Genomic DNA, 543849 nt, shown 5'->3' with positions numbered 1-543849 from the left:
TAATCATCAGTAGAAAGAGTTGTATTTTATTTGCCAGACAATCTTAATTTGCTTTCTGAATTGAATTAATTGATTAGCTAATTTAGTGCTTAATACCACTTGTTACTTTTGAATAGCATCACTAAACTTTAAATTAGTAAAGTTTGTAAACAACAAATTGGGAGATGGGCCACATTGTTTCAAATTTGCACCAAGTAAATGTTATAACCTACATTTCTATGATGTCAACACATTTGTATATTAGAAAATTTTAATTCAGTTATCTAAAACTGTAAGCCAAATCTTGGTCCAAACTTTGTTCAGATAGGTTCATACTAATGCTGTTAAAACAACTAAACTCCAACATTTCCATAACATCACATAACATAACACAACTAACATGGTATAACCCAAAGCAGATGTTTCTGTTTGACTGGTGCACAGATTGTGCTCTTCCATGACCTTGGCCCTTGGAGGTGTTTATATGTACCTATCTGACAAGGATAGAAAGATTGGAGAATCTTGCTCCTTAAAACCCTTAGACTGGAAGAGCCAAGTATTGCTTCCACTCTCATCCTATTGATAAGAACTACTCACATGCCCACACATAGATACATGAGTTTCTAAAAATGTCTGTGACCACACAGCTGTCAAACAGAAACAACCCTACACCATAAAAAGAGAAGCATGAATTTTGGTGAACAATTCAACAAGTCAGCCATCAAGCTGATAACGCACAGTAGTATCTGATTGCATACTACCCTAAATTCAGATGTTTGGTGATTGGATTGTTAGACCTATTTGGTACATTGATTCACTTGAATGGATTTACTGGGTTGTAACTATAGGTGGGTAGGGTATGGCTGGAGGAGGTTGGTCACTGAAGGCAAACTTTGGAGTATTTATTTTGTCGCTGGTGAGTGGAGCTGTCTTTCTCTGCTGCTTCTTGATTGTCATGTCCTGAGCTGCTTTCCTCTGCCACACCCTTCCACCATGATGTCTTGCTTCTAACCTTGGGCATAGAGCAATGGAGTTAGCTGTCTATGCACCGAGACCTCTGAAACTGTGAGACCCAAATAAACTTTCTCCTCTACATTGTTCTTTCCAGGTCTTTCGGTCACAGCAGCAAAACAGGTGACTAAAATATTTGGCATTTTGTGAGCTCAACATTGGACTAGGCTTGGAATGGAAGATGTGAGCTTAATAAAATACCTGAGCATTCTTGAAAGACTTGCCTGTGTGTGAAATCTACTCACTCCTTCCTCAGTTCACTTTCACCAAAAGTCTATTCTCAAAATTTCACCTTACATTCTTGGTCAAAAGATATTGAACTCTTCTATAGACTGAACCTGCACTTTCCAGCTTTATATCCATAACCTCTACTTAGCTGACAATGGTACCTGCTTCCTAACTTATAGTACTCTTTTCTCCTTTGTCTGTAACCACCTCTTCTCCCACCTCTTCCAGTTATTTCATCTCAGACCTTATTCTAGTTTTCTTCTCCTATTGTTCCTTAAATGTTAGTGATCCTGAAGGTTCAACCTGGACTTAACCCTTCCTTTTTTCATACCTTCCTTGACTAACCTTTCCCTTTGCATGTTTAGAACCACCACTTTTATGCAGTTGGTGTTCCAAAATTGCATCTTTAAACTGATCATCAGACCATACCTCCATGCTAAACATTTTTCCTGGACATTTCACAGAAGCCCTTTAATTCATTAAGTCCAAGCATGCCTGTTTCCAAATTTACTTTTCCTTCAGTATTTTCTGCCTTAGCAATGAAATCACTGTTTGCTTGGTTGTTCAAGCTAAAATCCCATGGCTCATGCTTGATCCTATTCTCTTCAACTCCATTAAATTGCATAAGCATCAATGGCTTATTTTGTTTTCCAAATAGATTTCAAACCCATTCCTTCCTATTCATGTTCCATTATTATTGCCTTAATTTGGAATTCAAAATATCTCCTCTGAGTTACTGAAATTATTTTGGGTCCTCTATTGTCTATCATTCTCCTTTCTTTAGATTGCACATGTTTGCTAATTTTGATCCTATTCCAGATCTAGTTACCAAGAACACACTGAATGGGGTCAGGAAATATATGAATTCATATAAAAAATTCTAGATAATTTTTATTATCAGTCAAGTTTGGAAATCACCACCCTTGCACAAGTCCTGTGAGTTAGCCCCAAATAGAAGGCTAGATAACAACAAATTCCTGTGTATTTTTTTCACTTCTTTGTAGACCATCTCTTTGTTTTCTAAGAGACACTGAGGATCTAACATGATGTGTCCAGTAACTTAACAACTTCAAGTTCAATTCAATTACCATAACTGCAGAGTGATTATGAACTGGAGAAACTCCAGGTCATACTGTGAATTTCATATATCCCTGTAACCAATGTATCAGTCTGGTCACAGAAGTCTTCCAACAGGCCATATATGACAAATGATGAATCAATGTATTAGAAAATCAAATTCTAACAGGGGTTATTGTAAAACCCTGTTTAATGAACTATGAATGCTTAATATTTAAGAGACAGCAAAGAAAGAATGAATCAGCATTTCTTAGATTCCAGCTACTTTATGACAAAAGGAACTTGATGGAAGGATATTGAGGGTTCGCCACATTGACTGGAGGTAGAAGAAAAAACTAGTCAATGAGCAGAAACCAAAGAAGCTTGGAGGTCTAGGGAACAGGAAGCAGAGCAATTATCTCATTAGCCAGACAGGCTGGTGGGGATGCCCCCATGGCTGCCAGATGAAAGATTCCAAGAGCACATTCTGGCCTTGCCTACCTTATTTATCATACAAAGTTCTTAGAGAAAACAACTAATTGATCAAACTTGGGGCACTGCCAGTTCCCTTGATTGTGCCAGCACCAGAGAGAAGGTGAGAACACAGTATAACAGATTTCTTAGTGGGAGAAAGGGCTAGTCCAACAAGAAAGAGTTTGCTTTCTATATGGAAGTCAGATTAAGAGAAGAAAAGAGCCAGGTTTGGTGGCCCATGCCTGTAATACCAGCTATTGGGGAGGCTGAGGCTGGAGGATTGCAAGTTCAAAGCCAGCCTCAGTAACTTAGCAAGGCCCCCAACAAATTTACAAGTTCCTGTCACAAAATTAAAAAAAAAATAAAAAAAATAAAAAAATTGGGCTGGGGATGGGGATCAGTGATTAAGCACCTCTGGGTTCAATACCTGGTCCAAATAAAATAAAATTAAATCTGTGGTGGGGAAAGAAATACTAAGTAACCCATCAAAAACAAATATGCATTGCAGTGAACTTGAGGAAAATAGGAGAGGACAAGAAAAGGAAGGGAGAAAAAAGATGGAGGAAATAAGGTAAAGAATAGGTTTGAACTTCATACAAACAGCCACATAGGAATTTTCTTTCGCTTTGCTTTGTTTTTATTACTTTTTAAATTAATCAAAAGAAAATCTCTTATGGATTTGATAATGATATGTCTGGTCCTAATAATCCTAGAAATCTCTATTTATAGACATTGAATGTGTTGTTGAAATTAAATATTATGTATGAACAAAAATTTCAAGACACATTTAGGGTTTGCTTTCTCAATAAAGCATACCACAAAGGGAATAAAGAAATTCTTTACTCAAATTAATGGTGAATTCTTTTGTCATGAGGATAGGAGTTTATATTCATTTCAGTGAAAGCACATAAATTGTTCTAGACAAGAAAAACAAAACTAGCCCAAGGCAGTATTTTCATTATAGAAAAAGGCACATGTCCATGAATATCTAGTTTAATATTAACAAAAGTCATTCAATTAGCTATTCATGTGCCATTGTTATGAATATTTATTCATGTCTCAGCTAAGTAACACTGATATCTTTTATTCGCTGGCTCAGAGATTCAGATGTTATAAACATTACCCTTCTTGCCCTGGTGAGAGATAAGGGGATTTGAGACCAAAAAAGACCTGACACTTCCCAGCACCAGAAATGCAAATTTCTTTAGAATTTTCTATTTTGTGTTAAGAAAACTGCCTTCCTTGTTTGATGATGTTATGTCTTCTCTAAAATCATTCAAAGAAAAATTCAGATTAGCTAATATAGATTCTATAAAAATGACAATTATTAAAGGTTTTTTTAATGACTTCCTTCTTCTTATCTCTTGGAATAGCAAGAGATGGCCAAAGGAAAGAGGGAAAATATGTAAATAGCAGGTGAATGAGACTAATTAGAGCAGGGATGGCAAAAAATGCGACAAGCAATCTATTCCCTTATATATGATAGGCTTTGCTAATCAGTTAGGGGTTCTTTCCTGCTAAGTTCAGATGTGGTTTCTGTATCTTAAACTCAATGTTCTGAAGTGTGAGCTTTCCATCAATAATACTTGGCTTGTAAGATGGAATACATTTGCTATGCCTAATTTAGATCAATTCAATTCACTCATGAAAAAACAAGTTTTTGCATGCTACCCTTTTCAGAAGTAGCATCATTGTGTAGCAATATCAATGGTCCAGTGTTCTCCATTCCCACCTTTTGAAAAGCACCAATCTGTCCAAGCATCTGTGGTTTGGAATCTCATATTTTTCCTGTTCCTCTGAAACTTGATTTCTTTTTCTACCACCATGGAGAATGTTTTCTCTAAACCTTACATTCTTTCTCTTCTGACCTTTGGTCCTTTCTATTATTCTCTTACCTGATCACTAGTCATGTCTTACTTTGTCAACCTCTGTCCCAGAAATGGAAAACATATACACATGTGTGCAAACACACACACACACACACACACACACACACACACACACACACATTATTTTACCTACTTTAGAAGAATTCTAGTTCAGAGAAGAAAGCAACCATGTGTGTTTTTTTCCTACTTTTTAAAAAATTAGTTTTATAGGTATACAGAGTATTGGGTTCATCCTGACAAAACCATACATACATGGAATTTGATTTCAGTTCAAGATTCCCTTTCCCCTCTTGCCCTCCCTTGGCTCCCCCTTTCTTCTTCCTTTACTATGTTAGACTTCATTTGCTCATCTATTTATTTATATCCAATTGATTCTTTTTGCCTATACGTAAAACTGAAGTTCCCCGTGGTATATTTATAAATGTACATAACATGATTTTTAAGGATCATTCCACATTGCCTCCCCTTTCCCATCCCTCCACTCTGCATCTGCATCTCCTCCCACTACTGATCCTCCCTAGATCTTTATGTTATCCTATCCTTCCCTCCTCTTTTTCTTGATTTTGCTCTAGTGTCCACAAAAGAGAGCAAACATTCTATCTTTGGGTTTCTGAGTTTGGCTTATTTCACCTAGCAGTGATGTTCCCCCTTTCCATACACTTACCAGCAAATGCTGTAATTTCATTTTTCTTTATGGATGAGTAGAACTCAATTATGTGTGTGTTTATATATATATAAGTATTATATATGTATAAATATATACATATATATATATATCACAGTTTCTTGATTCATTTATCTGTTGATGGGCATCTGGGTTGATTCCATAATTTAGCTATTGTGAATTGTGCTGCTATAAACATTGAGGTGTCTGTATTGCTAAGAATGCTGATTTACCTTTTGGGGAAAATACCAAGGTGTGGGATCGATGGATCACATGGCAGTTCCATCCCTCGTTTTCTGAGGAATCTTCATTTTGTTTTCCAGAGTGGTTGTACGGGTATGCAGCCCCACCAACAATGTACAAGTGTATATTTTCCCTCGACATCCTTGTCAGCATTTATTTTTGCTAGTATTCTTGATCATTGTCATTCTGAAGGAGTAAGATGAAATCTTAGAGTAGTTTTGATTTGCATTTCTCTGATTGCTAGATGTCAAACATTTTTTTCATATATTTGTTTCCATTTTTGTTTCTTCTTTTGCAATGTTTCTGTTTGGCTCTTTTGTCAGTTTATTGATTAGATTATTTGGGGTTTTTTTTGTTGTCGTTAAGTGTTTTTTATTCTTTATATATTCTGGATATTAATTCTCTATTGGAGGAGAAGCTAACAAAAGTTTTCTCCCACTTATTGATGGAATTCTACTTATTGATTCTTGGTTTTATTTCTTGTGCTTTTGTCTTATTAAGGAAGTCACTGCCAGCACTAATATCCTGGAGCACTGACCCATGTTTTCTTCTACCAGTTGCAAGATTTCTGGTCTAATTCCTAAGTCTTTGAGCCATTTCAATTTGACTTTTGTGTACCGTGAGAGAATGGGATCTAGTTTCATTTTTCTATATATAGCAGTTTTCCTTACACCATTTGTTAAAAAGGCTGTCTTTTCCTCAAAAATATTTTTGGCACCTTTGTCAAGTATCAGACAGCTGTAGATATATGGATTTGTCTCTGTGTCTTCTGTTTCATTGGTCTACCTGTCTCTTTTGATGTGGATACCATACTATTTTTGTTACTACAGCTCTGTAGTATAATTTCAGATCAGGTGTAGTGATGCCTCCTGCCTTGCTTTTCTCGTTCAGTATTGCTTTAGTTATTCTTATTCTTCCCAATGAATATAAGTTTTTGTTTGTTTGTTTGTTTTTTAGTATAAATTTTCAAAATAGTTTCTGATGATCCTTTGGATCTCAGAAGTGTCTGTGGTGATATCTCTTTTTTCATCGCTAATTTTATTGGTTTGGGTCTCCTCTTTCTTTTGGTTCATTTGGCTAAGGGTTTATCAATCTGATTTATTTTTCAAAGAGCCACCTCTTTGTTGCATTGATGCTATATATTTTTTATTTACTCTCAATTTCATTAATTTTGACTCTGATCTTAATTATTTCTTTTCTTCTGGTAATTTTGGAATTAGTTCATTCTTCTTTTCCTAAGGCCTTGAGGTAGAGCATAAGTTTATTTATTTGGGATCTATTTTTTTTTTTTAATGTAGGCACCAGTGCTATGACTCTTCCTTACAACAACTTTCATACTGTCCTGGAGTTTTTGATATGTTGTATCTCTGTACTCCTTCATTTCTAAGAATTTCTTGATTTATACCCTCATTTCTTCTTTGATCGATTCTTCATTTAAGAGAGTTTTGATCAATCTCTGTGTGTTTATGTGGTTTCTATTATTTCTCTTGCTGCTGAATTTTAGTTTCATTCCATTATGATCCAATAGGATGCATGGGATTATATTGTTTTGTTGTATTTGCTAAAATGGATTATTTGTTGTATTCACTAAATGGATTATGGTCTATTTTGGAAAAAGTTCCATGAACTACTGAGAAGGTAAATTCAGTAATTTGGGGGTAAAATATTCTATAGATGTCTGTTAGGTCCCTTTGATATATAGTTTTTTTTGTTTGTTTGTTTTTTTGGTTTTTTTTTTTTTTTTTTTTTTTTTTTTTAGGTAGGAAATCTTTATTGGTTTTATGTTTTGATGAACTGTATATTGGTGATAAGGACATAAGGGTTAGTTGAAATCACCTGGTATTATTCTATTGGGGTCTGAGATTTAATGTTATATAGAGTAGTTTTTATTTATTTATTTTTTAAATATAATTGGGTGCATTGACATTTGGTGCCTGAACCAGAAGGCTTTTTCAGTCCTGGACAACTGCTGGGGTTGGGGGCTGGAGGGTCTGGATTTGTTTTTGCTGAGATGCTTACCCTACCAACTCTGTGTCCATTAAAATCAGCCTTCCTCGGTAAACCATAGGTTTCCCTAGGTCAATTTTTCCTTATTTTTAAATTTCTTTACCGCCAGCCATGTGGGGTCTCTTGCTCCTACTCCCCACTGTGCTCTGCCGTCTGCAGGAGCTGGCGCATCTCTAAGACATTATTTCTTATGTTGCCAACTTTCTGTAGCTCTGTGAAATTTTGTTTCCTTACAGTTCAGTATTACATTTCAGTGAGGTTCCTTTGTTATTCACCTCATTGGGGAGCAGTCCTCCCACAGCTCAAGTCTGGTGTTGAGAAATTGCTGGGCTGGGCTTCCTTTCTCTACTCAGTCATCTTGTCCCCTAGCAAAGTGTCTTCCAAAATAAATACATGTATTACCCATAGACTAAAGTCTCTGATCTTTCTTTATTCTATCTTTCCTTAAATATATTCTGTTCCCCACTTTCACTTAAATTATTATTTTACAAATATGTAAACTTTCATTTCACAAATCCTCCAGAAATAATCTTTCAAAGATCTTTTCATGTTCCAGCATCTAATGTCCTCCTTGGTTTGTTTATAGCAAAATTCATCAGACACAATCTGTCTTTAAGAGGGCTGAAAGATCTCTTCTAGTTAAGCTTAAGCATTGTTTTCCTTCTTTATCTAGTCAATACCTGCTCATGTTTACTCTTATTTCCCATATATCTCAAGGGTCACTTCCTCAAGGAAGCTTTTCTTCCTTTATTTAGCATCCTACTCTAGTCTCATATTCTTTTCTTACATGTTACTAGTGACAAGCACATATACTGAAATTCTTTTGTTTACCTCAGTTTGCAAAATCAGGCATTTATTACTGTAATTTTACCCCATCAATGTCTGTTTCTTCAACTAGATTGTAAATGCCATAAGATTAGGCCCTTTATTTGCTTTTGTTCACATTATATTCCCAGGGTCTAGCACAGTGGCAGATCTGTCATGTGGCTCAATAAGTAATTGATAAATTAATTATTGGGTATTTACCTTCAAGGTATGGGTGACTAATGATAGTTTAATATGTCCTATCTCCCAAGTGCATTTTCAGGCTAGAGGTAAAAATAGCTTAATTTCAAAGCCATCTGCAATGGAAATTTTCCACCACCTGCAACAGGATGGGGAACATCTTTGCTGGGAAGGGATTGGTGCCCCTCCCATCACTCTGCAGTGGAAGCCACCTCTGGGGCCTTCCAGTTTCCTCAGTAAGGTATCTAGGAACATTGTCTGCATTCTCAGAGTTCACATCCCAATTCCACTTCTGAGATCAGAAACTCTCATCTACCTTGCCATGGCCCCTCAGGGGCCTCAGCAGGCTGATGAGTCTACATCAAACAGCTGGATTAGAGCTCGGAGGTTACTCAAGCAATGGGACGATAATGTTCTCCCTGCCTCTGGCTTCCAGTGACCTGGATAACACAAGATCTTTAGTACTGTCAGGTTTTATTTTTTCCTCTTTGTGTACCTTGAGGTCAGAGTTATAAAAGCAACTGAAATTACTGTCCTCAGTTGGTATGGAATTAAGGAGAGACTTTGGTCCTTATAACCATTAAAATGTTAATTAAGTCAAAAATGGGAACTCATTACCTCCTGGGCAGCTTGTGATCTAGCTTTCAAATTATATCACTGCCATAGGTCTAGGCCTGCGGTCGCTGCTCCTAACTAAAAGGCACTGCACCTTTAATTCTGGAGTGGTCACCATAGGATCCTGTCTCTTCACAAAAGTAGTGGTCAACTCACTGAACAATGCTTCCTTCTGATGGTCTAGATAGGCAGAAGGAATACAATATGTGATTTTCAGGAAATGCTAGAATTTGAAAAATCCAGACATACCTTGAAAGGCAAGTTGTAGATTCTTTGAGAAAAGGACTCTTATATCAAATGTAAAATTCTATCAATTATAGATGAGAGTATTATTTTACCTATCTCTAAGAAAGAAAATAATGCCATCAATTACACTGCTACGTAATGCTCATGATGTCGTTGATTGTAAGTTTCAATCAGATTTTTGAGGTGTTAAAATATGAGAACCCTGATTGTGTGAACCTGAGTATATAGTGATGTTGGGATGACCAGGAAGTAGCACGAAGGTCATGATGAGGAGGAGGAGGAGGGGGAGGAGGAAGAGGAGGATGAGGAGGAGCAGGAGGATGAGGATGAGGAGGAGCAGGAGGAGGAGGAAGAGGAGAGCAAACAGGAAGAAATGTACTATCAATCTGAGAAAAACCTGCAAATGGGTTTCTATCAATAAGTAAGGTTACAAATTGCTGATGGAGATCTATTTTTTTTTTTTCATTCCAACAAAACTCTGAACATCAGGTCAAAAAATATTTTCAGTTTGATATATAAATTCATTTTTGTAAGAAGCATAAAGAATGAAGCATTTAACCACATGTAGTTAGGTATTTTTGAAAGGAAAATGGTATAAAAACATGAGGATCTTAGAGTTAAAAAGATCAGGAAATTTTATTTTTATAGGAACCATCAAGTAGACCTAATGTAGCAATTTGGTTCTGATGACCTTTGTTAACCTGGATAAGATAACTTTTATCAACCCTGTCCAACAGAAAAACAACATGAGTCACAAAGGAAACTAAATTCTCTAGTATATTTCAAAAAGTTAAAAGAAACACATGAAATTAATTTTAATAACATTCTATTTAATGTAACATATCCAAAACGTTATCGTTTCATTACCTAATCAATAAAATCATGATGAATGAGATAGTTTCCCATATATTTTTACACTGAGTCTTCAAACTCTGGAATGAATTATATACTTTTATCATTTATCATTTTTGACTAGCCACATTTCAACTGTTCTATAGTCACATAGGATACTGTATTGGAGAGTGAAGTTTCACATTCTTTCTAGTAGTTTCTGTATCCATGAATTAGAAGAGTGCTTGTCCCTTTAAAAGTAATTGTGTTTCATGTGTAGTAGAGGAATTTATTGAATGTGTGTTGAACTCCCTTAGAGAAAAGATTTATATCCCATTTTCTATTACCATAGTTACTTAAAAACATAAATGAAAGATAACTATAATAATATGTGAGTGAAAATGAAGCTTGTATATATACCTTTATCAATGACACTATGAGCATCATGCAGCTGTGTGATAGCATTATTTTCTTTCTTAGGTAAAATAACACTCCCATCTATAATTGATGGAATTTTACATTTGATAAAGAGTCTTTTTCTCAAAGAATTTACAACTTGCCTTTTAAGGTATATCAGGAATTTTTTAAATTCCAGAATTTCTTAAAGACAAACATAAAACAAATTATGTTTCTTTGATAGGGGTAGTTTAATGTATCCCATATTCATGTTTATATATAGATCTAGTATATATATATATATTATATTTTAGCCTTAAATTCAGATTTAGATTTTGTTCATATAAAACTCTGAATTGGCAACCAAAATATACAGGATACAGAGTCATGTAAGACACGATCTCTATTCTTGAGGGCTTTACATACTAGTTAGAGCTCCAATGTATTCTAAAATACTACACAAATTACATATATAATTTACATACTAGTCTGAGCTCCAATGTATTCTAAAATACTACACAAATTACTTTCTTATAACATGGTTCTGTGATGTTAGCTATAATATGAAAAAAGGAGGATATTAGGTGGGTTTTATAAATTCTTTTGGCAGGCAGGAATTTTCATTGTGATGCGTTCCTGTAATAAGATGTCCTATAAGCTTACCGAGCATCAACTCTTGAGGCAGCAGAATTTTGAATCCTCAAAGGATTTAAAGCCCATGGTACTACCAAAACAGCATTCTCTGGGATCATGGTAGTTTTTATAATGGTTCTAAACAAAGTGCATGTGTTTGTCCTTGGGATGACAGAACTGCAAACATTCATACTGGTCCTTCTTGTAAGACAACAACAAAGTCAGATTTACTACTAGGAAGCAGAGAAACCATTGAAGTTAGGTTGTGTTCTACATAAACAGGTCCTAAATTTAAATTTTCCTTTTGAAAAATTTCTAAGTCAAAGTAGTTGCTCCCATGCCCCATGAAAGCTTGTTCTCAGACACTGCCACTGGGCAGCCACCTGGGGCTGCTCAGTCTTGCCTTCATTTGACACGCCTGCCTGGTTACTGCTAGATGCCTGGGTTCATGATGTTTTTTGTATATGATGTTTTTCAGGTGCCTTGAAATCCCTGTTCACTTATTTGTTTGGTCTTAATATCAAGTTAAGAAATCCTGCTTGTGACTCAAATTCTGTTTTCTGAGTTGAACCTTAAAACGAATTAGAATGTGAGAAGCCAAATGGAGAAATTGCAGCAATAAAATATCAAAGATTAAAAGCCCATTTTATTTTAGTTCTTTTGAATCCACTTTTGCTCATTAGCCTTTTATTTTATATCCTTCTCCAAAACTGCCTGATGTCTGATGGTTGTGAAGAGAAAATAGAAAAGGTTCTTGGCATCTTATCAGAAGCCAAATTATTGAGTAGATTTACATCCTACCATAATGTTGGCCGAGAGATATGTATGTCTCCCTTTAAGCTCATATAACCTTCCCTCTGCCTTAAACTACAGGTAATCAATTCCACCACAATAGATAGAGACTTACCCATTTCTTGGAAAGGAATAGAACAAACAAATGTTTGGAGGACCACAGCTGTATTAATATACATGAGAAAGCAACAGCTAGTGTTATTCTACAGAAATGAATGAATGAATAAATAAATAGACTCTAAGCACTTTATTCTTCTCACATAATTTCTTCCCAGTGACATTATTGAACAGGCTGTTGAAAACAAACATCGTTAAATGAGAAAAGAAGAGCAGCAGCCTTTCTTATTCCCCGCTGCAACATTTTCCAATGACGAATGCGTCCTAAATGGATTGAGCTTTTTGAAAAGAAGTCAGAGAGAAATTTGATGTGGCCCCTGACCCCTGGTAAGCACATGTATCTTCACCTGTCACATAACACACTGGCACTTGCTTACTTTTCAGCAAAGACTATTGATTTTGCTTATTGGCTGCAGGCGAGTCCATAAAGAACAAATTACAAAGTCAGAGGTCCTCAGTTAGCAATTGCTTGCATGATAACAGGGGCCTCAGTCCACCCCCACCATTCACCATTAACATCCTCACAACCCCAGCCAAGGGAGAAAGCTGGGTAAGGAACCCAGGATGTGTTTCCAACCGCTGTCAAGTCAACGATGTATACAAAGGTGTCTGTAGAGGAAAAAACTATAGAAAATGGGCTACCAACCTAGGGGCATATGTGTGTGTGTGCGCGCATGCTTGTGAATGCTGCGCAATTGTAGGTAATGAAGCGGGGGCAGAAGCCATTCCATTCTGGTTGTGGAAAATGGAACATGGAAAGGGCATCAGTTGTTGAAGCTGTGAAATTCTTCTTGAGGCTTAATAAAATCATGTAGACTAATCTAGGTACACTGTTGCTGACAAGCCATTGACCGATGGGGCAGTTTCTCCAAAAAACTTGTAGACTGAAGAAAATCTGGTTTTCCAAAAAGAGATTGAAGGGTGCCAGAATGTGTTTCCCCTATAGGTCAAACTTTTCAACAAAGAAATGAACCAAAATAAGATGGGAAAGCAATGTGACAAATCAACTCGAAGCCACTAAATTGATTGCTTTTCCATCAATTCATTTCTATCAGCATCTTAAATAGTTTAAGCGACTGGATCAAGCATGTAGTGAGCTGAATTTGTTGTATAAACTTCTCAAAACTATTTTTCCCAAGTGACAATTTTTGTCAAGGCTAAAATTCGAGATATGCTGGTCATTATAGTTAATCACCTGAAAAACAGGGGTATTGGTGGATTCTACTTAAATACTAAGGCTACCTGATATTGGGAGCCTAAGAAGATGGTCTAATTTCAAAAATCTGAACACCAGAACACTCATCATTCAACTGAAGAGCCACAGGATTAAGAAATATCATGTTATAAAATTCATATATCATTCATATAAGTGAATCTTAGCATTTATAATTCTTCAGAGAGCAGATGTTAGAAAGACAAATCATATATTGGAGATAAAAATATCAATGGACTTGGAGATGAAAAGTAACTCCACTCACAAATTCCTTAGAACTTGTCAGGAAAATAAATATCTGAGAAATACATCTGAATATCATCACCGGATTATATTGACCATGTAGATAACCAATAAGGAAGGCTACAGCAGAGTCCCAAGGTTCAGGCGTGTGGTTTGTCCTCATCTTGTAGCATAAAAACTTGAGATTCAGTTTGACTTTGTCACTTATTTGCTGACAGTCATTTACTATATTTGAGGGGATGCCATGCTAAGGAGACTGATCCACACGCCTTAAATAGCTGCACGGAAAGAAAAACTTCTAAATATACCTTCCCACAAGGCATCAGCTCTTATGAATATTATTATGCATTAACATCACTTTGATGGAACTGCTGAGCTAGATTGCAATTTTAAATGAAAACTAAAATCCTGGTCACTTTATTTCAGATGACACCATAGAGATTCCCAGGTAAGCTCACCCCGGAGAGAGTTTTCGAGAAATGTTTGGCTATGCAAATTACCTGCTAAAATGGATTTGGATGCAAAGGCTTGCAGGAGGATTATGTGATTTTGGAATGAAAATGACAAGTCCAGCTTGGGGCTCAGGCTATGAAACATGGTTGAGGGTTATTGGCTGCCCTCTTAGGTCCTATAAAATGTACAGAATGTCGAGCAAGGAGAAGTTGCAGCCTTCAAAGCCAAACTTTCTGCATTCCCATGATGCTCCCCTAACCTCCCTCTTTTCTTCTTTGGAACCCCATGGCCCTCAAGTACATGGACTTTTTGCACTGTCAGGTGGATGGAATAAGTTTGTCATCATCTTCAGCTAGTAGTAGCTGTGAACTAGTTTGGGGATTGAGAGAGGAGTTGGGACATTTATGATCTTCCACAATGATTGCTATTGCTAATTCTGCTGTGAAATATGTAGAGCATCTGGAGAGGGAATTCAATAAAGTGTGGCCAAAATAGCACTCACTTTATGCCCCAGCTTCTGGCAACCATTTAAGACAGCACTGAGACAGATCATATGACCTCAGCCCTTGCAAGACCTCATCACTTTTCATGGGAGAACAGAAAAGTGCTGATCCTGGAGCGTTTATGCTGATGGAACAACAGATAAAAATCTGCAGGTGTAACTTTTTAAAAATTTAGTACATGAAGCATAAAAAATATATCAGTACCACTATACATCATCTAGACCCAACTTCAACACCATCTTGTAGATATAAAAACACTCATCAGACCCTTTCAATGCCCAAGAACACATATGGAGTAATGCCATAGCAAAGAATATGTAAAAAAAAAAAAATGCTCCTTCTGTAAATTTTAAAGGAGCCATCTTTTCAATGTACAGATATCAAATATTATTGAGAGGTAATTTCAATGGTGTCATTGTTTACACATTTTATGTTTTCGTTGCACTCACTGTTGAAGCCCAAAGCAAGTGGAGGGAAGCAAAGGAACAGATAGTGGCTATGAATGGTATTATTTGAGTGGAAAGTTATGTACTTACCGCCAACTCAGAAACCCTAGGAGCTAGGAGCTACTGAAAAATTTAAAGGACACCAGGTAGCATTTTAAGAATTTTTTTCTCTACTATAAGATCTTATCAGGAAAACAACAGGCTCTGGTTTACCCTAGGAAATCACTGAATCATTTCAAAACAATAAAAGATAATTCCTAAAGAATCTAGTGACTGTGAAGAAACTCCTCTAGTAAGCACCAAGTCGTACTCCATAAAAGTATGATGTTTATGTTGATTTAGAATTTATAAAAGATAATGTCCAAGTCCAACATAGAATTTATAGCACACATCCACCTGTCTGAGCATTAAGGATATCTGTCCACATGGCACTTGGTGGAGACTGAGGTCTGGGAGGTGCTGGAGGGAAGCACAACCAAGCACAGAGGAGTTTTTCTCCGGGCTTTAAAAGCAGTACTGACAATATCTTCACCTCAGTGGCTCAAGGGAAGGTTTATTATGCCTGGAGGAGCCAGAAGGGAGAAACTGGATATAGCCTTAAAGTAGTCAATGCCAGATAAGATAGGTAATGAAGTGTTTATTGGTCCCTTTAAGCCAGTCTCTTGTATGTGTCTAGTTCTATCCTGAAGGAAAGTCAGAAAAACAAGAATTTTACAAGTAACCAAATAAGCCTCTGAAGGAAACATGTAATTATTTTTATTTTAATCATCACTTCAAGAAAAAATTCTCTTACCTTCAAACTCAGTTCGAGTTGATTTGAATTCAGTTATGTCTTCAGTAATCACCATACACCATACTCAACTGAGAATTTTTAAAGGTTTTCTGCTGTTTGATCCCTGATTGGAACCTAGAATACTAGTTTTACCTCTGCTATAGATAGGAAATTTTTTAAAGTAATGTTATAAGATGCAAACACCCTACCACCATAATTTGTCAACCCTTGAGGCAGATGTAAACCACATTTTTAAATTCTAAAGCTTGAAATTTTTCTAACAGATGATTAGTGTTATCTGACTTTCCGGAAGCAAACCCTAAGTGATGAAGTAGCTGCCTAGATAGCTTATGTAAGAAAAAGACATGTTTTTCCATGACACAGGTCTCTGCCTTAATCAGTAATATCCCTTTGTTAGGCTGGTTCTTTGTTTGCTTCACAGAAACAGGCAAAGAATCTTTCCCTTTCTTGAAATAATTCCTTCATTCTGGTCTGGTTCTGCTCTGAGTTCTAGACTCCAACAGGCCCATCAGGAGCCAGTATTGCTCTTTTCTGCACAACAGTTCACTCAGTGGACCCAACATATTTGTGCATCTTATTCATTTCTCTAACCATTCCAAGTACCACCATCAGCCTCATTCCACCCTCTTCCCATCCATGTGCTCTCAAACAGCAATTGCCAAAACTTACACTCCTGTTAAGAAAATTCTTGAAAAGAGGGGAGGGAAAACAGGGAGCTCTGGGAACTAAAATGAAGTAAATCAAATTCCACGAATGTATGATTTTGTCAAAATGAACCCAACTATCATAATGTACTCTTTTAAAAAAAGAAAAAAAAAAGAATATTCTTAATTATAGAGTGCATACAGAATTTTCTCAAGGAGCGTATTGCTTTATCTCTTTAGTGTTACTGAAAACTCTAATATGGTTAACAATCACAAGTATTCTTTTTAGACTCCTAGATGTGAGATATTTTGGCAACTTTTATTTCTATAAAGTTTCTATGTACTCCTTGGTAGTATATTAGCATTACTACTAATACTACCTTATACTTATTGGATATCTATTATGTGCAGTACTGTATCTTATTTAATCCTTACAGCAAGGGTATAAAATAGATACTCTTACCATCCCCTATTTTACAGATAAAAGTCTACTTCCAGTATGCTGCTAAGCACATCAGTACCGGGACTGTAAGTACCCATTAGCAAGTCATTGTGTCTCCAGAGTGCTGAAACTGAAATAGGTCCTCCAGAGTTTCACACGTGGCTGAGTTCCACCACCCACACAGCTTTTAAATAGTGCAGTTTTTCCCTCATGATTCCTAATACTGCCTAGATCTAATGTTTCAGGAAATGTGAGCTCTCTTGAAGACAATATCTTTATCTAGTAGGAATCAGTGTTCACTTTCTGCATAAAATACATTACCTTAAAGGATAAACCATGAGGTTTGTGTACATACCAGCCACAGAGTATGCTCAATATTGAATACTGTTGATGCTTATCAAATGTCTATGATTATTGCTTATTATCATGTTAAAATCATAGAACCCTATTGTTAGTCTTAACTTTCAACATTTCATGTCATTTATATCAAATAAATAATATATTAAATAATAATAATATATTAAATAATAAATAATATATTAAATTTTATCTTTATATTTTGTTATAAATACCCATCAGTCATTACTATGGATAATTTCAATTTGTCAACAACGGTGCTTGCCTTCCTTTTTTAACATGTCTATGACATTCTCTGAACTGACAAGAAATCTTAGATTTGCAACAATCTTCCCTCCTTGGCCACTCATTTACACCTTTACTGTATTTGTGATCTGTGTTTCTACTTGATAAATCTTCTTTCTGACTATAGAACACTTTCATCAAATGGACCTGTTTTACAAACTCAATGTTAACCAGCTTATATTAATATTTAAAGGTGTAATCAGAGACCCACAGTTCCCTTGATTTGGTTTTGTCTCTCTTGAAAGTTCAAATCATAGCTATAGCAAGTCAGAGCTGAAAGGAATGGTAAGGATGATCTCCAGTGCTCACGCACTGTAGAGAAAATGGAATTCCAGAGAGATCAGATGACTCATTCATGGACGAACATGATTAGTAGTTCTGACTCATACTTCATAGACTGTGCCACTCTTTCACACAATGTCATGATTGATACTCTACAAAGAGAAATAAAACGTTGATTGAATTGAATAAATACAATGTACGGAGACTGGCATTTTACTTATAAATCAATAAGTGGCAGGGTAACAGCAAACCAATATAAAAGTAGCCCCCACTTATTCACTGACTCTACAGATCTTGTGCTAAGCATTTCACAGCTGTCATCTCTTTCAAAACCCACCGAACACCTGGAGGTTTTACCTATGAGACACCAAAACTGGGAGAACTCAGCTAACATGGCTGAAGTCATAGAACTAGTGAATGGCCTGCCGGGAGTTTGAACTTAAAGTTTTGACTCCATGTTGGGTTCTTTCCAGAATAATATGCTGTTTAGCATTTGGGAAAAGGAAGGTGACTTATCATTTTAAAATAGAGTGATATGTTGGAAGAGAGTGTAGGGGACTGAAAACTTGGCTTTCCTTACTAGTCCCTTGGAAAATGTTCTCTGCATGTGGGTTGTTTGCTCGTGTACAGTGTGAACATTCTGTACTTTCTGTTGTCCTGTTTGATATTTTAGGTCTATTGATCAGGTGATTTACCCAAGTAGGTACTTTATTTTATGAGATTTTTCAATGTCCGGCAGTAACTCATTTTAGCAAAATGACATGCCTCTTCCCTCCAAAGTGTACGCAAGGTAACATGACTCATCAGAAAGATAACATGACACATCAGAAACAAATACTCATGACTAGTGATTTAGGTAGCTAATAGAGGCAAAACATTGTATTATTCATGCCTAGATAATATTCATGGATAATTCAGTATGCTGGAACCCCTAGAGATTGAGGCTTCTAAGGCAAATACAAGGTTTCTGTGGACTGTGCTAAATCAAACCAGATGTGCTGCAAGATACATTTTTATCAAGGACTTTACTTTATAAGTAGGCCCACCAGTCAGACTCTTTCAGGTCTTAAAGCAGAACTTTGAGTGCATCCTGCACCCTGTCTTAGGCATTTATAAGAAGCAACCTGTTTCAGAGAACTGAAGCTTTCCATCAAGATTTCTCCCTCTGAATCAACATTTTTAAAAAGTCCTCACTCTCAAGCTATGGATCAAAAGACATGCATAAAAAGTAGTGAGGACTTTATTGGACTGGAAATTAAAGTGCATTTTAATAAAATAATAATCAGTCACCACAAATATGCATATTAATGGATCCCCTTTACATACATGTATACATTTATATATATGTGTCTCTCTCTCTATATGTGTATATATATATATACACACATTTAACTCCCTATAATTTAAATAGCACCCATTGTAACTAAATCCCTACCCCATGTACCTAATTTTTTAATTTAAATTTTGTCTTCATTTCTCAGAAATATATAAAAGCAGATGGAAGTTTCTATGCAAAATAAAAAGCAACTCACCTGGTGGTGAATAACAGGGTCTTTAGACCATGACTGAGATTGAATCAAATACTCCACCATTCTAGCCCAAATTAATCTCTTCTTGCCTTAGGCATTGCATCTGTAAAATCCTACTTTTTAGAGTCACTATGAGGCTTACCTAAGAAAATGTGTTTCATAGAGCCTTACATACAATAATTGCTCAATAAATGGAAGCTGTTTCTATTAATAAAAATCATAGTGTAAAATAAATGTGGATGTTTCTAGAAATATGCAAAAGATCTTCCAACAGATCTCAGATATGGGAGTATAAATACTAATCTATTTTAGGGGTTTGGGAGACACCAAAGGAGAAGATTCTGTGGTATACTAGAATCAAGAAAGTTCTTAATGATAACTTTCTCTTGACTGTTTTTTTTTTTTTTTGAGGGGAGGGATGGGTACCAGGGATTGAACCCTGGGCCACTTTCACCACATTCATATACATATATATAAATATATACATATATATATATTTATACACACACACACACACATTTAACTCCCTACAATTTAAATAGCACCCACTGTAACTAAATCCCTACCCCATGTACCTCATTTTTTTAATTTAAATTTGTCTGCATCCCCAGACTTTTGCATTTTTTATTTTGAGGTGGGGTTTCACTAAGTTGCATAGGGCCTTGCTAAATTGCTGAGGGTGACCTTGAACTTGCAATCTTCTTGCCTCAGCTTCCCAAGTAGCTGGCCAGGATTGCAGATTTGTACCACCATACCTGGTTGATTGCGGGTTTTTGGTGCTTTTAAAGCAAAACATGCTATTTAAATTGCCATTAGTAGTTATATGTTAGCACAAACTATATGAAACTATTTTGTAAATTTATGTTACTCTTACCAAATAGGCTGCTCTTCCAAAGCTAGAAACTTGATTTTTCTTTCTTCACAGTATTTGTAGTGCTTTTCATGGAATCTGGCACATAGTAAATATTAGATAAATGTTGAAAAAAATAAATGTGTAGATAAATTATTTCCCCAATTTTTAGAAAAGAAAAAAACATTGCTTGTTATATGATGAATAATATGGTTTGAATTTCTTGCCAGATAATCGCATTGTGTTTGAGTATAGACATTTGAGAAGTTTTTGTGGGATTTAGAGTCATAAAAAGTCTTTTGAAAGCAATATTTATGGACCTTTCCCCACAAACTAATATTTATTTTATCTCTTATCTTTATTATAGCACACTTTCTTTGTAACTATCCTGTGTGTGTGTGTGTGTGTGTGTGTGTGTGTGTGCACATGTGCGTGCTCATGAGTGTGTGTGGCATAAAAACAGGAGGATTTGCTTCTGCCTACTTCCTGGCTTCTGAGGGTCACTATCCAGCTATATTAGATAAGGTCTTCAACTTTGATCTGAATGTATATTCACAATTCTTGTTATATTAAGATTGTAGTTCTACTTCATAGACTGGAAACCCAATGGAAAATAAAGCAATCAGAAAAATGGATATTCTGTCAGACTCATTTCTGTTTAAAATTAAATTTGAATTTTAAAAAGTCCCTTATTTCAACTTTTAATCTTCAAATTTTCCATGCATGGATGTTCCTTGTCAACAACCCCATGACAGACTTGCAAACTGATCTCTCCCAAGGAAGTGATTAGAAATTCTTCCAATAAATGACAAAGAACATGGCAATTAGTTATAGTTTGCATGGAGTAGAAGATAAAACCCTAACAAGATGAAAATATTTTTGGAACAAATAAAACTTATTAAAGGTAACTATTTACTTGAAGGACAGAAAAAGGAAATGTGCACTTGTTTTTGGCCACCACATGTGGCACATAATAAGCACTCAATGAATGGTCATTGAACTGAACTGTTCAACCAAGTAAACCTGGCCATAGCACAGTTTCAGCATTGGCAGTATGGTGGTTACTTGGCCATTTCAGGAACAAGCAGGATCACCTGTGCAGTAATACCACTCCAAAATCAGTGGGATGGTTCTGGGGTGGGAGTACTGATAAAACATTCATTAGTATGCATTTATGATAACTAGCAAGTCAAAGTAAGCTTTGCTGCTGTAGTTGGCAGAACACCATATCATGTTAGAGCAATCCAGGGAAGTAAGTGGAGAGCAAGGTGTTATTGAAGGTGATCTCATCTATACACAGAAATAGTTCACAATACTGATTTAAGGAATATCAACATTGGCATTCAGAATAAATTAAAATTTTTAGTCAAGGGGAAATATATTTCTATCATTGTAAGTAGTTCTTTGTTGGCACAAGATGGGACAAAAATAACCTGAGCAGTGATCTGATTTTATGTAGATCTTTCTTACGTGCATTGCTAAAGAATTAATATTTTGCCCTTTTCTCCCTAAGCTCTGCCTTAATAAGTAAATAAATTCATCAAATTATCTTAAATTACTGATAACAAAAATGATCAATGCAGCCTCTCTCTGCACATTCTCTCTGGCAATCACAACAGCAAGTGATGCAACAAGAAGAGCTCTTGCTGCAAAGTGAATATAAAGACAAATTTAAAATCTGCCCCAGAGGAATGTAATGCATCAAATGTAGCAACAAAACCACCCCATAATACTATTGGGGAAATTCTTGAAAGGTGAGCCAAATTAAGAAGCATGTGTTTACTACTCTGAACAAAACATCACAGAAATTAGTTCAACTCTGGGAGTTTTGCGCCACAGATGCAGTGCTACTGCAGGATATTTTTCACATAGCACATTATTTCAAGCATTTTACAACTGAAATTTTTGTTTCTGATTCCACAAGAAGAAGACAACAAATAAACCAAAACAAAAAGAATGGCTAATGTTATCGGGCTACAAAAGAAAATAGTAAATAGCATTCCTCTTGCCCCAAGAATTCTTAGCCACTGGAAGAAGAAGAGTGTCACTTTTATTGACAATAGAGCATAATTTGAACAATATAGGATATACAGCATTTTGAGCCAAGTCAACCTACTTACTGAGCAAGATAATCTGGCAGACTTACCTGCCTAGTCTCAGGCAGGGCTGGAAGATGGCAACCCCATCCCTTTCCCACCACCCTTCACATAATGAGGAAAGAACTTGTCCCTGGTGGCACAGTGAAGAATGCCTGCTTCCTGTGAGCTACTTGCTTCAGTACAGAAAAGGGTGGAAGTAAATTGCACATTCTCAGCTCATTCTTTCCATTTTTACCTGCAGTTAACCTACCCCACTAAAAGTGAGCAAAGGGATGGGAAAGGACTAGAAGTTGAACCATTTTGTGTGTCATTGACAAGGAATGCAATATTTGGCATGAGAAGGAATATTCCCTTAAGATAAATGGTTCCAAACTTATTGATAATTTCTTGTCAATCCAGTTCAACTTAGACTTTCAATGGCTATCCTGTGATCTTCTTCCAAAGATGAATATTCTTTCCTCTCTACTCCTCACCTGCATATACTATCAACATGTGAGTAATATAAATGCCTTATTTTGGAATGGATTGATACTTAATTTTTCTTGCTGCGATTCTTTCACAGACTTCATACATTCTGGTTTATATTGCATACTTTGGTTTCTAGGAGCAAGTCTGTGCACTGTGTATGATAGTAACAGAATATTACCATGTGCAGTTAGGTGCTGAACATTTACTCTGACTAAAACTCAGTCCCTTACTCTCACTTCCGTTCTCCTGTAGCTATAATTTCTCTCCACCAGTCTTCTTTTACTCAGATATTTCACTGGTGTGACTAAAACACCTGACAAGAATAATTTTAGAGGAGGAAAAGTTCATTTTGGGGCTCATAGTTTCAGAGGTGTCAGTCCACAGTCGGCCAGCTCCATTGCTCTTGGCCCAAGAATTGGGATACTGTCATGGAGGAAGAGTGTGGTGGAGGAAAGTGGCTCAGAACATGACATCAGGAAGGAGGGAGAGAGAGAAAGAGAGAGCGAGAGAGAGCAAGAGAGACTCCGCTTACCATAGATAAAATATATACCCCAAAGGAAAGCCCCCAATACCCTTCCTCCTTCACACACACTCTACCTACCTATAGTTATCACCCAATTAATTCCTATCAGGAGATTAATACACTAATTAGGTTAAAAGTCACACAACCCAATCATTTCACTTCTGAACCTTCTTGAGTTGTCTCACACATGAGCTTTTGGGGGACAACTAATCTCTAAACGATAACATATCTATACACTAAAAATTTTAAAATCTAGTTTTGAGGTTATGATAAGAGGTTCATAGCGTAAATAAAGCCATTCCAGAGCAAGAAAACACTATCTTAACTGTCAGTACAATGTTGGTAAACCTGGGCTATCATTTTAGTTTTACTGTAAAGGAGATCTGCAGCCGATTGGGGGCCATTCACCCTAGCAGCAATATGTGATTATATTGAAGTGTTTGGAAACAATCATGATAGAAATAAATGTAGAACTCAAACTTATCAAAATGCTATGTCCTAAGAAGATGAAATAATGTCATATCAGATTTGCTAACAAATGCAATCAGGAAAAGTTTTTCAAAATCCAAACTATTTTTAAGTAGAGGTACTTTTTATCACATCAAGTCAGTTTTATGTTATAATTCAGGCAGAGTTAAATTATGTATTACTATGTTTCAATATATATCACAGACTTAATATATGCAGAATTGGATCTAATTTACATTCCATGTAACTACTAGAATTTTTATTCTTACGTTTTATATTCAATACATATAATTTCACCAGTAAAGATCAAACAGGGATTCTCTGCTTTCGAAAGTCTGGTATAATAATCTGTGGGACCTTTCAAACATACTTCATGATAATAAACCATGAAGACTCATTATTGAGGCAGTAAGTCACGAGGAGACCAGAGGACACACACTATCATGACAGCAATGCTAATGGCAGTCATACAGCCAGCAAATAAGATGCAATACTTCAGGCCAAAGCTAAAAGGTGGGAGCTGAACTGGACAACTCATTAAGACAGTACCTTGGAAAGAAGCAAAGAAGTTGTAGATTGATAGCCTCGTCTGCTTCCAACAGAGGCAAATATCAATTGCATCAAGGAAAGCATCTCCAATTTATTCCTGAAGAATCTTTACAGATAAAAACTATGCAATTTGGAGTTCACAGAGATCATCAAACTCCAAAGTGAGCAAGTCTCCATCAGGTAGAGTTAAAAAAAAAGATAAAAGAAAAAATTTAAAAAACCAATGGATTTAAGACCCCTATGGAGTTTGTATATTCTGAGTTATAAATAGAGTACTGAATAGTCATATATGAACTATGCAAAGACCTGGAAGATGGAATGACAAGAATAAACAAGCTTATCAGCAGGATTGACCACTTGGATTTGAAAAACGCAATAGAGTTTTGGGGTGAAAATGTAACTGTTGAACAAAACCCTCAATGAACGAAGTAAATAGCAGATTAAAAACAGATATAGATAATCCCACAAAAGACATGGCTGAAAAATAGAAAGTTATGAAACACAAAATAGAAGCTAATAGTGACAGAAGATAATATAAAGTCTAAAGTATAAGTAAAAATAGTCCTGAAATAAGATCATAAAAGTAACTTGAAGTTATAATAGTTGAAATTTTCTACAAATCATGAAAAACATAAATGTGCATTCAGGAAGGTTTTTTTTTGTTTTCTTTTTTTAATTTGTACTAAGTATCGTAAATCTTTATTAACCACAATTATGCAAATCACACTTATAGTTTATACAGACATTGAAGATGCCCCAAGATGAGATCAATTTGGCAAATTTTGTGGCATTTAAAAAATTAACAACTTATTGGGGATATAGCTCAGTGTTAAAGCACTTGACTAGCTGTTCAAGGCTCTGGGTTCAATACCCAATACAGAAAAAAAAATCATTTTGAAATCCTCTTAGGAAATTTTAAAAATCATGATTTTTTATACTTGGATAGAATTCTTCAAATTTGATTTATTTTAACATAAGTCATATACATTGCAAGCTTTATTAAAATATTATTTCTTGACAAACTACAACAAAGAATGGATTATGATAGCTTTGTTTTTATGCACTATTTAGGAATCCGATAAAAATGGGAAAAAATCAGAATTATACAAATAAGAAAGCCCTACTAAAACTATTGAATATTTAAAGAAAGTGTTGTAGCCCCTTAAAACATCTTGGAAAAAAAGTACTAGTAATTTAAAAACTTATACTAAAATGTCCTGCTTACTGACAGTGGTTGAACATGACCATGACATGACCAGATTCATGGTTCACTCATCATTGGATAATATGTCAGTTTTACTGCAGGTATCACTGGAATTTGAGTTTCCTAATCATATAAAATTTTCAAAACTAATTTTGTGGGTTAATTTAACATTTGCATTTCTCAAGCAGGATGAATAAAGAGAAATCCATAGTTAGATACAGCATACTACACTGCAGAGCACCAAAGGTAAAGTTCTTTTTAAAAGAGCTGGAGAGACCAAAGGACAAATGACCTCGCTGATAAGCGGATGATGACACATAATGGGGAGTGGGAGGGGGGCAAGAATGGAGGAAGGAGGGACTGTATAGAGGGAAAAGAGGGGTGGGAGGGGTGGGGGGGAAGGAAAAAATAACAGAATGAATCAAAAACTATTACCCTATGTAAATGTATGATTACACAAATGGTATGCCTCTACTTCATGTACAGAGAAACAAGATGTATCCCATTTTTTACAATAAAAATAAATTTAAAAAAAAAGAACTGGAGAGAAAATGAAGGTCACCTACAAAGAATGACAACACACCTCTCAACAGCAACAAGAAAAGTCAAAAGATAGGGCACTAATAATTTTCATGCTGATAGAAAGAGTCTATGAAGCAAGAACAGAGAAAGACTATCATTCAAGAATAAAGGTAAAGTAAGGACATTTTATTTGCAATGAAGGCATTTTATTTTTTTTTAATTTTATGATGAAAGCATTTCCCATTAATAGACCTGTGTCAAAGAAATTTTTAAAGAATGTATTTCAGGAAGAAGAAAATTGATTTACAAAAAAATCTTCTAACATTCAAAAAGAAATAGTGAATATACAACATTGCAACCAAAAATGCGAATTTTAACAATAACAAATTTTGTACAATAACAAAAATACTATTTAATTTGTGCCCATGGATTAAGCATGATTATGACATAGCTATATAGTAATAGTCATAGTTCAAAAGGGAGAGATTGGAATGAAGTGTACTAATGTTCTTGTACAGGGCAAGAAAAAATTTCAAAATGAATTCCAAACTAATACAGGAAAATATTAGAATAAGAAAAGAATAAACATTGAAATACAATAAATCAAAAAAATTTAAGGAAGAAAAAAATTGAGCACATAGAAAAGAGATAGGAACCAAAATTACAGAAAAAAATGGTAGAAAAAAATTCCAACTACATACCACTATGTGAGTAATTATAATAAATGTAAAGAAACTGAACTCACTAAGATATATAATAACTATTCTATGTACAAGGAATACAGTGAAAATAAAAGCATTTCAAAACAAAGAATAAAAGTAAAAGAAGGGAAAATTTATCACTCAAAACCAAAAAGAAGCATTATTAAGGATCAAACGCTTAGTTCTAACAGGGTTAGTTCCAGCTGCACATTCCTATTAAAATAGCCTAAAATATATAAAGAAAAAAAAACCTGATAGAACTTGAGGGAGAGATTTCTTTTTTTCTTTTTTTTTTTTTTCAGTGCTGGGGATTGAACCCAGGGCTTTGGGCTTGCAAGGCAAGCACTCTACCAACTGAGCAATCTCTCCAGCCCCAAGGGAGAAATTTTTAAAATCGTCATTATATTGAGAAATTTCATTCTCATTCCTCAGCTTTGAAAAAAAAATAAAAAAGATATTTCCTAAAATGGGAATACCTATTCCAAACTATCAGACAAAATGACCCTTCGTGATGGGGTGCACTAAATTGAATAAGACAACATACTCTCTATATAGTCAGTCTTCTTCAGATTAAATACGACTTTGTCATATTACTCAATCTTAGGGAAATAAGCTTATCAAGCAAATATATTCTCCTATAAAATGAGGACAATAATGTAATCTACCTTAAAAAGTAGTTTTGATTGTTATGCTAAATAATGTATTGCAGACACAATGTAAGAATGCGACTAACAGCAGCAATTATTACTTGAAGTTCTCCTATGAGAATATAAACCATGATCATGACTATTTGACATTGTTGAGGGAGTTCTAGCCAATAGAAGATAAGACAAACGAAGAAAAAAAGGAATAAGAAAAACGAAGGAAAAAAGATGCAAAAATACTGAAAAAAAAATTGTAGGTAATACAGTTATCTTCTAGAACATTCAGAAAACCCAACTACAGATAATTAAAATGAAATGACTTGGTAAACTAATTAAAATGGTTATTAGCAAAATAAGCATACATAATTAAAAAGAAGTTCTCAAAGTATTAATTAAAAATACAAACCTGAGAATGATTCTATAAGAACTGTATAGAGTCTTTATGCTTTTTCCTGTCCATATGATATACAAGACTTATTGAGGAACATAAAAAAGTATTTTTATGGAGAGACATTCCTGGGAGACTAAATATTATAAAAATAGCAGTTGTGCTACCTTTTTAATAAGGGAAAAAGAGAAACCTGTATAATACTTTAAAAGTTGATTTAGATGAGTGGTTTTTCTAAAGGATAACAGAAAAAATTTAATGATAGTAAAATTCATTGCTGTGCCAATTAATTAAAAGATTTACACCTGGCTTTGAGATAAACAGAAATGATGAAAAAGAAAAACCTACTTTAGTGTTGGTAACTTACAAATCAATGGGGAAAATATCTTGATTATTCTTTAAGTGGTTCTGGGACAATTGGCTAATTTCTTGGACAAAATATTTAAAAAGTATATTCTCCTTGCATAATATAGCAAAATAAAATAATAATAGACTAACTAAAGACATTTTTTAAATGAAACCATCTGTTTTGAAGGGCATGTCCTTCTATAAAATAAAGGAAAAGGCCATGAGGCTAAAAACCGATATATCCATTCTTGAAGTATGATATTTAGAAACCTAGGAAAATCACAACACAGATGACATAATTTGTATTAGTAACAAAAAATAAAATTCATAAGTGAATGAGAAAATTAGTAAATATATGAATTGGAAATAGTCAAGAATATTTTGAAAAGTAATTTACAAAGGAATAAATATAAATGTCAATAAATATGAAAGGTAAATCTTATTACAATGAAATTAATGAAATGCCTTTTTTGCATAAGAAATTTACAAGGGTCTATGTATAATCGAATGGAGTACAATGGTTGTGAGGAACTGGGTTGGGAATTACTATGGAGAAGTGGCACTCCCAGAAAACTGTTCATTGGAGTTTAATATTATACAAACTTTACAGGGTATAATTTTAATCTGTGACTGAAGATCCTTAAAAAACATTTTATTCCCTTTTACCCAATAATGACATGTTTAGTACTCCATCTTAAGAATACAAAGATGTACAAAATTATTTTAGTGTAAAGATATGTCAGAGTTAGATCAGCAAAATAGTAGAAAAAATCTTAAATATAGCATCAAGGGACTTACTAAATGCACAACAGTGAATCTTACAAAGGAACTCTATATGACCAATAAAAATTGATTTTAGGAAACAGGGGAAAGCTATTATATATTTTTAGTTCAAAAGTGTATTAAAAAATGGAATATGCAGCATGGTCCTAATTTTATTCTAAAATCTCTACCATCAACTTTAATGTGGGATTGGCAAACTTTTCCTTCATAGAGCTGGAAAATACATATCTCAGACTTGATGGGCAGCAAAGGTCTCCATTGACTATTCACCTTTGTTGGTTTATTAATAACTCTTTTAAGATGTAAAAACATTCTTATCTGTAGGGCTATGCAAAAACAGACCACTGAGGACTTGGTCCACAGACTGTTATTGCCAGTGGAGGGTCTTCAATAAAGAATGTATTAACCAAAAGTTAACTATGGTTACCTGTGAGTGTAAAATTTAGGATAATTATTATTTTCTTCTTAAAAACTTGGAAAATTTTCTAAATTTTATAAGGCATGTATTATTTTAAACTCAAAATGCAAAAGGTTGGTATTTTGAAATCCTAAACAAAATTTAAAAGCCCATATATTTCCATTGCTATATATTACCTCCTGAGACTGGATACTAAGAATTAGGCCAACAATATTTATGTTGACCCTTAAACCAGAATGGAATTGAATTTGCTCACACCATGCCATATATGAATTTTCAATTCAAGGAGGATGCTCTGATTCTATTTCACATGCCCTCAAATGAATTGGATATGTGTCTGTGTGTGCAAGTACCTGCACTCAGTAGATTGTGTGTGTGTGTGTGTGTGTGTGTGTGTGTGTGTAGCTCTTGGGAGGTTTGCACCTGTTCTCTTGCTGCATTCACTTAAGTCACAATTAGTTTATGAAAGAATGAAATGATTGTAATTGACTAGCATATTCATTGTACCTAGGAGGACCTCCACTGCAAAGCAAAAGAAAAATAGAATTGTCTTAAAGAACACAATGATGCTAAAGAGAACCACATAGTCTTATATGCTCCAATGAACTGGCAGTGGATAATCCTGGGATTCAAGACTTCTTTCTCTCCTAATAGTAGATATCCTTTTCTTTCTGTGAAAAGACATGATACCACAGTAGATCATAATTCTGTGGAGATAAGGATTTATCTTTTAAGAACCTTCTATTTCCAGTGGGATAGACTCCTTATATGCCATAAATATGATTTTATGCCCCTGTGCATACTGTTTCCTCCAATCCAGAAAATTCTTTCCTTCAGAGTAAATGTTCCCTTTGTCATCAGACAGACAGGGATTTAAAATCTGATTAGATCACTTACTAGTTGTCTGAACATGGGTGTGTCCATTGATTTCCATGATTCCTATTTTACTCATATTTAAAGTATGGTAATAGTATATTTTTAAATAATTACAATGATATTTAAATAAGTTCTGCTACTTATAGTAAATTGATCATAATGTATTTTGTACATAAAAGGGACACAATAAATGATAGGTATTGGATATATTTAGTTTATTCTGACTTTCCAAATCTTACCCATTCTGTAATGTCCAGTTCAAGTCCCAGTTTTGCTATGACTTACTCTCTTCACAAAGTTAGCCCACATTAATTTCACTTTTCTCTGAATTTCTAGACTTGTTTTCTGCTCATTAACTATGGCACTTAATTACAGAATTTGATTTGCTTAAACATTTGCTTTACCTGGAGGAGTATTTGCATATTTCACTTCCCCTAACTACACTGTCAACTCTTGGAGGGCAACGACATCTTGTTTTCTATTTCCTGTTTGAATTATTTATTTAAGTACCAAAAAAATGAACTGGTTTAAAGCGAACTATTAACATAACACTTTTATATTTAAAAAGAAGCAAAAATAGAGAAAGATTCAATAATTTTAAATACAAACACTATCTTGTTATGACAAATGATTGGAGAATTAGCAATGAATGATTAAAATTTGGGGAGATGGCTGTTTCATCCTGCCTACCTCTTTTTGGAATTTCCACTGCAACAGTTAGGTAATTTCATTCCTTTCTCCCGCCCCCGGTTCTTTCCCTCCTCCTTCTTCAATAACTTTACTGAGGTATAATTCTCATACCATGAAGTTTGCCCACTATGAGTGTACATTCAATAATTTTTGGTAAATTCACCTTTTTAGGGTTATGCCAATGGTACAGGAATGAGATTAATGAATACATATGGGAGACAGAACCATATCTTCCCTCAACCACCACTATCCCTTACGACAGCATAAATCTTTTCCATCAATCTTCTTAGTTGTTTTAGTCAGTTTTCCATTATTATGACAAATACTGGAGATAATCAACTTATAAAGAGAAGAGGTTTGTTTTGGTTCAGAGTTTTGATGGTTGGTTGGTTCTATTGCTTTGGGCCTGTGGTGGCACACATGGTGGGAGCATATGGCAGAGCAAACCAGCTTCCCTGTGGCTGAGAAGTTCAAGAGTGGAAGGGGAGACCAGGGTCCCACAATCTGCTTGGAAGGCATAGTCCCATAACCAAAAGACCTCTTACCGAGGAATCATTTCCTGAAGAGTCTATAATGTTAATAGCATCATGGACTAGGGATCAAGACTTCAACTCACAGACCTTTGGGGAATATTTACCTAAACCATAGTATTGGTCCAAATTCTGGTTCTTAGCATGCTGCATAAGTCCATCTTAGTCTTATTTAGCTCTAGAGTCAATTCTCTGGCCACCTAACTGACTTTATGTCCCTGTATTATCAAATAATTCACAGTTCCCAGAAAAATCCCTGTTATTCCTGTCACCTGTATATCCAATTCTTTTTGTCAACATCACTGCTTATTTTCTCCTTTCACTTTACCTCAAGACTAAGTGTCTGGAAAAACCCATTCATTCTTTCAAATTCTGTTTTCTGGGAAGCTTTTCCCGCTTTGTATATGAATAGATTAAACACACTGCTTTTTTTTTTTTTTTTTTTTGGTTATTGTTTTGGGGCTTTTTAGGTACTATTTCTGAACCAAGAACAGAGTTCTATTTAATCTTTCCCTCTGTATTGTAATTATTTATTTACATGTCTGTCTCCCCTATGAAACTTGAGCTTCTTGATGTCAGGATCTACTCTGTAATAACCTCTGCCTAACCTCTGCCTGGACTAAGCCTGTCGCATGCTTAGTAAATGTAAATCTTTCCCATTTTCCCCTCATCTCAGATGTAGGACCTTAAATTTAACAACAAATATACCATTAATGGTAATTTTGAAATAATTATTATGTTTTTAGAGATCTATTCTTTTGAGAAAAGTAATAGGTGAAAAGTTAGAGCACTTGAATATCTATATGCATACCTACGAAAAATATAAAAATATATAAGCTCTAGATTTTGGTTTCCAACATTTTGATGCACCTATATAAATTTCATTGAAATATTCACAGAATTGAAAACTTGGAGCTTAATGGGTTAAATATAAGCAATAGATTTTATATTTTTCAAAATATATTCTGAATTCACTTTGCGAATAATTTGTATTCATTTATATCACCACCAGAATAACATGTGGAGAGTTTCACCCTCTGATCATCTGCCTTGGCAATTAGCTTCTTCTCATGGTTGTATGACTTACAGTCATGGAGATATGGCAGGTCAAGGGGCAACTGGGCCATGAACTGTGCTGGAAAATATAATCATAAACCAGAAACATGGAAATCATTACCTTGTATTTCTCAGTAGTGTGTTGGGGCTAGAGAGTTGGGTTAATCAGTTTGATGCCCTGAGTGTTTCTGGTGTCTTTATGAATAAGAAAATTCTTTCCTAGAGTGTTCTTTTTTTGAACAGGGGCACTAGGGATAGGACCCAGGGGCACTTTACCACTTGACATCCCCAACCCTTTTTAATTTTTTATTTTGAGATAGGATCTTGCTAAGTTGCTTAAGGCCTCACTGAATTGCTGAGGATGGCTTCCAACTTAAAATTCTCCTCCCTCATCCTCCTGAGTTGCCAGGATTATAAGCATGCACATTGGAACCAACTCATAGAGCTTTCTACTCAAGACAAATCTGCAAAGTGAGCAGTTGACTGTGCTCTGGTTTGGTTGGGGCCAAGTAAGAGGTTTTGTTTTCTTCATTACTCACACCTGATTACATGCTTATGGATTTAAAAAATTGTATACTTCCTCTATTTTCACTTTTACATATATAATTAAAGTCAATAATACATTTTAGTTCATTTTGTTGGAAGCACGGCACATAAAATAGGGTATCATGTATAATTTTTTCTCAGTCTCTTGGGAAGCTAAATAATTCCCTCCCTTCTCCAAAGCATAACTACTTTCTAAAGCTATTCCCTGTTTCACCAATAAGAATAATCACAGGGGATTTCTCCCCCCTAAGGTGTTATTTTGATTTGGGGAATTAAGCCGTAATTGAGCAGCTGAGAAAGATCCTGCTATAAATGTTAACGATGAAACCAGCTTTTATAATGAACTCCAGCTGATGAGGGGGGCAGGAGGAAAGAAATAGCAAGAGGTATTGGAGGATGGGCTGTATAGTAAGATAGATAGTATACCCCTAAATTCATGTCCAACTGGAGCCTCAGAATATAACTTTGATCTTTAGAAATCAGGCATCTGCACGATATAATAAATTAAGGATCCCCAAATGAAAAATTCCAGATTTAGTGGGTGGTCATAAATCCGAAGACCAGTGCCCTATAAGAAGAGAATACACAGAGAGACATAAGACAGCCAGGTGAAGTAGAAGACAGAGATTAGAGGTATGCTGTCACAAACCAAGGAATTCATGGGGCCACCGGAAGCTGGAAGAGGCAAGAAAATTCTTTCCTAGAGCCTTCAGAGGGAGCATGATTCTGTGGATATATTAGTATTCAATTTCTACCCTCCAGAAAGGCAAAAGAATAAATCTATATTGTTTTAAGTCATCACATTTGTTGGTAATTTGTTATGGCAGCTACAAGAATCAAATACAGACTCTATTTTTCTTTATCATTTACTGAATACCTACTGTTTGCCAGGTTCTGTGCTAGGTACTGGATATACAATAATAAATAAGATAGACATTAAATATATCCACTATTTATACTACTCTGAGAGTGAAAATGGGAGTGTAGTTTAAGGATCTGGGGAAGATATTACCCCCAAATAGGGCAAACTATGGGTAGGAGTGTTGTGATGTGTAGGATTATAGATGACTCAGACCATCACAAGACAGGAAAGACGAAAACTGTGAGGAGAATACGGAAACTCTCAGGAGATGGAGGAGCTTGGTTGGAACATTTAAAAAGTGTCTCTGGTTCATAATAGTTGGGAAATAGGTGACATGATGCAGGACATGTAATCAGGATGGCAACATATAAGTTCTTTTAGGTTATATAAAATATTAGACTTTATTCTAAGGGTAATTATAAGTCTCCTGAAGAATTTTGGGGAGAGTATAGGAAGATGTTTGGAAGGGTATAGGATGATTAAGAGATCACTCTTCTTGCTCTGTAGAGGAAGAATTGGAGGAAAGCAAGAATGGGTGCAGATCACCACATAGGAGGCCAGGGCAGTGACCCCGGATAGTAGTAGAGATTGAGAAATGTTGTGGAGTTAATATACATTTGGGGAAAGACATTACTGGACTCAGTATATGTGGGATGGAGTGAAATACATGCTAAGAATATATTTTGTGATGGGCAAAAAAACTAGAAGAGGAACTTGTTTCATAGGGACAATAACACTGGATTTACTTTTGGATTTGTTCTTGGAAGTCTTTTTGGGACATTTATGTAAAGATGTGTGTTAGTTTCCCATTGCTGTGACCAAAATACTTGATAATAACAACTCAGACGAGGAAAAGTTTATTTTGGACTCATGGTTTAAAAGGTTCAACCATAGTTGACTGACTCCATTTCTCTGGTACCAAGGTGAGGGAGAATATTGTAACAGAAAGGTGTTGTGGAGGAAAGCTTCTCAGCTCATAACTAGGTAACTAGGAGGCAGAAAACATGAGAAGAAGGGGCCAGGGATAGACACAGTCCAAAGCCCACCCCCAGTGTCCTACTTCCCCCCGCCCTGCCCCACCTGCCTACAGTTACCACCCAGTGGTCCATTCAAATATTATTCTATCAAGTAGATTATTCCACTGATGAGGTTACAGCTTTCATAATCCAACCTTTCCATTTCTGCTTAACACATGAGCTTTTGGGGAGACATTGCAGACCCACAAAAATTTCTTGTGTTAGCAATATGGAGAGCACTTGTGACCTTGGGGACTATGGTGGGCAAAGGTGGAGGAGGGAATGATTGCCCATAGATCACAGAAATGAGGAATTCCAGGGAAGTAGGGAGGATGCACAGTCAGCACCTAACGCTCAGCTTCACACTGATGTCTTGGTATTACAAAACGCCTCTGAAATATTTCTGAGTGACCTGGCATTAGTTTTTTTGTCAGAATGAAAACTCTAAATAGAGATTGTGTTCAATTGTATGAAAAGGAAATCACCTGTCTTCATGTGTGTTTCATGTGTGTTTGAGATTTATCCTGTTATAATGAAGTCGAGTTTGGGGAGCTTGCAGTAGTAGAGAAGGGGATGAATAATACTATAACCCTGGTGATAAAAATTTTCAGTCCTACCCCAGCGGAGGTAGGCAAGCTAAAAAGTCTGTGTTTTATACAACGTGATTGGTCCCTGTATTAGTCAACTTTTTGTTGTTATAAAAAAAGAAAATCTGACACATATTTCTTAGCTCGTGAAGAAAAAGAGATTTATTTTGCTCATATTTTTGGAAGTTTAAGGGTATGGAACCTGCCTATACTTAGTTCTGGTGCAGGCTTCTCAGCTGCATTCCACCATGGCAGACGGCAATGGTACCAGCATGTGCCAGAGCTAGTGGCCATATCTTGAGCTAGGAAATTGGAGAAAGCATGAAGGGCCAAGCTTGCTTCCTTTTATGAAAATCCTTTTGTGAGAATTACCAACGGGTGGCAGGACAAGTACCTCATGCTCTAGTGACCTAAGGACCTTCACTGGGCTCCACCTCTTAAAGGGCCCAACACTTCCCAATAGCATCACCCTGGAGATCAAACCTCCAATTGTAGGAATGCTTGGGAGAAACACAAACCAAATGTACACCACAGTAGTGCCCCAGTCCTTTCAAGACCTTTTGGTCTAGAAAGCAGTATCTGTTTATCCTACCTGCTTAACTATGTTAGATCCCAGTAATTTGTGTATATGTGCATTTCTTTAAATTTCTCAGGAGGTTCTGATATTCAAGTAATGGAAAGGAATCTCTTGAGCTTTCTAAATTCTAATGTTTCTTCAACTCCAACATTCTATAATGCAAAAAGAATAAGGTTTTACACAATGGCAAAATCTGCTTTGGTGGCTTGATAGAAGCTAGTTCCAGCTTTGCAGATGGAGCTCTCCAATAATCAGTGTGGGTTTCTGATTTCATTTCCTAAATAAAATCCACTGACTACTTAAATGGATAGGAACCAGATCCAAGAAAGCTTGTTCAAAGGTACATCTAAGGAAGAAATTTTAATGACAAATTCCAAAGGCTTGTGTTAAGGATCTGAATGCTATGACCTTTTTAAAATATGTATATTTTAGTTTAAAATAAGTTTTTCTAAAGGAATTTATCTCATTTTGTTAATATATGCCCTTCCCAAGTCTTTTGACTTTTGCAAGAAAAAGTGTTCTTCTCAAATTTTGATCCCCTTAAACTGAGTATCTTCTAGTTTTTTTGTTTGTATATGTTTGCTACAACAAAAATACAAAGGTTTCATAGTCAAGTGGCAGACAACAACCTTGGTAACATGATGTGATCACAAAGATGGGGCAATGATATCTGAGGCAAATAATCATGGGGTGGTTGATGACTAAGTCTAGGACCCTTGCTATGGAGAGAGGAAGCTTGGGAAGACATGTGTAAGACAGTAGAAAGGAGGAGCTGGGGAAAGAAGAAGTAACCTAGCAAAGAAGAAGATTAAAGAGTTGCATTTACATGTATAATTTGCTCTAGATGGTTTTCATTTAATGTCTTTTTTGAACCTTGAAACACCTTGTGAAGTAGCTACCACTCATTATTTCCATTTTTGCCATGATAAAACCAGTTAGAAAAAGGAGCTAGAAAGACCTGAATCCAGGTTATTTTCTTGTTGATAATTCCTAAAGGAAAATATTACTTCCCTGAATTGATTATTCATAGTATCCAGTTCCTACATCTCAGTAGGCACGTAGTAGTTTTCACATCTGGGACTAAAATAAGAACAAATCTGTGGGAAACTGATGTTGATTTTATTTCCTAGTATAGAGGATCCAGTTTATTTTTTGGTCTCTCTTCTTCATTCAAGGAATCAACAAAGCACAGAGTTCAATTCCAGTATTTCTCTATGGAATTTTCAAGTCAAGTAGACATTTCTTAAATGAAAATAATAGTATTAACTACACAAGGGTTCAGTTGCAGAGTTTTAAGAGATCATTAGTACAGAACACCAAATATGATACTTAGGATATTATATGCACCAAATAAATATTGGTCATATTTCCTTGACTATTATTGTTGTTATCTGCTATATATAATATATTTTAAAGGGTGTACTTTAAAAATAATGTTTATTGGCAGTATTGTAGATTTGAGCTCTACTATGAATATTTGAAATATTTCAAAATTTAAAGATTTCAAACAATTTTAAACCTCTCTTCACTTGAGGTAATTTACAGTGCAAGAAATAATAATAACATACTTCTGTTAGATAATTTTGGTATTTAAATTGATGAATTCTTAATAGAATCTCTTTTTCATGGGTAGAAGTAAATCGATATTTTACAAGTATTCACCAAATCTATTCTAACAAAATTGGTTTTAAAGATATGTGGTATAATGTAGCATTCAAATCTATGAGTTCCACATTCATGAATTCAAACAGTCATGGATTTGAAAAAAAAAATTGCCTCTGTACTAAACATGTAGACTTTTTTCATTTTCATTTTTCTCTAAACAATACAGTGTAACAACTATTTGCATGTGCTTCCATTTTATTAAATGTTATAAGTAATCCAGAGATAATTTAAAACATATAAATTGATTGCCTACAAATACTATGCTATTTTATGTAAGTGACTTGAGCATCTGCAGACCTTGGTATCTGAGAGTTGACCTGGAACCAATCCCTACATCTAATGAGGGAGAACTGCATTAAGGAAATAGTATTGTTTATGTATTTTCTGTTATTGATTAACAGTACCTAGGAGTACCCATGCATCTCCCTGTCACTTCACTCATACCTCCAAATTATCAGATTGGTAAATTTGGGAGGAGAGACCAGGCTCCATAGCCTAACTTCCTGCTTCTTTCATCTCTACTCTCCACTGCCATTGTTTTTTACCTTAGCAACCTCTTTCCTGAAGTCCGTGGGATCGTTGGGGCTCTGGTGATAGAGGTAGGAATCCCATTGCTGCTGCATAATGGATCCCAGAGCACCTTCTGACTCACTCTTGTCTCTCAATTCGTTCTGAATCCAGCTGGAAGTAAGGAAAGCTCGTTTGGAGACCACTAAATTTCCAACAAATATATATTATTTAATGCTTTGGAGAGGAAATAGTATATAAAATAATTACTGATTGTGTCACTTTAATATCTGAAAAAGTATACAAAACTCAATAAAAACCAAATATGCTTTTACTCTTGAGAAACTTGTATATTTTGCTAATTTTTAATATTTTGAGTTTATGTGTTTTGACAATTTTTTGAACATCTGATCAAACGTTTGTAGTTCATGAAATGAAACAGATACAGATACATTATGCATTTTGTTTAAACATAGCAAAACTGAAGATGTGTTAGATAATTTAATTTACAGTAAGAAAGCAGTCCTTTTAGTCATCCAAGGGCTGGACCATAAAAATTCATGTATTAGTTTTTAAATCATGTCATGTGTTAAAAGTGTTTTATATATTGCAAAACATTATGCACACATAAAGTTCTGGTTTTCTTTATAATACAAATGGAACACACTTTATCTAGTCCCACCTGAGTATAAGCCATTATGTAGGCTAGGGACTAGCCACCTATCCTTCTGATTCTACAATAATCTTACCAAGTAAATTTCATGAAGTAGAAGTTAACATATTATTCTGGTTTTCCAACCAGTGGTCTTTAATAGACAGGAAAATCAATGCTATTTCCTCAATGGCAAATTATATTCTACTCTTGTATAACATAACACTTTCCTTAGAGTTGATAAATAGGGAAAAAATACTCAGGGTCATTTAACTTAGTAGGTTTTACTTAAATGAACTGACAGAGAACTTAACTCTTAAAATAATTGATTTTTCTGTACATCAGATGAAAAATGTGCAATAGAGTAAATGAAAGTCTTTTAAACAAAAGTAATTTTCTGTTCATTAAAGGAAACATAAAATATACCATGAGATTGAATTATCCAGATCTTTAGAAAAACATTACTAGCAGGTTTTTAACCTATTTTTTAAAGCAGGATGCTTTAAATAGTGTTCTGAGCATTTCCCTATCTGATACACATTGAAATAAAGACATTTTAAAAGAAATAATTATTACTGTTACAATGTTTTTGCTACATACTGATGCAGTTAAATAGCTGAATGTATGTAAGTAATTTGAAAATGACAACTCTCGTGACAGGCAATAGCAGCAGGGAGACCTAGAAAAAAATCCATACTGACCTCGCCACTGTTCAACTCCTATCGGCAGTTGTCACTCAAAAGGTGATATCACATAAAAGCTTTCCAATCTGTAGCTTAAGTTTCCATAGTGGGGAAAAATCCTATTACCTTCTAACCCACCTCTCAGACAACTATTCTCTTCTCTTCATGTTTGCAAACCACTGACAGTTTCTCTGGGGCAAGATGTTTTTTTACTTGGAACAGTTCTTGTTATCACCCCATTCCCAAATCTTCTTATTAAAAAGAATCAATTATATAAAATTATGTGCAGGTTTATATATTTTTCTTAAAGTTAAACTTCATAGCACCCAGTTCCAATTAATTACTATGTCCTACTCTTATTAGTTTAACACAAATGGTATGCCTTTACACCATGTACAGAGAAACAACATGTATCCCATTTGTTTACAATAAAAAAAAAAACTAAAGGTTAAATAAATAAAGTATTGAAATAATTAATCACCAGCAGACTGGAAGCTGACAAATAGAAATCGGGATCTAAACAGTTGGTAGAAATGGTAACTAAATGTGAAAGTGGATATTTTCTCATTTTGATTTGTTTAAGATATGACTGAATATTAAATAAAATAATAACAATTAAAAAAAATTTTTTCCATAGCTGAAAACTTACTGGGATTCAAAGTCTGTTTCTTTTTTCTTTTTCTTTTAAATTGAACCCAGGGGTTGGCACAAACTAGGCAATTGCTCTAACACTGAGCTCTAGCCACAGCCCCCAAAAATTTTTTTTTAAATTTACTTTTAATGTATTTTTTAATTTTTAAAAATTTGTTCTAATTTGTTGTACATGTACATGACATTAAAATGCAGATTTTGATAGATCATACATAAATGGAGTGTAATCTCTCATTTTTCTGATTATACCTGTTACAGGATCACCTTGGTCATGCAGTCATATATGTGAGGTAATAATATTTTTAATGTATTTTGAATACAGCTTGTTTAATGTTCTTGGACTCTAGAAATAGAAAACAATTTGGTTGTGGATTTTAAAAACATTACTCATCATTTAGAAAATTTATTGAATTCATAAACATGAGCCTAAAGTCCTTGATTCCAAATAAGTTGGTTGGAAATTTGTAAAATATTTACTCGTGACTATTTATGTGATGTGAGATGATTAGCATTTGCTTAATATTTTACCAGGTTTTGTGTCTGTAACTTGTAGACAGAGTCTGAAGGGACAAGAATAACATCACTTCCTTCTAAGGGCTCATGAGATATCAGTTCAGGGAGATTTAGAAAAATTAATTTCTAGGTATTTGATACCAGACTAATATGGTCATAACTGTCATTGTGCAATTTTACAGTGGTCCCTAAATTAGTTTGCTCATATGGCTTGGGTATGTCTTAAATTGTCTTGGCATTTAGAGAGGAAACTTTCCTGACATCATTAAACAAAATATTTCTTAAAGTCATTAATTCATTGAAAAATATTTATTTAAATCTACCAGGTGCTTGTGCCATCCCTGTACTTATTGCCCTTTTCTGCTCCCCTCATAAACTTCACTCCTATCATTCTTAAATATTTAGGACCTATGCTTGTGTCTTCATGGAATCTTTCCCACCCTTTTTAAAAACTTACTTTACTGGTGTAATGAATCACATCATCCCAGGAATTTCTTCTTTTCCTTAATAGCATCTTTATTGAGATGTAATACATATATTATAAATTCCCTCTTTCAATAAACACGATTCAATGGTTTTCAATATATTGTGTATGTTGATTGCCACTAATTCTAGACCATTTTATGACCCAAAATAGAAAACTCATAACAGCATTATTTACTCCCCATTCTTTCCTCCCTCCATATCCAGGCAACCATTAATTTATTTTCTGTCTTATTGATCTTCCCATTGTGAATATTTCTAATAAAATCATAGTATGTTGCCTTTTGTATTTGGCTTATTTCACTTAGCATAATGTTTTTAAGGGTTATCTATGTTGTAGCATGCCATTTCTTTTTATTGACAAAGAATATTTAATTATATTGATATACCATTGATCCACCAGTTGATGCTCACTTGGGTTTTTTCCACTTTCTGGGCTGTTTTTTACATTCATGTGCAAGTTTCACGTGGATATATATTTTCAGTTCTCTCTTGTGTGCACTGAGGAGTGGAATTGCTGGGCATTATGGTAATTCTATGTTTAATATTTTAACTACCAAATAGTTTTCCTAAGTGGCCATACCAGTTTAAAACGCCACCACCAATGCATGAAGATTCCAGTTTCTCTGTGTAGCACTTGTTATTGCCCATCTTTTAAATTATAATCATTCTATTATGAATAAAGTGGTGTCTCATCTGATTTTGATTTGATTCCTCTGACAAATAGTAAATTCCTTAACATGATTAAAGATAAGCATTTGTTCATGTGTGCTGGTAGTTTTACGAAGTATGTTTCAAATATTATTTTAGACTCTTCAGAACCAAATACAAACAGTCAGATAGTAGAGATTTAATGATATTTACAAAAAGAATATACTTAACTTTTAACAGTACTATAGTTTGAACCCTACAAAAAGGTCCTAAGTACAGCGTCTATTATAAACATTCTTCAGTAGTCTAAACACATTTATAGATATATATAAATGTAAAAATATAGATTCTTTAAGTATATTTTTTAAACCAGCAAAAGATCTATTTTTTGAGTGATAACTTATGTATGTACAGTTTTCTGCTTAGAAATCAATTTTGGACAAGCAGCATGTCAGGGTTCTTTATGGGAACAAAGTTAAATTCAAATTGGCTGGTAACAGTGTTTCAGCCAAGTTGATTACAGGGCCAAAAAACTCCGAGTCAATGTTTGTGGAAGGCAGAGGCAGATATGGATCTTGCACAAGAGTCTGTTCCCTGAAATTAGAGATGGACGAGAGATATGGATTTATTTTTCAGGATATGTTCCTTCCCAGATGTCAGATGCCATTTGTCACACCGCAGATTTTGCTGTCTATCAGGATCTAAGTAAAAAGGTATTTCAGAGCTTAAGGAATTTCTCTCCATATGAGCATTTTATCCAAAGAAGCAGTCTTGATTCCTCTGAGAAGTTTAGAAAGTTGGAGAATAGTACAACAGTGTGTGCACCGTGATATTCAGCAGGTTAGTTCTGATGTCAGCTACTTCCTAACTTTAGAACTACATTCATTTCATTATTCTTCCAGGATGATTGCATGATGTCAAAAACCCTGTGCCCATGGTCTAAACTTGACCCAGGTGACTATAAAATGTTTCCACAGGTGGCAGGTTGAGAAACTGGAAGAATTAATTCATTAAAAGTTGCAGGTAAGAGCATAGTTTGATGATATGTTTCAAAAAGAAAACAAAAAAGGCATACTTATGTTTCAGGAAGTTTACTTTTAGGGGTTATAACTTTAGGAAACTAGGTAAATATGCAAAGATTGATGAACAGAGATGTTCATTATCAGATTGTTTATGATAGAGGAAACCGTATAAACAACCAAATTGGCAAGATAAGGGACTGATTTAATAAATTATGGTACTTAACATCTGTATATGATGGATACCTAGACATAAAAATAATTTTGTAGAAGGCAATTTAATGGTATAGAAAAATTTCAAGCTATGTAAAATTAAATTCATATCAGAGGGCTGGGGTTATGACTCAGTGGTAGAGTGCTTGCCTAGCATGTGTGAGGCCTTGGATTTAATCCTCAACACTACATAAAAATAAACAAATAAAATAAAGACATGCTGTCCATCTACAAAAATTTTGTTAAATCATATCAGAAAATATACAGATTACAATCTTCTTTTTATAAATGCATGTATGCATGCATCATAGAGTAAAATGTTAAATTCTGATTGTTAACAAGTAGTTTTAATATTGTTTGTTGTCAAGGTTTTTGCTTTTGTTTCTGCATTTTTCACATTTTTATGATTACTTTTTTTTTTTTTTTTTTTTTTGTACCAGGGATTGCAGGGGCATGTAACCACTAAGCCACATCCCCAGCCCATTTTATTTCATTTTTTATTTTGAGCCAGGGTCCTCCTAAGTTTCTTAGGGCCTGAGTAAATTGCTGAGGCTGGCTTTGAACTTGTGATCCTCCTGTCTTGGTCTCCTGAGTCACTGGGATTACAGGTGTGCACCACTGTACCCAGTAATTAATTCATTTATAAATGGTAAATACCTAAAAACAAACAAAAAAAAAAAAAAAAGAAAAGAAAAGAAATTCTGGTGGTGTATCATATAACAGACCCAGACATTAAAAAGCAATATTTTAAATACGACTGATTTTTACAGAGGTTTGATATACTTAATGTCAGGGAAACACACACACACACAGACACACACACACACACATGAATACAAAGCATATTGCTTTTTTGAGGCCACCTTTAACTTGTGCTCTCGATTTTGATTTTTAAATGATTCGAATTGGAATGACTAGCATGGAATGTTGAAAGGGATTTCTATCCTTGGTCTCAGATTTCCCTGATGGCCAGCTCCTGCTGGAGTAGTGTTCTTAGGCTTTCCCAATCCTTGACCTAGCTCTGGTCTATGAGAGATAGTTATCTGATGGTGATGCTGATTCTGCTCTTTCGGGGCTTCTCTCTTTTTTTGCTGTGATATCATCTAAGGACATGTTCTCAGTTCCTGTCCATGGTGATTTCCCTACAGCAGTCTGGGAGATGCATGAGGCTGTTCACAGGAACCTAACTCACTATCTGGTATTAGAGAGCCACAATTTTATCTATATCCTCCAAGTTAGCTTTACTCAGTAATAAACTTGGTTTTTAAAATCTGTAGTTGATAAAAAGAAGCAATTGCTTTCTTACTTGACACCAATGAACAATAGACATTTTAAATTTTTAAAAATACCATTTATATTAGTATTCATAAAACACAAACGAAGTTTAAGGCTAAATCTAAAAATATATACTAGATCTACATGAGGAAAACTGCAGAAATTTGATAAATGAAAGCAAGAGCTAAATAACGAGAGATAGTCCATATTCATGGATAGAAAGACTCAATATTGTTAAGATGTTAGTTCTTCCCAATTTGATCTATATAGTCAAAGTAGTCCCAATCAGAATCAAAGCAAATTATTTTGTGGTTACTGAAAAATTGATTTTAAAGTTTATAGGAAAGGCAAAAGATTCAGAATAGCCCACACAATATTGAAAGGGAAGAAAGAAATCAGAGCCTGATGCTACCTGAATTCAAAGCTTACTTTGCTATAGTAATCAAAACAAATGTGGTGTTAATTTAAGAATGGACAAATAGATCTACTAAACCAAATAGAGACCCCAGAAATAAATTCACACAAATATAGTCACCTATATAGGCACACAAATATAGTCATCTTTGACCTAAGAGAAAAGGAAATATGATGGAGAAAGGAGATTTTTCAACAAATGGTACTGGAACAACTAAACATATGCATGCAAAGAAATGAAACATAAAAATTCACTCAAAAGTGTATCATAGCCCTAAATAAAACAGAAAACTATAAAACTAGGAGATGACATAGGGAGAAATCTAGGTCACCTTGGTTATGATGATGACTTTTAAAATATAATATAACAAAAGCACAATACACAAAAGAAAAAAAATTGGTACATTGGTCTCCATTAAAATTTAAATCTTCTGTACTGTGAAAGTTCCTGTTAAGAAAATGATAAGACAAAAGATTGGAAGAAAAGATATTTGCAAAGCACCTATTTGATAAATGACTAGTGTGCAAAACACACAAAGAACACTTAACACTCAATCATGAAACAACCAAATTAAAATCTGTGTCTGTCTCCTATATCCATATAATTGATAACTTTATGAAGCTGTATATGGTAAAGGTAGAGTTCTCAGGCAATTCATGGGTAACCTGTGGTGGGTCAAACCTGAAATGCTTGTTGGAGAGAAGTGAGACAGATTAACAGGAACATAACAATTTGTACCTATGGGCACATTGAAAATGTAGAGTTAGAATCTCAAGTGAGGAAATTAAAAAGGGAGGCTAAAAAAGGTTGTTTGATTAGAGAAGGGGGCAAGACAGAACAATTTTTACAAAGTTGAGCTTAAGAGACAATGTGTCCCTTGTGAATCTTGGCTCAGTCCCTTATATAATCTAAGAGCTTGACCAAGTCATTCAATCTCTGGGAGTCCCAGTTTCTTCCTCTATAAAATAGGAATAATAATATTAATAAGCACATAATTAGCATTATCTGTTAAAGCAAAGAGAATATCCAGGGAAGTAGGCCATTCTTGTATACTTCCTACCTTAATGTTAAAACTTCACACTAGATTTGTTAGTTAATTTGGGGTGTTAGGAAAATTTATCTTTAAAGTCTTCAAAAATGCAACAACCTATTCAACCAGATTAAAGCAGACTACTAAGTAAATGAAAAGGAAAACATTAGGGAGATACTTCTTGTTTTAGTTTTTGTAATTGCTCTGACCAAAAGACCTGACAAGAAAAAATTATTTTTTAATCTTTTTTATTGGTTCTTTTTAGTTATATATGGAAATATAATTTATTTTGACATAATTATGGAAGTATGGAATATAATTTATTCCAATTCTGTCCCCAGTACTTCCCTTTCCCTTCCCTTCCTCCCACCCCTTTTTACTTCTCTGTACTCCACTGATCTTACTGCTATTTACATTTACTCTACTGATCTTACTACTATTTACATTTTTTTAAATTAGTGTCTTGTGGATGTATATGATGGTAAAATTCACAGTGGTGTATTCATATATATACACATAAGAAAGTTAGGTCAGATTCATTCCACTGTCTTCCCCTATCCTATCCTTCCTTCCTTTCCTTTATTCCCCTTTGTCTACTCCACTAATCTTTCTTCTGTTCTTTTTTTAATCCCTCCCCACTTTATTTTGGATTAGCTTCAGTTGACCTTTGACTTTTTGGGGACTGGCTTATTTCACTTAGCATGATAGTCTCTAGTTCCATCTATTTACTGGCAAATGTCATAGATTCATTCTTCTTTATGGCTGAGTAATATATATATATCACATTTCTTTGTCCATTCATCTGTTAAAGGAGAGCTAGGTTGGTTCCATAACTTAACTATTGTGCTATTTGCTGATATAAACATTGATGTGGCTACATCACTATAGTTTGTTAAATTTAAATCCTTTGGATATATACCAAGGAATGGGATAGCTGGGTCAAATGGCAGCACCATTTCTTGGTTTGTTTTTCAGGAATCTCCATACTGCTTTCCAGAATGGTCGCACCAGTTTGCAGTCCCACTAACAATGTATGAGTGTACCCTTTTCCCCACATCCTCACCAACATTTATTGTTACTTGTGTTCTTGATAATTGCCATTCTGACTGAATCTCAGGGTAGCTTTAATTTGAATTTCCCTAATTTCTTTTTTCATATATTTGTTGACCATATTTCTTTTGTCTATTTTTTTATTTTTATTTTTTCAGCGTTAAAGTTTTTTGAGCTCTTTGTATATCCTGGATATTAATGCCCTACTGAGGAGCAGGTAGCAAAGATTTTCTCCCATTCTGTAAACTCTCTCTTCATGCTCTTGATTGTTTCCTATGCTGTGAAGAAGCTTTTCAATTTGATGCCATCCTATTTATTGATAAGAACAATTTTAATGAGGAAGAGTTTATTTGGTGCTCATGGTTTCTGAGTTCTCAGTCCATAAATGGTCCACTCCATTGCTCTGGGTCCAAGGTGATGCAGAGCATCAAGGTGGAAGGGTATGGAGGAAGAAAGTAGTTCAGGACATGGGCACCAGGAGGTAGAGAGAGAACTCTGCTCACCCGGGACAAATATTAACTCCAAAGTCACACCTTCAGTGACTTACCTCCTCCCACCATAACCTACCTGCCTACAGTTACCATTCAGTTAATCCACAACGTGGATTAATGCACTGATTACAGTAAGGCTCTCATGACCCAATCATTTCACCTCTAAACTTCTTTCAGTTTATTATACATGAACTTTTGGGGGACACCTCCTATCTAAACCATAACAATTCCGAATCACAGAATGAATAATTGGAGGCAAAATACCCTTCCAGTTCACAATGATCTACAGGAGGACAAGATGCTTCTTGAACAGCAATAATAATGACTTCCCTCTATAATACAATAGTATACTTACCATGGGATACCAGGGACACCCTGTTATTTTATTAAGTTCACCAAGCTTGTGCTTCTAGTCTTCCTGAGGTGGGAGAAATTGCTGTCAACACTGTTGTGACATAATTTAACTTTGTACAGAGGTAAATAAGGTGTGTGGTTGGGGTTGTCCATCCATCAGAAATGACTGGCAGTTGCCAAGTTGAAAGCTACTAAAACATAGTTATAGTTTAGTAAGTATGGTTGTTATTCTTGGTGTTATCCTAATTAATATATTGAAAAACTTTAAATGCTTGCTCACACAGCAAGGAAGTGAGATGTCAATATTAAAATGAGGTGGTCTGTCATTCATACCTAGCTGTTTTGAACTGACTGTACTGTAGAGAAAATCCAAATTCTTATTGTAGGACTGAGGACAAAAGCATTAGTTAGGCAAATGACTAAACTGAAATATTAGCGAATCAGCACTGGCGAATATTGAAGTTAGGCACATATCTTTGTTACATGTTACACAAAGTAAGCCAACAAAGTATTTCTAAGTTAGATCTGCAGATGGTGTTTGTTAATATATGAGAATCATTTTAATTAGCATATTAATTGCTTGTATGTAGATGGGCACTGCTAAGATATTCAAAAATAATTTGTTCCCATTGATGAGTAAATCCCACAACGTTGCGTATAATATTTGCTTGCCGAGCAAACTTTGCTGATAAGGCTGTGCAGAGTTAAATGTCTGTTCTAAGTTTTTAATTTAATTAAAATCTACATTTTAAGAAAGTTTAATAGAAATATAAATATGGGACATACACTGAATAACTCCAAAAGTTTCTGTGGAAAACTCCTGATCCCAGCTCGACAGAGTATAAATAACCTCATTGTCTGCTATTCGCTCCTGCCTGAGCATTGGAACTCCAGTCGGGCACAGAATGCTTTAATTTGGAGATGAAGAAGGTCTTTTTCTTTTTTTTTTCTAAGTAGAAAGCATACCATTGAGAATATGAATCACTAAGGGTGACATTAAATCTTGCAAAGAGATAATATATGTCCCTGTGGTGGCTCAAGAGACCAACAATAAATGTTCAATATTAATAAGATTGTGGAAATCCTCATGGATAGTGTCATAAAGTAGTTCCAGAAAAGGGGAAAAGACAGAGAAAATAAAAAGCAGGATCTATCTCGTGGTCTTTACTGCAATGCTTCACTTATATTTTGGGGGAAAGTAAATAAAGAGAAGTGATAATAAAACCCACAGAGAAAAGACCGGTTTGGGGTGTATAAAATTATCAAATAATGATCTTTAGAGAAAGGTAGGCAGTGAATTCTTCTTGTAGCATGAGATGCAGATGAAAATTAGTCCACATTTTGAGGAAGGATTCCCTTATGGAACCTTGAGAATGACTCCATTTGTTTCTGAGTTCATGGTTTTCTTTGCTTTTGCGCTTTTCCTTGTGGCTCCTCTTCAAAGCCTGAGGCCTTCCAAGTCTCTGAGTGTATCAGCAGACCCATTATGAGGGAGGGAGGCACTGTCGATAACACCAGCTCATCTTGTGCTTAATTCTGAAAAGAGCCCTACTTTTAGACTCTCCTCCACCCTGACTCCACAAAGCCTGATGGATGAGAGCACCCAGGCCAGTGATCTCTGACTGAGGAGAAATGCATTTTCTCACACACAAAAAGGGAATGGGGAGCAGTAAAAAAAAAACCCAACAAACAAATAAAAATAAATAAGTAAATAAAAACAGAAAAAGGCAAGGGTCAGCCATATAGGGAGCATCTGTAAGACTGCTTATTATCAGAATAGGACAATTTCAGGGAGTTTTTCTTTTCCTTTTTCTTTCCAAGATGCAAACAGGACCATGATACCCACCTGAATGAAGACCTTTCAGGGGCACCCCTTTGTTAAATCTCTTTACACAGTGTCTTCAGGCTATACCACCTGCCTACACCTACTCATCTTCTGCAACTTTTGTGCCACATGCTCTGGTACAAAAGTTCTCAAACATTAGCTACCCCAGAATCACTCAGAAACTTGTTACAATAAATTTCTGGACCCCCATGTACAGAGTTTTTGATCTAGGGAGATCCAAGATCATGTACCTCTAAGGGACCCATCTAAATTGGTTGCCACTTTTTAATTTTTTTTTTAAAGAAATCATGATTCAAAAACTAATCTATAATTCATAGTTTTCACTAACACAGAATAGTCATCTCCAACCTGACCATGTACTTCTTGAAGCCTATGACCTTGCCTATTCATCTTTGTCTGCTCAGTGCTGGGCCCATTGTCCAGAACACAGTGATTTCTGAATAATGTCTGATATTCAAAAGAAATCCAAATGAATGAGGCTTGGTTGTGTATAACTCCTTTGCAAATGTTTTATCCTTCATGAACAAAGCAAGACTGACTAATGAATTATTGGCAAGATCTTTTCTGTCATGGTGGTAGGCTGCCCTAGTTAGACACTCAAGCTCTTTCTGGGGCCAAGACATTCACTTGTGAGAAAATTGCATGAGGTTGTATCTGCTCAGTAGAGGCACTAATGGAAGTTTTTCTCTGAAAGTTAGTCCTCCATATGGGGATCGACCTACAACCTTGATTTATTGACACCCTAAGATTTCAAGTCCATATTCTCTTACTTGAACCCTTTCTCTAATCATACATGGAACACCCATTGATACTAATTTATATATAATAAATAAAAGTTTTCTTTCATTTTGGCGATAATTCAGAAAAGAAGCAGTAGCCGTACAACTGAAAATTAAAAATGAATACTTAATGCCCCTAATAGTAGACTTGAATAGAGCAACTTGCCCTGAGATATATCTAGGCACATATTGAATTTGCTTCTCTAGATGTGATGTCTTTTTGATCACTGTTTTATCATATGTTGCCCACTGTCTTTCACTGAAAAAGGAATGTACATTTTCTTAGCTAATTAAAATTTCTGATTGACTTAAAATGAACACTAAAATGACAGAAGGCCAGAGGGTGCTTGTCTAACTTGAGTGAGTCAGATTTCTTTTTTGGTGCTTTTGGTTTTAGTAAGGATTTAATTTACTCGTTCTCTATTTTTTTGAGCTTTGATGGTCATCAAAGAAGCATTGGCTGGCTATCTAGCCATCCTGAATCTTTATTTCCTCATTTATAAAATGGATAAATACTATCTATCTCATTAGACTATCGTGAGAATTAAGAGAAACAACACATATAAGACACATGTGCCAAATATAATAGGTTCATAACAAATGAATTAAAGTGCTTACTGGATGCCTTCTGTATACATAACCTATGCAAGGTATGGGTGTAGGGTTGGCTAAAGGAATACACTCAGATAATGAATTAGGGTTAATGTTTATTTCAATTAAATACAAGTATCAAATTTGTGAAGAACAGCAGGACCCAAATAGCATAGTACAACAGAGGCCTGAGAGTTAAAGAGGATTACAAGCAATAAAAATTGAGTTTGGTAAGAAGGGCCTGATAGATTCTGAAGACTTTTGTAGAGACTTGCAATTTAGACTATCTTAAGCATCAAACAAGGAGGAAGTTTCTTCAAAGTCTAAGTTTTCTGGTTAAGAAAACATGGCTAATAATCAAATTGCATATCCATTTATTCAATGAAATAAAGTACTTAAGTTACTTAGTGCAGCACCTAGATTAATGAATGAAATACACCTGCTATTGATAAAGATAATTCTAGAGAAGTGGGAAAAACCTGACACTGACAGTGTAGAAAACTGAGACCTTCATCTTTCTGGGTCTCTGAGAAGGAAACCAGATAGAAGACTCTCAAAGCTCTTTCCAGCTCAGTAGTCTGTCATTCAGACTTTGTGTGGTCTGTCATGACTAGGGTTTAGAAGGGGCATGGTCCCTACCAATGCACAGTAGGTGCTGCTGGGTTCTTCCCTCAACCAACGTGTCCCTTCACGTTGAATGAGGCATGGGAAGATGTACTCTTGAGCTCTTTGAGGTCACAAAGATGTGGATTTGAATCTTGTCTCCAATCTTGGGCATGTTATACAATACTAATCTGATCTTGGGCAAGTTTTACAGCCTCTCTGAGCCCCAATTATAGGAATATAATGTATACTTATGTTGTAGAATTTTTATGAGGAATTAGTTAAGGGTTTGAATATCACCTACTGCAATTCTGGGCACAGGAAAAACAATATTCCGTAAACAGCAGCAACTTTATTATTGTTATTATGTGTGATGGTATTTGTGGCTTTACTTTTTCTAGAGCAAAGCAAAAGGGTGAAAAAGGAATTTGTTTCCATCTCTTGCTGTTTCTCAAATATTACTACTTTCTCCTTCTATCCATGTGGGTCTATGTCTTTTCTATTTGTCTTTGGCTGGCATCCACATATAGTTCCAGAACTATTTACCATCATCTCCTCTTGATATTACCCTGTTTTGCTCAAGAACATTGAAATCTCCCTTGCCTATTTCTTATCCCTATAGACTTGCTTCCTGTATTTCATATTCTCCCATCTTTATGGACCAGTGCTACTGGGCAAAAGACAAGCTGCTATGTTCTATAATAATAATATAACATAAGTATTTCTATCAAGAGCATTTGGAGACTCAGTCTTCATTCATTTCACTGAAATGCAGGTTTGCTTTCCTTGCTAGCTGAAATCAGTATCTGAATATAAACAAAGCCAAACACAAAAGTTAATGATATACTATTTAAAAAAAAAAACAAAAGTGAGAACAATGTAAAAGCAGTGAGGTCACTGTTCTATATATACAGCAGGCTTGATCAAAATACACTGTGAGGAACAGCAGTCACCAACGGACTGAACTTTGCAAATTAGTCCAGTCTACCCTGACTTCTAACCAGTCAGCTTTAACCCAGGAGGCTCTGAAATCCAAAAACTCAGAGGAAGTGAGTGGAGGTGGGAGAAGGGAGTTTCCTAAGATACTCTGTTAATAGCTAAGAAGAGAGGCTGATATTTTTCAAAGACAGAGGGGGGGAAAGGTGAGAAGCCAGCCTACCAGAAAGATATCAGTGGAGCTGAGCCTATGATTCCAACTTAGATATGCACCTTCATTGCCAAGATAGCTGTGTCTGTGCTATCTTGGGAAGAAACAACCTCCTGAACTGAAGGGCCAGACTGTGGGGGTTTGTGGATTTAAAAGCATCCCATCCAGCCTGTCTGCCCCAGACTTTGGCAAAAGTCTGTCTTGAACTGTGCACTCAGACAGAAGTTAAAAGAGGCCCAGACTAGAGCCAAAAGTTCCAATTTGGAAACTGGAGGTTGCCTGGATTCTTCTTACTCAGCACTTCGGCCCCTTGCCCACATCTAACTTTGTACCAGTTTTGATTTCTTTTTATACTTTTCATTATTCATAAATTGCTTTTAAGACAAAATCAGAAATCACCTGCAATCCAGTTCCTCACCATAACTAGCATAGAGTTTGCATGTAATACCATTTTCATTAAATGTTTCCAAAACTGGTCAGTAATATAAGTAATGCTTAAGGATCTGAAAAACCAGGCCTCGTGATTTTATCAGGTAGGATGGGATGAGTCATACTCTGTATGTGGAAACCATTGAGGCTTTAGGGAAAAGGTATAACTTTTGAGTCAGTTTGAAGTGGATTGAGGTCCCTGCCCAATTGCACTTTGCCACATGACCTTGGCAAGTTGGCTTTGCCACAAGAATTGATTTTGAGACTAATCCAGAGCTACCTGTCTCCAAACCTCGGGTTTCTCATCTCAAAAATGGGGATCGTCATAGTACCCACCTTATAAAATAACAACAGTGTCTGCCTCAAAGACCCTATTTCTTAATAAGAACGAACTCCTCAGAATCCTTGGGAAGATTAAATGGGAATCATTGTTATATATCTCTTTGCTATATTGACCCTTATTAAAGAGGAACTATTAATAAGAATATCAACAACATCATTTTCAATTACCACTTCAACTTTTGATTTATTTTGAGTGACAATTTTTCTCCCATATTGACAAAATCCAGATAAATGCTCCAGGCTTGTTTTGAATACTGATGTCATTGTTCTTGCCATGTTAAAGTTGAATCGTTCTTTTCCTTTATAGGTATTAGGGATTGAACCCAGGTCCTCAGGCATGTGGCAAATGCTGCATACCCCAGAACTATATCGCTAGTCCTGCACTTTAATCTTTCCATCAAGTTACTTCCAGATTTTTATTGAAAGTATTAAGGTAATCCACTTAACACATGTTAAAAATCTCTGTGATCATTTGGAATGTTATGGAATTATTGTGGAATGATAATAACTACTCTTTAATGATCATCTGCTCTATGCCTTTTGCTCCTGCTGGGTGCCTTACATCCATTACTTTGCATAATCCTCAGACTAGCCAGGATTTTTAGTTCCATATTGCAAAGGAAATAAAGCTCTACTAGGTTATGAAAATAGCAGAGGCATTATTTTACCTGGGCTCCAACTTCAAAGTTCATGCCCTTGCTGAGATTCCTGATATCTCCAGTATTTGCAGCCAGAATCTGTAGGAGGTGACTCACTCAGAGGTTTCAAGGTGATGAGGTACTCCATGCCTGATTCAGCACCCTGGATGCTGTTCTTCATCTTGTTTTCCAGGATTGCACTGATGCAACTTATCCTGTGCAGAAATACCACTGTAAATTATTCATTTTGAAAGTTGCATAATGCATCTCATGCATCCAAAATTCACAATAAGCAACAACATTTAGTGAATAGGTTCTCCATGCCAAGAAATAACCGCATTTATCTTACTTTCTCTACTTTTCTGTATATACGTCTCCTTGTTCCTTCATCAATTTCTTGCACTGTCCCTTCCCTTATTGAACAAACACAATGTGTGTGGTTAGTCTATAATGGAACAAGTGCTCTTGCAAACATTGCCCATGATTTTAATTACCCTTCTCTGGTATCTGCTGAGTTTGGAAAATCAGGGTATGAAAAAGCTATACCTTTGGCACATAGATTTGAAGGACTTCATACTGGAAATATTCACTATTGCTATTAGTTATCCCCCCATAAACATCTATGGAGCTCTAGTTATGTATCAGGCACTGTGCTAGACTCAGTGTGTCATTAGAAGGAATTTGATACCTCTCCTCAAGAAGCCTGCAGTCATTGGGAAGATGGACTTTCAGAACAGTTTTCATTCCAATATGGTATCTGCTATGGCAGACACAGACATACTTTTTAATCTTGAAAAGAGGTTGTGTGAAAGGCTTTGGTGGGTTTTGTGGTTTAGATATGAGGTGTCCCCCAAAAGTTCATGTATGAAACAATGCAAGAAAGTTTAGAGGTGAAATGAGGGGTTATGAAAGCTTTAACCTAATCAGTGCATGAATCCGATAATAGGGATTAACTGAGTGGTAACTGTAGGCAGGTAGGGTGTTACTAGAGGGAGTGGGTCCCTGGGGACATGCCTTTGGGGCTTATATTTTGCCCTTGTTGAGCAGAGTTGTTTTTCTCTGCTTCATGGTGTGATGTCCTGAATTCCTTTCCTCCTCCACACCTTTCCACCGTGATGATGATCTGCCTCACCTTGGACCCAGAGCAATGGAGTTGGTCATCTATAGACTGAGACCTCTGAAACCATGGTCACCAAATAAACCTTTCCTCCTTTAAAATTGTTCTTGTCAGGTCTTTTGGTTGTAGCAGAGAAAAAGTTGACTAAAATAGTAAGTGAAGGCAAGCAAGTCCCAAGTGTTTTAAGTATGTGATGTCTTGGCTAAGTACCAGTTGTTTGGTGGATCTTAAACTGTGGTCCCTAGAACTGAATCTTGACACCTACCATATACCAGGAGCTAACTGAGTCTGGGGGAATCAAAAGGGAACAAAACAGAATTGATAGGAATGAACTGAAAGATGCATACTCCTTTGCTGCTAATATGTTATGTAACAACTTTTAGACTCACTTTCTTGACTGTAAGAGAGAAACGTTGAAGAAGATAATCACTGAAGTTCCTTTCTCAGCCTTAATTCTTTAAGACTATCAAAGATTTCTGAAAAGTTTGTTTCTCTCCAAAACTGTCATGGAGTATAACCATGAACTGTATATGATCCTAAGCTCTGGGGTTCCTGGAGGATGAAATATGCATGGTCCTTGCTCTTGTGGAATTCACCAGCTGTAGGGGAAATGCTTTTAAATCAACAAAATGCATAACTTCATATTACTGGTGGTAAGTGATATGAAGGAAAAGCTTGTAAAAATCATTTAATTTTCTCGTGTAGTTTGAACTTGTCTGTGGCTTTTGTGTATTTGAGCTGATTATATATTTATTTGGTTAACAAAACAGTGTCTTTTCGATGGAACGCATTCTGGATGACATTTGTCAGAGTATCACCAGGGGCCACACACAGCCACAGGCACCCAAGAGAATGGGAGGCTTCCCCAGGGCACTGAACACTGTCAAACTGCTCCTTGGACCCTCTTCAGAGCCTTCTCAAAGCTCAAGACAACCGACTGATTAGCAAGGAGCTGCAAAGAAAAATAAAGCGCTCAAGCCCAGCAAGGGAGAAAAAAGCCACAATTCTGTGGCAGCGTCAGATCTGATCTGGACTGTGGCACCGAGAGATAACTGAACCGACAGAAACCGTTGGCCACTCAGGCAGCAAGCAGACAGCAGTGAGAGGACCGAGGCTCCTCAGCAGCAGACGGCCTTCCCCAAAGATTTCATCCTGGCCAATGGGCTTCAGCAGTGGAAAGCTCACTAGGGAGAACTGGATTTCACTGTGAGCAATTGTTTAAATCCAGGCTTAAGGAAGCTAAGTGCTTTGTCCTCAGTCGTATGGCACTTTGATGAGACTACTACAGGAGGAACAAGGGAAGAGGGAAAGTACACTTGAGATTTCAGCCCCCCTCACTTATGGTTGATAATTCCCTAAGTTATGATATTGATCAGGTTTGGGGTTCAGAACAGAGAATAAATACCAGTCAGCCTTTACACTCTGCATTTTCCTGAAAAGGTCTATAGAAATGTTGTCACAATTTTTCTCATCACCACCCTAAAAATTAACCAAAAGGCTATCCAATTTAAAAACCACATTTAAAAGACACTCTGCTTAAATCACCCATTCAAGGTTGACTAATAAGTGAGTACCAGCAGAAGAACTCAGACATTAGAATTCTCTTAGCCTTTGTCACAGACCAGGCAAAATTTCTTATTTTACTTCTGTATTGTCAGGAACTAGCCATTAGCCTACAGCAAGTTTCTATTTTGGGGACAAATATAATTGGTTAATTCATAAACAGGAGAATTCAGAGCAGGAAACTAAAGGTCCCTACAAATGAGAATAGGAAGAAATGGTCCTGCTGTAATTCCCAGCTCACTCCAGGCAGGCCAGGCAGTCCCCCTTTCAAGCCCAGCTCAGTGCCACACACAAGTCCCAGCTCTCTTTCCAAGTTGTCTTCAGGACAAAGAATTTGGAAATGAAGCAGGGACGACGGTATCCGGCTCTTAGGGTAAGGGAGGATGGAGCCAGGGAAGAGGATGCAGCTCAGGAGTTCCCCATCTTCAGGGAACCCCAACACCTCCCAATCCTGGGTTAGGTGTGCTATTGTAAAGTTTATTCATGTAAGAGCTCTGTGACCAAAAGACCTTCAACTAACCGTTGGTTCTACAGGGCAGTGAGAGTGACATCAAGTGGATGCAGGAGTGAATGAAAGAGCCAGGTTCATTCTGGCCAGTGGAGGAGGATTATTGTTCTGTGGGATGCACTTCTGGTTTAGAGTCACATTACGGGTTTGGGTATCTGGCTCTGCACCAGGCTCTTGTTCTCTCACCTATATATTTCTCCAGGGACCTCCTTATAAAGGAAAATTTTCTCTTTGCATAGGGTGAGACATTTTCTAAGCTTAGTTATTCTGGTGTCCTTGTGGGGATCAAGGAAGGGGATGGATATAAGGGATTCGTGGTATGTTCAACTAAGTTCAACAGATATTTGTGGAGCACTTGTTATGTACCAAGCACCACCTTATATATTGAGAATTTAAAGACAATCCTGACATTCTTGAATGTTCAATATAATGAGAAAGACAACAAACCAGGTGAGCACCAAGAAGGGGTATCTATCTGATTGATCTCACCAGAAGAGGATGATACCTGTTGAGTCTGGAGAGGTTAAACTGGCCCCAGGAAGTATCAGGAGATGAGGGCAAAAACAAAGGCATGGAAATGAATCATCACTTGACAAGGGGCAGGTGAAGATTTCAGAACTTCTGGAGCGGAGACCTGAGATTCAGATGGGTTGCCTCATTGGTCTCAGTTTCTTCCTCTGCAAGATAAAAAGGGTAGACCCCAGTCTTTAATTTTTCCAAGTACTTCCCATGGAGAGGGTGAATCTGCAGAGTGATTAACCAGGGAGTTTCAACCAGATCAATATGCCTCCAATGATATATGTTTGGTTTGTTTTCTTGTTAAGCATGATATCATCAATTTACTGAAAGATTCTAGTATATTACTATACCATCAATTTTAGATCTTAGAATCTACTCGAATTCATGGTGAAAGGTTTTTTTTTTTCTTCTAACTGGTAAAATATACATCATAACATGAAATTTACTATAATAGCCATTTCAAATGTACACTTGAATGGCATTAAGTACAATCACAACCACCCTCCATCTTCAGAACTTTCCATCATCCCAAACTGAAACACTGACCTTATCAAAAAATAACTCCCCACTCCCCATGACTCCAGACTCCACTAACCTGTCTCTTTTTTTGTAATTGTTAAATTGTTTTGCCTTTTATGTAGGTAGTCCCAATCTGGCTTGCTACTGCATGAGACACATGGAACTCTCCAGGAGAGTAGAACAATCAAAGGGGCCACTTCTGACAGAGGGACAGCTTTCAGTTGTTTGGTTCGTCCCACATCACTGCTCATTAAATTGTGCATTTACGAGCTACCTCAAGAGTTTTTTCTCCCAAACGAGAGCATTAAACCCATCAATGTGGCTCCAGCTCCCCGCCCCCCATAGTTTAGTTTCCCCATTGCAATGATCTGGGCAAAATCAGCAAGCAAATAGCTTGAAGTACACTGGAGATGGAAAGGGAAAAGAGGGACAAATTTGAGAGCCACTGGGAGTTACTCTGGACAAGCTGTCCATGCCTCTGATACAGCACTTCCTCCCTTCCCCTCTCCCTCTCCCACACTGGATTACATTTCATAATCCTGCCAGCACTTAAATCCCTTTTGCTTCCTAGTCTGTCCAGAGTAATTGATAATGCTGATGCTTTAGTAAGCAAGGCTGTTCTTCAAGTCAGTTTGGAACTAATGTTTCAGCAAGGGGCCACTGTGTTCCCAGGGATGGCAGAAATCAAATGAAACATAAAACTCAGGACCTGACCACTTCTGGTCCCAAAGGCTTGCTTGGAACTTCTCACAGGATGGAAGCCTTCCTATTTCTGCATTAATCCTTGTTTCCTGGCCAAGTTCCAGCACAGGTAATTACAGTCTCTCTTACTGAAATCCCCCTGGCAGATTTAGTCCTTTCGTGTGTCTTCTTGCAGTCTTTAGTTTCTGTGGCACTTTACTCTTGACACAGCATTTTCCTGAGGAGGTTTTTGACTTCCAGTGAGGGGGCAGAGATGGGTGAGCCCCCTGGCATATATCCACACAAGAATTATAGGGTAAGGTACAGCTGGTGCAATAACATTGTCCAGAGCAGACCCTTAGAGAATTGGAGCCCACAGGGTTCCCTGATCCAATGCCCTTCCTCAGATAGGTGCATAATTAAACTACTGATGTTATTTATTTACTTCTTGGTATAAAACTTCCATAACCCTCTAGAGTTACCAGTTTTATAACTCTTCTGGCAAGAACATTTAACTCACACTCCAATGGAAGCCCTCCTGCTTGGGTGTCTCTCATCCACCTTACATTCTTGTGTTGGTTGGCAAGTGGTATATTGTTCAGTTCCCCGGTATTAAACCTTATGTTTTACTTTGAGATAAAGGAATTATAGGGATTTTTAATTTTTGGTCATTTGAATTCAAAATCACTAAAATATGCCAGAAGTTTCTCAGTACTCATTTTTAAATAGACTACCCTTCAAGAGGTGACCAATTATGTGAAGCACTTCAATTCATGAGGCATTTATTGAGGACCTGAGTCACCTTCTACCTGCATGACCTCGGAGAAGTTGTCTAATCATTTCATGCTTTGGTCTTCTCATCTGTAAATTGAGGATGTCAAGAATAACTACTTTCTAAGATTATTGGGATGATTAAATGAGAGTGCATGGAAAGTCTCTATTATTAATAGTGTAAAAGATTATATTAAACAAACCTATGGAATTAATCTTGAAGATGATAAAATACCTGAAGAATCTGTTAAAGAAGATGAAGATACCAAAACGACTCAACCCTGGGACCTGCCCTTGATATGCTTTGGGTCTAATAAAGAAGTCATGTATTCTTCTTTATTGCTGTAGTCTTGATGCTTAAAATCTGTGCCTCACATTTATAGTGAGTGGTCAATAAATATATATTGATGAAATGAATATGTGAAGATAAACATGAACAGATGGAAGGGAAAATACCGATGAGGGGCATTGAGGACCACTTCATGGAAAAGCCACATTTGATCTGGATCTGGAAAAAATGGGTATGATTTTGATAGACAGTAGAAAAAGTAAAGGGTATTCAAGCAACTTGCTGAAACAGTGCTTCCTAATCTTTCTTGGGTCAGAGTGCATAAAGTAAGTGATAATATTGATACAGGACTCTGGCCAAAGGCAATTGATCAGTGATTCCAATCATCACTGAGCAAACTTGACTGTTTTGAAGGCTGAAGGAATCAATACTTGGGGCATACAGATAATCTGGTTGCATCTTCCCATTTGGAAAGCTCTACCCCAATATAATCCCCAAGAAAGTAGGGGCATTATACATCTTGATCAACTTTATCTTCCTTCTGCCTAGTATAGTACCTGGCACATATCAGTCACACAGGAACAAAGGGGAAACATGAGGAAAAGTTTAGAGTTGTTTTGTAAAAGGTGAAGTTGGAGCTACTGTCCAAAACTCATAAGAAAATATAGAAGGAGACTAGAAAGGCAGGTTGGAGGCAGCTGTAGGAGGCGTTTAAGTGCTGTGCCCAATTGGCCTTTATGTGGTATGGCATGGGATCCAGCAAAGTTTTTGGATCAGTGTACTTATAATGAGGAAGATTATTTGGGAAGCTGTGTGAAGGGATGTAAAAACACTGGGAGAAGAAAGTCAAGAACACTGCTATTTCAATAGTCTGGTTGGCAGACAATGAGCTCCTGAAGTGGAACAGAGGAAATGCAGAAAAAAGGGAGATGAATTTGATACTTGTTCAGAAATGCATTCTGTAGGACATTACTGCATTGAATGAAAAAAGGCAAGTGTCATGTTATCACTAATTGGCTATTTTGTCTAAGAAAGCATATTTAACCCCTTATGCCTGTTTCCTCATTTGCAGAATGAGAAACATGAATCATTCCTTCAGTTCCATTTATTTTTAATATTTATAATTCTCTGAAGCTTATCAAACTTCTAATGTATTAGCAAGGCCTCATTCCCGCTCTTCCTCTAGTGTCTGGTGACAGTTCAATGTTACACTTTGGACTCCATTCTTTGAAAAGATTGACATTCCATGAGAATACAGCATATAAGTCCTTGGGGTACAAAGAAGAATAGTCTTTCCCTAAAACACCTAAGGGAACTAGGAATTTCTGAATTTCCTTACTCAAGATTCTCTTATTCCTTTAGTCCTCTAGGGAGAAAGCTGACACAGACTGTTTTCTTCTGGGTAAAAATTGTATCTTATTCTCCATTATTAATCCAAGACAGGTATCTAATAACTTTTGAAAAATACAATGTATGAATGAATGAATGAGTAAATGTAGTGATGATGGGAACACACTCCTTGGATTATATCTTACTCCACTGGTAAGTTATAGTCAGATGCCTTATGACTGAAGTATGACAGTCTTGTCTTTTTTTTTTTTTTTAATCTTTCTTCAAGAACTCTTGAGAATCTAAATGATTTTCTTAACCTTTGTTCTCCCACCACTATAGCTGTTATTTGCCGCTCAGACTTCCCCACTCACAAGTGGTTACCTGCCTAAGCTCATTTAAGGGCTAGGGAATCAAGTGTACTATCCTTTTCTCCTAGAATGAGAACACCCACCATTATGTGTGCAAAAATGCCATCAGCAGCACCAACTCAGATTTCTAGCATAGAGACCTAGAATGAGTTAACAAGCACCAACACATTTGCTAAGCTCAAAAGAATACTCTATTATTGTGTGGCAATTGGTAAAGAACTTATTAATTAAGGATATAAGATAGAGAGAAATCTCCCAGGAGGCAAAAAGCCATTACAAAGACATTGTGGAACCAATCTAGCAGTTAATGGAATACTCAGAGGTCCTTAAAAAAAAAGAGGGGTCACTTTTAAAAAGAATAGGTATCATCAGATTAGTGATATTAAAGATTGAGGAGAAACTTACCAAAAGGCAGGTGAGATCTAAAAGAAAACAAAATCTTATCAGCATTTGTTTAACTATGATCCAATCTTTCTATTGTAACATCTCTAGGTCCTAAACACACACCCATACCACCACAAAACATAAAAGTAAATTGAGATGGAAATCGAAATCAAACTACTGTTGCAAATGAGAATTAATAGTACATTTGCTTTTGTTCTGAGATGGGGCATCAGAAGCAAAATAAATAACTCATTTCAAATGCCTGCGAGTTGTTTGTTTAAGAGATAACTATCAAATTAACAAGAAATGCCAGTCTCTCCCTCCATTTCCCTTCTTAAATTGTAAGTTTCCCTCCCTATGGATTAGCTCATCATATTAGAATAATTTTGTGTTTCAGAGAGGGATTTGGTGAGATGAGCCACATAGTAAGGATTACCCAGGAATCGTTCCTCTGGAATGGGGATGGGGAATCCCACATATCTATCTGTTCTATTAATTCATCTTTGAAAGGACCTGATGACTCCAGCCTTCTAAGGAGGTGCTCACAGGGGCCAGTTGATGCAATTCTTTGCAACATACAAAGTCACAGAGTGCTTGGTCATGGGACCCTAATAACTCAGTGTGTTGGGCCCCACTGAACTTTTCACTACTGAAGCAAAACCAGACCTGAGAAATATCTTCATCAGAGGAATAGTACATATGTGAACAGCAAGGTAATAAAAATCAGAGACATTAGCTTCTTTGGAATTTGAATCTAACCCAACCAAGTCCTCTGTGTGTAAACTGTGTATTTATAAGTTAAAAGTTGCAAATTATTTGTTCCACATTTTTGAGAGGTGAAGGGAAATGCATTTAAATTATTCAACATTAGATGGTTAAGTGTAAAGATCACCGGACACAGAATCCAAAAGTCTTTTGAGTACCTATCAGCAACTGGCTAGCTCTGCTGTGAGATACCACCCACACTTTCTGATCTTCTTCTAGTCACATCTCTAAAAGTGGGAAAATCATACTTCCTCTGCCTGTCTTATGGAAGAGATTTAAAGTTCATGTGAGACAAGGTATACCAGGGCACTGTATGACCTGTGAAGATGGTAAAGCTGATAATGATGATGGTGGTGAGTTATTAGCTCAAGGCAATTGCCTAGTCTGTCTTAAAAGAAAATGAGTAGGCTTTGTGATAATGATGGTGGGAAAAACCATTCTTTATGAAAGAAGTTCCATGGGAATGTAAACACCTACCATATTAGAAATGATTTAACAGTGCTATTAAATACCAGTAAACACAATATTATTTATTTGCCCCTGATTTCTAGGAAAAATAATCATGATAATATGGGTTCATTATACAAACAAGGATGTTTTACCAACAGATAGCTGTTAACTGCAATGTTAGACCTTCACAGACAGATTCCAGCACTTTCCTAGACCCACTTCATCTGCAAAATGTTCTCTGACATGGTAACCTACCCTGTAATTCAATGTCTTTTTCAACTTTCTTATTTTCCATGTTGGAAGTTTTATATCATTCTACTCGTTTAAAAAGATAGAAATGGGAAATAGGAGTTGAATAACTTGGGTTTCTTTTAAGCAATTTACCTGGTAAGTATTTTAAATAATCCCCTAAATATGTACATACCTCTTTCATCTTTGTCCTCCTATCTCCAAACACAGTTAGATTTTTCTTGGACTTTTCTTTCCAGTTTCATGAGCTTTACCCATTGCTGCTCTCCCTAGGTCTATTTTTATGAACTTGTGGTTTTATATCTGAGTTCATCAGGGAGTTCTTTCTGTATTTAGTTACATGGCTCTCTGTAGATTTGCCTCCCAATGTTTTCTTTGCTTTTCTTCTTATTGTTTTTGATTGCTAAGCCATATTTTTTCTCAGTGTCTTCCAACTACCTTGAGTGTCTTAAGATAACTTTTTGAGTCTTCATTCATAGAATTATTTTGTTCTTAAGAACTTGGCTTATAGAGAATCCTTGTGTCTGCTTGAGACTTTCTTCTTTGGTACTAGGAGATTGCATAGTAGTTTCCAATATTTTCAACTACCATTTTGCCCTGTTTTCACTACTTTTAAACTTTTTATTCCTGCTTCCTGGAACATTCTTCTGTGTCTCTTCTGTACATGACAGGCTCCTTCTTAGGTTTAGGTCTCAGTTTAAATGTCATCTCTTTGGGAAACCCCCAAGGATTACAATAAAGTATCTATCCCTCCATATATGTACACATGCATGCACACACAGATATACACACACACACATTTTATCTCATCAGCCTATTTATTGCATTTCATGATATTTTATATGATTGGTAACTATTGTGCCAAATGACTTGCTTGTCTGTTTTATCTGTTCCCACCTCAATCTCATCCTCAACTATGAGCAGGACTTTGTTAGTCCTGTTCACTGAAGTTTCCCAGTTCCTGAAATAGGATCTGTCACACAATAAATATGTGTTGGAGGGATAAATGGCATATTTATGCATTATTACACAAACCCTAAGTAAATAGGATTTAAATGCATTCATTCAGTGAAATGCACTCAAAGTAAGAATAATTTTAAAGCAAGAATAGAATTAAGAGAATATATCTCCAAGAGTTTCCATTTTATAGATAAATGTTCAAGGAAGTAAAATAATTTGTTCAAGGGTCATTTTTTTTTTTTATGAGTGATGAAGCCTAGAGTGGAAGTCATTCCTTTTGATCTCCAGAGAAATAAGTATTAACTAAAGGTCTTCTTCCCACTGCTACTAATCATCTTGGTTGTCTAACTTCCCCATAATCTTCCACCTTTAGCTCTTCACTGTAGCCAACAATATCAACAACACACAGCTTGTTTTCTTAAGAAGAACAATAGTAAATCCTGGCTATCTCTACTGCACTCCATGAACTCCTACTCACAGAAGTCCTGCTCGAAAGATCTTGTCTTTTGAAGTTTTGCTTGAATAATCCCAATCAACTATAACTTTCTTAGGTATTCTAGAAGTTGCTTAGTTCTTTATGTCCCCACCTTTCTTACCAAATGGTAGATCTGGGACTTATTTCATTGACATTTCCTCAGTGAGGTAGATAAAAAAAGTGGATATAATATTTTTACAGCCCCTCACAGAATGAGGTGGCATCCATTTCTCTAGCCCTGGAATTCAGTGTGAGCAATGTGACATGCTTTAGTCAATGGAATATTAACCAACATGAAAAAAAAAAGGTTAAAAAAAGTGCTTGTGTCATTGGGGTTTGCCCTTTCTTGCTGCAGTTGGAAACTTGAGGCCACTGTATGGCAAAGCAAAAGTTTGCCTTCTAAAGCAATCACATAAAGGAAATCTTGGATGCTTTTACTGGTTGCCACCCAACAGTTAGTTGTGAGTAGACCATCATAGACCATCTGGCCCCCAACCTATTTGCCAGGTGACTGTAGATATCTGAGTGAACCCAAGCAAAACCATTAAAATAATTGTGTTCATGAATCCAGCCTGAATTGCCAACCCATGGTATAGTGAATTAACAATAATTTTTGTTTTAAGTCACTATGTTTTGGGATGGATTGTTACACAGCAGAGGCTAACTGATGCACACTCACTATGCATCCAACATTGCTTGCCGTTCATCTGTTTGCTGCTACTCAGATATCCTTCCTTACAGATGATCCATTTATCCCCATTTCACAGAGAGGAAAAATCAATGTTAAGAGATTGTTTTAGTATTGATGCCCTGACATATTTAATTCTTTTGATCCGATGAATTAGAGATAAGTCCTTCTTAGACACTGTTTGAGGAAGTAGCTACTAGAAATGTTTAGAAAGGAATTAGAATGTTAAGGACATGCAGACAGTTCCTGGAAGCTGAATTCCCAACCTATAAGCATGAGCTTAAGTAGGGTTTATACAATTAATAAAGCCAGAATTCAATTATGTTCATGTACCTCTTATTTTATAACCAGAAGCTACCAACTGTTTATAAAATTACCTAAACTTTCCAGGACCACAGTCACTAGAACATACACAATAATAATCATAGTAATTTGTTATATTTATTGATTATCTCCTGAGTGTTAGGTACTTTTCATATGCATTATCTTTAATATTATGATAACCCCATTAATAGGCATAATCTCCCTTTATAGAAGAGGAAACTGAGTTCTAGAGAAGTGGCAAGACTAGCCTCAAGCCACACAGTCAGTAATGCAGAGGGCTGAAATTCAAAATAGGCTAGCCTGGGTACTTTCTCCTCTACTGCCTATCTCCTTTGGATTGACCGAAATACAATCCTGCTTGCCTTCATATATTAAGGATGCGGGTCATGAGCCCACGTTAGAGTACACCTGCAGGAACTGCTCCTCAGCAAGAAAGCACAATCACTCATGTATCAACATATAAGAGATTTCACTTTCAAATCGCTTGGGTCTCCTATTCTTGGTATATCCTCAGATTATCTACATCCTTTACTTTTTGTTGTTGCTGTTGCTTTGTGTTGTTTTGTTTTTGCAGTGCCAGGGATAGAACCTAGAGCCCTATACATGTTGAGGAAGCACTCTACCACCCAGGCCCAATCCCAATCCCAGCATTTATTTTTCATTCTGACTTTTGAGGAGGCAAACGGGAATAGGTTAAGTCATGAGCTCAATGCATTTCTTCCCTAACTCAGAGCCAGAGTACAAGAGTACCAACCTTTCCAAACTTCTGATTTAAATGTCTAAAAACCCTACAAAGGAGACCTCGATATTTAAAAATTTGACAGAGGTCAGCCCTGAAGCAATGAACAACTTTTACAACTATTTTTCTGTTCTTAAAAATAGAACAATGTGCTTTTCTCCTGCATCCGCCATTCTTGCCATTCGGCACTAGGATTCACTCTCACTTTCTGTAGTCCCTGGTTGCTCTGCTGTGGGGGTGCTGAAGATCCCCAGGGAGGAGGCCTGGTTTTTGAGCACCAGGAAATGAAAATGAAATCACCATTTTTTATCGTGGAAAAAGTTCTGCAACAACAGCCCAATACCAGGAGCGGTAAACACAGGCCACTGGGATCATCGTAGAGGAGGCGGCTCAGCACAGCGCTTGGACTCGGAGCAACCACTGGGGCTCCGGGTGGCTGCCTGAGGAGGAGCTGCGTGGTGAGCTGTTTGGATTCAGAATGACCGCTTCTGAACACCGGGGGGTTGCCCGGAGGAAGAGGAGAAGCGCAGCGGGTCGCTTGGTCTAGGAGTGACTGCATCAGAGCCACAGGCAGTTGCCAGAGGAGGAGGTGAGTGGTGAGTTGTTTGGACTCAAAGCGACCACTCCTGAACACCCGGGGGGCTTCCCCTAGGAGGAGGAGGAACAGGGCGGGTCACTTGGACTTGGAGTGACTGCCTAGGGCTACGGGCGGTTGGCGGGAGGAGGAGACGCGAAGTGAGTTGCTTGGACTCCTAGTGACTGCGTTGGAAACCAGGCGGCTGTCCGGAGGAGGAGGTGTGTGGCAGGTCTATGGGTCTAGGAGCTATTGTACGGGGCTCCAGGTGGCGGCTCAGAGGAGGGGCCGCATAGACAGGCGATTAGGTGCAGAGCAGGGTCCCAGCACCGGCTTCTTGCTGGAAGAGCCGCACAGAGACACGCCTAGGGGCGGAGCGAAGTTTCCAGGACTGCAGGAAGATTCTCTGAGGAGAGGCATGGTATTGGTACCAAAATAGAAAGGTGGATCAATGGTACAGAATAGAGGACATGGACACAAACCCAAATAAATACAATTTTCTCATACTAGACAAAGGGGCCAAAAATATGCAATGGAGAAAAGATAGCCTCTTCAACAAATGGTGCTGGGAGAATTGGAAATCCATATGCAACAGAATGAAACTGAACCCATATCTCTCACCATGCACGAAACTAAACTCAAAATGGATTAAGGACCTCGGAATCAGACCAGAGACCGTGCATCTTATAGAAGAAAAAGTAGGTCCAGAGCTTCAACATGTCGGCTTAGGACCAGACTTCCTTAACAGGACTCCCATAGCACAAGAAATAAAAGCAAGAATTAATAACTGGGATAGATTCAAACTGAAAAGCTTTCTCTCAGCAAAGGAAACTATCAGCAATGCGAAAAAAGAGCCTACAGAGTGGGAGAAAATCTTTGCCAATCATACTTCAGATAGAGCACTAATCTCCAGAATCTATAAAGAACTCAAAAAACTCTACACCAAGAATGCAAATAATCCAATCGACAAATGGGCTAAGGAAATGAATAGACACTTCACAGAAGAAGATATACAAGCAATCAACAAACATATGGAAAAATGTTCAACATCTCTAGTAATAAGAGAAATGCAAATCAAAACCACCCTAAGATTCCATCTCACCCCAATTAGAATGGCGATTATCAAGAATACAAGCAACAACAGGTGTTGGCGAGGATGTGGGGAGAAAGGTACACTCTTACATTGCTGGTGGGGCTGCAAATTAGTGCAGCCACTCTGGAAAGCAGTGTGGAGACTCCTTAGAAAACTTGGAATGGAACCACCATTTTACCCAGCTATCCCACTCCTTGGCCTATACCCAAAGGACTTAAAATCAGCATATTACAGAGATACAGCCACATCAATGTTCATAGCTGCTCAATTCACAATAGCCAGATTGTGGAACCAACCTAGATGTTCTTCAATTGATGAATGGATAAAGAAAATGTGGTATATATATACAATGGAATATTACTCAGCCATAAAAAATGATAAAACTATGGCATTTGCAGGCAAATAGATGAAATTGGAGAATATCATGCTAAGTGAGATAAGCCAATCTCAAAAAACCAAAGGAAGAATGATATCGCTAATAAGTGGATGATGACACATAATGGGGGGTGGGAGGGGTTAGTGTTAGGGTTAGAGTTAGGGTTATGGAAGGGGGCAAGAATGGAGGAAGGAAGGACTGTATAGAGGGAAAAGAGGGGTGGGAGGGGTGGGGGGGAAGGGGAAAAATAACAAAATGAATCAAACAGCATTACTCTATGTAAATTTATGATTACACAAATGGTATGCCTTCATGCCATGTACAGAGAAACAACATGTATCCCATTTGTTTACAATAAAATAATAAAAAAAAAATAGAACACCGTACAACACACCCATCTCCATTAATGACATCTTATACCTGTAAAAGTAGTAAAAATGGGCACTGTACTTTTAATTTAATTGAAATGATCATCTCTCCTCTGCTAGTTCCAGGTTTATAAGAGTGTCTCACTTTGTGGATTCAATAGGTATTTGTTTTCTCTCTGTGCCACATCCGGATGCCCACAGAGTCTCACTTCCTGGACCACGCCAGTTGGATCCTTACATTTGCCCTTAATGTTTAGACATATTTACTTCCTATCCTTTACCTGGCACCTGACTTTTGTCCTTATTGTGTGCCAATGTCTTAGCTCCTGGCACATACAGGGACTTAACAACTACTTGTCACATTGAATTATACCCATTACCCTATGTTGTTCATGGAAGGAATTCTTTAAATATTTGTGCGTTAATAATTAATGGAGGAACAATTGGAAGGACCAGACTAAGGGGAATTAATCTTGATTGTGGACAGATCTTAGGTAAAAGATCAACGATCATATCTTTCCTCTATTTTCATTCATCTTTAGAGAGCTAGTCCCTTTGTTTCATTAACTCATTTTCACCCAGACCTCAAACAAGTATCTAACCTGATAAAATGAGCTAGTTTCTTTTCTCTACAAGGCCAATGTCATAAATATAATTCTGCCAATTTACATACCAGCAATTTTAAGGATCAAGGATCAAACCAACCTGAATTATCTCAAACTTCGTGTGAATTAAGTGTCCAAAGATACATCAAAAGCATAGCCGAGCTTTTTTTTTCAGTTCTCTTGAAAACAACAGAGTTCTAAATAACATAAATTCCACAATCCAATTCAGAATGTAAATTACTATGAAGCAAAGTAAATAGCCCAGAATCCTCCCCCAGCAGATTATACCTACTAAGCTAAAATTCATGTATCTGAAAAAGAATATAATTTTTAAAAATAAATTTATGATTTCCCCTGGATTTCCAGGATGGCTTCTGCTTTGGCTCCTCTTGCATCTGCTTCAACTAAACTCATGTTGAAATGAAGTCATCTAAATGTCTGTGCTGGGTGATCAGGCAGCGCCAGGACAGCACAAAGGAGATGAGAAAAGAGCAAGGGAAAGGGAATATGTCACATCCTGACTACAGGGAAACAGTGCAAAACATCTAATCACAGCAGTGCCAGGGAACTTGAACCTGTCCAAAAAGATCCCCAGCTCTCCGTGTTTAATTGCCGCTGATGGCTGCTGGCCAGTCATGCATGACAATGCTCGCGTGTCTCACTGCTCCCTGCCTCTGCTCATTCCTGTCAGCTTTCACTCCAGGTGATGAACACGGTCTTCGGACCTTAGGAGGGGTGTCTGGGTCAGATATGGGGTCGGGTGGGCTGGGAAACCCCTTGTGGATGCAAAGCAGCTGTACTCTAATAATGCATGGAATAGACACAAGTCTTCAGAAATGTTGTGTAAGTTGCTTCCATCCCTTATTTCCTTTCCCTGTGTCTGCAGCATATTTATTTTCCTTGGGAGAAAAATCAAACTAGGCCACACCATGCAAATGGTAGGATGTCTGTGACCTGAGCTATGTCAATTGGCAGCATGCTAGTCTCCGGTAGAGTCAATTATCTTTGAGCACATGCTTGAGGCTGGATAGAGAAATTTGAATTACACTTGAATAGTAAAGGACATTATCTTTCTTGGTGACTCAGTGCTCTTAAACCTCTCTTTCTGTCTGCACAAGAGGAAAAAATCATGTTTCTATTGAATCTAATGACAGGAAAAACTCCCTCTAAGTCTTGAAGAAAAGATGGTTTATTAAGTCTAGTGTGGCACTAATAACTTCTTACAGCTTAATTGTTTATATTTAGGGTGGAAGAAGTCTTGGATTTCTCTGGAGATGCAGATCCCAGATAGGATTCCTCAAGGCACAGAACAATGAGGAATCTCCAAGCACAGAAGTTTAAGGCAGTTGAATCACCTCGAATTGATCATTTTATAATGTGTACACGTACTGAAATATCATATTGTACTCTATCAATATGTACTATTTTTAAGTGTAATCAAAAATAAACTTTGGCCAGGGCATAATGGCACACTAATAGTCCCAGTGGCTCAAGAGGCTGAGACAAGAAGATCGAGAGTTCAAAGGCAGCCTCAGCAAGGGAGAGGCAGTAAGCAACTTAGTGAGACCCTCTCGTTAAAATACAAAATAGGGCTGAGGATGTGACTCGGTGATAAAGCACCCCTGGGTTCAGTTCCCAGTACCAAAAAATAAGAATAAAATAAAATAAGCTTTGGAAGTTCCAGGCAAAATAAAGTGTGCAGTTGAGTTCAGGAATCCCTTTCTTTTGCCTGTTCCTTGTCTACATCCTGTGAAGTATTGGGAAGAACTTAACTTCTCTCTGGGCTTGAATTGCTTCATCTCTAAAAATAGACTTTTCTACCTCATGGGGATGCTGTGAGGATTAAATGAGCTGATGTCTACTTAAGTGCTTCCTCTGCACATAAGTAGACAAACTTGAGGCATGTAAGGACAGGGATATATGATCTATTTATTTTTGCAAACTTAGTGATAGAGCAAAATGCTTTGTAAATGGTCTGAAATTAGTCAAGCCTGGATTGGAATACTGACTATGTTGCTACTTAACTATTTAGTTTAATTTAGTTTAATTTTTTCATCTCAAAAATGGAGATAATTATTTTTATCTCCCAGGATTATTTGAGGAAAAAAATGAAGATAAGTACATAAGAGATCTGACATACAGTTAACATTCAATAAGTGCCAGGTACCTCCAAGCATCCAGATCCTACCACATTTATGCACAACAAAACTTAGGAACCTTCCAGTGTTTTATTTCCTTGCTCTTTCTCCTTGAGGTCTCATGCAATTAAGTGCATGATTGGAAATCCTATGTTGAAGACAATAAAACAAAAATGATAAAAGGAAAAGTTTCCTGAATTGCTGCTCATCAGGGACCCTCTGTTTGGGACCTGATGTGAGTGACAATTAATTGTCTGTGATATTAATCCCCTGAAATCTCAGGGTTTAACTTCACAGCCCCTTGTGATGCCTGAAGGGATTTTTACATCATTTCTGCTTTCCTCTCCTTCTCCTTCTCTTTCTCCTCTTTTTTTCCCTTCTTCTTCTTCTATTTCTTCCCCTCAATCCTGTCCTCTTCCTCCTCCTTCTCCTCTTCTAACACATGCCAGATATTTTATTATCTAGCCTATCATTCAATACTTTTAAAATCACTTTTTGAAAATGTGTTTATTGTAAATAACAGAAGTGAATCTTGCTTTTAAACTAAACACGATGTTGTCTTTCATTTGGAGAAATTGGTCCATTCATTTTAAGTATAACAACTTAGACCTTTGATTTTATTTCATCATATTTCTCTTCAATATTTATTTACTTTACTTTTTCTTGTTTTCCTTTGTTCTTTTTTTTTTTTCCACCCTGATTGGATGAAAGCATTACTCATGTCTCTTTCCAATATAGGTTGGAATTTCTATTTTTATTCTTTATAACTCCACTTTTGGTTACTCTTCTATTCCTAAGAGTTATAACTAAACATATAGTTCAATATTATTTTATGAAAACAAAATACGTATTATTGTTCCCTGTACCTTTTCTTCCACTGTTGTAACCTAATAAAATGAGAATTTCTGAAAGTTTTTTCTTGCCCAAGTCACACACATACCACCACTTATCAATGCAATCAGTGGTTTGTTTTTATTTCCCACTTCTGCTTTACCAACTCCTGTTTTGCTCAGTCTAATTCTTTTTATTTTTGATCATTCTTGAGTATTCCCTCACAAAACACCATTCCTATTTTGACCATCTTTCTTTAACATTTATATCACACATGGCTGTGAGTTTACATTCTCATCTAGATTTCGATGTCTGGACTACAGTGTTTCTTATTCATTCCGTGTTTAAACTATTCTTCAACTCTGTCTTAAAATCTCATTGATTTAGGCTGGGGTTGTGGCTCAGTGGTAGAATGCTTGCCTAGCATGTGTGAGGCACTGTGTTCAATTCTCAGCACCATATAAAAATAAAAAAAGTTATTGTGTCCATCTACAACTAAAAAAATTTTTAAAAATCTCATTGATTCATTTGCTACTTCACCAAAGCCTTTCGATGAGCACTTTCTTCAGATAGAGTACATGGAGGAAATATACTGTGCCCTTACATATCTACCATTTCTTTTCTTTATTCTTTTAAGTAAATGGTACCTGATTTGGGACCCAAGACTGGGTCACAGTCTTTTTTTTTTTTTTTTTTTTTTTTTTTTTTTTTTTTGCGGTACTGGGGATCAAACTCAGGGCCTTGTGTCTATGTGGTAAGCACTCTACCAACTGAGCTATCTCCCCGGGTCACAGTCTTTATATGTGGTGGTCTCTAGCTGTTATTCCAAAATTTTCTCATTCTCAATGTTATAGCTGAGATGTCTAGGAATATTATTCATTCTTCCAGTTATTATTATCAAGACAGGGTCTTGCTCTCAGACTGGTCTTGAACTCCTGGGCACAAGTGATCCTCCTGCCTCAGCCTCCTGAGTACCTGGAACTAGAGGTGGTCACCATCATCCCTGACTGTATTTTAAAAAATGATAAAAACTTGTTTTATTCAGTTTAAAATACTTAGAAATTTCTCTTCTTTTAGAGTTCAAAAGTTTTATAAAACACAAAACCCCCGTGCTGATTAATCTAATCAGCCTAGACCTTCATGAACACTTCTATCGGCTGACAAAATCTTTCTGACTTTCCGTTGTGAGCTTAGTTTTTCTGCTTCCTCCATCCATACCTGTTTCACCCTTCTGGAACTCTTGTTATTTCTGTATTAGGAATACTGGAAATATCAGATGTTTTAAGCTTGGTAAATTATCTTTCCAGGAAGTATTTCAATGCCATGATTAAATCTTTTTATGTTTTCTGTTTTTATAGTCATCCAAGCTGCCATCTGTCTTCCTCCAAAGTTTTAGTTATTCCCTTTGTGTGTTCATTTGGTCTGGGGACAAAAACTGACAGCTCTGTCAAAGGTGTGAATATTTTGTTAACATGTAACCAACTCTGACAAGTTGGACTTCATCATCCTCTGAAGCTTTGGGTGAGCATGAGGCCTGTGGTGAGAATGGAGATGGAACTTTCTGGAAGGCAGGGGAGTCTGGGCATAACCAAAGCATGTGTATATGTGAACACACAGAGCTCTTTGAGGCTATGTATAATTCAGAAAGTTGGATTTGGGGAACTTCATGTTAATTTATCAGAGAAATTTGTGTCAAATGCCTTTTCAACATGATCAGATTGGTGTACTTAATTTTACATGAAATCAACAGGCATTAATCCTCTAAGTAAATATGGTATTTTGCAATCCAGGTCAAACACCTAGAAATCAGCAATAAAGTATTATATCCTCTGTTCTCCAAGGTTTACCCTGTTAAATAAGATTTTAAGAGAGGAGTTGGTGAAGCCACAAATGGTGGGGTAAAATATAAATATTGTAGTTCAAAGATGGTGAGATTAACAGATTCTGGAGTAATCCTGAAAAATTCTTTAAAGTGTAGCCTGAGTGGATTCTTGAAAGATGGGTGGAATTTCAGTTTATGGAAAAGAGAAAGAACACTTATAAAATTACAGAAGGGAAACCTGACCATGGTAGGTATCGCAGATAATGAGAATATCTCTTGATTCTGAGATGGCAGAAAAGTGTACTAAGTACTATGACTTCCAAATTCTTCCTGTTAGAATTGAAGAACCTTGAGGCTAAAAAATTTTAAATCCCTACATGGTTATTTTCTGAAGGGAAGAGATTCTGGGGATCCTGATGACTCAAACAATTTAAAAAGAGAGAGAGAGAGAAACCAAAGCTGGGATTGGCTTGAAACAGGACTAAGAGGTGGATGTGGATGGTGAGGATGGTTAGGAGGCCTGGGATTCAAGGTTGTGTTCGTCATAGGAATTGCTACAAAAGGTCATCAATTGTCTGCATTTCTTTATGTTTTATTTCTTCTCTTGAAAAACTAGTTTTATGTTATAGGTTACCATTCACAGTATTATGATTTAGCCAATTTGGACATTCTATGATATTGAGTCTGTAAACTGGAACTTGCCATTGCACCAATGCAAGGGGTAGAGGAAAAACATGCTGCAGAGAGAGTGAAGCTTGAGCAGCAGATAGCACGGGTTTAGAAATGAATCTCAGAAATCAGATGCCAGGCCCTGTGCCCCTGTTCTGCTGGCTGAAGGGTATGTGCATTTATTAATTGAATAGTTAGCAGATATTTGAGTATCTGCAATACCCCAGACACAGGGAGAAAGGTAACCAGATACCATTCCTACCCACATAAAGGTCCCAGGCCCTTAAAATGTCTGACAGTCTCTAGAGTCACCAAAAGCAATTTGCTATGAAATAATAAATCCTCCCTTCAGTATTTAGCCACTGCTAAATAGGGACTTGGGTTTCCCATGCAGAGCTGACTGATTTCAGTTACTGTTTTGGAATAGTTGTAATTGCTAGAAAATTCAGTTTTGACATTAAAATGAAATTGGTCTCCTTAGAGGTGTTCTCAGATCAAACTCTGCATCATGTTCCACAAACCATTTTCAAAACTACAGAGTACCAGCCTAAGACCCACTGAATCAGAATCAATAGGGATGAGGCCTGAGATTATTAATTTTAAAAATTCCACAGATGATTCTGAGGTGCAGCTAGGATTAAGGACCAGGGTCATATACCTTCTTGCTATTACTTCCAGTTTTGTCCTCTACAATTACATTAAACAGAGATGAATACTTTTTTAACTCAATCCTCTTTTAAATATTTAAGGACAACTCTTATGTTTTAACTTGTCCAATCTCCCTGTTACAGTTTGGATCTGGTGATAGAATTTGGATCTGGACTGTTACCCAAAACCCCGTGTGTTAAAAGCGTGGTCACAAGTGTGGTGCTACTGGGAGGTGATGGAACCTTTAAGAGGTAGAGCTTTTTCAGCATCTTAGGTCACTGGGGACATGGCCTTGAAGGTTATTGTGGGACTGGAATCTCTTCCTCTTCTCCTCCTTTCCAGTCATGAGCTGAGTGACTGAGCTCCACTATACACTTTGCCATGATGTGAGATATTAGGCCCAAAGCGACAAACCATCTGGTCATGGACTGTGACCTCCAAAACTGTGAACCAAAAATATACCTTTTCTCTTGTAAGTTTATGATCTCAGACATTTGTTACAGTAATGGAAAGCTAACACAGTCCCCCTCCTATTGTTACCTCTTCCATGGACTGAAGATCTCCACTTGGTTCTTCAGTTCCTTACATCGTGTGATTTTCTGTGTTTTCCACTACTATCATCATGTTTCATTAAATGTTTTCTCTTTTGTCAAGTGTGTGGTGCCAGTATGCTTAGAAAATCTAGATGTGGTTTGGCCAGACAGACCCTAACTTCCTTTGATCAATACACTGTGATATCATTAATGAAGTTTATTTCTTAGAGCTAGTTAGCTGCTTTATAAATTTATTAGCTCATTTAGAACTTGAACCAATTAATTTCCTCCACCCAATTGTTGCATTCATTCACTTACTAATCTTTAAATCTTACTTTTATATCTAAAATTTAATTTCAGTTAACATTAATTTGAATTTCCAACTATCATCAATATATTTGTCCTTAAGAAAAATTTTAGAGGAGAAGTTTATTTTGTGGCTCACAGTTTCAGAGGTCTCAGTCCACAAAAGGCCAGCTCCATTCCTCAGGGCTCATGGTGGAAAGGTCTGGGTTTGTAGCTCAGTGGTTAAGTGCTTGCCTAGCATATGTGAGGCACTGGGTTTGATCCTCAGCACCACTTAAAAATAAATAAGTAAAACAAAGGTACTGTGTCCATCTACAACTAAAAAAAAAAAAAACATGAAAATCATGGAGGAAAGCAGCTCATACACCAGGAAGAAGAGAGATTAAGCTCAACCCACAAAACTATACCCCAAAGGCACACCTCCGATGTTCTACCTCCTCCAGCCACACCCTACCTGCCTACAGTCACCACTCAGTTAATCTCTATGAGGGGATTAATTTGCTAATTGGGTAAAGGCTCTCATAACCCAATCATTTCCCCTGGAAACCTTCTTGCACTGTCTCACACATAAGCTTTTGGGAGATATCTATTATCTAAACCATAACAATTTGCTTCATATCAGTGTTTGTGTTAAATATGAAAACAAGTAGTCTGGAAATGAACTTGAATTGTGGACAGTCGTCAGTTTCTGGTTTTTACTATTCTTTTCCCTTCCTTCCTTCCTTCCTTCCTTCCTTCCTTCCTTCCTTCCTTCATTCCTTTCTCTTTCTCTCTTCTGCTGTACTAAGGATTGAACCCAGGGGCACTTTACCCCATAGCTACATCCCTGGCCCTTTTTTTTTTTTTTTTGAGACAGAGTCTATAGGTTGCTTAGGGCCTCACTAAGTTGCTGACACTAGTATCCAATTCAGCAATCTTCTTGCCTCAGCTCCTGAGTTGCTGAAATGACAAGCGTATGTGCCACCATACTAGTCAGTTTCTGGTTATTGAGCTCCCTTTTCAGTGATAAAATATATAATAACAATATATCTAATACCAAAAAAAAAAAAAAAAAAAAAAAAGAGAAGGAGAGGGAGGAGCAGGAAGTAAAGAGAAGCCATGTAGAGATGCAGAGATGGACTCAAAACATTTAGGCAAACAGATAAACTTCTACCTGCAGGTCTTATGATAAAAGAATTGATTACCAAATCTATTTCTCATTAGGCCATTTGCACATATCCATTCAAATGTAGAAGAAGTAAGAGAACAAATCTAATGAGAGTTTCATGGGCAAGCAGTTACATGAATGATAAAAAACTTCTTAAAGTATCTCAACACAAATTAGAGTGGCTCACACTTTATAATAAGGGCAATGATAATCAGGATGATTTAGAGGTAGTTTAATCAAATGCTATATTGGAACCTGGATCCCAGAGGTGAGAGGCAGTTATTAATGCCATACACTACCCCAATCCCTGGACATTCATCGCTCAGCTCACACTGAAGGATTTCAGTGTCTTTGTAACAGAAAATCTCCTTCTGAAATTATTTGACTTGTAAGGAGTAGGAATGGTCTAGTATAGATAAGAGGAGATAAGAAAAAGAATTTGAAGATGAAATGGAAAAAAATGGGTTGGAAGTTGAATGGAAAAGAAATACTACTTTAAGATAGGGACAGGACAAGGAGGGAGGACTGAGGTGCTTGAAAATGATTCATAATATTTTTAAGTCACATTTAAGTTTTATTAAAGCACCTAGAAATATACATTAGCAAAATAGGTGGAGAATATATTTTTTAAAACTATAGCTTAGAAAGCATTTGGAAATCACCTATTTGTACACTTATGGGTTCTGGGTTTATACCTCCATGCTTCACTTCTTTCATGAGTCCCAGACTTGATTACTGAGCCTCTCACCTGATGGTCCCACTTGGATATCTAAGTGACAAATCGAAAGCTGTGCCCTAAACAAAAACCTTGGTTCCTCTTTCCACTCCACAATCCTCCTTCTCACCATTTTTTTTCCTTAACCTTTGCAAATAGCATCAGCCAGTTTTTCAAACATAAAACCGAGGGTCATCCTGGATCCCTCATTTTCCCTCTTCCATGTTTGGTCTATGCACAAGTCTCACATCCCTTCTCCTTCCTGCACTGCTCACCCACAGCTCACATCAACGGCTGCTCTCATGGACAATTACCTGTACCTGCTAACTAGTTCCCCATCTTGCATACTTGTTCCTTCTAGTTCATTTTTCTACACTTGACCAAGTGAGTCTTTTAATATATATGCAAGATCATGTCACTGTCCCGCTTGATAAACTCTGATGGCTTTTCTATGCATACAGTATAATCTGGGCTTCTCACCAGGATCTGCAAGGACTCACACCATCTGGTGCTGGGCCAACTCTTCAATCTCATCCCCTCCCAGAATTCACCTCACTTAATTGCTCTCCTGCTTTCTCAAGCTCATTACTATTATTTAAACTAAGAAAGTATGATCCCATCTCAGGACCTTTGCACTTGTAGTTCCTCATGCCTGAAACACTCCTCCAGGTATTGGTGAGTTTAACTCCCTAACCCAGGACCTTGCACATGCTAGGTAGTGTCCTAGCACTGAGCTATAGCCCAGCACCACCAAATTTATGCTTGAATATCACCTTCTCATAGATGGCACCCTCTTCAAAATAACGCCCTTATTCTAACACCCCCATTCTTGTTTCTGTCTTTTTTCTTTGTAGCATTATCATTTCCTGTTATCATGTCATGATAGAAACACATATAGAAGAGAAAGAGATGAGAGAAAGTGGGGAAGAGAGGTGAGGAAGGAGTCAGAATATGTGCATGTGGGAAGAGAGAGAGAGAGAGAGAGGGAGAGAGAAAAGAGGGGGAGAGAGAGAGAAAGAAAGGAAGAGAGAGAGAAACCTGCAGGCAAATGAGTTCCTGGGCATCAGGGTCCATTAAAGCTTTCCAGGTGATTCCAACATCTAGCCAAGGCTAAGACACATAAGACTGGAAGACAAGAGCTAAATACATGAACAGAATTTCTCCTGCTAAAATGAAATTGTAATCTTTTTATTCCACTGTTGAGCATTTTGGTTTGTGATTGTGTAGGGATATCTCAGAGCCCCCCAACTTCCACTATAGTTTTGATAAATTACCAAAAACAAAGAAGGCTGAGTACAAAAGCAGGTTTTCCTCTTTCATAAAGTCTCTTTTCCAGAGGAAGATCATGGTGTAAGAGCAAGAACTCTGCAGTCAGATAACCTGTTTTGATTCCTGGCTCTACTACCTGGGCAAGTGACTCTTCTCTGTGCCTCAATGTCATCTGTAAAATGAGAATAACAACAATTATGTCCCTCATGGGGCTACAGGGAGATTAAATGATTTTGTATAAAGAGTTTAGAGCAGTACCTGCTACAAAGCAAGTACTGCGAAAGCGTTCATTCTTATCTTTGAGGGACTGGCTCTCAAGCAGAAAATGCATGTGGAAAATTCCTTTGACCAATGATTTTGAAAGTAGCTAGGGGGATTGAGACCGACCATTTTCTCGGATACTCTAACTCCACTCAAGAACAGAGTTGGTTAATGATTAGATCCTATAAAATTTTCCATGTCATGTGCCTTTTCCCCACCAGGCAATAGAAAGTAATTAAGAATTATGGGGAGCGGATTCAGTGAGAGGGAAGGCATGCCTTTCTAGGGACAAGCTCCAAACCCTAACGAGGTTATTGGCACAGGTGTCTCCTGCAAATAAATTAATGGGGAGGCAGATCCAATCATTAATCTGTCATCCAAACTTGGTGTTTAGAGTCATTTGGGGAGATGGGGCTTCCTTTGCCCAACCTTGGTGGTGTCTGGAGCAAAGATTAGGAAGCAGAGTGATTTCATTAGGATAACAAGGCTGTTAAAGAACAATCTGGCTCTTTAGATGGTATTTATAAAGCATTTCAAAGAAACTGTGTCCTGACAGCTGCTGTCAGTCTCTCACATAGGAATGGTGGTGATTTATTGATACAGCAGGGGAGCTATTATTATTCTTATTTGTAAAAGTTTTACACATACTAAGAGTCCATCTTATTGAGTTGCAAACTTCCCAAAGACAAATGAATTTAATTGAATGTTTAAATTGCCCCAGCATGATATTTTGATTTAACAGAATATGATAAATTCTCAATTAATGGTGTTATACCTAGTTTTGTAAATTGCTCCAAGTTCTTTTTGATAAAAAAATGGTAGTTAAAATTACACTTTCAGTTATCTGCTTGTGAAGTACCCACCATTATTCCTTAGTTAGTTTCCTCCAGCTTGAGCTATGGAACAATATGATATAATGTGAAGCATTAGAAAATATAGAAAAATGGTGGAATGAGACAGACATCATTACCCTATGTACATGTATGATTACACAAATGGTATGAATCTACATCATGCACAATCATAGAAATGAAAAGATGTACCCCACTTGTGTACAATGAATCAAAATGCAGTCTGTAAAAACCAAAAAAAATTACCAAAAAATTTTTTTAAATTAAATTAAAAAATATAGAAGTTCAGTTCTTTTAGGTAGAAGAATATATCATTATGCAGAAATCAGTGCTACATAGAATGTATATTAGTGCCAAAACCAAATATGAGTGATTTTTAGTTCATTGTAATCTCTATTTATCCATGCCATCATACCTCCCTGGTTTAGCTAATTGGGAATATCTAAGTCCAAACATCAAGTAATTCTTTTCACTCTTGAGCAACATAAAGAATGTAATATTTTTAGGGTCACAGGGTAAGTAGACTATCTGGTTGCCATTAGCAGTTAGCAGAAGGCAAGTGGAACCTTTGTGCCATTTTTAGGAATAGGCATATCAATTCACTCCTGTGTGGTTAGATGAACAAAATTTCCCAAAACCTTCTTATCAGATCAGATGCAAGTAGAGTCACAGGATCATTGGCTTTCTGCACTGCAAGGGATCTTAGAAACTGTCTTGCCCCAGCACATACATTTTACAACTGAGTTAACTGAAACCCAGAGAGATAAGATGCCACATAAGTTACCACTGAGCCAAGGAAAGAAAAATTAGTAATTGTTATGTCTTAAATGTTTGTGTTCAACTGGTTATGCTGTTACCTCTAGTTCTTGTGGTAATCAGGCAAAGTCAGTGAGAAAAAAAATGTAGACAGTGGCAGAAAAGAAACACTGCTGAAGAAACCAAAAGGGATTAGTGTGGGTGGCATGAGGGTATTTAAAAAAATAATAGAGACCTATCCTTTCCTTTTGCAGAGTGAATGCCATGAATAATGAGGAATAGATAGAATATCAGAGTAGGGTCTGACATGACTTTTTCCTTAAAAAATAAAAAGAATGAGTCAAACCTTATTCATCACAGCCTGGAACATGGAATAGATAGTCAATGAAGAGGCCTTTGGTGTCTGAAGGAGATCAATTTTGAACAAATGAAGTGCTAATTTATATAGTAGGTATTAAATTTTTCATTATACCAAGAGTTAGATTGAAGATTGAATAGGTTCTGTCAAAATACAAAACCAGGTCACTTTAGGAAAAAAAACTTTCTTTTATTTATTGTCATACAATAAGAGAAAGTATAGATCATGATCTGGGAGAGCTCAAACACTTGCAGCAGTGCTATAGTTTGGATCTTAAATGTCTCTGCAAAGGTCACGTGTTAGAGGTCTGGTCACCAGCCTGTGGTGCTATTGGGAAGTTCTAGAACCTTTAGAAGGTGAGTCCTAGTTGGAGAAAGTTAGCCCATTGGGGGCATGCCCTTGAAGGGCTTCTTGGGACCCAAGTCCCTCCTCTTTCTTTCTCTTTGCTTCCCTATCACCAAGAGATGAGCAATTTCCTCCACCACGTGCTTCTACCATAATGTGCAACCTCACCACAGGCCTAAGCAATGGAACCACCAGCCATGGGCTGAAGCCCCCTAAACTGTGAGCCAACAAATATCTTTCCTTTTCTAAGTTGATTATCTCAGGTAGTCTGTTACAGTAGCAGAAAGCCGACTATCACAAGCAGTTACAGCACACTTTATAAAGCATAAAGGACCAAGTACTTTAACCTTTTTCATGACTGACTACTATAGATGATCATTCTTTTTAAGACAAACAGCTGCTAAACTGATTTTTCTCTAGCTAATTTGGTTTTATTTCACTAAATTCTACTAACAAGGACATGAAGCCTCCATTTGTGTTTAATATTAGAGATGGTGTTTCGGAGAAACCAGGATGGTTTGAATTTTGATTACATGGTTATGGGTGATTGACCCTGAGCTACATTTAAACTGTGACCCCACCCCTTGGGTACTGGGGATCAACCCAGGATGCTTTACCAACACCCAGCTCTTTTTTAAAAATTTACTTATTTCGAGACAGGTTTTCAAGAAGTTACCCAAGCTGGCCTGGAACTTGCCATCCTCCTGCCTCAATCTCCCTAGCTGTGATAGAGGCATGTTCCATTGTGCTTGACCTATGACCTCCATTTTGTTCTTTTAACAGTTGAAACCTAGCATCAGTAAGTAAATGAATATGTGTGGAGGTCATGTAGCATAGTACCCAAAACTAAATGCCTAGGGAACCAGACTTTTCAGGTATTTATTGGAGAAATGATCCATCTCATTTACAAATATCCTGTAATTGTCTTAGTTAAGTCTACAGGGTCATAGGTCAAGCCATATACTGCTGTTTTTATTTTGTGAAAAAGTGTAGTGCCGCACTTGACAAAAATAACAGTTATTAACTGTGTAAAGTTTATAGCAAACTTTACGAACAAAACAAAGTTTTTTTTACCCAGGAATGGATACATATATTGTCTTTGAAACTCCCCCTAATTTCCAACTTATTCACCAGATCAGTCAATGTTGTTTTCCATACCATTAAAAATGATAAGTGGCACATATCTGAGGTAGATATTCCTCACCGCCAACTTATTTTGTTATTTTCAGTCAGACATATAGGCATCTTCTCTTAAGACTACATTACCCATTGGGCACCAGTGCATGCCTATAATCCTAGATGCTTGGGAGGCTGAGGCAGGAGGGTCTCAAGTTAAAGTCAGCCTCAGCAACTCAGCAAGACCCTAAGTGACTTAGTTAAATCCCATCTCTAAATAAAAAATAAAAGGAGCTGGGGATGTGGCTTAGTGGTTAAGCACCCCTGAGGTCAATCCCTGGTATTTAAAAAAAAAACACACACACACATACACACACACACACAAAAAAACACTACTTTTCCCAGCTTCCCAAAGCTTCTTTCAAGGGACGATAAAGTCAGATTCAACCTTTCTTCTACCATGTGGTTTGAAATGAATGTGTGTTGGTTGTTGCACGCAGCCATCTTGAACAGAGCACAAAGTCTACACCCTGGGGACACTGCAATGCCACATTTAAAAGAAGGCTGGGTCCTAGTGGGTTGAGGCCCTCACCACATTTCTGTACTGACCATCTCTAGACTATTTTTATGTGAAAGAGAAATTAACTTCAGCTCACCATTTGGGGAATATCATTTACCATAGATGAACTTACTCTGACATTACAAAATTTAATTTTGTTTCTTAGTGAAACAGAAACAATTAGATTGATTTGATAAAAAAAAAAAAAACAACTTGAAATGACTAGCTGAAATACAAAATTAGGATTCACTACAGATCTGAGTTATGCACATAATTCCCGTCCCCTGTTTATCTTAGTTAGTCAAGAGTTGACTATGTTTTCTTTTCTCCAGCCATGACCAGTTTCAATTCTAGAGAACACCTCATCCTTAGATGCTAATCTTGTGATTCTAATGGCAGGCAATTTGGATAAGGAAATTGGCAGAGTATTTGAAATTTAAAATAGAAGTTCCTATTGCTCCTCTGAAAACCACTAAGACCTTTAAAAATACTTCTTTAGAATATGAATGAAGAATCAATGTCACTAGAAATATATTTATCCTATGTAATTAATGACAAACTTGTTAAAAATATGGTCACACATACCAATCAGTGTTTGATATACAGTAGAAAGAGATTTTTACTTGGAGTGAGAATAATAAATTCTAATCTTGGTTCTGAGAAATACTAGCTGTATACCCTTGGGCAAATCATTTAATCTCCTTACGTTTATCCACTGAATCTAAAAAATATATGGCAATGACAATACTTTCTAAGGTTGATATAAGTATGAAATACTAGAGATAAAAATATTTGGCCCAATTCTTTTCACATAGTAGTTGCTTTACAAATATCAACTAAATTAATCCAATTAATATCACATCCATGACAGCTTGAAGAACATGTGATTTAGAACTCATGTTCCACTTAAAAATGCACAAGGTGTCTTTTGTCCATAAGTCTGTGTGGGCCATGAGGTCAACCACCACTCTTCTTGAAAAAAAATCAGCTTAAGAAAAAAAAAAAAAAATCAATGATCCTAAGCTACCCAAGGATACATTGCAGCCTAATCTCTTAACACTTCAGTGTGTGAAACCATCCAACAACAACGTTCTCATTTTTAGATAAGCTGCAGAAGACTTTTTTTTAATCAAAAGTTTGATTGAGATTTTTCTGCATCAAAATATCTCCAAGAAATGCCTTTGCTTATGAAAGGTAATTATGGCGGCAGGAGGGAGATTCAGGGGTTGCCCTCCACAACCATTCACTTGTTTACCTTTCAGTGTTTTGTGAGTCTGAACTTTGGAATGGTTTGTGACATTGGAGATAGCAAAACTGCACCATGAAGAAAGGGATGTTGTGGGCTCAGTAAGGATGAGATGATTCGAATCCAGGATAACAGTAGTCTGGGGTGGACATGAGGAAGAGCTTAGGGTAGGGTAGATCCTGTGTTCCTGTATTTTAGCCACAGTAGTAGTCAAGCATGCTAGTCAATTCAGAGATAAACATGGAGAAGTAAGACAAAAAAAGAAAAATGCAAAGGTTAATTTCCCATCCAAAAGCACTTCCTTGTCCATAGGCATCAAACCCTTATAATGATCCCACTGACCCTAGCACTATCTCCCATTCTTTTTGCCTGGTGCCATGGTACCTGTCTGACTATGAAAGAAGTTTTCAGAGAAAGAAATTTAAGACTCTTACCAATGAGAATAAAGTACCTTTAAAGGTTTAACTTTAAGCATATTCGATGATAATTACCTAATTCATTTTTTTTTAACTCAAAAGAGCTCCTTTGCTTAAAGAAAATACATTTCTATCTGCTGAATTTCCACAATTGGGCAGGGTATGGAATGAGAAAAAAAACTAATTGAGCACCAATTATACATTAGGTATATATCTACATCTGTATCTTTCTACCTATAATTATATGCAAATATATATATATCACATCATATCAGATATATCACATCATAACAGATGAACTGGCATTTGTATTTATGGATCACTATATGTATATTAGGTATCTTTGCACAATTTTTCTATTTTGATCTTAAATGAGTTCTGTCTAGTAGGTAATTTTATTCCAGTCTGAAAAGAAGGGATGAGGATCAGAGACATTAAGAAACACAAGCACAGTCACAGAGCTAGTGAGGGATAAAACCAGAAGCTGAACATCAACTATGTCAGACCCTGAATGATGAATTTAAATCTTAAGTGCTTTGGTCCTGGGAATAAGGCTTAGCAGTTGGCATGTGTTAACATTAATCTTTTGTGAGACCACAGGCCTTGTGTTCTGGCTCCCCTGGGGGTCAGTGATATGCCCTGGTCTGAAGAGACCATGTTATGTAGTGTTTTAAACCTCCTCAGACTGATAGGAAGCAATCTCTGTTCTAGAATATTGGCTGTGTTCACACACAAGTAACTCTAACTCTGAGTTGCCTTTTCTCTAAACCTCATAAGGAATGTGATACCTGCCTTATCCATTTGCTCTGGTGTCGTAAGCAGCCTAAGATGGCCCTGAATGATCCCTCCCCTCATTCAACTTTTAGATATTCTCTCCCCTTGAGTGTGAGCTGGACCTAGTGACTCACTTCAAACAGAAGTTATGAGATTTCACATTTGAGATTGAGTTACAAAAGCTGTGGTTTCCATCACAGGTGTTCTCGCACATTGTCTTGCCACTTCACTTATTCTGATAGAAGTAAACTGTTAATTGTGAGCTACCCTATGGAGAGGCCCAGGTAGCCTACAGTCAGTAGGGATCTGAGGCCTGCCAGTATCCAGGAGTGAGCTTGGAAGCAGATCCCACACCACTGGAGCCTTAAGAAGACTGCAGGCCTACTGTCACCTTGAGTCCAGCCCTGTGAGCAGCCCTGGACTGACACCTTGGGTGCATCCTTCTGAGAAACCCTGGGCCAGAAGTCAAAGAACTTGGGATACTCTATTATAATTTTCCAGCAGTGCTACCTCTCCACATCCACCAGTAGGCTTCACCAGGATTTCTAACTGTAGATACTGGTCAATACTGTTTACGTGGGTTACATTTGGTGGTAATAAGTTATGCAATAACAAAAATCTTGGACTTAAAAAGAAACATAGTACATAAAACATCTGGAACAATGTAGACTCCCCCCCATCATGTGATCATTTTCATTATTTAAAAAATTATTTTATTGAGAAAATGGTGGAGAAGGAAGATACGGGAGCTGAAAGACACCTTTGTCTATAGACATCAAAATATTTCCTATAGCTTGCAGTGACATTAGGCAACCATATCTTTCCTTTTGACAGCTCACTACTCTATAGCCCCATAATTGGGGAAAGAAAAATTGACTCAACAATAATTATAATAATAAATGGCAAAATTCACTTGAGCTTTTGCCTATCAGTCAGATGTCACATTTGTCACTGGGTTTCTAGACATTGATGTGACCAGTGTCTTAGATCAATGGACAGACGATGAGAATATGAATGATCATAACCACAAATGTCAACTTTATCCCTTTAAATGCACTCAGTGTTCTGTAGATAACCTGAAAGGTCACATCGATAGTTGCAACCTGCTATGTCTCTCCTTCCAAACGCTATCAGACAACATGTTGTTTCTGGAACAGGGAAAGAATCTGAATGCAACAGTTGCCTGACATTTAATAATAGATCAGGGCACATCATTGTCCTATTAATTAAAGACAATTCTCCTCTGCTTTTGAAAGATGGACCAGGCAGTCTCCCTGCTTTCCTTGGTCAGAGGGGCAGCCAAACTTCCTCAGGCAAGAAAGCTGCTTTTATCTTTTGTTACTGGTATGAGCTGACCAGATTTGGTTTCCAGGAAGTCAAAGAACCTGGGATACTTTATTGTAGTACTTTTCCACAAATATTACCTTCCCATATCCACCAAGCAAAAGTCTAAGCTCATGATTTCATACTATGTAATGGAGGAAAGTCTGAATTAGTGAAAAGTCTAAAATTTATAGTACACTTTAAAAGAAATGCAGCTTAGTCCTTTTTAATACATATAGTAACTTCAACTAATTGCCAAAATAAAGTTTGCTCCCTCTGGCTTTAATGAACAGATTAGCTGCACTAGCATTAGCAATACCATTTGCATAAAATTAATTTGCTAAAGCCTTTAAAAATAGTGTTCAAAGTGGTTTAAACATGCTCATTGCCTATTTGTACTATTAATTTGCTAAGTAAACCTTTCTTTTTAAGTAGGACAAAAGTGAATCATCAGTCCAACTAACATTGAAGTATCGCAAAATCCTAAAATAAGTCATCTAGATTAATATGTTTTTCCAGGATGAGGATGGTTGTGTATTGTAAAGTTAACTCTCTGCAAACTGATAGTAAAGGTATTGTGTTAAACAATGGGTAACAAGGAGAAGTAGATTGGTTTTGGACCTGATTTGGCACTCTTTGTTAAGCAGTGACTAGACTAGATGTTTTCCTAGACCTGTTGCTAATGGATTTCTATTCATTGAATATTATAAGTGAGAAGCATCTAGAACTATGTTGAACAGTTTATTGAAAGATGAAGTGCAAAATGGAAGAATCCAAATAAATCTGATATTTTCTTCAACTAGTATGGAAATTCTTCACCTGAACTGTTAAGAATAGTACTGCCTGGAGTAACTTGCTGTGTCAATGCTGCCAACGTTCAAGGCAACCTCAATAAATAGAACAATAGGGTTTGTAAAATGATATTTGATAATTTAACTCTAAAATTCATCTGAAAGGAAGAAAAAGTCAAAAATATTTTTTAAAGTAGAATACTTTGGGAATAACATCTGTAACTTCACCTACATATTTCAGAGTTTATTTTTAAAGAGCTTAGTAATGAAAACACCATGGTACTGCTTCAGGAAAAGATAAATCAATAAGAATAGAGACTATCCAGAAAAATAAATTATGTATATGTGGAAATTTCTTCTATGATAATATAGAATTTTAAGTCAATATAGAAAGAATGTAGCAACAAAATTTGTTGGAAGATTTACTAGCCATTTTAAAAATAAAAAGATTGGGGTTGTGGCTCAGTAGTAGAGCACTTGCCAAGCATGTGTGAGGCCCTGGGTTCGATCCTCAGCATCAAATAAAAATAAAACAAAGGTATAGTGTCCACCTACAACTAAAACAAAATATTAAGAAATAAAAGTGAAAAAATGACTACACAATTTACAAAAATAAGTTATGGATAAATTATAGAGCTTAAAATTATGAACAAAAGTGTTAGAAGTTCATATAGAAGGGAAATTATGAAAGGTATTCTTAAATAATATGTAGCCATGTACAAACTGTGAAGGAAAATGGACACATTTAACTAAATCAAAAATTCTAAACTGTCAAAACAAATTATAGCAAAAGCACAAAGACAAAAGACATTTGCAATAAGCACAGATTGAAGAGTAATAATATTCCAAACATGCAAAGAAATTCTATGAAGAAACAAAAAACAAGCTCACTAAAACATAGTCAAAGGAAAAACAAAACCAGCAACCTACAGAAAAGTAAATTACAAATAGCACATTCATATGGAACTATGCCCAACTTCATTAGGAGTCAGGGAAATTAAAAGAATCACCAAACACCATTTTTCCACTTATTAAATTGTCAAAAAGTTGTATGACAGCATGTATGTTGATAAAGTTTACTCGTTTCCAGCTAATAGAAGCAGCATAGCTTTTTTGAAGGACAAATTAACCCTATCTATTAAAATTAAATTTTAATAAACATTCAACAATTCCAATTTCTTGATATTTGCCCTAGAACAACACTTGTGTATGACACTGGAACTATGTGCAAGGATATCTGTTTTAGCCCTATTTATAACAACAAGATATTGTAAATAACTAAATGTCAGTAAAAGAATGGGCACATTAAGTAAGGCCCCTTTAGAAATTTTTGCTAACATGTACAACATTGTAATTTCTAGAAAATTCATTGAAATGTTACTTGTTATAGAAGAACATGGATCATCACATATACTCTTTAATTGGAAGATTGTAGGATAAGTTTCATTATATCCATATGAAAATAGACATTTGTATGAAAGTGTGAGGAGTAACTGTGGATAGTAATATGGAATTTAAAAGTTACATTGTTACTAAAAGAAGAAAAGTTCAGAAGGATGTTGCATATACTTCCAATCATCAAAAAGATTACATTGTACAATGTGTGTGTATGTGTGTACATGTGTGTATAATCTTTTTGATAAACCTACACAAAAATACCCAGAAATATTTTTAACACAAAGGGAAGTATACTGTAGTACATGTACACCACTATATTTAAAGCATATCATATACATGTATATAAGTATGAACAAATGTGTACATGTATTTGATTATGTATCATAGAGTGCCTTTAAAATTCTCCCCAAGAAATCAATGTAACATAGATGGCGGACTAGAGGGCGGCTGCATTTCACACTGCTCCAGGACGCAAGATTCAAAAGAGGAGATAGTGAGAGACTTGGGACCAACTCAAAGCCGCCGGGTGAGTCTCTCCTGTTGGGGAGGCGTCCCGGATGGAGCGGTAGCCCCGGAACGCAGGGAATTTGTGAAGTGGAGTTTCTCGGCGAGACGCCCCTCCCCCCGCTGGAGCGGTAAACACGGACAACTGGGATCATCGTAGAGGAGGCGGCTCAGTATAGGTTTGGACTCGAGTAGCCGCTGGGGCTCCGGGCAGCTGCCTGGGGAGGAGCTGCGTGGCGAGCTGTTTGGACCCAGAACAACCGCTTCTGAACACCAGGGGGTTGCCCGGAGGAAGAGGAGGATTGCGGCGGGACACTTGGTCTAGGAGTGACTGCATCAGAGCCACGGGCGGTTGCCAGAGGAGGAGTTGTGTGGTGAACTGTTTGAACCCAGAGCGAGCGCTCCTGAGTGCCGGGAGGTTGCGCGGAGGAGGAGGAGGAGCGCGGCGTGTTGCTTGACCTGGGAGTGACTGCATCAGAGCCGCGGGCGGTTGCCAGAGGAGGAGCTGCGTGACGAGCTGTTTGAACTCGGAGCAGCTGCTCCAGAACACTGGTGGCCTGCCTGGAGGAGGAGAGCGGTGGGACGCTTAGTCTGGGAGTGACTGCATCAGAACCACAGGCGGTTGCCAGAGGAGGAGGCGAGTGGTGAGTTGATTGGACTAAAAGCGACTGCTCCTGAACACCGGTGGCCTGCCTGGAGGAGGAGCGTGGTGAGTCACCTGGTCTCGGAGCCACCGCTCCTGAACACACGGGGGGCTACCCCAAGGAGGAGGAGGAGGAACAGGGCGGGTCACTTGGACTTGGAGTGACTGCCTAGGGTTGCTTGGACTCCTAGTGACTGCGTCAGAAACCGGGCGGCTGTCCGGAGGAGGAGGTGTGTGGCGGGTCTCTGGGTCTCGGAGCTATTGTACGGGGCTCCAGGTGGTGGTTCAGGGGAGGGGCTGCATAGCCAGGCGATTAGGTGCAGAGCAGGGTCCCAGGAGCTAGGTGGCTTCTTGCTGGAAGAGCCGCACAGAGACACGCCTAGGGGCGGAGCGAAGTTTCCAGGGCGGCGGGCAGATTCTCTGGGAGAGGCAGCCTAAGGAGACTCGCCTGCAAAGGGTGAGGCTCCCAGGCCCAGGACGTAGGTCCGGACCCCTGGGATCGTTGCAGAGGAAGACAGCCCAGCCCAGGTGGTAGTTGTAGATTGAGAGGAACCTCTAGGAGGGCAACTGACCAGCAAGATGTCCCCACCGAGTGACTCTTCCCGGCCGGGGGAGGTTTTCCCACAGGGACGGTAAAGTCAGAGACATAGGCACAAACAGGCCTTGCCTCAGCCCGCAGTCTAGTTCCCCATTGGATGACCATTGGTCAACAAGTGGAGGCACCTCTGCCCACTAGCAGGGAATATACGCCACCTGAGGGTTACCACACCTAGAGAGGCAGCTTCTTCGTGGAGCTCTGCATTATCAACCTCCTCCAAGACTTCAGGCTACTGAAGGATAAGAGGGGATATACTAGCAATCTTCAGGGACATTATAAGTTGATAGAGGAAATCTGCAATATCTTAATGACCCACTGATTCCTGAACAATATGAGAAAACAAGGGAAGAAAATGCCCCAAACAAATCTAGATGTAACATCAATAAAATCCAATGACAGCATGGCAGAAGAAATGACAGAAAGGGAGTTCAGAATGTACATAATTAAAATGATTAGGGAAGCAAACGATGAGATGAAAGATCAAATGCAGGCATTGAATGCTCGCACCAATCGACAGTTAACAGAGCAAATTCAGGAAGCAAAAGATCATTTCAATAAAGAGTTAGAGATATTGGAAAAAACCAAACAGAAATCCTTGAAATGAAGGAAACAATAAACCAAATTAAGAACTCCATAGAGAGCATAACCAATAGGATAGAACAGCTGGAAGACAGAACTTCAGATATTGAAGACAAAATATTTAACCTCGAAAACAAAGTTGAACAAACAGAGAAGATGGTGAGAAATCATGAACAGAATCTCCAAGAACTATGGGATATCATGAAAAGGCCAAATTTGAGAATTATTGGGATTGAGGAAGGCTTAGAGAAACAAACCAAAGGAATGAACAATCTATTTGAAGAAATAATATCAGAAAATTTCCCAAATCTGAAGAATGAAATGGAAAATCAAGTCCAAGAGGCTTATAGGACTCCAAATACACAAAATTACAACAGACCCACACCAAGGCACATTATAATGAAAATACCTAACATACAAAATAAAGACAGAATTTTAAAGGCTGTGAGAGAAAAGAACCAAATTACATTCAGGGGAAAGCCAATACGGATATCAGCAGATTTTTCAATCCAGACCCTAAAAGCTAGAAGGGCCTGGAACAACATTTTTCAAGCTCTGAAAGAAAATGGATGCCAACCAAGAATCTTATACCCAGCAAAACTTACCTTCAAATTTGATGATGAAATAAGATCATTCCATGATAAACAAAAGCTAAAAGAATTTACAAAAAGAAAGCCAGCATTACAGAACATTCTCAGCAAAATATTCCATGAGGAAGAGATAAAAAACAAAGAAGCAAATCAGCAAAGGGAGGAATTATCCTAAAGGAACTGTCAAATAAAGGAGGAACCAAGATGTGTCAAAAATTTTAAATATGAACCAAATGACTGGGAATACAAATCATATCTCAATAATAACCCTGAATGTTAATGGCCTGAATTCATCAATCAAAAGACATAGACTGGCAGATTGGATTAAAAAGAAAGATCCAACAATATGTTGCCTGCAAGAGACTCACCTCATAGAAAGAGATACCCATAGACTAAAGGTGAAAGGATGGGGAAAAACATACCATGCACATGGACTCAGCAAAAAAGCTGGAGTATCCATCCTCATTTCAGATAATGTGGACTTCAAGCTAATGTTAGTCAGAAGGGATAAAGAAGGACATTTCATACTGCTTAAGGGAAGCATAAATCAGCAAGATATAACAATCATAAACATCTATGCTCCAAACAGTGGCTCATCCATGTATGTTAAACAAATCCTTCTCAATTTTAGAAACCAAATAGACCATAACACAATAATACTAGGTGATTTTAACACACCTCTTTCACCACTGGACAGATCTTCCAAACAAAAATTGAACAAAGAAACCATAGATCTCAATAACACAATCAATAATTTAAACTTAACAGACTTTTATAGAATATACCATCCAACCAAGAGTGAATACACTTTCTTCTCAGCAGCACATGGATCCTTCTCTAAAATAGACCATATATTATGCCACAAAGCTAATGTCAGCAAATACAAGAAGATAGAGACACTACCTTGTATTCTATCAGATTATAATGGATTGAAGTTACAAATTAATGAAAGAGTAAAAAACAGAAACTACTCCAACACCTGGAGATTAAACAATATGCTACTATATGATGAATGGATAACAGAAGATATTAGGAAGGAAATTAAAAAATTCTTAGAGGTAAACGAGAACAAAGAAACATCATATCAAAATCTCTGGGACACTATGAAAGCGGTACTTAGAGGAAGATTTATTTCATGGAGCGCATTTAATAAAAGAAGTAAAACTCAAAAAATAAATGACCTAACACTACAGCTCAAAGCCCTAGAAAAAGAAGAACAGACCAACACCAAAAGTAGTAGAAGACAGGAAATAGTTAAACTCAGAGCTGAAATCAACGAAATTGAAACGAAAGAAACAATACAAAAAATTGACAAAATAAATAGTTGGTTCTTCAAAAAATAAACAAAATTGATAAACCTTTAGCCACACTAACAAAGAGAAGACAAGAGAAAACCCAAATCACTAAAATTCGGAATGAACAAGGAAATATCACAACAGACACGACTGAAATACAAAACATAATTAGAAGCTATTTTGAAAATCTATACTCCAACAAAATAGAAAATTTCGAAGACATCAACAGGTTTCTAGAGACATATGAATTGCCTAAACTGAACGAGGAGGACATACACAATTTAAATAGACCAATTTCAAGAAATGAAATAGAAGAAGTCATCAAAAGCCTTCCAACAAAGAAAAGTCCAGGACCAGATGGTTCTCAGCCGAGTTCTACAAAACTTTTAAAGAAGAACTCATTCCAATACTTCTCAAAGTATTCCAGAAAATAGAAGAGGAGGGAACTCTCCCAAACTCATTCTATGAAGCCAATATTACCCTGATTCCTAAACCAGACAGAGACACATCGAGGAAAGAAAATTTCAGACCAATATCCTTAATGAACATCGACGCAAAAATTCTCAACAAAATTTTAGCAAATCGCATACAAAAACATATTAAAAAGATAGTGCACCATGATCAAGTGGGTTTCATCCCAGGGATGCAAGGTTGGTTCAACATCAGGAAATCAATAAATGTCATTCACCATATCAATAGACTTAAAGTCAAGAATCACATGATTATTTCGATAGATGCAGAAAAAGCATTTGATAAAATACAGCACCCCTTCATGCTCAAAACACTAGAAAAAATAGGGATAGTGGGAACATTCCTTAATATTGTAAAGGCCATCTACGCTAAACCCATGGCTAATATCATTCTAAATGGTGAAAAACTGAAAGCATTCCCTCTAAAAACTGGAACAAGGCAGGGATGCCCTCTTTCACCACTTCTATTCAATATCGTCCTTGAAACTCTAGCCAGAGCAATTAGACAAACCAAAGAAATTAAAGGGATACGAATAGGAAAAAAAGAACTCAAACTATCCCTATTTGCTGATGATATGATGGTATACTTAGAGGAACCAGGAAATTCCACCAGAAAACTTTTAGATCTCATAAGTGAATTCAGTAAAGTAGCGGGATATAAGATCAATGCACATAAATCTAAGGTATTTTATATATAAGCGATGAATCTTCAGAAAGAGAAATTAGGAAAACTACCCCATTCACAATAGCATCGAAAAAAATAAAGTATTTGGGAATCAATCTCACAAAAGAGGTGAAAGACCTCTACAATGAGAACTACAGAACACTAAAGAAAGAAATTAAAGAAAACCTTAGAAGATGGAAAGATCTCCCAAGTTCTTGGATAGGAAGAATTAATATTGTCAAAATGGCCATACTACCAAAAGTGCTATACAGATTCAATGCAATTCCAATTAAAATCCCAATGATGTACCTTACAGAAATAGAGCAAGCAATTATGAAATTCATCTGGAAGAATAAAAAACCCAGAATAGCTAAAGCAATCCTTGGCAGAAAGAGTGAAGCAGGGGGTATCGCAATACCAGATCTTCAACTCTACTACAAAGCAATAGTAACAAAAACGGCATGGTATTGGTACCAAAATAGAAAGGTGGATCAATGGTACAGAATAGAGGACACGGACACAAACCCAAATAAATACAATTTTCTCATACTAGACAAAGGGACCAAAAATATGCAATGGAGAAAGATAGCCTCTTCAACAAATGGTGCTGGGAGAATTGGAAATCCATATGCAACAGAATAAAACTAAACCCATATCTCTCACCATGCACGAAACTAAACACAAAATGGATTAAGGATCTCGGAATCAGACCAGAGACCTTGCATCTTATAGAAGAAAAAGTAGGTCCACATGTCGGCTTAGGACCAGACTTCCTCAACAGGACTCCCATAGCACAAGAAATAAAAGCAAGAATTAATAACTGGGATAGATTCAAACTGAAAAGCTTTCTCTCAGCAAAGGAAACTATCAGCAATGCAAAGAAAGAGCCTACAGAGTGGGAGAAAATCTTTGCCAATCATACCTCAGATAGAGCACTAATCTCCAGAATCTATAAAGAACTCAAAAAACTCTACACCAAGAATGTAAATAATCCAACTGACAAATGGGCTAAGGAAATGAATAGACACTTCACAGAAGAAGATATACAAACAATCAACAAACATATGGAAAAATGTTCAACATCTCTAGTAATAAGAGAAATGCAAATCAAAACCACCCTAAGATTCCATCTCACCCCAATTAGAATGGCAATTATCAAGAATACAAGCAACAACAAGTGTTGGCGAGGATGTGGGGAGAAAGGTACACTCTTACATTGCTGGTGGGGCTGCAAATTAGTGCAGCCACTCTGGAAAGCAGTGTGGAGATTCCTTAGAAAACTTGGAATGGAAACACCATTTGACCCAGCTATCCCACTCCTTGGCCTATACCCAAAGGACTTAAAATCAGCATATTACAGAGATACAGCCACATCAATGTTCATAGCTGCTCAGTTCACAATAGCCAGATTGTGGAACCAACCTAGATGTCCTTCAATTGATGAATGGATAAAGAAAATGTGGTATATATATACAATGGAATATTACTCAGCCATAAAGAATGATAAAATTATGGCATTTGCAGGCAAATGGATGAAACTGGAGAATATCATGCTAAGTGAGATAAGCCAATCTCAAAAAACCAAAGGAAGAATGATATCGCTAATAAGTGGATGATGATACATAATGGGGGGTGGGAAGGGTTAGTGTTGGGGTTGGAGTTGGGTTTAGGGAGGGGGGCAGGAATGGAGGAAGGAAGGACTGTATAGATGGAGGGGAAGGGTGGGAGGGGAGGGGGGAAGGAAAAAATGGCAGAATGAATCAAACAACATTACCCTATGTAAATTTATGATTACACAAATGGTATGCCTTTACGCCATGTACAGACAGAGAAACAACATGTATCCCATTTGTTTACAATAAAAAAAAAAAAAAAAGAAATCGATGTAACAAAGTGCAAGGCAACTCAGGGTTCAGAATAAGAAGTTGTACTTTCCATCATATACTATATAGAATTTTGCTTATAATCATGAGTTTTTCAAATGAAAATAATCACAAATAAAAAATACAGTATCATGAACTTTATATATTTTAAAAAAACAGTTGAAAAGAATGAAATACATTCATGATACATTATTGACAGTTAAGTGTGTAGGGTTATAATGTATCCAGTTGGATACTATTGCTATTAAAAGAAATTTTTTAAAAACCCAGACTTACACGAGTGTTTGTATAAATATATTTTATGTAAAATGAAATTAAAAGTGCACATGTATAATATACAACAACACATGCATACAAACATGGGTTTGCAAATATGTAGGGCTAATCTACAATGCTACATTGTACCAGTTCACAGCAGTGGCCTGTGGAAACAGGATGAAGTTGATAGAGTTGAAGTTAAGAGAACAAATTCCTATGTCTTTGGAATTTTTAAATAATGAAAATATGTTCAGGATTACACTTAACAATAATTAATAATAACCACACTTCTCATTTTAAAAGTTAAAATGCTGGCATTATTTGTCTAATATTAAAATGTATGTCTAAAATTCATCTGTCAAAATTAAACTTCTTGAGTAATCATGGAATTTTCTAGCAGTAACTCTGTAACTTTTTTGCCTTTATTTAGTCATCATTTAACTGATTGGACCCAGCTCTCCAAAGAGCCCCAGAAACCTCACAACCTTCTTATTTATTCACTAAAAACTGAACTAATTCACTTTTTTTTTTTTTTTTTTTTTTTTTTTTTTTTTTTGCAGTGCTGGGATTGAACCCAGGGTTTATGGGCTTGTGAGGCAAGCACTCTACCAACTGAGCTATATCCCCAGCTCTTCCATTCTTCTTTCAGTAAGAGACTAAGAGTATATTGTACTAGGTTTAGCTTTGAGACTGAACAGTATCTCAGCCTTCCAGGTTATAAAACTAGTGTCCTTACCCCTGCTTTGAGGCTCATTTAAAACTTTAAAGGGAATATAGAAACAGGCTAAATAACACTTTATTCATAGATGAAGCTGAAGCAAATCCATTCCCTCTCTCTCTCCCCCTCTCCTCCCACTTGCTCCCTCCCATCTCCTTTTGAAGGGCCTGATAACTACTGATCTTATTTCTATTAGTTTTGCCTTTTCCAGACTGTCATACAAATAGATTCTTACTATATGTACCTTTGACTCTGGCCTTCTTCATGTAGAATAATTTATTTGATATTCATGTGTTAGTAGTTCTTCCCTTTTTATAACAGAATAGTATTCTACGTATGGATTTACCACATTTTGTTTTCCCACTAGCCAGTCGATCGACAACTATGCTGACTTTGGACTTGTATAAATAAAGTCACTACAAGTATTCAGATGCAAGTTTTCACATAGAGTTATATTCTTATTTTTCTTGGTAAGATATCTAAGAGTGGAATTGCTGAGTCATACATATAGCAAGTATATTATTTAATTTGATATAAAATGACCAATTTTCCAAAGCAGCTGTCCCATTTTTCATTTTACAAGTAATATTTGATAATTCCTGTAGTCACACATCCCCACCAGCTCTTGATAAAATTGTCAGATTTTTTTCCCTAAATTATAGCTATCTTAATAGGTATGTGGTGGTATCTCTCTGGGTTTTAATTTGCTTTCCTTAATGTCTAATGAGGTCATGTGTTTCCAACTTTATTCTTAGGTTTAAAATATCCTTAGAGGAGGTCTAAGTATCGGCATCTCAACATAGGAGTGAGTGAACTAGGGGACTTCAGCCTGACCAAGGTGTCCACTGTTCATGCTATCTGCACAGTGCTAAGTCTTGTCCACGTTTATATCCCTAGCATCTAGCAAGGGCTATTCAATGAGTTCTCCACCTCAGAGACCAAATTAGTGCTCTGTCGCTTTTAAATATGCTATTACTCTCTGTGCCTGATCATGTTAAATGAGTTGTCTACTCTTTAATATGAGTGAGCATTTCTTTTTTTTTTTTTAATTCTTTATGGATTTTTTTAAAGCATCATAATTATACATAGTAATTGGGTTCATTTTGACAAAATCATACATGCAAGGAATTTGATTTCAACAAATATGAAGAGAACAGGACTCATCATCTCAGGTGTTTAAAATACACTCCAAAGCTTAAACAATGCCATGAGAATACAGGAATAGACAGAAGCTCAGAGAAACTGAAGGCAGAGGCTAGAAACAGGCCTACATATGTGTGGGTATTTAGTGTGTGACAAAGTAAACATCTCCAAATAGTGTGTGTGGGGGGGAATCCAACAGGGAAACAAATATCATTAAGTCCACCTCTCATAACTTACTCAAGAATTTACTCCAGATGGATTTTTTTTTTAATTTTGTAAAATCAAATGGTACAAGAAAATATAGAGGAATATTTAAAATTGTGAGATGAGGAAGGGCTCTTTCAACAAAACGTGAAACCCAGAAGTCATAAAAAAAAGATCTATAGATTCATTTCTGATCACCGTAACCTGAGTTGTATGCTTATAAAGAGTCAGTGGTTTTCTTCCCAGATCTCAGTTATGCAAGTTGTACTTGTTATTGTAACTGTAACTTAATTATTATGAAGGCTGATTAAATGCCAGTAAGAGGGCTGGGGTTGTGGCTCAGTGGTAGAGCACTTGCCTAGCATGTGTGAGGCACTGGGTTCAATTCTCAGCACCACATATAAATCAATCAATTGATAAAATAAAGGTCTATCAACAATTATAAAAAAAATTTTTTTTTAATGCCAGTAAGAAGAAACAAGAGTTATTTCCAAGAGAACTGAGAAGGCAAATCACTAAAAGTATACGACAAAAAGAAGGAAAGGCAAATAAAAAGACTAGACTGAGGGAGATTTTAAGTCTAGAAGTACTCTACACTCAGATTGCATTAGAAGCATCTTTAAGTTTTCGTAACATGTTAATGGAGCACAAGTCTTGCCGAGTACATCATGGGTCTGATGTATGCAAGAAAGGCAAGGCCTAGTAGTGCACCAAGACCCCCAAAATGGCTTTAAAATGATGCAATAGAGTTCCTTTATTAACATCCAGTCACAAATGTTAAACAAGCTTGAAGTAGAATATAAAATAAAGAAATAAAAACATAAAAGCTTATAATGGAATATAAAACTTAAGAAAATAATAAAAAGAAGAAATGGGAAATAACAGAATGAATCAAACATCATTACCCTATGTAAATGTATGATTACGCAAATGGTATACTGTTACTCCATGTACAAACAGAAACAACATGTATTCCATTTGTTTACAATAAAAATAAATTTTAAAAAATGTTAATTGAGAAGACCTAATCCAACAAAAATGAATGTTCAGAAATCTATCTTATTTATCTTACTACTCACAGAAGGGCATGCCCTTCCCTAGGTTTATAATGGTTTCAAATTCTTTTAGGCTCCATCTTCCCCTTAGTGATCTTTCAGTATATTCAAAGTAACAACCACCATACTCCCCTTGGCGTTTTAGGGTCTGCATAGTCTGACATCTATTTATTGATTTTGAAGTTTTCTGGAAAACCTGTTCACACATTTGAATGCCTCTATGTTAAAATATTGCAATGTATTAGTATCATAAACCAGTTTATCTAATATGATTAAAATATTTATTCATTCAAATTATCTCTTCATGACTCTATATGAATGATTTTGCTGGGTTTTCTGTTAATATTCTCTGTATGTAATAAATATTCCTTACAGTGAAAAAAATAAAAAAAGAAGAAGAAGAAGAAGAAATGGGGGTTGGAGGAGCAGCTCAGTGGCAGGTTACCTAGCATGTGGAAGGCCCTGGGTTCAATTCTCAGTGCTGGGAAAAAACAAAGGAAGAAAGAAATGTACATTGATAGTTCTACCTGAAGACTAAACCACATAGCATTTGGGGCATGGGTCACTACAGTTATGAATATTTATACCACATGTAAAATAATATATAATATTTTTCTTAACATTAATACATATATTCATATTATTTAAAATTCACAAAATTGTAATTTTAATAGCTTTCTCTGAATATATATGATACATATGTAGTGTGTGTGTATATATATATATGTGTGTGTGTGTGTCTGTGTGTGTGTGCATATATATAAAATTGGGATGGGGGGTTTGCAGAGATTCTAGGGACCAAACTCAGGGGCTTGTACATGCAAGCAAGTACTCTCCCATTGAGCTACATCCTCTCTCTGCTTCCTAATTTTTATCATATAGTTATACTTCCTTTAATCAACTTACTACCTTACTCAATTTAATATCAGACATCTATAACTTTCTGTTTTTCACTCTATCAAATAAGGCGATTAATAATTATTGTCAATGATTTTTTTGTTTTGAATTATCTCTTTAAGATAGATTCTCTGAAGAGAAATTAAGATACAAATGGAAAAGAACTTTTCTAAAATAAGGGGTTTTCTGATTGAAAATAGTTTAGATATCTATTGAATACTTGAAAAAATATTAAGGAAGACAATCTAGAGTAATATTTTAATTGGTACATCTTTTGTATTTTATCATTTTAAAAGAAAATTATGATTATTTTATGAATATAAATATTGTAGCCTATTTTTAAATCTAGTGTTAGATTCTAAGCATTTTCTCACATCATCAAATTTACTTAGCAACATCTACTTATGCATAATAATATTTTATGAACATATAATTGAAGCAGTCTCCTAAATAATGAATATCTAGGTGGTTGTTTCTACTTTTTACTATAAATAACACTGAAATGAACATCTTTATCCATATCACATTACTTTCTTAGATTTGCTTCTCCAAAGTATAATAGCCTGTGAAAGGCTATTAGTATTTTAAAATATGTGGACATATTATAGTCCAGAAGGGAGGGATTAATATACACTTCCGCCAATCACTGAATAATTGTGCATCTGCAAAATGCAAATGGTAAGCACTCCAATTATGTAGACTAGTCACACCTGAAACTATTTATGCAAATGACCCATTTCCTTGGAGATCCTCTCCAGGTGTATGGATTTACAATTGGAATCCCTTAAAGAACTGTTCTCTAAAGAACCCTGTTTATACTGCCATTAGTGAAAAGGGTAAGGTGATGGAGAAAGTACAAACAATATAAACTCCTTCCACAGTCGTATTTATCATTTCAGTTCATCTGTCATTATATAGACTATCTTAAGCCTGTTGGTTGAGGTTTAAAGACCTCAGTAGGTTATTGTCATATACCTGTAGAATTCTCTGACTACTTGAGTATTGATTTATCCATTTTGGAATTTCTTCCCATTGATTTATTAGACCTATACATCTTCCAGTGGCCAGCTTCTGTCTATAAAAGGTGATGGAGAGAACAGTTTCAGTAACATGTATTTTATAGCTTACTGATATTCATTGACTGACTTTCTTATTTGCCCAATGTTAATATTAATGCTAATGGGTGTTAAAAGTCTGGCCTTGATCTTTGTGCATTGTGGGTCCTGCTAAGTACAGTTTATAAATGATAGTAAAATATAACTAAACTTACACTAGGAGAGAGATTGCTTTTAGTAATATAGGTTTCATGAAGAACATAAATAGAAAGGGGTTCCTACAATAAAGAAATAGAATAAATTCCTCAAAAACACTTACCATAAAGAAATTTCAGATGCTGGGAATGGTGGCACATGCCTCTAAACCCAGTGACTCGGGAGGCTGAGGCAGAAGGATCAAAGTCAACCTCAGCAACTTAGCAAGGCCCTAGGCAACTTAGCAAGACCCTGTCTCAAAATAAAGAGAGCTGGGGATGTGGCTCAGTGTTTAAGCACCCCTGAGTTCAATACCTGGTACCAAAAAGAAAAAAGAAAAGAAATTTCAATTTGTTTCTGCTAAGGCAATGGAAAACTTGGGATAGGACCTGGGTGGCAGAGAAAGTTAAAACAGAGTGATCACATTCACAGGTACAGACTTGCAGGGAAAGCAAATCAGTGACGGACTCTAATCCTGCTTGGCTCAGGGACAGAAATCAGAACTGTTTTTGAAAAAGTTCATAGGAAATCTGAGGGATCTTTACTTTACATTAATACTCTTCAATCTATATAGCCAATGCCTTGAATATAGTAGACTTTCTTTGCCAATTACCAGCACAAAGCAGCGGAGTCCAAGTGACCCAAATTCAGCATTTAGAAACTCTGTGTGACTGTGGACAATTAATTCATCTTCTGCATTCCTCAGTTTCTAAATTTCTCAAATGAAATTTAGGTATGTTGGGTGAAGCACTATTTATGGGAAAATTCCTATGTTAAAATTCTAACCTCTGAACCTCAGAATGTGACTATATTCAAAAACAGTCTTTAAAGAGGTGATTAAGGCAAACAAGGTCCTTAGGATGGGCTCTAAGTCAACATGACTAGAGTTCTCATGCAATGAGAATAGGACACAAACAAAGCACAGGGGGAAGCAGAAGGAGAAGATGAGCTTAGACAAGCCAAGAAGAGACGCTTCAGAAGAAACCCACCCACTGGCACTTTGATACCAGAAGTTTCAGCATCTAGAATTGTGAAGCAAAATGAATTTCTATTGTTCAAGTTACCCATGCCAGGGTTCTTACCACCTACCATGGGGGAGCCCCAGCCATCTAATATAGCACCTGACACTGGTAGGTATTAAATAAAGGTTAAGCCTTTTAGTGGCAACATTGAGAGCTAGACTGGAGAGGAAGTCAGGTAGATGTGCAGAAGGGATTAAGTGGGGCCACTGGTGTAGGGATTGAGGCTCCATGGAGTCTCAGCCACACAATGAAGTCTGCTCCATTTGAAGATGTCTCCAAAGCTTATTATTGGTCATTTGCCTTTTGGTCTCTGGACAGCCTCAAACTTTGTCTCCCTTTAGAACAATTGTCCAAATGGTCTATTCATCAAAGCCACTTTTCAATATGTCACCACCAAGCTTCCTCTGTGTTGTCTCCTTCAACCCCCACCATATCTCAATCATGGAGCATGATGACCTTCATCCACTCTCCATACCAGCTGCCCAGTAGAACAAACAATAAGACTGCTACATATGTTTCACATATTTCATCCTTTTTTCCTAGTGATTTGGGGAGTTATACAGACAGGTATAATTACTCATGAAAAATTATGAGGCTGAGAAAGTTTAAGTGACTTCCTAATATCACATGAACAGCAAGGGATGAATCCTATGAGATTCAATCACCAGAGAGTCAACCCTGTGGTCTTGCTCTCATAACATGAAGCAAATTATAATCTGATTCACTGTTCTTCACTCTGTATAATGGGCAAGTAATGTACAAATAATAGGCAATACTGATGAAATTTCTCAAAATCTATGAGCCAGACTCAAGAATCATCATCCAAATGAAAACTATGTAACATTATAACTCAATTGCACTTTCACTTATACTGAATCTTAATGTCATTATTTGCAAGCAACAAGAATGACTGAACTCTTAAATGATTCAAGGTACTGATCTATGAGTTTAAAACATAAATAATATTGCCAACATAAAGCTTTTTGAATATTGATTATGCTACTCATTACAACTTTGAATATTGATTTGCTACTAGTTATGACTAGTATTACAACCATTGGTTACTTTTATATACTCATTTATTGAACAAATATTTATCAAGCTCTTGCTATGTACCCATCAAAGTGCTGGGATTATAAATAGCTGGCAAACAGAAAAAATCCCCTGCTCTTTTGAAGATCATTTATTGTTTTGTTTTGTTTAGTATTCAACACCCCTGCTGCACAGTGTGTTATATTTGGCATTTTACAGAGGAGGAGATAGAAGCTTTGGGAGTTTAAGTGTTTTTTCCCCAAAGTTATCCAGCTAGTGTGAAGGAGACTAGAATTTGAATCCTGGTCCCTTGGACTCAAAACCGGGAATGATACTCCCTTGCTGTTTCCATTATAAAGCCCAACATTTTAGGACAATGCACAGACTCTTGGGATAGTGGTTTGTCTTGACTGTCCCGTCTCATGTTGCTATGCATCATTTTTGTTTTGTTTCATTGACTTGCTTTTCTCCCCCAGGTTTTGCCTGGAAAACTGTGTGGGGAGAGACTGCACCAATCTGGAGTGAACACTGATGTTGGGGACCCTGTCCATAAGTAGATTTGGAGAACAGCAGAACACTTGTCTTTTCCCTTGGACTGTGCCATCACCCAGGGAAGTTTAGAGGAGTTAGGCATCCCGGGGAACATTTTTTTGGCTGTTAACCAGGTCACCTTCAGGCTACCACCAGGCAAAATTTTGTCTATTCTCACTCTGAAAGCAGTATAGCAATCCTTTGGCTAGAATCCCTGGAAGAGGATGACTCTTCTAATTCTGCTCTACGCTCAGGCAGCAAGACTTGCTTAATGCTTTCTCTGGCTGGAATTTATATGCTGCGGAAATGCAAATAAGCTGAATCAAGACTGAAAAATCATCCAGGTTCTCACAGAGGCAGAGTGTTCTGAAACCAATCCTCATTCATCAGTTTTTGTAGATTCACTGTCAGGATGTGTTCACACAGGTTCAAGGAATGTAGGGCCTTTCCCAGGAATCTGAGTCTTGATGGTTTTCTGGACATCCTGAGCTTGGTAGGCTAAATAAAGATCAAAAGAGCCAGTGACAGTCCTTGATGACACACATGAGTAAGTTGGGGCTGGGACTTTGTTTTTCTTTGCTTCTTCTCTTATAGAGATTAAAACAATAGCAGACCTCACTGAGGTTTTCGCTGTAATGCTTTAAAAATCATTTAGAGGGGCTGGGGTTGTGGCTCAGTGGTAGAGCACTTGCCTAGCATGTGTGAGGCACTAGGTTCTATCCTCAGCACCACATTTAAAAAAAATAGGGAAATAAACATTAATGCAGCTGCATTACTGTAGTATGCTAATTTTAAGTCCTTTGGGTATAAACCAAGGAGTGGGATAACTGGTCAAAAGATGGGTCCATTCCAGGTTTTCTGAGGAATCTCCACACTGCTTTCCAGAGTGGCTGCACCAATTTGCAACTCTACCAGAAATGTAAAAGTGTGCCTTTTTCCCCACATCCACACCAACATCTATTATTGTTTGCGTTCTTGATAATAACCATTCTAATTAGAGTAAGATGAAATCTTAGAGTTGTTTTAATTTGCAATTCTCTAATTACTAGAGATTTTGAATATTTTTTCATATATTTATTAATTGCTTGGAGAGCAGCTCAATTCACAATAGCTAGATTGTGGAACCAACCTAGATGCCCTTCAACAGATGAATGGATAAAAAACCTATGGTGTATATACACAATGGAATACTATTCAGCTATAAAGAAGAATAATATTATGGCATTTGCAGATATATGGATGGAATTGGAGAATATCATGCTAAGTGAAATAAGCCAATCCCAAAAAAACAAAGGCCGAATGTTTTCCCTGATAAGTGGATGATGATATATAATGGGGGTGAGGGCCTGGGGGCGGTGAGAGAAGAATGGAGGAACTTTAGATTAAGTAGAGGGAAATGAGAGGGAGTGGGGGGTATGAAAAATGGTGGAATGAGACAGACATCATTACCCTATGTACGTGTAGGATTACATGAATGGTATGAATCTACATCATGCACAACCATAGAAATGAAAAGTTGTACCCCATTTGTGTACAACGAATCAAAATGCAGTCTGTAAAAATAAAATAAATAAATAAACCAATAAAATAAAGCAATCAGCACTCTTCATATTGTGGTTGGAACTTCAAGAAAGCTTCTAAAAATGACTGCATTTCAAATTGTCCTTCTATGCTGTTATGAAAGGATATCTGTGAAACTAGGAAAATGGAACAGTTGCTTTTTAAAAATTTTAGATTGATTTTTAACTTCTAAGTATTTAGACATATGGTATGTGCTTTTCCATTTGTTCCCTTGTTCTGAGCCCCACATATGCAAGTGGGCTACAACAAATCACCTGGAAAAATTAAAACAGTAGATGTCAGACTTTACTATGCATAAAAACACCTGGGATGCTTGTGTAAAACCCAATTCCAGACATATTCAGATTCAGTTGGCCTGGGTTTGGACTGAGGAAAGTACATTTTTACTAATTTCCCTGGTGGTTTTGATAGAGGTGGTCTAACAACTGACCAACTCTTGGAGAATCACAGTTCCCTGGGTGAGTTAATAATTTTACTGACAAAGCACAAGAAAACAGCTGAATGGTAATCTTGAAGTATCATCTGACAAAGTAAAAATTAAATTTTTATACAAAACCAGAATTAAAATATGTTAAGGGGATTGTCCCCTACAACATAGTCTCCCTGAAGGTTAGACACTTATCCTAAGTAGGCACCATTGCTCAAAACATTTTGACACTGATTTTTTTTAAATTGCCTTTTGAGGTGGATATGAGGCACATCAGAAAGTCAATCTCATTATTTCACATCACAGTTTGCATTTGACAAAAAACAGCATTATGCAGAAGGATGATGCATATTACTTAGCAGATTTAGTTCCTATGTTTTCCAAGTCAAATATGTAATAAAAGAAGATCTATTATATAAACACACCTGTTTATTTCAGCCTCCTTCTGAAACTATACTAAAGTGACAATGAAGAAAGAAAGACATAAATCTGCAAAAACAAAGAAAGTGAGAGAGAAGTTTCAGGAAGATTTAGGAATCACCATTTTAGAAGTGGAAAATGAATAGAGAAATGACTGTGAACTTTGCAGACCCAAAAAACATGAAACCTGAGCCCTTCATGAGGAAAGCTAAGAGAGAGATTGAGTTTACCTTGAACTGTGCCTCAGGAATTAAAGGGAAAATGTAATTCAAGGAAGGGGGAATACAGGGCAGAAGTGAATAAAATAGAAAGAGTAGAAATTTTCCATAAGAAGCTGTGAGAAGCCCAGATCTCTTCCCCTAACCCAGGCAGCAACCCTTCCCCAAATCGAGCAGAAGAGGTGAGCACTGCTCTCTGGACAAACCCACCCAGAGAGCCTCTGCATTCTAGAACACCAGTCTGCAAGGCAAGGATGAATGTTCTTACTAAAATTGAATCATTAAATGAATATCTTCTGAACATTGAGGCCCCAGCTGCCTCTTGCTCAAGGCTGAAAATGCAGACTTCTGCCTACTAGACAGGAAATTTGAGGACCATGAGAAATCCACAAGGAAAAACAACGAGTAGGAGTCTGTTATTGAGCAACCCCTGTGAAATGACCTCGTCCTCACCATTCACCCTACTGTAAGGCCTGTCAGTGAACAAACCCCATAAAACACAAGACCCCCAACAATATTTCCAATGGATCACTGAATTATAAACAGACAGCTAAATATTAGCAGGCACATGAGGAAATTTTCTACCAAGAGAAGCAGAGACAAATGGCAAGGAAGGTACAAAGAAGAGAACCAAGGCAGGGAATTGATAAAAACTGAGAAACAAATGGAAATAGTAAAAAAAAAAAAAAAAAAAAAAAAACTATTGTTACCATCCTGAGAAAGATGAAATACTGAAACCACAAAAAGAGAGCAGGGAATTATCAAAAGAAAGGGAAAAAAAAAACTCCTATAAATATCAGAGAATCAAATTTTAAAATGGACATAACACATACAAGATAAAGATCAACAAGTCTCTAGGTAGCAAAGGCCCTAAGACAGAAACATCCCTGGTATTTAAGGCATTTACCAGCTACCTAAGTGAAGATGTTGAGGATGCTATTGGATATGTTGGTCTGGGGTTTGTTTATAGATGGTATATAAAAAGAGATGACGTGGAGACAGTTATCTAGAGAGGAGGAAGACAGAAAAGAAGTCTAAAGACTGAGCTCTGGGATATAGTCAAATTTAACAGTTTTGGGAAATATAGACTGTAAATAAAGGAGATTGCAAAGGAGTAATAAGTGAGTTAGAAGGGGAAAAGAAAATTGAAGAAATGCTAATGGCCAACTGTCAGATGCAGCTAATAAGTAACATGAAGCTTAGAAATTGAATATTTAATTTAACAATTTGAGCCCTGATGGGCCTGCTGATACATAACACAATGAATAAAGAGAGATCCACCCCAAGTCATGTCATATATGTATTTCAGTACTCCAGGGATAAAGAGATCTTAAAACTTTCCAGAAATACAAATAAAAAAGCTAAAACAGGTGAAATACAGAATATGGGGAGTCAGGATGTCACAATTCTTCAACAACTGTACTAGAAACTAGAAAAAAAAGGAGAAATGTCCTCAAAATTCTAAGAGATGATGTTTTCCAACCTGGAATTTTGTTCCTAGCTAAACTATCAATCAAGTGTGAGCAGAAAGACATTGTAGACAGGCAGGGCTTGAAAAAAAAAGGATTTACCTCCCATGTTCTGTTTACTGAGAAAACTGTTAAAGTATGTGTTCTCTAAAAATAAGAGACTAAACCAAGAAAGAGAAAGGCATGGGATCTAGAAGACAAGAAATTTAACTCATGAGAGGGAGAAGGGTCTCTAGAATGATGGTAAGGTCAGTTCAAAGTACCATCTGGATGGTGGCATAGAGAACTAACGGGTAGGACAGGAAGTCACAGAGCTCTGTGAGGGACATGAGCAAGGAAACATGAAACCATTTGGATTCTCTTATATGACTGACTATATTGAAAGAACTTATAGAAATCTTTTGGGGAGTTTGGGGATGAATTAATGTCTGGTTCATAAAAGTGTAAGCTCCTTAAAGGAAAAAAAAAAAAAAAAAAGCAGGTAGTCAGCTTCAGGAAAAAAGACGGTAGAAAAAAGAAAATATAAATTCTTTCCATGGTAATTCAGCTATACATATTATTCTAATAGAGCAAGTAATATAAGTACCAAATAATGTCTCAGCCAAAATCAGTGTATATTTAGGAAAGATAGAGGGAAGAGGAGGGTTTTAAGGGGATTTAACCCTTATAAGAGAAGTAGGTCTACTCTTACCATAGAATGACATAACTATGAAAACTGAAAAATCAAGAAAACAGACAATTTAAAAATATAATGAAACATACACACATGCATACATAAGAAACACCCAGAAGAATTAAAAGTGGTTGCCTCAGAGAATCAGATACTGTAGGAGAGATGAAATAAGAAACACTTATTGCTGTCATCTGACCACACAGTCCTGCTATATGATTAGCCTACAATATGAACAATCCCTGTCTTTTCAAAGCTTACTGTTTAATCTTTGTATATCTCACTGATCTACTTCATACATAAGTATAAAGGGATATTGGTTATGAGGGGATCACACACACAAGGTTGAGACTTGAGAAGAGACAGCCTTCGAAACAAAGATCAATTGGATTGGTTGATCAATGGATTAATACATTTTGCATGGTCTCAAGAGAAAAACTAAGTTCAGAAGTAAACAGAGACAAACAAAATAGTACATATGTGGAAGCAATAATGAAATTTAAGAACACGTTGAAGGTTCGTGTTGATAATAAAATAAGAAAAAGGACTTGAGAAAGAGTAATAGACTGCTTGGATCTGGGCAGAGAAGCCCATACACAGGAAATATTTGCAAATTTGAGATAATATTTGGTACCACTAATTTTAGAAGCTGAAGATATTTAAAGTGGGCATGGAGAGTGAATTCTATAGGTACAAAGACCACATGAATGACCAACACAGTGACAGAGGACACAGTGATAGAAGTCTACATCAGAGATGTGTTGAGGAAACTGACAGAAAGATAAAATTTGCAGGTAGTGGAAATTAGTTGTTATTTGGCTGTTGAAAATCCAACTTTTTATGACAACTCTAGTCAATGAATTTTGATCTCCCTTTTGAGGGACTCTCTCATTGTATGTGGTCTTGGTGCCTCAGTGCCTGTCTCTCCACCTCCTACTACAGAATAAAAAAGGATCAGGTTCTCACTTTCTCCTCGAAGAGAGGGAATGGGAGGAGAAGGTGGTATGATAGATATTTAAATTTAACAATGGGATATTGTCTCCTTAAGACTTTGATTCTTGAATAGGCAATAAAAGTATGTGGACTGAGTTGCAGGTGAGATTATTGAGTTCAGCAAATGAGAAAAGAAGTGACTTGTTCTGCTGGAATTTCAAGCCCCTTTGCCTCTTGCCATCCATCCATCAGCTCTTGGAGCTGCCTACATCCTTTCAATGGAATTCCATTTTAAGACATTGCTGAACTTCCTCTTTTACTTGTGGTCCAAATCCCTGACTGATACATTGGGAGACATCATAGAAGAACTGGTAGGTAGGTAACCTACTGAATGCAAGACAGCAAGAATGATTCCCAGGACAAGTAGGAAATGGAATATTATTGCCATTGTCAAAGATGGAAAAGAAATTATGTAGAAGTTATTCAGAGAAAGACAATGAGTTCGTTTTTCATACTTGTTATGTTTCCAGCCTAAGTGCAACTGGAGAAAGAGGACTGAAGAAGAACAAGTTGTAGAACTGAACACTCTAGAGAGGTGCATTTGGAGCACGAGGCATAAATAACAGCTTTCACAAGAACAGATGTAATCCTGTGAAGGTGACTATAGAGGAAGAAAAAAAGTAGAATTCTAAGAGATTCAACAAACACATTGAAGTATATATTCATCCCTTGGTACACATGGAGGATTAGTTCTAGGAATTCCCTTGAATACCAAAACCCTCAGATAATCAGGTCCCTTATATATAGTCATGCAGTATTTGCATTTAATGTATACATATCCTCCTGCATACATCTCTGGATTATTTATAATACCTAATACAAAGCAAATGCTAGGTGCTATTACTTAGGAAACAGGGAAAAGAAAAACTATGTGTTTAGCATGGATGCAATTTTTTCTGAATAATTTTGATCTATGATTGGTTGAATCCATGATTATGGACTCCACAGATATGGAGGGACCACTGTATATTTATTTTAGGATGAAGAGTAAGAACTCAGAATTTAAATATATAAATGAGTATCTTTTTTTAATGCTTTGTTTTTAATACAAGCTTAAGATATATGCTAAAACTTGTATTAAAAACTCGAGACTTTCTTATAAGTTTCCAAGTGGCTCAATAATAGGGATGGCTAACAGAAGGCAGCAATAAAGAATGGAGTCACAGAACCAACATTGTCTGCTATAGTGTGAGGTTAATGCTGTACATTAAAATTCAGTGATGAATTGGTTTAATTTTTGATTGAGAGATCATTTTAGGAAATGTGCATTTTTATGTCATTTAAAAATATCCAATATTCTGTGATTTCCATTGAAACAATTCCTAAGCCATTGTTTCCTAGTCAGCCTCTGCTTAACGCCTTTGTAATTTTGTCTTTTCTTCTGTCTCTATCCTTGCCTACTCAAGTTTTTCAAAAATCACATGTGACACCGAAGCTAAACCCTTCTGAACTCCTATTTTGTCCACCACAATTCCACGAAAGTCAGTGATTTGTGGGCACAGGGATGGCATTGACAATGGACACTTGGGTCAGGAGTCATTAAAAAATGTCAGTGGTCAAGGAGGTAGAAATCAGTTCAGGCCCAACTGAAGCATTTAGCTATTTTACTGCTGCATCTTTTTAGCCCTCTTTCGGCTTATAAATATTAATTTAAAGACTACCAACAAGGACAGTAAACGGATTTAGGCATAAAACTTCCTGTCAGAGGTGATTTATATCCAATAAAAGGAAAGCAGAATAGAGGAAGCCTGCTTCGCTAAGTTTATGATAGACAGTGAAATAGTACCATCAAAATAAAAAGGCTTTCAGTCTGTCGTCGGCTGTGTGGGTGTTTCCCTTCTTAATAAGCAGCATGCTAGAATTGTATTGTTTGCTTTTATCAGTGCCTTGCACTGTTGAGGGAAACTTCTCCTGCATTGCTAATTGAACTTGTACAGATTTATAGGCTCATGGCCTGAGCATGAGAGAGATTATTAGGACTTAAAAGATAATAGCGCCAGCAAGAAAATTAAAACTGCTTTCCCCACTTATATTTCAATAGTGCATAACTTCTACCCTTTATACATTCTACAATGGCACATGAATTTGTTTGAAAGAAGATCTGTCTTGGAGTCCATGCAAGAATGATTTAATACCAGAGAACTCTGCTACCATCTTTATAGTACCACAGGAGGCCTGTCCATATGAGCCTGGAAACCCTTCTAGTAAAACTGTTTTCCAGATAAAAGGTTAATGATTTCACATAACTGAATGATCACCATTGGGAGACCATTCTCACATGTTGGTTTCATGTCTACATATCGTTGAAGAGAGGCACTTGCTACCTTTACTCCATTCTATCTTCTCTTCTCATGATATTTGTACAGTGAATAGTCCTTGAAGAGAGTGATGTAGTCTCCCTCCAGAGCAAAGGGCAGGTTTGGAGCTCAAAAGTCCTCTACTGTATCATTACCCTCTATATGTGCAGATGCCACCTTCCCTCTTCATGTTGCCTTATGAAAATTGGAGCTCAAGAACCTGATGGAAATGCTAACTCACTGATTCCTTCCTTTAGCATAAGTAATAGAGCTCTTTGTCTCTGATCTAGGTATCTCATACCTTCTGCCAGGAACGATGAGCAACCTAACTTCATAGCTTCCAAATAGGTAAAATATCAGACTCTTGAAAGTTTATGAAAGTAGTCAGCCATGTGAGTTTAGAAAAAAATTATTTAATATTTAAAATAAAAAGACCAGCACCTAATTTAAGCCATAATACATCTCTATTCCCCAAAATTTTCACATATGGATGACTTCAGTTTTTCTTTGGCTATTACCACAGTGAATCTAACATAATAATGATTGGTGGTAGAGTTATTGAGAAAACTCTCCTTTTCCTCAGTCTCTGGGAGGGAAGAGTGTGGTGGGGAATCATCAGCCTGAATGACAAGGTGACAAATTAATGTCTCTTCTGGCTTTTCAATTCACATGTTTACTGACAAATTAAGAAATACTCATGGCAGCAACCCAATTAAAAAATGAACCACAAGGGCTATGGATATTGCTCAGTTGGTAGAGTGCTTGCCACATAAGTACAAGGCCCTGAGTTCAATCCCAACACTAAAAAAAAAAAAAAAAAAAAAAGAACCAACAACCTTAACATATACCTCACCAAAGATAGCAAATAAGCATATGAAAAAATATTTCATATCATATGTCATCATGGAAATGCAAAGCAAATACCTATTATAGTGAACAAAATACAAAACACTGACTAACCAAATGTAAGCCAGAATATGGAGCAACAGGAATTCTGATTCTTTACTGGTATAATACATGCTGCTACAGCTACTATGGAAGGAGATTTGATAGTTTCTTACAAAACTAAACATACCCTTACCAGGTGATCCAGCAATTGCACTCCTTGGTATGTAATAAACCCAGAGAAGTTGAAAACTGATGGTGACATGAAACCCGTACGTGGACATTTTTAGTAGCTTTATTCAAAATTGCCAAAACTTGAACAACCAAAATGTCCTTCAATAGTTGAATGGATAAGGACTTAAAATCAGCATACTACAGTAATGTAGCCACATCAATGTTTATAGCAGCTTAATTCACAATAGCTAAAGTATGGAACCAACCTAGATGCCCTTCAATAGATGAATGAATAAAGTAACGTGGAATATATACACAATGAAATATTATTCAGTCATAAAGAAGAATAAAATTATGGCATTTTCAGGTAAATGGATGGAGTTGGAGAATATTATGCTAAGTGAAATAAGTCAATCCCAAAAAAACATAGGCCGAATGTTTTCTCTGGTAAGTGGACGCTAATACATAACAGGGGTAGTGGGTAAGGGAACAATGGAGGAGCATTAGATTTTGTAGAGGGAAATGAGGAAAGGGGAGGGGGCAGGGGAAGGAAAAAGAGTGGAATGAGACAAATATCATTACCCTATGTAGATGTATGAGTACACAAATAATGTGAATCTACAGCATGTACAACCATAGAAATAAAAAAGTTGTATCCAAACTTTGAAACTCTGAAAAAGAAAAATAAAAAGGAAAGAAAAAAAAAAGTCAAGACTATGGAGATAGTAAAAAGATTGGTGATTGTCAAAGTGTGGGGAGAGGGAGGGTTGAGTAGGCAGAGCCCAGAGGATTTTCATCAGAATTGCACCATTACGGTGGGGAATGCTGATAGTGGTAGAGCTTGTGCATGTGCTCACACAGGGCAAATATGGGAACTTCTCAACTTTAAACACTGGTCTGAACTTAAAACTATTTTTTCAAAAATGTGTTTAGCCCTTTGTAAAGTAGTATGGAGATTTCTCAAAAGATTGGGAATGGAACCGCCGTAATGACCCTGTTATTTCACTCCTTGGTATTTATCCAATAGAGTTGAAATCAACATATTATAGTGACACGTGCACTCCTGTGTTTATAGCAGCAAAGTTCACAGTCACCAAGTTATGGAACTAGCCTAGGTGTCTGTCGACAGATGAATAGATAAAGAAAATGTAGTATATATACACAATGGAGTTCTACTCAGTCATAAAGAAAAATGAAATTATGTCATTTGCTGATAAATGGATGGAACTGGAGAACATCATGCTGGTTGAAATAATCCAGACTCAAAGTCAAGGTCGAATGTTTTTTCTCATATGCAGAGGCTAGAGAGAGGTGAGGGATAAAAAAAATAATTAAATAAAAAGGAAGATCTTGTGAAAATAGCAGGAAGAACAGTGGAGTACATGAAGGGGATGGAGGGCCTGGGAGGGAGGTGAGGAGGAGAAACTGGAGAAAGAAATTGGTCAAATTATGCTATGTGAACATACAATTATATCACCATGAATTCCACTTATGCATAATTATAATGCAACAATTGAAAAATAAAATAAGTAAATAGAAGGAAGACCAGTAGAGTAGAGGAAGGAGATCAGGGGAAGGAAGGGGAGAGGGACAGGGGCAGTACTGGGGATTGAAATAGAGCAAATTATATTATATGCATTTATGAATATGTCAAAATGAACTGTACTGTTATATATAACTATAACATGTTAATAAAACTATAAAAATAAAATATTTAAAAATAAATAAGTAATATTTTTGGTAAGTAGAATCCCCACCAATAGGCTACTAGACATAAAAATTTAAAAATCTGTTTTTACATAGTAACATATAACTTAAAAATACTTTTAAACCTGATTACCTAAAAATTGCATAATTTTCAGGTTGGTAAGGCTAGGACTTTTGACAATGTCTCTTTCTTTTTCTTTCTCTTTACTATTTCTTTACTTATAATTTAAGAGCACTGGAAAAGTACAAGTGGGCAGGAAATGACAAGATATTAGAAAATGCAAGTTTTCCATCTGGTGAACCAGCTAGTAACAAGAGAGAGACATACAAATCAAATGAATGAAAGAAAAGGAAGAGGGAAGAAGTGCCAGGTGAGGACTCAACCTTCCCTGGCTAGCCTCAGGATCTCAAATGGAATTATCTATATGCTACATGTCACTTGAAAATTTTTCACCAGTGTCTGGTCAATGTCTAGTGAGGTGAGGTTCAAGATACATGAAGTTGTTTCTTGGTGTCTACATATTTAAGGAAAAATGTATTTATACAGGGCTAATTTTATGCCTACTGGAAGTCACCAAATGCCATTAATTTAACTCATAACTTCTAACAGTAATATTATTTAAAATTTTAAGTACTGCTGACTTGGTTTTACTATAAAAATGCAAATTCACTCTTGCATCTCACTATCTCCTAAATAAGAAATTTCACAGTCTGACTTGGGTTCTGTTCTGAGACCTAGTAGGGTGACTAGTATAGAGAATGATCTGTCCATCAGTCCACCAAGATTTTTTTTTTTTTTTTTTTTTTACTTTCAGTGACTCATTATCTGACTCATTGAAAAAGCTGGAACTCACACTATAGAAGAATCTTTTTGCCCATCTCCACATGTCCTCAGGTAGGGAGAACCCTCCATCTCTCTGCCACCACCTTCCCGTTTAGATTACACATAAAAAAGGAGGGTAATGCCCTTTACCAAGTTCTCTACCATTCACCTCTTCAGAGACTACAGTATTGTTCCTCTTGGATCATTAAGGGAAGAAATAAGTTGAGCAGGATAGGATATACATAAGGAATGGTAGTCTGATGGAACTCATAATAAAAAATGTTGAGGTTCCCTAAAGTTCCACATGGAGATCACTCTAAGATTAAAAAATAATGGGGATGTATGTGTGGAAGGAAACCCTGAAGGAGGATATACACTTCTTAAAGAGAATAGTATGGTTGAACAAAGCTTTGATGATGGAATTAACATGAAACAAAGGCCCTCTGAGGAAGATCAGTCTGAAAAGAAATGAAGAATACATAAAACTTTGTTTAATTTATGGAATTTATATGCTGCTGACCAGTAAGTATAAAGTTCCATTCCCTTGGTCCTCACTATCACTCATGTATTACTTGTCAGTAAATGTGATGCACTCAGAACATAACAGCTACGGTAATATTTCTGTTCCCACTGCAGCTTTACTACACCCATGAAACTCTGTAATCTTTAAATTCCCTCACTGTTAACATCTGCTGAAACATTATTGGTCCCAGCATAGCCAAGCTGCTCTGAAATTACATTTAGCAGAGTAGTTAATGCTAACAGTATAATTCTAGACGCAACCGTGTTTGAAAAGACTTTTATAACTGGCACAATGATTGTGCTTCCTTTAGGTTTTATTTCTTTCATATCTGTTTTATATCACAATCTCGTTGGTTTGCAGTGTGCCATTTAAAAATAGCAAATACATAGATACATGTGTACATATATATATTTTGGTAAACACCATATTACACTTGGAATTTTTTTTTAATTCCATAGCCCAAACGCTTGTATTCTAGAACTTTTTAAAAATGAAAGGAAAGTCTATTGCAAGATAGGATCATAAGTTTAGCAGCTTCAGGTATGAAGTTAATCAAGTTCCCATAAAATGAAGATATATTAAATGCTTGGAATGTTTTAAATCCACACATTAAAAAAAAAGTTACTTGTGGTTTTTTGTTAATGAGGATGCATTCATCCTACTATCATGAAGCAGTTAATATTTTTTAAGAAAAGCAATTTGACCTGAAAAACTATCTTTGTTATAAATACTATAACATAAACATTGTATTGATAGTACTTTAAAATAATGTATCAAAAAAACCCCAAAAATAAAATAATGTATCATTGTTATATTTTATATGAACATATTTTAAATTAATAGTAATTTATCTTTTATAGAACATGAGTTCAAATATTTTAAGATATGAATATTCATTTGATCTAGTAAATGCTTTAGTAAATCACTTGGTAAATCCTAAAGATTTTTCTTCCCTAGAGAATATTACTCCCCAGATTAAAATTCTAAATTTTAATTTAATTTCATCATCAAGCAAAAATATGTAAGCAAATCAGATGGGTTTATTACTTTCTAATTTTGTTGAGGGCAGGAATTACATCTTACCAAGAAAGTATAGAGAGTGGTATTTTAAAAGAAGGTAGTAGAACATCTGGATATGTGAAGAAGGGAAGACTACTCAAGGACATTCATAGTGTTAACTCTAACAGGCTTTTATATAACAGTCCTCAGATGAACAAGATATTTGAAAAGTTAGTGCCACAAAGCATACTGTAGTTAAAGATATCAATTATAAAAATATGTATGTATAAAAATGTATTTAACATTTATGTCTTATATGATCATTATAAAAATCTGTATGCATATTTATATATTATAAATGTAACGTTAAGATAATTATTATCTTTAACAACATATATATCTCCTCCTGAATATTCCTCTATCTTTATCATGCATAATAGTCTGTCGAGGTCAGGAAGCAGATTATATTCTTAGCAATCTCTATAGGATAAATGTGAGAATATAAGCAAAATTGAGTCTTTCCTTATAAAAAGGTGTGGTATTAATGCTCTACCCCACCCCAGGAGTCTTCATCCTCCCTGGGTTTCTTATTCCTCACGCCAAGAACAGTTACATCCAGTACTCAGAAACCCTCCGATCAGAAATTCTTTGCTTTGCACTAGTGCCCTCTACTTGCTGGCCAGACTTTTTGCCTGGGTCCTGTAGTCCCTTCTTATTCACTTTCTCTGGCTAGATTTCTGAGTCTGCTACACGTCTGCCTGTAGTCCAGACTAAGGCTTGTGTGTGATCTGAGAAGGTGTCCTGAATTCAAGCAGCAAAACACCTGCCAAGCTCCTGCTTCCTAGGTATTGCCCCTCGGCGTGAATACTTGCCCAACTGTGTTGTGTCCCCATTGCTGATCCCTGGTTCTGCTTCCCTCCTCAGTCCTACAGGCCTCCCATGCAGCTTTTTATTCCACTATGCTATTTCTTACTTTTGACTTCCACATCCAAACTTCTTCTCTGATTCAAACTTCTTGGCATGTACTGACACACCAAGGTTGACATGATCAAAATATTATTTTTTATGGTATTCTGTTGTCTTTCATGGCATACACAAAAATTCATTGTACACGTTTTAGACAGAAAAAAAAATCTTAGGTTTTAAAGCATATTCGCAATGTAATTTAATTACCTGACAATGCAAAATGTTCCATTATCATTGAATATCTACTTTTATTATGCTCATCTCCTAACCTTGTGCAAGAATATGCATGTAGGAAATCTTACATTTGAAATCTAAGCAGTACCTGATTAATGAACAGCAGTAAATTATAACTTGCCAGCTGGATTTCCAGCATTTGACTGTAAAAATAATATAGCTTCATATCTCCTTTTCTCCTTCCTTTTCCTCATTATTATTGAAAAACTAGAATATGAAATTACACTTTCTTAAGGCAAAACAAAATCTATGAAAAATAGAAAAAGGAGACAAGAAGGTTGTTTAAAATTATTATTTTGTGGTTTGTGTGTATACGTATGAGGAAGAAAGAGAAAGAAGAGGGAGGGAGGGAGACAGAGACACTGATGGGGAGGGAGAGAATTTCTCCATTTCTTCTTTATCCCTTTCAAGACTGTCATTAACAGTGCATGAACGGACTTTATCAAGTGACCCAAAAGATTCAGTAAAAACAATTATTATTGCTTATTGCTTACAGTTGCTACTTCCTTCTTTGAAATTCCTTTCTGCCCTATAGCCTCAACTATAGGATTCTTCCCCTTGGCTTCAACTGATTGAACTAGAGGTAGATACATGGTCCCATCCCCACCCAATCCTCAGGGGAACTGACACGTGGTTTGGACTGAGTCAATAAGTTTTTGCTCTTTGTTTTCTTACTCCCCTCTCTTTCCCTCTCTCTAAATAAGATAAACAGAAACAGAAACTAGAGTGTCATTTAGAGTTGAGGTATCAATTAGGACCATAGCAAACCAGGTAAGTTTAATAAGCAGAAACCAAAAGCCTTGCAAGAGAAATTAGTCAGCAGAGAAAATAATGACCAGTAAAGGAGCAGAAAAAACAGACAATGCACCCCTAGAGAAAGAGATGACAGAGCAGCTCTTGGGGTACTTTTCTAGTAACATGAAATCTATCTACACCCTCTCAGTAATATATGCTTTCATGGGGTCATCCTTCATCTGCCTCCCAATGTGAGTTTCTTTAACTGAATTTCTGTTCCTTGCAACCAATGAGCCCTTTCAAAGATGGCAGGAGAATTACATTCTTCCTTCAAGAAGCACATGATCCGAGGTAAATACAATGGCTGAAAGGATGCATCGAAGGTATCTGCTCTGGACAAGAACATAAATGACTAGTGATTCTGTGAATGATAGACTCTTTTTCATGCTAGCCCAAATCCTGTGCACCTCTATATATTGAACTTAATTGTAATTTCCTTAGAGTTATAGAAAAAAAGCTTTGGAAAATCTATCACTTGCCTGTATTAGAATGGTAGGGAGGATAAAATATGAATATTTTATCCTTCATATACAGTAATGTTCATGGTACCATAAATATTAAATAGGATAAACATTTTAGCTCATAGAAAGATGGGTAATATCAAGCAACAAAATGAAACCTGAAATCTCATTTTCATGACCTTTAAAACTTTTTTTGTTTTTATTACATTTAGCAGACTTTAGAGAGAGGACCTGACTATTTTTGAGGTCATTGTTTTCTGATAATGTGTATTTTAATATTATTTGTCTGCACATTTTTCATCTTTTCCACCCATGTTTACTTAAGAAAAAAAGTGCTTGGCTAATTTCTTGGGACATGTAATTTAAGTATTAATTCAACACTTGGAAACTATTGAAACCAGAATTTAAGATGAAGCCAGATTTTCCACTTCCGTTGGCAGGTGGAGCCTGTGCAAGCTGCAGGCCTCTACAACCCAGAAAGTCCATTTTAGTATTAGCAACTAATCACAGAGGCGGTGCCTACCAGAGTCAGCTCGAAACATCACAGCCAGCAAAGCCTGATTCTTCTATGACCACGAGTTGCAGCATTCAGTGCTGCAGCTGTTGATGTGGGCCATGCCTTCCAGGCCCCAGCAGCTCACTGCCAACTTCTTTCCAGGTTCTTTTCTGGCAAATCTGAAGAATGAAATTCACTAGACAAGAAAACGTAAGAGTGAAAGAAGTAGGATTTATTCAAGTTGAAGAATAGAAACAAAACTCTCATAGGGCAAAAGGGACTCTAAGAGGGGTTGTTGCCTGAGTGTGCTAGTCTGGGGATTTATATAGCACTTGGATCGATGCTATTGGTCCAAATTTATGCTAATCAGGATTTGGAAAACCACCAATGCTATTGGTTAGCCCTGCAGTCCCAGTCAGGTCTAACACACTTTCATTTTCCCATTCCTTACTGGGAAGCAGAAAGTTGAGGTCATCAGATTGGGCATGCTCAGGGGTTCAGGTTGCAACCAAGGTGCTCTGTGGAATAGGCATCCCCATTGGGCCCAGGCCAGACTACCACAGTGCAACAGGTTGGTGTACCTTAACCCACCTCAGCCTTGGCTTGCAGTGCCCTGGGCCCACACCCTGGGCATTGCCCTGACTAGTTATGCTCACCGTCCATGCTCCTGACTACCTGGGCCACTGTTCCACAGCTCCAGCACAAGGACATGGCTTCACTATTAAACATTTGTTTAGGGAAATAAAACATTTCAGCAATATAAACATTAAGTCACAATATGTAATTTTTAAAATTTTTACAGACTGCATTTTGATTCATTGTACACAAATGGGGTACATCATTTTGTTTCTATGGTTGTGCATGATGTAGATTCATACCATTCATGTAATCATACATGAACATAGGGTAATGATGTCTGTCTCATTCCACCATTTTTCATTACCCTCCTCCCTCTCATTTCCCTCTACATAATCTAAAGTTTCTCCATTCTTCTCTCACCCCCACCCCTCACCCCTAATATATATCATCATCCACTTATCAGGGAAAACATTCGAACTTTGGTTTTTTGGGATTGGCTTTTACATTGCTGGTGGAGTTGAAAATTGGTGCAGCCACTCTGGAAAGCAGTGTGGAGAATCCTCAGAAAACTTGGAATGGACCCACCTTTTGACCCAGTTATTCCACTCCTTGGTTTATACCCAAAAGACTTAAAATTAGCATACTACAGTAACACAGCCACATCAATGTTTATAGCAGCTCGATTCACAATATCGTAGAACCAACCTAGATGCCCTTCAACAGATGAATGGAGAAAGAAACTGTGGTATATACAGACAATGGAATATTATTCAGTCATAAAAAAGAATAATATTATGGCATTTGCAGATAAATGAATGGAATTGGAGAATATCATGCTAAGTGAAATAAGCCAATCACAATATGTAAATTTGTAACAAGTGGAATCAGCATTGAACTAGGATCACGAGGCCTTGCTTCTGGTCCCAGTTCTATTCACTTAGCTATTTGTCTTCCTGGGTGTATTTCTACCTTTCTGAGTCTTCTTTTCTCACCCATTTTAAGGCTTAAGAATGCTCAATTTATGGTATCTCATGAGAACAAAATCAGAAATTTGAATGTTGAAGAACTTTATGAACCACGTCCTGAATTCTTATAATAGTACCCATGACAACAAGTAGATGTATGATATGGTTTTGGGACAAGTTTGAAGTCTCCTTTATGTGAGTCTTTCCTCACTGATAAGTCCCATTGCCTTTTTTTCTGTTGAACACAGAAAAAAAAAATATGGAATCTTGATGAAGTACAGAACCATCAGCATTTATGAAAAACCAAATATGGGGTATGAAAAGAAGAAAGGAATGAAAGACTTCTAAAAAAGTAGTTGATAGAAGTTTATTCAACAACCATTTCAACTGAATCTTCTATAAAATGCTGCCATGTGTCCCATTTATTAACATAACGATAGTTATGGAACAAGAAGTTTGTGTTTGGTACTCTGCTAACTTTGGGTATAAAAGAGAAAATAAACCAGTTTCAGCCCCAAGAACTGTGAGTCTTACTGGAAAAGACTATCAACTACAGTACAGTGGAAGAAATGTTTCCGCACAGAGGAGACACCTCCAACCTGTTTCCCGTGGGAAAGAGCTAAAAAAGAGAGAGAGAAAAGAAAGAAAGAAAAGAAAAAAGAAAGATTCAGGATGGCCAGAAAAAGAGACGCAGATGAGAATTTCAGGAAATAACTAATCTACGGTGTGGTATTCTCTTAGGACTTGCAATTTGGTCTTATTTTTATAAGAATTTACACGCAATCTTTGAAATGTAATGTAAGCAGCTAAAATGTAGTACAGTATGGACTTTCTCTTTAAGCACTTGAAGAATTCTGGGTTTGTTTTTTTTTTTTTGATACTGGAGATTGAACCCAGGGGGGCTTTGCCACTGAGCTACATCCCCAGAATTTTATTTTTATTTTAAGACAGGGACTTTCTAAGTTGCTGAGGCTGGCCTTGAACTTGTGATCCTCTTGCCTCAATCTCCTGAGTAGCTGGGATTATAGACATGTACCACCACTCCTGGCCACTTAAGAAGTTCTAAGTATCAATACTAACTTGAGGATTCTGTTAGGGTTTTCATAAGCTTCAGTTTTGAGAAGAAAGTTGAAAGATGAGTGAGAATAAAATTGATGGAAAGGAAGGAGAAAGCAGCACACATATTACTCCATAATCTGTAGGTAGATATGTGTGATGCTAGAGGACGTACTTTCAGATACTTTTGCTTATGGATTCATGAATATGTATATGTATGTTTAACAGACCCTAAGAATCAATCTACTTACACATTGCAGTTTGGAAGTCAAATACTTACTTGTACTGTGACTATGTCATGTCAAAGTATTTCTACTTGATTAGTCCATTCATACAATGGTTTCAAATAGTCAGCATGGATGGAATTAGTGACCAGAGTATGAAAACAAGTTTGCAATCTTGATAATACACCAAAAATTAAAACTGATAAAACAATTTAAGACAAAGGAAAATGAACTCATCTAGGAGTTTGGTGTAGGATTATGATGACACAAATAATTGTCTGAATATACTGAGAACATTTGAGACCAGAAAATTTCAGACAGTTAGAAATATGGCAGAAGTTTTGTCTCATTTTTTTTCAATTATTTCTATCAGTACACTATTTTAACAAAGAATATACATGGTAAATTGTCTACATAGGATTATTTAAGTTCACAGGTTAACCTGAGTGTTATAGGTAAGCATACTGTAGAATTTTGAACTAATGCTGTATTCTATTAAAAATAATTACTGGTTTATAAGGATACTATGATTCAATATAGTACCAATTGATGCTTAAGTTTCTTCAGTTGAAAAAAATATATAAAATAATCTGGTGAGTTCAATGCACCATGTCTGAATTTTCTAATTCAAAATCCAAGGTCTTTAATTAAATAATTTTAATACATTAAAAGTATATGGAGAATTTAAATTCCAAGTCTTGTTATAAATAAAATAACAGTTCCTACATTGTAAACCTGTGATTAGGATGAAATGAAATAATTTATAAAAAATATTCCCTTCCATTTAGGGCACAATAATTTGTCCTTATTTATATAGTACAAGAAAAAATGTTGGAAAAAGTATGGAGGTAGTTAAAAAAGATCAGTGTTTGCCAGGGAGCAGGGATGGAGAGGGATGAACAGGTAGAGCCCAGGGGATTTTTAGGGCCGCAAAAATGTTCTATATAATACTTAAAATAGTGCATACCACTTGTCATATACTTATCAAGATTTGTAGAGTGTACAACACCAATAGTGAGTTGTAATGTAAACCATGGATTTAGGTTGATCTTGATGTGTCAATGTTGCTTCATCAATCATAATAAATACACCACATAGGGGGCTGGGGAGATAGCTCAGTCGGTAGAGTGCTTACCTTGTAAGCACAAGGCCCTGGGTTCAATCCCCAGCACCCAAAAAATAAATAAATAAATAAATAAATACACCACATAGACACTGGGTGTTAATGGAAGTCAGCAGTGGGTATAGGAAACCCTGCCTTGAGCCTAAAACTGCTCTAAAAAAAAAAATAGTCTTTTTTTTTTCTTGAAAAAGGATAAGTTTAAAAAGCTAACATGAATAGTACATTTACATTTTACAGATTCTATTCTAAGTGCTTTACAGATAGAGTGATTTATTTAATCTTCTTATCAAACTTAAGAGGAAATTAGAGCACAGAGTAGTTGAATGACCTCACACAGATAATAGGTGGTAAGTGATGAAACCTGGATTCCAGCAGATACATCATGCTGGTTATGAAGTAGGAAGCACTTCCAGCGAATAGTGCGTAAGAACATACCAAAAGCATTGGCCATGTTAGGGACAACCGAGTTACATCCACAAAGGGTCCAGAAATCTGAGAATCCCTCACAGCCAAGTTTAATTCAAAGTCAGCTACCAGAAATTTTTCTGAATAATAGATTGGTGGATTCAATCTAGTGAAATCTATCCAGCTTTCTATTTGGAAGATCAAGATGAAAAAGGTATTGAATTTTGAAAATTACCCCCTAAACCATACTTGGTTCTGTACATTATTATTGCTGTTTTACCAATCAGGAAATTAAGGTTACAAGAGATTAAGTAATTCACCTTGGATAAAGACCCTTAGGATTGAGACAGGGTATAAATAAATTCCGTAATTAATCCCCAGGAGATTTCCCATTTGGTTGCCCCAGGGGCTGTGCTGTGTTTCTAGATCTGTCCTCCTTAGGGAGTTCTCCTAGGCTGACCACTATGGGCTCCCAGCACCAATTTGAGGATATGAGGTTGTTCCCACATGGGCTGGCCCTCTCCCAGAGCACATCAACTGATTTGTGAAGTTAAATCAATTCACACGGTAGGCACACAAGACTCTATGCCATTCAGGCTCCATAGCCTTCTGAAGATAAGAGGGATTTTAATCAGCAAAACAAACTAAGATATTATAAGCACCTCTTTCTTTATGGGGGAAGTACCAGGGATTGAACTCAGGGGCACTTGAACACTGAGTCACATCTTCAGCCCTATTTTGTATTTTATTTAGAGACAGAATCTCACAGAGTTGTTTAACACCTCACCATTGCTGAGACTGGCTTTGAACTCTAGATCCTCCTTCCTCGTTCTCCCAAGTCATTGGAATGGCAGGCATGCACCAAAGCGCCTGGCCATAAATGCCTCTTATTAGCATTCCCTTCGCCATATTGCTTACAATACTTGACCTTCACTCACATCTCCTCACTGTCTGCATCCCTTCTGAAACTCTACCTCTACTTTTTAACAACCACATTTATCAATTCTTAGGCAAAGTATTTGAACTCTTTTTACCGCCTATTCCCAATTCAATTCAGCATTATCACAGGCAGTGGTCTGATTGAAGCTTTGAAGATGGATTTGTAAGTCATCTATTCTGACTCAGCTCCAAGCAAAAGTTTCCTCCTCAGTTGCTCCTCGGTGGTGGTTTTTTATTTCTCCAGCTACATATTCATTTGAATGTTTTGCAAACAATAGAGGGAAAACAGTCTCATAAATTTGTTCTAATTGTCTTTTATGCTTCAGTTGTGAATTTTTTAGAAAGTGTGTTTTAGGCTGAGAAAGGCACTTTAAAAAAATATTTGGAGAAGAAGCATTAAAATTAAGTGGAAAGTTAAAGAGCCATTCTGTGTATGTGTTAAAAATCACTCTGGGGTATGTTTTAGGAGCCAATTAATAAATGTGGCAAGTGGTTGAATGCATCAAGCTTTAATTCCAAGGCAAATGTTAATGGAGCACCAAAATATGCCCTGTTGGGTCCTCATGCTAAATGTTAGTGTGATGCTATCTGCAATGACACACACCCAGATTACACTAGAAGTGTCAGCTGACTTTCACCAAGTTTGCAAAACATTGCAATTTGTTGATCATGTATGTCAAATTCTATTGTCGAAATCTGTTTTGAAGATGGATTTGTAAGTCATCTATTCTGACTCAACTCCAGGCAGTAATAAAAGTTGGCTCAAGTTTAAAATAATCTAGTAGCACCCATCATGCATTGCCTTGCTTATAACTGCTTACTGTCTTGCTTAAGTGGGCTAAAACTATACAAGACAAAAAGAAAAACCGCATTAGATAGCCATGAAGAAAAATAACATTAAAAATAATTATTGAATGGTTTTATTAAAAATCTACATAACTGTTTTTAAGCTGGTTTTTATAACTAATCCAACAGTTACTTTGCTTTATTATTAATAAAAATAATATATGGATGTATGATACCAACATAAAGAAAATACTCAAGACTTTTTTTTTTTTTTTTTACATTTTAGCATGCAACCATAAGATCCAGGACATAGTAGGTACCCAGTAAATGTTTGCTGAAAGAATAAATGATTAGATCAATGAATATGGAGATTGCATGTCTTATCAGTGAATACATAACCATAGAACTGTTTTCCCCTGACAGCAAACATTTATTTTGCTTTTATTGCATATAAGTACTATATCCAATTGATAACAAAGAAATATGAGATCTGGTCCTGTCTTTAGGGAACTTAGATTGTCATTGCTATGAGAGATGGGAAGATTTGATAGTTTTAGAATTTCTGTATGTGAGTATAACATAATTTGCAGAAAATTATACACAAAGCACAAATAATCACAACCCTCTGAATGCATTTGCCTTGGTCGATCTGGGAAAATAATGATTATAGGTATCTAGCTTTCTATAGAAAGTTCCACAAGTGTCAATAGCCAAATGAATTTTGTACTTGTGAAAAGACAAATTTAGGATTACACAAAATCAACAATCTTGAAAGTTAGTGTTCCTCAGAACTTATCCTTGGAGATTGTCTCTCCTTCTGAGAAATGTTTCTCCCATGGGTTTCCACTAACTTTCATTCATTGACAATTTCAAATCTCCATTTCCAGCAAGACTTCTGCCCTAAGTTCCAGACCCAGACATCTCCCAGATACCCACAGACATCTCTAACTCAGTATTCCCCAAGCAAGTTCAGCTGGGTTTACTCCACAGCTTTCTCTACCAGGATGAGGCAAGTGAGGAGTGACTGGTAAGGGTGGCAGAGCATCTTTTTGGGGAATGAAGAAGCTCTGGAATTAATGGTAATGGTTGCAAAACTTTGTGAATATATTAAAAGCCCCTGAAATACTAATTTTTGAAGAGTGGATTTCATGGTATGTGAAATATATCTCAACTTCAAAAAGAAAAACTGTTACCATGCTGTTTCTATGTAAAATATTCCCTGTTACCAGGAGGTGCCATCTATTAAGTACCCACCTGGGAATCTTAGGGACAGGTACCAGTTTGAGGCTTTGTTATATTTCCAGGGCCTAGTTCTGTGCCTAATGAATAGTAATGCAGTACAAATAATAATAATGTGCAATCAATTCTACTTCATTGAATAGATAAAATGAATCTTAAACTTTCTCCTCTCCTTATCTTCTGCATCTAACCAGTTGCCTAGTGCGGCAGACACCATATCTGTAGAAAATCCAACTTTTCCTCAGAGCTACCATCAGTACTCTTGCCTTCTTCTGGATCTTGCTTTTTCTCCTTGGATTATTGTATTAGTCTTCTCTATGTGCTTTTCTCCAAGTTGGTAATATGACAAAATTAAGTACAATTTCATTAAAAGTAAATTCCCAGTTGGTTTTCCTTACTTCAAGCCTTCTACTCCTCTAATCTCGTCTCCACTGCTGCTCAAGTGATCTAAGGTTCAAATTAGATCACGTTTGTCTCTTAAAACTTTCCATGATTCTCTACTGTCAACAAAATCGAGTGAGAGTTCAATTCCCCAGGATGCCTGCCTCACCCTGTTCCCTACCACAGACAGCTCCTTCTACTCCATGTCCACTCATTTTCGCATCCTGTTTATTTTCCTGTGCCCCTTTCTCCTGCACGGTATTGATAATTATTTTCTTTTGCTCTGACTCTGCCCACTACACACACTTGTGCTGAAAAAGACCCTATTGTCTTATTTAAAATCTATCTCCATGACCACATTTAAAGTCCTTACAAGGCTGGAATCAAGCTTAACATAGCATGGACAGGCTGGTCCTGTGTGTTTTGTGGAAAAATTAAATCTCAAGACTCTTAGAGGTCTACTAGCTCAGCAGTTTTACTCTTGCATCATATCCTGTAAGGTTATATCACATATATTGGTTTACAAATAACACTTGAATAAACCCTTGGAAAATGCTTCAAAGTTAATTACTTCAAATTTGTTTTCTTCTGTTGCTTTTTTTTAAATACAATTTTACTATTTGTGCACACTCAGAAGAAATGTTTTTGTTGTAACTTGGATCTTAACTGTCCCCTTCAGATCCATGCGTTAAAGGCTTCATCCCCTTCCTGTGGTTCTATTGGGAGTTGGTGGAACCTTTAGGAGGTGGGGCATAATTTGAGGAAGTTAGGCCATTGGATACATGCCCTTTTAGGGGATACTGGAACCACAGCCTCTTCCTCTCCCTCTCATTTCCTGACCAACATGAGATAAGCAGTTTCCTCTAATGTGAGTCATCTACCATGATGTGCTGCCCAACCACAGGCCCAAAGTCAACAGAACCAAGTGACCATGGACTGGAGTCTCTGAAACATCCAAAATAAATATTTACTTTTTAAAAGATGATTATTTCAGATGCTTTGTTACAGTAACAGAAAGATGACTAACACACATGGAAAGAAAAAAAGACAACATTCAATAGATTAAAGAATTTTTCCAGCCTCATCATACCGATGGGCTATGAGAGGCCAGCTATTTTAAACTTACAGTACTTTGGGAGTCACTTGTACACATTCTCTCCAAGTGTGAGTTATCTTTAGTCATTTGAATTTTACTACATTCACGTCTTTATTTGACTTCTTGAAATTAGTCATTTAGTGAAATTGTTTTGGGACAAATACAGTTCAAAGCATGAATTAATAAACAAGTAGAATCAAGACAAAAATAACATAGAGACAAAATACTATATTTAATAACAAATTTTGTCAGTGAAGATGATATTTAATAAGGAGACCAGGTTTCTGATATTAAGGGTTCTAATGAAATCTATAAGATAAAAGAGCTTCTGTGGTTCCCCTATAATCCTTTCAGGGAACACTCAATTTGAGTTTCTCCACATATTTTTTCAAATCAAGATTTTGAATGGTGATATGTGGATGCTAACACACAATAAGGGGGAAGTGAAATAGAAGTTCTGTAGATTAGACAAAGGGGAATGAAGAGGAGAGAGGGAGGGGGGGATAGGAAACATGACTGTCATAACTTTCATATGTTCACATACGAATACACGACCAGTGAAACTCCACATCATATACAAGAAAGAGATCCTAATTAGAATAATTCATACTCCATGTATGTATAATGTGTCAAAACACACTCTACTGACATGTATATCTAAAAAGAACAAATTTTAAGAAAAGATTTTGAATTGGATGAACAATAATATTTACTTTTAAGGTTATTGATTCTTTACCAATTCACTGACTTAACAGGAGAACAAATGTTGGCCATTATCTCTCTTCCATTATTATTATGCTATCATTGACAGATCCTTGACAATTTACTTACTCATCCAAAAGATATTTATTTTGAATACTTTTATTGTGTGCCAAATACTGCCTAGGTATCAAAAAAAAGGGGGGGGGGCAGAAAGAAAAGAGAAGCACAGAAAAAAAGGATAGAGAGATTTTCCTTGCATTGAAGAATCCCACAGTCTAGTTGGTAAATGATCTTTAGTCTTCCTTCAGTAGTTAGAATCTGCCTGACCCTTTGCCCCCTATCGCTACAACCTTCACAGCTAGGAGAAATCAGTGTTGTTCCCAATAATCTTGACTAGTTCTGCCTTCAGTTGGAGAAAATTTAAAAAGACACACTAGTTTTTTCAGAATAACATATTCAGTGGAGACAGTTGCTGGTTCTGCTCAGAGCTTATACCTCACTGCTTCTAGGACCAGGGTCCTTGCCCTATTCTGTATATAAACAAATCCCTGCTCTAATCCCTGGGTTCACTAATTCCCACTTCACCCTCAGTGGTGGCTCTGATGTGCTCCTTTGTGGTACTTCCTGATGTTGGGTCCCTGCTGCCTGCCTGCTCTCCTTTCTCTGTTCCTCGCCTCAGCATAACCAGGCCACCTTCCTAATGAACCTCCCTTGCTCTCACTGTCCGTCCCCTGGAACTTTGTAGAGCAGCACTCTTCCTCTCCGGTTGAAGGATATCCTGAGCCATTCCATCATTGGAAAGAAGGCCACTCCAGGGTAACAAGAAGTCAGGTTTGTCACAGCGCTGCTGAGACTGCCTGTCATACCTTATGATGCCATGATGGATCCTTCATCTTGGCAGAACTTGAGGTATCCCAGTTAGTTCATTATTTCCCAGCAATAGGACTTCCCAGAATTCCACAGTCCTAGTCCCAGTAAAGCACCCCCGTGTACGTGTGGAAGAGAGAAATGCGTGACAGAATGAAACCATTTGAAAAAGCTGAAGCCCACTTGCTTCTCCAAAGCAGCTTGAATCTCCCTGCCTGGGCTGCCAAGTGAAGGCTGTGATTAATGAAGAGATGTCAGAGAGATAATTCTAGCTAGGAAGAGTGGGGAAGAATTTTTTTCTTCTTTCTTCTTCTTTTTTTTTTTTTTTTTTTTAGAAGTGGTGGAGTCTGAACGGAAGGAAAGCAAGAAAAAGGAGCTTGTCATGGTTGAAAGAGTGCCAAGAAGAAATGGTGTACCACTACCAATTGCCAACCAAAGGAGTCACCCGTCCCACCTGCATCTCTCAGCAGCTACACCTTCCAGCTCCACAGTGGAGCTGCAAGCTACCTCCCCTGTTATAAATAGCAGCACAGATGTTGACAGAAAAATGCTCCCTTAATTACCATACAAACTGCTTTACTTGAGTGAGCCGTTTAAAGCAGCCTCCGAAGGAAGTTCACTCAAGCAATTCCACAGATTACAGCTAATGAACAATATTTCCTCGCACCTATTTAGTGCTCATTAAAATGTAAAAGCCTTTCATTTTAAACAGACGCACAATAAATAATTCCTCTCTCCCTCTCTGTCTCTGAGCAGCTTGGATAGAAGCAGGGAGGGAGGGAGCTGGAGGAGCAGGGCTGGGCTGGGGGGGTGGGGACTGTGAGGGAAACAACTAGACAGAGAAGGGGGGACGGGGAAAGAGAGACCCACTAAATAGCTGGAGGCTCATTAATATCCCAGGAAGCCAGTGCTTGTCTGGTAGGAGGGATGTCTGTGTTTAGAGTCCAACAGACAGATCCTGGGACCAGACGTATCATACCCACTCATCCAGCTCAGGCAGCCAGCCGTGAAGGAGGGCAACAGACAAAAGCTACCAGGGGCAACACCGGGAAGCAGAGAGGGGCCAACTCAGGATAGAGCTGGGGGTGGGAAGTGCCCTTCCAAAGTAACAAATGACTGGTGCCGAGATGCTTTAGACTTTAGACTGTCCCGTGTTTATTTATTTATATTTTGTCCTCATTTATTTTAGGGCTGAGGTTAGAAGATGTATATCAGGTAAACCTTGAGAGGCAACTTGTTGCAAGTGGAAATGAAGGGAGTCTATAAAATGTGTTCTTGTTCCTGCAGGGCCTGACATCTCCCCCTGAAGAACTTTGATTATAGAACATACATAGCACAACAGATGGAAGGATCCCGTGTGTCAAGTGAGTGGGCATGGGGTGGTGGTAAAGCAGGTCCGATTTTTAGAGGACTGTGTGTGTTCCTTTTGAGATAAACAGCAAAGGCAAGTGGACCAGTGACTTGGTGAAATATGTGTCTTGAATGGATTTAAGAAACGCTTTCTACTGAAAAATCTTTGCCCCTTTAACAGAGGTGTTAATCCCGGAGATTGTAGGGACTGGAGTGATAGAATACGATAGTGGTAATGCACATAGAGCACAAGAGAAAGGCCCAGGTGTATCCCACTTCAACAAATTAGCAGTGAGAGATGAAATTGACAGGACCTATGTGTAATAAAATGTTCAAACTTCTGTCAACTTGTAGTCCTTCTATATACCGTGAGTTTGGCATAATGGTCAAGACTGATACATTTCTTTCATTTCTTTTTTTAAAAAATAATGGGCAAAAGATGTTGATGCTATTAAGAAACATTGTCTTTCTAGCCAAAAAGAGAACTCCTTTCAAATTTTTAATGTCAACATGAAAGCACAAAGACGTAATCAAGTACAAATGATGACCAGAGAAATGAAAAGTTGTACTCCCTTTGTGTACAATGAATCAAAATGCATTCCGCTGTCATGTAGAACTAAATAGAACAAATAAAAAAAAAATAGAAAAAAAAGTTGACCAAGCACCACTCTATTGTGTTCTACATGACATGGTATTTATTACCCTACTTAGTGCCACGTATTGTGCCAGGTATGGAGGGTACAAAAAAGAATAAGGGGTGCTGCTCTAAGGTGCCCCCAGACATCTAAAAACATCATGACACTCCAGTGCAATAAATGCTGTATTGTACTGTGGACTGAAAGTGCTATATAGCCGGGCACGGTGGTACATGCCTGTAATCCCAGTGGCTCGGGAGGCTGAGGCAAGAGGATCTCGAGTTCAAAGCCAGCCTCAGCAAAAGTGAGGCACTAAGCAACTCAGTGAGACCCTGTCTGTAAATGAAATACAAAATAGGACTGGGGATATGGTTCAGTGTTTGAGTGACCCTGAGATCAATCCTAGGAACCTCCTCCCCTTCCTCCCCCAAAAACCAACTTAATGAAAGTGCTGTAGAAGCTGAGACAGGTGTAAAATCTAGGATGAACAATAAAAAATTTACGTGTTATGCTGTAACTGGCAACATTGTTATAGCCTTACTCACTGACTCTTTGTATGACTGCATTCACAGAAGCTAAATGCTTATTAGGTAGTGGCAGGCAGGCATAGGGTGGAAATATAAGTGTGCTCTTGAATCAGTTTCCCACAAACATGAAGAAGGCACTGATAGAGAAGAATTAAGTCTGTACTTGGCTTTTAACTAAGGTCATTTGAAAATGGGCTTCAACACCCATCTCATTTGCTTTTTTATGCCTGCCAATTTAGTGTTGTATTCAAAGTGATTAATTAGTTTGTAGTGAAGGTTTATTAGGTAATCTTTCTGTCAATCAAAAATCACTAGGGTTTCAGGGCAGAATAAAGGGCACCCAGTAATTTTATAAGGATGGGAATTTATATCATTATTGTATTCAAAATAGGCCCAATCTCAAAGTTTGAGAGTATAGAGAAGAGTTAATGTAGATATTATTAAAGTTGATGAGAGTTATTTGGCCTTCTTGAATATTTATGGTTTATTTTCTATTAGGACAATTCATGTCCAAAATATGAATCAACTCTTCATGTTTTTTGCACACTATTGACTTAAACATACAGTGTATTCACCTTTTTTTATGTAGACCCATAAAAATGTGGGAAACAACATGGTAAAATACTTGCTTAAAGCTATGTTATGCCTTAAACCACGGTAAATCAAGGGTGTAACAATATTCCTAGGAATATAGATATTTCACCAGGTAAGAATAATGTATTTGCATTATGCTACCTGGAAACAGATACACTTCTGAAAGAAGCATTTCCTAAGTGATGAACCATTACTTGCTGTATATATATATATTTTTTTCTCACGTTTGAGTATGTATACATGTGTGTATATATATATGTGTGTGTGTGTGTGTGTGTGTGTGTGTTATTAAAACAATATTACTTTCTGCATTCTTGAAAGTTCACATCATTTAAAGAATTTTAGGAAAATCTATGGTGAACATCACTACTTAATGTCTGTGTTTATATAAGTCTAATTATGTAAGAGCAATAGGTATTATAGGTAGTAAATAAAAAATGAAAATTACTCTTTCAGGCTTTTAAATTTGTTATTGTTTTCCTTTGCCTACCACCCTACCATCTCTAAGATTATTATTTTTTCTTTTTCCTAATGTCAATACAGAAAATAATCTAACATAAAGTAAGAACTCAGTGAATATTAAGTAGTATTACTGATGTTGTTTTAACTAATTTTTACTGATGAAAGGTATCTTTAACATAAAATAATTTTGTAAATTAAATTATAAGTTGTAATGATGTATTTCTGATTACCATTTTCATGGGAATATGAGAACATTTTAATGTTAAAATGTTAGCATGATTTTTCAGGGCCATTTGTGCCTCTAACTGAAAATGTTGGTTTTGCTTCTTTGAGTTGATACACATTTTTGTGAGTTTTATAGAACAGATTACCTGAAATGTTGCACAAAATATTTCTTCAAAAGAGCTCTTAGACTGACCTTGGGAATAGAAAAAAAATCTATAAGAGAGGATCAAAACTACAAAATAGACCATTAAATGCTCTACACAGCAATCCTAATTCTGATGGGTTTAGTCTCTTTTCAGAGCATAAAGTAAATATGTTTATAAAAGGAAAGAGACAACAGTATGTGGACATTAGTATAACTGATGCAAGTCAATAATCCATAGCGGAATTTTTGTCTTTAAATATTCTAGGTTAAAATATGGTAAATGGCAACATACCAAAAACTCTGGGGTGTAACCTTGATTACCTTTAAATTCCTCCCAAATGCCTACATTTAAAAAAGAAAATACATTTCATTGATTTACAAAGGTCCATATAAATATAGATATGCTTTGGCTGGGGAATTGTAAATTTAGTCTCAGGTGGGCTTCACATTCAGGCTGAAATGAATCTGCAGAGAGAGAGAGAGAGAGAGAGAGAGTCTGAATGTTACAAATTCAGTGGCTCTAGGGGAAATTTGTTAGAGATCATTCTGAAAGTCAGTGCTGCCTGGAAAATAAAAGAGAGATGAGGGGGGCAAAAATCCACCCCAAATTATGTTCAAATTATGTTTTTTTCCCTCTCAAACAACAACATTTTAATTTAATATTTCTTATATGTACTCTTCCTTCTGCCTCATGGATTTCCAGAAAAGCAGTTTGGAGCCATTTAGAGTTATGATTTCATGTATGTGACACGAAATGGTAATACAGGCTGTCTTGGTGTATTGAAGGAAGAAAGAGCAACAAAAATTGAGCAGGCTATCTTACTTGTCTCATTTGCCAGGCCCCATCATAAAAAAGTAAATGAGTTGTTTAGTTGAGATCCTTCAGAAAGATGTAATAACAGCGTTTGGTCCATAGGCAGCGGGGACGAGGCTCCTTCACATCCCCCCCTCCCGCGTGAGATGGATGATACTGATGGCGAGCGAACACGCACATCCTGCCTGAATATGAACAACAGATTTGTCAGTGTGTGACAGGCTGACAGCCCAGCTCCCAGCTGCTTGTCCACTGTTGTTATATCAGTACCTTGTCTAAGTATTCAGCAAAGAGGCAATCTGCTTCCTCCATTCGTGGGAGGCAGGTTGCCAGTTAAAACACAAGTATTGGCTTCAGGCTGCGGTGCCAGAACGCATTGAAAAGATGCAATTTAAACCTTTGCGTGCTCCTCTGGCAACATATCACAGGCATTAGAAGTCCAGTCCTCGAGATGAGGTTTGCAAAACAAAGAAGATAACTCAAAATGAGATCTAGGCTGGCAAAACGTTGTAATTTATCTCCCTAAGAGCCTCAGCAGAACTTGGTTATGAAATTAAAAGCGTGCTTGACTCAGGCATCCAGAGTATGGCTGAAGTGAAAGTTTGCTTAGTGTTTTTGTTAATACAGTTATTTTGGGGGTGGTTAAAAATGGGCCAGTGAAAATACATCATAGCTCACAAATCTTCCTACGTTCCTAATGAAGATCAAAAGTTGTCATTTTCACTAGTTGGACCATGTTCACATTGTTGACAATCACTAATAAAATATTTTGCAATGCAAAATTCGTAGAAATATATTTATCAGGCTTTAGTTTAATCATTAAAAAGTCTCAAGTATCTAAAACTGTTTATAGTAATTCTAAAATCTATAGAAATGGATTTTAATAATTAGTGATAATTGAAGTAACTAAGGGGTTGTACATGCAGTTCTAAAATGTTTAAGAGAATGATTTAAATGAATTAAGTGAGAAAAGTGTGGAACCCAAAATATTTCAGGAAAAAAACCCAATTTGTTGTGAATACTGTGGATGAATTTTTATAGTATCACTTACCACTTCAAGCAACCTGATTCAATACCCATGTGTGACTGTGTCCAACAGGTGGGGTCGAAGAAATGAGAACCCAAAAGGATTTACATCAGGGTGCTTAATGGCTCCTTCAGAGCAGTTATGGCCTGTCAAACCACTAATAAGCAGTATTTAAGAGTCCCTAAGTACACATTTGTACAACTTTCCCTAAGGACTCAGGGGAAGTCATTTCAGGTTGTTGGATCAATAATTATCATTTCATTCAAGTTCACTGAAAAATGAAGGACTAGCTATGGGTCTCCTAGTATCCTTGTCCTGGGGCAGAGTGTGGAGTTGTAGGTCTTGGTAAAGTTCCAAAGACTGTGCTCTCTAGCATCCCTGGAGACCGAGGCGCCATGCACCGACTCTATCCACAATTATTTTGCCATGTGTAGAACTCAGGAGGTGGAAGCATCGTTGGCACACTAACCAGTCCTTATTGACTAAGGCATTTTATTCATGTGTTCTCTTTAAAAGATTTTAAAAGCAATAACAAAATTATGTTATAAAGTATTCATAAAAATTTGGGTGAATGCTCTACATATTTTTTTTCTGCTAAAACTTAACAGTCCAAACATTTAGTTGTATATGGCTGATTGAACATGTTTTTATACTTTTACGCAATGGATTGCTCTGTGGGCCAGTAAAAATGATATTGTAGGAGAAGAAAATATTCCTGTAACTCTTAAATGGAAAAGGAGTTTACGTATACTATACATGAATTTTTGATGATTAGCAAAAAAATGTGCAATTAATTATACACCTGATAACAGATAGATAGCAAGATTGAATTGATAGATATGGATGAATAAATATATACTATATACAAAAGATAAATACTATACAGTCCAAAAAAACCAACAACAACCAATGTGCAAAGTAGAATGAAGGAAAGTTTTGCATTGTTATTTGTGCTTTTTCTGTATTTATGAAAATTTTCTCCATGACAATGTAGTGCCTTTTTTTAAAACTAGAGGGAATATGCTTTTAAAATAAAATGCTATCAACAACAGAAATGCACATTTAAATAATAGAAATTTCCCATTTAGTTAATTGCTACTCTTTTTGTTTTCTGTTACATATTTGTGATAGATATAAAGTAATGCATAAGACAAGGGAATATAAAACAACTCAAATTAAAAGGCTAAAATTGCTTTTTATTTTGCTATTTGCTATGTATTATGTAAATATGTTCATAAGGACTCCAGAGCCATATGCTAAATAAAGATCAATTATATTAGAATCAGTTTTTTAATTCCATTTCAATACTCTGAGTTTTTTTTAATTATAATTTGTAATTAAGATAAAAATTCTGTTTCTTTTTAAAAACCTCTTTCAGGTTACAAAAATTATTTTATTTTATTTATTTTTTTTTTATGAAAAGACGAACAAACAGTAGTATCCCATCCCCACTCTGGTTGTATGCAGGTGAGGTAATGGAACCTCCTTTCACATCTCTTCCCATATTTGGTCAAATATATATACAGGTATAAGATCTTTCTTCATTAGATCAAAATGAATTTAGAATATGAATGTTTTTCTGCATAATTGCTTAATTTATTCAACATATCATATGCAGCTTTCCAAAATCAAGCATATAGGTCTACTTATTACTCTTAAGAGATACTTAATATTAAATGGGATAGCTGATCCATAGTTTATTCAAGTGATGGACACTGAAGTTGCTCCAAGTTTATTTATAATGAGGCAATACATTTTTGTATTTATTTTAATGTGTATCTTTGTGTTGATAGCTCAGGTTTTAAATTTGTTGAATCAATGATTGCACCTATTTTAAAACCTGACAAACATTGCCATATTGTCTTCCAAAAAAATGTAGTTGTTCACCTGAAAGCCCATTTCCTATGTGCTCTTTAGCACTGGACATTATTAATTCTTTCCATTTCCATCAATCAAATGGACAAATAATGATACCTTCCTGTTTTGAACTGCACTTCCACAGAAACAAGTGAGGCTATCTCGATCTTAGAGCTAATTTAGTTTAAGAAGCTTCTGTCTTCTAAGAAATGACACCCCTGTTTATTTATTTTATCAATACACTCTATGTATAGTTTACCCCCATGTCAGAGCAGGCTATATCAGATTAAAAGAGGTAATGGATTTCCCTAATGACCTTAAAAGAGAAAAATGGCAGAACTGGTGCTTTAAAAAACAAAACAAAACAAAACAAAAAAACTAGGTCACCTGATTGTAGGCAATGAACTTATTTTACTGCATGTTAGGACCACCAGGAGAAAATTTTTTGAAGGACTTTTTTTTCATTCTGTTTTATTTCCTTTTTTCAAATTTCTCCCTTAGAAAATAATTCCCCTTCCTTCAGGTCCCCAGCACATCTATACCTCTAGTTTTTTGGGTAGTGTTCTAAATTTATTTGTTCATCATTTCTCTTATCATATTCCACCATGTTCATATGTCTTTGCTTTAATTCTCCAGAATTACCCTTCTGTGACCTTCTCTGATGAATGACTGCATTCTGAGACACTGATGGCCAAGGAGAAACAGCTGACCACTGCCTTTAAAAAGTGTTTGGAGTGATGCAGGGATATGAGGTACATAATGTCTTTATTCAAGATAACTCGTTCCTTGACTCCTAAGTGAGAAAGGTTTGATCAGCTGCACTCTCTTAATGAAACTGATTCTGGAAGAAGACCCCTTTTCTCCTTTGCCTCTGACTGCATAGAGGGGCTTGTGTTAAAACTGGGTCAAAGTGGAGCCAACACAGGGTGCTGTCTGCTTGTCAGCAATGATTTCAAAGAACTGAGCAAGCTTGTCCTCTTTAAAATCATAACGTATTTATAGATTTTATATATGCACTAAAATATACAGCACAATTTAATATACATAATAAAATAAAATACATACATAATAATTATGTATATTAAAAGCTCTTCTAACTGAATTTCTACATTAACCATAGCTCTATGTTTTCTTTGCAAACCTATCAACTAATGTCCATTCTCAGTTGAATCCTTGAAACTATATTCTGATTTCCTTTAGTAATTGTTTTGGGCATTTGTATTTTCTAATGTGTTTAAATTCTTTTTTACTTTGTTTATACCTCTTTCCAGTATGACTCCCCAAGGATGACGAGTTCTGTAACTTTACAGTCTAATATATGATTGTGTACTTCTAGGTGTTTATGTTAGAATGGGTGATCTCTCTTCCTAAAGTTAATTTCCAATATGTAATTCTTTCAGAGGAATTAATATTATCTTACATGTCTGTTTCTGTGTGATTCCTGAGTTATCATAGGTATATAGTGGTCCCTAAATAATGATCATAAGGAGTCTAGAAATGCTTTCAGATTTATGAGAGTTGTTTTATTTTTACCACAGATTTTAAACAACACTCAAATAAAGTGGATCCATAATTTAGCTTCATTTCATTTGCTGGTGCTGGAGAATTATCAAACCAGGCAACACCTATTTTGACTTATGTAACCATATATATATATATATATATATATTGTTTTCTACCAATTTATATCATTTATGTAATGTTAGGCATTGATAAAATATTAGACCACTTTAGAAGGTACAGTCTGGGAAGAACAATCAAGAAGGACATTTGAGCTGGTATCTAAAGAGTGAAGGCAGGCAGCCATGTGACAGGACAGGAGGTACAGCTGTCCTTTATTGACATCAGTATCTTTAGCTACCTTAAAATCTCCTGAAAGGTAAGAACTGAATATCCTAAAGTTACATTGTATAATCCATGACAATTAATCCAATCTAACTGAATTCCTGTCACAATTCCATGGCCCATGTTTTATGTTATTTTTACCAGTGATATCAGTTATTGTTTATTTTTTAATTTATGTACTTAGGTGGTATCTTCTAAAGAGCCAGGAATACTTCAATATTTTCTAATGCCCTACTTTGTTTCTTACATTATTATGCTCACTGTCAAGATTTGTAATGTTTATTTTTCTTCAGTAACTATTACTAGACCTCCGAGTTTTGTCTGCTGACTGAACATTGAAAACCAGAAACAGACTCTGAAATATCATGGTTATGTAAATGTTTTTTTAATTTTAGAACCAAGTAGGATAAATGGAGTCATTTAGAGGAGATGGACTCACGCAATCCTACCTCATTTAATCTTTGCTGAAGCAAATCTTCCAGTGTACAGTTTCTGTTTTTATCTGACTCCATCCCTTTTTCGTCTTTGTATCCCATGATGTCTTCTTTCATCGATTCTTTTCCATTCTGCTGGAGAACTTATGCAAGTAATTTTTGTCTGATAGTGCTCAAAGGGTTGTTTTTTTTTCCTATTGGGTTCAAAACTAATGTGCTCTCTGAGCTCTGGAAGACATAAAAATGGCTTTATTTTGCTCTTACTTTTCACTGATCGCATTCTGGCTAGAAGAATTCTAGATTCAAATGTTTTTTCTCTAATAACTTTAAAAACAGAACTCCAATGTTTTCTAACATCCATTAGTTGTTATGAAAAGTCTGATGCCTGTTTGATTTATGTTCCTTTGTAGATAATATGTTCCACATGTACACCTTCCTCACCCTTTCAAAAAGATATCAGAGTTTTCTCTGTATTTGTCCTGCTTGACACTCAGTGATTCATTTCTATATGAAGATTTATACTGTTTATTTATTTTTTCAGCTCACATAAACTTTCCTTTTTTATTTCTTGGGTTTTTCACTCCCTTCTGATGTCTCAATTCCCTCCTCCTGAAACTCTTAAATTAACGTTAAATATGCATCTAGTCTCCATTATTTTTAAGTTTTCTTAGGTATTTTTAACTCTTTTGTTTCAGTCCTGATCCACTTATTGTGCATTTCCACTCTAGAATCTTTTATTTTACCAACTGTATTTTTAATGTCCAATAATATTTTCTTGTCCTTTGGTCTGTTGATGGCAAGTTGTTCATATATGGGTTCTAGTAGCAACAATCTCTCAAATGTTTCTGAAGATATTAATTAAAACAATTTTAAATTTTTTCTTCTGTTTCTTGAATTAGGCCTATGCCTGGTGAGGTCATTAGCACTGTCTGTTTGATTTAATGAACACGTAGTTTTTGCTATGTCCCAGCTTATGTGCTAAGCAATTATAAATACCATCTCATTTATTCCTAATGCTGCTGTTCTGAGGTAGACTCTATTATTATTGTTGTTGTTATTATTTTCATTTTTATTAGTACTTTTATCATTGCTATTATTATTGCCACTTTTACATGTGGGTAAACTGAGACTTAACTGAGGTTAAGTGACTTACCTGAAGTCTTACTATTAGTAAGTGACCAAACTGAGATTTATATCCTGATGGTCTGTTTCCAGAATACATGCTCTTTACCAGGATATTGTACTTTATTCTGTCATGGCTTTTCTTTCATGTTAATGTTTTGTTGTCCCTTATCAGTCATCCCTGGTTATTTATTTGTGTTTGTAAATGAAGAACTTTGTTGGCTAATATAGGTAGCTGGCAGTGGTCTGCTCATATTGAGTACATCATTTTCCCCTGACCCTTCTCCGTCCATGGGTAAGATGCTGGAATAGATCCTTTCTAAGTCTGAGGAGAAGGGAGCAGGGAGGTGAGGACTGCCCAGTTGCAGGGGTAGGGGGAGCTCCACTCTTGGCGGGCGGGCCTTGTTCCCTGGATTCTTCTCTACGCACAAGAGTCTTCAGTAGGGAATTCTTCACGTTCTTTAGGTCAAGGTTTCTTTTCTTTTTTATGTGGGTCTCCAGGTGGTGATGAGCCGCTAACTTGGCCATCTGGATTGCAGTTTTAAGTGGTCTGCCTGCTTCTCCACCACTCACTCCTGCTCTTCTTGTTCGTTCTTTGTCGATTCCCAGGGAAGTTCGCTCTCTCTCCTGGTGGTTGGTTTGTAGTTTCCTCTGCAATTCTTCAGTTCATTTGATCCCATTCACTTTTAACATTATACAAGGTCCTCGGAAGTTCTGGTCTGATAAGGGTCTCCTTTCTGGCACTGTCACGATTTTCATTGTTTCTTCATATATACCTCTTTGGATCTGTTTTAAGGGTCCCTGTGGTAGATGCGTGTGTTTAGCCTACCGTCTTGCATCAGAAGCCAGGGACTATGTCTCCTTGTTCCCTATTGGATCCCCAGGGTCTGGACCTGTTTTTGACCTTAAAAAACATGTGATAAGTAAATGTCTTGAGTGCTGATTTGTGCATTATAATCCTAGCACCTCTTACATTGGCAAGGGAGGGCAGAAAATGGCATGGAAGTTTTAAGAATACTTACTCAAACATATTTCAAAAGGTTCCCTGGACTTGTATTCCCACATGGATGTCCCAAAGGCACCTTTATTTCAACATGTCTGAAATTATTTGTCTTCTCAGACTGACCTTGTCCTAATTGGCATTACTATACAACCAGTGGCCTAGTTCAGAAAACTCAGTCTCCTTGGGTTTCCAACCTCCTGTCCTTATTTACATTTCATGTGTTACTAGGGCCTGTCCATTCATGCTCCTAAACACCTCTTGTTTTCCTATGCTTGATCTAACATTGTCTCTAACTTAGTTCAGACACTTGCCATTTTTAGACTACTTTGTAACAATAGGGGGACATCATTCTCTTTACTGCTCTTATCTCCAGCATCTAAATTAAAGCTGATAGATCATGGGTATTTTGAATACTTATTGGATGAATGATCTCCTGAATGTGCTCACCCTCTCTCTCACTCAGACCATGACCTTGTATTCTAAAATAAATGTACTGATACATTATGGTCCAGTAGCTGGGAGTATGGTACTGGAACAAGACCTTGTAGATTTAAATCACAGCTCTACTACTTAGGGTGACTTGGGCAGTTTTAAGTTTTCTTTGCCTATACTTTCTTATCTGCAAAAGAGAGATAAGGACAGTACTAAGCTCATAGTATTGTTATAGGAGGTGTCATAGGAGTGAATGGCATTATGACACATGGGGCATGCAGTGAGTGTTTTGGAGTGTCAGTCATCCTAATGGTCATAAGCATCGCCCTGGGAGCAGCCCATCCTCTCTCTGCTTGTAAAACTTCATTGACTCCCACTGCCTTCTCTCTATAGATTAGAATATGAGATCTATTAGGATGGAACATTAATGTGGCTGCGTCACTGTAGTATGCTGAGTTTAAGTCCTTTGGGTATAAACTGAGGAGTGGGATAGCTGGGTCAAATGGTGGTTCCATTCCAAGTTTTCTGAGGAATCTTCATACTGCTTTCCAGAGTGGTTGCACCAATTTGCAGCCCACCAGCAATGTATGAGTGTGCCTTTTCCCCCACATCCTCACCAACATTTATTGTTGCTTGTTTTCTTGAAAATTGCCATTCTGACTGGGGTGAGATGGAATTTCAGTGTAGTTTTGATTTGTATTTCTCTAATTGCTAGAGATGTTGAACATGTTTTCATATGCTTGTCAACCATTCATGTTTCTTTTGTGAATTGTCTGTTCAGTTCCTTAGCCCATTTATTGACTGGGTTATTTGTTTTACATGTCCTTCTTAAAAACAGCTCTGAGCTGTTCTCTGAGTGACTGTTTTTTCCTTGAATGTTCTCTATTTGCCACATTCCCATTTATTCTTTAAAATTCAGCTAAAATGTTATCTCATATGAAGATAGAGTGGGTTGCTCCCTTCTCTGCACTACTGTAATGATTTCTACAGATCTATCTTATAGTTTGCTCAAATTTTATTACATCTGCTTTTTTTTTTTTTTTTTTGGAGGTGGGATACTGGGGATTGAACCAGTGCTTTAACCACAGAGCTACATTCCCAGCCCTTTTTTGTATTTTATTCAGAGACAGGGTCTCACTGAATTGCTTAGGGTCTTGCTAAATTGCTGAGGCTGGCTTTGAACTCACGATCCTCCTGCCTCCACCTCCCAAGCCACTAGGATTTCAGGGGTGCACCATTGTGCCTGGCAACACCTGCTTTTTACATATGCTGCAGTTTGGATGTGATTTGTTTCCCCAAAGTTCACATGTTGGAAGTTTGGTCCGCAGGGTGTACTCTTGGGAGGTGGTGTGGAACCTTTGAGAGATGGAGCCTAGTCGGAGGTCCTGTGTCAATCTGGGATATGCCCCCAGAAGGATTAAGGCATTTTTTTTTTTTTGGTATCCTGTTTTTTTTTTTTTTTTCACGAGGGGGCTGTTACAAAAGCCCTCATCTAGCTCCACCGAACCTCTCTAGCTTCCTGTTTGGTGATGTGATTTCTTCCTCCTGCAACCACATCCACCATGATATGATGCCATTGCCAATAGGCTCTCACTAGAGGCCAAACAAATGGGACCACCTGGTCTTGTACTTTAACCTTCAGAACTGTGTGCTAAATAAACCTCTTTTCTGTATAAAGCTATCCTGTCTCAGGTATTTAATAGTAAGAAAAACCACATTAATACAACATTTTAAATAAATAATCGTGTTCATTTAAGATTCTTTAAAGCAAAGCATAGGACTTATTTATTTTTATATTTCTGCCTTTTCTACTCAGCTTCTAGAATTGTTGTTGGCAAATGGTAAGGTCAAGAAATACTGAATGAGTGAATAAATGTCTTGTCAACCTCAAATAAAATAACAGATACTAGCACCAAAACTGATGAATGTGACATTTTGAATTGTTTGTTGACCAGAATAGTACCTCTTCTAAAAACAAAATAAAATAGTTATTCTTTGTTTATACCACATTTTTAGATGTCATTTTAATTCAGGATTATCATATTTGCTATAACCTCAAGTTATAAAGCTCTAGTCAACTGTGAGGAATCAACCCTGCAATATACACAATAAAAACAGAGATGGGGTTGTTACCTAGTATTTATGATGTTAGTATTTCTATTGGACGAGAGTGTAACAAACCTTTAAGTTTATTTTAAAATAATGACCTAAACTCTTTCTTGTTTATATTTTCATAATTCAGAGATCAAGAAGAAATATTCTCTGAAATTAAGAGCATAGGATAAATTATAAAGTGCTCTGAAAATGTAAGAGAGATATTATAGAATTTTTGGGAGAGTTAATATATATCATTCTTCAATGTTACCTTGATATACATGTGTATATCATGTATAACATGTTTCTATTTTAACCTAGAAAAATAGACCTTAGAATCTGTTTTTAACATCCTTGCTTTTAAGGAGATATTTTGTAAGCCAATATGAATCCTATTTAAGTATAGTTAAGATCTCTCATTCAGAGTTAAGTGGAAGAAAAAAGGCAAAATTGTCTTTGCAGATGTTGAGAAGAAATTCATTGCAGGCAATCATCATTTAATATCCAGTGCTGACTTTTTGAGCAAGTGCTTTCTCTAAATGATAAACCGAAGTGTTGGTACTAACAATAATCTCTTAGAATATAAATGAGAAAAGCAAGAATATTAAGACAATAGAAACATTAACATAAAAAATCAGCCATATAGCAAAGAACAGTAGAAGAAATTGGAAAACTATGTTGATTTTTTAATAGTTAATGTTAACATAGTCTGTAGCAGGGTTTATTGTGTGAAAAAGCTAAAATACAGATTGAATCATAAATATTTACCATTTAGATGTGCCATGTGGCATACAAATTGCTGGGAATGCTATAACTCACACTTGAAATGAAAAGATGGGAAATGTTGTGATTTAAAACATATATATCAAAATATATAATATTTAAGCTTCTTAAATATTATGTATCCCATATTATAAGCGAATGAGACTACTTTCTAGATTTTGAATGTTAAATATGCATTTTTCTATTTTTATTTATGCTCTATTCCTTCCCTTTGTCATGTCTATGTATATATATGGAAGGCTTAACTTCAAGACTCAGTTGAAAAACACATAATTTTATCATCTCTGTAACCAAGTACCTTTAATTTTTGAATATTTAAATCTCTAACTTGAATTTTTTGTTTTGTTTTTGTGGGAATGGTGATCAAACTCAAGACTTCATATAGGCAAATACTCTACACTACACTACATCCCTACCCCTCAAACTTTAAATAAATATTATGAGTAAACACTTGAGTTAAATAGCAATTCAATTTTCAAAGTGATTTGGTATAATGTCAATTTATTTGATTTTCATTATAATGCTTTGGGAAAACAGGAGCAGAAAAATAAGGAAACAGAAACTTCCAAAAAGTTAAGGCTGCCATCTTAGTTCATTTTCCATTGCCATAACAGAATCCCACAGACAGGGTAGTTCGTAAAAAAAAGGTTTTTTTCCTTACAGTTCTGGAATCTGTGATCAAAGGGCTACATCTGGTGTAGGCCTTCTTGCTGTGTCATAAACATGGTGGAGGGCATCCTATGATAGGAGAGATGGGGAGGGAACAAGAGAAAGCCAAGGAGGCCAAACTCACTTTTATAACAACGTACCCCAGGATAACTAACCTACTCCAAAGTTAACACACTAATCCATTCATGAGGGTGGATCCCCTATGAACTAATCACCTCTGAAATGTGCCACATCCTGATACCTTTACATTGGTAATTTAATTTCAACTTGAGGTCTGGAGGGGACATTCAACCAAAGTACCAAGACAATCCAGTACTTGTGTGACAGGCCAGGACTCTGAAGGAGAGAATCTGCTGCTTTTTATTGCGTACCATGCCATACCTCAAAACCTGACCTTGGTTTTTCCCTTATTAGGTTGAACATCACAAGAGGGCAGAAAGAAAATGTAGTCAGCTGATTTCTCTCAAAATCTCCAAATCCTGACAGTGTTCATGCTGAGGTATGGACCTCAAACATTTCCTACACAGCTCAGTTTGATCAATCATTGTTTACATGGTGTATATACCCAAACATTGTCAAGTTTAATCACTATTATGTAAAAGTGACCCCAGTTTTAAACAGGCAGGTTGCTAAATGAGAAAAGACTTGGGAGTGTAATTAAATGGCAAGGTGTGTCAGTTCAGCAAGGTTCAGTGAGGACTTAGCTGGCAAACGGGCTGCCCCCACACAGAGAACATGGTCCCATCAGCATCTGCGTTACCTGGGGATTCTTCTACTAGGAGGAAATTGAAGTAGCTATACCTACCCTAGCAGAGCATGTTAACATGAGGATTTAAAAACATACCGTGTGCTATTATCTGGAGGGTGTTGGAACGGTTTTTGATTTTGAAATTTCTTTATTCCCCTGCCTTTCTATGCTTTAGAGTTACATGGTGCAGATTTGGCTTTGATCTGCTTCTTTGCATTAATTCATGTTTTACAGATATAAGCCTTTACGTACCTGGCTTTGGTTTTATTTTTTATTCCTACTATTAAAGTGATCTTTTGGCTACCAGCTGCTTCTTTTCAGCATTTATGAGGATTTGGCGGTTATTTATTTTTTTATTTCAGTGGTGGGGAGTCCAGAGTTCAACTCTAGCAAGGGGTCCATCAGACTGTGTTTTGTGAGTGGATTATGCATGAGACAGACCCACACCTTGGCTCTGATTTCAGCTTTATGGGCCTCCTCTTGCCTCAGAGCCTGTGGAAAGTTGAATTCTCCGTACCTCCCAGAGTGGGTGTATGTAGCAGAAGAGACGAAGGCTTTAGGCTAAATTGCCAAATCCTATATTTGTACACCAGCAGGCAATAAGTGAAGAAGCTTAAGCATTGCATTCCTACTGTCTGAAGCCTGCAGACCCTGCAATCAAACATGGAGACCATATTCTGAAACAATTGTATCCGATGACAGTTTATTATGGAAAGAGTTAGTCTCACTAAGGATGCTTGCCAATAATACAAAGTGAAAAACAGAATCTCTTCATAATTTCTACTCTATGAACCTCAATTTTGTAGATGATAGCTGAGCTCTTATTCAGATTTCAGATACCACTTTATGTACTTATGGACCATTCAGTCACACAGGGCCCAAGATGGGGAAATACTCCACGGGCCCTCCACAGGCAGCAAGCAGCTGCAGAGGCAGGCTGCCTCTGCCCAGCCCATCCCTAGCCTGCCCAGGGACCCCCTCCCTCAGCCACTTTGACAACCTCTGCAGATTGAGTTAAGCACAAGGTCCAAACAGCGGCCAAAGCTAATGGGTTCCCTCTTATTTTGGTGTTAAAGTTGGGATTTATCATCCTGCAGAATGATTTTATAGACACCTCTGAGTCAATCCTTTATTTCTAAATCAGAACACAGTCACCAGCAGGTTTGACACCAGCTAAACTTTTGTAAAACGCCAGCTGGCTCCCTAAGAAATTTACTCTCTGGAAGGAGAGTTACATTTTCTTGTCACCTCTGGCAGATATTTTATTTACAGATTTTTTGTGTGTGAACTTTCCTCCTAGTTTAAGAAATTGGGCCAGAGGCAGCTGATGTGAAATATTTACACTCATTTCTACTGCATTTGCTTGAAAACAAAGATTTCCCTTCAAATAAAATTGTAAACACAGCTATTCTCACTTTGGATGTTAAATCGATGTTTTCATTGGCATTGTCAAAAATTTGAGGCAATTTTAAACATACTCATTTTATAATCTTTGGGTCTATAGTTTTTTTTCTTCATTTGTTTCTTTATTCAGTCAAATGTAAATTATGGGAAAATTATCATTGTATACCATGTAATTAAAAGTGGATATATACTTTTGGACCTTAATATATAGACATAGAATATAGATGCAAAGTAAATTATAGAACAATTAGAAAATGATTCCTCCTGTCAAAGAAAATAATGCCCATGTTTATAGCAGGACAATTCACAATAGCCAAAATATGGAACCAGCCTAGATCAATGGATAAATGGATAAAGAAAATGTAGAATATATACACAATGGAGTTTTATTTAACCATAAATAAAAAATGAAATTATGTCATTTGCAGAAAAATGGATAGAACTGGAGACCATCATGTTAAGCAAAATAAGTCGAACTCAAAAGGTCAAGGGTCCTATGTTTTCCTCAAAGCTAGAGAGGAAACGAAAAACAAAGGTGGGGTGGGTCTCCTAAAAATCAAAGGGAATTCATTAGAGGAAAGGGAATAGGGGTGCAAGGTTGGAAGGGAGGGGGAAATGCTAGGGACTGATATTGGCCAGATTATATTCTTATGTTGTGTGCATGTATGAAAATATAATCTGTATTACACTATTATAGTAAATCCCATATAACAAAAAATTCCATCAATAGGTACAACCCTAAGACACCAATAAAAAATGAGAAAAAATATTTTCACTCTGTTAATCTTTGCTTAGAAAAGAGGTATAAAAAAGTTACAATAAAGGTAAGTAAGAGTAGTTGAAAGAGGTGAGATTTAGCCTGATTCTAAGTAAACAAGGATTATTGGGAAATTCTCATAGCTGGATAAGAGGGAGACCACAGGCAAAGACAAGGAAATGGTAAAATCCAACACATATCAAATTTGAAAGAAAGAGAAGTCGTTTTGTTAAGAAATAAACAGAAAGAGGAAAGTCATGAAAAGTGTAAGAAAGTGTCATTAGAGAAATATTATTTCTCTATTGTGACCAACACTAATGAGTGTATAAGGTATCGTAAATGATTTTATCTCAAGAGTTAACTTAGATTACTTGGGAGAGACTGCCAAGGAACCTGTGCCTGAATTCATCATGGAGTGCCTTTATTGATTGATACTGTCTGCCACAGACAAGAAAGGGCAGCATGTAAACATATTTACTTTCCATGGTATATATTGGCATTTTATTAGAATCGATATAACATTTTAGATGTCAAAGGACTTTTTTCTTTTATATCAGATGAAAATGGTGCTAAAACTCACCAGCATGTACCGTTGAATTCTATAAATTATTTATAACTGGCTTCCTCTTAGATGAAATGGGCTTCTACTCTCATTGGCCAGTGCCTGAGCCTGTCTGGTTATGATCGATTTTGAATATTATCCCCAAATACATTGGATGACTCCTAAAAGGCATTAGGTCCCTTGTGGGCAGTCAACACTGTATAAAATTCTTACAAATTTTCACGGTAACCATATGGTAGATGCTCCATAAATACTTAGCAAGCAGCATTTAATTAGGTAATAGGGAGTGGGCACATTCTGCATTGGCAGAATACAACTGTCATTGGTCTTATTTCACTCTGTAATGAGCCGTTTACCTAGGCTAATGACCTGTGAGGCGCTTTGGCTATTTGCACAGCTACAAAAGTCGGACTAAAGAGTGGACTGAGAAAGGGCCATGGTCAAGCTTTATGCTATCCATCAACAAGAGTGAACAGAAAGTCTCAGCCCAATATGAAATACACCTCTCCTGAGCCAACTATCTCCAAATGTGGTTTGGAGAGAGAGGAGGGTAGACTCTTACATGTGTTAGAATATTTCTGCCTATCATTTTGGAGCTGGGTCAAATCATTGCCTCCAACCAACTTATTAAGGACTTCAACTAATTCGGGTTTAGACTTCATGTTGGTTCCTCTTTTGATTAGTTTAATGTTGTCTGCTAGAATAGGTGCCTTTCTGCTTCCTTTTGCAAAACCCAATTTCTTTTATTTTTTAAAGTTTAAACTAATGTATACTTTTCACTTTCTAGGAGTAATTCTTGAAAAACTTCTTTTCCTTCTGGATATTTGAATCTTTAAAATATTCTTGGAGTTATTAAACCCTCTCCATGACTATTATTTAGTAAATTCTACATCATTCATTGTGCATATTTTTCTTAAAGTCAGTCCCTTTATTTAGCCTTTTATCATTTGTCTTGATTTTCTTTGAACTCATTCCAATTCTTCAAAGTTTACATGGAGGGAAGGCCACTAACCTTGGACACCAGTTCTTGAAAAGAAAAACCATCACTTTCTTCTTCATTGTTCTGGGAAATCATGCTTGGGCTCTTGTCCAAGGCCATATTGCCAAGTTAGTGTTATTCTGTATCTGTGAACAGGATGCTGACCTGTCATGAGACATATACCAGGGGACATTAAGAAATGTTAGTTATGTGGATCACACAAATTTACAGTTTGTGGTAATTGCAAAATGAGCTGAGCTAGTATGCGTGTGCACTATGTAATTTTATCAAGTTAATTAATCACAGAAACATGTTACAGGGGAAAGTATTGAATAAAAGACTTAAAACTTTTTGATACTATATAAACACTACATGCAGATACAGATTTGAATGTTAATTGAGATATCAAAATTTTATTCAATGCTTTTATATATACATATAATTATTATTTATTTTATTTTTTTTTTTGGTACCAGGGATTGAACCCAGGGGCACTTAACCACTCAGTCACATCCCCCATTCCCCCCTTTTGTATTTTATTTAGAGACAGAGTCTCACTGAGTTGCTTAGGGCCTTGATAAGTTGCTCAGGCTAGCTTTGAACTTGTGATCTTCCTGCCTCAGCTTCCCAAGCCACTAGGATTACAGGCATGCACCACCATACCTAGCTTCAATGCTAATCTAAATAGCTGGTAAATTACCTGCAAAATAATAGCATCCTTAAGTATTAAATAATAATTTGAACTTTCTGCTAATTTAGTAATGAGTTTTTCCCCACTTAAGTGTGCATTAGGGAAGTACCATCTAATCTTTATAACTGAGAAGGATCAAAGAAAGAGAGGTAGTGATTGACACCTGTCTGTGAAGTTCACCCAGAAATTATGTAGGAAATCCTCAGGACAGAGGAAGCTCTCAGAAATACCAATTCCTTTTCCTGTCCAATGTCTTCACTGTGTAAATTCGGATTCGGGAACCAGAACACTCATGTAAATTTCCTAGACTGGTAAGGAATAGACCAGATTGAAACCGAGGTTTTCTGGCCCCTAGCCAGTGCTGCTTCCATTCTTGTAACTCTTCACTTTAGGTCCCAGATATAAAAGGAAAACAAACCATAGGAACTAAAGGGCTGTTCTCTGCCATCTTTTTCCTTTATAAGTTGCTTCTTCCCTATGGAGGGAGTTCTGGGGCTCCTGTCTGATTGATTGGAAGGAGATGGAGACTGGGCACCTGCGGACTGCAGAGGCAGCTGCTGACTGCAAGGGAAACCATCTTAGCCATGGCTGCCATTGCTCCTCAACAATCAATACTAAGGCTCACTTCCCTGAATGTGTAATAAGCAAGAAGGCACAAGATGGTATGGAAAGACCAAAGGATGTGGCTTTGAATTATTTCTATTAGCTTTGTAAAATACTCAGTGCAAAACACTGTGTGTTATATATCAATTAACATATTTGAGAAGTAAAGTAGCATTCAGAATTCTTTTCCAATCTTGTGAGTTCCTTGAAGTAATGGGCCTTCTCTACAGAGAGGAATGACAGAATTTGATAGAGTAGGGTTCGATTTTAAAAAAAAGGAAAAATGAGGCCAAGTCCTTTAAAATGCTCTCTTGCTACAAGGTAGAACTCTATTAAAGCATTATAAGGTGTAACAGCTCCTTCAAAACTATAAATTCTTAGATGATTGCACAATCAGAGAAAATTCAGCAGGTCAAGTATAGTTATACTTTTCAGCATTTTATAATACATTTAAATATTAGCTAACATCCAGTAGAGAATTAGTATTATATGGAAGTAACAGAAAGTCTCTTAATTTAGCCTGTACAAAAAAGGGACATTTATTATGAAATAAAGGGGTGCCTTATGGGACTGAGGATAAGTTCTTTGGAAAGAATTATAACCATGGTAGAATGCTCAGGAGTCCTGTATTAACCTAGACAGGCTGTCATTTTACCTTCTTGCCTGCTAACATAAAAACCTAAAAACTGGACAATTAACTGTTATTATTTTAGATTTCCTTTATCTGGATCTATGATGGATATTTAATAAATACTGGCCTAAGCACTTCAGCTTTTACTTCTTCCCTCTGTTAAGTATTTAATGATCTGTAAATAAGCACTTGAGAAAATGCTACCTAAAGGGACCCTGTGCTCTGTTATAACATGAAAAATCTTTATGTAATACAAGTGGTTCACCTTCTGGTTTTTCTGTTTGCTAATAAGATGTTTAGGTCCACATGGTGATGTGTTCTACCCATTAATGGAAAAGGCAGTCCCTTGGAAGGAGAGGTTGTACTTTCTCACAGAAAAGATTACTTCTTCCATATTCTCAGTGATGTTCTTCTCTTTTCCCAAAAGACATCTGACAATATCGAGCCAGGTCTCTAGGGCTGCAGGAAGCTCAGATATTTTCTTGTTCCATCTTTGTTCTCTCTGCTCCTCAATTTCGTTCCTTTTCCTCAAGTGGCACTGTCTCTCATTCCCTGATTCTCAATGACTCCTCCATTCAAGAGACCAGTCACACAAAAGCTAGAATGAAATCACTTAGTCCAAATTTTAAATTCCTGGGAATTTTCTTCAGCAGAGAGTTGAAGGTGGTAAGGTCTAGAACACTTCTCAGATAAAAGAGAGCTGGGCAGATGATCCAACAGGGTTCACATGGAAGACTGAACTTGGATGTGGGCATAAGTTTGGTAGGGTCTTCTTATAATTCTAGGATTGTCTCTCTCAATTACATTCTTGTTCTCAGGTGCCTCTTGGGGAGTAAAGTCTGATTAGTGCTCCCTTGCTGACTCTTATGTAAACTGTAGGTTGGTAGGCTCTATTCCAGAATATACTCTGGAAAAGACTGTGAAAAGACAGAACTTCAATCTAAGCATCTTAACAAGCAGTCTATCTTGGGAAACTGTTAAAACATTAGATTTTCCTACAGTTGTGGATTTATTACATTCTCCAACAGTGCTGGGCACTCGATTAGCAGCAGAGACACAGGAGAGTAGTGGTAGGTTCCAGGGGCTACCTGGCTGAATGATTTGCAGATAACATTGAATACAGGAGGTTGAATTATGTATTTTTATTGTTTTGGTTGAGCATATTTTTAAGAACCTAATCTCTTTTGGAGTCATATCGATTATTCATCAGTAACAATGAAATTAGGAAAATGGTTTGCTATGACTGTACTTCCTGGGACCTGTTAGCAAAGTGAAAATGAGTTAACACTTCTCTCCAACCCTCTAACTCCAGCCTTTTATGTAGAATAGTAACAAACAGGAACAACTTATTACTTTAGTAGAAACAGAAAAGGAAAGGCTACCTAAGCGAGACCATTATGCCACACACTATACTAGGCTGTTTTATGCACATTACTTAATTTAATCTTCATAATCCTATGAGGAAAGCTATTATTATTCCTAAATTCAGGAAAGGAGCTTTAAACCAGCAAGATTAGCACCAAAGCATACAGCAGGTATTAGCACTGGACATTGAGACCCACCAGGAGTCACTCCAAGGGCTGTCTTTGGCACCATATCACATCAGCACACAAGTTCTCAGCTTTGGGTAAGCCCTATCAATCATTCTTCAAGGAGCAGCTCCAATCTACCTAGCCATACAGATTTCTCTAACATTCTTAGATTTTTTTTCTGCTCTATTGTTCAAAACTTATAAACATATTTTATCCTTTTTACAAACAATTCTGAAATTGGGATATATGTCACCATGAATGATAGATAACAATTTGGCAGTGTATTCATTCTTTTCTCTCTCTTTTTTTCTTTCTTTCTTCCTTGTACATAAAATTAAGGTGCATCTCAGAATTAATGGCATCTTAGGCTCTATGGAGTGTGTTGTCTGCTGCTTTGGTATTTAACTGTCTGGACATATCCTGTTAAGACTATGTGGCAGAACTAGTTAGTGCTCATTAGATATTTATGTGCTCCCTACTATGGGCAGATTCTTTTTTGACTCAATTGATCCCATGCGGCTAGTTCTGGCCAATGGATCACAAACAGAAGTGACACATGTCCCCCAGGCCAAGGCAGTTAAGCGTTTGTGTCTCTTCCATCCCTCTTTCTCGCCACAGAGAAGTTGGGAGCCAATAGGTATTAAATACTCATTTATTTCACAGGTTTGCAGTAATATGTACTCACCTGACAAGTGGACCATGAAGACTCCTTCTGCTGGGTTCCTACTAAGCAAAGACTCATTACACACCTGACACTTTTAAGAGGTAGTCCTGGGGTGCTGTTCCCCCTTCTTCCTTTTCATCTCTGTGCTTTTCATTATCTACACACTCAGCTAAACTTCCATAGGCAACATTCCGTTATGCCAACTGGTCTGTGGATGGGGGAGAAACAATCTTAGAAAGAGATACACAAGAGACAGCATTTAATTTTTAGTTTCCAAATGTTTGATTGGAAACATGACCAAGGGTGTGGGCTTCAAAATACTTGGCTCTTCCTCCAAGTTGGGAATATTTTGGCACAGTTCACTGGTTTCTTGAGAAGCCCTTGGGACTGACTGGTCCCTAGAGTAAGATGACTCTCTAGCTTCACTAAGAGTGCTCATTCTCTAGAGAACGCGATTCCAAATTCCCTTTTTGTATCGTCTGAGGACAATCCTGTTTGTGAAAATACCTTATGATATCGCCCTCAATCTCAAAGTGAAGAGAAAGACTGCTTTGATGTAATCAGATTCTCTGGAATTTAATCCTATATCCTATTTATGGCTGAGCTAGCCATTCAAAATTAAAATGAACCTTTCATCCATGTGTATCATAAATGGGCATTTATCAGGATTATATGATTTTGCAATCCATCTGAATACGTAACCAGAATTTGTTTTCTTTCTGTTTCACTATGTAATTACCATGCAACAATAACAAAAGTGACATGTTTGAAGAACAGATAAAATGCTGTAAATTGGCCAGTAATGGTGATATTTCCTCATCTTCTGAAAAACCCATTTATTCTCTCTCAACAAATCAAGGCATTGTCAGCCCATACTCATCGTGTGGCCAGAGGGGCTCCACCAATTTCTGGATGTGAGCGAGTCTTGGAATGCAGATGAGGGCGACTAACGAAGGCTTTCAGCACAGGCAGCTGGTCTTTGCTTGCCTCAATTTCTAAATCATCCATAATGGGGCCAAGACCTCCCAAGCACTAAAAAGAGCGAGCTGACATGCTGGACAAACTGTTAATTTTTTCCTGAAGAAGCTGCTATATTGCACATCTGTCACTGCAGCGCAGACAATTACTCACTGAGTCGGGGAAAAAAAATCTGCTGCTTATTTCTAGCTGAGTTGTTAAGGGGCCTAATGGAGAAACACAATGGCGTGGGAGTCAAACATGCTGGTTTCCCGTGTGCGCTGCAATTGTTTCCTCCCTTTGGAAGGCTGTCCTGTGATATTAAAATATGAGAAGCAGAACGAGATGTGTTTTAAGAAATATGAATTAGAAATGGTGCCATTAAAGGATCAGTGTATGAAGATGTGAGAGGGTCCAGAACCAAGCTTTAGACGGTGGACCACTATTCATTGCTGAGATCTAAATACACTATTGCCAGTGTATTAGAAATGCTGTGCATTTTATTTTTTTATTTTCTGCATTTTAAAATCTCACACCATTAAGGTGTGTTCCCAAGTACTTCACATTCACCCCCAAATTATTTTAACTTTCATACTTCCCATCTATAACAAGGATTACCTGTATTTTTTTCACAGTGGATTATAGTCACCCATGAGGAGCTACAGAAACCCAGATTAGCACCATGGTCTCCAGCAGAACTGCAGTTTTTCTTTCCTTTTTAAAAACTCACATGCTCAGTCTAACTGTGAGATTCTGGCATATGAAAAAAATTCATTTTACTAAGGGATTTGAAGAATGTTTACTTTTGGAAAACATATTTAGTTTACTATTTCCCATCCTGCATTTCCTATAACAATGCTGTGTTTGAGAAGAATCGAAGTTTCTTAGCAATTTAATAGGAAGATGCAAACAGAAGATAGTCAGGGTTGTTTTTATTTGGGACACTATGGTCTTATAGCTGAAAATCAAGTATTACGTATGCTTTTAGAATGTTAGTGATTTACTTTGAAAATCTGAACTAAGGGGGACAAAAATCACAAAGAAATACACAAAAAAAGTCTTTGCTACCTAACTTCATCCTTTAAAAATTAAGGCGTAAATACATGGCATCCTGTAACACAACAGGAGTGAGGTCTGTGAATCTGAGATGATTTAAACTGTATGACAATTCAAAGACAGGAGACAACTCTAATGTACAGATAAAACTCAAAGTGGCAATAGTAGATCATACTCCTGGCAGTTAATGGCACTGACTCACTAGAGACAAATCTGGATCTACTTAAAATGTCAGGTGTGTAAAGTAATGAGTCTTTGCTTAGTAGGAACCCAGCAGAAGGAGTCTTCATGGTCCACTTGTCAGTTGAGTATATATTACTGCAAGTCTGTTAAATAAATGAGTATTTAATACCTGTTGGATGAAAAAAAAATCCACGTACTTTAACAACTTGACTCACTTTTTTGGTAGCAAAGATAAAATTCAATCAATGCAAATAGTGAACGGCCTTTTGTAGCAAACAAAACTCAGACTGTGGTTAAGTATAATAAAATATTTCAAATACCTAAGCAGGTTTATGAGAGAGAGAACTTTCCAGAAGGAAATGGAGTGACTTTAATACATGTGACTCTGATTGCTTCTTAGAGAACTTGAACCTTGTTATAATACAGTCATGGAATTCTTGAGTGAAAAGAGGACTGCACCCAGTCAATCTAATTCAGCTACAGGAGAAAATAAAAATAAATAAGAAAATGTGGCAGAATAGATCATAATGAGATAGGAATACATTTGTGAGTCAACTATATTTACCAATTTTTTTTCTAACTTCTTTTAGGTAAGAAAATGTTTCAGAGCTTACAGACCACAATTAATTTAACTGCATGAATTAATGCTAATTGTCAAAAGATTGTAATTTTAAAAAAATGTATGTTCACCTTTATTGTTTATTATTTTAATGTTTAGAGGGACACATTTAGAGTAAAGACAATGACTGCTTATAAATAACAGTCTTAAACATTGTTTTATTCTTTCTCTTTTTTGTTGTATCTTAATATAGCTTTCTGCCAAAAGAAAAAAAAGCCTAAAAAAAGTCCAAGACATTCTTTACCAACAACTTCATTTTACAATACCGATTTAGATCACTTTTTTTCTTTGAAAAACAAAAGAGGTGAAAATGGTTTTATAAAACTATGTCAACAGTGATTTTTGTTTTTTTTTATGAAACATCTGCATAAAATAAAATGTACTGAAGAGAAGCAATTGTCAGTTAATTAGAATACCAATTCATAGTATTAAAATAAACATTAATAAACTGCAATATTTTGCAATCATGTTTGTATACTGTGTACATATGTGCACTGTAAATACACCTATATGCACACGTCATGCATATCTTCAGCCTACTGTTGAAACTTGATCACCACTGTACAAGTTATGAAATCTATGTGTTCAAATGCTAAGACAATTAATTGGCAAATTTTAGTTAGCAAAGAGTTTTCCTTGAAAGCAGTGCCAGATAGTTTAAAGTAAGAGCAAACAAATTTGAGGGGAATACACCCTGAAAAATTGTACTTGGGGAAAAGAAAGGAAGGAAATGATTCTAGCACATAGTTGGGTCAATATCAAATATAAAGAAAAAGTACAGGGCTGGGGATACAGTTCAGTTGGTAGAGTGCTTGCCTCACAAGCACAAGGCCCTGGGTTCAAATCCCCAGCATGACAAAAAAAAAAAAAAAAAAAAAAAAGTAAAAAGTACAAAGAAAAAAAGTCAGATTGTTAATGTAGTCATGCTCAGCCTCTCTTGCATAATTTGAATAGTACAGGAAGAAACCTACCCATTCACTTAAAAAGTTTCAGTACAATTAATGAATCTGTAGAGTATAAAAGAATGGTTTCATGAGGGAGCAGAGGAAATATCTTACCACTTTTTTAAGGAGGTATGAATGGATGCTTTGGGGCATATTACCTGAAAAATCATAACTACATAAAAAATATAAGTCTATGAGTTTTATATCTAATAACCATTAGATTTACATTAAAAATTGTGTTTATTTTCTCCCACTAATTTTAGGTACAATTAGAATATCAGATCTACACTGTAAGGAAACATATTAATCATAAGGACTGAATGCTGATGGCATTTTCTATAGGAACAAGGGGGTAGCTTGGTATGTTGCTGCTTCTCTACTTTGAGTGTTGATCCATATATTCTGTATAATACTACGCTAGAATATAGAATACATTAAGGAGTCTGTAAGCCATATGCAGTTAAAATGTTAGGTGTCCAGTTAAAATGACTTTCTTCTGTTAGTGGAAAATATGAATATGGGATTTTGGGGGTGGTAGAGAAGATAAGTGAACATCTCATAGGAGCTGCTTAAGAACATTTGTACCTGTCTGTGATGGCAGCAATTAGCATTCATAAAGACTGCAATATTTAATTAAGGAGACCCTCTTTACCAGTTTGGTATATATACTGTTCTTCACTAATGCATCCATTAGAACAAGGTAAAGTGAAAAACAACAGTCAAGTTCCAGAAGCTTGCAACCAGTGTTGCAATGACCTCATTGTTATCAGTGGCTCCAAATTGAGCTTTTCAAAAATTATAGGATTTTAAAAGATTTTCAGGCAGTGGTATTAAAACAAAACAAAAACTTTTTGAATAGACCTTAGAGAACAACATACTATTACAAAGAAATTTTAAGACCTGTATGTAATCTCCTATTTCCTCTCCCTAATACGTAAGTAGAATGAACATTTAGGAATAAAAAAATCATTAAAAAATGGCAAATTTCTAGTGATAAACTTGTTGAAAGTAATCCTACAACAGGGATACTTTATTTAGTATGAATGTTTCAAAAGAGCAACTCAACAGGTAGTCTATAGTCCTCTAAACACCCTGTCCTCTTACAATATCCCTAGAAAAAGAGATAATTCTTATTTGGCAAATCACAAAGGCTTTCAAATGGTAGGCTGAACTTTCCCTTCCTCATTGGCAAAATTTTGTTTAGGGGATCACCTAAAAAAGGTCTGTTACATGCATAAACCTTCTCCACTGCTATTAATAACTCCTTTTGGCTGGCAATTGGCAAAATTTTAAAAATCTTATTAGGAAAGATCCTTCACATGCGTTATTGCCACCTTTAATCAACCTGTAGAGGCCATTTAATAATAATTATTAGTCCTTAGTAATGAAGATGATTACAAATGAACATTTTCTAAACTAAAAGCAATTTAGGATCTCTGATGCTATGAAGCAAATGATTCAGAATTAACTCAATAATAGATGTAAAATAAAAATGAGTTGTTTTACTTAAAGTAATAGCTTAGATCTTAAAAAGGTTAAGGCCATTCCCAGAAATCTGAATTCTTGGGAGACCTATTTAAATCTTCAAATAAATTTATTCGATTTACTCCAATGATTAAAATTTAAAAATCAATTTACTAAACTTGAGATGATCTTAAAAAAATATCAGCCTTTGGGAAGAGAGGTAGACATCTGGTGAATAGAATTTATAGTTCAATCATGGTGAATTTAAAAAATACATTTTCTTTCAATAATTATTTTATGTTCTAAACAAGGTGAAATTTATATCTGCATTAAAGTAATGTTGAGGGCACTCTGGTGTTAACAATGATGAGGTTTATTTTTGTCACAATGTCTGAGGCAAGCATTAATTGCTCTTTGTCAGCTGTGGGACTTGATACTACATTGTCCAAAGATAGAAAATTAAAGAATTTCACTGTTAGAAAATCCTTAAAAGAAAGTCAAATTCAAGGAATATGAAATGGCCAAGTCTGTTAGAGATTTACTTAGAACTCCACTGATGGGATGATAGGAGATATGATCCTTTCTGGCCTATCTTATTTATTTTCCACATTTTTTATTGGTATAGTCTATCCTATTTTAGAACACAGTACATGTGCTCACCTCTGCCTGGGCATCATGCACAGACAAGAACTGAGCAAAGCATTAGAAAGCATTGACATCTGAGATCAAAATAAATAAGAGAAATGAACTTCATACTTAGAACAGTTGGAAATTACTGAAAAAATTTAAAGGGTATATGTTTTCACTTTAGCACCATGAACTGTGATGGAATCCTTTTCTAACACGGTAGTAGGACTATGTTCGGTTAGGAAATAGAGTGATGAGTCTGAGGCAATGTAGATTTCTGCTTCAAAACCAGGAACTGCATGGTCATTTTAGAACTATGGGATAAGTGAATGAAAATTGTAAAATATTTCTTCTTTGCTTTTCTTCTTAGGCAGATTTTCCTGAACTGGGGTTAGTAGTTGTAGGAGTGCTTTTTGATAGAGGAAATCCCAGTCCCAATCCTTTTGGCCTCTGCATGGCTTGAATTGGCTCAGAGATCCCCTTGCCATCTCGTCCAAGGCCTGACCCAGGTGTCCAGCCCATATTCTGAAGCATTCGGTTTCCAATGTTGTTTTCTAGAATTGGCTGGGCGTTTTCACCTACAAATCCTGAAATGAGAAAATGACAGCATACTTTAGTATGGACACAGGTGAAGATCTCCTGAGGCCACAAAAACCATGTTCTCTGTTCTTTTGTTTGTTTTTGAAATAAGGTCTCAGAAAGCATCGTTTATTCATCTTTGGGTACCTATTTTAGTAGAGGAATCAATGGAAGAAAGATTTCTCTTAGAATTTCAATTCTACCATTTAGTAGCAGGGTAAGCTATGTAATCTCTCTGGACTTCTGTTTTCTCATATGTAAAACAGGCATAATACAACATACACTGCTATTGCACACGAAGGGATGAGATCATGTATGTAAAAGAAAATCCTCTGAAAACCATGAAATACTCTACAAATGGGTTTTTATTATTGTGTTGGCCTCATGGATGTCTGAAAATTACTATTTTGCCCATATCTTTCATTTGTCCAGGACCTTGACATGCAATAGAATCAAAACTAACATCAAACCAAACCAAATAAAAAACACAACTGATAACATCCTGAATTCCTAGGAATTTATACTCTCCTGATCCTCTTCTCGTCCCTAATTATTCAGTCTGTTGCATCCCTCCTTCTCTTTACAGCTCCATGTTTTCAGGTACACAGAATCAGGTAAAAAGGGAAAATTGAAGGAAAAGAATACTGAAGATATACATCTTTACAACAGTCCTTAAATCTCCTTAAAGATCTACAGGATGACTTTTGTATATATATACACCAGCTCAGTCCTGGGTCTAGAGTATTTCTGCTCTGAAATGTGCATAGTGTCTTCTAGACAGAGATTGAAATGGGCACCTCAATACTCTCAAAGGTTCATGAATCAGACATCTCCTTAGTATCGACCTAATCCTTTCTCCCTTCCACCTCTTTCACATAAATATCGATATTCTCTTCCTGACTCAGGATTATGACAGTAATTTCTTCCCTACTTCTACATTCTTCCACCTGAAGACAAAAGTGCTGGGACTCTCTATTCTACTCTTGTGATACTCTGTCAGAATGGTAGTACAAGGCACAGATCTTCAAGCATCAATAACAATAATAATGCCCTATGGTGCATCATACTGTAGTAATGTTCTATTTCCTGGCCTGGTTGGTGGTTACACATATGGCCAAGTTAATATTGTCCTTAAAACTGCAAAACACATTTTCATGTGTACTATGGTACATTTATTTCATATAAAAAAAGAATTATCAGTGTTGAACCAGTGGTGTATACCTTATCTGGTAATTTGTATGTGGCATTCTGAGTTGCAAAACAAGGAAAACTGCAAAGTGCAAGAGACAAATTTTAATAATTATAACTCTTAATTACTGTGGAGTAATCATCAATTGATTATGAAGGTCCTTTATTAAACATGTGGTATTCTCATTCATTATATAGTTTAGGATTGAGAATGTTAACAATAATAATGTTTGTCACTTGCTAAATTCATTACAAGGAGTAAGAACTGGGTTACCACAATAATCATTTGGTTTTAGACTTATCAAATGGAATCATAGTTCATTGAAACAAGTACCTTAACATGTAGCAGAAAAAAAAAAATCTGAGTACCTGCAGTTAGAATAGCAGTGACTGATGTAAAGAAAAAAAATTTGACTAACATTATTTACTGTTTGATCAGGAGTTCTTGGTTATAAAAAAAAAAAAAAAAAACCAAGAAAAGCCTTTATATCAAAAATCATGCTAAGTATACCAAAAAACCAACTGAGTTTTTATTTTGAAATTATGATTATGGTGGCAACCCAGACAGACCTTGAAGGTGTGTACATTTTCTCACAGCAGCTGCTGATCAGGTATGCCAGGGCAAAGAATGCTCTAGTATTTTGTATACTATCCCTGATTTTTCAGTGATTGCCATGAGTTAATTTAATTCTGTCCATAAGCTAAAATCAGATCAGAGGTCTAATGCTGCCCTTGGCTACACATCTGTTTATTTTTGGTACAACAGCTTGCAAAAGTTCAACCTCGATTTGGTTAATATTTTTTAAAAAAAATGAGGCCAATTTAAAATATCTATACAGATTGCTAAATGATGATCAATTTTCAGTTACAAAGTGAATAGCAAATGATAACAGATTCACTGTGATATTTTAAAATGCTGGTGTTTCAAGTATCAAGCCTGGGGGGTGGTCACTCTACTCTCAAGCATGTAATTTTATAAAAGTGGAAAAAAATTCATTCCCTCTCATTTATAAAAAAATGTTGGTTTCATTTCTTGTTTTCCTAAAGTAAAATGAAGCAGTGTCTTATACTTAGAAGAAATAAAGAAAAAAGGACATTTAATTCCTCAAATGCTGTCTTTCCATATAGAAACACAATCTTAAAAAAAAAAAAAGAAAAGAAATGGATACTTCATTTTTTCAAGGAAAATGATTCTACAGTGAGATCCCCTGTTGGTCTCTCATCCTTATTTTATGAGATTAAGACCTGGGAGTGGAACCACTCAGTCTCAGCACAGTATCTACCACAACCATAATTTCCTTTTCGTTTGCTCCTGGCAGTGCTAAATCCTTTAAGTCCTTTCCTAGAAGGCTCTCCTTCTGCTTGGGCAATTGTAGCAAAATGTAGCCTACTAACCCTTCTGCATGCTCCTGCTCCTGGGCCCTGCCTGCTGGATCTCATATCTATTACAGCCAAGTCAGTCCTTTCCCCTCAAATCTTCCAAAGAGTACTGTGGAGGGCAATTCACTTGCGTAATTGGCTCAAGAGATGAAAATCTTGTATCGGCCTCTCTTAGCCACTAATCTATCCAGCTGACTGCAAGCCTAATTGGCAGCTTGTTTAGTAATTTGGCTCCGAAAGTGTTGTATTGATGTTGGATCAACAGCCAATAGAAGGGAGGTGACACATGCTGCTTCCCATATAACAGCCAGTGGACTCCGCCTCTGTCCCTGCCCTGTGTTCAGAGGCAATTATAAGTTCACGATCACTCTTTCTTCCCTCTTCTTTTCCATATTACTTTACAGAGGGATAGAGCTATTATTATTGTTAGCTATGTTATTAAAACTGTGAGTTACAACACTGTACTCTTCTCAGAACACTGTACTCTTCTCAGCAATTTAGGGACATGGATTTTTTCATGATTGTTAAGAACTCAAGTGGTAGCATTAACTAAGCACAATTTGAGAAGTGAGAAAGTGGTTGTCAAATGTTTTATTTCAATTGCTAATACAAAAAAGCCCCATTAATTCAGACTATTCTGTATTTCATCTGTAATGTCAGGCATTTTTCATTGTGACTCACTGAATAAAATCAGTTTGCATAACTAATTGCTTAAAAATACAATACACTTGCTTTGTAAATAATGGAAACTTAATGCAAAACCAGTTTCTTTTTCTTTTTTTCTTAAGTGATGAAAACTTTGAATGAAAGATATGATCTGTTATTGCCTTTGGAGGAGTGAGTGTTCTTAGGACTAGATACTTTGGTTATACAGGAATATATTTCTTAGAGAATGATTATGGAATAAAGAATATGCACTTTCACAAAACTAAGGCTTGCAACAAACCTGTATAGGTCTCAAAGGTACACAGGGATGTTTATTTGCTATAATGTAATCAGGACCACCTATGGTTGGTCTACTATGTACCAAGCATATGGTTCCTTGGGTTACATATGTAATATCACTTCCATTTACTTATAACAATGGGCAAGGGGGATTTTTTTTTTTTTTTCCAGTGGTACTGGGGATTGAACTCAGGGGCACTCTACCATTGAGCTACATACAACCCTATTCCTTTTAATTATTTTAATTTGGAGACAGGGTCTCAAGTTGCCAATGCTGGTCTCAAAGTTGCAGTTTGAGGCAACTCCTGAGGCATTTCCCCAGTTTCTGGGATTACAGGTGTGTCCACCGTGTTAGGCCAAGGAGGAATTTTTAATGGTCCTCGGAGAGATGAAGTCACATAATGACACAGCAAATAAGCCAGAATTCAAACTTTGGTTAAGCTTATTCAAAAGCATACACATACCTTCCAGTACCTCCATTGCCTTCCTATGACACATTTTAAAATATGTGAATTATAATAGTAATGTCTCTCAACTTGTATATGGAAAATATATAGCACATAAACACTGACATCTTTGGATAAATGAGAATATAAAGATGCCTGCAGCCCTTAGGAATTACAAATGTTTTCATACCCACCATTTTGATCTTCCCTATTACCATGAAAAGTAGGTATTATTGGTTCATTTTATAGATGAAACCCATGTTCAGAAAGGTAGTGCACCTGCCCAAAGTCAACTAGCTAGAAAATGTCCCAGTAACAACTTGAACTCAGCACACTTGAGCCCAAATGTTACTCTTTCTGTTGAATAAAAATTAAACTCCTCTAATCAATAGTTTCTATTATATCACATCTTCTGCCACGTTTTTCCAATCAACTGAGGTTTTATTCTATTCCAATATTTCCAACTCCCAGAAAAATTACTAATCTACAAAAGCATGAGAGGTTTGACTAAAGAGACTGTAATACCTCAAGATTCATTCTGCTATAAATTCAGCTACACTAGTTTTTTTTTTTTTTTTGGCTACCATTTGAATTGTTTTAGTTGTATTTATTTATTATAAAAAGCATACACTAGGTTTTATTCTTTTATTTATTAAGATCATTCCTGAATTTAACTGTTGACTTTACTCCATTTACATTCATTGTATTACTCAATGCTATTAACCTAGCTTTTTCCATGCATTTTTTACTTCTTGTTTGGCATCTATTGCTTGTTTATGTTAGCTTGATAACTATGCACTTTTCTATTTGTTTAAGAAATTACCTTTAAAAGTAAAAATGCATATCTCATTTATTTCCTCACATTTTACACATTATTTATTGTCCAGAATTTTACAAATTAATCATTTTCAAGGTCATTGCTATTGTCATTATGATAACTTTTACACATTCAATATTAGTTTAGTTTTAAGAACTTGTTCAACCATTCCTTTGTTCACCATTCCTTTATGATTTTTATTCTTTTTTTAAAGCATTCTATTTTCTTCAATCCAAGGTATCAAATTTAGTAATTAACAATGTTTACCTGAAAGTGACTTCTTTCATCCTCACTCTTGGATGACAGTTTAGTTGGACATATAATTCTAGGTTGATTTGGTTATTTTACCTCAGCATTTTGAACATCTTATCCCCTGAAATGTATTAGTATTTTAAAGTTTGCTATCAGTAAAATTTCATTCCTATACAGATTAAATCTTTTCTTCTTGGTTGCTCTTAAGTTCTTCTCTTTGCCTTTGGTTTTCAAGTTTTATTAATGTGTTTAGATATGACTTTATATTTAATATTTTCTGATAAACTTGTACTTTTTAAAGATAATATTAATGTTTATATTTAGTTTTAAAAATTCTATACTGTCTTCTTGAATAATGCCTTCTCTAATCTCTCTAATCTTCCTTCTGAAAATTCTATTGGATGCATGTTGAGTTACATTCTATTGCAAGACCCATAGCCTCTCTACTATATTTTTCATCTTTTTATCTCTCTGTGCTGCTTTTTATTATTGCGATTTATAGTAAAATTCACTGTCTTTTCAGCTGTATCTAATCTGCCTTTAACCCAATCAGTGATCTTATAATTTTCAAAACACATAAAATAACTGTTAATTTCTACTTGGTTCTTTACCACAACTGTCTTTTCCTTTTCCACAGTTATTTCCTTTCATTTTTTATCTGTTGCTATAACTAAGTTTTTAGCTTTGGGTTATGAGATCATCATCAGTAAGATTTTATTTGCAGTGCTTCTTTGTGGCCTGGACTGTAGGCATGTACCTTGTTATGGTTTGGATGTGAGGTGTTCCCCAAAAGTTCATGTGTGAGACAATGAAAGAAGGTTCAGAAGAGAAATGATTGGGTTGTGAGAGTCTTAACTCAATCAGTGGATTAACCCCTCTGACTCGGATTACCTGAGTGGTAACTGAAGAGGTGTGGTTGGAGGAGGTGGGAATTGGGGGCGTGGCTTCGAGGTATATATTTGTATCTGGCCAGTGGATTTCTCTCTCTTCTGCTTCCTGATCACCATGTGAGCTGCTTCCTTTTGCCATACTCTTCTGCCATGATATTCTCCCTCACCTCAAGCCCTGAGGAATGGAGTGGGCCTTCTATGGGCTAAGACCTCTGAAACCATGAGTCCGCAAATAAACTTTTGGTCCTCTACAATTGTTCTGGTAGATCTTTTAGTCACAGCAGCGAAATAGTTGACTGAAACATACCTCTAAATTAGTTCTGCATTTGTTTCAGAGACCATTTTTTTAATGTCAATTTTTTGGCTTAGTGTAATTTTAATAAAAAATTCATACGAGGGCCGCCTCTTGGTTGTAAATCTTCAGAGATATTTTTAAGCTGGAGCCCAGGTAGAAACAAAATTGTTTTCTCCTGTGCCTGTGGGTGGGTTTGTTTCTAATCTGTCCATTTTCATGGAGATTTTAGGGGTTCTGATTTCATAAGCAGCATTATGCTCAGCCTTCAGGCATGGCTCCATTTCCAGGAGGTATACTAACAAACATACCTCAGAGGTTTCAGGATTGGTACATGTGGGTGTGGGGCTATGTAGAACCATGTTTTCTGGTCTTGAATATTTCCCTTACTTTCCTGCAGTTGCAACTATACAACTTAAAAGACGGATTTGCATTTTATTCAGCATTTTCAGGTAGTCTGTAGTTTGACTATTTTTTCATGATTTAGTATTTCACATTGTCAGGAACAGCAATTATTTTCTAGCTTATATGTTTACTGACCTTGTCTACAAGTGTTGCTGAACTGAATGATAATGGAGGACTATTAAGACTCTACTAAAACACAGAACTGAATGGTGGCTCAGTGGTATATATGTCAAGAGATGAAAGATTGCATATTTCCTAGGATTTTGCTATTCATTCAGATGGAGTTTGGCTCCAGAATTAGCAACAAAAGTTCCTTCAGAAAAGCCTGGAAGAGACAAGATAATTGAGAGTGCTCACATACATCCAGTGAGAAAAGAAGAAAAATATAATCAACAGAAAGATAAGTTTGGACAACTGAAGAAATCTAGCACTTTGGAAAGCAGCTTGGTGAGATCAAACATTTTTCATTATGCTTCATATGACTTATTCAAAAACATACCTTTTAAACCTAGTCACCAATTATTATTATTTACAACCTGACTTTACTGCTTTAAATATTTATAAAGACTGTTTTCCTGTTGAAATATCAGTAGGATGTGAGGAAAAAGTTGAAAAATCAAAAAAGCTGTAATGTAACCTCTTGTCAAGAACTCTTACCTGTCCATGGAAACACAGTTATTTTGGAGCAGTATCTATAAAAAAAAAATTGGCATTTTTTTTGCATAACTTAAAATGTATAGGATAAAGGATGACTTTGTACAATGAATATTTTCACTATATTATTTCAACAGAAAGCAAAATAATGACAGGCATTTAGTACTATACAGTTAGTAAAAAATTTTTAAAATGTAGTAGCCACAATATCTCATTAAACATACTTAAATCTTTTTACTATCAAATTCTCAGGAAGCTATGACTTCTACCCAAAAGCAGACCACAGCCAACATTGCTGCTTGCCTTTTAAAAAAGTGTTAGTAATATTCTTCTTATTTTGTTCACTGCTTTTCTTCACCTTTACAGATGACATTTTTCAAACTATAAAATGCATTCTGCTGGCAAACCTTCTTGCTTCAATAGTTCTCAATTTTATAATAGTAAATCTACATCCTTTGCTATAGAGACATCCACTATCTTCTGGTATGTGACTTTGAATGAGGCAGAGAACAAGCTATACATTAAAAAAATCAATATCTAACCTTATCAATATTCATTTTACTTTGTCAATACAAAATACAAAGGCGAAAGAGCAGTAAATAAGCTAAAGCACTGAAATAAATTTAGAGTTCCTGTCACAATTAATAAATGTTCAGCCGATAACACTGCTGGCTGGTCTAGAGCCTTCTAAAATGACTGAAATTATACTTCAATACTAATGTAAAAAAGGGTGAGAAAAAATTTCACTATATTACCAGATAATAAGATTTTGAGTTATTAATTTTAAATCTTTTAAAGATTTTATTATTTATATAAAAATAATACATAACTGTTAATCTGAAAAGTCAAACTGTTATACAAACCCAATCTAGGATTACAAAATTTAAGTGTCTAATTACAATTTTCTGACAGTTTTTTTGTAAACCCCTTCTATACTTGCTACACAATCAAATAATATTCACGTTATCAGTCTTTTAACTCTTCCTATTTCCAGTGTGAGCATTTTTTTCTCTTGCATTTTTCTGGCTAAAGGCAAAACAGAACTGTGAAGATATATCTTAATTCAGTGTTTTTTGTGAAAACACTCATCTTTAAGGGCCTGTGACAATGCTAGACTATTATATTAAAATAATTCTACATGCTAGCTCAACTTCATAAGTTTACAAATAGAACTGACTCCATTATGTGAATGTCTATATTTCAGAATTTGAAGATTATAATTTTCAGGGAAAATATGGTCTAGGATTCATAACCTCATTATCAAAGTGTATTTATGCAAAAGCATTTCTTACTTGAATTTGGATAATAATCTTCACCTTAGAGCTGATTCATTAGTATTAGAAGATATTCTATTTAAAACTGAGGACTTTTAAATAACCTCAATTTCTTCCTCTTTGATAGGAACAGTTATGCATAGACTTGAAAAACTGCATTGAAAATGAGTAATATACTTCTATTATTTTTTGAGTAACTAAAAAAAAGACATTTGATTTCTATGAATTTTATCTTTTAAGTAAAAATCTGGTAATAAAATAAGAATCCTGACTCTTAAGAGAATCACAACAGTTTTGAAATATAACATCTGGAATATGGTGGTATAAATTGTGACAAAAACCTATGTTAGGCTAAAGTTTAATGTTTGTACCTATACTCCGTATAAATGATTTCCTCTGATGTTACTGAATTGTAACGTCAAAATCACCTTGTAGAAATAATTATATTACCCTTTCCTCAACCACTGTGCATTTTCCTTCTCACTTCACGTGTGCTCAGACTGTTTGGACTTGACCCTGATATTCTCTTTCCCATATGGCTGCCACTGGGTGCTTTAGTAGCATTCCTAAGATTGTTCTCATACTGTTTCTACCACTAATATTTGAATCATCATGAAAGAGGATTCAGGGGACCATTCAACTGAAATGGGATGTTAAAGAAACCTGCAGATGCCTTATGAGAGTTCTGAATTGAAGAACTTAAGACATGTATTTGATCTAAAATGTGATTAAATTTTAGACTGATCACATCTTCCTAAGGACTGAATATTCCTTATAAAAGGACACATTAGAAGTATCTAATGAATGTTCTGTATTTCAACATAGTAATAGTGGGACAAATGTATAAAATTTAAGGCAGATAATCCTGGGTTCAAATCAACATATGCAAAAGGACAATTTTACATATATATTTTCACCAGTATGCTCTTATGGAAAGAGCGAAGGGATCAGGGTTATAATGACTAAGGCTTGACACATCTCCTGGATGCTCAATAGTTTTGCTGTTTTAGATAGCTACCCCACTTTTCTGCATTTTAAGTTTATGATATGTAAAGTAATGATAACAACACCCATCTTATGCAGCTGCTGAAAAGAAGAAATAAAATTTCTGGTACATTGTACATGGTACTGAACAAATGGTAAAATTATTCTACACAAATCCTAATACCCTTCATATACAGGCATCTCCTAACTGCAAATTCTGAAGATTCAATAAGGCTAGGGGAGGATGATCAGGTATTATAAGTAAATGTATAATTTTAAAATATAACCCCTTATATGGAACAACTGCATAGGAATGTTCTAATTTTAAGTTATTCTTCAAATTTCTAGTGCTGAACTAGGGAATAGGTTCACTAAATAGACAACATAATCTTCACTTCTTTGATTTCCTTTAAACTCACCACAAAAATTCTCAAATCTGTCAATCAAATTTACCTTTTTTTCTTCTCACTGCTTATTCTTCTGTTACTCTGAATTTTATGTTCATATTCTTTAATTAAAATCACTTTTCTTATAACAGTATCCTCAAATGAAGTTGAGAAAAAGTTTATAAATTAGAATGGTTCAGGAACCTAGGTAACAGGTCAAGGTTAACCCTCTTTGTAACAAGTGTTTAAGTGGAAAACATTTCCTCAAAGTCAGAGTTTGCTGCATTGTAAATGCATTAGGGTTAGCCATGGTTTATTCATAAATGGGTGTTGTCTACATTTTAATGCCCTGTTAGCTTCCTTCTGTCACTGACTTGTCTGTACCTCCCTTACCACTGCTCTTTGCATGAGGTCTTGAGATCCATACTAATCTTATTCACATCCTTCACTACCATGCTTGACTCTTTGATCTTCCAAGAAGACTTCTGCCCCTCTGGTCCGTGGTGAGTTCCCTCTGCTCAATACTTAGTTTTCTCTAACCACACTCTTTATTAGAATGGTATGTTATTAGAATGACATCATTTTTGAGGGAGAAATTAGAGTTTTTTTATTCTAAGATTGATGCTGTCTAAATAAGGAAAGATGAATCAAAGATTGCTGCAGAACTGGGACTAGGAACCAGACTGTAACATTCATATGTCAGATCTCCATCTATTCCAACATGGCGCCTTGTGTTTAATGCTGCTATGATACTTTTTGAATTTTTTATTGGGGATATTTGTTGTTCCATCTATTTATGCCTTATTTTCCCAGTAAGTGTGAAAATTTCTGGAGGCCAAAGATATGGCCTTGAAGAATTTTGCATCCTTTGACACCTCACACAAAATCTTACCATTTGGGCAGGGGTCCAGCAAGTGTTATTGATTGGTTACCTGGAAAATCTACACAAGAAACATGCGATGCATCCTGATACCAAATGCAAATGATATATTTTAATAGTTTCTTGCAATTTTGCCTTTTTTTTAGTGCAAGTGATTAAGAACTATCTATATTTTATTCTTGATGATTTATGAACTCTACATTTGTGCTCCACTCCAATACATCTTTTGTTTTACCTGCTGTAGTAGGTCCAGGCAAAGGTGCGGCTTTTCTTCTCCTTTTGATGTCTCCTGTGCATAAGGATCCTAAATGCATGCTTGTTTGCCTACAAGTAATTATCAGAAAAAACTATTAACAAAGGAGGAAAAAAAATGACACATAAATACACAGCTTGTATAATCTGAACCTAAATCAAAACATTCTCAACAAAGATGGAGCTGCATAGTAAAACCACCAATCTTGTTTATATCGAAACATAATTACGTTTGTTGACAAGCGTTCAGCAGCTAAATGCGCCATCATAAATTGTTACTGGAATGAATAATATAAAAGGAATGCTTTTTAATTTTCAAAACTGGCAATCTTTCTGGCTCAACATAAAATCAAACACTGTTGCTTCTGACAGGAAAATAGCTAAGATTAATTATCTAAAGAGATCACAATATTGTTGCTAGGTTATCAATTGGTTACTAATGCTTTACTGTCAGAACAACATTTATTACAGGAAAAGTATGATCAATTTCTTTTTGGATATTATGCAGCAGTGAATTCTCTTAAAACATTTTAAATAGATAGAAGGAAATAGTGATGCTCTTACAATTCATACGATTAGGATTGTTTATTAGCAAGGTGAGAAAACATAATTTGAATGTATTAATGTTGGTATGTTGCTACTAAATACTCTTAACAGGATATTGGATTGTATATGTAAAGCCATGATATATAAGATCTGAGAAATGGACCTTCTGCTGTTCTTGCAACCAGTTACCATTAGATTACTCTTTCTAGTCTTAAGTCTCCTAAAATTCAAGAGTGTTGGAAAAACAAGAAATGGCCCAATTGGAAATCAAAATTGCTAATACAAAGATGAAAAGGATTTAAAAACCTTCAAATTTTTCAAGATACCAAAAGATTCTATATTTATTTCCTGGATCACAGTCCTTGATGTGGGTTAGAATAGGGCCTAGTGATCATGAAGCTGGAATAAAGGAAGTATGCTTATTATAGTTAATATGTTCTTAGTAAAACAAAGAGAGCAGGTAGTAAGTATCATGAGATTTTAAAAGGATCCAGTGAAAACTACCAACTTATTAGAAAAAAATACAATGAAAAATAAACATATCTGTACTACATTTATACATATGACTTATAATACTGAAAAATTATATGGGAATAAAATTATTTCAAATATAGGTTCCATTCATAAAGCACAAAGTAAAGATTTAATTACAAAGAATTACATAATCCAAAGTGCAAAAACAAACATACTATGAAAATCTACCAACAGACCTTAACAGTAAGTGGGCATTTATCTAATTTTCTTTTTCCTATGTATTGAATTCATAGTGTTTCTCTGTTACAGAATAAATCTCTGTATCTGAAAAAATAAGTTTGTTCATTTAATGATTTTTTTCCTGCTTTGCTCTCAAATGTTTATTAACATGCAAAACTATTACATTTTTACCTGATTTTGAATTGAAGTCTTGGATTATGATGCTAACAAATAAATAGCTATAACCACATTTATTTATTTAAAACAATACAAAAATTTTAAAAATTATAACAAAATCATAGGAAAGACATACTTTTGTATAAAATTAATCCATTCATGTATTTAGTAAGCATTAGTATCTACTATGAACTTAACATAAGACGTATCTTCCATCTTCTCTTTTCTATAAGGATATAAGAATAGAAAAGAGATAAAAGATACAAAGGAAAGGAATTCAATTCCTACCATAGTAATAATTTAAAGTCTGAGTGGGGAGATAAAGTCATAAATACATATGAAATAATTATGGATACTGCTGGTGGGGGCAGAGACAACGAACTTCATTATTTACCACTAGAGATTATATAGTCCATATTAACAATTCTAAACGTTTTGAAAGGGGTATACATTTTTTTTTTTTTTTTTTCTTCTGTAGGGGAAAGTTTGTGCTTCAATGGAAAAACCATGCTTGTAGAGTATACTGTCCTGGACATTTAATTATAATTCTATGGGCTCCCAAGTTGTAATTAACTGAAACAAATGAGAATTAATTCTTGTAGGAAGAAATGCAAATGGATTGTCTTGTAGAAGGACAAGCTTCCCTACTGTGGAAAAGCCAGTTTTCCATCTATTTGCTCCCTCATTTCAATATGGCCTGATGCTACATATACTTTTTTGCAGTCTCCTTTGAACTGGTTATAACATCTGCTTAGTTCCCTCATTAATTCATGAGTTAAATAAGGTCTTTAACACACATCCTTTTTATATCTGTATGAGAGTCATTATGTTACCTTTTTGTAAATTATTATTCTTTTATATATCCCTTTGAAATCTCAGGGTAAAAAGACTGGAGTAATAAGGTTTTCCTTTTGCATAGCACATACCAGAAAAACTCAGATATCAGGAATGCCTAAGGGGGTGGGTAAGGTATCATTCTGAAAAAAAGGAATAAAATGGGAATCTGAATTGTGAAATGTGGTCTTTCTGTTATCTAGCTGTGAAAACCAACCCGTGGATGCTCTACCTCTGGTTCTCTGTTAAAACATAATCAATATTCTTATATTTTAAGGGATTGCTGAAAGAATTCCTAAGTGATGAAGAGTTTGCTCTGTTCAGAGAATTATTCAGAATGTCTGCAGAGTAGTTCATGGAGAACAAAATGTGACATGAGTAAAGAAAGAAGGGGCCGGGAATCATGGTGCCATACGCGCCACAGAGGGACCCACTAAGGCATCTGGACTTTGTAGCTGATTATAGCTGGAGTCCTTAAAGGTTATCGGAGAGAAAGTGGACCAGATCCATGAGATGTTAGTGGGAGCTTGGGATGGCAGGGCTGAGACTGAAGACAGGGCAGGCCAACTAAATGGGCTATAGTCTAGGTTCACATTTCCTCCTAGGATATTCACCTCAGTTGTAACAGCCAAAGAATGATACGAAGTTGCTGCACAATGAACTTGTATGTGTTAGAGTATCTGAGTAAGGAGGTGGACATGGTGGGAAGAAAGCCAAAAAACAGGCATGATTCTGGATTATTTTAAACTAAGCCAGGTTTTATTACTCTCATCTACATTTAAGGTTCAAACTAACCTAAAAACCTTATTAACCAGGAGGTTCACTCCTAAGAAACATTTGTAGAAATAACGAAAGTCTGATATATAGTAGCTGCTCATTGTGACTACTAGTACTGCTGGTTTCTTTCTTTTTTCTTTTTGGTTCCAGGGATTGAGCCCAGGGATGCTTAACCCCTGAGCCACATCCCTAGTTCTATTTCATTTATTTATTTATTTATTTATTTATTTATTTATTTATTTATTGACAGGGTCTTGAAAAATTGCTTAGGGCCTCGGTGAGTTGCTGAGGCTGGCTGTGAACTTTGGATCCTCCTGTCTCAGCCTTGCAAGTCACAGGGATTACAGGTATGTGCCACTGTGCTCGGCAACGCTGCTGGTTTCTAATATGCTGTTCTTGTACCAGGTGTATTGGAGTATTTTAACAGCTTGAAAATCATCCCCAAGTCATTATTTCCTGTAACACTTTACTGTTTTTTATATTCTTTAACATTTATTTATTTATCTATTTATTTGTTATACGGGGGATGGAACTCAGTGCAATCAACTCGAGCCTCATCCCCAGCCCTTCTTTGTATTAGAGAGAGGGTCTCACTGAGTTGCTAAGTGCCTCATTAAATTGCTGAGGCTGGCTTTGAACTCTCATTCCTCCTGCCTCTGCCTTGGAACGGTGGGGATTACAGGTGTGCGCCACAACACCTGGCTTCTTTAACATTTGTTAGGAAGATCTCTTTACAGAGATAGTTCTTCAGGAACACCACCCTCTTCTAAACCTCATCTAAAAAAAATTCCCTTTTGGGTATCTACAGAAAGAATGGAACACAACATTTTCATTCCATTCTTCTCCCCACCCAACATAGTCGCATAATATAAAAGAGGAAGTACATGTGCAAGGAGAATAAAGTTAGTTAATAAATTCAGTACCATTGAACCTGAAGATTGGAGCCACAAGAAAAACAGCTGCTATTTTTCAGCAATTCTAACAAAACTGGACTATCTGCTACTGCACATGGAGGGATCTGGATTATTGATCAATAAGATTACCCCAGTTAAGCTTGCATTTAAGGAACCCTTTTACTTCAGGTAGGTGCAAGGTACTTGCTACAAATAAACAATATGTAAGGTCTACTCCATTGTTTAGCTGAATTTCTTACTGAAACATAGCAGTTATGTTTTTAATTTAAAGTCAGTAGATGTCTCAAAGGCAGGCTTGTTTCTTTAGTCTAATGAGTCATTTGTCTTTGCAAAGCAAAACACTCAGATTACTACTCAAGGTAATAGCTGAAATTTTTTTGCTTCTTTTCTTTTTGCTGTAGTGTGTTGAAGAATAAAAATATAATGCCCTATGAGCAGATCCAAAATTATTAAAATATATTCATATGATCCCGCTGTAAGGCACTGTAAGAAAATGATCCATCAGATAGATATTTGTTTTACATATAGTATTTGCTTAGGAAGGAGGTATAAGGAGACAAATTAAAACTAACAAGGTTTTAAGTGGAATGATAAATAAGTCTCGTTAGGAATTTTTTCAGTTGGTTATGTCTTGTAACATGGCTTCCCGTGTATTCTAAAATTTTTTCTATTATTAGAAAAAGCAGAGTTAAAAAAATTCTTTTGTTTTGCTGTTTTAAACAAACTGCACTTGCCTTATTCCCATCATTTGCTGCAAGCTTTCTTTTATATGGTGTGGTGGTAGGAAGCAGGGCATCTTATCTAGAGGGAAGAAAGTAATAATAAAAAAAAAAAACCCTCATATTAAAAAACAAAAAAAAACAAAACAGAAACATGACCCTAGTGAGAACCACCTTGCCTGAAAACTTGGCTTTTGACTTGGCTGACAGGACTGAAGCAGGCGGTGTCAAACACAATAATTTTAAAGAAAAGACAATAGGAACTTGTCTCTTCATTGTGTGCATTTACAAATAAAGCCTTTTCAGAGAATTAGGCCTAGTTAAAGCTGCCCCCTGGTTAAGATGTGTTCCCAAGCAGCCTTGGACAAGCTGTAGAGGAGAGACAAACAGATGTGACTGTGGGCCCTGGCATTTGGCAAGAACACTCACTGTCAGTTAGAACAAGATCAGCCCAGACAGGGCATCAGCTGCACAGAAATGAAGCAGGTCTGTGGTGTCACTGGAGGAGCAATCCGGTGGCAGAGAGATGGATGGGGGCTGGAAAATCCAGCCCTGTGTGAACTTCCTTTTCTAGATCCAAATTCCCCTCCCTCCCCCTCTACTCAGTGTCAATATGTCTCAATGTATTAAATTGAACAAGCGGACAACAGTATTTAGCTCTTTTCCTTGTGTACCAAAATACACACTGAGAATCACAAATTTCTGATCATAAATATTAACGAGGATAATTACATTAAATCCTTGTTTTTAAAAGTATTCTCTTTCAAAGTCCTTCTTGTACATGATTTCCTGGGAACCCTTTGCATTTGGTATTGTAGATCTCCTGAACAGTTCTTGGTTCTTTGCCTTTGGGCTTTGGTTTTGGTCATCTGACTTCACATTCTGCCTAACTCATTTCACTTCTCTTTGAAACAACCTTGACCTTGGCAAGGGTAATGTTTTAACTCAGCACACTAAGGCCTTGGTTTCTAGTGACTACACCCATGATTTACTCTGGATTTATCCTATTTCACAATAAAGCTTCTAGATCTTAGTTCTTTTAGAGCTAGGTCATAGCCTGGACCTCTCCAGGTGCTCTTGTTCTGGTCCTAAAATGCAACCAGGTGATGGAAGCTCTTTCCAATGGTGCCTATTGATCTTGTCCAAGCATCAGCTGTTCCCAGCTCCTATCTCTGTTCACCACATACCCACTGGCATCTCTACCTTACATTAAACTCCCATGTCTTGTTGTCTAAGGCTTTATCTCTAGAATCCCTTGTCTGCCTGCCAATGTGCAGTTCCTCTCAGTAGCTTTCAGATGAATGTGTCCTATTAGTACTTCTGCCACCCTAGTGAGAGGGTCTGAATGCAAACTCATTTTGTCCTAATCCATTTTTTCCTGCTCCATAACTTGTGGCTGCTGCCTTGCTTCTTTTGTGCCCAGCGTGAGGGAGGCACCAGTGTGTGTCAGGATACCTCTCTGGGAGCTGGGGAACCAGTTCACTCCTGCTGACACAATACCCAACAAGGGCTCTCACTATTGCTCCAAGAAGTGCCAGCACGGTGAACTGGAATGAGCTTGGCAAAAAGACACAGGAGGCCAGGTGGGAGTCTCTGGGGGTTCCAGGAAACTCATGCAACTAGAGTGCAAAATACGCATAAAAACTTTCCTAGCAAGAGGGTCTACAGTCCTTATCCAGTTCTGAACCATTAAGAGAGAGTGCTACCCAAATAATAGGGGTAGTAGATGTAAACCAAACTACTCATAATCTAAAACAGAATACACCCATATTGAGATTTCTGTGGAATATTTAAAATATGACAAACATATAGGCCATCTTTTTTAAATGCATAATACCACAAACAGTAGAATTTAATAATATCAGATAAAAAATTAATCTCATCCAAATATCTACATGTACTATAACCTAAAATATCAATCTCCTTCACTGTTAGCCTCTAGAACCTGCTTTACTTTTCTTCGTGGTACATTAAGCTAACATATCAATGAGTGCTGGTTGATATGTATTGAAGACCATGGAACAAAATACTGATTATTTCTGTGTGATGGTATTTTGTGGAAATTTCTTCTTTATACCTCCTATTATATATATATATTTTAAAATGAGCATGTAACAAAGAGGTTATAAATTATAACTTATGTATTAGAAAAGCTAAGAACAATGGAATTGATAAAGCTAAGTTGTTTTGGTAGCTGAATGAATTTCTCTGTCAAAGGCAAAAGTTAAGCTTTGCACACTGTAGAATCTGTGATGTTCCTTTAAGCTATTGTTTCTAGGGGCCTGATTTGCATTCAGGAAGAGCCCAGGGTCAGAAAATGATCCTTCTGATGTTACCATTTCTGCTTTCCCATTAGATCTTCAAAAAAAGCTCACTAACCACCATGTTTGCCAATATTTGAGAAGGACTTTTACCCATCTTTGGCATGTTTTTTAGCTTCTGTTTGCCTCATTTTCCTTATATTCAAAAATTGTGATTGGACTAGTACTTACATTAAAGGTTTCTTTTCTTTCTTTTTAAAATATTTTATTTAGAAAACATTTGTCTAAAACATCTGGCACTGTGCTTATACACAGTAAGCAATCACAACTGTTAGCTCTTAATCTTACTATTATTATCATCCCTCCTTTATAGATAAGAACCCCAGGGCACATAAAAGTTAAATATAATTTACCCAGGTACATACAGTGAAGGGGAATCAATGGTAAGCACTTTGTTGCAGATTATAAGAATGCTTCGTTTAGTATCACTGAACACACCACACAAACACATGACAGAATATTCTCATTACATCTGAACCCTATCAATATGTTACAATAAGGAAAGAATTAGGGTTATTTAAAATTAACAAGAAGGTCTTTTACTATTAATATCTTTATATTATTTTTCTAATAATACTATATTTATATCAATTTTTCTTTAGTTTTTGGTTCTGTTTGCTTCAAATATGTCACATCATTTAAGAACAAAATGCTCATTTTCATATCTGTCCATCTTTGAAAGCCTGTGCTTTTTCCCTCTGTAGTTCTTCCAGGGCATTCAATCTACATGTTCTTTTTCTTCTATAAACTTTCCTAACCTCACTACCCTTCCAACTACTGTTTCTCTACATTTCCATATCAACCTGTGCATATCTCTGTCCTTACACTTACCACATAGTATAGCCTCAAGCTGCTTTCAGATTTGAGAACTGTCAGTTAACTATATGGAAAACAACTTGAGGCCAAGCACCATGTCTAATTCCCAGAACTAACTTTACTTCTGTCATATGTTAGAGCACAAGAAATGTTTATTGAACTAAAACAAATCAAACCACTGTAAAATTGCTGCTTCAACATTTCACTTGGTTCTAACATGCATTTAAAAAAATAATGCTTCTTTCTTGAACTGGTATTTAAATTAACTCTTAAAATTCAACATTTAATATATCTTCAACAGCTACGGGTATTGGACTAGATGCTAAATAAAATGCAAAGAGTAAAACAGATTCCAACCTCAAAGACCTCAAAACCTAATATAGGAAGCACATATGAGCAAAAAATTATTATATAATATAATAAGTTCACATGGCTATAATAGTAGACCATCTCTTTGGGAAAACAGGAAAATTCATTTTCACCAGAATGCAAATTTCTATACTGTCTCTCCAAGTAGAATCTAAGAAATTTGAGGCATCTTGGAATATTCTTTTATTCTTCACACCATAGTACCAAGGAAACAGCAGGCATTTAGTAAACTTACTGATTTAATTTACTTCATTTCTAGCTACAACTATACTTGCTTGGAACCTCTTTATCATTAACATTTAGTACAGAGTTTCAACATTGCAATTTCCTTTTCAAAAATGTAAAATAAAGCTAGTGTTGGTGTTGATTCTCAAAAGAACAAAAAACTACCCAAAATACAAAATTATTTTGGATATCTCCAGTAAATGTAAGAAGACATGTGTCTACATTTTAAAAACTGGTTGTTGACCCTGATAACATCTTTCGTTTTACATAAAAGAACTACCAAATCAAGCTACAGATTCAGATAGAATCCCACATTCTCTGACAATGATACTATTGAGAGGTGTCCTAGGATGCTAAGGTTGCCATTTATAATAACTACTCAGAAAACTATGGAACATTCCTAACATTTCTAACTTTTCTGAGGGAAGTCCTCAATGCATTGCCTATTTGTATACCTACTTCATCTAGTGCAGTATATGATATTTGGATATGTTCATTGAATTGACCTTTTGCTGTATTCTATTTGATGTCTCAGACTCCAGACTGAGCTTAAGTTCAGTTCTGAGGTAGCACTTTGTAACAGACATATGTTAAATTTCTTTCTTTCACCACTTCAGGGAATAATGGAGTTATTTTATACACATACACATAAAAAATTCATTTAATGCATATTGGTTTCTTAAGTCCTAGAATTTACTATCTAAATTATGAAGAACATCTTGCTTATCAAGTTCTAACTGTGTAAGAGGTATTATGCAAAATTCCATTATGTATCTGAGGAACTTGTGGTCCAGAGAAACTATTACTTGTCAAAGATCCTTTGAACAGAAAAAGAAATTTTATATTTGTACCAAGGAATTTTTGACTCAAAAGAATTACTTTTTCTTCTACACTATACCTCATTCAACCTGGTATATTACATTCTCCCTAATAAACTTCTACGGGAAACTTAATACATACCATGCCCTATGCCACCAGAGAGGAAATTTTCTACTGAAAAATAAAAAAAAAGATTTGGTGTTCATTTTCGAGGGGTTCAAGTCTTTGATCATGGCAGAAAATTATTTGGATTTAATGTTCAAAGACAATTCCAAACCAGCATTTAAGGGCATTCTAGGTCTCTGGGTGAGAGAACACATTTTCAGAGGCACATAGACACTTGTATCCAAATGAGATGCCATAGATGGAGCTCCGTAAGCAATTCAGACTGACTGCAGCTGGCACACAGAAAGCAGTGGGAGGAGATGTCGTCTCTCTGCACACACCAAGTTTCTGCAAGTTCACTGAATCTGTCTATTCACAATTATTTTAGTTCTCTAGAAAAAAGAATCAAAGGGTTTATTTGATTTAATTAATCTGTTTATTAATCAAAGTGACAAACCCAAGCCAATGGAAAGAGGCCTGTCAAGAAATCTCTGGACATAGCTCTGGTTTTCAATGCACCTATAGTTAGAAGTTACTGCTCTCATGCAGGGAAGGAGTCATATGTAGATCCATTTCCAAGGTCACTCTTGAAGTTGAGAGGTTTCATTCATTCAATAGTCTACAATGTATAGGCATGATCCAGTCGGCAAATACTAGCTCAAGACTAAGCTCTTTGATTTTCTGTAGTGTTCCATGGCTCTGCTTGCAGAGAGGACTTACAACAATGTCACAATTACATATGCTCTAATGTATACTTGCTGAGTATGACTACAAAAGAACAAAGGAAAACATAGTTGCCACTTTTATCTCCATATTGAGAAGGTAGCAAAAACTGGGTTTTAATAATAGGTCAGAATGTCTGAAATTTTTGAAATATGTAAGGAGTTATTTTTACTTGTGAATATGTCAGACAGTACTACCATATAAATCCAAATTTACTTATATAGGTTAAATTATAATTCATTAGTGGAATTCCACTGGAAATCTAATACGATCCAGTTGAGGTGCTACATCCTTTATGCAGTCTCATAGGATTCCCACTGCCAAAAAGTCTCCCATTCTTTGGGAAAAACAGTGTTTTCTATCCTAAACTATATATATATACACACACACATATACTGTAGCTAGACTTTGTGTTCCTTGAAGGCAGCAGGGTCCATTTCTGATTTATTTCTCTAAGTATATTTCCCTTAGGGTTCACAAGCCTTGCTTATATCAGGCACTTTAAAAATAGTTATTGAATGAAATTTAATAAAGCATGCCAGGGTTTTAAAAGTATCCTGTTTTTATGATAATCAATATTTTTATTAGAGTTCCAATACTGTTTTATAATACTTATGTAAATAGACCGCAAAGCTTATTCAGTTCATTTCTTGGGCTTCAGAGTATAAACATCTGTAACACCATGCTTGACCACTTAAGCCATTTTTTAAACTGTATGCATGTACATTAAGTCTAAAATTTTTCAATTTCTACATAATTTCAACATAATTTTGCATTTCACTACAGGTAAGTGCAACTTTTAGGGAAAAAAGAAATGCTTTCAGTCCCTTTTCTTCCATAACAGTGTTTTGTAGGTGAATATTATATCCATAAAACTTTTACAGACTTGTTAGCAAATATTTACTAGACTATAAAACCAAATTAGAAATCAGAGGACATGATGAGTACATGAGCATTAATGCTCAGTTTTTAGAAGGAAGAGTATTTCTGGATTCTCTTAATTGTATTCAACTGAAAGAATTGCAAAGTTTGGGGTGCAATGGTAAAACCAAACTTCCCTTATAATTTTGTTAATTCAGGTCTATGACTTGCAGTACTGAAGAGAGCTACTGGTTTTAAATACTCAAGGAGAAAAACACTACCCTACAAAAACTAACTTCAAATATAAACTCTTTTCTCATTTATACAATGCATTTCCTTGGAAAAAACATGCAAACCCCTATATTTTTTAAATTTCAGAAATATAATGCCAAAAGATCAGTGATTACATTAGTTACAATTCAGAACGTGGTCACACTTTTTGGGACATAAATGAATCTAAATAATGTTTAAAGTGACTCTTGTAGAAGAATCAACAGTTTTGCTTTTATTAAAAGCAAGATAGGAGATTTTAGGAAGCAATTAACTTTTTTTGCCCCCACAGTGCTGGGGGATTGAAAACAGGACCTCATGCATTATAAGCACATGGTTTTACCACTGACCTACATGCTCAGCCCAAGTTAATTTTTACATAGCTTAGAAACAAGACTTGGGGGAGGCAAAAGACAACAACACTGCTTTATAAATGATCTATCACTAGCTTTGGTTAAGTTCTTTAACCCTTCTCTCTGTTTCCTCACATGTAAAATGTCACGATAGAATATTTACCTCATAGTGTCATTTTGAAAATGAAAAGAGTTAAAACACATCATCATTAACACTCAATCTTAACTACTTTGGTATTGATTATAAAAATGAAGAGGAATTTTTTTTCTTCAAATAAAGGAGCTTGGTTTTAAATTTTATTTTTTTCTCACTCCTCCCTTCCTGCATAGCCATAATTTTGAGAGAGTGTACAGTATAGTGGTTAAATAGTACAGACTTTGGAGTCCAAATAGATAAAGTTCAATTCCTGCTCCCTCACTTATCACCTTGGATGAACCTGGGCAAGTTACCTCATCCTTTTATTCTTGGCCTTTCTCATCAGTAAAATGGAGACAATAATATAACCAATCTCACAGAGTTCATGTGAGGGTTACATAAATGTGTGCCTCATAGGCTGTACTCAGTGTTATATATAATTTCCCTTAATAAGAACTTGTATATCATAAACTGAATATGGTATATATACATGGTATTTTGTGTGTGTGTGTGTGTGTGTGTGTGTGTGTCTCCAAGTGTCCAATAAGTACAAAGGAGTAGAGAAACTCTGTGGACTAGAACATCTTTTGTTGTTACCGTACCAACAGAAAATATAATAGATTTTCCAGTAGCTAATAAGGTCTAAATGTATTCTATAAACTAAACGAATGCATCATTTATGCTAACACAGCAGAACACAGCATATTGAATCATGGGTTTTCAAGATGATTTCCTACAATACTTTACAGCTCTCCACATTGGGGATTCCACATCTACGAGTTCAACCAATTGTGACAGAAAATATTTTGGGGAAACATGGCATCTGTACTGAACATGTACACAACTTTTTCTTGTCATTTTCCCCTAGACAATATAGTATAACACCTATTACATAACATTTGCATTGTGTTAAGTATAATAAGTCATCTAGAGATAATTTATACTACACAGGAAGATGTGAGTAAGTTATATGCAAATACAACAATTTTTTATAAGGGGCTTGAGTGTCCTTGGATTTTGGTATCTGGCAGAACCAAATGTTTATGGTTACTGAGGGACAACTCCATATTTTTTGGATGAGTCTTAATTCTATGGAGAAGGTACAGTTTATTTGAGGACCTAAAACAAGTTCATCGCAGCTAGCAAAAAAGGGTTCAAGGTAAAGAATGGAGATGAGGCAGGAAAAATAAGAAAGAATAGACCGGGAAAGGTCTTGCAAACCATGTATAGAACTGGATCCTAAATAAAATGGAACTCCAAACGCTTCCCTGCACCCTTCTCCTCCTGCCTAAACATGTGATTAAAAACCAAAGACAGCTGAGATTCCATGATATCAGTGTCTGTGCAAGAAAAACCAGAGGAAATCTTCTAATGGCTCCAGGTACAGTTAATCCAGAAAGTTCCAACAGATACTCAATAGAAAATATAGGGAGACAGGATGAAAACAGAAAACAAACGTGGGAGGTGTTGAACAGGATCATTATTAATGAGTTCAAGAGCACTAAAATGTAATAGGTCTTTGGTGCTGGGGTCAGTTGGATCTCATAAACTCTCGAAACTGAAAAGATTAAACTTGTTTCTCAGGATAAAGTCCTATGGTAATACAAAATAGCTGGAGTACAAGCAAAATGGAGCAGAGCGGAGGCCACAGAGAAAGGAAATAGAAGGTTCAAGATAAAAATGAACAGGGAAACAAAAGACACAGACCTTGAAAAATGAGGCCAGAATTTTGATTGATTTATGAAGTCAACAGAAGACAGCTCTAGAACAATGGAACTAGAAAGTCATCCTGTCTCAAGTCTCTCTCCTGAAGGCACAAAAACCCTTTTTATTTGGAAAAACAATGAGCAACAGAAAAGAACTGCAGGTGAATTTCATATAAAATTATATATAAAAAAAGATACTTAGAAACACTCTAAAGAGATATCCACAAAAATGAAGACTACACAATTATTTAAAAATAAACCAACAGAAAATAAGAAACTGATAGGAAGCTCAGAAAGAACAGCAAAACAAACAAAACAAAACAAAAAACACACGATGAGCAAAATTAAGAAATGAAGCGACTGGACAAAAGGAAGAGATGACAGTATTCAGGAGGCAAATAGGAAAAGAAAGGAAACAAAATTATTTTAGAAATAAAACTAAACAAACAGCACAAGAGTGATGAAGACAGAATATAAAATATCATGAAAAAAGGAATTTATAGAAGATTAAAACCTGAAAAATGATAATAATAGTATCAGATAAGGAAGATAGATAAAGGAGGATAGTTTTATATATACAGTCTCTCTATATATCTAGACCATAAAATCTTGGGCTTTAAAGAAAAGGAAAATAAAGCACTTCCAGAGGACTTAAGTAGAGAATAAACTTCAGACAAATAAGAATAGAGAAGAACCAACTTGAAATTTGGATGTGATCATTAAAAATATATAGGTATAGAACTATAATTAAATGAACTGAACTAAAACTAAATAAAACTGGAACTGAAGCAAAGGGGACTATAGTTTTGAATGGTTATGTGCTTCAGACCAGGTGTATTCAGAACAACTACCTAAAAATGGAGGGAAATGGAAAGTGTTTATGAAAAACAAGACTGTTTTGCTGACTCTTAAAGGTATTAACAGAGTAATGATTTACTTCAAATCAAGTACATGACAGAAGAAGATGGGCAAAAGAGCTGACTCAATATTATTCACAGCGGGGAACCAACAGAACAGGGACAAAAAGTGTGTGGGGGCTGGATTAAGACCTTTACTACAAGTATTAATATAAAGGTAATGAATAGAAAAAAAGAAAAACCCAAGTCTTCCTTTCTCAAAGTTAATAGTATTTCAGAGCAAGAGTGAGTGTGAGAAAGAAAGAGGAGAAAAAGGAAGGGAAAGGGAGGAAGAAATATATGTCTGATTATCTTAAAAACAGAAGGAATAACAGTCAATGAAGGATAAACCATAAACAAAACCAAACTACATGGGGAGAAGTAGAGGGGACCAGCTTCAAGCTAGACTTGTTGAAAAAAAACTTCTTGTGAAGATTTGAGTGTGGAACCTGAAAAAATCCTTATATTATTTAAAAATGAAATCAAAGACAGTTATTAATGTTTCCTCCAATGAATCTGATTATACACCAATATAATTTACATTAAATATGATAATAAATTTAGATATATTTAATAAATAACATAAAATATAGTTATAACTTGCTTATTCATTGAGATACATCTATACTGACAAACTAATTTGAATTACTTTAGAATACAAGAAACTGCATATTCCTAGTGAAATCAATCTATACTTGTATAAAATGAATAGAAAAAGGAAACAAAATCTTAAGCTATTTTAGTGATTATTAGTGGTCCTGATGGTATTCAGATTCTGATTGCTATTTGCATATAGTGAGATAAATAAGTGATTGTTCTAGTGCTATTGGGATGTAATATTTTTAATGTGGTTGAAAAAAGAGATTAAAGTGAATGAGTCTAGACAATGAAATTTTGAATTTGAACTGAAATTCTCAGTTGGTTGGTTCTCAGTATGAACCAACATGTTTTGTTCTTCAAACAAAAAAGAAATCCTAACTGGTTTCCCTGAAAAGGCCTAGAATCATTGGTGTTCCTCACATTCAGAGTGTGGTTTCTATATGTGTTTCCTAATGAAGAAATCAACACATCTTGTAGCAACGGCTGACTCTTGATGGAGGCTAGGAAAGGTTCAAAAGGAGCCCACATGTAAGCAAATCAGAAAGTAAATACTAGTGGCAGAGAAACACTCAGAAACTTAATCTCCCACAAGTAGGCCAATTTCAGGATTAATTAGTAAAATAACTAATGGACTGAAACACAACAAACATTTAAAGATCAATGAATTCACCTGTGGAAAATGTTAGGCATCAGTTCATTCTGAAAACTGAAACCACAGAGAAAGAATCAAGTATTTATCTTGCTTTTCCTATATAATCTGTACCTTAAAGTATTCAACTTGTTGGAGAGAATTTAATAGAAGTAATCCAATGAACAAACAAAAACAAATTGATAGAACTAGTATATCACCATTCTGCAATCCTTAACAATTTGGGCAATGATCATCAAGGCTAATCAATCACAGAAAGAGATGTGGGAGTGAGAGTAGTATACAATTCCACCTCTGAAAGTCTTGCCAAACAGAGTGAAACCAAACCAAACCAAACATGGAACCTGAATTGCCAGGGCAGTCATGATAGCTTTTTCTAGACTTAGTGAAAAGGACTTTTCATAAGCTTTAAGTGATCAAATTTGAAATTCAATTAAGTTAATGAATGAAGTCTAAGTCATCTAGTTTCTATTTAGCCCTGCACTATAACCTGATGTAAAAAAAAAAATTACAAAAATCTTTATCTGAGGTTTATTGTCCTTAGAAAGGATAATGCATAGTTTTTATTCCATCTTTCTAATTAGTAATTTAAGCATATGTTCAGCATTTAACTCTAAATGTTTGCCTTTTCCCCAAGCTCGAAGACAGCTGTCCAAGATTTGAATGCCAGAAAACATTTAATATCAACATCTGTTGAATTATGTTAATTTAGTGTAATATAATTGGGCATGAGTTGGAATTGATCAGAAGTATGTGAAATAAAAAAGGTAAATTCCCATAAATATCTTGGTATACAAACAAAATCACTAAGGAATGATGAGAAATATTTACTTCCGAGAGAAAAGGTAAAAGAAAACTACTAATTATATAGAAATTGATTCTTTTAAAAACACAATTCTAACTCCATGGGATATTATCTTGCTATTTTAAAGTTATTTTTAATTGATTTCATAATTGAAAGGAAATGAAAGTTGACTAAAATTAATGATAATTAAATGTTTAATATTTGAATATTTTATGCATTATTAAGTAAAACATTCTAATTGTACTTACACATGCATTAAATTTTTTAGATTTCAGGATAATTTCTGCTATTTATGAGTAGTAAATATTTAAGGGTTTGATGTGATTTCAGTTCTACAGACATGAAATAGCATTTTGAAATTGAAAGTATTTTCAGTGTGGCAGATGAAGTTAGTAGATATATTCTGGGGATAATTTATAGGATATAAAGCACCAAGGAGCATCTGTTGTTTATTGGTTTGCTGATTTAAATATTAAATTTTACAGTGACTCTCTTATTAATAAATTAGGACTGCTTGTTTGTTTTGGGAAGTATTCTGGCACATATACACATTGGATTAACAGATCCCCAAATGGACCTGTAATGAAGTTACAATGCAGGCTGCAGTAGTGACACAAGCTGTTGTGATATGGCCCTGCAGGTGTCCCTTAATCATTTCCTAGGGGAACCATATCTGGGAGTTAAAGGTTAGCTCTGTGTCCATGCCCATTTAATCACAGGACCAATTTGGAGAGTGCCAACTGTGAAACAGACACCTGTCCTTAAGGAAATGGACTCAGACCACAAATTCATCTCAGCTAAGGGTCACTGGAACAGCTTTCACATGCTAAATATTTTCTATCATTAGCGACTACAGCCAAATTCAACTGCAATCCTGGAGGTGAGAGGCTGTGCATATTTCTAGTCATCTGAAAATACCTAGTTCAACTGCCAGAAAAATAGGGAATATAAGTAATAAGGGTTTCACTAAGGAATAGATGATTTTTAAAGATTTAATTCACCATATATTAGATATCTTACATATTTCCAAATGGTAAATTCCTTTTTAAAGTGTAGATTCCTCATAAGACACTAAAAAGCAACCTCCCAAAATTATATTGGTTGCTAACTAATTTTATTTAGTATAATCACAACTTAAACTAACCTTTTATAATCATTAATTTAAAATCTTGGCAAGGAAGGTTAGAATTTCAGAATGCCAAGAGGACAGGAGGCTTGAGAACTGGCAATTTGAAGACAGTGTGGTTTTGTAAAATACAGTAATTTGTTCATACTGTATAAAAGGGATTAATTAAATCCCTTAAAAACCATTTTGTGTTGTATATGTGGGATGTTTCCAATTATTCTACCTTAAGTATCTCTATACCTAGAAGTTATTCAAATGTTCTTTTTAATTAGAATACATATATAATTAAATGTGTTCCAATTAAACAAATATGGAATGCATACATTCTAATTAAAGGGAATATGTGAATATTTTTTTACTAGCTCATTCATGCATACATAGGAATGAATCAAAGTAACTTATAAGATGTTTTTCCATCTGAAGGGCTAAGGAAACTTTAGAACAATGAAGTCTAATGCTAACTTTAAGTTTGGAAAGAAAAAAATTGTAAAATACTAGAAAACGTAAAGTTGTATTTAAAAACAGTTTCAGTTCACCATTTTGGACACACAAAATATAAAATGTAATGTGACATAAATTACTTTAAAACATGGTTTTGAATTAGATAGCTTTAATATGATATAGGAGGGTTTGTTTTAAAATTCTAAATTTACTACAATAGGATAAGTAGTCTCATCTTAAATAAGTAAAATAAAGCATCATTTACTTTTGTGGATATATTCAATTTTGTTGATATGTTTCTGTGAAAAGCAGTATTAAACAAATATAGTCCATGTCATTATGCAGTACTCTAATGAACAGTTATCCTCTTCCAATTTATTAACAGATGCTCAAAAATGTAGTAATTAATAGTTTCATTTATTTTTGGCAAACCTGCAAAATGACAAATAGTTTTCTATCTGTTGCAAATTAGATTTTCTTTCCAAACAACAAATGACAGTATGGGGAAGACAGCAAACAGAATCATTGAACATCTTTGGATCTTTACAAGATCAAATAGAGAGCAGCTGTAATTCTGTTACATCTGCAACACAATACAGTGATCTGCATCATCTAATGAAAGTGAATGTGCTATATTAATGCAAACAGGAATTTTTTTTTGAATGGAAGAATGTGTGTACACGTGCGTATGAGAGTGCATGCATGTGAATGTTATAGAATTTGCTTTATTTCTCAGATTAAATCTTTTGTCATTTTTTTTCATTTTAGAAGTCTTTTTAAACTACTAATCAGGAAAGACCACAGTAAAAATGTTTATTTTTTCCTTCTGACTATCAATAGATAACATGAGAAATGAACACAGTATCCAAATATGATCAAATCATTTGACATTAAGTAGTCAAAATACTTTTTCATGCTTTTAGGAACTAAGTAAAAAATGAATTAACTGAAGCATTTCTAAGAGATACTATAAACATTAAGTAGACCTTAGTATTATTAGTAATAAAAATATTTTCACTTGTTTTCAAATTGTACATCAGACTACAAAGATGATTTTGCCTATGTGCTTCATAAAGAAAATCAATCAAGTAAAGAAGGGGAAATCCCCACCCCAAAAGAAGCTATAATGAGGAAAAGATATAACATGATCTAAATAATTAAATAAAGCTGCCCCAGACTATCCAGTTTGTTGCATGGATGCTTTCAGCAATAAAGACTAACCACAAGTATAAAAATGTGTTAAAAGAATGACACATGACTTAGTATCAGCTGTCACTTGAATGAGTTGAACTGATTTTTAATTCGGGAAGGCTATATTGAATTTTCTGATGCTCACCAATGGTGTTTGACATGAGAAACAACATGAAATTATTTAATTGTAGCGCTAAATGAGAGGATGGACAAGAGATATTTCTAATTTTGAGAAGGCACAAAAATATTAAGTGCTGAAACACTAAAGAAAACAAACAAACAAACAAAAAGAGACTGGAATAACCCAGTTCTCTCTGCTTTCTCACTTGAAGCTCTCAAAAAACAATTACCCTTTGTGCTGGGAACATGACATCCTGAGACAGGGAAGGACTGCCTGGAATCATCTAGACTGTTCTAATCTCCTCTATAAACAGGGCATCCTTCAAAGCTTTAGTCTAGTGTGTTATGCCATGCCTGAGGTATATAACCTGGGGTGGGCTGCCTTTCAGGATCCCTCAAATAGGGCATGTGCAGTAAAGATGTCATCCATTCCAGGAAACTTCTCTGAGCCCTGGGAGATCAACTTGAAATGGATCCTAGCCTTCTTTTGTCTCCTGCTATCTATATGTAAGTAATAAATCTGCTCTATCTAACTTGTTGCTGTAAGCATGTTCTGTCTCACTGGACACAGACAAATTGGCAACCAGTGCAAAGTGAATCTGCTTCACAAATCAAGTCTAGAATTTAAGTGAAAGATACAGTTTGAAAAAATAAATCTAGATGTCACCAGTATTTCTCTCTAAAAACAGGTGCATTGTCCCAAGGATTAGTTCTCTGTGTGTTTTCAGCCGATTGATTGCATATAATAATCACTCAAACTTCATGCTTCTTAATTATTAAATTTTGATGGTGAGAGGTAAATAGGTATTTTTTCAAATAATAACTAAATATGCTTTTACATATTTATATATTGAAAGAATATTGTTTTTGTCTTTTTATTTTATTTTCAAAGATTTTAAGGTGTAAAAATGATCAAAAGGCATGAATAAAGAGTGACATTCCTTAAATATTAGATGAGAGATAAAATATAATAAAAGTAAGGTGAAACTTCATAGTAGGAAAATGGACAACACTGAACAAATGGAATAATGACTGTAAAATAAGACCCCATAGAAATGCCAAGCGCATAAGACCTCCTGTACATGCCTATAGTCCCAGTTACTCAGGAGACTGAGTCAGAGGATCATTTTAGTCTAGGAGTTTACAGTCAGCTTGGGCAACATAGTGAGACTCCATCTCAAAACACAACCAAATTAAAAAAAAAATCCATAGAGGTTTTATCAGTCTAATCATACAGAAGTGTCAGGATGGGAATAACAACAAGATACAAGTAACAGCGAAGAACATAAGATAGAAAATATATAGCTACAAGCATTGTAATAAAAAATCTTGGGAAACACATCAAATGAATAATATGGATAACATCAGAGGAAATTTTTTCATATCACTCACTATCTGATATATCACTTTATGATCAGGAGTTCCCCCCTTAGGAAATAAGCGTGAAGCAATGAACTAAAAGATTATAACATTAATATCACTTGAATCAATTAGAGTAAATTATATTCATACTAAGAATTAGTGTATTTCTCTCCCAAAAGTTAGATTATAGGGTCCTTTATCATATGTGTGAATGAGAATGTTAATTTTTTTATAATAAAACACAAGAGCTAATACAATTAGAATATGATAGAATAATATATTATGATCAGTACTATTGGTGGAAATGGAAGCCAGGAATGGGATATGTCAAGCATGAAAGACAAGTTAGGAAATCCAAAGGAACCCTGCCTTTTTAAGAAGAAGAAGAATACTTTGAAGAACATGAGTCCATTATTGATGAAGTAAACCTCCTGACAGAATTGACTGAAATTATTACAATTGGTTGTGTTTAAAAGACATCTTAAAGGTTACCTCTTTCATATTGTTAAGCACAGAACAGTTGGAAGAGACACAATTTCCCTGCACCCCTCATTAATTTAAGGAACTCAGATGAATATTAAAGCAGATGTGGCAAAAAAGGAGGAAGAGAATAAACTGGAAACCTAGAAAACCACTACGAAAATGTATTAGTTACAGGGATTGGTAAATACGTTGCTAAAATCCTTCCACAGACATCGTGGAAATTCCCCTGAGGAACTGAGTGAGATGTACCACACTCCAAAGGATAAAGCCATAATGACACATCCCTTTATTCAGAGATTTTGTGAGGAACACCCACTTTAAGATCATGCTACAGCCACACAATTCAGATTCTCACCTTTGAGTCACTAACAGCAAACCACCTGTGCATTTATCTTTTCTTACTTGCTTGGTATATTTTGGGAGTAAATGATCCCACAATTTATTGATTTAATGCAGTACAGTTCTCTTTTCTAACCTTTATGTTTTTCCATAAGTTTTAAGGGAAGTGTAGTCACTCATCAAAAAGGGTTAAGAAAAGTCAAGATAATATGAAAAAGACTAAAAAAGGAAATGGATTTTAAGAAAGGAATATGGAACAATGTATACAAATTAGGTGAAGAATTTTCATCTTCTATTTAATAAAATGTAAAACAAAAATTAAACTTCAGTCTTTCCTTATGTTTATTTTACCATTTTCAAATTGCCCTCTGCCTAACAAAACTGATAGCTTTAGAGAAAGAAGATATACCTCACCTGTTAATCAAGACAAAGATGATATATGAGAGGACTGTTAAAAAAATAAAGGATCAGAAATGAAAACTATATATACCAGAGTTTCTTTATCCATTCATCTGTTGAAGGGCATCTAGGTTGGTTTCACAATCTAGCTATAGTGAACTGAGCTGCTATAAACATTGATGTGGATGTGTTACTGTAGTATGCTGATTTTAAGTCCTTTGGGTATAAACCAAGGAGTGGTATAACTGGATCAAAAGGTGGGTCTATTCCAAGTTTTCTGAGGATTCTCCACACTGCTTTCCAGAGTGGCTGCACCAATTTGCAACTCCACCAGCAATGTACAAGTGTGCCTTTTCCCCCACATTCATGCCAACATCTAGACTCAATGGAATATTATTCAGTCATAAAGAAGAATAATATTATGGCATTTGCAAATACATGGATGGAATTGGAGAATATCATGGTAAGTGAAATAAGCCAATCCAAAAAAAAACAAAGGCCAAATGTTTTCCCTGTAAGTGGAGAATGATATATAATGGGGGTGGGAGGTGTTGGGAGTGTGAGAAGAATGGAGGAACTTTGGATTATGTAGAAGGAAATGAGAGGGAGCGGGGGTATGAAAAATGGTGGAATGAGACAGACATCATTACCCTATGTACATGTATGATTACATGAATGGTATGAATTTACATCGTGTACAACCATGGAAACGAAATGATGTACCCCATTTGTGTACAATGAATCAAAATGTAGTCTGTAAAAAATTTAAAAAATATATAAATAATTAAAAAGGAAAAAAGAAATGAAAAATATAAGATGATTTTTAAAACATCATTTAAAGATCTGGATATAATACTGAAAAAATTTCCCGGAAATCAATCACTCAATCTATCAATCATATGTATGAATTTTTAAAAATTAGGTTATTTACGGTTGTCCCAACACCCAAATAAAAAAGAGACAAAGTGGCAACTACTGAAACCAAGACACTGTAAGACTAACTTTAAAATCTCAAGGCAAAATGATTTCCAAAACAGAATTTAATTCCCAGCTAAATTACTCAATATGAAACATTGATTAACATTAGTAAGAACATTCTTAGATACGCACAATCCCATAAATTTAACTGTGCTTCTTTTCTTTCTCAAAAAACTGAAGAAAATTAATGCCATAGATCCAGGGAAGAGAAATCCCACATAGGAGAGAGATGAAGGAAACCGCTAGGATGATAGTGAAGAAAAGTAGCATGACATTAAATGTGCAGCAGCTTCAGAGGACAAACAATCCAGAATAATTGAGGGCTCAAAGTGGAATGGTATCCCCCCGCCAAACAAAAAAACAAAAAACAAAAAAACAAACTCGGAGTTACACTTTTGGGAAGAGGCAGTTGATGGTTAGGGGCAGGTGGTATAGGAAGAGATGCAAATGAAAACAATGATTTCCAAAACACCTGAAAGTTAAACATCTATGAATATTTAGATGCACAATCATATTAATGAAAACATTTTTATTTGATGCGTCAGAAAGGTAAAGAAATTCCAATATGAGCATGTGAAGAGAGCACACAGCAAGAAGCTGTAATATTAAATTAAAAACTTTAAGAAATGTTAATGTAAACATGTAATACTAGAATGACAGAAGTCAACAGTAGAAAGAAATATCCAAAAGAATTGAAAGTGGTCGGAGAATGAAATTCAAGAATGGGCAAGGCAACACCCAATGAGTAAGTGGTGAAACTGGGATTAGAAGTCAGTCATTCCAGTTCTAGAGACCACCCCTTGATCAGTGTACTCTATTACTTAGACTCAATTTTCAATTCATCCTACACATATTTTATACAACAAATGTTTGCTGTGTATAGTGTCATACACTGTTTTTTGGTATTGTGGTTGCATGAGTGGATGAAGTAGACACTTGACTCTTGCAAAGTTTAAAAGAGTGGGGTAATAGAAACAATAAGAAAAATGTGTGATAGAGGACAGAATTTGATGGTATTGGTAGAGAGTGGGCATGTCTGACTTTGAGCTGAGAATTGAAGAAGATTGGGAAAAAGCCACACAAACTGTTACAGAGAAAATGTTCTAGGCAGAGGGAACAGCAAATAAAAAGACCCTGAGATGTGAGCTGGGGTAGGTGTGGTGGAGGAAGAGTAAAGAGGTCCACGTGAAACAGAATAAGACGTATTTCATGTTTGTGTACATATGCCAAAATATACTCTACTGTCAGGTATAACTAAAGAGAACCAATTGAAAAAAAAAAAAAAAAGAGGCCAATGTGGCAGGAGCAGGTGAGTAAGAGTTAAAGTAGAAGGACATAAGGTCAAAGAAGCAAAGAAGGGCAGGGTCAGATCACATTGGGCTCTATAGGCCAAGATAAGACTCACTTTAACTTGGAATGAAACGAAAAACACAAAGTGTTTTTATTTAACAGCTTTCACAGCTTCACTGTCAGCCTAGCAGTTTATATAAACTGCACATATTTAAAGCATACAATCTGATAAGTTTTCACACACACACACACACACACACACACACACGCGTGAAATCATCACCATAATAAAGAAAATGAAGACATTTATCATGCAACAAGTTTCTTCATGCCCCTTTGTAATCCTTTCCTCTTGTATCTCCTGGCACCTATCCCATGCCCACACAACTGATCAGTTTTCTGTCACTATGTATTAGTTTATATTTCCTGGAATTCTATATGAAGGTGTTAAGTGTATTGATCCTTCATTACTTTTTAGTCATGAGTTACATTCCACTGCATGAATATGGCACACATTGTTTATCTGTGTAATTTAGTTGGACATTTAGGAGATACATGCTTTCTTTTTTTTAGTTATTATGAATAAGGCTATCATGTGAAAAAGTCACATATGGATCATATAATAGGTGCATACTAAATATTTAAGGTAACTTCCAAACTGTTTTCCAGAGTGATTGTACTATTTTACATCCCCCAAAACAGTTACATTTCTTTTACATCCTGTATAATACTTTTTCATTTTAACCATTCTAATAAGAATGATATTAAGAATAGTATTTTGTTGTGGTTTTGTTTTTTATTTTCCTAATGGGTATTGATGTTTAATATCTTTTCATGCGCATATGTGCCATTCATATATTTTCTTTGCGAGGGTCTATTCAAACTTTAGCTTATTGCTTGACTGGGCTGAATTCTTATTGAATTTTTAGTGTTCTTTTTATATTTCTTGATACAAGTCTTATTAGACATGTGATTTGCAAATATTTTCTTCCCAGTCTGTGACTTATCTTTTCATTCTTTTCACATTATATTTAGATGAACATAATTTTTAAATTTTGATAAATTCCAGTATTTTAATTGTTCTTTCCTGGACTGTACTTTGAGGTTCTAAGAAATATTTTTCTAACCCAAGGTATGATGATTTATTTATTTGTTGATGTTGCTAGGGCCTGGCACATGTTAGGCAAGGTCTCTACCACCGAGCTATACACCCTAGACTTTGATAGTTAATTTTATTTGTCATCTTGACCATGTAGCTAACTGGGAATTGTGCCTTACTGCTGCTGCCCAGAATCATAAGAAAATAAACCATATATTAATAGCCTTGGTAAAGATCAAAAGTCCAAATTTGAAGCATAGTTTATGAATTATATTTATTGATTTCCATATGTTGAACCAAACTTGCATCCCTGGAATGAACCCCACTTGATCATGGTGCACTATCTTTTTAATGTATTTCTGTATGTGATTTGTCATTATTTCATTGAGAATTTTTTACATCAATGCTCATCAGGGATATTAGTCTGAAGTTTTCTTTCCTTGATGTGTCTTTGTCTGGTTGATACTCGCTTCATAAAATACATTTGGAAGGTTTCCTTCCTTTTCTATTTCATAGAATAATTTGAGGAGTATTGGTGTAAGTTCTTCATTAAAGGTCTTGTAGAACTTGATTGAAAGTCCATCTGGTCCTGGGCTTTTCTTTATGGGTAGGCTTCTAATAGCATCTTCAATTTCATTGTTTGATATTAATCTGTTTAAATTTTCTATGTCTCTTAATTCAATTTGGGTAGGTCACATGTCTTTAGAAATGTCGATGTCTTCAAGATTTTCTATTTTACTGGAATATAGAGTTTCAAAGTAGCTTCTTATTATCATCTGTATTTCAGTGGTGTCTATGGTGATATTTCCTTTTTCATCATGAATTTTAGTAATTTGGGTTTTCTCTCTGTTAGCTTGGCTAAGGGTTGATCAATTTTGTTTATTTTTTTAAAGAACTAACTTTTTGTTTGGTTGACTTTTAAAATTGTTTTGTTTTAATTTCATTACTTTTGGCTCTGATTTTCATTATTTCCTGTCCTATACTGCTTTTGGTGCTGATTTGTTCTTATTTTTCTAGGGCTTCGAGATGAACAGTTAGGTTATTTATTTGGTGATTTTCTGTTCTTTTAATGAACGTGCTTGATCCTATAGAACTGTTTCCATAGTGTCCCAGAGATTTTGATATGTTGTTTCACTATCCTCATTTCTCTCTAGGTATTTTTTTATTTCATCCCTGATTTCTTCAGCTATCCATTGGTTATTCAGTAGTGTATTACATAGTCTCTAGGTGTTAGAGTAGCTTCAATTTTTTATTTTATTGTTAATTTCTAATTTTATTCCATTATGATCTGATACAATGCAAGATATTATCTCTATTTTTTTGTATTTGCTAAGAATTGGTTTGTGGACTAAGATGTGGTCTATTTTAGAGAATGTTCCATGTGCTACTGAAAAGAAAGTTTATTCATTTGTTGATGGATGAAATATTCTACATATGTCTGTTAAGTCTAAATTATTAATTGTATTTTTTAGTTCTGTGGCTTCTTTAGTTTTTTATTTGAAGATCTATCATTGGTGAGAAAGGTGTGTTGAAGTCACCTGGTATTATTATGTTGTGATCTATTTGATTCTTGAGATTGTAAGGGTTTATTTTATGTATGTAGATGTTCCATTGTTTGGGGCATAAATTAAATATTTGAGATTGTTATGTCTTACTGATATATACAGTTCCCTTAAGAATTATGAAATGCCTTTCTTTGTCCCTTCTGATTAATTTTGACTTGAAGTCCACTTTATCAGATATAAAGATAGAAACTCTTGCTTGTTTGTGAGATTCATGTGAATGGTAAGTTTTTTCCCATGCTTTTACTTTCAGTCTGTAGATGTCTTTGCCTATGAGGTGAGTCTTTTGGAGACAGCATATTGTTGAGTCTTGTCTCTGCCAGTCTATGTCTTTTGATTGTTGAATTTAGGCCATTTACATTCAATGTTATTATTGAGAAATGATTATTTGCTATATTTTGAATTATTTCTAGTTTCTAATTTGAAATAGCTTCTTTTCTGATTGTTTCTAGTGTAGTTCCTCCCTTTGCTGAATTTCATTTTTATTTTTTATTTCTTCTTCATAAAATAGTTTTTAGGGAACTACGAACTATTATAGTGCTGGCTTTTTGGTTGTGGATTTTTTAAAAATTTTCTTTATCATGGAAGGCTTTCATTTCATCATCAATTGTGAAACTTAGTTTTACAATCTTGGTTGGTATCCATTTTCTTTCAGATCTTGGTATGTATTATTCCAAGATCTCCTTGCTTTAAGGGTCTGGGTTGAAAATCAGCTGAGATTTGAATTGGTTTCCCTCTAAATGTTACTTAAGTTCCCCCACGCCCCCAGCAGCCTTTAGAATTCTATCCTTATTCTGTATGTTAGGCATCTTGATAATAATATGCCTTAATGAGGTTCTACTGTAATTTTGCATATTTGAGGTCCTGTAAGCTTCCTGTATTTGATATTCTATTAAGGTTTGGGAAATTTTTAGCCATTATTTCAATGAAAAGATAATATATTTCTTTGGTTTGTATCTCTCAGCCATTGTCTAGCCCAATAAATCGTAGTTTGGTCTTTTCACGTTATCCCATATTTCTTGGATGTTCTGTTCCATAACGCTTTCATACTATCATAAAGTTGAAAACTCATAAGTGAAACCATCCTTAAGTTAAGATATAGTCTGTAGTTTGCAAACTGTAGGACTAGGGAAGTTAAGGGAGCAACTCTGTCCCAGTGTGAAGGCTTGGTTTTTAGTAGACTAATGGTATAAATCCTTTTTCTGTGTTCAAAGGCCCAAGCTCCAGGAGCACTGATGTCTGAGAGCGAAAGAAATAAATAGATGTCCCACCTCAAGAAGAGAGAACAAATTTACCCTTCCTCTAACCTTTTGTTCAATATGGGCCTTTGATGAACTGGATGATGCCCACTTGTTTTGGAGTGGTAGATCTTTACTCAGTCTCCTGATTCAAATGCTAACTTCTTACACACAAAAAGAGAAATAATGTTTTAGCAGGTACCTGGGCATTCCTTAGTCTGCTCAAGTTGACACATAAAATTAAACATCAGAGTGTGTGAGTTATGGATTAAAAATCTTTTTTTTTTTTCCCCTAAATGGTTATTCAATTGCTCCAGTGCCAGTTGTTAAAAAGACCATTAAACTCTGTATTTTCATATGAAATTAGAATTAGCTTGTCCAGTTCTATAAAATATCCCTCTGGGATTTTGATTTAGATTGTATTAAATATATAGACAGTTTTGGGGCAGGGTAACTGATCTAAAGAATATTGAGTCTCCTGACCCAGGAACAAGGCTTCTCTCTCTATTTACGCAGGTCTTAAGACTTAAACAAATAACTGGTTCTCAATCATGTTTTATTTTCTTGCTTCATACTTAACAATATCTTTCTACATCTCTTTTAAGAATATCTTTCTACATCTCTTTTAGTTACTGTGTATTAGGCTAATTTTAATTTTTTGACTCACTTAACATTTCTGCTTCCATTGGATTCTGTAATCCAATATATTTTCCTTTGAGAAAGCTATTCTCCTCAAATGTCTTATTATCTTGGCCTGTGAGTTCACTTCATCTGGTAATATTAGTTCCTCTGTCAGGTTTGGTAGAGGGAAAGGCAAGTCATCTGTGTCAGTGCTAAGCAGTTTAGCAAATGGGCTATGAACCTTAGAGAAGCCTTGGTACTAGCAAACCAGTTATCAGAGCCTACTCCATGAAAGAACTCTTGGTCAGAAAAATACCCTCTCCCTCTCCTCACTCCCAAAGAGACATAGAAATGCAAGTCTCCTGCCCTAGGGTTTGGAGGGGTCAAAGTGTTCCATCAAGCTTTCCATGGTCCTCAAGACATAGCCCCGTGGCTATCCTGAAAGTTTATTCCTGAAAACATTTGAATCAGAGACTGGAGTCTTTCTGGATTACGCAGATACCAACTGTCCCAAAGCAAGCATACAACTAGAGAAGTTCCCCTCATATTTTAATCTCCCTCAGCCAGGCTGGATTGCCTCCTGCTGACATCTGAATCACCTTACCTCAAATATATAAGTTCCAAATAACCCCTACAATATAAAGGATTTCTTATTCTTTTATTTTTTCTCTTTCTAAGTTTTCCTGGGTTGATCTTGGGGGAGGGTGGCAGTAATCTTGTAGTTCAGAATGATGACTGGAACAGTAAATGATACCAAATTTCCTTTCCTTTTCTTCCTTCTTTCCTCTCTTCCTATTCCCCAGCCCCTCCTTCTTTCTTTTGTGGTACTGGGTATACTTGAATACTAGGCAAGCACTCTACCAATGGGCTATATCCCTGGACTTTTCTTGAGGTAGGGTCTGGCTAAATTACCCAACCTGGCCCTGAACTTGTGATCCTTTTGCTTCAGCCTCCTGAATAGCAAGGATTAGAGGCATGTGCCACAAAGTACAGCTTGGGACCAAATTTCTAATATGAATATTTAAGGTAGTAAATTTTCCAACAATTATCAATTATTAATAACCCATGAGTTTCAATATTCTCATGATTTGAATTGTGAATACATGAGTACTTAGAAACATTGTTTTCTAACACCAGACCTTAAAAAGATATATCTTCTTGAGATCCAAGATGGTGGACTAGAGGGAGGTTGCATTCCTTGTCGCTCCATAACTCCGGTTTCAAGCAGAGGATATCTGTTTCTTGATTGCTCACTGTCAGGAGCCTATCATCCGCCATTTGCCTGCCTCTCGCCTGTCCATCGCCTGCCTTACACCTGTCCATCACCCGACACACAAGGTTCACCTCCTGATCGTCCAATAACAGTCAGCAAACTGATTGCCGATTGCCAGTGGAGCACCAGCTGCCTGCTGTTGCCTGGAAGTTCACTGTTACAGTACTTGCAGGTTTGATTACACGTGGCTGCCACCATTTTGAGACAACAGCCAGGCCCCGTAAGACCCCTGGCCTGACTGACTGAGCCCCATCTCTAGGATACCTCAGCCCGACAGATCACTCTGTGCCTCTGGGGCACTCACATCAACTGACTGCTCCCTGCCGCCAGGACCCCCAGACCAACTGACTGTCCTATTCACCGGGACCCCAGACCGACGGATTGCAACCGGCCTCCAGGATCCCACAACCACACCAAACACACCCGACCTCCAGGACCCCTGCCTGACCAATCGCATCCTGCCTCCAGGACCTCTTGCTGAACATGTCCACACCCTGAGCTGCAGCTCCCCATTTGCCAACACATTTCGAAGCTAGAGCGGCCATCTTGGATAATCCTGAAAGCTGTAGCTCCAATCTTTAGGTGGGGCAAATCCCATCCTGAGATGCCTGCTGGAGACTTGAAGTTCATTGTCAGGTACCTCTCATGCATGAGGCTACTGAACTCTGGAAGTTTTCATTACTATATGACTGTTAAACTATAGATTTTCTTTTTTCTCCTTATTGAAAAAATTAAAATTTTTATTTCTTTACTTTTCTTGTTCTCTTTTCCTTTTGTTTATCTGTTCCCTCAGAGTCTCTTTCTCCCTTTCTTGCATGCTAACATCCAATTTCTTTTGATTACACTCACCCTTTCTATTACCTAGAACTACTGTATATTCTTTTCTTATCCCATTAACAGTCACATTCTATATCCCTCTGCATCCTCTCTTTGTCTTCCATTTGAAACTGCAGACCTTATTGCAAATTTGCTTCTTTTACTGAAGATAATATTTGAACTCATTCTGTTTATTATGACAATTTGTTATTGTCCTCATAGGGGCTATTTGGTCTAGGATTGCATAGTGTCTGAATTGGGCACTGCTAATATTGACCTCCCCTTAAAGAAAGGGGAGCCTATAGGGCCACTATAAGCCTATAGGGGGAAATCTGTAATACCCCAGATCTGCACTGCTAGAGGGGAAGATACATGAACAACATGAAAAAACAAGGGAAGAAAATGATCCAAACAAATCTAGATTCTATATTAATAGAATCCAATGACAGTATGGTAGAAGAAATGTCAGAAAAGGACTTCTGATTATACATGATTAAGATGATTTGCGAAGCAAAGGATGAGATAAGAGAGCAAATGCAGGCAATGAATGATAATACCAATAAGGTGAAAGAGCAACTGCAGGAAGCAAAAGATCATTTCAACAAAGAGATAGAGATTCTCAAAAAAAATCAAATGGAAATCCCTGAAATGAAGGAAACAATAAACCAAATAAAAAAGTCAATGGAAAGCATCACCAAAAGACTAGACCACTTGGAAGACAGAAACACAGACAATGAAGACAAAATATTTAATCTTGAAAATAAAGTTGCCCAAGCAGAGAAGATGGTAAGGAATCATGAACAGAATCTCCAAGATCTATGGGACATCATGAAAAGACCAAATTGAAGAATTATTGGGATTGAGGAAGGCACAGAGATACAAACCAAAGAAATGAACAAAGTATTCAATGAAATAATATCAGAAAATTTCCCAAACCTGAAGAATGAAATGGAAAATCAAATACAAGAGGCTTACAGAACACCAAATGCACAAAATCACAACAGATCCACACCAAGGCACATTATAATGAAAATGCCTAACATTCAAAATAAAGATAGGATTTTGAAGGCCGCGAGAGGAAAGCATCAGATTACATATAGGGGGAGACCAATACGGAGAGCAGCCGACTTCTCAACCCAGACTCTAAAAGCTAGAAGGGCCTGGAACAACGTATTTCAAGCTCTGAGAGAACATGGTTGCCAAACAAGAATCCTATACCCAGCAAAACTAACCTTCAGATTTGAAGATGAAAAAAAATACTTCCATGATAAACAAAAGTTAAAAGAATTTACAAATAGAAAGCCCGCGCTACAGAAGGTTCTCAACAAAATATTCCATGAGGAGGAAATGAAAAACAACAATGTAGGTCAGCAAACAGAGGAACTACCTTAGAGAAAAACTACTCAAAGGAGAAACCAAGCCAACTTAAAAGCCAAAAATAAGCCAAATGACTGGGAATACAAATCATATCTCAATAATCACCCTGAACGTTAATGGCCTAAACTCATCAATCAAAAGACATAGATTGGCAGAATGGATTAAAAAGAAAGACCCAACAATGTGCTGCCTGCAAAAGACTCATCTCATAGAAAAAGACATTCACAGACAAAAGGTGAAAGGATGGGAAAAAACCTACCATGCACATGGACTCAGTAAAAAAGCGGAGGTTTCCATCCTTATATCAGATAAAGTGGACTTCAAGCCAAAGTTAGTCAGAAGGGAGAAAGAAGGACATTTCATACTGCTTAAGGGAACCATAAATCAGGAAGACATAACGATCGTAAATATTTATGCCCCAAACAATGGTGCATCCCTGTACATCAAACAAATCCTTCTCAATTCCAGGAATCACATAGACCACAACACAATAATTCTGGGTGACTTTAATGCACCACTATCACCACTAGATAGATCTTCCAAACAAAAACCAACCAAAGAAACCATAGAACTCAATAACACAATTGATAACCTAGACTTAATAGACATATATAGAATATTCCATCCATCAACGAGCGGATTCACTTTCTTCTCAGCAGCACATGGAACCTTCTCGAAAATAGACCATATGTTATGCCACAAAGCAGCCCTTAGGAAATGCAAAGAAATAGAGATACTGCCCTGTGTTCTATCAGATCATAATGGACTGAGAATAGAAATCAATGACAAAATAAAAAACAGAAATTACTCCAACACCTGGATACTAAATAATATGCTATTGAATGAAACATGGATAACAAAAAACATCAGGGAGGAGATAAAAAAATTCTTAGAGGTCAATGAGAACGACGGGACAACATATAAAAATCTCTGGGACACTATGAAAGCGGTACTAAGAGGAAAATTCATTGCATGGAGCGCATTCCAGAAAAAAATGAAAAGTCAACAACTAAATGACCTAACATTACAGCTTAAAGCCCTAGAAAAAGAAGAACAGAATAACAGCAAAAGTAGTAGAAGACAGGAAATAATTAAAATCAGAGCTGAAATCAATGAAATTGCAACAAAAGAAACAATTCAAAAAATTGACAAAACAAAAAGTTGGTTCTTTGAGAAAGTAAACAAAATAGACAACCCTTTAGCCACACTAACAAAGAGAAGGAGAGAGAAGACTCAAATTACTAAAATTCGTGATGAAAAAGGAAATATCACGACAGACACCACTGAGATACAGAACATAATGAGAAGCTACTTTGAAAATCTGTATTCCAACAAAATAGAAACTACTAAAGACATTGACAAATTTCTAGAGACATATGCTCCTCCCAAACTGAACCAGGAGGACATACACAATTTAAACAGATCAATATCAAGCAATGAAATAGAAGAAGCCATTAAAAATCTACCATCCAAGAAAAGTCCAGGACCAGACAAATTCTCAGCCGAGTTGTACAAGACCTTCAAAGAAGAACTCATTCCAATACTTCTCAAAGTATTCCAGGAAATAGAAAAGGAGGGTACCCTACCGAACTCATTCTACGAAGCTTATATCACCCTCATACCCAAACCAGGCAAAGACACATCAAGGAAAGAAAATTTTAGACCAATATCCTTGATGAATATAGATGCAAAGATCCTTAACAAAATATTGGCAAACCGTATCCAAAAACATATTAAGAAAATTGTGCACCATGATCAAGTGGGGTTCATCCCTGGAATGCAAGCATGGTTTAACATCTGTAAATCAATAAACGTAATCCATCATGTCAATAGACTTAAGGATAAGAATCATATGGTTATTTCAATTGACACAGAAAAAGCGTTCGACAAAATACAACACCCCTTCATGCTCAAAACACTAGAAAAAATAGGGATAGTAGGAACATACCTGAACATTGTAAAGGCTATTTATGCTAAGCCCATGGCCAACATCATTCTTAATGGAGAGAAACTGAAACCATTCCGTTTAAAAACGGGAACAAGACAGGGATGTCCTCTTTCATCACGTTTATTCAACATGGTCCTCGAACTCTAGCCAGAGCAATTAGGCAGACCAAAGAAATTAAAAGAATACAAATAGGAAAAGAGGAACTTAAGCTGTCACTATTTGCTGATGACATGATTCTATATTTAGAGGATCCAAAAACCTCCTCCAGAAAACTTCCAGACCTCATCAATGAATTCAGCAAAATAGCAGGCTATAAAATCAACACGCATAAATCTAAAGCATTTTTATATGCAAGTGATGAAACATCTGAAAGGGAAATGAGGAAAACAACTCCACTTGCAATAACCTCAAGAAAAATAAGATACTTGGGAATCAATCTAACCAAAGAGGTAAAAGATCTCTACAATGAAAACTACAAAACATTGAAGAAAGAAATTGAGGAAGACCTTAGAAGATGGAAAGATCTCCCATGTTCTTGGATAGGAAGAATTAATATTGTCAAAATGGCCATACTACCAAAAGTGCTATACAGATTCAATGCAATTCCAATTAAAATCCCAATGACGTACCTTACAGAAATAGAGGAAGCAATCGTGAAATTCATCTGAAGGAATAAGAAACCCAGAATAGCTAAAGCAATCCTTAGCAGGAAGAATGAAACAGGGGGTATCGCAATACCAGAACTTCAACTATACTACAAAGCAATAGTAACAAAAACGGCATGGTATTGGCACCTAAACAGACAGGTAGATCAATGGTACAAAACAGAGGTCATGGACATAAACCCAAATAAATACAATTTTCTAATACTAGACAAAGGTGCCAAAAATATGCAATGGAGAAAAGACAGCCTGTTCAACAAATGGTGTTGGAAAAACTGGAAATCCATATGCAACAGAATGAAACTAAACCCCTATCTCTCACCCTGCACAAAAATCAACTCAAAATGGATCAAGGACCTTGAAATCAGACCAGAGACCCTGTATCTTATAGAAGAAAAAGTAGATCCAAATCTTCAACTTGTTGGCTTAGGATCAGACTTCCTTAACAGGACTCCCATAGCACAAGAAATAAAAGCAAGAATCAATAACTGAGACAGATTCAAACTAAATAGCTTTCTCTCAGCAAAGGAAACTATCGGCAATGCGAAGAGAGAGCCTACAGAGTGGGAGAATATCTTTGCCACTCATACTTCAGATAGAGCACTAATTTCCAGAATATATAAAGAACTCAAAAAACTCTACATGAAGAATACAAATAACTCAATCAACAAATGGGCTGAGGATATGAACAGACGCTTCACAGAAGAAGATCTACAAGCAATCAACAAACATATGAAAAAATGTTCACCATGTTTAGTAAGAAGAGAAATGCAAATCAAAACTACACCAAGATTCCATCTCACCCCAATTAGAATGGTGATTATCAAGAATACAAGCAACAATAGGTGTTGGAGAGGATGTGGGGAAAAAGGTACACTCATACATTGCTGGTGGGGTTGCAAATTAGTGCAGCCACTCTGGAAAGCAGTGTGGAGATTCCTTAGAAAACTTGGAATGGGCCCACCATTTGACCCAGCTATCCTACTCCTCGGCCTATACCCAAAGGACTTAAAATCAGCATACTACAGAGATACAGCTACATCAATGTTCATAGCTGCTCAATTCACCATAACCAGATTGTGGAACCAACCTAGATGTCCTTCAATTGATGAATGGATAAAGAAACTGTGTCTATATATATACATATACAATGGAATATTACTCAGCTATGAAGAATAATAAAATTATGGCATTTGCAGGCAAATGGATGAAACTGGAGAATATCATGCTAAGTGAGATAAGCCAATCTCAAAAATCCAAAAGACGAATGATCTCATTGATAAGCGGATAATGACACATTATAGGGGGTGGGAGGGGGGCAAGAATGGAGGAAGGTGGGACTGTATAGAGGGAAAAGAGGGGTGGGAGGTGGTGGGGGCGAAGGAAAAAGTAAGAGAATGAATCAAACATTACCCTATGTAAATGTATGATTACACAAATGGTATGCTGTTACTCCATGTACAAACAGAAACAACATGTATCCCATTTGTTTACAATAAAAATAAATTTAAAAAAAAGATATATCTTCTTGCTTCTAATTTCTAACTTAATCACATTCAGTCCAGGGAATATTATCTTAATGATACAAATTCATTAAAATTTGTTGATAGTAGCTATATAGGTTGCCAACTGGTTAATTTTGTAAGCATGTCATAGAGAAAATATGTTTTCTGTAATAGTTTGGGTGCCAGGTTTCATATAATTGCATTAATTTAAGCTTGATAATTTTATGTGAAACATTTTCTGTTTATAAACTTTCTGATGACTTAAGTCATTAATAATATAAGGGCATATTGAAGTGGGATCACCATGGAGGGGGTTAGTGAGTATCTGTGTGTATTGTTATTAATATTTTATTTACACATTTTGAGGCTATTTTATTTAGTGTATACCATAAAATTAACTTTTCTGGAAATTTGTATATTTTATCATTAAATAATGACCTTTTAAAGCTTGCTAAAATTTTTCCTCTTAAGTCAGTTTGTCTGATATGAAAGCTTTATTTTATAGTATATCTGGAATATCCTACTCTATTCCTTAGTTTACCATCTTTACCTGTCATTCTATATCAGGTGTATTTTCTATAAAGAACACATAGTTGGATTAAAAGAAAATCTAATCTAGTTAGTTCTGCCTTCAACTGACAAGTTTAATCCGTAAGTTTTATTGTGATCACTGATACGCGGATTTAATTCCATTGCTTAATTTTATGTTTTCTGTGTCTCATTTTCTCAATTTTTTTTTAAAGTTTTTTAAAAATGGGTATTTTGAGGGGAGGTCAATATTTTAGTTCATTTTACCCCTTAATGCATTTACAACTTATATCCTCCATTTCTATCAATGTAGTAGTTATTTTTGATATGTTACCAATTAATATTTACTAACCATCACTGTTTTATATGACCAATGAGGTAAACATCATGAATAATTTGAGAACTTTAGACTGGAGTTTTAGCTATAATCTCCAACATTGTTAACTTTGCTTATTAATGTCCATGATTTTACACTGTATTTTTCAAATTCCTACCAATTATACATTAGTGTCATTATTATTATTCTTTTATTTTAATGACACAAAACTTATACAGATTTATGAGTTATGATTATCATTTTATATAAGCAATGTTGTTTAAATGCTTTTTTAAAGTTATTTATTTTGATTTAGTATTCATATTCCCATCTCAGCATTTCCTTGGAAGATCATTTCCTTGAAATATATCCATTAAAAATTCTAGCAAAATTCCATTGGTAGTAAACTTTCTCCGTTTTTGAAAATATTAAAATGATTTATTTCATCTTCATGCCTGAAAAGTTTTCTGTGCTAGGTTGGCAGTGTATTCTTTTTTCCCTGTATCCTGAAGATGATTCCATTATCCCCTATTGCTATCATTCCTTTACAGATAATTTGTTCTTAATCTCTGAAATTTTAAAAGATCTTCCCTTTCTCTTTGATATACTAGAGTACACACTATTTTGTATGGATTTCTTTTTATTTATTATAGTTGGTTTTCACTGTGATTTTTTTTTGTATCTGTATTTATGGATTTATAATTTTCACTAGTTTTGGGAATTCTTGATCAACCTCTTTCAAATATCATGTTTTTCTTCAGTTCTAGTCTTTGCATCAAAGACTGATTAAATTTATCTTAATTATTCTGATTTTTCATTTCCTTGAATTTTATACTACATTCTGGCTTATTTCTCCTGATGTATTTCCATTTCATTAATTATCTCTTCATCAGTCATACTTCTCACTTCTAACAATTTTGTTTTTTCACTTCTGATGGATTAGTTTTAAGAGTAATTTGTTGCTCTCTCTTTTATTTCTATAAACATTTCATCTATCATGATTAATGAACTATATCTTAAAATTTTAGGTTCTGATATACTTAGGGGCAAATTCATTAGTTGATGTTGATTCTCAATGAGGTGAATTATCTGATTTTGGGTTTGGTAAAGTTTTAACTGTCCAAATGAGGTATGTATGCTCTGTAAGATTTGCATTTGCTCCTGCAGAATTGTGGCTTCTTAGTTGGGAATACTTGTATAACAGGGTTCTTTAAAGTTTTAAACAATATAAATAAAATGTTATTTTTGTATTCATTACTAGTGATCCTGAAATAGATTCTGGTACATAGTATATAAAATAAGTTAGGTCAATGTTTTAGAAAAGGCATCCCAAATCACAACTTACCACATTTATATTAGAAGAGAAAAAAAAAAAAGTCTATGATTTAATGATGAGAATGAAAAGTGATTTGAATGACTTACCTGCTAGCTGTTTTCACAGAACAATTTTTCTTGTGTCCTCTTTCAGCTCGGTTATCTCTCAGAAGTTGATGCTACACAAAATGTTAAGACAAAGTTGTAGAAACAAAAACATTTTCATTATATTATTTTGCAAAGTTTAAATATCCTTTTTATTCAAAGGGGCAATAATTTGTTCACTTGCATCACTTTATTTGTACTGGTTTCTTCTACCTTTGCTAGAGATGTCAGATCTACTACAGCAAAAAAACTGAGAGATGGCAATCTAGTTATTTCCTTGAGAGTTTAAACTACTCTCATATTTGGTTACCATAAAGCCTGGACCTGGAAATCTAAGACTAGGTTCTGTTCCTGTTTCTCTGCAGTAGCCTTAGTTAAAGTAATGTAATCTTTCTTGTTAATGGCTCTACAATTGCATTCAGTTGAGAAGTTTTGGGGGCTATTTCCCCTAAGCTGATGTGAAAGAGTTAATATTTTCTTGATACCTACTGGCATACCATGGTAATAAAACATACTCAAACCATTCTTCTAAGAAATTATTGGCTTGGAAATATGTAAGTAGAAAAAATATATTTGATTGCCATCTCAAAATGTCTTACCATTCACTTTCCTTCACACTTACTTTACCCTAACTGGGGGTGTGTGGGGGGGTGGAAGATAATACTCTCTATAGTGTGTTCACTCAAACTATAGCTATCTTATGCAGATACATGATTATAGAGAAGACTGGGCTAAAAAAATTATACCACATATTAGAAATTAACACTAAGTCTTAAAAGTAATAATGTGAGATAGAGCTGGATTCTAATTCCAGCTGCCCCAGTAGCTACTAGTCACTAGTTTTAATAATAACTTTACCACTTACAAGCTGTGTAACCTTAGGCCAAGTGCTTAACCTTTCTAAGCTCTAGTTTCCACCTGTAAAATAGATATAACAATAATACCTACCCGTAAGGCTGTTGTGATTATTAAATAAGATAAGCCATGTACAATGCTTAGTGCTATGAGACCAGAACACAAGAAATGCTGAGAATATGGCTTAAATGCAACAATTATGATGATTATGACTATAATTAATAAGCCTGGTTGTTAGTGGATATTGATTGAACAGTATATTTTATTGAAGAACATTGCTTTGAATGGTTCAGTAAAATCATTTAGAATTGTCAGTTCACTTGGCTATTTTTAAGATAAAATAGACCTTAACTGGTTCACCTAGAATATGGTTAGGCCTTTCTTTCAGGAATGTCTTGACTAAATAAGTATGCCTAAAATTTCTCTTAAAAATCTGCTTCATTCCACTCTTGCTGCCATCATCCTAGCTCAGACGACCATTTTTCTCACCTGTAACAGTCTCCCCAAATGGCCTCCTGCAAGCAGCCTTACTCTCTCATCATTCATTCTTCACACTGCAGCCAGTGTGAACTATCCAAAATTAATCTGACTTTATTACTCTCTTGAGATAAAACTCAAAATCTTGTGTAAGGTTTCCATTGTCCCTCATAATTTGGTTATATGGTTATATCTCTAAGCCTATAATTTACTATATTTCTGCCTACACCTGACCTAACCCCTCTCTCTTTTTATATGTACTGAGGATTGAACCCAAGGGTACTTAACCACTGAGCCACATCCCCAGTCCCCACATCCCCTTTTTAAACTTTTATTTAGAAACAGGATCTCACTAAATTACTTAGGGTCTCAATAAGTTGCTGAGGCTGGCTTTGAACTTGAGATCTTCCTGCCTCAACCTCCCTCCCAAGCTGCTGGGATTATCGCTGGGATATTTACCATCCTCTTGCTCATCTTTCTCATCTCTGGTTTAATTTGCCTGCATCTCCATGGCTTGGCACTGTGTCCAGAACATCTTTATTGCTTAATAAATATTTGTTGAATGAATAAATGAATGAATGAATGAATGAAGTAATGAAACAGGGAATGAGATTGAGTATTTGATACATAGCTGAAGCTATACCTCATTATTACTACATACAGAAAACAGCAACCATTTATCTTAAGTCCATTAATCTGAAAGTGTTTCAATTTAGAAACACTTCGTACCATGAACACTTAAATTGTTTCTGAAAATATAAATAATTAATTACTTTGGCATTTCTAAGTCTAGTGCCTTTAAATAAAAGTATATATATATATAAATATATATATAAATATATACAAACCAACATTTGTGACACAGATAGTTAGAAGTTGATGAAATCTCTACCTCTGTCTTAAATTAATGGTAATTAATCTTTCTGATTTTTGATAAAAGATATTTGAACACTTTTCCAGAGGTTTGCGCTGAAACAATTCAAAGAACTGAAAATTCCATATACAATGTTAGAATAAAAATTCTACAGTTAAGTTTTGAAAAATGTAACCCCAATAAACGTTCCAATATACCTTAGAGAGACCAACACCTGGATGAACTTAGATGAAATGTTCTCTGAACTTTGACATTAGATCCTTCTATTAGAATCCTATAAGAATGTGTTTTCTGCTTTGAATTTTTGATTTGTCTCTTAAAAAGAGACAAATATTGGAATTACTTCATGTGAATGGGTCTACATAAAAATGTCATCACAAAATTATCTCACCTTATGAATAAAATTGTAAATCTGGGTGCATCTTTGCAACTTTAAAATGAATTTCTGATAAAAATACACTCAGATGTCTGAGTAATGAATTCATCATATTAATACATGAATCCTTGCTCTGATAAGCAAGAACAGCTCATCAGATTTTGACAAATTCTTCCTTTTTCTTATAGGTAAGTTTTATGTTTCCTTGGATTCCTATCAGTATCACAAATGAGGTCATTTTTAGGGTTTTGACTCAATAATGTCATCTTTGATTAAAAATAGAACTTCTGAATATGGTGCGAAGTGCTTCTTACCTTCCAACTTTCAGATTGCTGGACTTAGGCCAAACGGAGATACAATTCCCTTATTAGTGACCTGCAGATGTATATTAAAAAATGACTCATGTAAGAATTACATTAAAATCCATAAATGCAAACCTAGGCACACAATTTTAAAAATTACTGAATTAAATCAGGAAAAGTATTCTTTGTGGATAATGGTTTTTATTGTTGCAGAATAAGAATTTAAAAACTTTGTGGCTATTCATGATATTTGTACAAAATTATTAAGTCTCAAATCCCTGATGGAGAGGAAGAAGCAAACGGTAGAATTCTTATTCCACAGCATTCCTGTCTTTGCTGCCAGACATGGACAAGGCATTCAAGCCCAGGAGCATCTCTCCTGTAATTCCTCAAATATCTGCAAAATAATTTCAAGTCTCTTCACAATTGGCCTTTCATTGTCCTCAACATCACAAGAAGTGATATCTGAACTATGATCTATGACTCATGAAGATACTTGCAAACTCAGTCAAAATGTCAAACCATTCACATGTTCAAGGAGGCAAAGCCTGAGAATTTAAAGACACACAGACAGTACACATGTGTGTATGCACTTGTGCCCTTTCCCTCTGTCCTTCCCCTCCTCCACCTACTCGTCACTTCTCTTTTGTGGTCTCTCTATGGTTTTCACAATCCTCAACAAGCTATAATCGCTACTTTGCTGCCCAGACTAAAACTGCCTTAGGGGAAAAGCTATGCTGTTTTCCATCAACATCCCTTTTGGTAAAATTATCAAAGCTAGAAGGTCTTGGAATAATACTGTTTTGTAAAATTCGAGAGTACCTAATAGATAGTGGGTGACAGTGAGTTATTTATTAAATGAAGGTATGATCACTGTAGAATGTAAATGGAAATGAGATTAAACACTAAAGCAAGCAGTGGAAAGCAGTGAGGGGCAACTTTGAAAAGAAATGGAGTTAATACAATCATTACTCTCTTGATAAGTATATGAAAAGAAAAGGTGATAATGAACGATAAAGATAATATTCATTCAACAATATATTGAAGAATTTCATAATTCTTCATGGTTTTTCACTTCATCCCCTGGACCTAAGTTTAGTAATATTTTACTGTGCTATATATTTAGGCCTAATTGAACTAAGAAATTATTACCCCTCAAAATGTAAAATAGGGTGTATTTCTCTACATATACACATATACATGCAGCTGATATTCACCAATCATAGATTCCATATTTGTGAATTTGTGTACTTATTAAAATTTATTTGTAACACCAAAATCAATACATTTGGTACTTTCTGCAGTCATTTGCAGTTGCACGTAAAGTGAGAAAAATGTGAGCTGCTGGAAATTGGTTTCTAGCTAAGGTCCACCAAAGTGACACTATGTCTTCTTGTTTCAACTCTCATACTACAAACGAAGTTTTATTGTGGTGTGTTTCTTGAATTTTTGTGTTTTTGCTGATGATGTCCCCATTTAAAATGGTTGTCAAGCATGGTGTTGAAGTTCTGTTTAATGTTTCTAGGCTACAATGGGCTGTACAGGGAAAAGCTTTATGCTTTAGTCTTGCATCAGGCATGTGTCATAGGGTAGCTGGCCATGAGTTCAATTTCAATGAATCTGTAATCTATATATTAAATCAGGTATTCCGAAGTAGAAATACACATAAAACAAGGGTACGTATTGCCTGGTTGATGAAGATCTTGTGACCAGATGCTTGAAGGAACCTAAGATCTTTGTTCCAGGATTCAATAATGTTGTGTTTTGAGTCTACAGTACATTAGCTACCACAAATAAAAGGAATTATATATATGTAGTCAAGATAAAAATGTGAGATGCATGCTAACATTTAAACAAGTCTGATTTAAACACTGGTTTAAATGATTATAAAATATAAAATGTTAAGAAAGAATCAATATTTTTCCTTATAAATCATTAGCTATTAGCTGTTATTTTTGTTTTGGTACTAGGGATTGAATCCAATGTCTCATGTGTGCTAGGCAGTTAGTCTTACCAATGAGCTACACTCCTAGCCCTAGCTTACTACTGTTTACAGGCATAGTAGTAAATATTCTATATTAATGTGAGAAGTATCTCTAAAGGGGAAAATGACTCTCATGGAAAAAAGCAAAATAACATAAAATTGTTACAACTGACTTTGAATTTATAAGATATTGTTCTTTAAATTGGCTCATTTGTGTTAAGAAATAGAGCTTAGATTATAATTAACTATGTGGTACCTTTTACTAATCAACGGCACTAAAACTGTTGTATTCAACTGTGAACCTGTTACCCCATGTAAGACATCAAACATCACCAACAAAGTAATGTTATTAATACTACCAAGCACAATCCTTTACCAACCTCCCATCCTACCCCTTGGAAGAAACAGTCTCATGGATTTGGTTTTTATTATTCCCAGGTATTTAAAAAATGTGTTTTCTTACGGATTGCCCAATTAAAAAACAGTTTTCATAATATATGATAGATAAAAATCTTGCAAGGACTTAAACCCACAAATGTAAATGCTTTAAAACTCATCACAAATTTAAGTCTAAATTAGCTTAGCATGCTTTAGAGAGAGAACTAATACATTCAAGAGACAAAAAACATACATATTTTCTATACAAAGACAATTGAAATGAATGTCAAGTTTTTGCTAAGTCAACTAATCATTGCACTGTCACATACACCAATAAGAGATAAAAAGAAATTCATCTACAGATATAATGTAAACTTGTAAGAAATTATTGCCTCCTTCTAAACTTCAATAAAAAATATTCTCTTTCTGGCTGATCTTAAGTTCAATACAAATTAAATTTTTAAGCATGTATACTGCTTGTATACCTTGATTATGTGAAAACCATTTAAAAAGTAGTGAAGCCCTATAAGTTAGTGAATGCCAGGGCCTTTCCATGGAGGTCATCTGTGTGACTCAGGAAGGTGGCAGTAAGGGAAAACTGATGCTTACTGAGGAGCGCCCATTTGATCACTATGTTAAGCCCTGGCACAATTAACTCCTTTTAAAATAAGCTAGGGATTTATATCCTTTCTCATAAAGCTGATCTACTACCCTGAAGGGAGATAGATAAATATTTGAAAGAGACTAACTTCCTTTTGGATTAGAATGTTCCTTACCTGGCCATGCTCTGTCCTAGCCCCAGGGCTAAACCAATGGCTGCAGAGGAAAAGAGAAGAGGAGTTAGCTGGGCCTAACTGAAAGCTCAGGTTCTCACATGATCAACCTGAGGTGCTTTAAGAAATTTATTCACCACCCGCAATGGAGTCTTAAATATGCTTTATTTTAATGGATATTTCATGTAATTCTAGACTTACACCAATTTTGACAGAAATGTAAGAGTGCTCATAACCCAGTAATTTTCAATTTAATAAGCAAACTGAGTTAGAATTACATTTCCATTTAATTACGTTAACATAAACTGCTGTAACTGTATTCATTTTATGAATCAATTCTGGTTATAAAATCTATAAATGCTATCATTTACCACAACTTAATTATAGCATCATTACAACAAATCATGACCTTTTGATTGTAAGAATTATATAAAAAAGTTAAAAACACAAGAATATTATATTCTGTAGTTCTGCCCCAAGGGACAACACAAAAAGTCCTTGATGGCAATTATGGGCCATCAGCTGAAAGTGCCTCAGACTCATTCCTTTCACAGTTGTAACAATTAGAATTCCGACTGAGAACAAGTTTAACAACTTAAAAATACAGAAGTTACTGCACAGGTGAAGTCTTCCTTTTCCCACAGCCCAGGCTTACCCATTTGCTTCAGATGGCTCTGGGACTCTTAATATCAGGAAATACACTTTCAATAGAACTGGGCACATTAGCTAATAATAACTCTTATTGAGACCCTCTAAATCACTTAAAAACCTATAATCATAGGCAATGATACTAGTATTACTATTGATGCTATTTATTATTTCAAGAACTGAAATACTGAATATCTTTTATTGTTAAGCACTGTTTAAAAACATGCCACGTATTATTTCCCATCCTCATAAAAACCTTACAAGGTCGTTCTCATGTTCCAGATGCAGAATCAAGGGTCTGGATGTTGTGTTGTTACTTGCTCAAATTGTGCTTTCATCATACCACGTTGCAGAAAGGTAAGGGTTCACAGTGAAAGGGCATCTTTCCTGGTACTATATATTCTCTATCCCCTGTGGTACACAAACTGAGAACAAACAGTCTCTATAGTAATAAGATTTGTCTATGCTTTTAATGTAATATTCTCAAGCTCATTCCTTGGCAGGGCAAATTCTACCATTGATATGGGAAATGACACTTATTGGTATTAGTAAGTAAAGTCTGGGTTAATTACCAATGGGAAACAAAGTATTCAATGTAATTCTACTGACACATTCAGTAAGATAGTTCCCTTCAGCTATGGCGCATGCATAACTTTTGCTTTAAAGAAAAACTTAAAAAAAAAACTAAACTAAAAGGATTAAAATAGTAGTCACTTGTCATGTCTATCCTGACTCCAAAGCTCTGTCCATAAAAAACTGTCAACTCTTTGTCTTTTTCTTTTCTGAAATATAATGCTATATTTTGAAAGAATATAGCTATACTGATGGTTCATGATTGATTGATTTTTAGATATCAAGGATTGATTTTCCTTTGTGATAAATTTACCTCTTTTTATACTCCCAACCTTCTATTTCCAAGTATAATACTACTTTGATTAATCAATTATGAATAAGACATTATTATGATGATGTAAATCCTTCTGCCACTTTTCCCTTGTGTTTCTCTTGAAGTTGATATTTGCCTCATTTTTCTTCCTTTGGTATATTTTTCCCTATCTACCCCCATAGCCTTCTTTTATTAGAAGTGTCACATCCTTATCAATGTTAGTTTTCAAATATGAAAAAAAAATCTTTGGTATCTTCAGGATCCAGAAATCTCCTTCCCAGTACACTCTGTCTACTTGTATTCTCATCTTGTTCTCTCTCTCCAGATCTGTCCTGGAACTTTCATTGCCTTCATGTCATTTCTGTCCTTTGCTGGACCTAGTGTTCTCTACCCCATCATTCAATGTGTTTCCACTGTCTACTACAGCAGTCACATTCTCTCATTAAATATATGATATACAAATATTTCTCTAGAGTCTGTAGCTTCTTTTAAAAGACCTCCCTCCCCCAAGCCCAAAGAATAGTTCTACAGACTATGCCTTTTTCCATTGAATTGCTTTTGCATCAGCCATTTCATTCATTCATCAGTCTATTTCTGGGTTCTCTATTCTGTTCTATTGATTTATGTGTCTGTCCCCCTACTAATATCACATGGTCTTAAATACTGTAGCTATAGAACTGACATCTTTACTATGTTGAACTTTCCAATCCATGAGCAAGGAATGTCTCTTCATATTTTGAAGATCTTTGATTTCTTTCACCCTTTATTCCCCATTTTATCTTTCCTCTCTTTGACTGAATTTATGAAATTTTAAAGTAGTAAAGTTGAAAGAATGTTAGAACAAAAACTCAAATACCAACTATCTACATCCTACTATTAACATTTTGCTATACTTGGTTTATAAGATATATATCAACTTATGTGAATGATGTCATTTGATGAGCAGGTACTTTTCCTGGTTATTTTGGTCTCTACTTATACTGAAGACTTTTCTCAAATACTTTCAGATCAAGAGTTATCCATTCAATATTTAAAAGGTAATACAAAACTAAAAAGAAGAACAAATGATTATCTATAGGATAATCACCCAAGTTTCTTTTTTTGGGAAAACCTCCAAAGGTTATCATTTTGTGATCTTTTCTTTCTTGGATTGGCAAATTTCTCAAGAGAGAAATATTTACTTTCTTGATTGAGACCTACTATTTTAGCTTAATGCCTCACCTATTTTTGTTTTCTGCTTATCTAGGGCATGTGAGGGACAAATCAGCATCTCCTTCAGCAGAGAGAAATGTTTACGTTCCTACTGTCTGCTGAGTTAGCTAAACCCTCCAACTGCTTTCTTGTTCTAGAACATTCCTATCATCTGCTGAGTTAGCTAAACCTTCCAATTGCTTTCCTGTTCTAGAAATTGGGCAAAACCTCTTGTCAGCAGAATTACGCTGTCCTTCTATGTCACTGTGTACTTATACCTTTCTCTTTCTATCTAGTGGGACATGAGTAGGAAGACGGACAATATATGTTCAGAAAGGCAAAAAAAAAAAAAAAACTAATAGCAGTGATATCACTGAAACCATGAAGGGAAAAAATTAAAAAAAAGAGTAGTCATTGGTGTTAAATATAGAGAAATCAAGTCTGACGGGCACTGATAAAATTGGAGAGATCAATGGTGAATTCTTCAAGAGAAGTTCCAGGAGGTGGATGGGAAGAAACCAGGATTATTGATTACATAGTTTAGTGTGGATGAAAGGAGAAGTGGGGAAGTAGTAGCAGACTATAATCAATTCTTTCTAGAAATTAAGCTTTCAAGACAAGTGAGAGGGGAGACAGACAGACAGACAGTAAGATTTAAAGAAATTAAAGGAGAGATTTAAAAATGTAGTGAATGATGAAAGAAGTTTTTGGAAAGATTAAAAAACTTCTTTCAATTAATAAAAAGCACAGATATCAGAAGCAGCTTTGGGAAAATCATGTCTTCTAAGACTGAAAAAAAGGGGGAGTTAAGGAATATATATTTGGATAAATTCATCCAAATGTGGAATGGCAGACTTTATACATCTAAAGAACAAGAGTAGTGAACATAAGAGCAGAAAAAAGCTGGAAGAATATTAGGTTATGATAAGAAAATGATATAATCAATTTAAAATTTCATAGCTAGAGCAGTTCTTGGTCATGGTGATATTCAAGAGCAGCCAGGTGAGTAACTGAAGTGGCATGCAGATGAACATTGGAGTCGAAGAGGAAAATAAACTGCTGAGTGCTACCATATAATGATCCATCCAAGCTTCACCATAGGGTCACAGGAGTAAGTTCCCAACATTTACTGAGCCCTGACTGAAGGCCACACTGTTCTCATTTAATCTGCAAACTATCCCCAGGACAGACACCATCCCCATTTGCAAATAAAGCATCAGGTTCAGAGAGATTAAGAGATTTGCCAAAGATTTCATAACTGAGTGGTAGAGCTGGTTCAAATTTTCATTTGTAACTCCATGTACCTTCCAACCATTGTACATGCTGTTAACAACTAGCATATTTACAAACTGATGTAGAAAGCAAGACTAAATCAGAATGAGGGCAGATGAAGAGGGGTAAGTGGTAGTACGAATCTCAAACAAAAAAGAAATCTTGCTCAGGAGTGAAAAAGGAATGATCTAGAAGGGGAAATAATGTGGTAGAAAAGGAGAGAAAGCTGGAGGTTACCTCTTATGGGCCATCTGTCTAATTTATCCTGGCAGATTAAGATGCTTCCTCTTTTACACTCTCAACTTCTTTGTACATTATCTCCTTTAAAGCAGTCATATACTGTTGGTGTTTATTTGTCCTGATAATAAATCAGAGGCCCTTGAGAAAGGGATAATGAAAAGATTAACAGGCATAGTTGTAGTAGATGTAGAAACTGTGGTAGAAGTGGTACAAGTAGTAAATGAAGCAGCAGTAAAAACATTACCACCACCAGTGAATGTTTACCACATGCTGGGTATCATGAACATAGTAAGTAAAGTCCTATTGCTAGTCAAAGTCACAAGGCTAGCAAGGACTGGAATCCAGGTTGTCTGACTCCATATCTCTTGATCTTAACCACATTTTTCTATCACCACCTCCAATTTACATCACGTTTTCTTGGGGGTAAAGTTTTTTTTTTGTTGTTGTTCTTTTTTTAGTGTTCCCAGAACCAAGCATAATACTGGGAAAATAAGTGACTTACTAGCTTTTTAGTGAAAAACAAGTACATAGGAAATACATAGATAGTAATGTCATTAAAAGTGAAAATCAAGTTTATATAAGGATAGAGAATGAAGAAAATGCTCTTTTCTAGAGTTGTAGGGATTTTATTTACATTTGTTTATGCTGGAATCAAGATTGTAGAAGAGGTTTACAGGGAGACTAAAAGTAAAAGAAATATCTGGGAGGAGAGAACACAGAGTAGTTTGAAAGTGATCAATTGCAAAGAATGGTTAGGTTGCGATAACTTAAGGACTGAATGAGATTTCAGTTCTTCCTCTAGCATACAGACACTGTTTAGGTATATTTAGGAACTAAATCTGACATATATTATTTCTTTAATCCTCACGAGGGCATGCTAGTATCAGGAACCACTATCACCTACTGAACTGCTATTATAGTGGTCTTTCAGGTAGAGCTAGTTGTAGTCTGTAATTGTGAAGTTACAAGATTTTTTAAAATTAAAATCTCTAATTGCTTCTCACTCTTTAATCCTCCTACCCACTTCTCCCCTCAGTTGAACTGTAGGTTACAGAAGTGTAATAGATTTCATTGTAAGTCAGTTAGTATTATACTCAGGGAAAGGACAAAATCAAGCACAAGATGCTTAATTGAAGGCTCCTAAAATGTACTTTGAAAAATTAATTATATTTATTTTTTATTAGTTCATTATAGATATACAAATATTGGGGTTCATTTTGACATAATTATACAAGCATGGCATAAAATTTGCTCTAATTCAGTCACCAGTAGTTTCCCTTTCCTTCCCCTTTCCTCCCTATTCCCTTTCCTTTAATCTACTGATCTTCTATTTATTTATAGTTTTTTTAATTAGTGCATTATGGGTATATATAAAAGTGAGATTCACTGTAGTATATTCATATATAGGAAAGTTTGATCAGATTCATTCCACTGTTATTCCCCCTCCCTTCCCCTCAATCCCCTTCCTCTACTCCACTGATCTTTTTTCTAGTAAACTTTACTTTTCAGAAGACAATTGCTATGGTGGCTTATAATCCAGATTTTTATTGTCAGAGATAAGTTGCTATTTTTGGACTCAGAAGCACAATTTTATTTGAATTTAATAGTGGGTCTTATGTACATAAAATAGTCTAAATCTGTGCTATTCGAAATGGTAGCCAATAGCCATATCTGGCTATTTAAACTTGAAGTAATATTAAAAATTAAGTTATTCCATTGGAACAGTCACATTTCCAGTGGTATAGGCACATATGGTTTAGGAGTTACCATGATGTTCATTGCAGATATACAACATCTTAATTATTGTAAAGAGACACCTGGATAGCATTGGTCTGAATAGGTCATCACTGAAAAACTGAATCAACTTTGGAAATGGTATACCTTCTTCTACACTCATCTTCACTGAGAACTATAATTATTTTACTAGAGAGGCTTAAGTATGAAGACATATATAACAGAAAGGAGGAAGGGAAATGGTTAAGTAGTAATATATGTCAGACTCCTAACTCAATATCCTACAATAGGGTTTCACAGACTGATATATGGAAATAAAAATTATGGCAAAAGGCATGTTTATAGCAGCCCAATTCATAATAGCCAAACTACAGAATCAGTCTATGTATCCATTAATGGACAAATGGATAAAGAAAGTATGGTATATGAACACAATGCAGTTGTATTTAGCCATAAAGAAAAATAAAATTGTCATTTGCAGGAAAATGGATGGAACTTGAGAACATTGTGTTAAGAGAAATAAGCTAAATCCTGAATGTCAAAGGTCATGTGTTTGCTCTCATATGTGGAAGCTAGAGAGAAAAAAGGAAAAGGTGGTAGGGATCTCATAAAAATCAAAGGGAGATCAGCAGACTAGAAGAAAGCGACAGGGAAGAGGGAGAGAGGAGGGATGGGAGAAGTGCTGGGGAGTTATATTGGCCAAATAATAATGTTATATTATGTCCATGTACAAATATGTATCAACAAATCCCACATTATATACAATTGTGTCAACAAAAAATGTGGAAAAAATAAGAGAGACTTAGAAGCAAAAAAATAAAAATCAAGGTAAAAGAATAGAGTACTAAGAAGTCAGATGATTAAGAACTAGGTCTTAATAACAACCTTAAGGGGCAATACCAAGACTAAGGTGCATGTGTCACCATAGAAACTAACAGGGAGTCCACTCACAGCAAGTGAAACAAACAAAAGCAAACCAAAATCTTAAGGAGTTTTGCACTGTTCTTAGGAGAAGGAAACTCTAACATGACTAACCAGGTTTGGCATTATCTGGTCCCTCTCTACCTCTCCCTAGTCTCCTCATGTACTGCACTCTCTTTTTTCCCATTCTGTGCTCAGTTCAAGCATTCTCTTGAAGTATGCACACATTTTTTCCCTGCTTGAAATACTCTTCTCACCACCAATTCAATTAGTGTCTAGAGATTTCAACTCTATGGCCAGTCCACATGTGTGTTTTAGAAGTTTTCCTTTAGAATACTTGGCCCAGAAAATAACAATGCACTTATGCGTCATTATATAATTATACATTTATGTGTAAGCTTGCTGATTAATGTCTATTAATCTATCAGACTGTGGGTTCCATGAGAATAACAATGTCTTGTTCACTGTTGTGAATTTGCATATACTATTATATACGTAGCATCCAGTATATAGTAGTAGGCCTTCATAAATAGTTTCTGAGTCAGTATAGTACACAACGGAATGACTTTTGATGTAGGACAGAGTTTTATTAACTCTAGCCACTGTGTTATTCTTTAAGAAAGTAGAGGAATGAGAGCACTGGGCTAGGTGATCACTTAAGATTCTTTATTTCTTATGTTCTAAGGACCACATGATGAGAATGGTAAAGATATTCCTCATTAACTTTTCCATGAAACACAAAGTCAACTCTAAAGTTAGGCTAAATAGGCTCTTCAAAACCTTTATTTCTTTTATTAAATTACCAATTTAAATTCAGGAAGTTTAGGTTGGTGTGACTGCTAATTATAAAGACCCACATTTAGATACTGGTACTTACTAGTTAGATGACCTTAGAAAAACTGTTTATTTTTCTGAGTCTCAGTTACTTTCTCATATAAAAAAATAAAGTTAAGCCCTCTCAGATTTTGGAGTCTTGTACAAAACTAACAAACCATCACATAGTATTTAAAATAAATACTGATTTTTTTCCCAATAGCACAAGGTGGAATACAGTTACATGTCCACTTCCATTCTGTGAGTTTTCGCATGCAACAGCTACCTTCTGATGCCTAACCAGTGCTAATGGATGCCCTTAAAGGATTCCCCCACATGGCCAGCAAGTTGCCAAACACTATAGATGCCTAATAATTTGCTTTTTTATTGATTTTTGATTGAACAGAGTTAGAGTGTGTGACTTTAGATAAGCCAATCTATGTATGAAATGGGAATGAAATACCTGCTATGATAACTTTATAGAATGTAGCAAAATAACTTAAAAACAGCACTGCATATAAAAATGCTCTGAAAAATGAAATATACTGTATGATATAAAGTAGCACCATCAACATCATTTGATATGTCTTATACCTAATTCAATAATTTTCTATATTTTACATAGATAGGTACTCTGTAAAAATATGTAAGAAAGGATAGTTAGGCTTACTCTATTGCTAAAAATTAAGACACTCATAAGTTAAACTTATATACCCAAGGGAATCACAGTAAATCAGAGGTACAATTGATTTAGAATACCTTATTTATCTCAACCTAGAGTTAAAGTCACTTTCCTATAAAGCAATAGATGCTAAATTTCAAAGTGTAAATGTACTCCCAAAGAACATAACCTTTAATCCAGGCAAATCTTGCTTTAAGCAAACTCGATATTTACACAAAAGATAAAATAAAAGGTGAATATTTGCTTTAAAAAGGAATTCATCATAGGATTATAATGAGTTACCCATGTGCATATAAAATAGGTTTGATCTATATACAATTAGGTAAGTATCTTTTACTTAGAAATGAAATAAAAGAAAATATACATATCACTTTAAAATCAATTAATAAATCATTTATCTCTATTTGAAAACAAATATCTTATGAGTGACTGGGAAAAGTCAGAGAAGAAAAAATTCTGGGACCATTTAAAGAATACATAAAGGGAGTTGCAGCATGCTTACATATGATTTTTTTAAAGTTAGTCATAACTTTGTTTCACTTCTTAATATTTGTGAATTTCAAAACTTAATGTTATTTTTACTCAGAAATTAGGTCTAATTTCTCTGTTTTAGCTTGAATGAGGCTCTAGTCATTTTTCCTATAGATCCTTGGTTATATTAATGAATATTTGATTATTGGTGCTAAATATTTTTTGTTAAAAGGAATCTATCATATTTTAGCAATTGGACTTTAAATATAATATGTTTTGTAAAAAATAATTACTAGATAGCATTTAAAACAATTATTACAATGTTATTACTTTATTAAAATGATCACATTTTTATAATTATGATATTGTGAGACTTCTAAATACCTGTCCAGAACACATTAATCTACCTTTAAAAACAGGTTTCCATTTCCAACATGTATACAGCAAAGTTGTCTATTCGCCACATTACTAAAAGTAATTGTTTATAATAATACTTGGGTTAATTTTGACATGATCATACATGTATAGAATATAATTTCAGTATCCAGGGCTGTTTCTATTCCTTCCCTCTTCCCTTTCCCACCCCTATTCCTCTTCCTATACTCTATGGTTATCTGTTTGTTTATGAATGTATTTTAGTGCTTTATAGGTATGCATAAAGGTGGAATTCATTGTGGTATATTAATTAATATATGTACATTAATCAATTCTGCATTTCCTCCCTTTTCCTGTCCTTCCTCCCTTCCATTCAACCCACTCTTTCTACACCACGTTTTCCCTTCTATTTTCATGGGGTCCTACTCCCCCTCACCCCACTTATTTTGCTGTATCTTCCATCTTTGAGACAAAACATTTGACTCTTGACTTGCTGAGTCTGGTTTACTTCACTTGGAATGATATTCTCCAGTTCCATCCATTTACCAGGAAATGTCATAATTTCATTCTTCTTTATGACTGAGTTAAATTCCATAGTATGTATATATACACACCCACACACATATATACACAATATCTTCTTTATCATTTCATCTGTTGATGGGCACTTCAGCTGGTTTCTTATCTTTGCTATTATGAATCACACTGTTTACATAGATGTGCCTGTATCACTATAGTATGCTGATTTTAGTTTTTTTGGACAAATAACTAGACATGCGATAGCTGGGTCATATGGTAGTTCTATTTCTACTCTTCTGAGGAATCTCCATACTGCTTTCCAAAGTGGTTGTACTATATTACACTCTCACCAACAATCCATGATTTTATCTTTTCCCCTGATATCCTCACTAATATTTATTATTTGTATTCTTGATGACTGACATTCTAATTGGAGTGAGATGAAACCTCAATATAACATTGTTTTGATTTACATTTCTCTTATTTCCAGGGATATTGAACATTTTTCAGATATTTGTTTGCCATTTATATTTTTATTTTGAGAAGTGTCTGCTCAGTTCTTTTGCTCAATATTGACTGGGTTATTTTTTAAACTTGGCTTTATATTTTGGGTATATATTTAGAGGAGTAGCTGCCAAAGATTTTCTGTTTCTGTGGGATCTCTCTTCATGTCCTTGTTTCCTTTGCTGTGCAGAAGCTTTTTAATTTGATGCCATCCTACTTATGAGTCTAGGTTTCATCTTGAGCTTTAGGTGCCAACATATTGGAGAGTTTAGACTTTTTTTTCTTTTTTTTCTTTTCTAGCAGTTGCAAGGTTTCTGGTCTAATTCCCAGGTCTTTGATCCACTTTGATTTGACTCGTGTGCAGGTAGGAGAAGATACCTACCTAGGTTCATTCTTCCACAGATGGATATCTAGTTTTCCCAGAATCAATTGTTAAAAAGGCTATGTTTTCTCCAAAATGTATCTTTGGCATCTTTTTCAAGTATCAGATGAATTTAAGTGAGTCTTTCTCTGTGTCTTCTATTCTATCCCACTGGTCTTCATGTCTATTTTGAGGCCAATATCATGCTATTTTTGTTATTCTGTAGCAAAATTTGAGACTGGATATTGTGATGCTTCTAGCATCACTCTTCTTGCTCAGGAATATTTTGGCTATTCTGGGTCTTTTTTTCTTCCAAATGAATTTTAAGACTATTTTTTTTCTAATTATGTGAAGAATGTCATTATTTTTTGTGATGAGAATTACATTGAATCTATCTAATGTTTTATAGATTCATCATTGCAGTACAATGATGTATGAATGTTGACCTTGTATCTTGCTACTCTGCTGGATTTGTTTATCAGCTCTCTTCTGGCAGAGGTTTTTGAGTCTTCTATATATAGTTTCATGTCATCAGCAAAGAGTGATAATTTGAATTTTTTTGTTTGTATCCCTTTAATTTCCTTATTTTACCTGATTCCTCTGACTAGAGTTTCAAGAATTATATTGAATAAGAGTGGTGAGAGTGGACATCCTTTTCTTGTTCCTGATTTCATTCTTCTCTATTCAGTATGATATTTGCTTTCACATATAGCCTTTACGTTCCTTTCTTCCCTAGTTTCTCTAGTTTTCTTTAGCATGAAGGGGTGCTGGATTTTTGTCAAAGGCCTTTTCTATATCTCTTGAGTTGATCAAATGATTCTTGTCCTTAATTCTATTTATGTGGTGAATTACATTTATTGACTTGAGTATGTTGAACCAACCTTGCATCCCTGAGATGAAATCCATGGTGATCATGGTGTACTACCTTCTTGATGTGTTTTTGAATGTAGGTCATTCATATTTTATTCAGGATTATTGTATCTATGTACAACAGGGAAACTGGTCTGTAGTTTTCTTTTCTTCATGTGTCTTTGGTTTTGTTATCATGGTAATACTGGCTTCATAGAATTTGGGAGTGTTCCCTCATTTTCTATTTCATGGAATAATTTGAGGAAGACTGTTAGTTTTTCTTTAAAGGTCTGGTAGAAATCAGCTGAGAATCCATCTGGTCCTAGGCTCTCCTTTGTTGGAAGGGTTTTAATTGCTAATTCAATTTCATGTTTAATACTGGTATAGTTAGGTTTTCTATATCATCCTGGTTAATTTGGGGTCATATTTGTCTAGAAATTTGTTGATGTTTTCTAGATTTTTCAATTTATTGCAGTTTTAATTTTCAAAATCTTTTCTAATGGCCCTCTGGATTTCAGAAGTGTCTGTAGTGATATCTTCTTTTTCATTTCCAATTCTGTTAATTTGGGTCTTCCCTTTCTTTTGGTTAGTTTGGCTAGGTATTTATCAAGCTTGTTTACCTTTTCAAGGAACCAACTTTTTGTTCCATTGATTCATTGTATTTTTTATTCTCAATTTCATTAATTTTGGCTCTGTTCTTAATTATTTACTGTCTTCTAATGCTTTTGGAACTAGTTTATTCTTTCTTTTATTTGGCATTTTTCTGTTTTTTAAATATAGGCAATCAGTGTTACAAACTTTCCTCTTAAAACTGCCTTCACACTGTCCCAGTTTGGTAAGTTAGGGGCTGGGGATATAGCTCAGTTGGTAGAGTGCTTGCCTCACAAGCATAAGGCCCTGGGTTCAATCCCCGGCACCACAAAAAAAAAAAAAAAAAAAAAAAATTGATAAATTGTACCTCTAGTCTCATTTATTCTAGAACTTTTTTGATTTCTTCTCTCATTTCTTCTATAATTCAGTCCTTGTTTAAAATAGTATTGCTCAATTCTTCCCGTATTAATATGTTTTCTATAATTCTGTTCCATTATGATCTGATAAGATGAATGAAGATTTATCATTTTTTTTTTTGTATTTATGAAGACTTACATTGTGACTTAGATTATGGTCTACTTTGGAAAGGTTCCATGAGCTGCCAAGAAGAAAGTATATATATTTTTCGCATTGTTCACTTTATTATACTTTTATATTCAGTCTGGGGATAATAGCTTTGATTATGAGATGAATGTCTTGCAAACAGCATATAGTTGGATATTGTTTTTTAACCCATTCTGCCAATTTATTCATTTTAACTAGGGAGTTGAGATTATTTACATTCAGTGTTATTATGGATAGATATCTGTTATTTCTTGCCATGTTGATTTATTTGCTATATTAAATATGGTGGTAATTTTCATGTAGTTCCTCTTCTGGAGCGCTTCATCCACTTATGTAGTTGGAGGTTTGTTTTTCAGTTCTTTGATGTATAGTATATCATCAGTAATTTTTGTAGTGCTGGCTTAGTGATCATGAATTCTATTAGTTTATCCTTATCATGAAAAGTTTATTTATACATCAATTTTGAAAGATAGTATTGCTGGATATAGCAATTGTTTTCTTTCAGAACATGGAATATCTCATTCCAGACCCTCCTTGATTTTAGGGTCTGAGTTGAGAAGTAAGAAAGAATAATAATATTATGGCATTTGCAAATAAATGGATAGAATTGGAGAATATCATTGTAAGTGAAATAAGCCGATCCCAAAAAAACCAAAGGCCAAATGTTTTCCCTTATAAGTGGAGAATGATATATAATGGGGGTGTGGGTATGGGGAGTGAGAGAAAAATGGGGGAAATTTAGATTATGTAGAAGGAAATGAGAGGGAGGGGTTATAAAAAATGGTGGAATGAGACATACATTATTACCCTATGTACATATATGATTACACGAATGGTATTACTCTACATCGTGTAAAATCACAGAAACGAAATGACGTACCCCATTTGTGTATAATGAATCAAAATGTAGTCTGTAAAAAATTAAAAAAATAAATAATTTTAAAAAAAAGTATTGGTTTACCTATAATGTAACTTGACATTTTTCTGAAAGTTTTTAATAGTGTTTCCTTGTCTTCTATTAGGTGGTTTGATTATTTGTCTTGGAGAGGTTCTTTTTGATCTTTTCTATCTGGGGTTGTATACTAATCCTGTTTGTGGATATCCATCTCAACTCTAAGGTCAGGAAAATATTCTGCTATTATTTCACTGTGTCTTCACGTTCTCTTCTAATCTAATGACCATCAAATATGGTCTCTTGATTTTCCAGAGTTCTTATATATTCTGATCATGGTCTTTTTTCCCCCTTTATCGCATACTGAATATGAAGTTCATGTGCCCTGTCTTTGAGGCTTGAAGTTTTGTTTTCCACATAATCGAATCTGTCTGTGATACTTTCAAGTGAACTTTTGATTCACTGTTGTCTTTTATTTCCAAGATTTCTGATTAATTTCTTTTCCATATCTCTATTTCTATATTGAAATGGTCTTTTACTTCATGTATTTTGATCTCTTAAGTTCATTCCTTAGATCTTTTAGCTCGCTGAACATTTTATTAATCATTTTTATATTCTTTCTCTGAAATTTCATCTACTTCCTTATCTGTGGGTTCCTTTGTAGGGGGCACTGCAAATTTCATGAGGAGACTTGTTTACTTCTTTCCTCATGTTTTCAGAAGTCTTGAACTTTTCATCTGTTAAGATGAACTCCTCTTCCTCTTGTAGGCATGCATCCTTTGGGGTTTAGTTATCTTTTTGTTCTTGGGACTTCTCTGTTTTTGCAGTATGAGTAGACAGATGTTCAGGAATAAAACCTGAGTTTCCCCCTAACTAATCCTATGTGGGACCTGGTTATTCATTTGAAATTTATGCTTCCCTTATTCTACGTGCTAAAGTATTATTGAAGCTTGAGTGGGGTAGTTTGTGCATGCAGTAAGGTTTGCTGAAACTTGGCTGAGTTGTGAAGAGCAGCAGGATCTCTACCCTGTGAACTTGTAGTGTTCAATTACTTTCTAATGTGAGAAAAAGGGTGAGCAAGGAACAGTAATAATGATAGCTTCTTGTGGAGAGTGGAGACAGAGAATAGGAGAGCAGTGACTGAGATTGGGGGTCTTTGATGACCTCATGGCTGTGGCATGCCTGGTGCATGGGAATGTTCCTGTGCAAGGGCACAGGATACTTACCTGCTGAGGTAATGGCCCTGCATAAGGATGCTCTGTGCAAGAGTCCTCTCAGCTAGGACCTTGATCTCAGGCACATAGCACCTGGGAATAGATGAATTCTTAGGCTAGACAACCTCAATGTTTCACCAGCTCAGCTTCTCCTGAGCCTGCCAGCTTTACAGTAACTTTTAACAATGAACTTTCTTGAGAGTTACTCCTAACATTGTACTTTGCAACTGTGGGTTGCAATTGCAGAAAAGCTACGTAGATGTCCTAGTTTCTGTAACTTCCCTGAATACAAAGAATAATGCTTACATAGTCTTTAACCTGAAAATGAGATATATCTAAAGATTGCTGGCATAACTATTCAGATCTGCATCTCCATAAGAGAGCAGCACTCCACCTGATCCCAGCTTTATCTCCAAAAATCTGTGTTTGTGAGTCTTTATTTTCTAATCCCCCTTTGGCCTTTGCCAGAACGGCGAGTTTGGTCACAGTGGTTGAGGCAATAGCTACCAACTTACAGCCTTAAAAATAAATGTCCAGTGGAGTGTCTACTATGACATCTATTATACTAATTGCCACTGAAGAGGGATGGTGGGGTCAAAATTTAACATCAGCACCAACAATATAATGGGAATTATAAAATTGTACTTTATAGAAACTACCCCAAACTTTTACTGACATTTTCCTTCTTCTCATATACCAAGCTGAAAACTTTTGGTGAGTTTTTTTTTTATATCAAATACTAAGTTGGGTATTATTCTACTAACTCTAAAACATCCATTTCCTTTACCCAGCTTAGGAAGCTGTGTGTTTTGATTGGCCATTTCTAGGCTGCCTCACACCACTCTGTTGTAACTGTGAGACTGGCCATCTAACCACATGAACTGAGAACTAAAAACTTTGAAATGTTTTTGAGACTATAGGTTATTTTGCTGATTTATTAAAATATATTTTAAGAATGAAATCCCAACAAGTGAAATTATTTTATGGATGCCTATATCAGACTGGTTTTAGAGAGAATTTTACAAAGCAAGACAAATATTGACCTAGAGGACCATTAACAGAATAAAAATAGAAGTTGTCGCTTTACTAATAAATTAGGAGTCTGAAAATATGTGGGAGTTTAAGGACTATTTCTTTCCATATTTACAGGTCCTTTGTTACATGCCCAAAGGTAAACTTTAGTAAAGATTAAATAAAACCACACTTAACTGTTCCATCCCCTATACTGTTGTACAGGCATCAGGAAGGAGTGTCTTGATGAAAACTAGTTCATAGAACACTAGATATGAGACCATATGTGAGCTGGATTACCATCCTAGGTGGAATATGTCTGTTCTCTTTTGATAATTACTTATTATCACATAGAAATGATGTAAAATGATAAAAAGAAATTAAAAATGAACCTGTGGAGTAAAGGGACATAACAAGATATGACATGAGGTCATGGAGCTTATGGTCCTTAATTTAACTGAGTTGTAACAGAAGAACATAGTTTTTGTTCTTCATCTATTATTTAGTAGTCATATAACCTAGTACGAGTGGCAGAGTCACTATGAATTTTGGTTTTCTCATATTTGAAACAGGGTTCATACCCATCCCCACTTACTTTGCAGTGCTTATGGGGGTTTAGAATGAATTAACAAAATTACAACTACTTGGAAAAATTACATAATATAACAATATTAAGGTATCATTCTTTCAGAATATTCACTGTGGCTTTACTAAATTGTCTACTGAAATAAAGTCTGAAAAACAACAAAAAGCACTCCTGTGCCCCATACCACAATAAAATACAAAACAAACTTGTAATTCTATCATTTAGAGATGATCATTTTTAGTACTTAATTGTTATGGAGTCTATCCTGTAACTTCTGAGTTAGTGTGTCAACTGAAGCAAGTTATTTAACCTTTCTCAGCCTCAAGTTCTCAGGCAGTGGATTAGACACCCTCTATGATCCACTCTAGCTTTAGTACTTGCTTCTCCTGCCACTTATAATTGCATTCAACAACTGTTTAGTTGGTTATTTCATGAACACTTTCCAGCACTGGTGAGTAGAAAGAATTTTATCATTCTGACCTGAGAGCCTATGATTTGACATGTAAGACAGTGTGCTGTGAGACTCAAAGGAGAACAACACAGTCTCCTTGCCAAATTCACTGGAATAAAACATGTTTATTATAATTATATTCCAGAGAATAGTGTGATAAATACTATAATTGAGTTCAAACAGAAGCCCAAAGGAAGAATATAAGAGGCATAGAGAATTGCTGGCCCAAATTGGAGAAAATACCAAAGATTCCGTAAAGGAATGGTAGATACTCAATACCTCCCCCCATGCCCTGGAATTGCCTACTTTCAACTTTCTGGATAGATCAGTAAACTTGATCATTGTATTTAAACCATTATTTGTAGGATATTCTGTGACTCTTTCCTGAAAGCATTCTATATAGCAGTTGTCTTTATCATTTGTGAATACAAAGTGCCTGAAACTGTTACGAAAATATCTTCCTCACAAAATTTTATGAAGACATCTAAAATTTTGCAATACAAATTTAAACGTTTGCAAAGAATTTAATCTTCTATCAATTATATATTGATTTTAAAATCAAATCATGATTCTACTCTTAAATTTATACATTGGAATCTAAGATCACTGTTATTTGATATCCAGCATTATCTACTTGAAAATGAAAATGAAAACATGAGCACACGTTTTTTAAGAGCTGAAAATTTTACTTGGTTAATTTTTCTCCTTACATTTATGTTTCCAATTTACTTCCTCAAAGAATTCTGTCCTAATATATACATATGTGTATGTGTTTTGGAGATGGGTACAGGGGATTTAACCCAGGGACACTTTACCACTGAGCCATGTCCTTTTCATTTTTTATTTTGAGATAGGGTCTCATTGGGTTGCTTAGGGCCTCTCTAAGTTGCTGAGGTTGGCTTTGAACTTGTGAGTCTCTTGCCTCAGTTATTCAAATTTCTGGGATTACAGGTGTGCATCAGTGTGTCCAGTTATCCTAATACATTTTTATGCTCTAAACCCTTTCATTAGTTACCCTATCAAATCCTTCTGCAACAAAATTGTGTGTGTACAAAAACACAACATAATTTTAAATTTCTCTTGAGTAGAAACCTATTCAGTTAAAAAAATTATTTCAAAAGATGGATGGATCAGTTGACCAATGACAATAACAATTATGGGTACTTGATAACAGATATTTAAGGTCTGAAACAGTCATCAACAATATTCAATTAATTAAAAAGGCATAATTATATTTTGCAATATTAAAACTAAAAAAATTATAATGTTATCATGAGTTCTCTCAAAATTAGTTCATATATCTACTGATTAAAATTATATTTAACATCAATTCTATTCCTCTTTTATTTTTATAGATCTGAGTGCTCAGAAACCTTGTTCATATAAATTGACTTAAGAGTCTTTTCTTTTGTGTTGCCTTAAAAAATATTTTTAACTTATTTTTTGCAATGCTGGGTGTGAAAACCAGGAACTCACACATGGCAAATGCTTTACCACTGAGTCTCAGTCTCAGCTATGTTTTCCTTTTGTTGCTAAATCAAAATATATTCTGGTATCTTTAGAGCTCTGGCCCATTATTACCAAATAGTAGGTGGGAGCAAAGAGCAAAGAAGTAATAGAAAAACTAGTCACTTATTCTTTGTCTCAGTAGTTCAAAAGGGTTGGAGTACAGAGTGGGTAAGGGTAGAGGACTAAGAGAGCTTGACACTACTCAGTGTCACGAAAATTCAAATGTTTCAGATCGTGCATGCATTTCAATAATGGATGACTTTCAAACTATCACAAATAAAATAAGGTATTTAAAATCTTTATTTAAATTTGTCATGGATTTCATTTAAATTGTGCTTCCACTATTGTCATTGGTATATGATTATTTTCTCTTTTTAAAGATAGATATGAATTAAGCCACGTTTACTAGCAATAGCTGCCAATTTCCCAAAATAAATAGGTAGAATAGTTCAACTAGGTTTTGTAAATACAGTGAGTACTCACTCATGGTGATGAGAATCTGGGGAAAAGTGAACCATCCTCTTGTTACTGACCGGACTAGGTGTGGGCACCTGAAGGGAGATTTTAAAACAAAACAAAACAAACAAATGTAAATTAGTCTCAGGTTGGGTTTGTAAAAAGAGGTGAATAATAGGGACATATCCATTTGAGAGTATCACTCTGAAATAGAGAATATGACATTAATTTCTTAGATTAAGACAAAATGGTATAGGCAAAGTATAATTTAATTCTTGGTAAGTTTTTTTTTTTTATTTGATGTAATTCCTCTGTCTTTACAACAATATAAACATCTTTTTAAAGAAACAGACCACTGTTGAGTGTGGTGGTACACTCTTATAATCCAAGTGTCTCAGAAAGCTGAGACAGGAAGATCTCAAGTTCAAAGCCAGCCTCAGCAAGGCTCTAAGCAACTTAATAAGACCTTGTCTCAAAATAAAGAACAAAGGGGCTGGGAATGTAGTTCAATAGTAAAGTGCCCCTGGGTTGAATCTGTAGTATAAAGAGAGAGAGAGAGAGAGAGAGAGAGAGAGAGAGAGAGAGAGAGAGAGAGAGAGAGAGAGGGGTGGGGGAGAGGGAGAGAGGTGGGGAAAGAAAAAGAGAGAGACAGACAGACTAGTGACTATTTCCAAATATTGTCCAACTGGACATATTTTTGATTACACATCAATAAGGAGATTTATTAGATCAGTGTTGAGCAAATAGTATTTCCAAGGACCAATGTTTTTGTAGGTGTATATATAATGTACACATTTGAATACACACAAAAACTTAGATCAAGAAAGTAATGAGTTGTCCTTTTTATAATTTTCTGTTAGAAATCATATATTTACATAGAACAAAATGTACTTTTACTTAGAAGAATATTATTGTATTCCTTCATATCTAAATAAAATTAGAAATCTTTTATTGATGATGTAAGGTACTCCCATTTTTTAAAAGAATTTCACAACTTTCCCATCTTACAGAGGTTCTCAAATGGAACAAAAAACAGAACAATGCATGAATGAATGTGACAAGTCACAAACTTGCAGCAAAAGATTTTAAATTATGCTCTAATATAATAAACAAAGATAACTCTAATTATAGCAGTGTCATTTAAATAGAACAGAATTTTCAAAAAGGCACAATGGTAGAGTGCCTCTAAAAGAAACTAACATTTTAAAAAAATGTATTTTTTTCTTGTATCGCTGGGGTAACAAGGATGCCAGCATATACTCTGGAATTCTGAGAAATGCAAATATTGTAAATGTGCACAGAGGATGCCACGAATAAGCTTATAGTTGGAGCACTACAGGTAAACATGTGGCTCAACTCCAGGACACAGACTGCATTCATCTCAGAATGCGGTTTTCATGCTATTCCACTGGGTATCCCTGGAATACAGTAATCCATTTTCTACACTGTGGCTATGAGAAAAGCCGACTGTGCCTATGTCATGCTTTGTTAGAGGTTCATGATCACATTATCTCATGGTGGACCTGACACTTTTATTCAGTTTACAGTATGTTCTATGTACAGGCAACTTATTTCCTTTGCCAGGGCTGCTGACAACCTTTTCCACACTATATTAATCTTGTTTACTGACTTTATCTTGGTACAAATATCAGAAAACTGAACTTTTTATCTCAGAGAAAAAATAAACAACATGTTGACAGAAGCAGAAGCTATTTTCAGGACTAAAATTGCTTGTTTACCTGAAGCTATACTTATGGAAAAATGTTTAAAGTCTTGCTCTGGCTTGAAATACATAATCTGAAATTTATTAAATGAAGAAATTTCACATAACCCATGTGATAAATTGCCTGATGAAAACAATGCACCTGAATACAATAAAACAGAATTTATAACTAATTTATACTATAATACAAATGTAAGCTTTCAATCTAGTCAGAAATAATCATACTATGTATTTCTCAGAAATTGTACATATGTATAAAAACTATAAGCTCAATTAAATTTCAGCAAATAACTCACAAAAGATTTACAATATCAAATGTAGATATTTAAATGACTTTACATATTCACCAGTAATGGCCTTTAAAAAATAAAAGTTAGTATCCTTCATTGCTATTTCAAGTCAACTTATGTTTACTTTTAAACAAATGTAAAAATAGACATAGTTTGGAATTTTTTAAAAGAAAGAAAGCAACATTGATATGTAGGCATGAGGATTCTTGCAAGGTCATTGCCAATGGTCTGCAGCAGGGGTAAAATGTTATTATGATAGGAACTTTCTGCTACTTTAACCACTAGATACCACTGCCTGAAATCTGAGAATTCTATCTTTAATATGAAATTCAGCTTGTGGAAAGTAGTGTAATATTGAAGTTTGAGTAGATTTTAAACTTTAAAACATGTGTTAAGCATGAGTATTAGTAGAATATTACAAAGAATTATTAAGCTTCAAGAAGCATAAAGAATTAATTATAAAATTTATGATTGTTTCATCATGAATTCAGGATAGATAATTACCTTTATAAAAATAACCACACAGTTTTCAACATTAAATTATTAATTTCTACCAAACAAGTATGGTGATTGTTTTATTCTCTAAAATATATGCTTTCTAGTAATTACAGAAATGTCATAGAAAGAAATCACAAATTTAAGAAGATCATAACACTTTAATAAAATATTCATAGTCAAGTTTTTAAGTATAAAATTATTCCATAAAGTTAGATAGGGAACAGCTATTCTGTTCTTTATGAGAAACTGGATCTCCATAATCCAATTCTTGTTATTGTTAAAATTCTGGAGACAATTATTCATGTTGTTAAGCAAGATTCAGTGATGGTAATCTTAGATGTCATATTACACACCCTGAATTCTTATGATTTATCTTCTAAATATTCCTGCAACAATAATGAATACAATCCTAAATAAAGAAGCAATAATTTTTTCATTATCCATGTTTATTATGCCAAAAAACCTCTCAAAACCAGAAATAAATAAATGGTTTCTAGGTAACATAACATATTATAATGCTAACAGATCACGAATCTCAGTTTTCTCTCTTATTGTTTACAATCAAGTCATCAACCTCAGAAAACAGGAATGTGGTGGTGAGATATGAAAAGTTAGCAACAGTTCTATAAATACCACTATCAATTTATAAGGTCAATAAGTGCCAATATATCAGAAATCCAGTTAAATGACATCAATGGGAAAACGTGTTCTTTTAATTCATTAGACACATTAAAACATTTTTTCCATTTTATCACTGATAAAACACCAATTTTATGATTTCCCTCAAAAGACAAGGGACACAGTTGGTTTTATGTCTCATTTTCATTTTGTCATTTTAAAACACTGTAACTTCCACAATTAAATAGCTGAACAAATCACTTCCCATGTTAGTTGAGAAAGAACAGTCTTCTAAGAGTAACACAGAGGTTGTTCAATTATGGGTACTTATAGTCTCAATGATTAAGATTCCTTTCATAAATTAATGAAGTTTTATGTCCTCACAAAAGTAAAGGAATTGTCATCCTTTCTTCACTCCCTCCAGTATAGTCATTTCTTTTAACTTTGTTCTGATTTTCAACTGTATTTTATTTGCCTTCCAAATGTTATTCTGCTTCAGTGCCCACACTGACAAACACTTATGGTGGCAGGCTGCCATTCAAAAGAAGGCTTTTCAATTTTGCATACTGGTCAATCAAATCTGTACAGCCTCCAGGCTGTAGGGAGACATGGTCTGAGCCTCCCTGCCAGTTCGGCAAGACCCAGAAGTTTCCTGCTACTCTTAGGACAATTATTAATTTTACTCCTTTGAAGAAAGAAACAAGCCTTTAAAGTTAGCTGGCTTTGCATAAAGGCCTCTAGAACATTCAACAAATGTGTCAGTCAAATATATGTGACAGATATTAAGGAAAACAACTCAACTAAAATAAGTTTAAAAATATGACCTTAAACCCTGGGGATGGGAAAGGGGAGGGTAAATAAATGGAAGAAAACAGATTTTAGTTGCTAGTTGACAAGTTTATCTTCCTTTTTAAAAAGCCAGGAAAATACTATTCTAAATGTTTTTCAGTAATTAATTTTAATAGTTATTTAAATGAATATGTTCAATGTTTATCTTTTACTTCCTACAGAAGAATAAAGGAACATTCTCCAAGAGTATTTCAAGTGAGGGCACCTGTATATTTATATTGTTGTACTGAAATCCTATAGTTGAGGGAATTAATAAAACATTTCACTGTGTCACCAAGTCCCCTAATATTACAGAATGGTCACATAGCATAAATTGAAAATCATTTATAAGATTAAAGAGAAACCAAGTAGTTATTTGATTTAAGAGGAATAAGTAGGAAAAAAAAGCACCTCATTAATATGCAAAAATCCCTTGTTTCAATCCATCTTACCATCTTGACAAATTTAACTTTTTAAATTATTGCATTTTTACAAGTCAACTTTCTCATTCCAGAGCCATTCCATTCACATCCATCAAAAGTAAAATGAAGCCCAATGAGAAATGAATTAAAATCTCTCCTGTTCCTTACCTTTTGTAATATGTTCTAGTACCTTATACAGCCTCTGATTGTTCCTTATTGTAAACTCAATATGATGGCTTATTTGATACAATTCAAAAAATACTTACTAAAACCTACTGTATACAGAATATTATGCTTAAAGTTACTATACAATAAACAGTATATGGTTCTGATTCAGGTGGGTGATTTCACATTATTACACAGAACTAATCATTTTGAATGTCTTGATAAAAGTCTTGAGCTACAGAATCCTTTTAATGCTAAATTTTTCTGTTGTTTTGCTTCTTAATAAGAATAATATCAGTAAATAATTCATATTTTACAGAGTGGACCAAGAAAACCATCTTCACTGACAAAAGAAGGAAAAAAAACCAGAAAAGTGCATATAGAATGCATGATGTATGCCACATATTAGAAGGACAACACTGTAAGTTCTTAATCAAACAGGAGTTTTAGTGTCAATGTTCTTCTGGAAGGAATATTGAGGAAGGAAGATGATCCATTTCTGAGGACAATCTGGATTTCAAAAATGATTGTACTAAATCACTATAGTTATACAATATATAATAAAAAAAAAAAACAATATAACTTGGTTTTTTAACTAAGAAAAGGTCTTAAAGTTAGGAATCTTATAAAACCTAATAATAGTACAAAAAGATATATCGGGTTCTCTGTCATAAACCCCATCTTTAAAAATGCCAACATTCACAAATAATCTTGCTCTTAACAGCAGAGTTCATGCTAATATGTCTTTTAGGGAAAACCTTTTTATGGGATCTATGTGGCATCTACTATTCACAGCCTTCATGTTATCTCAAATATATTATAATGATATAGTAACAGAGTGGATCAATGTGATGATTTTTTTCCCCTGGTAGTCAAGATTAAGAACTCTACATTGTTGTGTTGTACTTTTAATATGCAGCTTTTAATCCTTCTGGGGAAGAACTTAAGCATGAACAAACCAACAAAGAATATGATAATGATCACAGAGTACATTAAGAATTAGAGTAATGGAAATATTATTGCTGTCATTAATGACAATGACACACATATTCTTCAGAGCTCTTGCCTGCTTCTCAGATGTTTTTGCAAACAAGAGTCAAAAGATATTATTCTCAAATCATAGATGAAACTAACACTGGGTAAGGCCAAATGTCTATCACTAGACAGCCTGAATAGATCTGGATATGAACCTAAGTTGTCCTATTTACCACTCAGTACTTTTTCTCTAACAGGAAGACAATACACAAAATCTAGTGTCTTCTGTCTTTGGGGATTTATCCTAGGGAATGGTGCCTTGAATATAGAATGTAGTCTTCGAAAATCTTCAGCACACATTCAAGGACATTGTGGTTCTTGCCTGTAACCTCTGGGTAGCAAATGGGCTATCATCAATATGTGGTAAGAGGGACCTAGCAGCTCCACCAACACATGTTATGGACAGACTAAGAAGAATAACAAACAGACGGCTTTACTACTAATCACTAGAGCAAAAGTAATACAACATTTAAAAATTGTACCAGAGGGGAATAAATACTCCAGAATGAGAATGTCTGAAGGAACTTGAGGAAAATTAGAGAGCGTTGACTGTATTTTTTTTTCCTTCAAAAGCAGGTATCAATTCAACTGTAAGATTACACCCTAAAAACCAGAAAGGTTTTTTAAAGAATCAAAAAAAAAAAAAAAAAAAAAAAAATCACAGGAAATAAACCACAGAGAAGCACAGGCTTTCCTTTCAATTGAGGATTAGCCTTCCTAGCAGGAACCAGGACATGTGTCATAGGGAATATACTAACCCTATAGCTGCCAGCATAAGTCATGAAAGAAGACACAGACTTCACCTATTTTAAAGTACATTAGTACATTTTTAAGAAAAAGAGGCATATGTATTTCCCTAAGAATTGTCAAAGTGGAACTAATATTAAATGGATGATTTGAAATTTATATATGCACATAAATATACATATATATATGTTGGCAATTGTTATGTTTTTAAACTAAAACTAAACAATTGTAAGTATTTAAAATCTTCATTGTAGACTGTTTCCCCCACACACACTTAAAATATAGTCATCATTAATAATTGAGAATTTAGAATTATTGGTCTCTTAGAATATTAATACTTCTAATTATTAAGTGCATAAATTTTCATTTCTGGTATCTACTACTAATGGATGATTCTAGATGCTTTAATAGAAAAGATTAATCACTATGTAATTAAGAAACAAATACAGCAACAACTTTTTTTCACTGCTTCATGGCAATAGTTAATTTTTTGAGTAAGAAACTAAAAATTAACCAGCTCAGAATAATGCTCAATAGGGATAAAAAAGACTTTCACTTTGCTGTCCAGTTTTAGTAGCAAGCTGTGAGTGGCCTCTACTGGCTGACCAAAGGCTTCCTAAATTTCTCATTTATGAAGCTTGCAACATTATGGACTTCAAGAAAATAAGGGTATATTAACGTATGTTCATGCAAAATTCCTTGTACATAAATATTTGACTTTTATAAGAATAAATGTCAAAGTAATTTTTAAAAGGCACAAAAAAAGTAATACAACATTTAAAAACTTCAAAATTTCATCTCTCTGCAACATGCTTAAATTGTACTGAAAATGTACACTTCCTCTAAAAATTCAAATTTATATACCACCACAATAATTTAGAATGGATTTTCTTATTCAACTCATATCAAAGCAATTCACAACTACCTTTAAAAATAAGTATTTTGTTGGGATTCATTTAACACACACATACACAACACACACACACACACACACACACACGCACACACAGCCTTTCTCAAAATTAAGTATAAGTTTATGCTTGGCAAATTTACTGTGGAAGCAAACACAAAGAAGGAATTAAAAATCTTTGAATTTGTGATTTTAAAAAAGTCATTAATATTTTATGTAATGGTTTATGAAAACACTATGCTAAAAACCAAGTAATTGAAAGACTTTTTAAAACTTCTGTATTACTGCACTGTTTGGATAAAGGTGTTTTATATACAAAACTTGAAAATAGTAATTAAGAAAGCTAAACCTTGCTAGTATTATGAAATGTCGTCAGTATTTATAATGAAGAAAAACTGTTTTTACTTTTGTTTAGCGGTTTTCATTCACATACGCACATAAATACGTGAGCTTTAATCATGCCCAGCAGCTATTAGTAAGTCTCCTGTACATCAGAACATTTCTAATTTTACTTAACTGTGTAAACATGCAATTATATATTTGACTTACCTCATCTTTTACCCAATGTATCTAGTTAAAATGTACCTGATTAGAAATTATTAGCAATTGTGCCTAATAATGTCAAAAGGTGACTACATTTATTTTAAGTTATGATTCTCAGTGTTAACACTATTCCAACATATTTCAACTCTCATTTCAGAATTCAGTCCCATTATCTTGCCTGCTCAAAACTCTTCACAGCATTATCTAGTTGACATATCAGATAACCCTCCCTCTTACTATACACCATTGGGATATGACACACTGACCCCCAGTAAGCCCGTATTATTAGCCTGAAATATATAGCACAAAATGTAGCCCCTGCCAAGGAATTTGTTTATAAAAATCCTTTTATCTGTCTAGACATTCAAGGCACTTTAAAAAGTAACATTAAACCATTCTAAGGAATTTCAATGAATAAAAATTAAAATGTATGTTTTCAAGAGTTCTCTCCCAACCCTCACAATTTTACCAAAGTTAAAAAAGAAAAGTCATGTATACAGAAAATAGAAGCAAGAAAGTGTTTTCTCCCTGGAGCTCAGTTTGTGCAGTCTATTATATAAAGACCAGGACTTAAAAAACAAAAGGAATTGTTTTCATTCCTAATATAACATACCTCAGAGTTTGCTAGATGTGAAATTGTTTTTTCTTCTTAATATTTTATTTTGCTTTTGTTTTTGTATTAGAAGAGGACAGTGGGCAACATGGTAGTGAAGATAATGAGATTCAGCAAATACATTTGAGGAAATTACAAATATAAGATAGTTTCTGGACAAAAATTCTACACTTATATTAAATATCTTATTTAGTAATCTAAGAAAGCTAGGAAAACTTGGGTAGTTATAAATTATTTTGATAGTCATAAATCACATGATTGACATTTCAGTAGCTAAAATTATTTTCTTTTCATATAATGTGAGAATAAATATATCACAAATTCATCAGCTATACATCTCCTTTCTGGATTGCATATTATTTCTACTGTTATTCAAACTGTTTTAGTAATATTGTCAATTTTTTAATTACCTTAAACAAACATCAGTATTACATGGAATCTTAATTCACATGAAGGGAAAAGAATTACAATGGTTTGATGTTTAAAATTCTCAATGATACATTGACAGTAATTTATAAAGAAAATGTCATGATCCCTACCTTTTTAAAGGGGTAAGTTAATATTGTTTGTATTTAGCAAATAGAGCATTTAAAATATTATACTCTACAGGCTGTTCTACTGAAGCCAATGTGCAGGCAACCACTTGACTCAATCTTGGATGATGTAGTTCAAGACCTGGTTAATTGCCCTGAAAATTTCTATAACTAAAAACAAAGTATATAAGTCTGACTTGAGATGGGAGGGGAAAGAGATCACAAGTACAAACACACGCAACCTATTCGTTAAGATACAGACAAGTAATTGAATGAGTTAATTAAAAAGAAATCAAATATTAGTTAATAGATAGCAGTATAAGTATGATCTTACTATATTGCATAGTCAGTGAATGCTGACAAAAATCCCAAATGATAATTTGCAACTTTTAATATCTTTTGGACAAAATCTATTTCAAGTAAAAAAATAAATAGTTAAATGCTCACAGTTTTGGAATACTTATTAGCAGAATTAGCTTTAAATTGATACAAGGAAATATCTATCACTCTGACTGAAAAACAGAATCAACCAGTCAGTGGTAAGTTCAGGTTAATAAGAACGTGTAGTCACTGGGTGGATCTTCGAAGAAAAGTTTTTTAAGAGACCTTTACTCAGCTGGAAATGTGTACTGTGCTTTTCTTTGTACTTTCACGATCCTGGAAGATTGGCAACGACATTCATTTCTGACTAAGTGTGGAAGACAGAATCAAAGGTTTTCATCTGGCATCCTTTCCAGGACATCAGGCAAAAAACAAAAAACTACTTTTGTTCATGCAACTGCTGCTTGGGTATCTTGTTACATGCACCAAGCTCAATCCTTAATTAACAGTAATCAATCCAGTTATACACCTACCCTTCAACTTAAAAAATAACATATCATCCAGTGAATCAGGACTGCACTAACACAGGCAGAGATACTGAGCATTCATTTATATGTCCAGTGCTCTGTTAAATGCTATGGAAGTTTCTATAGAAATGAGTAATAAAAATCCAGCTAACTAATATGGTACAAATTTAAAATAGATGAAACCAATAAACCAGACTAGAAAACTGCTTGAGAAGAAGGAGGAGGGAAGAGCATGGGGAAATACTGGGAATTGATATCTATCTCCATGTATGAATACATTACAATAAATCTTGCTCACATATATAATTATAATGTATTAGTTAAAATAATAATAATAATAATAGAAGGGACATCATATTAGAATAATAATAATAGAAGGGAGATCGATAGAATAAGCAGATCAAGGGGAGGAGGGGAAGATACTGGGGAATGCAATTGATCAAATTATGTTATGTGCATGTATGAATATGGTATCATAAATCCCACTATTACATAAAATTAGAATGCAACAATAAAATTTAAGATTTGATGACTACTAAACTATTTAATTATAACTGCAAAAGAAGTTTGAAAAAGAAAAATTACTAAAGTTCAAATGTGTCTTTTGTAGAGATAAACTAGTGTTAGAGCTGGGTAGGATATATGGTGAGGGAAGGAGAAAAAATAAATGTTACATACAAGTAAGTACAAGTTATAGTTCAAAAGGGCCTATATATTGCAAATGAGGAAACAAACCAACTAGAAGTCCATAGGAAAAAGAAGGTTGGATAGGTAATGAAGGTGTAGAAACCTAGGAATATTGTTCATCTTATAAAAAATTAAGCTAGATTATTTTGACTGGTTGATATTGTCTGACTCTATTAAGGATAGCCCTAACAAAATGACTAAAATGAAAAAAAAAAAAGAGTATAATACTTGCCTATATCAAATCAGTATATTTTTGTCTTCAGTAAATCCCCATGTCTGGGTGCTTTCTGACTCCTATCTACATGCAGGGCCTGCAGATGTAGAAAACCCTTCCCTCCACATCCAGCATGAAGAGGAAACCCCTTCTGCCTATGATGGAAAGGCCTGGAAGATTCTGCCCCTTTTCACTTATGTGGAGCATGGAACGGAGAACCAACACTAAAGTTTGGTCAGTAAGTCAGAAATCAGTTTTTGAATGGTCCTCTTGTATAAAGTGGGGGTGGAAAGTCCCAGAAGGATGGGGAAATTGAAAGATGTCTGCTTCCTGAGACATAGCTGAGGCGGTAGTACCTTGCCCAACAGGGTACAAGAGTAAAAATGCTGAATGTGTGGAAGGAGGCAACTAAGAAAATAGTCTCACAGAATACCCGTGGGTTCTCAAGACTTCACGGAGCTAGATAGGTGGTCCAGGAGTTTCATGCCCAGTGAGGGGACAGTGGATGAGCACAACCTTGGTTCCAAAGAACAGCAACATGGAGATTCAAAGCAAATGGCTGAAATCCTTGGGCTTCAGTAATGGGTACCAGCATAATTCCCACAAAGGTCACATTAAAATTACAAATGGACATCAACCCTTTAGAATATACTCACAAGAATTATATGAATAAAAATTGCCCTTATAACCTTAGAACAGATGAAAACTTTTCAATGTAATTCACAAATACAGCATTAAAAGTTTAAGCTTTTTTGCTGTTTTACATGAAAATTTCACATAATGTATATTATATTTTTCAATGAACACCTTCAAATCAACTGTGGTAAAGACATAACTTTTGTGATGTTTATAAAATAAAGCAATTCATGATTACAGCAGTAATTCTTACAACCCAATTCAGTGATCATAATGGGACATGCCATCTAACAGATTTAACAAAATAAACTAGAGTTTAAGGATTTTATCATTTTTTTCCCTTCTTAGTATGAAGTGGTTCTGAAGAACAGTAGCATAGCATTGTGATAGTCTGTAGGATCTGAATCCTGACTTATCTGTGTTTCTGCTCTTTGACAGCCTCAATTCGACATCTATAAAATGGGGGTAACAAGAGTACCTATTTTATGAGAATCAAATGAGATAATTCATAAAGCAGATCAGTATTTAACATGTACTCATCATTATTTTTATTGTTTCACAGTCTAATTAAAGATACAATCTCAATTAGATGATAAATATTATACCATATATATAGTTTATACCATATATAGACATATACATATATATGTGTGTATATATATATATATATATAGTTTTTTTTTTTTTTTAAAGAGTTGGTGGTAGTGGGAGCAAAAAGGGTGTCCATTGGAAAAATGGTACAATCACTGATGTGTATCACTGGCACATTACTACTCCATCCAATTACCTGAAATGACCTTGGATAGGTTTGATTAAAAAATCAAATGAATAAATCCTTACCATGAACACATCAGAAATTCAGATGTATATTTATTTTATAAAACACACTGAATTTTAAAGAATAGTCACTTTATAAATTAAAACTTACGGTTCCCAGTCTGAACCACAAAACTTAATAGTTTTCACAATGACATTATTAGTCACTACATAGGCTGATAATTCTGATGTTTTCCAATTAGTGTAAAGGTCATGAGTTTAAATAAAATAGTTAAGTATCTTATATATCATAATGGTCTCTAAATTGAATGTTTTACAGTTGATTTGCTTTTCTTGGCCAATTATAAGGACCTGAAAGAAACTTGAACTTGCAGACCAGCTAAATGCATACTCTGAAAAATAAAAAAGCAAATGTACCTCCTTCCATGCCCAGATTCAAATACATACACCTTTAATAGGTTTCTTTGGTATAATACAAAATAAGAACGAAAAACTTTGAAGAGTTCTCTGACTACACACAATAGAAGTAATTGCTTTCTCTACATTGAATTTCTTTATTTCTTTGTATCTCTCTTAACAGACTGTCTCATGTTAGAATTACATATATATCTGTCTCCTCTATAATATACATTTCTCAAAAGCAGAGGCTATGTCTAATTTGATATTGTACTGCCATCAAGATTCAGGACACTAACTACACTGAACCATGTTTTAAATTAGTCAAAAGCAAAATTTTTCAAGAAAGTCGATTAGTCTTCTGAGATAGTCATAAAACTCAGTATATATCCCAGATATTTCACAAAGAGATCTAATACTACAGTTTTTCAAATATGGGGAAATACTATCTTTAAAGTCATATTGCCATCTGTATAATTAAAACCGTTCCAATATCAGTCTCGTAAAATTTAGTACAAAAAATAAAACTTATTAGGAAGTATCTGAAGAATTAAATGATAAATAAGTGAATATAATTTGCCAGGTGTCTGCATAAAGAATAGTTTGAAGTTTTTAAAATATAGGAAATGAAAAGAGATGTTATTACTCTCTTTAATAAACTAAAAAACTTTTACACATGTTGGTCAAAAGTAACAGGAAAAAGAATAGGAGAAGAAAGAAAAAAGATTGCTGAATTATCTTTCTACCTGGTATATTGTTAAAATAATTCATTGACAGAAAGGATGCTATCAAGCATGAGCATAAACTCTGAGTATAAGGTGGGATACCATACACTCTACATCCATTATAGAAGAAGCCACTCAGCAGGATACTTCAGAAGAATACAAACATGTAAGCATCAATATAACTTAAGTATCTGGATATCTACAGTTATTGTTTTAATTTTTCCATTGGTATTAACCATGAGCTCCATGGACATTAAACCATATCATGGAATCTGAAACAATGAGATTTTCCGTCATAATAAGCCTGTGAAACAATGACATAATGTCATGTCAACCCAATTCTGGTAGAATGGCTACATGAACACAACCCTCAGCTATGAGTAAGTCCAAATACACACATACCATTTCATTACTTTCTTTAGTCCTCTGTGATTAACCCAGTTAAGGATTTAGTAAATACTACCCACTATTATTGGTTTTAACAAGCATTGATTGAACACATCTAGATGGCAAGGACTTTCAGAAGTTGTATATAAAATAATTATAATGTTCAAAACTCTGAAAAATTCTAATTATTAACTTAAACTTACAAATGATGCTCAAGGAGATTACAATCACTAACTTAAGGTCACCTTCCTAACAAGTAGCAGAGTCCCTAATTTAGTCCTGTAATGGTGGGTTCATTGTGATGTTTACTTTTGAATGTCAACTTGACTGGATTGAAGAATGCCTAGAGAATTGGTGAATCATTACTTCAGGTGTGTCTGTGAGAGTGTTTCCAGAGAAAATGTGTACCAAGAGTGGGGTTATTGATAAAACTGCACCTGCAAATGTACAAGCAGTTTTTGAACTGGGTAATGGGCAGAGCTTGGAAGACTTTGGAGTTTCAGGCTAGAAAACAAAATTCACCTGGGAATTTGTTAGAAATGTGAAGGTAGTTCTCGGAGGACCCTGAGGTCAGTTTTCATGGGAGGGCTAAGAGAAAAGAGCAAGTCCAATCCCTGAATCTCTCTTTGGCTTCCTGCCTCACCATGAGATTTTTCCTCATACATGTACTCTCACCATAATATCATTTGCCATGCTATGACATGGCCAGGAGAGCTCTGTCCAGAGCCATGTCATGCTCTTTGAACTTTCAGAAATCAAAATTGCAAGCTAAATAAACGTCTTTATAAGTTACCCTGACTCAGGTATTTTGTGAAACAACAAAGCAACAAAAGAAAAAGCAAAAAACAAACAATAATGTTGAGCCTTTCTGATGTGTCTTGAGCAAGAAAAGGAGGGATACACTAATGATTAAGACTGACAAGCTTCATGTATTTATGGGCTCTGCATTTTACTTTAGGAAACCACGATGAGTAAAATAAATGAATAGAGAAGAATACTAAAGATGGTAGTAAATACAGTGAAGGAAATACATAAGAAGAAGGTGATGAGGACATGAAACCCCAGCTGACTTGATTTTGGAAGGATGAGATGGGGCAGTCTAGGAAAGGAAGTGGACGTAGAAATATTCCAGTCAAAGCAAGCAGCATATATGAAATCCTGGAAACAAGGAAAAGTTATCATGTTCAAAGAAGAGGATGGAGGTTAGTTTGGGCAAGGCAAGATGGATGGAGTCAGAGGACAGAGAGGAGATAGATCGTGCAGACCTACTTCTAAAAAGTCATATTCTTTTCTTTATATCAGCAGTTCTTAATCTTTACAGTATTAAAAATGACTTAGGGTTCCAAAGAGTTCTTGCTTATATGGATTATTATCTGATATTTAGTGTATTGGAAATTAAAACTGTTAATTTTTAAATATGAGTACATATAAGAACACACTTCCTAAAGACTTTGGAAAATAGCTTTGTAGAGTTGTGGGGGGTGGGAGTGACAAAGACAAATATCTTAGTACTATTACGAAGAGTTCTGCCCTTGTGGACCCCTTGGAAGAGTCTCGGGGGCCTCTAGTGGTTTTCAGATCATACTCTGAGAAGCACTGTAGTATGCTGTGGTTGTTCAAGCATGGATGCTGGACTGACAGAATCAATATCACCTGGGAATTTGTTGGAAAGGTGGATTCTTAGTCTTTCTACCAAACTTAGGAAATTAGAATCTCCAGGGCTAGAGCCTAGCCATTTGTACTTTAACAAGCTCTCCAAGTGATTATGAAGCACACAACAAGTTCAAGAACTTTATATTCAACTGTACTAAACTAAAGAAGAAAGCAATGTGGGAAAAATACTAACAGGGATGACAGAAATGCTTTTAAAATATGCAAAAACTGGCTGTCATAAGCATAACTAAAGGGACAGAAACAAACTGCAGAAAATAACAATAACCACCCTGCAGCAAGGAGAATCAACAGAAAGGTGACTTCTTTTGCAACAAAGGTTTGCAGGCTGAATGGATATTTAAGAGGCAGATGGAAACAATGACAGGCTCTGTAAACAAGTATGAGAGCAAATTCAAATGTCAGTCTTCATGGGTGAATAATGCAATAGGGGTTAGTGTCAAAGTGTTGGTCTTCGTAGGTATATACAGATAATAATAATTTCAAAGGTGCCGACCGAGATCATATATTTATGAAGAAAAAAGCTACTTTTTACTGAGTCACAATCTCAGTTCTCACAATAATTCTCTCTTAATAAGAATAACTCCATACAACTCATCAAACCTTTTTTAGCAGTAGAGGAACAACAAAATGACCTTGTTGGTAGTGATGCACAGAGAAGTTTGATGAATTCATTTAAAAACTGTCACTGCACACTGGATAATATTTGGTACATTTTATTATATAGTTTCCATAACATTAGTATATACCTAAAACCATAATGATATATATAATTGTCTTTTTGGTTTCTAGCAGTCTCTATATATTCTAACCCCTGTATTTAAATCAGTCATTACATTGTATTTTAATTAGCTACCCACTTATCTAATCCTCTCATAGAATATAAGATCTAAAGACTAGGAACTATGTTTTATCAAACATCTCTCCCACACATTGCTCAGTTATCTGGCCTTTGGTGGTAGATATGAAACAACCCAATATTCATTTTTTGATTTAAGTATTTACATTTTACCTTGAATCTACATGGAAATTCCCACTAAGGTCATACAGATATTTCAAATATTTTGAATCACATGTAACAGAATCCTTTGTAAATAAGTTTTTAGTAGTCCCTTGATTTTTGAGCATATACATGGGTGTATGTGTGTATGTATACATATATATCTCGTAGATGGCAATAAGAATGACTAAACTAAATGTACTATTAATTATATACAGAAATATTCCAATGAGTACAAAAGACCACCAAAATGATTCTGACAGACTTAAAATTAATTGCCCTCTCTCTAAAAAATAGCAAAATTCTACACTACCCTTACTTTGAAGATGGAGTTGCCATAAAGTGTTCTATAAACATCATTCAATTCTCAAATCAAAATCCTAGACTGCAATTTAAGCTTATTTAACTATGTAAAGCATTAGCTTTAAAACTAAAATGTGCCCTTATTCTTACTATTGACCAGAACCTTGAAGGTCCAGTTAACTTTAAATTTGAAACAAAGGCATTTTTTTTTTTTTTTGTACCAGGGATTGAACCCAGGGATGCTTAACCACTGAGGCACATTCCCACTCCAATTCTTTATTTTGAGACAAGTTCTTTCTAATTTGCTCAGGGCCTCATTAAGTTGCTGAGGCTGGCTCTGAACTTGCAATTCTCCTGCCTCAGTCCCCTGAGCAGCTGGGATTACAGGATTGTGCCACCTGGCCTGGCAAAGGCACATTTCAAATTCAATTGAAATAATTTTTTTTTTTGATAGGGCTTCATTATGTTGCCCAGACTGGGTTTGAACTCCTAGACTCTTGTCTCAGATTCCTGAGTGCTGAGAACACAGACATGACATGAAGTCAGCCTTAGAATTCTATTATAAATTCTTTTTTCTATCTATTAAGCTACATGTAGTTTATTAAAAAACAAAGGAGTATATCTAAAGATAAAAGCTTCCACTGGTATCTTCTGTACCCCACATACCTGGACTAAACAACAGTTAATTGCTGTCTTTAAATCTGGACCCTTCTGGTCTTGGCCCAATTCTCAGAGGGTAACCATTAGACATCAGATGACCACACAGTTGAATGGGGTGCGCAATATGAGCTATGAAGTACTAAACTACATTCAGCTCAGGATTCTACAGATGTCCAGCTCAGTTACGTAGTTCAATTTGGCATTATGTTACTGCAGGCTAGAGTGGATTTTAAAGTCATACTGTCTTGCTCAAATTCATGTTTTGCCACCTTTTAGCTATTCAGTTATTTCACTTTACTTCCATTGCCTTATATATAAAGGGTCAAAATAGTAATACCTGTCTCATAAGACTGTTATGAGAACTATGTGAGTTAATAGACATAAAATACTTGGAAAAATGCCTGGCATATAGTAAGGACTCAATAAAATGCTAGTTATTACTAGACATAGCACATCTAGCTTTTATTGCCCCAGTCTGTTCTACCAACAGATTTGACGTTTCTCTTCAGACTTGATTGTTAGGAATACTCATTCCTTTGTTGCTAGTTTTTAGTTCCAATCACTTGACCTAATCAATCAAAATAGAAAAGTTAACTTCCTCTTTTATTGCTAACTCAATGTCCAGTATTTGTTTACTTAATTCCAGCTGAGGGAGTGAGCTGATAATGGAAGTAACAGTTTTATAGAGGAAGAATTTTCTTTTTAAGTTTATGGACAAGAAAGTTTTCAAAACCAGAAACAGAAGACTGTTCAAATGCTTTCTTATGTATCAGAAATAGTACCCAAAATTTGTGTTGAATGAATAAATGGACAACTAGTTCTGGTTTTACCTGGAAACCCAGTATTTTTGGAATTGGGACCAAAACCCAGCAAGGATGGAATGAACAGCCTGGTATTTCCACAACATCACCTCTATTATTTTCACCTTTCAAAAATGCTTTTAAATTTTTTTTATTCCCTTTCACTTTATGCAACCCCTCTTCTTCCAAATCACTTACTCTGAATTTAGGGTTTACATGTTCATCCTTTCTTTGGGTTATTTACTGCAAAACCTGCAGAATTTCCTGTTTAATAACTTATGCCTTCCAATACCACTGCTAAAGTTCCAAACCCAAGTTTATATCCTTATGCATGAATAAATGTCTTGATTACAGAGAAGTAGCCAAAATTAAAATACACATAAATTTATTTGGTAGTTTGTAACAATGACATATTAGTGTGTGTGTGTGTGTGTGTGTGTGTGTGTGTTATATGTGTGTGCATGCTTTTGTGTGTATTTTTTAAAGAAATTATTAGACAGTAAGATGTCTATTGACTTATCTTTTCTAATTTAAATATTTTCCAGAGAGATATCCTTTGCCCTCCATTCTTTTCACTACATACTTATTTTGGAAAATGCATTGACTCATCAACTCTCCCAGCTTCAGCCATCAGCTGCACGTTGGCTAATCATACACATGTAGTACAGCCTTCTCTCATCTGAAGTTCCATACTTCCAAGTAGTTCCATACTTTCAGTAACTCTTTTTATGAATTAGAATCACCTCAAATTCCGTGTGCCCATGTAAATTCGTTTATCACTCCTAAGTTAGCTTCTTCTAAATATAATTTTTAAAAATTACTTACTTTTGGTTATTGGTCAACACCAGCATTTTCCTAGACTGAAAGGTGAGCAGATTTGGGAATCACCTAACTTACAGCACAATGTGAAGGAAAGGAGGAATCCTTTGCAGTAAGATGAAGCAATCTTTTTCTTTTTTTGAAACAAGGTTTCACTGTGTTGCTCAGGCTGGTGGGCTCAGCCTTCTGAAGTAGCTAGGACTACAGAAATGAAATGAAGCAATCTTGGCTCTGCTAAATATTATTTATGTAAAATAGCTATCTTAATTATTTCACTCTGTTCTTCAAAAGTCTCCTCAATAAACTGGGTCAAATATTGACCTCATAGGTTTTCTGTAAGGGTTAAAAAGAGACTACTCAGGAGAAATTGGAAGCACACCCTGGCACACGATCACAAACACTGAATATTTTATTATAACTTTTGTGGCAGGAAGGGTTATTATTATATTTCAAGTTTATTCCTAGCAGGGTGCAGTGGTGGATGCCTATAATCCCAGCACTTCCGGAGGCTGAGGCAGGAGGACTGCAAGTTGAATGCCAGCCTCAGAAACTTAGCAAAGTCCTCAGCAAGACCCTGTTTCAAAACAAAAAATTAAAAAAGAAAAAAAAAAAAAAAAAAAAAAGGTTAATATGTCTTATGATTAAGCATCCCTGAGTTTAATCCTGGATACCAAAAACAAACAAACAAACAAAAAAACTTCATTGGCTTACACTATTCCTCTGATACTTTCCATCTATCCAAACATAAAAGGCCCAATTTGCTGATGTCTTCTCTAGGGCACTGCCAATTCATCTCAGTCTACATTTTTGATTTCTTTGAAATGTAATTGCAACTAGGGTGAATGTTATAACATTTTGGACTTAACTGTTTGCTGTTTAGTTATTAGAAAGGGTTTACCTAGATAGCAGTTTCTATGAGTATACTAAGTTCTGAATTGGTAACTATACTTTAAAAAAAAAAAAAAACGGCATATGTATGATCTTTGATAAATCACTTTAAGTCACTGTAACTCAATTTTTTTTTTCTTGCTATTTTTGGTACTGGGGATTGAGCCCAGAAGTGCTTTGTGCTTTAACACTGAGTTACATCCCCAGTCCTTCTTATTTTTCCTTTTGAGTCGGGTACTCACTAAATTGTGTAGGGTCTTGCTAAATTGTTGATGTTGTCCTTGAACTTGTAATACTTCTGTCTCAGTCTCCTGAACTGCTGGAATTACAGGTGTGTGCCACTATGCCCAGCTCAATATTTGAATGTTAAAAAAATTCAACATTGTCTCTCAAATTCTTTACATCAAAAACATTTGTGTACTATGTTGCATTCTTAGGTCATTTTCATAGAAAATAGAAATAAAGAAAAGGAGTCCTTTTGGCTTATTCCTTTTCTCTGAATTTTCACTGCTCTTTTTCATTTCATTAATAAAGAACATATCCTATACCACATTAGATTAAATGCATGTCCACTCTATGAAGTACCAAATTCCTTGACAATGGTGTCTGTTTCAATTAATCTATGTATCTGGACTTTGTATCTGTGTCTGGCACACAGCAGGCCTTCAATGTTAGTTATACTGAAATTAATTTGCTTAAGAGTTTTGAGGTGGGCAAAGAATATATAAACCTATTTGCTTTTAACCGACAATAGGTGTTCTTTTTATACAACCCTGTCCCCTCTTTACTAATCTCTTACTATTTCATGCTACTCAAGATATTATAAGGAGCAAAAGAATCATGATCATAATAAATAAAGCATCACTGCTAGCTTATACAAGGATGGTAGAACAAGAGTTCAATTCATCCTAATATAATCAAAGTCATTTAGGAGTACAATGTCCATTTAGACTAAAAAAGTAAAAAAGGAAATGCTGAATTTGGTGAATCTAATTCTTACTAATTCAAATTAACAATGACAAAGGAATTTGATCCTTGAAGGATTTCTCATGACAATTCAACTTTTTTGAAAAAAATTTAAAAAAAGGTTCTTAAAGAAAATAGATCAGAATATCCAAGCACCATATATATTTATTCTTTTGGCCACAGACACTAGATTTTTAATTACATACACTTTACCTCTCTCTTGCCAGGATTATTTATTTTCAGACTATTTAAGATGTAATGAGTACAAAATTGTTAGCTTAGTCGTATGTTTCCATCATAAAATGAATTGATTCTGGCTCAGATGGGTTCATGTGGGCATCGATAACTAGAAAGTCCATATTCTTTTTACAAAGTTTGACTTCAAGAAATCTTGCAAGAGAAATTATTATTCAAGAGACTCAGAAGGCATCTGATATACTTGTTTATGTTTTTTGGCAGTTTTCATGTGAATCACATACATGGAGCAAGTTCAAGACAAGAAAGCTGAAGATTGACATCTTAACATGCTTTTAATAAACCTAAGTGTCATTCTACCAATACTTTTTAGGATTTGGAGTTTCTATAAATTTGGGGTTAATGTGACTAAAATAATTTTATATGGTATAAGGTTTATTTTAGTGAAAGAATTTACTTTGATAGCTTTGTAAATGCTTTAGTCTTATGTTTATAAATCATTAAAAGTCTGAAGGATGACAATATTTTTAGTTAAACTTTATTGAATTTTATGGGGAAAATAACATACTCTGTTACATTTTCCCATCTGCAGATACATGGTCTCAGTACAAATTCCTTGCAGATGTCATGGGTCTACTTTAATTGTTTCCAGTCTGCCCACAAAAACTTAGCAAATGGGTAACACCCTAGTCTCTCCATTCTGACTGTGATTTGGGTTGGAGGGTTAATCACCATGAAGAGCAGAGAGCTGACCCTTCGTGTTAAAAAGGGCATAAATCCAAATCCACAATGTATGCCTTTTTCTCTTTTTTTCCCATCAATAGGCTCTTCAGGTTACTATGGGCCAAGTTATGCCTATCATCACTCTACTTAACAGTGTTGAGTCCTAATTGTTCACACTGTTATAAAGGCAATACTATCAAACAGCATGGGTGTGTAGGGGCAGACTCATGCACATGCCTTGTGCTGACTGCCATTACTACTCCCATCAGTTTCTACTACTTGCTTAGACAGATGAGAAGGCATGTTAACGTGGATAAAATTTGTGAATTTGTGGGGTGGGGATGAGTGTAAGGCCTGAGTTTAAATTTAGAATTTCTGTGTGTTGGTAACTGAAGAGTTCAATAAGTGAAAGTTAATTAAATCCATAACTCTACAAAGAAAGACACTGCTACAAGCAGTTTTTTTCCCCTAGTAATTCAAGAAAAAACAAAACAAAACCATTGACAAGTGTGAGTTCAAGTATAATATATTAAGGCTAATTTTAGAATGAGAAGCATATTAATACTTCCCAAATGTAAGGCTCTCTGTTGAAGAAATGGTTATTTTCTTAGTAAAGAAGGGATCATTAATTTTAGGTCAAGGAACGGGTGATATGATTAAAACAGTATATATTTGCTTAATTTAATATCTGGAGATTCTATCAACAAGACAGAAATGGACTTACTACTTCAAATTTGAAAAGGGCAATGTCCACATTGTTCCCCTGGTACTACACAATGGCAGGTCAAACTTTTGTTCCTCTTGTCCTACAAACAATTTTCAAGCCCACGCTCAATAAATAAATTTGGTCTCAGCACTCCCAATCAGCGCAGCACAATCCCCTCAGTAGCAGACCTATGATAAATGGACTTATTTTCCCAAATCAAACACTTGAATTTAAATTCAGATGAGTTAATGCAAAGGTCAACATTGTAATCAGTTCTTTTGATCTTTATAGAATTTCTGGAGTAATACATAATAAATCTGAAACAAGGCAATTTGCAGCTCTGTATGTGTGGCTGGCAATAAAAATCTTAACGATCAGAGCCTTTATGTACTTAGGGAACGTTTTATCGTAATGGCTATGGCGAAGGCTTCAATGCATGGGAAACAATGGCAATAGATAACCCTGAAAGACTTGATTTCTTGATTGTTTTACAATTTATTTTATATAATGTATTTATATAAAAACTTAATGAATCTACATCTATGTCTACTGTACTTTCAAGTCACTACTTTTATTATAATCACCTAGTTTTGAGTTAGTAAGTTGAATATAAAAACTGCTTATGATAAAAATTAGCATATAGGTTCAAAGGAAAAATTTTCAATATCTCCATTAGAATTACATTGCTTGGGAGCATTTTCACATGAAAAAGTTTTGGGAGGGTAAGATATTTCAAAATTAGTATACTTGAATTTTATTATGGATATGGAACACATAATTGATTATGGTACAATCACAAAATGTTCCAATGGTCTTTAAACTGAAATTGAAGGAAGAAAAGAGAGAAGGGAGTGAAGAAGGAAAAAAAGACAAATAGAAAGCAAGAAAGAAAGACCTACAACTAAGTGCCACCTCTGCAGATAGCTATTGGGCACTACTGTGTATAAGCCTTCAGGTTATTCCTTTATCTGTCATTGAGCCCTCTCTACTAACAATTTATCCTAAATCAGCAGGGTCTCCGGTTTACCAGCAAAACACTGCATGATTAAGGGTGGAAGTCACATGAATTTTCATACCGATAGCAGTGATGAATAGCCTGTTTGTTTTTTCAAAATATGAAAACTCTTTCTTTCAGCAATACAGCAAGTGATTACTCCTCCAAAATGTGAGACTGTTTTGTCAGCTTTATCACACAAAAGTATACAGTGCTTTGCAGGATAGTGCTACTCCCTAGAAGATCTACCCTAACTGTAGTTCATGAGAATACTTTGAACAATTCTGTTGAGGTTGAACCAGTACTTTAACATTCAAGGTAAGTCTTTTGATGTACGTGATAATATGAAAAAGTATTCTCAATTTCTAAAAGGAAAGGACTAGTATCTACAAAATCTGAAGTAGTTATCCTTGGGTTCTTTTGTATTTTTTGTTTTTTGTTTTTTTGTTTGTTTGTTTTTAGCAGTACTAGGGATTAAACCCAGGGTCTTGCACATGCTAGGCAAACCATCTACCATAGATTTATCCTGAGTCTTCATCCTGGGACTATGTAGTTGAAGGTGAAAAGATATTTTTAAAGTCTCCAAAGTGCCATCCCATATCTGTTTTCATGATCTCTCCTGTGATAAATCCTAAGAGTAATTACACCAACATCTACCCTTGTGAGCGGTTATCAAAATGAGGTTGAAACAGGTTGTCCCACAAAGATGTACTGTAATTTAGTTTTCTAGAGATTCAGTAAGAATATGGGGATTAAGAGACAATGGTATCTTGTGTACTTGGGATGTGACGATGAGTATCCCAACTGGATCTAAACACCTTATATGGTTTCAGAACACTTCTGGATCAGAAACTTCATCTGAGTTTTTGTAATAAGCTCTTCCTTGGTGGGCAAATGTCACTAAGGTTCATTAGCTGGTTTTCAACACAGTACTACACTGACAGGACTTTTATTATCCCAAGGTTTGCTCTTTAAAGGCAAAGAAAAGAAAAGTATGAGTCACACTGAAATTTCTGTCAGTTTTATCTAAACTGTGACTTATTTCCCCAATAAAACCCATGAAATTGCTGATTCCACTAAACTCAAGACAATTAAACAATAAGAAATGATGGGGTGCCAGGTAAAAATTGCTCATTCAAATGTCCAACATAAGTCTAAATTTCTGTGCTTCCTAGACAATCAGCAATGTTCTTGTTTTTTTCCCTGCAGTTTCAAATTCAGGGTGTGCAGATGTCCTGTCACAGCAGTTAAGAAGTACAGTCTTGAGAGTCACTAGGGGTCTGACAAGTGGAGTCTCAGTGCCCGATAATTACAAAAAGTCCTTGATTTGAGGAGAGATCATTCCATTTTTTTTTCAGCAAGTTTCTACAACATAGAATACATTAAGAAAACAAACAAAATCATAAAACTTAAGATTCCATGCTCTGTCCAACTTCATGAACATTCTAAATGCTGGCAATACTTCAATGCATACATACAGAGAAAATTAAATTCTCTTTTTAGTCCATGAAAAATATATATTTTCATTATCTACTATGTATAAAACAATTGGTTGGTAATTCACTGCATCCTACAATAATCAGGTTTGCATTAACAACATGAGCCTTGTAGTGGAAGCTGAGACCACCCCAGTGTAAGTCAAATAAAATGTTAAAACCTCCATTAAACATCCGGGCAAAGTAAAGTATAGCTTCCCATATGAAGACCAAATCTCCCTGTTTTCTTACCATGTTTTGTGGCCCAACTAAGTTATTCATGCTCAAAAAGAACATAAGAATTGTTAGGGGTGGCTATATAACATGAGGTTGAGAGGGTCAAGATTGTACAGTATAAGCTTTGCTTTTCAGATTATCTTGCCTACAGCATCTATTCCTTATTTTGATAACAGGGTCCCATAGGAAAAAGCCCTGCTCCCATCCCTAAGATATAAGATGCAGTGGTGCTATCTCTAGTTACCTGACACAGGCCTGGTCATTCACAGCATCTCATCCCCAACTTATTGTAGTCGATTCAGGTATATAATGTGACCCATCAAAGTCCTTGAGAATCAATTTTAGTACATTTTTGGAACTACTGGGAAGAGAAAATTCCTCTTTAGGTAGAGGGGGAGGATTTGAGAGAGAACAGAAACTTCAGGTACTGGTAGTTCTTCTAAGCTTCCATACTCAGTGCAACTTCAAGAGTGCCCTAAAAATTAGCAGAGACTGATAGTCAATTCTAAGGAAAACAGAGTCAAGATATTTAGTCCTAAATGTCACTGCTTGTCCGCAGAGTCAATATTTAGTTCTCTGAACCAATATATTTCTTTCTTTTTTTTTGAGCAGTGTAAGACTGGCTGAGTTGAATTTCTATTACATACAACTGCAAAATTTTAAGATCATACTAATAACCTAACTGGAAGCTTCCTATAATGCCTATGATTTAGTGTCCACCCTCATAATTGCCAAGCTCTTCCACTTGTCCTTAAATGCCAGGATTTTCTTGTGCTTTCTCAATGACATCAGAGGGCAGAATAGCATAGTGGCATTGGCTACAGGCACTGAGCTGCAGCTCACTAATTGAGTAACGCCAATCCTGAGCTTCAAAGGCTGGTACGGGTGGCATCTGGAGACAACAGAGAGAGGTAAGATCACCGAGTACCTGCCACGAGCCAGGTACTATTCTGCCTGCTTCACTGCCATTAGTTCACTTAATCTTATTTAATAGCTGATAATATTATGAAGGAAAGAGATGCCTTCTGGAATAAGAAACTGCTAGTTAGAAAATACAAATGATCAAAATTCGGTATAGAGCAGGGGCTAAGTGGGTTGGTTCTGGTGTCAATTTTAGATTTATGACTCCAAGACTACATCATTGATAAGCATAATGATATGAATACTTTAAACTGTTCTGTGCCTCAATTTTCCTACTTGTGATGGAAAATATCCTTTAATCTGACTTATAGGATAGTGTGAACATATTTGTTTTCTGTAACACCTGGCATACTGTAAACTGTTAATAGCAAAACCTGAAATTGAATGATGGAAAAAATAAATCCAAACAGTCCATTAAAGTATATTATAGGGACTGAAATGAGGAAATGACGAGTCTAGCCCACAGCTTCATGGAACAAGAACAGAATAAATAAAGAAGGCAGGAAGAGCCATAATTACCATCAAAGACAAGAAACCAGATAAAGAATGAATCTCTTAGCCTCACTTGGCTAATGGGTGCATTGATTCTGTAATATGAATGGACCGCAAGTTAATACTCGATGTTGATATATCTTATTTGTAGTGTGTGTGCATAGTTCAAATTGATGTATTATTCTTAAAAAGTTCTGAACAGATGAACTCCACTTACTCTTATATTAGACATCTGTTATGGTTTGAATATGAGGCGCTGCCCCAAAGTTCATAAACAATGAAGCAATATTCAGAGGTGAGATGATTAGATTATCCACCAGTGAATTAATCCATTCAATGGATTAATAATTTGAATGAACAAATTATTAATTACCACTGGGTGATAATGTAGGTAGGTGGGTCATGGCTGGAGGAAGCAGGTCACTGAAGACATGCCCTTGTATCTCTCTCTCTCTGCTTCTGAGCCACCATGAGTTGAGCAGCATTCCTCTGCTACACTCTTCTGCCATGATATTCTGCCTCACCTCAGGTCAGCAATAATTTCAGCTGAGCCTCTGAATTTGTGTGCCAAAACAAACTTTTCCTCATCTAAGTTTTTCTAGTCAGGTATTTTGGTCACAGTGACGAAAACCTGACTAATGCACATCTGAAATGAGATATGAAATTGCAACAAAACTTCTCTTTGCAACACAGGGGTTAAGAAGCACCTTGAATGACTCCATGACTAGGTTTACAGAGACTGAAGGTGTGCCCCATGTAAGGAAATTGCACTGTGTTTGAAGTTACAGTAACATCCCACTCTGACCAAAATTCTATTCCTTTTCTAGTTAGCTCTTCTTTTACCTGACAGGAATAATCAGTGTTTTGATCCTTCTACTTTTCCCAAATTCTCAGGTTCCCCGTCACTATTTTTTTTCCTTTTAAACCCAGAGACCAAAATTCTTCCTAGGAAAGGTTCAACTTATTTTGTCAACTCTCCTATCCACATATTACCCTGGCTAAGTCCTAATCATCAGCAAACCAAGACTTCTCCACCAACACATATGTTATCTATCTCCCATTCCCAGGCTGTTAACTGCTCTGGGAAAAACTCACACAACTGAGATGAACTTTATAAATGTGCAAGTGGGCACTCTACTGTCTCTCATCAGCTCACTCCTCAGTTCTTCACACAAGATATCTAACTTTCACAAGTCTCTTCAAAACCTTTGGCTACTTCCCTGCCCAAGCTCACCTTAGCAAACAAAAGTGCCTTCTAGTTTACAAATAAAATAGAAATTCTAAAATTTTCTCACTTCCTGACCTGAAACTGTAAACTTAACTCCAATCTATCCACCTTTTCTCTCCTTCTGGTAAAGTAGAAGACATGTCTGTCCTTCATCTGTGTTCTGACTCTTGTCAACTTCCACCACTCTAGGGCTTCCTTTATTAAAGCAACCAAAATGGTGGACAGGGTAATTTACCTTCTCTTTGTCTTCAAAGTCCTACTTCTTGAAAGAATTGTCAACTCATGCTGCTTCCTTTTCTTACCAGCAACTCAAACATTAAATCTGGAAGCTTGTTTTGTCCTGTCATTTGATACCCTGCATTCTCCGTGGGACTCAACAGAGAGCCCCTACCAGAAAAAAGGCCCTTGCCAGACACAGTCCCTCAACCTGGATCTTCGTATCTGGTCCAGTCATGTCACCTTATGACAATGACAAGCATGGTTAAGACAGAGTGCAATCTGTAGTTTATCAATGAGCAGAGCAGGGTCTGGATCACAGAGACACAAACTCTAGTAACATCCAAAAGACTGTTATCTAAGACTAAAGAATTTGACATTTCTATACATCTTCATTTAGAAGGTTCAGAGAATGTTATGAAAACCACCAAACTAAGATAAGAATGGGCAGATGCAAGTTACAGCACATTGCCTCCAGAAGGAACATCAGAAAGAGCTACAAACCACTGAGTAAGCAAAAATCTGAAGAGCCCAAAGACAACTCTTAGAGGCTTTCAATAGCAGTTGCACCAGGAATTGACTAAAACTCAGGGATTCCTGAAGGACCTGACCCAGAACGCAGAGCAGTAGAAGTTTAGGAAATTACTGGTTAATTTTTGAACAACAAGACACTCAATCCAGTTTTTGGTCCTTAGTATCATGGCAAGAATCCACTACAGATCACATGGGCTCTATGTAGAAACTTTGCAAGATGAAATCAAGATTTTTTAACAAAACAGGTCAAAAAAAAGAAGAGGAAGAAAGAAAGAAGGAAGAAGAAAGGGGTGCAAATCCTGGAACAGAAAATCCACGTAACAAGTCAAGTAAATGATTTTATAAAAACCCTGGAGGCAATGGAGCAGCTATTAGACCTTATAAAAGGCAAGTGTCCAGATGCTCCATCTTAGCAATAAACTCTCAAATGATACCATCTTCTTGGTTATGACCTTCTAAGACTCTCCACCCCCAGAATGAAAATAATTTCTGCAGTAGTATTAAGGACAGTTAATTTGGGACATATTCTGTTCCATCCTGATAGAGTTTCTGTACTTCACTATAAACTTATGAACTTGAAGTTGCTTGAAGTTTTTTGAAATAAATGTGGTAGAAGTATAAGTTTTTTGGAATAAACATCTACCTAGATCAGTGCATCTTAGAATTGTTAATCTACATACCATTCAAATTTTAAAAATAAATAAATAAATATTTCTGTAAAAGAAGAAAAAAAATCCAACATTAAATCAAGCTAAGGGTCCAGCAACCAGCGTTGTTAGGTGACCCTTTAGTATAGAAATGAGAATGGATAGCATTGTGAGGCACTGTTTACTTGAAGCAAGAGTTCTACCAATGGACAATCAGTGCTAAGAGCATATTTGAGACTTTGGGAAAAGGACTGGCTGGTGAGAGACTAGAGCAAGACCTGGGACCTTTTTCTTGCCACAGTCCTGCTCATAGAATCATACAGGCACCACCTAGAGTCCGAGGCAAAATGGCTTTATCCTTACTATTTTCCTCCCACTGGAAAGGAAAATGAAGGATTTTCCTAAGAAATTCTCATCATCCCAATCAGAAATGGTCTATTCTTCATCAAATGTCTAAATACTGAAAAAAAATGGCAATTTGATTTTGTAGGTACTTCTCTAAAGAACTCACTTTTAATACTAGTTTCTTAGCAGTAATTATGTACTATTTCTCTCTGTTGTCCATGACACCAAGCACAATTAATAAGAGTAAGTCAGGAAATCATGGGGCCAAATTAGGATTTTTAAGATTCCCAATGTATAGAAAACTAAAATGAGATAATGTACATAAAAAGTTTTATAAACTATAAAGCACTGAAAAAATAAGGAATGATTTTACATATGGCTCAAATAAAATATATTTGGATAAATGTTAAACAGACATTTCTAATTTTATAAAACGAACACCACCATTTCAATAATTTTCTCTGGCTGAGGAGCTAAACATTGGGTAGAATGAACTGTGGGTCTGAATATATGCTAACTTTTATGTTTACTCCTGTGAAAGGAAGATTCTCTCACTAGTGAGTTTTTGCATCACAAAGAATGGAATGATTACATGCCATGTGCTATAAATGCCAAGAGGCACCTGTTTTTCTTAGTCTACACAAAATCAGAAATGTCAGTGGTAAAAAGAATACTCTGAATATTTACAAGCTTTATATGATGAATTGAATAATTTATTCACTGAATACAATTTTTATGCAACTTTTTTTGGGCCAACATTGGGAGGTACAGGTCTGATGATGGTACTCTATTCTCTTTAAAAACAAAACAAACAAAACAAAAAATCACCACACAAGGTAACACGTGAGAAGTTTCAATTGCCAGGTGCAAACACTTCCCCATGTATATAATTGCTTATTTTTGTTCTTCCTTTTATACAGCTTTGTCTAATAGTATCTAAACACCTTCTTTTCAAAATATTTAAGTCTTTGCTTAGTCTCTTCAGTTCTATTCATTCAATTCTAATATGGGGACACAGTCTCTCAGTTCAATTGTAGAACCATTTACTGAGCACCTATTGTAGGCCAGGCACCATGTGAGATGCACTTTAATGAAACTGAATGAATGATTGAACCATAACTGATAACTCATAAATATTTCAGCATTCTTTTCAATTTAATTATAACTGTATAATTCCTTTCAGAATATAGACACTCCCATATATACACATTTAAATTTTAGAATATGTATTTCAGGATTATCATTCATATCTAACATTTGGGAAATTAAAATGGTAAATGTTGCTTTGGGATGGAAATGTTTCAGAAATATCTCACACATTACTGCTACTGGGTATGGAAAAATCAGTATCTGAGAAAAGTTTATTTGACTTGGTCTCTTCTTCCTTCTCAACCTTAAACCTTCTGACACAAATGAATGGTTCCATTCCATCTAAATTACAGCTCAGACAAGACCAAAGAGAAACAATGAAATGCTTAGGACTCTTCACTCATTCATTCACTCACTTGTTTATTCATTCTTCATTCAACAAACTTTTGTGGGTCACTCATTTCTCAGCAAGACAAATCTACTCAGAGTTATGTATGAGAATAAACAAAGGGTCAATTTAATTAAATAATTGAAGAAAGTATATCAAAACACAGGAAGACTTCTCAGGTTGGGAGTATAACTCAGTGGTAGAACACTTGCCTAGTGTGTCATGAGCCCTGGGTTCAATTCTCGCCACTACATGCAACAAGAAAATACCACACAAGACATATCAATCATCAAATGAATCTAAAAACTAACACATTCTATGCAAATTCTTGGGAATTTAAGGGGAAAAAAACCCCAGGAGTTTAATGACTGCAAACTTGCACTACATTTAGACTCAGAATTTACTTGGATGCAAATATCATGCTTTAATCTGATGCCAGTTGCCTTAAATTATGTACAAGCAAAATCAAATCTCATTTCCTCCTGATTAGTTCCTTAATAGAAGAGCTCTGCAAAGAATAACTATTCCCAATGCTTTGTTTCCTGCTTCCTCAATGCCAGTCTCAAAAGTGCTCCATTCTTCTCTCCAAAAGTAATATTGTGTATCTATTATTACCAAAGATATATGAGACTTTGAGATGGCACAGTTTAGAAGCAGGTTCTACAGTAGAAGACAAGGGTCTAGGGGCTGGGATGTGGCTCAGTGGCACTTGCCTGGCATGTGTGAAGCACTGGCTTTGATTCTCAGTACCACAACTAAATAAATAAAATAAAGATCCATCAAAAATTAAAAAAATTTTAATGAAAAAAAAAAAAAAGACAAGGGTCTACCACCTGTTAGCTGGGAAATAAGGGGGTTTTCTAACCTCTCCAAGCTCAATTTCCTTAGTGAATAATAGTACCTATTTTCAAGGGCCACGATGAGGATCAAGTGCATAAATACTTAGAAACAAACCTACCATATAGTCAATACCCAATGAAAGATAATAATAATAATTATTCATTCATTCATCCAATATTTATAGACAACAGTTTAGAGTTGAGTACTGATTTGCTCCTGGGAACAAATTGATAGTTATTTCCTTCAAAGTGGTCATTCCCATGGTGGGAAAACAACTAAAAACACATGCCAAAACAAAACCATCTGAGAACTAAGATTATGTTAACATCATTAATTGAAATTGCTTTTAGTGAAGGATACTCTTTTACAACTGAAATTTTCTTGTCTTTAGAAAAATGAATTAGCAAAAATCTATAAACAAAACTAAATGAAAATGTTTAATGACTTGCTTCAATAACAGAAGCTCACTAAGTAAAATGTTTTCAAAATAAAGTAGCTTACTTTGGCCTTTGAAATAATTTTAAGAGTAATTTTTAACTTCTACTAACCAGTCAAAAGTTACCATTTTCTTATATAATCTTAATGAATATATTTTCAGCATGAGCAATAATATCTGATATTGTACTGTATTTCTATAATTCTGTGCTATACTAATATAATTATTTAAATACATGTAGGGAAGCAAATAAGACTTATGATAATTAAGATATGCAATTACATGATTAGTAAGTGTAATTATATAACATATAATCAGACTTTATGGAGAATTTCTGCTTACATGGAGAGATAATTTTTCATAAACTTCTGTATTAGATTTCAAATGTGTAAAAAGATTCATAATTTGAAATAATGATATTGTAGTTTAATCAAAATCATTCTAGAAGCTGCAATAAGAATTCTTCAGAAATCATTAATAAAACAGAGAGAAGTCTGGACCAATCACGATGATAAATATGAAATAGAAAAAGGTGACTGGGGAATAAATAGCTCTTTGTAGGCCTGCATGACTGTTCTATTTGACAGCAATGTTACCAAACACAACTGTGGGGGGAGGGGTCTCACAAGGGCATTCATTTCACTTTCACTACTGGTTAAGAAAAGGGTCTGTCTAGATTAGAGATCCTGAAAGCAAGAGCATCACTTGGGAACTTGCTAGAAATGCAGATTCTGGACCCAACCTTAGCTCCATCATAAACAGAGGGGTGCTGCCCAGCAATTTCTACTTTAACAAGTCCCCCAGGTGATTCTCAATAACAGTCAAGTTCGAATACCACTGCTCTGAGTTAATACATTCAAAGAATCAAGACTGCTAGTCTTTTCTATTTTAACCTTGGAAACAGTACCAAAAACTGTCCCTTTTGCAAATGGTTTAGCATGAACTGAGCCATGAACTGCAAAGAACACAAATGTAATTCTATGTTGTATTTAAATGATAATATAACCTAACAGGTTTTGAAAACATTGTGCCATGTTAACCTGTTTATATCCATTAATACAATAACATGCTACAAGAGAGGTACTATTATTAACCCACTTTACAAATGGGGGCAGAAACGAAGATTTAAAGGGGTGGTGTAGCTTGTACAAGTTCAAATGGCTAATAGGTAAAATGGAGCATACTTACAGATAACAGAATTAATCATGTACTATCACTCATTTTTCACTTATTTAGTCTTTAACTATCACAGTTGTAGACCCCAGAAAATATTAATCAGCATCATGTCAAGAACTTTACTAAAAATTAAGATAATTTTTAAAATAACATCTCATTTTAGTATAACTGTAAAAAGTGTATCTAGTTGTGAACTATCTAGAATGATGACTGACTAACCACCTACTCAACCTGCAGGTAAAAATCAAGTCTTATACACTTTTTAATAGTTATTGAATGAACCCCAACTAAATTTCAGCCTTTACATATAAGGAGACACTGCAAATATACTGCTGTTCATTTGATTCTTAGACACGTGTGACACATCCATATACTATTAAAATTGTACTTATATAATTTAATTACGTTTCTAATGAAGGTGTCTGCAGCTTAATACAAATTCAATACTGGTTTACTTGTTCTAGAAGCAGTAAAGGTAGTGGTGAAAGAAGCCACAAGAGGGAAAAGGGAAAAGAGTCTATGTTCAACAGAGAATTTCAGCTGGACAGTGATGAAAAGTCCATATGTTACAGTGCCACCATAAATTATGTTGGAACGAATGGTCAGGCCACAGAGGGGTTCCAAAAATAGGTTGAAACCACTCAGTCTGAAAACAAATTGCTTAAATTCCAATATGAGAAAACAGTGTTCTTGACATATATTTTCATGTGGCCACTACTGGGTGAAGCTAGGTCTACAGAGATGAAATACAATATGCTTTGGCTTTGAAATTGGAAGTTGTTATTCCATCAAGACACTAAAATGCAAAGAAATCTGCATGAGTCTGGTGCCTCAAGGCTTAAAGATTTATTACGAAGGAAAGACAAATGAACGATGGCATGTCACTTGGCCTGAACCCTGGGAGTGAACCTGCATTTTGAAGGAATGGAAACCTCAGAAATCTTACCTTTTAATCATCTTAGAAGTTTGAATCTGAATTATACAATTATTGGTTTATCTAAAATACATATTTAATAACAATGAGAATATTATAAATCAAAAGCACAATGGCTTGAAGGGTTCCCACTATTACTAACAAGCTCATTTTTCTTAAAGACAAACATCAAATCTAAAATGGCAAGAAATAGGTATATGACCATTTCCCTTAGAAGGTTAAAAACAAACAGAAAAAAAGTAGAAAACACATACTAAAAGATGCTTATAATCTTTATTACAGATGGCTGTGGTTAATAAGAAAATTAATCACCTATTAGTTACTGAAACTGCAAACTTGCATTTACATAAATCATAATCATAATAAAAATATACTAAACATAATAAAAAACAATTAAAACCATCTAATTATTATGGTTTTCATAAATAAGTATTCAAGTATATTTTTAAAAATTTGATATGCCTGTAAGGAAGATGTACAAATCCAAGAGTCATATACTGATTAATCTCATCACAAAGCTAACATGTTGAAGTAATGGCTCTATTTTAAATCAAACACTATTCAAGTTTCAATTTTTGACAGCACTGCCCCAGGCAATATGATTATTTCCATCATTATTATTAAGAAAGGGCATACTAAGTGTATCAATAATAGTAAAATATTTAAGGAGTATTAGGTAACACTTGAAATAATTTGAAAGTTGCAACATGCTTTGCATTGTCTATTGCTTTGAAAATTAAGTGTTAAGTTGCATGTAGAAAGAAACAGAACACAGATTTCAATTGTTATTCAGGTTAGATTAAGATAATGTTCTCGTTTGAGAAATCATTTGTTAACAAAAGAATATATTAGCTCGGTTTTGTGAAATAGAATGGCATTTTTATGTAACTAAAAAGTAACCAAAAGCTTCCAAACAGGGTAAAAATGTTATGTTGAACTACCAAGAGAGAACCAAACAGTGTAAAGCCATATTGTCCCACAGCATGAAGTGATCAGATACATGCCTAAAATGATGGACAGCTCTGGCCTAGTGAACAGGCAAAAAAAAATCCCATTTACTCTCGTCCAGATGGGACCAACTGGACGCTTCAGCGCAAACAACTCATCCTTCTTCAGACCTTCTTGTCCAGCTCTTGAGCTAGCTCCAGCTGATAATGATGAATATCAAGGCTACAGTAAAGTGGGTGACAACAGAAGCCTTGTTATAGCTGCCAGTCTTTCAGTCTTGTCATTATTACACATTGAAGATTTATTTGAGTTTATCGTTGTGCACAGGGTCTAGCCATTTGCAATTCATCACCTACTACAGAAAGTTCAAGATAGTGGCCGAAGCTATAATTGCCACCTCCACCTGCTTCTGGAAATTATGAGGTCACTAGCTAGGGCAACCCAGTCCTCACTGAGCCCCAAAAGTCATAGCAGCTTCCAGTATAAAATAGGCCCTATCTGTACTTGAGCATCTCTCCAGATCACGTTAATAAAGCTAGGTTGCCTGGCAATTGATAAAATTGTACCTATAGTATAGCCTGTTTCAGAGCAAACACTAAAAGGGTATAGTCACAGAAAAAAAATAATGAAACTATTAGAGCTGCCAATTTAAACCTCATTGTTATTATTTTAAATGCTGTAGTTACTACAACTTGATTCAGGAATATATAAACTCATCAAGGCACATTGCTTATATTTAAGCTGACATAATCTTCTAATCTTCAGAATTCAAACTAGTCACTCCATATAAATACACTTTGGAAGCAGGTAGAATATAAACCCTATATAAACAGTAACATTTAAAAAAGTAATACTTTGATAATATTGGCACGATAGCTAAAATCAAACTTTAAGATATGGTTTTGCTTTAAGACAATTAAAAATGTTTGTACATTGTATATATATTAGTATACTAGTATGTTAATGGGTTTGATGAAGAAACCCATTACAAAAAAGTAAAAATGTCAAAAATAACAATAATCATTGTTTTAAAATTAAATCCTTCCTCCTGTATTTATTAGTTATATTTTTAAAAGATAAAATCTTTTTTGTTTTCTTTTCCCTGCCAAATAGTTGGAAAAAAATTTCATGAGCTTTTTCCTGTTCTACTGAGCACTCAGGTTTTATAGCCAGTGCTACAAAGAGTAGGAGCTTATCTGATTTCCATTCTTCTAAAAATACATGATTCACTCACCAGTTAGCTCAGTGTACAGATGGCTTGAAAATTTATGATACTTGAATCTTTTCCTGCTCAGTATTATGCCATTACTTGGTTGCTACATCCTCATTGTTAATGGATTTCTAAAACCAAGATTTACTGAGATAGGTATTTTTTGTTCCAGATCTTCTTTATAAAAATCAGTGTGGCAAGTAATGCAGAAAAAGGTAAGCCAGCATAACAATTTGAATAAGATCCCAACTATTTGGAAAGATTGTCTGTATCTTATTTTATTCCCAGAGTCTAATGATATTCAATGATTTCATTTTGTAAGGTTATAGAGGAATCAAAGTTCTAAGTGGAAGTTTCTGTCTGCAAATTCTTGTACAAGTGGTTTCATAGATACACTACTGCTGCTTTCTGCCACTCTGGCCATAAAATTAGTTTCAAGCAGGACAATTGGTTTCTGCTTATATGTCAGGGTGTGAAGGTTTAAAAGTTATAGTTTTATTTAGAAGTGTTTTCCACATTTTAAATCTCACCTTCACTAACTTCAGTGGCACTGTGAAGTGAGAAAAGGAGATGACCATGATACTTAATCGAATTGTTAGTCAAAAAACAGAATGATAATATCAGCAAAATAAATCAACATCTCAGCTAACTGTCCAAGGCTGTCACTTGCAAATGTCTTCAGAGAATAGAGAACTGGATGCTGAAAGCTCTTATCCCTCTCCTGTCTTTTCCTCCTTTGCTGACTAGCAATACTACCTACCTGCAGTAATATCTGATAGGGAAAAATCTGCAGAGCTGGAAGACACAAGGGTAATGTCTAATATAACAATAAATTAAGTATGCCTTCTCTATCCAACCCTATTAAGAACTCTGTACAGTTCAGAAGGGTCACCTAAAATTTTCAAATCAGCTCCAGGAAGTAAAAGTAGAACTCATATTTTGGCTAGAGTATTCAACAACAGAGAAAAATATATTCACATATATTTTTAACTCTTTAAAAACGTTCACACTTTCATATGCTTTTGTGAAGTAAGGGTTAATATTATATCTGTCTTACAACGGAAGAGACTGAGACTTAGGAAGAAATTTGTATAAAGTCACAAAACTAGGTAAATGGTGGCACGAAATTCTAAGCACAGGTCTTACTCCAAATTCTTTCACTTTGTATCACAACCCAGGCAGCACGAAACCATTGAACTCCCTTTCTTTCCTAATACTGAAAAGATTTTTGAGATTACATAATGAATGGATTTACATCTTTATAATACCTCCAAGAAAGTTTTGTTCCTAAAACATGTACCTAAACCACTAAAAGGACAGAAACCAAAATACAGATGAAATCACAATCACAATATTGTTTTTTTTCTTTTGTAAACTGTGAAATACAGTTTCCATGGTTGAAGCTGTATGAAGATCCATGGACAGTTTAAGGAACAAGGCCAAAACTAGAATGTTCACATACTCCAGATGCCTCCGTTCACAGTTCACATAGTCATATTTGCCTCTTCCCCCTTTTCTTCTGGGTATAACTACTACAATTCATTCTGATTTAATAGTTCTCTTCCTATTCATTAGCTGTTACCACTTCAGTATGTAAACAATATTGTTTAGTTTTGTCAACCTGTGAACTTTATATAAACAATTATATGTGTTATTCTGCAATTTGATTTTTAATATTAAAATTTGAGATTCATGAATGTGGATGTATATAGCTCTAGTTCACTCAAGTTATTAATACTGACAGAGGAGTTAATTGAATTAGTACAGCACATTTTATCCATTCTCCTGATAATACACATTTGTATTTATTTGTTCAGTTTTATATTATTATAAAGACTGCTATGATGGATATTTTTGTATATATTTCCTAGCACAAAAGTGCAAAAGTTTCTCTAGGGGACGTACCTTGTGAGCAATTACAAATTCATGGGGTATGTACTCTTCTTTCTAAAATATACCTACCAGCACATACTCCCAGAAACAATGTTTCAAGGACCCCACTGTGCTTTACCTTGCTAACAATTTGTATTATCTGTTTTTAACTTTTGCCAATCTGATAAGCAAGAAATGATATTTCATTATAATTTCAATTATGGTTTCCTAATTTCTAATTAAGTTGAACATATTTCATGTTTATAGACCATTTGAGCTTCCTCTTTTGTGAAATACCTTTTATTAGCTTTATCCATCCTTCTACCAGGTGTTTTATTTTTTACTCACAAAATGCTCTTCCTATTCTGTGGTGGTTGGGTGTGTGTGTGTGTGTGTGTGTGTGTGTGTGTGTGCACGTGTGTGATTCACTTTATATCATTTTAAAATGTCAAAAATCCTCATTTTCATGTGGCTGAATTTATCAATCTCTTCCTTTATGACATAAAGTTTTTTTGGTCTTATTTAAGAACTTCTTATTTGCCTTGAGGTCATAGGGCTGTCCCCAATATTCTAAATGTTGTAGCTTTGCCTTCCATTTACCTGTTTAATCCACTTGGCATCCATTTTTTTTGTGTTACGAGGTAGGGATTCCAATTTCATTTTCCCCATATGGATAACTGATTGTCCTTTCATCACTGATTAAAAAGTCCATCCTTTTTCCACTGATCTGTAATATTACCTTTGTCATATGTCAAATGACACTATTTGAGTGGTTTTGTTCTACTTCTTGTTTTCATTTATTTTTCTATCCCTGAACCAAAATCACACTGTTCATTCATGTACATTTCATAATATAATATGCATTCTGAATTTCTAAATTTTCAGTATATGATATTCACATTGTAAAATAAGCAGAAGTAAAGTTTATTACCATTTAACAAGTTAATAAGTGGAAGGCACAAGTTAATCTATAAAATGCTTCTGAATCATGATCCACATCTTATGATTCTCAAACCATTGATTTTCTAACTCACTGACTTTCTCAAAACATTTTCATGTTATCTCATCAATCTCAAATTTAAAATAATACTAATTATATATAATGGTTTCGTGTTACTGTGGGAAAAGCACAGGTTTTAGCAGCCATGCACATAGACAAAAATGATTAGGGAGGGGCTCTATGAACCCTTGAACAAATCATTTACTTTCTGAAGCTAAAGTTACCTCATCTGTAAAATGTTGATAACCATCATTTAGAAAGGTTTCTGTATGTAATAGAGGCAATATACTTAAACACTTAATACCATGCTTGACATAAAATACAAACTAAATAAATAATAAATATTTTAACATTGAATTCATGTAAACTCATGTATTCTTCACAATGAGGTTTAATCAAAGATAACAGTAAAGAATGGAATCAAATATCAAATATACAAATTGAATTATCCATTTGTTCTAATTAAGTATGTCACTGAGCCCATACACAGGCTACAGGCATCCTACAGATTTCTAAACAGTCAGGGAAGCCCATCAGACATCTTGTGATCCCATTCTTATTCTTTAGCATGTATTTTTTTTAAATTAAATTCTGGTATCTTCCTTGTTTAGCCTTCTCATATCCTACCCCTTCAAAAGTCAAAGAAGTTGCAGTTGTAAGTAACATAAAACAAAGGACTATAATCAGTCAAAACCTAGAAGTCATCTTTAACCCTTCTTCCCTTTGCTTGACCTAGCTGTAGTTGATGGAATCAAGTCCTATTCACCAAACCCACTGAATCGCTCTTCAGCAAAAGTCTCTCCTCAAGCTCTCATAATCTCATTTCTTCCTGAAGTTCCTTACTCCAGCTGCCCACACTACTCCATACCTTCCACATTGTCTCATAATTCTATTAACTTAAACAGATAATCAGACACTTAATTGAAAAGTGCATAAGCCATATGTGGTGGACTATGCCTATAATCCCAGGTGCTCAGAGGCTGAGGTAGAATTTGAAGCTGCAATTCAGTAAAGACCCGCTTTCTAAAATAAAATAAAATAGAAAGGGCTGGGGATACAGCTTAGTGGTAAAAGCACTTGCCTAGAATATGAGAGGCCATGGGTTCCATCCCCAGTGCTGCAAAAATAAAAATAAAACCATACCAAATCTTCCTCAATAATATATCAAAATCCTATGAGAATATAATAATTTTATATCTGAGTCATGAAGAAGTCAGATGATATGTCTAAATCATACTGCATTAGATACCAGATCTAGAATTCAAACAGGCCAGCCAATATCAAAACACACTTTTCAACTAATACATTATGCCACGGACTGCCACCTTATAAAATGTAAGCACATCACCACCTGATAAAAATCCTTCAAAAGGAACTAGGAAATGATCTGTCTCCAGAGTTTGAACATAGATCCTTCAATGGTTCTTCTGTATCTATGACATGAAAAAAAAAAATTCAAACCCCCTTTTTTAATATTCCATTGAGAACTGGCCACTGACTTCCCTGTGATCTAGTTCTATCATCCTCTTTGGATGTACTTTTCTCTCCATCCATAACAAAGAACTCTAATAACCTCTATCTTACAGCCTGACAAACATATATGCAGGCTTAAGAGAATGGAAAGAAGGGTAGAAAGACTGACAGCGGCAGGGTGAAAGCAAGAGGGAATGTGAGGCCAAGGGAGCACAAGTTTGGGAGGGAAGCTTGAGAAGCAGAGCAAACCAGTCCCAGCCTAGTTCAGGGGGAAACCAGATTATGACTGGTTGAAGACAGAAACCAGACAGCAAGTGAGAGCCAGAGCATATGTAAGTCTGTACTTCAATCTCACAAGGGTATAAGAGCACTCCCTCACAGGCAATCCTGGGCCTGGAATGCCTTTTATTTTTCCTTCCTACCTCAGTTTACTGGTTACTGTACTTTTCTTGAAAGGCTCAGACACCTTCTGCTCCAACAGTCTTCCCCATATCCACAGCCTGAGTGTATAGTCACATGCCCTTCCTCTCCGCACCAACCGTGTTCTGTCCTTGCCACTATCTTAGATCTTAGCAAATGGTTTCGGAAGTCACTCACTGACTTTCTTCACCTTTCAACAAAAATTTCTCGAGGATAATTTTTCCTCTTTGATCATCAGTATCTTGCACATAAATGGGATTCAATAAATACTGAATGAATAACAACCCAAGTTTTTTCAATTTCACCAAAAAAATTCTCCAAATATAACACACTGTGCAATTCTCACCTGTTACACATGTACTTTCTTAAAAACAAAAATCAAGTGCTATTAAAAACATTAATTTTCAAACTCAAATATTCTGAATATAATAGTCCAGCAATTTTGAACCTTCGGTTTTGTATGTGTTTCAATTACAGCAAAATTTTTCAACCTCTGCACTGAAAACATTTTCTTCAGGTACTAATCAGTTAAAATTTGTAGGTTGCACTTTCTTTCTCTAGAGGATAGTTTCATGCTAAGATCTAAAAGCTGGCATAGACAATGGTAGAGGTTACTTGACAGAAGAAAAAAGCTCAATTAGTTCAAAATTTACTAGAAGAGGCAAGGGAATATTGGAAGTTTAAAAAGAAAATGTTGATAACACAAGTAAATCCATTTATTCTGGGAAAAAAATACACTATCCACACATTATTTACACCTTTTGCAATGCTGCAGCTTTCAAAGTCATTCCTCCAATACACTTGATTTTTTTCCTTGAAGGCAGAATCAAATCAGACATTTAAAATTACAACTCAACATGGGGGTAAATAACTGCATCTGCCACAAAACTTAATAATCACAAACGCCACTCCTTTGCTGACAGGAGGAGCTCTGATATCATTAGAACTGAGGAGGTCTATCTAAAAACATATGCATGGCACTTACTGTGACAAAATTAAATTTAGAGAATAAAAAACTGAAAAATATGTGGCATTTCAAGCCGAGAGAAGATTTATGATGACATTTGTCATTGGGGTGTGTGTGTGTACATTTAATGCATTTCAGGCAAGTCCGCTCTATTCAGCAATGGCTTCTTCTCTTTTCTTTTTTAAACTGCACACAATAATCTTGCCTTTTTGTTTTGTTTTCAAAGTTTGATATGTGTCAAGTTCACTTTCATCATCTTATCTTCAGACATTGGTATTTCCTCTTCTACCAATGGTCTTTTCCCCTACCTTTCCCTAAGCAAACTGAGGTAGTCTAGAAGGTTCCCTGAAGTCTGAGGAAGTGAAGACTACAAATGAAGCACACATCAACTGGAATATCATCTTTATTCTCATCCCCTGACCAGTGCAGGAGAAAAAGCAGAAAGGCAATGTGGATCACATAGCTTATAAATGGTGTCCTTTGCAGGGAGGGCAAAGTTAGGTATTTGCCCTGTGTTTTAAGACAACTTTTCATTGCTATGGCTAAAATACCTGATAAGACAACATAAGGAGGAAAAGTTTATTTTGGCTCATCGTTCCAAGTTTAGTTCCTGGTTGGCCAAGTCCATTGCTCTGGGTCCAAGTTGAGGCAGAACATCAAGGCAGGAGGTAGTGGTGAAGGAATGCTGTTTAATTCATGACAGCCAGGAAACAAAAAGATGGATGGGGGAAGGGACCATAGTTAAGATGAACCTTTCAGGACATGTCATGCCCTAACTGCCCACAGTTATCACCCAGTCAGTTCTTTCAAATTAGGATAAACTGATTAGGTTACAGCACTCGTAACCCAAAACTTATACTTCTGAATATTCCTGAATTAACACAGGAGCTTTTGGGGGATATTTCATATTCAAGCCATAACATCTTTTTTCAAGAAATGACCCAGAGGATCTTTGCTGGGCAATGCCAAGACCTGAAAGAAAATTCCTCTCTATGGGAACTGGTTCTAGTTGGAGTTTCTTTAAGCAGGTATACTGGAGTTTCCAAGAATAAACCTGTTTGATCTGGCATGCTGAGTTGTTCTGAATGTACCTGAGCATACACTCATTCTCATTTTAACCAAAAAGCACCACAGTAAAGGAAAACTGTAACCACACTAATACCTCAGGAGTCATGCCTAACTCTACCAGTTCTAAGTAACCTATAAAGTGCCCACTGCTTGGGGAGAAGATGACTTAGAAATACCACAGAAACACTTTAAAATGCCCCCGTCTTTTTGTTGTTAGCATTAGGGTCATACAAACAGAGCTGAGTGACAATGTTATATGAAGTAAATCATATCATTTTACAACTTTTTAGACAGTGGAAAATTTTCTAATAAAAATCCTGCTCAGAAACCTAAGGCCAAGTGAATCACTGTGACTATTGGCAGGCTGGATTCCTATTCTCTTATCCATTCCCTGGCACCTTTGCTGGGCCTGAGGCAATTCAGGAGAACAAGGGCTTCATGTAACACAGGTGGAAAACTACTAGGTCAGAGAAACACACGCAGAAAACCTGGGACCTGGTTTTAAGAAAGTGAAGGGAAATTTGCAGAGCAAGAGCAACAACAGTGAACTCAGAGAAAAAGAGACCTATATAGGAACCACAGCTCTGTCTTTACTAGTTGTTTAATCACAAACAAGTTGCTCTGCTCCCTAAACTTCCATATTCTCATTCATAAACTGAAGATAAGTGTTATGCCCAAACCAGAGGGTTTGATTCATATCAAATGAGTGGCTAATTAGTAGGGATCCTGAATAAGTCACTTAAGCTCTCTGCAATTCAGGTTCTTCATCTGTTAAAAAAGAAATGGTATTTCTCATGTGATTATTGTAAATGTTAACTAAGATACTTGGCACATAGGGAAATATTCAGTAAAGGTCAGCTATTCTTCCTATTATTTTGTAGTATTTTAACTTTGAAAACTTTAAAATGTTTTATAGGGCTGGAGATGCAGCTCAGTGGTAGAGCACTTGTCTAGCATGCCTGAGGCCTTGGGCATCCCCAGCCCTGTAAAACAACAACAACAACAATCTATAAAATATTTGGCATTAGCTATTTTTGTTATTAGCCTTTTGTTGTTATTGCTGCTGATGCTAATGACTTTGGAAAAGTTACTAATATGCTTTGGAGTTTCTACTGAATTCCAGCCTATACTTAAGATTCTAGAGTCCCCACTTGTCTAATTTTTATCCCCAAATTTCAGCTATCCCAATAATAAGGAAAGCCTCCCTTCCTACAAACTTTGTTTAGAATTCCAGTTTGGATTCCTTTGCACTACTTTACAGTAAGCTAGGAGATTCTCCAATAGAGCCATTGTTTGTTCACTTATTTGAAGTTGCAATTATATAGCCAGTATTACCCTTTTCCTTGAGGTAATGAATTGTGTCTAAAATATATAATCAGGAACATCAAAAACTAGAAATAATAGTTAGACTGTTCAACTCTTTGAAGTTTTAATGGAAAATGTTACTGAATAAAATGCTGCCTCCTCGTGGAGGGAGCCAAAATTAATGAGACTGGAACCAGGATAAAGAAGCATCTTTTTGTCTAAGAACTACTGTGGTAGTGAGAAAGAAAAGATTTGCAGGCTAATGAGTAGGCCTAGATCGCTCCAAGGAAGGAATCTAAAAATTAATTTGGCTAACACTGATAAACACAGTACGTTGTTCTAACTTGAACTTCTGACATTCTACTTTTAATACCTAAAAAAAACATAAACTTCCAGAAATTAAAATATGCACAAACAACTTTTGACTGAACATGCTATAATGTTCTGCAAAGTAAAGAGACAACATACATTGCTATCTCTTTTAATTACAGGGTAAAGGCATTTCAGGAGAACTAAGGAAGTTTTAAAGAACTATGTATAGAGGATAATTTATTCCAGAATAATTTACAGATAGTAAGTAATGTTGTAAATTACTCAGAGTTCAAAAAGTTTCTTTTAATATCTTACTTGATGTCTGATAAAAATCCTCACTTAAAAAAAGGGTAACGTTATTTGCAAATTGTGCAAGAGGACCGGATGATAGCCATATATAATCAGTTGTCACCTTGCAGCTCAATTAGCCCTCATGTAAAAACGAGGCATGTAAGGAGAAATGAGGTTTTGACATTATCTCTGCCAGCAAGATAATTACACAGCCTTCATTTAACAGTAGGGCAACACTACTGTAGCAACAAATTAACTCAGCTCCATTTGCAATTCATGGTGTGTTTTCTCATTTAATACCATTTGTCTTACCCCAAGTGAATGTTTCCATTAGTTTTCTCCAGCACAGCAAATACCCAGTTTGACTCCACACATTACATCACTGAGTCAAAGCTTACCTTCCAGTAACTCAGAAATCAAATTCAAAGCATGACAGAATGTCCCATGTTATTTTTTTGTGTTTCAGCTACAACTTTTTCTCTGGTTTATGGCCAAAGAAAAAGCAGGTCTATCTGTGTTGAACAACCAAGGACATGGAATTCCCTGTGTCTACAATACATTTCAGAAGAATTTTCTCTTTTCATAAAGAAAAAAAAATCAAGAAATAAACTTATCAGTGAAATCCTAAAGCAGGGACCATCGTATATTAAGTTATTAATATGCTTCCATAAGGCACACATTAGGAAAGAAAAAAAAATGTGCCAGCTGTGTTGTTTTTAGATATAACTAACTTGAAAAGACAACTGTGTAATCTCTTTTATTTTCCTTTACAGATTTACATTAAGAACTTTCCTTTAGAATGAATTTAAAAGCTACCCTCTTCCCTATAACTAGGCATAACCGAGGAGAGTTGAAAAGGAAGCAGAATATTTGGATAGCTGGCCCTGAGCAAAGGAAACAGAGCTGCTAAGCTTCTGTGTTGTTAGGAAAAGGCTAATTATTAAATTTTAGCTTTAGCTCCAAAAGTGAATGCTAACTTAATGAATGACTTATTATCTGATATTTTTCTCATGGAATTATTCTGACAATGCTAGAGGCCCTAAAAATCAAGTTAACCTTAAGACTCTGGAATTGCTTTAATCTGAGACTTTAAAAAATCTATATATAAAATATGAGTTTCAAACATGCAAATATATTGTCAGGTAAATTTTTATAACCAATGCATGATAATAAGAGAAAAAAACTGAACCCTAGGAGAGAATATAGAAATATTCACTTTAAAGACATCCATCTTTAAAAATAAGTCATTACTCTGCACAAAATTTAAGAAAAATTCTTGAAAATAAAAACAATACTCTCCAGGAGTTTTATTTCACTTATCACAATGGTGGTGGCCAAAAATAGTCATAAAAAATCACATTCTTTTTATGCTCTCAAGGAATTAAGAACAAAATTATGCATATGCATACATTTCACACATTTTCACAGCTAATGGTTACTTTAACACTGTAATAAGTATCCATGATGGATCTGTTTTCTTTTTCTCTGCTCTTTTAAACCATTAGGACTACTCATGGATATTTCAGCATTTCCAAGTGCAAGAGGACTGGTTGGTAGTCATATATCTACCAAACACATTTCAGACTGAAACTTAACTTACAAACAAGATGTATCAAAAAGAAAGTTCTATGCTTTTTGTGTGATCTGACCTGCTCAATATCTACAAAGTGACTCCACATGAAATAAGATGAAAGAAGCAATATTCTGGTAGTTCTTACAAAAGTACATTGTAAGTAAAACTTTTTTCAACACAGAAATTTACTTTATAAACCTGACTAACAGTCATCCAGCCTCAGTTCAGAAAGTTCAAATACAGAGAAAAAGATAATTAATAAAGATAACAAAAACTTAAAACTTCTTTTTGTTCCCTTGGTCTTGGCAATTGGATATTCACCCTCTGGGGTGGGGAGGGTAAACTGCTTAATCTATCTTTAGCTCTAAAACTGCACATGTAATAATACCAGTCTCAAGTATTAGACCTGTTTCTATTTTGTATAAAGAAATAGTTACACACAAATATGCAGGCAGAAACGTGGCATTATTATACCTTTTATACTCAATTCAAACAAATCAATATTTGTATAAAAGACATAAAGGCATAACATTCACTATATGGACAATTAATTCATTTATCCAATTATTAATGAAAAACATAGGAAAATATTCACTATTTTAAATACTTAAATATTCAATATTGTTTGCATTCCTTTTTATATCTAACTCATTTGAACACTGTGGGAAAGGTCAAGAAAAGTATGCACCCAAAAGTGATATTAAAATTAATACTTAAGTATGTTGAAATATGTAATTAAAACATCTAGATTCAATTTGTGCATTTAGCACAAAAGTGGTGATAATATAGACTGTTTTGTTACTGCAGGAGTTTTACTCCTAACAAACCTCAGGTTTTTTTTAATGCTATTAAAACAATTGTTTCAATTGGAAACATGTGGTTAGAAGATTAGGCTTTTAGACTCACAATAACATAGTTATTTTAAGAGAAACAGTTAAATACTAAAAGGAATCTTATGGCTATGAGTGTATAGCTATAAAACCTAAGCATCACTCAGAAAATACAGCTCTTAATTACATCTAGCATTTGTTTAAGAGTATTGGTCTTTCTTTTCCAATTCAAGATCAGCATTATCATTCATGCAAAATTTTATGTATCTATGATAAAGCATAAAGCCACTGAAACAGTGCAGCTGTGATATATAATGTGTAAACACCCTAACTTAGCTGATTCTCAATGTAAATCACATTCCACATTCCCTTATATCCAATTTGCTTCAAGAACATACACACATAATGTAGGAAAAATACCCATATGCAATGTTAAAGAGTGATGAACCAGATCTGTTTGGACATTTGGTTTGAAATAGTTAAGAATATCTATAGTCTTCATAAGTGATTACTAATGCATGTTATGTGTTAAATTAAGATGCAAGGCTGAAAACTTCATGACAGTATGCATGCATCCATTCAATCACTGACTTCGTGTCTAGCAGTGTTCTAGGCCATGGGAAGTAGCTGTAAGTAACACATTAAGAATCTCGCCTTTCTGGAGTCTATATGTTACTGAAAGGAGGTACACAATAAAAATCAGAGATGGAAGATCAGGCAAGTACTATGGAAAAAAAATAAAGCAGGAGTGGGATAGACAGGAGGGTTGTATTTTTTAAATAGTTAGAAAATCCCTCTAACAGGTAAGGTATATGTGCACCCAAAGAAAGAACCTTCTAGGCAGAGGGAAGAGATAACTCAGGAGCATGCAGGAAGGGTTTCAAGGACAATGTTACTAGAGAGAAGGAAGCAAAAGAGTTAAGTAGTAGGAGATGAAAAGTAATATGAAGAAACAAGTAGTAACAGGGAAATGGGGTGCTAGAGAAGGGTCTTGTAAGCTACTTTAGGACTTCCATTCTACGGAGCTAGGAAGGCAATGAAGGGTTGATATGATCACTCTGGCTGCTGTTCTGAAAACAGACTGTACGAGATCAAAGGCAAACCCAACAGCTTATGTAAAAAAAAAAAAAAATTAGAAAAGAAAAGAGATGAAGAGGTATTAGAACAAGGAGTTTCGGACCTGATCGTGAATACATCTGAGGATAGATTTAGTAAGATTTACTAATACATTAATAATGAAAGAAGGAGAGGAAGGTTTATGATATGCCTAAAAAGGTGGTACTGCTATTTACTGTTTTAAAGAAAAAACACAGGAGAAGTCATGGTAAAAATATTAATAGAAGACTAGTCAAAATGATGAACTGGGATCAGACAGATGTTTTAGAACACATATTTTTAATTAGTTAAGTAATGTTTTATTCAAGAAAAAATGTTAGGAAAAAACATTAAAAGGGATATATAGAATATGCTGTTCAGACTTCTAAAAAAAAAAGGATTTTCTTTATTTTTTGAAAATATTTGAACCAAGAAAATGAACTGAAAAGATAGATATTCACTACTTGGAGAGTTGATACAGATGACAAAGACAGAATCTTATTTCAATCCTCAACCTTTTGAGAAAATTTCTTTAATCTCTCTTGACTTCAGTTTCATGAGTAAATGTTTTGTGTAGCAGTATTTACCTTGAAGGGTATTTTGATCAATAAATGAGGCAAAAAATAAAATGCAAAACTAGTAATTAAAAGGATTATCAGTGTTCCTTTCTGTTCCCTTCTTCAGTTCAAATGTCCCTTCTCCTCTGAAACCTTCCACAAGTAGTGTTTTACAAAAACAGACAAGAGAGAATATTTATTTTCTTTAACAGTTCAAATCTCTGAGCTCATGTAAATATTCAAAGATATTTCAAATATATCTTTAAATTACATTTTCTTGTTATCTATAAAATGTCAAGATAACTACAAAATAATGACTGTATCATATTATTAAAGAGTTTTTGAAGTTCTAGAGAAAGAAATAGTTACCAGGAGCTAGCATGGGTTCACTAGGAGTAAGTTTAAAAGGAGAGTTATTTAATTTTACTGGCAAGGTTACTATCATGAAAAGATGATGTACTAGAACTCCAAGAAGGTATCTGATAGTTTCTAATGCTATTACTTGCAACAATGAGAATTAACTATTGCCATAGTCAAGGGGTTCATTAGGTAAAATTAAAGAGTGAAACAACCTTAGAAAAGTGTAGTTGTGGGAAAAATAACTGGAAAGAAAATTAGGTGATCTGGCATGAAAAGCATAAAGATGTAAAACTCTCTAGGCACCTGCAGGACTCTCAAGTGGTATTTCTTTATTCCTTTCATTTGACTACCACCATTATAACTGCCTTATAGGTGAGAACACTAAGGCTAAGGGAAGTTACAGAGATGGCTAGCAGAATTCAAACTGAAATTTAAGTCTTGCCAAAAAGGGGAATCCGCCATATTCTGCCAAACTCCAGAGGTCTTAGAACTAGGTCAGTTAAACTGTGATGCCAGATTTCAGGACACTAAAAGGAAGAAATAAAGTTTAAAACTTTATATGACTGTGCACAGTTTCCATTAAGTCTGGTCACAAAGGCAAACATAACATCATCAACCTACAAAAGAAGAATTATCTTTTGTTTCTATACTTCATGGGCATCCAGTGTTTGCTGAACCACCATTAATCATTATGCCAGGTGCCCCATAATCCCTTAGTCTGCACAACAACACCAATGAAAAATCAGAATTTTATTAAAGACTCAAGTGATTTGCCCGAGGCCCAAAGGTGAATAGATTAAGAACTAGAATCAATCACAAGTCTTCCTGATTCTTCTCTAGTTTTCTCTCCCTGGTTACACATTACAATCACCAATTCCCCCACCCCCAAAATACCAATGTCTGGCACACCCCCAATTTAATCTGTCTGAGATGAGATCAAGTGTTGAGATCTGTATATGACTTCCCAAACAACTGAGTACACACATGGTCACACATATAACAGAAAAAGCTACTTTCCCTTGGGAAGAAAGAGTTAAAAGTAAAAAACTAAGAAGAAATCTCAGCAAACAGTGTTTAAGCATTTTTATAAAAATTCCACCTGTAATTTTTGTACCTATTTAAGATATTAAAACAGGATACAGATATCCTGAGATCCAAAACATTTAAAAGTGCAAGAAGGAAGGCAGTCTGATACTAAAATTTATAACTCATTCATCTAAAATATGTTCTTTAAACAAATAAAATGACACTTTTTAAAGTCAAATACTGTAAAAGATTACTTGTCTTTTGCACAAGTGGCAGATCTGTTATCATTCTCATCATATTGAAAGCTTATCCAACAGATGCCCTCTCTGTACCCTCCAATAGCTCTTTGTGCACTCAAAATTAACCCCACTATCACAGTGTTTCTCTGGATTAACCAGTGTAAGACATCTGAAGAGGGCCTTTGTTGTTGTAAAATGAGGAAAGTTGCATTAAAAGCATTAAAATAATTGTGGTCACCCGGAAAAAAAAAATCAACAAAATACAGTGACAGCATTTTATGTGAGCCATTCCTTGCAAAGGACTAGCACAATTTTCAACTCTTTAATTAAAAAGATATTCTTTAAAATTGGGAAGAAATGTTAAGTTGAATGTCATCTCCTTTCTCCTAGAATGAATGACCTCTGATAAGTATCTGAACCATTTAAACTCAAACACACATAAGAAGTGACTTTTTTTTTTTTTTATTCAACAAACAAACTTTGGAATGATACAAGAAAAAACAAGAATTATTTTCTAAATTTAATTAAACAGAAGAAAGAGAGCTGACAAGCAGATGAGTTGTCTAAATCAACTTGCAAGCTAAATGTTAAGAAAGGAGTGTCACTTTTTGTTATAAGAGCCCAAGGTGACTGCTTATGTTTTGAACTGCTAGTTAATTCTAGCCAGAGCACAAATCTGTCTTTTCTCTTATAATTAATTCTCAGTGTCAAAACTGCTAGATGTCCTTTTCAGAATCAACCTATCCTTGCTGTTAATTATACTACAGAGATATGTTCAAATAATGTTAACGGCCTTGATTCTAATGCTCACAGAACAAGTTGCAGAAAAAACTCAATTAATGACTTAGCTAAATATGTTTACTTAATTATTGTGCAGAGAACATGACAATGGTTTGCTTTACAAAAATTACACCTGCAAGATAGATGTTTAAAAAGGAATATGTCTTGACATGGGTACAAGGTAGGAATCACCATTGGATATTAAGATGAATAATGATTATTCTTGGAAGTAGCTTATGCTGAAATACTATTCCTTAAAGAAGAGGATTTTCCAAATGCTGAGCAGAGAATAGAGTGGTTAAGAATGATAACAAAAATGTGCCATTTTTACCTTTTTATACATTGAGTTGCAATGGTCTAATTTTCTCAGCAGTCTTCTTTTCCCCAAGTCCCACTCCAGCCCAGGTCCCAGAAGCTGCCAGGGAAACTTAAATTGAAACCAAGAAACCATAACTGCCCTAGAGACAGCCTGAACTGACAGAGTTCACTGGGAATCCCCTCGAGCTCCAAAACAAGTTTAAGTTCAAGAAGTGTCCTTCCACTGATGCCTGCAATATGGAATGACACTGAGTGACTGTGTTTAGTTACTGGACAATTTATCTGCTATGTAGAGATAGGGGTTTAGCAATTTGTCAAAATGAAACAAAGCAATAAACGGGATAATTACAGACTTAAAAAGAGAGAAGGGGGAAATTAACAATTTTGAACACTTATGATGGACCAGTGATACTGCTAGATATGTTACAAGTTATACTCATTCAACCTCTTGCCTCCCATAAACCTTCTCAGGTAAACATTAATATCCTCACTTGCAAAAGTAGGAACTAAGATACAGAAAGGTTAAGTGTATAGTCCAGAATCACTTCCTCCGTAAGCGACAGGTACAACTAGAATTTGAGTCCGGGTTCTGTTTGACTCTAAAGAGAATGCTTATCTTGGAAACTACAAAGAAAGGCAAAATTCAAGATCAAATTCAGGGATAGAAAAAATATAAAATTCAATCTCATATACTCAGTGTCTAAAATAGAAAAGATCATTTTCTTTCTTTTTAATAAATCCTAATAAATCCATACATGTTTGGAAAAATGAGGTTGATGTTTTTTCCTAGGTCTTGAGAAGTGATCTGGGCCTTGCACTTACATTATTCATGAATTTAAAACACAAAAAGCCTAAGCCTTCTCCATTTTTTACAAATGAGAAAACAGACACAAAATGCTTAAAAGCCTTGCCCAAAGTCATAGTGCTAGATTTCTGCAAAGCTGGGATTAGAACTCAGATCTGACCCATGGCATACTGTTCTGTCCTTTATGAAATGCTGTTTTTCTTTGTTTTTCCCTTGGTCCTAGCAAAGGTTGTAAATCTTAGTTGTCATAAGTACATACAAGCAAGAGAATGATATTAAAAATCCTCTTAATATGACAACACATAGTCATTGCCTTCAGAAGGAAATCAGTCAGTGGCATTTATATCAATTTTATTTTTAAAAATAACCAAAGGGCATTAAGAAAAAGAGAAAACTAGACGAGCTTATATAACCAAATAAAATTTTGGATTTATTGGTCAAAATTCCAGGCAGCTCAGATTTGAAATACAATTGATGTAGAAGATCAATGCATCATGACATGAGAAAACTGTTACTGATTCTTTATGTGCTTCCAATTTGATTGCTTTGGCCTTCCAAACAAATAAATGGCAGCACCAGAAACCTATTAGTATGATAATACAGCATTGCTCCTGGATGTGTACAATCTCTATACATGGAAGATAACAAATAAACAAACAAAAATCAGTTCAAAAGACCTGTTCTAGATTTTAATTTAATAAAAGAATATTAGAACAAATTTTAAAATGTAAAAATTAAACTGAAAATCAGAATGATTTTGCTTTCATAATCCCTATGCCAGTTAATTTCTATAAGTCTTAAAAGCTAAGTTTCTTTTAACCCATTGTTTCTCCTTTAGGTTGTATGTTTTTTTTTTTTTTAATATTCCAATTTTTTTAAAAACAAACTTCACGGCTTCAAGAAATTAACATCTATCACTATCTAAAACACAGTGTCATGCATCCTTATATATGCAGGAAATAGTGTGGTTCATAGAACATTTATTAATCAAAATTATAAGCAAAGAAAACAAATATATAAAAGGTATATATCTATACAGAGATGAATACAAACACATTTACACATACACTCATTTATATACTATTTCCATACTTCAATATTTGCTTTTGCCTGAATTACATACCGGCCATCTCAAAAAATTAAAGTGGCTTACTAATTTAAAAATGCATTTTCTTAGTACAAATACATATTTTTCCTTTCAGATTAATGAAGTAAAGTTGGAGCACTAAGGACAAACTGGCTGGTAATAATTCAATGATACAGGCCCTATTTAAAGCAAAAGCATACTTTCCTAGAACTTAATACTGCTAAATCACATTTCATTACCATAAATAGCATCATAAAAGTAATACTGATTGCAAAAAGAAAACAGGTAAAAGTCTTCCTATTTCTGTTCAACCTATGTAACTTCAAAAAAGAAAGACATGCAAATGAGGTCCATAAAATTATATATATTCTATTTACTTCATTGTAACCAGCCATATAATTCATATGCAGAACTATCTCCCTTTGAACTAAATGAATTCCGTTATAATGGAGAGTTGAGACTTGAAAAAATTGCTTACAATTGCACATACAAGTGAAAAAGATAGCTAAATCTAAATTAAGATGTTGGCTATGAGGTTTCCAATAGGACCTTGACATGACTGTTGACCTACTCATGACATGATCGCACCAGTACGGATTTGGAATTCTATTAGTATTACCAGAGGAAAAAAAGTCAAGGAGTCATCAAGAAAACAAATCTATATCTTCTACTCCATCAGCCAATTACTGTTGTTAAAGTGGAATTAGATGGGTATTGACAATGCGAAGGGGATAAGGATTAAGCAGATGACTGAATATATAGCAAGCAGTGGTGATCATAGTTTGGTTTTTTAACATTGTTTTGTTTCTGCTGCACAAAGTTTTAAAAAATTCTAAAATGGAAACATGCAAAGCAGATTAATTGCTAATATCATGCCTGAGAATATACAAATTTATAATATAATTGCAATTGGATAGCAATGCAGTTTGAATAGCATTTTATGCAAGTGTATATTCAAGAGCTTAACAAAGATTCTATAGAAATCTGTACCTGTTTATATATAAAGGACCATGGGGTACATAATTAATAAAAAGTTTTTTTTAAGAAAAAAATCATATCATATTTTAAACCAGAAAATTCTCCAATTATATTTTCAAAACAGTACCTTTTCCTTAAAAGTAAGTATAACATATCTGAAATAGTTATAAAACCAAAACGCTTATATTGTATGAGGAAGCAGTAAACTTAATATTTAAACTCATGGTCTCTGCATGATAGAGTTTTCCTTTCAAGTCTGAGCTCTGCCTTTTGCTATAGCTCATAAGTTCATATATACTACAGTTTCATGACCTTGAGGAAATCAGTTAACCTGTGTCTTGGTTTCCCCATCTGTAAATAATGGCCATGTTACATGGTTGTTAGGTTAAATGACCATGCTCATGTGGAATCTTGGAGCAATATTCAATTAGTGTAAGCTTTAGCTATTATAAAATGTTAGGTCTGTTTTGCTAGTGAAACAGATACATTATTTTGTCCACAGACTAAATTCAGTTTTATTACATGTTGACTGAAATTCCTGAAGTACTAAGTGATCCAAATCAAAGAACCTATGAACACATTTATTACCGATGCCAAAGTATTATTAAAAATACTAGTATCACATTATACTGTGACTTCCATTACACTCAGTAAAAAAAAAATTATCACAAAGCACTGGGTACACTTGATTTAACAGCATAGGAGAATTACCAGTCTGAAGTACTTATAATACTACCAATTAGTTCACAAAAATCTGGTTAAAGTTTCTGGTACAATTTTCTGCGATTTTCTGTTGTATCAAACTTTTTACCCACTTATAAACTATGCTTTACTGATTGAATAAAACTACCATTTCTCTCGTAACACACAATTCACATATTTTGATGTGAGTATATTTACAACATCATTTTGTCTTTTAAAGTTAACTTTGCATTATGGTATAAAATAGAGTATATTTATGCTAGTCTAAAATATCTATGTAAAATTATAATCTAATGAATATATTAATGAACTTGAAATAGCAACATTTGGTGACTCAAGACTACCAGTTTCTGTTCTCTAAGTGTGTAAACATATAATACAGTAAGTGATCCTCTTATATATCCTAAGGACCTGATATCTATATTCTGGCTTAGTGAAAACATAAAATCCAATGTCAATGCTTTATTCAGATGTACACTTAGAATTATGGTGGATTATGCCTAAAGCTTTTCAACCTTCATGAACACTTTCATATTTGTAATGAACTGGAATAAACTTGCTTTACCATCTGATATTTTCAAAAAGTATAATTTTTCTTAAACTCAGAAGGAAAGATAGGAAAATGACTGAGTTTTTAAATACAAATAAAACCCAAACAATGATATATCTTACGACAATGTAAGAAAATTTAAATTACACTGTTTTAAGAAAAACAAAACAGAAATGCTAATAAGGAATGTCAAGATTTCCAATGGCAATTCATTCCCAAAGAAATGAATTAGGAGGCATGAGACTGTGTTATTAAATTTAGTACTGTAAAAAAAATCCTAATAAAATAAAGAAGAGATGCCCAAACATGACAAGAAAATACCTTTAGCAAATCTAATAAATTTAACTTGCCCTGCCAAATCTTTTTAACTTATTGGAAAATTCTCTTGACTTAATATTGACACAGAGATGTGTAAATCAATACATTCAGAATGAAAGATATATTTTAATTTAAAAATGTTCAAACTGCAGCAGTAAATCTATGCACTTTGCGCATAAAAATCATCAAGAGTTTAAATGTTGAGATATAATATGGGTCTGACCAACACTTAAAGGTGAACGCTAAATACTAAAGTTTGGCCTTAAAAATTCTTACATTTTACTTCATATATGAAACAATCTTTATAAACTTTACTGAAATGTATTTACAAACACCAGATAAACTGAATTTTATTGAGAATCTGTCAAAGCCTGCAACCAGGGCACCACCTACCTGCTGCTGATAAAAAGTCCTATTTTTATATACAACTAAAAGCTATTGTGATCTTTCCAAATGAAAGGAGAAAAAGAGAAGAAATCAAAGTACCACTTAATTTCCTATGTGAACAAAGGCTTTAATTGTGCCATCTAATATGGTAGCCGTAGGCCACACGTGGCTAGGAAATTTAGATGTGTCAAAAGTATAAAATAAATCTTACATTTGTGCAACCATAATTTTACTATTATGTATATACATTTTCAGGATACAAAACCAGAAATAATTATTTGTTTTACTCAGCAATGTATTATATAAGAAAGTGACACATACAAAGAAAAACACAAGAATTTAACTTTCTCTACTATCTTCAATAAATTTCTTACAAGTTTAAGTTGGTCAATGATATAAATTTAAACTTTCTTGAATATAAACTAATCATTAGTGTCCTTACACCCTATTCTCAATATACTGCCTATTAGATGATATTAAATAAAGGCTGAAAAACTAATGATCATAACTGTAATCATTGGTAAGGTAACTTTTAACTTGAACATTTATATATAATTAACAGGAAAAGGCTCACTTAAAAAAATCTGTATCAAATTAAACCGTTATGAAATATATGTCTACAAAAGTGTATACAATCACAGCAAAAATTTCCCAATTACTTCAAAATCTCAACAAAGAGATCTGCCTCCTTCATTCTGAAATCATTGCTCTTTACAACAAAATAGTGGGTAACTTTGCCTTCAATAATTGCCCATCATTCTTCTCCTTTAAAATCTTTTCCTTCCCCAAATATCTTCTCAAGTTTTGCTGTTTAATAAGGGTAGTCCCCAGACTAGCAACCTGGATATAATCTGGAAGTTTGAGGGAAATACAAATTTTCAGGCTCCAGGCAGGATTTAACTGAATCAGAATTTAAGTTTTAACAAGATCAACCACCATCAGTCCCATGATTTGTAGGGAGATTAAAGAAGTAGTGCTCTATGCTTAGAAGGGACTTCTATCCTCACACTGTTTCTCTTGCCATTAATGGCCTTTTACAAAGTTAGAGAACACTCTAGAAAACAATGATTTTAAAACTTTGACAGCAAGATTTTACCTCTCCTTATTTTTCAATGGGATGTGTAAGGGTATGTTATGTTCTTGTGACTGGGTGGATGTGCAGGCAATGTGTAAACTAGCTATGCAGTGTTTCTCAGGGGAAATAATTAGAAACACAGAAAATATATTAGAAAATATAATATGGCATATATTTTTTTCAATTTAAGTTCAGTTTTAGCCTATTTCTTGTACTAAATTATTTGATCCTTCTCCCTTCTGCCAAAAAAATATCTATAGTCCCTGAGAGGTGAGATTCAGCAAGCAAAGAGCAAAGGTTTTAAAGTTAAACACGGAGAGAAATGGCATTAACTGGCTTGGGCATTATTACTTGAGTTTGCCATAGTATACACTCCCCTACTTCTTTTCTTTTATATTACAGTTCTTTGTCACCCTTTTCCTATTCTATTGTCCAATGTTCCTTTTCTTTAACTGTTACAGAAGAGACAAAGTTGAAAAGTTACTTGTATCCATTTGTCAACTGAAGAGCATCTAGGTTGGTTCCACAATCTAGCTATTGTGAATTGAGCTGCTATGAACATTGATGTGGCTAAGTGAAATAGGCCAAGCCCAAAAAACCAAAGGTCGAATGTTTTCTCTGATCAGTGCATAACAATATATAACGATGGGGGGTGGCGGGGGGCAAAGGATAATGAAGTAAATTTGGATGGTGTAGAGGAAAAAGGGGTGGGAGGGGTGGGAACAGAAAAACAGTAGAATGAAACAGACAGTTATTACCCTATATATATGTATGATTACATGAATGGCGTGAATATAAATTGTGTACAACTATAGAAATGAAAAGTTGTACCCCATTTGTGTACAATGAATCAAAATGTGTCTGTAAAAATAAAAAATATTTTAATAAAAAAAAAGGGAAAAAAGTTACTTGTACAATGCTTGGTACTCTGGATGAAAAGCACTATGCAAATCCTTAATTATTACAAGTAATAACTTACAATTCTATAGTATTTAACAATTTTTACAAAATATTTTATAAAAAATTTTTGTAAAAATTTAAAAGTCATCACAAACTCATGATGTCAAAAATGTTTTTGATAATAATTGTGATTACAAAATCAGGCTCTATTTAAGAGCATTCCTTAGAGTGGTAAATCTACTTATATTTTCAAATAATAACATTATAAAAACTTGCAAAAAGAGAAAAAATCCAGGCAATAATCCCCCCAAATTAAATGGCAAAAAATGGTAACACCACAATTTTACCCTTAAAAAAGAAAAATACCCAATATGAAAGGTTGCATAAAATATTGTTGTAATGTTCAAAAAATGATACTTTAACATCAAAATATTGTGGAAATAAAGAAAATGGATTAAATCATTATCTTATGAAACCAGAATATGACAGATACATGGAAACAATTTACAACATTTAGGTAGTACGTCCATGACAAAGTTAAAGGATTTGAATAGCCTAGCTGGTTCCTTGCTATTCAGTGCCTTATTCTTATTAAATTTTGAGTTGTGATTAATAGGAGAACTTAAGATTGCAAAGTTCATATTATAACAGAAATCAAACTACTGAAGTACTCCATTCATAAAAAGTACACTCTTTCTTGGATAAAATGCAGTAAAAGCATGGGAAAATTAAAGATTACCAGCATTTCATAGTTAGTACATATATCAGATTATTCTTACTAACAGAATGAGTAAGTTAAGATAAAAGAGAATGAATCAACTGGAAGACCCAAATGAAGAAATTACCTACAGTACAATCAAATGAAAACCAGGAGCCAAGAGTTAAGAAACACTGAGAATAAAATGAGAAATTGCAATGTATTTCTGTCTGGAATTGTAAAATGATAGTCGACTATAAAAGACAACCTTTGCATAAGGGTTAAGTTTTTTAAAGAACTGATGGAAAGGAGGAATTCTGAGATTCAGGAAATACAACAGAAAAGAAGTATGTTAATAAGTTCATTGTGTACATATTGTCATGAAACTATGAAATAAATCAAAGATTTTTTTTTTTTTTTTCTTTTGGGGGGGACTGGAAATAGCCATGGAAGAAAAATACATGCTAACATTAGTTTGATGATAGACTTCCCGAAGCAACGATAAATGCCAAAAGATACTACAAGAATATTGTTCAAATACTGAGAAAAAATATTTAATCCAGAATTATATGCTCACAAAAACCCTAATCATAAAAATAAATCTATTTTCAGATTAAAAACAGCACATTTATTAGCTTTAGAATTTTACTAAAGGAACTTCTAAGAATATACTAGAAGAAAAAGAAAAATGACCCTGCAAGGAGAGTCTGAAAGATCAGGTGAAATGATAAGAATGTGATAAACCCCAAAGATCTAAACAAATGGTGTACATAAGTGAGGATATATAATTCAGTGTTATAAAACAATAGAATGTTTTAAGTTTGAAAATGGGGAATCAAAATTAGTGTTCTAAGGTACTTGTATTTTAATATTTGGGGAGATTTAAATATTAACATTAGATTTTAACATTCTTAAACATGCAAAGCAAAATTTCAAAGCAAGCAATCTAGCTACCTGGTTGTCAAACTGGTAGAATGGATAAGGAAATTAGAATTTAAAAAGGGGAGTAGGGGAAGACAGGAATTAAAAAAAAAAAAAAAAAAAAAAAAAGAATGAGGAAAAAGTTTTCAAAAAGGAAGTGAAATAGACTCAAATTTGGAAGGTATAAATAAGTCCATGCACATAAGAAATCACAATAAATGAAAATCTGGAATTGCAAATGATATGGTAGACGTTATAATAACACATTTCTTAAAAATCCAACCTTACTGTTCACAAAATATATACCTAAAACAAAAGAACACAGAAAAGAAGAGTAAAAGGATGGGACACATAATACAAGGAAAACACTAATCAAAAAAGTTCAGGATAGGGCTGGGACTGTAGTTCAGTGGTAGAGTGCTCACCTAGCACGTGTGAGGCATTGAGTTCGATCCTCAGCACCACATAAAGATAAATAAATAAAAATATTATGTCCACCTACAACTATAAAATATTTTATTTTTTTAAAGTTCAGGGTAGATGTATTAATATAGTACATGACAGATCTTATAAGATAAAAATATTATTTTAAAGAAGTTTAAATTCATCTGAAAACTAAATCCACCTTAAACACTATCTCTAATTTTGCCTGTTAGGACACAGATTTATATGGAAGGGCTGTTACATTACGTTTTCTTCTATAATCTACCCTTCCCGGTATTTTTTTCCTGAGACTAATATTGATGTTTGCAGATCAAGTTCATTTCACTGCTAAAGTCCATAAAATAAGAGTATTTATGCCCTATGTTATTGGTAAAAGTAAATGACATGACATGTACATACATACGGAACTATATACTACTAAAATATAAAGCTACACATAAAAGCAAGAAAGTGATTAAAATGAAATTTTTGAGAGTAAGTTACCTCTGGGAGTAGAGTTAATGCTGGGAAATCACTAAGAAAGTTTTGGAGACATTTATATATTTAACTCTTAATCCATAAGGGAAGAAAGCTACACAGGCTTATTCTTTAAAATGAAAATATAAGTATACATATAAATATGTATATATTTGTGTGTGTATAATTATTTGTTTATATTTTAAGAACATAAGTGCATATAAATATTTTGTGCACATAGGTACTTAAAATGTATACATTACATATATTCATAAACATACATATATATACACACATACATAAAAACACTTTCTTTTTATGTATACTATATTTCACTTTTTAAAAGTAAGGGCATGCTTGGAAGATCATAGAACTTCAAAAAAGAAAATGGAGTTTCTGGATGGTTTTCTGATCCTAACATCAATTTATCTCAGGTAGAAAGCTAGTTAATTACAGAAATGGGAAGAAAACTTAACTTTCCTGACTCTAAACAGGTCCCCAGTAGCATTTTCCAAAACGAGAATTCTAGATACAAGTTCTAGGAAGGAAAGGAGGGAGAAAAAAAGTGTAGCTCCATTTTACAAGTATTTCTCTATAAAAGTTCTTGTTAAAATGCAGTAGAGTCCTATAGACCTTATTACTTTAATCTGGTGTTTCCCAAATTTGATCATGGAACACTGTCCTCATTTTTATATTTTGTAGAAAACAACCTTTTAGAAATGCAAGATTCTGAAACTACAGACACTATTGGCAGACACTCTTTGCACTGACCAAATCACAGAGGACTTAGAAAAATGATAAGCAAAGAAGAACTAATGGAAAGTTTTGAACATGAATAATAGCAGAGTCACAAACAGAACCATGTTTTACAAAGAACACAGAAAGAACAACTCTGTGTGAACATTGGTGTAGAAGTAGGAGGTGGGGCACCAAACATAAGGCCACGGTGATAGTTTGAGGATTAGTAAGGGAGTGAGCTAAAACAGAGGTAGAAGAAATGGAAAGAAAAGATACAGATTTCAGCAATTATTTAGAAGGATCTCTCATGATTTGTCTACTGATTAGAAGCAAGTAAGAACAAAAAGGATCTAAAATATTTGTAATACAGACTAAAGTTCACAGTTTCTTTATATTTTCACAACCCATCTGTTACAAGACTATTATGAAAGGCTCAGAACTTAATTTTTCCAAAAGTATAAAACTGGTACATGATTGAAGCTGTGAACTGAATATTTCAGTTGAATACCTTAGAATAGAGACCACACTGAATTTATCTTTGGATCCATAGCGTTTAGCAGCCACAGTGTTCTTTCCTCTTCAGCAGGAATAAGACAAGCTTTCTAGGGGCTGGGGACATAGCTCAGTCGGTAGAGTGCTTGCCTTGTAAGCACAAGGCCCTGGGCTTGATCCCCAGCACCGCCCCCCACCTCCAAAAAAAAAAGAAAAAGACAAGCTTTCTAGATAGACTGGCAATTAATGATGATTATCATTAATATACAGTAAAGAGAAATGCTAATATGTTGATGAACTCTCTGCCTTTCATTCTCTCCCTTCCTTTATACCTACCAAGTTGATCTTTCTAAACCTTTATTGATCTGATTTCTTCTTTAAACAAAAATCCTTAGGGGATTCCAGGAAAAATAGAAAGGAGACAAATAGAGTAGAGGAAGGAGATTGAGAGGGAAGGAGGGAGGGAGGGAAGAGGAGGATATGAAGCAATATCAGGGGATGAAACCTAGTGAATTGTCCATGTACGAATATGCCACAATAAATTCCACTTATACTACTACTACTACTACTACTACTACTACTACTACTAGAAGGGAGATCAATAGAGTAGTGCAAGAGGAACTGGGATTGGGGAAGAGGAAAGGGAAAGGGAAAGGGCAGACACTGGGGAAGGAAACTGATCAAATTGTTACGTGCATGTATGAATATGGTATAATGAATCCCACTATTATAATTATAATGCAACAATGAAAAAATCCTTAGTGATTCTCCACTGCCTATACAGAAAATAGCCCAGGCTCCTTAGTAATCTATTCTAATACCTTCACAATTAGCCCCAAACCTTTATTACAGTTTTTTTTTTCCCTTGACACTATTATCCATGTACCTTAAATTTAACACACACTTGAGTATTCAGCATTTCTTAAATTTGTCATGGGTTTTATAACCTTTTATTTTCAGTTATGCTTGATTTAAGTATTAGCTCTAGAACTGGATGATCTATGATTCCCACAAAGGAGTATCTACAAACAAATCTAAATTCATCTTCCTAAGAACTCCATGTTTGTTCATTCAATGTTCTTGTATCAAGTTCCTATAATGTATCAAGTACTAGTGACACCAAAGATAGATGTGAACATGTGAACACAACAGAAAATAATTCCACTATCTCCTGGTCTTTCTATTAAATACTATCCTTTGTACTCTTCTTTGTAGAAAAACCTAATCGGCCAAAAGCATAGCTCAAATAACCTCTGATTCCCCCAGTAGAGGTGCTCATTTTCTTTATTTTAGTACCAACAGTGCGATTGTTTCAGGTGTCTGTTATGGCACTCACAACTTATTTTAGTTGTGCCTAAATCCATTCATCCCAATGAGAGCAAATTCTTTAAGATTAAAGATACCAACCATTCACTACTCTGGGTTCTCTAGGTCTCAGTAGAGTACCTACCACAAAGCAAATCTCTGTAACTTTTTGTTCTTGAACTCAAAAGATAATTTTCATTTTAAATATGATCAAAATAAGTATGATTTATTGATATGAGTTGTATCTTCTTCAAGAAATTATGTGGACATGCTTCAAAAGAGAAGAGTAAATAATGGAATATCAAGCCAAATCATCATGATAATATGATGGAGATGACTAGATAAAAAGCTAAAATTTGGGGGAGGTAAAATTGTCATATGTGAACAAAGGAAAGAAAGAAATCAGGATAAGAAGAACTATCATGACGATGGCCACAGGTCATGTACCAGAATTACCTTTGTGAGATTTTCAAACTATACCTATTCTTCCCTTCTATGGGAGTAGTAGGGCTGAGTTCTGACATCCATCCAAAGTTAAGAACTGTTACTGGAGTGAATCAATACACTGAAGTACAATGTTATGTTTGCTCAGGTACACTGGGACAGAAAAAATACTGAGATCCACTGAGTTAGAGGTTATATGGAAGTAAGGACAAAAGACCTAGTTGTCTTCTGCATAGAGATCAGAATTGAAGTGTCAGAACAAAAGAAAAAGTATACATAGAAAGTCTGATTAAAAAGAAAAAACCAAATGAAAACAAACATGAGAATGCCAATTAATTATCTCATAAGTAGGAAAAAGAGGAGCCAATATACTGAGAGGTAGAGGAACAGCTTGAGTGGTAGGCTACTACTGAGATGGTACAATAAAGGGAACCAAGGTGGAAGTCTTAGGAAGATACTAAAATGTTGGGGTGCAGTTGAGGAAGACAGAGTTGAGAAAGGCTCAAATCATTGGTAATGACCAATGGGGATCTTGGAATAGGAGAGGATGACGGAGAGATTCTTAAAAAAAAGTAGAGGGGATAGACAGGTCAATGAAGAAGAGTTATAATCCCTGCAAAAAGATTATATCTTTACAGTAGCATGGTCAAAGCCTTAACTGCAAAAGACAACTGACAGTAATCACTCAATTCTAATACCTGGACAGCAGTGTGCCAGTGATGATGTCTAAGAAAACAAGAGTACTAAAAATTATTCAACAGGAACTTTTTTTTCAAGCACATAGTTAGGATTTTAATGATTATTATGACTATTAGAAAGATCTCATCATTAAAAGGCTGAGGTTTTTTTTTCTATCCTTTTCTTTTTTTCCAGTACTAGGGATTGAACCCAGGTCTTCATGCTTACTAAGTTAGTGATCTAAGACTAAGCTACATCCCTAGCCCTTTTTATTTTTTATCTTGAGACAGAATCTCCCTAAATTGCTGGGGCTGGTCTTGAACTTGTGTTCCTCCTGCCTAAGCAGGAGTAGTGGGGATTAGAGACATGTGTCACCATGCCCTGCTCCTTTTCGTTTTTGTTTTTAACAGAGGACTTTATTAAAACTTAACTGAACCAATCAGGTATGACATTCTTTGAAAAATTCCAATCATATAACTAAATGCCCTTCAAAATGAAACAGTAAAAATATACAATAAAATCTTTAACTCAGTAATACCTTCTCTGTGGTTCCTTTTTACTTACTTAGATTCATCATGAAAATCATTGTATTCAACTGAAATAGATTATAACTTCCTTAAATAATGGATTCTAAAATGATTGTCAGCTGATCCATCTGGGAACATTCTACCCTTCTCCTAAGGGAAATCACAATTTAATGGAGAAAACCAATATTTTACTATGAACATGTAAACCAAGAGTATACATTTTAAACAAAACTAAAATATAATCAATTACCTGACTAATATCAGCTACTCAAAATTTTTTGTTTACATGAATTAGGGTTTAAACAATGCAAAAAGACATTTTAAGACACTTGAAATGAAGGAAGAAATATCAGGAAAAGGTAAAAAGTGAGACAACTGGGACAACATCTGAGAAGTAGAAGGTATGAAGTCTTTCTTGGTGTTATTAGATGTAGTTTCTCTTATATGTGAAAGAAGGTAAGTCTACATATTGTGTAAAGTCATTTAAAATCTTCCAGAAGGCCTTCAATAAATTGTCTAATCTCCAGGTATCCCAGGACTTGCCTTCTGAAATCTTATGTTGCTACCTTCTCTTACAAGTTCCAGTCTAAAAGGCCTAACTGCCTATGGCTGCCAGCACACACCATACTGCTTCATGCCATCTGTCCTTGGCTTATGCTTTTCCCTGTCCAGAACTTTCTTACTATTCTTCACCCATACAACAATGGCTATTTTTGCAAAACTTCTCTCAAGTTTCATCTCCCTGAGGAGTCATTCCCAGACTGCAAAAAAATGTCACTTAAATGATGTGTATGAAAAAACAGTGTATATACACTGGGGTCTTTTGGGTCTTTAATTTTTATTTTATTGTTGAACTAAGCTTACATTAACTCCTTTTAAAGATGCAAGGATTAATTGTACCTAAATGTAGGTGTTAAAAATGGTTTCTAACACACTGGATGAAATCTACTTCCCAGATATCAGGGAAAACCCATCTACTCTACCCATGTCGCAAGGACAATTCTGGTTATCTTTTAATACTTCCTTAACAACATGTCTTTGCCTTTTTCCTAAAACTAGGTGAAGTACTATTTACCTTTTGGTTCACTTAGGACCACATTCACAAAATTTAAATACATGTTCAAATTCCCTTCATCTATTTTTATATTTAGTGTGCAAGTTCGTCTAAGAACAAGAGAAAAAAACTCCTCAGTGTATATCCCATACCTTAGCCAAGTGCTTGACCTATATAATAGGTACTGCCTAATATAAAATTAAGTTCTACCAAGACAGATATTTTTGTGTTTTGATTTGCCAATGTATTCCAAGCATGTAGAAGGTGCCTGGGGCACAAATAGTATTCCTTGAATATTTGCTAATTAAAGTTTATTTAATATATGAACTAGATGATTCAAAGACATCTAGTCTTTCTAAATGTCTCCAAATTTTAAAGCACAGTACATCTATAACATTATAAATCAATTATATATATGTGTGTATATACATAAATATACACACACACACACACACACACATATATATATATATATATATATATATATATATATATATATATATATATATAGAAAGTTGTACATTTACAAACAAGGGAAATTACTTAGGTAAGTAAACGACCTATAATAGAAACAGTTAACGTATAAAGAAACAAATGCTCTAAAAGAGAGCATAAGGAAATAGAAAAAGAACTTTAAGGGAAGTTTGTTTTAAATAAATTTGTGCAAGGCAACTTGCTGAGCAATGACTTTTTATTGTCTCAGTGATTATTCCTCCTCTTCAAAGAGGAATCCTTTCCTTATTAGACAGTCTAAGGCAGTTAAAAGAGGTCAAAAGATTTCCTCTTTTCTGATGAGAGCATTGTGCCACTCAGATAATAAATATCAAATTAATGAAACTTTCACTTATTTGTACTTGATTGAATACAGTCAAGTTTGTATTAGCTAACTAAGCTTATGTTTGAATTAGTTTTTCAAAATAGCACATTGGTGGTTATTTCCACCCTACAGGAATATAATTTTTCTTCTATCAAAATCATTTGACACCAGTTTTTCACAGAACAACTGCAGAGATTGTCATTTCACTGGTAAATATGAGAAAAACTCATGGAAGAATATAGATACATTAGTCTTTTTGATCTTTGGTTTTCATTTTACTGAATTCATTTTATATTACTTTCTTTTAATGATTCAAGAATTGTACCTAAATTTGTTTTAAAGTATCATCTAACACATTGAATAAGATATATTTGAATTTGTAAAGATGAAAAAAATAAATAGCACACATTGTCCAGATTCTAAGGAAGAGAATCATATAATTATATTTTAAGCACCAGGCTTTTCCTCAGACAATTGTCAAAGATCAGAAGAAAAAGCAACTGAATAGAATAGGCACTAGATTCAAACTCTCTGCTCCATTCAGTTTTCAGGAACACACCAAAGCAGAGGACAGGGAAACATCTATGCAGTAAACTGCCTGAATTCTCAATGAATAATAATAGTGCTTCTATAGTCAACTCTTTAGAAAAGGAGGTAAAACTGTGTATAAGCCAATACTTAGTTTCACTAAAGTACCAAAAGAGAAACTATGGTCTAAAGGTCTAAATAACATCACGTTTCAAAAAAATAATACTTTCTGTTTCCTGATCAGGAAAATAGCTTAATATGCAAACATTCCATTTCCCACATTATACATTTAAATTTCACTTACCCTCTTAGTCATTCACTCACCCACCCATCTTTCCAGAGTTTATTACCTGAAACACAATGCTTTTTTAAGAAAGAAATGATGTTTTTTGTTTTTTTTTTCAGCTGAGGCTCTGATACAGATGATGTTAAAAAAAGGGTAGCAGTATTTGGCCAATAAATATGTTTATTATATATTTTTTTCCTTTTCTGATCATCACAGTATCTTAAAAACCTTTGCCCTTGAATGTCTTTTAGCTAGAGAATGCACTTTCCAGTGTGCTAATATATCCCAAAGCTACTTCACACGTGTGTATTATCTGCCTGGTCTCTGAATGCATTTGAGCTTTGGACTCCAGAAGAAAATGTAGTTTGATAAGTCTTATACACTATCTTGTCTTAGTTTTTATTGTCCCTATTTTAGGGTCTTATTGTCCTTATTTTAGGGATGAGGAAAGTGAAGCTCCAAAAGTGATTTCTCAAAGGTCACACAGCCAGCAGTCACAGACTTGGTGAAGTTATTCTGTTTTCTAGTTCTATGCTGTTTGCATACACCAGAAGTAGCTACACCATACTTCTGTCAGTGATGAAGTCATGGGAGAGGTAAATGTCTCTGAAGGAGAGAGATACCTTCTGGGGGGGGAAGCTGTCAGATGGGGCTATAACTAGATGCATCTTGAGGAATGGGCAAGATTTCCAGAGGGACAGGGGGGTGTGAAGTTTCAAATGGTTAAAATAGTAGACGCAAAGTGACAGAAGCTACAAAGTGGAAGGTACATTCAGAATGTAATGTCTAAGATGAATTAGGATATGAAGATGGAAAGATATGTTGAAGTCCTAATGGCAAAGACCTAGAATATGAAGCAAAGGAATTGATATTTAATTTGGCATTAACTATTTAAATTAGTAGTCAAAAGGGCCAAAGAATTATATTACTGTGTGAGAAGAGTTGACAGTGATGTGAAAGAAAGCAGAGAAAGATTAAAGAACACTTGGGTTAGGTCAATGGTCAAGAAATTGAATTAGAGAACTGGGGGAAATTTATGTAGATAACTAACTGATCTGCTTTAAAAAAATCATTATGCTTGAAAATAGAATTTTTCAGGCAATTCCTAGAACTATGTTTAATGAATTCATATTCAACCACAAAGATCAGAGACAAATGGAGGAAACAGAAAAGTACACCGGATCAGGAAATCAGCAGACTGAACCTGGCTCTATCATGTCAGTTACTTAACCTCTCCAACCCTTAACTTCCTCTAAAAGCTGGGTGTGATAAACTTACTATCCTTCACAAAACTGAATACCATCATGCAGAGGTGACAACTGTTATATTAGTTATTGCTAAAATCTTCAGTATTGATAGTAAAGGAGGAAAAACCCTAAATACTTTGTAATAATTTGACTATTAATCAATGGTTCTAAGATAATAGGAGAAATACCACTAAAAACCATTATCAGTATTTTAAAGAAAGGCATAATAACCATTTTTTTTCCTTTTTTTTTTTAATAAAGAGGCATAATTTGATTGACTTTCATGTTTAAAGTGATAGAAAAAAAAATCAGGAAGTACAGACAGGTCAGAGATAACTTTTAAAGTTTTCACAGGTGTGAACTTATTAAAACCTGTAATTTGATAACACAGTTAATCTGGTAAGCCCAGATGAGTAAGATATGCTTAAGAATCCAGGTTATCAAAAAAAAAATTGTAAAGTTTACAATTTTATAAAGGGACTACTTTTAGATGAATAAGTGAGAACTCTATCTAACTAATGTCTATTTTTTGCCTTAGAGAAGATCTGTTTTTTTCTCACTGTGTGAGAAACTAGGATTGTGTTACTAATCCTAGTAACAAATTCTACCCTTGCTCTAAATATAAGAATTAAAAATTACATGTATTAACTTCTACATAAATTATGTACCATCTTTTGTGATAGCAACCATGTAAATTTCCCACTAAGTTACCAATTTGAATCAAAATTAGTTAATATCGCATTCATTCTTAGTGGTATCCATTCTAAAAATCTAAAAGAATCTTAGTTGATATGATTTCAAAAGAACATGTTGATTGCAAACACATTTTCATTAAATTGGTGAGAAAGTAAACTGATTCTCAAAGTTCATTATAAAATTTTACATAAACAATGAAGGCAAAAAACAAGGGAAAAAAAGATGCCAATGTGACTTTAGTGTGGAATAAGTGAAGAAAAGCATAAAATTAAAATGACCAGAGTCATTGTTCACCATATAGTATTTCCGGTATCTTACTCAAGTTTATTTTAATACTATGAAAAATGGGAAATGCTTATGCATCCTATATTGAATCTTTATGATCACTACATTCTAGAATGTGGGAAACCAAACTGATTTCACACAATTAGGATACATAAAAAAAATGAAAAATGCATTTTAGGGCTTAAAAATGTATAATGGGAGATTCAGATTAATAAGGGGAACACATTCTGTAAGATATAGAAAAAAGATACCTGATTATATCTACTTCTTTCTTTTAATGGTACTTTTGGGTTTTTGCTATCAACAAAAAATAAAAGTAGACTCCCATTAAAATCAATATTTGATCCTAACTCGAACTGTTATTTATTCTTCTTTGTGCTAAATAATTAAAACTTAAATGACAACACAACCCCATGTATCTCTGCCCTCCCACACCCTTGATTCAAAATGAGTCTATAGCAACAATCATCTAGCAACCTCCTAAGTGCTTGTTTTATGAAATTTGGCCCTTACCTCAAGAAGTTACATTGCAAAGTCTTTTACTCTCCTTCTGAAAAGAATTTACTGGAATGCATTTAAGTTCAAGTTCAAGGGTATTAAAATGTACAAAGGAGAATGAAAAAGGTGCTAGGTTATAGATTTTAACTTCTTAACTAGAAAATTGACTCAAAATAGATTTTCTAATTTACAATGAATCAAAAGAGAAAACATTAGACCATAGCAAAAGTGGCACAAATGTATCAAAAACCAAATGAATAAACATTTGAGGAGATTTATTATTAGAAATTGCAATAAATTTTGGAAAGATGAATTGATTTTAGTTAAAAGGTATAACTGACAATTTATTGGGCGGGAAGATGCATTATTTTCCAATTGTTATCCATCTACAGTAAAACTGATTTGTGTCCTATTGTATTTTATGGAAAAGGAGAGAGCAACTTTCAGTGATTTAGATTAAATGTATTAATCATAACCAAGCACTGTGAACTATATATCTACTATTAAAGAAGATTTTTGACATTTAATTCTGTAGCAATATTTTGGCTCTGTACCACTCTTCCTAAATCCAATTCCTGCTACAGTTGGCAGATTTCTTCCTTTTAATTTTATGAGGCTTAAAGTAGCATTTAACCACCCATGCGGTAAATAATGCGGGATTAGAAATATTTAGTGTTTTGTTTCCCTTTCAAGAGTGGTAATCCATCAAATCCAAAAATGTTCTCTAAAATTTTTCTATATTTTTGGCAATCTCTAATATATGATATCATAAAAACTATAAAATTAAATAAAATGCATTACATAGCCAGAAGAGATCTGCTTTCCCTGCAGTAACCTAAAAGAGCAGGTAAAATCACTCTGAAACAGAAACATGGAATCCTTATTAAAGAACAAGTCAAAATTAAAAATAGGGATTAAAACATGACATTTGATTAGAATCTTTTAATTTTATTCCCTCAGGTAATGAATCTTAATTACTGTACAAATAATTTCTAAGCAGCTTAACCATTTATTATCCATCTGAAACATGTACTATTTCAAGAAAAGTGCTAGAGTTCTACAGAACAACAATTATTGAACATCTTGATGCTCTAGGTATATGGCTAAATGCTCTATTAATATAAATTTTAAACTTAATAGATCATATGTGATGCATCTCTGCTCCCAACAAATACATCAATAATTTTTATCACAGAAGTGAAGCATAAGGCCAAAATGAATTTGTTTTACCTATAAAAGTTAATATTCCAATCTATAATTTAGAATAGTTACAAAAGATTGTTTAACATGTAAGCTTAAAAAAATTACAACTCATAATTTTAAAAGTACATTTTATTATTAAATCAAAATAACCACCAGAAGTAAAACTGACTTAAAAAAAAATCAAATTCCATCATTTAAATCTGAATTTATATGAAATGTTAATTTTGGCTATTAACAAATCCAAATTATTACAATAATCACCCTATAACTTCATGTGATACTCTGAGATATATCAATGTAATAAAGTAACCTGTCAAATGAGTAATTATCTACATTTAATCTATATATAAAACAAATGGCCCAGAAATGAGTAAAGTCTGTAATTCACTTCAAGACACAGTGATGCCATATATTCATGGTCAGAACATCTAATTCCTTCATACATATTCATATCTTAATTCATTTTTAATGACATTCATGATTATAATTGTTTTGAAAATAAGTTTATATCCTCATAGTGACTAAGTAAAATCGAGAATTATCTACCAGAAATAAGATAATCTAAAAAGATAAGTGTATATGTGTATGAAAAAGGTACCTTTATTTTTTTCATGTAAAAAGTGTGTGTTTTGCCCTTCTTGCCCTTCACAGTGCTACACTGTAAAGCTGGGATTTATATACTGGGACAAAGCAGAGAAAAGAAAACTCATTTCTGTCAGCAAGACAGCAAGTATCTTTAAGAAGTATTCCAATGAGAAATAAAGGCATTTCAATAAAAAACTTGTGCATACAATTATTTGTTGAAAAAAGACAGCAACTCTGAGATTATTTCCAACAGAGGAATGAGTTAGATTAATTGACATTTCCACAAAACATCAATTGCACTAGTTTTCTGAGAAGTTATATAAGGAAGAGGATTTATCCAAGTAAAAAAGATCTGATATTAATACATATGAAAAAGGATAATGCCACATTTATGGCTAGAAATAATTTACTTCAATGCAACTTATAACAATTTAAAAGGGTAAATTTATCCACACAAAAATAAAAACTTCTGCAAATGGTGAGCCCGATCAAAATGTGATACAGGTGACTGTCATACGTTAACAAGAAATTTAAATTTTAAGTCTCACCATGTTTACAAAAATCAACATTCAAAAAAAGTAAAATCAATGTAACTTCAGCTAAAAGAACAAAAAGAAGGACAATTCCTGGAAATTTGAATTAATAAAAGGATTGGAGTTAAGAGGATCTAACTTGGATTCTTTTTAATGTTATTAATTCTTTAAAATTTCTATTCATGAATCCATAAATTGGAAATTATGAAATTATTTATATGTAAGATTGGAGATTATAAATGTATCATTTATAAAAATATGCCTATTGTTGACACTAACTTTTCAGAATAGAACAGAAAACCTTACAAGTAACAATACAATTTACTTTCTAATAAACTTAACAAAACATGTAAATGTCATCAAGGACGTAAGTTAAATTGATAAGTATCTATCAGAGAGAAAAAATAGGTGGGGTTGAAGTAGAAGAAAGAAAACAGATGAAATGCATATGCACCTGATGAAAACTATCATGCTTAAAAACAAACATATACAACAGATTTAATTTAATCAACAGAATAATGACTTAACCAACATATTAATTATGACTGATCAAAATATCTGACTAAGATGTTATTTTAGCAGGTCATTAGGCCTATGTTTATAAAATTAGTTGGAAATATATATTTCACCCTTGTAGGGAAGGCTGAACAGTTTGATGGTTAAGTCTTTGAGAAGTAAACCAGAAGGCCAGAATTTAAATCTTGACACTACAGACTACCAGTTGTGATCTTGAACAAGTCATTTGAGCCATTTACCCCTCAGTTTCCTGGTCTATAAAATGGAGAGGAGAATAATATTGACCTCATGAGACTTTTCATGAATATTAAATGAATTAACATACATAAAAAGGTTAAAGCACTACCTGGTAAATAGTAAGATAATAACATTAAAATATGTTAGACATTATAGTAATCGAATATTTCTATCTTTTCATATTAAACACAAAATAAAAGCAGACACAAAAAATAACTTATTTAATAATATGCTTTAATGAAATACTATATGGTCAAATGGAAATTTAAGTATGATTTATAATCTCTCAGACATTTTGTTAAAGTCTAAAAATTAAGGTACAGAATACAGACACTGTGTGTGCCCAGAATGACATGGGAGGGACTGGGCATAGGAAGGACTTTCTACAGGATAATTTTTGTCCTATATGAATTTAAAAACCTACGCGTCTATTACTTTGTAAAATTATGAAAAGTGAAAAGATATCAGGTAGAACTTACCTGTAAACACAACACAGTGATCATACTATTGTTTCAACTCCCCCAAACCCCTATTAAGATGCCAAAAAAAAAAAAAAAAAGGCATAACTTAACAAGGAAAAAGAAAATAGAAAACACCACCAAACATGTAAAATCAAAAGGATCTAAGGATGGCTGCTCAGCTTTCTCTATGTACAATGAAAGGGGTGAGAAGGTGGTCATAAAAGAGTAACCTGAAAAGTTTAAGACTTAGAGGCTCTAGATATTACTTAAACAGGCAACTAATAGAAAGTTTTATATATTTTTTCTCAGTAAGTTGATCCTTAGGTACTGTGATTCAGTCCATACAGTCATATGTTCTACCCCCACCTATACCAAGCAGAAGTTCAAAATTCATTACATTAAAATGTTCAACTAGGAAGGACCACATGACATATCTTTACTAAAATTCAGGACATTCAGTGAAAGACTGCACACTGTTTCCTGTCCTCTGTTTTGCAACAAGAATGGATTCAAGCACCATCATACCCCTACTTGACCTGAGGCATATCATTCTTTCTGCAACTGGACAAAGGGAAAATCCTCTGCAAAGCAATAGGAAAGATGGTACTGTTACTTGAGGTCACACTGGCAACCTAACCAGTGACAGAAAACTCCCTGAACACTGTGGGTAATTCCCAGTAAACTGCATCACATTAAACGAATATATATTAAGCACATATTACATGCTAAGAACTAGACTACCATCATTGGAGTGTTACATGTAAGTGGGGAGACAATACAAAAGCAAGCAAATGAATAACAGTATAAAATAGTAGGTTACTCACAAATGAATGAATGGAAGAGAGGGCACAATACCCTTTCAGATGATAGACTGAATTCAGAAAAGCAAGGAATAGGGAAAGGTTTTGCCAGAATTTGAACTACTTTTTGAAATCTAGGAATCTAACAGGAAGAAGGTTTGTGCATATTGTGAGTGGGCAATGACTATTGAAGATGGAAGGCCTGAAAAGGGTCTAAGAAGACAGGACCAGCTAAAAAAGAATGAAGTGTTGTAGATTATAGTTGTGTAGTAAAGGTAGAAAGAAAAAAAATCTGGATTTTATTATAAAAGAAGTGAAAACCATTTTCTTGACTCGGTAGTGACATGGGCATTAGCATGTTCTAGAAATGTTTACTTGGAGTTACATGTGATATGGATTTGAAGCAGGGAAATCAAGAGAGAATGGAGAGGAACTAATGTACCATCAAAATGTGAAGTTATGAGAAACCACACATGGGTAATGACAGATGAAACTGGAAAGGGGCTGATGTGACATATAAAGAAATAAGACTTAGACATGTCCAGAAGAGCTAAGAGTAGATGAAGACAAAGATAACTGATAAAGTCAAAATTTAAGCTGAAGAATGAAAAACCACTTAGGATCAAAGATTCCCTTAAAAATGTTAGGTTTCTTTTTTTCTCTCTTTCCCAATTAATTTATACTAACCAAACTGTACTTGAGGAAAAAGACATCTTACTGATTTTCTATTCATGGACAATGAAGGCATCATAAGCCTTTATTAAACATGGGTGCAAGTAAATTAAGAAATTTATGAAAAGAAACAAACAAGATATCAATTTTCTGAGTCATACATATTTATCTGATAAATCAGACAAAACTTTAAGATAGATTTTTGTATCTAAAAATTAAATCTATCAAAAAAATTAAATCTATCAAATATATATAAATGAAGTGAAATAAGCAATAACTACTTCAGTAAAGAACAATTTCCAGACTAAATATTTTCAAAATTTATACAAAAGTTAAACACCTCAAAAACAAAGTACACACTATTAAATCTTACTTTAATATACTGTAATCTAAAGATAAATACTTCTGCAAGTTCAAAATTGTAATAACCTGGAACACTTTAATAGTAACCAATTATCCAAGTTAAACATGAAATTTTATGATGTTATACTATTAATGGCACAAGTCATTGCTCCTATAGTAGCCCAAAACCAAACAAACAAATAAAAGATCACAAAACTTCCATTTCATTCCTCTTCTAACTACTTATCAGTGTTTGTGTTTCAGAAAATTATAAGTTAACAACAACAACAAGTTTACACGTTTTTGGCTTAAAATGTAGATAAATACCTGTTGGCATGTATCTCTGGCTTATCAGAGCCTTTCTTTCTGGATGATGGGCAACAAATGTATCATTTGTATTCACTAATTATGGTATGGGGAACCCTTTTTATATACATGATTTCTTTGTGAATTCTCACTTGTTCAAGATGACCTTCAGCTGAAGGATTTGCAGGTGACTTCAGTATAGAAAGTGCTTGTTATATATTATTTGGAAGTGTTCTACCCATCATTGATTTTGAACTTTTCTGATATTAGATATCTGACATATCTAAAGGCAAATTAGAAAACTGAGTTTTATAGACCATCAGAATAATTCTATCAGCAACATAAAAGGCAGAAAGCCAGAGTTGAAGCTTCTTAAAAAGTAAAATGTTTGCAGCATTTCTGTTTCCTTGATTTAGATTTTAAAAAAATTACTAGAGACTCTGGCAATGTCACTATCATTTTAAAGGGCAACTAGAAAAAGGTGTCAAATCTCTATCTGTGGAGTTAAATATTTACCAATCATTCCTTGTAATTTCTAAAAAGGATCATTGTAGAACATATTTCTTAGGATACAAAAGTTTTTAAATGACAATCATACTCTACAAAGTATTTTTTAAAAATCCTCATATGTCAGCAAATTCAATGTTTTTAAAGATTCATTATGAAGTCCACAGATTAAAGCTGGAGATCGGGATGAACAGTAGAGTGCTTGCCTAATATGTACAAGGCTGGGGATTCAAACTCTAGCACTGGGAACTAAGAAAAAAAAATATATATCAATCTCAATGGGTTTAAAATATCCCATTTCTTTCCTAATAAAGGGATGACTTAAGAATTTGTAAGAAAATGCAAAAGTTGGAAAAAAATAAAAAGCATGACATTTTTAAAAAGGTTAAAGCATGACATTTCATGCAACGCCTTTAATCCCAGCAGCTCAGGAGGCTGAGGCAGGAGGACCTTGAGTTCAAAGCCAGCCCCAGCAACTTAGCGAGGTCCTAAGCAACTTAGTGAGACCCTGTCTCAAAATAAAAAAAAACAAATAGGGCTGGGGATATAGCTCTCCTGGATTCAATATAAGCACCCCTGGATTCAATCCCCAGGATCCAAAAAAAAAAAGGAATAGAAAGAGCAGTGGTGCTATCCTCTATTTAAGTAGCTGTGAAAGCAGAAGAGTAAAGTGGTACCATCTATAGAAAAGTTCTTCTATATTAAATTTCCAAAAGGGGCAATCCAAAATATATAAATATTTGGCACCTGTAAACTTTCTTCTAAAAAATTCCAAAATGGCAGTAATAATGTACTTTGTAAATATGAGTAACATTCTTTTGGCATTTGCAGGCCTATCTGCAGCAATATTTAAAAGCTTTGGTCAACCTGGTTAGGAATCAGGAGAGATAAAATGAAAGCTAACTCAACTTCTTAAATAAATAGGCTGAACTGAAGCACACCCTTGCTTCTTTCCCCACGTTAAAAGAATGGTGTGAAGAAAGGTACTAGACTGACCAAAGCTGAAAATTATCCTGGTCTAAAAATCTTATTCTCTCCAATTACCCTGATGTTCTTTAACTGTCACATTGTCCTACTTTGTTTTTCTCCATTCCATTTTTATTTACCTACTCTCCCCCTAAGTGCAATCAACCTTATTATTATTCACTAAAATGAAAGCTCCAGGAGGCATGCCTGTCATGTTTACCATTGTCACCTGCAAGGCCTAGAACAATATTTAACGTTATTAATACTAGTATATCTAGTATTGATAAACCTTTGTTAAATGATTGGATGTGGTTTTAGTCAGTTTTTGCATTGCGATGACCAAAAGACCTGACAAAAACAATGTAGAGGAGGAAAAGTTTATTTGGGGCTCACAGTTTCAGACGTCTCAGTCCACAATTGGCCAACTCCACAGTTCTGGGCCAGAGGTGAGGTACAGTAGGTACAGAGGGCATGGAGGAGGAAAGAAGCTCAGGACATAGCACCAGGAAGCAACAGAGAGCTCCACTCACCGGGGACAAAATAGAACACCCCAAAAACATGTCCTCAGTGACCTATCTCCTTCAGTTACACCTACATGCCTACAGTTACTGCCCAATTGATCTCTATCAGGGGATTAACCCACTTAGGTTAAAGCTCTCATATCCTAATCATTTCACCTCTGAATATTCTTGCATTGGGGGAATGCCTCATATGTAAATCATAACAGATGCCAAAAGTTGATCAGAATATTAGGTTCAGTAAAATATAAGTGTTCAGTCTAGCCTGTGGTTCTCACCTACTAAAGGAATAGGTATGGAGCTTAGACTCTTGATATAGTCTTAACTTATAACCACCTAATGTACCTTCTATACTACTCTATGTGTGATGAAAGATTACATTGATTCACATGATTCCAATGGACTACAAAGTTCATAATGACTTAACCCCTATTCAACTTTACAGTCAAACTCTGTCTGCTTCATACCCCTCTACACAAGCATACTTCACACCTCAGCAATACTGGATTAATAGTTTACAGAATAATCTATGTTGTTTCAAACTTAAAACTTGACCATGCCTGTCTGCCAATTTCCATCCTAAGTGAGTTGGTAAGATCCAACTCTTTCTTAAAATACCAGCTAAAACATCTTCCTCCTATAAGAAGTCCTTCCAGAATTTTACCAAGTTAGATAAGAAATGGGAGGAAAGGAACTTATGAAATACAGAGGATATCACAGTTGAATGACAGCAATGAAACAGCTACAAGGTAAATTATGAAACACGTGGGAGGTTCCAAGGAAGGGAACGTGATTAGTTCCATGGAAATGAGGTTCCATGGAAGGACAGCAAGGAGAACAAGCTGAAATGGAGAGCAAGAAAGTAGACCAGAAGGTTCTAGAAATGGATGATGCTAAGATCAGCAAGAAGGTACTTACAGACTACCAGAGAAACATAAAAAAGGAAGAAACAGAATGTAGAATTGGGTTTCAGTATGTAATTCAATGGAAGCATTAAAACATTTTATTTATCACTTTTATTATGGCATACAATTTTAATTGTGCCTACCACTGAAGATAGTAAAGAATGCTTTGGTTATCTCAAAATAAATCATAATCACAATGGCATCTTGTAAACAGGAATGAAGACTACTTTGGGAAGATTATTTATTTATATTTATTAGCAACCTGATAGCAATGTAAAGAAATTTCCAAATTGCATTAACTTTGGCTTATGAAAGGGGAACAAATAAAATGTTTAAATTGTAAATGTTAATATACATTATTGGGTTATTAATAGTATTAAATATATAAATAGTACCTAGAAAAAAGTATCTGGCACTACTATTAAGCATCACTGGAAGGTTTGCTATGATTACTAACATTCACTTAGCACAATTCTACATTTCTGAAGCATCACAAACCCAAAGGCCAAGATATGAAGTCAAGCTTGTACTATGTTATCAGAGAAGGAAACACAAATATTGTAAATACACAGAAAAACATTAGTGGTCAATTTTGGTAACATTAAAATATCAAGGTTGAATATATGTTTATACATTTTTTTCCCTAATGGGTCTTTTTTTTTTTTTTTTTTTTTTTGACATAAGAGGGTTTATTAAGCAAACACAGTGTCTCCCTGCAGGGTTAAGAGAGAAAATGAGAGAAAAAGAGAAAGGGCGCTCACTAGAGAGAGTGTGAAAAGTGAGGAGGAGAAAGAAAGAAAGTGAGTAGGAGAGAGAAAGCATGCTAATGGGTTTTTAAGAATAAATATGGAGAATATAATAAAAGAAAATGAATATACTATATTATATCTGTTTCCTTTAAATTTTTGTATATCTGAACAGTTGTATATCTAAACTTTTAATAAAGTGTAACACAATAAGAATATCAGTTAATATTTGTACTATTTCAAGAAACAATGAAAAACTGTTAAATTCATATTTTCAAATTTCATTAATGAATATTCAATATGTATGATATGAAATATAAAGTTTTGGATCACATTAAAATAGAGAATCTTAAACAAGAGACACTATGAAGATGTCTTTTTAAAAATATTTATTATAATTGTATTAATTCATACTCTTCTATGATACAAAATAACTATCCCAAAAAAAGTTCTAACAAAAAAGATACTATTTCTAATGTGAGATCTGGATCTTAATCTGACGTTGAGATAAGATGAAAACTAAATTAAAATATATAGTAATGGATTAGATATACACCATATATATTTAGGATACAAAACTTTCTAAATATATAGTCTTCTTGTATTTTTCCAAAGCATCCGAAAAATGCTTTCAGGGTACAAACAAGTATCAATGTACAAGGGTTATACTAAAGCATTTAGCTGTTGAATTTCACTAAAAATTTATGGATAACTACATGGTCAAAGTTTAGTTGAGGATATATATGCTATATATTTTAAAATAATTTTAGATTTGTTTTTGGTCATAAAATTGCTCCTTTCTCTTAAATATATGTAGTTTCCTTCTTTGAACCAACTACATTTTAAATAGTCCTTCTGCTATAAAAGGCTATAAATCAAACTAATTATTCTGACTCTAGGCTCAAGAAAAAACAAAACCAAGGTTGAAAATCACTACAGTGTAATTATCATTATCAACATGTCATCCATGGAATCCTGGTTCTCTGTGACTTCATAGAAGAAAGTATCTACAATATTCCTTCTCTCTTATAATGAACTGACTCCACATACCAAACATATAAACTATGTTGTTTGAGGCCATTGTATAAGAAATGTAAAAATCATGCTTATTTGTACAAAATGATAATTCATATTAAGGGTTAATGTTGACATTTTTTTCCAGATATAATAACTTGATAAATATGTATAAATTAAGGTCAATTAAAAAGACTCCTTTTCTTTAGCAGAATAAACAAATGCCACCAACACCATAATACGTCCCATTCATAGACCATATTAAAGACAGGAGCCAGCAAGAATATAAATGAGGTATAAAGAAACATAAAGGGCATATTCTCATTCCCACCATTCAAAAACTGTACCAAGGCAATTATAAAATTATTAAACAAGACCCTGTAACTTACTATAACTTCTTATATAATACTCATGTTGGCTTTTAAGTACTATATTTCAAGCTGAGTCATTCATTTACTGATCTCTCAACAGTCTACATAATTTGAATGCTATCTTTCAGGGATCAAATGTAATACCTGCTGACTCATCACTTACTTCCAAAAAAGAAAATGTTTTTAAAATGTCTCACCCACAGGAAACATTGATTAATTAAGATGTTTACGAGTAGGATACCTTGACTAACTGAAATGCTATGCTTAAGGAAGGTTACTTGAATTCACTTTCAACAACTGAGTCTGACATCATTATCGTGTATTAGTATGAACTGTACTTACTGAACCAATCCTACAAATGTAAGAGATAAAGCCTTAATCTTCTGAATAACAGTTTCAGGACATTTCTTGGAATTAATTTTCATTTGCTTAATTCTCCCAAAAGTGGGAATGAAGGGCTGGTTAACTGGGCTCAAAAAAAAACTAGTGGTTTTTTTCCAACAGAAGGATAGCAGTAGCAGTTTCTATCAATATTAAATTTTCAGGAATCTGTCTACATTTACCCCTCATATACATGGACACAATTAGTTTTAAAAATCAGATCAATCTGGACCCAAATCTCCTGAACCGTATGGGTCTTTCTACTAATGAATAGTTTAATGATCTGAGAGAGTGGAGAGGTAAATAGTGTAGAGGAGTTTTTAAGTTTGCAATTAAGTTTTGAGATTTAGTACAATGATTGTCAACCTAAAATTCCCTCAAAACAATTCTTAACAGACCATATTAAAGATAGAAGTCAGCTCAAATATAAAGGAAGTCTAAAAGAAACATAAAGGGCTACAACGAAAGTACTCAAATCAATATAAAGGAAAATTATATATAAAATACGAAGAGAAACATTAAACATCTAAAATTCTGTCCCTGACTCATGATACAAATGTAATTTAAGTCATCAGTTATTGTCTTTAATAGTTCTAATATTAATAGTAACTACAACTTCCTTAATATATACTATGAGCCAAGGATGCAACTGGGCCCATTAAGCATACATGATCTCATTTAAACCCTACAACACCTCTGCAATTTATAAGTATTGTCTATATTTAATTTTTTAAAAAATTGAAGTTCAAAATGCAATTAAAAATAAAAAGAAGAACGAGTATGGATTCATAAAGGTCTGATTTCTAATCCATAAATTTTCTACAAAACCACTTTGCTTTCTATAGAACTGAATTCAGTCAATTCTTGTTCCTATTTGCAGATTTCTACAAATATGCCAACTGGCTAAGATTCATTTCTAACTCCAAATCAATACTCATAGAGTTTATACAGTCATTCACAGACATGTGTACAGCAGTAAAAAATTTGAGTTGCCTGACACACATGCATATTCCCAGGCGAGGCCAAGAAGGTGTCTCTAGGTCTTCTTGTTTTGGATAGCATATTATGAGCAAATGGCCTTTCTCCAGTCTATTTCCTGCCAGGTTTATTGCATTTTTATGCTTTCTGTTGGTGATTTTACTGTTTTAAATGGTCCTAAGTACAGTCCTGAGAAGTAGAGTCTAGCATTACTAAGCACAAAAAGGTTGTGGTGAGCCTTATGGAGAAAACACATGTTAGATGAACTTTGTTTAGGCCTCAGTTTCAGTGGGATTGGCCACAAATTCAGTGTTAATGACTCAATCATATATAGCAAATGTCTTTAAACACAAACATTCATAAACAAGGTTATATATTCATTAGTTGATAAAACACGTGGAGGCCAGAGGTTCACAGGAACCTATTCCTGCCTTTCTCTTAGGAGCAATGGTTCAACATTTCCTAATCCAATATTCACAATGACCTCATAGAACCTAACTATGGTGAATAACAAGAAACAACTATTATTCAACCGAAAACATCCCCCCTCAAAAATGTTCACTTTGACATTTTAGTAAGAAATTTTCCTGCTGTTATTTCCTTCAAAAAATATATCATTATTAATATGCAGTCATCACTTATCTGCTTAAGAAAAAGAAACCCTTTATTGCCATTCTGTCTAATGGGTTGCAGCTATTCATGTGTGACTTCACTTAGAAAATTAATTTTTTCTTAAAAGCAATTTGGGTTTCCAGTGTGAAAGTCTAATGTAATTAAATTTCATTTCTTATTACTAGAAGTCATGGTTACTATTTAAAGATGATTGTTTTGTGAGAGAGATTATGACTTTTAAACTAGTCAGTAATATATAATTAGAGAGAAAAAAAAAAAGCTTTTCAGAGGAAATAAGAAAAGTATCAGCACAAATTGGAACTCTTACCTTTCTTGCCCAAGTCAGAGATTTTATTGAAAAAAAAAAAAAAAAAGAAAAAAGAATTACAGTACTTAAAAATTCAAACAAGGACAATTCAGGGTTGAAAGAAAGAAAACCTGAAGGAGTCCATTGTCTTCAGTAAAATTTTGAATACAAAAAAAGGTAGACCAGGAAAACAGTTCATGGCCTAATGCACTAGTTCCATGATAAACACACATATAGAGTATTATTTCCATCAAGTGAAACTTAATCACCTTTTTACAATTTAGAGAGGGAAGGCAGCTTTTAGTATGGTTAAGCCATGTATCATCAATACCATGAAGCTAGCCTATCAGTTGTAATAGCTTCTATAAAATACCACAGTGAGATTGCAATAAGCCTAGAAAATGGGCTACAAATCCCAGCTATGCTCAAGCAAGCAGTGAACCAAAAATAAAAATAGGTAAAATTGAACCAAGAACTAGATAGCATTCATCTAGATTCATGACTGGTAAGGCAAAGTTCATAGGCCAAGGTTTTAAAATGACTTATTCAGATCTAAAAGACAGTCATTATACAAAATAAAATAAAAGCATTTATGAAATTCAGAAAAAACACACACACACAAATTTTCACTCCAAAGACAGCACAAAAAAGCTCAGTTACAATTACTAAACACCAAATATTATACCATTAAATATCACTTTAAATATGCAAAAGAGACTCAAAGTTGTACTTTATCATTTTTAAATCTCTCCAGTTTAGACAAGCAATCTAAAAGGAAACATCACTATTTCTGCTTAATTTATTTAAGTCTTTCAGATTGTAATAACTTTAAGTAACGACAATGTCAACTTTAAGTTTCTTTTCCAAACATATTTAAGTAAGTCATTAAATGCTGAATTAACAATGAATCCATACAATATAAAAATACACATATTAAATCACATTGACTTCATCAGTTATTGGAATTTAATAAAAATATTAATCGTTTTAATAAAACCATTTTAAGGAACTCAAGTGGCCTGAACTTAGTAGAGTGTCTAAATTATACCATCAATAGCAATGTTACATTTCCCCCCTGCTTGGTGAAAATGAGTTCATGCAAGTATTTCTGAAACTCACAGTGACACATATGGTCTGCCATTCAAAGGATGAACAAGCAGCTCTCACTTTTAGAAATGACAATGATTCAGAGTCACACAGTATTTGTTAAAATACTAGGTTTGACATGATTTCATTAAGCTCTAAGCCAAAGTAATAATTTTGATGTATTTCAGGTATCAGACAAAACAGATCACTTAAAAGGTAATTGCAAATGAAGAGGTAATACTAAGTGATTCTACTAGTGCAGACTAGTTATCACTGTGCTTAGTTTAAGAAGTAGGATGATTTTTGCAGTACAATGAAAACTATATTTAGAATACAATGAGTTTGCAATACAGAGCAGATTATCCAAGTAGAAAGGAAACTGAACAAAATACAAACTCTAGCAAAGATTATCAACCTTACCTATTACTTATCTTAGCCCTTGTTATAATACCCTGAGTAAAATGCAAATATTTTAAATAATGCTGGTTATAAAAGACGTCTCTAAAATTAACCATAGGTGTCAATGCATCACGTTATTTTATTTACAATAACCAGTTATGTAAAAATTAATGCTTAACTAGTAACAATATAAACATTAATGACTACTTAGGTTAAATTGGAAGTTTTTAATTTTCTAGCTTTTGTTAGCATTTTGGCAAAGCAAGTAATACATGAATGGATTCAATGTAAAAAAAAAATCATAAGAGAGAAAAATATATAAAATTTACAGTAGTTTCTATCCACCCTGGGTCAACCTAGATCTCTAGAAAGCCTCCCCAATCAGGTTCACTGCTGACTAAAAGGAAGAATACCAGTCCTCCAGCAAAAACAGCCCCATCTTTGCATCAAAGAGGCTCTCACTTCAATGATATTCCTCCAGGGAAGAGGACAGGAGCCAGGTTCCCTCGAATGTCATTCCCCAGATGTTCAAAACGTAACTAATTTATTAGCATTAGAAGATTTGGTTTATAGGGGAATCTCACTGGTCCAGTTTGTAGCCTACAAAAAAATGGATTATTTTTAAGTATAACATTAGAATATAAATAAAGGATGAGGATGTGGCTTTTTAGTCCACAGAAATGGAAGCATTTCCAAACATGACAATTCAATAAAAAAAAAAAGCATGCCTACCATTGAAGTTGGAGTCCCTCCAGATTTTTTAATATTCTTTGAAGGCATTCCATGAAGGCGACTGAGTCTGGCTTGGAAACCTAGAAAATCAAAGTACTCAATTTAGAAGATTCTATGATCAGTGGTGCATAGAAGGAGATCCTATCAATAGAGAATTAAGAGTATGTTGTTGGTGAAGGTGAACACCATGAATATTACTGGGAAAAAAATGCAAAACTCACACCTTAAAACAACAGAGGCCACGGCTAGCAGGATTCTAATGCAGCCAGTACTCAACCATCTGTTTAGACCTTAAGAAGGAACATTCAGGACATTTTGTTTTCTTTCAATTCACATTCCAACCAACATTTTCACGATGAGCCTAGTATAAAAGCCAGTAAATTTTTCTAATAATTTTTAAAGCCAAATAGTTGAGTTAGTGCACTTAACAGCATATATCTTTAAAGTATATGTTTACATTCTCTAGTATCCATTTTACCCTAACCTCTTTCAATGAATATCACAAGACCAACCACAAGATCATTGTATCCACCAGTAAGGAAGGCTACTGACCTCTTCTGCCGGGATGCGACATAAGAGGAAAAGAACCAGTTAAGATACTTTCAAAGACAGGATCTGGTAAATTTTTGTCTAGTTCAGTAGGATCTTCCTTTTCCCACCAGGGCACAACTCCAGTGATACCACATGCTCCACCTGATTCCTTTTCATAAAACCAGTCACTCTGCTCATCATCACCTGTGAAAATACAAATGATTTCCCCCAAAGATTCAGTTTTAGCATCCAAAAGTATAATCTGAGTTGTGTGATAAGAAAATAATAAAAATACATCCAATAAATATGAATATAAGTACGTGGTACTTGTCCTAAATTTTTAGTATAAGAATGTTCAAGTACTGCATGGGACACAGTTGTAATAAAAAGTTGTTTTTTAACTACAATTCAAATTTAACAGTGGATCCTGTATTTTATCTGGTAATCATACATATAATCAAAAACGAACCTTTTACTCTACACCACAGGTTGTGGCTCAGTAGTAGAGTGCTTGCCTAGCATGTATGAGGCGCTGGGTTCAATTCTCAGCACTGCATATAAATAAACAAACAAAAATAAAGGTCCATTGACAACTAAAAAATTATTTAAAAAAACAAAGAAATGCTTTCAATACCAGGACAAGCACAGCCGTCAACAAAAACACAAAATACTATTTTGGAACCAATTTTTAAAATGAGAAAAACAATAATAAACTAGCAAATCCTTTGGCAAAAACTGAAGGGAAATTCATGTAAGTTACTACCTATACCACATTAAGAAAAAGACAAACCTATCGCCTACCAGGAATTAAAAGGTATAAAACTGTAGAACTTGTTCTATGAAGCTGATAATGGTATATAATTAGCTTAATTTCATGATTTGTATGGAGTGGAAAGGGGGAAACAATCATAAACAGATGTGACTAAATGAAATTAATCCAATTAAGTTCATTAAGAAATAGTTTGAAAAAGTTGATTTTAAATGAAAACTGACAATACCACAGTTCCTGAAGAAACTAGATCTAATGTCTATAAGCAAAATATTTTTTAAAAAAGAAAACTATTTAGAAATGTTGACTTTTTTGAATATTCATGAGTGTAATCATGGGATAATGAATGATCAATTTAAAACTCAGTTTGAAATGGGGTAGTGGTGAGAACCATGAAATGGAGTATTAGTGAAAACCTATATAAATTTTTTAATTATTAAGAGCTATATGAAGAGATAAACATAAAATGCATTTTAAAGAGACAAACAGCATTTTGAATATGACCTTAAGAGTCATTAAAGTCTTCTCCTCATGAAGTCACCACTATTTCTGTTTTTTAAGAGGGTTATGAACTTTTTCCTTTACGGAAAGAATTTTCTGATTTTGAAAACCTCTGGTTACATGGATTTTTAAGGGAAAACTAACAAACAAAAAAACACAAATTGAGCTTTGATTGAGAATAATTTTATGAGAAACAGCGGTGTTTCAAATGAAAGGAGTGAAAAATTAAAAGCAATTATAAAACTAAAGTCTTAGTTTTTTTCAAGTGAGGAATAAAAATTGATTTTTAAAGCAGAATTCATAGCACTTAAATATTAATACTTTTACGGAGCATTGAGTTAATAAGAGTTATATTACAATGTCATGTCAATTTTCTTAAAAACAATAAAAAACAAGGAGTTACATGAAATTGACTACTGTAGATCTTCATTCCCATGAAGAAAAACATTGCTCTAAAAACAGGAAGTGACTGTTTTTTTTTAATGTGATATACAACTTTATGCTTAAAAGGGAAATAGCCACTGATTAACAAATTGGTCAAGGAGTCAGATAGACCAATTAGAATTCTAGTATTATTCTGTAATACTTCAACTGTATTAGTGTAAGTTTTCCTCATTGGAAAAAAAGGGGGGGGGGAACTAATAAGGTTTTTAAAGAATGAAATAAGAATTTCAAGTAAAATGAATGTAAAAAAGCACTCAGCAATGTGAAATATAATAGTTCACAAAGACATATTACTGTAAGTCACTTTTTTTCTAATGACAGTCTTGTCAGAAAGCTATTTTTTAAAAAAGCTTTATTATTTCATTCCATTACTAATATCAACATTTGTAATACAACCCTGAGTAAAAAAAATCTATAATTTAATAAATATATTCAAGATAGTTAAGCTCATTTTGTCCCAAGGTTCAAACATATTTCAGGCAAAATCTCACTTTTAAAAGTCTATGATCTTTAAAATATTTATGTATCTACTTATTTGGACCATATGATTTATAAAAAAGAATTATTGTTCCACGTATGTTATTTACATTGGTAGGAAGATGAATAGATTAAGAAAACTTACTTTGTCCCTTTTTTTCATAACATCATTAGATGATTGATCATTTAAAACAATAAATTTGTTATTTTTTCACTTAGAACTGTCTCCTGCTAGTGTATTCTTAAGAGGGAGATAGTTTTTAAATTATTTTTTTCCGTCACAGATGGACACAATACCTTTATTTTTTAATTTATTTTTATGTGGTACTAAGGATCAAACCCAGTGCCTCGCACGTACTAGGCAAGTGATCTACCACTGAACTACAACCCTAGCCCCAAAACAGGAAGATTCTTAAGAGAGAAAACCAAAGTATTCATAGGTATTAGCTTTATTTCATGATTTGTATGGAGTTTAAAAGGGAAACAGTCATGAGCCAACTGGACTAAAATAAAATTAATCCCATTAAAGAAAATCCTATCCCCTTTTTAAGGTATTCATATTTTTCATAGCTTCAAAATACTGCCATGTTGAAGTGTGAAAAGCTTCAGGAAGTTCCAAAGATAGAAAACATCTAAGATGTAAGACATTTCTGTTTAACAGTTTATAATATTGAATTCATGGAAGTCATCTAATTACTTACAAACTGAACAGGATGAATAAATGTCACAGCTGAATAAAAATGACAAATGACTTGCAAATCCACCCTTATGAATGCTTAAACAGTTTTAACTATATTTGGAATCAGGTGGTGAATGAGAACCAGTGTCTTGCAAACTTGCTAAAAGAGACAAAATGGAAAAGACTGAGGTATGTAAAGCTTTCTCAAGGAAGATAATCCTCCCTTAATATTATTAGTGTCACATACTAGCTTTGAGGGATAATCAATTACTTTAGGTCAGGAAGATAGGACACCTTCCATATCATGTAAAAAGCCAGCTACAACAGCAAACCCCAGTTCACTAAGCAGAATGTATGATATATATGGATTGCAGTTATCATCTTATGAAATAACCAGTAATAAGCACAACTTTAAAATGAAGATGTTTTTCCAAAGAGAAGAAAATCACATTTCAGTACCTTGTCTTCCCTCATCATTGGTAAACAAACCAGCATCAGTGCTGCTGAGACTGCTGGAATCACTGTAACAAGAAAAAAAAAAAAAAAAAAAAAAAAAAAAAAAAAAAAAAACAGAAAAGAAAGAAAAAAAGAAACAGATCAAAAGAACAATTGATCTCTCAGTTGTAAAATTTTAAAGAGACATGGCAGCTCAGAGATGGAACTTAAACCTGACAAAGATCTGAAAGAAAATAAGATGATTTTTTTTAATCAAACTGCAAATATCCTGGTTCCATTAACTACAGAGCATATTATTTTTGGCACATAAAACCACAGGAATCTAATGGGACCCTGACAGTAAGCCAGATGTGACTGCAACGAGGTGCTGACACAATTGATGCATTTTATTATCTGCTTTCATCAAATGTTCACTGCTCCTTTCTTATGCCGTGCAATTCTGCTTGCTCCTGAAACACCACTGCATGATAAGATGAGAAAAGTCTCAATCAAAAGCAGGCTAAGATTTTCTTCAGTACATGAAATACAAGGGCCTAGGATGAAATTACTTTTCATTTCCACATTTGCAAATATTCCAGAAAAGACATTACTTAAGGATTCACAACAACTCCATGGAGGAAAAAAGTTTAAGATGGTGACAGTCCATTAAATCAAAGTTAAGGTCACCCAGAACAAAATGAATATTACCAATATTAAGAAGGGCATGTACAAAAATCACATGGGTTCTCATTACTTCCACAGAAGTTGGAAAATATGATGACACATGCAACATACAAATTAAAACAAATATTTGACCAATAAGAACAAACTGTCATTATTAGTTTTAATAGAGCAATGCTTAATTGATACTCCAGTTAAAAATATCAAGAAATAAGAATACTTAAAGAGAGGTCTGGCTGCTAAAGAAAATTTTTTTTCTTTTAAAAAATCCTTTTGTACTGTAATTCTTAATTTTAACCAAACAGTAAATTTCCCCAAGGTGATTTTTTTTTAATTAAAATACTTCTTCCATTAACATCTAGAACGATGTAACCTATTAAAAAGGATACATCTTAATTTGTTATACAATATCTAAATTGAGATCCTTAAGGTTAAAATTATTGGTGAGATTTAAATTCACACATATTTTCTGAATAAAAACACCAATTTTCAGTTTTTATTTACTTTTAAAATGTAAATATTAACTAACAAACGGTAAAAGAATTTGTCAAGAGGCACGTTCTTCTAAGGAGCAAGGAATTAGAATCTTTTTAACTTTCTTCAAATTAAATGAATACATGAAACTCCCTGTAGTATACAATTGGTAATAAAATAACATTTTCAAGGGCATCAAATCCATATTGTCTTATTTAAAAACATGCTTTCTATGCATAGTAATACTACAGTACTAAAAACACTTCAGAAACTTTACCTTTCTGCTATTTAGCAAGTTCAAATTACTGTTGATCATTTTCCTGTATTTCTGTTGTTCCTATCAACATAACTCAAATGAAGGTCATTGCCTCTGGCACAATTTCTTTTGTAAAACCCTTGAGGCAAATATATTTAAAATTCAAAATTACTCAAATTTTAGAAAGGCAAACTCTAAAATCTAGGGTAGCACTCCATAATCAAATCTACTGTATTTTTCAATTGAACAAATGAATATGCACATTAAATAGAGGTCAAAGTCTACCACAAATGAGTTAATTTTTCACAGCTTTTTGGAGTTCAGATTTATAGATGATGAATCCATGTGCTATTTTTTTGGTACCATGATCTTCTAATCTGAGTTCAGATTTCATTCTACATATAAACCAGGTTAATCTTTGCAAACTATAAAAGGATGACTAAAAGACATGTGAAACCCTGTAACAGAAAAAGGACTTTAAATAAAAGCAATGGAAATGCTAATAAAATATGGAGTTTACTTAAAATATTTATCAATATTGGTTCTATCACTGTGATAGGGTACCACAATAAGGTATATGATATTAACAATAAGGGAAACTGGGTGTGGGGTATATGAAACTGTGATATCCATGAACTCTATGACCTGTCTTTGCAATTTTTCTATAAATTTAAAACTATTTTTAAATAGTTTATAATATATGCACACAGTCACATATAAATTATAAGAAGAAATTCTATTTAAAACTCTGAAATTACTACCTTATGCTTATTGGATTAAATTTAGATTTCAAGGCTTTCTATTAGTGGGTTTCCATCTAAATTTTCCTATCTTCAGTTCTGATCTTTTTTAATGTTCTGTTTCCAAGCGGTATGTATAGTTCTCCTCTCCCCAACCTGCTCACTCTCTTAAAGATTCAAAGAAATCAAAATGCCCTTAGAACAGTTTTTAGTCTTTAATGATCCTTGTCCAACTTTGAGATATTTTTTACATTTATGTACACAACATATTTCCTTATTTAAGTTTTACCTCCTTGATATCTAGCTTGTTGCTCCACTTACATCAAGTACTTCAGAATAAGAACTTAAGAGAACAAAGGCTTTTCATTTTCAGCAGCTAATGGTCATTGCAACTAATCTCCAAGGACATCTCTTCTCTCTCTCTCTCTCTTTTTTTTTTTTTGGTTTGATTTTTATAGCTAGGACTCAGATGAGAATATACTGCATAACTGTTTGTTGAATAAATGTATTCCTGATCCCTTTTCCTGGAAAAAGGGATTGGTATTAGTGTACATGTACACGCTTACTATTTTTCTATGACTGAAACCTGGGCATTAATGTGAGAGAATCACCTCCCTAACACAGTCAGTCTACCTCCCACTGATTCTACCTTTTAAAATTGATTGCAAAAACTATCAAATATTCCTTTTCCCTTATGAGCACAGCCATAATTCACTTTCCACTGGACAGTCTGGAGGTCAGTCAAAGGTAAACAAAACACTGCTGCCAAGATTATGTTATCTTGATAAAATGTAAACCTAATTGAGTTTCTCCACTGCTAAAAACTCTTCACTGACTTACCATTACCTATATGATGAAATATAAACTATTTGCCATAGTATATAGGCCTTCAAGAAATGTTATGGGCTAAGCCACTTTAGAGTCTAGTAATAATGAACTACAAACATTTCCCCAAATGTACCACACTGGTTTCAAAATACATGAATTTGCACAAGCTGTTCCTTATAACCAGGGATGCCATTTCCCTCTTTCCTTTTCACTTTGCACACTTGTGAACAAGTCTTAGTTCTTGCTTTAAGGTGCAGCTTCTTTAGGAAGTTTTTCCTCATGAGTACCTTCCACATTCCATTTTAGCATGTCTGGCTATTTCAGCCAGGAGGCTGTTGGGGAGAGTCTGAATTATTATTCAGGTACCAGTGAATATTACATAGTAGTTTATGAAATGTTTGTTAAGTCTGAGACACACAGACAAAACACAGAGTAATGTCGTTCTTACAAGTCAGCTCCGAGAAAACATAGAGACATCTTTCTATAATTAGGAAAACTTTGGCTATAACCTCAAAAAACACCTATATGTGCTAGGAAAATATCTTAAATGTTCCCCCAGAAGGAAACCATAGCTAATCCTTAAATGGCAAGAGAAAACCATTATACAGAAAAGTATAAAATCAGAGGAAGCATATTTTTTTTTAGGAATGAAAATATTCTATTTGAAAACTTGAACCTGGGTTGTTAATTGTGGGGTAACTTGATCATACCTAGTAGGTACTCAAAAAAAATTTTTTTTAAATGAAGGAAAATAAATGATGGGAATTTCATCTCATTTCTGTTCCAGAGCAGATGTCCTATGAAACAGATCAATAAAAGGCAGACATATTTAAAAAAAAAAAAAAAAAAAAAAGGAGGAACTTGCAAAATCTAAGTGTGAATAATCCAGAATCAAGAATGTTATCTCTACCACCACACACTCTTCCCCCCAGCAACTGGGCAATATAATTACTTTTAAGACAGACTGAGTGGTCCTCAGTCACAATGGCCCAATACTGGGATACAAGTAATTCCTATTCCTGTAGAAAAATGATAGCTTTCTTGAAAGAAAAGATTTCATAACTTTTCAAATTCTTCCAGAAACCATTTTTTTCCTTTTAAGTAAATTTTACTTCTTTAGAAAAATAACACAAATAGAAACTATGTCTAATTAAAGAGTCCTTCCATTAGCTCTTGACAAGTTCTAATCAGGTCTTTAATCATATTTACAAACACAACAAGAATAAAAATTATATCCATATCCTACAATCCACATGATAAAAATGACTCAATTATACAAATTAAAAATCAAATACTTTTTCCCAGCTGATATTTAAGGAATGCTTTTATTCTGGTTCATAGTCATTTGGTTTTAAGAACATATGCATAAAAAGATGAACAGTGTCAACATTGCATTTCTTGCAAGTAGCATCAGTTCTGTGTGAAGTCAAAATAATCACTTACCTTTTGATGCTGTAAAAATAGGACTTAACAATTATCATAGTGGTACACCTGCTTCCTAGAATGGATGTATTAGACTAACTGCCAAAGGATTGTTGCTTCTTCCACTTTTCTAATGACAAAATCATACAGACCATAAATTAGGTTTTTAGATTATCAATGATCAAAACACCTACCAAGTTATTACTTTAAATATCAAGCCATTCGTATGTCAAAGTGGTATAAACTTTCGATTCTCAGGAATCAAGAATGAATCACGTACTCTAAAAAGCACCAAAGGCTAAAACTCTATAATTAAACAAATAAATAATTATATATCTAATTCTAAGAGTTACAAATGTGCTATTATTCAAAAGTACATTCTTTCCCACTGAAAATCCATTTCCTTTTCTCTTTGTAGCTGAAAATTAAGTCATTATAATACAATCAAGACATTGTGTAAATCAAATAAGCAATTTTGCCTGGTGCAAAACATCATAAATTATTAGGAAATATAACCATAGTTAAATAGTAATATCACCATCATCATTACAATTTATAATTATTTTAAAATAGAATTAATTAAAATATAAAACACATTCAACCACAAACACTGTAGACAAATATTTTTATATTTAGAAAACATAAAAGTCACCTTTCACTCATGAGCTCATCTGAGACTTTTTGCTCTTCATATTCCATTTTGTCCTTATTGGTCTGGCTTATTTCCTCACTTTCTAAAACCACTCCTTCATCTTGGACTTTTGGTCCTTGTCTAATTATTTTCAACTTCCTTTTTTTAACTTTATTCTTGGTAAATTCTTGATACTGATAAGCTCTATCATTGTCCATGTCCTGGTCTCTACAACCTTCAGGCAGCTGGGTCATGGTCCGTTTGTTAGAGATGTCCTGTGGGAGATCCACAGCCATGCGTTTCACCTTTCTCCTCCTGCGGAGAGTTCTGTTTCCGAGGTTGTCCACAGAAAAATCAGACTCATGCCATAGAGGTCTTTTCCCTCGAACATTGTTATTTAAGTTTGATGATGGCCTGCGCTTGGCTACTAACATTTGGTCATCAGAGTCGCTATGATCTTTTTTATTATTATTGTGATTTTCTCTATAATCCTTGCTTGGTTCTTCTAAACTAGAATCAGAGCCTTCACTTAAGCAGTGACCAGTCTCCCATGGGTGGTGAACATTGTAAGACCTCCGCTTCCTCCCTCTCCTTTTCCTGGCTTGACGTTTCAGAGGGCAAGAAATACTTCGAGAATGGTCTCCTGTTTCAGCAAATCCACCTCGTGCTTGCTCTGAGCTCTCTTCCAGGGCTGAGACAAGGTCGTGAACCAGCTCCTCCATGGTTCTACTGAAATGCCTACATTTTTTAGAGAATAAAAAAGAAAAAAAAAAAGTAAAGTAACTCTTAACCATATTTAGTCTTCTACAGAAGATGATTCACTCTAAATTGGACTAAAATTTGGTCATTACAAAAGATTTGAAAGCTACTTAATTTTCCTATTCAGTGTATTACCATTTCAAATATTCCAATTCCTTTTAAAGCTTCCTCTTGCATAAGTTCTTTTATTAAATACAGGAAGTTCTTAAAAATAGAGTAAACATAGTATCAGCAACAGAACAAACAGCATTTTTATATTTTTACTATGTAATTATGGAAAGGCTCTTTCAGCTTAAAATCACTGTTCCTTGTCTATCTCCTTCCTTTTTCTTGAACCAGTTTTCCTCAGAGCAGAGAAAACTTTCTCAGTCTCCTCCCTGCCCACTGATTTCTAAATGAAGACAGAAGCAAGAAATCATCTACTTACCACATGGTATACCCAATCACTGCTACAACACAAGAGTCAGGCAGAAAGACAGGTATTGTCAAGATTTATAATACATGTAAAAAGAAAGTTTAGCCAAAGACTAAGCACATATTTAGGCCACACTAAGCATACAATCCAGTGAAGCAGAAACTGTTCACATCAAAATTGGAGCCTCACTAGTCTAAAAGGGCCCATCATTAATTTATTCTGAAGTAGTCTCTGAGGTTTTTTAGTCAGCAAGGATAAGCATCAGTCTTCTTTGGGAACTTTAATAAATTATATAGTTCTTTCCAAACTCAATTCCCCCAAATTTTAAATTAGTAGGTATGATACAGAGCCTAGATATATTATTTTATTTTTAAACATTACAGAATGTTTGGATATGTACACCTTTCATATGAAGACGATGGGCAGTCATGTCTCAAATTGAGTTCTAAAGGCACATAGGGATCAAAATATTCTCAAGTCTCTAGGGGCCTATACAGTTCTAGGAGTCTGTTAGCAAGGGTATGCAAACTCTTCAGCAAAAGGTCACATAATACATATTTTAGGTTTTTTAGGCCATTAGGTCTCTAACAACTACTCAACTTGTCATTATAATGCAAAAATAGCCCAAGCAATACATAAATGAATAAATATGGTTGTGTTCTAGTAAAGTTTTATTTATAAAATCATGTAGTGCCTAGCCTATTTGATGACCCTTGATCTATACAGTCTTTATAGAGTCTTTATAATTTATAATTTCAGATTTTAGCAAATTCCCTATAACGACCTGCAACTATTCCTTTACATTTAATGATAACCTAAGGAAAAAAAATATACATCATGATTCAACTGGATTTACCATTCATAATATTATATGCACATATAGTTTTAACACTTGAGTGTTTACTATTAGCCAGGCCCATTTCTGAGTTTTTTTTCTATGTTCTACCTCATTTTCACACAATGATCTTATAAGGTGGCAGATGGAAAAAACAGATCTCCTTCACTAGATGATATTTAAGTGAAAGAGACAGGATTCAAACTCAGTCTGGTTCCAGAGTACCAATATTTATTCAACTATAGACATGAACTACCCACTTCCAGTATCCAGTCTATATTTTTATAATTAATTTAGCATCAGGCAGTATTACATTAATTGTAACATACATGTCCTCTATATAAAAGCCAAATAACCAAGCATTTAATTTGTTTTGAATAGGAAAAAGGAGTGGGAGGCTACATCAACACAAAATATATGGTAGTATAACTGGTGAAGGTAGAATGAGTAGAATGAGCTCAAAAAAAAAAAACCTAAAATGGTTATTAGTAGAGTGTATATTGTGAGCAATTACATAACGCAGCATTGCCTTAAGGTTGATGTGAGTTTGTCTTTTCCAGACTTATCTCCTTTGGCAATCTGAATGTAAACACACACACACACACACACACACACACACACACACATGTCTGGACACATTTTTCAAACACATGGTGGTTCAAATACATATTTTAAATATTTTAAATAAAGGTCACTTATGAGGGTTCTGTATATAACTCTGGTTTCAGAATATAGAATTAAATTAATAGAAATACAAATCACATAGGAATTGGCATGAAGTCAAAACAGAGGCTATAACTCTGACTGCACTGATAAACCGAATAGATCTTTTTACCATTACCTATATGCTAATAATTGCCTTTTTGTTTTCTCTTAATACAATGAATGTCTTGTTTTTTTCCTTTAACACCATTTTTTAAAGAAATGTGTCTGAAAGACCTATTATCTCCAAATATAATATTGTACCTTTCAGAAAATTTACTTGATGTCAGTCTAACATGTATTAAAACAAGGATCCTTTCTCTAAAAGACTATCACCTGAATCTGGAGTAACTTTCTTTTTGAAGATAGGACATCCTTACCAATGCATGAATAGTTAAAAACATTAAAACATGAAATAAACTCAATGGATGAATATAATCTCCAAATAAAAATGCAGTTTATTTTGAGGTTTATTTAGTACTCTGTTTCAGAAGAAAAAACTTTCGTTGAAGATGTAGCTCAAAGTGCTTGCCTAGCAAGCACAAAACTAGGTTCAATTCCCAGCACTACAAAAACAAAACCAAAAACAATCAAAAAAAATAAAAAAGAGAAAAAGTTGGTAGTCTTAACACTGGAAAATGGGTTAGCATACTGCATTCAATCCTTTGAAATTGGACACTAATTTTTGTTGAAAAAGTACTACTATAACCAAGAAAATATACCAATAATATTATCAAAATGAAAGCTTTCTTAATCTCATTAAAATTGTCAGCCTTATTCAATTTTATGTTTCTCTTAAGACAAAATACACTTAAAAAATTTAACTAAAATAATCCAAATTATTCCATAAATCATTCAAATATGAATCAACTAAAAATTACTTTTAAAAGTTTCTTCCAAAATTTTATAAAACCAGAGAAACATTTAATATAAGTGCAATTCAGAATTCAAAGCACTTTTTTCCTCTACAGTATCTAAATGCTTCTACTAGTTAATCCCAATCAAAGTCCTATTAATGAGCCAATAATATTACACATTTAATGTTAAGCTTAAGTTGCTTCACTAACATTTCACAAATAAAATGGGTTTCGACTGGACAACAGAAATAAAAAACAAGATACCATAGAGTGAAAAATAGTTGTTTTATTTCCTTTGCTTTAGCAGTTGTACTGACACATCAGCAGACTGCTGCATTCAAACACTTTAACCTAATTATTTTAATTCCTTAAATAATACCTTTCCTTTTGGAAGGGAAAATCTGGAAATATAGAACATTTCTGTATAAATGTATACTTATTTAGCATATATACAGTCTGTATGAATTAAAGCAATTTCAGTGAAATTACCTAATTGCCTATTTTGAGGTTTTTATATTTACATTTTTAAAACAATGTCTCTTCATTGGGACTCATTTGGAAAGAAACTGTAATAGTTAACACTGGGTATGACTGAAACAATGGCTCATTAATAGTTTTACATTAATAGTCCAAATGAGCAGAATATCCCCAAACAAAATTATATAAACCCACCATCCATAGAAATTTTAAAACAGGAAATGAACAGATGAGCACTTTTTGGCAGGTGATATAATACTGAGCAATATAAAATGGATGATCAAGCCAAGATTTGATATACAAGTTTTACTTAAGAATTTTTGGCCAAAGGCCAGTTTGTCTGTCTTTTTCTAGGCAATACTAAATATCCAGTGAATGAGTGACTTGCTATCCTTGGGTTTCTTACCACCAGGCTCTTCTTACTTCTGAAAAAGGTCTCCTTGAAAATATATGTTTAAAAGTCAGGAGGAGGAATTAATGAAGAAAACATTGCATTAGTTTAGAATTTCCTTCACGTGTTTCTGGCTTAAGTAATAAAAATAAGGAAGCTACTTAGTTCTAACATACTGCTTATACCTCTCCAAATGATAAGAAGTTGACTGATAGCTCAATATCTCTAAAACTGCTATTAAAATATAGATAGGCGGGGACAATAGGAGTGAAGAACACCCAGAAAACAGATTCCCCCAATAACTAAAAGTAAACTATTTTATCACTAATTATTGTTTTTGAAGCCTCATCAATACCTGCTACTCCTATGAAGAAAAATACAGTATGTATAGAAAAACTGATTGAGAAATATTTCCTTGCAGCTGATACAAATAACTATAAAACAAGAGGATATATATGTTTTTGCTAAATAAACCCAACAAATTCATTAAAAAAAAAAAACCTCCCAGATATAACTAAAAAGTAACCATTGCAACTACTGAATACCTAGTTAAGGAAAAAAATCAAATACTCATCACTTAATATATGGTAAAAATCTTTGCCTCCCTAAAATATGTATAATTTCTTTTACAAAGTTAAGTAATTTTTTTAGTGAAGAGCTAAATATAAGTTAAGTGCTAAGCACTTCTTTTCTTATACAAAGTTGAGTTATTTTATTGGTGGGGAACTAAATGTAAGTTAAGTACTAAATAAAGTAACCCTGTTCACAGTCAACAACTATGCTGATGAATGTATCTATGAGTACTCATAAAACTTAAAAGTCATAGAATTATATACTTCAATATCATCTTAGGTTTTACTAAGACAAGAAAGGTTGGATAGAAAAAGGATTAGTTGGTCTTAAACGTACACAGCAAACAGCCAAACAGTACAGATAAAAATCAACACACAATAGTTGTTGATTGTGACAATGGGTGACTAAACATACAAACAGTAAACCTTAAAAGGCTACACCAAGGGCCAAATTTTATGTCTAACACAGCATGATCTTTAAGAATTTTCTTAAATTTTAAGGTTTCTTCTGCTCATTAGAATTTATAAATTTCCTTCCTTAATAGTACCATTATTAATCAAAATAAGTCTTTATCTTGTTAGTAATTTATTAAGAGACTATGTCTTCAATTTTCTCCTTTCATATATTGGGACATTGTTATTTCAGGAAATCAAGAGTAAACCTAACACTAAATGTTAACACTTAAACTAGTATAGAAATTCCTTGAACTATCCATGCAAAGTATTAATCGGAAGTAACCTTTTTTTCTCTTTTAGAAAGAAGTGCATTGGGGTGGGGAAAACTATTTTTTTCTGAGATGTATAAATGATTAGTTGCAGGTTTATATTAATACTAGACAATAAATATGAAATAGAATTCTCTACAGAAAAAAGGCTGGGAGGAAACTAGAGAACATGTGTTTTAAAATCAAAACTACAAACCTGGAATCTAAATTCTGCTACATTCATTAGCAAAAACACCTTAGACAAACTACTTATCTTCTGATTTCTGTATATTCACCATAAAAACCAGCATAATTTCTACCCTGAAGGCACTGTATGAAGATGAGAGTACTTAAAGTTGAGAGAAGTTAGTTCACCTTTCAACAATCTCTACCCTCAAATAAGAGAAATGGGTCACTGAAATAGCAAGTCATTCCACTTTTAAGGTACAATCTTACCAAGAGTCCTGAGGCTAATAGGAAAAGCAAAGGCCTTTAACATTTCTGGGGTCATGAAGCATTTCAAATGTTGGGATGTTATGGGACAACAGACATACAAAATTGTTGTATAGTTTTAGAAAGTTGTGGACTCTCTAAGGACTCTACCACACTAAAAATAGGCCCAAAGTTCTTTATTAAAAAAAAAAAAATCATGTATATCTGATCTAATATAAAGATATAAATGAAAAAGAAAGGACTAAAGAAAATAATCCTCCCTGGTTAAGAGTCATACGGTTCATCATCAAACTGAAAAACTCATTTCCTAGAATGGGAGCAAAGCTCCACTGACTTGTATTCAATTATAGTACTACTGGCAGCTGCTTTGTCACCTCTGTCACCATGGGGAACACTCAAGAAGTTTGCTTTTCCCCTTACCCTAGAACTTGTAAACCAAAACATGATTTGCTTTAAGGGAAAAAAAGTCTAATTCTACTTTTCAAATTAATGATTTAATAAGGCAAGCTCATTTATTACTTAAACAATCATTCTCTTGATTTTTTTGTTTCATTTAATGACTTTAAGATTCATTTGAAACTTTTATTTCCTCTGATTGCTTTCAAATGCTTTCAAAATGCGAAGTATTAAATTTAAAAAACAGCCTAAATGAAGCAAAGTCAGAGTCTAAATCAAACAATGCAAGAAATTTAGAATGCAAAAAATAATTCATTCTAATTCTTGTCAACATGCATATCTTCAAGTACATCTTAGGTAAGTTTTTGGTTGGGAGGGAAATGAGTCTTGTTTATTGATTATACGTGGTAACTGCTCAACAAATATTTACTGAAAATATGCTTAAATCCTAGATTGGGAATGAGAAGGAAGACAACTGGATTTTAATTATAAGTATCTACCATACTGCTTGACAACAGATTTTTAAAAATCTGCTGGATGAACAAACCAATGATTGACTGAATATACAAACAAATAACAAAAGAAAAATATGATTTGACTAAAAATTTTAGACAATCTGGATATCAAATTTTCTGCTACTTTAACAAGTCAGACACTGTTTTTAGTTAAGTAAATGAGGGTAAAGGCAAATTATCAAAGATGGTTTAAAGGATGCTAAGAAGTTATAACAAAATTGCTTGCCCAAAATTATACTGATTATTACTTTCATCCTTAACTGAAAGAGAATCCTAAGTCAAGTAAACTTGAGAGTAGAAAACCAAATTCAAGATAAAAAAAAAAAACAAAAACCCAAAATGCAATTTTTACTATGCACTTTTCTAGACCCAAAGAAAATCGAAATGCCAAATAGAACAAAATTACAGAAACAAAGGTTCAGAGTCCATACAGTTTATTTCAATGGCTTAAAAAAAAAAAAGGCAAAAAAGAAAAGCCATATAATATAAGTTAAATAAACAGAATATCATAGTTCAATAAAGAAATCATCTACTTTTAAGCACTTGATGCCTAAAAATTAAGAAAACAATCTCCACATTGGAGAGAATGTTTAAAAAGAATATTAACAGAGGAGTTAAATACTTCAGGTACTCCTCAGGGATCCAGGTTGCTTAACAAATCTGGGAGATACCGTATGTTATTCAGATACTAAGGCAGTATACACCAGGATGGTTAGGAATCTTCTTTAGCTACACATGAATCATACTGCATGTAAGACACTTAGGTAAGTTATTTAAACTATTTTCCCTTCTGTGTCACTTTATCTAAAATGCAAAGAATGATGTTCCTACCTCAAAAGAGTTACAGGAGGTGATAGTAGCAACCTCAGCAACACTGGGATTTCATTACTGGGATAAAACAAACATGTATGGTATATAACAGTTGTTCGATTAATGAAAGATTCCATTTAAGAAATATTGAATGATTGGTCAGCTGTGCACATAAACTAGAAAATAAAAGTTCTAGTTCTCTGTAACACATTCATTCTGTCAAATTAGGTACAGATTTTTTAAAAATTATTCAAAACACCAAGTGCTACGCACTATGTTCTACTCTAGTGCCAGCAGAAAGGAGTTGTATGCCAACAAGAAAAGTAGGATAAGTTCTTCAAAAGAGAACCAAAGGACGTTTCTCCATATTGTACAGAGGTACCTACTTTGGATAGGGGTTGCAAATGAGAGGGTCATATTTTTTAAATAAACAGCACTTACCCTACAAATCAATAACAACTTAGTAAAAGCATACCAATCTATATAGCACATTCATCTCCCTCCTTACAAAAAATGAATGGTGAAATATTAAACACACAAGCAGAATAAACTATGGAGTGGTGGAAATGTCTTTTGTTTTGTATGGCAGTTACACAACTATATACTACTCTCAATACTAATAAAATTAAGTATTTAAGAACTGTGCTTTTACTCTATGCTAATTACACCAATTTAAAAATAGCTCATTTTGAACCTGATGCCTACTTTTCTCACTGGAAAATGTGAGAATTTAAAAGTAGCTTAATCAAATGAAATGAATACAAAGTGAATTACAAAATGAACTACAAAATAATCTTTGGATAAGATATTCTTTTAACTTTTCAGTTGTAAGAAATTTTAAGATCACAGACTACTAGAATCCTTCATGGATTCAGAGAATTCCTCAGAACCTTTCTGTGTTCTGCAGCATCTATGATTGGACATGTATTTTAATGTCACATTTCTTTCACCTGTTGGTAAAAACTTTATGTTTGAGGACTATAAGAAGTCTCCTTGTCTGTTTCACTGATTTTCTTGTGCTTACTTGCAGGAAAAAGGTTTGGGAGAAAAACAGGACCTACATCATAGTTTTCAACAAGAAATTCTAAAAGCCATTTTGTCTCTCCAGTGCTAAAATGTGCAGGGCAACTTTGGACAAGCCACTTAAGTAAATATCCTGTGCCTGTGATATTCTGGTATCACTGACTGTCATACAATAAAGAGTAAATTGTGAAAGCACTTTGAAAAATTAAAGCAATACATTATCCGAAAGTGTCATTGGTGATATGATACTATAGACATAATCAAACCCCAGCGTAATCCTGGCATTTATGGGTGTTCCCAAACAACACCCATACATATCTCCTTTGAACTAGAATGGTATATTCAAAGTAGTGGAAAATGGGTAGATTACTCCCCCCATAAAGGGTGGGAGTGGGAGATTAAAGTGATTATCTCCTTCACTACTAAACTTCCAGAGCTCTAGATTTCTGGCATTTGATTTTACAAGAAACTTGTTATGATCTGGCAATTTTAGCGGGGGTGCTGGGAATAAGACTGGAGTAAGATAAAGCACTCCTGCCCATAGTTTTGCCAATAATCAAGGAGAGCTCAATTGCTCTATAATACAGAAAGCTTGACCAACTCCCCCCAATATCCTAAGTGTTACACAAGCCATCACCAAGCATTTACTGTGTTCCTGAACAAATCTTCAGCAGACACCAAAATGCCTCCCTCAAACTGCGTCCATCCCAGGCATGAGTGAGGGCAAGGCCTACATGTCTTCAGATCATCCATCACAACTCCCTCCCCCTTGGATTCCAGGTCTGGCGGCCTCTGGCCAACACATTTCCTGATCTCCCATTCCCGGGGCCGCCAGCCTCACCAGCTGTTCCCGGCGGCTGGAGCTCCGATCGGTTGGCGCCCGGCGGCCCCGAACATTAACGACACCCAGGAGCCTGGCCTCGTGGCTCAGGCCCGAGAACAGACTTCAACTACTACAGCCCCGGACACTTCCAAAGAGCAGTTCAGCATTTTGAGAAGAGCTTCCGGAAGCTGGCTGGAGGCGGAAACCGGATGCTCGGAGCAACCATAATTCTCCTCCCCACTGCTTTCCTTTCTTACAGTCGCCTCTTTTTACTCCTAAAAGAGATAGAGACAGATGTTAAACTTTGTTGCTGCACCCAAAATTCAAAATTATCAATTTATTGCCCTTAAATTTGAAAAAGGATGAAATAAAAGAAGAATGAGCGAAAGTGGAACTCCCGGGACTGGCCTGTGGTTTCGCCCGGTTGCCAGGGAGACCGATGATAACACCAGTTGCAAACCCCTGGCCCAGGGGCCATGGCCACGTTAGCCCGGCTGCAGGCTCGGTCGTCGTTTGTAGGAAAACAGTACTACTATAGGAACAGGTAAGTCGTGAAGAGAGGGATAGCACAAAGGACTGGCTGTCTTTAGCCTCTTATCCTTCAGTGGAAGTTTACCATTAACAAATTTCCGCATTCAGTACCCAGTAATGGGTGCAAACAGAACCAGAAATTTAAGGTAATCTTAACCATACAAGGAGATTAGAGATACGGGGAAGCCACGGATACTCAGGTTGATTTGAGGAAAGTCCCAGCGTAGATAAAATCTAAAGCAAAGTGGGTTTTCCCCCTCCTAGACATCATCATAATGCAATTTGATGAATCTGTCTTCTCCTTGTTGAAGGTTTAATGGCCTTGATGCAGTCACCCAGGCTCCCTAGCTCAATGAGTCCCCACTCTATCTAGGGATCTGAGCCTCTGTTATGTCACAAATATCATGGAACTCAACTGTTCTAGGACTCATTTTCTTAAAGTGAAAGTATCTGCACCATTGTGACAAGATAATTAGTGCCAACATATTAATTAATAAAAGAGGGCAAAGAAAGACATTAGCCCCTTTTTCCATCTCCTTACACTCAAACTTCACATCCAGGAAGAAGTTTATTTTAAAAGTGACCCAGAAAAGCATTGACCCAGGAGTTTTTCCAACTTAAGAGAAACTACAAAAATGTTAATTAGACTGTGATAGAATGCAGTGATGTGGCAGACCACGGGAAAATAAGATATAATCTTGCTGAGCTGTTATGATTTTAATATTTATTTCACCTATCACACTATTTCACTGTGTACCTCTTGTAGTTATCACAATTGAATTTTATGTTTTCGTGAGATAATATGTATTTCTACTCTTAAACTAGAAGCAGAGATAATGACTCTTTTTTGCTTACCATTGTTTTAATCTCCAGCTCCTATCATACTTCCTGACAATAACTACACAATAATTATTTGTTGAATAATTACATTAATGAATCTTTCAATTGTTAAAAGTAACATACTAAATAGCTAGCTAGAAATCTATTTGGTATTCAGAAATTATCTCTTTATTTTGCATCCATCTAGAATGTATGTGGCAGGCCCTGAATTTATTTATGATATAAATACATAAATGAATAAATTCTATCCCTTATGATGCTCACATTCTAGTATGGAATCTAGATATTTTCAAAATAATTGTGCTATAGTAAGATTAAAAAGGAAACAACTGGGCTGGGGAGATAACTCCGTCGGTAGAGTGCTTGCCTCACAAGCACAAGGCCCTGGGTTCAATCCCCAGCACCGCAAAAAAAAGGAAACAACTAACATTGTTTGAGCACTGATTATATATGAGACATTACACTAATAGCTTTCTCATCTATGTCTTTTGATTTCCACAGTGATATGAGTTAAAGTATTAGTCTGAATATTTAGACCTCTAGAACAGTACCGGAGGGAAGCCTGGTCAAATGCCATGTAAGAGCAAAGGAACTAATTTCTCTTTACAGATTTCAGTGTCAACCTTCACCCCTATCTCCTGGCTTTTGACAATGGGCATATCTTCCTAAACTTGGAGATTGCCTGGAGAAACAATGAATGCTATGCAAAAACCGTGATGAAAATAAACTGACATTCCTAACACATTTTGTTTATAATTACTAGTAGCAATATAATACTTTTGGTTTGAAAGGATTGTTAAAGAGATGAAGGAAACAAAATTCCAAATTTTGCCTAATTTCCTAAATTTTAACCTTGTTAAAACTTGTTGAAAATGAAAATTCTGATTCAGTTTGTCTTGGTGCCAGAGAATCTACATTTCTTACAAAAATTCATATGAGGCCCCACTTTGCATGAAAAGGAAGACTGTAATAAAGGAATTGTGTATGAGCTTTTCTTACATTTAATTCTTCAAAGTCCTTATGAATTATATATATATGTGTTATATGTAATATATATGTAATTAATATAATAATAATATATAATATGTGTATATATACCTTAATTACATGAAACAATGAAACTGAGATTTAGTTAGGTTGAGTAATTTGTGCAAGGTCACACAACTACAAAGTATTAAAGCCAGGTCATCTTACTCTAAAACCTATGCTGTATATTATGACTCAAGATTTCCTTCCCACTAAACTGGACTGAATGATTAAGTGGCATCAAGCACCACAATCTAGATGTCCAAAGTGTCTTGAGTATATTGTTCCAAATCCATTAACATGTAGGAAACAGTTGAAGGAAACAGGTTAATTTCTTCTTTGTTTCTTTCAAAGTCTTCTATGTCCATAACAAAGTAGTGGCAAAAATGCTACCTGATGATGGACACTAGAATGATGCTGAAGTTGAAAGTGGAATTTCTTGGGAAAATAAATTGAGGTTGATCTTTTTCATATGTTGTTTTCTACATTTAAATTCTACTTGTAATATTAATATTGATTCTTCTTTATCTCTTATGACTTAATTATAGCATTCTGCATTTTTCTCATTACCTACCAGAGGCAAATTTTGGAATTTTTAAAAATCAAAACTTATGATGGCTTGTTACTTTTTAAAATTCATTATTGTTACATAGGCTTTTCACATGTCACTGTATTTTAAGCTACTTTTAAATTCTTATTCTTCTATCAAAATTTCTTATGTATAAATTCTATTTTATTTTAGATTTTACAATAAAGGAACTCATTTCTGATATTTCATGTGTGAACTTAATGCATAATAATTAGATTCTCAGAACTGTATGAATTAAAAATGCACTGACTAAACATTTCCTTAGCATGTACTATGTGCTCATCACTGTTCTAAATATTGAGTATATAATGGAACAAAAAATCTTGAGGAAAACAGAACATCAACAAACATTTATAATATTTCAACTTGAGATAATATTTCACCTTGGGATAAAGATAGCAAAAGCTATAAAGAAAAGTAAGTTGAAGAGAGGGAACAAGTGTTCTGTTTGTTTGGAGTGGTCAGGGAGGCTCTTGTAATCACATGATCTTTGTGCAGAATCCAAAAAAAAAAAAAAAGGAATGTTTGGGCATTCTGGATAGATATGTAGGGGAAGAACCTTGGTGAACTTCAATTTCAACAGCAAGTATAAAAGCCCTGTTGACAGAAACCTGTGTTGAGGACAGTGGAGAGCAGAATGAGCAAGGCATAGGTTAGCAGAATGTGGGCCAGATCATTTGGGACTCTTAATCCACATAAAGATAAAGGATTCTACTCTGATTGAGAGGGGAAGCCATGGGGAATTTCAGCAGAAGCTGACATCATCTTTCTGTCTTTAAAAATAAATAGTACACTCTGACTTGTTTTTAAATTGAATAAAATATTTTGCTTTTGTTTTTCTTTTTTGTTTTCCTCCTCCACTTTCATCTTTATTAGTTTAACTTTGTGACTTGATTTTGTTTCTTAATAAAATTTTAGTCTAATTTTCTTCTATAAATGAAAAAATAAATAATACTTGAAATAATTTTAAGCCAGATATACTTTTCTAAAGATAAATAAGCAGAAATATGCCTGATACGTGGAAAATATTTTTAAAAATTGACAAGTGAAGGGAAAATTGTATGAAAGGGAATGTGAAAAAAATCAGTTGTGGAGGAAGAGGTCTAAAAATTCTGTTGAAACAACTGTAGAGATAAGCATCCATCTGTCAAATTTCCAGATCTCTAACCACCCAGAAGGGATATGGAATAAAGATAATGTAGGCAGAGAAATAAATATTGAATACCTACTATGTTAGAGCACTCTGTTAAATGGTTTAACAAACATTATGTTAGAGCACTCTGTTAAATGGTTTAACAAACATTATTTGATATTTACAGTACTCTTATGAGATGATTTTTTTTTTTATTCCTACTATGTACCTAAGGATATTAGATATAGTTTAAATCATTTGGCCAAGATCTGGTGAAGTGTGACCCATTTCAGACTAAATTTGAATTTCTAAAAGGGGTGTTTAAATCATTAAGTCCTTGCATGGAACTAAGTGCATCAAATGCATAAGATCCAATCTGCCTTTCTGAGGTCTAAAATTGAGGAAAAGAAAATATGTAACACAGTGGTCTCTAGTAGAGATTCATGATTTCCCCATGTTTTATTCCCCTGTATCAATATGAACTATAATTCCCCAAAACTGGAATTTATTATTCATATAAATATAATTAATTATTTTTTTTACTCCATCATGATCATCTGACTACAATTGTGTTATTAGTCTGGTAAGTTGAATCAGTATCCTTCAATTTGTTCAATACTCATAAGCTACATAAATAGCAGTTTTGTTGGATAAATGAAATCTTCCTCTGATTCTAATTAATTTCTGAATACTCTGTTACAGCCGAACTTAATTATGACTAGTAAAACTTAACAAGCTTTCTTCCAAAACATTGGGACTTTCCAAATCTTAATTCTGTGTTACCTTAGGTTTAAATGTAAACTCTTAAACTGTTATTTTTACCTTGCTTGAACTCTTTAAATATCAGTTTTATCATCTGTAAAGAGAAAATGATGCCTATTACTATGTTAACTAAGAAGGTTAAATGATCATCTGGCATGTTAATAAGCACCCAATAGATTTATAATTATTGGAAATTCTTGTAAGAAGACAAAGTATAAAATGCATATGATACACACAGCGACTATTAGAAATGCAGTTGATAAGTTTGATCTCTATTCCCTGTATTCCTTTCCCTATGGAGACCTTAAATAGTTTTATTGATGTGTTAGTCTAAATTTCTATAGATATAGTTATAATATGATTAAGTATATATAAACATATTTAATGAAGTACTTTCACTCTAAATGCACAGCTCAATGATATTTACATTGGTATATATGGTACCTGTTTAACCCTCAGTCAGACAAAATTCTGCCTAAAGAATGTATTTCTAAAACCAATAGCCAACATCAGATATATTGTATTGGTGAAATAAAATATAAATTGTTCCATTTAATTCAAAAGCAGAATAAAAATTTCACATTAATCCTGTTTATGCATCATGCTGTAAGAGAGATAACAATTAGTATGTTCACTGCTGTCTCACTGAATGGAAAAGAAATTGTAAGTAACTATAACTGACTATCTGTCCATCACTGCCTAGATGACCCAAGCAGACAGCCCTACATAAATATCAAGCAACCGAATATCTATCAGACAGACAGAAACTTCACAAGTCATTTGAAGAAATGTTAGTTTGGAGCAAAGAGTTTAAGCCACAAAATCAGAAGAGATAGCTACTGTGGGGTTGGAACTGATGGAGGAAACACATATAAACTTTAATAAAAATGTGATGAGAACTTTTACAAAGATAAAAATTAAGGTAAAAAATGTGCTACAATCAATTTTAAAATTAATTTTTAATTGAAAAATGAATTGATAATTAAAAGAATAGTTATTACTGATATGTAAATTTTTTTAGGAAAGCAAATGAAGGAAATCTCCATAAACCTACAAGAATAGAGATCATGTTTCATATTATTAATACTATGGAAGACATACCAGAGGGCTTAGTGTGTGAATGATAGTTATTGCAGAATTTAGAGTATGTGTGGGAAAGAGGTTATGAGGAAATACTGGGAAAAAAAACTTTTCTAGCAGTGTGGAGATTCCTTAGAAAACTTGGAATGGAACCACCATTTGACCCAGCTATCCCACTCCTTGACCTATACCCAAAGGACTTAAAATCAGCACACTACAGAGATACAGCCACATCAATGTTCATAGCTGCTCAGTTCACAATAGCCAGATTATGGAACCAACCTAGATGTCCTTCAATTGATGAATGGATAAAGAAACTGTGATATATATATATATATATATATATATATATATACACACACACACACACAATGGAATATTACTCAGCCATAAAGAATGATAAAATTATGGCATTTGCAGGCAAATGGATGAAATTGGAGAATATCATGCTAAGTGAGATAAGCCAATCTCAAAAAACCAAAGGACAAATGATATTGCTAATAAGTGGATGATGACACATAATGGGGGGGTGGGAGGGGTTAGTGTTAGGGTTAGAGTTAGGGTTAGGGAGGGGGGCAAGAATGGAGGAAGGAAGGACTGTATAGAGGGAAAAGAGGGGTGGGAGGGGTGGGGGAAGGGAAAAAACAACAGAATGAATCAAACAACATTACCCTATGTAAATTTATGATTACACAAATGGTATGCCTTTACGCCATGTACAAACAGAGAAACAACATGTATCCCATTTGTTTACAATAAAAAAATTTAAGAAAAGAAAAAAACTTTTCTAAAGTGAAGAAAGAGTGTAGCTTTGATGGTAAGGGACTCTCTGAGTTCTAAATGGGGTTTCTTGAAATGATACAACCTTTTAATGATATACCAATTATTTGGTATAATTCAAAAATATAGAAGAAAAAGTCTAATCTAGACAGAAGAGAAAAAATTATTTGCCAAAGAAGCAGATGCATGGATTCTATATCTGCTCAACACAGGAAACTAGAAGACTGAAAAACAATAATTACTCATGATTCAGGGGAATTAGCTAAGAATCCTAGCACAGATACATGTTTTGGGGAGGATATGAAAGGCATTTGAGACATGAAAGATTTAAATGTCTTCCATTTGCCCTTGTCTGAGGACATGAATTTAAGAAAATACAGCATTATGTTATCAACTAAAAATTAAATCAGAACAAAGACCTCAAAATAGGGGAAGAAAAGCAAAATAATAATAATAATAATAATAATAATAATAATAATAGACACAACAATGAAAAATTACACCAGTAATATTTGTTTAAAGACCGTTATTTTTGTAAGATTAATTGGATCCCTTGTATGTTGCTAAAGAATCCAGTTGCTTCTTTTAAATTCTTTTTGGACATCTTGGGCAAGTTCAGAAATTTATTATGCATTTTTAGTCTTCCAGGTGATTTCAGGCATTAGTCTTGGGAATTTCCTGCTAGTAAGTGCTATGGTTTCTTCTTTTTTCAGCATTTAATATCAGTTTCCTCAATATTCTTTCAGCCTACATGAAAAGCTGTTTCACTAACCTTTAGAACTTCCCCATCTCCTCCCCTATCACTCTGTCCCAAAGCCAGCATCATAAAGTTTTAAAGTTTTCTAATAGTCAGTTTTTCATCACTGTAATCAAAATATCCTAGAACAACTTAGAGGAGTAAAGGTTTATTTTGGCTCACAGTTTCAAAGGTTTAGTCCATGGTCAGCCAATTATAATGCTCCTGGCCTGAGTAAGACAAAAAATCATGGCAGAAATGGTTGGCAGAGGGAAGCTGTTCAGTTCCTGACAGCCAGGAAACAGAGTAATTGAAGTCCTAGGAACAAAATATAAACCCCAAAGTCACACTCTTACCGACCTACTTCCTCCAGCCACACCCTATTTGCCTATATTTAACACCCAATATAGTAGTCCTTTCAAGTTATTAATTCATCAAATGGCTTCATCCACTGATTAGGTTACAACTCTCATAATCTAATTGTTGCTCCTCTGAACATTTCTTTATTGTCTCACATGAGCATTCCAGGGACCATAACTATGTAGCAGTGTACTATACTACCAGTTTTCTCCCTTTTAAGTGTTATGTATTCAAGTTAGTAAATGTGTTTCTCTGACTTTAGAAATTTTAGTTTTTCTTAGAATAGACTTTGCCAGAGCAAGATTATATGATGCTTTAAAGTTTAAAGTTTTATAACATTTTCCTTTACTCATTATGCAGTTTTGTTTATCTGCTTATATCATGAAGCTTAGATACCTAATTTTTCTATGCAAATACAATTTTCCCAATAATGTTCATTGAATAGTCCAATGTTTTCCTTACTAGTTACAGAATGGTTAAAGGCATAAAATTGAAAAGAAACAAAATTGTATTATTTACTGGCAGGATGATTGTGTACATAGAAAACCCTAAACCACAAGGAAAACAAAAATAATTAGAAATACTAAATGAATTTAACAAGATTACAGAATACAAGGGAACACAGAATCATTTTTATATATAATAGAAATTGATATTTATAGTTTGAAATGCAATGCCATTTTAATTGCTTCAAAATGCATGCCATTTGACCCAGGAATGGCAGTTCTTCTATTGACCTATAGTAGTAGTCTGATGTTTATACAATTTGTGTATGAGAGTATTTTGTGTACAGGGTTATATGCACAAAAGCATTTATTAAAACATTGTCTATAGTAGAAAAAACCTGTAAATAACTTGTATGTATTTGAACTAATGTTACTAAATTAAGGCATATGCACATGATAGAATATACATAGCAGTTTAAATTAGTAAAAATTTTATACAAAATAACATGAAAAAAATCCTTGAAACAAATTAAGGTTAAAAAGATCATAGATACATGTATTATACTTAATGTGTTCTTTTACATGAAATTATAGAAACCTAAAACTATGGTTCTGGAGTAAAACATAGCAAGCTGTTAATGGTGGTTAGATTTTGAATATTGAAAGAGGGGAGATTGAAAACAATCTTAATTTTTTCTCTATTTTTCTTTATTGTCTAAAAATTTATATTGAACATTGGGTAATCATGTACCATTTGTGAAACAAATAGCAGATAAATAAGAAAAAACTTGTTCGGGACAAAGCTTTTGTTTTCAAAAACATAACTTAAATATAAAATAAATGACCATAAAGATATAACTTATTACAAAACTTGCCCCCTAGTCATGAAAAACTAGAAGTTTAAACATAATACATTAAAACTTAGTTTTAAGTGTCGCTACAACAGATAGTAGGATATGATCTTGAAGAAAGAAGAAAACAAATGAGGTTAGCCAATTGCCCCAGTTTTTTATATGGAAGCAATTTCTGAACAAAATCCAAACTCTACAGGCATAACATTTGTAATGTCTCACATCTATTCATAAATTAGTAATGGTTAAAAAGATGTAGCAAACTGTGACTCATAATCAGAAGGAAAAAAAATCACAGAAACCCAGAAACAAAACCGGTCAAACCATCAGAGAAGGATTCTCTAAACAGACATTAAAAATATGCTGAATAACTTAAAAGGAAAATATGAATATAATGAAGAGTTAAATTGAGTACTAAAAAGAATTAAATAAAACTTTTAGAGAGAAAAGCTTAGAAGTAAAAAAAAGTTCAGTTTACACACACATATATATTTAAAATTATTTAAACAAAAATCTCAAATTTACAGAAACAGTACAAGTATAATACAAAGACATTTTTCCTGAATCAGATTAAAGTTACAACCTGATTGCTCATTGCCCCACAAATTCTTTACATGCAAGGATATTTTGTATAAAACCACAATTCAAAAATCAAAATCAAGAAATTAATAAAGGCATATTTCTACTCTCTAATTTTCAGATGTCATTCAAGTTTTTCCAATTGCCTGAATAATATTCTCTAAAGCAAAAATGATCGTTTGTCTTGTCTCTTTAGTTATCTTGAATGTAAAACTTTTTTCAGCCTTTTTTTGATTTTCATGACCTTGATACTTTTGAAGACTATAAATCAGTTATTTTGTAGAATTTTCCTCCATTTAGGTTTGTCTGATTTTTCCTCTTGATTAGATTCAGGTTATATATTTTTGGCAGGGATATCACAGAAGTAATGCTGTATTCTTCTCATTGTATTCTTCCAGAAACTCTGTGATTCTGATTCTTCTCATTACTGATGATATTAATTTGGATCATTTGATTAAAGTAATGTATGATAGGCTTCTCCACTGAAATATTCTTTTTTCCTTTGTAATTAATTAGTTTTATTTAAAAGCAGGTTCTTTGAAACTATGTTTATTTTCTATCCTCATCCAACTTTTAAGTTTATATCAGTATAGTTTCATATTGGTCAATAGTTTAAAATATATTATCCTTATTTACTGCATGGCAACATTGTTTCAGACTAGGCCAGTGAGAGCTACTTCAGGCTTTCTTCTCGCTCCTGATCATTTTCAGGCTGATCTCTCTCCCGCTTTTCCTGCCCCAGTCCTGGAACCATTCATTCCTCCAAGGAGGTCTGGCTCCTTTTAGTGAGTGTACATTGCTATGGGGCATTGCTGCTCTAACACCTGCTCAGTGGACAGAGCTAGGGACTATGTGTATGCATACATTCATATGCATTTTACATCTATACTTATTTTTTTTATTTATTTTTATTGTAAACAAATGGGACACATCTTGTTTCTCTGTTTGTATATGAAGTAGAGGCATACCATTTGTGTACTCATACATTTACCTAGGGTAATAGTTTTTGATTCATTCTGTTATTTTTTCCTCCCCCCCCACCCCTCTTTTCCCTCTATACAGTCCTTCCTTCCTCCATTCTTGCCCCCCTCCCACCCCCCCATTATGTTTCATCATCCACTTATCAGTGAGATCATTCATCCTTTGCTTTTTTGAGATTGGCTTATCTCACTTAGCATGATATTCTCCAATTTCATCCATTTGCCTGCAAATGCCATAATTTTATTATTATTTATGGTTGAGTAATATGGGCTAAGGAAATGAACAGACACTTCACAGAAGATCTACAAGCAATCAACAGATATATGAAAAAATGTTCAACATCTTTAGTAATAAGAGAAATGCAAATCAAAAGTACCCTAAGATTCCATCTCGCCCCAATTAGAATGACGATTATCAAGAATACAAGCAACAATATGTGTTGGCGAGAACATGGGGAAAATGGTACACTCATACATTGCTGGTGGGGCTGCAAATTAGTGCAGCCAATCTGGAAAGCAGTGTGGAGATTCCTTAGAAAACTTGGAATGGAACAACCATTTGACCCAGCTATCCCACTTCTCAGCCTATACCCAAAGGATTTAAAATCAGCATTCTACAGAGATACAGCCACATCAATGTTCATAGCTGCTCAATTCACAGTAGCCAGATTGTGGAACCAACCTAGATGCCCTTCAATTGATGAGTGGATAAAGAAACTCTGGTATACTTATTTTTATATTAACCAACATTTATATTAAAATCCATGACTTTACATTGACAACTTGATTTAAAATTCAACACCACAGATTCATTCTAGGTTTTCTGTTTTGTTTTTCTCTCTTTTACCCTTCTCTCTCTCTCTCTCTCTCTCTCTCTCTCTCTCTTTCTCTCTCTCTCTCTCTCTCTCTCTCTCTCTCTCTCCTCTCTCTCTCTCTCTCTCTCTCTCTCTCCCCCTTCAAGACTGGTCTTGAACTTCTGAACCCAAGCTATCTGGGGCTACTGACTTGACCTACCAAACCTTGCATTCCTTTCCTTTTTGGACACTGAAAAACCTGGTTCCCACTATTTTTAATATATTTACTTATTTGATCAATTCCTCTTTATGTAGCCAAACATTTATCACTACAACTGCCCCTCTTACCTGGATACCCTTCTCATACAGCGTTGGCCGTGTTTCCCATAAGGAACTATCCACAGACTTGGATGCCCTCTTCATCACTCTTGAACTCTGATTTCCTGTGCTGGCTGCGCTCACCTTTCCTTGATATCACAAAGTCTGGCCTCCTGTCCACAACACACTCTACTTACTGAACTCAGACCATGCTGTACCCCCAGGAAGTCCCAACATAGACTCTGACCTTTCCCCATACAGGATCTGATACACTTTCCTCTCCCTATACACTGTAACATAGAACACTGTTTTCCCTGCCCATTACCAACAGCTTTAGACTTATTTTTTCAGTAAATGAAGAAAAGTAAAAAAAAAAAAAAAACAAACTTAAAATGCGTAAATAATGTAAATCAGTGAGAAACTACGAAAACTCCTACTTTATGGTCTGATATTAATGTATTTGCAACCCCTTATTCATTTATCTGTGAAACAATAATAATGATGAGAGCCATTAATAAATTTTAAAAATGCTTCTCATTTTTAAGTGTAGTTCTATTTCTCAACATCAGTTGCCTCTTATTAGGCACATGGGTTTAATCAGAAAACAAAGTATAGATTAAATAAAGTTTCTGTCTTTAAGGACCTGAAAATTCTTAAGAATGAATAGTGAAATTATGGGCAAAATAATAATCTTTTTCCACATCGGCATATCTGATAGCATAAGGCAGAAAATATTAGAATTTTATTTCTATTGTCTAAGATAGTTACATGTTTCTGACAATGAAAAAGTATTGGATTTTTAATCTAGTATTTATTCATAGTTAATACATGTAGGTTAGACTAAGCACAGCCTGTTTATATGTAAAAACACTTTTTTGCATATTACTGGGAACTTAACTACCATTCTTTTTTCATTTTTTATTTATTATCAGTTAATGTCTGATCACTAATGATACACATGAATATAGTGTTATCCAGTGTTATAGTACTTATTTCTAGCTGATGATGAAGTGACTAGAAACTTCCGACTTTTTCTTCATGTTTATTATATTACTGGTAATACTTTCGGTCTTTCATTATTATTAATTCATTTAGTATTCATTGTGATAATACTGATCATAATAAATTTATTTCAAATTCATGTAGATGACATATTTTATTCACTGCTATAGGATTTTCATTGTAATTTGGAACTAATTAATATACCATTAAAATAAAGTGTTACCCACATTTTTCATTTTAAACATAAAATGTCTAGCAGTTCATGGCATATTGTATGAGTATTCAGCATCCCAGCGGTAGCCCAAGTATCCGTAAATTTCATTTTTAAGCAGTTAAAAAAAGGGCAACAGAAAAATGTGTATAGAAGTCAAATTTTAGCACATAAGTAAATGCTTAGCAGTAAGTTAACTAATGATTGATTCTTTAATGTTTCCTTCCTTTATTTGTGGTAATGGCAATGTCCTTATTAGTAAATATGTGCTTGTTTTTATATACATTATGGTTGATATTCCAAAAAGAGTTTGTTTAATTTTCCATTTGACTAGGTTCACCAGGAGAAATTTAAGAACAGATTCAAAACACGGTGAATTTGATTGCTTATTTTCTATATTTCTAATGACAATTATAAGTAAAGAATAGGTTCAATCTAAAATATTAATAGCTAATATGGTAACAAATACCAGTTCATAAAAAAGTATTAGGTGTAACTGTGAACCTTATTCATAGTTCTCTTCCTTCTTTTCAGCAGCCAGTTGTTGATTGTTGAGGGAGAAGGAAAAGCAGTAATACAAATAAAAATATATTTTTAAAATGGCATGTATATCTACTATAGTTGCATTAAATGTTAGTTTTTTTTTTAAAAAAAAAAAGGTTAAATAACTATAGGAAACAGCTCTATCCCATTATAATACTTTATTTCTCATTAGTGTAGTTCAGTGAAATTATATTCCTCACCCTCTACAGTCTTTGACTTGTCCACTCTGTTGAACATGGTATTCCTCTATCTTTGCCATATTTGCTATAAATTACATTTATGATATAACGGCATAATGGCATAAGTGACATTTTTTTCATGTTCCCCTGCCACATCTTGTTAGTGGATATGATAGAAATGATAATTTCTTTTAAACTTGTAATTCCTTGAGCAATAACCTTGTTTTCCATGACTTCTTCACAACATTTGGCACTTCTTAATCATGTCTAACTTGATGTCTTTCCATTAACTTCTGTGACACTGTATTATGTTTGCATCTTATAATTGACCTCATTTATTTTTTTGTCTTGATTTAATATCATTCACTATAAATATAAGTCAGAGATTATTAAACCTTGGGAATGTATGGTTCCACTTTTCATACAGATATTCAAGTTCTTCACTTATAATGTATACAAAACTCTGAAAACCAGCGTTTTCTGCCTTGGTTTCAACTCTTACTTGTCTCCCTCCACTCCCTCCTTCCCTTTTTTTTCCTTCCTCTCTTCCATAAACATTTGCTCAATTCCTCAATGTATCAGATACTTTACCATTTGTAGGTATATAGATGTCAATAGAATGTGAACCCAGTCCTGAAATAGAAAGATATTATAATTTGTACATAGAAGAAAGTTTAGCATACTATGAACATAAATCTTTTTGTGAGTTTTAGTTGGAAAATAATTTAAAGAAGAGGGAGTAAGTTTGGAATGGTCTGAAGGCAAGAGAGAATATAGCCCATTCAGAAGACTATTATAGTAGAATAACTCTATCATAGAGTGGAAATGGTGAAAGAAGATGTGGGGGAATATGTTTGGCTTAGACCTGGAACAGCTCTCATTCTAAGGACTTTAGACTTCTTAATGAAGGCTTGAGATATTTTATGGGGGTCAGCATTAAAGTACTTTAGGAAAGTAAATAACATGATTAGACTTCAAAAGATCATTCAAACAGTGTATTAGAGAATAGAATACAGTGCAAGAAAACAACTTGTCTGGGAAACAAGACTTTTCCAAGTAACTTGATGAAGGCTGAACTAATAAAGAATAATTGCTTCACAGTTCAATGTGAGCAGTTGAGTGGATAATATTGCCATTCCCAATAAAGATAAAGCAGGAAAAAAGCTACTCTAAGAGGAAGAGGGAGGAACATGTGTGGATGATGAGAATAAGATGGGGTCTTTGGGGTACGTTGAAGTTGAGGTACCTAAGAAATATCAGCACATATATTTTAGATATTCAGATCAGGAGAGCTTCCTGATCTTTGAGAACCTACTCAAATGCTTCTTTTGATTCCCCTCCTCCTTTACTCTTTACTAAAAACAACATTTTATGATTATAAATTCTGTAGATATTTACTTCTTATACACTATTTGACTTTGTATTTTCATTGACTGTTGCTATTATTTTTCTGGTCCATTAGTTTGTAAGCTTATACTTGGGAGCATATAATATGTCATATGTATGTCTTTGGTTTGAGCAACATGCTCACTTGCACACAATTTATATATAATCAATCTTTTTAAATTAATAAGATTGACAAATAGCATTTTTCTATAATCCATAGAGATGTTCATCATTATGTAATGATACAATAATAATCATCTTTTATTGGGGTAGGTATTATTGGAGAGTCTTTCTACTAGATTCTTTATGATATACCAACAAAAAGAATTTTAGATTAAAACAATGAGCAAATCTGTCCACAGAGTTGCAGAGTCAGGATTTGAATGAAGATCTTTCTGCAAAACTAAGTATTGTCCTTTATCTTAGAATTTTAACTAGGCTTGGCCATGGTTCATATTATATTAAATGTCCAAATTCTTTAGTGTTTAATGCCCAGAAAAATCTAATATGTCCCTTATATTTGAAAATTTATTCCTAGTTTTCTAAAGATTATATCAGTTCATTTCATTTTTTCATTTCTAATTATAAAACTCTTGCATGGTTATTATAAAATGATTTAATGAACTCAGAAATTAATAAAGTAAATTTCTTCTTTCAGATTTTATTTCCTAAAGATGACCACTGTTAATAATTTCCTCTGTACAGAACCAGATTTTTCTCTGAATGCATCCATGGACTTATATGTACAGTCCAAATTGCTTGATATAAATTTAAGAATACAAAATACTGCACCATAGTGTTTTTTCACATTATACTATTTTATCTGTTCATGTTCAGACATTGATCTACTTAATTTTTTGTAAGAACAAAATTGTGCTCTGTTCTTTAGTTTGTTCCTATTATTTTAATATCACAAATAATATGTTATAAAATATTTTTATGGAAGGAATTGCTAAGTCATCCTTTAGAGTGTTCATCATGTCTTCATACAATTTCTATTATAAGTTGTTCATATTTTCTTTTCTGTTAATTGTCTTTCTTTTGCTGCTTTTTGAATAGGCTGCTTAATGGAGTAATTTTTGTTTCATTTGTTTCCCCAAATAATACAACTACAGCATAAAGTTTTAATTTTTCCTCTTTATGGGATTTCAGCTTATATACATAAGACCTAACAGACTTGAGGAATTTATTCTTTAATTGACAGTATGCTGGAGTTGCCCAAAATTCAATTTCACAATCTTTAAAAAAATGTAGAATATTTCATATATGCAGAAGGGTGTTTACATATATAAAGATCATATAAAGAACAGTTTGGAAAGTTGATCTGATATCCCCATTCAGCTTAATAAATCTTATTCTGCCAAGGCATTTGAAGTTTTTTGTCTGCCTTTCACATTCCATCCCTTCTCTTCCCTGCCCTCCATCTCCATCCTGAAGTTTGTGTTTTGTCATTCCTATTACAGTTTTACTAAATACTATGCATTCCTAATGAACATTCCTAAAAGTTCACAAGTTTTCATATATATATATATATGAAATTATTCTGTATGTGTTCAAAGAACAAACTGTTTTCTCTGGCAATGTATTTGAGTCTTTGTTGTTATCAATGCCTGATATACGTAGAGAAATTTTTGGTCTTTGCTTTTGATGTTGTTGTCATTTCAATTCCTTAGTCTCTAGGTTTATTTGATTGCTTTGGGAAATTGGTGCTACAGCAAAGTTTCCAAATCATATTTATAAATGGATTAGGTGCATTCTTTCTTTTGCCTTTGCCTTTCTTTTTCTCTCTTTTAATTTCCATTCCTTTTACTTAAAAAAAAATCCTTCCTTCCCTTTTTCTCCTTCAGAAGTAATGATGATTAAGAACCCAGTCTCTAAAGCCAGACAATCTAGAATCAAATCTCAGCTCTGAAACAAAGATGTGAACCTGGGCATATTACTACACTCTTTCTGCAGTAGTATTGTCCTTATTAAAGGGAGATTGGATTATAACTATCTATGTAATAGTGTTGAACGAATTATATATGAGATAATTTGCTGACACAATAAAGTACTATTTAATTAGTAAAATGTATTTTTTCTCTGTTTCTCTTAACAGCTCCTTTCATGTCTTTCTTTTACCTATAATCAACAAAGTTATTAAGAGCAATAGGGCACCCATTGGCCCTCCAGAAACTCTGTCATCCTGAAATAGTAAGGATTCCAATCTTTTAAGTAGTTCTGTTGAGGGAAGCTTGTGAGAGGCATGCCTCACAGAGATGAAATCTACCAATAGGAATGTTGTTCCCTCTGGTAAAGACAAACATTGAGTGTTAGTATAGCGTCAATTATCTCTTGAACCCATTGTAAATACAGTGTGGAAAAAATAGATACAATTACTGTCTTTTGGATTTTAAAGTTTAGTGGAAGAGATCATTGTCATTAAACAGTTGTTAAATATGAGTTTATTAAATATAATGAAGAGCTGTAAGGGGATAAAATGGAAAGGCCTAGTCAGTTTGGGAAGTCAGAGAGGACTCTGGAGGAAAGGAATTTAAATTATTTTTTCTCCAATGCAGAGTACAATAATGTTAGCTAAGAATACAATTTGAATACAGATCTCTTTTAACAAATCTAGCATATGCAATACAAGCATATAATAATATCTTTCTTTTCTTCCAATCCTAATTGTCCATAGTGGTCTTACACCCCATAATTATTTCCAGCAAACTTCATTACATCATGTAGTAATTTTATCATGGTTTCTTCCACTTATTGTCAGGTAATGGAAAGTATATTAAAGTATATTATCACATGTGACTTTTATAGTTTATGCTACATTTAACATCACCTTATGTAATCTAATTTTTCTGATTCTGTCCATACTATATTTCACATCTGGATCATTGACTTTAATACACAAATGTTCACATCCTTCTCAGACTTGCTAGATAACTCTTGTTCTTGCTTATCTAATACTATAATCCATTTACTTGTTTTCTGCAACTGGTTGCTAATGGCATGTTAAGTGCTCATCTACTCTCTCAGCCAACCTCATAGTATTGTTCAAGAATTTTATTGTTTGAAGTTATTTTTCTCCACTCTGTTTTTGTTCTAAATATGTGTTTGACATTGTTATAAAAATATGTTTTATGTAACATAATGAAAACCAATAATAACCTTTTCAAGACAACAATTCTGAGGGAACTTTTAAAAACTTTAAATAACAAAGAAAAATTTTCAAATGTTAAATAAGAAATAAACAACTAGCTATTCTCTATTCATTGGGCAAACCTAAAGTGCTAAATGTATACCAGCCAGTATGCTGGAAGATAATTACTTCATGCTCTACTGTAGTTGACCTAAGCAGTATCACTTTATTAATTGGAAATGGAAAGGGATAATACCAAAGACATAAATTAAGATTCAGAACTGTTTGAGGGCTGGGGAGATAGCTCAGTCGGTAGAGTGCTTGCCTTGTAAGCACAAGGCTCTGCGTTCCATCCCCAGCACCGCAAAAAAAAAAAAAAAAAAAAAAAAAGAACTGTTTGAATAAACCTTGTCTTACTACAAATTTAAGAACTGAGTTTCTTATCTCTTTTTAAGCCCTATGGTCTAGCCTCCTGCCTTCTTTAACTTAAATGAACTTTCTAAGATTCTAGCTATATTAGGCACTTTTGATAGATTCACTTTACTTAGAAGCAATTCATTTAACTAATGAACAAGTTAAATATGCAAATGTTTTGGTCTGGCATGATACATGTATAATGGCACTTAAACAGTAAATTCAAAAAATTATGTAATTAAAATAATGACAAAATAACATATTGCTTTTTTTAACTTTCCTGATAAAAGTTGCTAGTACATTAATTAGTTGCAAAATAGATGATTATAAAAATAAAAAAGTAAAGCTGTTGAAAGCTCATGACTTCTCACAGAAAGGTTAATTTTAAAAACATAACATGATTTTTGAAATGCTTTTTTAATTTGGTATCTTTATTTAAAATGACATTCAGATTATAATTATTTTAGAAAAAGTTAAAAATTAAGTTTAAAAGGTTGACTTGCTTTAGCATTATATTAGTTACTAATAAAATGTGTTTTAAACTTCTTTTTTCTAGTGTTGTTGATCAGTTTAGAAAAAAGGAGAATGATGCAGCTGTTAAAATTCAGAGCTGGTTTCGAGGATGTCGAGTTAGGGCATATATCAGGTATATTGATTTTATTATGGAAACTTCAGATGTAACACTAAAATATGTTTCTTAGAAAATGTAATGTACTATTCATTTCCAATAATCTCTTTTTTTACTCCTAGAAGAATTTTAAATTGCATTATATCTTTTCAAAAGAAATATTTAGTATTTTTCACCTTTTTTTTTTTTAACCAAAAAGCTAAGTTATATTGGTCAGGTCTGTACTTTCAATAATTTTCAATATTGTGTAAATACTTGATCAAATTCTTTTCCCCAAATTCCAAAGGTGGTGATAAGTGACTGATTTCATATTTATAGTAATGAATTCATTGACAGGTAAGAAGCTAGTAGAGAGAAACTATTTCAATCCTCTCCTTACATGTGTAGGTTAAAGAAAATGATGCCTGAAAAATGTCACTCTGATTATACAGGCTGAGATTTATCCCGATCTCAATTCTTTCCACTTTTTCTTTAGTGTCCAAACATTCCCTCAGTCTTCCTTTAATTATGAAAAAACTATTTCCTGGACAAGGTAGAGGAAGAATATGCCTAGTCCATAATAGCTCAGATCACAGGCTGAGGTCACACTTTATGATTCCTTATACTAGCTGTGAAAGTCAGGCATGCAAATTGCAAGTGTAAATATGAGGCTTCTCTTTTGTCTACTCTTGAACATGGAAACAAGACTCCAAAGAGTATTCTTTATTTGGCAGACTAAAATGATATTGGGTTAGATAAACCAAAGAATAAGAAGTAAACCCTTCTTGACCTCAAGAATTATTTCTAGCCAGGCATGATGGTGCATGCCCGTAATCCCAGTGACTTGGGAGGCTGAGACAGGAGGATGTCGAGTTCAAAACCAGCCTCAGCAAAAGAGAGGTGCTAAGCAACTCAGTGAGACCCTGTCTCTAAATAAAATACAAAATAGGCCTGAGGATGTGACTCAGTGGTAAAGTGCCCGAGTTCAATCCCCAGTACCAAAAAAAAAAAAAAAAAAAAGAATTATTTCTAATTTTTGTCAAGATTTGCCTGGCTTATTTCTCAATACGTCACTATGGCCTTTTTCATAATTCTAACATTTAAACATTTTAAGGAATAATAAATATGGAAAATTGAAATTAAAATATAATTTAATCAGAAGTTTCAAAGAAATGAATACTTATCTATTACCTTTTTCTATTATTAGAAAGATTAATTGCATATCAGAATGATAAATTTCTATTCTTTAAGTATACACATACACTTGGATTTGAATTTGATCTCTTGAATCCTAGGAAAGTATTATAAGCAAAAAATCTAAGAGTCATCCTTATTTCACTGACAGCATACTAATAAGCATATTTTTTCTCTAGATATTTACACAGAATAACAACAATTATTCAAAAATGGTGGAGAAGTTACTTAGGGAAAAAAGAGTTTCGACATGTTGTGGAGGTAAATATAAAATTTACATCTCTATGTTACCATTTGCATTACACAACATGCTGTAAAATTACTTCATTTGTATCTACATGTAGTTTGGAAGTGGTTGATTATATTTATATAAAGTCAAAATAGGGCTTAATTTTGGGGGAAGGAACTGTGTTAATCAACTTTTTATTCTTCTGACTAAATTACCTGACAAGAGCAACTTAGAGAAGAAAAAATTATTTTGGGCTTATAGTTTCAAAAGCCTCAGGCTGCTATGGGCAGCCAACTCCATTGCTGTGGGCCTAAGATGAGGCAGAGTGTCATGGAAGAGTGGCGTGGCAGAGGAAAGCTGATTAAGTCATGGAAGCCGAGAACAGAGAGAGAAAGCCTAAAGAGCCAGGAAAAAAGTTTATTTCCCCAAGGGCATACATACCCCAGTGACCTACTTCCTTTAGCCATCGCCTACCTGCCTACAGTTACCAACCATAATACCTTCAAATTATTAATCTATCAAATGAATAAATTCATTGATTAGGGTATAGCTCTTGTGAACTAATCAGGTCATTTTTGAACATTCCTGCATTGTTTAGCATGTGAGCTTTGCAAAGAACACCTTATAAACAAACCATAATAGGAGCCTCTTCTGAGACTTTTCTGTTTTTTTCCATGAGCAATTGACATCTTTATACCCAGACAACATTGGATATTCTAATTTTGTTTAAAGAACCTTCGTAGTGTAGGCATTTATGTTAACTTATCTGTTGATGATTGCCTATACTTTCCAGATGGTGAGGTCTTTAAGAGTAGGTACCATAGTTGTTCATTTTTAGATCAACAACATTTTAAACTAATGCTCAATTGTTAGCAATCATAAACATCATCACAAAATCATAAATTGGTAGAAGCAAACAATGGGCCATCCTTCATAAACTCTTCAGGACTTTTTACTGCATTTTGTTTAATAGGTATAAATAACATAAATAAGGGAGGGGAAGGGAATAGGAAAGACAGTAGAATGAATGGGACCTAACTTACCTACATTCGTATATGAATATATAAACAGTATAACTCCACATCATGTACAACCACAAGAGTGGGAAGTTATACTTCACATACATGTAATATGTCAAAATATACTCTACTGTCATGTATATCTAAAAAGAACAGATAAAAATATAAGATTTAAATAAATCAATAAATATGACTTCCAAAATGGATTTATATAGAAAGTTACAACCATTTATGGTTATTTCATTGGTGTATTTGCTATTGGGAAGTAACAAAAGATTGCATGGTGCTAGCATGCACCTGCTATTTACCTGGCATTTTGCATACGTTATTCAATTTTTGTATCATGGTGTTCATTAACAGTTAACTATTATAACACACATTCATCAAGTTAAGAAGCAATCTCCTACACTTGTCCATGAACACATTATACTATATTTCATATACAGAGCAACCTTAAAGTTGTTATAAAAGTTTTTACATTGTGTGGTAATTCTCTAACATCCTCTGCTTAATCTCCAGGAGGACAGAGACTGTGTCTCATTATTGTTGCATTTCTTAGCATGGTGTCTTGCATTTAGTAGGTATTCAGTTAACACGTAAATGAATAAAAGAATGAACAGAATACTATTTTTATGACACTGTTGCTACTGACTTTATCAGGTGGAAGTTAAAAATTGAACATGATCCGTCATCAGTCTCAGTATAACCTTGATTTTTTTCCTCTGGTGATTTGATTTTGGTTAAAAGCATCATTTTAAAAAAGTAACTCTTTTAAGTCTTTTGAGTATAAACTGAGGACTGTGTCAAATGGTGGGTTCATTCCAAGTTTTCTGAGGAATTTCCATACTGATTTCCAGAGAGGCTGTACCAATTTGCAGTCCCACCAGCAATGTATGAGTGTACCTTTTCCCCCACATCCTCGCCAACATCTATTGTTGCTTGTATTCTTGATGATAGCCATTTTAATCAGAGTGAAATGAAATCTTAGGGTAGTTTTGATTTACATTTCTCTAATTACTAGAGATGTTGAACATTTTTTCATATATTTGTTGATTGATTATATATCTTCTTCTGTGAAGTATCTGCTCAGTTCCTTAGCCCATTTATTGATTGGGTTATTTGTATTTTTGGTGTTAAGTTTTTTAAGTGCTTTATAAATTCTGGAGATTAGTGCTTTATCTTAAGTGCATGTGGTAAAGATTTTCTCCCACTTTGTAGGCCCTCTCTTCACATTATTGATTGTTTCCTTTGCTGAGGAAAAGCTTTTTCATTTAAATCCATCCCATTGATTGACTCTTGCTTTTATTTCTTTTGTGCTTTGGGAACCTTGTTAAGGAAGTCTGGTCCTAAGTTGACATGATGAAGATTCAGGCCTACTTTTTCTTCTATTAGGTGCATGGTCTCTAGGTCCTTGATCCACTTTGAGTTGAGTTCTCTGCAGAGGGAGACATAGGGGTTCAATTTCATTTTGCTTTACAGTCACATCAATGTTTATAGCAGCTGAATTCACAATAGCTAGATTGTGGAATCAACCTAGATGCCCTTCAATAGATAAATGGATAAAGAAACTGTGGTATATATACATAATGGAATATTACTCAGTCATAAAGAATAATAAAATTATGGCATTTACAAGTAAATGGATGGAATTAGAGAATATCATGCTAAGTGAAATAAGCCAGTCCCAAAGAACTAAAGTCTGGATATTTTCTCTGATAAGAGGATGCCGATACATAACGGGGGAGGAGGGAGGTAAGGGAAGAATAGAGGAATGTTGGATTGTGTAGAGGGAAATGAGGGGAAGAGAGGGAGCAGGGGGAAGAAAAGATGGTGAAATGAGACAAACATCATTACCCTATGTACATATATAATTACACAAATAGTGTGACTACATCATGCACCACCAGAGAAATGAAAATTTGTACTCCATTTGTGTACAATGAATCAAATGCATTCCACTGTCATGTATAACTAAATAGAACAAACAATTAAAAAAAGTCAACAGAGAAAAAAATATAAGTCTTTGAAGTCAGAAATCAAATGCCTCTATATCTGTTTCTGTTTAACATATTAGAAAGGAAAAATTGGGAAGAAAAGGTTACTAATAAGTACATGTTTCCCCAAGTATTTCATCTACTTTTTTTTCTTTTTTTCTTTTCTCAAATTGAATACCCAGACAATTTTGGTAATACCTTTTATCTGATTTACATGAAAACAGTCCTTATTGCTTATTTGAAGATACAGACATAGAATTCTATTGACTTGAGAAGATATTTCATATGCTACCTAAACTTAGTTGTACTATTTTAGTGGAGAATTATATTTAAATTTGAACTTGTTTTTTCCTACAAAATGGGACACAATATTATCAAATATCAAATTTCTATTAATGCTTTTCACTACTATTTTCCATTCCCAAGATTTTTACCCTTTATTTTCTCTTTCAGTTTTTAACATATGATTTTTTTTCTAAAATTATAATTCTATTGATATTTCAAGCCACCTAAAAGTATTTTTTTAATTTTGAAGTAAGTTAATGTTTATAGAAAAGTTGCAAAAATAATACAAATTCATATATTCATCACTCACATAAAGAAATTTGTTTTATTTTCTTTCTATACCTATTTTTAAACGTTTTCTCTCATTATTATTATTTTTGAATCATTTGAGACCAAATTGCAGAGTCCATATCACCTTATCTCAAAAGATATCAGTGTATATTTTCTATGTAACCATATTACAATTATCTAAATCAGGAAATTAACATCTGTACAAAATATTTTCTAATATATAGATTCTATTCATATTTTACTGATTATCCCAGTAACTTTATTTGTAACAAACATCCTTTCCAGGGTACAAACTAGAATTTTACGTTGCACTTGTTTGTCATGTTTCTTTAGTCACTCTTACTCAAGAATAGTTAATTCTTTAGTCTGTTTTATCTTGCATGACCCCGATATTTTTGATGAGTAAAGGATAAATATTTTTAGGATTATTTTCCAATTTTGTTTTGTTGATGGGTCTTCACTATTAGATTGAGATTATGCATTTTTAGCTGAAATACATCATTAGTGCTCATAGTCTGTTCTCCTCCATAGTTGTTCCAAAACTTACCTATAGAGTATTAGCTATCTCTTAGGAGCAATAGGAATGCTAATTACTTTTATTCTCCATTTTAATACATAATTTTAGGAGGCCCAAATGCTGTCAGTTTGCCTAAAAACTATTGCTGTTAACACTGACCATTTAAGTGGCATCTCTCAGGTTTCTACATCATAAACAATTTTCCTTTTTATGAGTCAATATTTAAATACTGTGTGTATATCTTCTTTCTCATCAAATTTTGTATAATAGTTTAGCATTTAGTGAAGATTCTTACCAGAATCAATTATTACTATATTTGTCAAGCAGTGATTTTCCTATAACCCCACAATGTCTTCTATTTATTTGCTAATATTCTTCCATAAGAGCTTTTTCTTCTCTCCCAGGTACTTGGTATTTATTCATGCACTTATATAAATGTGAACTCATGGATTTCTGTTTTATTCAATGGATTATAATCAGTCAGTGTTGCTAATTGTTTCAGTGCTCAAAGAGTCCCAGATTTTGCCAGGAGAATTTTTTAAGGCAAGTTTTTTTTAGTATCGAATTACTTAAACAGAATGATCAAGGAATTAAAGTATTTTTTATGGAGTAATGGGCACTTTAACTCTTTTATTCATTAGTGGTTATGAATGTATATCAGTAGTATAGACAAACACTACAGGGTATCCGTATGCTTGAGGCATTGTAGGACCATTACAGACTTCACCTGTATTGCTATGTTTTCTACTCAAGCCACTCATCAAGAGACCTTCAATGATTAACGAGACTTATTTTAAATCAAAGGTACCAGACTGTATACATTTCAATGACTGATGTTAAAGTAGCAAAGTTGCTGATGTATATTTATTCTAATGATACTATGGTTGCGAGAAATGTTTTTAAAAGTTCACGTAATAAGCCGCTCAAGAAATTCTGATTTGCTACATTAATGTCTCAACTACATTTGATCAAAAAAGGTATTATTCAGCATAATCACCAAGTAATCCTCTAGACTTGTATCTAATTATCTCTTGGTTTTCAAAATTTAGAGATTTTCTTCCATTGGTACTTTATATAGTAAATCTATTCACTTTAATTTCTTTGAAAATAAATCTTATTTATTAATAATTTATTTATTTATGCCATTGTATACATATTGCCTAATATAAGGCATAAAACATAATCCTAATGGTATCTTAATAAATATTTATTGAATGAGATTAAAATAGCTCTTATTTACTGGTTGCCTCATGTGAACAGAATATTATATTAAGTTCTTACATTCCTAATGCATACATAAACAATTACACTGTCTCTGAATATTGTCATTAATTTATAGATGAAGATACTTAGACTCAGGTTACTTCCCCTAGGACACACTATTAATGATAAGTGAAGACCAGTTCAAACCCTGTTTGATTCAATTCCAAAACTCCTATATTGAACAGATAGGCAATCCAGTATCAGTCATTGCTAGAAATTTTCCTCCTTTGAGATATCCAGAGGTCTTGTGTGACTAAAGTAGTCCCAATCTGTCAGAGATGTCTGCCTTCAGGGAACCTTCATTCAAAAAATGCCCATTGTCTGAAATTATGTTCAATCATTCCAAGTTCATTCTTTGAGGACTCTAGGACTGCTAGGCCACATAAAGGATATGAGAATTTTTACCAGAACTGGTATCCTTTGTGTTTAGTTTCCTCCATAGCTGCCACCAAATTTACCCCTAAGAAATAGGCACCTCCAGGTAGCAATAGGAATGTTAGATGGTATATTTCTTCATTTCAAATGGATAAGGGAAGATAAGTTAAGGAATACTTTTAAGATCTCCATTGTTTATCTTGTCACACACATTAGCACACAATGGCACACATATTGTCCTATAATAATTATGTTTAGACCATCATTTTCTAAATTTATTAAATTTATTTTAATTTTTTAAGCCTAACAACTATTTACACTAATAATAATGCCATATAGTGTATGATTACATTATAAAGTAAATGATACATGATAGTGATTTTTAACCTTAATAACAGAATTCCTTTTTTAGCATGAATTTTAGCAAAATTTTTAGACCTATATGTAAAACAGGTACAGGTATCGAAGCTATTTTGGAAGCTAGAGAAATGGAAATGCTTAGATTCTTTTTCTATGACCTCTGTTGTCACTTGAACCACCAGAGAATGATTTGAAAGCTACTGATTTAATTTGCTTGTCTTTGGAAGGATCTCTGGAAGGATCGCAAGAAAAAAAAATGATATTAATTGCCTGTAGGAAGAAAGCTGAGTAGTTGAAGAATAGGGGTGGAGAGTCACTGTAAACTTTTGTAGCTTTTAAATTTTAAACAATATAAATACATTATATACTAAATAAATTAATTTAAAAAGTCAATTTAAAAGGAACTTACCCCACCAAACATGCATGCGCGCACAAGCTTGCACGCGCGCGGGCACACACACACAATAGAGATTAGTAAGTGTTCTGATGGGGAGTTAATGTAGGTGCCAAAGGTCAAGGAAATGGCACTTGAAGTGAGCCTTGGGGGAAACAGCATGAATGAAGTTTTGAAATTGAGAATGAGCATAGTGTATTGATAAATAATGCGGATGTTGATCCAGCTGGCACAGAGATTAGAGAATAGCAGAAGGTAGGTAAGGAGTAGAATGTCACCCTTATAAAATCTTTTCCTGCATTTAAAAAGGAATCTCTTACTTTAAAGCATTTTTTAATGCTAATATGTGCCTAATAATGTTTTGTCATGTATAATGTGCAGATTGTATCTTCCTTCATTTTATAGATGAAGAAATGAAGGCTCAGGGAGAAGAAATAATGTGCCTAAGATACCAAGCTCATGATCCATATAAATTCTTATGGATGCACATGTTAAATACTAAATGTCTTCTCTGGACATCCTTTAGCTATTCCAAATCTGCTTCTGTGTGCCAGGATGGGTTATATTCTTGCTCAAAATTACTCACAATCCACCCCTTCCTCATTAAAAAAATGATTCACTGCCATCCCATTGATTTTGGACTGGGCCATGTGTTGTGAACTGATGAGTCATGCCACACCCAAGTTGAAGTTTTAAGAAGCTGTTTTAGTCAGCTGTTTCACGGCTGTGACCAAAATATCTGACCAGGAACAGTTTTAAAGGAGGAACAGTTTATTTGAGGATTCACAGTTTCAGAGGTCTTAGTTCATAGAAGGCCAGCTCCATTCTTCAGGACTCAAGGTGAGGCTGAACATCGGGCAGAGGAGTGTGGAGGAGGGAAGCAGCTCACATGAAGATCAGAAAACAGAGAGAGGTCTCCACTTGCCAGATACAAATATATACCTCACAGCCATGCTCCCAATTCCCACCTCCTCCAGCCACACCCTATTACTTCAATTACTACTCAGTTAATCCCTTTTAGGATTAAATCACTGATGAGGTTACAACTTTCACAGCCCAATCATTTCTCCTCTGAACCTTCTTTCATTGTCTCAATGTGAGCTTTTGGGAGGCACCTGACATCCAAATCATAACTGAAGCTTTCTCACTCCTCCCCTCTAGCACAAGAATTGCACACCTCATGCCTGGCTTTCAGGCTTAGAGCTGAGATGAAGAGACACGTGGAACAGTGCTGCAGGGAACCTTGCTCACATCATGAGAGTTAGAAGTATACTTTTTTATTTTGTAAAATGCTGATATACTTTTTTTTTTCTTGGTACCAGGGATGGAACCCAGGGGTGAATAACAAGTGAGTCACATCCCCAGACCTTTTTATTTTTTATTTTGAGACAGAGTCTCACCATGTTGCTTAGGGCCTGATTAAATTGCTTAAGCTGGATTTGAACTTGTGATCCTCCTGCCTCAGCCTTCTGAGACCCTGGGATTACAGGCAGGCACCACAACACCCAGCAAATAGTTGCATTTTTATCTAAGGAAAACTGATTGTTTTAATGATAACAAAAACAAGGATATTTACAAGAAACATTCTGAAGGGGGTACTCCCTGATGCTTACAAAAAGGAGCTTGGAGCTTATGAGTTTGTGATGATGTTAGTACACCTCCATGTGGAGATATTCTTGTAAGGCATTGATGCTGTCTCAGCAGAGTGTCTGGTACATCATAATTAGCACTCAACAAATGTTTATTAAACTAAAATATTGAATAGACACTTAGATTAAGGGTCATAGCTGAAGATAAGGGCTTTAGAGTCATCATTATAAGATGACAAGCTTTTCTACCTAAAGAAAAATGTAGCTAAACAATAGAGCAGCAGAAGGCCAGGAACTGCAGCTTGTGGAATATATTAGGTAGAGTTTAGTCAGAGGCAAGGGAATTAAAATAGAGAATAAACAGTATAAAAAGGGACATAGCATCACAGGGACCAGGGAAGTAAACTTGTAAGAAACTTGAAGTTGACACCAGTCTCAAATGTGGCAGTGATCAAGCAGAAAGAGGACTGTGAAAGACAGAAGTCCTAGAATCATTTTTATGAAGGTTCTATATTTTTAGAGACGGCCTTCCTCAAAATATAACTATAGTAGAATGTTATTCTTAACTAATTCTCATAATGACATAAATAACTGATCAGGTCCTAAAGTGTCATGTGTTCTTTTCTACAGTAGCCTTATTAACCCAGAGAATAGAACTATTCTGGTCTTCTTTATGATTGAACTCTTTCTTGGGTCCTGTAGGACTGTTGTATTTGTTTTTCCTTTCAATTTCTATTTCAGACCTTCCTACTTAAATTTATTTTTTAAATCTAATGACATATTCCAAATTTTCTTGTCTTAAGGTCCTAGGACTGTTGATTCAGAACCATGAAAATTCTTTCCTATTACTGAGGATGTGCTCTGATTCTTCTGCTTTATTAACAACCAATTTATAGTCACCTGGAGTGTGTGCTTAGTGCACATGCATTTCATGCATGCTGAACTCTTGGTGTAATTTTACTGTGTTCTGCTAGTTCCACTGGACAATCAGTTGTTTTGGAACCTTTCCTGTTTTCAGCCATACAAGTCTTACATAGCTTCTCCTTACTGTTCACTGCTTTACTTCATAAGTGGTGAAATAAAGTCATTCTTTTTTTGTTATTTTTTTTTTTTTTTTTGAAACAGGGTCTTCCTATGTTCTTCAGGCTGGTCTTAAATTCCTATGCTCAAGTGATCCCCCTGCCTCAGTCTCCCAAGTAACTTAGAAATACAGGTGCCATGTCACCATGCCTGTTTAAAATAGTCATTCCCATAGACAACAATACCAGAAAAAATGTTGAAAAATATTTTCATCTCTCTCTAGTAGATTATTAGCACTTTAAGTGTTCCCTGAGTAAATTTATCAATATAAACTCTAGAGGACAGCTTGTATATATTCTAATACTCCTAAATTTGCTCTTATATTTTATGTTTTATCATTATATAGTTTGCATTGCATTTAACATCAAACTTGCTATTTTTAAAATCGTTGTCTGGGGGCAAGAAAGTATAAAGACTTATAATATGATTAATTTGACATGAATTATCGTTAAATAAATGTATATTAACTATAATACTGGAAAGCTCAATGTTGTGCTTTTAAATTGAGATTATCCACTTGAATAACATGGTTGACAACCACATTTAACAGGCAATTTAATTAAAATTTTTGTTGAAATGTGTTAATAACCTATGGTAGAACAATTTAATTGATAAAGATAACTATGATTTTAAAAAGATATTGCTCAAATTATAAAAATAATTTATTACATTACTGAAAATCAGGGCTCACAATACTTATTTATGGCTTATATTTTAATACTTATTGCAAAGTATTCATGTTTGATCATTTAAAAGAATAATAGTGAAAGGAAATTTTATTAACTTTAAATGGGTTGAAGGATACCATCAACTATCAAATTGCTTTATGATATCATAAGTACCAGCAATTTATTTGTACTATAAATGGTAAATATATATAAAATATCAGTCACTAATTTTAAAACTGATAAGATTGCTTCTGTATAAATTTTTATTTCTTTTCATTAGGTGAACAAATGTTTCTTCTATAAGTGAAAAAATTCCCAACTCTTTTGGTATTTCTCCTTGTAAGACTTCCAAATCAGTTGTAAATAATAAGGCAATATTCTTCACATTTTAATGTCAGCAGAAAACTGAAATAGCATGTTGTTTCTTCCCTTCAGGGTGTTACATTTTAAATAAACACCAAATGCAGGTCAACCTAAGACTCTGAGTTATTAATATTAATTGAAAATTTTATTGACATTTTCATCATAATAATGAAATCAGTTTAGATTTGATTTACATTCTCTTAAAAGATTATATTAGTAGTAACCAAGAGAAAGAATATAATTGAATTTTAACTATTTTTTTATGAAAAAAGAAAGGTTATTTTAAAACTCTACTGTTGATAATAATGAGATGGTTATCAGTTGCCAGAAACAAGGCAAACTGCATGCACAGAAAACTCATGATTACTTGATAATAAATTATTTTAATGATTAAGCTCAGAATTATAAAGAAAGATGACAGTGATGTGAAAAATATAAAGGTTCATACTCAGCAGATAACTTGTCTATTTGTGCATGGTTTCTAAAGGTTCTATCATTATCACTTTAATGCAGATATTTCCTTTGTATTTCTCAATCTGGCAAATACAACCAGTTGATTTGGTAGTGATAGATAGACTACTCAAAATTATTGTGATTATGTATTACTTTAAATGTTCTATTTTTGAAAGAGTTGAATACTTCCTCCTTGAAACACATCTTTTCTTGGTTTACAGTCAAAATGTTCAACATGAATAACTTATGGTGTGTTCAGATACCAAAAATTCTAAGTAGCCATTAATTATACATGAAAACGTATGGAAGGAACTACAATCAAGGAAAGGAGAGATCTGTCTAGAGCCTTTGATTAGAAGTTTAGCCATCAGGGTCTTAAACAGAGGAATTTGCAGTCAGGGTTTAAGACAAGAGGTAGAACATTTATAGTTCAGGAAATCTGGAGCATACTGTAGGAATATGAGGCTAAAGTGAAGGTCATTGGGAATGAGAAAGGCAGGTGGATGTGAGATTAGGTAATGAATGTGCTGTCCACCTGAATATAAGAACCCTTGAGATAATGCAGGAGTTCTGATGAAGATGACACCTTTACCTAGGTGTCAGAATCTTTATATCATATGGTTGGAAGATTTGGGGAGGGGCACCAAGGAGAGAAAGGATCAAATGGTCCACATCCAAAGGCTGAATGAAGGTTGACAACACCAAAATTGGAAATATAATAAAATTGGAAAAGTTGAGATTCAACTTTTTTTTTTTATCATCATTGTTTCTTTTGTTGTGTTTTTTTTAAAGATGTCTGTCCTACAGGTTTGAAAAGTTTTGAAAATACCCACTGAAGCTAGGAGAATTCTCACTTTTTATTCCAGTTTTTCATACTCAGAGTAAGGGAGAAAAGGTGTTTTCTCCTAAAATGCTTGTAAATAAAAACAGGAGATAGGATTTGGGTAATTGGAAAGGAATGAATGTTAAGACAAAGTGAGTAATATAAACATGAAAGTAGAGAAGAAAAATATGTACTAATTTATCAGATTCAGGTTTAAGTGAAATGAGTTGTGAGAGGTAATCAGAAAAAAATATTGGGACCTGATTGTGGTGAACTTTGAATATTGACCTGTAAGATAGTGACTGTTCTTGCTTATTGAGTGGGGCTCAGACTCAGGAAACAGATTTGGCATTTCAGCAGGTGGAAGAAGGTGCAAGACTAAGTTAGGATAGTAGACATGCTTTATTCAGAGGTGGGCTTTAGCCCCCAACCAGTTCCATTTTGTCCCCTCAGTTCCATTTAACCCACTTTTTATATACAGTCCAAAGAAGGCACACTGCCAAAAGGATACATCTGTGGCCACATGCTCACAAGCAATGTTTATGACCTTGAGTACATACAGTGAGTCAGAGTGTTTCTGACCTTGACTGCCCACTAACCATAACATAGCCAATTCATGACCTTGGCTACTTACTAAAAACATAACATAAAACATTACGGCCCGCCAGAAACCTAGGCAAGGAAACCTAACTATTGCCATTTTGGGCTTGCCCCTATTGTAAATCATCTGATATAAGGGAGAGAAAGACTTAGATATGGGACATATTCTTATTAGTATTTCCTTACTAGGGAAATAAGAAGATTTAGTGTTATCAAACTTAGTTTGTAATTTCATCTCTCCCTCCTGGAGATCTGAAATATTCAAGTGTGTTAATTAAATCTGTCAGTCTACTTAAGATGCCTTCCTTACCTTAAGTAACTGGAAACTACCAAAAGTTTGATTTTTAAAAATTGAAAATGACTTGATAAAAAAAATACATACAAAATTAATCTAGAGAAAAAGTGTTCAAGATGGATTAAAAATAAGATTATGCAGGTATGAGGACTTGCAGTCATGTGAAAAGAAAACTTGACAAAGCTCAGGGAATTAGAAATGCTAGGTGAGAATGAGGGACTCAGTTCCTCAGTATAAAATAGAAAACAAAGAGACTTTGTGAAACTGAGTAGTCAGAAGTTTGTCTTAGACACAGAATGCTATTTAAAATACTTGGCAATCTATACAGGAAGTTCATTTACTTGTCAGAATTGGTGACTAACAAATCAGAAAGGACACCTGTTATAAATAACATTTGTGAACACTTTAGTCTAATTTTGCTTAACAGTAGTCTTGTCCAAAAGTCCTTGTGTATATTAGTCACCAAGACAAATATTTGTGTTTTCAAAAGAAGTATCTTCTACATAAAAAATTTCAGAAACCTTCTAAAAATGGAGCTAGATAATACAACAAAGGCCATAGAGTTGATAGTATTTAAATACCTTCATCCCATGAAGTTTTTATATTCTTTTAAACATAAGACACCCGTTCTCTCTAGCCTTTTTCCGTATTTTCCTCTTCCCTTTCTCTTTCCCTTCTTTCATTTATTCAGCAAACATTTGTTGAACATCTAGAATTGAGCACCACATTTCCATTACAATGAAACAATATATACTCCTTTCATGTTTAATATTCACCCCAAATCTATAGTCTTCCTATTTAAAATATATATGATGTCTCAATCATAAAGGGAGATTAATAAATACTAAGGAAAATTAAAAATTTTGTCCACTGAGAAATTACAACAACTTGTCATTCTTGGGTATGTTATTCACCATTTATTTATTTTTTTGTCCAACTCCATATAATGGGAAAAAATTCAGGACAGAAAAAAATTTTAAGAACAAAGACTTTTATATGAATTATATTTTAACTAATGTAACCAAAATATAAACATTATTGTAACAAATAATCATCATTTCTCAGAGTTAATAACCACTTAGAGATAAAATTTTATGTAACACTTCAAGGGGTCTAAGTATATCTCCCAGATAACTTATGGAAATGCACAGTTCTTATTCACATATGATATTTGAGTGTTTTTTTTTTTTAAATCATGAGAAAATATACACAAAATAAAATTTACCATTTTAATCATTTTTAACTTTAGTTTTTTCAGGCATTAATTACATTCACATTGTTAATGCAACCATCACCACTATATATGATGAAATTTTTCATCATCCCAAACTTAAACTCTATATTCACAAAGCAATATGACTTCCCCCTAGTCCCTGGGAACTACGACTATCTACTGTCTACTTTCTATCTCTCTGAATTTGACTACTCTATGTATGTCATATAAATGAAATCACATAATATTTGTGTCACATTTGGTGGGAGGTCTTTAAAAAACATCTGGGCTGCGGAATTGAAAATAAATGTAGTACCAATTAGTGGTTCACTTGAGACTGAAATGCTAGAATCAAAGTGCTTTTCCAACTTTCAAATGGAGAATTCAGAATTCACTTGAGCCTAAACAGGCTCAAAAGCTATATCTCTCTTTCCCATTAGTTCAAAATAAAATTTAGCCTTTTATAATTTTTGGAAATTTACTTGTAGTTAAACTATATCCTTTTAACCACAAAATAATAATTTCATAATGACAATTAGACATATCCCAAGCACCTTAATTACTTTATCTCATTTTATTCTTTGTAACAATTCAATGAAACATGTAATGCTTTGTTTTCTAAGGATGAAAAGGAAGATGGAGAAACTTAAAGTAACTTTTGTAAAGCCACACACACTGCTGGTTAAAACAAAGTCAGTTAGGCATGGTGGCAAATGCCAGTTACTCAGGAGCCTGTGTAGGGAGGCCAAGTAGGGAGGATCACTTGAGTTCATGGATTCAGAAACAACCTGGGCAACATAGAAAGATCCATCCGAAAATAAATAAAAAATAAACTAAAATAAAGCAAAGTCAGAGATTGAATATAGGTCTCTGATTCAAAACCTCCTACACTGTCTACTTTTAGTGAAGAAATATTATGAGAAAGATAAGAAACATCTTTTTTGTGAGGCAAAACTTTTTGGAATATGTAATTTCCAATAATACTTCTTCCTTATAAAATATTTAATGGCAATGTCTGCTTCAATATGACTTGAAGAAATAACAGTTGTAAAGTAAATATTTTAAATCACCTCAAATGCCAAGAATTATGCCTGACTTGCTATAAAGGAAGAAAGAGAATTTAAAATGAAGTAACATTGTGTTCATTTGTAAATAACATATTGCAACCAACTGTTTCTTAATTGCTCAGACTGTTGATAAATAATCCAGCCCTGCTGCTCTCCACAGACAATTTGCTTTGGATCAGACAAGGCAATTCAAACAACACTAATTACAGGGAAACCCTTTATATGAATTCCTGTTTGTCATGGGGAAGAAAACTCCTTGATAAAGGGTTAAGAAATTTTTTTTTCTTATTTTTGCCCTAAACAGAGCACTCATTAACAGGGTTGAAGTTATGTTAGTTGAATGAATTTGATTGAATAAAAAATGGATCAAGTTGTATATCATATTGAAAAATATGTATTTCATTGCTCTTACTGTTTATTGTATACTCTCATGAGTTATGTTACTTTTGCATTTTAATGAAACAATAGAGAAGATGTGAAAGCTTTATTTAAAGCAACATTTTCATTGAATTAAACTACATTACTGCATGATTATTTCCTTTAAGGAGATTTGTATATTAATAGATGTGTCTTTACTAGATAGAAACCAGGACTTTCAGAAGTCTTCGCTTTATCAAGGGATTTGCTATAACATGATATCATTATATTTATGATTTTATGGTGTTAGAATGAATATTAAATGAAACAAAATTCCCAAGGATTGCTCAGGAGGCAGCTAAGTACATAACATTTTGCATAGATGGTTGGAAGGCACAATTTTGCTCCATCACTGCATCCATATCCTTGAACGATTTCGACTGAAGACAGCATTTCTTTGAATTTTTCATTAAACCAGACGTCTTGAAATATGAATTCCTTTTATGTTTCTGTGAGTTTTGGCTAAAAGAACCCCAGTGAATAAATCATACAATACTACGTGTCACCAGCACTTGTGAATATTTCTGCTTTGTTATTCTATTCTCAGTAGAGCACCATTGATTATCAAACTCAGCGGAGAGCATTTTATGATCATATATCTCCATTAGCTCCTAGTTTGACTACCATAGATTTTTCTGGTTAAGCTTGCATTATGTATTAGGAAGCCTATCTCTTCAATACAAAGTTTGATTTCATTTTTCTAAGCCTAGAACTCTTATTATGTATTATGTATAAAGATTCTTATCTTTTATATGTAAAAATAGGCTGCACTGCCTTTGTGTAACTGAAATGTATGCCATCTTTTTTCTTCTTGTTTCACAGGTAGCACATTATACTATGAAGATGAATCTCTACAATGAAATGGCTGTCAAGGTAAATATTTCTTCACTTGTTAAACAAATGAAAAGTCAATTGTGCTCTGAATTCGCTTTTAATAAAATGAGCAAAGCAGAATAATGCAAATTTGATTGATATGCTAATGGAAAGGGAGAAAAAGAGTACATAGTTAAAAAGTTATGCTAACAGTATAAAAATTAGAGTAAAAATTAGAGTACTAAAAGGAGAGTAAAATGTAAAATATGTAATTATAAATGCTTGTGTTTTAGAATGTTAAATAACTCTGGGCTATAACTAGAGAAAGACTGTAAATATTAATGAAGCAATGTATTAGTTTCCATATGTCATATAGAATATTGTGATAAATAGATGAACATGGTTCTGGAATATAACTTTCCTGCCCAATAGAAATCAATTAGAAATTATTTGTGTGATTTAATAGTAATAAAGTCAGTTTCCAGCTTAGAAGTTTTATTTGTATCATTTCTGTGTTCACTTTTACTTGCTATTTTTCTAATAGAAAGCTGACTTTAGCAACTCAAGAGCTTGAACTTGGTTGTTACACAGATTTGGGACATTGCAACAACAATATTATGTATTTTGTTTCAGACAATATGCTAACAGCTTAATTGCTAAACTATTATAAATGGAGGACTATTTTAAGTAAATTTCATTAATGTTTTTAAGACCTATATTATTTTATTAAACTTCTAGTTCTTACTTCTGAAGCAGATTTTATTTTGGGTGAGGTAAGGTAGTAAATACTTTCTGAAAGGCCTGTGTTGAACCATAGTGGCTAAATTAACTATTTTGCATATTGTATATTGCTTTCGGATGACGTGCTTTCCTCTACAGGTGTAAATGTATAGGAAACCTATCCTGGGAATATTCTTCAATATCATTGTCCACTTCTCTGTTCTCCTGGAGTTTGTGAAATAACAAATAGACAAGAGGAATAAACAGATTTCCCTGCTTCTTCTATACTTGCAGAATACTATTTACCTTTTTCAGTAATATTCACATAGGAAAACCATTTGATTTTCTTTTTTAATGGGAATTTTTAGACTTAGAATTTAGAGAATTTTTATTCTTTGTACAGCCCTGCCATAGACTTGCCCTTAGAGTTTACACAACCATTAGATTGTTTCTTCTCTGCTTACATCATGTCAGATATGTCTCTGAAGTAAAAAGTAATCAATGATTGAGAACCTAAAGCAGTTAATGACTAAAGTCTGAGATACCCCTGCAGTTAGGTCACCAGAGGATATCACAGAATATCTTCCTGTTTCTCTCTACTGCTGGAGAGAAGACAGGGTTCAAAAAATGCATCCTTATGTTTATTATTCAGGTCCAAAGGATCATATTGAATTCTGATTTGACTTGAATCATTGAGATACCTTTAACCAAGATTAGCTATATCTAAGAAACTCACATCTACACAGGTCACTTGGAAGGCAGAGCTTCTTTTATTTATTCCAGCATTATACTAAAAGCCATATTTCCTGGTAGCTCTATTCAATGTCAGTTTGTCTTTGATTAGCATCACTGGACAATGGAGAACTTTATATGAGACTGATATCCTGGAATACAGCAAAGATTTTTTAAAAACAGGTCTTTGTATTTTAAGCACTGCTTATTAGCAAAAGAAAAAAAAAACCAACCCACAAATACACAAAACAAAAACATCTCTCTGCCTATGACTTAGATAAGGTGGACATGTCACACAGATGTCCAACTTGTTTACTGATGACAAAGCCAGACTCATCACCTTCAAATTTCCATTCTTTACCTCACAAATAATTAGCTCATCTGTTTGACCCACTGATCAATTGAAACAATGTTTTTTATCCAAGTTGTGACTTAGTTTCTCTGCTTACCACATGTCTCTGAGCTTTGACCAACATACAACATCTTCTTATTTCCTCCTGAGAATAAACAGCTTCAGGGTAAAATATTCTCTGTTATACAATCCAGTTATATCACTCTTTCATTCCATTTATGCACATCAGATATTTTCTAGCCTTGTTTACACCTTTCTATAAAAGAAAACCTCTTGTTGCCTACCTCTTGACATGCTTAGAAATCGCAAGATCAGTGTTCTCCCTATTGCACTGGGCCACCTCTGACTATTGTGGGCACTCCTTCCCTCTTCCCCTTTCAATAATCCTTTTAAATAAAGCCTCTCCTTACTAAATCTGTATTTTTTTTTTGACATGATATTCCAGGAGAGAATGTAATGGGGATTCAAGTGAGGAGAGGGAATATTTGAGCATTATGTAGAATTGAAACTATCCACGAGATACTCAAAAATTTCTGGGAGGCTATGGGGAGTATATAAAGATTACTATGGACAATGTATAATAAATGCATTTCTCCAAAAAGAAGTTCAAAGTTCTCCTTCACAGGTTGAAGATGGGTTAACTTTGTAAGAGACTGGGTGCTTTGTGTTTCTAAATTGAGACATCAGACATGAGACTCTAAGTTATTCCCTATATAAAGATTAATATTTAGCATTAGTTGATCAGAGACCAGTGACAGGAACTTAATTCATTTGTGAGTGGATTTTTGTTGGATTGTACTTTCAAAGTTTTGCTCTCTACCTCAGTGAGTGATTGAAGAGACCAACATATGGTCCATATATCCTTGTGTGATTCACATCTGAAAATTATAGCCAACCCTAACTGGGTACCAGTAGCTGAAACTTTGCTTCTAATAACTACTACTCTTCCTTTTCAGTTCATAAGCTATCAAGAAACTATGTTCAAAGTAATTGCCCTAGAAATTATTTAAATACAGTTGGTTATGATAAACCTCTAAGGATGACAGATAACTACCAAAAATCAATCTGAGCAATGATATGCAGACAGATAAATATGTACCCAAATCATAAAAAGGATAGTCACTTACTATAGGTAAGAAAAACTTTCATCTTAGTTTGCCTCATGAACTGAGCCATTTGCAAATTTTACATTTGGTTATTGATTGCTAGTATGACAACTAATTACAATTCATTTGTCAAAGAGGCTACTGAACCACAGTTGTTCAAATTTATCTATAGACTTCCCATCCCTAAGATGATGTCACTCTTTTTTAATGAAGTACAAAGTACATGCTTGTGATTTTGTTTTATGTAACAGATATTAATATCTTCATTTGATGCATTTACTTTTTAAAGGGTCACCTTTTCTCTAAAGAATTTATGATCCTCCTACCCCTGTAGAATTGATCACTCTCTTGCTTTTTATTTCCCTATTTTACCATCGACATACTTTTGTTATAGAACCTGTAACATTTTATTATTCTTACTAATTTACATGCCAGTCTCCACCCCACACATGCTGTAAGTCCCCTGAGGCCCAGATCCTATCTTCTTCATCTTTGTATAGCCAATGCCTGACTTTGATAGGTTGTTAGATATATATTCCTATATAAATCATTAAAGTCAGGTCCATTTATTTTTCTATACAAGAAGTTAAAAAAAAAAAAAGTCCTTTGCTTTAAGTACATTTTCTGTATGTCCCTGAGTGGCCTTGTTGGAAATTATTTAAGCCTTTGCTAGAAGATCTTTAAAACTTTTTTGATTACCTGATTAGGCTATGTGGTGTGGATTAACTGGATGTGGTAAAATAAAATTTGGTTAGTGTGCAGTTTACATGTGAATGGAAGACCTCATGACATTTAGAACCTTGCCTAAGAATTGTAGCACATACAGGTTTGAATGAGGTTTGCTATGATATAAGCTGCTGTCAGAACCCACAGTATGCCTTTACAGAACCCCTGTTGCTGATTTGCTGCTAGGCCAGTGACAGTCAATTAATACAGCAATAAATTGCTCAGTAAATTTTTATCTTAGCTCCTGGGACCCTATTCCTCCTGTTTCTCAGTGTGACACTTTATCTCCTTTTTAGTCTCCAATTTGACTTAGAGATTAAAGTTTTGCTTTTCCTCTGGCATCTTGGCCACTATTATGGACCCCATTTAAATTTGGCCCTAGTTTTTCTTTTCAGCTTGCTCTCCCTTTGGATAGCAAAGAGATCATATGAATGCATGATCTGGTTCAGTTGCTCAACTTATTTTTCTACTGATCCCATCTAGATAGACAATTGAATATCTTCTTACAGTGTGGAACAGAACTTACGCTCAGTTGGCTTTTGTTTTTGCTTTGTTTTGTTTTTGTGGTTCTGGGGATTGAATTCAGGTTGTTTTTTTTTTTTTTTTTCTTTTGCATTCTAGGCAAGGGCTTCACTCCTGAGTTGCATCCCCAGTATGCTGAACCTCTATTTCTGATAGTAGTGAGCATATATACATAAGCATGTAGATGTCACCTCAAGCCTACCCAATACTTGAAGCTAGAGACTCCGGTTCCTAATAATACTATAAAGACACTAGATGAGGGGAAGAATTACTTCATATGTGGAAAAACTATTTAAAAATATCGCCAGGTAAAAGGAAAAGTTGGTTTGATGGAACTATTCCATCCATCCTAAGGTTTATTATTTGACCCTTTTCCCCAGAACCTTGATTCATGGTTCTCAATACGTAAGTGTTCTATCTTCTTTTACTTTCTGGTCAACCCGACCTATGAAATCTTCTATATGGAATGGGATATATCCTATGCCTAATTTGTCAATTTTTTAGGGGGAAAATAACCTAAGACAAACCCCACATACATTCATTCTCAACCTAGTTGCTAAGGCCTGCATCTATCCAATAGAAGGAGTCTAGATTTTGGAACTACCTAAAGATGAATAGCTATAACTGATAGATAACTGAATATATCTTAATCAGACTGACTTCCAGTGAGAAATATGTATCTCTGAGACCTGGCAAGAAACATATTACCATCCCATATGTTATCAAATTTCATAAATCAGAACCACTGGTAAATAATAAGAAGATTTAGCAATTATATAGCAGTTACAACTGACCAGGCATTATTCTAAGTATTTTTAAATATTTTAAGTTTTCTCTGTAATCCTCAAAACCAACTCTCTAAGGCAGGTATCATGATTACAATTTGAAAGATGAGGGAATTAGGATCTTTCCCAAATCACAAAGCTAGTAAGTGACCATGAACCCAAATTGTATGGTACCCTCCCAAGTTCCTGACAATTCTGATCACATGTAGTTTTGCTTTTATTTTCAAACTTTTCTCTATTTTTCAAAATTTGGATACAAATAACCATATCAACCCTGAACCAAGCTTGTAGGGGGAATTTTATTACTCAAACCCTGATTTTCTTGGACAACTGAGTTTATTACTCTAACAATTTATGAGCATCCTTACTGCTAGGCTATGTTTAATAGAATTTTAAATTTAATGACAGTTAATAGGTGACTAAGTTGAGGCATCCCAATTCAGTGTTACATGCTTCTCCTCCTAGACAGATTTGGATGTCCTAGGATGAAAATCTTTACCATATAGAGGAATATTCATGCATTGGCCTTCACATATTCCTATTCTGCAGCATAAGGAATTGTCACCTATTATATCCCTCCATGAAACACCCCTCTTAGAACAAAGTTAAACAATTTTTATGGAGGAAATAGCAAATGATAAGAAAAAGAGAAACTGTCATTTATTTCCTATTTTGAAGATTACACAAAATCTTGTGATCCAAAGTCTTAGATGGTTTTATTTGTATCTCTATTATGCCTCTTTTGGACCCTAAAGCACTAATGGAAAAGAAGAGGGAACTCTCACTTTTAAAAATAAAACTTTAGGATGGGCTGGGATTAGCAGAGCTCTTGCTTGGCATACATGAGGCACTGGGTTTGATCCTCAGCACCACATAAAAATAAATAAAAAGGTATTTAAAAAAAAATTCTGCTAAGTAAAGATAACCTGGGCACAATTTCCAAAAAAAAATACAAAAACTTAAGGAGTCCACAAAATTGCTACTAGGACTGTTACCTTTAACTTTTGCTCATTTTCTACATAAAGTAACTTTCAGAATATAAAGTCCTCAGTAATCTAAATACAATCAGGATGTTTAATTTAACAACGGCTCTTGGGGAAATATTTATTCCTCCTAATGCCTTTGGAAATCATACCTCCTGAGTCCTTGTATGCCTGTGTATTCTAGGACAACTGGAGCAATACAGGAATACGTATCTCAAGAAGTGCTGGTTTGCAACATTTTAGAGATCTGCCATATAAAATATGTTCCATTATGCTTTTTCTTTTCAGTTTCAAAAATTTATGGAAATAAAAAATGGAAATAATCTAAAGTTTATAGAGTTTTGAAGAGCTACCGATGAAATTGATTGTTTTATTGTGGAATTCCTTTTACTCTAGAGCCCTTGTACATGTTAATGACCCATCCATCACATATAATTAGTGAAACTCTGTTGGAATCTGAATTTCAATTTATTATTTACTATTATACTTATTTTAAATGATTTGACTTGATTTTAGTTCCCCAAAATATTTTAGTTCAGATTGAAATGTTTAAGGAAAATAAAAGATATCAACAAGAAGAACACTAAAGACCACTTTAAGAAATTTATTTTCTTTTTTTTTTCAAACATTTTGCTTTATCACATTTCATATTCTAGTTTTGAAAGTCATCAAACCAGGAGCATCTGGCTGCAATTAAAAAATATGGATCCAGTTAAAAGTAGCAGGAACATTCTTCATTAGACACAAATATTACTATGTTTCTGAGGTTGATGAATTTGGCTGAATGAAGGTGTAGGCAATATAACAATTTATATTTATCAAGTGCTTTACAGATAATAATGAGCAATGTAGCATTTGGTCCACTAAGATGGGCACAAGCTTTAGAATGATATATACCCAGTGTCTTTCATCATCTAGGAAACCTCAAGCAAGTCCACTTAGCCTCCTGGTACACAGTTTTGTCATCTGTGAAATGGAACTATTATGAGGAATAGGTGTAATTTCACAGGGTCTTCCTCAAGAAATTTTAATTTCCTTTCCTTCTCCTTCTTGGAACTTTAAGTGACATTTTATTAATTGAACTCTATTTTAAATACACAAGAGTAAAAGCCATAATATATGGTAAATTATTTCTTTTATTTCATTTTCAAATCTGAAGGTTAGTTTTGCTGGGTATAGGATTCTTGGTTGGCAACCATGTTCTTTCAGAGCTTGAAATATGTTGTTCTAGGCCTTTCTAGCTTTTAGAGTCTGGGCTGAGAAATCTGCTGATATCTGTATTGGTTTCCCCCTATATGCAATCTGATGCTTTTCTCTCACAGCCTTCAAAATTCTATCTTTATTTTGTATGTTAGGCATTTTCATTACAATATGTCTTGGTGTGGATCTGTTGTGATTTTGCGCATTTGGTGTTCTGTAAGCCTCTTGTGATTGACTTCCATTTCATTCTTCAGGTTTGGGAAATTTTCTGATATTATTTCATTGAATAAGTTGTTTATTCCTTTGGTTTGTATCTCTGTGCCTTCCTCAATCCCAATAATTCTTAAATTTGGTCTTTTCATGATGTCCCATAGTTCTTGGAGGTTCTGTTCATGATTTCTTACCATCTTCTCTGTTTTGTCAACTTTATTTTCAATATTCCACATTTTGTCTTCATTGTCTGAGGTTCTGTCTTCCAAGTGGTCTAGTCTATTGGTGATGCTTTCCATTGAGTTTTTTATTTGGTTTATTGTTTCCTTCATTTCAAGGATTTCCATTTGTTTTTGTTTTTTTTTTTTTTTTTGAGAATCTCTTTGTTGAAATGATCTTTTGCTTCCTGCAGTTGCTCTTTCAACTGCTTATTGGTGTGATCATACATGGCCTGCATTTACTCTCATATCTCATTCTTTGCTTCATGAATCATCTTAATCATCTATAATCTGAAGTCTTTTTCTGACATTTCTTCTACCATACTATAACTGGATTCTATTAATATAGAATCTAGATTTGTTTGGATCATTTTCTTCCCTTGTTTTTTCATATATCTTCCCCTCTAGCAGTGCAGATCTGGGGTATTGCAGTTTCCCCCCTATAAGCTTATAGTGAAACTATAGGTTTCTAAAACCTTTTCTTTAAGGGGGAGATCAATATTAGCAGTGCCCAGTTCAGACAGTATGCAACCTGAAACTAAATAGCCCCTACGAGGATGTTAACAATATTGTCATAATAAGCAGAATGAATTCAGTTATTATCTTCAGTATAACAAACAGATTTGCAATAAGGTCTACAGTTTCTAAAGAAGGACGAAAAGGATGTGAAGGGGTATAAGATGTAGCTGTTAATGGGATAAGAAAAGAATATATAAATGTTCTAGATCATAGAAAGAGCGATAGTGTAATCAAAAGAAGTTGATTGTTAGCATGGGAAAAGGGAGAAAAAGACTGAGGGAACAGGTAAACAAAGGATAAGAGAGCGAGAAAAGTAAAAGAAATAAAAACTTAAAATTTTTCAATAAGGAGAAAAAAGAAAATCTACGCTATAACAGTCATATAGTATTCAAACCTCCCAGTCTTCAGTAACCTGATGTATGAGAAAACCTGACAATGAGCTTCCAGTCTCCAGCAGGTGTCTCAGGATGAGATTTGCCCCACCTAAAGATGGGAGCTACAACTTCCAGGATTATCCAATATGGCCACTCTGGCTTCCAAATGTGTTGGCAGATGGGGAACTGCAGCTCAGGGTGTGGGCATGGTCAGCTGGAGGTCCTGGAGGTAGGGTGTGGTCGGTCTGGTTGTGGGATCCTGGAGGCAAGGTGCAGCCAGTATGTCTGGGGGTCCTGGTGGCAGGGAGCAGTCAGCCCATATGAGGACCCCAGAGGCAGGGAGTGATCAGTCTGGCTGAGGGATCCTGGAGACAGGGCTCAGTCAGTCTGCCAGGGGTCCTACAAGTCCTGGCTGTTATCTCAAAATGGCGGCAGCCACGTGTAGTCAAACCTGCAGGCGCTGTGACAGTGAACTTCCAGGCAACAGCAGGCAGCTGGTGCTCCACTGGCGGTCTGTGGTCAGTCTGCTGGCTGCTGTTGGACGATATGTAGGTGAACCTCGGGCAGTGGGTGATGGGTAGGTGAAAGGCAGGCGATGGACGGGCAAGCAGCAGGCAAATGGCAGATGGTAGGCGCCAGACAGAGAGCAGTCTGCGCTCAAAAAGTAGTCGATATGCTGGCAGACTGCAGGTGATGGCAGTAGACAAATGTAATAAACTGCAGGGGATCTATAAGCAGCAGAAACTACCTCACTAAGAAACAGATATCCTCTGCTTGAAACCCGAGTTATGGAGTGGCAAGGTACGCCTCCCTCTAGTCTGCCATCTTGGGTCTCCCAAGAAATTTCAAAGTACTATAACTTTAATGACTTCTTTCTCCATGTTGCTATGGATCCATATAATAAAAAATTTAATCCACAAAAATTAGTATAACTAGCAACATTGACTTCTCAGTTTGTTTTTACTTCTTGTGCATAAAATATAAAATATATGAAAAAATTATTGACTTATTGATTTATTACAAGTGGCTAAATAAATAACATATATTCATCTCAACCTCGTAAACTATAATCCTATTTTCCTGTTTATAGTACTATGAAATAAACATAAATGTTTAGAATAATGACCTCCAAGATTTGATAGAAACATATAGGTAGATTTTTTAGTAAAAAGATACTGAAAGTTTCATATGAAACTGGATATTATGTTACCTTTTGTAAATTCAGAATGAATAACACATAGTCTTATTCACACAAAGACAGGTACTTCAAAATGTCAACCTAAGAGAAGGGAAAAAGCGGTCATTTAGATAATCTCAAGCTTTTACCTGATGATGTTTTCTATCACAATGCCAAATAATATTTCTTCTCTTCTCCTTCTACTTCTAGTACCAATATCACTCTGAAATGTTTAGATAGATTTGTACAGAAAGGACATATAAAGTGAAGAAACAAAATATTAAAGAAAAGAAATGGTAAATGTGATAATTATCCAAAATTTTCTGATAGAAATATTTTGTTGTGATTTTAATAATTCTATATATGAAACTATATTTTCATATACTATAAATATATACTTTCACATATATAGTTTTGACATGATAATTCAGTAATACCTTGAATGAAAACTTGTGCTGTATTACTACTCTTTACTATATTTTTAAGGTCCCTATCTGTAAAAACTTAGTAAAACCACTTTTTTCTGTTTATTGTATAGTGTTCTGAAATGTTTGAGTCATCTGATACATAAAAGTAGAATTGAGAATATCTTAAATCCTACTTCTATGCTCTCACATGCATTTGAGCATTAACAATAGGTGGGTTATTATCAATGAATTTGTTTTCTATCTTTATTTTAATTTTGGGCCTGAATACATTCTTTTCTCCCTTTCTGTGGTGTTACAATTATTATACATTTTTAGGAATAAAAATAAACCCAATGGAGAAAAATCTTTCCTATGAGCAGATGGCTTTTGATATCTCAAGGTTTTTCCATTTGTTTTAGTGCTTAAAATAAACATTATTTATAAGACCACTTACATTTTGATGTTACTTAATGAGGAATATGCATCATTGATTTGACTAGCTTAAGAGGTCATTTAGAACTTGCCCGTTAACAAGCTGTAATCTGCTGAGCACACAATGACTTTGTTTAAAATTATCTATTCACAGCTGATCAATGACAATAATTGTTTTATCCAATCACTTCTGAAAGTTGCTAATTACTTTGAAGGACATGAATACTAGCCATTTTTCCTAATTTTTTTTTTAGAAATTATAACCCATTCACCTTAAAATTAAGAAAAAAAATTAATAAAATTTATCTTGCCTCTTGATAGTACTTTAAAAAATATTCAGCTTATTCAGTAGTACTGAAATAGCAATAGAAAATTTAGCAAAATTCAGGATGTCATATTTGCCTATAATAGGAAGTATAGTATATAGTACAATCTCATCTATGTTATGTATTTTAAAATCATCTAAATATTGCTTAAATTGGGCATTCTTTAATAAAAGTGGAACTAAAGAACATGCACACTCTTTTTCTCTTTATACAGTATATTTATAAGATATTAGTGAAAAAGCATGGACTTCAGAGTAAGACAGATCTGGGTTTGTATCCTGACTCTGCCATTTACTCTTACTGGTTATATGACCTTGAGCAAATTACTTAACCTCAGTTTCTTCATTTTTAATGTGGAGATCATGCCCTATTCACAAAGATGTTGTAAGAGTTAAACAGCATAATACCTGGCATTTGGAAGGAGCTCAATAAATTTTAGATCCTTCATTTCCCTGATGGCAGCTTCTTTACCTACTCAGATGATCAGTTGCTTCCAGCTCTTCTTACCCACTCATCTTGGACAAAACCATTTAAAGATTGATTGATTATACTTTAGTCTGAATGAGTTTTAATTTGTTACCTTAACCATCACTTACTATTATGCCCTTTCATACCTAATTGTGAATGGATTTGTCTTGGAAGGGAATTTTTAGTAGCCTTTGGGTAGATGTCTGGGATATTAGATTATTAGAAGGCTGCAGTCTCTCTGGGTGTAGATGGGACTACTTTCAGTTGCTGCTGGATTTGAAGAGGGAAGAAGTCGGTGCCACTGGCTTTTTTTTTCCCCCTTTGGTACAGGAAATTCTTATTTTAGCACAAAATTTTCAACCAATTTCAGTCAATTACAGACCTGTTTTCTCAGAAATGAACATACCTGCTAATCTAATATTACCTGATCATAGACACAATTATCACTCCTCTCAATACTCCAGCATGCACCTTTGATGTTTTCTGGCACCCTTAATCTTGTTTTATTTATAATTCAGTGACATCTTCTTGTCTTGGGCAGTCTCTTCCTGAGTACTGTTTGATAACACAATAGTTTTCCTTGTGCAACCCAAGTCACTAATATTGCTGAGGATAATTTTCTACCAGTATACATGTTTACGTGTTCTATTTTATAATCATAGTATTACTACATATGTGGTAAAAGCATGCTGAAACACTTGAAGTCATCCAACCAGTGCTGTGACCTTGTGCCATTATTTAACCTCTGTAAGCATCCATTTCCTCTTCTATAAAATGAGGTTAATAATAACCCCCACTTCAGATTGATGCTGTAAGATTAAATGAGATGATCCAGGAAAATACTCACTTATGTGCATGTATACTTTATATATCCATATTTCTATTAATTATTCTATTTCATTAGAAAGTGCTTCTTGTCAATTCCTCTTCTTTGCCAGTCATAATATGATTTTGATCAATTAGGGAGAGTTTCTATATTGAGTACTATATGATTTTAGAAAAATTGGTATCTAATACAGATTTGATTTCTAAAGAAAGATAATTTGAAAAGTTATTCATATAACTTTGTTACATTGCATTGCTATATTATTTAGTTAAGTTTCTAGAATTGGTGTATCTGGTTTAATTGTACTCACAAGTTGTTTTGTGTATCTTCAGTTATTTTATCCATTCTCATACTGAGAGGTTGACTAAAATGCTACTTTAAAATTTCTGCATTTAGTATATCAGATTGTATAATAATTGTAAAAATTTTCCTTTTTAAAGAATGTATCTTTAAAAACAAAGAATCAGGATTGAAGTAAAATATTTTTCCTATTTTCCTTTCTAGATTCAGCATTCCACTTATAAATATTTTACCTACATTTCTTTTAGCTACAAAGAAAGAGTAGGCTTTGGGAATAAAACCCAATGGACTAGGACCTTGTCTCTCTTTTATTCCTTCCCATTTAAAATAACAAATATGTTTAGAGAACACAGGTATTGTCTCACTCTAGCAAACTGTGCTAAATTGGAAGGACTTCATACACTGCAGGAGACTCATTTAGAACATGTGAATCACTGATATAGACATACAATTAAACACATGGAAAATTTTAGGGAATGAAGTTAAATTTTTATGGAAGGCAGAGTTAATGTTTCTTAATATTTGCTTGCTTTTGTTTTTCTACTCCATTAAAGAAGTTTAAAGTTTCCCCCACAAAATTAACATTATACATTATCATTTTTGTTTTAAGTTGTCCTAATAAAGGTTGTATTACCAAATATAGAACTTATGGAGATTGAGTCTCATGATTGCTGGGTTTTTATATGACATCTAGGAGCCCATTTAAGTACATTATCTTACACTTCTGACTCTCTTCTCATCTTAAAAAAGACACATTATATTTTCTGGTAAAACTTAAACTACTTGAATTGCAGTAGAAGATATAAAAAAGAGATAATTTTTAGTTTTAATTGATTGAAATTGTATTTTACTTCCTTCCCTATGCTGGATTACAATGACTAAGAGAACGGATTCTCTAAAGACTTAATTTGATTACTTGATCTGTCACTGATAGTTATATAATTATAGGAAAATTATGTAAACTTTTTGGTGGCATTTTCTCATCTATAAATAATGTGAGAAGGAGTGTTCTGAAGTCTAAAACTATAAGAAAAACCCTTAGAATAGTGCCTGGCACATAAGAATGCAATAATGTTAACTGATGTGGTTATTGTTAAAGATGTATTAAAATGCCTTGATTAAGATACAAGACACCATTTTATTTAAAGATTTTGGTACCACTGAATTTTTAACAACTCATTAAAATTTTTATTTTATTTTTAATGAGACCAAATTTAGTCTTCAAGTCAATTGTTAATGGTGGGGGGAAAAATTCCATTTGCCTGATGTGTAGAAATGGTAGGAATGTGTAGGTCAACTTTTAAAACTTTTAATAACTAATTTTACAGATTAATAGTTTGTGAAATAATTATAACTATTTTTAAATAAATTGTAATAGCTATAATTATTTTTATCTTTCAAATATTTTATAATAATTCTGCAAGTACAATTCTGCAACTTATATACTGTTATATTAGTGGAAAAGTCTAAGGCTTTGTTTAATATGAATTTTCAGAAGTAATTACATTGGTTTGGAAAAATTTAGTGTTTTCAATACAAATTTTAAATGACATATTTTATCTTTTATTTACACCTATAGATTCAGAGACGATGGCGAGGCTATAAGATTCGGAAGTACTGCTTTAATTATTATTATTTGAAAGAGTACCTCAGAGCTATTTCAGAGACCAATGATGCAATTAGGTAAGTAGTATGAACATTAATCTACTAGTGAAAATTTTGGAAAGATTTTTCAATAGAAATTGGTCATTACTTGTACTTAACAGAAGTTCTTTCTTAAAATTAGATTATTTATGCATGTTATTTCTTGGTCCTATGCAAAATATTTCAGTTTCTGTAAAATTATTACATAGGAAGGTAAATTTTATCTGTACAGTGATATACAGATGAAGTGTTAAATGTGCTAAGCTCCATATATTTGAGAAGCATGTTCAATAGCAAGAACTTACCTCTCAAAAAAGAAAATATTATGGAACATATTAAAAAGGCTATCTTACTATCAGTTTTTATTTTTTAAACAGCAGGAAGTTAGTACCTGGATACAGACTATAGGGTGTTTTCTGTAGATTTATGTAAAGACATTGCAATACTATTCAGTCAGCTGTTCCAAAGCCATATGTGTTGAATTTTCATATTACTGTACTTTAAAAATATAACTTTTTTTCCTTTAGTGGTATGTTCCATTCTAATGACGTAAAGTGACCATATACTTATAATAGATTTACATTAAAATTAAATCATAATTATTAGTAATTGGCATTTATACAGTGGCTTTTACTCTCAAAAATGTTTCTGCATACATTATGTTTCTTAAAGTTCTTTAAAATAGAAATTACAAACAATTGGCAATAATGTGTTTAAAAAAGTTCTGTCTGAAATCCTAAAGTAATATGTATCAGAAGATATATCTGAAAACTAAATTCTCAACTTTTAAATTTCTTGTGTGTATTGTAATGGGTCTGGTCTTTATAAATTAACAATAGAAAATTCATTAAGTTGATTTCTTTAGAAATAGCAATATAGGTTTTGGACGGCTTCAATACAGATTTAGTCAATGAAGGTAGGAAAACTCACAACACATGAACCACAGGAGATTGATATTTAATTTCTTCTTGAGAAATCTAAAGGTTTAAAGACTGGCTAAGTTTCTGTGAATGGCTAACTTAAGCTTTTTCCTCAAAAGAGGTAGCAGAGTATGAGAGAGAGAAATATGAGCCGACTTGGGGATTAATAGGAGGCAAGAGAGGATTATAAGACACACAACTGAAGAAGGTGCTCACTGTTAGGCTCTTACAAGTGCCAGCCCTGTACTTCAACAACCCTGAGTGTAAGCATGTCCTTAAAATTCACATTTCAGGGCTCTTACTTGCTTCACCCTAATTCAAACCTTAAATGGGAGAAGGTCCTCAAGGAGGTGGACAATTAGTAATGTAGTTTTGGAAAGGCTTACATCTTCTCTTTGACATGTATTTCCATTAATCTTTGTTTTCATTCATATTGCAGTAGAAATAATTCTAGACACTAGTGTATCAGTGATGACAATTTGTTTTATAGTGGTATTTTTATTACATTACAAAGTTATTATTTTATTTCTACTTCTTGGAGTTTTTTAGACTAATGGAAGTTGAATTTAACAAATGATTCTCCATTATCCATTGGAATATTATTTTTCACTTACTGATATTCATAGAGGTATGATCCTCAGCATTGCAAACAGAAAAGTATATTTTGGTAATAGATATATTATTATTAAATCATCTGTGTATTCTATAAATATATCCAACTGGGCCATTATTAAATTATTCTTTAGATTTATCACTTGATTATATTATTATTTTATGTAGGATACTTACATCCACTTTTGTAAGCATAATTGGTTAAAATTTTTTTGTGTCATAATAGGTCTTGACACCAGGTTTTGGCTATATGTATTAGATGAACTGAATAAATTACATGGCATGGTCTTACTCTTCTTTAGAAGTTTAAAAGAAATAAATCATAAAACTCTTGTGTACCTAAAGCCTTTTGGAGAAGATATAGCTTTAACATTTCCCAACCTCCATTCACAGTTTTGTAACTCCATTAGAAATTATTTTATTTATTTGTAGATAATTATTTAGTTTATTGACTATATTATTTATATTATAATTTAAAAACATACTGTTATTAATAATATTGTAACTAAAATGTGTATTTTGTTATTATATTTCATTTCTTATTTTAATTTTTATTATTTAAATTTGTTTCTTCTCAAAATTATCAGACTTACCTATTTTATTCTTATTTTTCAAAGAACCACCTCTCACATTTTGTCTTTTTACTTATTTTTATTTCCTATGTATCTTGCTTTCATCTTTTAAAAACTATTTCTCAAATAATACATGAGTATTGTATAAAAACTAAAAATACAGATGACATAAAATAAACAAAAAGTCATCTATAATTCTGTCACTCAAAAATAGACTCTATTAACATTTTGGTGTCTATTTTCCCAGACCTCTGCCACTTAGTATGACTTTGGACAAATTCTATTTCCCTTTTTCTTAAGAGTCTCCTCTTCCAGAAAGAGAGGAAAATAGAATTATACATGAGCTTATTATGAGCTAAATGGATTAATATTTCTGAAGCACTTAAACAGTACCTGGTATTTTATAAGCACGTACTAAATGTTATGTTATAATTTTATTCTTATACTTACACATTTAATTATAAAAGAGACTTAATACAATCCACTGTTGTTGCTCTGTTATCTCTCAATTTGCAAACTATTATAAAATTTTCACGTTATTATTTATAACATTGTTCAAAATATCTTTTTAGAAAATAAGTTCCTTTTTGGAGATGTGGAAATTCCCTTGTTTCGCTATTACAAACATTGCATTATTTTCTTACTATTGCTTAATGTGGAATTTCTTTTAGTTCTTGTTTTATAAATGTTTATTGATTTTTAGCTTAAAGTATTTAAGTTACTGCTTGTTTCTATGTGTATATTGTCCACAGTCTATATATTTTGATATATAATTTTCTCATTTCTTATTTGCATTTTTATTCTTAATTTGGAATTCACTTTTCAATCTTTAGCTTTTGGGCTTTTACTTGTAGTTTAACCATTAAACAAATGTATTTCTAGGCTTATTACATTATAGTCAGAAAATATATTTGGTACAAATATTACTTTAGAGAATTATTGAGGTTTTGGCCTTATATATTTAATTTTACTTTACATGTTCTTGAAAGGCAAATAAGTGGATTTTGGTTTTTCATCAACAACAAAAACTTTTACCTTCATCATTATATCTATGCTTTTTCAAACTTATCTTGCTAAATTTTTCTGTATCCTTTTATATTTAAACTATGATTTGCTTATGTGAACTCCTTAAACTTTGTATGTATGTGACTCATGACCCCTCTCTGTTCCTGGGCTTCAACTTTATTAGAAATGAAACTTGCCACTTTTTATTCTAGGTGCCCTTACCCTATCCACTATTTGTCACATAAATTGTTAAGCCCTCCACCAAATCACTTACTCTTTGAATACGGGATTCTGTAATGTGTTGCCTGGACACTCTCTCTCTCTCTTTCTTTTTTGGTGCCACGGATTTAACCCAGGGGCACTTAACCACTGGGCCACATCCACATCCCCAGACCTTTTTTTATATTTTATTTAGAGAAAGGGTCTAACTGAGTTGCTAAGTGCCTTGCTAAGTTTCTGAGACTGGCTTTGAACTGGAGATCCTCCTGCCTCAGCTTCCCAAGCTGCTAGAATTAAGGACGTACACCACAATGCCCAGCAACCTGAACTCTTAAAAGAATATTTTAAGTTTTCTTTCTTCCCAGTTTTTGTCACTCTTCAAAAGATTGTTAAAGAGATATTCATCAAGTTATTTTTTCTGCTTCAAATTCATTAAACTCTCCCTATTGACTTTATAATAAAGTTGATATTCCTTAGACTATCATATAGACCTTCCAGTTTCACTTCTCTATGCTCACCATACAGAACATCTTGTCAAAATAAAAGGCATCACTTTTTCTAGATTTCTGAGCCTTTGCACATTCATTCTCTCTACTCCTTATCTGCCGTATAAGTCCCTCATCATCCTTTATATTGTTGTTTGAAGATTGTTAATAGAGTTAGAATACTCCTTATCTGAGTGCCCAAAGACTTTCAGGCAAAGCTGTAGAAACCACCTACCCTGTGGTTTTGTACTGACTTACTGTTTGCCTTTGCCTTTGTAGTGTGAAATCAATGAGGGAAAAGGGGACACTCTGACTTAATTATCTATGAAACCTCAGTGCCTAGCACAAGTCCAAGATAATATATGCTGACTAAATGCTAACTAAATGAAAGAATGAATGACAGAGGTAGTGAAATGACCTTGTATTTTTATCAGGTATCTTCAATTTTGAGAATATTGGGGCATTTTGTCTCTTTATAATTTGTGATTTTATACAGTAAGTATTCACTTAACAACTACTATATGGACCAGGTGCTAGATTCAATGTTGGGGATACATAATTTATATGAGACACTCAGGCTATTCTTTATGGAACTTACAGTTTATGAAGAGGATATCATAAAAATAATAAAAACCTAAAATGTTCATATGTGTTTTTGTATACCAGAAAGTATACTGAATTCTTAGAATTGTTACAGGTATGTGTCACACAATGTATTAGAAATCTCTTGACTTTCTGAAGTTACCCTATACTCTAACATTCAAAATAAATATAATTTAATCCTCCAATCGAAATCCGATGAATCTCTCCTTTCAATATATTCTGGTTCTTCTGTAGCTTTTCTGTTTCTCTTGATGGTATGTTTTCTTGAATTCTCATTTTCACTCTGTATTTAACTCAGTTCCTGAATTTACCTTTTGCCCCCACCCGACCTTCTGCTCCTCACCACGTCTGATGCTTTTCAATCCCTGCACCATCAATAGAAGGCTGCTATTGATTTTTCACTGGTAATGGTGAGGAGGAGGAAAATGCAAGTGGTGGTTTAAAAGCATAATATAATGTAGATTATTCCTAACATTTTCTCCACCATGGATCATTTTCCTATAGTTTTGTTTGCTCTGTAAGACGCTGCTTATTACTAATTTTACAATTTTTCTTTCTTGCTTTCTTTTTCTTTTTGTCTCTCTGACCCTTTTCCTTGTTCTTCTCTATCATTTTCCCCCCGAATTTCTTGTAGTGTCAGGTCTCCACTCCATCCCCCTCACCCTGATATTCTCAAATGACTTTAAAAAACTTTAAAGTTCCAGTTTATGCTCTCATGTCAAGTAACTTAACTTTGTTTTTCTTTTATACTTTGATGCCTCCCTGACTTCATTTTTATTAATTAGAAAGTCCCTCTAAGTGTTTTCCCAAACCAAATAGACTACTCCAGTGATGCATAATGCCAGTCTTCTAGAATGTAAAAAAAAACTTATAGTTTATTTAAACTCTCTCTCCCTTTCTTTCTCTCTCAGTGCCCAATATAAAAAATGTCTTTCTCTTCCCTTATCCCTTATGCCCTCATTTCCCTCACATGAAGCAAATGTTTTTTTCCAGTTTAACATGTGACATTTCTAGAAATAATCTATATGAGCATTTGTGTGTGTATATATATGTGTGTGTGTTTATATATATGTGCAAATATATATATTCAATTTTAAGAAAATAAAATTATACCATAACTATTATTTTCCAACTTGATTTTTTCACTTATAAATATCAATTTGAATATTATTCCATACTTAAGGAACTTTCTTCTATTTTAATTGCTTCCTAGGATTCCATTGTGTGAATAAAACATAACTTTGCTTCAGTCAGTTGTCTGGATAAGTTTTTTTTTTTTGCTATCACAAAGATAGAGCTACAGTAAATATCTTTGTATGTATCATGATTTTCTAGTAGCCTTTGCTCTCCCATATAAATATTATAGTATCAGCTTATCAGCCTATCAAATTCTTCCAAAACTTCCATAAGGAATATTTTTGGAAGGAATTAAAGTTTGACGCATTGTCCAGTCATTAGAAATGTATTCAAACAATATTTATTTATTTATAATATTTATTTATTTATTTATCTAGGTGCTGGGGATTGAACCCAGGACCTCATGTATGTTGGACAAGCACTTTACCACTTAGCTACACCCCCAAATCTCTTTTTGAAGAACTTTATTTTGAAACAGGGTCTTCATAAATTGCCCACGCTGGTTTTGAATTTGGCAGTTTTCCTGCTTCAATCTCTCAAATAATAGGGATTATATGAGTGTGTCACCATGCTTAGCACTCTGAAGAATATGATTGAAATTTCAGTAATTAAGTAGATTAGTTTGAGAAGAAATGACATCTGTACTATATTGAGTTTGTGGATTAAACACGTTTCTCATTTAGACCTCTTTCAAGTCTTTAATGTCTTTGAGTAAAGTTTTAAAATATTCTTTTATTAGCTACTAAATTGATTTCTCTAGTAACCTTATTTTTTTGTTTGTAAGTAAATAACTTTTAAAAACTTACATTTAAGAATGATACTATATAGAAATGTTAGTATTTCTATCAATATTATATCTAGCCACACTGCTAAAATCTTAAAGATTTTTTAATAATCTATTGATTTGGGGGCTCTCTATATAAATTTTATACCATTTTAAAATAATTATAGTTCTGTATGATTTATGCTAACCTTATTTTCTTTTAAAACTTACTCATTGATTAGGACCTCCTGTACACTGTTGACTAGAAATGGTAATAGCATCTTGGTGGTCTTGATTTTAAAGAGAAAGATTTTTGGTAGTTTCTCAGATTAAGAAAGTTTCCAAAATTCACTAAGTATTTTTTTAACTTCCTTGAGTGAACTTGGAATATTTTCTAAAGTTTTCCTGTATGTTTGTGATTATCATATTATTGTCCTCCTTAGTATGCAGAATTTTGTATTATATTTACAACTTAAGCTATTGATCATGTTACTTATATAATAATTAAGAGAGATGGGGAATCTTTCACTATATATTGGTCAGAATTGCAAATTTGTCCCTTTTGTTCTACCAGTTTTTCATTTGTATATTTTGTTTCTTTTATTTTTGTCTAATTCCTAAAATATTAAAGGTTTTGTTTAATCTTGATGAGTAATTCAATCTTTTTTGTTTTCCCAATAGAAGTCTCTGTGTTATTTAATCCAATATTAACCACACTGATTTTTTTTAAAACTGCTTGCTTGATATATCATTTTCTATCCTTTTATTTTACGTATTTCTTATTCCTGTACTTTAGATACACCTCTTAAACAATGCATATAATGTATTTTGTTATGATTTCTTACTAATCTCTATTAAGAGGAAAATTTAATTCATTTGTATTTTGTAATCATAAATGAAAATCGGTAACTTTCTGCTGTTACTAACTCGTATATGAATTTTTTTCTTTGCCTTGTACTGTGGACTCTGAATTAAATGTAATATGTGACAATCCTAAATGCATTTATTTGAGTATCTTTCCTTACCATCTTTCTTTATTTTGTTTATTTGGTACTCTTTATATTCCCTTGTTTATATTGTTTTCTTCTCTTTTCTATCTTTTTTTTTATTGATTTCTCTTTTATTCGTTTTCTTTCCACTTCATAGATTTAGGAAATAAGCCTTCTACTTTCATTCCTTTTGTGATTAACTTTGAAATTCTATCCTTAATAAACTCTAAAGTTAATCAATATTCCTTTCTCAAATAATGCAAACATTATTGGAAGGGACTGGAGAATGTTTTAATTATCATGCTCCTATAGTTTAATATTTTATTCCTGTCTGATTCTATAACTCTACAAATTAAGCATTATTTTTCTTATTTCATATGAAAAATATTTATTTAGGTGTATCTATGTTTTCTGGGTTCTTTGCTCCCATTTTCTCTTACATTCCAGCTCTACTTTGTAGGGCTGTTATCTTTCTTCCTGAAACATGTCTTTTAGAAATCCATTATAGAAGATAAAAGATACTATGCCTCAGTTTTTGTTTTTATGAAAATAAAAATTTATTCTCATTCTTAAGAAATATTTTCAGCACATGTGATTCTGACTTAATTATTTTTCTCAGCACTTACGGTTTTCCTATTTCTATGTTAGATGTAAATTATTCTTCTTTTATTACTAAACTGCCTTCTCTGTTACTGCATTTGTTTGTACTTGTGTCTGCAGTTTTTTTAATTACATTATGTCTTGGTGTTGATCTCTTTTCATTTATCATACTGTGTTTTTATTAATAGATTTATTGTTCTCCAATATCTATGTATTCATCAATTTTCAAACATTTCCAACAATTATCTCTTTATATATCCACTCTCTTCCATTTTCTTTTTAGTTTTCTTTTAGTCTGATTTAAATATACAAAGTCCTCTCATGCTATTCTCAAAATCTTTCATGTAATTTTTAATAACTTTTTATGTACTTATTTTTTATACTTTTCCTGGATAACACGTTTTTCTGGATAATGGCTTCATATCTATTTCTGCTTCACTAATTCCCTGTTTAACCCATTCATAGAGTTAATTTTGGTGACTATATTTTTCACTTCTGAAAGTACTATTCAGTCATTTTTTAAGATTTGCCTGATCATTTAAAAAATAATTTCATGTTATTTATTCTTTTCTAAATAATATTTTAATTTAATCTGAATAATCATATATTTGTATTCTGTATTTAATATGATCATATAATACTGTTCACATTTTTTGTATTAAATATGGTATTTTCATTGTGTATTTACTGTTAAAAATTTGTGAGATCATAATTTACTGAACTTAATCTATAATAATCCTGAGGGCATAAATTGATACAATATTCCTCCTGAGAGTATTTATGTCTTTGTCTATTTTCTGTGTTAGTCAGATTTCTGTCATTGTGACAAAAAAACCTCAGAAAATAACTTAGAGTTGGAAAGATTTATTTTGTCTATTGGTTTCAGTCCAAGATTGGCTCCACTGCTTTGGGCCTGAGGCAAGGCAGAATTTGGTGGTGGCAGGAACAATTAGCAGAGAATACTGCTCACCTCCTGGCAGCCAGAAAGCAAGAAGAACAAGCAAGGAAGGATTCAAGGACAAGATATAGAGGGTACCAGAGAAAAGAGGAACAATTGAGACAAAAATGACTGGTGTGGGTTAGGGTGGGAGTGGGAGTTGTGGACGTGCAGGTATTTCTCAGAAGCACTAAAGCTGAGCCCTGAAAGTTGTGTAGGAATGAAGACATTATTAACATGTCAAATTTCACTGGGATTGCTGCATAAAACATGATGGAAAAATGGACTAGGGACATATTCAGACTATGTACTGGGGTCCTGTCATACAAGGGCATTTAGGTCATATTAAATTATCTAACTGTTTTTCTAAGAGCATTGGAAAGACCTTCCCATTTAAAAAGAGCAGTGACATGATTACATTTTTTAACACATATGTTCAACTGTATTTGTCATGATAGTTCCATTTAAATAGTAAATTTTGAAAGCATTTATTATTCATTTTGCTGGGAAACTGTTTTTCCTTCTTTTGGAAAAGTATACAACACACATATATTTAGATTGTTTCCACATCACTTTACTATATTTTCAATTCAAATCACAGGGATAAGGACTCAGTCTTGTTACCTTTTGCTGTGTAGCACGTTAAATCCAATGAAGCCTAAAACAATAAACAGTTATTACCTCATAGTTTTCTGTCAGGAAATTGGGAGGAGCTTTGCTGTGTGTCTAGGCTCAAGGTCTCTCATGAAATCCCAGTCATGCCATTGACTAGGATTGCTGTTTCATGTGAACACTCAATGAAGAGGAAAATCCATTTCCAACCTCATTTACAGGGACCATGATTCTCCTGGCTGTTAGCCAATGGTGTTCCCCAGTTTCTTGCCAGAATACCCTCTCCAAAAAAAAAATAATAATAATAATAATTTATAACATAGAAATTGACTTCTTCTGAGCAAATGAGCCAGAGAACATGGGACAGTATTCAAGATGGAAGTCACATTTTATTTTTCACAACCTAATATCAAAAGGGATATCCCATCACTTTTTCTCTATTGTCTTGATTTGAAGCAAGAAACTGGTCCATCCCACATTCTAAGGAAGGTAATTACACAAAAGAATGAATTCCAGAGTGGGGATGACTGAGGCCATTTAAGATACAGATTTCTACACTTAGTGACTTACATATGTTATTCCAATACATCTCATAATTTTCAGCATTTTGCTTTGCATAAAAGTTTACATTTACTTAGGACATTGTATTTCATTGTGTCTTTTTATAATTACATTTTAAACTTTAGTATTATCTCAAAGCAATTATGATTTATCTATACTAATTAGGATAGAAGTAAGCATTAAAAAAATTAAGTGAGCTAGGAATATAGCTCAGTGGGTAGAGTGATTGCCTTGCAAGCACAAGGCCCTGGGTTCAATCCCCAGCACTGCCAAAAAAAAAAAAAAAAAAAAAAAAAAAAAAAAAAAAAAAAAATTAAGGTCTGGATTTCAAAGACAATATGAAAGATCTAGAGATCTAGTCCAGCCCTCTGTTGGTGGGCATGGTTAAATCATTTGGAGAAAAAAATTTAGTAAATTATTTTACATCAGAATGTGTTTGTACTTGAGTTATGTAGGATACAAAATAACATTAGGTTTAATTTTATGTATTCTTTTGTTAATAGAAACAGTTGATATATTCTATAGTTAATAGTAAAAAATTATGTAATACATATGCAAGACTTTATTTTCTTAACCAAGTGTGGAACTATTACAAAGATAAATGGGACTGATTAATTTAAGGCTGAGTTTGCACTTGGTAGACATGTTCCTTTGTAACCTCTAGCTTGATATGTGAAAACTGCCCCAGGTTATAAATAAGAAAATTATATAATGAAATTAAAAATTAGCTACAGAGTTACAGATTGGTAGCATTAATAAAACATTATTAGCTTGGAGTCCAGAAAGCTGTTATTTTTTTCTACTCTTTGACAGATATTTAAAGTAAAAATAATATATTTCCCCAAGTTTAATGCATGGTTTCAGTTGTCGATTGTTAATATCTCATAATAGTACTTCTCTTTTGAAAGTAAATTTGTCATTCATCAAAACAAATCAGGTTTTTCACCATGTTAATTTTGTATAGTATGGTTTGGCTACAAAGATATTCATGGATATTACATGTTACCTATCATTTCATACATCAGGGAAGTTTTTAAAGAATATATGTTTGTTTTTATTCTAACACCTTTATTGAGATAAAATTTATATACCAAGCAATGCATACATTTAAAGAGTATTATTCTATGGTTGGATTTCAGTATACTCACAGTTAGTTATGCAACCATCATCACAATCAACTGAAATGTTTGCATTATCCTAAACAGAAACTATATATCCTTTAGCGGTCATCCTTCTCCTTAATCCACTTATGCAATCAGCAGTCTACTTTCTGTCTTTATAAATTTGCCCATTCAAGACATTTCATATAAATTCAACCTTACAATATAGTCTTTAGTGACTTCCTTCTTTCACTTAGCATGGTGATTTTTTAGATTCATCCATGTTATAGCATACATCAGTACTCCATTCTTTTTTTATTGTCAAATATTGTACTGTATAAATAAACCATGTATTTTTAACCATTAATCTATTGAACATTTAAGCTGTTTCTGTTTTTAGCTATTATGAATAAGACTGATATGAATACTCATGTACAAAATTTATGTAGACATGTTTTATTTCTTTTGGGTACATCTTGAGAACTTTACACTGATACATTTAAGACATGAAGAATTGGGAGCATTTATTTTGGATTCAGATACACGTGGGTTAGAATCACGATTCTGCCACTTTCTTTCTATGTGATATTAAATTTGTTGTGTAATCTTATAGAAATTATATTTCTTCACCTGTATAGTGAAGCAGTAATTTTTAGTTTGCATAATATTTATGAAGCATGCGGTATGTAAACACTAAGCATATACTTTACATTCAACAAATAGTACCTATTATTACCAAGAGTAAGATAGACACAATGGAGAACTACTACTTAAAACAGGATTAAGTAGGGGAAAAACCTTCATTCTACAATGCTAAAAAAAAAAAATGATACCTGAAAGAAGGAAGGAAAAAAGATTGGAAAAGGACTAGACCAGCAGTAGATTTCCAAGAAAGCTACAATCAGGCTGATGGATTTCCCTAAAGCCAAATCACCCAATGGTGGGGTCCAATATTTTGGCACAAGGTCCTAAATTAGTATTTCATCATTCACTGGCTTGAAGTGACCCAAGGAAGTTGTGACATTAGTATGAACATATTGGTCTATCCAAGAGGACATTTTTATGATTATTATAGGATATATATATAATTTTATTTTCCCTGAAATTTTTGAAATATCTCAGAATTATAACATTTATGAATATTTTATATTCAGTGTTTTGAGAAAGCTTCAGTTCTGCTATATTTCTTTGTATTATTTCTGTGATAATTTCCCCACATTCTTCATTTCTGTTTTCTTCTATTTCTTCATATGGTTCTTACTAGTTGCATGTTGGACCTCTAGAAGAAAGGTGCTATGTCCTTTAGACTTTCTGCCCCTCCTCATCCCTGGACCTTTTCCTTCTGTTTTTGTGAGAGCTTTCCTTGTTATCATTCTTAGCGACATTTTTATTTTAGAAATAATTTTTAATTTTAATGAAGTATTTCTAATATTTGGAACATTTTGAAATTGCATTCTGTTATTTTTCTCTGTAAGAATGCTGGAGCAATTAAGGTTTTTGCATAAAGCATAATTCACCTAAGGTAGCTCAAGTAGAATTATGTGAAAGGGTGACTTACGGAGATAGAGACAGGGTTGGACTTAGCAAAGAATGTTTTGTCATTGAGAGACAAGTAACAATGAGAAGTTTTCACTACTGTTAGAGCTGAATAGTTAAGGAGAAGAAATAGCATTAATATTGTACAGTGAGAGCTAAGAAGTAGTTCACTCCCCAACTCCTGGTCATGAGCTATACTTCTAAAGGGACATAGCTATTGCAAAAGATGATGGCACTAAAGGAGAGAGAAATGAAGAAGAAAAGGCCCAAAGGAGTGGGAGTGTGGCAATGGAATGTCAGAATACATAAACATTTGAGTTCATAAGTTAAAATTTTTTCCAGTCCATGTGTCAATTTCATCTAAGAGTTTAATTTTAATTTTTTTGTTGAACTTAAAAATTGGTACATTGGGCCTAGCTTGTGGCTCAGTGATAGAGCACTTGTCTAACATGTGTGAGACACTGGGTTCAATTCTCAGCACCACATATAAATAAATGAATAAAATAAAGATCCATCAACATCTAAAAGTATTTTAAAAAATTGGTACATTATAGGTATACATAAAAGTGGAGTTCATTGTGATATATTCATACATGCAAATATCATATTTTAGTTAATTTTATTCTGCTGTTCCTTTCCTTTCCCATCCATAGTTTTCCCTCCACTGTTTTCCTTTCTATTTTCATAAGATCCCCTTTCTCCTTTAATTCCTTCTCTCTCTCTAGCTTCTGCATATAAAATATTCAACCCTTGACTTTCTGAAACTGACTTACTTCAGCATGATGTTTTTCAGTTCCACCTAATTACCAGCAGATGCCATAATTTCATCCTTTTTTATGGCTAAGTAAAACTTCATTATGTATATTTGCCACATTTTCTTTATCCAATCATATATTGAGGGACACCTAAGCTGGTTCCATAACTTGGCTATTATGATTTGTGCTGCAGTAAACATTGTTATGCAGGTATCACTGTAGTGTGCCGATTTTCACTCTTTTGGAGAAGTACTAAGGAGTGGGTTAGCTAGGTCATATGGTGGTTCCATTCCTAGTCATATGTGTATGTGTGTGTGTGTGTGTGTATGTATATATATATATATATATATATATATATATTTCTTTCTTTCTTTCTCTTTCTTCCTTCCTTCCTTCCTTCCTTCCTTCCTTCCTTCCTTCCTTCCTTTGTACCAGGAATTGAACCCAGAGTTGCTTAACCACTGAATCGATCCCCAACCTTTTTTATTTTGAGACAGGGTCTCTCAATGCTGCTTAGGGCCTCTCTTAGTTGCTGAGTCTGGCTTTGAGCTTGTCATTCGCCTGCCTCAGCCTCCAAGACACTGGGATTACAGGCATGCACCATTTCACCCAGCCCAGTTCTTGTCTTTTGAAGAATCTCCATACTGTTTTCCAGAGTACTTGTACTAATTTGCAGTATCAACAATGTATATCTTTTTCCCCACATCCTTGCCAGCATTTATTGTTATTTGCATTCTTGATGATTGCCATTCTAAATGGGGTCATATGGAATAATGTAGTTTTGACTTGAATGTCCCTGATTGCTTAGAACGTTGAACATTTTTTTCTTGTATTTGTCATCAGTTTCTTCTTTTGAGAAATGTCTGTTTAGCTCCTTTGTCCATTTATTGATTGGGTTATTTGTACCTTTTGGTGTTAAGTTTTTTGAGGTATATATATACCTCAAATATGTATATATAAATATATATATAATATATATTTCTGGATATTAATCTCCCATGGGAAGAGTAGTTAGTGAAGATTTTCTCCCATGCTGTAGGCTCTCCGTTCATGCTCTTGTTTCCTTTGCTTTGCAGAAGCTTTTTCATTTGAATCTATCCTGCTAATTAATTTTTGTTTTTATTTCTTGAGCTTTAGGAGTCTTATTAAGGAAGTTGGTGCTTGTGCCAATATGTTGGAATATTGACCCTATATTTTCTTCTAGCAGTTGTATTGTTTATGATCTAATTTCTAGGTCGTTGATCCACTTTGATTTTATTTTTGGGCAGGGGTGAGAGATAAGGATCTAGTTTCATTCTTCTACATGTGGATATCCAATTTTCCTAGCACTATTTGTTAAAAATGCCATCTTTTCTCCAGTGTGTGTTTTTGATACCCATTTTTGAATGAGGAATGGAGCAGAGAAGAAATCAGGGTAAAAATAAAAAATAAATTTGGAAACAAATCAGAACAGATATACAACATATCAAAACCCTTGGGACATTATGAAAGCAGTTCTTAGAGGAAAGTTTATTGCATTGAGTACTTGAATTTAAAAAAAAATCTCATAAAACAGTCTAATATCACATCCTAAGACCCTAGAAAAGTGAGAACAAATTAATTTTGAAACCAGTAGAAGACAGGAAATAAGATTAGAGCCAAAATTAATGAAATTTAAAATATAAAAGCAATACAAAGGATCAATGCAACAAAGAGTTGTTTCTTTGAAAAAAATAAACAAGATCACTAACCCTCAGCCAGAATAGAGAAAAAGAAAGAGAGAAAACCCAAATCAATAAGATTAGAGATGAAAAAGGAGATGAACATACACATTGCTGAAATCCAGAGCATCATTAGGAACTATCTTGAAAACTTACATTCTAAACTGTTGGAAAATCTAGAAGACATTGAGAAATTTCTAGGCACATATGACTTAACCAAATAGAACCAAGAAAATGAAAACAGACCAATATTAAGCAACAAGATTAAAATAGAATTAAAAGTCTTCCAACAAAGGAAAGCCTGGGGCTAGATGGATTCTCAGCTCAGTTCTGCCATAAATTTAAGGAAGAACTAATTCTAATCTTTCTCAAATTATTCCATGAAGTAGAAAGGGAGGGAGCACTCCCAATTTCACTCTGTGAAGCCTGATCCAAAACAAGAAAATGCCACATCAAGGAAAGAAAACTACAGAACAATATCCCTGATGAACATAGATTCAAAAATTCTTAATGATATATTAGCAATCTGCATTCAAAAACACATTAAGAGGATAGTACACCATAATAATCATGTTGGTTTCACTCTATGGATGTAAGGCTGATTTGACATAAGCAAATCAATAAATGTAATTCATCACATAAATAGAATGAAGAACAAAATCACATGATCCTCTTAATAGGTGCAGAAAAATCCTTCAACTAAATCTAGCAGCATTTGTGTTAAAAACATGTGAGCAACTAGGGATAGAAAGAACATACCTCAATATAATAAAGACTGTATATGTCAAGTCCAAAGCCAACATCATACTGAATGGAGAAAAACTGAAACTACCTCCTCCAAAATCAGGAACAAGACAAGAATGCCCACTTTTATCACTCCTATTCAATATAGTTCTAGGAATTCTAGCCAGAGAAATCAAGCAAGGGAAGGATATTTTTTGATGTTCAGAGATGGGTTTGCTGAGGGTGAGGATGAACGATGCCTACCCTTACCCAGCGCGCTTACCCAGGCATCGAAGATCGAGCTCTGAAGGCACGGATCTAATTTTATTTAGGGTTGCACGGGACATATATAGTCACATTATCCAATCAGGTTAACATGCTTGTTAAAGTATAACAGAGTCAGCCTATAGGTGAACTACACATCGACGAGGGTCCAGGTAGTGTAAATAAACCAAGCATGCCTAAGCAATTCTGCCCAGCAACAGATCTGAGACAAAGGACTGGGGGAATGGCAAGCTCCAGCACACAGCATGAGGCCAGGCGGCGCGGGCGAGCTCACATCACAGCTTTCTGTGATGCATGTCAGAACGAGGTCTCCCCTCAGCTCAAACTCAGCCTCACAAACTGCAAAGACCTTCATTCCATGTCGAGTCTTTACCATTACCTCAGTTTCTCTGTTCAGACTGTTTGACTAACTTAGACCATAGTGTCAGTGACTGCTGTCAGATAAGCTTGAGGAATGTTCCCTAGAGATATTAAAATGATATAAATAGAAAAAGAAATCAAATTATCTCTGTTTGCTGTTGACATGATTCTACACATAGAAGACTCAAAATACCCCAGAAGACTTCTAGATCAGATAAACAGACTCAGCGAAGTATCAGAATACAACATCAATATACAAAATCAATAGTTTTTCTATACTCCAGTAGTGAATATGCTGAAAAAGAAATCAGGAAAGCAATTCCATTCACAGTAGCCTCCAAAACCAAAATCAAACAACAGCAACAACAAAAAATAACTTGGGAATAAATTTAACCAAGAAGTGAAAGACCTCTACACTAAAATTATAGAACACTGAAGAAAGAAATTAAAGAAAACCCTTTCCATCTTCTTCATGTGTACCCATGCTCTTGGATACACAGAATGAGTATTATCACAATGGTACCAAAAGCAATAATATGGAGATTTAATGTGATTCTTATCAAAATATTAATGACATTTTTCACAGAACTAGAAAAAACAGTCCTGAAATTCATATGGAAGAATAAAAGACCCTGAACAGCCAAAGCAATACTGAGCAATATGAGTGAGGTTGGTGGCATCACAATACCTGATCTCAAATTATACTACTGAGCTATAGTTACAAAAACAGCAAATGGTATTTGCATAAAAACAAATACAGACTCATGAAATAGAATAGAAAACACAGACAGATCCACATGGATTCAGTCATCTGATCCTTGGCAAAAGTGCCAAAACATGCATTGGAGAAAAGATAGGACTTTTTTTAAGTGGGTTGTTTTCAACTTCCCTTTTATGTCACACAGATGGTGATATTTGGCTGTTTATAACCAAGCATGAGAAATTGAAAAGATGGTTTGAATGTGCACATATATATGTACATTTTATTGACTGATAGTCTTAGTTTGCTTTTAAAGATATTGAAAAAAGAGTTTATCCTTTTCACAGGAGGATGCTCAAATGCCAGTGTGTTGAGATCTTTCTTTCAGGGCTATTTGTTTTTTTCATAGAAATTTCTGATGCTCTGTTGAGGGAATATATGCTATAGCTATATTTGAGTAAAGGATAGGAAAAGGGCCAAGTGCTTCACACCCACAAGTTGTATAATCTAGGTATATAACTTGAATCTTTTCTCTCAGTTTCTTCAGAAAACACACCTTTCATCTTGCAGTGTATAGCCACTGTGCTGAATGGACCAGGGTTAAATTGCTAAAGTGGCAGAACTGAGTGATATTCTAGAACTTATCACATGAAGAATAAGGCTTTTTCCAGTACATTTCATCCTTTTCATGTATACAAAATGAATCAAATTTACAGAAATATCTTTAAAAAAATAAAAACTCCTTGCTGGAGTATATTTGATGCACAGAGTTAAATTTTGGATGCCACTACTTATGATGAACATCTACAAAAAAAAAAAATGCATTCCCCTCCAACCCCAAAACAACCAGAATTTTACAGATTTTGGGAATCATGAAGAGTTGACCAAAATTGGGAAATGCAAGATGTGATATGTTTTTATATATATATATTTTAAGACTCATCGTTTCTTCTGGGCATGGAAGCAAACACCTATAATCTTAGTGGCTCGTGAGGATGAGGCAGGAGGATTTCAAGTTCAAAGCCAGCCTCAGAAATTTAGTGAGGCCCTAACCAACTAAGTGAGACCCTGTCTCAAAATAAAAAGGACTAGGAATGTGACTCAGTGGTTGAGCACTCATGGGTTCAATCCCTAATACCAATAAATAAATAAATAAATAAAACAAAGTGTTAAAAAAATCATAATTTCTGAAAGGGAAAAAATTAGGACAACACGATAGAGTTAAGTTCAATAAAAAACATGTTTACCCTAATTAGTCATTTAATAATAGGCTGATTTATAAATGTATAAAATAACATGACAAAAGGACTCATCCAAAGCATCAAGACATGTGTATGAAGGACTTCTGCATTCAGTGAGAACATAGGAGGCTTCCAATGTCCCTTAAGTCTGAGGCAGTTTGATGAATATGGCAATAAATATATTTGAAAGATTAAAAAGTCAATATATTTATTACTCTGAAACTCAAAGCACTTTGAATTCCATGAAGTATAAGAAAAGATTTAAATGAGCCTAAACAATGCATATGGGATTTGTGGTAAATTGTATGACATAAAATGATCATATACCATGATCAAAATGGATATGGTAATTCATGGAAATCGAGATTTTACACACACACTAGGAGTGATGGCACACTTCTCTAATTGCAGCTCCTCAGGAGGGAGACTGAGAGAAGAGGATAACAAGTTGGAAGCCAACCTGGGCTATTTTGAGAGATCCTGCCCCAAAATAATTTTTTAAAAAGGGCTGGGGATTTAGTTCAGTGATATAACGCCCCCTGCATTTAATCCCTAGTACTACCACCACCATAACAACAAGGATTTCACACACACACACACACACACACACACACAGCATTATTAGTAACTTTTGAAAAATCTTTACAATATTAAAAACTGTTATTGAAGCATCTTATTTGCTCCTCCTAAGCATAAAGGATGCATTCTCACAGGAAAGGTTATCTCAGAGGTGACAATACTTTCACAAATCACTGAATTTCTCTCTCACAGTTTTGGAGAATGATTAATGGATACATCATTAATATGAACATTATTCCAATTTTAATATTATTTTAAATAGTTCTTGATTTCATTGGCACGCTTGCCAAAATGCTAATAGGCAAAGTCTATTAAAATGCATTATCAGCTTTTCCATGGTGTGAGTAGTACTGATGAAATACCGCATTTATGAGAACTTCCAATGCTTTCAAGATCCATAGGCAGCTTTCTCATACTGGTGTGAACTGGGCTGTGTGTTTGATTTCTTTCATTATTTTGAAATCTGTACATTCATATGCTTAGCTTGGCATATAAAATTGACTTTGTGTTCTATGCCTATTACTGCTGTTTTTATGTGAACAACTTAAATAGTTTTATTATGAGAAGTTGCCTTAGATTTTTAAATTCAGTTTCTCTGTATTTCTTTTCTATTTTTTGTTGGTGTTTGTTCTCAGTGACAAGAGCTGACTAACAGCTTGCTGTTTCAAAATATATACATCAATATTTGTGTTAAATGATCTTTATAAACTGTAATTTGCATATGTTTTTCAGGATCAAGCAAACAAAACCTGTAAAACTGATGTTTATGAATATGTGTCTGGTTTCTAGGAAGCTCAGTTCAGAAGATTTGAACATAATTGCTCATATTTACAGTGGTTATCTGGGAGCATCAATATACTCACCATTGTAATCTTTAAGTAATCTTTCTCTGGCAGAAAATCATATAGAGTCAATGAATGCAGTAGGCTAATGACAAATCTGAAGAAAATTGAGATAACTTTTGAATTAGGGGAATATAATACTAAAGATTTCTAGTTCTGTGTAGTTGGAGTCTTTTTAGTACATTGAGTTATCTAGGCAGCTCATTTCCAATTGTGCTTTAGTTAACCAAAAAATAGGAATAGGAAGGAAACCAGCATGCTCTGTTAGACTGGTAACATGTGCATCCCTTCAAAATCAAAACAACAACCTAGAGTTAAAATCTACAGGGTAGAGTTTTTATTTGCTCTACTTTTGCAGTCACATGGATTCTTCAGAACTTTCACGAACTTCATTTTAAAGTCACATTACTATTAGGTGGAAAAATAGAAAAGTACACGGAATCTGGAATATATTTAGTCTAATGGCATTGAATACATGCCTGACAATATATTCCTCTTTAGATGTAGACAAAGTGTGGATAAATATTATAACTGAGTACTTGCTGAAATGGTGCAATGATAAAGAAAAGAAATACTTAAATTATGGACTCATGAAAAATTTCTAGCTATTGGTATAGCATGCCTGTGAATTCTTGACAAATAAAAATAAGAATAAAAATAAGAGAAAAAGCAATCTGACATGTTGTAATCAGAAATGCCATGATTAATTATCAAGTCAAATATTTTGATGGACAAATTTAGACTTTGCAGACAGTGACCCAATGAGTAAATATGGGATAATCACCAAAAAAATAAAAATATTAAAAATCACATTTACTTAGCACCTATTTACCTGTTTTGTGCATGGTGTTTTATATATCACCAAATCTATCCACACAAATCCCTTTGGGTATGTATATTCTGTATATTTCAAACCTTAAAACTCAAGGTTTAAGTAAAAGATAAGATCATACACTAAAGAAGTGGTAGTTCTAGAGGTTAGAGCACATCTGTATCTTGTTTTAAAAACACACTGCTTCTTTATATTTTGAACTATTATAGTTCCTTTGGTCATATTTCAATTATGGCATATACTAGAAATAACTATGCTCACTTAAGACCCATCCCAACCTCTTTATAAATCGCCTTTTCTGCTTTTGAAGCTAGGAAACTAAAAGCTCACTTTTGTAGACTTTCTTGCAGTTAGCAATAGTCATATGACTTTGTCATGGCTAATGAGACATAACCAGGGTATTAAAAGTAAAAAAACTTAAAATGGGAATTTGTCTATTGGTGATAGTTTGGTGTCAGATTGGAAACCATTAATATATGATGCATGTAGTATATGATACAAAATCTATTTTCAAATTTCATCTATCACATAATACATATCACTACCAATTATGACTTTGATATTAATTGAAACAAAAAGTACTTTTCAGGATTTGGATGTGTGCTCTTTCTTGACTCTTTAAATAAGTTACTGTGAGAAATAGATATTTGGACTAAAGGTTACAAATCTGCAAAGATGGAGCACAATAACTGCTTTGGTATGGGAGGTTCTCACTTGTTTGGTGTGTGTTTGTTTCATGAGATCCCTGTAATTTAGAAGTGCTGAAAGATCCAATTGCTATGTATTTCAAAAACCGTGATCATAAAGCAGTTGCTGTGAAGTGTAAGGCCTTAGCTTAGTAAGTAATATCATCTTAGCTAGTCATGGCTAAGGAATCCAGATGGATCTTCCTGATGACATCTAAGCAATAAAGATGATAAACATGGTAGATAATTTACTAACTTAAATAATTAGGAGATGATGAGAACTCAGATATAAGTTTACACTTAAATCTGCTTTTGCCCTGAGGGCATCTGCTTATCTAAAAGAATATCTGACTAACTGAATAAAGATCTATGCTTTTGGCAGCCTTACAGAAACAAGGAGAAAAACATTTAAGTTAGGGCAACCAAAGGTAGGAACTCTGATAAACCTGTCCATATTCTTTCAGCAATAATCTTGGAGTAAATAAATAATGGAAGAAAACTAGCTTAATGTGGAATCTGCAATCAAACTGCCAGTTACCTGGGTAGTACAAGGAGCCTAAATCCTTGTATTTGAACTTGAACTTAGGAAGTCTCAGGCAAATGGTAACCCAGGAACCTGATGGAAACATATGAAAACATGAAAAACCTATTTCAGGGAAGATCACATAATTTTAGGCCTAAAATTATTCTCACAAATAATTTTTAAATGCAGAGTTCCGCACAGGAAAGGTATTAGAGACTTAGGAAAAGAAGATACAGTGAGAATCAGCAAAAAATAAATAAAAATAAAAAGAATGGAAACAGAATCAGATTATAAACCAGTCAACCTTAACTATGTTAAAGTATAAGATCCAAGCTAGAAAAATTTGGCAGATGAGCAAATTTCCATCTTTCTACCCAAATCTGTTATTTTAGGACTTTGAAGTCAGCACTAAGACTACACATTTCAGACTTGAAAACTATATCTAGTTGAACTTCTGCATTGTGGTTACTTGCTCATGGAACTGAGCAGAAGCAAAGAAATCAGAAGCCCACTGTATTCTTGTGGATACTTAGTGCCAAACAAATCTCAAACTGGCCTGATAGATAGCCCTCAGGCAATCCTAACAACTGAATGTGAACCTACTAGCTCCTTATGAGCTACTAGAGCAGGGCAGTCTTTAGGAAGATTATTTTCCCCAATTTCTACTTCACATGTGCTCATGGAAGATAAAGACTGAGAATAGATTGGTTGTCAACTCAAGAATATACCTCCAGAACAGAGACTCTTCACTATACCCATGTAGCATCACTGGATGTTTGCTATGGGTCAGAATCTTTTCTTTCCCATTTTCCATTTTTCCTAAAGGAGATTTTCTTTTTGCTATGGTTATTTGATGACTTCTGTATCATTTCCTGCAGACATATTATAGGTAAATAATTTGTATTTTAGTTGAGTTGACAGATCATTAAGTCATACCTAGAACTGCACATGACTTGAAAATGAATACAGTAACAGATGTAATGTTAGCAACATCTTCCTTGGGAAGGGGATGAGTACACTCCATTTGAAGTTTGTATAAAGAAAAATGGTTGTTTGGATATTGTATCAGTTAAAGACTTATCAGAAGTCAGAAACCACAGCAGTAATTTGAACTGAGAATATTTAATCTGAAGCCATGTAAACTAATAAAAGATGAGTAACTTTTAAAAGAGATAAATGAAAACTCTAAAGAGTATAGCAATAGTATATATTGGGAGAACTTAGCACTTCTAGGTTTCAGGAGAGTATTGAAGGAGGGAAAAATTTTGAAGGAGCTCTCTACCTTCAGTGCTGAGATTTGAACTTCACTGGAAAGGGTTGACTGTAGCTTGCTGTATTATAAATGTCTGAGCTGTTATAGGTCAAGGTGTTTTGCAGTGGATAGGCTGGCCAAGATGAGCAGGGAACTGCCATATTGGTGTTTATGGACTGGAGCTCATTAGCAAGGACTTGTCTTTTGGGGCCAGTGATTCTTACTAGATGTTGGGCACCACTGTGTAGATCTAATAGCCACATCATAGAAGAAAGCAGATGTATTGGAGCCATGAAGAGAAACTCCTTCCTCTTTGTGGTTTGAAATGTCCCTCTAGCGCCCTTTATTTTCAGATTAATAGTGACAGCTAGTAAAGTTAAACTGTTTACAGGTCTCGATTCAGTTTTACAAAGCATAGTAAAGAATAAATGATTGGAAGCTGAAAAGTAAAACATCGGTAATTGACACAAACATGGACTTGGCAATGAAGTGGACTGTGGCAAATTCCATAGACTCCATCACTCAATGTCTATTCCAACTGAAACTCAACTATTGTTATTATTGTTTTTCTAAACTTCTTTCAGTTATGGGTAGCCTTATGACTTGGTCCTGAATGGTAAGATCTACTAGTTTTTCCATTATTTTTTCTTTTTGCTAGTGTGTACACAAAATGGCTAGAGCTACAATAAATATCTTACCTGTGATAAGAAGATAAGGCTATTACACATAAACATAATTTGAAAAGAACTTATAGCATTATAATTTGTATATTATAAAGGAATACAGTTGATAATATTCACAGTGTGTGTATTAGTCAGCTCTTTTGTCACTGTGACCAAAAGACCTGACAAGAACATTTGGAGGAGGAAATGTTTATTTTGATTCCAGTTTCAGAGGTCTTAGTCCATAGGTGGCTAACTCCATTGTTTGGCGCCCAAGGTGAGGCGGAACATCATGGTAGAAGAGAATAGCAGAGGAAATCAGCTCAGGAAGCAGAGAGAGCTCCTCTTACCAGGGACAAAATATGAAACTCAAAGGCATGTGCCCAATGACATACCTTCTCCATCTACACACTACCTACCTACAGTTAGGACCCAGTTAATCCCTATCAGTGGAATAATACACTGACTAGATTGCACCTCTCATAATCTAATCATATCACCTCTGAATGTGTTTGCATTACCTCACACAAGAGCTTTTGGGGAATACCTGTCCCCCTCAAACTTATGCCTGTCTAACTGCAGAACATTTAACTCATAGTCAAGAGTCCCCATAATCTTAACAGTTACAGTTTTACCTTAAAGTCTAAATCTAAAGTCTTCTTTGAGACTCAAGGCATACTCTCAGCTGAGCCCCTATAAAAATCAAAACCAAGCTACATATATCGGATACACAATGGCACAGAATAAACACTTCCATTCCACAAGGGAGAAATAGGTGCATAGAAAGAAGGGATGAGACCAAAGCAAGACTGAAATCTAGTTGGGCAAACAAGTTCTGTAGCTCAATATCCACATGGCATCATAATGTTCTTTCCAAAGGACTGGTATAGTTCTATTCCTGTGGCCTTGCTAGTTACAACCCACATGGCCTCTCTCTTGACTGGCTTCTGCTTGATTCCTGCAACTTCTTTGGCATCTGTTAATCTTGGGGGTCTCCACTGCAACTTTGACTTCCTTCTCACTTCCTCACATATCCTCTCAGGGGCAGCCTGCAGGATCTCCAAACCTGCTGCACTTTGCCTGGCCTTGCAAACACACCTTTAAAATCCTGATGGAAACCTCCATGACCCCCTAACTCCAGTGTCCTGCATTCATGTGAAACCAGTACCACATGTTTGCTACTGAGGTTTGACACCATCTAGAGCAGTGAACATGCTTTCTGGCACCACAGCTGGCACCAGCTTCTGAGTGTCTGGGTGGCTGAGCACACTTCCTAGGCCCTTGTGTGCAAGCAGGGTGCTCTGTCAAAGAAATTTTTACTTTTACACCTTTGAGCCTGAGATGGGTATGGTCTTGCCAATTCCTGAGATGCCCTTGCACCATTTTTCCTGTTGCCTTAAGATAAAGAATTTAGCATCACTTCAGTAGATGTAATGTCTATAACAACCATGACTTCCTTAGCCCCAGTTTTACTCCCACTTTTCTGGCCAAATTTTAAGTTTTTTGAATCTTTATGCTCTGCTTTGTATTCTTGATTATCATAGTAAGCTTCACTAAAAACCACTAGCAATATCCATACCATCATCTGAATGTTGTGTTGCCTTGAAGTTTCCTGTCAGATTAATTAGTTCATCACCTTTAAATTTAGTCTCACAAAAAGTGTCAGGATATAGGTAAAATGTAGACACCTTCTTTGTTAGAATGTAACATGAATGGCCTCTAGTCAAATTTCCAATAGAGTCCACCTTTTCCTCCAAAACCTCATAAGCCAAGTCTTAACTGTACACAGTCCATTGGCATTCTAGTCTTTTGAGCTCCCACCAGAATTGTCCATTAATCTGTGCTTACAACATTCTAACAATTTTTCCAGCTTGCATCTCTAAACTTTTAAAAATCTCTCACCCCACAAACCAACTCCAAAGACATTTGAACCACATGGTCAGGATAGTCACAGCAACAACTCCACTTCTGGTACCAATTTCTGTTTTAGTCAGCTTTTTTTGTTGCTGTGGCCAAAAGAACTGACAAGAACAATTAGAGGAGGAAATTATTATTTTGGCTTGCAGTTTTAGAGGTCTCAGTCCCCAGGCAGCCAACTCCAAAACTTTGGGCAGTGAGGCAGAAAATCACAGTAGAAGAATGCACGACAGAGGAAAGCAATTCAAGACATGGCAACAGGAAGCAGAAAGAGCTCTCCTCCCCAGGTACAAAATATAAACGCCCAAAGGCATGCCCCCCAGTGACCTGTGTCCTCCAATCACATCCCGACTGCCTATAAGTACCCCACTCAGTTAATCCATATCAATGGATTAATCCACTGATTGAGTCACAACTCTTAAAATAATCATTTTACCTCTGAACATTCTTGCATTGTCTCACATATGAGACTTTGGTGGATACCTCATATCTAAACAATTAACAATCTACAAAATTCTTCTTCATAAACTAATACACTATGAATATTGAGGTTAGTCATTATTTACTGTAGAGGCATTAATGTATCATGAAATATAACTTTGTTTAACTTTAATATTCTAGATGAATTCTTCAGCCCTACCCTCCTGCCTGCTTTGGGATGGGAGAGGGAAAGTATCAGTCCACTTGTACCAATTAAAATACAATCTTTTAAAATAGATTGGTCTTTTTCATGATTCTTTGCATTCCTTCAATTCTCTCCAAAATGTTCTATGAGTGTTTAGGGAGTTTATGTTACTTTGTGGCCCTAAGGGTTATATGTGGGTGGCAGTAGCAGGTGTCTGCTGTGATGTGGTTGATCAGTCTTGCCCCTAGGAGTTCTGTAGGCATCTGCTGCTTAGACCTGCATTTGATGTAAGTACTTAGTTTAATTTAGATCAGGTGTTTTTTCTTAGCTGACTAGACCCTGCATCATCTCTTTCAATCTCTGCCAATCTAAGATCTTCCATATGTTTCAAATGACTCCTTGGACAAGGCTGGCTACCCTGCAGACTCTGACTCAAGAATATCTGTATTTTTATCATAGTTGTTCTCATGATTCAACCCCTGGCTTTCAATTTAGATCTGGTTTGTCCCTTAAAGGATATTCATGAATTCTTAGGTCTTTCTAGATGATATAAGAACGAAGAAGACTTGAGATTACTAATTGAGCTCTCTCTATATCACTGTACTATTTATTTGATCCTCTTTAAAGTGCTGGAACTTTCCTTATTGTTTTGAGGCCACCTTGTTATAAGTGGTATATAGGATCCCAAACAGGAGACAGGAAAATACCATCTTTGGTATCCTTCTCAACAGAGTGGACATTTTTCTCAGTTTCCATGAGTTGGCCCAGGGTTTAGAGTTCAAGATACAAATACTGCATTCTGATCAATCTCCTGCACTCCTATGCCTTCCACAGTCCTCTGGGGTTGTAAGAGACAGACTTGTCATACTCTTTCCTTTTTCCAGCTTCTGCCCTTATCGCTTCTTCATCCACGATAGAACTTGTTCTTCCAGTGGATACAATTAAAAGCAAAGGAAAGGAAACTGGCTTACTGATAAAAAAAAAAGAAAAGAAAAGTATTTAAAAATATATATCTATTACAGATACTTGAACATGATTTGTACCAGTATTTTCCCATCCTGCCATCTTCTTAATGATATTACTCAAAATTACTGAAAATGTTTTTGACAAAAGGAACAGCTTGATGTTGACATAAAAATATTTAAGGTTAATTATCCGGTAGTAAATTAAAAATACTAAAATTTTTCAAAATATGTGTTGAGGAAGCTTTTCTATCCCTTCTACCTCATTTCTTATTCATTAGAGTAAATAAATAATAATGGAAGTAAACTAGATTAATGTGGGATTTGCAGTCAAACTGCCAATTATCTGGATGTGTCAGGGAGCCTACATTTGAACTTGAATTCAGGAGGTCCCAGGCTAATAGTGACCCAGGAACCTGACAGAAACACATGTAAACAACATATGAAAAGCCTATTTCAGGGAAGATGCCATAATTATAGGCTTAAAATTAATGTGTTCTCATGTGTTTATAAAAACTTCAAAACATAAAAATTAATAAAATTACAAATGGTATATATGTTATAGGTAAATAATTTCTTTTACAAATAAAAGAAGAATATTAAACCTCTTTCAAAAATCATACCAGAGACACAAGCACTTTTGGAGAATAACTTTAATACATGTTTTTTGTGGATATGTGTATATTGTGCATGTACATTTGAATGCTTTATTTTTCCCTTTAGAGAATAAATTTTTTTTTTTTTTGGTTGCTGGGGATCGAACTCAGGGCCTTGTGCTTACAAGACAAGCACTCTACCAACTGAGCTATCTCCCCAGCCCCGAGAATAAAATTTTTTTCAATTAGTTTTTCTTCTCCTGAATAGTCTAGAGACTCTGGAGCTTGTTTAGTTATTCTTGCTTTTCAGATTTCAGATGTCATGCAGAAATAAAATACTGACAAATCCTAACTGTCCACTAGCCCTGTCACTTTGGTCACTACTCCACTATCTCCACTGATCAGTTGTTCTGCAAGGTTTTGTGATTTTTGCTCTCTCTTGGGGGTGCCTCTGATGTTCTGGATTATGGTCAATGAAAATATGGCACCCTGTCCTCTGAGGTTAGCACATTTATTCCATACTCTCAGGTGCCGTCCATTTTTTTCTAAAGATAATACCATGTCAGAATGACTGAACACAAAGCACCAAGAGGGACTCAGTCTAGATTAGGTAGGCTCAGAGAGTCTTCTACATGCAGACACAAGCCACATCAGAATCAATCCTCTCCCATAAACCTTTTGTGTTGAGCCCAGGACACCAGTTCACATAATTCTTTAGACTCGTGTTGAGCTGACCTTTGTAATGTTTGCTATTCTTTTTACAGGCAAAATACAACTGGGACCATTCTAATTTATCTTAACAGAGATTCTATAGTGTGCCTCCAAAGTAAAAGGATTGAAATTTCCATTTCTTTCCTCCAAAGAGATTTTTTGCTTGTTTGATTTTGGTTTTTGGTGTTGCACCTTTTTTAAATTGCACATAACCTCCTCAGTGATTCGCAATGCATGCTATGAATACATTGGGTAGGCCCCTTTCATCAAGCATATAAGGTTCTTTTTCCAAGGTTATAGGGCCCATAAAAGATCAGTTTCTATCCTTTAGATATCTTCTTAAATGTCACCTCTTCAGGGAAATCTTTCCTAAACCCTTCCTTATCCCTAACATACCCCATAAATAGATTAAATATTCCTATTGTATACTTCCATAATTCTCTAAAATTTTTTTCCCTGAATTTATTCCACTGTAAATTTTTGGTGATATTTTCATATTGCCTCTTCTTCCTCATAAATCACTATACTCCTAGTACTGAGGTACTTGAAACAGTAAGAATATAAAAAAACAGTTGCTGAGTGAACCATGCTGTAGATTTGAGGAAGCCTGTTAAATCTTCTTCCTATATCTAGGCCAAGTGAGAAATAAGAGAAAAATAGGGCAGATGAGAGACCAAAATATCACATTTATGACTGATAAAACTCATAAAAAAGGATGTATTATATGGGTATAGATAAATGGATTTTTAAATACTGTACAATGGGAATTAGACAAATTTCCCCAGCTAATCGTCACAGCACTGGGCAGACACCTCCTTTCCCTAGCATTAGTTCCCAACCCTGCCAAACTCAGTATGTTTGTCCCCATCCTAGTTCTCTATAGGATCTTGATCCGAGATACCCTCCCTGGATTACTTTTCTAGCCCTTGAATATCCCTCCACATGGGAGGAAACAGAGTGAGGTAATCCTCTGCTGCAACAAGTAATATTTTCTATGTCAGTAAATATAATCATATGCCAAGTACTGGATGTGTATGTATGTGTGTGTTAAAGTTTTTGAAAGATATTTTATTTTAAATCTAGACCACAAGACCATTTATTTTTGTTGAACAAATTTATTTTTGAGTTAAGCAAAAGATTCATTGATTTTCAGCTTTTAGTATATAAAAGATATTCAAATCATAAGAAATAACTTTTTTGTAGATTCATTCAATAGGTAAACTGGTAGCCTCTGTAAGTGAACTGTCATGTTATTTCATTTATATTTCTTGCTCAAACTCAAATTAACTTTGCAGTCTCACAGTTTATCTGTTGTGGATCTGAACAGTTAAGTGGGACAGAAGAAAAGGTGCAGTTCCATTAAGCTCTAACATATCATTGGCTGTCAGGTAAGCCTTGTTATGCTGTCCATCCTCATTTAACTATCCCACAAGATCTCTTAATGAAGTTAAGCCCCAAGTTCACTCCAATAATTCTGTGGCAAGAGTTTGTGCATTGTAACAATTCATCACTTGTCAGGAAGGCACTTTTAGTTTATACATTTAATAAGGGCATCCTCTAGCTTGGTTAATTAGAAGTGAACAGTTTGCATATTTACTAAATGTGGAGTGTCATTGCCACCACGGCCTATTGCCTACATGAATTATTTCTCTATCTGCAATAAACAGCTGGGTAATTATTACTGCCATAATCAGATAAATTCCCTCTGTAAGGCTTTTCTTACATGGCAATTCTTTGAACTCATCCAAAGCTGAGCAAAATTTATGAACTCCAGCAGCTAGGCCACTTTTTCATACTATGGTGTCCCTGTTCACTATTTCAAGGACATGAGTAGAGCATCATAGATATTGTGTAAATTAGGAAAATAAATATGATTACCTAAAGATAAGATTTCAATAAACCTCATTTTTTAAAATATAATATTCTGATCTCAGCTAACTAAATCACAGAAGTTTGGTTTTATCTAATTTTATGTATATGATAGGCTCTTTTATAATAAGGGCCAGCCTAAGGAGTAAATAAAATGATATTTTAGTGTTCAAGAAAAGCATTAGTCTGTAATGCTAACTATATGTGTGACTTTTTCTCTGCTGATTCATTTTTATGTAATAGGATACAATCATTATAGCAATCCATTTGGCAGAATTTAGTGTCTAAATTAAAATATAGCATATAATTTTTGCTTTAAAAGTCTGCTATTTGTTCATAATTAATAATTATTGACATAATACATTTAATCACTTTAGTTTATGGAATGATATCTAACCATTGATCACAATCTTTTCATGTATTCAATTTTAACAAGAACACAATACCTTTAACAATTTGCTCTTTCAAAATTGTTGACAGCAAAACATACAAAAAGGAAAACAAGTTTAGTCTCAAGAAGAAATTAATACAAGGACAAAGTTTAACACATTGGGCATTTACATTTAACTCTTTCCACAATTAATTTTATTTAAAATTCCACGAAATTTTTAAATGGTTTACAGAAGGATGTACAAGAAAAGAATAAAAGGAAGGAGCACCACAGTAAATGAAAACACACATATAATAACTCTAATGGTGTGTGTGATTGATCAGAAAAGATGACTAGTTAAGAATGGGCCCTAACAAAATGGAGAAACATAACTGCATATGCCAAGAAACTGATTTTTCTACCACTTATCCTAAAAGAAATTTCACAAATGAATGTTCAACAGAAGATAATCAGAAATGTAATGAACAATATCTTCAATAAGTTTTATTTTTATTAAAACACAAGTCTAAATTTCAAGTCCCTGTTTTGTGGCAGAGATCTTTGGTGGGGATGTAGGTAGAGGCAGATCCCAGGGATAACCCCTTTGCAGGGGAGTAACATATGTTAGCTCATGGACTTAGCCTTTTTTTTTTTTTCCAACTTTGGGGTATGGATGAATGGGAAGTTATAGTCTCTCACTTCTCTCAGCTGATTTTTTGACAACAGATGGATGGTAAAAAACTTCCTTTTTTTTCCTTTCAATTCTGTGATAAAAATTAAAAATGCCATTTTTCATATTGCTGATTGAGAGTATAGCTCAGATGTAGGTGCTTTATTTGTTAATAATATGCACACTTTTTCAGTCTCAAAGATAAGTTAAGGTGATTATGAAATCATATGGAAGAAAAGTATCTATTGCTAAAAAGGTATATTATTTTTTGGCGAAATATTTGGCCTTCATCTCATTTGACCTCTTTAAAGCATAATGACACTCTTCTCTCATTTTCTGCTCTCTTCTCTAAGTTTTCTTATGAGTTGAAACCACTCTTTCCTGGTTTACCTTCTACTTCTTTGATAGTTTTTATCTATTTTATTTTTGTCCTTTCCTTTATCCTTAAATATGAGTATTCCCCTTTGATCACTTGCCTTTTTGTTCCACATGCTATGTACAATCTCTTCCACTTCTGTGACTTCTGCTGTCACCTGGATGATTCATAAAAACAAATCCACCCACAATTGTCATTAGTATAGCAATCTTCACAAATGCCTCATAACATTGCTACTTGGAATACTTGCAGGCATATCAAGAATTTATATTTATATATAAAATAATTATTTTTCCTAATCTCTTCATGTGATGAATTGAACCATTCTTCATTAAGGCACCTAGGTCAGAAACATGGGATTCATTCTAAAAACTTCTCCATTCTATTGATGCCTGTCAGTTCTTTTTCTACCCTTCTGTTCTCACTCTTCAATCTATCTTACTCTATTGCTATCTTAATGATGTTTTGGAAGTACAAATCTGATTACCATAATATATTAACTTTCTTTCCCTTTCAGACTTCTATAGTAAAAGATGACTTAGAATTCTTAAATGCATGTAAAATATGAACACTAGCATTATATTTGACAGTAATATTTTTAGCATAAAAAGCAAGCCCAAACACAAGATAAATATGTGAATCATATTTGAGAGTGGGGATACTGGGGATTGAACACAGGAGAACTTTACTACTGAGCTACATCCCTAGTTCCCCCAATTTTAAAATTTTTTGTTTGTTTGTTTTGAGCCAGGGTCTCACTAGGTTGCTTAGGGACTACTTTAGTAGCTGAAATTGGCCTCAAACTTGCAATCTTTCTGCCTCAGCCTCTTGAGTCGCTTGGATTACAGGCATGCACTAACCATGTCCAGCTTGAATTGTGTTCTTAAATGGTTTTAAACTTAGGTGCAGGAATCTTTGGAGAGATGTTAGCATGTATCTGAGTTATAAGCATAAAATGAGAATTCTTAGCATTGATGTATACCTACAGAAACAAATCTTGTGATAAAGAGTAAATAATGCAGTGATCACCTGCTACAAAAGCAGTAAATTGATAAATTATCTTTTAATTTTTAAAAAAGGTTACTTTTTTCATTGCCCCTTTATAATGTGCTTCATCCTTTTCTGTCTTCTTTCCTCTAATCTGTCCCTTTCCTTTCTTGGGGGTGGCACCAAATAGTATGGAGAAAGTCACTCTAGTATATTTCTATTGTTTTGTATTATTATTGTGTTATCTTTTCTTCTCCAATAATAAATGGATGAGATTTTCTTGGCATGCATATAGACATGATTTCAAAGATTAGTAATCAAACAATTGGTCAATAAATAAATAGTTTCCCAAAGTTCATTAGATATTTTCTAAAATTTCATGTAGTATACTGCTTTAAAATATGTTGACATTATCCTATGGTATATCATTACTTTATGACACTATGTATATTATCTTGGAAATGTCGCTGATCTTTGTTGAGTGGATTGCATGCAAGTGTAGTGGCAATTATTTTTGCTTTTAAATGAGATTAACACATTTTAAATGAGAGACAATGTGTGATGTTTGTATAAACAGAAAATAAATAAGATTATGCAACTGTTTTCATATGAAATGTGAACTTTAGCTACCTGAACTCTGAACTTTGTCCAAAACTTGAAATCAGTAAGTTGATATTCCTCCTCCACAGCTGAATCACTGAAGATTCACAATGGAGAGAGAATAAGATGAACCTTGATCTATCTGTATGCAGGAAAGCCCCCATGCTGTGTCTGTAAGTCACCATCTGTAAATTTGTTTCATTTCACAAAGAACAGGGACCTTGTTAATAATACTTGTTCCTTACTGACCTTAGTAGAATGTCATGAGGATAAATAAGTGTCTGTGAAGTACTTGGAGTCCTGAAAATAATATGCTTTGTAAATACATGTATGGTTATTCTGTTGTAATTAACTCAGTGTTACTCTCAAATGTTGGACCTCGTATATATTACATAAAACTTTACTTCCTTTTATAGAAACAATCCAGAATAAGAAAATAAAAGTAATTTTACACTGAAATATGTACATATTTTTAGAAAGAATATGGAACAAAAATTCTTTTTTAACTTGATTCGATAGAGTAAGAAGAAGAAAAAAATGATTTTCATGAATAATCTTTGGCAATCTTTGGAGTCTTATTATTTTTCAAAATAATGCAAAGTAGGTAAAAAGAATAACAGAGCAATTGGACATTTCCTTTCTATGATCAGAGTGAAGTCATAGTATTGTAATTGTTGTGGTTTCGATGTGAGGTATTCCCCCAAACTCATGTATGAGGCAATACAAGAAGGTTTGGAGGGGAAATAATTGGATTATGAAAGCCTTAATTCAATTAGTGAATTAATCCCTTGGTGGGGATTAACTGAGTGGTCACTGAAGGTGGGCAGGGTGTGGCTGGAGGAGGTAGGTCATGGGGGAGTTGCCTTTGGGGTATATACTCTGTATCTGGTGAGTGGAGTCTTTTGCTCTCTCTGCTCTCTGATCATCTTGCAAGCTGTTTCCCTCCACCATATTCTTCCACCATGTTGTTCTGCTCACCTTGAGCCCCAAGGAATGGAGCAGGCTGTCTCTGGACTGAAACCTCTGAAACTGTGAACCCCCAAATAAACATTTCCTCCTCTAAGATTGTTCTTCTCAGGTCTTTTAGTCACAGCAGTGAAAAAGCTGACTAAAATAGTAATTCTATAACATTGACCATTATGATCTTTTTAACATTTTATTCTCAAAATGTCTAGTAATACAGTACAGATTTGCTAGCATTTCTCACTTGCCCATGACCTGGAAACCTTTCTCCTATAATAAAGTGCATTTTTGCCCTTTACAGATGGTGGTCAAAGTCTATCAAAGATAGCACACGTTTCTTGTGCATGATCTCACCTCATGCCAATATCATATCTTTCTATTCCTGCTCTCTCTGTTCAGTAAAAGACTTTTTATTTTCTGTTCCCAACCCCAATGCCACCAACTCCATGAAGTAGTTTTGCTCCATTTAATCAGAATAGAGCTCCTGGAACTTAAGCACTGAATATTTTTCTTAAAGAGACTTATTCTTCCAGCTGTCTAGTTTGTTGTCATCAATGTCTTTTTGTAAACTCCTTGAAAGAAGGGACAGATTTTACACATATTTAGTTCTTTTAATATCTTAGCACATACTTGTGACTGCCTGACAATGAACAAATGACTGTTCTTTTAATGACATTAACTCTTTTTAAATTTGTGCATTATTGTACATAATTGTAGGGTTCATTCTGGTATGTACTTAAATTCATGTAACATAATTTGCTCCATTTTAGTCCTCAGTAGTTTTCCCTTCACCTGCTCTTTCCTACCTTGTTCTCCTTCTTCTGTTCTATTAGTCTTTCTTCTATTAACTCTATTTAATTAGTGCATGATAATTATACATAGAACTGGAGTTCATTGTGATATATTCATATTTGGTGTTTTAGTCAGTTTTTTCACTGCTTTGACTAAAAGACCTTATAAGAACAATCTCAGAAGAGAAAAAGTTTATTTGGGGATCATATTTGCAGAAGTCTCCATCCATTCACAGCTGACTCCATTCCTTGGGGCTCAAGGTGAGGCAGAACAACATGGCAGAATAATATGGTGGAAGGAAGCAGCTTACCTGATGATCAGAAAGCAGAGAGAGAGAGAGAGAGACTCCACTTGCAAGATACAAAGTGTATACCCCCAATGACATGCTTTCAAAATCCTTCTCCAAACTTTCTTGCATTATCTCACACATGAGCTTTTGGGGGACATATCACATCCAAACCCTAACACTTTGTCATAACAAATTTGGTCTATTTTATTCCACTTTCCCTCCCAATTCCCATCCCTCCTTCTTATACCTCAGTTCTCTTCCTCTACTTGTCACTGTTCTTCCTTTTGTTTGAGATTCCTTCCCGCACCCACTTTTTATAAAAAAAATTCCTTGTTTCTCTCTTCCACATAAGAGTGAAAATGTTCAACCCTTAACTTTCTGAGTCTAGCTTATTTCACTCAGCATGATATTCCCCAGTTTCAACTATTTACCAGCAAGTGCCATAATTTCATTTTTCTTTGGTTGAATAAAACTCCATTGTGTACATATACCATATTTTCTTTAATTATCTATGAAAGGACACTAGGCTGGTTCCATAACTTGGCTTTTGTAAGTTTTGCTGCAGTAAACATTGATATGCATGTATCACTATAGCATCCTGATTTTTTGCTCTTTTGCATCATAAGTACCAAGGAGTGGGATAGCTGGGTCATAAAATGGTTACATTTCTAGTCTTTTGAAGAATCTCCATACTGCTTTCCAAAGTACTTGTACTAATTTGCAACCCCACCAACAACGTATAAGTTTATCTTACCCCCCACATCCTTGTCAGCATTGTTATTTGTATTCCTGATGACTGCCATTCTACCTGGGGGGAGATGAAATAATGTAGTTTTGACTTGCATTTCCCTGATTGCTAAGGATATTGAACATTTTCTCATATATTTCTTGCCCATTTTCATTTCTTCTTTTGAGAAATGTCTGTTTAGTTTCTTTGCCCATTTATTTATTGGGTTATTTGTGCTTTTTGTTGTTCAGTTTTTTGAGTTCTGTATATATTCTGGGTATTAGTCTCCTGTGGAAAGAGTAGCTGGCAAAGATTTTCTCCTCTGGCTCTCTCTTCATGCTCTTAATTGTTTCCTTTACTTTGCAGAAGCTTTTAAATTTGAATCTATCTTGATTATTGATTCTTATTTTTATTTCTTGAACTTTATGAGTCTTATTAAAGAAGTTGGTCCCTGAGCCAATATGTTGATGTGTTGACCTATATTTTCTTCTAGCAGTTGCAATGTTTCTGATCTAATTTCTAGGTCTTCGATCCACTTCAATTTTATTTTTGCACACGGTAAGAGAGATCTATTTTCATTTTTCTTTATAGGATATCTAGTTTTCCCTGCACTATTGTTAAAAATGCTGTTTTTTTTTTTCTCCAGTATATGTTTTTGGCACCTTTGTCAAGGAACAGATGACTGTATTTATATGGATTTTTCTCTGTGCCTTCTATTCTATTCCATTGGTCTTCATATCTGTTAAGCCAATTCAATGCTGTTTTTCTTATTGTAGCTCTGTAGTATAATTTAAGATCAGCTATTGAGATGCCACCAGCATCAATCTTATTGTTCAGTATTGCTTTGGCTATTCTGGGTCTTTCATTCTTCCATACAAATTTTAAGATTTTTTTTAGTTCTGTGAAGATGTTATTGATATTTTGATGGGCATTGCATTGAATCTGTATTTTGCTTTTGGTAAAATAGCCATTTTGCCAATACTTGCTCTGCCTATCCAAAAGCATGGCAGATCTTTCCATCTTCTAAGAACTTTCTTCAGTGTTCTATAATCTTCACTGTAGAGTTCTTTTCACTCCCTGGTTAGATTTCTTCCTAAGAAAATTCCAAAGCCAACATCACACTGAACAGAGAAAAACTGAAAGCATTTCCTCTAAAATCAGAAGAAGACAAGGATGCCTACTCTCAGCACTCTTCTTCAATATAGTTCTTGAAACTTTATCCAGAACAATCAGACAAGAGAAAGAAATTAAAGGGATATAAATAGGAAAAAAAAAGTCCTCAAATTATCTGTTTGCAACTGACATGATTGTACACTTGCAAGACTCAAAATACTCCACCAGAAGACTTCTAGAATTAACAATAAAATTTGCAAAGTAGGATACAAGATCAACATTTAGAAATCAATAGTTTTCCTATACTCCAATACTGAATCTATTGAGAAAGAAATCAAGAAAGCAATTCCATTCACAATAGCCTAAAAAAATACTTAGGAATATATTATGACATTAATTTTTATAGTAACATAGACATTTTGAAGAGAAATTCATCTGTACTATTATAAATAGGTCTTTCAAGTTTAACTAAAAAGTTTTTGTTTGATTTTTTTAAGGAGAGGACTTTCTAAATGGTAAGGTTTTCAAATAATCTATTAGAAGGTTTGATCACTCTCCAAATATATTTGGATGTCAAACACCCAATCAAAGCATATAATTAGCTTTGGTATAGTTAGTATTTTAACTTGAATTTTATTTTAATTTATTCAATTAAATTTAATTGAATTTATTTAAAAATATTTCTTAGTTGTTGATGGACCTTTATTTTATTATTTACATGTGGTGCTGAGAATCAAACCCAGTGCTTCTCATATGCCAAGCAAGTACTCTACCACTGAGTTACAATGCCAGCCCCATTAATTGTATTTTAGATTTATCTTTAAAATAAATTGTATTTTAGATTTATCTTTCTCTTTTATTTTTGAGTTATTTGTTTAAAGTAATATGGTTGTTTTTTGCACATTTGTTAGAGATAAAATATAAATAAATTCAATAAATTAACTGAAATACTTTTAAGTCATAATACAACACAGCAAAAACTCATGCAATTTGACTATTTTTACTTTGAAGATCTTATAACAATGCACATACTGACTTTACTGGCTATCAAAATGGAGTAAGGACACCATAGAGTAGTTCAAATCAATTTCCTTAGAATTGCAGATGATGGCATTTTTGCTTTCATTTGAGAAATCTATGTATTGCAAATAGTTTCCTCTAAAATTTTGGGCATTTTTGCTTTTAAAGCATCATCCATGTAATTCTTTAATTCTGTCAAGTTATGATTTCTATGAAATTATTGTGCTATACATATTCTGTCTTCTTGTAATACTTCATAATGCTTCAATTAATAATATAGTGAAGCCTGTAGTAGGATTATTAACTGAAACATGATTGCATTTCTTCATAATGTTGCACTAGTGAAAAGAATGGAATCATCTTAATCCTTCAACAATGGATAGTTTTCATTGTTGTAGATTAGTGCTTCTTAAACTTTAGCAGTAGGAGATTGCCTCAGAGTTCTACTCCCAAAATTTCCGATTTAGTTGTTCTGGTGTTGTCAAAGAATATGAATTTCTAGTGGTTTCCAGGTAATGCTGCAGTTTGAGAACCACTCTCCTAGGCGAAGAGCCAAAATTCTGGTTTTATTCCATTTTCCACTAGAGGTTTCTCTCAATAAGGCATCTTCTCTTTATAATTAAGTCATCGAAAGTGGTAAAGTACACTAGTTAATTGAGAAATAGTTAAAAAGTATGTTAGCAATAATTTTTATACAAATGCTAATACCCACAATATCTAATACCAGATATTAGACCAAGTGCTTTGTGAGGGACTTTCAGGAATTCTTAGTTCTGACTGCAAAAACAGAATGCCAGAGAATGGATGACTTAAACAATAGAAATTTCTTGCATTTTTATAGAGTGGGAAGTCCAAGATCAAGGAGTCAGCAGATCTATGTCTGATAAAGGTAGTCTTGCTTCTTTGCAGATGACTTCTCATTATACCTTCAGAGGGCAGAGAAAGAGAAAGCTACTCTTGTGTCTGTTCTTGTGATGGCACGAATGTCTTTCTGTGAAGGTTCCATGGGCATGACTTAATTACCTCCTAAAGGCCTGACTCCAGATCCCATCATTTGTGAACTGAGGCTTCAATATATGAATTTTGGATGACACAACATTTAGTCAACAGCAGGATTGTAGCATTTAGTAGAGGGGAGTACAGAAAGTGTGTGTCTGTGTGTAAGTATGACCTATTAAAATATAATACATATTTATAATTATGAATTTGGATATTTTTATCTCAAAAATGATTTGTGGAAATAATTTTGAGTAGAATGTTCTTTTTCCTTAAAAATAGTTTATGGAAATATGTTATTTTTCCTTTTACTCAAATATTTAAAAAGTCATTATGACAAGAGAAAGAGAATATACAAGACAAGAAAACATGAATTGTTGCATGATAGGAAATAATGTTAGCTTTTCCTTTTGGTTGAGGATTGCCCTTTTCTTTGCAATCAGTTCTCTGTAGTTTCTATGATCAGTCATTTATGTACATAAACTTAAATACTTATATGAAGACAATAAATTCTTTAAAACAACTTATACCCAACACAATGGTCCCACTGTCCAGGACTAACTGTATAAATTCTATCTTCTTATTCAAATAGACATGGACAATGTAGACATAGTCTTTATAGTGTTTGCATTCTACTGGAGAATACAATAAATATATCTATAATGTGTTGTTATAAATTTTATTAAATTCTGTAAAGGAAAAACAAAATTATGGTTTATAAGAGAGAATTGTGGGATGAGAATTCAGATTTCTGAAAGGAAGATCAAGACAGAAAATGCAATATAAGGAAAAGCCCTGATATAGAAATAAATTGTGTGCTAGGAAATGACTGAGATGGAAGTGTAGGAATCCCGGGAGAGAGTAGCATGAAACGATAGAGAGATGGGTAGGGGCTGGTCCTTAAAGGTCTTGTAGGTTTTTATTGTACATTATTTGCATTATGCCAAATGGCATTTGAGCATCTTTTCAGTTTTAATCTTTTATAAGTTAGTATATATAAATTAACATTCTTTACTTGCTCAAAAAATAGCTATTAAGTTATAATATTATGATTTGATGATGAAAGAGTTGTAGTAATTAATTTAATTTATTCCAAAACACCATAGTGCTCCCTTTTGTATACTTTGGAAAAATCATATAGGAATATGATATTCTCAGAAAAAAGTCCTAGTCATAAGTAAATAAAACACTGGAATAAGCAAAATATAATGTAAAAATATAATATTATGGCTAAAAGGCATGTATTTTTAAGTCAGACCTGGATAAAATTCTAACTCTGCTATGTTCTGATTGGGAGGGTTTGGGCAGAGATTTAATCTCTGTGAATCTCATTTCCTAATTTATAAATGAGATTGATAGTATCTGCCCAATAAGACTATGAAAATAGTAAATGAGGTGATGTATATATGTTAGTCAAGAACGTCTTTCAAGCAAAACATAAATCAAAGATTAAAGTGCTTATCCTATTTTGGGTGGTTTAAGACCAAAGCAACAAGGAGAGGAAAAAGAGGTTATGAAGTGTCATAAATGGAAACAGACTCTGAGATAGTACTTTGGTGCATGAGGTTTATTGAGGAGCATTTTGGGGAATGTCACTTCTTGAGAGAAGGGATAATAAGGAGTAGAGGATGTTGAACTTCATCAATGGTCCCAGTCAATATTGGGAAGCTCTGAGATTTGGATGACCCTTAAGAGTGGTCTTAATTTGAGACAAATGTTTTGGGCCTGTGTATACTCTTTCAATCGCTAGTCATCAGGAGCAGGCTCTGGGAAGAGAGTAACAAAACTGGCATTTGGGAAACCGGAGGATTGGGTGCTGTGGTCCTGTAGCAAGCCATGTGATGTGGTGAGCTGCCACCCTGACCACTGCTTCACATAGATCCTATAGTGAGGCGACATGGCCTAATAGATATGCTTGTTATCTTTAGCCACACATGTTTTCTCCAGGATTGCAAGGTGAAACCACTCCTCACAGTAGTATGTGGTGGACAAAATAAAGGGAAATTTATTTGTGTGGATCTTCTTCTATCTCCCCTTTCCCCACTGGTCAAGGTTTGTCTCCTGCCCCCAGTCTTTTAGGAAACCAGATCCCGTACTAAGCTCTGTAGAATTTCATTCACAAAGTGCACACTCATAAGGAGGAAGAAAGGAGGAGACCATCAAGGAAGTTAGAGAAGACATAAGATTTATGGTAGATACAGCAAGTAGCCTAGTACCTAGCTCATAGTAAATGTTCAAGCAATAGCTAACATTTATATAGCATCTTACCAGGTGACAGTCACTACTCTGAGTAATTTACATTTATTTGCTGATTTGATCCTCACAATAGCTTGATGAGGAAGATATTAATACCAACATATTTGCATTTTGCAGGTGAGGTTACTGAAGTCAGAGGTTTAACAGTTAGTAAGTAGCACACCAGAGCTTTTATAATCAGGAGTCACTTCACAGTTTATGCTGTTGTTAACCACTCCACTATATTGCCTCCCAGTGGCTGTTATTTTTATTGTTGCTATCATTATTAGAATATGCAAATATTTCATCACTATGAATATCATCAAAAATATATTCAAATATGTGAAGGTTTTTACAAAAGTTATAATATTTGCTATCTTTATTTTAAAACTAATTCGCAAGAGTTGTGCCACTGTAGCTCAGTGATAGAATGTGTTAGCTTAGCATGTATAAGGCCCTGGTTTCAATTCCCAGTACCAAAAATAACATAAATTTATAACATGAATTGCTTTATAGATATGAAAATGATGCAGAAAGTTTTGGGACTTTTCTGGGTTTTATAATATAGTAAAAAATAAAATCATATGATAAACGAAAATATGCATGGCTAATTCAATAAAAATATCTACTGCATAAGATTTCTTATATCAGGGTGATGGTTAAAGTGTGATTTACAGTTAGAAAATTCTCAAATCTAAGGATTCTAATTTCATATCTGCCATTAACTGATTTGTTATGGGGTAGGTCATTTTGTCTCTTATATGTTTCCATATTATCAAATAGTACAGCTATTATATATACATTTATATCACAAAATACATATGGTGTGTGTGCTTGTGTTTGTATCACAGATATTTTAAGGCTGGAAGTGAAAAAAAAGTAATGAAAAAATATATTGAAAACAACCTACTAAGTACTCCATTAAAAAAAATCTCCAGATTCACAGGATCATATGTTTTATTATATCCTATATAATGAGCTTTATCTTCATCCCAACAAAAATGTGTTTTAAGGATAAGTAATTTCTTTTGCTATGTCTATTTTGTCATTTAACAAAGAATATTTGGTCTTAATGTAATTATATTGTTCAATATATTCACATACTCTCAGGTATTACCACAAACTAATTAGAAATTTAGGAATTTATTTTTTCCAATAATTGTTTGAATTCATTAAATTAGCTACTTCTGTATGTTTAGATTCACCAGATTAGTTTTTTTTTTACTGCTCTGGATTCTTGGATTTATTTTTAAGGCATCCCAGTTCTTCTGGGTTTCCTGGGGTTTTTGTTATATACTGAAAATTGATTTATTTTTCATATTGCTCAGTTTTAGTTCTCCCAGTCATGCACCCCTACCCTAAACACACACTTTGTATTTCACATTTCCCTATTCTGAAGATAGATTGTTTTCACTACTTCAAATAACCTACACTTTTGATTTTATATATAAGTTCTATGTAACTTATTTGTACTTCAACCATCTATGTATTTTAAATTTTATTTTGTATGTAGCATATCTTCATGTTTATTAATTTATTTGTTGAAAAGAAGCTTCTTTCTAGATGTACTTTCTATTTTTATGATTGCTAAGAAAATTATCTTTGGAGTAATAGTATCTTTATGGTGGCAGTTTATTTGTTACTCTAAATTATCTTAAAGGCTTCTAAGAGGAATTATAGAAAAATATTTATTTTTACATAATATCAAAAGTAAAGAGTGAAATTAATAATGTATTCACTTTTTAGCGTAACATATGATTGTTATTTTTCCTGGTTAAAAATTCTCATTTATTCATATGTAACTGCCTTGAAATTTGTACCTTAAGGACAAAGAAAGGTCACCAATCCCTCTAACTCCTGGTTCTTTGTCAAAAATGGACACAGTTAATGAGGTTTGTTTGGTACAGAACAAATTCTCAGACACAGATAGAGATCCTTTCAATGGAAACAAATTTGTTTGGCTTTACCAGGTTACTTAGCGATTAATAATAGCCTTGAGATGCAGGTCAGAAAGGTCATTGTACCAGCTTGCCAACACAATCTAAATGTACAGCTAGTCCAGCTCTGTGGGTGCAGAAGCCCCCAAAATACTATGCATAAAGTAAAACAGGTTATTTTCTGACTCCTTTTTTCATATTAATAAGCAATTTTCAAGAGAAGGGTGGCAAAATGGGGGCCATGCCACTCCAAGTAATTCATTTATTTTGCAATTTAATCTTATGTTGAAAAAAATTGCTCTGCTGCAATAGCATAGCATGGTGATTTTTAAACGTCAGAGTGTTTCATAAGTAACCTTGTATGAAGTATTGTATTAGTATCCTTTAACAGAAAATTGCAACAAAATATTCCTAGAAATTGAAGGAGAATCCTTTTATTTTTGGAGAGTTTCTTTATACTTTTCCCTGATATATTAGGAATATACTCAGATGATTTACTTAAAATATTACTGTTAGAACCAGAAACTCAGTTATATATATCTTATTTTCTCAAAAAGAATAAGGTACAATTTATAAATATTATTTTGACATGAATAGTTAAGTGTCCTATGAGAACAGGATATTTATTTTTCCATACTTGATGATATCATCCTTTTAGCAGATTTTTTCATATAGCAAATTTAAAAGCTTATTTTTTGTTTAAATTTCTTAGCTACACATAAATGATGACAATTCTCAACATTTTATTTGAATTTTTCATAGTTTAGAAAGATTTAAACTTACTAATCTTTTATTCTAATTATCAATATAATTAAATAAAATGTCAGTCTTTTACATGCACAATAGATGTAATCTTGTATTATTTGAACTGTTAACTGAAGTAAACTTACAGCAAATTAAACATATAAAGAAAACCTGTCACACTTTTTAAATTGACTCCCTAGTTAATGTATAAAATGAATAATTAGAGATTTCTAAGTACAAAACCAAAATTTAAAGTACATCAGTAGCTCAGATTCTTTCTTGGGATATTTCAGTATTTCCTTGGCTATTTAATTAATTATAACGTATAGGAATTTGAATTTTAAGACTTAATTACTGAAAAATCTCTTTAGTGCTTTCTAAAGATTGCAGGCACAGAATATGCAGGTCAGATACACTGGTGATTTTGATGGATGTGGATAATGGTTGCCCCTCAAAAAAACTTGATTATCATCTGTGAAAGAATTAAAATATTAACAGATAGTATCATAAATAACTGCAGACACTTTTGATGCAGGGAGGCACTGGAGGAGTTTGCAGAGATGAAAGAAAGAGAAGAGAAGAAGGCTAACCTCGAAAAGGAAGAGAAGCAAAGAGATTACCAAGCCAGAAAGATGCATTACCTCCTCAGCACAAAGCAGGTTGGTCTACCTGTCCCTGACAGCTCCCGTAAGCCACTTGGGCCCCTAGCCTGACAGAGATAAACTAGCAGGCTGAATGGGACATGACTTGTTGAAAAGATATCACAAAGACACTACTTCGAGTTCAATTTTGTGCTTCTGTGTAGGTGTGCGCAGGCACCATGACTCGTCTGTGACAGCCGCTTCATAGAGGCAGGCACTGCAGCGAAGCTGGCAGAAAAGTCCAAGTCAGCAGTGTGATCTGCCACAGTGATAACACAACACGAAGGGCATAACCTCACGTTCAAAACTCATTCCAAGCGGCTTATTGTTGTGTTGTGAATTGATCAAGAACTAACAAGTTATTAAGCAGAGGTGGCTTTTATGTTTTCTCTTCTAATTGAACAAATGTTGAGATTGAAACTATTCCCCCCCCCTTTCTAAATTTTGATGGAAGTTTTCAGGTGATGCTTTTAACAAAATTGTTTCAGCAATTACATCTTCATATAGAAATTTAAATGTGGGATCTGAAATACCAAGAAATGTATTCTCCTATACTGGCTAAAGTGTCAGTACCTCAAATTTTGTCATGGTTGCTAAGAAAGAATACATTACACATAGAATATTCTGTATGTTTTGTTAACCTGAGTTCTAATCAGGAAACTAGCAGTTTCTGAATTTTTATTTTTTCTTATAAGCCTTTGACCCCAGTGTCTTACTTCTAGCCAGAGTCATATATTCAGATATCTTCAGGGGTGGGCAAGTCAAGTCCCAGCGGTGGAAGGTGAGACCAGGACTGAATGCCATCATTAGAAGTATCCAAATGCAAAAAAGTAAATGCTGGCTCTGTGCATTTGTAACCTGTTTCTCCAGTATCTCCAGCCCTACGTGGTAGTCTAGATGCTAATAATGATGCCTGTATTTACTTAGATTTGTGTAGCTGAGTTATCTTCATTTAACAGCTAAGATAATGACCTCAGAGTTATTATGTGACTGATTTACAGACATGAAGCTTGTAGTAATAGAATCTTGAACTCAAACCAAGGTATTTTGACTCAAATTGGGCAAAAAGTTAAAGATAATTTTAAAATTAAAAGGTGAATATTTTCATTTTTTATTATAAAATCTCTAACAATGTAAAAATTTTAGTTGTGTGATTGGGAGGCTCTACTTTTTATATAGAAATCTAAATCATAAATTCATTTTAACAAAATGTTTTTACTATTAGCTATTACTATCAACTATTAATAATTTCAATTTTGATTAAATTAAAGTTATTAATACTATTGATTCTTTAAATCTGATAATAATGTATTCCCTAGGATATGGTTGCTAATTTTGGAAACCCCAAGCTCTTGCATACTTTGAATATTTCTTAATCTGAATTCTAATTGTTTATTCTGATGATGGATAGTGAAGAAAGTGATAGAGAAATAAAAAATGGTGAAATCAGATTTAATTGAAATATTTATTCATTCTGTATAATGCAAGGTTTTTGAAATATTGAGTGTATAGTTGAATGATTTCAAAAATCCATAAGGGGCTGAAGGTATAGTTCAGTGGTAGAATGCTTGCCTAGCATGCATGAGGCTTTGGGTTTGATCCCCAGCACCACTAAATAAATAAATAAATAAATAAATAAATAAACTGAAAGAAATTTAGAAAGTCCATAAGGATTAAATTGTTTTACTAATAAAAATAATAGCAAATATCTATGGGGTGCTTACCATGTGCCATAATAGAGAATTTACATGCATTATTTCCTTAATAAGTTTGATTTCAGTTTTAAAATTGAGTGTCTGGTTTCACAAATATTTTTACAAATATTACCAAGAAACTTGACTCATGGACCTTAATGAATTTTCAAATAACATTGTTGTTGTGTTTTAGGCATGTGTGCATTGACAAACACAAGTTGTCTATGCTACATTCAGTTTTTGTCCTTGCTTACACGGTATGCAGAGAACAGGTAATATCAGTGTATGGAAACTGTAGTTCAGTGATCCCTTGTTTCCAGGTTTCACTGTCATCTAATAAAATGATTCTTTTGAGGCAGTACTGTACAATGGAAAGACCAGGGACATTAAAACCAGACAGCTGAATCGGCCTCCCAGCTTTCCCACCTCAAGCGAGATATTAGATTACCTTGAGTTTTCTGAGCCTCTGTTTTTGCTCTACACATGTGGGATAATGAAACCCACCTTGAAAGAATATAATAAGGATTAAATGTAATATATTTAGAAGAGTGCCAGGCTCTTGGAGGGCATTCAGTAAATGATCACAATCATATTACTGGAATTTAGCCTGTCAAGGATAAGCTAAGGTTCAATTCTTTCATTTTCTTCTATTTGTTGTACCAATTGGAAGCATTCATTATTTTTTATTTCCTTACTTTTCTTCCTTTTAGTTATTAATGAAAATTAGTTAGAGATCTTAATACTAGCATCTTTGTATTGGTACCTTCCCCAGTCTCATTTTAACAGGACATTATTGGGGAAATTATGTCCTCAAATCACCTCCCTAGGAGAGTAATATTGTAAAAATATCAGAGATTTTAGTTTAACTCTGGCAGGCTGGTATATTTCACAATGGTGAGATTAATGTTTGAAAACAGGAGCTAGAGTGATGGAAAGACAACCAGTTGAACCTAAGGAGATGCTTTTGTTCCCAAGGCTTTGATATTTTTTTATTTATTTATTTAATTTTAGAAAACTCGATAGACTTTATTTAGTTAAATAAGAAGGAAAGGCACATTCAGTGTAATAGCTTTCCACTTTGACCTGATATGAGAGGAAGCAAGGTAATTTTTTATTATGTATTTTTTGTTCTTTTTACTTATACCTGACAGTAGAGTCTATTTTGATATATTTATACAAATATGGAGAATACCTTGATTTTTACTTTTTGGATTTTATTTTTTGGTGATAAAATAAAATAGCAGTATTCTCATCTGTTCATTTTTCAGGGGATTAGTTGTATTGATCGAATGTTACTGGCAAAGTCAAATGTTTTATTCCTTATATCTCACCAGATTTGCTTTCCTTAGCTTTCAAATCAGTATTTTTCATCATGTTAGAAAAGAGGTTGAATTTTAAAACTTGTTCAATTCAAAATCATATAATATCTCCATCTAAACAAATGTATGCAACACTAACCTTTAATACAGTAGATATGAATTTCAACTTAATTAGCTAATTACTCCAAAGAACGTATTTTTGAATAGCTACCATGTGTTGACACTGTGCTAGGTCTTTAGTATATATACATTTATACATACTATTGTTAGACACAGGGAGTTTTCAGCCTAATTTCACTGTAATGTCAAACAACTTTTTTAAATAGAAGGAAATTGCTAATTTTCCATTTCAGCTTATATAAGCAGTCTCACTGAAATTAACCACCATTTATATTAATGATTTTGCTGATGCAACTGACTATTTTGTTCTGTTTTAATCAAAAACTTTAAATACTTTGACTAAAATAAGGAAGACTCGAGAATGAAAGAAATACCGCACTTATATGTAATTTTTGTTATTCATTTTTCTCAGAATAACTTGTCAATTAAATAGGAATTTAACTATGGATTTGAAAATATTTCTTACTTGTTTAGATTGACTTCATTTCTTGTTTCATGAGTTTTGATTTCAAATTATATTATGTACACTTAAGTACAAAATAAAAGCAAATGGTATTTAAAAACCTTGTGTTTGACTTTTAATTTGTACAGATATTCGAAAATGTATCAAATAATGTTCAAGTATGAATAATTTTTATAAGAAGTTTTTCTGTCAGGGTAGGAAAAGTTTTGTTGACCTGCTTAAATGGAATAAATCCAGCAATTTTAGCAGAGAGAAACACTGTTTTTCTTGGAAGTTTCAATAATTTTTGGAATGGTATTAACATTGTGGAATACTAATTTTTACATTAAATTTTCATAGTTCTGATATAGTTTACCTTAGATGAGTATAAATAAAACATTAATTCAGGCAAATAATATTTTTTAAAAACTGAGGAATTTTGTAAGCCAAAATTGTGTTTGTGATATAGATAACATATAGATACAGATATAGATAATAAATGAAACCTTGTGTTATTTATTGCATTAATAATTTAAAAATGATTCTACTGATATATTGATATACTCATACGTGATAGCAAAGTTTTAAAGTCAGCTTTTGGCCTATTTTGATATAAATCCAATGTACATCTTTAAATAGTTCCAAAAGCTATTATTAATTTTTACTGGTATTAATGATCTCATCTTTATTCAAGCAAATATGTTTGCGATAATAGGAATTACAGGAGTAAATAACTAATATTGCAATGAGTGAATTAATATACCCCTCAGGGTTTTATTAATTAAAAAGTTCAAGTCATATTAAAGCACCTTTTGTATATGTTTATTTCAATCAGAAAGCTGAACATGGTAACTTATTTGCATAAATAATCAATCACCATTTACTAGTAGTAATAAGGTTAATTTGTTGCTACAGCCATAATAGGATTAGTCAATTATATTTCCCAGAAAATACTATTTGTTATGCACCCCATCACCTGTAAAACAGGATTGTGTTTAGAGTCCTTATTAAATGAACACATCAAAAAAATCTTTGTCCCTGCAAAAGTTTTTTGAAAGGAAAGCTAATTTTAGTTGATTTGAATAAACTAAAATGCAAGCATTGCCTCCATTTGTAAATTTAATTTATTTTTCTGCAAAGATTGATTATTTAATAAAGTTATTTATTTTGATTCAGTAACCAGTCAAGCTAAATCTAACATATATAGGACATATTTCCTTTGAAGAAAATCTCATTTGCAGATTTGTTTTATTCCAAATCAACTGACTTTCATTTCTTTGCCCTTGTTCTTGGGTAATAAATTATGTTGTCTGCTCCACCTACTGGTAGATACATGCAAAGGCCTATTGTTGGATTTATTGAATGATAACTGCCTCAAAAATGTTGCCAGAATTTTTGAGGATTCATCAGCAAAGTTACAGAGACAAATGTAAAATTCAGAATCTAAATTATAAACACTAATGTTTTGAAATAAAGATTATCTTATAGGATTATTCACAGTAATAATTATCTGATCAGTGAAAATGTTACTCTATTTTTTCATGTTAATATGATAAAAAAGAATGAAATGCAAAATATAAAATAAAAGTATAACCATATGTATTTTGTTTTAGTTTTAGCATCTGACAGTTTCTACACATTTGAAGCAAAACTAAAATGGAAAAATTTTAATTCAATTAAAAATTTTATACATATATTCTGAAAACAACTTTCATGTCATTTATACAATAATTTTTTGGTGTTTTCTCTTTAGCATGAAAACATCATGCTTAAATTTTCATATGTGAAATATAGAAATAACTATTATCAATTTGACTTTTAAAAAAGACCATTTACTGTGGTTATATTAATAAAGCTTTATTTTGAAATATTTTACTTTTCAAGAGAAACAAAATGCTTTCAGCTACTTTTCCCCCAAAATCATATTAAGTCACCATTGCATAAAAAAGGAGTGTCTTAATTAAAAAATGAAACTTGATAAATTCATAATAAATTGGTAGCCTGTTAATATGGAAAACATGTTTACAAGAAAAATTTTACAAATAAAAACCTATTTAAATGAAGAAATATTTAATTCTTTCAAATCACTTATTACTTTCATTTCTATCTTCCTAGTATCATATGTGTGATTGTTCACTTTTATTTTGAGATGAAGTCACAGAAAAGTCACAGCTTTTTCATATACACCTGCCAGTGTTTGCATTTGCATGTGTGTGTGAGTGTCTCTAAATATCCTGTGTTTTTGTGTCTGAGGTTATTTGGAAAGACTTCTCATAAGATCTTGTCTTTAGGCAATGATACACCACAGCTATGGTATGAAGTTCAAGAGTGATGTTAAAATGTTCTTGTTAATGACTCTCTGGAACACATTTTTAGACCACTTTATTTTTATGTTGAAACCACTTCTTGAATTTTAAAGATGTTAATTTGTTTCTTTTAGTTTCTTTGTTTAATCTTTTTTCTCTTCAGTATATTTCCACTTTACAAATGCAAAAGGCTGTGTATCCCTGTCTTCCTATCCCTGTTAATAGTACCGTAATCTCTAATGTGACTAATATTGCATTTAAGATCTTCATGGTCTGATACAACCTGATTTGGAGCATTCATGTTTCTTTACTCAGTTTTTAGGCTCTTTTTCTATGTGTTCTTTCCCTTTTATTTTTCAAACCAGTCTTTATTTAAAACAACATCAACATTGATTCTAAACTATTTCATTACCCAAGTTTTTGAAATATTTTATTTTTTCATTTTTCATCAACTTCTTTCATCATTCCAGATGTGTTTCAAATCAGCTCCTCGTATCTATTTCCCTAATTCTGAACAACAGTATTAGACTCTAAAATGATTTTATTTTTCTTAAATCTTTAACTTTTTAACCCAGTACATTTACCTCTAGCAGATAAACTTTTCTAAAATAGCATTTTTATTTCCTTTCCCCTTGCAGTTTATAAACCTCTAAAGAGTCCCTATTGTCCTTCAGAAAAAAGTCCACATTTCCCACCATAAACATTCAACATTCCCTATAATCTGACTTTACTTTGCTTGTTCAGTCTTATCTTCCTTTTCTCTTCAATATGAGTGTCCTAAAAAGTGTGACTTTATATCTTAGAAAAATTCTTCATGAAAAAGGGGAAGCTGGCGCAGTGGTGTCTGTAATCCCAGCGGCTGGTGTGGGACGGGTGGGGTGGGTGGTGCTGAGGCAGGAGAATCGGGAGTTCAAAGCCAGCCTCAGCAAAAGCGAGGTGCTAAGCAGCCCAGTGAGAGTCCGTCTCTAATAAAATACAAAATAGGACTGGAGATGTGGTTCAATGGTTGAGTGCCCCTGATCTCTATCCCTGGTACCAAACAAAAGGGCGGGGGTCGGGTGGGGATCATAATCTGACATCGATTTCCATGCATGTGTGAGTTTCTCGGAATGAATCCAATTACTATATATAACTATGAAACTCTAATTAAAAAGAAAGAAAGAAAGAAAAACTCATCATAAGAATTTTTTTAATGGATGTATGTAATAGGTAACTTCTTGTGGCTTGTTATACTCTGGAAATTCAGAAGACCCCCCCTCCTGTCAGAACACGCAATAAACCTCTCCTTTATGTGTGAGTAGAGGCAGATTCATTTTTTTGTCTACCCCTCACAAAAATGGCAACATGTAACTTGCTTTCCACTGATAGTTTGAATTTTATCATTACTTTACCATTAAAGATGCATTCTTACTTCCTGTTTAATTAAAACAGTTTTAGAAAGGAAATATACTATCAATTAAGCTGTCCTTATTAGTATAGCTTGGTGAAAACTGATAGATTATGAATAGCTTATGATAAAAGGAAGGCAGAAAAATATACACAGGGACCTGGAGCAATACTTAGTGTGTGAAGACTCAAATGGACATAAGTTTGGTGGGGAGGGGATCTTAGAAAGCTAAAGGACATAATGAATCCATGGGATATCTGGGGAAGAAAGTAGATATTTATGGCACTAAAAAGAAAACTAGGAAGGCAAATAGGAAATTTGTCTATTTTGTCATTTTGCTAAAATTCACTACTATTTAGTATCAACTATTATCTACATAACTATAAATGCCTCTTATTTTTGTTTCCTGCATCTCAGAGCATTCTCAACTATCAGTTCTTAATTCTTACATGATCTGTCACTTAGTTTTGGCACACTTTTGTAGGAGTTAAAGAAATCTGGCAGTAACACAGGTTTTTGTATGGTTTGGGAGATAGCTTTATTAAGTTTTACATGAAGGATCTTATATTTGCTTTTGCTAACTTTCCAGGGGTTTATACAAATGTTTTTATAGAAAAAAGTTTTACAATATGAACTCTCATCAACAGAAGGCCTTACTCTGGAATAAGCTAGAACACATAGTATTGTTAGGATGATCTTCCTAGCCACTTATTTTTTAAAATAATTTATTTATTTTGAATCATTGTAAACAAATGGGGTGCAACTTGTTTCTCTGGTTGTACATGAAGTGGAGTCATATCATTTGTGTAATCATACATGTACATAGGGTAATGATGTTTGTCTCATTCTGTTATTTTTCCTTCCCCACACCTCTCCCACCCCTCTTTTTCCTCTCCTAGCCACTTATTGTAACTTGTTAAAAAAAACAAAAAACACTTCTAGAAGATGAAGCAACTTTCTCATGGTTAGTTTAAAAAGTGAATTTAAATTAACCATGATGCTGGGGCATCCACAAAACAACTTGACAGTGAAAATCTTATTAATAGTCTGCCCCTGTGGTCATCATCAGGTTCACCTAAATACTTAGAAGGAACTTTATCGTAGATTGATGTCTAGGCTGGTTTCCTCTTGAGGGAATATGCAGTATATCTTGATTTATCCTCAAGTCATTTAACTCCCATTTTCCCTATCTTTGAAATGGTTTAGTACTTATAAGAAACATTGATTCTAAGTGATTTCATGTACAATGATAGGGAAAAACTAGGGCCTGTATACAAAAGTATAAAGAAAGTCAGAACATAATTTAATTATCTTCATGTGCATAACTCAAAGTATTATATCTACATTCATAGTATTCCATAAGGCAGCGATTATCTTTCTGGTGATGAAAAAGTTGTTGTTTGGCATTCTTTTTTCCTCTGGATACTTGGGAGATTAATTCTTCCCAAAAGATTATGTAGTAAATTAAGATCTGACTTATATTTTTTGGATCCATAGTTTAAGAGGAAGGTCTTCGAGTTTGGTCATTTGTTCTTAGTCCCAAGTGAGCAGTCCTCATCACAAAACCATCACATAATTTGTTACTATTGGCAATCTCTCTTCAGAAAGGCCAAGGACTGAACTAGCATGGAGAATGAATTAGCTATTAACTTTTACATTTTATTTCCTCCCTCTTTAACATTATAGTTTTTATTATCTTGTAATATATGAAAGGGATAGAATTATTGTCCATTGTCAGTTCTCTTTGAGGAGACAGACTGAAGTGGTTAAAAAAAAATCCTGTTGTGTCCCCAAATGAGTTTCTTTTTTGCTCATCTCCTTTTGTCATCTTTAAACTGCCACTCATCTAAGAAATAGAGGTAGAAAGGTTAATAGAGGCAAAAATAAAATCAAAATTAATTGAAAGATGGTCACATAGAAAAGTAGAAAAGTGCCTTAGCTACTTTCCTTATGCATATTTTCCATCCAATGTGCAATATTTTAAAAGTTATTTTAAAATAGGTTCTTAAGCTAAACACACTATAAACTTCTCCTTTACATGTGAGTTGAGGAAGAATCATGTGCAAAACATACATAAACCCCTCTGTTACATGTGAGTAGAGAAAGATTCATGTGTCTTGGACCTGAAGTTTGTGTAACTTGGGAATCCACTTAAAGAAGAATGGATATAAAGTTTCAAATGCAAGAAAATGAGCATATTTTATAATGATAAAATAAATCATTTTAAACATTTAGAATTTTAAATGTCTGACAATACCCAACAACTTGAAATCTCAAAATATAATATAGTACTTTCATTAACTGCCTAACACAGCTTAATATGTTTTTTATATCTTCACTTGATGCTCTTTGCTTCTTTTTCAACAATTTTGTTACACTTTCTGAATTGAGAAGAGAAAAATTTATTCTCCTACCACATTTATCTAAATTAGAAAGTCACATGTTAAGTATGTTTTTTGACAGAGAAATCTTCTATTTCCAGGAAATGATGAGAATCAAATTCCCCATTTATAATTTACACATTTGAATATTGGAATAATTTTTCACAGACTAGTTTCAGGCTGTGTACATCGCAAACCCCACTTCTCCACTACCCATGTCTTTCCAGGACTAGGCACTTTAGGATGTTCATATTGCATTTGCTCTGCAGCTTTATTCCTTGTATCTAGCTAGTGTACACAGTGGGAAGAATATTCCTAGATGTTATTTCTATATTATTGTCAGCTATTTTAAGTGTATTTGGAAGTGATAGAATACCTACATAAGTGTGCTTAACCAAACTCAATTAAATGTATGGCCATTATATTTCTTCCTACCTTGATCTCCAGCAAGCCCAGGGCACTCTTGTGTCATCCAGCAGAAGGAAAACTATGATAAAGGATAAGTAATAGCATATAAAGAGCGTTAACTGATATCCTAGTTCTGCAAATTAAAAAAGATATATGACCTTATGAGCACATTTCTGTGTCTCACCCTATACTTTGGAAGAGACCTATGAGAGTGAGGGATCTGAAGCTTAAACTTCCTTACTTTCACTGTTACTTTGCCTCTGGGTGGAACCCACTTATGTAGTGTGGAAATCCTGGTGCTCTTGCTACATTTGTTCAAATAACTTTTAACTTTTGCACATCAGATTTCACATCTGACATTCAGACATTTAAGTAAACATTAATCTAGTCTTATGTTTACTATTGAAGCACCTAATTTTCTTTAGTCCTATCTTTTGAACTTGAAATTTGAACAAATTTTTTGGACATGAAACTCCTGGTCTATTTCCATCAGCAAATTGGGTGATTTTAAAAAATATATTAGGTTATGGGTTAGAGATAGATATTATTAGGTATTTAAAAGACAAAGCATATGTGTATATTTACATGTATGTACACACAAAAATACAAACATAAAATTTCAAAAACAGTTTTAGTAGAAAATTCATAAGTCAGAAAAAGGACAAATGTATAATAAATGTAGTTCCCATTTCCTACTGGCAAAATGTTCCTCCACTTACCGTGCATTATGTTCAAATATTTTACATAATATAATCAAAAGTTAACTAATACTTACTTATTGCTATTGGTTTTGTATAAGATTAATATTCTCAATAAGTTAATTATCATCAATCCTATCATTTTCTTCATTGATTTGAAAATATTAAGTTCTAAATAATTTTTAGCTTTTAATAGGTCCTTTTGTTATCACTTAATTAAATGTATAATAAAATCTAAAATGTAGAAGTACAAGGAAATTAGATCAATGATCTAACTAAATCTGATGAAATAATTGGGTCTGGCTTAATAGTATTGTTGACTTAAAGATTTATTCTTATCTTTGACAATTTTTCAATTTTTTGAACACATCAGAAATATTTGACTTGAGACCAGTTATGAGTTAAATCGTATGAAACTGATGACTAAAAAAGTGGTGAAATTTGTCAGATTATAATTTACTCTAGCTCTTCTGTGAGATCAGAAGAGTAACTTATATGGATAAACACTGCTCTCCCTGTGTCCCCAATATTTAAGTTCACTCTTCTGGATTGGAAAACTTTAGAAATTTTTCAACTGAACATCTGGTGGCAACATTTTGAAATTTCAAGCTTTGCTTTATTCTATCTTATTTTCACCCTGTCCTTCCTTTTAATCCTTATCTTTACCACCCCATGTGCCCTATAATCAAACACATCATATACTTGATATTAGACCAGGGACATAGAGTGAGATTATACTCCCAGACACTTTCTTAAATTGAATTGTTAATCTAGTTAATGGTCAAGATATTCAAACATAGACTAATGTCACTCACTGTTAATGTCATCTTTTTAGGCACATGAGCATTTCTTAATTTCTGAGATTAAATTAAGGTATAGTCCAACACAAGAATTCATCTATGAACTTTGGATTTTGTACAATGTAAAGTAGGTAAATATTTTAAAAGACACAAAAAATTTCCTCATTTTTTTGCATGTTTATTATATTAATAAAAGAAATATAACCATAGAAGAGTTACAGTTGTCTATTTTCAAAGTACAAAATTTCATTTTGGTGTGACATGATTTTAAGTACTTTGGTATAAATTGGCAGGTTTTCGGCATAGTTAATAGTCCTGTTAATTGCTGTTTCTCTTTTGTCTTTTGACAGTTGGAAGTCTTTCACTCAACAATGAGTTCTGTTATTCACACAATATCATGAGAAACAGTAAATTAAAAGATGAGAAATGAAAAGAAGTTGCGGGGAAAATATAAAAGGAAAATAATTTGACTATCTTGTAGATTTAACATAAATAAGCTAACTCTCTCAAAAACTATTATGCTAAAAAGAAACTTTCACTGAAAGAATATAATTTTTTTAGCTTAAAGAAAAATTACATTTTCAGGGTGTTTATATAATGGAAATCACTCCTAATTAGCTTACCAGTCCCTTTGTTGAATTGAATTTCAAAGGGTTTTTCATCAATTTTATTCATCTTTATTTTCCATTCACTTTTAAATTAAAACATGCACCCACATGCAAGCATATTTAGTTGTAATATACCACTAAACAAACTGAATCATTACAATAATAAGATTTTATTGTACTCATCATAATTTTATATCTATATTTTGTATACATAAGATGATCATGGTATCATCTACATAAACCTTAAATTCTCATTATTGAAATGATTCAATTCATTTAACTTGTACTTTTATTTATATATGCATGCAAAAATCGATATTCCTATCAAATGTTATATAAATATTAAAATTGTTGTTGACTTTACCCTGACCTCCCAACTCAGATTTATTCCTCTTGTCCCTGCTTTATGTCTTAATATAACATTTGGCACTGTTATTATGGTTATATCTACCTCCCTTCAATGTAGGTGAATTCATAAAGGAGGGCAATCATCCTGCTTTCTAATACCAAAGTAGGTTCACAAGAAATACCACTTAGTTAATAAATGAGTAGTTAATGTACATGTCTAATTGACTTGTAATACCTCTAGATTCAAAACAAGCAAGGCAACTTTTATTTAATCCCAATCATTCACTATTTCTTCTTTAAATTAAAAAATACATTAAATAATTTTGAAAGCTATCTTACTGATGTCTTTTTTTCCTCAAATATATTTTATGTGTGTGTTTGAAAATCTTATATAGAAAGAAAAGACAAAGGGGAAGCTAACATTTTTAAAGACTGTATGCTCCAGATCATACAACTGTAATGGGTAAAGCTGAAATTCAGACTCAAAATTGGCTTTCCTGGATGGTAATGTTTGAAGGGGGTTGAAAAGGGACCAACCTCAAGGATATTTTCTTAACAATGGGTAAAATCATGTCTTCAATGGTCTGTTTACTTGAAAGCATCTACTAGACAGCATATTCAGAATTATCAGTCTTTCATATCTTGTAGGAATTAGCTTATCAGATTTCCAAACTTCAGGAAATGGGGGTGGGAAGAGAGAAGGCTCAGATATAAAATCTTCTTACAGAAGGCAAGCAAGGTTTCCTGGGTTCTTAGGAACAGTTTTTAGGCAATATATTTGTCTTGTCAGAAAAAGAGCCATGAAGAGAAGAATAAATATGTAGGTATCACCTGTGTATTTATTATTTCTGTCATTGAGACTGAAAATCTGAAATAATATAAATCCATTTCATTATTCAATTACACATTGTTTTGTAATCAGTTTATTTGAGATAGATATTTCTGAGAATACAAATGTCATTAATATCTCACTCTTGAACTAACTAGTAAGTTTATTTTAATTAATAAACATGTCATTGAGAAAACTGGACTCGTTATATCTCAAACAGTAAAACTAAAGCTATATTTATGGCTATAATGAGCACTATCTGAGACATCAACATATTTAATGGCAGCAGTGAGTCAGGATATCTGCCAAAGAACTGGTATGAAATAAGGTAGAAACTTGACTAAGAAGGAAAGGAAAGGTGCAAGGCTTTTTTCCCCTGACTGAATCCAGAACCAGTGAAAAGATAGAAAAGACAATAATTAATTATGAATGGATTGGCACTTTATAATGAGATTCCTTCTACTAAATCCCATAGTTCAATCTACCTCCTAGTCGTGGCAAAGCAAGAAAACCAGTCTATCCCTACGAATCTGAAAGGAAGTAGAAGCAAAAGTATTTGCTTCCCATAGGCAAGCTGGCTTTCAAGAGGTGGGAAGAAGTGTCTAAACTAGGCTGAAATAGCTCCTTTCTTGATGCACCAAACTGAAAACTTACTTCTCTTCCTTGACACAGTAGAGAACAAAGAGGAGCCAACCAGTGGAAACATGAGAAATAGGAAATATGTACTCCCCATTAATTAGATTTACAGGGTAGATGGGAAGCACAGGTAGAGGAGTGTATTTAGAAGACTAGAAGCATGTATGTATTCATAAAAGTTACTTGGAGGAGAAATCTTGAAAATACAAAAGAGATGAAACAGCTTAGTAACCATGGACCCAGAAAAGGTGAGAGAGGATGTGATGAAGAGAATAAAGTTGTAGGCTTAAATAGGGAGAAGACCTCAACCTCCATCTCAGGAAGGAATAAGATTAGTGTAGAATCATATATGGATTCTTTTGTAGGGAAGGTAAGAAGTTGAAGTAATTAATGTTTAAGGACCTCAGTATTATATTTGATCTTCTAAAAAAAAAAAAATCCTGAGAACAATCAAAGAGGGAAGATTGTTTAGTGCCACTGTGGACCCAGTGAGGTTTGAGGTCTACAAATGTGTAGTGTCACCAATTTATTTGATTTATTCCAACTGTCATCAGCAGCATGATATTGTAGACTTGCAGAATAATAATAGGAATAATAGGTAATAATTATTGAATGCTTATTGTAAGCAAAGTATTCTTGTAAGTTTATGTATTTCTTTTAATTCTCATATATCACCTTATAAGGTAGATTATTTTTATCCCAAATTTATTGATGAGGTATCAAGAGATTAATAAGGAGTCCAAGGTCTGTATTAGTAGGATCAAGGAGAAAGAAGAGAGAAGCCTAGGGAGAAATCTTAAGCAACTAACAACTTCAGTTCCTGCAGGGATCAGTAAAATATATTTATACAGTTTTCCTTGAAAATCCTTTAAATGGAATTTTTCTCACAAAGTTTTAAAAACTGCAGTATGGTTAAAGGGAAATCTAGTTTCTACTTTCTTTTTCTTGTTTCACATTCAATGAATTACAATATGATTTCTGCTACAAGAACAGAATCTGCTTTTGCAGAGGTCACCTGCTACCTAATTACCATTCCAATGGTGCATTTTCCCTGCTCATGCTCTTCCACTTCTGGGTAGCATCTGACACTGCTGACCTCCTCCCTGAAACTGCCTTCTCCCTTGTGTCCTGCTTCTCCTCTCATTGTTTGCTCTTTTGAGTGCCCTTCATGGGCTTCTCTTCTCCCACTTTCTTCTTAAATGCACACACCCTGAAACACCTTTCCCTGGCTCCTAGTCTGTACTGGCTTCTTCAGTGATCCTACTCATTTTCATGCCTTCACCTGTTTTTATTCAGAAAATGCTCATTTGCTAGCTACAACCCCTTTCCTAAATTCTAGATCTATTTTTACACCTGTTAACTGGACCTCTCAACCTGAATATTCTGCAGCAAGCTCAATTCTAACAACTCTAATGCAGATATTTATGCTCCTACATAAATACTTCTCTTTTTATCTTTTGTGCCCAAATTCTAAACCCAACTATTTTTATGACTCCACTTTCTTTTATATTCATTTTATTTAATCAGGAATTAATGTCTTTTGATTCTTTTCCTATGGAATGTTCCCTGTCCATCTCCTCTTTTAATTTCCACTGTTGTTTTTCCCTACCTCTAAATAAGAAATCTTCAATCCTCTACAAATAACTTGTCATATATCACTTAATCAGATCATCACAGATTAGCCATTATGAGCCAGGTCCTGAGGTGGGCAATAAGTCAGGTTTCTTAACTATGCCTGCAGATTAGCTTTAAAACTCAAAATTAAACAATTGCCCATAGATGTGCTTCAGAGATTCTCATTGAGCTACTCTTGGGAGAAGCTAGGATATCAGTATTTTTCAAGTTCTCCAAATGACTCTAATGTGCAGCCAGAATTAAGGACCACCCACTTAACTTACATAAAGGTCAAGAAAATGTATACTGTTCTTGTCCCAATGAAACATAAATTCTGCTTGGAGACATATATATTAAAAAGAAGGTATTCATATATATGCATGATTGAAAGTTATAAATGCAATGAAGAAAATGAGCAAGGTACCATGAGATAAAGAATATAATGAGACAGTCTAATTTAGGATATATGTGAATCATGAAAAGTCTTTCTAAAGGAGTAGTGTTTATAGTGAATTCTTAAGGATGAGTATGATTTGGCCAAAAAAGGACATAGAAAAAAAAAATTCCTTGGTGAATTTGAGTCATGGATATCACTGGCACTTAAAATAATGAAAAGCCAATATGGTAGTCGTGTAGTAAGTGATGGGGCTGGGAAAAGAGAATCATAAATTATATTGGAAAAGAAAAAAATGTGTTGTGCTATTTTTTTAAGGTACCTTGAAAATCCAATGACAGGTCTTTAGAAAAGAATTAAAACCATTAAAAATAAATACTACTTTTAGCTTTCCCATAGATGAGCAGATAGAGACCAAACATAAATCTGCAGCACTTTGATGAAGATATTATAGTTGTTTGAACAATATCGATACTCATGGTTATGAATAGGACCCTATGGATTCAAGATGTACTTTAGGGGTAGAGTTAATAGAACCTGCTGGTGAGTTGGATATAAGGGCTGGGAAAAATCAATAATCATTGAGGATGATTCACAGCTTTTGGCTTAAGACATTGAGAGACTGCTAGTGCCATTCACTTTTATTTTTTAATAGGTTTCATTTTTAGAGCATTTTTATAGGTTTATAGCAAAATTAATAGTAAGGTACAGAGACTTCAGCTATACCACCTCCCCTCTCACTGCTGCCCCTGTACATTTGTTCCAATCAATATACCTGTATTGACACATCATTAGGACCAAAAGTCTGCAGTTTATAATAGCGGTCAGTCCTGGTGTTATGTCTCTTCTGGGTTTTGACAAGTATATAATGCCCTGTATCTGTCATTATAGTATCATTTGGAGTAGTTTCATTAACTTATAAATTGTCTGTGCTGTTTTTATTTATCCCTCCCCATCTTCTCACCTCTGGAAACTACTGATCCTTTTACTGACTCTAAAGTTTTGTGTTTTCTGACGTATCATGTAGTTGGAATCCACACAGCTATATAAAATTGACTTCCTTCACTTAGTGAAGTGGAATTTATGGTTTCTCCATGTTTTCTCATGTTGTGATGGATCATTTCTTTTCAGTACTAAATAATATTCCTTTGTTTTGGATATCACAGTTTATTTATCCATTCATTACCAAAAGAACTAAATGCACATTTTGTTTGCTTCCAGGGTTGGGAAATTATGGAAACAACTATTATAAACATTTTTGTGCAGGTTCAGTGAATATGAGTTTTCAACTCTCTTGAGCACAACTCCTGATTTTTATGCTAAGAGTATTATTTTGCTTTGTAGAAAACTGTAAGCTATATTCTATAGTAGCTATAGCATTTTGCATTCTCATCAGAAATGAATGAGAGTTCCTGTTGCTCTACTTCCTCACCAGTATTTGATGTCATCAGTGTTTTGTACTTTGACCACCTTAAAGTAGGAATATAAATATCCTGCTTTAGCATGTATCTCATTATTTCAATTTATAATTCCTTAATGATATATGGTATTTCCTATATCTTATACTCATTCTTGCCATTTGCATGTCTTCTTGGAGAAGTAGCTCATTTTATTATTTATTTACATTGCAGCAATTTAACTTTCAGTAGAGTGTTCAAAGGAAGTGGTGAGAAAGGATATCCTTGCTTGTTTTAAATGGGGGTTGGAAAAATCATAGTTTCTCAACATTAAGTTATGATGTTAACTACAGGTTTTTGGAGGTGTTCTTTATCAAACTAGGGAAATATCCATCGATTTCCAGTTTGCTGAGAGTTTTTATCATGAATGGAATATTGCCAAATGCTTTTTTTTTACCTATTGACATGATCATGTGATTTTTCTGAGTCTGGTTTTTGAATGTTGAACCAGCCTTGCATATGTGGAATAAATCCCATTTAGTTGTGATGTATAGTTTTTTTAACATTGTTAAATTTTATTTGCTGATATTTTGTTGAATATTTTTGCATTTGTATTTTATAAGAGATACTGATCTTTGACTTTCTTTTCTTGTAATGTCATTGTCTGGTTTTTGTTTTAGGGCATAAGTTAGGAAGTATTTCCTCTGCTTTTATCTTTTAGAGGACATTATAGAAAATTGGTATAATTTCTTTCTTAAATGTGTGTAGAATCAATTCATCAGTGATTCACATTGAGTATGATACTTTCTGATTTAGAAGGCTACTATGTATTGATTCAATTTCTTTAATAGATACTGGCCTATTTAAATTGTTTCTTCTTGTGTGAAATTTAGCAGATTGTGTCTTTTAAGAATTTGGTCCATTTCATCTAGGTCATCAAATTTGTGGGCATAGAGTTTTTCATAGTATTTCTCTATTGTCCATTTAATATCCATAGCATCTATAGTGATAATTCTGTCTTCCATTTAATTTCTAGTATTAGTAATTTATGTCTTTTCCCTTGTTTTCTTAGCCTGGATTATCAAGAAAATTGATTTTCTTTTAATATTCTGTTTTTAATTTTATTGTTTTGTGCTCTAAACTTACTAAATTATCTCTTTTATTCTGCCTAACTTAGAAATAATTTCTTCCTTTTTTTCTACTTTCATAATATGGAATATTAGATTATTATTAAACTATTGACTTTGGAACTTTCTTCTTTTCTAATGCATACCTGCAATTTTATAAGTTTTCCTGCAAGCACTGCTTTCACTGCATCCCACAAATTTCTATACACTGTATTTTCATTTATTCCAAAATATTTTTAAATTTCTCTTAAAATTTCTTCTTTGATCCATGTGTTGTTGCATAGACATCTGTTGCTTAATCTTCAAGTTCTTGGGGAATTCTAGGTATCTTTCTGACATTGATTTCTCATTTAATTTCATTGTGCTCTGAGAGCATACTTGATGTGATTTCTATTCCAAATGTAAAGTGTGTTTTATGATCTATGTAGGTAAGCATTCTCTGTGACCTTGAAAAGAATGTGCATTCTGTTGTTGGATGGAGTGGTACAGATGTCAATTACATCTAGGTGACTAATGATGTTAAGTTTATGTCCTACTGATTTTCTTTCTTCTGGGTCTGTCCATTCCTGATAGAGGACTGTTGAAATCTTCAACTGTAACAGGGAATTCATCTATTTCTCCTTGTAATTATATTAGGTTTTTTGTTTGTTTGGGGGTACCAGAGATTGAACTCAGGGTCACTCAACCACTGAGCCACATCCCCAACCCTATTTTGTATTTTATTTAGAGACAGGGTCTCACTGAGTTGCTTATGCCTCACTTTTGCTGAGACTGATTTTAAACTCAAGATCCGCCTGCCTCAGCCTCCCAAGCCACTGGGATTACAGGCAAGCGTCATCACACCCAGCTCTAGTAGGTTTTGCCTCAAATATTTTGATTCTTTGTTGCATACAATTGAGGATCCTTTTGTCTTCTTGGAAAATTGAGTCCTTATCATTATGTAATGCCCATCTTTAGTAACTTTTCTTGTTCGGACGTAATCTCTATCTAAAATCAATATAGAGACCCCAACTTTTTTTTTATTAGTGTTGGTAAGGTATAATTTTACTATCTTTTTATATTTGTCTTAAAATTTGATGTAAATTTCTTTTATACAACATGAGTTTTCTTTTTTGACTCACTCTGACCATCTCTATTTGTTACTGTTTTTGATTTATTACCCTTGTTCTTTGTTCCTTGTTTTCTCTTCCACTTTTTTTTCCCTAACTTTTGTAGTTTTAATTGAAAATTTCATAGAATTCCATTTGCTTTCTTTCCTTAATGTGTCAGTTATACTTCTTTTATTTTTAATTCTTGTCATGGTTTCCCTAGAATTTGCAATGTATATTAGTAACCATGCAACTGCACAGATAATTCAAGTGTCTTAAAATAATGAGATAATTCTCATCCCTCCCCCATCTCTTGTTATAGTTGTCATTCATTTCACATACACATAAGCATTTAATACATGTGTACACATTATATACATTACTGAATACTTCGGTGCTATTATTTTCAATAAACTATTATATGTTATATCAATAAGAATACAAAACCTAAAAATTATTTACTGTGATTTACTCCTTCTACAGTGATCTCCCTTTCTTTTTATAGAATTGAGATTTCTGATCTTATCATTTTTCTTCCTCCCTGAAAACTCAGCATTCCTTGCAAGGTAGGTCTATTGGCAACATGTTTCATCAATTTTTGTCTACGCTGTGTTTTTATATTTTTTTCCTCAACACTGAATGTTTAACTCTAATTTCCTTTTGATTTCAGAGTTTCTGAGAAGTTGAATGTAATTCTTACCTTTTTTAAATAGGTAAGCTTTTTTTTCCCCTTAAGTTTTTCCAGGATTTCTTTTTACCTTTGATTTTCTGAAGTTTAAATATGATATGCCTACAGGTAATATATTTTTTCTTTTTTAAAATTTGTCATGCTTAGTATTCTTTGAGCTTCCTAGATCTGTGATTTGGTGTCTAATATGAACTTGGGAGAAATTCTCAGTAATTTTTGCTTCAAGTATTTGTCTATTTAAAAAAAAATTTAGTTGTAGAGATACACAATACCTTTATTTCATTTATTTATTTTGATGTGGTACTGAGAATCAAATGCAGTGTCTCACCTGCACTAGGCAAGCACTCCACCACTGAGCCACAACCCAACCCCCTCAAATATTTATTCTGTATTTTTCTCACATACTTCTCCTGTCTTCCCATTTACAGATATGTTATACCTTTTGTAGTTGTCCCTAAGTTCTTGGATTGTTCTTGTTCCATTTTTAGTGGATTTTTTTCTTAATTTTTCCAGTCTGGAAACTTCTGTGGACATATCCTCAAGCTCAGAAATTCTTTTCTGAACCACATCCAGTCCGTTAATGAGCCCGTCAAAGACATTTTTCATTTTGTTTACACTGTGGTTTCTTTCCCAGATCTTCTATTCCTGCTTATATTCATTATCTATTCTTACTTGTGTATTTTATTCATTAGAACCCTTAGCTGTCAATCCTAGTTGTTTTAAAAACCTGGTCAGATAATTCCAATATCCATGCCATATCTGGGTCTTGTTCTGATGCTTGATTTGTCTTTTTAAATTGTTATTTTGTTTCATTTTGCCAGAATTTCCCTAGAGGTTATTTCTGTGGGTTTTATATACCATCATGGTCTCTTTCAGACTTTTTCTAGGTTTTATACACTTTAAAGGAGATATGAAAATCAAGAGATTACCATTTTATGGAGAATTAAGTCCAAACTTTCAGCCTCCTTAGATTGGCCCCAGTCTCTCATGTTCATCTCTGACAGTAGCCTATGCTTAAACTGGCCAACTTGATGTTCCTTGAACAGAGACTTGGTTTTCCTACAACTTTATTTTTTATCTTTTTCTTGGCCTGGAATGCCTTTCTTCTTCTTTTTTAGAACAATTGCAGATATTTTTCCCATAACACTTTCTCAAGTTTGTGTACTGTGCCTCTTCTGCAACAGTTATTAGAGGATATTTACTGCAGGCTACCATGTTATAATCAGTCACACAATTGTTCTTTTAATCCCAGCCTCCTCTCCCACTGAAAATGGCTTGATATGAATGATCACTTTTTTTGTTTTAATCTCTGTGCTTACCTTGGACCTAGCAAGTCTATGTCTAAATTAGTAGATGCTTAGTATTTATTGAATTGAATTAGTGTATACAGAATAATATCTTCTTTAAATGTCTTCATTCTAATCAACATTTTATGAGAATTTGTTTAAAATTTCAAAAAATTTTTACAGACTGCATTTTGATTCATTGTACACAAATGGTGTACAACTTTTCATTTCTATGGTTGAACATGATGTAGATTCATACCATTTGTATAATCATACATGCACATAGGGTAATGATGTCTGTTTCATTCCATTATCTTTCCTACCCCCAAGAATGTTTTAATGTATAATAATACTGATGAGGATATCAAAATAATTCCTAAAATCATACATTTTGTTTATTGAGTAAAGTCACCTATATAAATTGTAACATTTTACTTGAAATATTTCTCTTCTATTATCTAAGAAAAAAATAAAAGTGTATCTTTGGTTTATACTTGGCATATGAAATATGTTAAGAAAAAATAATGTTCTCTGGAATGAAGATATTACACAATAGTTAGGGAAAACTTCTAAGAGTAAATTTTCCTATAGATCTACTTGCCCAACCCCACTGTTCTGAATTCTAAAATTCTTCTCTAAAAAATTTCAAACTAAATGCAATTATTATTTTTGAAATATTCCTCTCTTCTACACCATCGAAGAATTCAGGGATAGATGGTCTTTGAATGAACATACAAACAACCTGTTGATGGTAACTAAAATCATCTCTTTGATGGTGTTCTTCAGTGTTTGAGATCCTGGAATAGTTCCAAATGTCCCCTTCAAGTTACTGTTTTGATTTTCTGGGTTCTATCTACATTTAGTGAATTCTCACTCTGTAATTTAACTCAAAACTTTAAAAAATATTTTTTTCTCTTTTTCATTTTTTGCAATGCTAGAAACAGAATCCAGAACCATATATCTGCTAGGCAAGCATTCTACCACTGAATTACACACCCAGTCCTAGAAATTCTATTTCTTATCTGAAGAAAAAGAAAGAAGACAAAAACATTTGTAGTCAATAATAGTATATTTTAAAAGAATTCTTGCTGTGTATAGATAAGTTCTATACAAATATATTCATGTGAATTCATAATGTTTCCATGAAAGTCTTATCCCTTCTGGGGTACTGCATCTGAGGGTCCCTGTGACTGTGTCTGAAATGCATGTGGAAGCATAACTGCTGTAGCTGAGAAATGACCATGTTTCCTCTTAGTTCTCAGCAAGAGTAATTGAATGTAGAATATCTTACTAAACACTGGACTGTGACAGTGTGTTAACACTCTGACTATCTCCTAACAGCAGGGCAATTATTTGCTGAGTGGGATTTTTATAAATCCCCTGGCACTAGTATGTCCTGATAATTATGATGAAGTGCATTGGTCAGTGTTGATTCAGCAGTCCCTACCCTAGCAAATATTTCATTCACAGACCTGTGGTCCACTTTTACTTTTCTAGTTATTAGAGATCTTTACTAATCTTCCTGCTTTAATATCTTATTTTTCAAAAACAGAGTTCCTTAAAACTTAGAGCTCAAACATATTTTAGACAGACTCCTTTTAGAAATGTTTATCTCTCACAGTATTCACAAATTTGAATCAAAAGACATAAAAACAGTATTAAATTTTCTTCCTTTATTTGGCTATCTATAACTCCTATTTGTTGGGTAATTGTCATTTCTGCAAATAGAACTTGAATTCTTCCACCTACCCTATATATTTGACTGTTCTTCGTTCCTAGAACAAGTGAATTTTTAAATCATGAGAAATTACTATTTCTCATATGGCAAAATTGAAACTGAAGCATTAGTAATTGTGATTTGAGAATTACAGGTGTACATAATCCTATTTCATATTCTTCCTATTTTCAGAAATGTTTTTTTAAAAATAAACCTCAATAACAACTAGAAAAAAATTAGAATGTAGCTTCCCTTAGGCAAGTACAAAATAAAGGTCAGTGTAGGAAAGGAAAATGGCCATAAAAATATTATTTGTGATCTAAAACAAAGCAATATATATTTGTTTTCAAATGAGGCACACTTTTGAATAGTTTTTCACACAATACTTAAGTATAAGAATAAAAACGAAGAAGAAAGGAGCCAACTGATAGATTGTGAGAAATATGGAATGGTTCAAAATATTAATGTAATGCTAAGGGTGAATGGATAACAAATGGTACATTTGCTCGTTGCTCAACCTGACATAATTAATATTCTAGGTCATGCTTAAGTTCCCATGATGGAGGGTCTGATGGGGGAAATTCAAGAAAAATATATATCTATTATATAACTCATTGCTTTTTTTTTTTTTTTTTTTCCTTTTGACGAGTCAGAATCATAGCCTTAAAAAAAAAATCAGTGCTTTCACACCTCATTTGCCATATTCACCACTGGGCCACCAGTCAGCAGCCGGGTCTGATGCAAGGAGGTCAGTAAGAAGCTATTAGCAGGGTCCTCTCCTGAGATTTCTTGGGTCTTATTGAGTTGAATGTTAGCATGACAGTACTGCAAATAACTCAGTTGTAGGCTTTTTCTTTCTTTCTTTTTTTTTTTTTTTGAACAGTTAGCACAGATTTCCCCATAGTGTTGGTCACTCTAGAAAATTATTGCTGAAAATGAAGTCCCCAAAGCTAGCTTGGCAGTAGCCTTTCTAAGTTGTGAAAAATGTGAAAACTGGAAAATATGTCATAATCCCTTAGGGTTAGCTCTACCTTTTGTGACTCATAGTAATATTTTTAAAAAACCAACAACAAATCATTATTCATAAGTGGCTTACAAATAATGAAATATGGCAACTGAGACAATAGTAAGTGAAAGTTGTTTTATTTATTTAAGGAAATAATAATTAAGTGAATAGTATAGCTATATAAATAGGCAGGGTATTTCCTTACTATAGGGATTGAGGGAGTGTGGGACTGTTTTTATTGATGTAACTTAGCAAACGTATTAATTTCTAAAATACTGACACCTTGAAGATTTTAAATGATACATTTGAATTCAATTAAAATATATTTTCTATCTATATTTGATTTAAATTGCAAAGAGAATACACATGAGGAGGTCTCCATATAGGTTGCAAAATATAATTTAAGAAAGCTATCATGTCTACTGAGCTATTTGCATTTCCCATCTAGCCTATGTATACATGTGCATGCAAATGTAAAAGGAGATCAAGATTCCTAATGGGGTAAAGTTAATAGCTGGTAGCTGTTATTCAGGTAGATATATATTTTTAAATGATAAATTATAGCCTAGTTAAATTGTACGTATTTAACCATCTCAATCTATAGTTTTGTGGAAACTTTAGTTATAAACTAACATACTTCAATTAATTCAATCATCACTAACCAGAATATTCTCTTACATCTTTTCATAGACTATTATATGTCAGAATAGTCTTTCTAACATAACATTTGTTTTTTTCTCCATTACTATCAAAACATTTTCATCTGAGAATATCATCCTAAAAATTCATCTTAAAAATTACCATCCACTTTTAAATTACCATCTCTTGAAAACTATTGTGAATGTCTGTTTTTCTTTAGTTAACATTAATTTAAACTATTTATGAATCTACTTTGTCTATATTTATTCTGACAGTGACAGAGTAACTACCTTTCAACATTTTCAGCATAATATTTTTACTTATATCAATTGTAGTATAGAGTAAATCTCAAAGAACAGCCAGCTTAAAATATTTTAGACATATAAATGTGTTTATATTATCTTTTGATATATAATAAAATTTGGTCCTCAGTTTTAAAATAGAAAATGTTGAATTGGAGGTGACTCAAATGGATCTGTGGTAATTTAGTTCTAGATAACAATGTCTTTGAAAACAAATTGAAACTGATGTGTTAAGAAAGAGAAAAAGGGTTTAATCTATAAATTCCTTGAAAACAGTCAATAAGACTTTGAAATAAAGCTAGAATGTTATACTAGATATTTATGTGGCTTTGGAAAGCAAGAGTAAAATAAATGATTTTATAGGCATTTTTGAACTGCACATTGTTATCATAGATGAGCAATTAATATTCAATTCTTGAGTGTCTACTATGTGTCTAGCACTCTGCTGGACCTTGAGGTTTCAAAAATACATGAAAGAGTTCTTGTGCTCCAACTTCTTGCTGATAGAAGAATGATGCAAACGAAGAAACCCAGAAACAAGATGATAGGAACTGCGATGGAAACATGCTGAGGTTGCTAAGGAAACATTAGGGTTGGGACCATTGAACCCAGCCTTGTAGGTATTATATAGAGGTTAATATTTATCGAAATGTTAGGCTCTAAATATGAAATTTTCTTGGATAGTTTTTCAAAGACTGCTATCCTAGTTAATCTCAATTTTTTTGGAACTATTGATTTCACGAAGTAAATATAGCAACCAGGAGGGTTTGTGGACATGATGATGGCATAACAGAAAACCATATTAGGAAGATAGAATTAATAGGCACCTTCTCTATATAGTTCAGAGTGTCTACAGAGCAACGACACAAGTCATATAGTATCCTTTAAAGTATAACTCTTCCCTATGACTATGCATTTACATGTATGATATTTATATATACACATATAAATATATATATGTTTTGATTTTGGTGCTATGGAAATCAAATACCATCAAAATATGATTCCATCAAAGTATGGTTCTATGCAATATACTAATATGTGTACTCAAATAACATTACATTTTGAGAAAATGGACATCTGCTAAACTTGAATTTAACATCTGTCACATATACATCTATTGAACATCTATTGCATAGCAGATGCTGTGCTAAGGAAGTCTTGTCTATTTTGATGCAGTGTGTGACAAAATGAATGACAAAATAGCAATGATAACATTAACTACAGAAACATGGCACCTTACATACTCATTACATAGTGGTAAATAATATATCATACATATGTGTGTATACATATATATTTACATATAGAGAGAGCGAGATCACTCATATACACATATGTATATGTGTGAGATCCACTTGGATTATTAAAGTACAGGATTTAAAATAGCTGCTATCAGGGTGTATAATTATTAATAATTTAAATACTTATTGAGTACTACTTGGCACCCAAAACTAGGTCAAGAATTATGTATTTGTATTCCAATTAATGAATGTATGAATTAAGATATGGTTAAATATACATAGTATATGGTTAGGATACAAGATGAATGCTAAAGTTCTCTCTATAATTTTGTTCTTAATATGATTAAGTAAAAATATAGTGTGTGGCAAATAGAAACTATAGCTCAGTATTTTTTAACATATTTACTGTTCAATCCTGAAACACACTAAAATTGTTGATCTATAGTGAAGACAAAGTATGAGTATTTTATACAATCTCCTTAGGTGAAGCTGAAGCCTACCCCCAATTAAGAACTAGAGTTGTAAAATATTAAAGCATTCTTTAAGCATATTAAAGTGCTCATGGTACAACTTTATCTTCCATTTATTCATATGAAAATTAAAGATAAAATAAAATTGCTTTCTTCTTTAGATTCCAGGTATATACAACTCACCATTCAGACAAGCACCTGATCCATGGGAATTGCGGTTACAGAAGGCAAAGCCATTGATACACCCAAGACCTAAAGTTAGGCAGGAGTGCTCTACTAGCCTTAGTGATTGGCTAGCTTGTACAAGTGCCCGATCTTTTCCACGGTCTGACATTCTGCCACCTATCAATAAGAAGAAGTGTCAGGTACTATTAGTTCTATAAATATTGTGTCATTAATTTCATTGTTGCATTTTTTGTGGTACTTCATACATGATGCAAAATTTACTCTCTTAACTCTTATTATTATTATTATTTGATTCATTGTACACAAATGGGGTACAACTTTTCATTTCTTTGTACACAAAGTAGTGTCACACCATTTCTGTAATCATACATTACATAGGGTGTTGAGGCTTGTCTCATTCCATTATCTTTCTTTCCCCGCTTCCCCACTTCTCATTTCCCTCTACACAAGCCGTCCTTTCTCCATTCTTCCCTTATCCCCTCCCCCCACCATTATGTATCATCACCCACTTATCAGAGAAAATACTAGAAAAAATAGGGATAGTAGGAACATACCTCAACATTGTAAAAGCTATCTATGCTTAGCCCATGGCCAACAACATTCTGAATGGAGAAAAACTGAAAGCATTCCCTCTAAAAACTGGAATGAGACAGAGATGCCCTCTTTCACCACTTCTGTTCAACATTGTCCTTGAAACTCTAGCCAAAGCAATTAGACAGACCAAAGAAATCAAAGGGATATGAATAGGAAAAGAAGAACTCAAGCTATCACTATTTGCCAATGACATGATTCTGTATTTAGAGGATCCAAAAAATTCCACCAGAAATCTTCTAGAACTCATAAATAAATTCAGTAAAGTAGCAGGATATAAAATCAGCACTCATAAATCTAGTGTATTTCTCTTCATAAGTGATGAATCCTTTGAAAGAGAAATTAGGAAAACTACCCCATTCACAATAGCCTCAAAAAAAAAAAAAAAAAAAAAAAAACTTGGGAATCAATCTAACAAAAGAGGCAAAAGACCTTTACAATAAAAACTACAGAACACAAAAGAAGGAAATTAAAGAAAACCTTAGACAATGGAAAGATCGCCCATGTTCTTGGATAGGTAGAATTAATATTGTCAAAATGGCCATACTACCAAAAGCGCTATAGAGATTCAATGCAATTCCAATTAAAATCCCAAAGATGTACTTCACAGGAATAGAGAAAGCAATCTTAACTACTTTTAAGTGTACTTTTCAGTGGTAGTAATTACATTTATATTATTTTGCAACCATCACCACCATCCATTTCCAGAACTCTTTTCATCTTACAAAAATTGAAACTCTATACCCATTAAATAACTCTCCATTCCCCACCTTCACCCCTGCCTTTCAGTTCTCTGCCCCCACATGGCTTATTTCCCTTAGTGTGATGTCCTTAAGATTCATCCATGTTGTAGCACATCTAAGAATTTCCTTCCCATTTCAGGTTAGATTTCATTATACTGTACTCTGTTATCCATTCACAATAAACAATTGAGTTGCAGCCACATTTTCATGATTGGGAATAATGTTGCTATGAACCTGAATTTGCAAGTATACCTTGAGACCCTGCCTTCATTTTTTTTTTGAGAATATACCTAGAAGTAGAATTGCCAGATCATTTAATAATTCTGTTTTTAATCTTTTGATAAACTGCTATACCGTTTCCTACAGTGGATATACAAATTTTCCATTCCCACCAATAGTATGTTAGGGTTCCAATTTCTCCACATCCTCACCAATACTTATTATTTTTAATTTTTTTTAAACTTGCTATCCTCATGTATGTAAGATAGTATCCTTGTAGTTTTGATTTGCATTTCCTTAATGATTAGTGATGCCAAGCATCTTTTTTTATGTTTATTGCCCATTTGTATATCTTCTTTGAAAAAAACATCTATTCACATCCTTTGCCCATTGTTCAATTGGGTTGTTTGTTTTTATAGTTGAGTTTTGGAGTTATTTATATATTTTAGATATTGATGCCTTGTCAGATATATGATTTACAAATATTTTCTCCCCTTCTGTGGGCTGTGTCTTTACTCTGTTGATAATGTCATGCTATTAAAAAATATATATCATTGTTTTGTTTTTACTTCTGATGAGAGGAAAATATTTTCTATAAAGATCTAATTTTAAATAATAAATACAATATACATTACTTAAAAAAGATAGACCAAAGAAGCAAATGCTTTTTTAGTATTGAATTCTGTTGTATTAAGTATGAAGTTAAAACATTATTTATTGACTAGAATCTAGACCTGTTATGTAAAAATATTATAGCGGTACTTGTTATGGTCTGTTTTGCTGGAAAAAATCTTTATATATTACCAGATTTATTTAATTTAACCTATCCTCTGATGATCTATATCTTTTCATATGAGATTATTAACATAACTTGATGTTGAATAAGTTAAAAAATATAAATTTGAATATTAAAAACATCCCACAACAAAGAGAGACTCATAGCAAACCTAGGAAATATTTATTGTATCTGTTACTGAATCCGAGTTGTGATAGAGCAGTATTGGCAAACGACTTCCCAGGGGTGAGGTGCAGTGGTATGAATGATAACTCAAAGTGCTAGAAGACCCAGAAATGAACAACTCTATGATCCCCTTCAACTTATAGACTACAGAAGACAACTGTTACCAGATAGTATCAACCTGGAATTGGTTTAGATTTGATTCATGTCTCTAAACTTTTAGAACACCTGACCATTAGCTGCCTCTGTAGATTTTGCCCCTATGTATCTTTTGCTGTGTAATAAGTTACTTTAAAATCTAATGACTTCAACCAAAATACACTTATGTCACAGTATCTGTGGGTCAGCAATCTAGATACAGCTTTTGTGAGTGCTTCTGACGCATGATCTCTCATGAAGTGGTAGCTGGTTTCCCTTGGGTGAGTGATCTCAGAGGGAACGAGAGCTCTCAAAACAGAAGCCACAAACTTTTCAGAATTTAATGGAAAAAATGACATCCCATAGCTTCTACCATATTTTATTTGTACAAAGCAGTAAGTCCATTTTGTGTTCAAGGGCAAAAAATTATGCAGAAGCTCGAATTCCCAGAGTCAGGGATCATTGGGAGCCATCTTAAAAGATTGCCTTTCTCAATCCTAACACTGAATCAACCTTGTAATAAGAAAACCTGAATTTTATTTTTTTGTGTGATTTTACTTCCTACTTTACTGTAATTATCATTAGTATCCTTAACTCTGTTCATTTGGGGATGTAACTTAGTGGTAGAGTGCCTCTGAGTTACATCCCTAGTACTGTAAGACATAAAGAAAAATAAATAAGTAAATAAATAATTTTAAAAGGGCTAAAGACATAGTTCAGAGGTAGAACACTCCTGGATTCAATCCCCAGTACTGCAAAAATGAAACAAAACAAAAATAAATAAATGAACAAGTTCCCAAACCCTATTAACTCATAATTAATACTATTATAAACCAACAATTTATATTATAGACAATGCTTTAAAAATATCTTAAAATCTTTGAAGTCAGTTTTTCTCCTCAACCACTTTTTGTTTTTCTTCATCACAGATTCACTTCCTATGGAATTATACTTATTTTTGTGGAATTACATTTATTTCAGAATTTTAAATCCTTCAAACTAATCTATTTATCCAAATAATACCTATAAGTTGATAATTCTTCCTTTGTCTGAAATAGAGTAATAAACTATCTTATGTTGTTCTATTGCAATAACAAAATATCTGAGACTGAGTACTTTATAAAGAAAAGAGGTTTATTTAGCTCACAGTTTTGGAGCCTGAATGTTCAAAAACTTGTAGCTGGTGAGGGTCTCCTTGTCTGGATTGCAACATGATAAAGAAGTGGGAAAGGGAACCACTATGTGCAGAAAGGGGCAAGCACACGGGGTTCTCTTAATAATAAATCTCTCTCATGGGAATTAAAGGATCCTATGAGAATGACATCAGTTCTTTCTGAGAGTGATGTTCCCAATCTCCAACTTCCATTATGCAATTATAAAGATTGCCCCTCTATTAATACCATTATATTAATACCAATCTTCTATCATATGAACCCATGGGGGACAAGCTCTCAAAACCATAGCACACACAGAGTAGAGGTGAACAACAGGACAAAGGAGAAAGTGTAGAAATTTTTCAGTTAATTTAGAGACATATATTCAGAGTATGCTTTGAATAAATAAGTCATACCAATATTTTAATGAAGACATTTAAAATAACTTTAAATATAAACATAAGAAATTTTATATCAGGAATAACTGAATTTATATAATTTTGAATTATGCACATTAATATTTCTATTAGAGCAAGTAATGGCAGTCTTCAGAGTTGGCAATTAAATGTATTAGTGATTCTATAAAGTAATTAACTACAGCATCTCCAGTGTGTGCATATGAAGTGTTCAATGTATTAAGTACTCAGTGGTTGTGATGGTTTCACATATAACATTGCTTACTTAAATTTTTAATAATCCACATTGTATGCTGTATTTTTGAAGTAGGTATTGGTGCTACATGGAACTCATAGACAATTTTGCATGCAACTTTTTAGGAAATGTGAAAATTACGAGGTATGTGTGTTAGTTAGCTTTGTGTCACTGTGACCAAAATACGTGACAAGAACAACTTAGAGGAGGAAAAATTTATTTGGGCTGATAGTTTCAGAGGTACAGTTCATGGAAGGTTGACTTCTTTGATCTAGGCCTGAGGTAAGGCAGAACACAATGGCCAAATAGCATGGTGGAAGAAAACCATTCAACTTATGGCAGCTAGGAAGCAAGAGAGAACAAGATATGATTCCCAAGGGCACACACCCCAGGAACCTATAGTTCCTTCAGTCATGCCCCATCTGCCTACAATTACCACCCTGTTGTACAGTTACTAAGTTACAACTCTCATAATCTAATCATTTCACCTCTGACATTCCTGCATTTCCTAGTATATGAACTTTGGGGAGAATTTAAAGATCCAAATCATACCATTCTGTCCTTGACCCTGCAAACCTCATGTCCATCTCACAATGCAAAATGTACTTAGGCCCTCTCTAAGAATGTATGAATAAAATCAGTTGGAAATACCCCAGAGATTATCTGATTCCACCTTCCACACTGTACAATACTCACTAACCATCAATCATTTTATACTATTTTGTAAGTGTTTTATAATGTTTTCACATTTGCTCTACTGTTTTGTTTTTATTATGTTTTTTGAAGAGGATATTTATTTTATTTGCTCTTCATCTCTATTAAGGAACTTTTATTAATACAATAATTTTTTATTTTTTACATAGCTTTTCCTCTCCCTACCATTTTATATGTGTGTGTGTGTGCATGTTTGTGTGTGTATGCATGTTTGTGTGTGTGTATGTGTGTATTTATAATATATAGAATGGATAGGTGGAAGATATGGATAGATAAAAGGTATATTTTGATGTATATTTATATGAAAAATAAATGTATATGTATCCATGTGGAAGGTATATATACATATATGTTATTTATATGAAAACAAAACTATACATTCACATAGAAAAATATCTCTGTGTATGTGTGTGTGTGTTGTGCAGGAAGAGAAATAAATATATATATGTAACATGAACATGGAGGGATCTATAAATATGTATTTTATATACATACATACACACATGTATATACATATGCTGTTGAATTACATTTATTTAGCATACAACAAAGTGATGTTTGCTAATGTATTTTTATTTCTTTCCTACTTTTTCTTTTTTCTCTCCTTTTCTGGTTTTACTTTTTTTTAATTGTTTTTTTTATTTTTACAGACTGCATTTTGATTCATTGTTCACAAATGGGGTACATCTCTTTGTTTCTATGGTTGTGCATGATGTAGTTTCAAGCCATTCATGTAATCATACATGTACATAGGGTAATGATGTCTGTCTCATTCCACCATTTTTCATACCCCCTCCCTCTCATTGCCCCTACATAATCTAAAGTTCCTCCATTCTTCTCTCAGCCCCCCACCCCCATTTTATATCATCATCCACTTATCAGGGAAAACATTTGGCTGTTGGTTTTTTGGGATTAGCTTATTTCACTTAGCATAAATATTCTCCAATTCCATTCATTTGTCAGCAAATGCCATAATATTATTCTTCTTTATGACTGAATAATATTTATAGTATATGGAATGTGTATTTATAATAAATGAAATGGATAGGTGGAAGATATGGATAGATAAGAGACACATTTTTCCATTGTGTATATATACCACAGTTTCTTTATCCATTCATCTGTCAAAGGGCTTCCAGGTTGGTTTCACAATCTAACTATTATAACTTGAGCTGCTGTAAACATTGATGTGGCTGTATTACTGTAGTATGCTAATTTTAAGTCCTTAAAACTCAACTCAAAATGGATCAAGGAGTTAGGAATTAGACCAGAGACACTGCATCTAATAGAAGACAAAGTAGGCCCAAATCTTCATTATCTTGACTTAGGATCAGACTTACTTAACACGACTCCCAAAGCACAAGAAATCAAAGCAAAAATCAATAAATGAGATGAATTCAAACTATAAAGCTTTTTCTCAGTGAAGGATACAATTAATAATGTGAAAAGAGAGCCTACAAGTGGGAGAAAATTTTTTCCACATGCACATCAGATAGAGCACTAATCTCCAAAATTTATAAAGAACTTACAAAACTTTACACCAAAAAAACAACCCCAACAATAAATGGCCAAGGAACTGGATAGACACTTTACAGAAGAACATATACAGGTGATTAATAAATACATGAAAAAGTGTTCAACATCTCTAGTAATTAGAGAAATGCAAATTAAAACAACTCTAAGATTTCATCTAACTCCAATTAGAATGGCTATTAACAAGGACACAAACAATAATAGATGTTGGTGTGGATGTGGGGAAAAAGGCACACTTGTACATTGCTGGTGGAGTTGCAAATCGGTGCAGCCACTCTGGAAAGCAGTGTGGAGATTCCTCAGAAAAGTAGGAATGGACCCACCTTTAGATTCAGTTATCCCACTCCTCAGTTTGTTTTACTTTTCGTAACACCTATTTTTTCCTTTACCTTTTTTCTTCACTTCATTTTCTTTATCTTTTCCTCTTGCCATGTCCTCCCCCTTTTGTGTCCTTTCTCTTATTTTTTTCCTTCCTTCTTTCTTTCCTCATATCTTCTTTCCTTCGTTTACCTCCTTTCTTTATTTTCTCATTCTTTCTTTCCTTCTTTCCTCTTTCACTCCTTCTTTTTCTTTTTCCACAGAATAGATTGTTTTATGTTGTTTTCTTTGATTGAACCACATTTCCTATATGATACCCAATAATAAAAAGGTCTATACATCATTGGGGACATTTAAGATTATGCCCACATGATAATATTTGTACAGAATATCAGTGCTGCCCTGCCCAGAGGATTTCTTAAATGTATGAGAAAACTGTACTAAGCTTTTAAAAAATAAATGCATTATTATTTCAGTTTTGAGGAAAGTTTTACAAATGCAAGATGACTTTAAAGTATGGATTATTCAGAATATAGTAGAATAAAGATATGTTTCATTCTCATAACTAGGACTTCGGTGGAGGTAATGTAGACCAAATATTGGAAAGTCATAGCTGTGAGTCCAAGAAAACTTTGAGGATCAGACTGAGTCCTGAATGGCCTATGCATCCTAGGGATTAATAGTCAGAAATGCAAATGCCATAATTTTATTCTTTATGACTGAATAATATTTTGTATCTATACTACAATTTCTTTATCCATTCATCAATTGAAGGGCACCTAGGTTGGTTTCACAAATGCAAATGCCATAATTTTATTCTTTATGACTGAATAATATTTTGTATCTATACTACAGTTTCTTTATCCATTCATTAATTGAAGGGCACCTAGGTTGGTTTCACAATCGAGCTATTGTGAATTGAGCTGCTGTAAACATTGATGTAGCTGCATCACTGTAGTATGCTGATTTTAAGTCCTTTGGGTATAGGCCAAGGAGTGGGATAGCTGGGTCAAATGGTGGTTCCATTCCAAGTTTTCTAAGGAATCTCCATACTGCTTTCCAGAGTGGCTACAGCAATTTGCAACCCCACCAGCAATGTATGGTTGTACCTTTTCCCCCACATCCTTGCCAACACCTATTGTTGCTTGTATTCTTGATAATCGCCATTCTAATTGGGGTGAGATGAAATATTAGGGTAGTTTGATTTGAATTTCTCTTATTACTAGAGATGTTGAACATTTTTTCATGTATCTGTTGATTGCTTGTAGATCTTCTGTGAAGTGTCTGCTCATTTTCTTAGCTCATTTATTGATTGTGATATTTGTATTCTTGGTATAAAGTTTTTTGAGTTCTTTATAGATTCTGGAAAATAGTGCTCTATCTGAAGTGTGTGTGGCAAAGATTTTCTCCCACTCTGTAGGCTCTCTCTTCACATTGTTGATAGTTTCCTTTGCTGAGAAAAGACATTTTAGTTTGACTCTATTCCAGTTATTGATTCCTGCTTTTATTTCTTGTGCTTTGGGAGTCCTATTAAGGAAGTCTGATCCTAAGCCAATATGATGAAAATTTGGGTCTACTTTTTCTTCTATTAAGTACAGGGTCTCTGGTCTAATTCCTAGGTCCTTGATCCATTTTGGGTTGAGTTTTGTGCAGGGTGAGAGATAGGGGTTTAGTTTCATTTTGCTGCATATGGATTTCCAGTTTTCCCAGCACCATTTTTTGAAGAGGTTATCTTTTCTCTACTGTGTTTTTGGCACCTTTGTCTAGTATGAGATAACTGTATTTATATGAGTTTATCTCTGTGTCCTCTATTCTCTGCCATTGATCTACCTGTCATTTGCAGGTAAATGGATGGAGTTGGAGAATATTATGCTAAGTGAAATAAACCAATACCATTAAAGCAAAGGCTGAATGATTTCTCTGATGAGTGAATGACGATACATAATGGGGAGTGGGAGGGAGGCAAGAAAGGAGAAAGGATTGATTGTATAGAGGAAAACGAGGGGTGGGGAGAGAGTGGGGGAAGGAAAAATAATAGAATAAGACAAACATCATTACCCTATGTACATGTATGATTACACAAATGGTATGACTCTACTTCATGTACAACCAAAGAAATGATAATTATACCCCATTTGTGTACATTGAATCAAAATGTGGAATTCTGGATGCTATTCATGTACTCATACTAAATTGCTTTCAAAGACTAAATTCTTTGTAGTAGTGAAATATACTTAAAATGTATGATTTTTTTAAAAGTAGAATGTTTGGTCAATGTGATTTGATTTAAATGCGTGGGTTCAAATGGTATTACACCAAACCATTGCCACATGTATGTAAATACTGCATGAGTCTAACATTCCATTCACCAATGGAGATTTTGTGAAAGGAACCTCTTTGGCCAGAATTTTCTGATGGAGGAATAAGTCAGGAATATTAAAAATATACTTCCTCAAAAAAAAATAGTTGGAAAGGGATACAATTATCAAATCTAAAGTTTGAAGCTGTTTCCAAAATCTGGGATTCATGTTAACTTCAGTGATGGGTATAGGTAATCGCCTGAGATCTAAAAGGCATGCTTTCTAAATAAATACAAATCAACAAAAGCTTTAGCAATAGAGAAATCTAATAACTCATATCAATTTACTAACCAAGTAGCTGGATTATTAAGTTCAAAGGTAAGACACTAGTTGTCTAACAAACATGTGTGAACCAGGTGCTGAAGGACATAGGGAAATGAAAATGATTGCATGACCCTTGGCATCAACTCAAAAGACTGTTTACTTTAATTCTAAATTGCAGCTTATGCAAGGCTCCTTCTCTTTCATTTCCTACTCTCATTGAAACTAGAAAGTTCCAGAAAACATACTAGAGTAAGTATACAAGTAGATATGTGTATGTTGATACACCAACAAAGGTTAGAAGACATCAACTAACCACTGAGAAAACCCATTACTCCATGTGGGTACTAACTTTTTAAAAGTCATAGGCTTGGACCATTTCCTTATTTCTTTGATGTTACTGTTCAGAATATTTTACACACTATTCTTTAGGCTAATAATAGTGGTGATAAAAATAACACTCCTGGTACCATTTTTGAACGTTTACTATGTTCTAAGTACAATGCCAAGTGTTATATCTTACACATCTTAAAGCCATTCTGTGATAGTTATTATTCCATTTTGCATTTGATGAAAACAGGTAGAGAGAAGCAATTTGCCCTTACTTACACAATGAAATATCAGTTCTTTTACACCAAAATTTTTCATAAAAAAGAATTTGCCAAAATTTTTTTTGATTTCTTAGTAGTGGACTTGGAATCTTGTTACTGTATCTTTAAAAAGTAAAGTTCCAATAAAAATCCATTAACTACTTTCAAATATAGCAATCCTCCTGTCCAGCTGTGAAAAGTACTAGATGATACTTATTTGCCATTTGTGTTATTTACGGTCCATGACTTTTATGGTAACTGGTTCCTATTATTGGTTTCTATTAATGTAAAACATAAGTGAACATAAATGAGGCGTGAATCATTTCTTTTTATTAGCCCCACAGTCTTCACTCAGTGCTTGCAGTAACTCCAGCTGTGTCTTGTTAGTGATAACCTATTTCAAGAAGGGATTTTTAAGAATAAGAAATATGATTAGAAATCTTCATCCATATTACTTCTTTCTTTACAACAGTGGTGAAAAAGGAGAACAATAAGTAATTAATAGCACAGCAAAATCCTGAGCTGCCTTTGATTCATATTGTGCTTAAAATGATACTAATTGGACAGTCAGTGGATTCAGTAACTAGTTTAAGTAACTACTACCCAACACTAGGATATATTCCAAGTTACTTCACAGTGCACCTGTGGGGTTTTCCTTGCTCTGTGTTTGTGTCATTAAAAGGTTGCTCTTGGTACCAGAGTCATAGAACAATAAAGTATAGAATAATGCATAACTCTTAAAATAAGTAAAATTATGGTTTTCCCCCTATGTTTAGGGGACCACCTAGAAATTTGGCATTCACCTAAAAGCTTAATTAAAAAAAATATGTTGGGATAGGGATGTAGCTCAGTTGGCAGAGAGCTTGCCTTGCATGCACAAAGGCCCTGGGTTCAATCCCCAGCACCACACACACACACACACACACACACAAATATATATATATATATATATATATATATATATATATATATATATACTATTTCAGCTTATAGGATAACTTTTGAAAAGTTGTACTCAGAATCTTTTAAAAATTATTTTACTTACTTAAAAAGAAAAGAATCATTGATTATATTAGAGGAATATGCTTTTAAAATTACAAAACAAACACCTATAACTACAAGCATGCCATTTCCATTGCACCAGGAAAACCTTTTGATGTAAGTGAGGAAACTTCTGCCTAATCTAAACCATTTTTAAGGCAATCAATTTTACTTGAGAGGTCAATTCTGGAAAAAAAGTGATATACTTATTTCTGATATTCTTCTATTTTATAAGAATAAAATGAATTGTGTTTTAAAAATAATTAGTAAACTTACTATACTTTGGAGATTTTCACTATTCACTAGCCTTGGTTGCAAACAGTATTTCAAAAACATCTTCTGTAATAAAATACGAGCCTCATCTTGTCTTTGTCAGGGGCCATTCCGAGATTTCAATGAAGTATTGGAACAACGCTACAAACCCTTGGAGCCAACATTGAGAGTGGCAGAACCAATCAATGAGTTAAAACTGGCTAGAGAGGAGTTGAAAAGAGAGGAATATGCACAAAATGTAAATGACAAAATGTAAGTTTTTAGCTTAAAAAATATAACTTACTATGTTTGGTGGTTTAAATTTTCTAATATTTTCTCTGTCTTTATATTGTAAAGGAATTTCTTTTGGTAACAACATTTAAATCCACCTATTTAGAAGCAATAATTTTACAACATGTTCCTATTGTAAATGATGTCAATATTGATGCAAAAAATATATACATGCTCCTCAAAAAATGTATGTACTGACCTCCTAAATATGTACATATGCATTTCTCAAAGGAAAAGAATAATGAATGGCATTTTAAGATGGATAAGTAACAAGTATGCATCAGTAAAGATAATATTTTTAATTAGCTAATGAAGGCATATGTATTTCTGATACTTCTAAAATAAGATCCAATAAAACAAAAATATTTTGTTAACATGGACTAAGTTCCATTTGGATACACTAATATAACATTCTAGATTGAAAAAATAAAAGGTTACTGATGACTAAGGAAGATGACAGAAAACAAACACCTATAACTACAAGGTGATCTAATAGTATATGCAATTTTACATTACTTTGTTAGCATCAGTGATTTGAGTCTTGATTCAGATGTCTTTCCTCCAAGGTATTTCCTCTCTCTGAGGTACCTTGTCACGAATAGAATCATATGTGATTTATAAATAGACTATTTTAAATCTAGAATGGCCTTATTTTTGTTAGTATTATAATCCTATAATGCCTCATGCATTTGTCATTGCAATGTATCTTATAGTAATTCCTTAGTATTATTTATATATTAAATGATAGTGACTATTAACATATAAATTTTTATAATTGCAATAATTTTAGTAAAATATAAGCTTCTCTTACAAATTCTTCTATAATAGTATATACTACAACATATAAAATTGCCATTATTGTTTATGGTTATTTACATAATATGTATTAGGTATGAATTATCATTTAATATGTTATATAATAATAATTTATATAGTAGTAATGATCACAAAATATATTAGAAGTATATTTTTTATATAAAGAAGGTAGAATTGCCTGTTATCCTTCATAGTATATTTTGGATCATTTTATTATTCAGAAAAGATATATGAAATATATTTTATTATAATCATAAATTTCTGAAGACTCTTAAAAATACAAATTTTCACATGAACTGACATAAAATGGTAAAATTTCAAGTAATTGTGTAATATTTTAATTTTATAGTTATTATTTGAAGTGAAAATAATTATAGTATATTTAGCAGATTCAGTAATAGATTGAGTTAACTTAATATATGATGAATAAAAAAATAAGAAACTATTTTTTTTCAGTTGGTTTTGTGGAGGTATATTAGTTTTACCACAAAAATTGTAGAAGATAAATGCTGCTCAGACTTAGCCTAAATATGCAATTTAGCGATACATATCCAAAACATTATATTACTCAGGATTATTTTTCTATTTTCAACAATGCTATGGTTTAAGAAGTAGTGAGATTAATTGCTGAAATAATTGAGATGATTGTTATCTCGCTGATATTTCTGCAGAAAACATTAGATATAAAAGGTACTGCAGTATCCTTTCTTAGTATTTTCCTTGATAATCCTAGAAAGATCAGAATCATGTTATCCCCACAGATACATGCTTAACTTGTAGTTTTTCATAGAATATGCTTAAATATTATCAGTCTCTCTGGTGTTGCTGATCACCTTTATCCTGATGTTTTCAGAGACTGAAAGGTGTTTCTAGGGTTATCAAACCTGTCGCCGCCTGCGGCAACAGTCGGGCGTATATTGTTACCGCCTGCAGCAACAATTGCGGGGGTATTTATCAGAGGTGGACTGGAAACGAACTACTTCTACTATCTTTCTTTTAGTGGGCTGCTTTCTTGCTTGTTTGTTAGTTTATAGAGGAAGAGAGGCTTTGAGAGGAGAGAGAAAGGCTTTGCATAAGAGAGAGTCTTTGCTTAAGAGAGAAACTTTGCTTATCGGAGAGGCTACACTTTCAGAGATGCTACTTCTTCTTAGAGTTCTGCTGCTGCTTCTTAAAGGTGCATCCTACTTCCTGTGTCCTAAAGGTGTGTGCTAGAAGTGCGTGCTAAAGGCGTGTCTATGGTGCATCCTGCGTATTGCGATCTGTGATCTGTGATCTGCGATCTGTGATCTGTGATCTGCCATCTGCCTTCTGGGATCTATCAGAGGTGCTGCATATACATGCTTATCCAGTTATCCGTGGTGCTTCCTATAGGTGTGTCTTATATACCTAAGGCAGCCAATCAGTTTAGGATTAGCACAATTGAGGCACGCCCCTCGGTACCAATCAAGAAAGAATGAGGAATATCTGTTGACCACTAGCACAAAGGAGACATTAATTAATCAGGCAAAAGTAGATCACACCTGGTAACACTAACTATGCGCCACCTCTCGGCTCAACGCCAGCCACCGTCTTAGGGTTACCCAAACATGTCTTCTGCACAAACCAATCTAAAAGTTGAAAATGCTAAAGAAATTACTTATAGGTTCAAAACCCATATTTTTAGCAACTAAGGTAAACAATTGGTCTTAGCAATTAGCCTAAGGAAAATTCCACTATTAGGAGGAATGAAACACTGATATTTTATAGCTTCTTCTGAAACCACTTTGGTTTTTATATATTGGATAACAGCTAATTATATCTTGTGCAGCAAAAGAAATGTTAGAAATTTGAGTTTCATATCTCTGTTGATAGTAATTCTGTGAAAGAAATTAAGAAAAATTATACTCTTATCATAGAGATACATAGTTTTGTAATGCAAACTGTCCTTTTGCCACATGACTGGTGTTATGTATAAGGACTTAAAAACAGTATGTCTATTACCATCCCAGCGTCTTATTCAGGAACTCTCTGTATAGATGACTTCTATTTCTATTTTTAGTGTTCAAAAATGGTAGCACTGTATCTGAGAGTTTGATAAATTTAGTAATTTCTTTTTCCTATTGCTATGAAAATACAACGTTTTAGTAGAAGGAGGATGAGCTTTAGAACTAGACCTATGTGAGCTCAAATCTTGGCTCCCTTACAAAACAGCAATATGATCCCCGCTAAATATTTTAGCCTCCCTGAAGCACTATTTCCCTGTATGTAAGGTGAAGATAGAGATACTACCTTTAAATGTCATGATCATTAAACAAGATAATGAGTATAAAGTGCCAGGAGCATGGAAGTGTCTTAATACAAGACAATTTTTAACAGAATTTGTTTTGGCTGCAAACATAATTCTACTTGTAAAGCATAAAAGAAGGGACAGGAAATCACAGACTTCAAGGATAGGATGGATTTCACCCACTAGTCTAAAGAACCAAAGTTGAAGGAGGACCATGAGCAGAACTCTTCATAAGCAACAGTATCCTAACTTTTTAAAAGATTTCTCATTAGTTTTCTAAAAGGTAGATTTCTCTGAGGGTATTACTCTTCTAGGGGTGCCATACCAAAGTATCAGGAACTAGGTGGTTTGAACAAAAATTTATGGCCTGACAGTTCTGGAGGCTGGCAATCTGAATTGAAGGCATTGTCAGAGTTGGTTTCTTCTGAGGACTGTGAAAAAAATTCTATTCATGCTTCTCCCCTATTTTTCACTAGTTTGCTGTCAATTTCTTGCTTTCCTTGGCTTGTAGAAGCATCTCTCTGAGCTTGTGAAGCATCTCTGCCTGCCTTCATCTTCACATGATAATCTTGTGCCTGCCTGTATCCAAAATTCCCTTGTTATAAAGACACTAATCATTAGATTTATGAGCATTGATCTTATATCCTGCTACTTTACTGAATTCATTTATGAGTTCTGAAAGTTTTTTGGTGGAATTTCCCATTTCCTCTAAATATATAATTGTGTCACCAGCAAATAGGGATAGTTTGAGTTTTTCTTTTCCTATTCGTATCCCTTTAATTTCCTTGGTCTGTCTAATTGCTCTGGCTACAGTTTCGAGGACAGTTTGAATAGAGTGGTGAAAGAGGGCATCCCTGCCTGTTCCAGTTTTTAGGGGGAATGCTTTCAGTTTTTCACCATTTAGAATGATATTGGCCATGGGCTTAGCATAGATGGCCTTTATAATGTTAAGGAATGTTCCCACTATCCCAATTTTTTCTAGTGTTTTGAGCATGAAAGGATACTGTATTTTATCAAATGCTTTTTCTGCATCTATCGAAATAATCATGTGTTTCTTAACTTTAAGTCTGTTGATATGGTGAATTACATTTATTGATTTCCGGATGTTGAACCAAACTTGCATCCCTGGGATAAAACCCACTTGATCGTGGTGCACTATCTTTTTAATATATTTTTGTATGCGATTTGCTAAGATTTTGTTGAGAATTTTTGCATCAATGTTCATTAAGGATATTGGTCTGATATTTTCTTTCCTTGATGTGTCTCTGTCTGGTTTAGGTATCAGGGTGATATTGGGTTCGTAGAACGAGTTTGGGAGGGTTCCCTCCTCTTCTATTTCATGGAATACTTTGAAGAGTATTGGAATGAGCTCTTCTTTAAAGGTTTTGTAGAACTCGGCTGAAAACCCATCTGGTCCCAGACTTTTCGTTGTTGGTAGACTTTTGATGACTTCTTCTATTTCATTACTTGAAATTGATCTATTTAAATTGTGTATGTCCTCCTGGTTCAGTTTAGGCAATTCATATGTCTCTAGAAACCTGTTGATGTCTTTGAAATTTTCTATTTTGTTGGAATATAGATTTTCAAAATAGCTTCTAATTATGTTTTGTATTTCACTTGTGTCTGTTGTGATATTTCCTTGTTCATTCCTAATGCATTTTTATATATAAGTGATGAATCTTCAGAAAGAGAAGTTAGGAAAACTACCCCATTCACAATAGCTTCAAAAAAATAAAATAAAATACTTGGGAATCAATCTTAAAAAAGAGGTGAAAGACCTCTACAATGAGAACTACAGAATACTAAAGAAAGAAATTAAAGAAAACCTTAGAAGATGGAAAGATCTCCCATGTTCTTGGATAGGTAGAATTAATATTGTCAAAATGGCCATACTACCTAAAGTGCTATACAGATTCAATGCATTCCAATTAAAATCCCAATGACATTCCTACAGAAATAGAGCAAGCAATTATGAAATTCATCTGGAAGAATAGGAAACCCAAAATAGCTAAAGCAATCCTTAGCAGGAAGAGTGGCGGGTATCGCAATACCAGACCTTCAACTATACTACAAAGCAAAGTAACAAAAACGGCATGGTATTGGCACCAAAATAGACAGGTAGATCAATGGTACTGAACAGAGGACATGGACACAATCCCAAATAAATACAATTTTCTCATACTACACAAAGGTGCCAAAATATACATGGAGAAAAGATAGCCTCTTCAACAAATGGTGCTGAGAAAACTGGAAAACCATATGCAACAGAATGAAACTAAACCCCTATCTCTCACCCTGCACAAAAATCAACTCAAAATGGATCAAGGACCTTGAAATCAGACCAGAGACGCTGCATCTTATAGAAGAAAAAGGGGGTCCAAATCTTCAACTTGTTGGCTTAGGATCAGACTTCCTTAACAGGACTCCCATAGCACAAGAAATAAAAGCAAGAATCAATAACTGGGATAGATTCAAACTAAAAGCTTTCTCTCAGCAAAGGAAACAGCGAAGAGAGAACCTACAGAGTGGGAGAAAATCTTTACCACTCATACTTCAGATAGAGCACTTATTTCCAGAATATATAAAGAATTAAAAAAACTCTACATGAAGAATACAAATAACCCAATCAACAAACAGGATAAGGAAATAAACAGATAGATACTTCACAGAAGAAGATCTACAAGCAGTCAACCGATACAGGAAAAAATGTTCAACATCTCTAGTAATAAGAGAAATGCAAATCAAAACTACACTAAGATTCCATCTCACCCCAATTAGAATGGCGATTATCAAGAATACTAGCAACAATAGGTGTTGGCAAGGATGTGGGGAAAAAGGTACACTCATACATTGCTGGTGGGCTGCAAATTAGTGCAGCCACTCTGGAAAGCAGTGTGGAGATTCCTTAGAAAATTTGGAATGGAATCACCATTTGACCCAGCTCTCCCACTCCTTGGCCTATACCCAAGGACTTAAAATCAGCGTACTACAGAGATACAGCCACAACAATGTTCACTGTAAAACCAACCTAGATGCCCTTCAATTGATGAATGGATAAAGAAACTGTGATACACACACACACACACACACACACACACAATGGAATATTACTCAGCCATAAAAAAATAATAAAATTATGGCATTTGCAGGCAATGGATGAAATTGGAGAATATCATGCTAAGTGAGATTAGCCAACCTCAAAAACCAAAGGACAAATGATCTCCCTGATCAGTGGATGATGACACATAATGGGGGTTTGAAGGGGGCAAGAATGGAGGAAAGAGGGACTCTATAGAGGGAAAAGGGGGGGGGGGAGGGGTGGGGGGAAGGAAAAAAAATAACAGAATGAATCAAAAACTATTACCCTAGGTAAATGTATGGTTACACAAATGGTATGCCTCTACTTCATTTACAAACAGAGAAACAAGATGTATCCCATTTGTTTACAATACAAATAAATTTTAAAAATATAAAAAAAAATAAAAAAAGACACTAATCATATTGGATTAGGGACCCACCCTACTCCAGTGTGACCTTATCTTTACTTATTATATCTGCAATGAACCTATTTTCAATAAGATTATCTTACAAAGTTCTAGGGATTAGGACTTCAGCCAACCCTGCGAGTTAAATTGTGTTGTGGGAGAACATGATCCAAGCCATACCAAGTAAGTACCTAGCAACTTACTTATTGATTCAAGCAAAGTACCTAGGTAACTCTTAGAATGGCAATATGCTTCTTACTAATTACAGGTTTATAGGTGAAAGCTATTATTTACATATATTCATTTAAGGAAGCACAAAATAAAACAATAATAATTTACACATCAATCTGGATTATAGAGATTTTTTTGGAAGTCATTTTAAAACTTTGTTTTTGTTCTTGTTCTTAAAGAAGCTCATCCCATTTTCTCATGACTTCTTAATGAAAATTATTCTTTTTATTTGTATGTCTATCTTTAAGAAGCTAGGAAATGAAGCAAATAAAAAGTATTGTTAAGAACCCTTTATGTGAGAAGCTGTCATCTAGATATTTTGAGAAATAAAGAATATTTATTGATTCAACAAGTGTTTACATTTCTGGAATAGTTCTAGGCTTTAGGGATGTGGCAATAAATAAAATGAAGTCTCTACTTTCATGGAACTCATGATATAGTTTGAAACCTAACCAAGTAAATTAATGGAATTCTAAGTAAGAATTACCAAGTACTTGATAAACTGGTCTAGTGTGTGTTAAAACAATGTCCCTCCCTCAGGACATTTTATTTTTCTCTTTCCCCATTTTTTATTGGTACAAATGATGGATTTGTTGTTGCATAATCGTACATACACACATTATAACATTATCATTTGGTCAATATCACTCCCCAGCACCTCCCCATTCTTCTCCTGTTCCTGTCCCTGGGTTCCTTTCTTCTACTGACCTCCCTTTGATTTTCATGAGATTCCCCACCTCACCTTTCTTTTTCCACTCCAACTTCCACATATGAGAGAAAACATTACCACCCTTGACCTTCTGAGTTTGGCTTATTTTGCTTATCACAACGGTCTCTACTTCCATTTTCCTGGAAAGAAATAACTTTTTCTTTATGGTTGAAAGAAACTTCATTGTGTATATATATCACATTTTCTTTATCCACTTATCTGGTGATAAGGCACCTAAGTTGGTTCCCTAGTTTAGCTATTATGAATTGTGCTGCTATGTGCATGTATCACTGTAGTATGCTTTAATTCTCTGGGATAAATACCAAGGAGTGGTATAGCTTGGTCATGTGATGGTTCCATTCTTAATCTTTTAAGGAACCTCCATATTGATTTCCATAGTGCTGTACTAATTTACAATCCCATCAACAGCATTAAGTATTCCTTTTTCTCCACATTCTCTCTGCATTTGTTATTGTTTGTATTCTTGAGGACTGCTGTTTTGACTGGTATGAGATGAAATTCCAGTGTAGTTTTGATTTGCTTTTCCCTAATTACTAATTATGTTGAACTTTTTAAATATGTGTTTTTGGCCATTTATATTTCTTCTTTTTGGAGGAAAGTGTCTTTGAGTTTTTTGTTGTTAAGTTTAAGGCAAAATATCAATGCTGGCATCATCCCAATACCTGACTTCAAATTATACTACAAATCTATAGTAACAAAAACTTCATGATACTGGCATAAACAATGGTATGGAATAGAAGACAAGAGACAAGCCCACAAATCTACAGTCATCTGATCCTTGACAAACATACATTGGAGAAAAAACAGCCATTGAACAAATGGTGCTGGGGAAGCTGGTTATCCTTGTGTGGAAGAATGAGACTAGACCCTTATCTCTCATCTTGCACACAAACCAACTCAAAATGTATCAAAGACTTAGGAATTAGTACAAAAACTATGCAACTTCTAGAAGAAAATATATGGTCATCACTCCAACAGATAGGTACAAGCAGTGACTCTCTGACAAGAGCCCTAATGCTCAGGAAATAATGCCAAGAGTTAATAAATGAGATGGCATGAAATTAAAAACTTCTGCACAGTAAAGGAAACAATTAGGACAAGACAACCTACAGAGTAGGAGAAAAATCTTTGCCATCTACTCTTCCAACAGAGGATTAATATCTGAAATATATAAATAACTCAAAAGACAATAATTTTTAATGTAGAATTTGTTTAGGTCTCTGATGACCTAAGGAAAGTATGCTGTTGTTGTTTGTTTATTTGTTTGTGGGGCTGGATCAAATGCAGTACCTTGCATATCACTGGGTAAGCACTCTACCACTGAGTTACATCCCCAGTCCCTCTAGGAGAGTGTTCTTAACAGATGTTTTAGTCAGCTTTTTTGCTGCTGTGACTTAAAAGTTCTGACCAGCACAATTACAGAAGAGGAAAGGTTTATTTGAGGGCTCACAGTTTCAGAGGTCTTAGTCCATAGAAGGCTGGCTCCATTCCATGGGGCTCAAGGAGAGGCAGAACATCATGGCGGAAGAGCATGGCAGAGGGAAGCAGTTTGCATCATCAGGAAGCAGAGAGACAGAGTCTCCACTCTCCAGATACAAAATATATACCGCAAAGCCACATCCAGTTGCAATCACTCCAGCCACACCCTACCACTTCAATTAATCCCATTAAGGATTAATTCACTGATTGGGTTAAGACTCCTACAGTCCAATCATTTCTCCTCTGAACCTTCCTGCATTGTCTCACAGGTGAGCTTTTGCAGGACAACTCACATCCAAACCACAACAACAGAAAAGGAACTTAATTGGTTCCTGTGAATGATAGTTAAGATTTTGATAAAGAAAAGGAGAGTAGATAAACTTAAGTTAAAGGTATGAAAAAAGTTATACTTGAAAAAGTTGACAGAAACTAGTTTTCATGTTAGAAGGCAGTAGCAAGAAAAATTGTGAAAAACTTCAGGAGTTTGAGGATTTATCCTATAGGCAATAGAAAATTATTTAAGGCTTCTGAGAAAGAGCATGTTATAAAAAGAATATGAATTTGTTGATTATGAGACAGATGTATTTGAGAAGAAATATGCTGGAAGCAGCGAAACCCCTTAGGAAAGTATTGCAGTAATTTTGGTGAGAGGTAATGGGATGGAATTAAGCCGATGGCAGGATCCAGGCTTCTACTCTTTTTTTCTTTACTTTCTTCTTTCTGTATAGAATCTTAGTGATTGCTTCTATTTGAGAGACTTCAACTACCATGTCTATGCCAATGATTTCCATTCTAAATCTTGAAGATCTTGCTCCTAAATACCGGAGTTATATTTTCAACTGCTGTCTTTATTTCTATCTCTACCAGATGTCCTAAACTTAGTACACAACCCATTAGCCTGCTTCTTCTTGGTATGTGAACTGCAGTACCAACTATCTGCTTAAGCTCTACTTGGGAGTTATCTCTTCTTATCCACCACCACCCATATCCTATCAGTCCTCAAGTCCTCTTTATTCTACCTGTCAAGTATCTTTCAAATTCAGCCTTTCTTCTCTTTTGTATGTTTATTGCTTGCTTTAAATGTCATAAAACACCTTCTGTCTGTTTTAGTCAGTCTTCCTCACTCTGTGTATTTTACCACACTAACACCAATGAAGTTTAGTCATGCCACTATGCAGCCAAAATGTTTTTCAGTGACTTTTTACCTCTTCTACAATAAATTTGAATTCCTTTTGCCAGATACAGGTCCTTCCTCATCTGACCCCATCTTATTTCTCTAGTTAATCTTTGCCACATTCCACAAGGAACTAGAGATTCTCTGCTATTCCATTCCTTTTTATGTCTCATGTTCTCTCCTTTCTGTAAGCAATTTCCTACGCCCTTATTTACTCAATCTTTTCAAATCCATTCAAAATAATAAAAAGGATTTGTTTCCTTTTTCAAAAATTGAAACCATAACACATATATTTTTTAGAAACTTTAACCATTATCAGTGATTCCTAGTTATGTTTTCCAGAGGACACTCCTATCAATCATTTCTTGTGCATTTATTCAGTAATTTTGTTTACATATAGTATATATGTATTGGGTTCCTTTATTTAAATATGCAGAATGTTATACACATTTTACTTATTTATGAAAGTTAGTGATCAGAAAGTATTATAGGTTTGAAATTTACAGATGACAGTTCAAGGAATATTTTTAGATGTGGAATGGTTGGGACATGTAACTTGTTTAGATGAAATGGGAAAAGAAGTCATTTAGAGGTGCAAGAAATGAGATGCTACCATGATATCAGAACTCTCAAAGTTAATGTTTACTCATTTAACAGCACAGGTAGAATAGAGTGGGCAATGATACACTAGGTGACATGGTCTATGATATGGGCTTCCCCAAATATGAAGGTCTATGTGTAAATACAGTAGATACAGTAAAACTGGGATACATTCTGAGACCTCCTGTGGATGACAAACCATACCCTATGTAATACCTTATTAAGTTGGGAACTCCCACAACTCCATTTAAAGGAAACACATTTCAACTTCTCTTTGGCATATCTGAATTACTAGTTTCACTACTCATATATTTTGGGGCCATTATTAAGTAAAATTTGAATTGCTTAAACACAAATACTAGAATATCACAATAGTCAATCTAGCAGCTGAGACCCCTACTAAGTGACTATCAGGTGGGTAGTGCATACAGTGTGGATAATCTAGAAAAAGGAATATCCTAGGTGGGATGGTATACAATACAATATGAGATTTCATTTCAATACTTGGAATGACAATTTAAAATTTAAGAATTGCTTAATTCTGGAATTTTCCATTTAATATTTTCAGTTGACTACAGATAACTAAAACTTAGAAAGTCACAGATGAAAGGAGACTACTATACCTTCTATTAATCCTATTAATTATAAATATCCTGGCTTAATACAGGAAACTACAATTAGGCAGACTATAATCATATACAAAGTAGAGTAGATTAATAATATTGCAGAAGAGAGTTCCTATCAGTATTCTTTTAGGCAGAAAAATAGCCCCCCCAGAGTTCACGTGTTCCAATCCCAGGAACCCAGGAATATGTTACCTAATATACTAAAAATGACTTTGTAGATGTGATTATATGAAGGTTTTTAGATTCAGAGATTAATGTGGATTATCAAGGTGAGACTTGTATAATCACAAGAGTCCTTAAAAATGGAAAAGTTGAAGAGAGGCAGAAAGAGATTTGACTATATTTTAGGAGGTCAGAGTGATGCAGTGTGGGAAGAGCCCACCCTCACCTTTGGCAGCTTTGAAGATGGGGGATGAAGGTCACACCAAGGAATGTGAGCAACTTCTAGAAGCTGATAAAAGCAAGGAATGGATTTTCCTCCACACATTCCTGCTAATACCTTAATTTCAGCTCAGTGAGACCGATTTGGATTGCTAACCTCTAGAATTATAAATTAGTAAATATTCTGTTGTTTAAGCCACCAAATTTACGGAACTTTGTTATAACAATAAAAGAAAACAAATTCAACACTTTCTCCTAAAGTTTTCTAAGCCAAGGAACTGCTTGTCAGGACAGCCTTTCATGTTTAGATTAATTATAAACCTGAGCTAAACTTGGGGGAAATCCCTGGTTTCTAAAGACTCAAGATTTTCTGCAGGTTTAAGGTCTGGACATTGGGGATTAAAATATATGACCTGAGCTCACCTAAGAAAAGAGATACATAATTCAGTTCTGCTGTACCTATATAATATGTTAAACTTACCATAGGATTTTAAGACCCTCTGTACAAACAATTCAATAGCTGTCTCAATATCTTTTGGAAAATGAAAATGGTGTTAATTTTCTGATAGTTATTCAGAGTGAAATGGGAGGCATCTTATAAACATTTAATAGCTAAGCAGAGCTGGTAACTCAATTTTTTGAACTCCTCCAACTTGCTGAAACTAATGACAAATGTTCAGAACCTATGAACTGTACATGCTTTCATTTCCCTCAAATTTGCAACCAGGCTTATATGGGAGCCCTAGTAAGATTTGAATTTCTCACTTTTAAACTTTTAAAATATTGTTTCTGATTAACTATAAATATCATTTCATAAGTACTACCATAGGAAAAATGTGGCAAGGGTTAAGAACCTAAATCAAAATAAGCTTTTAAAAAAGCATTTAAAGGATGACATATATGGATAAGATCTGTTTACATTCATCACTAAAAAATAGTGAAAAGGAAATTGAACACATCTCAAAACTTTGTTGACTTGTGTGATTCTTCAAACATTTTTAGACCTTAAATTTACATATTTTCTGAGCTATTATTATATTATGATAAATAGGGATTATCATATATTTTCAGATAATGTTTTCTTAACAATTCAACTTTTATTTGTAACTCTTCCATTTATTTTAATTACTAGCACAGTGTGCAACATTTATTAATCAGCAGAGCCTTTTTAAGTTAAAATACTAAATTAGCTAACCCCATTAACACAGAATACTCCAAACAAGCAGTAATAGGAGAGGTAGTTACTGTGCAAATCGTATTATACATGCGGGTGCTCTAGGGCACAGTTAAGCATGATTACCCTCTTTTGATCCGGTATTCCTCTGCCTCTCCCAGCTAATTTCCAGTGGAAATTTACAAAGTACTGCCTTCATTTTTCCAGCTTAATTTTTCTAATGAAGTTCTGGTACTTTATAACACTGGGGATATAGATAATAAGCCTGTGTATAATTAACAAGTTCTAGAATTTGTCTACAAAAGAGCCTTTTATTGCTTAGGCTATATAGAAAGAATTGTGTTCTCTTTTTGGCCACTGTTTCTTTGAAAAAAATTTTTTTCTTATATAAATGACCACGATGTATAAGAATTCTCTTTTTACACATATCTAAGCCTAAAGAAGTTTAAGAATTATAATATCAAAATAATTTGGTAATTTAGGATACTTTTAGTGATATACCTGAGAATATTGTATATAATTTTAGTGCGTGCATTCAGAAAAGACATACAAAGACGTTTTTAGTCTTTTATTTTTAGCTTGTCTTATTATAATAAACACTCTTCTAATACAGTGCCTAATATATACCTAGGAAAGGTTTATCAATCAACATTCAGTAAACTTATGAAGCATATAGAATTTCTTTTGCGAAATGTATTCTGTGTGTCATACATTCTTCAAACTCACATTAACTATAGCACTAGTCAGATTTTTACATTGGGATGGCATTTTCACATTCCAGGTTTTGTTGTTCATAGCCCTCATGGATTCTGATGATTCTCATAAATTCTTACTATATTTCAATTTAGGGTTCAAAGTTTGTGGAGGATCAGAAGAGATTTGAAGACTGAATAGAGATTTGAAGCAAGGGCAGTGGCACAGAGGTGGCATGGACAACAATCCCTGTGTTAAAAGTACATAGCTTGTGGGGTTTTTCAGCTTGCTCTCTGGGGTATCTTAGCATATAACTTTGGCATCTCACACAAAGTGGCAGGAGTGAGATAGGAAGTATATGTTGGGCTAGTGTATAAAAGGGCCATGTGTACCATGATCAAGTATTTGGTTTACCCTGATCTTCACAATTTAAGATAAGAGATGTCACTGTACTAGCTATGCAGATGGTTTAGAAATGGGAATCACTGGGGACAGAGACAGTTAGGAGACTCTTACCATTGTCCAGTTCAGAGATGAATAAGACTTGCAACAGAATGGAGACATTATTAATGCAGAAAAGAAAAAGGTTGACAAACTGCTTTTAGGTAGACTCCAATAAACCCTAAACAATAATTGGAGGCCAACCTGATATTGTATGTCTGGTATGGTCAGGAGACAGATGCATTTAGGATCACTATCTCAGAGCTTCCATCTTTGCAAGGAACAAAGATCCATTCAAGGATCCATTCTGGCCTACTCAAGTGATAGGCTTGGAACACAGTAGAAATTTATAAATATATGTTAAATTAGTGGCTATGTTAAATTAACATGTGACTAGACCACATGTGACCTGGGGGAGGGTATATCATATTATATCAAATGTAGTGTTTTATGAGAGTAGGGCTTTGAGCAAGGATTTCCTAGTTTATGGGGGTAAAGGCAAGAGGGTCTTCCAGTGCCTTGATTCTATGCCTTCTGATTAGGTGCCTGGCTAGACAGTGATGTCCTCACTTAACTAAGAAAAAAATATATAAGGAGCACTGTGGATTTGATAAGATAGAGGATTTGCTATGATTTTAATTTAGGAACAACTCCATTTGAGGTTTCTATTGTGTATCTAGGTAAATATTTCTAGTGAGCATTTGAAGACACTGTTCCTAAATTAAAGAAAGACACTGCATGTGGACATAAAGAGTTAGAAATCATCAGTGTAGAGTTGATAGCTAAAACCTTGATGGTGGAAGAATCCCATAGGAGAAACTATGTAGAGAGAAGATTAAGTACAGATTTGGGGAAATTGCTTTAACATTGGGGCTGTGGTTATTAGTCAGGGTTGCTTAACTGCATCACCTTGAGGTTTAAAATTATATACATATGAATTTTTGAATCTCAATCACAGATAAGTTCGGCTCAGTAGGCATATATATTTGGAAAATATACCCAGGTGATTCTGATGCACAGTTCTGGTTAATTTAAGCCATTGGCAGAACATGGTGAATCAGCTAAGAAACTAAGAAAGCAAGAAAGAGAACCAGGAGTTTTATATATATCAAAAGAGAAAAGAATTCATCACAAGGAAGAGATGAATAGTTCAATGCAGAGTTCAAGTTCAATCATGAGTAAATGAATATTTGTTGGGAACTCATGCATTGATACTTTGGCTTTCTCCTTTAAGTACTACCTAATTCTTACTTCTATATCTTCTCCTCCCCCCCCCACACATTTTTTCCTTTATTTTTCTTTAGGAAGTCATAAAGAGCTTGTCAAATACTTTGCCAAACTTAAGATATACTTTGTGTGAAATTTTACTGTTAATCTATGGAGATTATATACATTCTCTATACTTGAAGGCTACATAATGGAAAAGTGGTGCCATTATCAAATACATATCTATATATATGTTTTATTTTAATAATGCATTTATGTGTTTTAGAATCTTGCTAGGAATTGACCTAGCCACCTCTATATTCTAGAGTCTGTATTCTTCTTTTAAAGTCATTTTGATATGTCTTTGGTAAATCACTATTTCTTAAAGATAACTGGTGATTTGGTGGTATCATATAATAGGTTTTCCCAGTAATTTAAGATACAGTTTGTCTTGTTAGAGCCATTGAAATCATTGGGCATACTCCATGCTCACATATAAATTCTAAACCAGAGGTTGCAAATGGGTGGTTTGTGAGCTCCATATAGTTTCCAAGTGTGTTGTATTTGGATCCCCGTTTTCCCTACTTTTAAAGTCCTGAGGATTGTACTAGGGTTACACTCATGCAAGGCAAGTGCTCTATCACTGAGCTACAGCCCCAGCCTTGATCTCATAATTTTCTAAATATTAAATTCATAAAAAATTAATTAGAATGATAAATTAAATATTTTAAAAATCCCGATTTTTAGCTTATATTAAGAAAAATCAGGAAATCAGGAAACAGTGAGCCCGTAGTCTAACATGGCAGCAATTGATTAAAATTTAGACTTTTCCGTTCTTACACCTCACTCATTTATCACCTGCCTGGCCCTTCTGGGCAGACAAGTTGGAGATCATTGTTCTAGATGATAGCTCCTCAAGAAGAATCCATGACTTATTCACTATATCATTTAGAACAATACCTGACAAAGAGTAGTTGCTCCATGTTTTTTACGTGTTGAATTTTTACTCTGAGTTTTAACCATGTTTTGTTTTATTTTAAATACCTGACTATGAAAATCATTCTCATTGAACAAAAAGTCAAGAAAAGCAAGCAGTTTCAGTTGTGATCATACTCTGACATTTATTACATTACACTAGCAGTCCCACTAACAGGCCAATCCTTCCTTTGTTGTTTTTCTTATTATGAACATCATTTTTCAAACCATGTCTCTTAAAACACTCATTTGAAAGATGTCCATGAGTTTTCAGTGCAATATATTTGGGGAAAATTACATTCTAAACCGTTAAAGAGATTTGTGGCACTTACAGGCTTTTCAGTCTTAAGTGTACTTTTATTTAGTGTAAATGTGAGAAGAAATATACAGCATTTGCAAACATAGTCACTCATTCATTCAGCAAATGTTATTGCATGCCTCCTATGTGCCAGGCACTACTTTAGGCATTGGAAACAGCAGTGAACAAGATAAACCAAAAGTTCTTGGCTTCATGGAGTTAATGGTCTAGTTGACAAGGAATCCGCTAGTTCACAGACATAGTTTGGAATATGCTACTTTGGATTTAAGAACACACACACACAAAAAAAATTGGTTCCCCTTAGTATTTTTTGTCAGTTTCAACTTATTTTATTCTCAGAGTTTCTTAAGAATAATTTGATGTTTTTCACACTTATTTTCCTCCTTAAAATGTCTGCGCTCAGAACTCTTAGCCACTGATGTTGTAAATGAAATTTTAAAAGAATCCGTGTGAATGCTGATGCTGGGGCATTTAAGTTTAATACAAATTGAACATCTGTAATCTGAAAATACAAAATCTGAAATATTTTGAGCACAGACTGACACCACAAGTGAAAAAGTTCATACCTGATCTTCTTGGGATAGACTGCAATCAAAACACAGGTGTACTGAACATATTATATAAAATTGCTTTAAGCCTATGTGTAGAAGATGTATATGAAATGTAAGTGAATTCTATGTTTAGATATGGGTACCATTCCTAAGATATCTCATGTATACTTAAATATTATAAAATCTGAAAAAAAATCTTAAATCTAAAACATTTCTGATCTAGCATTTTGGATAAGAGATGTTCAAATAGGAGATGGATAAGAGATGTTCTCTTTCTTCTAAAAGAGATTTTTTTTTCAGTGCACCCAGTTTTCCATTAGACTACTAACTGTTGGTCCCTATTTTTACATTTTTTCATTTGTTCTTTTTAGTTATACATGACAGTAGAATATATTTTGGCATATCATATATACATGGGTATAACTTCCCATTTTTGTGGTTGTACATGATGTGGAGCTACACTAGTAGTATATTCATATCTGAGCATAGAAAAGTTATGTCTAATTCATTCTACTGTCTTTCCACTCCCATCCCCTCTCCCCTCCCCCCTACTCTGCCCCGTCCAATGCGGTGAACCCCCACCCCACAATCTATTGTGAGTCAGCATTCACATATCAGAGGGAACATTCAGACTTTGGATTGGCTTAGTTCACTTAGCATAATAGTATCCTGTTCCATCCATTTACCAGCAATGCCATAATTTCATTCTTTAAAAGAGATTTTAAAAAGGTATTTTTTCATAATTAACTCTGCAAAATATATACCAAAGTTGCTGATAGGTGCATAAATTAACAAGCCATGGTAACTTGAGATCATGAGACAATAATAATAAATCCAGGGAAATCTATTTCTTTTCAGCTAAGAAAATATAAGAAGAAGGCAAAATATGTCTTCCCATTTAAATTTGGAAGCTTAAAATTCAAGCTCACAGTTAATTTGCATAGATAATCTTGCCACTTGCATTCTTGACATTTTATTTTTTTTATTTATTTTTTTTATTTAAACATCTGTTTTAATCAAGAATTTTAGACAAGTATAAAAAAAGTGAATATTATAACTTGGTGTTCTGATGCTTCAGTGTAGTTATACGTGCATTTGCATAGTTTATAGATAGTCATGAAAAGACAAAATAATATTCTGCATGTTTTTAATAATTTTAGTGTTTTTGATGGCATTCTTCTGTTCAAATATATTTTGCCATAATTTTAACAGAAAACTACTGACAATTATTGCAAACACACAAATGCTTTTCTTTTCTAAATAGCAAATCTAATGTTAAAGAAGAACACATGTACATATTGAGGAAGTTCTAATGACTATTTAGATAAATCAGAGATGATTTACAAATGGACAAAAGGACAAATAGAGTTCACCTTCTATAGCATATGGAGTTGACACAGAAAAGTAGTAAGGTATAACATAAGAAAGAAAAGTTGATTTAGAGGGACAGAGTACAAAAATAAAAGAAGTATTATGAAGAATACTATTTGTATAGTGCTTTGTGGTGGACAAAACACTCAGCCAATAAGCAATGTATTAGAAATAAATTAAGGGAGATTTGACTTGTGAACCAGAGATTCAAGACTTTCTTCTTCTAATAACAATAGATATACTTTCTATGCATATGAATAATGTGGGTGTATTCTGTCTCTAGTTAATAATAAATATGATGTTGGGCTAAGTTGATTTGTTTTGGACCAATGCAATGATCAACATTAATAAAAAAAACACATTGGTTAATTCATAAGGCAGAAAACTTTAGAATTCATCTCTGCATTATTATTATTTTTTCTTACACCAAAACATTCCAAGACCTTTTATTTGTAGAAACAAGCATCTACTTCAAGGAATAATATCTTAAGAAACAAACAGAAAACTATATATAGAAAAGTAATTTTTAAAATTCAAAAATACATAAGGATAAATGTTTTAATAGCTAAATTTTGAGGTTCTGGCTTTGATATAGGAATATTATAGGAAAAATTTCCCTAAATAATTTCACATATTTTCCTATTAATTGAATGACCTAGTAAATACACTGCCATGACCATTTCTTTTTCTTTTTTTTTTTTTTTATTGTAAACAAATGGGATACATGTTGTTTCTCTGTTTGTACATGGAGTCAAGGCATACCATTTGTGTAATCATAAATTTACATAGGGTAATGTTGTTTGATTCATTCTGTTCTTTTTTTTCCTTACCCCCCCACCCTCCCACCCTTTTCCCTCTATACAGTCCTTCTTTCCTCCATTCTTGACCCCTACTTAACCCTAACCCTAAACCTAACCCTAACCCTAACGCTAACCCCTCCCACCCCCCATTATATGTCATCATCCGCTTATCAGCGAGATCATTCACCTTTGGTTTTGTGAGATTGGCTTATCTCACTTAGCATGATATTCTCCAATTTCATCCATTTGCCTGCAAATGCCATAATTTTATCATTCTTTATGGTGGAGTAATATTCCATTGTATATATATGCCACAGTTTCTTTATCCATTCATCAATTGAAGGAAGTCTAGGTTGGTTCCACAATCTGGCTAAGGTGAATTGAGCAGCAATGAATACTGATGTGGCTGTATCTTTGTAGTATGCTGATTTTAAGTCCTTTGGGTATAGGCCAAGGAGTGGGATAGCTGGGTCAAATGGTAGTTCCATTCCAAGCTTTCTGAGGAATCTCCATATTGCTTTCTAGAGTGGCTGCACTAACTTGCAACCCCACCAGCAATGTATGAGTTTACCTTTTTTCCCACATCCTCGCCAACACCCATTGTTGCTTGTGTTCTTGATAATCGCCATTCTGATTGGGGTGAGATGGAATCTTAGGGTAGTTTTGATTTGCATTTCTCTTATTATTAGAGATGTTGAACATTTTTTCTATATCTGTTGATTGCTTGTAGATCTTCTTCTGTGAAGTGTCTGCTCATTTCCTTAGCCTGATTGGATTATTTGTATTCTTGGTGTAGAATTTTTTGAGTTCTTTATATATTCTGGAAATTAGCGCTCTATCTGAAGTATGAGCGGCAAAGATATTCTCCCACTCTGTAGGTTCTCTCTTCACATTACTGATAGTTTCCTTTGCTGAGAGAAAGCGTTTTAGTTTGAATCTATTCCAGTTATTGATTCTTGCTTTTATTTCTTGTAGTCCTATTAAGGAAGTCTGATCCTAAGCCGACATGTTGAAGATTTGGACCTACTTTTTCTTCTATAAGATGCAGGGTCTCTGGTCTGATTCCAAGGTCCTTGATCCATTTTGGGTTGATTTTGTGCAGGGTGAGAGATAGGGGTTTAGTTTCGTTCTGTTGCATATGGTTTTCCAGTTTTCCCAGCACCATTTGTTGAAGAGGCTATCTTTTCTCCATTGCATATTTTTGGCCCCATTGTCTAGTATGAGAAAATTGTATTTATTTGGATTTGTGCCCATGTCCTCTATTCTGTACCATTGATCTACCTGTCTATTTTGGTACCAATACCATGCCATTTTTGTTACTATTGCTTTGTAGTACAGTTGAAGTTCAGGTATTGCAATACCCTCTGCTTCATTTTTCCTGCGAAGATTGCTTTAGCAATTCTGGGTTTCTTATTCTTCCAGATGAATTTCATGATTGCTTGTTCTACTTCTGTAAGGTACATCGTTGGGATTTTAATTGGAATTGCATTGAATCTATATAGCACTTTTGGTAGTATGGCCATTTTGACAATATTAATTCTGCCTATCCAGGAACATGGGAGATCTTTCCATCTTCTAAGGTGTTCTTTAATTTCTTTCTTTAGTGTTCTGTAGTTCTCATTGTAGAGGTCTTTCACCTCTTTTGTGAGATTGGTTCCCAAGTATTTTATTTTTTTCGAGGCTATTGTGAATGGGGTAGTTTCCTAACTTCTCTTTCTGAAGATTCATCACTTATGTATAAAATGCATTGGATTTATGAGCATTGATCTTGTAACCTGCTAAACTTTACTGAATTCACTTATGAGTTCTAAGAGTTTTCTGGTGGAATTTCCTGGTTCCTCTAAGTATATAATCATATCATCAGCAAATAGGGATAGTTTGAGTTCTTCTTTTCCTATTCGTATCCCTTTAATTTCTTTGGTCTGTCTAATTGCTCTGGCTAGAGTTTCAAGGACGATATTGAATAGGAGTGGTGAGAGGGTATCCCTGCCTTGTTCCAGATTTTAGGGGGAATGCTTTCAGTTTTTCACCATTGAGAATGATATTAGCCATGGGCTTAGCATAGATGGCCTTTACAATGTTAAGGAACGTTCCCACTATCCCTATTTTTTCTAGTGTTTTGAGCAGGGGGTGCTGCATTTTATCAAATGCTTTTTCTGCATCTACTGAAATAATCATGTGATTCTTGACTTTAAGTCTGTTGATATGGTGAATGATATTTATTGATTTCTGGATTTTGAACCAACCTTGCATCCCTGGGATGAAACCCACTCGATCCTGGTGCACTGTCTTTTTAATCTGTTTTTCTATGCGATTTGCTAAAATTTTGTTGAGAATTTTTGCGTCGATGTTCATTAAGGATATTGGACTGAAATTTTCTTTCCTCAATGTGTCTCTGTCTGGTTTAGGTATCAGGGTGATATTGGGTTCGTAGAACGAGTTTGGGAGGGTTCCCTCCTCTTCTATTTCATGGAATACTTTGAAGAGTATTGGAATGAGCTCTTCTTTAAAGGTTTTGTAGAACTCGGCTGAGAAACCATCAGGTCCTGGACTTTTCTTTGTTGGTAGGCTTTTGATGACTTCTTCTATTTCATTACTTGAAATTGGTCTATTTAAATTGTGTATGTCCTCCTCGTTTAATTTAGGCAATTCATAGGTCTCTAGAAACTTGTTGATATCTTCAAAATTTCTATTTTGTTGGAGTATAGATTTTCAAATAGCTTTTAATTATGTTTTGTATTTCAATCATGTCTGTTGTGATATTTCCTTCTTCATTCCGAATTTTGGTGATTTGGGTGTTCTCTCATCTTCTCTTTGTTAGTGTGGCTAAAGGTTTATCAATTTTGTTTATTTTTTCGAAGAACCAACTATTTATTTTGTCAATTTTTTGTATTGTTTCTTTTGTTTCAATTTCGTTGATTTCAGCTCTGAGTTTCACTATTTCCTGTCTTCTACTACTTTTGGTGTTGGTCTGTTCTTCTTTTTCTAGGGCTTTGAGCTGTAGTGCTAGGTTGTTTATTTGTTGAGTTTTGCTTCTTTTATTGAATGCGCTCCATGAAATAAATTTTCCTCTAAGTACTGCTTTCATAGTGTCCCAGAGATTTTGATATGATGTTTCTTTGTTCTCATTTACCTCTAAGAATTTTTTAATTTCCTTCCTAATATCTTCTGTTATCCATTCACCATATAATAGCATATTGTTTAATCTCCAGGTGTTGGAGTAATTTCTGTTTTTTACTCTTTCATTGATTTCTGGTTTCAATCCATTATGATCTGATAAAATACAAGGAAGTGTCTCTATCTTCTTGTATTTGCTAACATTAGCTTTGTTGCATAATATATGGTCTATTTTAGAGAAGGATCCATGTGCTGCTGAGAAGAAAGTGTATTCACTCTTCGTTGGATGGTATATTCTATAAATGTCTGTTAAGTCTAAATTATTGATTGTGTTATTGAGATCTATGGTTTCTTTGTTCAATTTCTGTTTGGAAGATCTGTCCAATGGTGAGGGAGGCATGTTAAAATCACCTAGTATTATTGTATTGTGGTCTATTTGGTTTCTGAGATTGAGAAGGATTTGTTTGACATATATGGGTGAGCCACTGTTTGGGGCATAGATATTTATGATTGTTATGTCTTGCTGATTTATGGTTCCCTTAAGCATTATGAAATGTCCTTCTTTATCCCTTCTGATTAACTTTGGCTTGAAGTCCACTTTATCTGAAATGAGGATGGATACCCCAGCTTTTTTGCTGGGTCCATGTGCATGGTAAGTTTTTTCCCATCCTTTCACCTTTAGTCTTTGGGTATCTCTTTCTAAGAGATGAGTCTCTTGCAGGCAACATATTGTTGGATCTTTCTTTTTGATCCAATCTGCCAGTCTATGTCTTTTGACTGATGAATTCAGGCCATTGATATTCAGGGTTATTACTGAGATATGATTTGTATTCCCAGTCATTTGACTCTTTTTATTCATTTATTTGTTTATTTTTGACACGACTTGGTTCCTCTTTATTTGAGAGTTCCTTTAGGATGTCTCCTCCCTTTGCTGATTTGCTTCTTTGTTTTTCATCTCTTCTTCATGGAATATTTTGCTGAGAATGTTCTGTAATGCTGGCTTTCTTTTTGTAAATTCTTTTAGCTTTTGTTTATCATGGAAGGATTTTATTTCGTCGTCAAATCTGAAAGTAAGTTTTGCTGGGTATAAGATTCTTGGTTGGCATCCATTTTCTTTTAGGGCTTGAAAAATGTTATTCCAGGCCCTTCTAGCTTTTAAGGTCTGGATTGAAAAATCTGCTGATATCCGTATTGGTTTCCCCCTGAATGTAATTTGGTTCTTTTCTCTCACAACCTTTAAGATTCTGTCTTTATTTTGTATGTTAGGTATTTTCATTATAATGTGTCTTGGTGTGGGTCTGTTGTCATTTTGTGTATTTGGAGTCCTATAAGCCTCTTGAACTTGATTTTCCATTTCATTCTTCAGATTTGGGAAATTTTCTGAAATTATCTCATTGAATAGGTTGTTCATTCCTTTGGTTTGTTTCTCTAAGCCTTCCTCAATCCCAATAATTCTCAAATTTGGCCTTTTCATGATATCCCATAGTTCTTGGAGATTCTGTTCATGATTTCTTACCATCTTCTCTGTTTGGTCAACTTTGTTTTCGAGGTTAAATATTTTTTCTTCAATGTCTGAGGTTCTGTCTTCCAGGTGTTCTATCCTATTGGTTGTGCTTTCTATGGAGTTCCTAATTTGGTTTATTGTTTCCTTCATTTCAAGGATTTCTGTTTGGTTTTTTTTCAATATCTCTAACTCTTTATTGAAATGGTCTTTTGCTTCCTGTATTTGCTCTTTTAACTGTCGATTGGTGCGTTCATTCAATGCCTGCATTTGCTCTTTCCTTTCATCATTTGCTTCCCTTATCATGTTGATTATGTACATTCTGAACTCCCTTTCTGACATTTCTTCTGCCATGCTGTCATTGGATTTTATTGATGTAACATCCAGATTTGTTTGAGGCATTTTCTTCCCTTGTTTTCTTATGTCTTTCAGGTGTCAGTGGACTGCAGAGATGTTGCAGATTTCCTCTATTGACTTATAATGTCCCTGAAGATTGCTAGTGTATCCCCTCTTATCTTTCAGTAGCCTGAAGTCTTAGAGGAAGTTGATACTGTGGTGCTCCACAAGGAAGCTGCCTCTCTAGGGGTGGTGGACTTCAGGTGGGGTATATTCCCTGCTAGTGGGCAGAGGTGCCTCTACTTGTTGACCAATGGTCATCCAAAGGGGAACTAGACTGCGGGCTGAGGCAAGGCCTGTTTGGGCCTGTGTCTCTGGTTTTACCGTCCTTGTGGGAAAACCTCACCCAGCGGGGAAGACTCTCCCGGTGGGGAGGTCTCGCTGGTCAGTTCCCCTCCTAGAGATTCCCCTCAGTTCACAACTACCGCCTGGGCAGGGTAGCCTTCCCAGGCAACGTTCCCAGGGGCCTGGACCTACCTCCTGGGCCTGGAAGCCCTGCCCTTCGCAGACGAGTCTCCTTAGCTAGCCCCTCCTCAGAGAAGCTGCCCGCAGTCCTGGAACCTTCGCTCCGCCCCTCAGCTTGTCTCTGTGTAGCTCTTTCAAGAAAAGGTGCCTAGGTCCCCAGACTGGACCGTGCTTTGCACCTAATCGCCTGGCTATGGGACCCCTCCTCTGAGCAGTCACTTGGAGCCTCGTACATATGCTCCAAGCCCCAGTGACCCGTCGCTCGTCTCTTCCTCCAGGCAGCCACCTGGTGTTCTGTGTGGGCGCTTGGAGACCAAGGAACTCACTTCGCACCTCCACCTCCTCAGGTCAGCCCCCGCCCCGTTGTTCAGGCGGTTGCTGAGTCCAAATAGCTCGCCGCCCAACTCTTTCTCTGGCAGCTGCCAGAGCCCCGGCAGGTTGCTCCAAAAAACCAAGCGGTGTGCTGCGCGGCCTCCTCTGCAAAGTTCCCCACTTTCTGAGTTCACTGCTCCAGTGGGGGGAGGGGTGTCTTGCCGCTTGGGCAGGGCAACCTTCCCAGGCAACGTTCCCAGGGGCCCGGACCTACCTCCTGAGCCTGGGAGCCTCACCCTTCGCAGACGAGTCTCCTTAGGTTGCCCCTTCTTCAAGAAGCTGCCCGCAGTCCTGGAAACTTCGCTCCGCCCCCCAGCTTGTCTCTGTGTAGTTCTTTCAAGAAAAGGTGCCTAGGTCCCCAGACCGGACCTTGCTATGCACCTAATCGCCTGGCTATGCGACCCGTCCTCTGAGCAGTCACTTGGAGCCTCGTACATATGCTCCAAGCCCCAGTGACCCGCCGCTCGTCTCTTCCTCCAGGCAGCCACCCGGTGTTCTGTGTGGGCTCTTGGGGACCAAGCCACTCACTGCGCACCTCCACCTCTTCCGGACAGCCCCTTCCCGGTTGCTCAGGCGATTGCTGAGACCAAATAGCTCGCCACCCAACTCTTTCTCTGGCAGCCGCAGGAGCCCCGGCAGATCGCTCCAAAACCAAGCGGTGTGTTGCGCAGCCTCCTCTGCAAAGTTCCCCACTTTCCGAGTTCACTGCTCCAGCGGGGGGAGGGGTGTCTTGCTGCCTGGGCAAGGCAGCCTTCCCAGGAAACGTTCCCAGGAGCCAGGACCTACCTCCTGGGCCTGGGAGCCTCACCCTTCGCAGACGAGTCTCCTTAGGTTGCCCCTCCTTAGAGAAACTGCGCGCAGTCCTGGAAACTTCGCTCCACCGTTTTTTCACTCCGTTTTTTCGCTCCGCTTCGCTGTCCGTGTTTACCGCTCCAGCAGGGGGAGGGGCGTCTCGCCGAGCAACTCTACTTCACAAAGTTCTCTGCGTTCCGGGGCTACCGCCCCATCCAGGACGCCTCCCCAATGGGAGAAACTCACCCGGCGGCTTTGAGTTGGTCCCAAGTCACTCACTATCTCCTCTTTTGAATCTTGAGTCCTGGAGCAACATGAAATACAGCCGCCCTCTAGTCCACCATTTTGAAAACCCCCCATCATTGGGATTTTAATTGGAATTGCATTGAATCTGTATAGCACTTTTGGTAGTATGGCCATTTTGACAATATTAATTCTGCCTATCCAAGAATATGGGAGATATTTCCATCTTCTAAGGTGTTCTTTAATTTCTTTCTTTAGTGTTCTGTAGTTCTCATTGTAGAGGTCTTTCACCTCTTTTGTGAGATTGGTTCCCAAGTATTTTATTTTTTTCGAGGCTATTGTGAATGGGGTAGTTTTCCTAACTTCTCTTTCTGAAGATTCATCACTTATGTATAAAAATGCATTGGATTTATGAGCATTGATCTTGTAACCTGCTACTTTACTGAATTCACTTATGAGTTCTAAAAGTTTTCTGGTGGAATTTCCAGGTTCCTCTAAATATATAATCATGTCATCAGCGAACAGGGATAGTTGAGTTCTTCTTTTCCTATACGTATCCCTTTAATTTCTTTGGTTTGTCTAATTGGTCTGACTGGAGTTTCAAGGACAATGTTGAATAGAAATGGTGAAAGAGGGCATCCCTGCCTTGTTCCAGTTTTTAGGGGGAATGCTTTCAGTTTTTCACCATTTAGAATGATATTGGCCATGGGCTTTGTGTAGATGGCCTTTACAATGTTAAGGAATGTTCCCACTATCCCAATTTTTTATAGTGTTTTGAGCATGAAGGGATGCTATATTTTATCAAATGCTTTTCCTGCATTTATCGAAATAATCATGTGATTCTTAACTTTAAGTCTGTGGATATGGTGAATGATATTTATTGATTTCTGGATGTTGAACCAACCTTGCATCCCTGGGATAAAACCCAGTTGATCGTGGTGCACTATCTTTTTAATATATTTTTGTATGCGATTTGCTAAAATTTTGTTGAGAATTTTTGCGTCAATGTTCATTAAGGATATTGGTCTGAAATTTTCTTTTCTCGATGTGTCTCTGTCTGGTTTAGGTATCAGGGTGATATTGGCTTCATAGAACGAGTTTGGGAGGGTTCCCTCCTCTTTTATTTCATGGAATACTTTGAGAAGTATTGGAATGAGCTCTTCTTTAAAGGTTTTGTAGAACTCGGCTGAGAACCCATCTGGTCCTGGACTTTTCTTTGTTGGTAGGCTTTTGATGACCTCTTCTATTTCATTGCTTGAAATTGATTTATTTAAGTTGTGTATATCCTCTTTGTTCAGTTTAGGTAATTCATATGTCTCTAGAAACTTGTTGATGTCTTCGAGGTTTTCTGTTTTGTTGGAGTATAGATTTTCAAAATAGCTTCTAATTATGTTTTGTATTTCACTCGTGTCTGTTGTGATATTTCCTTGTTCATTCTGAATTTTAGTAATTTGAGTTTTCTCCCTCTTTTTCTTTGTCAGTGTGGCTAAGGGTTTATCAATTTTGTTTAATTTTTCAAACAACCAAGTATTTATTTTGTTAATTTTTCAGATTGTTTCTTTTGTTTCAATTTCATTGATTTTGGCTCTGATTTAAACTATTTCCTGTCTTCTACTACTTTTGGTGTTGGTCTGCTGTTCTCTTTCTAGGGCTTTGAGGTATAGTGTTAAGTCAGTTATTTGTTGATTTCTACTTCTTTTGTTGAATGCGCCCCATGAAATAAATCTTCCTCTAAATACTGCTTCATAGTGTCCCAGAGATTTTGATATGTGTCTTTGTTCTTGTTTACTTCTAAGGATTTTTTTAATTTCCCTCCTGATGTCTTCTGTTATCCATTCATCATATAATAGTGTATTCCACGTGTTGGAGAAGTTTCTGTTTTTTATTCTGTCATTTATTTCTAATTTCAATCCATTATGATCTGGTAGAATACAAGGTAGTATCTCTATCTTCTTGTATTTGCTATCAGTAGCTTTGTGGCATAAAATATGGTCTATTTTAGAGAAGGATCCATGTGCTGCTGAGAAGAAAGTGTATTCGTTCTTTGTTGGATGGTATAGTGTATATGTGTCCGTTAAGTCTAAATCGTTGATTGCGTTATTGAGATCTATGATTTCTTTATTCAATTTTTGTTTGGAAGATCTATCCAGTAGTGAGTGAGGAGTGTTAAAATCGCCCAGTATTATTGTGTTGTGGTCTAATTGATTTCTGGGATTGAGAAGGATTTGTTTGACGTACATAGATGAGCCAATGTTCGGGGCATAGATATTTTTGATTGTTATGTCTTGCTGATTTATGCTTCTCTTAAGCGGTATCCCTTTATCCCTTCTGACTAGTTTTGGATTGAAGTCCACATTATCTGATATGAGGATGTATACTCCAGCTTTTTGGCTGTGTCCATGTGCATGGTATGTTTTTTCCCATCCTTTCACCTTTAGTCTATGGGTATCTCTTTCTATGAGATGAGTCTCTTACAGGCAGCATATTTTTGGATTTTTCTTTTTAATCCAATCTGCCAGTCTATGTCTTTTGATTGATGAGTTCAGGACATTAACATTCAGGGTTATTATTGTGATATGATTTGTAATACCAGTCATGTGACTCATTTTTATTTTTTGACATGATGTGGTTTCTCCTTTATTTGGCTATTCCTTTAGGCTAGTTCCTCCCATTACTGATTTGCATCATTGTTTTTCATCTCTTCCTCATGGAATAATTTGCTGAGAATGTTCTGTAATGCTGGCTTTCTTTTTGTAAATTCCTTTAGCTTTTGTTTATCATGGAAGGATCTTATTTCTTCGTCAAATCTGAAAGTAAGTTTTGCTGGGTATAAGATTCTTTGTTGGCATTCATTTTCTTTCAGGGCTTGGTAAATGTTGTTCTAGGCCCTTCTAGCTTTTAGGGTCTGGACTGAAAAATCTGCTGATATTCTTATTGGTTTCCCCCTGAATGTAATTTGGTTCTTTTCTCTTGCAGCCTTTAAAATTCTGTCTTTATTTTGTATGTTAGGTATTTTCATAATAATGTGTCTTGGTGTGGGTCTGTTGTAATTTTGTATATTTGGAGTCCTATAAGCCTCTTGTACTTGGTTTTCCATTTCATTCTTCAGATTTGGGAAATTTTCTGATATTATTTCATTGAATAGATTGTTCATTCCTTTGGTTTGTTTCTCTAAGCCTTCCTCAATCCCAATAATTCTTAAATTTGGCCTTTTCATGCTATCCCATAATTCTTGTAGATTCTGTTCATGATTTCTTACCATCTTCTCTGTTTGGTCAACTTTGTTTTCAAGATTAAATATTTTTTCTTCAATGTCTGAGGTTCTGTCTTCCAGGTGTTCTATCCTATTGGTTATGCTTTCTGTGGAGTTTTTAACTTGGTTTATTGTTTCCTTCATTTCAAGGATTTCTGGTTTTTTTTTTTTTTTTTAGTATCTCTAACTCTTTATTGAAATGATCTCTTGCTTCCCATATTTGGTCTTTTAACTGTTGATTGGTGCGATCATTTAATGCCTGCATTTGCTCTTTCATCTCCTCCTTCAATGCCTACATTTGCTCTTTCATCTCCTCATTTGTTTCCCTGATTGTTTTAATTATGTACATTCTGAACTCCCTTTCTGACATTTCTTCTGCTGTACTGTCATTGGGTTTTATTGATATAGTATCTAGGTTTGTTTGGGACATTTTCTTCCCTTGTTTTCTCATATTGGTCAGATATCAATGGGACTCTGAGATATTGCAGATTTCCTCTATTGGCTTATAGTGTCCCTGTAGATTTCCAGTATATCACCTCCCAGCCTTCAGTAGTCTGTAGTCTTGGAGGAACTTGATAATGCAGTGCTTCTGAAAAAAGCTGCTCCTATCCCACTACTGGTTCCAGGGATGGAGGCTGGCTCTGTGCAGGAAGGCTCTCACTGGGTGGCCTGCTCTGAGAATCTGGCCGTGGAAGGAGCCCGCCGCCAGAGGGAGCAGGGCTGCTTGGGGAAGACTCTAGTTGCCCTGCCCTGCTCTGAGAAGCCACCCCTGTCTGGGCCTGCCGCCCTGGCCGAGCTTCACCCAGTGGGGGAGACTCACCCCGTGGCTCTATCTATGTTAGTTCGAGTCTCTCAATGCCACCCCTTCTTGAATCCTGGGTTCTGGAGCTACAGGAGATGCAGTTACCCTCTAGTCTGCCATCTTGGATCCTCCCATTCTTGACATTTTAAATATTGAATTTCCAACTCTATCCTGGGGAAGAAATTTGTGCTGTCAATATTGTTGCTTAAGTAGTTAATGGGTTTTAAATTTCTGTTATGAATTCCTACTTTAAGTATAAAACACTGTACATTAAACAGTGGTTGCAATAACATCTCAGTGAAGGCTATTTTCATCCATGAATGAAGTCTAATTGCTATTCCAGATTGTTGTTCATTTTATTTGTTTAACAAAATAAACACTTATTTCATTTATCTGTTCAGCAAAAATTCAACTAATCTAGAACATCTTAATACATTAGCAGAGTTTTCTGAGGTCTTTTTATTGGTATTAATAAGTCATATATTAGGTTTACCTGGAAATTTGGGTGGTTAATATACATAGTGAAAACACTTGTTATTTCTCTTATTGAAATTAATTAAAAAGAGATTAATCTGCTGAACTTTTTCTAAAATTAAAATATGTTCTGTATTATAAAAGACAAATATTCAACATTTTGTGGCCCTTTTCTATGAATTGAATAGCTGATTTGGTTTATGTTTTTTTAGAAGAGCTAAAATTATATATACTACAAATGTAATACATGTCTCATCCCATTCAGATACAACTGAAATAGTTTTTGTGTTTCAATTATGTGTTCTTTCAAAATGCCTTGTCTTCTTTTTTTTTATTGTAAACAAATGGGATACATGATGTTTCTCTGTTTGTACATAGAGTAAAGGCATACTATTTGTTTAATCATAAATTTACATAGAGTAATGTTGTTTGATTCATTCTGTTATTTTTGTCCCTTCCCCCCACCCCTCCCACCCCTCTTTTCCCTCTATACGGTCCTTCCTTCCTCCATTCTTGCCCCCCTCCCTAACCCTAACTCTAACACTAACACTAACCCCTCCCACCCCCCATTATGTGTCATAAAATGCCTTGTCTTAAAAAAAAAAAAACCCTGAGATTAGTTAACATTAACTGAGCTATCTGATAATGAGACCAGGCATGGACTGATTATAACTCAACCCTCAAAACATTAAGTATTATTTTCCATATTATAAAATTATTAAAATATTAGAGTCTAAGAATTTTCAAGCTGATGTACTTTTGTAACATGAAAATTTCTTGTTCTTGATTAGTTTCTTAAATTAAATCAACTTGCTTTGTCTGTGTTTTCTCTTCTAATTTGTTCATCAACTCTCTAGACTTAAACCTAGATGTCTTTGCTTGTCACATTAAATTTTGTAGGCTAAAGTACAAATTCCTTTACTTACTTTATAGTGAATTTCCCCCCTACTTTCTTTCTTTACCCAATATTAAATAAGTGCTCTGTTTGAACTTTACAAAACTACCTATCATTACTCCCTCTTTTTGCACGCTTTGTAGATATACCTGTTAAGCAAGGACACTGGAATGCCTCCCAGGCCTCACTCCTGCGTCCTCTTTGAGGAATGTCTCTCTCTCCAGTGTTAATGATTGACATGAGAGGGGCTCCTCATAGTTTATCATCTTCAGTAATGAAGCCTGTGATCTTTTTCAGCATGTATCTATAATGAGAACAGAAAAAATAATTGGCAAAATTTCTACTTTATGAAGTACAGAAGATAAAACTATTGATCTTCTGAGGTATTCTTTTGTCTTTCATTAACTGGTTAGTGCTTGCTAAAGCAAGAGTAGCATTTTACAGTCACTCTCTAGGCATTTAGAAATAAACGATGACTTGAACATAGGAAGTTCAGTTACTCAAATATTAAGGCAGAAAATTCTTTTATTTTTCTCTACTGTCATCTAATTGCATTTTCTTGTATAGAAGTATAGAAGTTTTGAAACTTGTAAACTAAATAAGTTTATATCCACTATGAAAAGATGGAAAAGTATTTGTTTTTCTCTTTCTGCCTGAAAAAGTGAATGCTCTGATAGCCACTTATTATGTGAAAGTCCTGTGTTTTAGAATTCACAAATAAGAAGTCTCTCTCTATACAAGGTGGAAAATGTCAGACTTATATCAATGTCACCAGGATCACAAGGCATATAGTACAATAATATAGTTTAGAGAGAGAAATATAATAATGGGACACCTGTTTGACCCCAGGATGATATTCCCAAGATATCTTAAGTAAAAAGAGATGAAACTACTGAAACTCAGCCTGTTTGGATAGGAGCCAGTATAAACATCCTATGAAGAACATTTTCCTACCTTAATTTCCTTGTAAGTTTGCAAAACCCCACGTTTCCATCTTTTACTTCTGAGCATCTACTCATATAGGTTCTTTACTTTCATCTTCAATTCTAATTTCTGCCCAAGGTTAGATGCTGCCCTCAGCTCTCTCTGTTCTTACGTATTTTTTGTTTTGCCTCTATATTAAAGCATTCCCCTCTCCCTTATATTGTTGTGGTTGTCTTTTTCTCTCATTAGATTTTAAGAGTATTTGGATGAGGCATCTACCTACTCGTCTTTTTATCACAATGTTTAGGAAAATATATTAAACATATACTAAAATATATACATATATTACAGCTATTTAAGACATATCTGATGGATTAAATTAACAATCAAGTCATCAAGACTTTATTGTATACTTAATTTTAGCTTACTGTGTTAGTCAGCTTTCTCTCCTTTAACAAAATACCTGAGATATTCAACTTAAAGAGAGGAGAAGTTTATTTGGCTCACAGTTTTGGAAGTTTTATTTCATGGTGAGCCCTTTGCTTTGGGGACTGTATTGAGATAACCCTTTATAATGGAAGTACATGGGAGAGAAAGCCCTCACCTCCTGGCTGATAGCAAAAAAAAGAGAAGTTGGGGGTCCTATTATCCCTTTCTTAGGTCATATCACCAGTGACTTAAGACCTCCCACTAGACCTCAACTCTTAAAGATTATTCCATCTCCCAGTAACGCCAAGCTAATGACCAAGCCTTTAACACATGGGTCTTTGAAAGATGTTCCAGATCCAAACTCTAGCACTAATATAATTCGGGCCCAGAAGTAAGTATACATTTCAGTATTATAAGGAACCACTTTTAGGGGAAGCCTAATGCTCTGTTTGCTTCCCCTTCTCTCTCCTCCCCATCTACTCTCTCCATTCAGTTTAAGATGAAGAAGGTTGCTGTGATAGGTCTCAGGAGGTATCATGGTTCTAATGATGAGACTTTCCTCTTTTTAGAAAATTTCTCTTGTCCCCTCAGGAGATTTGAGTTGTAAAATATCACCCTGAATTTGCTCCCTCTGGGGGAGATCCTTGTAAGGTCTCTTTTTCCTTTTCTTAGCTAGCGGTAAGAAAATATGTCTATTCTCCCTGGAGAGGCAACTCTGCTGTCTCTTAGCATATCTCTGATTTTTGCTGGCTGTTAAGACACTGAGGGCAGATCCTGGAGCAAGTCTCACATTAGAAAGCTTTGGATTATACAAGCTCCGCTGCAAATTTTGGGAGGAACTTGCTGGAGCTGGCTATTTCTACTGCTTCCAGTTTACACAAAAAGACATATTTGAATGCAGTCTGCAGTCAAGTAACTTGTATCAACGTACCCCTTTATCCCGCTTAGTTTTGGTGAACATGCTGAACTGGAATCCCACCATCAGAAAGAGGGCTAGTCTATGACATGGGTGGTGTCTAAGACCTGTCTAAGTCCTCCGTGAGTCTCCATCACCTTGTCCATTTTGAAATAATTTACCTAAGGCAGAATCCACAGTGACTTGGATAACAATCCTATTTAGAAGTCAGAATTCATTTTTATGTAAAAATAAAGAAAAAAATATTTGGCAATTTACAAAGATCTGTAATATATTACTATACATATTCTCTATAGCGAGTTCATCTCTACTCCAAGACTTTTCTGATCTTTTTTTCCCTTCCAAACAACTCAATCTTTTGCTGTGCTGAATACCTTTTTGTTTCTTTAGCATTCCCTTTTATGCTACAACTCATCTCTATTGTTACATATACTGTTTCTTCTGTCTAAAATAGCATTCACAAGATTACCACCTTGATGAACTCTACTCATCTTTTAATAGTCAGCTCTGGCATAAATGGTCTGGAAAGATAATTTTTCCTTGCCTCACTTCCCAAGTCCCTGCCAGTAGACCCTCAAATGGATACACACACATGCATAAAGAAACATGAACTTTCCTCCGTGCATTTATTGCCTCTTGTAGATATATCCACCATAAAACTTACCACATTCTACTTATGTTTGTTATCTCATTTCCTACCCTCTACTATTATGAAGTGAGTTCTGTTTAGTTAGACTGCATCTTCTATCATTACATGTTTCATCATTATGTCTTTTTCAAAGTACATAGTATATAATAGCATTTCACTTAATTTTTGTTTAATGAATACATATTTAGACAATGGAGAATTCAATATGGATGGGAATGGGTACATTAAGCTACCTTGGAAAGCTAGGTGTTAAGCTGGGTTTTGAAAGATGGGTATTGCATGCATTAGCATTTCAGGAGGAGGAACATGCACAGAGGAATAGAGTCAGAAGGAGGACTAAAAGGCAAATGGCAATGATAGAACAGAAGGTAAGAAATCTGAACAGATCAAGTGCATTCTAAAAAACCTGACAACTAGGTTGAAAATTTAGACTCGAATCAACAGGCTATTAGAGGGTTATAATTTTAAGGTTTGAGTGCTCTTTTAATGAAATAAATGGATTGTGCAGAAAACCTAGTTTTATGAATGAATATGGTAGGGCTACATGAAAAGGGGAAAAATGAAAGAGAGTTTTAAGGAAAAAGAATAAATGTAATTTGTTAGAGTCCTTATTAGGAAAGCTCTATTAGTATATTATATGCTCAATGTATAAAGGTTTTTATTGTATATTTACACCGGACCTATTTTCCCTGAAGCTAATTGACATTTTAATTTTTGCTTCTTGAGACCTCTACTAATTCTGTAACTTCCCATTCAAGTAATGACTTATTTGTATAGAACACTGTATATCCACATTGTTTTGAAGGATTTATGACATCTCCTTGGTAAGGTTATAGAAATAATAGGCAGATCCATCTTTTTTTTCTTTAATATGGTGGTTAGATAATTGGAAAATAGTCACTGAAAGCATAAAGTACAACTCTATATTTAAAACTTGTAAATGATAACATTTTGAAATTAATTTATAGTTGTTTAAAATTTGATTATAAACTTATAATAAAGTTGTCCAAAATTTGATTTGTGATTTTAAGGGTTTTCCTACTTTTCCTTGAAGTGCTGGTGATTGAACCAAGGCATTACACACGCTGGGCAAGCACTTTTGCACTGAGTTATACTTCTAGCCCTGCTTATATTTATCAAATCCTATTTGAGAATTAGATAATTTCTCTCTTAACTTTAACATAAATATTATTTAAAGATTATTTGTAAATATATAACTATTTTTTGAATATGTGTACATAGGTATGTACATACACACACACACATTCTTGAGAATATGATGCATGCCACTTCAATGAAATGTTATGTCTATGAAAGCAGAATTAATTCTTGAGCAGGGAAATACCTAGTCTTTCAGCCTTGTCTTCTCAGCCATCCATTCCCTTGAGGAAGCAAATATCGTTCAGACACAAAACAAAGATGTACTATTAAAATGCAATTCAGAAGTGATAAAAATTGTAAGTTCAGCAGCCCGCTCACAACACCTCCTTTTTATACTCAGGGACATTGGGGCCACATTAATTTTTTGTGTGTGTGATGTACATCCCAAGTGCAAATTAGCCCTGGAAGGACCCTAATCTATCTTATATGAGAGCTCTTTTCCCAAGAGCAAATATAATCCATGCTTCTGCAACTTTGTACATTACAAAGCTCTGTATTCTATTTATTTGTCTTATTTTTAATATTGTTAAAAATATTTCTTATGAAAACTATTAAGAAGAGATTTTTAAATGTTAAAAATAAATATGAATAGAGGTATAAAATGGATGAATGATACTCCTTTCCTAATTTATTACTTTCAAGGAAATTATGAGCATAGTGGCAAAAATTATCAATTGTCTTAATTAAATGAGATAATATGTATGAAAATTTTAGTATATGATAAGGATTCAGTAAAGATTTGTTGAACCTCACTAAACTTTAATTTTTCAGTCTAAATTTTAAAATATTTTCCTTAGAATAATTTTATATGTACTTTTTTTATTTTCCAGAGTTTGTTCTTTTTTTTAATTAATGTTTCTTTTATTTAAAAAAAATTAACTAATTTCATTGGTACCATGTCTCCTTCGTTTCCTCGTTTCCTCATGTTTAGATTCTTGTCTTCCTTTCATGTTGATTTTTCCAATCACTAATCCATTCTTAAATTCATATTTAAAGGAGACTAAAAATTAAGCCAGGAACTGTAGGAGAGTGGTTTTTTGACTCAGAGGCTTTATTGCACTGTGATATGACCTTTTAATTAAGACGTCCTTGTATGCTGAGACTTCAACTGATGTGTCTGGGAGTTCTCTGTATCTTTTGATACAGTCAGTCCCCTGAAGCACGTTAGTGCAGCTGCCAGTTCATGCAAGAGATGGCGGTGGGTAGTTAAAATCGTGTAATTCCATCTGTGCCTGCCATTGACTTTCTACTGTATCTGCTTTGCCTGAGACCTGAGTTCTTTTTGTAAACTCACGTAGGAATTGGCTCTTCTTATTGATACGCGGACAGGGACAAGGACCTGGGAGTTTATTCCGGATATAAACTTTTCATCTCTTTCCCTCACTCTCACTTCTGCAGTAACTTAGCTTCTGTTCCCACGCTTTTCTGAGGATCTGTAGGACACATTGCCTTTCTCTCCTTCCTTTGGTACTTAGCTTTCAGTTTTAACTCTTCTCTACCATTTAGGAATTTGCAATCTTCTTGCCACCTGCCAAAATTTTGCTGTTATTTTCACCTATTATTTCTTATCTTCTGCCTTATCAGAATTTTAAAATTCCTTTTATGTCAGTGGGTTCTGGGAGGGATTTACACAATTGACCAGGTTACACACACACACACACACACAAAAAAAAAAACATATCACAATCATAGATGTTCTGTGAGAGTTTGTAGGGTTTTAAAAGCTTGATTTTTCTTTTATTTTGATTATACTAATTCCTAAAGGTAATAATAATGATAATAAAAATAAGGATTGACATACATTTTACTTCTACTTTTAGCACCACCATTATTTATTGGACTCTTGTTCTTTACAGCTTCCATGTTTAATGTTTTATGTAAGTTTTTCATCCCTCATATCAACCCTGTATGGAAGTAAAGATTCACAGAGGTCAAGTAACAGTAAGGGTACAGAGCTAGCAAAGATACAGCTAATATATGAATATGTCTAGTTGACTCAAAAGTCCCATTATTCATCACCCTTACCAAAAATGTCTCCATTTTGGTGGTGATTTAAGTTTTTAAGAAAACTTATTTCAATGAGAATTGTCTGTACTGGCTATTTCTTTTTTTGAAGGGGAGCATCCCATTTTAATATTAAGAGTGTTTTTATTTACATGATAGATTTTGAGGAATTTGGCAACTTTATTGATAAATTCTTTACTTAACATTGTCTATATTTGAAACTTTAAAAATTCCATGAGGAAAGTTTTGCTTCATGAAAGTTAGTAACACTGATAGTCAAAGGCAGAGGTTGAAATGGAATCCAGGTATTCTGATCTCAAACTATGAATTATTTTTACTATACTATTCTGTTTTAAATCAAATGTCTATAGAAATCAATTTAAGAATGTTCCTCAATATTCTTTCAGGTTTTTTCCATTTTCTTCTTACCATAAAAAAGAAAAGTATACCCCATCAATTCATTCATCAAGCAAGTATGGCTCTGATTCTTATGGAGAAAAACAATTCCGAAGTGAAAATCCTAAAAAATGGATCTGTGACAAGGTGAGTTAACAAAACATTAAAAAATTGAGTAAAAATTTACATTACCTAAGGTACAAATACTTTCATTACAATTAAGACCTGTATGGTTACAAAATTATTTATAACTGTGTTATGTAAAGATAGTACAGCTGACTTAAGTCACAAGATATTTAAATTATTTTTCACTATTGTGTTCTTATATGTTTTATGGTCATATGCCCTATGATCAGTGACATGGAATATTGACTTTGGCAAATGACCAGGGTCAGGGCTTGAATGTGAAGTAACAGAAAGGAGTTAATTCTGGGGCATAGCACCAAGTACTTATTTATTGCTCTCAATCTCTGTGTGTAGGCATACAGATAGGAGAAAGTTGTGAGATATATATTTTTTCTTTTATTTTGATTATACTAATACCTATAAGTATTAAGTATTAGTATTTTGTATATATATATATACATATATGTCTGTATGCAAACACATTTATGATATGCACATCTATAACAGGTATATTTGTGGCCAGGCTGCAATAAAGAAATACCATAGGTTGTATGACTTATTAATAGATATTTATTTTCTTACAAATCTGGAGGTTGAAAGTCTGGGATCAGAGTACCAATGTAGTTAACTTCTGGTGAGACTTCTTTTCTGGATTAAAGGCAACTGTCATCTCCCTGTGTGTTCATGTGACCTCTTCTTTACAGTCAGAGAGAAAGAGGCTTTCTATGTCTCTCCTTATAAGTGTTTAAATCTCATCAGATCATGATCCTACCATCATGACTTTACTTTAGCCCCCTCCTGAAAGGCACTATTTCCAATATAGTCACATTGGGGGTTAGGGCTTCAACATATAAATTTCAAGGATACACAATTCGGTCCATAGCATTCCATCTCTGCCCCACCCCACCATGTTCTCTTGCATGCCAAGTAATTCCTTCCATCCCAATAGTTCCAAGAGGTTTAAAACATACCAGTATCTACTCTCTAATTTAAATATCATCTAAACCACAGGAACAGGACATGGATGGCCACTATGACTACTACTCTTCAGTATGGTTCTATTTTAACTATTTAATTTCATGTTTTGAATGTGAATAAAGTGATCTGTATCTCATTTTCTATTTGAAATAAACATTTTTGCTTTTATGTCTCCCCCACCAATCTATTTAATTCAAGGAAGTGGACCTTCCCTTAAAATATAAATGACTTATCTAGAACATTAAACTACTTAAAGTAAGAAATGTTCTTGTACAGAATTTGTTTCCTTAAATAAAACAGTACTTCCTTTTTTCTGCAATAGATTCACTTTATATTTTGTTTATGTATTCCAACAATATATTATATGGAAGAAGCAAATTAATGAAGCTTTTAGATATGCACTAAAAGGACAAATAGTTTATTTTGGAGGAATCATTGGGTTATTTCTGTATACCAAAATTAATCCTAAATAATTGTTCTTCTATATGCCTTGAAAATTAAGTAAAGTGCAGGAACTCTTTAAATCTTAATAAATCATTGGCCTAACTAAGCAAAACTATATATAAAATAGTAAATTCAAGTTTACATTCCTGCCTCCCTCCTTACCTTCCTTCGTCCTTCCTCCTTTCCTCTATCTCTTTCTTATTACATCCCATCTTCCATCTTATCTCTTCAAATAACCATATTAAATAAACAAATTAGCCCTCTATGTGACTAAAGGTAATCTTCACATAATACAGAAATAGTCCATTTGTTGGTTATACGTAAAATCATAGAATTACTTAAAATATTTTGTTTTGATTTGCTCTTAGGTGACTTGAGTGAGACTTGCAGCCAATAGGTTGCCAAAAGTAGGCTTATTTTTACTTACTTTTATAAAACTTTATTTTTGATCTTGAAAGTTAAATGGTAAAGCTTATTATTAGTGGATTAAAGATAGTCTTAGGGAAACTAGAGCTGTTAATTTTGAAATGTTGAAGAAAGGACTGACACTGAATTATATGAAGATAGAGTACTCACACATTTAAATGTACATAAGTTTAGCTGAATTCAGTAGGGTTGATTTCAGCTAAGAAATAGCTCAAGTAGGTATATTTGGGTCTTATTCTCCACCTTTCCATTAAGCTTTAAGATTGCCTGTATGAATAATTTACTTTCTCTTTTATCATCATTAAACATGGAAGTTATACTTTTCAAATTATTTGTTAACTAATTGTGTTGAAGGATGTCCGTTGCCAGAAGATAAAATATTCAATATTCTTTCTCTAATCATATTCATATTATGTCAATTAATATATTTAGTATCATTTAATTTTTTGTTTTATTTTTAATGATATTGATCTGAAAAGCACTGTACAAAGAAATCACTAAGTCAACCCACTGAGAACAGATAATACTATTTTCTTTCTGAATGTATAAAAATCAATAATGAAAAATAGCATGTACATAATTTTTCCAAAAAGTGGAAATAAATAATAAAATAACATACATATTATATAATTTAATCATATTTCTCTGATCTACTTATAAATTGTCCCAAATTAAATTTAGACTCTAAGTTTGGGTTTTTCAATGGTGAAACTTTTAAGTTTGGGTAAATACTTTGTATTTATAAATTCAGTATTTAAAATAGACGTGAAATTAAATAAGGAGAGCCTATAAGTCAGTCACTATTAATTTAATCTATTTGGGTAGGTCTAAAAGAGTTGGACAGTAAAAATTCAGTGTACTAAAAACATTCTTTTGGTTGTCAAAACATTCACATATGTTCATATTTACTGAAGCAGAAATGATAGTCATAGGCCTTTATCTGAATTGGAATGAGTTTCCATATGCATTTTCAACATCTGATTTTAATGGAACCATTTCATGTTTTTCCTTGTTTGCAAAATTCAGGAAGAGACTCTTTTAAGATGGTTCATGTTGATAGCTCCTTTCCTCACATGCCTTATTATAGGTGAATTATAACAGTAGAGCAGGCCTTTTTCCTTATTTTCACAAGCATTTTTGGTCCTAAACAGGATTTTATAAGCTACAAACCATAAAAATATCCAGTACTCCAAAGAATTAATTTAGAGAACCTAAGCATATTGCACAGAACATAAAGTTGACCTTTACTGTCTACGGCTTTTGGAATGGAGTGGGATGTGGAACACATCATAGATTTAATGTGGCACATCGTTGTCTGCAGAAACTTGGGTGGGACTGTGACTGCTTGCCCATTGCACCCGGTGATTGAATCTGCTGTCACCAGCATCCTGATAATAATGAACATTCAGCTTAACGACCGTGATTATGATTATCATAATTGATGTGCAAGTGCAGTGTGTGGGGATCATTACAGCTGAACTGTACAGCAGAGAAACATGCCTCAGTTATGGATAATTTTACTTTTATGCATTGATTGGGATAAAATATGCCTTTCTGTTTAAACAGACCAGCTTCATATAATTTTAAGAATCTTTCTGTATGTGCTGATTGATGATTATACATTTGCTGAAAAACAACCCCTTACATTTGTTTGTTTTGTGTTGTTTCATTTCATTAGTAAATGTAAACAATTAAATAATTAAGTGTAATTGAGGGAAAATAGTTTGCTTATGAGGACGGCCTTCAATAATCAAATATTCTGTTAAGTGTTTCTCTTTCTCCCTCTCTTTCTGCACTCCCTCTCACTCAGTAAAAAAGGGACTGAAATTCTTATTTCTCCCACTGACTACCCTTGTTTAGTCTTCTTAAGGTTGGTAGGCTTCCAGAAAATATAAATTTATATAAATTTTTATTATGAAGCTAGAGATATTTATGCATGTATATGTATATGTATACTCTATTATGCATTTTAGATACTAGGGCAGAACTAATATTGCATCACATTATTTGTTAAAATAATATTTAACCTATAGTCAGTTTAAAGATGTAAAGTATATAAATTTATGGCAATCTTTGCTTTTTAATCACTGTTTTATTTCTGATCAATTTGTTACATTGTTCGGTAATTTTCAATTACAGTGCTAATAATGACTTCAACAGAGTTTCTGGTTTGAATTTTAACTTGTGAATAAAAATAAAATGTGCAGTGATGTATCCAAGATTTTCAAAAAATTAGGGCTGACCTCATTAATTTATGATCATTAATCTAAGGACTCGATTTGCATTTCAATGTATTTTATTTGAGCGATGAACAAACATAATGGAAAAAAAATTTGTAAATAAGCATGGTAAGCCACTTTTTAAAACTTTATAATTACAATAAAGTCTAAAATTGAGAGATTCTCAATCAGATTATTAATAACTGTATAGCTCTAAAGAGATTCTGCTACATGTTTCCTTTCGAGCTCTGTAAAATTTACATCACCCCAGGTGAAATGCTTGCCCTAGATGTGCAGCTGGATGCTGTGGTGGAGGACAAAAGCTTGGTTTGACAATGAGAGGTTTATAGCTTACCTGTAAAATTTTCCATCTGAGATTTTTAGACGAATGTGATTCGTAAACTTTATTAAAAAGTTTCCCTTGAAGGTTTTAAGTCTCTAAAAATTCAACATGTGAGAGTTTTCCCCACATTATTGATTTTCTAGAGTAGCAAGAATTAAATTCTTCATCTGATGAAGATCAAAGAATATGTCATTTCTTCACTTCTCTGCTATTAAACTCTTGACCTTATTGTTTTTAAACGTGAGGTCCTCAGTTTGCTTTCTTGTGTTGTTAGTAACTAGGTCCAGTCCTCTGTGGGGATTTTGGTCTCTGTACCTTAGTGCTCTCATCTACATGTATAGGATCATTGCTTCAATTTCTTTCTGTGCTGTCCTTGTCTTGATTTAACTTGGCAAAAGAACAAGTTTACCAGATTCACAGGGCCCTAAATGACTAGAAATATGACTAGGAAATAGACTTGTTGCTGTAGAAAGAGACTCGCTTTGATCTAAAGAACCTTGGAAGCACTCCATGCATTTTGTGAATAGAGTAGTTAGCATTAACTGCACTTAGCTGACTATCGCTCTGGCTATGCTGGAGGTTCCATGTGGAGAAGTAAAAGGAATGTGAGTGTGTCCTTATAGGAAGGCTCCTAATAAACTGCTTAGCACCAATGTTTCGGTGTTGCCACTGAGATGAACATTCTGACACATATGTTTTTGCCTCACCTAATTTCTGAAAGAAAGTTTCTGAGTCAGAAGATTGATCGTTAGTTTTATGTGTCAGTTTTACTAGGTTATCATATCATTATTTCATCAAATACTAATCTAAGTATGCTGTGCAGGTATTTTACAGACGAGGTTAACATCTACAGTCCATTGACTGCAAGTAGGTTCCCTTCCATAATGTGGGTGGTCTTCATCTAATCAGTTGAAAGCCTTGAGGGAAAAACAGGTTTCCCACAGAAGAAATTCTGCCTCAAGACTGAAACATCATCCCCTCCCTGTATTTTCAGCCTGTGAGTTTGCCCTACAGATTTTAAATCTGCCAGTTTCCAGAATTGCATTTGCCAATTTCTTAAAATTAAATTCCCTCTCTCTCAACCACGTGACCCTGAAATCCCAGCATAATTTGAATTATGTGATTGCAGAATTTACATTTAAATGAGTCATATTACTTGAGTCTGTTATCTTTATTCTATGTACAGTCTTCTACCCTGCCATTGGCCTCATCTAGCTCTCTATCCATAGATTAATGACCAAGAATCACACATGCATAGTCTGCAGAAATACACAATCATTCATCTTCAACTTTTGAGGCTCTTCATGTTACTGGACTTTAGTCTCCATTTCTCTCTCCATGCCGATTGTCCCCTGAATTTCAGCATTTCTGGTGCAATCTCTGTGCTTTGTTCCCATCAAAGAAGTGGAATAACAAGCAATTTAACTGAATTTTGTGTTAAAATTGCATTTTATATGACTGGATTACAGTAATAATTCATCACAGGTTTAGAAAATTTATCAGGAAACACTTAAAAAATAAAACCACTTATATTTACTCTTGTAGTCCTATTGCTAACTTTGATGCATATTATTTACCACACAGATACATATAGAAAGTGAAATTGTACTTGATATATTCTTGTGTAGCCTGTTTTATTCACTTGCCATTTTCAGACATAATAACTTGCCTGGAGATCCTTGACTATTTTTTCTTTAAAAATTAATAGTTATATTAGGATATGACTTTCAGTTTATAATTTTGATTTAATTTCCCCAGGTACACAGTGGTATCTTTCAACATCTAGATTTAGGCTTTTCTATTACTGTTAAAATTTTTCTTAGATTATAGTTTTAAATATTCTTTTTTTAGTATTGTGTCATCTCAGGAACTGTAATTATATTGAAGGTTGGATTTTCTTTGCCCATCTTCAGTGTTAAATACTTTCTCTTTGACCCTTTTACTTATTTATCTTTTTCCTTTTCTTTGTTGTTTTTCTTCTTTTCTTTAGTGAACATTATTAAATTTTCATTCAAATCTATTTCCCTTGGGCCAAATATAATTTAATCTTCATATCTGATGTGATTTTTGTCTTTGTCCTTGATTTCTTTCCTGGGTTCAAGTAAGTTTTTCTGAACATTATTTTATTTATTTATTTTTGATTAATTTAAGTTCTTTTTGCATATATGATTATAAGGATTTCATATAAAAATATTTCCTAAATCTGTACTAGAGGATATTTAATTCAATTTGGAGTTGAATTCATATCTTATTTATTTATTTAACCTCTTTCATGAATTTTTTATTTTTCTTGTTCTTTTATATTTTATGGAAAGCATTCCTAGGTTAAGTGCACACATTTCTGCCAGTATAGTAAGTTCAGTATTTTAGTGAAATGATGTTGTAAAGGAGAGAATTGATGTCTTCTGGTTTTGTTTCTACAGGATCCCTATTTTTCCACTCGTACTTCCTTTCCTGATACTGTGGCTCCAGAGGGGTATCCATCTCCTCTTTTCCTAGAAGTAATCTCCTCTCTTTTTTATAGCTGATGCCACAAGCAATCAAGTCCCAGGACTGTGTTCAGCATTTTGACATTTCAGTTTTGCACTTTCTCTTTCTGGAGATGATTCTGTTCATGCTTTGTCTGTGACGTCTATGCCCCTGGGCTCTTTCAGTGCATTCAGTAATCCTTCTTTCACCTTGTTTTCCACACACTCAGGTTTGCACCAGTGGGGGTATATACACATTCACTCTGAGGAAATTTGATATTTATTTCTTTAAGTACAAGTAATGTGTGTTCTCTGTCTCCTTGTAATACCGAAGGAATTATTGCATATGGTTTCTCTTGTGCTCCTTGATATTAGTATGTGATTTTGGTGGTGGAGTGGATGCTTGATATTATTAAGTGCTTTTGATGGGAGGTGCTTGTTATTATGGGTGATTGGGGTAAGAGAGTGAGTGGGGGCTGATGTATAGAGAGATTTGGATTTAGGCAACTTCCATTTTCTTGGGATCAGCTAAACCTCCTTGAAGATCATATTTAGTGTCAGTTGTCTTCAACCATTCAACACATGCTCATTGAGCACCTTCTGTGGATCGGGCCCAACAGGCTAGGTATCAAGGACAAAGGAGGTAGTGAAAAATAAAAAAGGAAATATTGAGGTATAGTTAATAACTGGTATGAGTAGGGCTGTGAATGGAAAAAGAGCTCTAGGTGTAGGGAGATATATGATGGAAGACATTACCATGAATAAATTATGTTGTGCTGTGGACTTGCCATTGTTTTTTGTCTTTGAAAGTTATCTTTCCACATTTTCACATTTGGAATACTGAGGTAAACACTTCCGTAGCTCCATCTGTACCCAGATACGTATTTCCTTAGAAATAATTTCCTAGCGATGGGAACAGCAGGTTAAAGAAGTGCTTCTGTTCACGGGGTGATTTTGCCAGTGTACTTTTAATTGTCACAGCAGTGTAGAGGACGCTGCAGGAATCTAATAGGTGGTAACCAGGCATTCTTATAAAACACAGGTTAGCCCCTCACAATAAAGAATCATCTGCTTTAAGTATCAGTCGTGCCATTGTTGAGAAACCTTTGGGAATAATTATTGGAAAATTAATTTATATTTCCAGCAGTTTGTGTGAGTTTTCATTTTCCTACTTTCTCATTAGCACTGAATATTGTTATATCATCATTAATTTTATAGGTGAAAATGGAAACATTAAAAACTTACATTGTTTTGATAACTTATGCTAAAAACATTTTAAGATATTTACTGGCATCTCACTAGTTTGTAAATTATATGTTTATTGTTTATCCATGCTTCTTTTTATGAGCTTGTCATTTTCTTATCACTTTTCCAATTATGTACTTTATGAATGTTTGTTTAAGTATAGATTTCTTCATATATTTCATGCTTAGAATTCCTCAGGTTCCTTAATCTATAGTGTCTTTCACAAAATCAGAAAAATTTCCGTCACTCTGTCTTCAAATAATGCCCTATCCACCTCTTCTGTGTATTTCCTGGAATTCTAAATTTTTATATATATATATATATATAATAATTACTAATATTATAACCATTATTTCATAATTTTTATTACTTTGTGTTTTCCTGCTTGACTTTGATTACTTTTCATAGAGTGATTTTCCATTTCTTTTCAGTTGGGTGTACTCTGTTGTTCTCTTGGGGTTTTTGTTTTTGTTTTTAATTATTGTTTTTATATGTGAAGGTTCTATTTCATTCTTTCTCAAGTCAGTCTGGATAATTTTGATAATTATCTTGTATGGTTTTCATACTTTCTTTTTTCTTTAAATATAAAAATATTTATTTTTAAAAATCCCTAAGACTTGTCTGATTCTAAAATTTGATTTAGTCAACTCTCATTCATGATTGGTTTTTCATTTATTGTCTTTTTGTTATTTTTAAATTTAAAAAATGTTTATTTGGTTTAATTGGTTATACATAACAGTAGAATGCACTTTGATATATCATATATATGGAGCATAATTTATCACTTTTCTGGTTGGACATGATATAGAAATTACGCAGGTCATGTAATCATATATGCACATAGGGTAATAAGGTCTGATTGATTCTAGTATCTTTCCTATCCCCATACCCCCTCCTCTCACTTCAGTCCCTCTACCTAATCTAAAGTAACTCTGTTATTCCCTAGGTCCCCCCCACATTGTGAATTAGCATCTGCTTATCAAAGAAAATATTTGGCTTTTGGTTTTGGGGGTTTGGTTTATTTTGCTTAGCATGATATTCTCCAGCTCCATCCATTTACCAACAAATGCCATAATTTCATTCTTTTTTTAGTTGAGTAATATTCTATCACATGTATCCACTCATCTGTTGAGGGTCACCTATATTGGTTCCTTAGTTTAACTATTGTGAATTGAGCTGCTATAAACATTGATGTGGCTATATCACTGTAATATGCTGATTTTAATTCCTTTGGGTATAAACCAAGAAGTGAAATAACTGGGTCAAATGGTGTGGTTCCATTCCAAGTTTTCTGAGGAATCTCCATACTGCTTTCCATAATGGTTGCACCAATTTGCATTCCCACAAGCAATGTCTATCTTCGCCAACATTTGTTGTTGTTTGTTGTTTGTATTCTTGATAATTGCCATTCTGACTGGGGTGAGATGAAATCTTAGAGTAGTTTTGATTTGCATTTCTCTAATTGCTGAAGATGTTGAACATTTTTTTCTTATATTTGTTGATTGATAGTATTTCTTCTGTGAAGTGTCCATTCAGTTCCTTAACCCATTTATTGATTGGGTTATTTGGTTTTTTGGTGTTAAGTTTTTTTAGTTCTTTGTATATCCTGGAGATTAATGCTCTGAGGTGCGTGTGGTAAATATTTTCTCCCATTCTGTAGGCTCTCTCTTCATGTTATTGATTGTTTCCTTTGGTAAGAAGAAGCTTTTTAGTTTGAATCTGCCCCTTTATTGATTCTTGACTTTACTTCTTGCGCTTTAGAAATCTTGTTAAGGAAGTCAGATCCTAAGCCACCATGGTGAAGATTTGGGCCTACATTTTCTTCTATTAAGCACAGGGTTTCTGTTCTAGTGCCTAAGTCTTTGATCCACTTTGAGACGAGTTTCTTGCAGGGTGAAAGATAGGGATTTAATTTCATTTTGTTAATATGGATTTCCAGTTTTCCCAGCATCATTTATTGACTAGGCTATCTTTTCTCCAGTGAATGTTTTTGACTTCTGTTTCTAGTATGCGATAACTGTATTTATGTGGGTTCGTCTCTGTATCTTCTATCTTGCACCATTGGTCTACGGGTTTGTTCTGGTGCCAACACCATGCTGTTTTTGTTACTATGGTTCTGTAGTATAGTTTAAGGTCTGATATTGTGAGGCCTCCTGCTTCACTTTTCTTGCTAAGTATTGCTTTGGCTATTCTGGGCTTTTTATTTTTCCAAATGAATTTCATGATTGCTTTTTCCGGTTCCATGAAGAATGTCATTGGGATTTTAATTGAATCACATTAAATCTGTTTAATGCTTTTGGTAGTACAGTCGCTTTGACAATATTAATTCTGCCTATCCAGGAGCATGGGAGGTCTTTCCAACTTCTAAGGTCTTCTTCAATTTCCTTTTTTAGTTTTCTGTAGTTTTCGCTGTAGAGGTCTTTTACCTCTTTTGTTAGATTGATTCCCAAGTACTTTATTTTCTTTGAGGCTATTGTAAATGAGGTAGTTTTCCTAATTTCTCTTTCTAATTTCAGTAGATTCATCAGTGATGTATAGGAACACATTTGATATATGGGTATTAATTTTATAACCTGATATTTTGCTGAATTCATTTATGAGTATTGGGAGTTTTCTGGTAGATTTTTTGGCTTTTCTAAATATAGAATCATGTCATTGACAAATAGTGATAGTTTGAGTTCTTCTTTTCCTATTTGTATCCCTTTAATTTCTTTCTCCTGTCTAATTGCTCTGGTTAGAGTTTCAAGGATGATGTTGAATAGAAGAATTTTTTTTTTTTTTTTACCATTTTTTGTGTTAATACTTTTGATTTTAACATTTTGTTCCTTGAAACTTTATGTATGGGAATTCTTTGAAGCCTGCTTTAAAATGCGTTTTTTCAGAGAAAGTTTTGTTTTCCTGTTGAGGATATGTTGGCACTATCCACCAGGGATCACAGAAAACTAAATTTGACTTGAAAATTTTACACTGGTAGTACATATCCAGATCTGGACTTCTCTGAGTATAAGATCATAGGTTAGGAAATTTTAGGGACAATATTTTTTCTTCTTTATACTCAGTCCAGAACCAAGGATAAGACAGGTACATACACTGAAAGTCTTCCTATTACAGTCCTTTTCTAGTTAAACCAATGAGAATGTTATTTTTTAGGAGTCCTGGTTTTATGCGGAATTTTCTGGCTTAACCTCCCACTCTGCTCCAGCTCTAGATGTCTACTTCTTGAGCATGTGGCAGATTATACCCAGATTCTAGAACTCTATACATGAGTAAGTACCATGGCAAAAATGCTAACTGTCACCCTCACTGGAGGGTTTCTTTTCAGTTCCAAGAAATGTCATTTTCTTGTTTATGATACAATCTTGAGGAAAAAAAATTTTTAAAGATTTTAAAATATGTTTTCTTTTTCTGTCGCCGCCCGTGGCAACAATTGCACAGGTATTTATCAGAGGGGCCTGGAAACTATTTTTCCTATATTGACTAATTTATAAAGGAAGAGAAACTTTGAGAGAAAGATAGGCTTTGCTTAGAGGAAGAGAAACTTTGCTTAGAGGAAGAGAATTGTTTAGAGGAAGAGAAACTTTCTTATCAGGCAGAAAAACTTTGCTTAGAGAGAAAGTTTTAGAGAAAGAGAGGCTTCTACGCTTATCAGAGATCTATTTCTTCTTAGTTCTGCTGCTTCTTCTTAAAGGTGCGTCCTGCATCCTGTGAACTAAGGGTGAGTCTATCTGAGGTGCTTCTTAGTGATGTGTCACGCGTATTGCGATCTACCTATCTGTGATCTAGAGGTGTGTTCTCAATTCTCCGCTCTGTGATCTGCCTTCCCCTGCTTCCTGCTGCTTCTCTCTGCGAGCTGCTTCTATCTGCTTGCTGCCTTTTCTTCTTCCTTTCTGCTAGTGGCTTCTACTTCGCTTCTTTCTGCTAGCTGCTGCTCTTACTCTCCCGCCCCGCCCACTGCCTGCTTATATTCCCTCCAGGAGGCGGAGGGCAGGGCCACGCCAGTTGTGATCAGGCGAGGAGCCAGCTGCCCCATCACAGCAAGGGTTAAAACGAGCAGGCCCAAGCAGGCCGCTGGGGAACACCTGTGCATGCGTTTGTGCACGTGGACTTAACTGAATACGGCCAGTGATAAATCACCTGAGTGTGCTTATGTTAATTAACCTCCTCACTGCCGATGTGAGCATGGCACAGTCCCCAACATTTTTCCTTTTTTTCTTTGGTGGTGCTGGATATCAAACCTAGGGCCTCACTCGTGTTAAGCAAGCCCTCTATCACTCTACCACTGAACTACATTGCTAATGCTCTTACAATCTTTAATTCAGAACATTTAGGTAAGAGGAATTTCTTTCCCACTCTGGTTTGCTATATACCAGAAATTAAAGTGTCAACTTTTTTCCTCTCTCAAATGTTTGCTAGGCAACAACTTCTTTTTTGATTTTATAGGATTGTTTTAGAAGAGAAATGATTTTTAACCTAGGATAAACTTAAAAGATTCTTCTAAAAATTGAATAATTATGTTTCTTTTGCTATGTTCATGGTGGTAGAAATTGAGTTAAAATTTACTCTTATATGGTAATGATTTAATTTTATATTTTTCCAATTTAGGCACATAATATAAAGCAAGTTACTTAAACTCTCTAACTCAGTTTCCTCATTTGAGGTAATTAGAAAATATTTTACCTTCTTCATAGTGCTATTGTGATGACTGGTTTAGAGAATCATACAAGTCATTTAGAAGGATACCTGACATGATAAACATAGTACATTTTAGTTCTTATATTCATGAACCTTTTTATTTCTTTACCTGTTAGTATAATTTTTCTGCGTGTGTACGTACCAGGGATTGAACTCAGGGCCTCTTAACCACTGAGCCACATCCCCAGCCATTTTTTGTATTTTATTTAGAGACAGGGTCTCACTGAGTTGCTTAGTGCCTCAATAAATTGCTGAGACTGACTTTGAACTCGTGATCCTCCTGCCTCAGCCTGAGTTGCTGGGATTACAGACATGTGCCTCCTCAGCTGGCTACCATTAGTATAATTTTCTATAGGTGGAGTGACCGCATACTTTATTTGGAGGATAATAGGGATTGAACTAGTCCTTTTTGAGACAGCCTCATTAAAATGCTGAGGCAGTCCTCGAACTTGCAATCTTCCTGCCTTGGCCTTCTGGGTTGCTGGGATTACAGATGCGCACCACTGCACAGGGATATTAGTAAAATTTTATCACTTAACCTTATCATTTCATATGCTATCTATATCATTTAAAATTTATCCATTGTTGACTTCATTTGTATGCATGTATATTAGAATGACACATTTAGAAAAAGATTAAAATATGAATTTGCCTTTATTAATATAAGCTCATTTTCTATGCTGTATAGTTCATGTTTAACATAAAATTTAAATATGTCAAATATCTAACATATTACTTCTTAAGGCAAATATGTGAATGCTTACTGTCAAGTCAGATTTGAAATTGTAGATAGCATTTCATATTCTTTTGTATCTTATATTTGATTTTATATCATAATATAAAAAATTAGGTCTGTGAAAATTAGTTTTGGTAAATCCACAAGTTTGTGTTCAGTTTTCTTTTCTTTTCTTTTTTTTTTTTTTTTTTTGCTTTTTATTTAAAAATTAAAAAGGAAGCCAGTAGTGACACAGACCCTAAAAAAAAAGATACGTCAAATATTTCTCTTAACTTTGCCTTGCCTGTTCACTTTATATCACTTTTGTAATGCGATATGAGCACTCAGGTTCACTCAGCATCCTAAGTCCTATACAGAGCACCTACCGAACTCAAGCAAAACTCCATTCATTTGTGTCACATACTGGGCATCTTGCTTGAGAATTTGTTTGAAAAGAGTGTTCCATTGTTAAAATTATTGTTGATTTATTTTAATATCCTTAACTGAGTATTTTGAAATCTGCCCAAATGCAATATATTCGTCTTAAAAATTTACTTCAGGGAATTATTTTACCTAAACACTTGTATCCTAAGGTACTAAGAGTCATACTGACAGGCTGAGTTTAAGAATCCTGCAGTTTGTAATTTCAATTATTTATGTGGAAGATTAATAATTTCTGAATTAATATACAGGTTATTTTTCAGTGACTATTTTAAGATTAGGACTATTTTATTAGGGAAAATTTTAAATCTGCTTACATGTTAAAATTTTAACAACTATATTTTGCCAGATGACCAGAAAGTGATTACTTGATAAATGCAGACTTTCAGGATAGCTATGAAATACTATAAAAGTACAAAACTAGGGAAAGTATTTTATATTGTTGTCATGTGAATAAAAATGTTGACCTTACTTTCTTATTAAATCTACTCCAAGAACTATTTGCAAAGGATTTGCTCACAACAATTGGAATATTTAATAAAATCTAATTTTCCTCTTTTGTAATTCTTCAGTTGGAAAATATGGTCCCTTGATGATGATCCAGGGCTTTGAAGAATAAATGGATTCTAAAGAGAAAATTAGATGGTACTTATTATGCTGTCTAACTAGCAATGCATTGTCATTTGTCTGTTGTATTATAAATGTCTTGCTTTCCCTACCTTCTTCATTTAATCATGTAACTTGCCAGTAAGCAGCAATAGAAGGAAAAAATGTTGCTGTATTACTCTTTCAATTGTTTTTTTTTTTTGCTTATCCCAGAAGCAGCTCACACTCAACATGCCCAATACAAAACCCACTCCCTGATAACTCTTTTCTTCTAAATTTCTTCCACCCCTTCAGTCAATCCTTTGGTTCAATACCAAGGACAGTTACTAGTTTTCTCCTAATCCTTCCTTAGGAAAGGATCTTCTATCCACCCACCCACCAACCTCCAAATTATACATGACTAGCAAATTTAATTGTTATTTGAAAGATCAAATCCTAATGTAAAAATTACATCCAAGTCCAAAAAGTACATATTCTTATGGTAAATAAATCTATTTTTGTGCATTTACAAATTATTATTTTATTATATATCCTTTCTGAATATGTTTTTGAAAGAATCCATTTGCCATTAGACAACTGGAAGCATATCTGCCCAAATTTCTTTATAGCTTACCATCCTAAAGTCATATAATAGTATGACATTTATAGCATTAATAAAGAACAATTAACATTTATCTTATCATTTTTCCTTCATTTTTATGTCATGCGTGTACTACATTAAGAAAATAGCTTCTATCTTATTTTTCCATATATTCAGTAGAACCTCATTCATATTGTTAAAACCTAGAAACAATTTTAAAAAATTAACATTTTCTTAAAATATTATTTTCAAAAAGAAACAATTAGAATTTAAAACTATACCTGTTTGAATCTGAACCTTTGCTAAACTCCATATTTGAGATACTGCATATTGTTTTGCTAATTGAATCCAGAAATCATCTGTCATCTTAGTTTTGATATCTAATATATAAATAATGTTCAAAGGGTGGAAGCAATCTAATCTGCAAGGAATAATATACTTTGTAGTTCTAATAACATAATTAAGGAAATACAAAATTCTACATATAAAATGTATACCTAGTTCAATAAGGTAAGTTTCATGCTCATGGTTAGTGATACCTAAAATTCAAGGTATAGTAAAAATTCTAAAAATATATCAGAAAACAAATTATAAAGTATATTAAGTTATGTTCATAACTAATGTACTTTGTTTTTATACAAAAACACTACAGATAAAATTTTCCATTTAATTTACATCTTACTGTTCTATAATAGAAATGCTAATAATAAAAAAAGATTTGAAGTTGCATGAATTTGTGAGAGTGGGAGAGTTTCAGGTTTGATGTTCTATGAAGAAAATCATTGCAGAATGTAGCCACTGTGTTAATATAAAATTATGGCTTAGTAGCACTGAAATAATCAATGGTAGCTTTAAGGATTGATTTTTGATCACATCTAACATAAAAATAAAGTTCACTTTGAAGAAAACTTTTTTCTGCTGTATTTATAACACTGCCTCAAGAAAGCCTATTATTCCAAAGCAAAGACAGACATTTTCAAATTTTACCTGTTCTTCTGATAACACATTCTTTAACACATTCTAATTTTTTGGTAATCATTTTCATCACTCTTATTGTATGTCATGATCTCATTGGGGATGACAGTATGCTTGTTTTTTAAACCTGGCAATCAGAAGAGTAGTTACCTTCAGAATACCTTCGCCGAAATATGTCTGCTGTGCTGAAATAAGGTTTGTCTGCCTTTGCCCCCTTGAGCTCACTAGTCCTTTCCTGTACAAGTAGGAGCACATACCCAGGTATAGGAAAGGTGACGTGGGAAAATAACTGGAAAACTGTCTCTCTCATATGGAAACTTACATATCAAAGTAATGGTTTGTGCTATAGTATTTCCTCTATGAGAGTAGAGTTAGAGTGATTCAGGACAAACAATAAATTCCAAGTGTATGTCGCCTGCTTGTGGGCTTGAGCTCCTGCATCAAGCCTGTCTACTCACAGCTTCACTCGTTCTTAAATAAACCAAGTCACTACTTTTTTCCACTTAACCATTTGACTTTATTTCCCTTTGTGAGAAATCTTTTTGCCTCCTTCATTTCTTGTACTTAATTGATGTGAGAAGTTTCATTTGTGGAGTGGCACAGTGAGTTTTCAGTTTAATATAGGAAACTGTTGTTTTCTTTTAAAATAATATGAAAATACCAAGTTAATAGTTTGATACATTTTTGGATATGTGAATTAGAGAATCTGATTGAAGCTATGGACCTTCTCTCCAGAATAAAGTACAAACATAAAAATTCTCCCAAAATTCACATATAGCCAATTTTATTTTATTGGAAACTAATTTCCTTCACAGAACAAATAAAATAATAGTTTTTTTAAAGTTACAACTAGAAAGTGTCTATTTTTTAAATGTAGAAATAAATTCACATTTTGCAAGAAAAGAAAATTTATAAAGCAAATTTTTATGAGAAAACTGCTATTGTTTCACTTGAATAAAAATATTGGTTTGATTTTATTCTTCTAAATCACAAGGTAACTTTAACAATTATTTTCATGCCACAGGTTCCCCACTCCCCAGTGATAGATGACCTCTCTTGATTGTATTGTAATATGTTTTCAAGCAAAGATCTTTAGATGGGGTGATTAACAGTTTGGGGTAATTTCTACTCTTTTCAAATCAAACCACTTTTTGTGACAAAGAGCACATTCTCTTAAATATTTTTACAAAGGACAGAAGTGCTCAAGTTGCATTTGTTTCTCATTTTTAATGGCAAAATCTTCACTCAGGAAGTTATTTATTCTTTGCTATTTTGTAATTCAAGTTTAAAAATTCTGTGTGTGTAAAAGATGCATAATTCAACAATTTTGAATATTATGGATCAACTCTAAGAGCTATTTTGGGGTATATCTTTCACTATTTAAAAATTAAATTAAAGATAAAAGTAGATATGGAGAATTGTGGAAGTAAAATCTTCCACATGCTCAGTATCCTAGCAGAGATAATCTCTATAATATTTTTGAATAACAAATGGCTTGGCAGACTTGATTGAGTTTAGTTTCTATGTGACTTCTATATGGCTGTTCAGAGCTACTCAATTTAGGCCTTTTACTTCTCAGTCTTTTTGCTGATCATAGGAAGAAACAATTTGATGAAAAGATCAACATACAACAATATGACTAAATTAACTAGATTTGCTAGATAATTAACTGTGGTCATTATGAACAGCTAATTATGTATAGACATGAGTGATATGAAAAATATCTGCTAAATATACTACACAAGCACTAAACAATCAGAATGGATAGTAAACCTGGGCTCCCTGCTGGAATAGAAAGTAACTCTTCAATTGCTGGACACAGGGGCATTTAGGGTTGGTAACTGAGTTAACAGTTATTTACTAACAAATAAGGAAAACATTTTCATGTGATAATATCCTTTTTAACTGTACTGGTGCATGCTGGCTGAATCTCAGCTCTGATTACAGCTAAGGAAAATGGTCTTGTTTTAATCATACATCTCTGTCCTAGGATTTGGCACTATCTTTCTGGCCCAGTGTGTGGCTCCATTCAGTCCCAGCAGTGTGCACAATTCTCTGTCATCTGCACTTTCCCTCTTTGTCTGTTGATTTCTTTCCTTTTTTTTAAAAAAAAAATTATTGGAGCTTTACGATTGTACATAGTATGTGGATTCATCCTGACAAACTCATACATGCATGGAAATCGATTTCAGTTCATGACACACACCCTCCATTTCCTCCTTCCTTTCTTTCACATCCTCTCCTCTTCCCCTTCCTTTGCTCTACTAGATTTCCTTTCCCTCATCTATTAATTTGTATTTGATTTGTTCTTTATGTTATCTTATCCTTCCCTCCCTCTTTCCATTATTTTACTCTAGCTTCCGCATATGAGAGAAAACATTATTTGACCTTTGAGTTTCTGACTTTGGTTAATTTTACTTAGCATGATGTTTTCCATTTCCATCCATTTACTGGCAAATGCCATAATTTCATTCTTTTCAATGACTGATTAGAACTCCACTATATATATATATAAATATATATATAAATATATATATTAAATATATATATAAATATAATATATATATAAATATATATATTTATATATATAAATATATATATTAATATATATATAAATATATATAAATATATATATATATAAAACACAATTTTTTAATCCCTTCACACATTGACAGGCATCTGGGTTGATTCCATAATTTATCTATTGTGAATTGTGCTACTATGAATATCAATATGGATGTGTCACTGTAATATGCTGATTTTAGATCTTTGGGGAAAATATCAAGGAGTAGGAGCTGGGTTAAATGGTGGTTCCATCCATAGTTTTTTGAGGAATCTCCAAACTGCTCTCCAGAGTGGTTGTATTAGTCTGCAATCTCACCCATAATGTGGAGATGTTCCTTTCTCCCCACAACCTCGCCAGCATTGATTGTCGTTTGTATTCTTGATCATTGTCATTCTGACTGGAGTGAAATTAAATCTTAATGTAGTTTTATTAAGCCTTCCATTTCACACTGATTTGGGGTGTATTTATAAACTATGTGTACGTTTGTGAAAATAGAAGCACTTTTTACTCTTCATTGTCCTCTTTGTTGCATATGTAACTTCACAGAACTCTGAAATTGTTCTGTCCCCTAAATAGTCGCAACTGCTTTCTGGGAAAGAAGCCTTCACATTCTCTAAATCTGTGTTGTCTGATATGATAGCCACGAAGGTATCGAACACTTGAAATGTGGTTTCTCTGAATTATATGCTATAATATAAAGTATGTTGGATCTTGAAGACCTACTTGGTTAGCATATCTTAAATATTTCTGTATTAAGGACATGCGATGCTGGTGTTTTAAATAACTTGGGTTAAAACACTTCCTTAACATATAATTAATTTCATCTGTTTCTGGTTACTCATTATGTAGCTACTAGATAAATAAAAGTATATTTATGGCCTACATTGTGTGTCTATTGGACAGTGCTGCTGTTAAGTGATGTATTTGCCTAATTGGGATAGAAGCAACTTGATTTTAACAGAATCTGGGAAATTTCCCTCTGGAAGCTCAGATAAGCATTTTTCTCTAATATTATTTTTCTTGACTTTAAAACTTTTCCACTCAGGTGTTGTAGTAGAATTGAAAACACTGCCAATTTCTTCAGCTATGGCTATTTCCTCCACATCTCACTAAATTACTTCTTCCAGTTCATTTATGATAGGCCTATTAAAGAAATAAGTTTTTAAAAGAGATAGATAGGGTGTACTTTTTCCCTTTAAAGTAACAATGAAAGCAATTAAATAGTAGTAAATCCAGGGGATTAAAATTAAGGTTTTTATGTAATTTTAATGATGTTGTCCACTAATACATGCTATCAATTTGAAATAAATTTTACCTGTGGCCTGAAGAGTGAAACAAAACACTTGGATCCTCAGAAGACTAAGTGGCGAGTCCCTTCTTCCCATCCCCTTTAATGAGATTTCATGAATTTGTATTATGAAAAGTCAGAGTGCATGCCATTAATCCAGGGATAAGATTATAGTGCAATAGTTCTAAATATATGTACAATTAATGTAGCTTTCTAGGTTAGTTTAAATCTTTGTAGTCTTAGCAGATTTATAAAATTATTTGAAAGATGTCATTATGTAATTACAAAAATATATGAAATCACTATTTTGCTAATGTGTAGTAAGAAGGAAGCTATGACTTGAGGCAAAGTACATTAACAAAACCTCTCAATATTTTAGAGACAGTTTAAAAATTCTAATATAAATAAATAGATGTGACTCATGGACCCGGAAAACAGGAAGAAAAATCAATCAAAAACACCCTGGATATTAAAACCGACTTTGTGCTCTAATGTGAAGCTGCTTGATTGAGTAGTGCAATGTCAACCATATCTTTCTTCTAATGCTAAAAGTAATGCACATAGACAGAGTGACAATCACAGCACAGCCTCCCATCAGCAATAATTAATCTTTTAGTTAACAGAGACTAGAAAAGCCTCTCATCAGCCTCTTCTGAAGTCTGAGGGACCCTGTTTTTTGATGTTTGCATTCTGAGGAAAATTGTCCCCACCAGTTCTAACAAATTGAAACACCAGGCTAATTATGGCAGCTAATGAAGTGTGTGGAATGGTCACAGCTTGTCGTGAAACTGTTCCTTCAGCTTGGATTAGAGTTTCATCAATCACTTTTTTAAACTGATCCAGAATTGCTTCTTCCCAGCGCTTGGCATTTTTAATGCTGTTTCTGTAATTGGTTTTTTCCCTAAAGCTTAGACTGTTTTTTGAAATATTACAGTCTCAGGACAGGACTTGCAAACTCCAGTTTATTAAAAAAAATTTATTATTAGTGATATCAGCTGATCAAGTGGTAGAAAGCTAATAAAAGGACCACCAAAATAAAATTTGATATAGTGTTACAGTCCTGCTAAAGGAAGTAATAAAGCATATCCATCTATATCATTATTTTTTTTTCAAATGCATGTAAAACACAACATAGGTAAATTATACTTGGTGGTTAGATAACTAAAATTCCACCAAGAGTTTCTATGAAATTAGTACATAGGTGTTACGTTTTTAGCTCTACATTTATAAGATTTGTAAGATGTCTGCATTTTTTATTGAGCCAAACATTTCGAAGCACTAATATTGAAAGCGTATGTACATGAGCGTGTGTGTGTGTGCATGTGTGTGTGTGTGTCTGTTATATAGATTGACTTTTCTCCCTATTTTCTGGGTTCAGTTTAATGATGCTGCATAATCCTGAAGTTCAATTCATAAAACTACATTTACTTAAAAAATTTGGTCTTATCTCAGAGGGAATCAGTCATTTTGCACACATGATAACAATTTCTGTATACTAAAATCTCATTTTTTTTGTTAGTTAAGAGCATCAACTACTGAGCACTCTGTGTGCAGAATACTGTCTTAATTTGTAAGACAATTCAATAAAACATACTAAATTTTATTTATATAGACATGTCCTTTAAAATGATATGAAAAAGATTTTTAGATGTTTTTGCTAGTTCTCTTTCCTTTGAAGGCAACAAATTTTCTGTACATTTCAACTCTTCTCTTTATTGATGAATGATCTCAGTTACAATTGTGTTCATTAAATGAATATGTATTTAGAAAGAGTTTTAGATATAATATCACTTTTTAAAATATTTTTTATTTTTACAGACACATTTTTATTCATTGTACACAAATGGGGTACAACTTTTCATTTCTATGGTTGTACACAATGTATATTCACAACATTCATGTAATCATACATATATATAGGGTAATACTGTTTCATTCTACTGTTTTTCCATCCCCACCCCCTCCCAACCCCTTTTCCTCTACACCCTCCAAAGTTCCTTCATTCTTCTCTTTCCCCTGCTACCCCACATCGTTATATATTGTCATGCACTTATCAGAGAAAACATTTGGCCTTTGGTTTTTGGGGCTTGGCTTATTTCACTAAGCATGATATTTTTCAACTTCATCCATTTACCAGCAAATGCCATAATTTTATTGTTCTTTATGGCTGAGTAATATTCCATTGTGTAAATATACCACAGTTGCTTTATCCATTCATCAATTGAAGGGCATCTAGGTTGGTTCCACAATCTAGCTATTATGAATTGAGCTGCATAAACATTGATGTAGCTGCATCACTGTAGTATGCTGATTTTAATTCCTTTGGGTATAGACCAAGGAGTGGGATAGCTGGGTGAAATGGTGGTTCCATTCCAAGTTTTCTAAGGAATCTCCGTACTGCTTTCCAGAGTGGCTGCACCAACTTGCAACTCCACCAGCAATGTATGAGTGTGCCTTTTTCCCCACATCCATGCCAACACTTATTATTGCTTGTGTTCTTGATAATAGCCATTCTAATTGGAGTTAGATGAAATCTTAGGGTGGTTTTAATTTGCATTTCTCTGATTATTTTTTCATATATTTGTTGATCACCCGTATATCTTCTTCTGTGAAGTGCTGCCCATTTCCTTAGCCCATTTATTGATTGGGTTCTTTGTATTTTGGGTGTAAAGTTTTTAAAGTTCTTTATAGACTTTGGACATAAGTGCTCTGTCTTAAGTGTGTGTGGGAAAGATTTTTCCCACTTTGTAGGCTCTCTTTTCACATTGTTGATTGTTTCCTGTGCTGAGAAAAAACTTTTTAGTTTGAATCTATCCCATTTATTGATTCTTGCTTTTATTTCTTGCACTATGGGAGTTTTGTTAAGGAAGTCTGGTCCTATGCCAACATGATGGAGATTCAGGCCTACTTTTTCTTCTGTTTGATGAAGGGTCTCAGGTCTAATTCCTAGATCCTTGATCCATTTTGAGTTGAGTTTTGTACAGGGTTAGAGATAGGGGTTTAGTTTCATTTTATTGCATATGGATTTCCAGTTTTCCCAGCACCATTTGTTGAAGAGGCTGTCTTTTCTCCATTGTAAGTTTTTGGCACCCCTGCCTAGTATGAGGTTACTGTACTTATGTGGGTATGTCTCCATGTCTTCTATCTGTACCATTGGTCTACCTGTCTATTTTGGTGCCAATACCATACTGTTTTTGTTACTATTGCTCTATAGTAGAGTTTAAGATCTGGTATAGTGATACCTCCTGCATCATTCTTCCTGCCCAAGATTGCTTTGGCTATTCTGGGTCTTTTGTTCTTCCAGATGAATTTCATGATGGCTTTTTCTGTTTCCATGAGAAATGTCATAGGGATTTTAATTGGAATTGCGTTAAATCTGTATAGCACCTTTGGAAGTATGGCCATTTTGGCAATATTAATTCTGCCTATCCAAGAACATGGAGATCTTTCCGTCTCCTAAGGTCTTCCTCAATTTCTTTCTTCAATGTTTTGTAGTTTTCATTGTAGAGATTTTTTACCTCTTTGGTTAGATTGATTCCCAAGTATTTTATTTTTCTTGAGGCTATTGCAAATGGAGTTGTTTTCCTCATTTCCCTTTCAGATGTTTTATCGCTTGTGTATAAAAATGCTTTAGATTTATGCGTGTTGATTTTATAACTGCTATTTTGCTGAATTCATCAATGAGGTCTAGAAGTTTTCTGGAGGAGTTTTTTTTTTGATCCTCTAAATATAGAATCATGTCATCAGCAAATAGTGACAGCTTAAGTTCCTCTTTTCCTATTGGTATCCCTTTAATTTCCTTAGTCTGTCTAATTGCTCTGGCTAGTATTTCAAGGACAATGTTGAATAGAAGTGGTGAAAGAGGACATCCCTGTCTTGTTCCCATTTTTAAAGGGAATGGTTTCAGTTTTTTTTCCATTAAGAATGACGTTGGCTGTGGGCTTAGCATAAATAGCCTTTACAATGTTCAGGTATGTTCCTACTATCCCTATTTTTTCTAGTGTTTTGAGCATGAAGGGGTGTTGTATTTTGTCAAACGCTTTTTCTGCATCAATTGAAATAACCATATGATTCTTATCCTTAAGTCTATTGACATGATGGTTTATTGATTTATGGATGTTAAACCATCCTTGCATTCCAGGGATGAACCCCACTTGATCGTGGTGCACGATTTTCTTAATATGTTTTTGGATATGGTTTGCCAGTATTTTGTTAAGAACTTTGCATCTATATTCATCAAGGATATTGGTCTAAAATTTTCTTTCCTTGATGTGTCTTTACCTGGTTTGGATATGAGGGTGATATTAGTTTCATAGAATTAGTTTGGTAGGGTTCGCTCCTTTTCTATATCCTGGAATACTTTGAGAAGTATTGGAATGAGTTCTTCTTTGAAGGTTTTGTAGAACTCGGCTGAGAATCTGTCTTGTCCTGGGCTTTTCTTGGATGGTAGGCTTTTGATGGCTTCTTCTATTTCATTGCTTGATATTGATCTGTTTAAATTGTGTATGTCCTCCTGGTTCGGTTTGGGAGGAACATATGTCTCTAGAAATTTGTCAATGTCTTCGGTATTTTCTATTTTGTTGGAATATATATTGTCAGAGTAGCTTCTCATTCTGTTATGTATCTCAGTGGTGTCTGTCGTGATATTTCCTTTTTCATCACGAATCTCAGTAATTTGAGTTTTCTCTCCTCTTCTCTTTGCTAGTATGACTAAGGGTTTGTCTATTTTGTTTACTTTTTCAAAGAACCAACTTTTTGTTTTGTTAATTTTTTGAATTTTTTCTTTTGTTTCAATTTCATTGATTTCAGCTCTGATTTTAATTATTTCCTATCTTCTACTACTTTTGCTGTTATTCTGTTATTCTTTTTCTAGGGCTTTGAGCTGTAATGTTAGGTCATTTAGTTGTTGACTTTTCATTCTTTTCTTGAATGCTCTCCATGCAATGAATTTTCCTCTTAGTACTGCTTTCATAGTGTCCCAGAGATTTTGATATGTTGTCCCGTCGTTCTCATTGACCTCTAAGAATTTTTTTATCTCCTCCCTGATGTTTTCTGTTATCCATGTTTCATTCAATACCATAATATTTAGTCTCCAGGTGTTGGAGTAATTTCTGTTTTTTATTTTGTCATTGATTCCTAATTTCATTCCATTATGATCTGATAAAACACAAGGCAGTATCACTATTTTTTTTTGCATTTCCTAAGTGTTGCTTTGTGGCATAACATATGGTCTGTTTTTGAGAAGGTTCCATGTGCTGCTGATCAAGAAAGTGAATTCACTCATTGATGGATGGAATATTTTATATATGTCTATAAAGTCTAGGTTATTGATTGTGTTATTGAGTTCTATGGTTTCTTTGGGTGGATTTTGTTTGGAAGATCTATCTAGTGGTTACAGCAGTGCATTAAAGTCACCCAGAATTATTGTGTTGTGCTCTATGTGATTCCTGAAATTGAGAAGGATTTGTTTGATGTACAGGGATGCACCATTGTTTGGGGCATAAATATTTACTATCATTATGTCTTCCTGATTTATGGTTCCCTTAAGCAGTATGAAATGTCCTTCTTTATCCCTTCTGACTAACTTTGGCTTGAAGTCCACTTTATCTGAAATAAGGATTGAAACCCTTGCTTTTTTACTGAGTCCATGTGTGTGGTAGGTTTTTTCCCATCCTTTCACCTTTAGTCTGTGAATGTCTTTTTCTATGAGATGAATCTCTTGAAGGCAGCATATTGTTGGGTCTTTCTGTTTGATCCATTCTGCCAGGTTATGTCTTTTGATTGATGAGTTTAGGCCATTAACATTCAGAGTTATGATTTGAATTCCCAGTCATTTGGGCTTATTTTAGGTTTTTAACTTGGCTTGATTTCTCCTTTGAGTGGATTTTTCTTTAAGGTAGCTCCTCCCTTTGCTGACCTACATTGTTGTTTTTCATTTCCTCCTCATGGAATATTTTGTTGAGAATATTCTGTAGTGCAGCCTTTCTATTTGTAAATTCTTTTAACTTTTGTTTATCATGGAAGAATTTTATTTTATTTTCAAATCTGAAGGTTAGTTTTGCTGAGTATAGGATTCTTGGTTGGCAACCATGTTCTTTAAGAGCTTGAAATATGTTGTTCCAGGCCCTTCTAGTTTTTAGAGTCTGGATTAAGAAGTCTGCTGCTATCTGTATTGGTTTTCCCCTATATGCAATCTGATGCTTTTCTCTCGCAGCCTTCAAAATCCTAACTTTATTTTGAACGTTAGGCATTTTCATTACAATGTGCCTTGGTGTGGATCTGTTATGATTATGTGCATTTGGTGTTCTGTAAGCCTCTTGTGATTGATTTTCCATTTCATTCTTCAGGTTTGATTTCTGATATTTCTGATATTATTTCATTGAATAGGTTGTTCATTCCTTTGGTTTGTATCTCCATGCCTTCCTCAATCCCAATAATTCTTAAATTTGGTCTTTTCATGATGTCCCATAGTTCTTGGAGGTTCTGTTCATGATATTTACCATCTTCTCTGTTTGGACAACTTTATTTTCAAGATTAAATATTTTGTCCTCACTGTCTGAGGTTCTGTCTTCCAAGTGGTCTAGTCTATTGGTGATGCTTTCCATTGAGTTTTTTATTTGGTTTATTGTTTCCTTCATTTCAAGGATTTCCATTTGTTTTTTTTTTTTTTTTTTGAGAATCTCTATCCCTTTGTTGAAATGATATTTCGCTTCCTGCAAATTGCTCTTTCAACTGCTTATTGGTATTATCGTTCATTGCCTGCATTTGCTCTCTTATCTCATCCTTTGCTTCACAATCATCTTAATCATGTATAATCTGAAGTCCTTTTCTGATATTCTTCTACCATACTGTCATTGGATTCTATTAATATAGAATCTAGATTTGTTTGGATCATTTTCTTCCCTTGTTTTTTCATGTTGTTCATGTATCTACCCCTCTAGCAGGGCAGATCTGGGGTATTGCAGATTCCCCCCTATTGGCTTAGAGTGACCCTATAGGTTTCCAAAACCTCTTCTTTAAGGGGAGATCAATATTAGCAGTGCCCAAATCAGACAGTATGCAATCCTAGACCAAGTAGCCCCTATGAGGACATGAGCAATATTGTCACAATAAACAGAATGAGTTCAATTATTATCTTCAGTGTAACAAACAGATTTGTAATAAGGTCTGCAGTTTCTAATGGAGGACAAAGAGGATGTGGAAGGATGTAGGATGTAGCTGTTAATGGGATAAGAAAAAGGATATATAGAAGTTCTAGATAATAGAAAGAGTGAGAGTATAATCAAAAGAAATTGGTTGTTAGCATGCAAAAAGGGAGAAAGAGACTCTGAGGGAACAGGTAAACAAGAGGAAAAGAGAGCAAGAAAAGTAAAGAAATAAAAATTAAAATTGTTCAATAAGGAGAAAAAAGAAAATCTGCACTGTAACAGTCATATAGTATCCAAACCTCCCAGTCTTCAGTAGCCTGATGTATGAGAGCTACCTGTCAATGAGCTTCAAGTCTCCAGCAGGCATCTTAGGATGGGATTTGCCCAACCTAAGGATCAGAACTATGGCTTCCAGTATTATCCCATATGGCTGCTCTGCCATCCAAATGTGTTGGCAAATGGGGAGCTGCAGCTTGGGGTTGGGCATGGTTGGGTGGAGGTCCTGGAGGTGGGGTGTGGTTGGTTAGACAGGGGTCCTGGAGGTGGGGTGCAATCAGTTGGTCTGAGGGTCCTGGTGATAGGGAGCAGTCAGTCGATGTGTGGACTTTTTTTGAGAATCTCTATCCCTTTGTTGAAATGATATTTCGCTTCCTGCAAATTGCCGAAGTCTCACCTATTAACTAATATATTGTATTATCTCAACTAACACATTACCTCTACTTTCTCCTATCATAGGTAGATTCTAAAATTTCATAAATTCTCTTCAGGAATTTGGAAGATTTATTGGTAATCATACTATGTCAGAGCTAAGAGCCATATTAAAAATAATTTAGCTCTGCTTTATACATATTTATATATAGACATGCATATTTAGAAATGTATGTGATATATAGAAATGTATATTTTATATGCATATAGACATGCATATATATCCAGAAATATGAAAGTGTATTACTATTTTTTGTTGTTGTTTTTTGGGGGGTTCTTTTTTTTTTGTAGGGGGGCAGTCGGGCTGGGGATCAAGCCCAGAACTTCTCCCAAGCTTTAAGCAAGCACTGTACCAGTGAGCTAGCTTCCCAGCCTCTACTGTTTATTTTTTGAACTAAATTTTCTTTGACTTTTTATGATTCTTTGCATTGGGATACTTATTTTTACGTTAAAGAGATGAAGTTTTTCACTAAATCATATGGTTTTTATTATGAGGCATCTATTAAATAATATACAAAACTCAAATTGAAAAATGTGTAACATAAAGTTTCTAAAGGTAGTTTGTTTTTTTTGTTTTGTTTTGTTTTGATTTTTAGTTAAACATTAAGTTTTTTTCAGGAATGAAAATGGGGAAATTTTGGGACATGAACAGGAAGTGTTAAAAAATTTATGAATATAAAAATACCTCTGAGAAGACATTTGACCATATTTGATAAATTTAGGTATTTATTTATTTTTCTCACTTAGAATCATATACCATTTTTAATCATGGAAAATATGTATGTATGTAGAAAGTGGCAGAAAATATATCAGTTAAAGCTAGATAGTGGGTGCATTACATATATATTTATAGCTACATATGTAATTATATATTATTTAGGGTTAGATTCATATATTTACAGTTTAAAATATACAGAAATGATATACTTTGTTTTGTAACATTTTTTCTCAGCTTTAATTTTGTGTCCAATAAGTTTGCTAAAATCACTAATAATAATTTCTTACATTTTTTTCTATGTACAAAATCATGTTTTACATAAATGTTTATATCATCCTTTCTGATCTTATGTTTTCAAGTGAAATATTTTTACTCTTTCCCATTAAGTGTGATGTTTTATGGTTCTTTTTTATTTTTCTGGATTATTTTTAAAAATATCGAATGCCTCTTTTATATCTGAGATGATCATGTGATTTATTATTGTAGTGAACTAATACAATTTGATTTTTTAAAATATTAACCCAGCTTTCTATTCCTAGAATAGACTTAGTTTGATTATGTGATATCATTTTTATATATTAATGCATTGAATTTGCTAATACATTTAAAATTTTTCATGTCTATATTTATTAGACAGATTGCTTTTTAATTTTCCTCTCTTAAAATGTCCTTGTCAGGATTTTGGTAACAAGGTTACTGTGACATCTTAAAATAATTTGGTTAGTATTCTGTCTTTTCTAATCTTGAAAAGAGTTTATGTAAATTGTTATTTCTTCCTTGAATATTTAGAAGAATT

The 543849-nt window shown here is 34.3% G+C and overlaps 2 protein-coding genes across 4 annotated transcripts; one reads left to right on the top strand and one right to left on the bottom strand.

Annotated features, from left to right (window-relative positions):
• Nucleotides 1–160218: 160218 nt before the first annotated feature.
• Gpatch2 (G-patch domain containing 2) lies at nt 160219–342002 on the bottom strand. Of its 3 annotated transcripts, XM_047520771.1 has the most exons (11): nt 341795–342002; nt 332066–332782; nt 327037–327098; nt 323729–323911; nt 323177–323256; nt 237190–237257; nt 218426–218465; nt 212407–212477; nt 173980–174068; nt 170224–170258; nt 162823–162959 (listed from the first exon to the last, which is right to left on the bottom strand). In XM_047520771.1, exons 1-10 carry the CDS (start codon nt 341848–341850, stop codon nt 170242–170244), a joined length of 1383 nt encoding a protein of 460 aa, XP_047376727.1. In that variant the 5' UTR covers nt 341851–342002; the 3' UTR covers nt 162823–162959; nt 170224–170241. The 3 variants fall into 3 exon arrangements, with proteins under 3 accessions (XP_047376726.1, XP_047376727.1, XP_047376728.1); XM_047520770.1 differs by lacking the exon at nt 170224–170258 and having other exon boundaries at nt 160219–162959; nt 341795–341998; XM_047520772.1 differs by lacking the exons at nt 162823–162959; nt 170224–170258; nt 173980–174068; ... (1 more) ...; nt 218426–218465; nt 237190–237257 and adding an exon at nt 321054–323044 and having other exon boundaries at nt 341795–341988.
• A 179-nt stretch (nt 342003–342181) lies between these two features.
• On the top strand, nt 342182–517783 carry Spata17 (spermatogenesis associated 17). Its single transcript, XM_047519967.1, has 10 exons — nt 342182–342320; nt 361002–361091; nt 362426–362507; nt 378364–378414; nt 392317–392420; nt 437207–437330; nt 464422–464625; nt 476094–476242; nt 514379–514514; nt 517613–517783. The coding sequence occupies exons 1-10, from the start codon at nt 342253–342255 to the stop codon at nt 517781–517783; spliced, it is 1179 nt and encodes a 392-aa protein (XP_047375923.1). The 5' UTR covers nt 342182–342252.
• Nucleotides 517784–543849: the final 26066 nt, after the last annotated feature.

This window comes from Sciurus carolinensis, chromosome 12 (genome assembly GCF_902686445.1).
Source record: "Sciurus carolinensis chromosome 12, mSciCar1.2, whole genome shotgun sequence".
In the NCBI taxonomy this organism is placed as follows: Eukaryota; Metazoa; Chordata; class Mammalia; order Rodentia; family Sciuridae; genus Sciurus; species Sciurus carolinensis.
Note: the sequence above shows the minus strand (reverse complement) of the source record. Positions and strands in the feature narration are given on the sequence as shown.

What these genes read in the sequence shown, in the direction of transcription:
- Spata17 (XM_047519967.1), top strand. Translation starts at nt 342,253, where the DNA reads ATGGCCACGTTAGCCCGGCTGCAGGCTCGGTCGTCGTTTGTAGGAAAA. An exon ending in AGTTTCGACATGTTGTGGAG is followed by an intron (nt 362,508 to 378,363) that starts GTAAATATAAAA and finishes CTTGTTTCACAG; the next exon opens with GTAGCACATTATACTATGAA. An exon ending in GAGACCAATGATGCAATTAG is followed by an intron (nt 392,421 to 437,206) that starts GTAAGTAGTATG and finishes CTTTTGATGCAG; the next exon opens with GGAGGCACTGGAGGAGTTTG.
- Gpatch2 (XM_047520770.1), bottom strand. Translation starts at nt 341,850, where the DNA reads ATGTTCGGGGCCGCCGGGCGCCAACCGATCGGAGCTCCAGCCGCCGGG. An exon ending in CCAGCCGCCGGGAACAGCTG is followed by an intron (nt 332,783 to 341,794) that starts GTGAGGCTGGCG and finishes TAAAAAATGTAG; the next exon opens with GCATTTCAGTAGAACCATGG. An exon ending in GCCTGGACCTACTACAGCAG is followed by an intron (nt 162,960 to 173,979) that starts GTAAAACAAAAG and finishes TTCTCATTTCAG; the next exon opens with GATTTGTAGGTGAAAACGCC.